We start from the raw sequence: 564,365 nt of genomic DNA on the forward strand, positions 1-564,365 counted from the left end.
AAAATGTTCTCTCCAGTAATGCTGTGGTTCAATGCCGCCGCACTTGTCCTAACACGGCTTTCTGATTAATGTCATGTTTGTGGCATCTGAATCATGGAGGAAAATCCACCTAACTCTCAGGACGTCACGTAACCAAACTCAGAAAACAGGCGAATCGTGATTGGTCGCTACCTAAGCACTAAGCGACTGTGATGTCATTTTCACTGGACGACAGGTGGCAAAATGGCCGCCCCCTGAGAGGGATTTATAAAAATAAAAAAAATGGTGGGTTTCACTGCTCATTTCACATACCACAACCGCAATATTGATCAGAATGCCGTTTTTAGACCAGTGGGGGCTCGTGGAACAGATTATTGTCAAGAACATGTTGGGCTTGACTTGACTTGTGCTTGCCTCGTTTCACTGCGTTTTGTTCAAGCTGGGATGAGTGAATGCTGTCGCCCCCTGTGGTGGAATCGTGCATTGCAAGAAGAGAACCGTCGCTTCCATATGACTCGGACTGACTCGACGAGACCTAGCGCCCCCCAGGCACACCTCCACACCACTGTGGGATTTCATTTCAGCCTCCTCCGCGTGTGATTCAACAACATTGTACTGTACACTATTTGGTTTGAAAGGCCAGCTAGTGAGGAAAAAGTCCAATTCTTCTGCAGAGGTTAATCTTCTATGTTTGGTTTCCGCTACAAACGGAGACAATGGGCCTGCTAATTTGAAGCCGAGTGGCTATTTACTCATTACGATATCAATATGACGGTTTGCACTCATTACAGAAAAGTGGAAAGTGCTTGTGTGTAGTGGATCGAGACCAAATAGAAAATAAATACAGCAGTGAAAGTACACCAAGATGTTGAAGGAGTTTAGTGGCTAATCAGCATTTTGTCCTCTCCTCTTGGGTGAAACCGCTCCCTTTTTTTTTCACCAGAAGTGTTCCATTCTTTAAAAGTAATGTTTCGACCTCTTCCATAATTTGAGGCTGTTGCTTCATTAAGACACACCTTTAGCCACACCAGCTAAATTTGTTAGCTAGCCCTAATGGTAGAGTCTGATAAACCATTAAAATTTTATTTTTTTTTAGCTTGAGAAAGGAGTCAATGATCACGCCCGAAAACATATTTAATTTCGTGTTAATCAGATGAGTAAATTGAGAGTGTCGGAGATCATTCAGTGAGAGTCACGCCAGATGATCCAGGATGGCTCTGTTTTCCTGTCTCCCACTCTGGTCACCAAGTGTGGGGAATGTCTGTCTGTTATCCCAAACTGACCTTCGCTGTGGTTACGAAATGCAGGATGTGCGTGGATGCATTTCTCAACACATATGCAGCCTTTGAGATGACAAATTGTGACGATAGTTGCCAGAGGTGTCACCATGATGCTGATAAGCCCCGGTGCAAATGTTTTTTTGGGGTTTTTTTTTGTGCCCAGACACCTGCCAAAACATGCACATGTACAGCCACTTGAGAGTAACGCTATTGTCACCGTGTATTTTTGCAGCGTGTCTATTTTTAATATTGTCGGATTACCGTCGGAGCCCAAAGTGGAACTCCATTTTTTTATCATTTACGTTACAGTCGACTCCCCCAAAAATCTCTCCCTTCAGGTCCTAGATTGATGTGAGATTTTTCTCATGTAATATGGGGAGCGTTGATTCAATCAAGTTTGGGGAAACACTAAACTATAGGACAAGAACAACCCTTTTCCAACTCTTCCCATTCACACGAACTCGCACTGCGTTGAGTGCACGATGTCCTGCTGCTCTTTGCTCAACGGGGAAAAACTAGCATGTGTGCACACGCATTATGGAAGCTTTGTCATTTCAACACCTGGTCCCTTGTGCGTGCGCGTGTCCCTCATTCAATGGATCGACATGGAAACAGTCATTGTCGACGCCTAAAAAAAAATGGGTTTTTTTTCCAAAAGTGTTTGTCGCCCTCTGCTGACGTCTTCGTAAACTGGCATGACACAAGCTGACTACAATGCGCCATTATAAATTGCAGGTGAGCTGATTTATTTGATACATTTTTGTATCTTTGTCATTTTATTTCGTGAACATTAATACTGTAAGTTGAGGGGTTCGTAGGTTTTAGATGGATTGCTCTACGTTTAGAATGGGCAAAAAGGAGAGGACGACTTCGTTTGAACACAGCTCTCTCTCTTTTTTTTTAATTAAACTGCATTGAAGGATTCCATCTCGCCATCTGTCATTCGCAAAGAAGAGCCATCCACTGAAAAACAACGAACCCCTCAACTTACAATACAAACGAAATAAAATAACAAGAAGAAATGTAAAATAAAATTCATTTACTCACCAATGTAGTGCCTGTTCACTGAGCTGCAGATCTACGCGAGTGTCCCCAAACGTTTTGAAACGCACCGTAGCTTGAAAGTGCCCAGCCGTGCTCTGATGTTTCCTTGCTGCCTTGGTAAAACAACTTAAATTGGTAAATCCAGTGGAAGAAAATTGAAAATTGTGTGGAAAGTCGATCTTCAACCAAGTCAACGTCTTCTCCTTCGGCCATTTTGGGTCAAAATGCAGCAACAGCTCCCTCTAGCAGGCGCTCATCCAATCACCGAACGCGCACGTCCAGTGACGCGCGAATAGGGGCCTGCTCTTTTTAATCTGAAGGCCCCGAGCAAGTTTAGTTTACCTGGCAACACAAGCTATCCGAAATATGACTGGTCAAAAACTCTACCATAATAATAAGTTATGTATCAATGGTTCCACTAAGTGGAAATAATATGACGTAAAGAATACAGAGAATAATTTTGTTGAAATATTTATGGAAATAAAAATAAGATAAGATAAGATATCCTTTATTTGTCCCACACTGGGGAAATTTAACAAATTAAGTTTGTTATTCTCAGAAAAGTAAATGTATTAAATTTACTTTTCTGAGAATGTTGAGGCCAGAGAAGGCCTTGCTGGCCCTGACGGAACAAAACTGCTGCCAGGATATCAGATCTGTTTTCAAACAAACCATTTATCACACTGAGTGAGAATAAATTATTAGAAAATATTGGATTGGTGTTGATTTGATTCCTAGTCAAGGTGCTTTTTAAAAAAGCATTATTTTTTTCAATATTAAAAATATTACAATAACAATATAATTGTTTCATAAGCTTTTTTTTACATTTTCAGCCAGTGGTGTGCCACAAGATTTTTTTCAATGAAAGAAATGTGCCTTGGCTCAAAAAATGGACCCAAAACGGAAACCGAATCACATTCACCCGCTTCCTGGAGCGTGCCAAAGCTGACAATCCGTGATTGTGGGTCAAGTTACTGTTTGTACAGTAAAGACTTCATCCCCACCAACATGCAAAACCGTACCAGCGGGGATCTCATTCGTCGCAGAAATCGCAGCCGAAACGTTGGGACTTTGGTAGTGCTCCTGTAAAGGTGAGTCACCTTTTTTTTTTCAGCAAGCCGGTCAACATGGCATATTTTAGCTTGAGTAATGGAGTGGTTCTCTAACATAATTCAAAACTCTTTGTGAAATGTCCGCCGATCTTCGACGAGTGGCCTTTTATTGCGGGCGGTCGAATCCGCGCCACTTTCCACACCCGTAGAGTGGATTTTACCTCGGCAAAGGAGAAGTGCTCACTGTCATATGTACACGGCCCTGATTCGCATTCGATGGGAACTGTCCCGTCTGTCCTTTTGTAGATGTCCATCAACTCGAGTGATGTCTTCAGCTGCTTCCAATCTGGGCCCTTGCGCATCTTATTCATGGGCTTCAACGTCTTCCACCTGCTCACGCTTCCCCTCTTCCTCAACGTACTGTACATCGCGTACCGTCAGAGGAGGCGGCGGCGCTCCGCCACGGCCTCCCCTTTGTCGTCCGGCGCCGCGGTCAGTCATTCCGACATGTTCATCTTCCACATGGCGGCCATGGAAGTGATCGGACTGCTGGCCTCCCCCCTGCGTCTTTACGGCCTCTTGGCGAACAAATCCAAAGTCGTCATTCACGCTATTTACATATTTTACTTCATCTGGTACGGCGAGGTGATGTTTCACTCGCTGACCTGCCTTGATCGCTATGTGGCCGCGGTCCATCCAATCGCCTACATGGGCCTGAGGCAGGGGCGGGCCCTGAAACTCCGGAGCGTCGTCATCGCCAGCGTTTGGCTGATTTCCTCCATTACCACAGTTATAGCATCTGTCCGTTATTCTCCCATCGTGGCAGTCGCCTTCCTGCCCCTTTTTTTAATTGTCATAGCCTTCTGCAGTCTTTCGGTTCTCTGTGTTCTCAATCGAAAAGGGCCGGGCTCACAGAGTGCGTCCCGGATGGACCCCAACAAGTGGAGGGCTTTCAAAAGCATCCTGATCATCCTGACCATGTTGCTGTTGAGGTACACGTGGAGTCTGACAATTTCAGTATACATGTTCATTGTGCCGTTTAATCCCGTTTATTGTTTGTTTGGGGTGCTGGAACTCATGATTTGGGTGCCCGGCGCTTTGGTGTTGCCCGTTCTCTTTCTGTACAAAAGATGGGCGCTGGCGTGCTCTAACAACAGCGCTCGGTGAGTCTGGCGTACTCAACACGTCACCATTCAGTGATTTCTTAGTTAGCGTTCTTTCTTCTCAATTTGCGAGGATTTTTGTTTCTGCTTTTTAAATGTAATTGCTTTTAAAAATGTGTGGAATCTAACTTTGGAATAAAAGCAATCCTTGTTGCCTTCAAAGTGTGTGCTTGTGAAATGTGGTCTATTTTTTTTTTTTTGAAAACTGCAACGTCTCTTGTTGGCAAGAGTTCGGGGGCCGGGAGATAAAGGGACTCCTCATCCATTCAGTAGCTGATTTTCCGTCAATTTTTATCATTGTCGTTCAATCCGCTTTGTTGAGGAGAAACAACTGCCATTATCTTAATGGAAAATCTGATTTCTAATCTTTTGTTCTGATCTGTTTTCATGACTCTCTGTGGAAATGTATCTTTATGTCGCATTGATCTGTGGTGAAAAAAAATGGCGGACCGTTCCACAGTTCTGAAGAAATTTCAAAGATGTCATCCATTACACTGAACTTTCTTCACGTTTCAGTCGACTCCCCCCAAAATCTCTCCCTTCAGCTCCTAGAGTGCTGTGAGATTTTTCTGGCCGCGATATATTGTCAGGTGTGCCGTGGGAAATGATCCAATCTGTACGTCTGTGCGGTCTAGTGCCTGTAGTACTCCTCCATACCGGCAGGGAGCAGCAGCCGCTAGCTAATCGCCTTATGCTTCGAGACAAGCGAAGTTTCCGGCGCAAGGCAGTACAACGAAAGTTATATGTCATTCGGATTTACTTTTACCGGAATCAAAGCGGCTAAAGCGATAGCCTGACTGCTGTTAAAAACTAAAACCATAGAAAGAATGAGAGCTGTGGAGGAAGAGCTTTGTGGGTCTTCTATCGATTGCTGCCAGCATATCAGCTCCGTTTTCATCCTAATTGTAGATCTGTTTATTATTTTGTATAACGTCCCAATTACTTAGCCATTCTAACCCGCTGTTATGCCACCCGTCCACAAGGTGTCGCGGGAGCTCGGTTGTTGATTAGCAAACACGATGAAGCCTGTAACACGTTCTTGGTGCTGCTGAGTAAAAACCACTTTGAAGCTCATCAGGACTGGTCTCTTCATATCAAAACTACACTAATCATTTATCACACTGAGTGAGAATTAATACGCAAGATTATAAAATATTGGATTGGTGTTGATGTGATTCCTAGTTACGGTGTTTTTTTTTAAACATTATTTTTTTCATTGTTAAAAAACGCTTACAATAACAATGTAACACTTAATTGTTTAAATAAGCTTTTTTTTTCACATATTCGGCTAGTGGTTTTCTTTTCAATGAAAGAAATGATTGAAAAATAATGGCTTGATGGACCCAAAATGGAAACCGAATCACATTCACCCGCTTCCTGGAGCGTGCCAAAGCTGAGAATCGGTGATTGTGGCTCAAGTTACTGTTTGAACAGTGAAGACTTGATGGTCGCCAACATGCAAAACGGCTCCAGCGGGGATCTCATTCGTCTCAGAAGTTGCATCCGAAACGTTTGGACCTTGGAAGTGCTCCTGATAAGGTGAGTCACCTTTTGATTTTTTTTTGTTTCTTTTTAACAAGGAAGGTCAGCAAGCCAGGCAACATGGCATATTTTAGCGAGAGTAAAGGAGTGGTTCACAAACATCACTCCAAATTCTTTGTGAAATGTACATCCGCCCATCTTCGACGAGTGGCCTTTTCTTGCGGGCGGTCAAAGCCGCGCCGCTTTCTGCTTTCATCTTCACACGCCACACCTGTCGAGTGAACGTTACCTCGTCAAAGGAGAAGTGCTCACTGACATATGTACACGGCCCTGATTCGCGTCTGTCCTTTTGCAGATGTCCAACAACTCGAGTGATTTCATCAACTGCTTCCAATCTGGGCCCTTGCGCATCTTATTCATGGGCTCCAACGTCTTCCACCTGCTCACGCTTCCCCTCTTCCTCAACGTCCTGTACATCGCGTACCGTCAGAGCAGGCGGCGGCGCTCCGCCACGGCCTCCCCTTTGTCGTCCGGCGCCGCGGTCAGTCATTCCGACATGTTCATCTTCCACATGGCGGCCATGGACGTGATCGGACAGCTGGCCTCCATCCTTCGTCTTTACGGCCTCTTGGCGAACAAATCCAAAGTCGTCACTTACGCTTTTTACATATTTTACTTCATGTGGTACGGCGAGGTGATGTTTCACTCGCTGACCTGCCTTGATCGCTATGTGGCCGCGGTCCATCCAATCGCCTACATGGGCCTGAGGCAGGGGCGGGCCCTGAAACTCCGGAGCGTCGTCATCGCCAGCGTTTGGCTGATTTCCGCCATTTGCGTAGTTATAGCATCTGTGCATTATTCTCCCACCGTGGCAATCGCCTTCCTGTCCCTTATTTTAATTGTCATAGCCTCCTGCAGTCTTTCGGTTCTCTGTGTTCTCAATCGAAAAGGGCCGGGCTCACAGAGTGCGTCCCGGATGGACCCCAACAAGTGGAGGGCTTTCAAAAGCATCCTGATCATCCTGACCATGTTGCTGTTGAGGTACGCGTGGAGTCTGACATCAGCAGTATACGCGTTGTTTGTGCCGTTTAATCACATTTATTGTTTGTTTGGGGTGCTGGAACTCATGATGTGGGTGCCCGGCGCTTTGGTCTTCCACGTCCTCTTTCTGTACAAAAGATGGACGCTGGCGTGCTCTAACCACAGCGCTCGGTGAGTCTGGCGTACTCAACACGTCACCATTCTGTGATTTCTTAGTTAGCGTTCTTTTCTTCTCAATTTGCGAGGATTTTTGTTTCGGCTTTTAAAAATGTGTGGAATCTAACTGTGGAATAAAAGCAATCCTTGTTGCCTTCAAAGTGTGTGCTTGTCAAATGTGGTCTGATGATGGCAGGTGGGCCGTGAAGGCATTGCAAGTGCCTGGAAAACTTGAGATGACCGGAAAAAAAAGGGGGGGGGGGTGGACAGCGATGTTTCTTGTCGTGAAGTTGGCAAGAGTTCGGGGGCTGAGAGATAAATGAACTCCTCATCCATTCAGTCATCTGATTTTCCGTCAATGGTGTCCGAATGTGTGGCAGGAGTCAAATTTACAGGTGTGTTTACGCAAATGGGCCGGACACACCTGAGTAGACAGCCAACCATAAAGAAATTTAAAAATCCATTGCGGAGATGCTTTTGACTGAGTGGCATCTCGGGTGAAGATGGAGGAACATGAATGGGGAACAAGACCCCCCCCCCCCCACCTCCCTCCACACCCCCTACTAGTGATGGGAATTCCGGCTCCTTTTAGAGAGCCGGCTCTTTTGGATCGCCACCCTAAAAAGGACCGGCTCTTTCGGCTCCCAAATGGCTCCTTGGTTTTTTTGTTGCTTAAATTAATTTAATACCAAAAATAACGTAATATTATGTGTAAATTGAAGTACTAATGCAAAAAATAGACATTATATCAAATACTTATTATTTATATGGCTTTATTTATATTCTTCTGAACATACTCAACATGGAACATACAAAAAATGTATTTTGATGAAGGAAAAAAAAAAAAACTTGAGCCTTCCAGTGCTTTGTCAATCTTATCAAGTTGCAGTTTTCACCACTTGCCAGGGTTTCTTTTTATTTTATTTGTATTTTATTTGTATTTTGGGGTCTTCTTCATAAGTGAAGCAAGAATTAGAAGCCAGAGCAGAGGCAAAAGGCAACGCTCTCTATTTTCCGGCGCCTTGTTTCGAAAGATCAAGATGGCAGATACACTGGGCCGAAATGAGTTTCCGAGCTCGGGGCTGAGAAGCTCGGTCATCTGCGGAGACGGGGAGGGGGCGGTGCTGCTTTGCCGCATGGAGGGGAACTAGGTGAGGTGGCTCGGGGGATCCGTTTCGGATGCCTCCTGTTCAACCTGGAGGATGCACCCACCAGGAAAGGCCCCCAGGACAAGCAGAAGAGGTTTTGCTTTCACGGAAGAATTCGTGAAGCCGTGTTTGCAGGAAGTTTAGTCTCCTCGTCTCCGCTGATGTTGCCCCCCCCCCCCACAGCACCCCCTCCCGGCTTTCTGACCCGGGATAAGTGGAAGAAAATGGACGGAGTGGAATGTGCTCCCTCTGCAGTCATACGACCGAGCGGCACCGCGGGTCAGCATTCACAACCGAGCGCGGAGAGAGGAATCCTTTCAAATTGGATTTCCAGGTCAAAGGTCAGTGGGAGTCAAGTTCGTTTTCTTGATGGATGTCCTTGTGAGGGCATCTTGAAAGAGCCTGGAGCACGGCTCCGCTGTTCCAGGGAGCGGAGGGAGAAGAAGAGTGGGAGGAGACTTGGGCAGGAATGTCCCCGTTGTCTGGGCCGAAGGAGGAGGAGGAGCCACAGCGGTGAGAAGAAGAAGGCCTGGGGGAGAAGGAGGCGGGGCTCACTCACTCGCCAGTGGCCTCCAGCGCGGCTCCCTCGTCCAGTTTGACTGATGAGGCGCAACTCCAGCGACACCCGATTGACTGCCGGAAAGGAGGGCTACGCCCGGCGCCCGGGATGAGTGGAGCCGATGAGGTCGTTTGCCAAGGTTGGCTCCGAAAATCGCCACCGGAGAAAAAGCTTCGCCGTTATGTGAGTACCGGCGGCCAGAGGAACGTACTTTTGCTTCCTTATACTCCGTTCCTCCCCGGTGAGGAAGCAAAAACAAGACTCATCTCATCACGCTATTATGTTTGGAAAGGAGTTTATGCACACACACACACACACACACACACACACACACACACACACACACACACACACACACACACACACACACACACACACACACACACACACACACACCACATATCTGGCATACCTGTCCAGTGAGTCGTGTTAATCTCCATCCTTGTTGTGACCACAAGTAACTCTTTGTTTTTTGTTTTTTTTTTTGGGGGGGGGGGTTGTGTATTTAATTTTTAATGGAGGTTAAGGGAGAGTGAGTGTCCACTATTGTAGCAAATATTTTCCAAAATGAAATTCACTCAAAAATGTACTTTAGGTGGTTGTTTGTCGATGCGTGCCCCGCGATTGGCCGGCAACCGGTTCAGGGTGTCCCCCGCCGACCGCCCGAAGGCGGCTGGGAGAGGCTTCAGCTCATCCATGACCCAAATGAGGACATGCGCTATTGACGGTGGACGCTAATTTGGACACTGTTAGCTTAAAAAAAAAATGTAAAAAATCGCATTCTTAAAGCCTGCCACGCAATGAAGGAGCTTTCGTTTTGTACGTCCGCGTATTTTGATCGCGCCGCGCGGCCGTTGTCGACCCGCGCACACTCGGCGAGAGCCTTGTGACCGCGGCGGCAAAAGCGTGCGCTCATGTGAAGATTTGGGCTAAAGTTCGAGCGGCAAACTTCATCACACGCTCCCTCTGTGTGCGTGTTATGTAATCCGTTCTAATCGCTCTCAGCTGCGCCTTCTCGAAGGCGATGGAAGGACTTGCTTCCAAGGAGAATGGAAAGGAACGCCTCACTCGCGCGCACACTCAAATATGTGGAAGACCTCCCTGGTCGGATGGTTCCGAAATGAACGCATCGGTGAGATGTGACAGGATGAGGAGGAACAGAGGTCTAAATAAGCAAAGTGGAAGGAGGGAAGCGCTTGTGAAAGCTTCGGTTTTCAGTTTGGATAGCGGGCTGGGAAGGAAGTGCTCCTTTGGATCCATTGTGTCCACTTCCTGTCGGAAGAAGGTGGAGGGGTCAAGAGCCAAAACCGAGGGAAGAGGAAGGAGGATCTGAGAAAGTGTTTTGTTGCATCTGACTCTCAAAACTCGGTTTCTTTTCAGGTACGGCCCACCGCCGGCTCACTTCCTGTCCGACGACTTCCTCTTCCTGTCTGTTTTTAGCCAGAGACGGGAAGCGCGCTTGGCGGTGTTAGCTTGAAGTGTCGTGCGCTTTGATGGACAAAAACACATAAGACGGAAGCCTCGTTTCATGCGACCCGTAGTCGTGAAAATCCACCACGTGGAGACACCACGTTAGCGACATTTTAAAGATACCGTATTGGCTTGAATATAAGACCGTGACGGCCCTGATTATAAGACCACGCCCTATTTTTCAAGACTCGGGTTTGAAAAAAGACTTTTTGAACACCAAGTTAATTTTTATACAGAAAATAATGACAGTACATCTGAAACAAATGATTAAAACAATATATTTGAGAGAAAAAGCATGTTATTTTACCTCGTTCAAATCTAAAGTGCACTCACATTCGTAAACTAATGGCTTCTGGTGTTTCAAATGTAAATGACATCATAACTCATCTCCTCAGCTGCCGGTTAACAAGGCCGAACTTCGACCCACTTTTCTCCAGATTGTCGCTACGTTTCTCCATTTTCTATTTTCTCTTCGATTATTTTCTTTTCTTTCTCACCACTATTTTTTTTTATTTTCCTTCTTCGTGCTACCGCTATTTTATAGATTCTTCGTGACTTGGGTTCACTTTGGCCTGGGAAGTCAAGTTCAGCATTCTCTTCAATGATATCTGGCGCCATCTAGCGTCGTGAATGGGTATAATGTCTAGACCTGAATATAAGATAACCCCCACTTTTTCGGTCTTATTACAATGCAAAAAACACCGTCTTATATTAGGGCCAATATGATACTTTTACCACCCTTTGTAAAAAAAAAAAAAAAAAAAGAGCAACTGAACGCTAAAACAAAAGAGAATTAAACATGGGATGTTTCACCACCCAAGTGGTCAAGCGGGCCGTTTCATTTTGGCGAATGAAAGTCCGCTAGCTTAATTGCTAACAAAGCGTATCACATACTTTGCAGTGAGTGACTCGCGTGTGTGCGTGAAACAGGATCCGGGCTGCCATGTCGCGCACGTAAAACGCAGCAAAGTCACCCCCAAACAATTTTTTCGCCACGTCCTCCCGCAGGCGTGGAAGAGGCGCTGGTTCGTGCTGCGCAGCGGCCGGCTGAGCGGCGAGCCCGACGTCCTGCAGTATTACAAAAACCCGCATTCCAGACGACCTATCGGAACCATCAACTTGAACTTGTGCGAGCAGGTACGCAACGCACGGCGCGCGCAGCGACCGGGGGGCGAGACGGTTGAGGTCGTCTTTCTCCTCCTCCAGGTGGACGCCGGGCTGTCGTTCACCAAGAAGGAATTGGAGAAGAGCTTCGTGTTCGACCTGAAGACGGAGGAGAGGACGTGGTACCTCGTGGCCGAGTCGGAGGACGACATGAACCGCTGGGTGGCGGCCATCTGCCTCCTGTGCGGCTTCAACCCGACCGAAGGTCAGTGAGACGCCACCGAGGAAGTCGGTTTCGTTCAAATCAAGCAACTGCCTCAGACGTGAAGGTCAGTTTTCGTGCAGATTATTTGCACTTGCAAAAACAATTGATCACACGTCGCTCCCCCAAGATAACGGTCCTGAAATGAACATTTCAGCTTAATTCTTACATTAAAAAAAAAATTTTTTTTGCAGTTCATGACAGCCTTCCAGTTTCCACGGGTACAACATCTGCCCCGCCCCCTCATGACAGAGCGAGATTGCGGCCCCTGGAGGCCGAGAGCGGTAGTGCACACGAGGACTACCTGTGGCTGGCGCAATGCCAGACTCGTGTCAGGTAAAAGAGCAGGAAGCCGTTGCTGTGGCGATAGTCACCCCCCCCCCCCCCCCCCCGTAGCCCCCCCTCCGGTTGTGACCGCTGAGTGCGCTTGGTGGATTTTCTCCCGCAGGCCCCCCGAAGGTTCCCCCCCATCCCCGGAAAGCGACAACGGTGACCAGCTCTTCCCCCCTCCCCCTCCGTCCTCCACCTCGTCGTCTTCTTCGTCCTCGCCATCCACTCTTCCCATCAGCCTCCCCCCTCCTCCTTCCTCCAGTTCCCGGACGGCGGCGCCGTGGACGGCCACCCCACCGACGGTGGCCCTCAGCCAATCTCTGGACTCCGGCGTGACTCCTTACCTCCGCAGGGGGGGTGGGAAACCTCGCTGCCACCCCTCCCCCCACCCCAGGAAGCACTCTCTGGATTTCCACCTGCATCCCGTGGCCATCCCCGTTCATGACGCCGCTCCATCCGGCTGCTACCAGGTGCCCCGCTTGGCACCCGGACCTCAGGCGGCCCCTGCTCTGCGCCCCTCCTCCACGCCGAGCGTGGCAGCCCTCAGCCATGCAGAGCTCTGCGCCTCCACGCCAGCCCCGCCCCCGCCCCCGCCGCCGCGCCCGCCCAAGCCGGTCGCCGTCGCAGCACCGGGAGAGAGTCCCACGGGGGGCAAGTCCCTCTCAGGTGAGCTGTCCCAAACGTTGTTTTTTGGTGGTCTGTTTTAGTCTTTGTGTCACGCTGTCACTTGAGTTTTTTTTTTTTTTATCGGTTTTAGTCATGTTCATACTCGTTTTTAGTTTGGTCGGCAAAAAGTCTGAGCATTTTAGTCTTATTTTAGTCAGAATCGTCCATAACTATTTTAGTCTAGCTTGAGGACGTTTTAGTTTATCCATCCATCCATCCATCCATTTTTCAATCCGCTTATCTTCACAAGGGTTGGGCGGTGCTGGAATGGTGGCAAATTATTATATATTATTATTATATAATAATTTAATTGCAACCCCACCCCCCTCGCATCCCCCCCCACCCCCTCCGTCAATATTTGCCATTTAACATGTGACTTTATTTTTTTTTATTTCAAGCTCCTCTTCCCACTTATTTTTTTTTTTAAACAAACGCAATAAATTCGTCTGCAGTACAATTTCAGATCAATTTTTTTTTTTTATGTTTCGCTTTCATCGGTGAAGCTCCTACTAAAATAAAAGCAAATAAACTTGACAAGCAGTCAAGCATACAGACAAAATGACAGCACGGAGCGGCAAGGAGCTGCTTTTGGCCCACAACTCGCAGCCAGACACTCAAACAGGAGGCGACGCGGCCAACAACAACCCGGCTCCCGGTGTTTCTGACAAGGCCACGCATTTAACTCACAAATACTACAGTAGATTCAATAATTACACAAAAAACATGTGGTTTAATGTCCCCCCCTCCCCCCAACATTAGCTCAGTCACTGCAAAGCCAGCAAAAATGGCTCTTTGACATCAAAGACACGGATGGCGGTGAACGAGTTTGGCATTTCAATGCCCCCCCCCCAAAAAAGGAAAAAAAAAGCCATTTGCCCATTTTCGACCCTCTTGATGTTTTTCCTGCTGTTGTGTTTTTGTCTTCAGGTTGCGAGTCGCTGTCCGCCACTCGCTCTCTGTCTGACCGAGCGAGCATTTTTGACTTCAGCGACAGCTTCAACAGCTACTTTGTGAGTTTTTTTTGGGGGGGGAGCAACAGAAATGATCACTTGGTTCCTGATTTGGTATTAATTGCGCAATCTGAAATCCAACCATCCCCAAATGTTTTGGGAGGCGCAAATGTTTGAGTTGGACCTTGACAGGTTTGCCGTGCAATGTCAGTTTAATAAAGGCATGGTACCACTGGGCAGCGTTTGCTCCGAAGACGACGACGCCGACCAAAATTACGTCGCCATGAGCGCCGCCACCACGGAGCCGCCGCCCGCCGCACGGTTCGTTTTGTCAACAAGCGCGAGTCTCGTGATTGCGTCTTCGTCGCCCCCCCCCCCCCCCGCCGTGAAATTTTCCTCCTTTCAGACCCCCGGAGGCATCCGTTCATCGCCAAGAGGTCAACTACGTCCCCATGACCCCCGCCGCCGCTCGCCCGCCCGCCTCGGCAGACCAGGCGTCTTTTGGGAGGCAGGTGCCGCCGCCCGCTCACACGGGCTTCCGTAGCACCCCGCTGACACCCGCCACGCCCCCTGCCCCTCCGATCCGCGAGGCCCTGCCGCCCCCCATCCACCGCGATCTCAAGCCGAGGCGCAGCGGTGAGGGTGCAAGATACACACTACTTCTAAATCTGCAGTTTATTCCTCCTATTTTTGTGTGTTTTACTCGATGTATTTGAATGCCCTCTAATGTGGGAAAGGAGAGCTCCGGTCCCCAACGCCACTTTTCAGTTGTTTCAAACACAAACACAAATGAAAACACATGCGACTGATCTAAATTAAGCTACTGCAGTCGCCTCAGGTCATATCGCCGCCTAGCACCGATATGTCACCAGCGCCAAAGCACTACTTTTATATGATATGTCCCATTTTAATTTTTCAGTGACTGACGGAAGATACCCCCCACCCCTACCTCGGCCCCAAAATAAATAAATAAATAAATGGATATCCACAAATTGGTGAATATGCAGCGTGCTTCGGTAATGCCGGTGGATGTGGGAAAGGAGAGCCACGGTCACGGGAGCACTTTTCAGCCGTCGATTGAATGACAGGATAAGAGTAAAACACGTAAACACAATGAGCACGCGCACACACACACACACACACACACACACACATGCACGGAGACGCTGCTGTTTGCCACAGCTGACGTCCACGCGCTCACACGACACCCCAGCATGGATCTTCCGGCACGCGTCTTACACACAGACAATATCAACAGCGTTTTCTCTTCATGACGTCATCAAGATGGTTATGATAACGACACGGGAGGAGCTAAAATGATTTGTTTAATTTTAGGAATTAGGAGGTGATGCAAGTCAATATGGTACTTCGACATGTGCAGTGTAAACAAATATATGCTCTTGTTGAGTTTTGACAGAAGTATGACATGTTTGGTGTTCTGTTGTTTTGTTATTTTATGTTCTCCAAAGCGCTTTGTTTCAGCTACAGCTGTTGTGAAAGCGCAATGTCAAGAAAGAGATATTGATTTATGTTTGCCTTTTTTTTTTTTTTTTGCTGGTTAAATGTATGTCAAAACTCAATTTGAATATCTTTAATAAGTGCACGTCAACGCGTGTCAAAGGGAATCATTTTGTCTGTGTACCTCCCAGGGAAGCCGGCTCCTTTGAATCTCCCTCCAGTGCAGCAGGAATGGCAGGAAGTCCCGCCCCCTGTGCGCTCACCTGTCACTCGAACCTTCACCAGAGGGTACGTATCTGCTGATGTGTCTTCTGACATCACTAAAAGCCGACATTCATGGTTGAAATGCTCCTGGATCCCAACCCAAACACATTAAGCGCGCCCCCTTGTGGCAGCACAAGGCGTTACAGCAATCTCACCGTCCAGCTGCGAGGCGCTCATTTGTCTTGCCCACTTCTTATTCGCGTCTTTGCGTGGCGCGTCAGCCCGCCCAGTCGCCATTCAGCCCAGCCGACCTCGTCCCACAGTTCGTCTCCCTCCTCCGACTCGGATGATCCCGATGACAGCTACGTCGCCATGACGACCAGCGCGGGAGAGCCCGTAAATAACGCTTTCTTCTCTCTCCTCCTCGCAATGGATTCCTCCCCTCTTTTTCAGTTCTTTTTTTTTCCTTCCCGTGTGCCCGCAGTCTCTAAGGCTCATGCTTCACCGGGGCTCCGAGGGCGGGGCCAGCAGCCCGTTGGCCCGGCGAGCCAGAAGCAACAAACAGGTGGAGTACCTGGACCTGGACCTCCACACGGGCCGATCGACACCAACAAGACAGGTAACAGTCTACCGAGCTGCCTCTTGTGGGGGCTGAAAAACAATTTGCAATAACTTGGGACTTTTATATAAACGAGCTTGCATCCCAACATTTGTGCGAATTTTTTTTTGGGGGGGTGTCGCGACGCTTCAGAAACGGTGCCCGGATGACATCGACGGAAGAGGCAACAAGCCGGCCGAGGGTGCGGAGGAGTGCGCCCGGAGCGTGCGGGTGCGCGTCGACTACGTGGTGGTGGACCCCAAGAGGACCAAGGCCCTGAGGAGCACCAGGGAGGCGTGGCATGATGGGAGAATGTCCACGGAGAAGTGCAAAGAACACAGCTGAGAATTTAAAAAAAAATTGGGTCGAATCTGAAGCCGATCGATGATTGAGAAGTAGCGCTTAGGATCAACTAGATTGATTTTTGGGCTGTGCGCGACTTGATGTGAACAAAGCGCGATTTGAAGAAATAATCCAATCCAATCAGGACGCATGGATCACGCCTACTCCACGGATGTTAGCGTTGTTTTTTCATTATTTCTTGGCGTGAACGACGGAATCTTGTTTAATTTATTGTTTTGTATTTGAATAAGAACACGTGACATCCCAAGCTCACGAGTTTTGAAAATCCGAGCGCTGGGCAAGAACTGCAATTTTGGCTCTGGCACTCGTCCCTCGAGAGCACCCGAGCAAGCGAGATCAAGTGCGATGAAGGGCGGCAACCTCATTAAGTCCGCAAGTCGACCGTGCTAATGTCCCCGGAGGACGCCCGCCGTATCACGTCCGTGTGCCTTTTCTCGCTATCTTTTCTCTTACCGGAATGCAATCGACTGCAAGTAAAGATGAGTGTCAATCAGAGCCGACGTGTCTTCGTGTTTCGTTGTTTGCAAAGTTTTTGGACGAACGAGACTCCGGACCAGCGTCGATCTCGGAGCGGTTGGTGTGTGCGCAAGCGGCGATTGCCCCCCCCCCCGATAAAATGCCCGATAAGGAAATGAAGGGAAAGGGCGCAGCTCAAAATCAACTCCAGCGACGCACGGGCTCCCTCTCAGAAGGAGGACGACCCAGGCGGCCTTGATGTTTCCCCATCGGTGGCAGGCGCGAGATTTGCTGGATCTCGTTCAAACCGGTGGGACTTTGTCCAGGTTCCGATTGAAATTTCGAAATTGAAGCGACACATCATGAAGGAGCCGCAGCAAAGCAAAGAGACCCCCCCGATGGTCGACTTTGACCAAGCCTGGCCCCTCCAACCCGCCGCTCGTCTCTGCCTTAACGCCTTGGACTTCAGCGACCTCTGGGATGAGGAAGACGTGGACGCTGACGGCGCAGAACGGGAAGCAAGCGACTCCAGCAGGGAAGGATTCCGCGGCGTCTCAGCACCTCTGCCGCCCCCTCCTCCTCCTCTCGACCCCCAAATCTTCACGGGCTCCCCCAAGAGCGCTTCCCCTAAAAGCGGCACCCTGAAGCTCCACTGGCGGCCGCTGCAGAACGTGGCCCCGCTTCCCAGGAAGACTCGTTTCGGGACGCAGACCATCTGGAGTGCGCTGGAGCCGGTCCATTTGGATACGGCGCGACTGGAGTTCCTGTTTGAATGGAAAGGCAAAAACCCTCGCTTGAGTCTCGCTTCTGGCCAGCGGGTAAGAGTCGTCGGCGGTAAGTACGAACTCCGGCCCGCGTTCCTGCTGAGCGTCTCGCATTTGCGAACCAGAAACAAGCCTCGGTCTCGGCGTTGGCGATGAAGAGGAGTAACAACGTCAGCATCACCCTGAGCGCCCTGCCTCCCCTTCACCTCCTCCCGCCTGCAATTCGAAGCATGGACGGCACCGTCCTGGACCGCGAGGACATCCAGGTGCGGGTGTGGGGGGGCGATCGTTCGACTTCCAATGCCGTCGTTGTCACGTTTCTGTCGAACTGAATGTTTTGGATCCCAAATATTGTCGACTCGAGACAAGGATTCCGTAACAAAAAATGTTTAATGTACAAAAATCGCACAGACGAAAGGGTAACATAAAGGGTTGGTCAAAACAGGGACCAGGGAGCAGTAAAACTAAACGAGAACTAAAAGCGTTTCACAAAAGGCAAGGCAGGAAAACAAACCCGAGACGACAAACGAAAAACAAAGTATCGAATAAACGCAAGCAAGCAAAAAAACTGCAAGATTGGCAGTGGGTGTGCAAGTCTGCCACCTGCTGGCGAGACTAGGAACGGGAACACGACAGCCGTTTGGTTTTAGGCTTTGCTCTGCCTTGCAGCGACTTCGGACTCTGATCCCAACGGAGGAGGAACTAAGTCTGATCAAGGAGGCCAAGGCCCAGAATCCGAACTCCCGTCTGGCCCCGGCCGAGCTCTGCTTACTGGCTTTGGGGGAGATCCCTCACCTGGACCGCAGACTTCAGCTGTGGGCCTTCGTGTTGGATTACGACTCCTTGGAGCAGGTGAGTGCCGGACCAGGTTTTCGGACGTGACTCCAGGGTTCTTTTGCGAGTCACCGCGTTACCGCCTCCCACCCTCACCGTTTGTTAGGAAATCGCCAAGCCTCTCTTCTACCTGAAGCAGGCCATGGAGCAGCTGGCCGCCAGCCAGACCTTCAGACATGTTCTCGCGACGGTGCTGGCCATCGGGAACTTTCTCAACGGACGTAAGGTGAGTGTGACGGTTGGGAACCGGCGGCTGGGTTCCCTACCTCCGGTTGTTAACCGCCGTCCGTTGCGCCGCAGGCCCGCGGTTTCGAGTTGAGCTACCTGGGCAAGCTGTCTCAAGTGCGGGACACTCGTTCTCGCCAACCTCTGCTCCATCACGTCTGCGTGCTTCTCCTGCAGCTCTACCCGCAATCCTCGGACCTCTACTCGGACCTGACGACCGTGAGCAAAGCCGGCAAGGTGCGGTCGCGTTCTCTCCCCGGCACAAATTCCACCGTCAAAAAGTTCAAACGCAGTTCAACCGGTCCCGCGTATTTACAGTGCGACTACTCCTCGGTCCTCGCCAACCTGGACCGCCTTGAGGCCCTGTCCAAGAGATCATGGGAGCAGTTGAAGGTTTTGGATAAAGCGGACGATTTAAAATGGGCAAAAGGGGGGAAGAGACGACTTGTCGGTGGAGGGGAAAGTCCGGGGCTCTGCGGCACGCTTCGTCACGAGCTACCAAATCTTCTGGAAGAGTGCGAGGACAGGACCAAGGTCCTGAGAGCCGTACATCGTCGGGTTATCAACAGGTTGGTTTGAAGACGGAGCCTTCTGTTGACGGTGCGTCTGAAAACAAAGCGCATTTTTCCAGGTTCCACTCCTTCCTTCTGTTCCTGGGCTACTCCAGAGCGATGGCGCGAGAAACCAGAGCCGAGGACTTCTGCAAAACCATCAGTGACTTCTCTCTGGAGTTCCGGGCCGCTCGGCAGACGGTCCGCCTTCAGAAAGAACGCCCCGCGGGAAGCCCGGTTTCGAACGCCCCAACCAGAGGGGCCAAATGTCAGCCATCTCAGACAGCGGTACAGCAAAATGGCGCGCCTTGACGGGCAGTTAGTCCGGCAAGCGGTGGCTCACTGGATCTGTTTCGCTTGGCTAGGAAATCCAGGAACATAGCACGCTGGAGGAGGTGCTGAGAACGTCCGAGTCCACCTCCAGGCCGGATGTTACTCTGCCTCTGCGCCGCAGGAGGATGCCAAACGTGCGAGGTGAGGCTTCTTTCGAAAGTCTTTGATTTTTCTAACGAAGAAATAAATCCTTCTTCTTCTTTTCTTCTTTTTTTTTTCTTTTGTACCCGGGCCAGGTCCTTGTCTTGATAAAATTCAAGGGGAAGCTTGCTGATAAAAAGCGAATACAGTTTGTCACACGTGTAGTAAAAGTGGTCGCAGAACCGTGTGTGTGTGTGTGGCCTTTTTTGTTGTTGTTTTTTTTTTGTTGCTTTCGTCGACAAACCGACTTGATGATAAACAGAAGAAGAAAGACTTTTCAGAACTATTAAGTGCCATTTCCATCAATGATTGTTCTTTCACGATCCTTTATCAACATCATTTTAGCCGTGTTCCTCAACTTTTGTTCATGTTTTATTCCTCCTTTCAAATAAAGCTTTGTTGTTTGGCATTTACAAGCAAGGAGGCAGAAAATGCTCCTGTCTGTGTTCTTTTGGTGCTACCGCATGCGGTGTTATCGTTGATCAAGGTCAAGGCGACCTATGCGATTGACACTTGTTTGGAAACGCTGCAGAAAAATAGGAACAACTTCTCTTTAATCATGTGTTCTTAAAGACGTTACCATACCCTCGTTTTACACTTGCCTCAAGAGCCAAGAATGTGTTCGTGTTGGAGCCACGGGCCATTTGTCTAAGTAGTTTTCTTGGTCTTCACCCAGACACAAAGTGGAAAAGGGAGTTTACGTTTGTCCCTTATAACGAAAAAAAAGGCAGCCTGTTATGTACAGTAAAATAAAAGGGATGGCGCCGCCTTGTGGATAGAAGACTGTCAAACGTAATGTCGTTTTACCTCCGACTCCGCCTTTAGCCTCCAGTTGGACGTCGACGTCACCGCCATATTAGATGTGGCACAACCGGAACGATATGTAATAACATGACTCCTTCGTTTGCCACTTGGAGAAGGAGCAGCCGTTTTACGATCACATCTCATCTCATGGGATGGAGACGGAACAATTTCAAAACATTTTCGAGCATATATTGTCTTACCATTTTGCAAATGAAACTCAATGACAGTATTATTATTTGATTACATTAGTCCAAAGTAACTACCCTGACTTTCTTAACTAAACTTTCTCAGACTATCCAGATTTTCCAAAGCTACAACAGTGTGAAATATCTACAGCGATGTCTATTAGTACAGTAGTAGTCAAATGGCTGACTGAATACAAAAACGATTAAAAAAAAGTAAGTTGAGGGTTTCGTTATTTTTTAGCGGATAGCTCTACTTTACGAACGACAAAAGGAGGGATGGAATCCTTTAAATACAGTTTTATATTTAAAAAAAAAAGGGGGGGGGGAGACGTTCGAGAACACAACTTTTTCCTGTAACGAAAACACTTCCTGCTTCTCTTCAGCCAATCAGACACAAGCAACATAAGAATGTTTCAACAATTATTAAACAGAATATAATTTAGGTCACTATAACGTAAATGAATATAATGCTCAAATATAAAACGAAAATAATTAACAATTTAACATAAGCTTATAAAAAGAATATTATAAATCTTGTTTTTAACATAAGCTTACAAAAAGAAAATTATAAGTCTTGTTTTTTTTCCAGACATTTATTCGCATACAGTTTGTATTTAACTTTAATGTGGAGTGCATTTTTCAACAGCCTGGGGGTAGACTGTGTAGCAGAGTCGTCTGTGTGTTCCGTCTGGCGCTATGTTTACAGTCATGTGCAGCGAGCGCTGTGCAGCCAATGAGTGGGCAGGAGTGAGGAGGAGGAGGCGGCGGTGGCGAACCGGCAGAGAAAAAGCCCTTTTTAGACGAAGTTCATGTTTGGTGAAAGAAAGTCAGTGTGCGCCGTCACTCGTTTAGAATCAACTCGGCCGATGTATACATACAGCAAGTCGGTATACCACCAGCTTGTCAACTGTGGGCTTTCTGTACTCCGCGGCCGCAGCTCAAATGCTAACACACGTGATGACAGAACAGGTTGCCCCATTTAAAGCTGTTTTTTTTAATTCTTATATACAAACTGTTAAAAGCTGTATGGTTATATAAAGGAAAGCCAAAGCGATGGAAAACGACTCACCCTTTGTAAACGGCAGAACTGGCATGACACGCAGGCAGAAACCAACTTTTGGGAAAGAAAATTGCAGTTGATTGCCAGGTCGATGTCATTCCTTCAAACTGTGCCATATAGAACAGAGATATGGGGGAAAGTTGGTGTAAAGATGGATTTTACAGCCAGAGTATAAGTAAAAGGGGCTGCAATGAGATTAGAGGTAGCTATTTCGTTAGCATGATAACACCAAACCTGCCTATTTGGGAAAAGAGCCTGTGGCTTTCACGGTTTATTTGGTATGGAAGCGTATTGCTGCCACACCGGGAATAAAGAAACGTATCATGTAAAAAATGTGAAAGTCTATCATGTAATGTGTTGTATTATTTTGTTACGTTATTATGACTTCAAGACGGTGCCGGGAGAGTGGCTGCCTTTACAGCAGCTCCTATACTTTTGTTCTCTTCTACTTTCTTCCTTTCATAACTTTGCTGCTGTAAATTGGGAATTTCTGAAGGTTTTCTTATTCTTATCATTCTTATGTAAAAACGTGATGCTTATCGTGTAAAAATGTGATACCATGTTTAAAAAAAACGTGAAAATTAACAAATTAGAACGTGAATCGTAACGTGTAAAGTACAAGATGTGAACAGGTTGGCCTCGCAGAAGACTCCCCAACTTCTTGGTCCCATCCTGCAGCAGGAGGCAGAGGCGGGTGCTTCCGTACGATACGTCCGAATGCAACGGCGCTAACCCTCAAATCTAAAATCACATTATCCATTTCGTTTCAACATGACAGGCTTTTTAGTCACGTTTTTACCCGATAATCTTCATGTTTTTCAATGTTAATTTCTGTCGTGTTATCAAGTCAGGCACACGTGAGTCCAGCTGTCGTGTTAACGTGGATAACTTTTATTGAGCTTTTCCCGAAGCGTGTATTCTCTCTCGTCTCCCGCTCTCGACGCACACCATGACGTAATCGCCCCGCGACTCTATCGTCATGCTGTACACAATTACACCACAATTTCCACATTTTTAAATGAAAGTATCATTTTCACGTTTTAAAGTGATAATGTCCCCGTTTTTATGTGATAAGTATCACGTTTTTCCATGAAACGTTTTGTGTGTGTATGTGTGTGTGTGTGTGTGTGTTTCCCTTGTGTGGCAGCAATACCCTTCCGTAATTAGGAACCCTCCAAAAATTGGTTCAAATTATATTTCTGCAAATTCCACCCAATTTGTGCTTGTTGTGATAAGATGACAGTAAATCTTATATCAGTATACCCCTAAATAAGGCAAAGAAAAGTACATCAGTAGTTGTATTGATGGTGTCATGCTGCCATGTTGCGAGTGTTGTTTGGGGCCAACACAAGACGGTCTTTGTTGAATTGGGACCCATGCGGTGGGGGGTGGGGGGGGGAACAGCTGGCGTGCTTCTCTTCGTGATAAAGCGGGACGTTTGTGAAATGAGCACTTACAGCGCGCGGCATTCTGGGATCGCAAGGGGGGGGGGGATTGCAAGGTGCTGCTACATGTGGAATGTGTTTGGGTTCATGAAAGCGACAGGCCAGGGCTTGTCCATGATGTAAGGAAAAGGCGATGCTCCAGGTACTTTCACATGACAGCGGGATACGACCGATGACAGTATGGAAAGTACCTACAGAGGAAAATGACTTTCGAACAGCTGTCAGCTGCAGTGATACCGAAGAACAACTTGGACGCTCTTTGTGCTGTCCAGTCCACTGTCGTGACGGATGCGTAACTTTTTTGTTCCGTGTCTTTCGGAGCGGCTGGCGAGCGCGTGTGATATGCTGTCACTTTTACCATCAAGCTGCGTGGCTCTCTCGCTTCGCTCCCTCTTTTCTTTTCGCCGAAGGACCCGCCCACGTACCCGGAGGGGGGGTTACCTCGTAGTGGTTTGCTCGGCGAGCGTGAACATGGACAGTTTTTTTTCTTTCCTCCCACGGTGGAAGTCATCTGGCGTGGACCTGCTACAGAATTCCGCGCGTGCAAATCATTTGCCGTTGGCCGTAGGGCGCCTTCACGCCGACGCGTGCAATGAGGCAGCGAACGGAAGAGCGGATGAGTGAACACGATGGCGAGGCGTCGTTAGTGGACTGATTGCAAACCGGGGCGGCGGCAAAATGTTGATGTGGTGGCTTCCGCTCGGTTTGCTCTTCGGCTTCATCGTGTCGCACACTTGGAGCTCCAATTTTGGCAAATCGCCCCCGCACATCGTCTTCATCCTGGTGGACGACCAGGGCTTCCGGGACGTGGGCTACCACGGCTCCGAGATTAAGACGCCCACCTTGGACCGGCTGGCGGCGCAGGGCGTGAAGCTGGAGAACTACTACGTGCAGCCGCTCTGCAGCCCGTCCAGGAGCCAGCTCATGACCGGCAGGTACGCCGCGAACACGTGGACTCGTCCGCATTTCAAAACTGCAGCAGCTTTCTGTCACGGGACCAGATAATCGCATTTTTTCCGTGTCACTATACGGATATCTTGGAAGAAAACAGTTTTACAGTTGCACAGTTGCAACATTAATGTTTGGTTCATTCATTTGACTCATATCTCATATTTGGGAAGAAAACGACGTACGACACCCCATAACAGTTACAGAATTTAATTTAATTTATAGTATAGCCAGTTTCAGCAATGCAAAAGACAAGGTTTTATTAATGAGAAAAAAATACGATCAAAAAATCTCACTAAAAACACTTGTCATGACTAAGATACGATAAGATAAGATAAGATAAGATAACCTTTATTTGTTCCACATTGGGGACATTTGCAGTCTACAGCAGCAAAATTGGGGGGGGGGGGGTACAGAAGGAGAAAAAAATGAAATGAAAAGAAAAAATAGTTTTCGTTATTGTAAATGCAATTTACTACAACTTACGTAACTAACAACTAACGAATAACTATACTAATTCTAGCAAAACATGATCGTCGTTTTCTTTTGTTAATAGGTCAACAGGTTTTTCCTTTTAAATGTATCGCATTTACTGTATTTCATATTTCACTATTGTTGTACATCCGTACAGAAGATGGAAGGTTGAATATTTTTTTTGAGAGTCTTGGTTTCCTTTGATACTTTTTAAAAATGTATATCTTGCACTCAAAGCACATACTCAATTAATTAAAGGTACGGTGTGAATGACTTAGTGCCATCTTGTGGTGAACTAATGAAATGCAACGACCAAATTTCAAAGCGCGTGTTTTTGAAGCACGCGCACTACGGTGCCTCAGAGAGACCATACTTTAATAACAATAATAATAATGCATTTTATTTAAAAGGGACTTTCAGGACAATGTACAGACAATAAGAAAATACAATGTAAACATTAGTAAACGAGATATTATATAAAAACAGGACATACAATCCTGGTAGGACTTTGCAGGCCTACCAAGTTCTTCGGCCGAGGTTCGTACACTGTAGCCCCCAAACACCCTCTACTCCTCCTTAAATGACAGAAACCTTGCAAAGATAGATTAAAAATACTCTAAACATCCTTTTTGTTGAACGAAGGTCGCTAAATTTGTCTCAAGTAGGTATCCGTAGCAGGAAAATGTTGGTGTAACATAGCAAGCTCTGTAGAGGGCGCCCTATGGAATATAATTAGCGATTACTTCACATACAATTTACATTTTTTTTTAAATTCCGTTGATGTGATTGAACATGTTTTTTGCATATTATTGAAATTGATAATGGGTTTTTGAAGTACATCGAAATACTGTATCAACAAATTATTACATGGTGTCCCTTCAAGAAAAATGACTACGAATGCTAAAACAAACTAAAACTAAAGCGACGTTTTCGAAAACGCAAGAAGCAATACCTGCTTAATAGATTAATTAAAACAAACTGAATTTAAAAAGTCAAAACTAAATCTAAAGTAACTACAATGAAAAATCACAAACTATTACAAGTGTGGTGAGAGATTAAAATATGACATGGGTACAACACCAATATTTATTGCTGCCGCATCACCGCTACGCAGGTTATGTTAAACTGCTTCTTCTCTGTGTTCGCAGTTTTGAGACCTATAGTTATATTGACGGAGGTTGGATGTTGCGAAGTTGTCTTAAGTCAATGAAAATGTTTTTTTGCTCGTAACTCAGCACAAACCTACACCAAATTTGTTTTGACTAGCTTGCGCTGGTTTTTGTTTTGCAGGTACCAGATCCACACGGGCCTCCAGCACTCCATCATCCGAGCCACCCAGCCCAGCTGCCTCCCCCTGGACAACGTCACTCTGCCGCAGAAATTGAAGCAGGCCGGCTACTCCACGCACATGGTGGGCAAGTGGCACCTGGGTTTCTACAAACGCGGCTGCCTGCCCACCCGCCGCGGCTTCGACAGCTTCTTCGGCTCGCTCCTGGGAAGCGGCGACTACTACAGCCACTACAAGTGCGAGGGTCCCGGCACGTGCGGCTACGACTTGCACGAGGGCGAAGAAGCCGCGTGGGAGCAGGACCGCGGCTTGTACTCCACGCTGATGTACACGCAAAAGGCCGTCGGGATCTTGGCCAATCACAACCCCAGCAAGCCCTTATTCCTCTACTTAGCCTATCAGGCGGTGCATTCCCCGCTTCAGGTTCCGTCTCGCTACCTGGAGCGCTACAAGGGGATCGTGAACCCTCACCGTCGCAAATACGCAGCCATGGTCTCCTGCCTGGACGAAGCCGTACGCAACCTGACCCTGGCCTTGAAACGCTACCATTACTACGACAACACGGTCATCGTGTACTCCTCGGACAACGGGGGGCAACCGCTGGTCGGCGGGAGCAACTGGCCCCTGCGGGGGAGCAAGGCCACTCTGTGGGAGGGGGGCATCCGGGCGGTGGGTTTCGTCCACAGCCCCCTGTTGGCCAAGAAAGGAACCGAGTGTCGCTCGCTGGTGCACATCAGCGACTGGTTCCCCACGCTGGTCACGCTTGGCGAAGGGACTCTGGACGAGGACCTCAACCTGGACGGCTACGACGTCTGGGAAGCCATCAGCGAAGGGCTCCCCTCGCCCCGCCAGGACATCCTCCACAACATCGACCCCATTTACGTGAAGGCCAAAAACGGTTCGTGGAAAGCCGGCTACGGCTTGTGGAACACGGCCGTGCAGGCGGCCCTGCGCGTGGGCCACTGGAAGCTGCTGACGGGGGTGCCCGGTTACAGCGACTGGGTGCCCCCTCAGACCTTCAACACGCAGGTGGGGTGACTTTCGTCGCATGAATTGACTCGAGTTGGACCGGGGTGATCATAGTGGAGCAGTTATTTTTCACGATAGTTGCTTTTGACGTTTGTTTTGAAATTCATTTTGCGTTCATTGGTTTTATTTGACTTTTTTTATGAGTTTGGCTCTTTTCAACAGTGCTTTGTTGTAATTACTTTTTATTCGTATTATTATTATTATTATTATTATTTTAACACATTCGGTACCAGCCAATTTAGGACCAAGTCTGAAAAGACGCTTAAAAACGTCTTTGGGAGTGAATGAGTTACAATTCTCAAACAACTGTTGGACCGACCTTCTTCTGTATGGCTGAAGATCCGTTTAAAATGAACCCCGAATGCTCATGAATGATATTCATTGACAAAGACAAAAACAAAGGACATTTCTGCAATGTTTCGAGTTAGTTTTCGTTAGCTTTATAAACATAAGACTTTTAAAATCATTTTTAAAGCCATTTTATTTCATGAATAAAACTATTTTATTTATATATATAATATATATATATATAGGCGGCCCGGTAGTCCAGTGGTTAGCACGTGGGCTTCACAGTGCAGAGGTACCGGGTTCGATTCCAGCTCGGCCTCCCTGTGTGGAGTTTGCATGTTCTCCCCGGGCCTGCGTGGGTTTTCTCCGGGTGCTCCGGTTTCCTCCCACATTCCAAAAACATGCATGGCAGGCTGATTGAACACTCTAAATTGTCCCTAGGTGTGTGTGTGAGTGCGAATGGTTGTTCGTCTCTGTGTGCTCTGCGATTGGCTGGCAACCGATTCAGGGTGTCCCCCGCCTACTGCCCGAAGACAGCTGGGACAGGCTCCAGCACCCCCCGCGACCCTAGTGAGGATCAAGCGGCTCGGAAGATGAATGAATGAATGAATGAATATATATATATATATAATATGTAGAAATCATGTTTTATTTTTATTTTTTCCACTTCATGTCGACACCCTCACATTCAAAACTGTCATTTATCGCTTCAAAGGCTGGCGTCTAGTCTGGTGAGTGACTTGGGTGCCAGCAAATGAGAGTCTAGAGTTGGCTGGCTGTTAAGTGGGAGAGACATGACTCGATTTTTTTTTTGGGGGGTGGGCACAGTAACATGCAACTTGCTTGAAAGATTACACCCCGCGACTTACTCCCACCTCTGTTTCTCCACCCAGCGGCTGACTCTGCGCTGGCACAGCGAACGCGTCCGCTGGGACCGCGGCAAGTCCCTGTGGCTGTTCAATATTACCTCAGACCCTTACGAGCGGGTGGATTTGTCGCAACGCTACCCACACGTGGTCAAGAAGATGCTCATGCGGCTCGTGCAGTACAACAAGACGGCGGTGCGAGTGCACTACCCGGCCAAAGATCTGCGCTCCAACCCGCAGTACAACGATGGCGTGTGGGGGCCCTGGTACAAGGACGAGATCGGGGACAGATACGACCACCTGTTGACAAACCATTTGAATAGCAGAGGGGGCTGGAACAGAAAAATTCAAAAGTAGCAGGCCGGGCGTCTTCGTGGAAGACGGAATGTTTCTCAGGGATCACTCGGGACTTCCCGTTGTGGAATTTTAACAACGAGTGGGGAACATGAGAAACTCGTGGGCCCCGTCGGACCAGTTCATCTTAGAATGCACCAAGAATAATGTTGTGAGATTAAGAATAATGGTTTCATGTTACGATGACAAAAAAAAAGGAAAAAAAAGTCATGGCATGAGGTTGAAGTCAGAATATTGCAAAGAGACCAAGTCGGAATATACTGTGAAAAAGTCACTTTTCTCAAAAAAAAGTTACTTATGAAATAAGTCCTAATGTTGCATGAGTAAAGTCATAAATTCACAAGCAAAAAAAAAAAAATAGACTTCATGCCAGAAGCATCAAGACAGAATATATTGACAAAAAACACGTCATGTTATAATGTATCAAGAAAGTCCGATAATGTCAGAGTACGCCATCAAAAAAGTTACACAAATAGGATCGGAATTTTCACCAAAAAAAAAAATGGCATGACAATCCAAGAAAAAAGGGCAGGGTCAGAATATTCCCCCCCCCCCAAAAAAACCCCAAAAAACACCTCGAGTTCCAAAAATCACATTAGCTACTATTTGGGAAAAAAGTAACGAGTTTAAAGTTGTGAGAAAAAAGGCTACGTTATAGTACAAAAAAATACCTGGTAAAATCAGAATACTATGAAAGATGACAGGAATGTCTTGAAATCACAACCCCCGCCCCCAAAAAAGGAAAAAGTTTGTTACGAAGATAGGATAGTCATATGAAAAATACAATAATGTTACATAAATACTTTTGTAGGCGGCCCGGTAGTCCAGTGGTTAGCATGTGGGCTTCACAGTGCAGAGGTACCGGGTTCGATTCCAGCTCCGGCCTCCCTGTGTGGAGTTTGCATGTTCTCCTCGGGCCTGCGTGGGTTTTCTCCGGGTGCTCCGGTTTCCTCCCACATTCCAAAAACATGCGTGGCAGGCTGATTGAACACTCTAAATTGTCCCTAGGTGTGAGTGTGAGCGTGGATGGTTGTTCGTCTTTGTGTGCCCTGCGATTGGCTGGCAACCGATTCAGGGTGTCCCCCGCCTACTGCCCGAAGACTGTTGGGATAGGCTCCAGCACCCCCGCGACCCTGGTGAGGATTAAGCGGAAAATGGATGGATGAAAATACTTTTGTAAAACTGTGACGCTTACATGGGAGTAAAAATACTACTGTCATATCCAAACACATCCACCACCTTGTAGGTTTTTAAATGCAATAGTTTTAGTTTTAGTTTTTTTATTTTTATTTTATTTTTTTTTACTGTTTGTACTTGCCGACTGGTCTCGGGATGCTTTGAATGTAAAACAGCCAACATAATAAACTCAGTTGTCCGGTTCTGAACTCCTGCATTCCTCGCGCTATTGGTCTGGCTGCAAATGCTTCTCATTCCCGTTGATTTCCTTTTTCTCAGACCATCTGGAAGTTGACAGGTGGGGCACGTTGAAATGCGGCCAGCTGGCGCACTCTTGCCGGGCTGGCTGTGTTTCGCTTTTCGATGCAAAGAGGAAAAAGGAGATGGATGGGAAAGCGGGCTTCTTCTTCTTCTTTTTGTCCTTCTCAGTGGACGCAACATCTGAGAGCGCTCGGCTTACGGCGTGTGGAATCCAGCCCGGCCCTCCCATATCCTGCCTGACCTCTGCGCTCACATTGTGAAGCATTTTTGCCATAACTCACTATCGACTTGGAATACTACGAGAAGCAAAAAATATATAAAAAAAAATGCCTGAATGATAAGGCAAAATAACTGTATGGAAATATTACAAAATAAAAGGTTGTAATTCTACGTTATAAAAGTCGTAATATTGCGGAAAATTGTGGTATGTCATGCAAAAGTTTTGAGAATAAAGTCAGAGTACTGTACTCGGAGGAAAGTTGCAGTAGTATCATAAAAACAAAAGACATTTTTTTGGGGGGGGGGGGTATTTATTCTACATAATCTCCAGGGACCCGGACTATGAACGAGAATAAAGTAAAAATTTAAGGTAAAAACAAGCTGCATTGAAACGGAGCAAAACTGGACTCGTTTTTGGTCCACACACACTTTTTTTTGTATTTACAAATGAAAGTCCACGAGGACTCCAAAAGGACACTTCAAAACCAACAGACTTCTATCTCCGCAAGAATCCAAGCAAAGACAACACGGTTTCCAGACGACAAATTTCTCTTGAAATTGTGAGACAACATTTGATCGAGGGAGAATGCTTCTCCATCTCTTTGTGCTTTTGCTCTCACTGGAGGGAATTCTGAGCACCGAAGTGTCTGTTCAGTGGGCCGGGAACAGCAGCGAACCCGATGCCGTCCGAGGTAAATCGTTGACTCGCAGGATTAGCAGCCGCACTGTAATCCATAAAATGCTTTTCAAATGTTGCAAATTTAAAACACACAATATTACGCGGAACAAATGATAAACCAGTGCAGTTTGCAGTCTCACTGTTTCGATGATGCATGTGACGTAACATTCCAAATGGGTCTAATAGCTCGACAGCAGGAGATCATTGAAGTCACAAAAAAGCTACTGACGGCCATCACCACGGCAGACTACGACTCTTACAAGTCAGTTCAATTCAGTCACTCGACTCGCTCCGATTCATCGGCTCGTTCATTGTCTTTCTGGCATTGTGTCGAAGGGAAATGAGCGATCCGGGTCTCACGAGCTTCGAGCCCGAAAGCCTCGGCGTCCTGGTGCGCAGCATGGAATTCCATCGCTTCTTACTGGAGAATGGTAACCGAATGTATTTTTATGGCAATACACAACAAGTGATATGTTTGGAAACGTGGATTTAAAAAAATAAGTAATCGTAGGACAATAAAGTCAGAATACTGCAATCAAAACTTGGAGTGTTAAAAGAAAAAAAAATAAAATTGGAAAAAAAGAAACCGAACAGGAACAAAGTTGCAATACTGAAATATAAATCTGTAACACTACTGTGACTTTTGGCTTTTCAGCACGAGCCCTCGGTTTGCGTCACACGATCATGATCGACCCTTACGTGCACATGATGGGCGATGACGCGGCCTGCATCGCGTACGTGCGCCTCACCCAGGCCCTCGGGAGCGACCTGGCTGCTATCCACACCAAGGTGGAGGAGACTCGCATTTGGCATCGGCGCAACGGCACCTGGCGCCACATTCACTTCCATAGAAGCAGGCCCATCACATTGCACTCAAAGTAACACCCACAACAAGCAAAGGCGACTTCTTACCAAAGTCACCAAATGAAAATTGCAAAGAAAATGTAGAATCCAAGAAAATGAATTCCTTTTTAAAAATTATTATTCGTTCATATCTTACTTTTTTTTTCATTTCCAGTGTTAGGAAACGTATTCTGTGACGCCACTTCCTGTAAATCTCTTCCGGTTTGATCGCGAACGCGGTGTGGACATGTTTTGTGCTCAGTGTACGATCCGCCGCCGTTTACCATGAAGGATCGGTGAAGCGATGCCGTAAGTTCACTGATATCATACTCGAGATGTTATGAAATCGAAGATCGCAGAGTTTGATAAAATGTAGTTTATTGTGGCATTGGCGTGTTCTTACAACTGTCGAGTGTCGTTGTATGGAACGACCAAATGTCGCCCTCTGCTGGCTACGTGCATACCTTGAATTATAAAATGATGATTGTCCAAATTGTTTTTGTTTGGACTTTATTCTCATTAAATTCTCACTCAGTGTCGTGTCCTTGTTTGCTCTTGGCTACTGTCATGTTTGTTTGCTGCAATCAGATTTGTTTCAGTCATGTTTTGGTTGCTGTTATGTTTTTATAAGATAAGATATCCTTTTTATCTTCAGTCATGAAGCTAACTGCCGTCGTGACCTCGCTTATAAACAAAATGTACAGTGCAGAATTGCCGACCATTCCTTAGCAACGTTACCGATCGATGCTGCAGTTGTTCGTTTCACGTCTAATAGAATATTTTTTTCTTCAGACTGTATAGGCGTATTTGTAATTGACATGTTTATAATAACTGTGTTACATGTTCATGTTTTTACATCTCTAAATGTTCATACTGTATTATTTGTCGTAGTTGTCAGCCATTTTATTGGAAACGTTACAACGAACTGCCGTTAAAACGTACAGATTCGTTATATCCCTCGAATTACGTTGTCACGTGGTTCGACTTATGCTGTGGGCCGCTTAAAAGTGGATGGCAGGCCCAGGCTGGCCCCCGCGCTATAATTTGGAGACCGCCGACCTAACATTTGCTTATTTATGTATTTTTTATACATAACATCTTGACCCATGACAAAATGATGACGCTGCTGAGGAGCGGCCTACAATTTTGTAAGGCGTTTATTCACGAACACGGGTGTGAACAATCGTGCACTTTGACAGCTCGTCACCAATCCGATCTTCTTTCCTCCCACAGCCTTTTTAGGAGCTGCGACGTTACACTGGACTCCAGGCGCCACACACACACACACACTCAACTTGCACTCGCTCTCAAACACGTTGACTCAAGACAGACTTTCTCGCTTCACACATATCCACTCTTTCCGTCACGCGCATTGCGTAGTCGCTGCGACTACACCAGACAAAGTCGCTGTAAATCAATGACGGCGCATGAAGAGGTTGGCTCATTGATCATCCTTCCGGTTGTACAGTCGACCTTGGGACAATAGGGATGCAGTCTTTGGCCACTAAAGGAGCAAATGATAAATCCTCCACATCCCTCAAACACACACACACACACACACACACACCAAAAAACAAGAATATTCCACAAACTGTGTGAACAAAGAATCCATCAATCAGCACAAAGATGGAAGATGAAGGTTCCGCAGCTGCGCAGTCCCATCACGTTTCTCATCCCCTACGCTCATGCTTGCGGGGCTGTGGATGCAGCTGCTGCTCATCCGTTGGACTTTATGTGTCTGGCTTCTGGGGGGGGAGGGGGGGGGTGCATTGAAGACACACACACACACCACGGAAAAATAACATGTCATTCGGAAGGCAACAATCACTGCAACTGCTGCTTTGTACTGACAGCCGACTTAAATCATGCGATGGGAAAAAAAACTGTGACGATTTACTGTACATCATCCATCCATCCATTTATCCTCACAAGGGTATTGTGGGGGGGGTGGGGGGGGGGGCTGGAGTCTATCCCAGCTGTTTTCGGACAGTAGGCGGCGGACACCCTGAACCAGTTGCCAGCCAATCGCAGGGCACACAGAAACGAACAACCATTCGCACTCACACTCACACCTCTGGACAATTTAGCGTGTTCAATCAGCATGTTTTTGGAATGTGGGAGGAAACCGGAGTACCCGGAGAAAACCCGCGCAGACACAGGGAGAACATGCAAACTCCACACAGGAAGGCCAGAGCAGGAATCGAACCCGGTACCTCTGTACTGTGAGGTCAACGCACAAACCACTCGACCACTGGGCTGTACTGTACATCACATATCACAAAAACAAACTGAGAGCAGAACATGTAATGATCCAAAAATAAAGATTTAATGATGGAGAAAAAAATGAAATGTCTTTCGGGGGGGAAAAAAGTCATTCGGGTTATGAGGAGAATGTTGGAAATATTAGCAGAATAAATTCTGAATGTCACAACAAAAAGATGCACTGTTACGGTTTTATTTTTACGAGAATAAAGTCGAAATTGTAAATGAAAAATGGCGCAATGCCGTGAGAATCACGTTGGAAAATTAGAGGAAAAAAAGTTGCTGTGTTGCGAGATGAAAGTCAGAATTTGACAAAAATAAAATAAATAAAAATAAAAAAAAGTAAAATTGTCATTTACAAAAAGAAAAGAGACTAACGTCACAATACCTGGAAAAAAAACATGGAATGTTTCACCGACCATGAAAAAAAGACGCATTTTTCTCAAACCTTCTCCGAGCGTTCTCTGCTTGCGTCGTGTGACCTCTGTCTCGTCGTGACCATCGTCTTGACAACCTTACTGACTTTCCGATCCTTGGCGGGTTCCACCTCGAACCGCGGCGACGACGACGAGGGCGCGAGGGCGGCGCCCGGGATCCGCTGCTTCGAAACGGAAACGGCGGAATCGTCTCAACGGCGCAAGACAAAATAGCCTAGCTTAGTCCAAACATTTGGACTTGTTTATGTTGAGACAACCTGGTTCAACCCCCCGCCCCCCCCCCCCCCCCCAAAAAAAAATCTGTTTACTGTTAATTGCTCTTGCTCAAGGTTGGAGGACTTGCCTGTTTAAGACTTCCAGCGTGCTCCGAGTCTGCAGACGCGCTTTGCCCACTGCTGCATCATGGCGGCAAACGGCGAGAAAAGGTTTAGCATAAAATATACTGTCGGCCTAACTGAAAGCGCTTCTTTGACAACGTCACGAATGCCGATCAGAGATTCGACGGCAAGGACTTTGGTTCAAACGTGATGAAAAGTGGCCAACGGACTCACCGCGTCGTATCCACGTCACTCTGCCGTCTCGGTTTCATCGCGGCGCCGTCCGAGGATGCCTCCCGTGTCGACGCCTTCGCTTGGGTTTCGATCAGGTGAACGATGTCCGTGCGGTTGATTTCGCTCAGTCCCTTGATGAGTCTCGTTTCTGCATTTGAGGAAAACGTTGCATTGGAGCATTTAGCGAATCGGTGACGTCTGCATTTTGGAGGGTGGCGCTACTGAGCACTACGCAGGCTCGGGAATGGTCTTCTTTATGGATACTAATTTCGACAATATTTTAGCAAGAATAATCATATTCAATAAGTACCAGTTATGTGACCAAAACCATTTCGTTATTGACAATGATGCATCATGCAAATGCTTTACCAAAGCCGACTTCAATGGTCTAACTTCTTTTAACGCCACTGAAAGAATTGTATCATGCTAAAAAATACTTCACATTCTTGACCTGGATAACAAGCAGATCTTTGCTATTATTATAACAAAATTCCATCAAATGGTCACCTGCGTAAGAGGAATGCATCGTCTGTCCTGGTCTTTTGTCTTGTAATTGAGTACTACAACTGGTTAGATTGTTTCTTTCATGGCCTACTTGGTCTATATTTATGTCATTGTGGTCTTAAAAGTTTTATGTGTCTCACTGTGCTATTTTATTTATTGCCTTGGGACTACGGCTAAAAACTAGCATTCACGCTAAGCCAGACGCATTTACACAGTTTATTCCTGAGTTGATTAATGTGCACTGTCCCAATGAAAAAAAAAAAGTTGTCCGGCGCATGAGCCCTTGTTTTAATGATCCACTCAAGTGGTAGGGCGCGTGTCCAAAACTGCTCTCATTAGACGGCCATTGAGCCACATTAACTGGGCCCATCATCCAATTAAAATGTCAGAATGAGATACGTGACGTGATGTCAAGACGCAATCAACCCACGCGCCACATGAACTGGACCTCAACCCTGGACCCCAAAATGACTTGCTATCGGCAAATCCTGTTTTACGTCAACATCAATCAGAAATAACAACCGTAATATACGATCCATGTTCCAAAAAGATATTTCAACAATCCCACACATTATTACCTACTGGTCTGGCTTAGTTGATAATCTACACTGGGGAAAAATCTGGGCTCTCCCATACAAATACATCCTGACTAATAAAGTAAGGGAAATCTCTTTTAAAATGATACACAAATAATATCCCACCAAGCATTATCTTCTTAGGTTCAAGAAAGACATCTCTGTTGATTGTTCATTTTGTGGAATGTACCCTGAAACAATGGTTCACTTGTTCTGGCAATGCCAGAATAGCAACACATTTCAGAAAGTTGTATCCAGATTTATCATTGAACATATTGACTCTGACTTTATGCTATACTGGAAGAATGTACTATTTGGGTTCTACAAAAATAAGGAAAAAAAAAACACTAAACAAACCGTCATTATAAAATTAATAATCATTCTCGCTAAGTTCCATATCCACAAATCCAGATGGAATAATTCAAAATCTCTTTTCTTAATTTTTGAAGTAGAAACAAAGCAGTACCTGAGCTCTATTATGGATTCCAAAAACAAAAAAGCTGTTAAGACTCTGGCTATATGCTCCTTATTTGAAATTTTTGTCTAAAAATCCCCTGGCTTCTTTTTTTTTTCTTTCCTTCTTTTTTGTTTAAACGTTTGTAATGTGTATGTATTGGTAGCACGTTCGTTTTGTTTTCTGTTTGCTGAGAATTGTACTCTGATTTATTCAATAAAGATTAAAGAAAACAATAAAATTAATAACTTTTTCGTTTTTTTCTGTTACTTGTAATATGACATGTTCAATAAAGTTTCAGTACAAAAACACTACCTGGCTGAATCATCCAATTAAAATGTCAGAACGAGATACGTAACCTGACGTCAAGACGCAATCAACACACGCTCAGTTTTGGCGGAAGGCGGAATGCAGCGGCAGGCTAGCTTGGTTTTCATTGAGAGTAAAATAATAGTAAACAATTAATGTGAGTGAAGTAAATTCATTGATAAAGGGCAAATTTAGCACTTTGCCACTTGATCAAAAAATAGAAACGAAACGTTTGGAACCGCATCAGCCGGTGGATATTAACATTGCTGTTTGAACAATGAAAAGGGACGAAACCCGCCCGTTCAACCCGGAACGGCTCAAAAGGAAAACATGGCTAACTGCGTTTGTGAACAGAATGTTGCAGTTTGGCTTTCCTTGCCTGTTGTTGGGAGGAGACACTACATCTTCTACAGTTGGATTCAAAGATTCGAAGCTTTCAGAACATCTGACTAAACATGAATTCATTCATGAATTATTGGACTTTAATGGACATGTTAATGACAAATGTGCCCAGACGAAAGATCGACGTGCCTCCTTTCTATTCAAGAAATAAACAACACTGGTGAGTAACACTCTACACTAACACTTGAATTTTGAACAATTCGAAGTGTCTATTCATAGCCCTAAATTGACTATGAATAAAATGGATTGTGGTCTTGATTCAGAATTTACTGTGTTGGCTTTGCCGCTTGTGGCTGCAAAGTGCCGACTGTGGCGCCCCACTCAACATTTCATGCCAGAAATGCCACTGGCCAAACGTTGGCCCGTCGCGATAGAACACACACGATCTGCAACGTTTGTCCACTGGAGGGAAAGTGACCGACCACATAATTGACATTCTGAAATTGAATCTTATTCATGATTAGATGCCGGTCAACAGCTTTCGTTCAAAAGAGGTTTGGTGCAGGTAAAACTTTGGACAAAATTGAACTTTGGACTAAATCATTATTTATAGTGTACTAGGCCACAAACATGGTGGTTTAGACACTAGAGATTAATTTGAGGTGAATCTGGCCCCTGAAATCACACTGCTGGCTTTGATCTTAACAAGAATACGTACTTTACGCAACCATAAAAAAAATATATTCCTACATTTAAAAATAGAAATCTCTATTTTCTGCTCCCGTTTCTCGAAACTGGGCTACTTTTGTCACCTCTGCCGAACATACAAGGTGGGACAATCGAGACGAGAAATGTGTCCTACAACATTGTACAAACCTCTGTCCTCTGTTCCTTCTCCCTCGGTCCATAAATCCAAAAGGGCGTAACTCTGGTCTCGTAAGGAAGCAGGGTTTTCAGTCCTGATCAAGTTGATCCGCTCCTCAGTGAATTCCAGTTCTCGTGCCAGCTCTGAGCCAAATTAAATAAAAATGAAGTGAGCGGCATCGAAGACGGTGAAAAGCAGCCGCGATTTACCTTCCCAGCTGAAGCCCAGGCGGTCAGCTATTGTCAACAAAGTTTGCTTTCTGCTCTCCACTCCATCCTGTGCGTCTGTTGTGAATAACACAGGACGTGTTTATTCAATTGAATCGGGCGAATCAGAAAAGGTTTTAAGGCGGGAACAAAAAGCCTCTTACTTCAGTACCTTTCACACAGAAAAGGGAGATAGGAAATATTTAAGGGGCTCTTTCTTGTCTCAAGATCTGAATGCAGGTTTCAGTCATTTCCAGAAGTGGCAAAAATACTGAAACTCTGTCCCTTAAAATGTGCCTCGTCGGTCCATTTCAAGGTATAGATGTAGGGGGGGAAACAGCAATATTTTTAAGTCTGATAAATGTCAGGTGTTCTCATTTTTGTGACTAGTCTTGTACCTACCAAAACAATCCCCGGTTAATTAAAATGTACCGCGCCATTTTAGGAACTAATGTGATGTCAACTCGTTGGACTGGGCCGGCCCTTTTGCACCCACCTGGTGCTATTGAGTGATATGCTAGCTCGCTTGCCTATGAATGTAAATCTGTCTTTTTTTTCCCCCTGTTTGGTGATCCTAATAAGCTGTCGTAGAGAAAAAAATCCAATGCCAGGCAGGCCGTAAACAAGCACATCTTCGTCATTCAACAGCAACGGTTAGATGATTGTAAATGTGGCATCCAGACTCGATTATTTGTGGATTTATTTAAAGAGAAACGACATAATGTGAGCTGCATCAAAGACAGGCCTGAGCATGCGGCGGCTGATTATTTATGAAGCGCTGCAGCACCGACCTTGTCTGACACAAAGCAAGCAAAAAGGGCATCGTCGATGATGGATTGATGGGCCGTGTCAGAATTGACTCTGGAAAATTGCGCTAATGACTCAAATTTGACGGCTTTCAACGGCGCTACATCACGGCTCCGCCCTCTTGCAGGCAAGTATGGCTGCGCGCGTTAGCTGTCATGGCGACTCGACAAAATGGTTTGCGTGAGCCATTATAATGCAACCAGTGTAATCAAAAACGCATTTGGATCCAGGTTTCCTTGATAAACCGTACATATTTATTCTCCTCACCACCACAGTTACACGTTAAATAGCGGAACAGATTCAGTACTTGGCTGAATTTTGCCACATCTTGATAACTTTGGGTTGTCACCCACAGAGGTTGAGAAAAGTTACAGGCCTTTTTTGAAAAAGTAAGGAGTATCGAGTAGTGACATCTGTTTTCAAATGTCATGAGGAACAGTGAAAAGTCATCATAAAAGTGAAATACTCACGTAAAGTACAGACACTTGAAATGATCTTCAGTACAGCAAAAACGTAATTGTACTTTACTTGCTATTACTGTTCAGTAGCTGTGTGAAAGGCACGGGCTGAGAAAGGAACGGCTTCAACAGGTGGCATACCGTGAGTTGGAACTGAATTGCCGGGGATTTGCTGCACGTGTGTCTCAACAGCGTCGCCGGTCCGCCGCCTAATGGAAACGACATTTCCAGAGGGTAGGGAGTGAAAATCGGTGAACGCGTCCCTTTCGATTACAGATGGATCAAGAAGACCGCTCTCGTCCTCGGAGTTGTCGTCGTCACTTTCTTTCGTTGTCTCAGCCAGTCTTTTCACAAGCTTTGCGGCCTCGTCGCTGATCTCTTCGAAAGATCCGTCAGAGTGCTTCCGTGCCTTGCTTCTCTCTTTGCTGGCTGTTGACGATTGAGAAGATAGGCCACCTTTACCTTTGATGGGCAATCTTGACTGGAAGGCTTTTGGTTTGGTCTCTCCTGTGTTAGTCGTTGGCCTGGTTGAGACCCCCTCGGAGAAGATCTTGGCGGATGTCTTATCCTTGACATCCACACAAGAGCCTTCCGACTTTCTCCGTGGAATCCTGTTTGTCGGCCCTCTGTGTTTTTTGTCTTCGCCGGGTTTGGCCAAAGAGTCTGGTTTGAGAGGCTTAGATTTGATGGGAATTCGTGATTTTGATACGGCGGCAGGAGCAGTTTTATTTTTAACTTGATGGGCTGGCTTGGATTGGCTTTTGAGGGGAACGGTATCAGACGCGGTTTTCGGAGACACTTGGGTCGAATTGGGGGGCTGTATCACTGACTTTGATTCATCTGGAGAAGAATCGGATGACTCTCTTCCCTGCTCAGAGTATATAGATCTTGTAACTGTGGTTTCTGCTGTCTCCACATTCATGATCATTTGATCAGCGGAGCTTGCGTCTAAACCGGAGAATTCTCTATTTGTACTGTGATCTATTTTCGCCTCTCGGCTTTCTAGGTCTTGTTGATCTTTGGCGGCAGGTTTGGCTGAAGCTGAAAGGCCCATTTTGGGGATTTTTGATTTGGCGGATGCCTGATCAACCTCAGTTGCCAACTGAAGCTGCGCATCAACTGTTTCTTCAGACTGCTCCTTGATCTTGACCTCTAGTTTGAGATTGAGGCCGACTTCCTGCTGGGTTGCCGATGCCTTGCATTCTTGCCCGCTGTTTTCTAATATGGACGCCTCAAGTGGATGTTCACCGATTTGGAAAAAAGCAAAGCCACCACCGTCTTCCACACAGCTCCTTTTGGTCATATCAATTGCACCGCTTCGGGTCATTTCAAACAGCTTCCCTTCTTGGAAGAGAAAAGGGTTGGGTTCACTTGTCGGTGTGCTCTCCTCAGTTGGCGTTTTACCCGGTGTGGTGTCTGGTGTGCCCGGCATCGACTGAGAGTCCACCACCAGATTGAGTATCTTCTCTTCCTCGATTTTGAGACGAGCATCAAAAGCGTCATCATTGTCCAGCATGGCAGACCACGAGTACGCTGCGTCCACCTTGGCGGTGACCCCTTTGGACTCTGTTCGGGGATGATCACGTTCAACCTCTTCTGTATCATCATAGATAGACAACTCTGGCTTAAACGTTTCCTTCGTTTGGCTCAGTGCATCACGTCCAACCTCCGGTGCTGCTTTGACTTCATCCGTTACGTTGCCAGCTGGTGCATAGGTGGGAAATTGGGGAACGCTTAAGCCTGGCACAATTTCCCTGGACTTACGTAAACTGTCCTCCTTTTGCTCATCAGTTCTGTTTTCCGTGTTCAATGTTGCCACCGTTTTGGAAGGTCTGTTTGGAGCAGCAACAACAGGTGGCGGAACTGTCGGTTTCGGCGCCGTTTTCAGATTGATGTTGTAGGTTTCCTCTTGGCTGATACTAGCTCTTTTGTTGTGGGATCCATCATTCACACCTGCTGAAAAAGAAGAGGGAACTTTAATATGGGAGTTAGAGAGAAGAGGTAATCCTGCATCCTCAGTGAGTCTTTTCCCCCCAAATTTACATTCTGTGTCCCTTGGGAACTCTAAGTGCCCCTCCATCTCATCAACCGATTTCTTTCTAGCTGTAACTGTTTTGTGAGCTTGACTGCTGTCTGATGTATCCTCCTCCTCTGGGTCTTCATAGATGACTGCTGGTTTGAATGGGAAAGAGAGGGATGAATGGTCAGGATGTTTGGGATTAAAGTCGTAACTTACCTCATCAGAACTAGGGGTGTCGGGGGAGAGAGGACTCTTACCCGAACTCGTCAACTGTGATGTCTGCTCACAACTGTCATCATCAGCACTACCCTCAAGGTCTCGGAAATGCCTACCATGCAACGCATCTTTGATCGACGCTTCATTAGAGGACTCTGGATGGATTAGGGATTGACTTGGATGATCTACCATGAATGGGAATGATGGATGACTGTGCTGGTCAACGGGGCTACTCTCTAAGGAGTCATGAGGAGGGGATTCCTTGGTAGGGCTGGGTTCAATGGAATCTGGGGATTTAATGGAGGAGTTGTCATCCAAAACGGAACTACCTTCGAGCGAGTCTCTGTGGCTTATTGTCAAAGAGTTGTCAGCTAATGGACTGAGAGGATCGGAATCTTGGTTCATAAGCAACTCCAAGCTTCCGTGGCACTTATAAAAGGGTTTCGGAGTTTCAGAAGAAAGTAGAGGCAATGAGAGCTGAAAATCAGAGCTGCTGCCGTCCATATGTTGCTCGACGGTATTCAAAACGGTCTTTTGTGTGCCGGTACTCCTTGAATCAGATGTGGACTCACTTGGTGCGCAGTCATCTGCAGCCTCTCTGAAAGGCACACTCAAGGTCAAATCGGTAGACATTTGGTCACCAGGGTCTGTTGTTTGACTTGGGAAGCCAGTTGTTTCTGTGTCTTTATTTCCTTTTTCAAACACCGCAGTGGTTTTTGCCACTACTTGCGGTGTTTGTTCATTTTTGGGGGAAAGACCCAAACTTTCAGGGCTAGTTCCAGGGGTGGCCAGACCCTCATGTTTGTAACTGTCCTCAGAACTCAAATGAGGCGTTCCAGAACTGGCACTTGTCGAGTCTGCGAGGACTCCTTCCACTTGGGAGTTCTCCTCGTTGTCACCTTTTCCAAAGTCACTCATTTTGGTTATCGCTGACTCGGCGCTGCTCAGTTTTTCCGCCCTGCTGAGTGGACAAATCTTAGAATCGAGAGATACTTCTTGTTCTTTGCGCACAGATTCCGACTTTGGGGTGTCTTCCAATCTTGGCACCCTTGATGTTGTAGGCTTATATGACCCCGATTCTCTCTGGGGGGGCTCTTTTTGAAACACTTGCATCAACTCTTTAACCGAGACACTATCCTCATGTTTTTCCGATCCCGCTGCAGGCGTTGCTCTACGTGGATGGATTTCTTTGACTTTTGGAGGGAGTTTTGCACTAACAGGCAATTGTGAAGGCTTCATTCCTTTTCTCGTTTGTTCTTCCTCTACTTTCTGTTGCAAGGCTTTGACTTTATCTTTGATTGAGCCAATGGGAGTCTCTTCCACAAGCGGAGACACTGATTGTGACGTAACAGAGACCGCGGAGTTACTCACTTGTCGATGATCTTTCCCGACATCCCCAGAACGTGTTTGTACTTTGGTTGAAGGTGTTGATTTTTTTCGGGGTGAGTCAAGCATGTATTCTTTAGGATCACTACCGTCTTTTGTTGCTCTTGGAGTCCCACTGTTAACCGTAGGTGCATAGAAGACAGGCTCTGGGTTTTCCAAAGCTGCCTTCATGTGGGCCTCCTCTATCTCCCTGCCCGAGAGGAGAACCCACTCCTCAGCCGCTCTACTTTTTTCTGTTGCTTCATCATACGCTCCGCTACTTAGTATTTTACTAACTTTCTCAAGGTCCTCTTTAACTTTCTCGAGGTCCTTCTCCATTATTTCTAAGGGGACCCTCGAAACATTTTGTCTTCCTTTCTCAGAACCGCACCCATCCAAAGACTGGGATTTCTTTGAGGGATCGGCTGTCAAAATGACCGTCATTTTGATCAAATCTTGTTTCATCTCCGACACGTCTGATAGGAGGTCTGGTTCCCGAATCAGCTCGGATTTCGGGACTGACGTTGCCATCTCTTCATCTTCCGTGTGGTGAACAAACAAGTAAGGAGTAAAAAAAATAATGAAAAATTCAAATGAAAGGAGACAAACATTTGAGAATGTGGTCAGGCCAAAATGTGTCAGAGGTACACAGTTTACAACCATCATCATTTAACATCTGATCTTCGGGGGATGTGTGCATAAAAAAAGTTTCAAAGAACAAAAGACACCCCAGCTCCTCAAATAAATAAATACATAAAATGAAAAAGCATACGATGTTGAAAGATGTGGATGCCAGCATGATGAAAGGTGCAGGAGTGTGGTATGCTGATACAAAGTGAAAGTGCAGTTTAAAAGAAAATAAAAGCACGATTATATTCAAAGGAATGTGTTCCATTTACACAAGATGAAGGTGAAGGCAGCAAGACCCACAAAAAAAGCAGCCGGTGAATTTCACAGATGTGTACATGCTATGATACGGTCAGGGCTTACATCTCTCTTGTGCTGTGTTGATCTGGGTAAGAAAAATACATCAAAAGGATCAATGATTAAAATTTCATACACCAGCACGTATGCAATCCTGATAGAAAAGAACGAGCCGTCTCTACCTCTTCATCTTGATCAGAATCAGACTCCTTTTTCCCCAAAACAGCGAAGCAGGAAGAGGGAAAGAGACAAAAAGTGCATTTTTTTTTCAGCGACTGTAAGGCTTTCGCTCCTGAAATCAAACAAATCAATACAATCAACAAATATGATTTGAAACACCTTTCAGGACTGAGGACTGACTCACCTTGCAGTATGACGGCAGCGTGATGTTGAGGTTGCATACGGCGCTGTGGGCGAGTGACCTGTAACTCCGGGGTTCCTTCAGAAAACACAAGCGGCCGCACAGCTCCTGGGTGTTGTCTCTGATCTGCAAACAGCCACGTGGGCACCCTCAATATGCTATGCACGTTTGAAGAAGGGAAGAACGAAAAGAACACATACTTTGATGAAAAGCGTGAGTCGGTTCTCCTTGAAGGCAAAAAAGCTGAAGAGATGATGCTGGCCACTTTTGGTGAGGGGAACAAAGTTCCCACAGCAATCTGCATAGATGGGCTTTCCTTCTAGAACCTAAAAAGGGGGAGGTAGTCATCAGAGGTGGCAAAAGTACTTACACATTGTACTTCTCTAACCTGAGTAAAAGCAAAAAGTCGTTTGAAAAAGAAAGACTCAAGTACAGCCACTTGAACCTACCTCCACATCTCGACTGCGGGCTACCTCCGTGAAGTTCTCTTGCTGTTCCAGCGTCTTGTCAGTCTTGTCATCGGTCATGCAAAAGCAGCGCAGGTGGCCCTCGACGGGGTCGTGGGTTTTGGCGAAGATGACAAACTTAGCCATGTAAGGCACACAGATGATCTCCCCGTACACTTGAGAGGAGAAGTTGACCGATTCCTGGACTTGCCGACAGTCTATGAGCCAAAACCTAGACACGACGATACAATTATTGAGGTCGGGTGCAGCCTCAGTTCTTCAATTCTTCAGGGATCGGGATCGTTTTGAATAGATTTATGACAAATGGGCTACCTCGCAGAAACGTTCGTTGTGAAGGACACACGGTCACTGACAAATGTTAGGGGGGTGGTTCCTGTTATGTCTTCCCACTGAGCTGGTGTTGTTCCACCTGAAATATGGACCCATCTGAGTTAGCAAAAAATGGTGACCGTATGCCTGTGGTGGGCCAGTGAGTCCAGTCTTACCTGTGATACTGCAGAGCAGTCGTAAGGTCGGGGTGTCCCGTCCCAAACTGTGGAGTACTTGGTCAGAGTTACCTTTCGGGACCGGGATCGTCACGGTTATGGGTTTATGAAACTTCCTTCGGCGGGGCTCCAGAGTGACGATGGGGCTGAAGCTGGACTTGTTCCCAAGAGTCCTCCTGACAATATCCAAACTCACTGGCTGGGCCTTGGATAAGAGACACTTGCTATTAGCATTTTTTGTTTTTTGTTTTTTTTCAGGGCCTGAAACAGAAACCTTGGAATCTGTTGATGATTCAGCACATATTTTGTTTTGTCAGGACAAAATACACTTTCCCATTCGGGTACAGTGGTATATTGACTTAAAGGCATGATTCATTCCCTGACCAGGAGTGTACAATATCTAAAATGAATTCTTCCCATTGAAATGAAATGGCACGCCATTAGTCTATTCCAGTCCTACCCCCCTAAAACCATGTTCAATTTTACTTGATACTAGTAGGAGCCCAGGGATGTCGTGTCTTTGGTACAGGTCCCATTTTTGTCAAGTGAAGAAGCATAGGAAATCAACCTATCAATAGCCTGGGATTTTCTTTAAGTACTTGGTAACAAAGAAGTCCAGTCACCGGTTACTGTTCAGGTCTGACAAGCAAAAAATCAAGACCAGAAGCACCTGACTTTGGTCACACCCGGGATGCCAAAACACTCAAGAAGGTGCACTGGAGGCTGAATGGACCACCATGCTACCACTCTCCAACCCAGAGTCCTCTGGAGCAACATCATTTCATGCACCATGCGGGATGTTTCGCACATGTGAAGCTCCAAAGCAATGTCATTTACCTGCAGGCCCACCCTGATCCTTTTGGTTAGGGCCCCCTCAGGAAAAACAGCTTGCACTTGCGGTACAACCGTGCTGCTCAGGACGCCTCCTTCGGGACCAATCAAAATACTGTCTTGCCTAATACGTGACACCACAGCAAAGTATTGTGGGAGATCCCTGGTGATGATGCGGCAAATGCGCTTCTTCTGGAGCTCCTCCTGAGAGTCCAGTTCTAGTGGAGGGGAAAAGAGAAATGTTGGTCTGACGCCTGTATCGGTCTTTGGAGTATATCGTCGCTGTCCTCTAAAAACGTTCTCGGCCCATTGACGTTTAAAAAAAAAAGGAGAAATGAGAATAAGGAATTCGAAAACTGGACATGCGTGTTTTTCACAAGACAGTGATGATATTTAGATGCTGAGCAAGAAGACATTGAGGAGGCTGACCTTCGTCCATGCTGTTAAGGATCTGGTTGAGTTCTTCTTGGGTGTGCTCACAATGATGCTCCTTCCAGCTCTCTCCCGTTTCACTCCTCAAGATAAGAAGCTCACGCTCGCCCCCACGCAGAGCAGCAAAGTGGGGCACCTCCACAATTACAGGACTGGATGGAGGAACAGAACGTTTTTAGAGATGCCCGCCAGGCCAAATCAAACGACAACCACGTACACGAGCCACGAGAAATTCAGGATCCTGGACTTTCGGGTGAAATGTCACTGTTCCCTCAAAGGGAAACTATACAATAAGCAAGAACGCATTATTTTTTATGCTGATTTTTTTTTTTTTTTTTGCAGCCTACCCCAGGAAACTTGTCCCCGGCGGGCCAAGCTGGAGGATTCTGCTCACCAAACTCTCGCCCTCATTGAGAGGTGGTGGGGCACTGGGGAGGTGGAGCTTACTGTGCCATTGACGTTCCAATACGCAGCATAAAGTGAGAAAAGACACGCATACAATATGTGGCCTTGGATGCAAAGTTTCATCCAATTTCTGACAACTAACATTGGACAGAATTTCGGAGAAAGTGCAACCCCCGGGAAAAAAGTCAGAGTCCTTACCCAAGAAGCTGGCCTCCAAACGGTGCAACCTCAATAAACCTGCTGGCTCGACCTTCGCCTTCAACAATGGGGGGCATGCTGGCCAGGCGGTGCCTTTTCACCAGCCGGCAGGTCACCCGTGTGGGAGCGCTGCACTTCCCGGGTGGGATGATAATGCGCAGGCCATTGTGGCGGCAGCCCCGCATGGATCCACCCCTTGCATCCACCATGAAGCTAACCAGGAAGCTGAGGAAGAGGAGAGCAGATGCTTTAAGGCTTCAAATTCAAGCTAGCATATTGGACCTCTTTAACTGACTTGCAGGGAGTTTAGGCAGTCGGGGTGTACATGAAAGGACACATTGTTACATGCATCGGATACCAGTGAGATATGCTCAGCATCCATCTCTCACCTTCATAGGCTTAAGACAAACAGAGTTCAAAAGAGAAACACCGAACGTAACAACAACAATCGTATGACAGTCTACGTGAAGTTACAGGATGTGGATGAAAAGAATGTCCTCAGAGAAAGTCGGAGATGAAGCAAAAAAAAAACCCCACAAACAAAAGGAATGCAATGGCTAAATCAAGGCGTGGAAGATCACCTGCTGTGGTCCGTGTGATCACGGCATGGAGAGGAGCGGCTAAAAACATCAGACGAAATTCCAGCCAAAATGAAACCCACAGAGAGAAGGAGGAGGATGTCAGAATCAATCAAGCGCCGCTTGAAGTGCCATCAGAGAAGTACAGCGGACCCTCGGCAACCTTGACAAATACACGACTGCCACATTTTTTCTGTATCAACATCAACTTTTCGCCAATCGAAATTCGGGCTTATCTGTGTGTTTTTTGGCTCTCTCTGTAACACCCTAAAATGGCAGCCAAACACCCTAATCCTTCCAAGGCGCCATGACAGCCAATGAATAACACAAGTGTCAGTACTGGATCAGACTCCTGACACCAAACAACAGAATTTCTGAGAAGAAAGAGATTATTGTTGTGATGATCCGAACTTTTGCCACCACTTTTTTTTTTTAATGGGACCTACCCAGAGTGCAGTGGACTGGAGGATAAAGCTATGTTGTCCAGATTCTCTGTGCCCCAACTCAGCCGGTATGAGTCTCGCTCATTTTCCCTTGAAAGCGATGACATCTGAGAGAAAGCAAAAAAAAAAAAAAAACCATAACAAAAAGAAAAAACGGTTTTGGGAAGAGACTCAATCAGAATTGGCCCAGAATTGGCTCAGTTGGAATTAAATGTGTGCGCATTGAATGTACCTGACAGGCCAGCATTTCATCCATCATGCTTTCGTGTTTGAGATAGTAGCTTTGGCGCGTGGGGGTGAATGACCTTTCAGAACTGCATAACAAAATAAAACAAAACAAATTTTTAAAAAAAACAGACATAAGAGCAAAGTAAATTCGAGATATGGTATTAGCCACCCCCAAATGTTCGAGTCGGGTCAGGGCTAGGCTTCTATTTTCCAGTGAGCTAGCGACATACCTGCCAGTGTGCGCCCCCTCATTGCCGAGGGTGAGGTAGTTCATGTTATCCAGATACTGTCCTGGCAACGAATCATCTCCAAGCTCTCTGAGGTCTTCAGCCCTTAAATACTCCCCTCCGTCACCCGTCATGGTGTCATCGCCTTGGCAGTGGTCGAGGGGGAAAAAAAAATTGCTTCATAAATCCGCAACATATCGGAGAAGCGAATGATGAAGCACAAAGCCGTAGAAAATGAACAGGAAATCAACGAATCTTGTGACTCACCTTCTTCATCTGACACATCCAGTACTTCCGTCATTGTTTCTGGAACATTCAGCTTGTGTTTCTCCGTCACCGTCTAGCCGTGGAATTTTAATTTTTATTCCAAAATCTCATTCATAACAATAAAATCACATCTGCAACTGGATGTTGTGATCTACCGTTGTGGTGGTGACGATTTCCTCTGTGACGACCTTCAGCGTGTCCACAACGGAGATGTAGCCCAGCCGTCGAGCAATACCCAGAGCGGTGTTTCCATTCTGGCCAAGACAAAGTAAGAACAAAAAAAAAAATGTATGAACCGTGGTGTACTAATGTGCATCTATGAACGCATACGTGCGTCAACTTACTACGGTGACAGCGTTTGGCTTGGCCCCGTACTGCAACAGTATGTTGATGATGTGCGTGTTGCCCTGCTGGGCGGCCTGGTGAAGAGGGCTGTATCCGTTCTGCGGAAGCGTTTATTTTCAACTTGCATCCAAAATGGATCAAAAGTGTGCTGCAGCGGTATCCCGCGGTTGTGGGGCACGCCGAACACTGCAATTCGTTATAGATTTTGTACCTTGGTCTTTAGTGTCACACTGGCACCATTTTGAAGAAGGAAGTTGACCATCTTGGTGTTTCCATAGTGACATGCAACAATTAGCGGAGTGTAGCCCAGCTGGAAAACAAGCGCAACCTTGTCCCTGACAGTCCAAACTTAATATTAATGATGTTGTGTGTAACTTATTTAAAAATTTTTTTTTAGTCTCCTACTTTGGTCTGCTGGTTGAGGTTGGCGCCATTTCTGGCAAGGATCTCCGCAACAGCAACCTTATCATCCTGTGCTGCCAAATGAAGGGCGGTAAGGCCACACTAAACACAGAAAGACATTTTTGTCATTTTTAAAACACAGAAACGATGATCAATTCGCTGTCGCATGGTGCTATTTCCCAGAAAACCGAAAACAGAAGTTAACAGTTGATGTGGGACATTATAGTGAGATTGCAACTTGAATATAGAACAAGCAAATGAATTTTGAAGGATTTTACAACATGAACCGTAGTCAAGGTTCAAAAGGCGAACACCTGCTAACTTGCAAGCTGTTTGTATGCTAAATTCTACCAAGCTAAAAACCTGCATGGTGCACGGTTATTATTACATTTCATAAAAAGTAACAAAATAACTAAAATTGAAGAAACATATTTGTTAATGAAAATGGTTTAAAAAAACAAAACAAAAATGAACTTAAAGTTTATAAAACTGTAAAAAGGGGAAAAAATCTGTTCTTTTTTGTCTTCATCAATTTAACATTCATGAAGCTTTGGGGTTTATTGATGTATTTGATTTTCTGATTATATTTTGGTATTGCTCTACAACTGTACAGGAAGAAAGCAGGTCAAACTATGGTGACCTTTTCTTAAAATCTTATACTCGACAAATACTCCATAAACGAATACTAAAAGCAATTAAAATTAACATACCTGCATTACCTTAAAACGAACTGAAAATGAACTCCAAAAGTCAAAATGAAATAAAAAGTAGCTGTAATGAAAAATCACAAAGTATTCCAACCCTTGGTGTGGAGCCGCAATGTTGTGAACATCGAGTGACTTAGAATGCTGACATGCTAATCGTCGTCACGCAAAGTCAGTGGTTCCAAACCTTTTGTGAGTCAAGGCGCAACAGTTTGGCATGAAGGAACCCCCGCACCGTACCTTAGTAGGGGTGTTGACATGAGCTCCCTTACTCAGGAGCAGCGCAGCCATGTCGGCGTGGCCCTCCTCCGAAGCCAAGTGGAGTGGCGTGACACCCTGTTTGGTCAGGACGTTGCTTTCGGCGCTGTAGTTCAGCAGCACTTTCGCAATGTCTATTTGGTTCTTTTTGGCCACAATGTGGAGAGGGGTGTAACCGTTCTGCTCCAGAAAGACACACAAGACACGACGACGTAAACACATCGAACATAATCCGCCATTTGTTGTGCGCGCACAAACCTGACAACTCACCGCTATGCTAAGTGTGGAATAGGGGGACATGCAAAGATGATTAATTCTGATCCGGGGATTCTTCTTCTTATTTTTAAATCAAATCAGGAGAAAGAGCTTGGCAGCATAGTATGTTAGCAACTGAACGATACGCGACAACAACAACTCTGACATTTAACTTCATCTCTCACCATGAGGACGTGTTGGTTACACGTTTATTTGCGAAGACAATTGAATAGTGCACACGGAATCCGTATTGGCTAATGGGCAAATTTCTACTGTGTCGAAGCAAGATTGTTCTCACACAAGAAATGACTCAACTCGGCCTGCTTGAATTTGTGCAGGAACGTCACTTTTTTTCGGTCACTCAAGACTTGGATGAAACTTACTTATGACCATGTAACTGAGTCCCACCGTTGACTCTTCCTATAACGTAATCTCACAAAGAATTTTGAATCGCGCTAAGCACTGCACCTTGGCAATCGAGTGAGGGGATGCTCCTTTGTCCAAGAGCAGAAGCGCCACCTTCTGGTTATCATAATGTGCTGCAACATGGAGTGGGGTCAGGCCATTCTATGAGAGAAAGTCAAAATATTAAATATTAGTGTGTTTGTTTTGGTTTTTTTTTTCTTTAAATATTTACATAAAATTACTCGTTTTGTGTAATAGTAGTGCTGGACGATATGGAATTTTTTGATTTCAAATTTTTATCAACCACTATTTACGAAGGAGGGCTTTAGGGAGCAAACCCTACAAGAGGAGTCGAAAACCACAAGTACACACTGATGACAAATAAAAAAAGTAATAAAAATTATAATATAATAATGACATAATAACAAAAAAATCAAAATAAATAAATAAAAACTAATAATAAAAAAAGAAGAATAAAAAATATAATTGTGCGTTGCTTCCACAAGATGGCCGCAAAGCATTGCTTTTGTTCCAAAGTAAAACACAAAAAGCGCAAATGTGGGGGCTCACTGTAATCCACACACAACCGTGGTAAGGATTTCATTCTCTTAAAACGACAACTTCGAATTGTAACTTTACACTTTAGCGCAGTGATTCAATGGCACACATTTCGGCAAGGAGTCTTATTTTCGATGCCAACCTTCCCTGCAGAATCAGGCGGCGCACAACGCTGCAGTAGGAGTTTGGCCACATCTAGGCTTCCATACTTTGAGGCAACATGAAGGGGAGTGAATCCTTTCTGCGGAAAATATACCAAAGACCATCAGGTGATTACTCCTAAGCGCACTAAGAAATGTACTGGGAAATGGGAAAATACTGATGATGTTGTCAAGGGGTGAATCTGAAATCTGATTGGTTGAACGAAAAAAAGGGGTCCATTGCTCAGCGTCACTGGATTCTCCACCCACCTTTGTGGCCAGAGAGTGCGAAGCCCCCGCCTCCAGTAGCACTGAGGCGGTCTCCACCTGGCCCTCCTTGGCGGCGATGTGGAGAGGAGTGTAGCCGTTGGCCGTGGCCGCATCGGGGTGGGCCATGTGTTGCAGCAGGAGCTGCACAATCTCGGTTTTGCCCAACCGGGCAGCAATGTGGAGGGGGGTCTGCTCCTCCTGAACACAGCCCCCCCGGAAAACAAAACTCTCATAACTCTAATATTCTGAATATTCGTGAGCATTTTTATGAAAACCATCCAACCGGCGCTCACCCGAGCCCTGGCGTCGACCATTGCTCCGTTCCTCAGCAGACAGCGAACCACCTCCACCTGACCGGCCCTGGCCGCCATGTGTAAGGAAGTTTCGCCACGCTGCACGGCAACGTTTCGCGTCATTACGTCATTGCGGCGGCGCGTTGGTGAAGCAAACGTAACTACGCCTTTCACTCACAATGTTGCTCCTGTCTGGAGAAGCGCCGTTTTGCAGCAGCAGCAGGACGATGTTAAGGTGACCCATGAAGGCCGCCACATGGATGGGCGTCAAACCGGACTGCGCACAAGGGTGGAACGCAACAGTCAGGCAGTCCACTTTGGAAAAAAAAAACGGGCAGTATTATGTCATACCTCTGTAACGGCCTGGATCGAGGCGCCGTGTTTGACCAGCAACTCCATGACTTTCACCCGGTTCTTCTTACACGCTATGTGTAGCGGAGTAAAGCCGTTCTGTGAAATGAACCGCCATGTTTTTTTGGTTTTGTTTTTTTAATGCCGCTTATCGTCACTCAGTGATCATTTCAAATGAGAAAATCGAAAAAAGCGGTGGTACCAATGCCCGGGCGTTTGGGTTGGCTCTCTTGTCCAAAAGCAGCTTAGTCACTCTGTAGTGGCCGCAGTGGGCTGCAACGTGCAAAGCCGTCAGGTAGTCCAAAGTCACGTCGCCGATGGGCGCCTTGTGCTGCAGAAGATGTTTGACGCATTCCACGTGATCGCCTTGGGCCGCCATGTGAAGGGGAGACAGGCCGTTCTGGGGAAGAGCGCAAAATCAAGTTCAGTATACGACAACTGATGTCCACATTGATCCTGGCGAAAAGTCATTTTTCATGTACGCTTCTGCTCTGTTGGCTTTGTCCCCGCAAGTGCCCTCAAAACTAAATTGAACCAGAGTCCTATAGGATGGCAAGGAAGGCAACACATTTTTGCTGTGCTCCCCCTTCAATTTTTTGAGATTACTCCCAACTTGTGCAGCCCCGAACAAAACAAACTCAAAAACTTTTTTTTTGGTTGCCTTTTTGCTGACTTTGAATCAGCACGGGTGTCAAACTCGTTTTTGTCGCTGACCACTTTGGGGTTAATAACGTCTTTGCTCAAAACTCACTTGTATTCTTTGGCTTTTGACTCAGCATGACCCAAATTATGATCTTAGTGATACTGTTTGGTGCTTTCTACCGTCTTTGATACTGAATTGTTGCTTTGCTTTACTCTTGTAAAAGTTAGTTGCTCCATGTACAGCACTTTGTTTGTAGCGACGGCTGTCTGAAAGTGCCCCATAAATACATTTGAGTTGAGTTGAAACCAAATGAATGTGACATCATCACATCGCATTAGGAGTTGGAATCGATGGATGACTCGTTTTGAAGGCAGTCAACGATTTATTTGTTATTTATTGCACACAATTCAATACCATGTTAGCAAGGATCATGGAAGTTCACACACATGATTTACTTTCGCCGGCTGCATAAAATGACTCAGTCCGGATCTGGCCCCTGGGCCTTGGATTTGAGACCAGCGCTTCATAGCGATGTTAAAAGTTGACTTTTATTGCCTTTTGTGATGATTCTCCAAGAATTGTGATTTTTGCGACTGTAAAGAGCCAATTGGTCTCAGCTCCACTGTAAATGTGTCAGAATGATACCTTTGTCCTGGCAAGCAGAGGCGCTCCTCTCTCCAGGAGAAGCTCGACAGCTGTTTCGTGTCCACTCCGGGCGGCGCAGTGAAGCGGCGTGAGGCCATCCTACGTAGGAGAATGCATTTCCAGCAACGGTTCCATTCTTCATTTTCCCGCGACCCACTTTTATACTAGTCGGAGGCAATAATGTATTGTTCCAAAATATGCGGGGAAACAAAAAGCTACATAGGGATATATTTGGAATTTGTGACAGATCACAATTCTTATGAATGCGTCCCTTGAGGGGGATAGACTCGGCCTGCGAATTGAGGCTGCCTGTACATGATAATGAAATACTTGAATGGATAACCGGCACCGCCGTGGGATTTAATGCACTTTCCCCACAATAATCAGTGACTCGTTGCACTCCGTGGACAGATGCGGCTATTGATTGATTGCACTTCCTCAGAGCACTCACCCTCGTTTTCGCGTCTATCTGAGCGCCGCGATCCAGTAGCAGGCAAACCATGTTGGTGTTGCCTCGCTTGGATGCCACGTGAAGGGGAGTGATGCCGTTCTGCAAAGGAGAGGGAACGCCGCTGTTACAGCAACAAGTAAAACCCAAGCGAGATTAACAAACACAGCAGCTCATTTTAGCAAGCAAAATAGTCATTAAGTTGCTGTGAGTTTAATTGTGGGTTATGTGTATGGGTTGACCTCCCAGAGTCAAATTTTCCACAATACTTGTGAATTCTCATTTTTTAATGCCAATTTGAGTACCCAGACGTGATGATGATCTCGTCTCAATTATATTCACAAATGTTTTCATTCGTCGTAAGATCAGAGCGTGTTTGAATCGCAACAGGAGGCGCAAGGACAGCTTCATTGTGCCTTCTGCCAACTAGTGCAAGAGCATTTCATGACTTTGCCTGTCACTCTTTGTCACTGGCATAGAAAAATGAACAACAAAAGCACATTATTTGCAGTCCACCAATGCGAATTTTTCCAAGCGACTGAATGAAAGTGGACACGGGCAAGTGCCCGTGCGGCACACCGGGCGATCTCAATGGAGGTTGGGTGCGGCTGGTTTGTCAGGTCTTACCCTGGCGAGGAAGTCCACGGCTGCCCCTCGGTTCAGGAGGAGCGTGGCCACGTTGACGTTGCCGTAGTGGGCGGCGATATGCAGGGGGGTGAATCCGCTCTGCCGAGCGGGAATGAGAGAGCAAAGATGTCAAGAGCAGACCTTTTGCGCACAGCATGCATGCCTTGGAATCAAATGCCGGCAGGTAGGAAAAGTGGGACGAAGAAACCAATAAAAAGCGACACTTCATGCGGGCTGGTCTCGCACAAGCACTTCCAAGTCAAAAAAGGGAAACGATGCAGGGAGAAACAATATGAGCAAGCAATCTTGCAATCGTGAAAAAAAAATAGACAGGATTAAATTATATTGAAAGAAAACATTGCGATTCTCCTCAGAAATTGCATATATGCTGAGAAATGCTGCACTTCAGGCACGTTCCTTTTGTTGTTCTTTTTTTTTTTTTTTGGTGCCGCCTTCACTTTTGTCTTGAAGGTGGGAAGTCAGAAGAAAGATGAACGCATCTTTGGCCACTGCTTATTTGTGGGTCTTCACTGCGCAGCTCGGCATGCGCTTAATGAAATCGTCCGATTACGGCCCATCAAAGATCGGCCCAAATCATCGGCCAAATGGGCCACGTTTGACGATTTTTATTTTGATGTACTCTCACCGTCGACAGCAGTTCGACACAAGTAATACCGGTTTCATTATTTATGACACAAAAATTGATACAATTACCATTTATCCGTAAATCTATAGAATGACATTTGTTGATATCATTCTTGGCCCTCCACCCTGCGAAGCAATTTCCTCGATCGTCTCAGCATTTATACAATCACGGTCGATGGAGTGGAACATTTTTTGGAACGTAAAACCAAAAATACTGAACATATGTTGACGTCATTCAAGAGTTCGCATTAGTAATGAGGATTACTGTCGGAAATGTTAGATTACACAGCAGGTTGGAATAGTTGTGAAATGTCGGCCTTACCTTACCATTCTGTACGTTTTGGTCCGATTTAACGTGAAAGAGTTGTTTACAAGAGTGCTGAGAATTCAGTGACGAGCGTGATGGCGTCATAACGTTGCACAGTTACCAAACACAAAGCGCTGCCAAATTAAGCGATGGCGTGTACATGCAAAGTGGCGTAGCTGATGGGGAACCTGAAGTACCCTAAGGAGGGCTGCCAAGAGTAACTAAAATCATTTCGGAATGGCGACACATTGCGCGCACACAATGCAGTTCAAATGAGAAGCTTCTCCAATGTGCCTCATTGACAACAAGGGCCCCGAGACTACGGGGGTCTGGAAATGGCCCAAAACCTAAAATGGCTGCTTCAAACCAAAACGGTAGATGTGCTGTGTCTTTTCAGTCGAGGTTTTATTTTTTTTCTTTCCAGATCATTTTTTTCCTAATTTCTCAAAGGCAAAATTCTGGAATTTATTTCTAAAAACCTCTGATGAACTCGTCACCATTGCCACGATATCTTCTCAATTTGCATCATATTTGGACACTTGCGTCCTCTTTCAGGAAAGAAAAACAGGTACCTTTCGATTTGACTTGAAGCAAGGCAAGATCACGATTTGTTGGCATCAATTATTTTCCAAATCAAAGTTGTTGATGCAGTTTAAGGTCTGCATCACCCTGCTTGTGCTTCCTGTCTCCCTTGTGGACAAACGTTTTTTACGGAGGCATACTGCCACTGACGTGTTGAGATGAAATCGATCTTTTCTTGATGCGTTAAACAGAAATGTTCCCACCTGAAGCCCAAAACAGCATGAAAACCATCGTCGTGATGTTCTTTACGAGGCTTTGCAATTACTTTTTTACTTTTTTTTGACATTGTACCTGTTTGGAAGTCATCAGGATGCCTATTTGAGGTTGAATTTCAATTTTGGCAGCCCTCAATTCCATCGACTATAAAGCATGCAACATACCAGTGTTGAACGACAAGGTATATTCAGGTTCGCCCCCCCCCCCCCCAAAAAAAGGAATGTTAACGTTTAGTGAGAGTCGCCAATTATTTGCGTTCAACAGCAAAAAATGTAAAATGCGATATGAGAAAAAAATCAAAGACAACACACGGGCGTGGCCATGCAACCGAGGCCGCCAAGTGCAACAGTGGTGAACTGCAAACCAAAATGATGCTAAGAACTTCATACGTTGCTGTGGAATGTGGCAGAAAAGAAATAACAAAGCCATAAGACAGTCAAAAAAAAAAAAAACCCAAACACCAAATACCTCAGTAGTTCTATTGACCATCATCTGAAGCAGGAGACACGATGGAGGAAAATATGAGCGCTCGTGTGACTTTGGCTCAGTGAGCTTCAAAATGGCCGTAGCGTATACTTGATGGTGGAACAAATCTCCCCTAACGGTCCCGCTAACATACCTTGGACTGGACATCGGCATTGTGATCGTTCTGGAGAAGCAAGGCCGCCGATTTGGTATCGTCTTTGCGGGCCGCAATATGCAATGCGGGCAAGCGGACTTTCCCTTTGGTGTCGTTCTCCAACAAGATTGAAACCACCTGGTTGTGGCCTTGCTGAAGGGCAATGGCCAGAGGCGTGAAGCCATCCTGTCGGCCATCGGCGAGAGAAGCGTGCGTTAGCAAAAAAAAAAAAAAACAAGAAAGTGACGCTCCGCTTCGAGGACGGCGGTTCTCCTCACTTCCGTGGCAGTGCTCTGGTTGCCTCCGTTCTCAAGGAGGTATCGCACCACGTCCAGGTGATTCTCCTGAGCGGCCATGTAGAGCGGAGTAAAGCCATTCTGCGCGGAAACACATTGAAGGGCTCGCAGTCAACCGGAGGCCGCATCGAAAAGGACAGACCCCGGGGGCCCGGAAGACTCACCTGAGACTGCGTGTTGATGTCGGCACCTCGTTTGACCAGAATCTTCACCACTTCAGCCTGACCGGCAAGAGAGGAGATGTGCAGAGCCGTGTTTCCTTTCTGAATCGGCCAAACGGTAAAACGCACATCGGTTAGACGGTGAGGCCAATCCGTTTCTCTTTCAAGACTCAGCGGCTGGGTATTTCCACACCTTTGTTGCGGAGTTCAAGGCAACGCCCCTTTCCAGCAGCTCCTCAACCAGCTCGATGTGACCCTCCTTGGCTGCCAGGTGCAGCGCATTCAGTCCATTCTGAAACCAACAAAAAAAATGGACCGTACGATTGTTATTTTTCCTCTCCCCGAGCCTCAAAAACGACGTGGGGGAAAATATTTGCTTGGTACTGTTTGAATTGTGTTGTCGGTAAGCAAACGGCCCAGCCGGCAAGAAGTTGCACTGACAATTTCTGGGGATCGATCTGATTATTTCTGGACATTTCCGGAAAATGCCGCTCCCATACTTGGAAGTGTGTGGACAATTGAAAAAAGAAGGAAGAAAAAAAATATACACACATATATATAAATATATATATATATATATATAGGGCGGCCCGGTAGTCCAGTGGTTAGCACGTGGGCTTCACAGTGCAGAGGTACCGGGTTCGATTCAAGCTCCGGCCTCCCTGTGTGGAGTTTGCATGTTCTCCCCGGGCCGGCGTGGGTTTTCTCCGGGTGCTCCGGTTTCCTCCCACATTCCAAAAACATGCGTGGCAGGTTGATTGAACACTCTAAATTGTCCCGAGGTGTGAGTGTGAGTGCGAATGGTTGTTCGTCTCTGTGTGCCCTGCGATTGGCTGGCAACCGATTCAGGGTGTCCCCCGCCTACTGCCCGGAGACAGCTGGGATAGGCTCCAGCACCCCCCGCGACCCTAGTGAGGATCAAGCGGCTCGGAAGACGAATGAATGAATGAATATAATATATATATATATATATATATATATATATATATATATTAGTGTTTTTTTTAACCTGATTGCTGGTGTTGATGTCCACTCCCCCTTTCAAGTATTCCAACACCTTGTCGATGTTCCCTGCCCTGGCCGCACGCAGGAAGCTGGTGTTGCTGTCAGACTGCAACAGAGAGAGACACAAACTGGAGATTTCCTCAAAGTAAAATTCAGCCAGCCGTCCTGATTTTGATGATGCAAATCAAACGAAGCGAGGTTTAATGTTTTTTTTTTTTCCAAGCGTGTGCTAATATTAGTTTTTGGAAAACCTTTAAAGTGGACCGATCCGAAAATAAACGCCAGCACTTGCGGCAGTTCGCTTTTCCCGTCTCGACGTCTCGATTTCAGACGGTGTCGTGAAAGCGTTATCCGCAGTGGACGTTCGGTGAGGCCAACTTCACATTGCAGCAAATGTGCCTGTCCTCGATTTCTCGGGTGTTCAAATCCAGTCCACCAAGTATGGTTAGCACATCCGCCTCACAGTGCAGAGGTGTACGGTTCGATTCTGGGCTTAAGCCTTGCTGTGTGGAGTTTGCATATCCCCCTCATGTCTGGGTGGGTTTTCTCCGGGTACTCCGGTTTCCTCCCACATTCCAAAGACATGCCTGGCAAGCTAACGGCACACTCTAAATTGTCCCGACTGCGGATGGTTGTTCGTCTCTGTGTGCCCTGCTATTGGCTGGCAAGCATTTCAGGGCGTCCCCCTCCACCTGCTGCCCGAAGACGGTTGGGATAGGCTCCGGCATGCCCGTGACCCTCGTGAGGATGACGCTGTTCATAATGGATGACAGGGTGGAGTCCACCACGTACATGTTTGGCAAACATGTTCCTATGTTTCAATTATGACAGACGACAACAATATCGATATTGGATATTTTATGTCGGCGCACAAATATCGCACGGAGGATCTTTTAGTTGTTGTGCTCGTCACTAGAAGTCGCTGGCACGGATAGATGTGGTGTCACCGGCAGAGAGTGAGTGACATCATACAAAGAGAGTCAAGTATTTTGTGGTAAGCCGCATCTTTCTGGCAAGCCCCCGAACATCTGGAACATCTTCAGTAAATCCCTGCGAACCCCAGCGAGCCACTCCTCGGGCTCTCGTTTGCAAACAAGCAAGCCAAACGAGTCAGAAGCCATCAGTCAAGCCCCTCCCCTCAAAGCCATGCTGCAATTGGCTGGCAGTCATGCTTCTTGCCAGAGGTTCCAACTTCTCACCCCGTAAGTCCGCAAGTTGTTGTTTGTGGCATCTGCAAAATCATTTTCAATAAATTGTGATGTCATCCCAAACCCAAAAAGATTTAGAGCGGGTGCTGTGTGGATCCCCCACCCCTGTTCTAATTGGACAAATAACATATAGTGTGAGCAGACTGTCTTGTCATTGGAGAAATGTTCCCTCCTTTTTCGGTTGTCATAGCATTCGCAGTAGTGGAATCTCTTTTTGAGCTGCTGTGGGTCTGCCCGCAGTGCCACAACAGACAGATTATAAAAACTCTAATCCAGGATTTGGTCAATCCTAGTCCGCCGCCACAGAGTACCGCATGCTCGGAAGCTACGAGTGCGGATTTATAACAGTTCCAAAGAAGTTCTCTTTTTACACCACAAAAGACAAGAGGGGGAAGGGGGGCGGTGAAGATTAACTTCAGCAAAACGATAAAGCAAGCAGAACAGGAATCTTTGATTGGAGTCTTAAAAAGTAAGACTAGGGTTTTCCAAACTATTATTCACATAATTGGACCATACTTGGAGTTTTGATTTGAATTTTTGCAGTACAGGACATGTATTTTTTTTTTCTTCTTCGGAATGGGGGACGGTGCTGGCTGGGGTCCAACTAAATGCCTTGAGCCATGACTCATACCCCTTTTACACCCCCCCACCCCCAAAAATGTTGCGCTTCGCAAATTCTTAGGAAGAACATGTTTGGTTTTCCACGTAGGAGTGATGTCATGACGTCATCGTAAGGCGTTCAAAGGTCCCTGCTGACGTCGACGTTTTCCCACGAGCGCCCGCGCCATTAATCATAATAAGACTGCGCTGTTAGCATCTGCTAGCCAACTTAGCATAACGCTTCCATCTATCTTAATCATCATAGAGGATCAGAAGGGTGGCCGCCAGTTGGAGATCGCATGCTAGCCTGGCACATCTGCCATCGCTCTTCTGGTGGGACAACAATCGTGCCAGAGTCTGGCCCAACAAATAATTGGGCCCAGTCTAAGCACCAGTTTCAGGCACCGCAGCTCGAGCCAATTTCGCTGGTGACAAACGAACGAACTGATGCTAACCTGGCCACTGACCCTGAACTCGCACAAGCGCGGTGGAAAAGGGCCATCAGAGTGTCAACAGACAGAGGATCGGATCGTCCAGGCGGTGTACCCCGACCGCTTCGCCCCTGGCTGCCCCTCCACCTATCCCTTCACAGCATAGAGGAAATACATGGATGGACACACACATATAGTCATCTAAATTCAGCCTTGTGGCACAAAAACACGAGAAAGCTTGTTGATTGAATGAGGTGAAAGGTGGTCGCTGAGATGAAAAATAACCAGGAGAAATACGTGCATGTAAATTGTGTCATCCAAGCGGCGAGCAGCAAGCCGGGATTAGATAGGAAAACAGATAAGAGCGAGGGCTTTGCCAGCCAAACGGCAAAATAATGCTCGGGTGGGGGTTGAAGGGAGTGTCGCACGAGGGCTCAGCCGGCAGTGGTGAAAATGGAAGCTTTTCACCATTTCGCGTCGCCCATCTGCCTTGCCAATGGATATTTTTGGTCCACGGAATTCTCTTCGTTTATTCCGAACGGGCTTTCTCTTCAGGGCCTTCAAGTCAAGTCAACAGTATTTATAGAACGCTTTCAAACCGCCATCGCTACATACAAAGTGCTGTACATGGAGCGATTTAACATGCACAATAAACAGTAAGACAAATCGGTAATAAAGGCGGTAGAAAGCACCAGACAGTAAAATCAAGAACAAATCTAAATTATGCTGAGTCTTCAGACTCAAAAGTGCTTGCGCACTTCAACTGTATTCGCAACGGAACTGTTTGTCAACAAATTCGATTTCAAATTCACCTCGCAGTAATTCCTGACTTTATTTGCTCGGTCAGAGCAAAATAGTTCCGGACAAATGAGATGAGCAGAACACATTTTCGAGACATGTCTTCACGTCGTCACATTCAAATGTTTAATGCAGGGGGAATTCTTTTGGTCTGAGAAATACTTGAAAATCAGTTTTCAAGGCGGACATCCCCCGGAGAAAAATACGACATTTTGACACATTCGACATGACGGCGATGGGATTAAGGGCTAGATTAGTCAGGCCTTGTCCCCACTGAAGGCCCAGGTACGAAATGCACAGCCTGCCGCGGCCAACATGTGAGAGCTTTCAGAAGATAGCAAATCGCTACAGCAAACGCCCACTGATTTATTTTTAGGGTTTGCGCCGTCGCAATGAGTTTAGGTGCACCATCAAAATGGTGTGTGAAAAGTGAGTGATTGAAGAATTCGATCAAGTCACAACAGCCGCAGGGGCTGAAGGTGTCAGAGATCATTCGAGCCACCACTGATTAAACACAGGTGACATCGATGTCAGGGGTTTTTTTTTTTTTGGCGCTCACCAGTCCCTCATTTGTAATTTGTTCAAATTTGAAAACAAAGCAAAGACTTTGTGGGCATGGAGACGCAGTTTGGAATTACAGCGAATGGCTCGACAATGGCTCGTCTTTTCTTGTCACTCCAGCGCTGCAGATGTGAGTTGGCTGAAGAGAGGCCCAGAGAGCTTTGCTGATGTCACGCTTCCGACTATTAAAAACTCACCCGTATTTTTTTGGGCTTTATCTGTCATATCCTAAGATGCCACAGGTTGGCGCCAATGTCCTGGCTAATAGGAAAATAGTCATTGGTGTCGGGGAAGTACAGCCAAGTGATACATATTGACTGAGATACGAAGATCTTTGTACGTTGGGGAGGAGCTAAGTTTAGCCTGGCAGAAGTTAAAGAGAGTCCTCGTCTCGTGCGTGTGTTTTTGCTGTTGGTTAAACTATGACTGGACCGGGGGCGGAGTCAATTCCTCCGTTTTTCACCGTTTGTGGCTTCCTCGTGAACTGCCAGACAAAACTCGTCAGACATTTTTGAGGCAGCTTTTTTTTTTCTGAACATAACACTTGAATAGATTGAGAACAAAAAAAAAATCATGTTGACACACAACTGAACGACAGAGACTGGTGCTCTCTTGTAAACAACAATGGTGATGGTGATGTTGATGTTGATGATGAGGCGGGGATGACAAGACGTGCGATGGACTAACCACTCTCCAATAAAAGACGGAGGAATGACACGGGGTGGCTCCCGAGTACCTTGCGCTTTCGTTCTGCCTGCTCTCGGGAGCGGCGCCTTCTCTCCTTAGCCTTCTCCAGGGCCTTCAGGTCCGCAGGTGGATCCATCTCAGACCTGGCCTTCTTAATGTGGGCGGCGGCGTGCGCCATGGCTGCCCCCAAACCGCTTCCGCGCTCAGACAAAAGCAAACACACCTGACAACTGTCTCAAGTCCTCCCGCTCGACTGCGAAGGGGAAGCCACTTCCAATGGATGCGGGTTGGGAAAAGTGAGGGAGCGGGAAGAGGAAGGGGCGGGAGCAGGGCTCCACCCTACGGGTTCAGAGCGACACGCGGGGGCCCGAAGACTCTCGGAATCTCTCCTTCCATGTGCCAAACGCTTCTCACGTCGTGCACGAGAGAGGGAGAAGAGAGAGAGAGAGAGGTGGTGGGATTATGCCTGCTCGGCTGGTGGGGGAGGATGTGAGGAAAACATGTGAGAGGAGGGTGGGGGGAGCGAGCATCTGCAATGGTCTTAACGCGGGAGGAACCATCTTTGCAACCAACAGAGGGGGGCGAATTGCGAATTGGCAAATATTGAGAGGGTATTTCCGAAAAGCATCAGCAGGCATTTGCAATTTACCGCCACGATCCGGCGGCAATCAGAACACAATGTGCCATGTACATCATTTGCGCGTTGCAAGCTAATTGATATCAAACAAAATGACAACAATTTTTTTTTTACATATATCATATTCTATGCTAATTATGAACTTTATCACAGTATGTGCAGATCGCGACCGTTTTGCACTGACCATCCAATCAAAGGATAGGAAAAAAAAATTGTTATTGACGTTATTGTCGAGGTGAATATGAAATCTGAAAAAAAATGCTTATAAAGTTTAAATGTGGGCCAGCACACCTGACTCTGAAGGCCTCAGGTAACATATTAACAGCGCAACACAAGCTGAACTCTGATTTGACTTTTTATTTTATTTCTTTAAACGAATACAAATACAATCCCATAGGGGATGAATGTAATCAAATGGAACAAACTCAAACGCTTGTCCTCATCAGTTAACCGGAGCCCATCTCGGAAGAGTTTTGGCCAGAGAGGCAGAGTACAGCCTGAATCTTTATTTTTTTTTTTCTCACTGTGGGAAGAAAGCCAGAGATAGATGTTCAAACAAGAGAATTGAACCCAGATTGCCTGACTGTGGATGCAGTCCTTGTAAACAATGGCGCCACCTTCAGTCTGGAATTCAGCATTACATTTGAGAAGAGGATTATACCGTAACAGGCAAACCACATTCTTGCCATAGCCACTTGTAGTATTGAGTGTTTTATTTCAAGAAAAAACATTTACATTCTCAGTCTAGCAGCCGCAACCGCTTCAGAATTCTGCAGCTCGAGTTCTTCCTGGCTGCTGGAAACTCAACCACACTGGTCTTAAAACCGTGACTCTCGTTACTGCGCTTCCTGTGAGTCAAACGATGGATTTCAAAATGTTAGTTTTAGTCGAGGAAGCTGCGAATGGTCACTCTTAAAACGTTTGGGATATCCGGTGAGATTTTAGGATGAGCCTAAAATGCACGAGCACCGTTTGTCACGTCCCGTGTTTGCCAGCAGGGGGCATGCTTCCTGCCCGCCGCCTACACACCTGTCACCCATTGGTGACTAATTACTCAGACTTTATTTGGACGCTCTGGCAGTCTACTCACTGCCGGAGAATTCCACGCCGTGCCAAAATTTCTCTCGCCCAATTCCTATTCGAATTATTCATTGCCTCTTAGCCTTGTGGCTGTTGTTGCGCGTCGTTATTCCTCTTTCGAGTGAGATTTATAGCATTGTCTAATCAGACCCTCCTTGCTATTTTTTCCGCAAGCGTTTTCTCTTGTTCTCTTTATTTTATCCCTGGTCCTTATTTTGACCAGCGCTTTTTGTTATTCTCCCGGTTGGGTAATTTTGTGTTTGTATTAAAGACTCCTTTTGTTCTCTGACAAACCTCTTTCGGTGTCTGCTATTTCGGGGATCCACTTTCAGTTATTTGGTTGTACACGAAGCGATTATTCTGTCGCTTCGGGTACAACGTGACACCTTTACAGTTGCGTTTGCCCTTCCCTAAACTTTTAAATGCACTTGTCCCAATGTTTGACATTTCTTGGATTTCTTTTACTTGTTGTTCTCTGCCCATCTTCAAAGCCCTCCTCAAAACTCACTTGTATTCTTTGGCGTTCGACTCAGCATGACTTAGATTTGTTCTTGATTTTACTGTTTGGTGCTTTCTACCGCCCTTATTACCGATTTGTCTTGCTGTTTATTGTGCATGTTAGTACATGCAGCATGTCGCTCCATGTACAGCACTTTGTATGCAGCGATGGCTGTTTGAAAGTGCTCGAGAAATACTGTTGACTTGACTTGACTCTGGTTCAGGAAAATTCCCAAAGGATGTCCACCGGTATGGTGGACATCCTTTTCAGTGACTCTTCCAGTCTCTCCGTAGCAATCTGCTGATGACACGCCAAACCAGGGGTGTCAAAGTCCAATCTACAAGGGCCAGTGTGTTTTACATGTCTCCGTCCTTCAACACACCCGATTCCAATCATCAACACAAAGAAGTCCGATGACGAGTCGACCCCGATCATTTGAATCGGTGTGTGAGAGGAGGACATTGAAAAACGTGCATGATAGCGGCCCTCGAGGAACGGAGGAGTTTGAGACCCCCTGCTCTAAACTCGGTGGCCACTTGCACCTGAGAACACCCTGTTCGATGGTCAGGTACTGTCGATCAACCGTTAGGTGCCATCTTGGTCTCGCGTTAAAGTGGACCGTTTTTGGGAACAGTTTCTTTTGGTGCATTCATGGCTCAAATTGTTGAGAATTTTGCCATTCGACTCTGCGTCAGAGAACAGCAGGTATGAAATTCCAGCCAACGTTTTGGGGGGAGTAGGGCATATTCAAGACCTTATCATTGTCGATGAGCCTTCCAGACCGAGTGGAATTGGCCAAAGTGAAGCGGCATTCTGTTTCTTTGCTCCTAGACTGCGGGACAAACTTTCTGGACACTTGCTTGCGCATCCAAACCCGGCCCCAAAAACTTGAGCGTCCATTGCTGAATTTTCATAAATCGAAAACGGCGTTTCTCTTTTTCACTTCTTGCGATGTTAACTCGGCAAACAAGATACTTTTTTGCTTCCGTTTGTATTTCACCTTCCCGCTGCGACTCGTTTTTGCCTCTGGAAAGCAATACAGATACGGCTTGCATCTGACAAATAAACTCGCCTTTTCTTACCTGGCCTGATTCACCAACCACCATTTCCGTGATCACAGGTGCTCCGGATGGGAAATAATATTAAATAAAACAACAACAATCAGACGCGGAATATCCAAGCCAAGAAGGAAGAATTGCACGTCATTTGAGCACATATACGCGTGTGAGATGTGAAAAAGGGAGAATAGGCTTAAGTGCAGGACAGTCCTGCTGACTGCGTGGATTAGCGGTATTAACACCATAGGGCTAATTTGCGCACAAGAGCACACATACGCTCATGAACAAGCGGAGGGTTGGGTGTATTCTTAGAAGGGATTATTAGGTGGCCAAAGGCATTTTCGAGTGACCTAGAAACAGGTTGATTGGTCATCACGGTGAGATATCATCTCTGATGCATTGTTTCAAATTGGTTTGTTTTGAATGAGATCAGCCGTGTCATCAACACCCGGCCCCTCTTGGTTGGTGCCGGACCGTAACGCAAGATCACTTCACCGACTCAAACCTCGTGAAAAGTGTCAGTCAAATGTTTCAGCGGTTCCTGTTGTTGGGAACCCTGCGACGACACCGAGACCATATTTTAGCTGTTGAGTTAACACAGAAGCGTCAATCATCTGAGCAGCCATTGATAAAACCCAAAGATAATTAATTCATCGGTTCATTCTCAAAGTTTTTTACACCGAGTTCCACCGCAAAAAAAAATTAAACCTTTCCTGTGTTCTCCAAACAACAATTGACTGCATATGTTGTCTCCACTAAACGTGACACACTAACTGAACTAAGCGAGTGCCGAAGAAGACTGTTTCCATGCCGCTCTTTCGGTTCGCAACGGCGTGACCGAGATTAGCAGGTGAGATTACGCCACGGCCCACGGTAGCGGCATAGTGATGACATCACAAGTCAAATGGGAGTCAAAGACATGCTTTCAATGAGCCAACGTCAAAGCACAATCCCATCAATCAATCCTAACCCTTGGCCACAGCCCAAACCTTCATCCTCATTGAATCTAAACTTCAACCCTAAAACCACAACCCGACTCGCCCAAACCTAACCTACGGCCCCATCGTCGACCATATCCAGGCCCACCCTGCATTTGTAAAACCAAATCAAAACAGAGCAACTGGTAACATAATTTACAGCGCTAACCCCTAATCAAATCATAATTAGGCCATGGATTTGAATAAACAGTAATACATTAAAACTACAAAATGGCATTTTTTTCCCTCCCCAAGCCAAAAGCATCCCTTGTGTGATGAAATCTGGAATCAGGCTACACAAAGAGGGAGTCCGGACCCACCCTGTCATGCGAGAGGCGCCTCCTCCTACTACTACTGGCCAAGGCACAGAAGAGGTGCGCACAACAATGAAAAGCGCACGCAGAGATCTCGCTAAAATTGCCATTTGAGACACAATCATTTACCTTCTTGGGTCTTTTTCTCCTCTGTCCCAACCCATTGAGGCGATCGCTGGGGTCCAGTCTGTAATGGTAGTCCTCACTCATTTCTGAGACCCCTATCAAAGGGGGAAAACAAAAAATGTTTTTTTTTTGGCTTGTTTGTTTCCACCCACACCAAGCCGCACCCTCCCCCCCCCTGCCCATTCAGCAGAACATACCCGTCAAGTATCAAAGTCCAGATAGTCTGCGAAGACGGCACACGGACAAAGCGCACAAGCAGAAGGTGGAGTAGGGGGGGGGGGTATGAACACGGAGGGAGTTGTCTGGGGGGGGGGGGGTTGGAGGAGGGAACACAATGGTGTTGCCATGGCAGCAGATGTCACCAGTGTTTATCGAGAAGCCTCGCCCCGGTAGCAAAACAAGCCATACAAATGCATGCTGACCACACTGGAGACAGCACAGACCAGGCTGGAGCTGCAATAAATTAGAAATCATTATGGAAGTAAAATCGTCATTTGAAGGACATTTGTGTGTGTGTGTGAGTGCGTGCTTGTATTGTCGCACTCGTGCATAATAAAATGGAATAACGGCATTCGATTAAAATAGACCTGATTTCAATGTATTTAATTGTATTCAATTATTTTATATTTTTTAGTCTAAGTAATGTACAATCAAATACAATTATTACAAGATGGCACCGACCACAACAAAACAATTGTCGTAATTTAGCAACGACAAAATATACTGTAAAATTATAAACACACACGTGTAAAGGCAGGCGTGCATGTGCAGACACTAAATTGAAGCAATAAAGAAATAATAACTTTTAAAAATCACATTTTTGAAAATTGTACTGTGTAAAATGATTCAAATAAATACAATGTAAAAAATAAATATTTACATGATTCAAGTAATGAATATGAAATATAATCACGGTACGAATTATTGCCCAAAACGGTCCCAAATATGAATTTAAATGTGTTTTTCAGGATTTGCGATTTTTCTTTTTTTTCTAAAAAGGCAAAATGTCACTGATTTTATGTCACTACAGAAACTGAGTGGCTTCTTTTTTTTTCGGTACAAGGCATACAATCATGGCGACGCCTTAGCGCTTTCTAATTGAACCGTTTGACAGCCCCAATTTCTGATTGTTTGACTTTAATAACGTCTGATTGGCCGAATAAAATGTCGATCAAAAGAACGGACCAAGAAAGCCAGTTAACACTGCACCAAATTTTCCGCTTGGTGTCGCTGTTTAGCAAGATTAGAATTAATCCAGTCGTTTTTTTCCCCGTTATTCAAACATATCGCCAATATATTTCAACACACATGCGAAATATAAATATGTCGAGAATACTGTATTGTGTCTGTTACTAATATTATCCGGAGGTCAATTCAATTTGTTCTATCTCCCCTTCTTGCAAGAATAAGACTAAACTTGGGTGTTTTCCAGTGTTTATTACAAGATGTAGAAAATATTTATTTGAATTTATATAAATAAACAAACAAAAAAAGAAGCAAGAAATGTTATGGAGGATTTTTAGTCCTCCTGAGGTTGTACGTGTGTTCTAAAATTCCACGGCATGGATCGAATGCCGTCATTTGCATTCAAATCTTGATGGAGCATATATAGCCGTGGCCTTTGCCCGTCTTGCAGTGCCTCCTTTGCCACTTGGCCCTCCTCCACACCAGGGCACACATTTTGTTCCCCTCCGCGATTGAGGGCGACGGTGCCCTGTTCCAGTTCATGTAGGTGACACTTTCTCCGTCCTCCCACCGCCAAGACCCTTGGGCGTCTCTGTCATTAAGGCCTCGAGGGGGGGAAAGGAGAAGAAGGTGAAAATAATCGATGCTTGACTTTGAGACACAATAATCATCTTTTGATTTGAAAACTGCAAATTCTGAATTTTTGAAGGAAAAACACCGTTTGTGAACCCGTTAATAGCAGATTGATATCATTGAAATAGCACACACCTATCCAAAATGGTTTCCTCTCGCCAAAGTCCCACAGCCAATCCATGTCACCTTTTGAGAAAACACTTGCAAGGTTGCCTTTATAGCTGGAGAGGAAAAGGGAAAGAATGGTATATCCGTTTGCGAACACCAACAGTGGATGGGTCTGGACGATATCCCCCCCGCCCATCAACGGGGGTTCACTCTTTTGTCTTCAATGACAAAACATTTCCCCACTTTTGGTCTTTTGTCTTTCTACCAGTTGTGTCAGGGGAGCACCGAGGCTCAAGTGTACCTCTCTTTACAGCTTCGATTTGCTCGGCTCCATGACGTTTTGTGTCTTTTGTTGAGGATGTAGCAGCGGCCACTGTGAAAGGTCCATCCCGGAGGACACGGTGGAGTTTTGGCCATCTGTTTGGAGGCACATCATCGTTTGGTGCGTCTGACCAAGCGGTTTATTTCACGTCAGCGTAAAGTCAGGGATAACTATGACTTTTCGAATGTAGAAACACTCGCAAGTTAGAATTTGTTGACAAGACTCTCGAAATGATCTGAAGCCCTCAAAGTCTTGGTAGTGACTTGGTTGATGTGGTCTTGACTGAAAGGCTTTCTCTCGCCATTTAGTTCCCGGGTTTCAAATTATAGCTTAAACAACGACCTGCTTTGGTGGCGTCCAGGATCTCCAGGAGACACCGTTGCACTGAAAGATCTGATTGGTCGTCTGGTTGAAATGCAGGAGTCCCATCACTTCTGGCAAACACGGCTTAGCTACAAAGCTATCAGCTATTCCCTATAAGAAAAGGAAACGCAGTGGTCTGCTAAAAGTTCCATAGCCATGATTTTGAGTATCCAGCAGTGTAAATCCCATCATTTCACTCACATGTTCACCTTTTCTGGCATCAGGGAATGTTCTCCGAGAGCTTTCTGCTAACCTGCTAACCGCACGGATCTTTGCCCCTCTTCCTTTCTGGGGAAAAAACAAAAAGCCTCATCAGTTTTTCCTGATTTAAGATATTATGTGTTGCTAAGGAATACTGTGATAATCATCAGAATCATAAAAATTACAGCTACTTACAGATTTGGATTTGGAGAAGGTTCCTTCTTGATGAATGGGTGATTGGCTGGCAAGTGACGGTTTCTTGAGGCTCCAAGATGAATTTTGAGTGCGTGTATCAGACAGACCGCTCTTTCCCGTGAGTAGAGATGCTGCATGGCGCTGGTTTTGCTTGCACTGCCCTGCAGTTTCCGGATGAATAATTATGGAATATTTCTAAAAAAATGTCTTAAATAAAAAATCGGATCGGGAGTATGGCGTACCGAGCCCCCTGATAGAGGCTGCTCGGCCCCCATTGCCCGTAGTAAGTCGGATTTGTTTTCAGTGAAGCTTGGACTCTGCCAAGGCTGCCCTTTATCATCGATTCTGTGCCATAATTCTGAAGGATAGAATTTCTAGGCACAGCCAAGGTAGTGAGGGGGTCCGCTTTGGCGGCGTCAGTATTGCATCTCTGCTTTTTGCAGTTGATGTGGTACTGATGGCTTCTTCAAATCGTCATTGCAAACCCTCACTGGAGCAGTTTGCAGCTGACCGTGAACCGGTCGAGATGAAAATCAGCACTTCCAAATCTGAGACCGCGGTCCTCAGTCGGAAAGGGGTTGAATGCCCTCTCCGGGTCGGCGATGAAATATTGTCCGCTGGTGAGACTCTGTCTCCCGACTGGCCTGGGAATGCCACGGGGATCCCTCCGGAAGAGTTGTGAGATGTGGCCGGGGAGAGGGAAGTGAGGGCTTCCCCTGCCAAAGTTTCTGCCTCTGCGACTCGATCCCGGATAAGCGGTAGAAAATGGTTTGGTATGCAACGGTAAAAAAAAAACGGAACTATTTACCTCTTCCAGTGTCCTTTATGGTAACTTGAGCTTTCTTGACGCTGGCAATAACTGTCCCTTCCGGAAAAATGAGGAGCACTTCAAATACTTCATCTGCCTCTTCGAGTTGATCCTGAATGACTTCAATGTTCCAGATCTTCAGTGAGACTCCTTCCCGAGGCAGAAAAACGTCATTTTGAAATGATAGACGTTTGTGGCTTTTAATGTGCAAATACAAACCATGTACTTCAAAACAGCAGGGCCAAATCTGATACTGTGAACCTTCTTTGAAAGGAAAAGAGACAGACTGTGTGTCTACCTGGATCAAACTGGAGAAGGGAAGATGAGCTTGAGAGGAAATCTTTTCCCGCAGTTGCAGTCCCCTCGTTCACCTGCCAGGAAGAAACAAGAGAAAAATCAAGTCAGTCGGTTTCCCAGAAGAGTGACCAACTACCGATTCAGAACACGGTTTCATGATTTGTTTTTTTTCCGGGAACCCCCCTCATAGTCTTGATGCCCACTTAACATTGTAACGTACTGTCACGACTGTATATGACGTAACCCCCAACTACAGTTCCGTGGAGCCCTGATTGCAAAGCCCTGCCCAAGAACGACCTGTGAATGACAGGTCATGACCGACCTTGACTTTGACATATGACGACTCTGCTACATTTCCTTTCCGGATGATCTCCACCGAGACTCTTTTCTCCTCCTCGTTGGCGCAGTATTCGGGCTGGGACAGCTCAACGCTAGACCAGCTTAGTTGTAGTCTGCGAGAGTGAGTGTGATGACTACGAAGGCCAGACTGAATTGATTTGATCATGGGTAGATCATGTACGTCATTGAACCATACATGTGAGACAGCCCAGCGTTTCCGTGGCGATCTGACACCCTGAATTCCAAGCTGTCTGACAGAGATTCCATATCCGGATTGACGATGTAGACGATTGTTCTCCGGTTCAGATCCAATTGCGAGAAACGCTGTCGGGCGAAACCACCTAAAGGAAACCGAAACGTCAGATTGCGGTTGTAATCCAAGCCGCGGTGAGACAAAAGACTCTCCTTCACCTGTCGTGATATTTTCGAGGTGGCCAAAATAGGGCTGCCGAACAATGACGAAGATCAGCTCCTCTTCTTTGCCGTTTGTGTTTTTGGCTTTGAGCTCCCGAGATGACAAAAAAATTCCGTATCGTCCATCGCCTAAAAGCTCAGCTTTCCAAAGGGGGAGAAGCTTTACAACTTCTGGATGTGACCTCTTCAAAGGCTTGATCTGAAATTTAAACACGGACTGATCTCGCAATCCTGTTTCTATTTGAATATACGTGGAAGGAGTGGAATGGCCAAAATTGCTCCTCTAAATGTAAATGTATTTGGCCTAAGAAGGCTCAGGAAGGAATTTCAAAACAGCCTTAATTGGCACGGCAAGCTTCATTTACCTGAATGATGAACGGCAGCGGCTCCGTATGCAACTTCCCATCCAGCCGGACCCCGCGATTGGTGCCATCCGTGGCGGTGAATTCGAACCGGTCGATCTGGGACTGCGCTCCGTTATGCTTGTACGTGACCTCCAACTCCTCAATGTGTTGCTGGGTGAAAGTGGAACCCATCATCAGCGCGGTTCCGCGTAAAAGCAGCTCGCCGTGTCGAGGAGGATGCCGGAGTTTGAAGACCAGGGCGCCCCGTGGGGTGTCGGGGTCGGTCATGGCCAGGCAGTCTCGACTCAGGGTCATGGCCAACCCTTGGGGAACGACAAGGCCTTTGTTGGTCAACGACGGGGGGATTTGATCCAACATTTTCACCGACAACTCCAAGATTCCCTTTCGGCTTGTCTGGTTGTTACTAACGACAAAGCTGTCGGAACAGAAACAGACTGTCTTGTGAAACCTTGGGTAGTGACTAGAGCAAAGTCAAAAACAATCTTCCACAAAGGATTGTAGACTCACTGAATGGTTTCTGTGGGTGTGCTAGCTTGGTTGTTGTGCACATAAGCCACACAGTTTGCGGCGATGTCCATCTGGCTGAAGGCAGAGATGCTGACACCGGGATGCTTGGTGTTCTCCAAATAGCCATGAGCTGCCGGGACGGTAACGACAAACAGCAGCTCGTCAGGCCGGTCCGCGTGGTCTGTGGCAAACAGCACGTCGGTGGTGAGGACCACGCGCCCGCCGCGGTTAACATTCACAGGCGTGACAAACATGGCGATAGTTCCTGGAAAATGAAGCCAGAGTAGAAGGGACAAAGTAAAATGCTGTGAATGAGCATTTGAGGCAGAGGTGGCTTAAGTTGGGGTAAAAAGGTTTCTACAAGAAGAAAAACTCTATGAAAGTTCTGATTCAACTCCTGAACAGTTGTACCTCTACTTGCAAACGTCTCTTCATACTCAACGAAATTTTCAAGTTACGAAACGTCGCAACATACTTTTTAAAAAATAGATTATGCTATCAGAACATCTTCCATAGAGTTGTCAGAGTTGGTTCGGATCACAGCTTAAAAAAATATGACAAACCTCCGCAAAGTTGCGGTTCTTCATTAGATTTTTATCTACCCTCCGTTATGTGCAGAAAAATTCAACTCGAACAACAAAAGGATGACTTTGGCGCCAACTCTTGTCATCTTGTTGCCAAGGAACTACGCTGAATTGAGGAGCATCATTGAAAGAAAAGTATTGCCTTGCCGCCATGTTGTGGCATCTTGTTGCCAAATAACTAAGTTCGAGTGAGTTTAGAGCTTCATTTCAACAACAGTAGTACTTGCTGCCATCTTGTGGCACCTATAGGCAATCACAAGCTAGTCACAAGCTATTTGTGACAGAGTTCCTTCCCAATCTCCCTCAGATAGCGTCGGAACACTGGACACTTACTCAAGTATCAACTCGAGAAAAGCACCGATATGGGAAAAAATATATTTAAGTACATCAATGATTTCAGGAAGTCTTGAAATACCTTTTTCCACATGTTTGATAGATATGTTGAACTGCTGTGAGGGAGACTGATTCTGTCCGTCATGTAGGTGGAAAACAAAAAGGTCCTGCATTGTCGTACCAAACGGGTCTTTGTGCACATAGCGCAGACGATTCGTGTCCACCATTTCCTGGGTGCAGTTTTCCCCGACTGTCAGCAGCAGCCAGTTTTGAATACGCTGTGGAAAATATGGGACTCCCACTCAGGTTAATTGTCCGATTAAAGACAGTACGTATAGGACGCTCTTGATTACAGTATACAAACCTTAAGCTGTAGGAGTCCATGTGCAGGTACCCTCTCAAAAATGTACATGACCTGCGAGGAGGGAGTGTCATGGTCCTGTGCGAAGAGGGCTACACTGCTTATGAGTCTGGCCTCTCCTGGTTCCAACTCCAGTCCATTGTTTCTGAAGGACGGAGTATACTGTGTTTATCGTCACAATATTCCAAGCCATTTTTTTATAACAGTTCCACTAGAACTTTGTTTGGGCCACGACAAATTGGTTTCGATAGCACTTTTTTAAAAAAACCACCCCCAGGCTGGCCAGTTTGGCTTAGCCATGTGAAATTTGGTTGGCTTGTCCATCATATGCATGTAGAACCACAAAAATAAAACATTGTCTTGGGATTTGGTCACTCTGCTAAAAAAAAAAAAGTTAACAGTGAATACTAGACGGACGCTAGCAACATGGAATTTCGTACTCATGAGCAGGCTCAGAAAAAAAAAGAATCAAGGAACCATGAGGATTTCATTCTTCTAATTGAACCTGATCAAATGAGGTTTTTCATCGTTGACTGCAAGTACTTCCACCAGAACCTGTCTCTGGATTTTGTGTCTGCCGTCCATTAACTGGATGGTAAAGTCGTCCTCCAGATGTTCAGAGTCGTCGTGCACATATGCCACATCATGACCTAAAGACAGTGAAAATACAATGCAGGGAGGGGAAAGAAAGAGTTCAAGTTCTTTGGATCATTTGAGGTTTCGGCGGCCTATAAATAGGATGTGACCATTTCTCAATTATGATTACCTTGTGAAAGGTTATACACACAAACCCAGAGCTATGACGGTTAAAAAAAAAAAAGATAAGGATTGATATAATATTGACTGACACACGTACCATTTGTTACCTCTGCCATTGTGAAGTCAGCCACACTGGATTTTGAATTGGCCCCCCGATGAGTGTCAGTGTCGATGTGACGAATGATATTGCCATACCGGGGGGGTTTCACAACATGGAAGCGCAAGACATCATTGGGGACGTCCAGATCTGTCGCATTCAACACAGACAAGTCCAGATTCCTCTTGTGTCCTTCTTGTACCTAAACAGAAAGCAGTCATGAGTGACCCATGTGACCGCAAACGAACAGAAACTCTCACCGTCATATTCTGAGCCACCAACTCCGGAAGCTCGTCATTTGTTGGGCGGACAACAATGTTGAACGTGACACGGGTGGAGCTGAATTTGCCGTCTGACACACGGAGGATTAACTGATCGCTTGTTGGTTCCAGTTTTTGGTGCCTGGACTGCACATAGTTGATCTGACCGGCAATGATGTCTCTGTAAGAGCAGGAGTCTGGGGGGAAAAGAGAGAAGTCCGGAACACTCTTTTCACAAAAGAGAATGACATGATGTCCAACAGGTGCGACGCTGAAGGAGAAGCCCTCCAATGCCACCTGTTGGTCACAAGCTGAACAGTACCGTGACAGACTTAAACCCAATGGAGCACGTATTTTAACGACAAAAGAGAACCCGGATGGAAACTGGAATGCTTACCTATGCTCACACCCACGTTGCTTTTCTCAAAGCCAGGTCTCGACAGAACATTTTCAAGGTAGCCAAACCGCGGCGGAGTAACCAAACTGACCACCAGCTCATCCACGACTGTGTCAGCATCAGACACCTTCAGATGACTCGCGTTTACCTGGGCTCTCCCACCTTCGTCGACCACAAATATGTCTCCTACAGACGGAGCAAAGAATGTTGGTTATGTTTTCAATGACATTACTGTCGGCATAGCATGCGCTACCGTGACATCGAACCGTCCACCTATTTTCAGCGAGGGTGGCTGGCTGTTGACGGGGGAAATGGTGATGCGGAGGTCGTACACGGGCAGAGATTTTTCTCTGCTTCCTATTTTCGGGTTTCTTCCACCGCAGCATAGCACAGATTTTTCTGTTTCTCCATCAGAAATCACAAAGGTGATCATGTCACCGTGCGGAGTGAGTCCGATCTCCTGACCTAAAACCACAACCGCAAGCGTGATCGTTTCCACCGCGGTGGGGTCATTCATGTCATGCTAGTGTCATTTGATGAGAAACACAAACATGTCCCGATGCAATGAAATCAGTTTTATTTGCTGCTGACCAGAGTGCTTGTAGCTGATCATGCCTGCAAGGACGTCCGCCTGAACGAAATGATCGACGGCCATGTCGTTTCTCAGCACCAGGCCGTGGCGAGGCTGTCGCGCAATCAGGAAGGCTAGGCTGTTGTTTTCGGTGTCCGCGTCAATTGCGGAGATGTACTCAACTGAAATGATTGTTGTCTGCCCCTCCGAGCACGGGAGCACTGGTTTCAAACCGGCAACCAGCACCGGTACCTCATCATTGATCGGGGATACCTCCATAGAAAAATAACAATTGCAGTATGAGTTGGGTGCACTGTGTAAACGTTTAACATTGTTGTCAGCCCGGCAAATAATGAGCCTCCGCAGTTGGTGGCTCAAAACTTACATCCACTTGCAGAATGAAACTGATTTTATTGGTGCCATCTGTTGCAGCCAAATTGATGCGGTCATCCAGAGTCTCTGAATTGTCATGACGGTACCTGAGAAGACAACAAGACACGTTTTTAGCAGAGGCTAAAGCAGGGGCATCAAACTCATTTTTGTAGTGGACCACATGGTAGTTACGGTTTCCCTGAGCTTGAGAATTATAGTTTACGATTTTGCACTTGAAAAATACTCCATCAATTCAAACAAAACTAAAACTAATACTGAAACAAATAAATATTCGACTAAATTGAAGCGTTTGGTCAAAATAAAAATGAATGAAAAACAGCAAACCCGACCGAAAAAGTAAAAATCGACTGAATTGAACAAAACAAAAGTCAAAACTAACTGGAAACCAACTGGACTGAAGTACCTCTACTTTTACTTTTGTCTTTTTTCACACAATTATCTGTACTTCTCCGGAAGAGTATAAATATTTTTGCCGGATCTGCCAAAAACCTTCTCGGGACATGAGTTTGCATTGGGGGGCGCAGTTTGTAAAAACTAACACTGAAGAACCCGAGAGAATCAAGGTGTCTAACCTAACTCTGTGGCTTGTCAGGTCTTGCACAGTGAAGGTCAGTCCGGGTTTTAGAGGAAAGTTGTTCATCTGCAGCGCCCCGTGCTGCGGTTGCCCCAAAAGCTCCAATCGCAAGGCTTCTTCAACAGAGTCTGGATCTGATAGCTGCAGGTGCTCCGAGCCGAGCAAGCACTCACCACCCTCGTCGACCATTAGAGGCTTGGTGATTACCTGAAATGGTGCATTATAAGATTTTGAGCATTCTGCTTGAGAAAACAACAATTAAACATTTGTAAGAATGTCCAGGTCCGGTTTTGGCTGTTGCCACGACGTACCTGTGGCGATTGATTGTCCACGGGTATCACAGTAATGTTAAAGCAGATCCCATCAAGTGTGTGGCCGTGTTGATTGGTGACTGAGAGACCAAACTGGATATATCGAGGAAAAGGACCAATGTCCGCAGTTGGAGGCATGTAAGCTACTTTCATGAAGTTGACGGCATGCTAAGGAAACCAGGAAGCCAGAGAGCAGGAAGTGACAGTGAAATTCAACCCCGAGATATGAAGGACAGCATATGGACTGAAGTACCGATCGAGCTAGCATCGTTACACATGGTCAGACATTTGTATGCATTTAGCATTGTGAAATCAATTCACAAAACTAAAAACTATCTACGAAATACTACCTGTGTAAAGAGCCTCAACACTGGCGCATTGGTGTCTTTGGTGAATGTGGGTAGACTGTCCACGAGGAATAACCTCCCTGCATCCTCGCTGCTGCTCATCAGAAACAACAGCACCACAAAGCTCAAACGCAACGTGCAAGCAGTATTGGGGGCTGGTGGTAACAATCGTTTGGTGTACCCACCTGTGACGATCTCGATCGAAAGGCGGTGTCGTAACCGTGTATGTCAGATCGCTGTCTGGTGAGTCCTTGTCTACAAAGTGAAGGTGTTGCTGTGTTACATGGACCACGTCGGTCTCTTTGACCACAAGGCACCGTCTGGCAGTAGGAACCTCTCGAGGTGCTTGGCGCGGTACCGGCTCAACGTGCAACATGACTACCTGCATGTCAGAAAGGTGAATGGCTTCTCTCCATTTATTGTATCATCACCAAATGCACAAACGGCAAAAACTTGCTTACCTGGGGCTCTGACAAGTTTGGAGGATCCTGGAAATCTGAGAGCACAAACTCAAAGGAGTCATCAAGCACCTCATTCCCTTTGTGTCGATAATAAACCATGGACTGAGAGAGGTCCCGCTGCAAAAACTTGCTGACTACATAACCTGGAGGAAATGAACAGAAGAATTGTTGAACCTGGAATGTGAAGTGAAAACCAATCTTGTCATCAACAGTGATTCAGTTCAGTGCCAGTTTGAGAAGCTTTTGCCCATCACCCTGCGGTAAAGTGATGGTGTTTGGTCCAAGTGGCCTTTGTACATCCCATCCTGCAGACTTGGGTCCTCTGGCTCCTAAGCTAAATCCAACAGTCTCGCACTTTGGTCTGAAACTGGACTGTGATTTTAAATTGGACCGGCAAATGATCTGGCTATAGTCACGCCTCTCCTTTCTCAATATCACTTTGAAACAGTAATTCATGCCTTCGTCACATCTCGGCTACATTACTGTAATGCACTTTACTTTGGAGTCACCCAATGCTCCATGAAGCGTCTCTAGTTGGTCCAAAATGCTGCTGTTCACCTCTTGACAGGTACTCGTAAGAGGGAGCACGTAACTCCTACTCTGGTATCTACCATTTCACCTCTAAAGATTTGCGGGGAAATGTCAGTTAGTCTTTCGTTATGTGGAGCTGCAGGTTTGTTGTACGCTCATGGGAAACCAAATAGGTGTGGCGTGAGTTTCTCTGACCTGTTAGCCCTGGTCCTGGAAACTTCACAATATCTCCCGCCTGCGGGGGCCTCGTGATGTTAAAGAGGATGTAGTCACTGCTGGAGTCCACATCGGAAGCCTGAAGGGCGGTGCCTTTCAACAGAGTTGTTTGACCCTGGGAGACCTCCAGTAACATGTTGGCAATGAGGAATGGAGGGCTATCATCTTTAGGGAGGATCTTGATGGGGAACTTGTGCCTGGTCTGCTGGTGACCATCGGTGATGCGGAAGATGATGAAGTCACTGGTGGAGTCGCTGTCATCATGGTGATAGCAAACAATTCCGGCTTTGATGTCCCCGACGGTAAACATGAAACCCTTTCCACCTAGGGATGGCAAACACATTTTGGAACCTTTGGCCCCTCTTAGTGCACTGCCAAAAAGGCCAAAATAACAACACAGACATTTTCTAGGACGACTAGAAAATAAATGGAATGTAACCATGACACCTCTGACGGTCAGCCTTCCATGCAGAAGGCCCTCCACGGTGATGATACGGACAGCGCCTATGTCGTTATTGTCCACAATCTGGAGCTGCTCCCATGTTATCGGACGTGATTGGCCTTCCAACAGGCTGAGACCTGGATGACAAATTGCGCATATGCTCAAAATACATCCACGATTGCTATGTCAGTACAGTCTCAAGTTATGTCCCCCGAATATGAACATGCTAAGAAAATAATTCAGATTTTAACCATACCCATGTTCCAGGAAACTCTGGGTGCATTGGTGTCTGCATTCCGAACGGACATTTGCACAGTCATTGGTGGGCTCTTCTCAAAGAAAAAATCATGAACGTCGATTTCCATCTGTACGGGAAGATTCTTCAGATCTATTCATTCCAGCAAAACATTTTACATGGTACATTTGCAAAGAAATCACAACCTCAAAGTGCCTGCGCTGGGTGTGAGTGGAATTCGGGGGCTGATATGCAATGAGCATGCCATTTAAATCCAACCATGTGAAGGAATGGATCGGGCGCGTGTGGTCAGAGAGGTGAGTGATGAAGCCATCTGAAGGCGCTTTTGTGATGTTAAAAATTAGCCTCTCCTGCTGAGTTTCCTCATCTTTGCCGTCTAATGTGGCGGTGGATAGTGGCGTGAGGATGAATTGGTCCACCTCCAAGATGAACGTCGACATGAATGACATCACGGGCGACTGGTTCACCAGTCCGCCTGTAATCTGCACCGGAATCCAAATCTGTTCAGACTTCACAGGAAAATAAAGTCATATTTTAAAAATTTAGAAATGTATTCAATAAACCTCATGCTAACTCATTATGCTCTTTGAGGATTCATTCCTAAGGTGTGGGCAAAGTAAATAACGACATTTTCAAATTCATTCCCCAAAATGGCAAAAATTGTTGAAGGTAGCATCATTTAGACACTACTGGGAAGGGTGGGGGTGTTCCCCTGGGCTCTGTCTTGGGGTCCGCATATGTTTGTTCATCGCATTGTCTCTTCGGGAATCGGTTCTTGTGAATCTACTCATGTCAAGTTTTTGACGTGACATTTTTGTGGATCTACTCGTTTATTGACATGCTTGCTAAAATGTAAAACTGCTTTCAAGGGCTGATTTTAAAAAAACGAAATAATAATAATCAGCATTCCAAAGGCTCTCTTTTGGGTCCCCACATCCATTCCAGATTGATTCGATCGCTGCATCATATTTTTTTCCTACATTTCTGCTCCAAAGCAATTGTAAACAGAATAATGTCCCATTGCCTGGTAAAGGTTGCCACTCCTTGTGTCTTTGAGGTCAAGCCTGATTGCAATGTAGTCAATGTCAGGAGATGGAGGAGTCATATGCTGGTATTTCAGCCCCATCAGCAGGAAGTCCTCGCAGGGAACTTTGAGGAACGTGACATGCTTCACTCCCTTCAGGCAGACGTCAGAATTACATCTCACCGGATCTGTAAAATTAGATTTCACGTTAGTTTTGAGAGCCATCGCAGGAAATGCTTTCAGCCCAAACGCCAGTACCCTCAATGTAGCGAAGTGGCTCGTCCCCTCGTTTGACGGCTTCCTTGGGCTTTCCAGTAACGAGTTGCCCATGAGCTGGCAGGTTGGTGTCATGGCTATTGAGATGGATGCTGCACTCTAAGCTGGACCGCTTTTCATAGTGGAGGGACAGCACATTGCCGTCAACGTCCGCAGAGATGCCATAAAATGGAACTTGCAAAAATTGAGGTCCGAGCTTGATGATACTGCAATCGGGTTCCACGATGTCGACGTGGAGAGAAAAAACCTCCGTGTAGGTGTCAGTCTCCGTGAACCTGTTTGCAAACACAGGGTGGTTATTATAAAGCCGGTCAATTCCAAATCATTCATCACAGACCACATAACAATCAGCAATATAGCTGGTCCGTCATAGGGGAACCACGATATAGCAGAGCAACACTGTACGCATTGAGATGATATACCGATACAGCCGAAGCTTGACTGTGTCCTCCATTAATAGCGGCGAGCCATTATGGACGTACTTGACCTCATTCTCTCGATAATGGCAGTTAAATACCTGGAGAAAAAAGGATGAAATAAATGCGATGGTAAACACAGTTGAGCCTCTTTTACATGGAGATCCTGCAAAAGTGTATCTATTTATTCACACGGAACTCAACAAACGGCAGCACAGATTGAATCGAGTCTCCATGTCTGCTGTTCCGTTACCTGAGGCAGGATTTTTCCCACTCGTTGAGTTATGGGTTCATTTAACACCACTTCCACTTGGCATGCATCCTTTGGAAGCGGGAGAAGGAAGTGCAGGTCACCTTCCTGGAGGTAGGACGACTGACCCCGTCTCACCTTTAAAGCCTTGTTGACTTTTACAAGGGAAGCGTTGCAAGACATTTCGAGAAGCAGGAGAGGAAGCCACGCCAAGCTTTGACCCTTTGACTTCAGCATTGTTATTCCAGTCTGAACAGGTTGACTCTGTTCAAGCGTCCTTTTCAGCCGTTGCCCTCAAAAAAGGTGCTCAAGGGCGCTTTGGGTCGTCGAGGTAAAGCGGCATCGTTTCAGGGAATGCGCGGGTTTAAGCTCTGAGCATTTCTATGGGAGCGGGAAAAAAAAGGTCAATAGTGCAAAGTGAGAGGTTGGTGTCAGCAATTTATCGCGCCATGGATCGTCCATGTTTACAACATTGATGCTATACGGTAAAAGCTAACAACACAAGATCATATATCGGATATGACTCAGTCAGAGATATGATTCATTACATTACTGATATTTGATTGAACACAATATTTAGCCCCTGACCGGATAAAGGTTTCCATCCCTTGTCATCGCGCCAGAATGAGACCGTTCACAATGAGTCCTTTAAACTGGGCGGGCATCTTGTACTGTAATTAGCCTAACATGCTTCGACTTGTCCCAGTGAACAATTCAACCTTTATTACGGGAAAGTATCATAGGAAACAAGTGTCAAAAATATTTTGCCAGTGCAAAATAAAACTGAAATACATTAGGTTTTGCTGCAACATCGATACTTGATGGAGATTTGCAGATACTGCGCTGCACTATAAAAAAACAAACAAATCTAGTTCACCTCAGTCATGTGCCTCGAGTCCCCACCTCTCCCCACTGCCCACCTGTCCAGAATCACCAACAAATACAAATGCGTTCATTCCCCTCCAACATTTCTCCTTGGCTGAGGTTTGCGTTCAACCAGCATGACATGATTCGACTGCGGCAACAACGTGGTGTCACAAATCAAAAAGCTTTACCGACGACACAGCAGCGGAGGAATGTTAAGTGTCCATGCCACCAAGCGGCTTTGTTCCGACCGGAGGCTCCGCAATATCCTTTTCACAGCGCCTCCTCTCGCCTTGATAATGACAGAGTCCTTTGCAACCGCCACTTACTTCCCAGCAACTATCATTTGGATGCACAAACGCAACACTGTTACACAAGAAAAACTAAAGAAAGAGTTCACCAAATCCCCCTCTGCGTGACTTAATAGCTGCAACAAGTAAGTACTCAAAACAGATGAACATCACTGACAACTCATCTTCCAACGTCACCTTCAAAAATAAAAAGCTCACGTTTGATTCAATTTTGGAAAAGTGCACATGCAGCCAAATCTCTGTGTTACTTCCAGTAACAACCCAGGCTAAACTTTGCTTCCTTCCGACATACAAAGATCTTCGCTAACATACAGACAACAAATTAAAATCACAATTGACTGTTAACTCTTATTAAATAAATAGATTATAATAATAATATACATATATATATATATTTTTTTTAAATCTCACAGACACCAAAAACTCTAATTGCCCCACGGGGATAAATAAAGTTTTCTGAATCTGAATCTGAAATAAAAAAAACTAAGTCTTGGTCCATGAAGTGAAAATGGATCGTTTCTCGCCGTTCAACCTGATAATTCCTTGCCCAGGGCTGTTTTGTGATGCATTATTAAGCAACACATGCCTTAAAAAACGGTAAACAACCTCATTTTAAATTTTTACAACTTTTTTACATTCAGAAAAATACATTTAATTACTATTGCGGATATTAGAGAATTGTGGTAAAATACACACGTCCTATTAGTGTATGTATGCAACTATAGATGCGATAGAGTGAGAAGGATTTAAGAAGCAGACTAAGGCATTTGGCAAAAAAAACCCCAAAAACAAACGAAAAACGAAACTCCTCAGTTGTCGACATGTCCTTACCTGCGTGGCACCTCCTTTTCTGCTGCATTGTTCGTCCAGCCTGCTCTGCTGCTCAGCTCTCCGACACCTCCAGCATTTGCTTTGGGCCACAGAGTCAAACTCCACCTCTGACAATGGGGCGGGAAGTTGCTGAGGGGCCATACTAATTCTTTTTTTTTTTGAAGGGAGGGGGCATGAAACATACATTGATTCAATGTTTTGGGGATTTTTAAAACAGTTCGTATTAGCATTTTATTTATTTTGAGAATTGCACTATGATTAAATTAAATGTTCTCATGAACTGTACAAATATATAGATTTCATTGTATTTATTTGTGTTAGACTTAATTTTGGTTTTCATGTAGGAATATCTCTATCAATTTTTACTTAGTGCTGTGATCGAATGACAAGTCATTTATTTTTAAAAGAAGAATAAACTTAAGTTCTGCTACTGGTCGATAAATCATAAGTTCAGGTCCATAACTACATTCGTGCTCTGAGGTCTGCAGACTCCAGTTAATTAGTAGAGTCAAAGTAAATATGGTGATGCAGCATTTAGCTGCTATGCTGCACCGAAATTGAATAAGCTGCCAACAGAAGTGAAGTCAGCGCCAAGTGTAAATACATGCTTTTAAATTGAGGTTAAAACTATGCCCCCTCCCTCCACCCCCCATACCTATGATGGTAAAAAAAAACATTTTTTAATCAGTCTTCCAAAATATTGTTCTTGGGATTTTAGTTTGTTCTTTTTTGTTTGTTTATTTGTTTTTTTTAAAAGTATTTTCTTTGTAAAGGTTCACTGAGTGGCAAAGGTTTGCAAGTGTATGCACACTTAGCCAATATTTTTCAAAACTCACCGAAAATGAGGGAGGGGTGCCGGGCATGAACACTGCTCTTATTGTTAGCTCGTGAATATTTTTATTGCCATGTGCTGTTAATTGTTTTTGAACAAATTCATGCAACTCGTGGATTAATTTGTTTCAGGAGACTTTGTGTCTGCGTCTAAAAGCAACTCTAACCATAATCTGCAATTGTTTAGTTTGTCCAAGTGGAGTTGCCGTACAACTTCCGCTACAGATTACTTCCGTATGCAGTTTGGGTAACCGCGACGTCAAACGCTGATTTTCGTGACGAGGTACAGCCTACACATCACTACCTGTTTGGCGTCATTTGCCACGCAAGGCACGCATTCAACCTTGCTCTTAATTCAGTGCTTTCTTTTCAATGCGAGACGAGGCAGTTCGAGTCTTAAACCACTTCGCTGCCCCCAGCAGCACGTATTATGTAATTTACTTTGGCAGTCCAAATACTAACACTACCCCGGGTGGGGCAACTTTATTATGCACAGAGTTGCACCACGAAGCCGCTGTTGCCATTCTATTAAAATACAAAATGTGACTTAGACAAGGTGGCTAAGCCTAACCGACGGCCGCGGTGCAGACTTTAGACTTTGACTAGGTATACATAAAGGTCAACATTATATAAGCGGGGGCAAAACATACATTATCGTTCTGCGGGGTTAAAAGGATGTGAGAGAAATGAAAGCGTTTTATATGTTATATCAAACGTCAACTGTCTGAAGTCACCTTTAAGGTACTTAAATTACACTTTATTATTGATGGGATATGACAAGAATACTAGCAATACCAAAATGGTTTCCGTAATATGACGTCACGTATTGCGTCAAAAACAGGCGTGGCCTTGAGCTGGTCTTGTATGCTCACACCCGCTAAATTACCAGCTCCTTTCTGTACTTTAGTTACAAGCAATTAAATTACAAGTACATATACTCTGTTACAGTACTTGAGTAGATTTCCCCAAGATATCGATACTTCAAGATTTTTTTTTTTTTAATCAGGCGCTTTTACTCACGACATTAGAAAACATGTACAGAACAAAGGGGCAGAGCTAGGGCATTGTGACAAGGCAAATTACTAAAACTCAAGTCACCTTTATTGTCAAATGTTGCTTATAGGCAAAGTTAAAGCACTGACTTGTGTTTTCATTGTATTTTAGATTGGCACAAATTTACTGGGAAAGGATGGCCGGAACAGCAAATAATCCATTCCAACGTATCCTTGAGCCTTTGGATCCCCAGGTTGCAAATCAGATGTTTTATAATCTCTGCAAACTTGAAGATCCAAGATACAGTAAGAGATCATCGGTTGCTGTCAAATCTCACCCTGTTTAGCATTATTCCCCAAAAGTTGATCCTAACTACTTTGTATATAACTAACTAACTAACTGACTCCCTGTTCTCCAAGTAAAAGCTGAGCATTCCAAATGGTTCTATTGTGTTTTTTAGACAGCTTGCCATTCTCCATCCGTGTCCTCTTGGAGTCGGCTGTCAGGAACTGCGACGGATTTCTGGTGAAGCAGTCAGACGTGGAAAATATCCTCAACTGGAAGCAAACCCAGACGCAGACGGTGGAGATCCCATTCATGCCAGCACGTGTCATCTTGCAGGACTTCACGTACGTTTCAGTTCTTTTTTTTTTTTTTTACCTTTGGACTTGTGATTGACTAGTGTTTGTTTCATTTTTATTCACAGCGGCGTACCTGCTGTGGTGGATTTCGCTGCCATGCGCGATGCGGTGATTAAGCTGGGCGGAGATCCTGAGAAAATCAATCCCGTTTGCCCAGCTGACCTGGTCATTGATCATTCCGTCCAAGTGGACTTTAACAAAAAGTAAGAGCGTCAAGATAGTTCTATCTGCTATTAAATGTTTCTTTAATCAAATCACCATAAATTATTTTTCTTCAGGTCTGATAGCCTCCAGAAAAATCAAAACTTGGAGTTTGAACGCAACAAAGAGAGATTCCAGTTCCTGAAGGTGCGAACGAGCGCTCACTGTTAGACGACAACCACTTTTGTCACCCTTTGACAATTCTATGCTTTGTAACAGTGCTTCCCAACCGGTGAAAGATATCAGGATTTTTATTTTAGTAGTCATAATGTCTGCCGGCGATGTATAATGACAGGCAGAACAATGAAAATACTCTTCCTCTACATTGCAGTATATGTCAGAGAATACACTCAAACTTTGTCGTTAACGAAACAGGCCCACATATCATGCCGAGTCAGTAAATTCGTTTTTATTTGAATAAGCTCTTTTAATTGTTCAATGTGTGCATTGGCTCGAAACGCGGAACACTGCATTTATATGGTAACCCCCCCAAAAAAGGGACCGAGAGTCTTACTTGACTTTAATTTTTATTTTATTTGTAGTGGGGTTCCCAAGCTTTCAGGAACATGCGCATCATTCCTCCGGGTTCAGGAATTGTCCACCAAGTCAACTTGGAGTATTTGGCCCGGGTGGTGTTTAACCACGAAGGGTTTTTCTACCCTGACAGTCTGGTGGGCACCGATTCCCATACCACGATGATTGATGGCCTCGGCGTCCTAGGTTGGGGTGAGTTGCGTTCAACTTCTTGTGTTGTGCGTCCAGGTGCCTGATTAGCTGCGTCGCGGTTCATTTTTAATCGACTGTTTTTATGAGGTTGTCACTTTTCTTTTGTCTTGTCGTAGGTGTGGGAGGCATTGAAGCGGAGGCAGTGATGCTGGGGCAGCCAATCAGCATGGTCCTACCTGAGGTGGTTGGATACAAGATGTACGGGAGTCCGGACAAGTTCATTACCTCCACAGACATTGTTCTCACTGTCACCAAGGTAAATACTTCCATTTCCATGGAGCTTTTGTGAACTATAGCCCACCGTGTTGAACGCCACCGGTGTTTTTCAGCACCTCCGTCAAGTTGGGGTCGTGGGGAAGTTTGTGGAGTTTTTCGGGCCCAGCGTGGCGCAGCTGTCCATCGCGGACAGAGCCACCATCTCCAACATGTGTCCAGAATATGGAGCCACCGCAGCTTTCTTTCCAGTGGACAATGTCAGCATCGAATACCTCAAGCAGACCGGTAAGTGACTGACAAGTCGCGGCTGCTGAGCAAATCCGCCGATGCTCATTGTTTGTTTTTCTTTAAATTAGGGCGAGAAGCGCAAAAACTGACCCACATTACAAAGTACCTGAAGGCTGTGTCCATGTTCCGGGATTACAGCGATGAATCCCAGACTCCAGATTTTAGTCAGGTCCGTTCTGACACCATGTATCTATTATGGCAAGAGAAAATGAATTCATCACCTTGTGTGTCTCACGAAGGTCGTCGAGTTGGACCTCAGTACTGTGGTGCCATGCTGCAGTGGCCCTAAAAGGCCCCAAGACAAAATTCCCCTTTCAGACATGAAGAAAGACTTTGAGGCCTGCCTGGAAGCAAAGGTGAGCTTGGCTTTTTATGATTTGTGTGCTTGTTTGCACACTGTCTGGCCCAGCACAGTCAAATAATAAAATTCAAGCATGGACCCGTATCAAACGATAACGAGGATTGAAAGATCTACCTGAAGATGATAAAACGTCATATTGTCCAGCAATGAATGCTTTTGACCATTTGACTTCACAAATAAATACACATTTCCTCTTATGCTGCCTGAAATCCAGCAAGGTTTCAAAGGCTTTGCAGTGGCTCCGGATTCTCAGAGTGCGACGGTCCCCTTCCAGTTAGATGGAAAAGACTACACGCTAAGCCACGGCTCGGTCGTGATTGCAGCCATCACCAGCTGCACAAACACCAGCAACCCATCCGTCATGCTTGGAGCAGGTGGGTCATTTCATTTTCATTTGGGGATTTCCCTCATGTCTGGATTATTAAGTACCAGTAACCTTTCCTTCCAGGACTCCTCGCTAAAAAGGCAATCGAGAATGGGTTAAGTGTGAAGCCTTACATCAAGACCAGCCTTTCACCCGGCAGTGGAGTGGTGACCTATTACCTGAAGGAGAGTGGTGTTATGGACTATCTCTTTCAGTTAGGGTAAGCTGCTAAATATTCATACACGCAAAGGTGCTCAAGATTGAATTTGGTTGGTGTGTTTATAATGAGTAGACCCATCAAAAAAGTTTAAATGCGATGCAACGATTTGATTAAAAACATTTAGCAAAAATGTGGGGCCCCAAGAAAGAGCCCTGGGGAATGCCTCCCCCTCCCCAATTCAGCCCCTTGGAGACAGTTTCGCTTACTCACGTCAAATCGGCAGGCAGGCCTGTCATGCGTAAATGCACAAAAATGTCTCCTCAAACATCGTCTGAAAAGAGATGTGAAGTCCGCCATTTTGTTTCAAAGCAAACACTTTGGGCTCATTTTTGCCATCCAAGGTGTTCTTCAAAAATCATCCCACATGTTTTGTCCAATGACTACTGAATGCTCTAGGCCTAATAATAAAAAGGTCGCTATGTATGACTGACTCTTGTCTTTTTATTTATTTTTTTTAAAGCTTTGAGGTTGTCGGCTATGGTTGCATGACGTGTATAGGCAACAGTGGACCCCTACCAGAGCCTGTGGTGGAGGCCATCACCCAGGTATGATGACTGAACCCCAACTCAGAAAGGCTCTTATAAATAAAATGTATTATTATTATATTATTATTGCGGGCATTTGTTCCAAACCCCACCTGCATGCGATAGACAAGTAGATTGTTTTTTTTTGCTCAGCTACGTTGTCAGCAGCAGCAGCATCGAGTACATTAATGCGTGTGTGTGGTTGGTTGGTTTCGTTTTTCAGGGCGATTTGGTCGCTGCAGGTGTCCTGTCAGGAAACCGAAACTTTGAAGGTCGCGTTCACCCCAATACCAGAGCCAACTACCTTGCCTCGCCGCCACTTGTCATTGCTTACGCCATAGCTGGGACTGTCAAGATTGACTTTGAGACAGAACCTATTGGTGAGTAAAGTGGGGAGTCGTGCCACATCATTTGGTTCAGTGGAAGATGATTGGATGGCTACGATTTTGTTCGTTATGTATTTCCTCTCAGCTTTTGTTTTTGAGCACGGATCAAATTCTGTGTTGTGCTGATGACAAGAATGATCACAAAAGAAAGCTATTGGAATGTTGCCAATCGACAGTGTCCTCAACATGACTTGAGGAAAAAAACATTTTCAATTGTGGCCACTATATGGACAAAATGTACATGTCACATGATTGTCGTTGATTTGTCCTTGACATTTAGCGCCACTTTTTAAGCCCACACTCATTCAGTGTCACAGATACGACAGTGTGGAATATGAAGCAACTCAAAGTGAGCAAAGATAACACCTGCGCCTGCCTTGTATATTTTTGTAGTGGTACTGTGCAACATTTAAAATGTGTGTGTCAAGTGTTTGGGAGGGGTACAATTATATATTTTTAAAATGGCATCGTTCGTCTGCTTTTGCAGGCATTAGTTCTGATGGTCGAGAGGTCTTCTTACGGGACATCTGGCCCACACGGGAGGAGATCCAGAGAGAGGAGAGAAAGTTTGTCATTCCGTCCATGTTCAGAGAAGTCTATGAGAAAATTGAGGTACGGCGCCATGTGGTATTGAAGGCGTTTTGTGAAAACAGACTTCTGAAGGATGATGTCGATTACGGTTGCAGAAAGTCAATGAACGCTGGAACTCTTTGGTGGCTCCGTCCGAGAAATTGTATCCCTGGGATGCCACGTCAACGTACATCAAGTCCCCGCCCTTCTTTGACGGTTTGGTAAATCACATTTTCTGGGGGGGGGATAATGTTCTTTTGACAGGCATGCATCAGAAATGTAATCAATTGCAATTTGCAAAGAAGAACTCAGGGCCAACGTGTTCATTCTCTGGTGATGTGAACATGCGTAGTTTTGAGGCTTGCTGATTTCTTGTCTTTTATTCAGACCATGCAGTTAAATCCTCCTCGGGTCATAGACGGCGCCTACGTGCTGCTCAACTTGGGTGACTCGGTCACTACAGACCACATTTCCCCAGCTGGGAACATCACCAGAAGCAGCCCCGCAGCCCGCTACCTCTCAAGCAGAGGGTGAGTGATCTTGAGGGAACGTTGTGTCTCCATGTCCCTTGAATACTTTCAGGTGCTACGAATTTTATTTTATTTTTCAATACGTGATGACAGTGTAACCCCACGTGACTTCAACTCTTACGGCTCCCGTCGAGGCAACGACGCGGTCATGGCCCGCGGTACGTTTGCCAACATCCGGCTGCTGAACAAATTCCTCAACAAGCAGGCACCCCAAACCATTTACCTGCCAACTGGGGAAGTGGTAAGGAAGCATGCGAGTTTCCAGCTGTCAATCCAAACACGCTGTGACACTCTTCATCTGTCCAAAATCCATCTGTTCGAGAATGAGCTGAACGCAAACTGATTGCAATTTGACATCATAATTCCCTGGAGTTGGGTTCTACAGAATTAAGTAGTTTCCCCGTCCTGTTGTGTCGAGATGGACGTTTTTGATGCTGCGGAGAAATACGGCCAGTCGGGAGTCCCTCTATTGATTCTTGCCGGGAAAGAGTATGGCTCCGGCAGCTCGAGAGACTGGGCGGCGAAAGGTCCATTGTTACTGGTAAGACTGACCCATGACTCGTTCATGCTCCACACTTGTCCATCAAAGGCAGTGATTCCCAGCCACTGCGTTCTCGGTGAAGGGCATCAAAGCTGTTCTAGCCGAGAGCTACGAGCGGATCCATCGGAGCAATCTGGTGGGGATGGGAATAATCCCGCTGGAGTATTTACCGGGAGACAACGCTGAGAGCCTGGGCTTGACCGGAAGGGAGCGCTTCCACATTGACATCCCCGAGAACATCACCACGAGGATGATTGTTGCCGTGACGGTACGCTTGCGCTACCTCGTGAGAGATGCCTTTGAATATAGAATGCCGTATCCTCTCGTTCTCCCTACAGCTCGACACAGGAAAAACATTTAACGTACGGATGAGGTTCGACACAGACGTGGAACTGGCCTATTTTCACCACGGCGGCATCCTGAACTACATGATCCGCAAGGTGTCTGAGAATTAACGTCTGAGATCCAGGGTTATCCTAATGATTAGACCAGGGGTGTCCAAAGTGGGTCCTGCAGGCCCGGAGCTGGACATGCCTGGATTAGACCCTTAACGTAAAATTCAACAAACCATTCCTGTTTAAGTGAATCGTTTGTAGAATTGGCTGAACAACTGTTTCCTCCATTTATTTTGCCTTAATTTTTGTCATATGTACGTAATTACATATCTACATCCTGTATATTTTGCCATGCATGGGAGAATCGCGGAGTAACTCCTCAGATTATTTTGCAATATTTACCAACTGACAATATGAAAATACAGATGTGTGCAATAACTGATATCTCTTAGCTACGCAAGTCATATAAGTGTGTCATGGGGGATTCTGTTTTGGATTTGCATTAAATGGATACTTGTACATAACTTGTAAGACTTGACTCTCTGAGTACATATAAATACAGTTGAGTTGAGTTGAGACAGTTTGAACATGTACAATAAAAATACTTAATTACTTAACAGTGTGGGACGAATAAAGGATATCTTATCTTAAAATGTATTGAATCAAAAACATTTAAAATAAACCTTTATTAAAGCTGAAGTGCAGTCTTTTTTAATTTGGGAGTCTCAATAGCAATGTAGGGGTGTTTGTAAATTTATTTTACAAAAATCTGTTGAATGAACTTTTTAAAATATTTAAATGATGCCATTTCAATTATTCATTCATTCATTCATCTTCCGAGCCGCTTGATCCTCACTAGGGTCGCGGGGGGTGCTGGAGCCTATCCCAGCTGTCTCCGGGCAGTAGGCGGGGGACACCCTGAATCGGTTGCCAACCAATCGCAGGGCACACAGAGACGAACAACCATCCACGCTCACACTCACACCTAGGGACAATTCAGAGTGTTCAATCAGCCTGCCATGCATATTTTTGGAATGTGGGAGGAAACCGGAGTACCCGGAGAAATCCCACGCAGGCCCGGGGAGAACATGCAAACTCCACACAGGGAGGCCGGAGCTGGAATCGAACCCGGTACCTCTGCACTGTGAAGCCGACGTGCTAACCACTGGACTACCGGGCCGCCGCCATTTCAATTAGATTTTTTTAAAGTAGGTCACTTGGATGACAAGCTAGTTTTGAAGGGTGTAAATAATGAATTGACTATTTTTTTCTTACTTACAGTTGGGAGCTGGGAGCATCAGAAAAAATGTTATGTTTGTAAAAAAATAAAAATGCAGGTTTAATCGGCTTTTGCTCCTGCATGTGCCATTTCACACCACTGAGTGTGTGGCTGTTGATTTTTATCCCGTTTGTTATGTGGAATATATTACTGTATGGTGACTGCAGAAATGTCCTACTAATATTTTGTGGTAGTGCCGATATTTTGTTTATGTTTATTATTTTCATGAATTTAGTTTTTAAGTTTCCGTCTTTTGCGTCTCGTGATCGGAAGTTCCCGCCCGTCACGATTGACGTCATTTCCGATGGAGGGTTTCGGGCCAAAACAAAAACACAAGCTAGCGAGCGAGGAATGTGTTTGAATGTCCAAAAGTAGAAGAAATATCAAACAAAACGAAACCATGAAATAAACAGCGATCCCGACATTTCCTTCTGCGCCATGAATTTACGGGGACTCTTTCAGGATTTTAATCCCAGGTAATGGACGACCGCGAAGTTTGGCTCACCGAATAGCGTTAGCTGGACGTCATAACGTCAGTATGTTGAGAATTGAACACATTACTTCGTCCGAACTTGTTTGGTTATAAATCAAGATTAGGAAAGTGAGAAAAACTGCTTAGAGCTGACATTTACTTGTAGACTTTAAATGACATGAACAGCATTCCACGCTGGACTGCATTTAATTCTCGTGCAATGGAACCTATTAATGTGCTGTTCTTCGGAAGTAACGAAGATTTCCTAATTCTCTTGCCTACTTAACAGCTTCATTCATCATTATATTTATTGTATTCATTTCTTCATATAAGTGATGGTCCTACCACGAGGCAACATAGTCCGTTGTGAAATAGTCGGTTCAACTCAAGTTCTGATCTCGTTTCCTGGCAATTTGTCGCGATCCATATGCGTCCCTTCTCCCCTGCAGCAAGTTCCTGATCTACCTGTGCCTACTGCTGTTCTCCGTGTTGCTGTCATTGCGGCTTGATGGGGTCATCCACTGGAGCTACTGGGCAGTGTTTGCACCAATATGGCTGTGGAAGTTGCTGGTCATCATCGGAGCGTCAGTGGGCACTGGAGTGTGGGCACACAATCCTCAGTACAGGTATACTCGTCTTTGGGCATCTCTGCATACCCGTGCGTCATATGGGTCAAAAATGGTATTGAGATTCTTTTCCCTCTCACTACCAGGGCTGAAGGCGAAACGTGCGTGGAGTTCAAGGCCATGCTGATCGCCGTGGGGCTTCACGTCCTCTTGCTCATGTTCGAGGTGTTGGTGTGCGACCGTGTGGCCAGGGGGAGCGGCAACTACTTCTGGCTGCTCGTCTTCATGCCGCTCTTCTTCGTGTCGCCGGTCTCCGTGGCGGCGTGCGTCTGGGGCTTCAGACACGACCGCTCCCTGGAGGTAAGACGCGTTTTCTCAAGCGCCAGCCCACCTGCCGACATGTTGAATCGTCTTGCAGGGTAAAAGCCAAAACCATTTTTCTGCTTGGCTCTCGACTTTTTGCACTGCTCCTCCTGCGCTCACCCCACTCTTTCCGTGCTAGCCACTTAGTCCTTGTGCTGTCTTTGTCTAACTTTTTTCCTAGCCTCCTACGGTATTTTTCATCCGAAGAACTAACCATGAAATTAGTTGCCTGGTCTCTCGATGTAATCGACAAAATTTTTTCGACGAAAAGAGCGAGCAGTGAGGAGCCTGCTTGCCCTCTGGGGACACTTGCTGCCGGATACGCCCTGGATCCATGGAGAAAGTGGAAACCGGTGTCCGTGGAGGATGTGGAAGACATCTACATTATTTTATATTGTTACAATCTACATTATTTATATGTATTTTTATGGTTTTCGAGCGACTCCGCACGATCGACAAAACCATGGAGAAGTTGGAATCCGCCCTGTTGAAAGAATTTGGGGATCCGACTGATCGGTGCCAGTGATGAGATACTGACCAAGGACTCAAGGCTGTCTGGAATTGTTGGCGGCCGTCCCTCCAAAACTAACAACGCTATCTGGCCTTTCCCCTGGATGGAAGTACGCATGGAGTCTAGCCCCCCCCCCCCCCCCCCCCTTCTCGGCCATGGACTGATAAGCCGGGACTGTCTTCATGATGAGCAGACCTCGACGAAGCAGCTATGACCTGTACACGCGTACACATACACAACTTGACAACCACACGCACATACACATCCTCACCGTCTTCATCGCTCCGATTCTTTTTTCCCCCCCGTGACGTGGTTCGATATGCGGAGCGCAACGGTGACCGTGCAGCTGGTCATTTCGGCCACGTCGCGGTTACCCTCCCCACCCCCATTCCCATTCATCCTCCCTCCTTATTACATGTTATGTCTTGTGACTTGTTGTAACTGTCATATGCTTATTTATGTGCTAGGGTCTTTTTTTATCCTGGACTTAAATTATACTCGGAAGAGGATAGTTCGAGCGTGGGTTTTTTTTTCCTCTCCCTACCCAGCGTTTTCCTTTCTGAATTCTGATTGTAATTTGCCCATTGCGGGACAAATAAAGGATATCTTAATCTTAAAAAATTAACAACACGCTTTCTCTTCCTCAGCTGGAGGTGTTCTGTTCGGTGAATATTCTCCAGTTCATCTTCATCGCTCTGAGGCTGGACAGGATCATCAACTGGCCTTGGCTGGTGAGAGACCCTCACATTCATTTTTAATTTTAATGGGACAGCAATGTGGTTAAAATTAAACATTTTATTTTAATGCCAAACAAGTATTCCTGTATGTATCATAAAAAGACGAAAATTGGGCATTTTGAAAAAGTTTATTGTCCCCCGGTTTTGCATTTCCTTAGTTAAAAGAAAAGTTCTCTCACTCTTGGCCACCGGGGGCAGTACACTGACACTCTGCTGTTAGTTCGCGCTTTTGACTCAAACTCGGGAACCAGGGACTTGGACTTGCAACCAAAAGACTTGCACTTGACTCAGAATTGTGGATCAAAACGTGAGACTTGATTCGGACGTGTGCCCATCTTTGGTCAGGTGGTGTGCGTGCCACTGTGGATCCTCATGTCCTTCCTGTGCCTCGTCGTCCTTTACTACATCATCTGGTCGGTCCTTTTCCTCCGCTCCATCGACATCATCGCCGAGCAGCGGCGGACTCACATCACCATGGCGATCAGCTGGATGACCATCGTGGTTCCGCTGCTCACCTTCGAAGTGAGGACCCCATGACACTTCAACGGCTCGGGGCCGCACCGCTGACGTTTCTTGCGGCTTTTCCCCCCGCCCCCTCCCGCAGATCCTCCTGGTGCACAAGCTGGACGGCCACAACAGCCTGAGTTACGTATGCGTCTTCGTGCCGCTGTGGCTCTCGCTACTCACGCTCATGGTCACCACCTTCGGTCAGAAAGGCGGAAACCACTGTGAGTAAAAAGCAATGAAATTTTGGTGGGTTGCAGGATTGGAAAGAAAAAAAATGCACATCATCAATTTTAGCGATTACAGCAAGCGTCAGAGGTGCAACACTGAATCGATTCATTGACAAGCTGATCCATTATCAAATATATCAACAACTACTTTTAACACTGGTCAATACATTTTTGCGCTGATTCCCATCAGGATTTCATAATAATTTATTAATTTCAATCATTTCAACCGCGATTTCCTTCCAGGGTGGTTTGGCATCCGCAAGGACTTCTGCCACTTTCTGCTGGAGCTCCTCCCCTTCCTGCGAGAGTACGGCAACGTCTCCTACGACCTCCAACGCAGCGACGACCCCGAGGCCGCCGAGGACCCGCCCGTCCCTGAGCCACCACCCAAGATCGCCCCCATGTTCCACAAAAAAACCGGCGTCGTCATCACGCAGAGTCCCGGCAAATATTTTGTCCCGCCATCCAAACTCTGCATCGACATGCCCGACTAGGCGGGCTACGGACTCTGCGAGGAGAGCCGCCGCTCACTTGAACTGAGCGGAATCCTGCGACGTCTTTTTCACCGCAAGAGAGGTGATTATTCGGGACTACAAAATGGACGCCGCCTCGCCTCTGTCATGGGACCAGCGGAGAAACGCTAGCTTTAAAAGTTGGCGCCTCGTTCCCCTGACTCGCGCTTTGGAGTCAACCCTCGCGTTACGTTGACGAGTCGCCGAATAATTCATTTTACATCCACCACTTGCAAAAAGTGGTGTATGTAAAATGTCAATTTTGGACTTTTTGGGAGCATTATTACTTTTCCTGACAAAGTAATGCAACAAGAGGGTTAATTGCGCGCTGACCTCAATCAAAGATGGGCACTTAATGTTTCAGAGAGGTTCCGTTGTTTTGTTTTGTTTTTCCATTCTCACTGTTCATTGTAAATAAATGAATCTTTCTCATTAGGGACCAGAGTTAACTGATCCACTTGGATCAGTAGAATCAAGCTGCCCTGTTGTGTTGGACACGTTCCCCATCGTTCTTGACTGTTAGAGACTGTCACCTTCGAATGGTTTGGATGCAAATGTACATACGTGGTCATGTGATCTGTTTGGCTACTTCCCGTATTAGCCGATCATCACAAAGCAGAATAAAATGACAAAATGTGTTTTCAGCCATGTCTATTATTTGTCAGTTAGTCTTCAGAGGGGTTACGCAGCATTCGGTTTGGGAGACTAAATTGTCTTTCGGTGGGAATGTGAGTGTGAATTGTCTGTATGTGTGCCTTCTGCTTTAGTTTAGATAACTTTGGTTTTAAAAGGGCGCCACACTGTCAACTGGTTGACACTTCCGCTTCACGGTGAGCAGGTCTTGGGATGGAATCTGGCCATCCTACGTGGAGTTTGAATGTTCTCCCCTTGTGTGGGTTTTCTTTGGGTACTCCAGTTTCCTCCCATTTTCCAAAAATGCGCATGGTAGCTTCATTCATCACCTAAACTGTGCTTAGGTTGTTTGCTTGCAAACTAGTTCAGTGCTAACTGCGCCTACTCCCCAAAGTCAGTTGGGATAGGCTCCAGCATACCCGCGGCATGTGAGGATAAGTGGCTCGGATAATGGATGGATGACAAAAGATGCAACAGAGTCCGAGACATATTTCAAAATGTGATGGGGGGGGGGGGGGGGGGGAAGAGCATGAGAACGAGATTTGAGCTCTTCCGTGGTGAAATGCACAGTAAAAGAAGCCGAATTTAAAAGCTCTCGAAACCAGCTAGCAGATGTTAATTTAAAATATGGCAAAAATAGTACCATGCTGGAATAAAAATAGTTTATAGCCTGACATAAATCGAACTTTGAATTCTTCGACTATTTATTTTGTAAAATATATGGCTGACCCCAATTAAAGTTAATAATGGGTATTGTGGAAAAACTCGAACGCTTTTCTAGATGCACGCTTGACCGCTAGATGTCAGGAAAACGCAAAAACGTAAGAAGACATCAACAACACAGCACGTAGCGGTAGCTGCTAGTTGGCTAATATTTTCACAGCTGTTTTGGGACATTTTAACAGGTACGCCACACAATCGCCAGCTAACATGTTATCCTCTCCCCGTCACTTGCTCATGTATTTGATTCCATTCTCGTCGTGTCGCATATAAGTTCATTTTGATCCGACTCGGCTGTTTAGCTCGCAGGCTAACATTAGCTCATTGGCTCTAAACGTTCTTCTTTCAATGTCAGGGTGCCTGGGTGGGAGCTGTGACAGCTCCTGAAGGAATGTGCATTCTGTTCCCGCTTGTGGGAATAAAATATATATATTTCCCCCACATTAACCTGCAGCACCTTCCACAGGCTAACGGAATTTTTTTCCTCCTCCATACAGATCATGTGAAAACGGGGTTCCTCTTGAAAATGTCCCCTTTCTCAAAACTCGTATATAATAATTACGAAGTCAAATGTTATGTTCCACTCCATGTCTCATGCACTTGAACATTTTTTTTCCTGGTGCGCGCGCGTTTGCGGATTGGCAACTGATATTGTCCCTCCCCATGCAGGTACGCTGGAACTTTCTGACACCCACTCGGACATGTCCTATGTTTTCATCAACGATTCGTCGCAGACTAACGTCCCTCTGCTGCAGTCCTGCATCGATGGAGACCTGCCCTTCGCTAAGAGGCTCCTGGAGACCGGATGTGACCCCAACATCCGCGACAACCGCGGACGCACCGGCCTGCATTTAGCCGCGGCGCGGGGCAACGTTGACATCTGTCGCCTGCTGCACAAGTTCGGCGCCGATTTGCTGGCGACGGACTACCAGGGGAACACAGCGCTGCACCTGTGCGGCCATGTGGATACTATCCAGTTCTTGGTGTCCAATGGGCTGAAGATTGATATTTGGTAAGTAATGCCATGTCCTTTTACGAATCACATTTATGCAACTCTACCTTGACTTGTGAGTCCCCCAACAATACACGGCCGGTATTGCCCTTTTCAAAGGAATCATAACCGGCTGGCTTTTGCCGAATAAATACCGACATATCGTTACTTTCTGAACAAGCAGTAAATGCTGTTCAATGTTTGAGTCACTGGAAATGACTTTCTTGTGCCAGTAGATGGCGCCCGTACTGCACAAACTGTTTATCCTCTCAATCCACATCAAATTTTATCAGTTCAAAAATACTTTTTTAGCATGTTTTTGTATTTGAAAATTCATCTCAATTGTAAAGTTAAACAAATACTAAGGTTCCAAGTTTTGTAAAAAAAAACGGTAAAATTTCTGCTTGTAAATATTTTTGTTGTTGCTTTATTTTTTTAGATCAGTTGTTCTCTAACCAAGTATCACCCAAAAAAGAAAATAAACATCGTCACGTAGCACCATAATGACCAACATTATCATGCAGTAGCCATGTGCAAGTAGGCTTAAGTGCAAAAATGGGACGTTTTTTTTTCTTTAATTTTCTAAAAAGTGTATAGTTCTTATATCATTCATTCATTCATTCATTCATTCATTCATTCATTCATTCATCTTCCGAACCGCTTGATCCTCACTAGGGTCGCGGGGGGTGCTGGAGCCTATCCCAGCTGTCTCCGGGCAGTAGGCGGGGGGGACACCCTGAACCGGTTGCCAGCCAATCGCAGGGCACACAGAAACAAACGACCATTCGCACTCACACTCACACCTAGGGACAACTTAGAGTGTTCAATCAGCCTGCCACGCATGTTTTTGGAACGTGGGAGGAAACCGGAGCACCCGGAGAAAACCCACGCAGGCCCGGGGAGAACATGCAAACTCCACACAGGGAGGCCGGAGCTGGAATCGAACCCGGTACCTCTGCACTGTGAAGCCGACGTGCTAACCACTGGACTACCGGGCCGCCTAGTTCTTATATCATTATGCATAATTCGAACATGAATACTGTACTGCATTTACTTTTAGAAAAAAATCTCCAAAAACGGTACAATTGTTCCTAAATAAAAGTTACACACATCTTCTGAAAATGAAAAGCAAATGCATTGTACTAAAAAGTCAAATGCAACAGAACTTTCATTTTGACTTTTGATTTTGTAACTCACTTAGTTTTAATGAGTTTTCATTATTTATTTATGTTTTCATTTGCTTTGTTCGAGGTTTTTTTTTTAAAATTAGTTTTAGTTTTCTTGCTGTACGGACGTACAGCAAAACCTAAATAAATAAATGATTTGAAATGAACGCTGAAAGCTGATGCATGGTATTAGTTGGCAAAGACGAAGGTCAATTTCGCTGTAATTATAGTTTGTGTTCGTTAGTTTTATTAACGAAATATGTAGTTTGTCACTTTTTGATGTTTCTTAAAACACATTCATTTTTATTTTATCAATAAAAATATTTTTTAAATGTTATTTTTTTGTTGTTGGTTTTCGTTAACAATGATAACATTGGCCTGTGTGCCACTTATGGGACAAGTACTTGCTGGATCACTGTTTGAAATTAATCTGCTGATTAATCGGTGATTAATTAAAGGCATTTGATTTAATTTCAATGGGCAAAGTTACACAAAGGTACCACCGTTTACAGCACGGCTCATTCGCTGGAGCGTGACGGCGCCCGTTTGCGTTGGTTTGTCGTAGTAATCACAACGGCTCCACGCCGCTGGTGCTGGCCAAGAGGCGCGGCGTCAACAAGGATGCCATCCGGCTGCTGGAGGGGCTGGAGGAGCAGGAGGTGAAAGGCTTCAACCGAGGAGCCCACTCCAAGCTGGAGACCATGCAGATGGCCGACAGCGAGAGGTTAGGTGGCACCCAAATGGTCTGCCAACCATTTTGTTTTTTATAGGTGTTGAGTGTTTTCCGTTTCCTTTCGCAAATGGTTTAACCCAAGTGGGCTGCCCCGCCCCAAAATAACCCCCCTCGCGTGTGCCTCCAGCGCCATGGAGAGCCACTCGCTGCTCAACCCCAACCTGCAAAGCAGCGAGGGTGTGCTGTCCAGCTTCCGCACCACCTGGCAGGAATTTGTGGAGGACCTTGGCTTCTGGAGAGTCCTGCTGCTGCTGGTGGTCATCGCCCTGCTCTCCCTCGGCATCGCCTACTACGTCAGCGGCGTGCTGCCCTTCTCTAGCAGCCAGCTGGAGCTTGTGCACTGAATGAATGATGGAGGGGCGGGCGGGGGGATTGACCTGGGGATTGATTTCCGGGAGGGGGGCTCTGTTGTGTACATTTGTATGCGAGTACTGTATTGGACGTCCACTCCCGCCCTAAAGAACGCAACATTTTCTGGCAGTTAGATAGAATACACCTTTTGTCAAATGAATAAACTTGCGTAGAAGCCCGTTGATTTGACCTCTCGTGGTTACGAAAAGTTCCCCAACAAATGCGAACAGGTGATTTTTTTTTTTTGTAAAGCGAACCACCGGTTCGGTTAGCATGACTGACCTCCATGCTTTTTTTGTAACTCCCAAAAAATGTCTTTCACTTCATCTAATTTCACGAAATGTAGCCGCGACTCCTTTGAAGAAATGATGTGCTTGTTTCAAGCTGTACATTGCTTGTGTTAGGTCCCCTTTTGCTTGAACTCTCACCTCTGTATAAATTCCTGAGAGTGTCAAGTTTGTTTTTTTTGTGTGTGTGTCACTGCGGATTTGCTTGTACTTTGTATTTTTATTTTGTAATTCTCTCAGCTCTGTATTCATTCCTAAGAGTATCATTCAAGCCAGCTAAATTTCCTTGAGGGTATCCATTTTGTTTGTTTGTTTGTTCATTGAACATAAAACATATACAGTAATAATTTGACAGAAAATAAGCTAGATAAAAAAGTAAAAAGAAAGAAATCAGTCTTCATTCAACACAGTTATTATGTTCAAGTCCCTCTCCCCATTCCCCCGCCAGCATGCAACTTGATCTTCTGTCTCACATCCTATTTAGGCGCAGTGAACTTCCCACGTTTGGCAAGTATGAATAAAAAAATGTATGATTCCAATCAATATGAGTAACGGTGGTGTTCTATTTGGAGATATTTGGACAACCTTTGAGTGATTCTGAGCAAGCGGAAGTAAAACGTCTATTTGTCTGAAACTGTTTAGGTCATACGTAAGTATATACAGTAGGTAATAGAAGTTCACCTGCCATTGGCTGGTAACTGGTTCAGAATGTCCCTCGTCTACTGCCCAAAGATAGATGAGACAGGCTCTAGCATACAACCCCCCCCCGCCCCCCACCAGCGACCCTTGTGAGGATAAAGCCGATCAGAAAATGAATGGATGTATGAATAGAAGTTCACACTCCTAAAGTTCAAATTCAATTTTATTGTGGGAGGGAATATGACACAAATATGAGAGTCAATAGTCCACCATTATAATCTGCGTAACTACTTTGAATTTTTATGTCCAAAACTGGCATTTGAATTGGAGGACGTCAGACTTCTTCCATCCACTTTATATGGATCCGTTGGTTATTTTTTTTTTTTGAGAGAGACTTTATTTGTCAAAGCAAGAAAGAGGCAAAAACATGAGTTCATACGAATATGGAAACTAGCAAAGCAAAAACCAGTCCGGGTGCAGAAGCGGAAATGAAAGAAATTGAATCTCATCAAAGTCATATTTGCGTGAAAGAAATCCGATAATGATACAATGATTTATGAAATCAGATAACATCCTGAAAACTTCTGTAATTTTGTTGTGAAATTGTGTATACATTAAGATCTGTAAATATGGGTCATATAGACCTCCCTGCATCGTGTGTTCATGGATAATGATACGATCTTGCATAATATCACGTGTGTAGCGAATGATTTAAAAATATATATACTGGGTCTGCCGAATGAAACTGCTTTTTTTCTTTTTGTGTGTTCACTTTCGATTCCTCTTTTTTCGAGGTGATTTGGTTTTACAGTATACAGTATCCAAGGTGGAGTGCAGAGGAAGTTGGTTGGCCGATAGGGTTTCAGTCGAAATCGAAAGTTTTCCCACAAAGAGACTTGACTTGCACCTGAATGCGTTGGTCCTCTTTATCAAGTTCCTCAACACACGGAGAGAGAGAGAGAAAAAAGAGGTAAATATTAATTATATTACATTATTATTAACTGATTTGAACTGTCGGTCCGATTTAGGGTTATTGTTAAACTTTGGGAGGAGACTTGATTTGAGTGCAAGGTCGATTTTACCTGACTTGAACTTCAAAGGCTCTGTCATAAAATTCTTATCCCATTTATATTTATATTTATGAATGATTATGTGAGGTCATCACTTAATAAACGCAATATATCACTCCGTTACAATTACGTGGCCACCAAATGAATGAAATGGCTCTGCGAAAGGTAGTTTGTATTACGTTAACTTTGAATTGTTATTCTACGTTTATAGCACCCCAAGACCACCTTTTTAGGCGTATGAATATAATAATAGCTGTTTAGCTCATTTTTTTTTCTACGAATAAACATTCCATTTGAAAAAACGTCCTCGTTGACTGTGGGCGTGATGAGGGGCCCCATTTTAGTACCCCGAAGCTAAAATGGGAATAACGTAGAATGTAGAATGTTGTACGTGGTACAAATTGACTCACAGACCACCAGTGGACTCTGTTGCCGTCTCCTGCAGCTTCTTGTTCCTTGTGCGGACATTTCCTTGTAGACTCCTCGTGCTTCTCCCTGAGTGATTTTGTGAAGACTCTTAAATAAACTACGCCAAGTGTTGGCTTCCACGATACCTGCCTGTTGTCGTGCTATTGGGGTCACATCCAAACCCTAACAGTACGAACTATAATTATTCGTATTCATTTTTATTATTAGTGTATCATTCAGTGTGTGTGACCAAATGTGGGTAAATTTGGTGTAAAAAGAAAAAAAAAGTGTGTTTCGAGTATATTTGCATTTCAAAATGGTTGCCCCGGTCAAGCGAGCTAGCTTAGGACCAACTACAATTTGTATTAGAAACATTATTTGCACTGTATTATTATAATGGTGTATAGTACGTTCAGGGGATGAGATATAGTAATATTATATATACTCTATGTACACATTATTATATTATATTATCTATTTATATTCTTGTTGACTTTGAAACTTGGCTTGTAGCCGACGTGTGCAGATTTTGACGTCTCCGATCCACTGGTTAAAGGACACTTTGATTCTCTCTTTCATCTCAAACTGCTTCAAACAACAAAGCGTGTGACGGAAAAGTGGTTAGGACTGCACGACTGGCCGTGTTTTATGTTATGTGTTGTGTTTATTATTTTATTTTGTTAAGCGCTTTGTTACAGCTGCGGCTGTTGTGAAAGCGCTATATAAATCAGCATGTATTGTATTGTACTCTGTTTATTTTGTGTAACACCCCAAAGCTGCCACAAGATGGTGCCAATGGACCAATTGGTGTCAAGGAAGTACTGTATGCCGACGTGACGTGTCTCAATTGTTTCAGGACAGGTCCTTGTATTGCCGGTGATTCAATACAAACGATTTGAACTTAAAAATGAACTACAACTGAACTGTATGCAGTGATTCTTAAACGTACCGCCGCAGTGAGATGACTGCTTATTGGATTGACACATTTTCTGGCCCCTCCAGACATGGCCTACTACCAGCCCCCCTCCCAGGCCATCTATCAGCAGCCCACCCGGGTGGTGACCCAAGTGGTGACCAATTCTTTCCGTCACTCCACCTGGAGCACTGGGATCTGTGATTGCTGCAGCGACATGGGCACTTGTAAGTCACTTGTGGCTTCATTTCGCCACTCGGGGTCATCGTAAAACTTCCCGAGTACTGTTTTTACTACTTCCATAATAGATAAGATAAGAAAATTTTTATTTGTCTCACAATGGAACAATTCACAGATGTGTCTTGAATAGATTCAACTTAGTAGAAATTGTAAGTACATTTTTAGTTGCATGTAACTTGAGCAATAAATTGCATTTTTAGGGGGTGGAACACTGATGCTATTTGCTTGTAACTTTTGTGTGCAAAACATTTGAATTCAATCCTTTTTTTTTTCCCCAAGTACAGCTCGTTTTCTTGTACACATGCGCCATGTTTACATGATGACGCCATCGGGTTGAATGTCGTCTCTTTGTCAGGTTGCTGCGGCCTGTGCTGCTTCCCTTGCATGCAGTGCCAGACGGCCAGCGAGCACGGCTGGTGCTGCGCCATGCCGTTGCTTGACTTCTGCTGCATCGTGTCATGCATGCTCCGCTCGTCCATCAGGGAGCGCCACGGGATCCCGGTAAAAAGCTGTCCGTTGCCCGATTTATTTCTTGATATGATGCTTAAAATGTGGTCCACGGGTTCCCCTCCAGTGGTACAGGAAAGAATCGGTGCTCAAGTACAGTTCAGTTGTGTTTTGACTTTTATAGAGGCCATTTTGTGCTCTTTGAAGCTCCCCACAGTTAACTGTCGGCATATATATGATCATATATTACCTTTGAAACCACGGTGAGTTATTTTCGCGGCTATTTCACAATCCCCAAAGTTCACTGAACCCCCCCCCCCCCCCGTCCCCGTGTTTTCAAGACGTTGTCCTTAACTCGGTTCCTGCGCGCACCGCCGCTTTTCCATTCGTCCCAAACTGCCCCCCCTACGGCGGCCCAGCACCACAGCGCATTGCCCCTGTTGCTTTTAACAACAGGCGCGGCCGGACTAAACGCGCCTGATTGATGACGAGTCGCGGCTGCTAAAATCGGAATTGTCTCTGCACAATGTGGCCACGTTTCTAAGTACAGCCCATCAAATGGAACAGAAGGAGAAGCTTTCACATGCAGACAAAAACTCCTTTTTTGTTGAGGGGGGGGGGGGAGTCAAAATCTGATTTATTGACCCAAGTTTGTAAAAAGCCAACTAAGGCATTGGCGTGTCAGGGATGCGGTTGTATAGTGTCAAATTACTTAAGCGTAAAATTAGTGTCAATGTCCCTGCCAGCACCCCAAAACAGATCCTCTTTGTTAATTGAGATACAAAGAGCATACGTATGTCATGATTCGGTTTGTGACCAACAGGTGGCACTGTAGGGCTCCCTCTGCAGCTGCACACCTGTTGGTCATTATGTAATTAGTGCTTTAAAAGGACTCCCAGCCCGACCACTCATTGTCGTGTCATTGTTGCTGTACGCTAATGTCATGTTTGTTTGTTTGCGCTTCCTTTACTGCTGTCACGATTGTTTCGGTCACGGTTCTGTTTTAGCTTCACTTATTATTTTTGTTTGCTACTTTGTTTTTGGATTTAGTTTTCTCTGTGTTTTAGCAATACACACCCTGATCCTCCCTCCTGCCTGCTTTTTGGGGTCCACCACCACCACGCAAAGTGAGGGGGAGGGAGGGGGGGAAGATAACCGTCCGGCAGCAACGGCAGGAGAAAGTCCATGTGGCGGTTGTTTTGGAAACGGGCCGACAATTTCATCAGTCGACCTTGAGTCTTGCCGGTGCCTCTTGAAGGGCTTTAATTAGTTTTCCAAGACGACACCAATGTCTCCCCATTGTTTACGGTTGGCGCAGTGTCTCAAGTTCACTCGTCGCCCATTTGGGCGTGGCCCCGGGCCACATAATTCTGTTTTACATCGACATTGAATCCGGGTGACCGTATTTACAATTTCGTACGTCCCATGGATGAAGTCGTGCGGCAAGTGATTTCGCGAGCGGCGCGCAAAGTTCGCTGCCGGCACTCGATTCGTTCGGCCGCCCCCCTCTGAGTCAACGGCTCGGTCGTCTTCACTCTGTGGCACCCATGGCGGGGTCGTGTGGTCGCTCTCGTGGGAGAGTCACTGCCGAAGTACAGTTCGGTTGTGTCACGTTTCGTTTCATTACGTTTCTGGCCAGCAGGTGGCATGAGCGGACTTTTTAGCACACCTGCTGCCAATCTGTAATCAATAGAAGCACGATTTAAGGACTCCGCCGTCTTCGGACACCGGAGTATTGTCTATGGCATTGCTGTCTTTGCTGTTCTTTGACTTATTGGCTTTTGACCTCGTCGTGATTTCGCGTTGTAGTTCTCGGTACCCATTTTGATGATCTGGCTTTTTGTACGTGTACAGGTGTTACATTGTTTTTCATTGGTATTTTGCGGTCTTTATTTTTCCTTGCTCTTTTGTGCAAGCACTTTTTGTTACTCATTTGGATCCTTATTGTGGACCAGCGCTTTATGTTCTCGCCTTATTTCGGTGCATTTGAGATATTAAATTGTCTTTTTTTTTTTTCCTACGGAGACCTTGTTTTTGTCTACGCTTTTTGGATCCCACCAAACTCGGTTTATCCGAGACGTAACAAGTTGCATGTCTTTTTTTAAATCTTTGACTGCCGTTGATGACAATTGCTGTCAATAGGTTTCCTAACAGGGTGCGCCGTCAACAGCAATTGCCATCAACTGTTTTTTTTTTAAACGGAAAAAAACACTCACACACATGTATGCACGGCACAATGCTTGCACACACACAAACACACAGACACACACACATGCACGCGCACACTACTAGATACTACTACTATTAATAGTGTGCAAATACTTTGTAACATTTATCGCATGCAAAATTGTTATGCTGGTGAATATTTGTAAACGCATTCTTTGGCTATGGAAAGCACATTTTCATTGTTGGTGGATTTTATGGTAGAAAAGGACCATTGGAGATTTTTGCAACCAAAAATGATTGCCATAAAAGTCACTGTTGGCAGGCACTGGAGATTTCTCTTCTTTTTCTTTTTTTTTTAAATGGCTGGGACTGAAAGAGTTAGGAAATATTTGTTTTTGGGAGCAATTTCTGAAGTACAATCTTGATTCAGCGTTTATGCACTCGAGTTAAACCATTTTCGGTGCCCGCAGGGTTCTTGCTGCGACGACTGCTGCAAGCTGATGTGGTGTTTCCCGTGCACGTGGTGCCAGATGAACCGCGAGGTGAAGATCAGGGCCAGAGAGGGCACCACGTCCACTGTCAACACGCAGATCATCAGGACCGTGTAGAGCCTCCCAGCGCCCGGCCACACAGCACGACAATCCCCGTCGTAATGTTGTGCGCACGACGAGTTCCCACGACAGTTTTCGGTTCAACCAACATTCTGTTGGGAGTGTTGACATTTCTATCCTTTTGTATAACACGTTGGCGTCATGTGATGGTGCCAAAAGTCCGCTATATTCACGTTTTTCACTTAGCAGAGCTTTCAGTGTGACATTGATCACGATTATGTTCATGTTTGGTTACGTTTAAAGCGCATTAAAAAAAAGGATTTTCCAAAGTGCGTGTACAGTGACACTTCCGGGATTATTTTCACTGTTCATTGCAATGCTCTCGGATGTTCGGCAAGCAAAGCCGCAGTTCCCGAAGCTCGTTAAGCACACAAAAGAAGGAAGAACGTGCTTTATTTTGTTTGGGAACTGGTTTCAAATTTACGCACCAAATCTGCATGCTTTTGATTCCTTTTTTTTTTTTTAATTTAACAGAATAGTCTGAGTGGAGGACCTTGAACTCGCCCAGCTGCCAAGTCGTTGATAACAGGAAGCGAGTGGGAGAAAGCCCACCATGTGAGTGAGGCAATACCTCCCCCAATACAAATAAGCGATTCATTTATACTTCCCACAGTTCAAATACATGCATTTTGCATTCAAAGGGATACTAAACTTATTTAGCCATTTTCAGCAACAAAAAGGCAATGTTTTGTCGCGAATTAATTTGTTCACTTCATTATTTTTCATGTTAAATTAACACCTTTAAAAAAAGGCATCCTGGGGCAGGGTAGAGCGTTGCTGACAGTTAAGCACTTCTGTCTCACAATGCGGAGGTGCAAGTTTCGATTCTGGCTCTGGCCTTCCTTTGTAGAGTTTGCATGTTCTCCCCATACCTGCATGGGTTTTCTCAGGCATGGCACGCTGATTGAACACTCAAAATTGTCCCTGAGTGTGAGTGTGAGTGCGAATGGTTGTTCGTTTCTGTGTGCCCTGCGATTGGCTGGCAACCGATTCAGGGTGTCCCCCGCTTACTGCCCGAAGACAGCTGGGATAGGCTCCAGCACCCCCCGCGATCCTAGTGAGGATCAAGCGGCTCGGAAGATGAATGAATGAATGGTAACATCTGTATTGCGCAAACTTTTATCGGTTAAACGTAAAAACAAAAATACCTCAAAAAGTCAATGTGCGAAAAAGTAAAGACATTTTTTAAATTATAATCAAAAATAATTTCAGGACATATCCAGCCATCTCGGATTAAACATTTCATTGACCAGTATTGTGTTGCTAAGGAAAAGTGAAAAAAAACCACAATTTGTTTGCACCAGATGCATAACTATAAGCAGCCATTCACTATCTTTGTACTTTTCCTGCTTTTTAATGACATAAACGGATGTTATTTTGGTATTTTCCCGTACTAACCGGAATGTTGAAAAAGGAAATATGTTGATGTTTCGTTGCCTCTTCGTGCAGAGGTATATTGCGCATGCGCATTTGGCGCAATTTCTGCAGGTCTCGTCCTGTAGAGGGTGCTGTTGGCATTTCAAAGCGGCGCTCGCGTCCGCCCTTCAGTACGCATGCGCGTGGGTTCTGCCTCCAACAACAAGGAGCGAGAGCCAGCCAACATGGCCGACCTAGGGAAGAAGTACTGCGTGAACTGCCTGGCAGACGTGACCAATCTCCGGCTTCGCTGCACCGACTGTCCCGATATCGAGCTGTGTCCCGAGTGCTTCTCGGCGGGCGCAGAAATCGGCAACCACCGGAGATGGCACGGCTACCAGCAGGTCGACGGCGGTCGCTTCTCCCTCTGGGGTCCCGAAGCGGAGGGAGGATGGACGAGCAGGGAAGAGCAGTCGCTCCTAGATGCCATCGAGCAGTACGGCTTCGGAAACTGGGTACGAAGTTTTTGCACTTCACAGACGTTTTGTAGCATGCCTGCCGAGGGAGCAAACGTACTCGATACTCTGTATTTACGTCGAAGTACATGTAGTACCTGTGTAAAATAGAAGTACTGACTCAACGCTCAAGTGGAAGTAAAAACGCACAGATGCTAAAGTGTCGTCAAGTGCGAAGGTCATTCTATGCTTTTAATGAAACTTGCTGTACTCGTCGATAGTGATGGCAGACCACAAAATCGCAAATATTTGGTCAATCGGAGACAGGAGTTTGGGAGCTATGGCCCACCTAATTTTAATTAGTCCAGCAAAAAAATGGGCATCGGGAACTACTGCGTAAAACAGCTATTGTTGCAAAGGGAATTCAACAAATCTGCAATCACACAAAATTGGTGCATATTTTAGTACCTTGTCTTTTTGACCAATAATTTCACCTTGAAATTGTGGATCATTTGACCTGAATGTTCTTTTTCATAAAATGTCATCACTCACTTCTTCTCCAAAACATATCAAATGTGTTTAGCAGCAATGAGGAGTCAAAGTATACCGTCCATAAATATTAATTGAATATCCATTGCAATCTGAAGGCATGGATACTGTGATTCCTTATTCCTTATATAATTACATCGCTTAAACTTGTATAGAGAACATGTGAGAGATTACATTTCCTGGAAAAAAATGTGAAGGTCCTGATTTGTACCCTATCAATATTTTGTGACTTTTAGCTAGCTGGCTTTTTCCTCTAAGGTGAGGGTTGAAATGGTACAGTAAATTCCATTGGAGGTGAAGCTGGGTAATCTTGGAAAGATATCACATTCAAGCAAAAATGTTTTTTTTTTCAAAGTATAACTTTATCAATTATTATTGAACAATTATTTCATTAAGAACTTTGATGCTCCCGGATAAAGTTGACTGTAAAACTGACTCATAAAGCAAAAGAGAATGAAATATTGTACATGTAAACACCAAAAATGTTTCACCAATCAATAATGTACGTCCATAAACAAAACACTAACATAAGCTAATGGACGTTAGCATATATGTTTGAATTATAAAGCTCCAAACAACTACTTGACCTCAAGTCAAGAGAAGCTGAATCAATATTTTGACTTTTGCAAGAGTCTTAAGTATCCCTCCTTCCAGAACGCACTGGGAATATTTTTTTGCCACCTGTGTTTTTTAAAAATTGTTTAGGAGGACATGGCCGCTCACGTCGGAGCCGGCCGCACACCCCAGGAAGTCATGGACCACTACGTGACCATGTACATCCACGGCAACCTGGGAAAGGCCTGCATCCCAGACAACATTCCCAACCGGGTGACGGACCACACGTGCCCCGGCGGAGGGGCGCTGTCGCCCAGCCTCACCGTCCCGCTCCCGCCTCTGGACGTCAGCCTGGCCGAGCAGCAGCAGCTGGGCTACATGCCGCTACGCGACGACTACGAGATCGAATACGACCAGGATGCCGAGAAGCTCATCAGCGGCCTCTCGGTGAACTACGACGACGAGGACGTGGAGATCGAGATGAAGCGCGCCCACGTGGACATGTACGTGCGCAAACTGCGCGAGCGACAGCGGCGGAAGAACATCGCTCGAGATTACAGCCTGGTGCCCGTTTTCCTGGGCCGGGACAAGAAAGAGATGCGGGACAGGGATAAGTCGCCGGGAGTCGCGAGCGGCGCAGTTGGACCGGGAGTCGGCGCGATGACGCCGGGTTCGGCGACGGCAGCGGGAACGTGCCCGCCGGTTCCCACCACGCCGAAAAGGAAGATCAACAAGGAGGAGAAGGAGCAACGGGTGCGCCTGCGGGGGCTCTGCCAATTTATGGCCCACCGAGAAGTCGAGGAGCTCTTTGAGAATATGCACAAGGAGCGCGTACTCAGGAACAAAGTGAGGGAACTGCAGCGCTGCCGCCGCAGCGGCATCGCTCGCCTGGATGAGGCGGCCGAATACGAGGCGGCCCGCCACAAACGGGAGAAACGCAAAGAGAACAAGAGCGTGGTCGTCTCCAAACGCGGCGGCGGAGGGCTCGGCACCGGGACGGCGCCGGGCGGAGGTGCGGGTGGAGGCGTGCTCGGCGGGCTCGGGGCGGGCTGCGCCGTCAAGGAGGAAGCCAAAGAGGGCGAGTTCGCATCCATCGAGAACCTGACCGGCTTTGAGCTGCTGTCGGACCGCGAGAAGGTGCTGTGTAACTCCCTCAACCTGAGCCCGGCGCGCTACCTGACGGTCAAAACCATCATCATCAAGGACCACCTGCAGAAGAGACAGGGCGTCCCCTCCAAGAGCCGGCTACCCAGCTACCTGGACAAAGTCCTCAGGAAACGTATCGTCACCTTCCTCACCGAAAGCGGCTGGATATCCAGGGACGCCGTTTAGACCCGACACAGGGAAAGACCAAACTACTGACTCGTACCGTCATGGTGACATTGTGAATGTGTCCAGCGGCAGCCCTCGCTGGCCCAAGAAATACAGTGAACCGTCCCTCGTTGGTCACGAGGGTTGCGTTCCAGCCGCACTCACCAAAAATCGGGATACGTTCAATCAAGCTAAGAAACGGGAGAATCTCGTATAACCACTTGCAGTCAAAGGAAAAGATGAGCCCGTTGGCACTGTGATGTTAGTTTCATTTGCCAGTAGGTGGCAGTCCAGCACAAAATGGTCCCCGGTGATGAATAGAACAAGGATTTGTCTTATTTTATTTTTTTGCTGCTTTATTCATATTCCACAAACACAGTATTAATACAAATACCGTGTTTTGACGAGTGGGGGGCACATAGAACATAAGAACATTTGAGAGTACAGTGAAACAATGTGTTCTCCTCAGGTTGCTGGCCACCTCCACTAAAATCAGAACAGATCATTCAGTTGTTCCCCTGAAATGAAATTACTCGTAAGTATAATCAGAATTTGCTTCAATCTTTACTGTTTTCTGAAAAAAAAAAAAAGACCAAGGTCAGTATTTTAGGAGTTCAACCAAACCATAGACTGTAAGAAATAGTCCACTAGGCTAATGCTAATGTATAATGTGAAATCCCATAGGCAGGCTAATGAAATTAGCATGGATGGTTGCAGTCATTGTAAAGTTGTTAACTTCATGAGGGCCTGACCAATGAGAGTTAAGCTCAGTGTCGATTCCGATATTTGACACAACAGAATTCCATTAATGGATTATTATTGGCCGATTTAATTAAAAAAAATGAATATAATAATTTCCTGTTGGGTGCCATTAAGGCTTAACTATATGAATTGCAGGTAGAAAATGTCACTGCTTTACAATACTTTGGCCTTTAGTGTTTGATTAATTTTACAACAGAGAGAAACATCAGATTTTTTTTTCCTGGTTAGTGAATACTCGTCTTAGGTTGTCATGTGTTCATGTATGAGAAAGAAGAACTTGGCCTATTTTAATTCAGCTGATCAATTGCTCGGGCCCTAATTGGGACTCATGCACAGGGACGTCCTGTGCATCTTCTTATTACTCTTATGTTGCATTTCATCCAGTCAAGCTCAGTACTACCGCGTGGAATGTTGTGGTACTCCGCCGACAGCTCGCGATTCCAAATCAGGACTTGCAGGCGTTGTGCCAAAACGGAAAGCGACACAGTGTGGGTTTACTGTATTTGCATATCAGGACTAAGGACAAAAGAGCCATGTTTTGCTGTTTGCAAAGGGCAGGATGAATTGTCAGTATTTCGGGTCTGTTGATAGGGTTGGAAAATTCCCAGAATTTTTACCAGTCATGAGTAAATGAAAACAATTGAGGATTATGAAGTGAAACACTTCTCAGATGTTTTGCCTGACGGTATTTTCTTCCTGTCCTGCAAAAGTAGTCTGACCCTTTGTAAATGATGTATAAATGGAAAAAGGTGAAATACTGGTGACCTGTACAGTATTTTCCATCCTGGAATTATTTTTTGTAACAGCTTTTGTAAGTTAAAAAAAAAAATCAAGATTTTTGTATTGCACAGATGAAGCTGCGGGCTTTGCTCTCTTGGTATGTATGGACATGTATTAAACATGGAAACTTCAACATGAAGGACTGTTAAACTCATTTGATTGAATGGATGACTGGAAATGCCATCTGTCCCAGCCTCCCCACCAAAAAGTTTTTTTTTTTTAATAAGCAAACTAGCACTTTCTAATATTGTACTTCTTATAAAAATGGTAATGGCCTAATTAAATATCACGTAAAGTACACAGGTTGTGCATCATGACATAATGCTTCCATTTAATTCAGTGTGCTGCTCTTGTTGTGCCCAACTTGGCCACAAGGGGCAGTGGAATAGTCACGCAAATTTTACTTTCAATGACTCGAAACTGCATTTGGTTACTTTTACTTTTTTTTGGGGTGGGGGGGGGGTAAAGAATGTACGTGTGTTGAGTGTTGTGATGTCCGTCCACATGTGTTTTTCACCATTTGTCTTATATCTGTTGCATTAAGAGTCATCGATGCTAATTGTAAGCACACGGATGGATTTTCCATTTGTTAGCATTAAGCTAGCAGGGGCATCTCGAAGGCAAAGTTGCTCAAAAAAATACACACCTCGCAATTGTGCTTTCATTTTCACTTCAGGTGGTAAGGGTTATAGTTTTTTATTATCGCCAATAAATTTGTAAAATGGTGAAAGGAAAACCCCTTTGTGACAAGTAAAACTGTTTGCAAATGTCTTTGCCACTTAATGTAACCTTCAACAAACCCTGATGAAAAAAAGCAGTCACCATGTTTTGCAAATACTCGCAAGCATTCGCCACTCAGTGAGGTACCTTTTATTATGATTTTATTTATATTTTTGTGGCTGGTGACACCTGCGTTCTAATTGGTCCTGCCAACGCATGAATAAATTCCAAGAAGGGACTGAGGGGCAAAGTCGGGGGTCAGTTTATTGTGACGTTCAGTCCAGTGAGGGCGAGCACGCCAAATGTCCACGTGGTCCTCTGCTTTCTTAGGAGGCTTTGGCCACGCCGACCAACGCCGGCCTAAGGGTGCGCCCGTGAAGCTTGTAGCCCACTTTGGTTACAGCGGTGACGGTGCCGGGCTCCTTCCCCTCAGCGGGGGCGTGGAAGAGTGCCTCGTGCTCGTACGGGTCAAACTTGAGGCCGTACGGGTTGAGCTTGACCAGGCTATGTTTGGCGAACACCTTCTGGATCTGGACCTCCGTCATCACCAGTCCGTCGTAGAGGTTCTTCAAGTGAGGGTTCTGGCTCGTCACTTCCCCCTCGGGCACGCTTTCCTTGGCCTTTTCCAAAATGTCGGCCACCTCTAGCAGGTCCTCGCAGAAGCCTTGGATACCTGGTGGCGCAGTAAATAGTTAAAGATTAATGACCCCGCAAAATATAACATTAAATACAAAACATGACATCTTTATTTATAGAGCGCTTTCACAAGAGCTACACTTGGAGCTGCGTTTACCGTATAATTTAGCTTCCTGAATCATCCTCTGACTTCTTGTACGTAGGTTCTCCGTGTCCGCCAAGGCTCGCTTGTATTTGTCCTGTGGAGTGACAAAGGTCAGACAAGGTTTTTCTGGGCCGACAGTTATGCCGGAAGGTGTGCGTTGCGACTTACAGTCATCTCCTTGAGCTGCTCCTCCAGCTGCGTCTTCTCGGCCTGGAATTTCTCTGCCGTCCCCTGTTCAGCAGACGCCTCCTCTGAACCGTGTCCATTCTTCTGCTGGGTGGCTGTGCATAACTGCCGTGGTGATAATCTGGGGAAACAAAATGAAATACCAGACGTGTTGGTTCATTGCAGATGATGTATCGCGCCGTTATAGAAATTGTTAACATAAATCAATGTGCTGTTTTATGTTTTTTAAAATGCCCTTTCAAAACAATATTACAACAGTGTTTATTACTGGACGTCAACCAGTTGACGTACTTATGCGTCGGGCAATGACGTCTTTACCGGCGCGTCCGAGAAGTGTTCCTTCGACGAACCTATATAACTACACAGGGCAAATTTATTTATTTTTATTACAGCTTTAATTTTACCAACTGGGCTAATATACGGTTCTCCTACATATATAACAACAGCATGTTGCTCCCAGTGTGCCCAATTATGTCATCATGCTCTCTCGCGATGCTAACGTTCAGACGCTATTCACGCACCGAACACATCGATATCGTTTTAAAGTCAAATTGAAATGTTGCTAACCTTACAACGTTGCGCAATGCTCCGAGTGACAGGCTCCGTATGCACAAATTCGCCATTTTCCTACTTAATTGGGCAAACGAGAAGGTTCCTTGGGACACACGCTTTACAGGACACCAGAAACTGATGGCCGCGGTGGTCGGCGCTAACCATTCGGGTGAGAGAAGAGGCGGGATCTATATTTTCTGACCAATCGTACTTGGAAAAGGTTATGACAAACAGGACGTAGTTTGGTTGCGGTGGGGCGAACGCGAAACCCAACACACGTGATCAAGGACAGTTAAACAATGGACGCAGGTTAGTTGTGGGTGCAAACTATGTCATGAAATTCTTAATTCTGTCACAAATTGCGCCTACTCTTGACATTGTCATGTTATTTTTACCTACAAAGGATGCCAAATAATTTCGAAAGCACACTATATATGAGTAGGAAGTGCAATAGTTCACCGGTAAAAATAACAAGGACGGATTTGACTGCTTATTTACAAGTTCCAAAAAAAAAGTACGGAAGCGCACGAAGCAATCACTGTCCATTACACACAATACTCAAGTAAGTTAAAATAAAAAATGTTTTAAGACCAAGAGCTAGGATTAAATCATATATATTTTCTTTGTCCGTCCCCCTATCCCTTGAGATGTTTATTGAACTAGGGAATGCAATTTCTGGATAAACTGTAATTGTAAAGAGCTGACGCTCAATCGAAAATGCGGTGGTAAAAATGAATCGTTGTCATAGAGAATATGAGGGTTGCGTCGCTCAATAATTGTAAAATTGGTATGTTTATCTGTGAAATAGCCCTTAATTTGGCTTTTGTCTGTCCGGACGGCCACGCATGGTGACAGGCATAATAATGAAATCATCCTCCACTACATGGTGCTGTGATCTTTAATTCCAGCAACTCTATCATCTTTGCATTCAACTGAACAGGCCCAAATTTCACATTGAGTCATCAATGTGACCCACTCAAAAGGTTTATAATGGCCCGTAGATGTCTTCAGGTGATGCCAAAGCACTACTTTTATATCAGGTAGGGCCTTGTCGTGTCCAATAGAAGCTCCACTCCTTACCGCAACATCGTTCCTGAGCATCAACATGCCTGATAAAATGATGCCAAAGCACTTGTTTTTCTGCATGTCATTGTTTCCCTCTCTTTCAGGCCACTTTGTCATTCAAGCCTATCGAGGAGCAGCAACTGTGTGCTCTGTGGCCTTGCTGCGGGTCCCGTGGGCGAGGTGAGTCATTAAACACATCACTTATAATTCCGGGTGACACGACGTGACAGCCGAGGCGGAGATATTTAAGTGCTCAGCATCAGTCAGGGGGGGACGGGAACGACTTCAAAGAGTGAGGTGAGTCGCCCACCTCATTATCATTGCGGAACATTAATTCGTCTTCCCACTTTGCTACGCCGTTTCCTAAATATAATTCACCTGTGTCACAAAATCTTGATATGTGATCTGTTCAAGCCAGGGTTACATTATTGATCTTGACCCATGTTCGTTGCGCTGGCTTGCACTATTCCATATCATTGAGTTTGGTCTTCTGCTAAATTATGAATTCATTCCAAAAAAAAAAAAAGTGACATGCTGTGTCAAGGTGAAGAGAGACCAAATCGTATCAAAGAATGACTGAAAAAAGTGACGATGGCTCCTCAAATATTAACTGGCTCTCACCTTCATCAAATATGAATAGCGCTGCTCTTCCTCCTTGCTGGGCAGCGGATAAGAACCCGCTGTAAGAAAATGAAAAATGTCAGATCTGTAACTGTTTTATTTCAGCGCTTCTGAAATTGTTGGAAATCACTTATATTTTATAAAGAGTTCAAATGCAAAAGCAGACATCATTATTTTTTTGTGGGGGGGGGGAGAATAAAATTATTTATATCATTTCTGGTTTCAGGTTAAAGCTAAAGTGAGATTTTGAAAATAATTTAAAAAAGACATAACCCCGCGAAAATAACGGATTCTGTTAACTTTTCTTTTGATGGCGGCACGAACACCCGCATCGGCTCCTCTTGTTTTATGTTGAGAAGGAAATTTAATCTGTGCTGTATGTAAACATACAGCACAGATTAAATTTGACAATAAAGTTGTATCCAATCCAATCCAAAGGGTCCATCCTGCTATTGCAAGTATAAAGTCACACTGAATTGGTCAGTATTATGCTTTGTCTGTTAAAAAAAAACAAGTAAAGAAACTACAGGTGAGTGCGTTTTGCGCTGTAGCTACTGTGTTCTATATTTTTTTCCGGAATAAAATCACGCGGCTGATTGTGTCGAGTTGATTCAGTGATGGTTTGCGGGGCTGCGAGCAGCAGGGGGCGCCAGTGCACCGCCTTGAGTTCCAGTTTGGCACGGAGAGCGTCCACGTTGTTCCCACTATTGTCCCCCCCCCCGGCCCCGCCTCCCTCTCACACTCCCTCGCTTAGCACACAGTCCACACCTATCCATCTTCCTTCCTTCAGTCTCGTGCTCCGTCTCCGGCCCCGAAGCATGGCCAAAGCAGCGCTCCCCGCCTCCGCGCGCCTCTGCGTCTTGCTCTTAACCGTCTCGGCGGTGACCGCGATGCCGGGAGCCGCGCGCCGTGACCGCGGGCGCGTTGGGGATCACCGCGGGCCGGACGTGGGACGCGGAGGACGCGCGGAAAGCTCCCCGGCGAATGAAAGCGAGGACGCGGCCGGCGGCGCCGAGGGCTCGGAGGAGGGCTCCCTCCGCCTCAGGAGAGCGCTGTCCCGGGAAAAACAAATGTCGCTGCAAAGCAGCTCGTTCGTGCTCAAGGGGGATGCGACGCACAACCAGGCGATGGTCCACTGGACCGGGGAGAACAGCAGCGTGAGTAGCCCGAGCGTCCACACACCCTCTTTGTGTCACTTCGGGTCCCACCGGCCACATGATGGGGAGACAACTTATTGTTCACGGCGTGACGTCATGACACACCCGGCGTGTGTTCTTTACGCACGCAGGTGCGCCACCTGGATGCATTGAGCACCTATTTGCTCTTTTGCTATTGTTTGCCATGCTTTGTGGAACTGACTCCCACTGCTAACTAGGAAACAGCGGGCGTATTTATGTATTTATGTAGATTTCTATGCATATTCCTGCTGGTTTGCTTAAGCAGAAGCTGTATTCATTTGGGTGCTTCCGGGGCAGAAGGTGTAAAAAGTGTGCTGATTCTATTTTTGTTTCTGCGGTGGTGAAACTTTTTAAAAGAATTTAAGGACGCCAGGCCTACTTTCATTTATTTGCCGAATCAAGTTATTTATATCGCGTATCTCAAGTTGTCTCGATGCGCTTTGAGCATATTGTCGTTATTTCGGATCGTAAACGTCATTATTTAGAAGGCAACCAGCTGAACCAGACATAAAGATGTGAGAACAATGGGCGCAACAGATGTAAAGCCGGTGAGCTAAAAACAAGTCACCGGTGTCGTGTCTGTAATGTTTTTGTACCCATCACCCCCCAAAAAAAAGAACAACAGCTAAAACCAAACATTTTTAGTAATTTTCTGTTTTTCTTCATGATTGTTGTGTACCCCGTAAAAGAGGTCCACCCTGTTCTGAGTATCCATCCCCACACATTCAGAAAAAAAACAAGAGCAGTCTTTCTTTTGTAAGCTGACCTTGACAAGCAACAGAAAATCGAGCAAACAGAAACTAAAGTATCTTTCGTCGTCGGGCATAATGAAGAGAAATTTCGTTGCTCTTTTATTGACGCGCGATGGGTGGGGAACGAAGGAAGGAAGGGAGAGATGAGACCAAAATCTCTTCTTCTCTTCTGCCGGGTCATCCAATGTTGAATTTTTGGAAATGTCGTCAACGGGCGACAAGAGTCCGCTTGTCTGCGTCGCGGCTTTTATATGGACATTTACGGGCTTTGTAAACAAGAGCGGTCTTTGTGGTGGATGTTGCATGGCGGCGACATCGCTTGGTTGTCACCGCCTTTGTGCGGCCGGGACGCTACACAGCTGCGGGGAAGCCGTTAACTGTGCGCCTTCTTGTCAATGAATACCTGTGGCTGTGTACTTTGAAGGACTCTTGGAAGTTCTGCTGCCTGCGAACACTCTCCTAACTGCTACCGCTAAATTAACTGAAACGTGAACACTGGATAAGGCTTGTTCATGGATGATCAAACTGTGGATTTTCCAAGAGCTGGGTATCTTAAAAGTTGTTTTTAAACGTGCCGGTGAATGACAGAGCCCGTTCATAAAACGGAGATTAAAATAAATAAACAATTGTATTTTTTTCAAACTAAAATCAAAATAGTCGGTTACAGTGGGCTACAGTTGGTAAAGTACTGATTTCTTAGAAAATGAGTAACTGCTTCTCTGCTAGTAACATCAGAGTGGAAAGGAACTGCCGTAAGTCATGCTAGTTAGCCAGTGGCGAATCGTTGGTTTTTATATCACCGCTTGTAGACACGCTAACTCTCGAAGCTGGTTGCTAATTTTCATTTCGGGACAGCATTATCCTACTCGATCGAAATGTAGTTGGATACATTATTTTCCAGAAAATGAGTCACTCCTTGTCTGCTCTTTGTGAGATAACGTCAGAGCAGAAATGAGCGGATGCTAGTTAGCTAGCTGTGAGTCTATGGTATTTGTACCGCCAATTGTCAACATAATAATTCTCGTAGGTGGTCGCAAACGTTCACTTCAAGACAGTGTTCTCCCCACGAAATCAAAATATAGTACGCTACAACGGTAAAAGTATTTCTCTGAAAACGAGTCGCTACTTCTCTGCGTGAAGTAACGTCGGCGCGAACACGAAATGACGTCCGTCATGTTAGTTAGCTATTAGCGAGTCTTTCCTTTTTCACGTCACCAAGTGTCGACACGCAAACTCTCATAGCCGTTTGCAAAACATTCATTTCAAAACTGTTCTCATAATATATTAACGTTACCCATAGTTTGTCGAAAACTGACTGTCGGTGCGTTGCAAATGCGATATCGCAATTTCTGTGAATCCAAATTAGCATCGCTTGGCCTCGGTGGAGTTTTTAGCCATTGATACGACCATTGGACCATCCGTTGGACGCTTTTATTGTTTCAAGACTGTCAATCCGCCTGCTGTGTCCTGGCGTTTGTGAATGGTGACTTAATATTAATTCCGTGTGGAATTTTCATGTTCTCCCCGTGCTTGCGCGGCATAGTGATTGTGAGCGCGAGTGATCGTGCATGCGTGCCCCGCGATTGGCCGGCAACCAGTTCAGGGTGTCCCCCGCCTCCTGTCCCAAAACGGCTGGGAATAGCCTCAACCATCGACTTGATGAACCTCTTTTTCACCATCATCTCCACTTAGTCAGCGACAGGCATTTTATGATTAAGCCGGAGAAGGAGCTCCGTTTGATTCCTCCTCATTCAAAGGTTCATCCCAGCCCAATAACACGGACAAATTGTGCCATTTAATTTCTCCAGAGCTGACATTTATGAGCAGAGCCCTTGATAGATGCTCGCTGCCTGCAGCATCTTTATTTTCCTTCCAATGTTGAGCGGCCGACATCCCAGAGGAGCCAAGCGGACGCACCTGAGCCTAACCAAGTGAAGACCACCCCCATCGTTGGAGACGATACACGTGAGGAGCACCGTGATATCCTTCTGACATGACTGGCAGCATAATTGCTGTTTGGATCCCGCCGTGCGTCCTTTTTTTTTTTTTTTTTTTGCTGCGAGTGGACATTTTGAATGAGCTCTCATCTCCGCAGCTCAGCAGCTTTCAAAGTCAACCCCCCCCCCCCCGTTTAGAACCAGAGCACGCAGATTTTCAAGGAGCGCCGAGAAAGAAACCACACACGTGGAATGGGGGATAAAAGTTCACATCGTCAAGATTTTTATGCATCCAATATTGATGGGGTCAAAGCAGCGGAGGTCTCATAATACACACCAGGACCTTCTTTTTATTACTAGCCGACTGTCTGAGGTATTTTTGTTGATATTTTTCATATTGGGCAGGTTCCTTGTAAATGTGCCGGAGATCAATTTTAATATATTTACTCCGGGCGCAACAGTTTCCCCCCTGTGAACAAGACCAGGGCATCGGCGCTCAGAAATAAAGATTAAAAAGTGGAAATGTGCTGACTGCTTGCATAATAACACCACTTGGACACGGCGGAGCATGCAAAAGCGCGGCCGTTTAATTAGCTTTCGGTGTTTGCGCGACAGCGGACGGAGCCGTCCGCTCGCCGGCTGTAAACTGGTCACCTCGCACGACAAATAAAATCCCAAATCTGAAATTCCTTTGATTAAATGCCATTCGTCTGTAACCATCCCCTGAAAATCCACCGCAATTTTTTTGGTTTGTTTTTTAACAAGCAAAAATAGCGGTGTTGTGGAAAATATGAATGTAGGATGATGATAAGAGGCTCGAAAGAGAATTTCAAGGAATAAACTTTTTCTTTTTTAAGCGCCAGTATACTGTAGCACAAAAGTCACTTACACGCTCTGTAGTACATTGGCGTTGGCTTAAGACAGAGATGGGCAATTACAATGCTGGGGGGGCACAATTTTTCATCAGTGAGGGCGAAGTAGAACCATCCACTTTTCGAACCGAATTTGTGACCAAAATGCTCTTTTAAAAATGGACAAAATATATGGTTCATTTTTGAGAATACATTATTCAAAGCATGTATCAAAGATCCACTATCCGAGCACAACAACAAAGGGCTTGAAGCAAAAATAACCAATCGCATCCTGTAATTTTGACTTCCGCCACAAGGGGCTCTTGCATAAAAATGACCATTCAAAAATGGCACAAAACTATTGAACAAGAACCCAACATTATGTGCAAGTACAAAAATCAACTGGCTCGAAATTTAAATATTAAGGTACTCTGTTCTTAATGGTCCTGAATGTCAATCCAAATCTGCCCAAAAAAATATTCGGCCTACTCTGGAGAATAGGACAGTGAAAAAATAAATAAAAAATACATGTCTACCTCCCAGTGGTGATTGGTGATATTACAACTAAAAACTACATTCGACCTCTGCATAATCCCAATTCGTAACCTGTGGATTTGCATATTCACATATCTCCCCCCCCCCCCCCCTTATTTCCCTGCGTAGATGTACATGCCAACACGAGGCTGTAATCCGAACAGGCAAACAAATAAATAAATAAACGTATTTGCAGCGGGGATGCTGTGATCTATAGAGCTTGTCGTTGCACACACACACGTGGTTATACAAGTGTGTGTGTGTGTGTGTGTGTGTGTGTGTGTGTGTGTGTGTGTGTGTGTGTGTGTGTGTGTGTGCGTGTGTGCCTGTTCCGGACTTAATACGAAAGGCATTTGTTCACGCTTCACATGCAGAACAGACAATTCATTTGGCCCCGGTTGTTCTGTGGCGAGTAAATTGTTTGCACATGTGAGCAGACGTTTTCTCGTCATTTATCTGGTCGGCCCTTGTCCGAGGCACTCCAAAAGCCTCGGCGCTGTAAATCATCGTCCGTCATTGCTTTGCGTTCCCCCCACCGTCCTCCTTCCACGTGAATTCCAGCCGCTCCTGCGGCTCGTCATCCGGCGCGGTCATCCCGGAGCTGTCCCGGCACCGCCGAGCGCTTGCTAATCGCCCCTGGCTGCCTGACATAAATCATTTTGTCACAGGGGAGCGTGGGGGTTCGGATGACACTTTTTGTTCGTCTTGTGTCCGCAGGATAGACTGTAAGTGTTATTAATAAGTGCAGTGAGAAGAAGCTCCCTCGTCGGGATTAAAAAAAAAAAAAAATGGAAGTCGGAATCTTTCCTACATGAGTCAAAGTCATCATTGGATCCTTTGTGTGTATTGACTCCAAATGCTGTAATTATGTTAGGAAGTTACACGTGAAATCCAATCTGAACTAACGAGCTAACTGGAGGCTGTAAATTTCCCCAGTGTGGGACAAATAAAGGATATCTTATCTTATCTTAAAACAAAAACAAAAAAACAGAAACAAAACCACTTTGTGCATCCTGCTTTCATGCGTGGGTGCCCATTGACGTGGTGCTCAGTCTGGCATGCACGCTTAGGCCTTCAGGGGGCAGCGTAAGGCAGATGTTTATAATCCACAAAGAAGAGTTTCACAATTAAGTGACTCAGTAGGTTGCAGGAAAAATGAGTCGTTTTCTCTATCCAATCGGATCGAACGCAAGTTTAATGAAACCGTTTTTGCACGCCGAAAGGATTTTTTTGCTGAACAACTTTGGTGTCTTTTTTTTGGGGGGGGGGCGCCTTTTTGGTGCATCAAGATATGTTTTTCGAACGGTGGGTGACGACTGGTGGTTCAAAGTCGTAAATCAGTGATTCACGCTAACTGCGGTGTTTCGGAAGTTGTCACGATGCCTTCATTGCTTCACTCGGGGGTCGTCAACACGCGGCTCTCGAGCCTCATGCTGCTCTTTAGCGCCTCCCTTGTGGCTCCCTTGAGCTTTTTACAAAATGTTTGAAAATGGAAAAAGATGGGAGGGAAATATATTTTTTTGTTTTTAATATGGTTTCTGTCAGAGGACAAACATTAACGTTTTCTGATACTATAAAATGTGTTGAATAAATATTAAACGTCAACATTTCGTCAACAAATATTCACGTCATGGCCTGTGACACATGTTTCTATTAGCAGGGCGGGATGTCGTAAGCGGGCTGTTGTTAAAAAAAAAAAAACTTTTAATCATGAATGCTTGTTGTGTATTTGTGGCCAATTTAGTCATGTTGCTAGCAGGCTAATATAGCTCATGTAGCTACATACAGCATGTGTTGCCTTCATTCGAAGGCTTTTTATTTTTTTGCGGCTCCAGACATTTTTGTTTTTTGTTTATTTTGGTCCTATATGGCTCTTTCAACATTTTGGGTTACCGAACTTCCCCAGTGTGCGCAAGAGCGACAGTGTAACGATTAACGTTCTACGGACTGCCTTTGTCCCATTTGATTTGATGCCAGAAAACAAAACAAAAAAAAAGCATCAAAACCTTTTTGGGGATAACTGGACTCCACGGATAAGATCGTCATCCGGTGCTTTTTTTGTTTGCCGATGACAACGTTTTATTTTGTGGACACTCACTAAAGGGAGCTAAAAGTAGCGACATTCCTTTTTTTTTTTTTTTTTTTTTTTTTTTAATACCTTGCTGTCTTTTCTTTTGTTCGTCGTACAAAAAAAACCCAGCAGGCCAGTTTCTTGCACGCCTTTCTAGTTTTCTCTCGCCAAAACGGAGCGCTTTTGTTTTTCTGCCCAACTTCCCCGTCGTGTCCTTCTTCGGCTTCGCCGTCACGGCCCAGAGTTCCCGTGTCATGTTTCCCTGGAAATCCATTACGGAGTCTTGGCGCAGGTCTTCCAGCGGTTTGGTTGCTCTTCTGGAGCCCCCCCACATATTCAGAAATCATTGTTCCAATGTCTTATGTTTGGCATTGAGGAATATGGTTAGGGATCACGTTAGCGAGGAACGTTCACCTGCTGCTCTTTGAAGTTTCGCAGCGGAATCCCGAAACAGTTTCCTCAATTTTAACAGCCGCTTCAAAATTATTTGAACACCTGTCAGCTCCCCCCCTCCCCTGTAAAATGCCTTTGGGCGGTCCAGATGTTTTTTTTTTTTTTTGCACCATCCCACACCTGCCCCCCGTAACAAATTTCCAGGTGGCGCCGTCTTCTCCTCTGCCCTAAGCCGCTCTCGCGAGCCCGCATCACGCAGCCCTCCCCCGAGCCGCTTCGCTCGCCGGGGGATGAGGCGAGTGCGACTTTTAACGACGACGGGAAGGCGAAACGTGTTTTGTGCAGTTAGCGAGTGTCGAGGGCGTCGGCGATGCTCGCCCCCCGTCGTTATCCGGTTTGCAGAGGAAAGGAGGCGGAGAAAAACAAAGCCGCAGGTACATTTCTGAGTCACGTCGATTAGCAATTAGTGCGGCGGCGGGGGGGAGAGGGGGGGGGGGTGACTGTGTGGGAGACTGCCAGAGAGGAAAGAACATCAACATGAGCCCAATACAAGACTCAACTTCGTACTCTTATGGCAAGCTGTTGAGCATTTTTATTTTTATTTTTTTTTATAATGAGCATGAGCGCCGCGTACGAGGATCGTCTTTGTCCTCGGGTAAGCGCGCTCGTACAACTTTCACACCAAGTATCGCTTGAAAAAAATGACCAAGATGAAATACAGTCACCTCGTACTAGTACAACTTGTTCTTAGCTTTACTTCAAAGTTAAATACAACAGATTGTACTCAGCAAGGGGCGGCCCGGTAGTCCAGCGGTTAGCACGTCGGCTTCACAGTACAGAGGTACCGGGTTCGATTCCAGCTCCGGCCTCCCTGTGTGGAGTTTGCATGTTCTCCCCGGGGGCCTGCGTGGGTTTTCTCCGGGTGCTCCGGTGTCCTCCCACATTCCAAAAACATGCGTGGCAGGCTGATTGAACACTCTAAATTGTCCCGAGGTGTGAGTGTGAGTGCGAATGGTTGTTTGTTTCTGTGTGCCCTGCGATTGGCTGGCAACCGGTTCAGGGTGTCCCCCGCCTACTGTCCGAAGACGACTGGGATAGGCTCCAGCACCCTCCGCGACCCCAGTGAGGATCAAGCGGCTCGGAAGATGAATGAATGAATGTACTCAGCAAATGTGTTGCACTAGATTCTAAAAGAGTTTCACCGTCTAAATGGGACACCCACGGAGAAGATTGCTCTGACCAACCAGGCCAAATGTGAATGAGGAAAGGATGTCAAATGAGACTTCAAAATGGCGAAACATCAAGCGGTCCAACGGTGTGGGCGTGTCTCTGAATGTGCGAAAACACCTCGCGAAGCTGGCGAGGGTCTTCTATGTCCCTGGAAACATGAATGCTGCTTCATAGGTCGCAGGGCGTGGCTTTTTTTTTCCTTACCGGGACGACGAGGTGCTCTAAAGCGGTCGTGCCAGCGCCCAGCCACTGCCCACATGTGAAATTCGGGGGCTTTGAGATGTAAACGTCGGAATCGTTTTCCTTGCCAAGACGAGGCGCATGCAAGAGGAATCTTCTGACTTTGAATAAGAAGGCGGTCAGGTTTTCTGGACGGATGACGCTTCCTCCCTTCGGCTCTCTCTTTGTTTCTCGCCCACTCGGCTTCTTTGCGATGGAAAGGCGATGCAGGCAGGTGGGCGCGACAAGCTCTCGCGTTATACCTGTGCCACCAGACGTGGCAAAAGCACTCACTCTGTACACCGGAGTGATTTATTTTATGACTGTTTGGCTTAAAAATAAGAAATCTCCATGTAGGTAGGAGGGAAAAGGCTACCTGAGGATAAGGTAGGCGGGATAGAAAATGGACGCATAGTTTTAAGAATCAAGTCAAATCCTGTTAGGTTGACAGATGTTGTCCTTTTGTTTTTGGGTTTGTTTATTTTATTTTAAGCTGATTTTCGCGGCGTGGCCGGTACGTCTTCCCACATCTGTCACAATGGCAACCCCCCCCCCACCCCCCACCTCCACCCCTCCCCAACCATGACCTCATTGTCATTATCACCGCCTCTTAAGTCATCCGAAAGCAGTTCTGAGAGGAAAAAGAGTGAGCTTGCTCAATTGTTGGCTTCTAATTGTGCCCCCGAAGGTGGTGGCGGTTGTGTAAATAGTGGCCCTGATCAATCCGCAAACCCGGCGCGGAGGATTAGCTCCATCTTCAAGGGGCTTCAAGTTGGAGCCTAATCTCTATTTCTATCTCGGGGAAAGCTTTCCCGTATTTCCCAGCGGCTTTATTTGATGTGAGTCTCTGTCACGCTGGGCCGCGAGCTTCCCTGGCAGAAGGTGGAAGCAGGAACATCCCATCAAAACCCCCCCCACCCCCCACCCCACCCCCCACCGCCTGCTTTGTAAAATCCAGACGCATCGCGACTGGAGAGAGAGCGAAAACGCTGTCGGATGAAATGAAACAAAACCCTTGTTGGGAATTCTGTGAGGGGAGGGACCCGATTTTTGTGGGTCAGCTTGTCTCCAATTAGCATTGCCGGCACCCGCGCAACACGGCAATCTGTGCCGCCTCCGAGTCTGTAATTCCGATTTTAATGATGCCAAACTAACGAGGGTCAATACAAGATAATAACAATCATAATCCTCAGTTGTGATTGACACCGATATGAAGTGGTATCAGACCACATTTTATACAGAACCTCGAGACGAGGATTTGCTTGTTTCAACTGTCTTGGTGTGACGTACGAAAATTCTTCTTGGTTCTTGTTTGCAGCAGCAAGTGGGAATTAATGGAAGCCTCCGAGTGTGGTTTAGGTAGGCAGGACTTGTTTCTTGTTCCCTTTGGTTATTCTGAGTCCCGCTCTGCCTCACAATCATATGGTGTTCCACAGAGTTCAATTTTGGGGCCCCCTGCTGTTTTCATTGTATGTTCTGCTCCTGGGTTCCATTTTAAGAATGTGCGGTGTTTCCTTTAACAGCTCTGTCAGGATGTCAAATCGATGACCCGCTGAGCCAAAAGGACACTTTCTCATTATGTTCACTTCTGTCCTGTCTCGAGGAAAGCAACTAAACTTCTTTAATGAAAAGAAAACAGAAGTCCTAGTGTTTGGTCCCAGTAGCCCTTGTACATTCTACCCTGTCGGGCCCCCTCGCGTCTTCTCTCAAGCTAATAGTCACAATAGGTCGGACAAAGACAAGATGAACGTCTTAGAGTCCAACAGTCTTGAACTTGGGTGTCAAATTGGTGATGTTGAATCCATCTTTTGTTGCTCGAATGCATTTTGTTTTGGCGTCACCCAGTCCTCCTTCAAACATCTCCAGTTGTTCCAAAATACTGCTGCTGGTCGTATCATTGGAACTTGTCTGAGGAAGCACATATCGTCAATTCTGGCCTACCTTGACTGGCTCATGTTAGAGTTCTTTTTAAATGATCCTGCCAGATGTTTCTTTTTTAAATATTTTCAAATTTTTTTTATATATTTCCTCGTAGCGGCATGGTGTTGGACTGATTAGCACGTCCACCTCACAGTGTAGAGGTGCCAGGTTCGAATTCTTGCGTGAAGTTTGCATGTTATCCCTGTGCCTGCGTGGGTTTTCTCCGGGTACTCCGCTTCCCTCCCACATTCTAAATACATGCGTGGCAGGTTCGTGAAACCTAAATTGCCCGTCGGTGGGATTGTGAGTGCGAATGGTGGTTTGTCTTGTGTGGCTCGCGATTGGGTGTCAACCAATCAGGATGTTCCCCGTCGACTCCCCAAAGACAGTTGGGATCGACTCGTGAAGAGAAGCCTTTCGGATAATGCACGTACGCATGGCTATTTTTGTTCATAATTTCATCTTTTAATCATCTGTGTATTTACGTCTGATTTTTACTCTGTGTGCAGCTTTTTTCAAGTGCTCTATAAATAAAGCTGAATTGCTCCGAGTTGAGTCTACAGATAGGAACTTAGTCGAGAAATTTACAATGTTTAGTTTTTTTTGGTTTGCTCGTTTTTTAGCTTTTATTTTTTACATTTGATGGCTTTGCCTGAAGTCCAAGACTTCCTGCTTTTTTAAATTCCAGGCTTAGTTCAAGGCACAGTTCATCCTTCTAGACTTTAGAAACGTAGTTCATACATACCGTGTGGACTGCGGAGGTCTGAGCACCCCCCCCCCACCCCCCCCGCGCAGCAGGTTGACGGCAGCTGCTGCGTGCGCGTGCCGTTTCTGGTGTTTACAACGTGCTGTGCGTGCCTGGGTGCCTTTGAGATGAGCGTTCCCGCAGGTTATATGTTTGCCACCCGTGCGTTTGCTGCCTTTCCGCTCCCGTTCACAATTTGCGCTTATATTGCATCCGTCATTCGCGCTAAAGACCAACCAGCTCGATTTCAGTCGCTGCCATTGGGCCAAAACCAAATCAAATTTGGCCAATGTCATATTTCATTTGATGTCAATCCACAATACAAAATTTTGACCAATCCGCAGGGTCTAAAATGTGTTGCTGTTTCTGATGATGCAACGTAATCGTACAAATTTTGCTTTCCCAAAAAGTGATACATTTGGACGCCAGCGAGTATAACTGTGGCTAGAAAAAGCGTGGAGAGTCTCCGTCACTGACAGGCAGGGGGTGCAGTCAGTGAATGGCGCGCTCAGTCATTGCTAACAGCCTTTCGAAAAAGCCGCGCACTTCTTTCCTCTTCTTCATGGCAATCACTTCTTCCCTGACAGTCACACCATGTTTTTGTGGTTCAATAACAAAAACCTTAGTTTTGTGTGGCGCCTCAAAGCGCAGTGCAGGGTTGTCATTTGATGTGCGGGGGCATTTCAGGAAGCATACTGCCAAAACGTTTTTTCCAAAACCTTCAAGATGGTGAGGGAACGGCGCTCGCTAGCGCGGTGGAAAGAAATGAAAAAAGCCGAGCGTCGTGTTTGAAGTTCAAATCGACTCCTTCAAGGGATGCGAAAGGAACGTTTGCCATGGGTTAACGCTGGATCTTTCCCACCGGAATGCCAGTTAGAGACATTTAGTCAAAGCGAGGCTGTTATGATAGGCATGCTAACTGCTCTGGGCTAATCGCTCTTGATTCCTTAAGTGGTCGCTTGGGGTCAAAAAAGCTTTGGAACTCTTTGTTTGCATCAAGGAGGCCCGGTAGTCCAGTGGTTAGTACGTCGGCTTCACAGTGCAGAGGTACCGGGTTCGATTCCAGCTCCGGCCTCCCTGTGTGGAGTTTGCATGTTCTCCCCGGGCCTGCGTGGGTTTTCTCCGGGTGCTCCGGTTTCCTCCCACATTCCAAAAACATGCGTAGCAGGCTCATTGAACACTCTAAATTGTCCCTGGGCGTGAGTGTGAGTGCAAATGGTTGTTTGTTTCTGTGTGCCCTGCGATTGGCTGGCAACCGATTCAGGGTGTCCCCCGCCTACTGCCCGGAGACAGCTGGGATAGGCTCCAGGACCCCCCGCGACCCTAGTGAGGATCAAGCGGCTCGGAAGATGAATGAATGAATGAATGTTTGCATCAACGTCATGTCCTGCAGTTACCATCCCGCTGGTCTTTTCAAACTTAAGTGGCGATAGGAGGATGACTCCCTTTTTTTTGGGGGGGGGGGTGCCACGAGTGCGGAGAATGTCTAACCTGACACGTTTGCCGCAACGATGGCAGAGGGGCACAGAGGAAGCTCATACGAGATGCGGTGGTGGTGGTGGTGGGGGGGGGGCAAGGGGTGCCAATATGCCAATATGCCAATAGCCCCTTGGCACACGGACTCTTCAAATACTCCTGTAATCATCTCTTCTTCTTTCTTCGGGCAACCAGAGAAATAATCTGAGAGACGGAGATTATTAATATGCAATATTGTCCCGGACTGAGATAAGAAGGAGCAGGGAAACTCTTGATGCATTTTGTTGGGGTTTCGAGTTTCTTTTTCCGCATTGTTCTTCAGAGCTCAATGAATAATTAATGAAAACCATTGTTGCGACATCCAAAAAAAAAAAAATACACATATGGGATACAGTTTGCAGTTATAATGAGAGTATGTTGAACTCATTCAGCGCCAGCCATTTTCAAACCCTTTGTTATCCTGCCATGTGAAAAAAAAAAGAGACGTACTGGGGATTGAATGCCTTGATTCTGGAGTAAAAATAAATAAAAAAAACATGAAAAAATGTCCCTAAATGGCTTCAAAACCGGTGTGGGGTGTAAAATGTTATCCAGGGTCTGCTTTCATGGTGGTTTGTCAACTAGTGCAGGTGGGTGTGGAATGTTTCCCTGAATGATCAATGGAGGTTCACTCTCCAATTTTGCCTTGAACCAAATCTGCTGCGTTTGGCATTCGGCCCTTTATGGAGCGCCTTTTTTTTTTTTTTTTTTCCATCCTTTCTTTCCAAGTCGGACTTTGCGTTGTTGGAAGCGTATGGATCCGGGTCTGGCCAAGAGCTGTTGAGTCACTCTGCAGGAAAGACTTTCAAATGAAGACTTGGTGGATCCTCTGTGACATTTTCTCAGGAAAGCGCACAAGCGCGTCCGTTCCGCCACAATGCCTCGGAAACTCGGAAATGCTGTTTCGCGACATTTTCAGTGTTGGATTTCGGACCAGCGCGTTACGAAGACGCGATGAAAAGAGCAAATTCACTCGGCCGCTTCGGTTGTTCTTCAACCGAAAAATACATGAGCAACGTTAAAATCCAAAAGCGTCGTGACCTTTAATATGTAGAAGTGGAGTGCAAAAATCTGGTATTCGCCATCCGTCTCGGGTTTATTTTTCATTCATTCATTCATTCATTCATCATTCATCTTCCCAACCGCTTGATCCTCACTAGGGTCGCGGGGGGTGCTGGAGCCTATCCCAGCTGTCTTCGGGCAGCAGGCGGGGGACACCCTGAATCGGTTGCCAGCCAATCACAGGGCACACAGAGACGAACAACCGTTCACGCTCACACTCACACCTAGGGACAATTCAGAGTGTTCAATCAGCCTGCCATGCATATTTTTGGAATGTGGGAGGAAACCGGAGCACCCGGAGAAAACCCACGCAGGCCCGGGAAGAACATGCAAACTCCACACAGGGAGGCCGGAGCTGGAATCGAACCCGGTACCTCTGCACTGTGAAGCCCACGTGCTAACCACTGGACTACCGGGCCGCCCGGTTTATTTTTCAAAATATGAAAAATGAAATTTGATCAGAATGGGAAATGTTAAACGCTTGAATTGCACTTCATCTTGATTTTACGTTGACAAAACCAGATTCACTTATCGCGTTGAAACGTATCCGAGGCTAGCCTACACCGGCTTGTTGATAGGAAATCTGTTTAGCTTCAAATCATGACTTCCGAGATCCCGCGACGTCCCTCGGCCAATGGCAGAACAAAGGATGTTATTTTCTCTTTGGTCCCATTTGAACTCCATCATTGTTGTTTACTTATTTAGGCTCATCCTAGCTAGCTAGTATTCATCTCTCAGGTCCAGCGTCCAAGAAAACTCCCCTTCGTTTTCGTTGCTAACACGGCTAAATATTCCCGTCGCTAGGCCTGCGTGAGTCGGCCAAATATTCCAATAGGTACTCTGAGGCGTCCACTTGAATGTCGGGCGTACGTAGTTTTCAGGCATGCTAGCTCGCCACGTTATTGGGGCAGATCGAGCGAGACGGGACGCGCTGTCGAAACATTCCCCTCGGATGACGTCGACGTATGACGCATTCCGAGTCGAATCGGGAAATTCGCTGTTAGCTCTTCAACGGCTAATTGGACTCATCGTCGAGCCGCGCGCCGTCCTACTAAAAAGGGGATTCGATACTATCGTAAGCCATTCAATTTGCTGATGCTTCCATTTGCCACTAGAGGGAGCCGGCACACCGCACTTTGACAATCTATTCAAATGAACTTAGAGTGTCGGTTGGAAATAAACGATTGTACGGCGCAGTCGCGAACCTTTGACCCTGACAACCGAGGCCGCCCCGTGTTAGAAATGACTCAGATTGGCGTTGCACGTAAACGGGTTTAAGAGTGCCTCGTTGCCTTTCCGATGGTCTGTCATGTCGTGGGCGTCGCAGTCTAATAGACGCGAGCTGAGAAAAATGTATTTATTTTCTCCTTGGCTGCGTTTCCATTCCTCCGCCGAGTGCAATCCACCGACAGGGGGGGGGCGGGTGGAGCGTGTGAACCCGACAAACATGAAAGTGACACCCGCCACCCGCACCGCCGCCACCTCTCCTCATGCATGTCAACGGAGAAATTGTTTCACCGAGAGTGGAATACGCCGCCAGTCAAGTGTGACAAATCCGCGAGTGGTGAAAGAGACCTGCGTTATGAATATGCTAATGGGAATTAGCTTCCGGGGCCATGCTAAATATACCGTACGTTGGTGGCGCACAATGGCGTCTCTTTAAAGGGGCGGGCGGGGTTTGTACAGTAAAAGGCGCTATTAAAGGCTCCGTGATCAAACTAATGAGCGCCTTCTGACGTTTGATTAAGAGCTCTGTGAGTTTGTACGGGTTCGAATGTGTGACGCTGTAATTAATTCACAGTGAGCAGAGGGACACCTCGGAGGCGCCCCCATCGTGAGATCGGCCCTCAATGTGACTCCCCCGGGAAGGTTCTTCCCATTCACTGTCGGCAAGGGAGAAAATTCAGTTGCAAAATTCCTTTCAAAGTTGGAAACTTTTCACGATGCCACCCAATTGCATATTTGCCAGCAACGTGTTTGGCCTTTTGTGATTGGTTCGTGAAAAAAAGAGAGCGTTAAATAGGGCAGGCTATCGATTCCGTTTTCCAAAATTGATTCGATTCCATTCGCAAGGGCCTAATTCGATTCACTCGTATTAATTTTTGCTTCGCGGAGGACCACTTTCACCTTCTCAGAAGAAGCGAACGCGACGGACGGAAAAAATAGAAACTTTTTTGCGTCGAGTCGGTGCATGAGCGAAAATCGGAATACTTGCATGCGGAATTGATCCCGATGCAGTGACATGATCAATTTTGACGCTGCTTATCGGTTGCTATTTCTTTGAACGTCAATAACGTGTATAGTTTGGGCGCTGGAGAGCTTTGACATGTTGTGGCGTATTCTTTGTATTCTTTGGCGTTCGACTTAGCATGACTTGGATTTGTTCTTGATTTTACTGTCTGGTGCTTTCTACCGCCTTTATTACCGATTTGTCTTACTGTTTATTGTGTATGTTAAATCGCTCCATGTACAGCACTTTGTATGCAGCGATGGCTGTTTGAAAGTGCTCGAGAAATACTCTTGACTTGACTTTTCTGAAACATTTATTTTGTGCAATGAAACACTTTATTTCCACCCCCCTCCCAGTGTCGGACAAATAAAGGTTATCTTATCTTATATTAGTTAACCGTGCAATGCACACCCCTAATAAATGCACGTCCCGAAAAATAAAATCTCTATTTATGTATATATAAAAGCGGCTCGGTAGTCCAGTGGTTAGCACGTCGGCTTCGCACTGCAGAGTTACCGGGTTCGATTCCAGCTCCGGCCTCCCTGTGTGGAGTTTGCATGTTCTCCCCGGGCCTGCGTGGGTTTTCTCCGGGTGCTCCGGTTTCCTCCCACATTCCAAAAACATGCGTGGCAGGCTGATTGGACGCTCTAAATTGTCCCTAGGTGTGAGTGTGAGTGCGAATGGTTGTTCGTTTCTGTGTGCCCTGCGATTGGCTGGCAACCGGTTCAGGGTGTCCCCCGCCTACTGCTCGAAGACAGCTGGGATAGGCTCCAGCACCCCCCGCGACCCTAGTGAGGATCAAGCGGCTCGGAAGATGAATGAATGAATGTATATATAAAAGCGGCTCGGTAGTCCAGTGGTTAGCTTGTCGGCTTCGCACTGCAGAGGTACCGGGTTCGATCCCAGCTCAGGCCTTCCTGTGTGGAGTTTGCATGTTCTCTCCGTGCCTGCGTGGGTTTTCTCCGGGTACTTCGGTTTCCTCCTACATTTCAAAAACATGCACGGCTGGCTGATTGAACAGTCCAAATTGTGCCTAGGTGTGAGTGTGAGCGCAGGTGGGAGTTTGTCTTTGCGTGCCCTGCGATTGGCCGGCAATCGGTTCAGGGTGTCCCCCCGCAGACGGCTGGGATAGGCTCCAGCACCCCCCCCCCCCACCCTCCTGCGACCCTAGAAAGGATAAAGCAGTTCGGAAATGGGATATATATCTTGGTGGTTTACTCCTTCAGCGGGCCATCAGTGGCACAGGTAAAGATGTGTCGAATTTGGGTGCACGTAAACACAAACTCAAGGTCATGTTGTGTCGGCACGTCCTCGAGACACGGCATGCTTGAAGCCCCCCCTTGAGAGTCTCCTCTGTGTGTGTGTGTGTGTTTGTGTGTGGGTGCGCGCGCGACTGCTACACAGCTTACTGACGTTGGCACACAGCCGCTTCTTTGCAGCCCTCACACAAGAAAACTGCCTTTCGGCTCTCGGCATTCATCCATGTTTTTTTTTTTTTTTGGTTTTTGTTCCATCAATTGATCACATCTGAAGTGAAGAGAGATTTTATTTTTTTTTGGGGGGGGGGGGCGGGGGGGGTTGGGGGGGGGGCAGGTCGATATCTTAAGCACTGCTCTAAACACACTGATGGGATCCGGATATGCCTTGTTGGTGGTGTGGGGGGGTGGGGGGGGCGATAAATAAATGGTGGTTTCAGATTCTTGGCACGATTGGTACTGTACAGTTCCTCCCTCGTCTTGTCAGACTTGTAAGTTCTGGTCTCCCTCCAACGCGTCGGGGCAGGTCGCCAGCAAACACTTCCCACCCCGTCCCCCCACCATTATTTATTCCGCACTCCTAGTCGAATAATGCGGCTAATTAAGTGCCCCGATTGTCTTTGTGCCGCACAATGCGACGCCGGCGTGTAAAAAAAGCCAATCATTGGGTGTTCATCACGCTTCGCGCTGCCAAAAAGCGTTTTGGGCGGCAGGCGGTGACGTTCTCCCTCCAGGGGCAGGTGGCAGTGCTCCAAATGTAGCCGGTCTGCAGGAAGCAGAACATTCAGGAGGAGGAGGAGGAGGAGGAGGACAGCTCATGCCGCCTGGAACCAATCTCAACTTTTTCACTGGGAGAAAAAATCCCAAACGTGACACTAAAATTCAAGTCGATAATCACGACTGGCCGAGCCGTTCGTTACCGTTCGTTCAATAAGGTGAACTCATGCGGGATACGGCGACGAGTCCAATCCTGGAGTGCCTTTTGCCGGCGCTAAAACCGGCACGTGAAGGCCACGCACACCCTGAAGATGTCGACATCCCTCAAGTGGGCGTCAAAACGTCCACAGCCAAGAGCGAAGCGTTAGCGGGAGAGCGCAAGATGGCCGACGTGTGATCAAAGTGAACAATTTACCCCTCAGCTGTCCTCTTTAATGCCTCCTCCTCCTGTTCCTGCTCCTGCTGCTGCACGGAGCTTCCACTCCTTGCTGGGATTAGAGCGGCGGCTCCAAAGCCTGCATACCAAGTGATCCATCCATGGCAGCCGCTTTTTGGGGCTTGTGAAATGTGTGCGTGGCCGTAGCAAGCGGGATCCAAACCTCAAGGCACGCCGGCTACGTGGCGCCGCGCAGCTCCGACGCCGTGCGGGACCCGGCAGCTGGCGTTTTCACCCACAAGGCTTCATTTGGAGCGTAGAGATAATCAGGATCTTGTTCCTGTGCATACAGTTACATATGCGTGTTTGCGTGCGTGTGTAGCCTTTTCATTTCTGGGAAGCTAACGTGGCCGGAATCCTGAACAGGAACCGGAATTTAATCGACAATTATACGTCAGATGATTTAAAAGCAAGTTACAAACAAATGTGGATGTTGTCAAATGAATTTTTTTTTTTTTTTTTAATGCTCCCTCTCACGCGCTCCAGTGAACACAAATACGGCGCGCTCGAAAAGGCAAAACAAACGGCGACGGAGTACGCGGTAAGCTTCATTCCGCTTGAGAGAACATTGGCAAGACAATACGCGGTCGACGCCGACCACTGCAGGTAGCGTGCGCGGGTGCGTGCGTGGCCAAAGGCCAGGTGGCATCTGAGCGCCTCGGCGTGTTCGCCAGCTGGCTGAGCAACAGACATATTGGACATGTCAGCGTGCATTCACGTGTTAGCAAAAAAAAAAAAAAAAATTGAGCATCCCTGTGTGCACGCGGGCGGGCGCGTCTGCACAAATATTAGCAATTGGGAAGCCGGCAGGTGGCTAATGAAAGGCTGATGTGGGGCCAATCAGCCTGTCAGGACACGTCTGTATGTTTGAATGAATATGGAGATGTGCAAGATGGCTGCTGGATTGGGTGATGTCACCTCCCCACCCGCCCCCCCCTCCCACCTCCCTCATCCATACCGCCACCAGGTATTCACAAGCAAGGTCGCACGTCATTGGCACTTGTGCGCTTACTTATCTGCGGTTGCTTCGCAAAAACACCTCGAGTCAAGGAGGTCACAGTTTCATCTTGAGCTCCGCGTCGACGTTGATAAAGCGCTCATCTGACCAGGTTGCCATTTTGTCCCGATGCCGTCACGCCATTCCATTTTGTTTATCCGGATCCAGATGAAAGGATGTGTCTGGATCAACCCTGACCTCCTTTTTTTTTTTTTTGCACGACCAGGGTTGTCGTCGCTTAAGCGCGCAGCGGGTATAAAAAGTCACAAACTTTGAAGCCTCACTGCTATCTATCTATCTATCTATCTATCTATCTATCTATCTATCTATCTATCTATCTATCTATCTATCTATCTATCTATCTATCTATCTATCTATCTATCTATCTATCTATCTATCTATCTATCTATCTATCTATCTATCTATCTATCTCTATCTATCTATCTATCTATCTATCTATCTATCTATCTATCTATCTATCTATCTATCTATCTATCTATCTATCTATCTATCTATCTATCTATTAGTGCTGTCAAACGATTAAAATATTTAAACGTGCCTAAATGCATAGCTGTCATAGTTAACTCATAATTAATTGCAATTAATCACACATTTTTATTTCCGATTTTAATGCTCTCATCAACATGGAATCGTGGGTCGGCACAGTGGTTGACTGGTTAGCATATGTGCCACACAGTGTCGAGATTGTGGGTTTGAACCCGGCCTTCCTGTGTGGCGTTTGTTTGCATGTTCTCTCGATGTCTGGGTGTTTTTTTTTTTTTTTTTTTTGTTACTCCGGTTTGCTCCCGCCTTCCAAAAACTTGCATGGTAGTTTAATTGGATGCTCTCAATTTGTCGTGATGGTGTGTGTTTTGTTTGGGCCAAAAAGGAATGAACTTATCGTCTGAATCGTTGGGATTTCAATTATAACCATCATAATCATAATTTATTTATATATATATATATATATTTTTTTAAAGTCTCCTTCTTGACTTGGGCGCGTTCCAGCTCAAACTTGGTTTGCGAGCGTTAATGAGGACAAATGATACGCCTCACATGGGGACTCAGTCACGTTTATTTATTCTGCACCGTTGATGCGGCTAATGAAGGGTCCTTATAATGAGTTCCGCTCGTCATTTTAGTGGCAGCTTGCGGCAACCCTCCGTCCGCGCCGCTCGATCCCCAAAGGAATTGACTGACCACTTCAGCGTCCAATTTGCGCTCCCCCCGCCACTTATCATGGTCTAATCGAATGCCCTCCCCTCCGACGCATGTAGAAATGAGTACGTGGTTGCAAAACGTCAGCTCTGAGGAAGAATTCAAACCAAAAAAAGAAGAAAAGTTTCTTTTGTTATTTATTCACTTTGTCGCACAGGTGCCTCGTTGCCCCCGCAGAGTAAATAAGTTGTGACACGTGACCATGTTTATCGTCCTTTAAATCAGAGCTCCCCCCCCCCGACCCCAAAACAGAAGTCCAAGATGGCAGGCGCGACACCACGAGCCACGTTCAGCTTTGATTCAGGTTCGGCACGTCGCTTTGGGCAACCTCGTCCTCCTTTTTAAAAGCCGCTAATGGCCAGGCGCCAAAAGAACGATGATCTCGCCGCTCCTTTCCTTTGACGGGTGACAAAGAGGCGGATGTGGCAGGGCCGTTCTGTTTTCCGACGTGATGAATGGCGCACGGGAGCCACCGCGGGGCCGCTCTGCTCCTAAAAAGCGGTGACCCTGAGAAAGTCTCCCTCCCTCCTGCCTGCCTGCCTGCCGGCGGATGTAAAGGCATCGAACGGCCCCTCAATCGGATTGATGCTGCGCTGCCTTCCGAGGAGGAGAACAGCATCTTCGTCGATGTTTTCTCCACTCCAACCAGATGATTCTGTCTTTCTACAATCGATAATATTGGTGGCCCAGCCCGGAAGCTTGACTCCTTTAGAGCGCCTCATTGTGTGGACTAAGGGTGCACGCCTCAAAATGAAAAAGGCAGAATATCGAGGATGTGGGTTGGGGAACAAATTAACCAAATAATCTGACTTTACAGCCAGCATGTGGACCAGGGTTTGGACTGGTGTGGCTGATTTTAGAGTGCCTTGTTGTTGGCTGTGAGTGCATGCACATCATGGATAGAAGGTGGAAGAACGAGATGAATATCCCCCGACCCACCCCAGGTTTGACTTGTCCAACTATCTGTTGACCAGGGCTTTACTCTGGCGTTGTTACTTTAGAACGCCTCGTTGTCACTGTCAAAAATCCTCAAGTTGAATTTTTCAACAAATAGCTGAGGATAGGTTTCACGGGAAAAAAATGTTGAGGTGAACATGTGGATCCAGCAGCTACTGTATTGACAAGTATCCCAATTAGTTTTCGTGTGTGTGTGTTGGGAGGCGGGGGGTAATCCTGCTAATGAACAGACAAGTGACGATTAAAAAAAAAGAAAAAAAAACCCCACCTCCTTAGCAGAGGTAATTACAGACCCCGCAAACGGGTGTAACATCACAACCCGTGTAAACGGCGTGATTTACACCCACGTGGCGAGAGGCAAGTCGGGGGTGACGAGGCCGCTGCACTCGTTAAGGCGTCGCGGGGCCACCGCAGAGGAGTGATGGATGTTTGCTGCACGATTAGCCTCGTCCACGCTCCAGCTGCCGATGTAAATTGTCGGGCAAAGACTCTGTGGTGCTGCTTTGTTTGTTTATATATATATATATATATATATATATATATATATATATATATATACATTTACATATATATAGATAGATAGATTATAGCTGTCAAACGATTAAAATGTTTAATCTAGTTAAAAATGCAACTGTCATAATTAACTCAAATTAACTACAAATTAATCGTGATTACTGACACATTTTTTGTCGTTTCTTATTTTCCCGTTTTAATGCTCTCATCAACATGGAATCATGACTCGGTTTTCTACGAGCAAAATGCAAATATTTACTGAAATAACAATTTCGATTTTTCAATTTTACGTGAACATTTTTTCACTTGGAGCAGTTATTCACACAGAATCTCTCACACAATATGACTGTCCATCAACAACAAGTGAAAAACAATATTTTGTCACACAACGGCTGCTTTAACAGCTCTTTTTATGAAATCAAAACAGAGCACTATAACATTATAAAGTGCACATCTACGGTAAACGAGGAAGGACTCAGCCTTTAGTGGCTTTAAGCCACGGTTGCATACTTTGGTTTTCTCAAGTTTGCTTTGAACACAGCAGTCAGGCTATGTTGATTGTGTTGGTCCTTCTTGCGCGGAATTCTCGTTCGTTCGTTTTATTTTCGCCAGGTCGCTACCACTGCACTGCTGAACTTTCGTTGTCATGTCACCGCCTCGGTGGCATACATCCTGATACCTGGATGATACAGGTAACTTTGGTCTTATCAGTGGAACAATCTGGCAACTTTTTACGTAAACTTTCCATTCATAAACTCATTAAGTATCCGTTTTCGGTGTCTCGCGGTGCCGTGGCTGGCAAAACAACCGTGCGTGGACCTATGCAGTGCGCTTGTTGCTTTGTTTCTGGTTTATTTATAGAGCAACGTAACATCCGCTGTGGCGTGTGCTGCGTTAATCTCGCAAGAAAAAATTTAATCCCGCTAAAATTCATTTAAATTAATGCTAATAAAAACGTGCTAAACTGACTGCTCTAATATGTATATAAAGTATAAATAATGTATATGCGCTGAAAATGGAATTTGGTCATCGTACTTTGATGCTCCGTTGCCCCTCAACTAATCAGCTAATGACTCTGGCGGATTGTTTTTTTTCGAAGATGACCTCAGCTCGGCATTGGAAATGCATGTCGGGATAATCCCGACGGGATAATCCCGTCCCAAAATGTTCCCTCCTAACCCCCTTTTTTTGTTGTTGTCGTTGTTTTTTCCAATCATCTTTAATCTGGTTGCATAATGGATTATTAAATCATGCTTGTCGGTCCGAAAGGAACACAAGCAGGCAGCAGTCAATCAATCATGTGCCGACCTGTCTTGTTTCATTGGGGATCGGGGAAGGGAAATCATGTTGACGTGCATGTGGATTCCCACAGCTGTTTCAGAAATTTAATCAGGCAACACACACACACACACACACGCACAGTAAAAACCTTGATGACTTCACCGTGTTGTCTCCATTTGTGGTTGTAAGGACAAAAAAAGTTGTCATATTGCGAAGACGACTAGAATAATGTATTTTTCCAGGAACAAGACTAGACATGAAAGTCATATTTCAACATAAATTCACATTCAAAAGCTTTTTTTTGTGTGTTTTTTTTTTACTTCTAAGAATCCACTGCCAGGTCTGCCTCGACGTCGTTTTAATGGCCTTATTTATTCCGCTTGTTTTATTGCTTTGCGTGTGTGCCTCGTTGAAAATGCGACATCATCATAATTTATCGCAAATGATTTTTGGCGGGCCCCCCCCCCCAAGCTACGTCTCGCGGACACCCCCCCCCCCCCCCCCCACACTCCACTGCTCTAAATCTCCACCCGGGCTGCTCTTTCGACGCTGGCGATAAGGACGACGCCGTTAATTTGCCAGTGAAGGGGGGGGGGGGGGCTTTAGCTCGGGTGTGCGATTAATTAATAACAACACCGTTATTTAATTAGCTCCCGCTGGAAGGAGGAGTTAGGCTGGCGCTGCAGGATAAGGCCTGCGCAGTTTGTGTGTGTGTGTGTGTGTGTGTGTGTGTGTGTAAAAAACTTTTTTTCCAATATTGTGATTTCTACAATTTTTTTTGTACATCTCTTGGATAAACAGAAGCAGGTTTTAGTGCTGTATAAACAAACAACTGAGTTCCCGTGGTTGCACAAGTGTGCACACCCTGTTCGAAGTGGTGTCGTGGCCGTCTTCAGAATGAACCAGTCAAATTTAAAGTCACGTTAAACGGGCGTCAGCACACACCGGCTGCCATTTTAAGCACCTCAGGTTAACTCCAAATCGATTTCGGATGTTCTAGCAGGCTTTTCGTGACATTTTTGTTCTTTCTCGCAGAAGCTTTTGTGCCAACAGTGACTGCAAATGATTCGTAAAATCAGTTGGATGTTCATTATTAAGTGGAAATATTGATGACCAAGGGTGGGGGGGGGACATTTTTTATTCATATGCAAATACCTGATTTTTTTTTTTTTTGATTGAATTTTTAGCAGGATATCCGAAAATTTGATAGCTGTAATGCTATTCCGAACACAATGTCAGTTATATTCATCTCCCCTAAAAAAATAAAATAAAATTAAAAATTTAATCATTCATGCTGGAAAAAAATTTGAAATTAATTTTCATCCATCACAAAAAGCTGGCATTTGAATTCGGGCCGTGCAGTAACTTTAGATTATTATTTTTTTTCCCCGTTTGCGCGACTTAAATAATGGAATATCCATTTGAATTCATGAGTTGGCTATCAAGTGAAAGAAGAACAACCAAAAAAAACTAATTACAGTTGCTGGGTTCTCATGAATGAAAGTCACTTTTAAAAAGCTTCCAAAGTAATTCTGTCGTGCGGCCATAAAATCGGATCGCCGCCGCAGATAAGATTCCTCCTCCTGCTTCTCGTCACGTAATAGTGAAAATAATGTTGGAAAAATGACGCAGTAAGGTTTCGCGGCTTGCGTCTGGGGGGTGGTGGTGGTGGGGGGGGCGTTGTCACATCAAATAAATAAAAGCGCTGAATAAGTAGCAAAACATCTCCAGGCGATGAGGTTCTCACATCCTTTGTTTATTGAAAGGAGGAAACCCACACCTGGTTCAGCGCATGCAAGACAAGCGCGCTCAATTACAGAAGCGTGCGTGCATGCGTGACCCGAGACGGTGAGCCGCGTTGCATTATTAAACCGCTGGACAAAACTGCCTTCAATTCATTATTATTATTTTTTTAAATTGGATTATTCAAAAGGCAACAAGGAGCTCTTTGGCGGGTTGTCAAACATTACAGTCAATGTAATTTCCTTCCTCGGTAATGAAATGTACTCAAATGCAGCTTCATGAAATTGAGCATTTTGAGGTCACGCCGCCGCCTGGTTTCGTGTTTGTCGATTGGCCACCCCCCTCCAACCCCCAACCCCCGAGGTGAAGGAGGCTCCCATCCCTGATATCAATTATGCATATGACGCTCATGCAAGTCCTATCAGGACTGGGGACAATTAATAATAGAGCAGCCCAGTAATTACATGGCAGTCATCTTTTTTTTCCCCCTCTTCCTCCTCTTTCTTGCAAGTGCTCGTCTTAAAGGTGACATCACACGCGGTATGTGATGTCACCTTTAAGACGAAAATGTAAACGGCTTCTCTTCTGATGTCTAGACAACAGCAAAGCAGGCGGACCGCAAACATTGACTCACCGTTGCCTCCAGTGGCATTGAGTGGTATTGCAAGACATTTTCTTCTTCTTCTGCAAGACAAGATCTTTTGCGATTTTTTTTTTCTTTATCATCGTGGTTATTTAGGCTGTATGATACAGGAGAAATGCCAATGTGGAGTAAAAAAAAATGTAGACTGGCAAAGGCCTTCAAATGTACTTGCAAGTACGGTCGAACGGAGCATTTTTTTCCCCTTTATGTAATGCCACCTGCGCATGAGCCCTAAAAAAAAAAGTATTTTTTTGGTGTGCGTTTCGCCTAAATTGTAATCATATGTACAAAAAAAAAAACATTATTTATTTTCAATTTTTATGGTTTTATTTTGTCTGTAGTGCATGATTTTGGTATTTTTCCCGTAATGTCGCAAGGTACGTGCATCTGGAAGTCACTACCCCGTACAAAAAAAAAAAAAAAAAAAATGCGTGCGGACTTAATGATGAAACCGTAAAAATTCAGAATAAACAATATTTGCTTAACTTTTGAATATATTGGGGGGTTTATTTTTCCCGTTTGGAATGTTTTGCCACGAAGTGCATATGGCATCATGAGAAAAAAAAATGCATTGCAAACATAAAAATGAAAAACAAAAATGACTTCATGAACAATGTTTACTGACTTAACTTTCAAACAGATTGCTGTAATGTCGGCCAAATGCTAAAAAAACAAAAACAAAACCAACATTTTTTTTTTTTTTTACTCACGCATCCGCAAGTCAATACCAATGTTGAACTGCGTAGAAGATGTTGATTACAATGTCCAGTGAGCTCATCTGACAGACCACAGAAGAGTGACTGACTGATAGGGGGCGTTGAACAATGACAACCCATTTTCACATCATCAGGCACCTATAAATAACCCTAAATACCCCCCCCCCCCATCCCCGCGCGCCCCCTTCCCCGAGCATCCAGCCTCATCCACATCTTGCCACAGAGTTTTGGTAAACGATTGGGCCGCTTCCTGTTGGGGCCGCTCAGCGTGGCCTCCGATTGGCTGGCACGGGTTGTGGGGCCCGCGGGGGAGGGGGGGGGGGGGGGGTGACAGCGCCTTGATGGCTTGTCGTGGGCGGGAGGTCATTTATTTGTAGCGAGGGGCCGGGTGGCCAAAGATAGCTTGACAGGACAATGACAGGCCTGTGCGTGCGTGCGTGGGTTCACTTGCTGTGAAATCTTAATAGCAGCGCCTGCGACTATCATTTAAAAAAAAAAAAATCTCTTCAGACGCGTTCCAAAAGAGACGGGCGCTCTCGCCAGCCGGAGAGACAAAACGATGCCGTGCGCAGGTTTGTGCAGTCTTCCGATGCTTAAAGCTGAGCGGGGAGGTGCCGCTTGATGCAAAAGTCCTGTCTGCCGAGAGGACGGTTGATCAAGGCTTCCTCCTCCTCCTCCCCCGGGAGAGAGAAGCTGAGGGAGGCAGGTAAATGATTGAGAGATGAAAAGAAGGAAAGGACAGGTGGTGCGGAGGGGTGGGGGGAGGGGGGGGGGGGCGAAGGAGCAGGAAGGAATCATGAAACGCGCGGGAGGCCAAAAGGGGATTTTTAAACTCGGCAATTAAAAATTGGAACGAAGCTTCTGGATGCATCCTCCAATACTGCCGTCCTCCATGTTGGGGGTTCAGCCCCCCCCCTCTTTCAACCCCTCCCCAACGTTGATGTGCGAGCTGCTCAAACATTGAAAAATGCAACACCAAATTCTTTTTTCTGGGTGGGGGGGGGGGGCAACAAAAACCTTTATTCTCACAACATTACAGCTCTCTTTTTTTTTTACATTTGTTATCTGTAATTTTGTAAATCCTCTTTGGCATTCTGGGCCACAAGTAGTACGAATAAAAATAAAAATTGACGAGCCTGCACGGGATGCAAGGTTTTTATTTGTTGCATTTTTTTGGAGCAACAGCTGCACTGAAGGTCAGCGACTATTGTCTGGTTGCATACGCCTGCTGCATGTGTGTGGTTTTTGTGTGTGTGTGTGTGCGTGTGTGTGTGTGTGTGTGTGTATATATATATATGTGTGTGTGTGTGTGCACGTGCGTTTCTCTCCATGGTTGGCGTGATGGCTTCGTTAGCTGGTATAACCTTCAACTACTGCCCAGCCAATTGGAACGGGCCCGACGCGCTGACTGCCCCCGTTCTGGCATGTGTGTGTGTGTGTGTGTGTGTGTCAAAGATGGGACAGGAAAGCTTTGGATTTTCTACGGTGAACAAAAGCAAGCGCACTCCATTACGTCACGGTCAGCAATCCCTCTATTGAGTGATTATTTGGATTTTTGGACTGTAGTGGCTGCAGCAATAACCACAACCCCCCCTCCTACTCCCCCCAAAAAGCAGACTTTCGATGTCTTCATTTAAATGTAGCTCACAGGACAAGCCTCCTGTAAAGTGAAAAGGAAACAGTAACGTTATCTTGACGGAGTGTTGACAACTCCACCAAATATGATTGAAAATAGGCACGTCGAATTCAGCAGTTCTCTCTGATCTTTGACGACGTGGGCGTGTCCACTCACTGCCACACCTTTGCTCGGATGTGTTCTCTCAATCAAGCAGCCCGACTCCAACCTGGAAAAAAAAACCAGCTGCTCCTTGATCTCGCATCTTTCTTCAGCCTGCACCACTCTGAGCTGTAAAAATATTTCCATTGGACACGTGTGCGGTGCACAACGAGGTGCTCTAAATGGCCATGTTGGTCCAAAGTCCTCCAAAATGGCCCACACAGCTGACAATGAGGCGCTCTAAAGCGACCGCGCTGCCCTGCAAAAACAGCTCTTGTGGGGCCGTGGTCTGTCGGCAGCCTGCTCTCTAATCAACTAATCTGACACTTCCAGAGGCGAGGCACGCACCCACACACACACACACACACACACACACACACACACACACACACACATCCACCGCACAATTTGAGACAGACACACAAGAGACCACATGCCAGCCCTCATCAGATTGACTCAATGAGTTAACATAATTGCACGTGTAAACAAACGTCATTCACCAATAACAACCACACTGTGTGTGTGTGTGCGTGTGTGTGAGTGTGTGCGCGTGTGTGTGTGAGGTAACTACAAGAGACTGGTCACCAACAAATGGCTCACACTCCATTTGCAGGTGCCTCCAGTCATGGATGCGAGTCTTGCGTGGGCCCCATTAAGACCTAATTGTGCTAATTTAATCAGCAGATTTTATGGAGTCGTTTAACTTGCACGAGAGACATTTTGTTGCTTTGCTTTAGTCACTGCGTGAAGAGGCGACACACGCATATGCCTTTCAACAACCGATTTGATCAATATTTGAGTTATCGGGGCAATGCATTCGATAGTATGGCAATACTCACAGGCATATATTCTTTATCCTCCTCAGATGTTTAACCCTTGTGTGCTTCAAATTAAAAAAAGCCTTAAGTTACGCATTTTACAATTTTTGTAATGATGTATTTTGTGTTATACAAACATTCTTTTTTTTTTTCAAACATTCAAAATGTTCAGAGGCATTTGTGCTATCCATACATATATAGTTTTTATGAGTTCTTTGGGATTTTTTATTCTTTATTTTTTGCAAAAGGAAAAAAAAAATGTGTCTGGAGGTCCCAACCAAGCCCTCCTAACAATCCCGACCGGACGTGTTCATGTCAAATGCATTGGTTTGAAGCCTCCTGCAAAAAGGCAAACTCATGTGAGTCAAGAAGGTGTAAAACTGTTCCGTCACTTCCAAGTGGCGACGCCAAAGAGGAAGTGTGTCAGGCAACAACTTTCGGTTTGCTTTTCATCGTGACATAAATTTACAGCAATCCCTCGTTTATCAGGGTTAATGGGGACCGAAACCACTCGCGATAAACGAAAATCTGCACATTTAAAAAACTTTTTTTTTTTAATGATTGTTTCAAAGGTCAAATCAAAGGTCATTCCAAAGAGAATGCATTGACAAGAGCTGCTGTTTAATGAAAGCCTGTTTTGTTTGGCCATCATTTCAACCTTTCTTCTTCTTCAAAAAAAAAAAGTTTGCGCTCTTTCACATCTGTGTTGCTTCGAAACAAACAGTGAGGTGAATCATAAAAAAAAGACAGGTACGGCGCAGCTGCTTGGCGTCTGTGCGGCGGGCCGCCAGGCCGCCAGGCCAAACGCAACTCCCACCCAAGCGCCCACCTACGCCAACGCCGACATGTTTATGGATGAGATGTCTCGTGTCATACCACCGAGACGGTGGTATGACGCTACGGTGGTCGGTGGAATAACAATCGTGTTCCCCCCCCCTAAAAAAAGTACACCATTTGCACTGAGTGAAGAGCAAAAAAAAAAGCCATCTGGGCTGCTGACATTTCTCACACCAATGAGAGCATCTGGTGTCCTCCTCTCCACACGCCAGGTTTCGACTTGTGCTCATGTCATCTTGTACAGTATTGGTGTGTGTGTGTGTGTGTGTGTGTGTGTGTGTGTGTGTGTGTGTGTGTGTGTGTATAACAGTGTCACATGTGTCTTTTGTATTACACCATCCGCAATCGGAAGTCGCTCTTAAAACCAACAAAGAAGGAACCGGGTCAAAAGGAACCATCAAGCTGTTGTTTGTTTCCCTGCTTTTATTTTGAAGGTCTGCCTTTTGATCGGGGTGTGTTACGTAGCCGTTGCCAGAGTGTCGCAGAGCAGATCGGGAGGTTGTCGCTTTCAATCGTTCAGAAATGTCTCTTCAAGCCTTTATACACGTCTTACTTCAGATGAAGGCATGTTTAATTTCCGAAATTAATGGCTTAGTTATGCATTTTACTGTTGTCCAGTAATAATATAGAAATCTAAGCGTGGGGAGTCGTGGCCTGTCCAGGTGTCATCGGCGGATGGGCCAACATCCTCTCGAAATCTCTCGCTCTTTCCTCTATTGTCACCCGTTTTCTCTTTGTGGCAATCCTTTTCGTCCTGAACAATCACAACCTGTTTTTATGGTTTGACGGGGGAGAAAAATTACAGCGACGTATATCACAGCCCAACCGATTAATCAGCCAGCCGATTAAATCGTCCGATGATGGCCCTTCAAACATCGTCCAAAATAATCAACCAAACGGCAGATGTTTTCGCGATTTTTTTTTTTATCGTGATGTACGCTGCCCATGTACAGGAGTTGCACACAAGTCACAGCGGTTTCATTATCCGTCCATTTTGAGCTTTTATTTTGAAAATAATTTGGGTGAAATGTGTTCATAAGGTCGTTCTCTGGGCTTGCCATTCAACGCAAAGTGAATCGTATTTTTTTACAAGCAATGGAAGTTGACATTGGCTGTCACAAATTTACACACAAGTTGTGGGGGCGGGGGGTGGGGGGGGCTTATAAATGTTCTTAACTCATTCAGTACCAGCCAATTCTGGACCAAGTCTGAAAAGACGTTTAAAAACGTCTTTGGGAGTGAATGAGTTAATTTGGACAATTAATTAATCGTTAATGCATTTTTTTTTTCCTGTCCAAAATCGGAATCAGCAACATCTTGTTTGTTCGCTTCAGTGTGTGGAGGGTTGCAGTTTTTCGCTGTGCATCAGGCTGGAGTCACCCACGTTGCTCATGTACAGTCAGCATGATTTTTTTCGCTGTCGCTTTCGTTGCCGAAAGTTGGCCAAGATGGCACCTTCCCGCCGGTGCAGTTTTCGACGGCAGCAGTTTTCCCAGCGGCCGCATGGCTCGCCTGCGTTTACGGCGCCCTCCATATGGTTTGCTTAATGATGCGGCACCGTATTTAGTTCCCGGACGAGGGCCCCCCAACAAAGGCTGCAAGGTCTGGAAGCCCATTCAGCCCATTTTTTTTCCACGCGGGGTTGACGGACGGGCCCGCTCGGCCATGTGTCAGAGCGCATTTGCATCTTGCACTGGCTCAAAAGAGCCGAGCTGCTTCAAAGGCTTATTTGGACTTACTTTATTCTGACCTGGTTCTATAGCTTGGGTGGCTCGGGCGATCCGAGGAGGCAGCGAGAGCGACGGGAAAACGCTTGGGATGGATTTGCAGGCGTGTTGCGGGCGGACGGCGCCGCACGACCGAAAGCGCGCGCTTGCTAGGAATCGCGCGCGGGCGCTTTTCAATCTGGGCCGTCGTGCTCGCGACTAAGACGGGCGGGCCAGGCCAGAGACGAGGTGCAGATGCGCCGTGGAAAAATGTGTCAATTCTCAGACGTGAGAAGAGTGGGAGTTCCCGAAGAAATCTTTGCCCTCGAATTTTTGGCACGCTTCCCTGTTAAAAGACTCGATGAAATGAAGCGTCGCGGCCAAAAAGGAAATGAGGCGCGTTGATGTGCCATTTACTTTGGCCTAATGTATTTACGCGCCCACTCTTTTCGCTGCGTAATGACGCCGCTCATTTTGGATGGACATGAGCGCATCTCTGTGCAGTGACCGCAATGGTGCCGCTAACAAGCTTGTTGCCCGTCGGGATTAGTCGGCATTAGTGTCATCACACGTTCGCCTGCACCCCTTTCATTTGCGTTCGTCCGCTACGATCGTATCGCAAAACCTGCTGGAGCTGGTTCCATTCCATTGCAGTCCTGTAGGGGGCGTTCTTGACAAATCCATCCATCCATCCATTTTCTAATCCGTTTTCAAGCGTCGCAGGGCGTAACCCAGCCGTCTTCGGGCAGTAGGCGGGGGACACCCTGAACCGGTTGCCAGCCAATCGCAGGGCACACAGAAACGAACAACCATCCACGCTCGCACTCACACCCAGGGACAATTTAGAGTGTTCAATCAGCCTGCCACGCATGTTTTTGGAATGTGGGAGGAAACCGGAGCACCCGGAGAAAACCCACGCAGGCCCGGAGAGAACATGCAAACTCCACACAGGAAGGCCGGAAACAGGAACCGAACCCGGTACCTCTGTACCATGAGGTCAACGCACAAACCACTCGACCACCGGTCCAGTCCACGCCGAAAATTGACCCAGGGTGATCTTTGCTTGAACACACCCATATTGAGGATAAACTGTTTTTGAACGCGAGCCGTTAGAGGACGGCAATAGCGCCGATGTATCGCGAACGCGGATAAATAATGTATCCACTTTTTGAGTAATTAGAACATCTCCTGAAACGCATTTGCCCAAATTAGACCCCGGGAGTCTTCCCACTGTGTTTTCAGTCAACACTTATTAAACGCCGTGCCACTTAGTCAAGTCATCTTCAACTCCCGTTGACACAGTTTGCAGCAGGAAAGACGTTGTTTGTTTTTGTCGTCAGCGACACCCCGAGAGAGAAATATGAATGGCCAAACGTACCAGCTGGCTATTTATGAGCGGGCAACAACCAAAAAAATAATCATAAATTTGCCCCGGAGTGATCATGGGAAAATGCGGGGGCATTGACGAAATGCAGAGGATAGGGATTATGTTCATGCGGCGGCCACAGCTGTTCAACTCGCCCCCCCCCCCCCCCCCCCAGCTGTGTCTACGGTGGGAACGGAGCCTGAGCCAGTACGACATTCTTTGTCTACGAAGGAATTGTTCGCTCAACAAAATTAATTCAAGACACACAAAACAGCGGCGATGTTTGCGTGGGCGTCGGCAGATGAGAGTGTGTTAGCGGGTAGCCGTTAACTGGCTAGCTATTAGCTAGCTTGCGTTTTGAGTGCGGTTTAGCCATAGAAGCTAGTGGACGAATGTAAATGTAATTCTAGAACGGAAAACAACGATTTACCAGACCTGCTCTAAAAAAAATTAAGAGTCAACACCTAATAGATACTACAATGAAAACAAAAAAAAAATCCCAAACAATAATAACCGTGGTAGACGCAAGCACGTCTCCTTTTGAGCTGTGAAATGAACCCAAATTTTCTCTTATAGTTTATGCTAGCAGTAAAATGAGTCTAATTCCTGCACAGCTTAATTTTATTTTTTGGGGGGGGGGTCAAATTTTGTTGTGATCAAGTTATTCAAGTACATTTTTTTTCCAGCCAAGACAATTGGCCTTTTTTTTTTTGTCCAGATTTTGCCCTTCCCTCACCAAAGACGTCAAATGCCCGACTATTTTCTTTCTTTTTAAATTGTCTTAGAAGATGATCCTTTTGTCTGAGGTGTGTTAAAAATAAATTTGTCTTGATAATGTGTTTTCCCCAGACGTCAGGAAATATAAGTCTTTTCTTGCTGACGTGGCCGTCACACGTGATCATGCGAGAGCTCTGCCTCGGAAGACTGGAATCCGGCGCGCTGTTTGCGCAGAATCGGTCTGTGTTTGCTGCCCCGTGTTGAGATAATTGGAGCAGAACCATAATGCTTCATTTTCTTTAGTCTTTAAGCGTGGCGGCTTTAATCAGTCTTGCCACGGTTTCCTTTACTTACAGTACTTTTAAAAGAAACAACGTTAACAAAGCAAAGACTTTAAGTTACCTTTAACAGATGCTGACAGACCGGTCATGTGTTTGAAGCTAAATAACACTTTGTCGCCAGCACAGACTTTGCAACATCGCGTAATATTTTCTGAAAATAGTGGGTGGATTTCCTGCTTCCAAACATGAGTCTCTGTCCTTCCTCCATTGATACTTTTCATGTGGTGTAAACTTTACTCTAAAAATGGAGGTTGAAGGGTAGCTCTTTACTTTGTCAAGTCAAGTCAAGAGTATTTCTCGAGCACTTTCAAACAGCCATCGCTGCATACAAAGTGCTGTACATGGAGCGATTTAACATGCACAATAAACAGTAAGACAAATCGGTAATAAAGGCGGTAGAAAGCACCAGACAGTAAAATCAAGAACAAATCTAAGTCATGCTGAGTCGAACGCCAAAGAATACAAGTGAGTTTTTTTTGACCCGCAATCGGCATCTGTCACAAAAATCTTTTAAAATTGGAAAAATCTTCATGTGGGGACCAGGGCCGTATTTACAAGGTCACGTTAGGTTGTAACCTTTTCTGTCTTTGTTTTGTCACATGGTGTTTGGTGTTACGTCCCGTGGACCCGATGTGGACTGTTTTTAGCAGGGGCGAGGGGGGGCCAGAAGAATCTGTGATTGGTGGTTGCGGCCAACACTGATTTTGATTGCGAGGAATGTCGGCGCCATTTGACTGCAAGTGCCGGACAGCCCCGGGGCGCTTGTGATTTTGGCGCCTGTAATGGAGCAGAATTTTTCACAGCCCCGTTTTGTTCGGCGGAGATGTCGGCACTGTTGGACAGTCTGCATTGGTGCGGCTGGATGGATGGCTCCTGAAGTTGAGGATGAGGAGAGAGGAACTGAGAGTATTTGGAATTTAGAGTCGCCGCCTGGAATTGAAGCGGATTGACACGGGACAGTAGAAGTGAACCAATCTCTTTTTTTTCGTCGATGGATGTGACGGCTTCTCATTTGCTTTCAAACTTAGCTTGTAGCCGACGTGTGCACATTTTGAGCATGACGTCTCTGATCCGCTGGTGAAAAGACACTTTGATCAACAAAGTGTCGGAGGCAAAACTGGTTTAAGATTGCACAACCGTCCATGTTTTCATGTTTTGCGTTGTGTTTAATATATTTACTTCACGTTAACTGTTTTGTAAAGTTGTCGCTGTTGTGAAAGCGCCACATAAATCTGTACGTATTGTATTTTATTTGAGCAAAAGGTGTGGCAGCCCCGACGTGAGCCGTCGTCAACTCCGCTCACGCGATAAGCAAACGCTGACGGCCCGGAGCTGGATTAAGTTGCGTTGGAAGCCTTGTCCGTGTAAGCTGCTGGGATCAATAAACAGGTCGGAAGTGCCAGAAGGCTCAGCCCCCCCCCCCCCCCCCCCCCCCCGTGCTCCATCGATTCACGCCTTGGCGCTTCCAATTTCCCGCTCTCGTCGTCCCTGGATCACATCGTTGCGACGCCGCTTCCAGCTCTTCCTTTGTCTCTTTGTTCCCCAGCTCTCGCGGTCGTCCCCCCCCCCGTCTCTCGCCGTGTCCCGCGTCTCCTCCCAAAGGCCTCCGACTCGCGCCAGTAGATGATCTCACATCTAAGCGGCTCGGTTGGCTCGCTCTTGTCGGTCCAATTAGTCCGTTCTCCGCGGGTTCCTTGCGCTCCCTCTCCCCCGCACAACGCCGCGTGCCTTTGCGTGCTTAAACGGTCTTTTTTCCCTTTTTGAGGCTGTGTTTTTTTTTCGAGCGTTGATGATACGCTTTTGGGCTCTCTAAAGATAGCCCGATGCGGATGCGCCCTGCAATTATAGGCAATAAGGGGAGCGTGCATGTGCGCTGCTATCAGGAGTGAGTTTGGATCATATATCGTCGTTGGATATGCTACATGCCGATAAATCTGAAGGCTTACAAAGAGCGGTGCTGCTCCGCCGTCCGGCCCGGTGGAGGTCTGTTGATGCGAGCGTAGGCGGAGGTGCGTGTAATTGCCCTCCTCTCCCCTCTGGCCGAGCCCTTTAATGAATGGTGGCAATCTCAACGCGCCGTTAAAATGGTAACGAGCGCGCGGGTCAGAGGACGCCCCCCACCCCCTCCCCGCTTAAAAAGCATGCGCCAGATTTACTGGATGGTGACCGGCCATCCAATGGAGGTGATTGGGAACAGTTGGACGAATGGTGCAATTTATTTTGGCCAAGTTTATGTTTTTGTTGGTGTGTGTGAGTGTGTGTGTGTGTGTGCGTGCGTGTGTGTGTGTGTTTCTGCCAAGGAACGTTGGCAATTGTTAGCTGGGGGATCAGGAAATGATCTGCACTAACCGACAATGTATCCAGCTCCTGTATTATAATTAATAAAAACATGAATTAAAAGCGGGCGGCCCGGTAGTCCAGTGGTTAGCACGTGGGCTTCACAGTGCAGAGGTACCGGGTTCGATTCCAGCTCCGGCCTCCCTGTGTGGAGTTTACATGTTCTCCCCGGGCCTGCGTGGGTTTTCTCCGGGTGCTCCGGTTTCCTCCCACATTCCAAAAATATGCATGGCAGGCTGATTGAACACTCTAAATTGTCCCTAGGTGTGAGTGTGAGCGTGGATAGTTGTTCGTCTATGTGTGCCCTGCGATTGGCTGGCAACCGATTCAGGGTGTCCCCCGCCTACTGCCCAGAGACGGCTGGGATGGGCTCCAGCACCCCCCGCGACCTTAGTGAGGATCAAGCGGTATGGAAGATGAATGAATGAATGAATGAATGAATTAAAAGCATAATGGAATAGAATGTAAATAATTCATCCGTTTTGCCCCCCCCCCCCGGTCCCCTCCTTTTTCCTTTTTTTTTTTTTCCCCATTTCAACACAAAGTGTACAGCTGAGTCTGGTGTTCACATTTTGGCCACTTGGAGGCAGTATAGAAATCCAATGCTGTACCGGCACACAAGGAATCAGTTACAACACTTTCAAGTCCCGTCTAAAAACACACCTGTTCAGGATTGCCTACAACGCATAGCTCTTCCATTTCCTATGTTTTTATGATTTTATGTCCTTGTTTTTATATAACATCTCGTTTACAAATTTTTACATTGTATTTTCTTATTGTCTGTACAGTGTCCTTGGGTGGCATGAAAGGCGCTTTTAAATAAAATGCATTATTATTGTTATAACATGACAACCGAACACTGACGACGCGAAATATCCGCGCATCCAATCCGGACCAGATCAGATCTGTGTTGAATCTATTGTCTATCTACATATGTTGCTCCACCGTTTGTTTTCTAACATCTATGGCTGAGAGTGTTCTATCGATGCTATTAGCATTCAGCAAGCAGGCAAAATTGTCTTTGCTTTCGCTTTAGTTTGACAGTAAACTTAAGCTGAGAGTGGCGTTAGGTATGCGCACGTAGAACACTGGCCTGAAATATTTACGTGGAATATTTTATCTGCAATTCCCAAAACGTTTTGACCTCTTTTATTCCCCACTGCCATTAGAGGCTTGTGTGTGGTTTGTCCCCCCCCCCCCTCCCCCCGAGCCCCCCTCCACCTCTAAATGAATGACCACATTCTTCCTCTCGGAGCCCAGCAAGCAACTCGTCTCCTTTCATACGCTTCCTTCCGTCCGTTTCTTCGTCAGTGCACAAGCGATGGCAAATGTCCCCGGGACAGGCGGCATATTGTCGTCGCCCGGCCGTGATCTCCGCTTCTCAATGGACTCTCTTGTGCGTCCCGCAGGGGAGTCACTGCGAGGTCCCGACCGTCCCGATAAAAGTCACTGGACTCGTTCTGCGCTGTGGCAGACAAAAAAAAAAAAAAAAAAAGCCACAGGGGAGCGTGTCGCGGTCACTCAATTACAGTCGAGCAGAACTCGATGATCTCCATTAAAAGATGAGGAGTTTTCCCGTCGTAGAAATGAATCAAGTCGTTTTTTTTCCCCCATTCCTATCAAATCAAAACGTAAATAAGTGCATTTTGAAATGTGAACGACTCGGCATCTTGACTCTGGGCTGCTTCACACGAGCCTTACGACGGACTCTGGAGCAAAGTATTGTTTCAAAATAAAAACACGTTTCATGAACCAGGCATCCCCCCCCCCCCCTGTACACTTGATGCACAACCCATCACTCAAACCTCGCGACGCTCCGTGCTATCTGACCCCGTGCCACTCTTTACAACAGGACGGTGCAAATCCCATCGCTGTCAAAATGCGGAGCGATTTGAAAGAGCGGCTTGACCGGGTCGAAGTGGCGCGGGGGTCGAGTTGTGCCGTGCAGCGCCGTGTCTTATTCATGAAAATTTAAAGATGAGACAAGACGGGATTGAAAATTGACTCCCTGTTTTCAAACATATTTATTCGGGTGAGCTCATATTTTTTTTTTTCAAATTGAGTATTGTATCAATGTTCTGAATTATTCAACACAATCAGATGTGCATGAGAGTTGTCGCTATTATTCTGTCCTCTAGGGGTCGCCATCGTTAAGTTGATTTTTGTGGATTGCTTTAAAAGGCCTGGCCTGGTGAGTGATGTGGGTGTCAGCGAGTGGTGGCGTAGGTGTCTACGTGCAATTGAATTAGTATTTCAGCCCTTGTTTATTATATATTGTGTATTTGTTGTCGGTTTTTTTTTCTCTCAAAGTTTGTGCTTGACACCGGCTTCCAGTCGGCTATAGAATCGATTTCAAAATTCTGCGAGTGGTCTACAAATCACTGAATGATTATGGGTCCCGACGACGCGAGTCGGGCTCCGAGGTCCGCAAACGCGGCTCAATTAGTGAAGTCCGTCCGGGTTTCAAAGCAAACGCGCTGAAGCGGCATTTAGCTGTTATGCTGCGCATAAATTGGAATAAGCTACCGATAGAAGTGAAGTCAGCCCAAAGTGCAAATATATCCAGGTTAAAAACATTGCTCCCCCCCCCAACCCGACCCCAATTCCTTTGATTCGTTTTTTTTTTTTGTTTGTTTTGAAATCAATTTCACATCACAGCTTGTTCGTAGTGTTCGAAACCGACTTTCATTTCTTTACTTTGAAATGTTTCAAAGTCTTCTGTTAACGTGTTTAAAGTAGCCCATGTGTGTTTGTTTTTTTTCATGTTTCATAATGTCATGAGCTGTTTGTCAGTACTTTTAGGTGGCGTATGAGTTTCCGTGAGCCACATTGAGTTGCCTTGTTTATGAAATAAACGATAAATAAATAAAAAATACATAAAGCTCGCTTGTCTCGCCCTGCCTTTCATGTCGGCATTTACTCTCCTTTCAAAATGGGATTTGAAAGGAGAGCACTCGGCATGAGTTTCTTCATTTGTATTCATTTTATTTTTTTTATTTTTATATATTTATTTTTATGTTATTATTATTATTATTTTTAATTCATCCATCTATCCATTTTCTACCGCTTATCCGGGGCCGGGTCGTGGGGGCAACAGCTTTAGCAGGGAAGCCCAGACTTCCCTCTCCCTAGCTACTTCTTCCAGCTCTCCCCAGGGGATCCCGAGTCGTTCCCAGGCAAGCTGGGTGACATAGTCTCTCCAGCGTGTCCTGGGTCTTCCTCGGGGTCTCCTCCCGGTGGGGCATGCCCGGAACACCTCACCGGGGAGGCGCTCAGGAGGCATCCGAATCAGATGCCCAAGCCACCTCATCTGGCTCCTCTCGATGTGGAGGAGAAGCGGCTCGACTCGGAGCCGCCTGTCGATCTCTCGCTCCCTCCTGCCCTCACTCGTGAACAAGACCCCAAGATACTTAAACTCCTCCACTTGGGGCAAGATCTCCCCCCCGACCTGGAGGGGGCACTCCACCCTTTTATGGGTATTTTATGTCAAATTACTGAGAGCTGTTAAAAATGGCACTGAGACTGGGCAGGTGTTAGCCAATCATCCGAAACGTATCCACAGCGAGTTCACTGTTTATTTAAACATTGAAGGTATACGGCTGCGCTCCGCGTGTGACACTCTGACACCGGAAATAATGGCCGTCAATAATGGCCATACCCGACATCCCCCATTCGCATCATTATCGACCATTAGCCATGACAGCGTTGACCCATCCCCAATAAAGCAAATTACGTTTTTGACCCGATTCTTACCAGGGTTTCATATGAGGAGGGGGGAAAAAAAAACGGATGTTTGAGCCCGCACAGAGCGAGAAGCTTTCCAGAGAGGTTTGAAATGCAAATGCCGGCCAACTAAAGTGCTGTGTTCCCTTCTCTCCTCTTGCAGGTCATTCTCATTCTGACCAAGTACTACCACGCCGACTCCACCAAGGTGCTGGAGAGCTCTCTGTGGAGGTAGGCCAAAACGTCGACCGCCGGCCCCATCTGTCATCAGATGACCTCATGCTGCGTCTGCCGACAGTGTACATGGCCGACGGGGGGGCTATATCGCGCTGAAAAAAATAAAAAAATAAAATAAAAAACATCCCCATGCGGCTCGTTCGGTGGCGAGACGGAGCAACTGGGAGGGGGCCGGCGATAGCATCTGTTCGGGCAGATAACGTAACAGCGTGGAAAGCGGGTCAAGTCGGGCTGCAAAAAATGACTTTTCTTGCCGTCGAGCAGCTCAAAAAAAAAAAAAACAGTATCCCACCAGCACCGCATCACAGTGAGATTCTTGTGCGTACTTTCTCATGGAATATTCATTCTCCCTTCCGTGTAATCCCTCGTAGATGCTCCGATGCCGAGTCTGACCTTGCAGGTACATTAGAGGAGACTTAATTCTCTTCCATTTCATGAGAGAAAACAGATCAGACATGCTTCATGACTGACACCAGCTAAAATTAACTTTGTGCGTGTGTGTGTGAGTGTGAGTGTGTACTTTCCCAGAGAGCAAATGTGTGTGATGATGCTACTTAATTCATGCCATTCCCCCATTTGGAGAGCTTCAAAGCTGCAGCGTCCCATTGGCTACAAGTGCAATTCTCCCTGGAAGTCTGACATGAATTATGTGCATATTTTCCTATTACATGTGTTGACAGTTTAATTGTTGGACTTCTACGCAGATGTAGTGACGCACATTCACTCATGGATAATTATATGTGTGGATATCGATCTATCTATCTATCTATCTATCTATCTATCTATCTATCTATCTATCTATCTATCTATCTATCTATCTATCTATCTATCTATCTATCTATCTATCTATCTATCTATCTATCTATCTATCTATCTATCTATCTATCTATCTATCTATCTATCTATCTATCTATCTATCTATCTATCTATCTATCTATCTATCTATCTATCTATCTATCTATCTATCTATCTATCTATCTATCTATCTATCTATCTATCTATCTATCTATCTATCTATCTATCTATCTATCTATCTATCTATCTATCTATCTATCTATCTATCTATCTATCTATCTATCTATCTATCTATCTATCTATCTATCTATCCATCCACCAAACCCATCCATCCACCCATCCATCCATCCATCCACCCACCCACCCACCCAAACCCACCCATCCATCCATCAATCCACCCACCCACCCATCCATCCATAACCCATCCACCCACCCATCCATTCATCCACCCACCCACCAAACCCATCCATCCACCCACCCAATACCACCCATCCATCCACCCACCCACCCACCCATCCATCCACCCACCCACCCAAACCCACCCATACACCCATCCATCCATCCATCCACCCACCCATCCATCAATCCACCCACCCAAACCCACCCATCCATCCACCCACCCACACATCCACCCATCCATCCATCCACCCAAACCCACCCATCCATCCACCCACCCACCCATCCATCCACCCACCCATCCACCCATCCATCCACCCACCCATCCATCCATCCATCCATCCATCCACCCAAACCCACCCATCCATTCACCCACCCACACATCCACCCATCCATCCATTCATCCATCCATCCATAAAAAAATCCTTGTCTCCCCCTTGGGTGGTGTCCGTCCCCCATTCAGCTCGGGTCCTCTACCAGAGCCCAACAAACTTGAGGGCTCTGCGCAGTATCCTTGCTGTTCCCAGCACTGCACATTTCTGGACTGAGATGTCCGATGTTGTTCCCCGGATCTGTTGCAACCACTCATCTAGTTTGGGGGGTCGCTGCCCCGAGTGCTCCGACCACCACAGGCACGACTGTCACCATTAATTACCTTCCAGGCTCTCTCCAGATCCTCTCTGAGCCCTTGGTATTTCTCGAGTTTCTCGTGTTCCTTCTTTCTGATGTTTCCATCACTTGGAACCGCTACATCTACGACAACAGCTTTCCTCTGCCCTTTATCTACGATCACGCTATCCGGTTGCTTCGCCGTTACCATCTTGTCAGTCTGGATCTGGAAGTCCCACAGGATCTTCGCTCGGTCATTCACCACCGCCTTCGGAGGTGTTTCCCATTTTGACCTTTCGGTAGACTATGCCAGCCACCTGGTTATGGCGTTCCGTGTCAACTTTCCCTGCCAGCATCTTCCACCCTGCAGTTAAGTGTGTTGGATTGTCGATATATATATATATATATATAAAATTAAAAATATATACAGTACATATTTTTTTTAATTATATACATTATATACACACACACAGTATATATATGTACTGTATATGTGTGTATTTATTTTTTAGAGAAGGAGAATGAAGGATGGATGTGTCTCTCAAGGATGTTACAAAGCTGCAAATCCTCAGCTTGGCAGCAAGTAAGGGAAAGTGGTTGGGGGGAGGTGGAGTGGGGGTGAGAGAAAGTGGTGCTCTTTTTCAGGCTCATGCTGCTGCCCCCCTCGGGCATGTATGTCTCACTCTCTCACACGCACACACATGGGCACACACACACACACACAGGCGCGCGCTCTGGTTCCAGAAGTGCGATTTCAGTGTTGCCTGAGGCTGAAGGTTGAAAGCAACTCGGAGCTCAGTCTTCATAAAACATGAAACACACGTACTGTACGCGGCCTCTAATCAAAACGTCCTTCTGGACACACACACATACACACACGCACACACAGAATCCATATGCCACAGGGCACACCATTCTCTCCACTTTTCTTTGAAAAAATGCTTCACTTTTTACTTGCAGTCACTGCCCGCTACAAAAAAATAAAATCATATAAAGCATAAGGATAGGCAACTTTCAAGGCAGACGTTCAATTTACATTCACAGTTTTTGTGCTGACCCAAAGTGATTTGTTTGTACGAATTTATTTCACTGAACCTTTATTTTTCCCCGTAAGGCAATTTGAGAGCGCACCAACTGTGGTAAGCTGTGCCGGTTTATTCTAAGTGACCAGGGTGCACCGTGCATGTATGACACACTGGATGGCGCTTGTTTTACACACTCTCACAGCACTGATGCGTGTGTGTAGTAGAAAGGTGGCGAGGGGGTGATATAGTTCAAGGATGAGCCAAAGCTGAAGGTGTCACTGCTTCATGTTGGAGAGCTGGTTTGTTTGGGGTTTTTTTGGGCGGGGGGGGGAGGGGGGGCGCTGTAAAAAGCCACAACTTGTCTGTCAGTGATAGATCACATACATCTATAGATAGATAGATGTATGTGTGTGTATATATATGTATACATATACAGGTAGTGTATGTGTGTGTATATATATATATATATATATATATATAGGCGGCCCGGTAGTCCAGTGGTTAGCACGTCGGCTTCACAGTGCAGAGGTACCGGGTTCGATTCCAGCTCCGGCCTCCCTGTGTGGAGTTTGCATGTTCTCCCCGGGCCTGCGTGGGTTTTCTCCGGGTACTCCGGTTTCCTCCCACATTCCAAAAATATGCATGGCAGGCTGATTGAACACTCTGAATTGTCCCTAGGTGTGAGTGTGAGCGTGGATGGTTGTTTGTCTCTGTGTGTCCTGCGATTGGCTGGCAACCGATTCAGGGTGTCCCCCGCCTACTGCCCGGAGACAGCTGGGATAGGCTCCAGCACCCCCCGCGACCCTAGTGAGGATCAAGCGGCTCGGAAGATGAATGAATGAATGAATGAATATATATATATATATATATATATATATATATATATATATATATATATATATATATATTAGAGCTGTCAAACGATTAAAACATTTAATCTAATTAAAAATGCAACTGTCATAATTAACTCAAATGACCTAAAAAATTAATCGTAATTACTCACACATTTTTTTTATCGTTTCTGAATCGTTTCTTTGTCGTTTCTTTTACATTTTTGTCCTATTTTTCCCCCATTTTAATGCTCTCATCAACTTGGAATCATGAATCAGTTTTCTATGTGCCAAATGCAAATATTTACTGAAATAACAATTTCAATTTTACATGAACATTTTTCACTTGGAGCAGTTGTTCACACATAACCTCTCACACAATATTGCAGTCCATCAACAATAGTGAAAAAAATATTTTGTCACACAACAGCTGCTTTAAGTATGCCTGCCTATAGTAGATTTAAACCATGGTTGCATACTTCGTTTTTCTCAAGTTTACTTTTGTGTATATATTTAGATCTATACATAGATAGATAGAGATATCTCCGGATGCACGTGGTTGACAGCGTAATAAAATACGAGTGTGCAACAGTCAAGCAGTTTCAATGTTGCAGTCCATATAAAATAACATCTTATGTTTTATGGGAGTGATATTATCATAATTCGTCCAGTTATTTCATCCCATAACAGCACTCAACCTTTTCCTGTTAACTCGGCACTTCATCTCCTCGTGGTTGCTGCATCGCTCTTGTCTCATTTCCTGGCAACAGCTTGAAATGAAACACAGCCCCCCCCCAACACACACACACACACACACACATGCTCCCCCCCCCCTTGACTAAACTGACTTAAAAGAAAAAAATGACTCTTAATAAGTGACATATTGCGTGCGGTAGATCCGCTTCTTCAAATTGATCCATCAGCGGGGGGGGTCCACCGATGGACCTTGGCACAGCCAACATCAAGCTTAATGCAAGCCCCCTAATCGCCTCTCACCTCGGCAACAAGAAAGCTTTTTGTGAAAAGGGAACAAATACAACAAAAAAAACCCTCACGCACAGAAAATGAAGGCCTGGTTGCATTTTTCCACCACGGCCCTTTTGGGACACTTGGCTTCAATTTACGGCCTCCCTTCGGCTGCGAAAAAGAAACATCAGCGAGGATTTGCGCTAATCCTCTTTGCCCGATGCTTTCAGATATAAACTTCACACCCCCGACTGTGCAAAGCCGCATTAGCTTTGAGCACAGTCCAAAATCTACAATTGTCCAAAATTTTGCAAAAAATGGAAATTGAAGATTATTGGTTAACGAGCTCAAACCCTTGATTCAATTAAGAGCCGGGACTCGACTAAAACCGCGGGGCTACCTTCCATACCCATTCCGCCATATTGAGAGAACACACTTTACTCTTCTTGAAAACCTGTTAAAAACTTTGCATCACTTTTGGGGCTTTCGATTCAATGAACGTTACGTTGCTTCTTCTGATGTGCACGGCTTGGCCACTTGAGGGCAGTACAGAGACAGAATCACTCACCGAGAAAAGCCTCAAAACGGACTCAGCTGCAGTTAGGTCAAGGCATCTTTTTGCACAGGTGAAAAAAAAAATATGTACGCCTGTAAGTGCTGTGACGTTGTCTGTTGACATGTGTTGCTCCATCATTTGTGTTTCACATCCGTTGCTTGCGATTGTGAGGCTATTCCTTCACCCATTTTGCTTTGTAATTGAATCTCGATTGGATTGCAACCGTGTACCTGGCCATTATATTTCCAGGCGCGCGTGTCTGTTACCCGTGCATCTGTTACCTCCCGTGGGAACCTTCAACATCTTCCTCGCACGGGGTCGGACACTCGCAGGTGGCCGCCGCTGTGCGTTTCCGCGACGATGGCGGTTAATTGGCTCATTTGCATAGAGTCGGCAGAGCCAGCTAGGCGGGTTAACTACGGCGCGAGCGTGTCGGCCGCCAGGGCAAGACGGGGGAGGTCTTTTGGGAACCCGGTTGACATGCCGGCTTCAAAGGAGGCCGTTGCGTTAACGGCGTGTGGATTCGCTCGGAAAAACATTTCACGCATGCGCTGTAACAAATATACGCGTCACATATTTGTCCAAATACGCAGAGGCTTAGTCGCGCTATTTCTCCCATTACAATGGGTAAATGCAAACCACGCGGATAGAATAAATATTTACTTGTCCCTGACAGAGGACACACACACGCAAACACACACACACACACACACACACATTGTTCTGTAAATAAAGCTGCAAAGCTAATTAGCTTCTGGTCTACGATATCAGCAGCGATGGTGATTTCGTCTGCTAGTGACCCGGACGATCCTAATTCTCTTTGTTTTACGTTTAGTTTGACTTCAAGAGGGACTGGCATGAAAAAGCTTGAAGCCTCACTTTGGAAGATTTGCTCACTCTCTGCCAAACTTCAGTTCGTTCGGAAGTGAGTCACTCACCGTGCCCATCAATGAAGAAGCCTTCAACTATCAGCTCTGCCCAAAGGAATGAATGTCATTTTATACCTCAAGGATTTTAATTCAAATGTCTTGAAAAACAAGACTGAAATGACCGTGTCAGTCCGACACGCAGCAGTCACCTTTGACCCATTGGCACGTGTGGGCGTCGAGGTAGCTGACGGCTGCTGCTTTTTGCGGTGCTCAGGTCAAATCTTTTTTTTTTCCTTTCCAAGATGGCGCCCGAGTAGGCAGTGCTCTTCAACAGCCTTGCTTTGTTTGTTGTTGTGTCGGGTTGATCCAATTTCACAGTTTTGTGAAATTATTAGGAATAAAACACAAGGCAGGAGACTCAATTTGTATACTCGGAAAAAGGGGGAGGAAAGGGGGAGGAAAAGCGGATTAAAGCGGCGATTGGGGTAGCCACGGTGACTCTAAATCACAGGTCTCAAACTCAAGGCCCGGGGCCCGATCCGGGCCTCCACATAATTTTACGTGGCCCAAGAAAGCAAAATGGGCCACCAAGCTCCAATGAAGCGGAGCTTTTTCGAAACACAACGATCGACTGGGAGCGACATCTTCCGCTCAGGGAATCGCCGGCCAAATTGAGTTGCTCCTTTATTTTGTCTCCCCCGCGGGCGACTTTGCGCACGCCAACGCCGGCGTCCGACTTCGCACGTTCAAAGCGTGCACAAAAGCGCCAAATGTTTGGTGTGTAGCGGAAGATGAACGTGCGCCGTTCAGTCCTTGGCTTCGTTTATGTCTCGACCGGGACGCAACGAGGACAGATTGATTGTCGCGCGCCGCCCGTGAGGGCGTTTCTTCAAGTGCAAAGAGCTGTCGTGAGGCCAATCCGTCACTGGAACGAGTGTCACTTTCTCCACGAGAAATAGGAGGTGCGCGATCACGTGCTTTGCGGAATCCCGCCATTCAGCTAACTGAGCAACACCCCGGGAAGCAAAAAAGGATTTGACGACTGGATCCGGCTTGTCGGCGAGGTTGATGCCCTCACGTGTGGGCAAGGAGCGCCACAGGCTGTAACTCACTTTGGATTTGCTCACGGAATCGATTTCAGATTGGCCAGCGGTGTGCAGATTTCTCAAACGTCAGGCCCGACTTTTGGCCTTTTGGGCCATCGTCTGCTCGCTCTCGCATGGGCGACCTTGACGTCGCCAGGACATTACGCTCTCAATCAGCGCCGGTCGTCTCCCTAAAGTGAAAGAGAAGAAGAAGTGGGGGGGGGGGGAACACTTTGGCCCTCGGCGTTTTAACAACTTTTTTTTCCTTTCCGTTTTTCACACGGTTTTGATTTCAGCTGCTCGCTCTTTGTATCCTCGGGCTTGATTCTTCATCGTTGTTGCGCTCCCGAAGAGACATTCCTCAATGGAATAATGACACGTAAACGGAAGCCTGGTGGCAATGGCACTGGTGCACACATTCTTTTTTTGCATTTCAAGCACTTTCAAAGGACCGCCCCCCCCCCTCACTCCCCTCTCCCCCAATGGATTTCAACCAAGCCAAAGGAGCAACGTGTTTTAGATTTAGAATTGATTTTTGGGATTCCAGCTCACGTTAGACAGACCTCACACTTGGTTGTTGTGAACACCAAAACACCAAACAGCCGGGGGGGGAGACGTAACTCATGTTCAGGTCCAAAAAAAGTGACCGCATTCCTGGGAGAAGGATAAGGCACAAAAGAAGATATCAGGCGGGCAACGTCGGCGCTGGAGCGCACTGCAATTCAATCTGGCAATGGCTGACTGAAGACTCTTCAATAGGGAAGCATGACTGACTGCTTGTGACAGTCGGAAGGCGCGAGAGGCTCCGTTGCCGTCCGTCACTTGATTGTGATTGTCCACGTGGCCGAGAAAAAAAACAAAAAAAAAACACAGCGATGTGTCGTCATTCTCATCAGGATTATTATTATTATTCATTCATTCATCTTCCGAGCCGCTTGATCCTCACTAGGGTCGCGGGGGGTGCTGGAGCCTATCCCAGCCGTCTTCGGGCAGTAGGCGGGGGACACCCTGAATCGGTTGCCAGCCAATCGCAGGGCACACAGAAACGAACAACCATTCGCACTCACACCCAGGGACAATTTAGAGTGTTCAATCAGCCTGCCACGCATGTTTTTGGAATGTGGGAGGAAACCGGAGCACCCGGAGAAAACCCACGCAGGCCCGGGGAGAACATGCTAACTCCACACAGGGAGGCCGGAGCTGGAATCGAACACGGTACCTCTGCACTGTGAAGCCGACGTGCTAACCACTGGACTACCGAGCCGCCACCAAAATAATCACCCGATGTTAATTTTATTGCACGCCGCCACATTAGGAGCGTATGTGACATCAAGTCATTGGACCCCGGGCCGTCCGTGGGCACCCGCCACTTTGCTGTTGAGTGACATGCCAGATTGCAAGTCTGTCTTTTCCGATTCTTTCTTGGTGACCCGAAGAAAATTCATTCGTTCATTAAAAAGTCCACTGCAAGCGCGTCAACGCCGGATCGCAGACACGCTTCCGCATTTACATGTGGACACTCATTATTTATGATGCACTGCAGCGCCGGCCTTGTCTGACATAGCCGGTAACCTTGCGTCGGTATTGACTCTGGAAAAAATTGCGAGAATGACTGCAGATTCGTCAGAATCTGACCAAGAAAGTACCGCGTCGAATTAGGGAGACGAGCCGGGCCTAGACGGCTTTCAGCGGCGCCACGAGACTGCTCCCTCCGCCTCTTGCCGGCAAGTATGGCCGCGCGCATTCGCTGTCATGGAGTCTCTTAAAAGCGTACTTGAATACAACCAATGGAATCAAAGCCACGTTTGGTTGAAGTTTTTCTCGAGGAACCACACCGATTTTTTTTCACACTGACCACCACGTCCATCCATCCATCCATCCATCCATCCATCCATCATCTACTGCTTATCCAGGGCCGGGTCGCGGGGGCAACAGCTTTAGCAGGGAAGCCCAGACTTCCCTCTCCCTAGCTACTTCTTCCAGCTCTCCCGGGGGATCCCGAGTCGTTCCCAGGCAAGCTGGGTGACATAGTCTCTCCAGCGTGTCCTGGGTCTTCCTCTGGGTCTCCTCCCGGTGGGACATGACCGGAACACCTCACCAGGGAGGCGCTCAGAAGGCATCCGAATCAAATGCCCAAGCCACCTCATCTGGCTCCTCTCGATGTGGAGGAGAAGCGGCTCGACTCTGAGCCCCTCCCGGATGACTGAGCTTCTCTCCTTATCTCTAAGGGAGAGCCCGGACACCCTGCGGAGAAAACTCATTTCGGACGCTTGTAACCACCACGGTTACACTTTAAGCAATCGCATTCGAGGTGGTGTGGCTACAACCGTAAACGACCCACCGCATCCCCCCCCCCCTTTTTTTTTTTATCCCTCATGCAGTCATCAGTTTTTCTCTCTTCCACATATTTTACTCGATTATGAAATATTACACACTGTAATGGTTTTGTTGAGGCTTCCTAATGGCTAAAATGACCTTGCAGTGGGTGACTAAAAGCCATTCTTGTGCTCGGAAGGGGACTAGTGGAGGCACTTTTGGGAATCGAATAGGTCGGCGGCATACGCAAGCCTTGTTTTTAGCAGTCGCTGACGTCTTGTCGTGCGAAAGAGTTAAAAACCTCTCCGCTTTAACCGGTATTGACGCACGGGCTCATTATTTTCTTTCATCAAGGCCTTTCCTTCCCGGCACGGCCTCGCTTGCGGCCTTTGGATTCCTGCGTAAAATAGAAATACACTCGCAATTCTCCTGTTGATACCTCAGTTGAAACTGAAGGAGGTGTGACAGCGGTGGGAGGGGGGGTGAGCATTGTTGTGGACACGGCAGGATCCGTTCACCATCCTCTGCTTCCCCCCAGGTCTGCCGCGTGTTCCTTGGATTCGGGCTGAGATGAGGTGCGAAATCAGAGGCCGGAAATGGAGAAGTTCTTGCGAGAGGTTTTACTGAACGTTCAGGGCCACAAGTGTGATGCAAGCAAGCGTTGTGGTCAAGGCACAAATGCGCGAAAGGAGCCTTCCTGTACAAGTCTTATACATCCTAAGCGGGGTGTAACTCCTTATGGATATCATCTTTCCTGTTTCTTTTTCATTCCTTTTAATCATTTTTTTAATGTTCTGATGTTGTCGACATTTTGTCGTCATAAAACGTGATGATATATGCGCTAACTGTGACAACATCTTTTCGAAATCATCTTATCGTTTTGGATAGGCAGGAAACCGCAATCGAGCCAGAAGACGCACTTACGGAGTTGTCCGGTCTATGTTCACGAAAAGGTGTTAACGCTATTTTCCGTTGCTAAGGCAGTTCAAGTCAAGGTCACCTCATAAGGTTCAATCGGTGGTCATATTGCAAGGTTCGGAGCAAGGTCTAGAGCAGAGGTGGGCAAACCACGGCCCGCGGGCCGAATTCGGCCCGTTGGTCTTTTGAATGCGGCCCGCCGAAGGTCCAAAATTAAGGTTCGATGTGAATGATTGCATTCATTTCAATTGGACTTGTAATGACAGGCCTTTCACCGCCAGGTGGCGCATTGACTTGAAGTTGATAAATAGAGAAAGGTATTGCAATATCCATGATGAATACAAGAGAAAATTGACACAAGAGTGCCAGGGTGAGGATGTATATAATCCCGATACAAACCAAAAGTTGTGAAAATATCACGGTTAAGGGTAAAGTATGAGCCTTAATGGAGACTTCTTCTTACTTTTTCTTTTCTGATTGATATAAAAATGATTTAGTAGATATAAACACATAACGGGGTAGGACTAGACAAGTTTTTTTACTTCATCCTACTCCCTTGAACATCATAACTGTGTTGAATGAAGACTGATTTCTTTCTTTTTACTTTTTTATCTACCTTATTTTCTGTCAAATTATTACTGTATATGTTTTATGTTCAATAAACAAACAAACAAACAAGTTGCAGAACATGGGGGCGGGGGTCTTTTTGACCACCTAGGACCTCTGTATCGCTCTACTTCTACTGGTCCGATCACAACCCATCTGCAGAAATGCACAGGCTAAAATAGGTCGTCAACAACACTGTTGTCATTTTTTAAAAAGTATATAAATACAGTACTTTCATGTTTTTGTTGTGTTGATGTTTGATATGAACTGTCAACAAATGCAGTTTTTTTTAATGTACTTTAGCTCATGCTGACCTGGCCCTTCTGTCAAATTTTAAAAGTCAATGCGGCCCCCGAGCCAAAAAGTTTGCCCACCCCCTGGTCTAGAGTCAAAGTCTGTCTGTCTGTGATAAATCGTTGGAGCTAAACATGCAAAATAGATCATCGATGGCTTCAATACTCATCCACGGCATTCTTCGTTTTTTTGCTGGCGGACTGGGACATTAGCCAACATTCGGCCGCCAGCGCGGCTGTATTGGCCGTTTGAGGAGTGCGATGAACAAATAGCTCGTTGGGCTTTTTAACAATGATCTCGAATGATTGAGATACGTTTGACGTCTTGAACTTGTACGTTCTCAAGACGGTGTTTGCTCACCTTGCAGGTCCACCGACTATGGCACCACCTACACCAAACTCAACCTGATGCAGGGGACCACCGTTGTGGTGAACAGCTTCTACATCTGCCCGACCAACAAGAAGAAGGTAGGAGACGCCTCCGATCCCCAAAACCTGTGCGAGCCCTTGAGTTACAGAACCAAGTCAACAGTTTATTTATTTTCTACTTATTTAAGTCTAAATTCAGACGTGATTGTAGATGTTGGAGCGATACGTTCAACCTCCCGTCCAAGGGCAAATAAAGCGCTTGGGCGGCCGGGCCACGAGCAGCACTCTGGCGTTGACGGCTAATCGATGAAAGGCTGTCATGTGGGCGCGTCACACAAGATGGCATTCAGAGGGGAAAGAGGACAACGTCAAGGGCGCCCAACAACATTCACACTCTTCAAAATTATGTCACGCATACGACCCGGTCGACCCGCCCATTCCTGAATGCGGCCGCCTCGGGATGATAACAATGCGAAGATTATGGCTTATCATCTGTGCCCTCGCGCTGACCCCCAAATTGGGTTATTGTTGTCCTCATCTGACACGGCTGAGGCCCCGCCGGGGCCACAAATAGATCGGCTTGACTCGCATCCATCGTACGGATCAATAGACAACTTGCGATGGCGCACCCCGGGGGCCAGACTTAACTCGTGTGTAATTGCCACCCTCTGCATTGACAAAAAAGAAGTGCTCTTTGATCATCTTGTCTCATTGTGGGCTTGATGGATGTCCAAGAGAGCGGTCGTGGCAATGGTGGGCGACTCTTTCGGTTTTCCACAGCTTCACGTCATGAAGGGTGTTTACGGTATACGGGCAGGTCTGAATTTAAAGTCTGGACCGCATCCAGATCTAAACGTGGGCTGATTGTAAGCTGCGTGTTTTACCAACCTGTCAGATTGACCCGACCGGAGATAAAAGTGACAGCGGTTGCTATCTTATTGACATATTTAGATCCGCCGGTCGACTCGACGTGATGAATATCTCAACTTCGCCGAGAGCATTTGTCAAGGTTGAAAAGCGGCCCGGTGCAAAAGCGTGTATGCAGGAAGTGTACGTGAGCAAGTCTGAGTGTCAAACTGAATGACGAGACATGCTTTCCTCACGCCCTTCCTCACCGAATGCAAATGAGCGATGAAAATGGATAGAACGCATGTGTGTGTGTGTGTGTGTGTGTGTGTGTGCGTGTGTGTGTGTGTGTGTGTGTGTGTGTGTGTGTGTGTGTGTGTGTGTGCCTGCGTGACAAAATTCAACAAGAGTGTTGACGAATGACGAGAGGCAGGAAAAGACCGACCGGATGACTTCCTCTGGAGGCGAGAGCGTCGTGTTAAAAGGCATTTGGATGTGCACCTCATTTGCTTATTTGCACAAAGGCATCAATGCAGCGTAACAAGACATTGCTTTGTCGTCGGACTGCACATTGCAATGCCCGTTTTTCCTTGTAAGTTGACTTGTTGTTTCCAAAGTGTTTGATTTAAGATTAGGCATCCCGTTCATTACAAATAACAGTGGATCGCAAATTGAACCTTGTGGTACACCAGCGACTGTGATGGCTGATAAATATAAAGAAATGAATGTTTTAAAGTGGGATTTTGAAACCACCACTTCGAACTGCTCAATGTCATTTCTGCTTCCTGGACAGGTAACTGTAAAAACTTAAAAATCTCATTATCGTACTATAAATACAGTACATCTTAGAATGAGGGCGGCCCGGTAGTCCAGTGGTTAGCACGTCGGCTTCACGGTGCAGAAGTACCGGGTTCGATTCCAGCTCCGGCCTCCCTGTGTGGAGTTTGCATGTTCTCCCCGGGCCTGCGTGGGTTTTCTCCGGGTGCTCCGGTTTCCTCCCACATTCCAAAAATATGCATGTCAGGCAGATTGGACACTCTAAATTGTCCCTAGGTGTGAGTGTGAGCGTGGATTGTTGTTTGTCTCTGTGTGCCCTGCGATTGGCTGGCAACCGATTCAGGGTGTCCCCCGCCTACTGCCCGGAGACAGCTGGGATAGGCTCCAGCAACCCCCGCGACCCTAGTGAGGATCAAGCGGTTGGGAAGATGAATGAATGAATGAATGAATCTTAGAATGAAAAATACCAAATTTCAGCAGTAGTTTTAAGTTTAATTGTTTTAGGTCAAATTATCTTCTGATGTTGCTTCAATGATCCAAATGTTATGATTTTTTTTCCCCCTTATGTTTTTTTTTTTAAAGTCCAGTTTTTGCAATGTCAAAATCGAAAGTTTCCCACATGAACAGAATGTGGACTCACAGCTAGCCTCTGCCATTTCTTTAGTTTTCACTCCAGCCGGCCTCCTTCAATGCGGTGGCGAGAAAGCGTGTGCGAGTGTGACGAGAAGAGAGCCAGTGATAAAAAGGCAAAATCTACAACTGGAAAATTGATCTTTTTCTTCTGGTTTCCGCGCGAGTGTGTGTGTGTGTGTGTGTGTGTCTGTGTGTGTGTGTGTGTGTGTGTCTGCGTCTGCATATAAATTGATACATTTGCCTGGCCACCAGAAGACATTGAATTAGTCATTGCCCAGTACAACATAGATTTGGGCCAACCAGACGTGGTCTTTGAGCACAGCATGGGATTTCAAATGGAAAGGAAGCCGAGTATGTTCACTTTTTTTTTTTTAAATAAGCTATATATCCAGAGTGTGTAAGTGTGTTTGTGTTTTCCTTGAAATGGGATGTTAGGAGCCGTCTCCCCTTTATCTCTCGGAGGCTTTTGAGGTCCCAGCGCACGCAGATTTGGGATTGAACAATGCAGTTGCCATGGTAACGGAAGTGTCGGGCCAAGCAGCGCCTGTGCTAATTTCCTCGGGTGTCGGCGTGGTTTGGAAATCTCCAATTAGGTGAGAGATTTTGAGGCTCGTCATGGGGTCATGTGATAATGATAGTGGATAGTGTTTGTCCATCATCATGTTGTGGTGTCTGTGACTTTGAGCATGTGTGGCTTTGGAAGACGCGGCCTGGTCTGGGGATGGTATTTAGTGACGGGGTTACATTTGTTCCCCTGCTACGCATGGATTTCGCCCGCCGGCCTTGAGTTGGACACCAGTGCTGACGTCGAACCGGTATCTTGAAAACGCCGTTCCCTTCAAGTCCATCGCACCGGGCAGTCAGCTCTTTGCCCTCCCGCGTCCTCTGTCGTCTTCCCACTTGTCCATCTTGGCACACGAAGGTGCCGCCGGCACCCCGACATCACTCAGAAGCACTCGTCGCTCCTGACGCCAAACTGTCATCAGCGTGCCCGTCGAGTGGTCTTGTCATCCTCGGCCTTTTCAAGAGCGCACGGCGCCGACAGGGGGGAGCGGAGGAGGCAGACGGATGATGAAGAGGGGACGGCGAAAAGCTGCGTATGTGCGCTGGCTGGTAGAGGACAAATGAAGAAGAGCCATTGTTGCATTAGTGGAAATCATCAGTGCTGGGCTGTTTGCACCTAAATTTGCCATCAAAATTTAGGTGAAATATTTTTCCCATGAAATTGTATTCATGTATTTGCAATCGTCTATTCTTTTCGTTTCGTGGTCTTTCTCTCGGCTATGCTGCTTGTTCTGAGGTTCCTTTATGTGGAGAAGTGCCTTCAGAATCAAGAAGGCTTCAAGTATATGAGCAATTTTTTTAACCGCTTAGGTGGCTGGTTGGTCGGAGACAGGGCTTTGCGCGAATAGTTTGGAAATTTTCATTGTTGTTTTGTTTTGTTTTGCGCTTTGTATTGAAAATGTTTGAATGAGTTATTCAGGCTCATGTATGACATAAAATGAGGTTTTTTTTGGCTATAATTCTAGTTAGTTTTAGTCAATTTTGTATTCATAAAATGTAGTTTGAATGAGTAAATTTTTTTTTTAAAGATTTTATTTCATGAACGAAAAACTTTTTTTTTCAATTTTAGTTTCACTCATTTTGTTCGTTTTCGTCCACCGAAATAACTTTCGTGGGAGCAAAACTACTCAACTCGCAAAATACGTCGGTCCGTTTGAGGTCTGAAGTTTCATGAAACTTCGGTCAACTTGTATCTCGAGGCGCCACTGTAATGCTGATGGTTCAGGGAACTATACTGAGAGAAAAGTATCCATTTTATTCTATAAATGTCGTAGATTTGCAATGAAATGTAAACGACGAACGACGATGAGGGAAAATGTACTGTACGTATTTCATTCATTCATTCATTCATCTTCCGAGCCGCTTGATCCTCACTAGGGTCGCGGGGGGCGCTGGAGCCTATCCCAGCTGTCTTCGGGCAGTAGGCGGGGGACACCCTGAATCGGTTGCCAGCCAATCGCAGGGCACACAGAGACGAACAACCATCCACGCTCACACTCACACCTAGTGACAATTTAGAGCGTCCAATCAGCCTGCCATGCATGTTTTTGGAATGTGGGAGGAAACCGGAGCACCCGGAGAAAACCCACGCAGGCCCGGGGAGAACATGCAAACTCCACACAGGGAGGCCGGAGCTGGAATCGAACCCGACGTGCTAACCACTGGACTACCGGGCCGCCTCTGTACGTATTTGTATCTTTTAAAAGTGAATCGCAACAGTTGGTTTGAATTTGCGCCTGAAGTGTGTTTGCACCTCGGAACAATCGTAAAATGTGGCGGCGTGAAGCCGAACACAAACCTTTGCCGTCTTTCAACCGCAAGGAAGCATCGACTTTCCTCGGAGCAGTCACTTCTCCCGATGAGCCGCCCGAGCCCCATTGAATCCATCAGCATTCCATCGAAAATAGCAAACAAGCTAATAGCTTCCGGGGGCCTCATTTCATGCTCGCTGAGCCGCTGCAGACAACACGCCGTCTTGTTACCCATCACTTAACACTTTTTTTTTTTTTTGTCGTTTGCTCACTCAAGGCGCCCAAGTGGCCGAAGCCAACGACGCGGCACGTTAATGGCACCTTGGCAGTCACAACGCCGTCCCAGATGGTGTGTTTGTCGCAGCGTCCTGAATCACACGTTTGTTTGTTGTTGTTTTTTTTTTCTCAAGAGCAAGACGGCCTTATCAGCTGACTGAAGCCAGGCTATTTATGTATTTTTAGCGGAGCGCTCTGTGAGGTTGCTGAGAGTTGAGGGATAATAAGGAGGAGTCGGAGTCGCGAGAACGAAAACCACGCCGAGGCTAATGAGGCTTCGTTAACGGCGGCTAATTGGCGCTTTAACCTCGGGCTTGCCAGCAGGGAGGCATCATTTGTGTTCCTTCGCCAAACACAATTCGGGTCGCCAAACTCGCAGAAGAAAATGGAAATCAAGAAGGAGAGGAGGAGATTTGGGGGTGGTGGGGGGAGAATCAAATCCATCCTAATCAAATGCAAGTTGGCCTCAAATGGATTTTTTCTTTCTTCAACCAATCAGTACACTTGAATGCTTTGATAGATGGCGAAGGGAGACCAATAAATGAGCTGCCAAGACAAATCAGGGATGAAAGCCTTTTTTTTTTCTTTTGCAGCTCTTCAACTCCAACATTTTTTAACTTGATTTCAGTCTGCATGATGATGAGCACATCCTGTAAATTCTTCATCTGTAATTTGAAAGTGTTTCTATTCATTTAAAGTCAATTCAAAAAAACGTCTTCACAATAACATGTTTGATGCACCCGCACTCGTCAAAATATGTCATTCTGATTAGTATTGCGTTTGTGGAATATGAATCAGGCGGAAAAATCCACCCGTTTTTAATCTATCTCAGGGGGCGGCCATTTTGCCTTTTCCTGCCTCACTTGCTGTCGACTGAAGATGACATCACAATAAAGTGACCATCACGGCTCATCTCTTTTCTGGGTTTGCTCATGTCACATTTGCAAGATGAGCCCTCGAGGCACTGCGAGGTCATTTTCAGTCGACAGCAAGTTGGGAAAAATGGCCGCCCCCTTAGATGGAGAAAAACTGGGGGGTTTTCCGCTGGATTCATACTCCACAATCGCACTGTTAATAATAACACCATGTTTAGCCAGTAGTGGGAGCACATAGAATGTAATCCTGGCAAAAAATAAATAAAATAAATGTAAAAAATGGCTTGACTTGCCCTGCAGTAGGCTCCAATTCAAATGAGAGAAGCTTTGACGTTTCGATCATCCCACACAATTTTCAGATTGTCTCGGAAGAAAATCTGCATGTCGTGACAGATTCAGGTGGCTTCTTCATTGTTTTTGTTTTTTTTGCAAGTGTGGAAAGGACAAACATGACCTCCTTCCTTGTAAATTTCCCCAGTGTGGGACAAATAAAGGATATCTTATCTTATCTTCCAACCTAGTCTAAAAAAGTAGCAAGTAGGACACGGAGCTCCAAATCTTACTGTGACGTCTTGAAGCAAGATTCAAACTCATCAAGTCCTCACCTGACAATCTCCTTGGATTAAAAAAAAAAACAGCTCGGCCTCCCTCCAACGAGCCAACTAATGAGCAGCTCGCAGCTGCCGGCTGCTCGCAATTCTGCCAGCTGTGCACAACTGCAGACATCGTTTCGAAACAAAATCCGTTCTCGCCCGGCGACGGCGTTTGTTTAATTCGCATCACGCTAGTTAGCTTGGAATATTGCGTGGCTTCTTGTCGGCAGCGCATGCAAGCAATCCCTGATTACAAGGCTTTGCTTTGCATTGATGAATATGTAGTAGGTTACCTGCAAGCGCGAGTGTACATTTCCATCTTTTTATGGCCGCTGAGGTCGTTGGTATATTTCGTATATGCCGTCCACACACCGGCAGTGAAACTACCGTGAGGGTTTAACCATCATTCCGACCTTATTAGGTCCATTTTCGCTTTCTTTTCACCTAAGCCTTTCTGGAAATGCTGCCTTATTAATTAATGTGACCGCTGCAACGCAACTGAAAAAAGAAAAAAAAAGTACAAAAAAAGCCGACTAGAACATCCGAACTTCGTTTCGGGTTCATCAGATGCACTTTCAATGATGGCAGGTGTGTGCTGACTCCCAGCTCTCGCCCATTTCATCACGCGTGGAAGTTTTGTAGGTTGTTGTCAAGCTCTCTGTTTGGCAACATTGCTCTTTCGAAATGATCTGATTGATTGACTGATTGATTACTTGTGCACGTGAACTCGCTGGCGGCCCCTCCGCCGGTAGCCCGACAGTCTAATTAGACTCGGCGCGTCTGCTTAGAGATGATTGGCAGAGGCGTCGCTATCGCTGACAGCATCCCCGCTTGCCGCCATATGGCTGATGTCTGTCAAAATGCAGGAATAGATTTTTCCATATGATGCATTTATTTTACGGCAACTAATCTGGCCTAATTGATGGACGATGAGGTGCGTGCTGTGACTTTGGTCCATATATGGACTTAATTGCGCGCTGTCAGCCTTAAAAGATAGAAAGCAGATGACAGGTAGAAGAAAGTCATTAGCCTGTTTTGACAATGTCTGGAGAAAAATACCGATATCTCGTTCCAAATGTAAGGCGTACATTTTTTTAAAAAAGCTTTCAGAAAAAGAATTGCCATGATATCCAGTGCCTTCTAAGTGCTGATGACTTAACTCATTGATTGATTGATGAAGAATAACAACATGTGCCGTGCTCGTATCCTGCACTGAGTGTGTTTGATTGTGCGTCAGTAAGCCGCATGAGCCCCATTTGCGCTGGCCACAAGCTGCTTGCAGCACGTAATGTTCACATGTCGTTGGCCTCTTGCAGACTCTAGGGTCACCTAACGTTGTCACGATTGTTGCCCGTTGCTGTGCGAGAGCGTGGCATGTTGTGATTTATTTTATTTTCATTTTTTCTTTTCTGAAGATTCAACATGTTCCGTGAATGCCAGTAATTTAAAGTGGGCCTAAGTAGGAGACTTGGGGCACACACTATTAATTGAGTTGCAAAGAAAATATTGAGACCACTCATTATCACTATGCTACTGAGGCTACAGTGTGGAGCAGAAGTGTGTCAGTAACAAATATTTAACATGTATTGTATTGTAACATCCATCCATCCATCCATCCATCATCTACCGCTTATCCGGGGCCGGGTCGCGGGGGCAACAGCTTTAGCAGGGAAGTCCAGACTTCCCTCTCCCTAGCTACTTCTTCCAGCTCTCCCCGGGGGATCCCGAGTCGTTCCCAGGCAAGCTGGGTTACATAGTCTCTCCAGCGTGTCCTGGGTCTTCCTCGGGGTCTCCTCCCGGTGGGACATGACCGGAACACCTCACCAGGGAGGCGCTCAGGAGGCATCCGAATCAGATGCCCAAGCCACCTCATCTGGCTCCTCTCGATGTGGAGGAGAAGCGGCTCGACTCTGAGCCCCTCCCGGATGACCGAGCTCCTCACCCTATCTCTAAGGGAGAGCCCGGACACCCTGCGGAGAAAACTCATTTCGGCCGCTTGTAACCGGGATCTCGTTCTTTCGGTTACGACCCATAGTAGAATTTTGAGCAATTTTCCTCTACTCATGCTTCGTGCAACCAGAAAATTTGCTCTTTTTTTTTTAACGTATTGTAACAATATATTTTAAAAAAATAAAAATAAAAAAATAGCAAATTTTCTGGTTGCACGAAGCATGAGTAGAGGAAAATTGCTCAAAATTCATGGGCTAAATGATACCATTTAGGGGCAGGTTGGGAGGCGTGGGCAGCTCTATTTATATTGCACATTTCATACACGAGTTAACTCAATGTGCTTCACATAACTAAAAGGACAACATGGAAAATCTGTTACAAACCAACCAACGGGTGATTATTATGTATCACTGGAAATGACGGTATCCAAATTCACTCATTCATCTTCCAAGCCGCTTGATCCTCACTAGAGTCGCGGGGGGTGCTGGAGCCTATCCCAGCTGTCTTCGGGCAGTAGGCGGGGGACACCCTGAATCGGTTGCCAGCCAATCGCAGGGCACACGGAGACGAACAACCATCCATGCTCACACTCATCACCTAGTGACAATTTAGAGTGTTCAATCAGCCTGCCACGCATGTTTTTGGAATGTGGGAGGAAACCGGAGCACCCGGAGAAAACCCACGCAGGCCCGGGGAGATCATGCAAACTCCACACAGGGAGGCCGGAGATGGAATCGAACCCGGTACCTCTGCACTGTGAAGCCGACGTGCTAACCACTGGACTACCGGGCCGCCCCGGTATCCAAATAAAGTACTAAAAAAATATATATAAAAGAATTTCACCGCCACCCCTGCCCTCTCTTGGCAACATGTGAGGACCAATTTATCATATTCTAATACTAACGAGCTTTACTTTGAAAAGCAGAACGTGGCGAGGCACGTTCGACCTTCAGCTTTTCTCTGCGTTATCTCGACAGGACGATTGACATTCGGCTGAAGAACTTCTTTGCCTCATCTCGGCCGGGACACTTTGCATTGGCTAAAAGTGCCGGCACTTCAGGTGAAGATGACGATAACGAGCTCCGAGAAGCGGCCGTCGGGTGACACGTGATGTCTGAGTGGTGGTGCATAAATAGACAAATGTGACTTTTTGGTGAACGCAAGTGGAGAGGTGGCGTCGGCGCGATGCCATTTTCAGCCGTTGGTTGGTTCATGTCGAGCTCAGAAAATCACTTAGTGGGTGCCACTGGTTGTTGTTGTTTTTTTTTTGGGATGGGGGGGTGGTGGGGGTTGCTTTTAAGGGCAAGCGACGACTGTGTTGTGTTCAATATTTCAGGAGCGACAAGGCTGTTGGAGAGAGGTCGTGCGCTGACGCGAAATGAATCGAGAGTAGCCGTGATGGCGGCTGGAGGTGAACTTTAAGTGAACCATTTTGAACCCCCCACCCCGCCGCCCTACCCACCCCTCAGCAGAGAGATGACAAATAATGCAACGTGAGACTCAATAATTCCATTTCGAAAATACGGAAAGGAGGGTTTAATGGTTTAAATAGAGAGGCACTCAATATAGCGACGGTACGGTCTTTGGGCTCGCCACATGTTGGATATACGCTGGTCAATACGCTTTTGCGAAAAGGTGACTTTTGAAAATGTCTTTTACTTTCACAGGTTTGGAACGCGTCGCCCACAATCCACGGGGGTTCACTTTAAATCAATGCATGTTTCATTTGAAGGTGCCAATTAAAGTCACATATCCTCCTGACTACCAGTAGTTGAAATTTGTCCTCTGTAGAGGACATTTGTGAACCTAAATATCTCCCACCCGGTACCTCCAATCACTTTAACTCCTTTTGTTACTCTAAAGAGCACATTCAGTGCTTTCCAATGATACCAAACTTGTAGGGGTTAGAAAAAAGTAAGAAAATGGCCTCCCTTGGTGCCAACACTTTTTTATGGGAAGACGAAAAGTAATTCATAATAATATTCGTTCATTCATTCATTCATTCATTCATTCATTCATTCATCCTCCGAGCCGCTTGATCCTCACTAGGGTGGCGGGAAGTGCTGGAGCCTATCCCAGCTGTCTCCGGGCAGTAGGCGGGGGACACCCTGAATCGGTTGCCAGCCAATCGCAGGGCACACAGAAACGAACAACCATTCGCACTCACACTCACACCTAGGGACAATTTAGAGCGTTCAATCAGCCTGCCATGCATGTTTTTGGAATGTGGGAGGAAACCGGAGCACCCGGAGAAAACCCACGCAGGCCCGGGGAGAACATGCAAACTCCACACAGGGAGGCCGGAGCTGGAATTGAACACGGTACCTCCGCACTGTGAAGCCGACGTGCTAACCGCTGGACTACCGGGCCGCCCAATATAATAATATATATAATATAATATATAAGTAATTTAATTCTTATGAACACGTTAAAGAAAAAAAATGTGGTGGGATTTCAAAAATGTCTTTTGGAGCAGTCCAGTTACTTCACAAAGATTGGGGAATTTCAAAATAAATGTGATTGGACAACATTTTTTTTCCTGGTCGTCAGGAGGATATCACCGCTCCTCCCCCGCCGTCGAGACTGCCGTTGTTTACACACCAGTGCCACCGACGTTTATCTTCTGGAAGAAAAAAAATAAGGCCTAACCCTCGATGCCTGACAAAGTGATGGTTAAATAATTGTGCGTTGGGATGCGTTATGCAGAGTTGATGCTAATTTAGCCAGATGAGCAGAATCTCGCAAATCTGTGTCACTTTATCCTTATCAAGCAGAAACGCTGTTTTGCGATATGCAGACTCCATATTTGGAGGCTCATTTGAGGCCGGGCTGTCACCGTCTTTATTTACTTTGAGTTCTTCATGTATTCCTTTCGTCATGAATAATTTCCATCTTCCTCCTGTCCTTTGAACAAAACCCCACGCTTGTTTTTTTTGTTTTTGTTTTTTTTTTCTTCTTTTTATGTGTGTATGTGTGTGTTTCCATCAGCCGCATGCGAACCCGACCGTGCGCAAACCGCATACATTATTCAGTGTGGCAACCGAACCCCACCCCACCCCCAAATGTGACCGTCAGGGATTTGTTTCACGAAAAAGCCCCCACCCCCAACCGACATAACCAACCAGCGATGGGATGTCATTCCCGAGCTCGTGGCCTTCAGAGGGGGGATGCGCTGGCTGCACATTTTTGCAAAAAAAAAAAAAATCAGCGGGATGGCTGCTTTGATCATTGTCATTTCCTTAGCGTGCGTGCGTGCGTGTGTGTGTGTGTGTGTGTGTGTGTGTGTGTACTGTATATATACAGCTCATCTGGCTAAAATAGCATCAATATATATATATATACTGTATATATATATATATACTAGCTGGTTCGCCGCCCTCCGGGAGGCTCATCAGCTACTTCCTGCGGAAGGCTGGTAAGGTGGGCCTTTGGCCCACAAAAGTGTTGTTGCTTGGTTCAACTTTTTGTTCATCTTCATTGCTCATCGCGAAAATAAAGAGATGTTTAGCTCTACTAAATAACTAACAATTTCATTGCAATGCTTGTGGGTAGACAACATTTTTTTCGCTAAGATGCCCGCGCGATCGTAGTGAGCCACTGCCCGAGCGGCGCAGTGGCGCCGCGCAGCGGCGCGGTGAAGTAGGTACGTTTTGAAAAGGGACGGACGGAAGGACAGACTGCGTGCGGGACGACGCGCAATATAGATATAGATATAAAATGTGCGTGTCTGTATAATATGTATGTGTGCGTGTGTGTGTGTGTGTGTGTGTGCGTGTGTGCGTGCGTGCGTGTGTGTGTGTGTGCGTGCGTGCGTGCGTGCGTGCGTGCGTGCGTGTGTGCGTGTGTGTGTGTGTGTCTGCGTGTGTTGCAAAAGTGTTATGTTCTCTGGCTGACAGGCAGTGGTTCGCCCATGCGTGTGTTTATGCAAATGAGCATATATGTGTGTGTGTGTGTGTGTGTGTGTGTGTATACTGTATATACACAGCTCATCTGGCTAAAATAGCATCAATATATACTGTATATATATATATATATATATATATATATATATATATATATATATATATATATATATATATGAAATGTGCGTGTCTGTATAATATGTATGTGTGTGTGTGTGTTGAAAAAATAAGTTATATAGTTAGATACATTTCCAAATTGCAGCATTTTCATTGCAGCCCTAATAAGAGCACAGCTTTTTTTGGCGTCACATCACTGGCTACCTGTACATTTGGGAGTTCTTTTTTAATATTCTAACGTTTGTTATCAAATATTGGAATAGTCTGGCCCCACCTTAACTCTCTGAGCTCCTCCACGGCAACGCACCTGCCCGGTGCCTCGGGTCTGTGGAGCAGACGCTATTCGAGGTAGTGCGGACTAAGCCCAGGCTCGGAGGGGGTTGAGCTTTTGACTCGGTATGAGACTTGATTGTAGTTTGACTGCTTTGTGTGTATTTTTTGATGTTCTAAATGTATTGTTTTATTGTTTGTAATCATTGTAAACAGAACGAGACCAAAGATGAACGTGAGCTCTAACCTTGACGGCCCAATCGAGTTAGCATTGCTGCTGAACTTTATTGGGGTCAATGAGAAGCATGTTAAATGTTTTTTGAGTCTGATTGGTCGATTTTGAACATAGCCAATTGTAAGAGGGTGTGCACACTTTTGCAAACATTTGACTATGTGTTTTATGTGTTTTACCTCCGGACTTGAAATGATTTATTGATGCATTTTTATTCATTTCCAATTGAGTCATACTGGTTGTTGGTCACATAAATGGTAGAAGAAGTTTTGAAATGATTTATTTTGGTCTTAAAAAGCTAACATTTAAACAGGGGTGCCTAGATTTGAGGGTTTTTTAAAAATTATACCCACTGTGTCAAAGGCAATGAAGAAAGGTGCGCAAGAGTCTCCTCACCGTTCAGATGAGCGACAGTCGTTAAGAATGAGCCCAACGTCGGGAACGAGCGCTCGGAGGACGATCTTCCGTAATGACTTTTTGATGATGCGTCTGTTTAATTAATTAGCCTTAGACTAAGTACTCTCTTTATGTTCGGCCCCTGAAGTCAAAAAGCTTCCCTGGGAACGGGGAGGGGTCGGAGCAAATGAACGGTTGAGTGCCTTCTCGAATCTGGCCACGTATGTTATTTTATTCCAAAAATGCCATCCTATCATTTTTCTGTCTTTTGATTGGTTGGATGGAGCAAATTAATAATGTGCATTTCTGATGAGTGGAATGTGTTTTGTTTAGTTTTTTTTTTTTATGTTATAGCCACTGTTATCAGAGTTATCACAACGTGTTTCAACGTAAACCATAAAAGAGCAGTTTCATTATTTTGTCAAATGACTTTTCAAATAATAATCTGCTCCCTGTCATGTCTCCCATAACGCTGACAGACCGAGCCATTAAATACTCCATACCTGTTCAAATCAATTACCCCCCCGCCCCTTCCCCCCATTCCGACGCAAGTGCCCAGCAGCGTTGTCAAGAAGCCGCTGAGCTAATGGGTTTTGCTTTCCCCGAGATCAGACGGGATCAAAACCTTTTCCGTGGCAATTAAGCCCACCGTGTTTTTGTCAAATTCTACCCGGCGCCGACGTGCGACGCCACTGTACTTGGCACGCTGAGAGCGCCCTTCATTTTGGTCCTGAGAGCGCTTGCAGAGGGCCAATTGACCCGCGGGTTAAAAGCGCGACGTGTAACGAGCTTTTATGTAAATGAGGGGAGGTAGAGACACGGGTGACTTGTGTAGCTGAGCTACGGAGTCTACTACATGGAACTCTGGTTAAAAAAAATAACCTCCTGATGGTATCGGCTTTGTTGAAGAAGATATAACAACGACAGAAATTCCAAACTATTTCGATTTCAGATGATATGTCGTCGGTGCTTTGTTTGTTTATTATGGGTTATTAGTTTAGTTTAGGGCGGCCTGGTAGTCCAGTGGTTAGCACGTTGGCTTCACAGTGCAGAGGTACCGGGTTCGATTCCGGCTCAGGCCTCCCTGTGTGGAGTTTGCATGTTCTCCCCGGGCCTGCGTGGGTTTTCTCCGGGTGCTCCGGTTTCCTCCCACATTCCAAAAATATGCATGGCAGGCTGATTGGACGCTCTAAATTGTCCCTAGGAGTGAGTGTGAGCGTGGATGGTTGTTTATCTCTGTGTGCCCTGCGATTGGCTGGCAACCGATTCAGGGTGTCCCCCGCCTGCTGCCCGAAGACGGCTGGGATAGGTTCCAGCACCCCCCGCGACCCTAGTGAGGATTAAGCGGTTCAGAAAATGGATGGATGGATGGATGGATAGTTTAGTTTATACCTATTTAGAGTACAGTGGTACCTCTACTTACGAACGTCTCTTCATACGAAATTTTCAAGTTACGGAATGCCTCAACGGGAAAATGTGTCATTGTGTGTCGATAGAATGTACAGCGTCATCGTCATTCGCCCCTGGGGCCATGAGGCGTTTCGATAGTTTAACGTAAATGTGAATCGGCCAGAAAAAGTATTCACCAGTCGGGCGATCGCTCACTATGCTAACGTTTGCGTTGAATAAATTCGAAGGATTGTTCACAACCGACAAAAGCAAACGTCCTTGGATCGGTTCGTGACAAAATCTTGGAACGGATTAGAGCATTTACATGGAAAACGCGTCTCTACTTACAAGATTTTCTGGTTAAGAAATGTCTTTCAGAAGCAATTCATTTCGTAATCATGTTGTTCCACAAAATGAAATGCAGCTGAATCAACCCCTTCACTGCCCTCGATGTTGAGATTCATCAACTGGATTGCAAACATTTATGAATGTATTTGTTAAGTACGTCTTTCAAAACATGGCATCTTACACTCGAACGGCATATCTACTGTATACGTACGTTATTATCGGGCCATGTGTCACGTTAGGTTGGCCAAACTGTGAAATGATGACGCAATTCATTGAACGTAAAAAATAAAAAAATAAAAAAGCAACTTCATCCGTGCAGTGAATCAGCGTCGCACAGGGTGTTTCGTGGTTGTACATCTGGACAAAACATATCAGTCTTGTTTTTGTCCTATTCGACTTATATTACGTCCGGGGGTTATTACATTGTCACGGAACACAATATATTCTGTGGGTCTTGAAAAATGCATCCACATGCTTGGAAACGACTCACAATATATGGCCAATTCTGCTCTGAACACGGCTGGCAGTGAACAAGTTTAGCAAATGGCAAACGGATGATCACTGTTTCACACTAACTACTTGTTTCCTTCGCGCTTGGTTGCCTCGCTGAACATCGGCAAACAAACGTCGTGCGCAAATGTTGTCTTTAAAGGTCTTAATACGCTGTTCACACCAAAGCCAAATCACTTTTTATTATGCACCGAGAGACGTTTGTTTGCGATTCCCCGGCTCGTAATTAAATTTGGATTAATAGCCCGGAGCGTCCACCCACCCCCCCCCCCTCCCTCCCTCTCGTTCGACGACAGAGGAAATGTAATTTAAAAGGTCACCTCTGCGGCGGCAGATCACGCGAGAAGTCATCGGGACATCAGGAAGGAGAAATAATGCGTGAAAAGTTCATGATCCCATGACTCCGGATCGCGGGTGCATGCCCAGCCAATATGTTTCATGCATAAGGTGCGGGAGGCTAATGCACTTGTGGTGTCGTCAAAGCGGGTGTCAAGAGCGCCACAGTTTGCATCCAACAACTTGGCCAAGGTGTCGGACATGTTGGCCTCACGTCACGTGTGTAGCACAACATGCGGCGTCGCTCACTTTGCCCGCCGCTGGCCTCATCTCGCTTGAGGTTAGATGGATAGCACAGGATAGCTAGCTAGCGTAGAAAACTAGCTAGCTTAGATAGCTCGCTAAATAGTGAGCTAAATAGCGAGCTATCTAAGCTAGCTAGCGTAGAAAACTAGCTAGCTTAGATAGCTCGCTATCTTAGATAGATAGATAGATAGATAGATAGATAGATAGATAGATAGATAGATAGATAGATAGATAGATAGATAGATAGATAGATAGATAGATAGATAGATAGATAGATAGATAGATAGATAGATAGATAGATAGATAGATAGATAAAAACATTTTTTTTTAATTGGCTAGTTATCGTTGCTACTCGGGTAATATTGTACTTCATAAAAACATGACTAGAGCACCCAACATTTGTGTCCACTATGTGTTTACTGTTTTACCAGAGAATCTTGAATCAAGTAAATTAAAAATCAAACATTGATCATGATGCTAAAAAGAGTTCACTCATGTAGTGTTTTATCTTCAACATTTGTTGTCCAAACTGCTTCACCAAGCCCCATATTCACTTTTTTGAAAGCTAACGCAGCACCGTCATCCTACAGAAGGGTTCCTTTTTAGTTTTAAACCACTTATTTTAACCTCCAAGTTCCCTCACCGTACACCGGCCAATGACAGAACCCAGATGTTCTTTTGCACCAATTTTAAATCCATCCCCTTTAAGTTTTACCAGCTGCTAACTAACGTTTTTCTTTTTTTTTTTTCTCCATCTCCTTTGCTAGGTCAGTGTGAGAGGCCAACAGCTAGTAAATAAATGTGTTGTTACACTGCCTAGCTGGGCTTTATTGGCTGACTGCTTAGCGGTTGAATGTAATGCCCATTTGGACACCGCATGCCTTCACGTGTGACGTGCACTTCCTACGTATATAATGCATGCAGTTCACACATTTAGTGCGGGGGCCCGTGAAGCTAACAACAAAGAGGACGTTGTAGAGCGGGAGAGAGAAAAGGCGGATATGACACTGTAAGGTGGTTCGTGGGGGGGGCGGTTATGGCCAACACAATCATCCTTTTTGTTCTCACTCTGGACTTTGTTGCTAGCTTGCCGCTTGGCCTGATTCCTTCTGCAATGTCGCCATATGTCACCCATCCAGAGACGTGAGTGTCAACACCCAAACAGGCCTCTGGGACAAGACACGAAGCAATATGACCTGTTCTGAGTCAAATACAAAAATTCATTTTTTCATGGATAATTCGTTTTTTTTTCTTCGAGTCACCACTGACTCGTACACAGCCCCTGGAATGACATACATAAAAAGAAGCCCCTTCGTATTATGAAATCCACCGAGTCCCGCCAAAGTGCAGCAGACAATCATTCATTGAAATGTCTCAATTCTTCTCTTGGATCATCAGTGCAGCACTAATATTGGTTCTACGTTGAGGATAAAGAATGAAGGATGTTGAATCCGGTTATATTGTCTCCATATTTATGCTGAACAGTCAATTTGTTTCTTACAGGGTTCAAGCACCGCAACATAGTTGCCTATTAGCGTTACCATTAATCTCGTAATCTGGTGGATTTACTTTATAAATAAACAAAGTGCCATTCTCTTTGTGCCCCCTTTCTCAGAGTGCGTCCTATCGTAAAGTGTGTTGAGTACGTGACCGCCACCGTACGACGTTTGCACTTCAAAGCGAGAAAAAAAAATCGCTCGAACGTCTGGTATCCTGACCGACTTACGTATTTCTCGCCTGCGTCTTTGCCGTCGATGCACAGGTGGTTCTCGTCGGCTCGTCCGTGAACGAACGGGACCAGATGCTGTTCATCAGCACCGACGAGGGCTCCTCCTTCCAGCGACAAAGCGTGGTCTTCACCCCAGTCACGCTGGTCTTCCACCCCAAGGAGGAGGACAAGCTCCTGGCCTACTGCAAGGACGGGCGGGTGCGCGTTGAGACGTTTTCAGATGAGCTCCGATGCACAAAATGTCTGACTTTGACTCTCGTGTCGCCAGCTGTTTGCCTCCACGGATTTGGGCCGCAAGTGGACTTTGCTTCAGGAGCGGGTGACCAAGGACAGAGTATTCTGGTCAGTTCAGTCACACCCCCACACCTTTTTTTGCGGGGGGGGGGAGCAGTGAATGCGTTCTCCTGTTACTTCCCGTGCAGCCAGTTTTGCTAATTGCTTGTAAATTGTAAAGAACAAATGAAATGAAGTGCTTTGTTTACCCTCAATACAGACACGTATATGCTTTCTTCAAGGCATATACTGTAAGTGTGTTGTTAATAGTGCGTGAAAAAGACTGTGTGTGTGTGTGTGTGTGTGTTCTTGTACTCACAACATTGTGAGGACCGGCATGAGTTTTTAACCAACAGAGTGAGGACATTTTGACAAAGTGAGGACATTTTGGCCGGTCCTCACTTTGACACCCTCTGTGTCAAACCCGTGCGTGTGGATATGAGCGCTTGACTGTCTATGAGAGAGATTCTGTATGAGTGTCTTAGCCAGTATGCCGAAGTGTGAGACAGAATGTGTGCATCTCTGGGACGGTGGAAAAGTGCACGTGTGTGACAGTGCGTCAGACACCTAGTGAAAGGATTTCGCTTTATTTGTGTGTGTGTGTGTGTGTGTGTCCATCCTAGGTCGGTAACGGATGTGGATGTGGATCCTGATCTGGTACACATGGAGATGCAGGACACAAGTGGAGGTACAGTTTTTTTTTGTTTGGAATGGATGTCAAGATGATGCTATAAAATGAACAAAAGGCAGGAAGTTCATTTTCCCTCTCGCTTTTCGGCATCCCAGCCGTGCTCGACCTTGTTGCGCGCACAAAACGTCAAGCCAGAATAATGCTGAGGGCCACACAACGGCCCGTGTAGATAGCAGTATCAGCTGACTAGCAGATGGACTGGTTAGCGCTTAACTCCCCTCCTGGGGCAACACAGCAGAGTGAGTGAGTGAGTGCGTGCGTGTGAAATTTGTCGACCACAAGCGCAACTCATCTACTTTGTGTATCCTAATCCGTAATCTCTGTCAATAAACCTGAGACGGCAGCACTCCGCCATCCCATATGGACTCATAAATCGCAAGCCGGAAGGTTCAAGTCCTGAGTTAAAAAGTTCTCAGGAAAGTAAATGTGCAAGTAAGGAAGAGAAAACCGCACAAAGAGGCTGCCCGCAATGTAAAAAGGTGTCATCCCGCGAGAGGACGTCCGCTTAGGCCAGCTGCCCAAGCGGCGGAGCTCTTTTCTGGGGCGAGGCAACGCCACATGGTCCCCTACCAACCCCCCCCCCCCCCCCCCCCCCCCCCGTTTGCCTTCATTGACCCTCTTCGTTTGCTGGACGATAAATCAGATCTTTATTATATTCTGTGTAACTTGAACCTAGCAAGGTTTCACAATCTATCCTTCAGTTCAAAGCTTTTCTTTGGGGGCTGGGGGGGGACGTGTCATTGCAGGTTACCTATATGTGACCTGTCTCATCCAGAACTGCTCCGACAAAATGGTGACCGCTCAGTTCTTGGGGAAAATCGACCACAAGTCTCTGTCGGTGCAGGGCGACTACATTTTTGTCAAGGTAAAGCGCGGCACAAAAAAACAACAACAGCGAAGACTTTCATTTTCTTTTGGTGGCCTTACAGCAGACCAATTCGCCGTTCTTACGTTGGTCTCGAATCTAAATAACATCTGTCCAAAGGAAAAAGTGCTGATTTTGTGATTTTGTAAAAACTGTAGTGGAAATCTTATCGAGCCACTGTATTTTTGATGCGTCTGTCGACTTCTGCAGCTCTGATTACGACACACCAGAAATGATCTCGCCTTGTCTGTAAATTACTTTCGGCCTACTGTGTTGTTGTTGTTGTTGTTGTTGCAGCGTAATAATAATAATCGTATCGTCTTGTTCGCTTCTGTTTCTCTTATTTTCCCAGGTGACCACAGGGAATCGCACCAAGCACTACGTGTCGTATCGACGCAACGAGTTTACCCAGATGAAGTTTCCCAAGTATGCCTTGCCGAAGGTAAAGGAAGTTTAATGTCTTCATACCGTTAGCATAGTAGCATAAGTCAGGTGTGTCAAACTCGTTTTTGTCGCGGGCCACATTGGAGTTACCGTTTATCTTGGAGGGCCGTTATGAATTTTGGAAACCGTGTAAGTGCTTTTCAATCCCCTCCACATATTACATGCACAGCGTACAACAAATGGATGAATAACTAGTTTTAAAAATCAGATGTCAAGAATAATGACTCTTATTGTGGATTACATGTGACAATTTGGGATTTTAATTCAGACGTTAGTAAGCATCATGGAACTTGACATGTTCGATTTGCTTTCGCGGGCCACATAAAATGATGTGGCGGGCCAGATCTGGCCCCCGGGCCTTGACTTTAACACCTGTGCCATAAGTCATTTTGAAGTTGTTTTTTTAATCCGTTTTTCCCCTTGTTTTCCTAAAACATTCACAAATGTCAACCGTGCTATTAGGCTAAAGATATGGTGGCTAATAAAAAAAAATTGTGAACCATTGACCGCCCCCCCCGGCCCCCGAAAAAAACATCCAAAATCAAGGGGGTGTATTTTACACAAGTACACACAAAATTACAAAAATTTGTCACATTGTATTGACATTTAGTGGTGCCGAGAGGTTGTGGGAAGGCAATGTGTGCTGCAATTTAATTCTAGTCCCAAAAGTTTCAGGACCCCTACCCTTTGAAGAGAAAGAAATTAGCACATTTTTCACTTTTTCAGCACTGAAAACCGCAGGCCTCATAATGGAGGATGGGATGACGCATTGGATTTAGCGAGCTTTGGCCAGTTTATGAGGTCTCAGTCAAGTTGGGAGCAAAGGAGCTGACTTTCACAAGATTTCAATCGATTTCACCTCTTTGCTGGCCAGCTTCCACAAATTGATCACATTGATCCCAGGATTCTGCACAAACACGTGTTGCGCGTTGTTGTTTATCCCCCCCCCACCCACCCACCCCGCTACTCGAGGGACAAGCCGAAGTCGCGACAACATTGACCTGGTTGACTTTAAAATCGGCCGTTTAAAGTACAAAGCACACAATAACCTGCTCTGCCAAAACATTCAGACGTTTTTCGAAATTCGGGAAAGCAGCTCTGAATTAAGAGGTACCAACTTATTCAAAAAACTCAAAACAAGAACAAACATCAAGCAAAGAAGTGTATCGAGCAAAGGTGTTAATCTGTGGAATAATCTCGAAACGGACCTGAAAATGAGTAAATCGCTTGCTGAGTTCAAAAACAAATTCAAAAAAAATAATTCCACCACCTGGTGGAAGAAACTGTTTTTGAGCCTGCTGGTTTAAGCACGGAGACTCCGCAATCTACTCCCCGACGGCATTTATTGAAGGAAAAACAAAACCACTCAAATAGATGACTATTATGTTGTCTGTCTACATGTGTTGATGCACCGTTTGTGTTCAAATATCTGATTCTATTCATTAGCTGGAAGGGGCATTCAACTGTTGTGTGTAGCGGGGTGTGCATCTCTTGGCTCGACTTGATTCAATCTCGCCTTTTCAAACTTCTTACATCAATTCGATTTGGCGCAACTTTGCTCCAACAAATAGGTTCATTTTACGACATTTAGTTAAATAAGCATTTGCATGTCAAATGCAAGAGTGATTTCCACTGGCCCGCTAAAACGCCGGTCGGAGCCATGAAATATTCAGAGCGTCGATGGAATGGCGTTTCGTGTCGGCAGCTTACGCAATGACGATTAAACGAGCCTGGCTCAGACGTGACACGGCGCGACGGGGGAGCGCTTGATGCCGCCACGCAAGCCTGAGTACTATTGAAGTGTGCTGATTGAACGCGGCGCTCGGGGGAAATGTATTTCAAGCCACGGAAAGGCGGGCCGAGGGGAATAAACAACTTGGAGTCAATCACTGCCATTGACACGCTGTCAGTCGTTCAAGCGGCTTTCATGACAATACGCATACGATGTATTTTGGTTTACGCGGCGGTCACTCATAACAAAATAGAATCTGTTTAGGCTCTCTGTATACCGTTTACGGTTTCTCCGTTGCAATGGTCGTCAATAACCGCGCCGTGATTTTGTATCACGTAAAAAGTAAACGCGATTTGTTGAGATACGTCATCAGTCGTGACCTTTTTTCCCCACTTAGGATGTTCAGATAGTGAGCACGGACGAGGAGCAGGTCTTCCTGGCTCTGCAGGAGTGGTACCAGACGGACACGTACAACCTGTACCAGTCGGACACACGGGGGGTCTACTACTCCATCGTGCTGGAGAACGTCCGTAGCACCCGGCAGCCCGAGGAAATGGTCCTCATCGACATCCTGGAGGTGAGACCCGACATCTGGAATCGCTCCATGAGAAAGTACGGTGTTCCATTGCAACAGTGATCCCATACGATATCGCGCTGATTTTATTTTATTTTTTTTTCCTCGCCAAAGTGCTGTATTTGGAATAAAATGCCGAATGACTCCGAGGTTTTTTTTACATGGCCGGACGCATGACTTCTGGTTCCCGGCGCGACGTCCACCAATGATAACGCGAGTGGATTTATCCTGCGAGCTGATTGGCTGCTCATCTAAATATATTTGAGTTGAGTTATCATATACATATCTGCTGCTCGGAGATAGCAGGGCAGCAGCTAGCTAGAGGCTAACAGCGGCTACACTGTCAGTTAGTTACTGTATAAGGTTTTCTAATTAAAGATTGAAGTATCTCCGATCAGGAGAAAGAGAGAGAGAGAGAGATGAATTCTTATCTGTTTGAAAGTGCCCTCTAAATACATTTGAGTTGAGTTATCATAAACATATTTGCTGCTCGGAGATAGCAGGCCAGCTGCTAGCTAGAGGCTAACAGCGGCTATACTGTCAGTTAATTACCGTATAAGGTTTTTTAATTAAAGATTGAAGTAAGTATGTGTACTGCTGTAGTCTTTGTCTCAAATATGTCAAGTATAAATCCTGTTTACAACTTTTAAACATGCTGTATCCACATTTACACAAAAGCTCCGGTTTTTCACTTTTCTCGGCAGGGCCTCGGTCCCCATTAACCGAGATAAGTGAAGGAACGCTGTTCTTTGCAGATTTTTTTTTCTTTTTAAATATTAATTCGGTGCTATGGCCACACAGGTCGCACATGCCAAAACCCACACCTGGTTGAAAAACGATTTTAAAAGTTTTCATATCTCTGATCATAGTTCGAGTTTCCCACTTTGCGGCAGATTGTCCTGTTTGTGTGTAAATGTCCTCACATTGTATCCGACCGTCCAAATTTTGCGTTTAAATCGTCATGTTGAACTGTCTACGAAACGGTAAAAGTGTCAGCGGGGAAGTTGCTTAGGTTTAGCTTTAGCTTGGTTAGCTTGGTTTTATTGTTTGGTGCTTTCTACCGCCTTTATTACCGATTTGTCTTACTGTTTATTGTGTATGTTAAATCGCTCCATGTACAGCACTTTGTATGCAGCGATGGCTGTTTGAAAGTGCTCGAGAAATACTCTTGACTTGACTTGACTTGACTTTTGCAAGTGGATCGGAAATGTATCCGTGTAATAAACAAGTTTGGCTGCGCTTTGCTTTTGCGGTGAACGATGTTTTAAATGCAGGTGCGCGGGATCAAAGGGGTCTTCCTGGCCAATCAGAGGGTGGACGGCAAAGTGAGAACCGTCATCACCTACAATAAAGGACGAGATTGGCAGCCCTTGACCCCGCCTGCCACCGACATGAACGGAAAGTCAATCACCTGCAAAGCGGTAATGGCGCTCGGCACGTACGACGTATCTCTGCACCCAAAAAGTGGTCTTTTTATTCGGACATCCGGACGTTAACCAATGGATTCAAATCATTCCACCTTTTTTTTTAGGGGGGGCGGGGGGCCTCATTCAAGACATGTTGAATGATTTTCCACATTTTCCATCAAAATAATTTGTACGGATATGAATGTAGACATTTCCCAAATGAAACTCATCCTTCCATATTTCAAGGGCTCCACCTTGACAAACAACGGTTCAGCTCATGGGGGAGGAGGGAGGAGCCTTTTGGGAACGATTGTCGACATTTTCACAGTAATAGTTGACATATTTCCCTCCTCCTTCCACGTATATCAACCACTCCAATTTCCGAATGTCTTCCTGAACTATTTCTGACCTTCCCCAAATTTTCCCCACATTTTCATGGTAAAAAATCTCAAATGAAGAGACATTTTCCATATTTGCCTCCTTTTTCAACTCTTTTATCTCATTCGGGATCACCGTAAAATTCCCAAATTAAAGACATTTGGACAGACTTACCTCCGCTACCTTCCACATTTCGGCCGTTCAAGTAATTCCACGAGCAGTAATCCAGCTTGGGCTCTATGGCACTCCCCCCCCCCCACGTCCCCCAACTTAGTGTTTCCTTCCTCCTCTCTAGCCCGACTGCCACCTCCACCTTCACCTACGCTGGGCGGACAACCCCTATGTGTCCGGTACTGTCCACACGAAAGACTCTGCTCCGGGTCTCATCATGGGAGCAGGTGAGGGTTTATTTATTTATTTGTTTGTTTGTTTGTTTCTCGTCCCCCCCCCCCCCCCCCCCCCCCAGACTTCACAGACTTTGCGATTATTTTCCGTCAGGTAACCTTGGCTCCAAGCTGGTTGAGTACAAAGAAGAAATGTACATCACGTCCGACTGCGGGAAGACATGGAGACAGGTACATCACCGTCGAGCCTCCGCGCATCCATCGGCCGGCCGAGCTGGAAAATGTCGGATACTTGTGTGATGTCAGCTGTCGCTTACCTATGGGATGATCAGGAAAGTTTTCACCGACTCTCCGTTGGAGGGGTTAAGACTTCCTTTATCTCTCGCCTGCTCTTACGCCGTTAACGGAGGGGACGGGAATTTCCTCAGCCGGGATTCGTCTTAAGTTTCTCACTACCTCAGTTTTCAGAAGTCGGTCCTGTTTTAAGCCCTTTCCTCCACCTTTATTGGTGAACCTTAATAAGAAATAAGGCGAACGTCGGGCATCAGAAGATTTAATCGCGAAGCAATAATTCAAACGATCATCATCCATCAAAGAAAATGGGAGCATGTTGAGTTGATAATCGTCAAAATGGGGAAAACGATTGCAGCAATTAAACAATAAAAAGATCAAATGATTAAGTTGTCATTTTAGAAGATTTGAATAAAAGAACAAAATTAATAGAGTCATCCGTAAAAAAGAAAGGGTGGAAAGCGTTTAGGTCATAATCTTACATTGGGTGAAATCAAAAGTGATGCGTTCTTAAATGACACGATACTGCTTAAATCACACGAGTGCGAAGAAGTAAGACACACGATAGGTTCGCTTTCTAATCTTAGTTTACCACATTGTCGGTACAATTTAGTCCAAATGTAGACCCATGCATAACTCGTCAGTGCCGAATTAAAAAAAAAAAAAACTAAATTAGCTAATGGCCAATGTACTGAATGTATGTTATTATTTTTTAAGATGTGCTATTTTATTACTTCCCACCATTGCTTATTGAAACCGGAGCTCACCAATTTTCCGACTCATTATATCCCCCCGACCCCCACAAGGTTTTTGAGGAGGAGCATCACATTCTGTACCTCGACCACGGCGGGGTTATCGTGGCCATCAAGGACACCTCAATTCCGCTCAAGATACTCAAGTAAGCATTCTTGACTCATCATAATAACGAGCAAAGAATGGATGTTTTATTTTTTCAAAGTGAAAATGTTCCTTATTTAAAAAAAAAATTAATAATTATAAATTATTATTAATTATATAGAAATTAAAAATATTTTCCGATTTCATTTCAATTGAAAAAGATTTATGTAACATACTGCCCTCTTGTGGCCACGGTACACGCGTCAGGAAGAAGAGCACAATGTCCAGTGAATTGAACTAAAAAAAAAATGTTGCAAGAACTGGTTAGTTCTTTGCCTATATTCCATGTTTTTATTTGCGTGTTATTTTCCCTGGGATAGGTTCGAGCACACCCCCCCCCCCTTCCCCACGGCCCTCATGAGGATAAAGCCGTTTGCAAAATGAATGAATGTTATTTTCCCTACTAACAAAACCGTGCACAAGTGACTTTGACCGCAAATGTGGTCACGGAACAAATTCACCTCCTACTGTTCACTACGACGATTGCTCTCCGCACAGGTTCAGTATCGACGAGGGGCGCACGTGGACGGTCCACAACTTCACCAGCACCTCCGTCTTTGTCGACGGGCTCCTGAGCGAGCCGGGAGACGAGACCTTGGTGATGACGTGAGTCAATCGCGCGCATCTCACCTTTGTTTTCCTTCCACCGCTCGAAATAGTCCACAGAGGTGTGTGGGGGGGTCGAACGTGAGTGTGGATGATCGTATCCCTCCTCTTACCCAAAAATCAGCCGTGACCTAATAAGAACAAGCTGGATAGAAAATGGACGCTTGGATATTATGGGTCTTGTTGTCGGCACTCCGTGTATAATGGATCAGCCGCTTCAGACTGATGACTAATTATCATCCAGAGCGGAAAATGAAGTGGGACTCCTTTCCCTTGAACCTCCAGACGATCGCTTTTTCGCTCTTGTCCTCCTCACTGCGATTGCTTGTTACGAGAGACCGTCGTGGAGTCTCTCTCTCGCTCTTTCTTTCTCACACACACACACTACAATCGCACATCCCGTCAATTCCGCCTCCACCTGCCAGAGAGCATGGCATCCAATTTCTTGCTATTGTTCCTCCAACGAAGCCTTTGTCCCATCGAACCCCCCCGGCCCCCAAGGTTTCTTTCCGATTGGGAGCTAGGGTCCATTTGAACACTTTACACCAACCCGCCAAGTACCGCTCGACCCATCAGTAGATCACATTAGCCCTGGAAAACCCAAGAAGAATGTATAATTCTTCTTTGGAAAATGATGAATTATACATTAAATGACTGCTATACAGTATGTTCACTGAACATTAAAATATATGTGGTTTTTTTTTTTCAAATATTCAATGCTTTAATCCTAATTTAGGATTAGGGCCAAATTTGACCCTTTGGGATTTAAGGGTGGCATTTGAGTAGCAGAATTTATAGGGGCCATATTTGACATATATATATATATATAGGGCGGCCTGGTAGTCCAGTGGTTAGCACGTCGGCTTCACAGTGCAGAGGTACCGGGTTCGATTCCAGCTCCGGCCTTCCTGTGTGGAGTTTGCATGTTCTCCCCGGGCCTGCGTGGGTTTTCTCCGGGTGCTCCGGTTTCCTCCCACATTCCAAAAACATGTGTGGCAGGCTGATTGAACACTCTAAATTGTCCCTAGGTGTGAGTGTGAGCGCGGATGGTTGTTCGTCTCTGTGTGCCCTGTGATTGGCTGGCAACCGATTCAGGGTGTCCCCCCGCCTACTGCCCGAAGACAGCTGGGATAGGCTCCAGCACCCCCCGCGACCCTAGTGAGGATCAAGCGGCTTGGAAGATGAATGAATGAATGAATGAATGAATGAATGAATGAATATATATATATATATATATATATATATATATATATATATATATATATATATAAATGATTTTTTTGCCTTTTCTTAACATGAAAAAACAAAATTGTGTTTTGGAGAAGGGCGTCAATCACTCGTAAGTAAAATCAATGTCCCCCATGAAATGGATACTTATTCCATTTATCTGTTCCAGCCCCCCCGGCCCTCCCCAAAAAAGACGCCACACAGGATTTCTATAACGGTTTTCCAGAAGTAAAATGTCCCGCTGTAATATTATGTAACACAAAATAGGAGATGGGGATCTTTCTGGTGAAAAGGTGCTTTTTGAAAGCCACAAATGTTGCTGATGAGCGCCCACCAGAGTGGAAAGTCCTCACGTCGGCTCGCTCTTTCCCAATCTCTGTCATCAGCAAGTGAGCTGGAGTGCAACCTGTCACATCTCTTCTCGCTCCAACGGCAGATAAGGTCGGATAAGGCCCCCTCGGCTATATAACGTGCCGGGAAGGTCACAGATCGACTCACAAAGACTCACTTTTAACTTCTGGGGATTTTCCACCATCACGCACGCGCGTGATGGTGACGAGATGTGGAGGTTGTCCAATACGAATTGGAGCAGCGTTGCCGAGCCAGATATTTTACTTGAGCAAAACGTCACGGCAGGCCGCGCAATACAAACGTCAGACATTTTTGAAACGGCCTTTGTGCTTGTTTGGCCGCAGCGTCTTTGGCCACATCAGCTACAGGTCCGACTGGGAACTGGTCAAAGTGGACTTTCGGCAGTCATTCCCTCGCCAGTGTGCAGAGGCCGATTATGAGTCCTGGCAGCTCACTGACCTGCAGGTAACACACACACAAACAAAATGGTGGCCCAAATCTTGAGCCAACGAAGCACTTGCTTACTTGGCATCGTTTCCTGTCAGGGCGAAAAGTGCATCATGGGTCAGGAGCAGACTTTCCGGAGGAGGAAAGACACCGCGTTTTGCGTCAAAGGAAAAAGCTACACTTCGGCACTCGGGAGGAAAGCCTGCCAGTGCACCGAACGGGACTTCAACTGGTGAGCCCGTAAAGATCGGAAAGAGCCCTGAGGACCGAAGGCTTCATTTTTTTTGGTCACTTTTCTTGGCATACAGCGACTACGGTTTTGAGCGATCCCTCACAGAAAGCGGACGATGCTTTGCTGACTTTTGGCACCATCCGGACTCGCCGCCGGAAGACTGCCAGCCGGGGCGAACCTTCGAGTCCAGCACGGGGTCTGTGCAACAACATGGAATGCATTGCCTTTGTTTTGTCTTTGACCACTCCGCGATCACATCACACCGAATCTCACAATCACAATTCACCGAATATCGTGACAAAAACAAATACGAAAAATGAAAACAAAATACGCGGTCGTTGACCATGACTTGTGCCAAACAACCAATTCGAGGGTGAAATCAAACACTGACGCAACGGCGGGCCAGCTAGCTGGCCCCTGCGAGGACAAATTTGAAAGTCCCATGGCTCATATCATTGAAGTTACATAAGCCAGCATGACTGGTTCTGAAGGCCCCGGGCAGATTAGCTTGGCACAGAGTTAGAGGCGCCCCAAGTCCAGTCCTCGAGAACCCCTATACAGCCTATACAGTTTTAGATGGCTGGATCAGGACTCACGGGGACCAAACTTGGGCACCGCCTGGCATAGAGGTTGAAATCTGATTGGCCAAAAAAAAATTAAATAAAATCTAACGTCAGTGTGCAGATGAGGAAAAGAAACTGCTGGGACTGATGGATCCATTCTCCCCTTTTTTCCAGGTACCGCAAGGTGGTGTCAAATGCGTGCGAGGGGGGCCTGGACAAAGCGCAGAGTGCCAAACAAAGTAACTGCCCTCTGCTGCCCCCTAGAGGACTGCAAGTGGGCATCAAAGGGCAGATGCTGGCTGTGGCCCCTGGTGATGACGTCACATTCATCGTTCACCAGGAGGAGGTAGTGGGAGCCGCTTTTCTTTCCACCCAATTTTTATGTTTAGCCGAGCAACCTTGCATCGCTCCAAAATTTAAAAAAAAAAAAACTTTGATCCTGTATGTCTTTTTTCTGCTCAGATAAATATTTTGAAAAAAAAACTGAAAAATAACAGATTAACATTTGTTAGGGATACCCGCCATGTATAGCGTCCTTTTTTTTCCTCTTGCGCAATAGGGCTCAAAAGGTTTTGTGACAGGGTTGCGTTTAAGTTGAGAGACAAGCTCAGAGCACAATTCCACATATTTCAAATATGTCTGTGATGAAACCAAATGCTTCAACAATTACAACAAAAATGTACCCCGGAATAACTTTTTTTTGGTGACATTTGTAAATCATCAAGAGTGAAAAAAAGCCAATTTAAGGAGTGCTCGCATTCTGTAGATGTTAAGTAACTAAAAAAAAAAGAGGATTAAATGTGACTCGGTTTTTCTACCCCTATTCCTGTGCTGCTCGCCCAGGGCGACACGAGCAGCACCAAGTACCAGGTGGACCTGGGCGACGGCTTTCGAGCCATTTACCGGAACCTGACGGTGACGGATGAGCCCATCCAGCACCGCTACGAGAAGCCGGGCGTCTACAAAGTTTCCGTGCAGGCCGAGAACGCGGCGGGTCACGACGAGGCCAGCATGTACATCCAGGTCACAGGTCAGGATAATGCTTAGTTGGAAACAATGTGCTCTGGCGTCCTCTAGTGGCTGAGGGATACATTACAGTCATAAGGATGACGGGACGGTTGAGACGCGTTGGCGTTTCAGCACTCAATGTTAATTGTCCCACGTGCAGCACCTCTGCAAGAAGTTCACCTGGAAGTGACGCCCATCGCCGGGAGAAACCACCAGGTCAACCTGACGGCCGTCGTCCTTCCCGCCGAGGCCAACCTGACCGTCTTCCACTGGTGGATCGGAAACAACCTGCAGGTAAATGCTCCGCGGAGGAAATCCGGAACCTTTCGGGCTGACTAACGTCACCTGCGACTGCCGCGCAGCCAACGTTGACCCTGCACAACAGCGTGCTGACCAGCTTCCCAGAGGAGGGCGAGATTTCGGTGAGCGTCCAAGCCTCCAACGGGAGGTCCATGGTGCAGGATACCAGAAGGGTTCGCGTCTATGGTATAAGGCCTTCTCCTTCTTCCGCCATGTTCACCCTCAAGAAAGATTTTAGTCCAAATGTGTGTCGTACCCTGGCAGAAAACTTCCACGTCATCCCGCTGAGCTTTAGCAGGCACCTGGACCGCTTCAATCCCAACATTCCCGAGTGGCGAGAGGACGTGGGTCAGGTCATCACCAAGATACTGGCCAAGGTAAAGGACACGTGACAAAATTCCAATTGGGTGCGCCCAGTTGGAATTTTGTTTTTAGCCCGATTTCGATATTTGGCAGATTAAAATTTCCATACCGGCGGCCCGGTAGTCCAGTGGTTAGCACGTCGGCTTCACAGTGCAGAGGTACCGGGTTCGATTCCAGCTCCGGCCTCCCTGTGTGGAGTTTGCATGTTCTCCCCGGGCCTGCGTGGGTTTTCTCCGGGTGCTCCGGTTTCCTCTCACATTCCAAAAACATGCGTGGCAGGCTGATTGAACACTTTAAATTGTCCCTAGGTGTGAAAACGAAAACGAAAACGAGCGATATTTTATTCCTCGTCAAAGATTTGCGCTTTGTTGTTGGTCAATCACTTTGGTAGGGTGGGCAATCGCCGTTCTAAAAGGTAGGATTGAATTATTCATCTTCCGAGCCGCTTGATCCTCACTAGGGTCGCGGGGGACGCTGGAGCCTATCCCAGCTGTCTTCGGTCAGTAGGCGGGGGACACCCTGAACCGGTTGCCAGCCAATCGCAGGGCACACAGAAACAAACAACCATTCGCACTCACACTCACACCTAGGGACAATTTAGAGTGTTCAATCAGCCTGCCACGCATGTTTTTGGAATGTGGGAGGAAACCGGAGCACCCGGAGAAAACCCACGCAGGCCCGGGGAGAACATGCAAACTCCACACAGGGAGGCCGGAGCTGGAATCGAACCCGGTACCTCTGCACTGTGAAGCCGACGTGCTAACCACTGGACTACCGGGCCGCCCGGATTGAATTATTTTTATTTTTATTTTTTGTTCCTTTTTGCGTGTTTGTCCCCTCAGGTGACGGGTGTTCCGCAGGATTCCCTGGTTACCGTGGTGAAGGCGGGCCTGCCCACCGCCGCCGACCTGTACGTCCTCCCGACGGAGCGCACGCCAGCGAAAAGAAGCGCGTTTCAGGATAAGGTGAACGTCTGCGCTCAAGATTCACCGCTCAAGTGCAGTTTGGCTACATTTAACCGTTGCGGTCACTTTGTGCGTCCACAGCTTATTCCAGCCATCATGCGAGCTTTCAAAGAGCACAACGTCAGTTTCGTGGTGCGAGGAGGTCTCCAGGTCCTGGTGCTGCCAGCGGACCCAAACGCAGGTACTGGGCTTACACCTCCCATCCTGGTGGAAAACTCGGCGGTTTTTGTTTTAATGGCCGATTTATTGGTTTATCTCCCGAAGGGCTAGCTCGAAATGCTGTTGAGGCCACAGCAACAGAAAGTGGTGCGTTGGTCAGTCTTTCTCCTGCCGAGCTTCCGTTTTCACCTTCCCCCCCTCCCTCTTTCCTCTTCTCTGGTTTCCCAACGAGCCCTCGGATCGCCCCTTTTGCTCCCATCGCATGAATGCTGAGAGACGCCGTTGGTTATTCGCAAGTCGTATTGCTTCCGAGGGAGAGCAGAGAGTAAACGATTGTTCCAAAGCCGTAGCGACGGGTTATTTCATGCCACTCTCAGTTGAAGTCGACTGTCAGTTGACGCGTCAAACAAAGAGTGACAAGTTGTCTCTTTCAGACAAGCTCGCAGATTTGCCGCATCAAGCGCGACCATTCAGCTTCTCTAAGCATTCGCGTGCATTTGGAGAGTCTTTGCCGCTACTTTCTCGATTTTTTTCATGGATGGTATCTCCTGCAACCTCTCTTTTGAAATGTTTCAAGGTCCGATTTTTTGTTTTTTGTCAAGCCTCTTAAATTTTGTCATGGCCGCAGGTCACGGAGCTGCCGGCGGTCCCGGCGTCTGGGCCGTCGCCGTCATTTTCCTCATCAGCATCGCGGCCACGGCCTCCTTCGTTCTCTACAAGTTCAAGAGGTGGGTGTCATGCCCAGGCCCCGAGCCTGGAGTACGATGAAAGGACAGAGCGACATAAAAAAAAATAAAATGAATAAAAATGCACAAAAAACATCAGAAATCAAATTTTGCTCGGAGCTTGTGTGCGTCATCAAACGATGAAAATGATTCGGGCATGACCTCTTTTTAAAATTGGCTAATGTCTGGAGATTTTTTTTTTTTTAAAGAACTTAAGACAAGGACGTCATTACATTTGCACCCCCCCTCCAAAAAAAGGGAACTTTGCAGATTTTCTAAAGTCTTTTAAAACAGTCCAATTTTCTGACTGTGATTTGTGCCTACTTGAAACTAGCGATGCTAACACTCCAAAATGACATCATCCATTCAAACTACAGACCACTTCAGAGTGCCTTGTTGTTGGCCTTGAGTGTGCGCATGTCCCCCAGAGAAAGCAAGAAGGGGTGCAATTTGGATTTTTTTTATTTTTTTAAGTCTGACTTGACAGCCAAGCATATGAACAGGGGCTTTGCGCTGGCATGGCTTCTTTAGAGCGCCTTGTAGTTGCATCCGCGGGTAGCAAATGATGACACTGTACATCGTTTGAGCGCATGCCTTGTTTTCAAGCACCAGCAGCACTTCCTTGCTCGCAGCCCTCGCAGCAAAAAGTCACATGAATGAAATCAAAAATATTTTAAAAAGTAAAATAAATCGGAGCCCCCCTCTTACAACCCCTCCCCCCCAAAAAAAACCAATCCTGCAGTCCTTGGCTCAGGACTGAGGAGGTCTATCCCCCGCTGTTTTTCAGGAAGCTGCCAGGCAGCCGCAGCGTCTACGCCCAGATGCACAACGAAAAGGAGCAGGAGATGACCAGTCCTGTCAATCACAGTGAAGACACGCAGCACATCATCCAGGGCGAGGAGTTCATCGACGACGACCTGGACTCGCAGACGCTAGGTAACGCGGGAGCCAGCCCCACCTTCCGCTCCCTCATACGGACCACCACTAACCACTGCTACTAAATACCGCGCCACTCAAAGACACGCCAAGGTACTATTTGTTTTTGTTTTTTTGTTTTTTACGTTCTTGTGACTGACAATCTGACAAAGTTTTGACGTCAACACATTCACTGCCTTTGACGGCTATCGAAGTTCAATAAATTCAATTTTTTTTTAACAGGGCTGCCAGTCATTGATAATCAAATTTTGCCTTTAGAACGTGGTTGTAAATTTCGGTTTTCCAATTGTAACGACACTTAAAGTCATTTAGAAGTCAGTTGTGCACAAATTCTAAGTTGCGTGTTTGTAGGGCTCCGTGATATGGACCCAAAATAAAATTGTCACAAAAATCCATTTTCTGATACTTCTACTTTTTTTTTTTAATTCCATAAAGAAAATGTGAAAACAAGTGAACCCCATTCCCAAATTCACCAATTTGCTCGCAATAAGTGTTATGTTGGCACTATCTTGTAACATCTTTGTGTCAAGCAACCATGTTGAGGTTAGATGAGGAGTTTCATTTAGAAAAAATTGTGCTTTGCTGCCATATAGGGATATCTATCAGTAATTCGACTTTTTTTTTTTTAGGGTGGGATGTCGATTACTTGCAGAATTTGCTATTTGTGGCAGGGTTCAGGGCTTCACTGTAAACATGATTTTTAAATGTTCATAAGAATTTCACATTCTAAAATGAGTCTTCAAAATGGTAGGCGAGTCAAATCAAATGTGAAAATGATCCCACTCATGTCTGTTTCTGAGCAGGAAATAGTCAATAGTTGCTCTTTGGAAGAATAGCCACTGCTCTGTATGCAGCTTAGTTGTTGTTAGGAGCGGTGCACATCGGCGAGGACGCGCTTTGAACGACTGAAGCTGCCTTTAAAAAAAAAAAAAAAAGTACGAATGAGTAGTCACCTAGCCTTGTGCATACATAGTAATACATTCACTTTTATCCTTTCCTGTACCCCTTGCTCTTGTTGCTAGGTAACCATTCAGGCGTGGTGCCGGGTGTCAACTCCAGAGAACTCTGCAGTTACCTGAGCAGCTGATTGCTGCCATGGCGACGGCTCTCACGAACACAGGGATTTCACGCCGCTTTCAATCCACCTCCTCTTAAACACACACACACACACACACACACACACATATCCCGAAGCTTGGTGGGAACCCGCATCCATGGAGACCCTCTTCCGAAGGGTGTCAGCCCTAAATTCCACGCTTCTCACCATAACCACCACAACCATCCCCCGCCCCCTTGATTAACAGATGAAAGTCGGCGACATGGAGGGAAGGTGTACTTTTTTCTTTTTTTTTTTTCTTTTTTAAACTCTATCAGCCTATATTAGGCCTGGCACGCAGTGGGAAAGGGTTGATGTAAATGTGTAAATCTAAATGTTCACTTTGTTTCACTTGGGTGTTTAACACAGGAACTGCGTTGTTGTTTTTGTGTTTTTTGTTGTTGTTGTTGTTGTTGTTTTTTTTTTTTGAAGTGACCTTTTTTTGCAGTGGCGGACCTTGGCCTCACAATTATAGAAGCCTTCACAAACTAGACCCGTAATGCTACCACGGGCATCATCTGGATTTCTCTAATATTCATTCATTCATTCATCTTCCTAACTGCTTGATCCTCACCAGGGTCGCGGGGGTTGCTGGAGCCTATCCCAGCTGTCTCCGGGCAGTAGGCGGGGGACACCCTGAATCGGTTGCCAGCCAATCGCAGGGCACACAGAGACAAACAACCATTCACACTCACACTCACACCTAGGGACAATTTAGAGTGTTCAATCAGCCTGACATGCATATTTTTGGAATGTGGGAGGAAACCGGAGCACCCGGAGAAAACCCACGCAGGCCCGGGGAGAACATGCAAACTCCACACAGGGAGGCCGGAGCTGGAATCGAACCCGGTACCTCTGCACTGTGAAGCCGACGTGCTAACCACTGGGCTACCGGGCCGCCCTTCTCTAATATTAAATTTCCTAATTAGACAAAAAGAAAAAAAAAATATTAAATACAGGCACCCTGGATGGTGACCAGTTCAAGGTCTCGTCCGCCTTTGGCCCAAAGTCAGCTGGGATGGGTTCCAGCAACCCCCCTGGCGATTCTGTGCAGGATAAAGCAGCAGTGAAAATGACGTGACAACACATGATTAGCTTTGCGCTGGCCGACCAATCAGAAGATGTAAAAATTCCGGGATTGTGGGAAATGTGATTGGCTCAAGAAACGGTCCGGTTGAGTCTGAAGGCCCCCGGTCAGGATTAGATTGACAGCACACCACATAGAAATTGAAATTGGACACTTCCATTTACTGGAAAAAAAAAAAGAGAAATGCCGCCAGATGATGAGAATTCACCGCCGGGAAAAAGTTCAAGCCATTTTTATGAAGCAAATATGAGAATTGAGAAGTTCTAGATGTAAGTCAGTGCTTCTGACCGTGTTGGGTCCAGGAGACGAGGGCCGCCACTGCCTTTACGAGTTGGGACTAAGCACTTCCTTATTTTGACACGTATTTTATTTTCCACTCCGTAATGTTTATATCCGGGACGGACTTGGAATAATGTCATCCCGTTTTGATACAATTGCAGCAAATACAATGAATATGGATATTTTTGATACACTCGTCATCTCTCTCTGTAGACACTTTTTGGGGAAAATTCTCCACAGTGTGTGTGGCTGCACTATCGGTGTGAAGACTCTCTAGTCAAATGTATTGGGACGCCTCCGGGAAATGAAAACGGAAAGAACTGGATCGCTTCCACGCGAACACTTTGTACAAGAAATTCAAATTGCTAATTTGATGTGTTGAGAAATGTGTGTCCCGATCGGGGGCTTTCGATAGCAGAGTTGACTCGGTTTCATGTTTTTGTACAGATTTTTCTGCTTGCCCTTTGTTTTTTTTAGTCTTTTGTCATTGGCCCGTGTGTCAAGGAACCGCATGGGAATTCCAGGACACATGTGACGGCCCTGCCTAACTTCCAAGCACAGATTCCGCACTTGTTTTCCCTTCTTTCTGATTTGTGCGGTTTGATTATTTTTTTTTTTTTTGCGATTAAAATGATCCGAATGTCCTCATCAGGAAGCACAGAGCACTCCTCCTGGAATAAATCACTCCCAATAACACGCGCGTCTGCTGCTCTTCTCCTCTTGAGTGGCCGAGGGCCTCAAGTGCACTTGGTTGGGGGGGGGAAGCTCTCACTGACTGTGACCTCTAGAAAATGAATTATATCCACTCATCTGGTCTAATAAAGTCTGGGTCAGTAGCGGAGTCGGCTAGCAAAACGGCTAACGGAAATGAACTGCGTATGCTAAAAGCGCAAAAACTATCACTTAAAATACTTAGCACGGCCGCTAGCTAATGCCGTCCGGCTGTCTTCCCTTCCCGCCACTCGACTGCTACAAGTCAAGCGAACAAGCGCTGTGACATCATAAACAGCAGCCCACACAACACTTCTCAACAGAGACGACAAGCACTTTGATGACATCAGCGCGGCGCGGCGGCGCACCTCTCCACAGAGATGACAACCGCTCTGTAAACATCGCAACAAGGCGACGGCTTGCCGCTTCGCTAACAGAGATGACAGGCCTTTTCTCTTCTCTTCGATCGACGTCAGCTAAGCGGATCCGTTGTGCACCGGGTGCACACATGGCACACCACCGCCGCGGCGACGAGGACGACCGCGGGCCCGGAGCAGCCTACCAGGCCTTTGTGGCCATGGAGCGTTTGCTGGACAAGCTGCACATTTTAAACTACCAAGACGAAGTCCTGGCCAAACACAACATGAGGAACTTGACCAGGCATTACTTTGTGTCCAGTCCCTACCTGGAGTCCAACCCGGGGGAGCAGTTCTACATGTTCACCATCATCGCGGCGTGGCTCATCAACGCGGCGGGGAGGCCGTTCGACGAGCGCGTGGAGTACGGCGAACCCAGCGCCACCATGTCGGACATTCTCGCCGAACTGCGAGCGTTTGGCGTCCGGGTGGACTTCCCGCCCTCCAAACTCCTGTCGGGTTCGGGCGAGTATGTGTGCTTCGTGTTGGACAGGCTAGCCGAGGAGGCGCTTAAGAAGAGGGGCTTCTCTTTCCGGAGTCCGAAGTACGCGAGAGAAGACTCGGAAGAACCGTTTGCGGTGGAGGAAGACATCGAGCTTCACGTCGAGGAGGAGGTGATAGAGGAGCTGGACGACGACGAGGAGCACGCTCTGGACCTGGAGGCCTTGAAATTACGAAGCGCTCAGCCCGAAGCCAAGATGTCCTGCGTCAACACGGAGATCCTGCAGTCCATGGTAGACGCGGCGGAATGGTACCTGGAAGTGGAGCGCGTCCTCCCGCAGCTCAAAGTCACCGTCAAGAACGACAACAAGGACTGGAGGATCCACGTGGAGCAGATGCACCGGCACCGGGACGCCATCTCGTCCTCGTTCAAAGAGGCAAAAGGCTATCTGGAGAGGCTACAGGAGGACATCGGGAAGACCTTGGAGAAGGTCCGCAGTCGCGAGAAGTACATCAACAACCAGCTGGAGCACTTGATCCAGGAGTACCGCAACGCTCAGGCTCAACTGGGCCAGGTCAAGGAACAGTACCGGCAAGCCAGTGAGGGACTGACGGAGAAGGCGCGCGTCCTGGCCGAGATGGACGACGAGCTGAAGCGGGTGAAGCAGGAGACGGAGGAGAGGAACAGTAGCGTGTCGGACGGCGCGCCCCTCGTCAACATCAAGCGCTGCATGGCCGCCCAGAAGCAGGAGATGGTCCAGCTGGAGAAAATGATCGCCAGCCAACGTTTGCAGATGAAGAAATCCAACAGTTTACGGGACACGCACGCCGCCGTCTTTCCGGAGCAAACGTACTTTTCACACCACTCGCACACGTGGACTTGGGATTCTTGAAACTTGGCCAAATCCTTTGAGAAATGTCTTATTTTGACAAGGAGGTGGGACACCCATTAACTCGGGTACTTCATTCATTTATGCAACACTGGTTTCATTTTATTTTTTTAAACTCTGGCAACTCTACATTATATTAATGTATATAAACCAGTGATGCCCAACTTTTTGGGAGCCAAGGAATCTCATCGCACACCAGCAAACACAAATGACACCAAAAGTTGACAACGCTGGAAAAAAACAAAAGGGCTGTTGGCAAAAGATGATAGTTTTGCTCCTCAATTTTTCCATATCTGTACGATCCGAAATCATGATAGTCTCATCTCAATTTAGCCACAAAAATCCTTGAATTTTGTCCATGAAATTTTGGGAAACAGAAGTCAGCTAGCTAAATGCTAACATGTGATCTCTGCCTTGGTCGAACGTGAACGTGATAGGGTTTTGTCGAAGCACTGTCGCGGCTACTTTTTTTTTTGTCATTGTGCATGAGAACGTTAAAATGTCAAAATGCTCCTCGGGCCCGATGTGTATGCAAAATTTTGTTTTGTTTGTTTGGTGCATGTTCAGGCCCTGAAGTGATTCATTATGCAAAGAATTAGCAACTAAAAAGCGCCTCACAGCCCTGGCTAGTGAGTTGAAAAATGGTTGGGGCTACAGAGTAATTTCATGAAAGTTGGCCTTTCGGAAATTAGAATCAATTTTAAAAATTTAAATTACCGGCAGCAACACAGACAGCATACAACATTATTTTGGTTGAATCTCATTTATTTGCAAACTCTTCTGTCCTTGGTCCTTGCTCCTCTGCTTACATTTCAGCGTCTCCCACCAGAGATCATGTCAGGAGTCGGAGAGAACCAAATCGAGGAGGGAAGGACAAATGTTTGGGGAGACGTCAATGAGAAATGACCTTTTGTCATTGATGTGTGTCCCAAATCAATACATGCATTTTGCTTTAAGTGCAATTAAACTTCATACGGTCAAACCTGTTCCTCTTCACAACTCTGAATGTTTTTTTCCATTGCCCCTCACCAGCTGCCACCCACAGCTGCAAACCATGTAATTTCTGGTATGTTTTGCTTGACAGTCAACTTAAACTGGGAGGTACGAATAATTTTATATTATTCATCAGCATTTGCCAAATTGCTGCTTGCTGTAAAGTGAATTGAATCCGTAATTATTCTGGAAATTAAAATCTCAATTTCCCCTTGATAGTCCCATTTCAAAATTGACCAGAAAATGCCGGGTGGCCCGCTGGATTAAAAAAAAAAAAAACCTTAGTAGAACAAGTCAAATTTCACGTCACAGAAAACAAAACGAGCAATTTAATAATACAGTACATAAAATACAGGGTGAGCCGCTGGATCGCGCGGTATGATGACGCCACGATGACGCGCCTGGATGTGACGTCATATCCGAAGTGCTCATACTGAAAAGTGATCTTGGCGCCTGTGCTGCCTTCAATGATGCGTGGACAAGGAATGGGTGGCCTTTTGTGTGTCTTTGTAAATGTGTCTGTGTGAGCCCACGCCACGCAAAAACAACGACGGTTCCTAGCTGCGACGCCACGAAACCAGGAAGCAATTGGAGGAAGTATTTTTGTGGATTTGTTCACGTTTCTATCTTCGGCGGGAAGGCCACCTGAAGTGACACACGCTTTTTTCCCCTCAAGTAAGCGCCTTCCCACTCGCAAAACCCGCGTAACGTCAATAAAATGTCGTTTTCTTCCTCATAACAAAAGCATGTGGTCGTCAAACCTGAGCGAAAGTCGACACATTTCACGATACGCTCTACCCAACTCGTTTTCTTTGAATCATTTATTTTAGGAAAAAGCGTTTTTAGTTAAAACCCCAACAGGTGTGGTCATAGCAATAGCAAATCAACGATTATCTTGTACAGTGGACCCCCGATATTAACGCTTCTTGAGATGTGTTGAGGTTGTTGTCGTTGTTTTTTTAAGACCCCGCAAAATACTTACGAAATGCTAATAAATTTTCGATGTGAGTTCCCCACAAAAAAATGGTGGTGGCAGGCCAAAGACAACCGTATGGGGGGTGGGGAAAACCCCCAATCAATGAATTCGAGTGGATGCAGGGCTGCACTGTGTTTCACAGAGGAGTTTTGAGCACTAATGTGTTTGTGATGTTGCGACGTCTTATTTCTAGTCGTTGAAGCTGACCTTGTCATCAAGATGTCAGTTGACCTTTGACATCTTGGCCAAAACTACCAATTTCGTTTTCCTACCTTTGTTCCTTCTTTCGGACACAATTTTATTGTTTTATTTTATTCAAATTCTTACATCCATCCTTTGCCAAAGACCTGGTCCTTTTGCTCTTCCTTCCTTCCTTCGCACCATTTTTGCATTGTCCTGCTACTCTGTCTTACTTTTTTCCTGACCTGCTTTTTATTCAGACACCTCGACATCCTTCTGTCGTTTCCTCTTCCTTTCCCCCAGACACCTATTTTATTTTGCATCCTTCCTTCCTAAGATTCAGTCGACTTTTTTAAGACTGCCTTCTTATCTTCGACCCGTTTTTTTAACAAGTGTTTCCTTCCTGTTTAAGTAACGTCTGACCATGTGATGCCGTGGGACCCCATCTCTGAACATAGCTTCTCATTTCCTCCGACATGTGCTATCTCAGACGAGCAGAGTTGTAACAGGAGACCTCTTTACAACTGTGCAGTTGGAAAATGTTGGCAGGATGCTTGCCGCTACGCCTTTCACCGGCCCCTTTTTCTGTACTTTTGCACACCTTACATTCTCTATGATGCGCACATTGATAGCTGTGTTTTGTCCTCCCGCACTGCAGTGTGAGAAGTAAAAACGTAAGTGACTCTTTTCTGCTCAGAGGGGATGGAGCTTTTTTCTGTTGCTGGTCCCTCTCTCTGGAATAACCTCCCACTGAACGTTCGACAAGCCTCCTCGCTGCCCATCTTCAAAGCCCTCTTCAAAACTCACTTGTATTCTTTGGTGTTCGACTCAGCATGACTTAGATTTGTTCTTGGTTTTACTGCTTGGTGCTTTCTACCGCCTTTATTACCGATTTGTCTTACTGTTTATTGTGCATGTTAATTTGCTCCATGTACAGCACTTTGTATGCAGCGATGGCTGTTTGAAAGTGCTCGAGAAATACTCTTGACTTGACTTTTCTGGAACTGTTGTGCTTAGACGTCCTCGCCTTGTGCCCTTTAGCTTGGCAAGAACCACCCCTGCATGAGAATGAAGGGACGGAAAGATGCTCCTTCCGATTGGTGAGTCGGAATTGTATTTGCATTCAAGGCAATGGCACCTTATTCAAGTGTGGATATTTGGTATTATCTTACAGGGGCTACTTGGTGGCAATATGTTTCTTCATCCTGGGATTGGGGACGCTGCTACCATGGAACTTCTTCATGACTGCCTCATTGGTAAAAAAGAGAGAAAGGGGGGCGAAAGAAGTGTGTGTGTGTGTGTGTGTGTGTGTTTTGAAAGGCGCTTATAAATGATATGTATTATGATTATTATTATATAACTGGTGGCGGCCCGGTAGTCCAGCGGTTAGCACGTCGGCTTCACAGTGCAGAGGTACCGGGTTCGATTCCAGCTCCGGCCTCCCTGTGTGGAGTTTGCATGTTTCTCCTCGGGTCTGCGTGGGTTTTCTCCGGGTGCTCCGGTTTCCTCCCACATTCCAAAAAAAAAACATGCGTGGCAGGCTGATTGAACACTCTAAATTGTCCCTAGGTGTGTGTGTGAGTGCGAGTGGTTGTTCGTTTCTGTGTGTGCCCTGCGATTGGCTGGCAACCGATTCAGGGTGTCCCCCGCCTACTGCCCGAAGACAGCTGGGATAGGCTCCAGCACCCCCCGCGACCCTAGTGAGGATCAAGCGGTTTGGAAGATGAATGAATGAATGAATGAATATATAACTGGTAAGGATGAATCGTCGTCAAGTCAACAGTATTTATAGAATGGTGTGCCTACTTTATTTATATCGCCACGTTCACAACAGCTGCACCTGTCACAAGGGCGCTTTACAGAACGGCGAACGCGCAAGAACAAAATACTTCCTATTTTCAACCTACGCTTTATTTATTTATTTTTTGAAGCGGTGATCGATGAAAGAGGAAAGCGTCAAAGCATCCTTTCACCCGTGCGTGCATCGGATACGTCGTGCTCCAAAATGTGCGCACGTCTACTACAAGCTAGTTTGGAAGTAAACGAGAACCTGTCGCGTCCATTGACGAAAAAAAAAAAAAAAAAGAGATCGGTTCGCTTCTCACTGCTGATAACACGTGCGCTGCCGAGAAGGCGCAACCATCACGCGGAGATTCTTTTCATTTGACGAATGCTGCGGCCAAATTGCTTGAAATCGATCCACGATGGGTTCAAATCAAGGACAAAAACAACAACCCAAAAGAGCTCTCGCAGGCGGCTGCCAACGAGCGCCATCTTGATCAACCCCCTTCATCTTCATCTGTGTGTTGCTTTCTTTCTCTTTGCCCCGAAGCTCACAAGTGGCCTTTCACACTTCAAATTGTTCTTAAGCGCATAATGTAGGTCACCCGTATCATCATCATCACGAGTTGCCATCGCTTCCTTTCTGCAGTGTCTGTTCCCCTTTTCCAATATTTGCCGAAAGAGGATTTTATTTCTTTTTTTTTTTTTTCTCCCCTCTGCAGTATTTCCAAGAGCGCCTGAACGCGTCCAACGCCACAGGCGGCAGCGAAAACAGCAACAGCAAGTACTTCAACAGCTGTATGACTCTCCTGTCCCAGCTGCCCTTGCTGCTCTTCACCTTGCTCAACTCCATCCTCTACCAGAGGTCGGTCGGGCGGGCGGACGGACGGACGTTTTTTTAGCGGAGGTCACGCGGATGGCAAACCTTTGATGTTTATGAGTCGCGTGCCTCACAAACGTCAGGAATTAATTTCCTGCTCATTATTGCCGTGAATGTCATCAGCAGGTTGACCCGGAAAGACGGGAAAGGTCACAAAAACGCTCAATGGATCAGATGCTCTTTTTTTTTTTTTTTTTTTTTGGCCGTTCAGCATTTGATATTAGAACATCATTCACATTAAAACTTGAAGATCAATTTTTAAATTTTTTTTTCACTTGATGGATTTTTCCGGCCGCGCGGTGGGGGGGACTGGTTAGCACGCAGGTCTCACGGTGCGGAGGTGCAGGGTTCAATTCCGGCTCCAGTGTGGAGTTCTCACCGTGCTTTTGTGCCTTTTCTGCGGGTATTCCACTTTCCTCCCGCATTCCAAAAACATGCACGGGAGGCTGTAAATCGTCCCTGGGTGTGATTGAGAGCGCGAACTGCTGTTTGTCGATGTGTGCCCCAATTCACTGATTATTCATTCATTCATTCATCTTCCGTACCGCTTGATCCTCACTAGGGTCGCGGGGGGTGCTGGAGCCTATCCCAGCCGTCTTCGGGCAGTAGGCGGGGGACACCCTGAATCGGTTGCCAGCCAATCGCAGGGCACACATAGACCAACAACCATCCACGCTCACACTCACACCTAGGGACAATTTTGAGTGTTCAATCAGCCTGCCACGCATGTTTTTGGAATGTGGGAGGAAACCGGAGCACCCGGAGAAAACCCACGCAGGCCCGGGGAGAACATGCAAACTCCACACAGGGAGGCCGGAGCTGGAATCGAACCCGGTACCTCTGCACTGTGAAGCCGACGTGCTAACCACTGGACTACCGGGCCGCCCATTCACTGATTAATTGAGAAATAATCAATAGATGATCTATTATCCAAACTGTGCTGGTTTGCAACCGGAAAATTTGCAATCGTAAATTCCAAAAGGAACTTCATCCTTCTCCTAAAATGATGACTTTTCATTTTAAACCTCCTACGACCCGAACTCTTGCAAGGCGTGCATTTTTATTTTTTTTATTTTTATTTTCTCTTCGCTATTTAGGCTATTTGGGACCTGATGAGTGTAAAAACAAAGAATTATCTTTTTACTTGATGAAACGTCCTCGTAAGTGGACGCCAGGCCCTTTTTGTCCAAAATTTAACATTATAGTCTTGAAAACCAAAAGACGTCGTGTCCACACATGTGGACGCCGGTAAAATTGCATCTCTTACTTTTTTGGGGGTTGGAATTAGTCTCAACTTCATTTCTTGACCGTAAAACGACAACGTTTGCTCAGATACTGCGGCCGATCATGTTCATGCGGACGATGATGTAATGGACCCGTTGTGACCCCCCCTGGGGTGGGGGGCCTCAGGTTTGACACCTTTTTGCCGTACAACCCAGGATATCCGAGGCGGTGCGCATCGCCGGCAGCCTGGTTTTCATCCTGTTGCTCTTCATCTTCACCGCCGTGCTGGTGAAGGTGGACATGGACAGTGAGCGCTTCTTCTCCGTCACCATGGCGACCATTTGGTTCATCAACTGTAAGCGGCCAAGATGCCTCCTCCTTGGACGTGCGCGACCCTGCTAAAAAACTTATCTGCGGCGCTCCTCCCGCAGCATTTGGCGCCGTGATGCAGGGAAGTCTCTTCGGCCTGGTGGGCATGCTGCCCCAGAAGTACAGCGCCATCTTCATGAGCGGCCAAGGCCTCGCCGGCACGTTTGCCGCCATTGCCATGTTTTTGGCCAATGCCAGTAAGCGCACACGCGCCGGTTGCCTGGTAACCGAAAAGGAATGTCCATCGTTTTCTCCTCGCCGCGCTATAAACGTGTGCCCGCTTGTCCCTCAGGTGGTGCGGAATCTCGCTCGGCGGCGCTGGGCTACTTCATCACGCCGTGCGTCGGCACCCTGGTGACACTCTTCTGCTACCTGCTCCTGCCCCGCTTGGTCAGTATACGGGGGGGGCGCACTGGGCTCCACTCTTTGTTTTGCGTCCCATTTATGTAAAAGAAATTGTCTGTGTGCAGGAGTTTGCCCACTATTACCTGAAGAGCGCCAAATACGAGCCCGGCTTTGCCAAGGTTGAGCTGCTTACGGGTGAGCGCTTACGGATGATTTGTCAAAATTCCAACACAGAAAAACTACTCGTAATTTTCCGACGGTAACTTCCCGTTCCCAGCAAAGAGTTTGCGGTATAACGACGTGTCTTTCCATCTTGACGGCGGTCATAAAGCCGTCGGCGACGCACCGACCTTGAAAGGGGTCGCACACATTTCGATCGTCTGCATCCATTCCTGTTGACTTAACCACTTAAGCCCGTGATTGGCTCCCTCGTTTACTGTGAAATTCAATCAATTTGAGAGCCATTATCTCATTAGGCCGCCACTCACCCGTGCGGGAGTCAAACAAAGGCACCGTTTGTTGGGACGCGCAGCGCATGCCACTCTCACTGACCGTCCGCGTGTGTCGTCAAGCGGAGAGTACGGCGGTGGACGGCGGCAAGCTCAACGGCCTCGCAAACGGCTCGGTGGCCGGCGGCCCAAACAAAGATGGCGCCTCGGAGGAACGTGAAGGCGAGGCCCAGCGGGACAAAAGCGAGGAGGCGTTCCTGTCCGAGGCGCCGGTGGAAAAGAAGCAAGAGAAAGCCTCCCTCATCGAGATCTTCAAGAAGGTGAGCATCGGCGGGCTTCTCAAAAGGGGAGCGCTGTGAAACCTCAGTTGATGCCGAAGGTTGCGTACGTGCCAGACCCCAAAATACACATCCTGCGAGACCGCTCTGCAGTTTTAACCCTTTAAAAGCCTTTAACCCTTTAACCCACACTTTAAAAGCACAATTTAATTTAACAATTTTAAAAAATTGTTAAAGCACACTTGGGCGGCCCGGTAGTCCAGTGGTTAGCACGTGGGCTTCACAGTGCAGAGGTACCGGGTTCGATTCCAGCTCCAGCCTCCCTGTGTGGAGTTTGCTTGTTCTCCCCGGGCCTGCGTGGGTTTTCTGCGGGTGCTCCGGTTTCCTCCCACATTCCAAAAACATGCGTGGCAGGCTGATTGAACACTCTAAATTGTCCCTAGGTGTGAGTGTGAGTGCGAATGGTTGTTTGTTTCTGTGTGCCCTGCGATTGGCTGGCAACCGATTCAGGGTGTCCCCCGCCTACTGCCCGAAGACAGCTGGGATAGGCTCCAGCACCCCCGCGACCCTAGTGAGGATCAAGCGGTTCGGAAGATGAATGAATGAATGAATGAATGAATGAATAAAGCACACTTGAACTTCTCAGGTGATGTTTGTTTTTTTAAGTCATCCTTTGCCACGTTGTTAAGGAAAACCCAACAAAATGAAACATTTTTTCCCCCATCCTACACAAGACAAATCCTCCAAATATAAAAAAAAAAACAAATACTAAAAGGTCGTTTTAGTATTTTAAAAAAAAAGGAAATTAACTATAATAAAAAATCCCCCAAACATTTCTAACCCTGTTCCGAAGCGCCTCTCTTCTCACACAGTTCTCCAGATAAGAAGCCAAGTGTGCGTGCTTCAAGCTGTTTGTCATTCTCGGTTGACGTTTACTGCAAAGCTTGACATAAAGCAAAACAGAATTCAAACATATGTTGCATTACATACCTCCACGTGTGACTATTCAAACACCAAAGCCAAACCATCTAATGGCTGTCTTGACAAGATGTCCTCCAGCCGAATGCTAACATACAAGGCTAATGCTAACATCCAACAGAACTTAACGTCGATTTTCAATCTACTCTTCAATTCATACTTGCCTTGTGGACTGTAAACATTCGATTTGTTTTATTTCTGGATTGATTTTTTTTTTTTTTTTTTTTTTGCCAGATTTGGGTGATGGCGTTCTGCGTGACGTTTGTGTTCACGGTCACACTGTCGGTGTTTCCCGCCATCACCGCCGATGTCAAGACGTCATCCCCTGATTTCAAGACGGTGTTAAACGGAAATTGGGGTACGCCTTTGGGAGGCTTGTTGTTTTTTTGTTTTGTTTTGTTTTTTTTTTACCTCTAACTGTCCAATGGTGATGGTTCTCCACTCAGACCGTTACTTCATCAACGTGTGCTGCTTCCTGACTTTTAACATCAACGACTGGCTTGGCCGCACGATCACCACGGCGATACGATGGGTGAGAATGAAATAAATGAGCGATATTTGACGGTGTAGCCATTTTGTAAAATGCCATCGGATGTGGGAGAGAGGGAGAGAAAAATATTCATTCGTTCATTGTCCTTTCGCCTCCGTTGGAATCCGAGTAAGACATATTTTGGTCTTCTCAGCCCCGCAAGGAGTCGCGTCTCTTCCCGCTGCTGGTGGTCTCTCGCGTGGTCTTTATCCCGCTCCTGATGCTGTGTAACGTCCAGGATCGCTCCTTCCTGCCCGTCTACTTCGCCTCGGACATCGGCTTCACCGTCATCATGGCGCTCTTCTCCGTTTCCAGCGGATACTTTGTTTGCCTGTCCATGTCCTACGCTCCACAGTGAGTCCCAAAAAGCAGAAGCGACGCAAGTGCTCGCGCTCTGGTGAATGTGGAAGTGCTGACTAAGTTCAAATCAATTCCGTGAAGTTCATCTAACTACTTCCTCCCGCTGCCCCAAAGCGGCTCACGGTTTGGCTAACGTTGACTCCTTGTCGTCGTCAGGATGGTGGAGGCCAAGGATGCGGAGACCGCCGGATCCCTGATGACCTTTTTCTTGGCTCTGGGTCTGTCCATCGGTGCCGCGCTGTCCTTCCCACTGCGAAAGCTCGTGTAGTCTCTCGCAAAAAACGCACACTGACAAGCGCTGCTGGCTACAGCGGTGCCTTGACTTTGAGGGGTGGCCCAAATTCCAAGAGTCGATGAGAGCCACGGTCGCGATGCACATTTCGTTGCATCTTTTAGGGCGTTTTATCTAGAGGGGCGCAATTCTGCCTCCCTGGCGGAAGGGGGTGTGCTGGAACAATTGCTAGCTTAGTAGAGGAACAAATTTAACTTAAGACTAGGTAACACTATACATATAATAGGAATGAGTTTACTGCTTTTTTTAGTTTCTTGAAGTATTTATTTACTTTTTTTTTTGGTGGTTGCGGTCTTTTACATCCTTTCAGGGAACGTGTCAATATTGGATATGGAAGGGAATGGTTTTTGTTTCTCGTCGTTCTCCCGCAGTTTTGCATTTGTCTACATGAAATTTATCTTATTATTATATATTTATATATATTTCTTTAGTATCACAGAGCTGAGCCAAATTCTCCCTCGCTTGGCCTCTGTAAAGGCGCAATGCTGCCCTCTAGTGGAGCATTTGAGACACCGCTCCACCCAACTTGTTTTCCACAATTGAAACAGGTACCTTCTGCCATTGAGTGTAAGAGCATTTGAATTGTTCTGTCAGGCACTATATGTCACTGGCATAAAAAGATAAACAAAGATACATCAATTGTCTTGAAGACATGAAGTTAAGAGTCCAATTGAGTGAAATTGGACAATTCCCAATCACCGCATTAGTTAAAACTGCAATATTTGTGGTGTTAATATTTAATATGAATAGCACTTTCTTTTCGCGCAGCATCGCGTTTCTTTATTTTTTACGTGTATTTGCCTGCTAAGCAATGCTTGTTTGTGTCCTTTATATTTCTACTGATGCACTGTGCCTCACATTCAGTACATAGACTGATGTTTTACTTGGTTTTAATGCCTTATAGGCCTTTCTTTTCTCCAAGTAGAACATTACATATTTTAGTTTTTGGGGAGCAAGGGAGGGGGTTGCTGTCTATTTCTGTTGAGCAATTTAAAAGTATGGCAAAAAAGATCAAAACTATGCCCGTGGGGGGGTTTTGTTGGGGGGGGGTGGGGGTTACAATTGCCCCCCAAAAATATGCATCGGTAACTATTCTACCGTTTGCTGCATTTCTGCTTCAGCGGTCGTGTTTGTGTACTGTACTGTACATTTTTACCGGACCTTGTGGCTTGCACAAGTGTGACTCATGACACATTTGACTGTAAATAAAGGACTTGTAAAGGTTCATGGTTGTGTGTCTAATGGGGGACATTTGGGTGGTTTGAAAGATTGCACCCAGGCTTAAGGAAAAACAAAGTGGAAATTCTGGATGTTTTAATTTGAGTCAAGTTATACGCTAACAGAAATATTTGATTGGATGAGATTCCTTTGTACAATATTTAGTTAAAAATATTCCACCTATGTCTGTGGAATTGCGGGATTACATTTCCTGGTAAACCTACTGACAAAACAGCAATACAATCTCATACTTTTTCCATCTTTATTACTGTAGTACCAAGGAAAGAATGTGAAATGCGTGTGCTGTTCGGACCCCCACCGGTAGATGGCGGCAGCAAATTTCTTGCTGTTGACAATGCCACATGGCGGCGCTAATGCACCATTAAGTCCCACAAAAGAACAGGAAAATATACTGCAGTGGTCCTCAACCTGGGTTCGATCGAAGCCTAGCGGTTTTGAATCGATACAATACAAGTGTGTGTGTCTAGATAACAAAAAAACACAATAATGACCCCACAGTTGGTGTATTTTGTCACATTTTTTTAATATTTGAATGTTACATAGATGGGAGAGGGCAACGTTGGGGTAGACGAAGGGCAGTTCAGTGGGAGATAAAGAAAACCCGGCCGGGTTGTGTCTTTTGTTTTGTTTTTGTTGTTTTAAACAGTTGGTGGATCTGTGTGCCTCGAGATGTCGACGCCAAACGACGCTGACGCTCGTTTTCTCTTCTTCGGTCCTCCTTCATCGCTTCTTGGGAGGTTGCGCTGTGCGGGGAGGAGTGACGGGCCGGCCCGAGTTCATGCCTCCGTACTGGTACTTGGCTTTCTTCTCGGAGGGTTTCAGGATCTAAAGAACACAGCGCAGTTTTAAATACACGATGTTTGCGTACTGCGTGCGACTTTCCATCTGCAGTTCCTGAGCGGGCACCTGGAAGGAGCACATGAGGGTCTCGTCAACGCTCATCATGCCGCCGGCGTTGTCGAACTCGCCGCAGTAGTTGGGAGCCGAGAAGAGCGTCACCAGCTGCCTCTTGGCGAAAAACTCGTAACCGTCTTCCACCACCTGGGGGCGCCGCGTGGTCAGTAAATATCCCACGCGTTCGAGTTCACGTATCTATCGCATCGCGTCGGGCTTCGAACCTGGTGGGCTCGGCAAATTAGGTCCAGGTCGTGCCGGTTGAGGAACTTGCTGACCACGTCGGCTCCGAACGTGAAGGAGACGCCGCGGTCGTTCTCGCCCCAGCCCTGCACATCCTTGTCTGGATCCGACCACAAGAGGTCGCACAATAGGCCTGGAGGACGGTACCGGACAGCTTTGAGTTGCTGCTGTGTGCGCGCGTGTGGCGACGTGCACGCCGTGCACCGCTCCGCAGACCATAAAAGAGGATGTGGGTCAAAAAAAAAAAAAAAGAAGCGGCGGCGAGCACCTCTGACTCCCTTAAAAGGAGAAGAGGCCGCTTTTTATGACAACAAACATGCAGTATTACTCCGACCAAAACTTTTAATAACACAAGACTAATATGTCCGCTTCACTTTCAATTAAGATGAAATTGTGTCGGGAAAAAAACACACACAAACAAAACAAAGCTACGTGGTGTTGTTGTTTTCTAAGACCTTGAAACAGTAGATGGCGCTATGGCAATAACCAGCAGAGGGTGTCAAGAGCTCAACGGACCACCGAAGAAGTGAACGCAAACAGTAAGAACACGTCGGACATTTAAAATGGACAGACGTCATTTCGTTTACTTAACTTTTCGACCTTTTGAAGTCAGTAGTTTTACTCCTCACCTGTGGTGCTCATATCCAATAATCGTAAGTAGTTAATGTGTTGACAGTCATGCTGGAAGAATTGTTCTTGGGGTCAACATATTTGAAAGGGATGTTGTTAAAGGAGGTCTATTCGTTACTGAAAGTTATTACATGATGTAAGTGCCGTTACTCAACTTATGTTGATCACGTTTTATTTATAGAATATAAATACATCATAGATTTGTTTTATTTATCTTGAATAGAGAGAACAGTTTTCTACATTAATTTGGTTTTTACTGGGATGATCAAACTCTTTGAAAAGTATCACTTTTACAGCTAAACAGACAGATTTTTTTGTTCTCTTGCAGACACAGTTATCATCCATTGGGAAAATGAGTGTTTATGACTCACTGTTCCAAAATTTCCAAACAAATTTCAAGAGCTAATTTTTTTTGCTAGGCGGTTTTTTTTGAAGGGGGTTTTGCTTCAGCTAGCATCAGAAGTGCTACCCTAAAATAATTCATTCATTCATCTTCCGGGCCGCTTGATCCTCACTAGGGTCGGGGGGGGGGGGGGGGTGCTGGAGCCTAACCCAGCTGTCTTCAGGCAGTAGGCGGGGCACACCCTGAATCGGTTGCCAGCCAATCGCAGCGCACACAGAGACAAACAACCATTCGCATTCACACTCACACCTAGGGACAATTTAGAGTGTTCAATCAGCCTGCCACGCACGTTTTTGGAATGTGGGAGGAAACCGGAGCACCCGGAGAAAACCCACGCAGGCCCGGGAGAACATGCAAACTCCACACAGGGAGGCCGGAGCTGGAATCGAACCCGGTACCTCTGCACTGTGAAGCCGACGTGCTAACCACTGGACTACCGGGCCGCCCTACCCTAAAATCAATTCATGTAATATTAACATTTGTGCAATTGCAACTCGTATTCAAATGTCTTTAAATTGGACTTGTGTAGCAGCCTGCAAACTTTTTAAAGTGTGTGTCCACCAACCTGTGTCTGGCACGTCTGTGGGTCTCATGATGCGTCTGATCTGCTCCATTGATTGCAGGTCAGGCGACAGACCTGCGTGTGGTACAGTATCACAACAACATGAGCGGCTTCATCCAACGCTCCTTGTCCAGAACGCACCCCCCCCCCCACCACCGTCTTCCCCACGTCCTTTGCCTGGCATACGTACCTCCATGGCAGCAGAAGATCTTCTCGTCCACAATGGCGGCAATGGGCAGGCAGTTGAAGCAGTCTGTGAAAGTCTTCCACAGCTTGATATTGAACCGCCGCTTGCCTGGTGGACAATTAGTGGGGTAAGTGACAACGCGGTACATCGGCCGAAGCGCGCGTGCTCACATTCGTCGTAGAAGCCGTAGATGCGGTTGATGGAGGCGCACTCGTGGTTCCCCCGCAGAAGGAAAAAGTTCTCTGGGTACTTGATCTTGTAGGCCAGTAGCAGGCAGATGGTCTCCAAGGACTGCTTCCCCCTGTCCACGTAGTCACCCAGGAACAGGTAGTTGGCCTCTGGGGGGAAGCCACCGTACTCGAAGAGCCTGAGCAGGTCTGTGTACTGCCCGTGGATGTCACCTGCGTGCGGGGAACGGACGGCGCGCCGATTGGTTAAGAACAGGCAGGGTGGGGGAGGGGGGGGGCGTGTCGACAGAAGGCCCAGGGCTCACCACAGATTTTGAGGGGTGCCTCCAGCTCCAGCAGGATGGGCTGACTGAGGAAGATCTCCCGGGACTTGATGCAGAGGCCGCGCACCTCGGCCTCCGTCATCTGGACGATCTTTCCCGGGCGACATCCTCGCACTGGGGGGGGGACGTGAGAGCAAAGTGTCAATGGCACGCTGACTCCCCTCCATAAATCCTGAACACGTTCGCTTTTCTTTTTGCATCATCTGCTGCTTTTCAAAATGCTATGGAACACGTGGACCCGGGCGTTCACTCTTAAAAACAGTTGGGTCCAAAGTAACTCGTGAGTGTTTATTCATAAAAAAAAAACCCACACTCCCATAAAAATCGCGGCAAATGAATAACCAACAAATCCCCCAAAAATGTTGGTCGTGTGAACATTATATAGATAGAGAGGCAGCGTGGACGGTGTGGATGTAATTTTTTTTGTTGCTATATCTGCCCTGCGACTGACTGGCAACCAGTTCAGGGTGTCATCTGCCTTCCTTCCAAAGTCAGCTGGAATAGGCTCCAGCAACTTGCCGCGACACTGTTCAGGATAATGTTGAAGATCGATGGATGGATATCTATCCACACACACACACACAACCATTTGGGTAAAAAAAAAAAAATAAACCAAGTTGGGTGGGAAAAGTGTCCTAACTCAACATTTTTGGTTTATTCGTTTAACCCTCCCAAAAATTGGGTCAAAATGAATTACAGTTTGGTTTCGGTTTTTGAACAGCCTTCTGGAACGGATTATGGTCAAAAACCCAGGTATGACTGGACCAGTTTAAAGAGGTCAAAAGTAACCCGAATTGGGTTAAAACGAGACCAACACCCCAAAATTGTGTTTTATTCATTTGACCCAACTTTTGGCGATAAAACATACACCCCAAACATTTGGTTCTGTCCCTTGTTCACCCAATTTAGGCTATTTCTAACAAAACTTTTTTTTTTCGAGTGTTGTGGCTTATTCATTTGACGCAACTCAAAAAGTTAGGCCCTTTTGAACAACCTTTTTGGGGCTTTCATCGCCTCAAGCCACGTGTATGCGCATGCAAAATTAGTCAGCGAAAGAGATGCGTGTGTGAAAGAGAAAGCCCGGGTGTGTATGTGTGAAAGGCAGACTGGAAGGCTTGTGTGTGTGTGTGTTTTGGAAAGACTTGAGGTGTGTGCGTGTGAAAGAGAGTTGAGAGAAAAGCGAAGGTGTGTCAGGAGCGTGACCTCACGGCCCTCCCTCGCTCTGTTATGCAATGGCGTGCTCGCAGACCGGGCAGCCGGATCAACTGACAAGTCAGGACTGATATAGCACAAACACACACAGGAATCCCCTTTCAGGCGCAGGGGTACACACAAACATACACACACACACACACACACTTTTTTTTTTTTTTTTTTAGCTCTTTCACACACAGTGACCTTGACTTTGGGACGTTCCATTGTGAGCTTGTGCTGGGGGGGTGTTTCCCAGCAGCCGTTGTGACGGTACCAAAAAAAAAAAGTGGACGTCTCATCATACCCCCTCCTCCCCCCCGACACGAAGCACAGCACATCTCATCACCATGGCAACCCGGCAAGAGCAATTCCCAGCGTTGCAAGGTGTCGGCCAACGAAGCTGCGGTTGCTGATTTGCAAACCGAGCGCCTGCGGCAAAGAGGCACACCTGCACCGTCAGCTTTATACACGAATCACACGGCCTCACACAAACCTTTCGGTCAGTCCTCTATTAAGCGCCTTCAGCTGGTCCAGAATGCCGCTGCTCGCCTCTTGACTGGTACTCGTAAGAGGGAGCATATCACTCCCACTCTGGCATCCCTTCACTGGCTCCCCATTCATTTTATTTTCAAGATCCTCCTCTTTGTTTTCAAATCTCTGAATAATCTCGCGCCACCTTACCTCTCTGAGCCCATCCGCCCCTACACACCTGCCCGGCGCCTACAAAACTCACTTGTATTTTTTGGCATTCGACTCAGCATGACTTAGATTTGTTCTTAGTTTTACTGTTTGGTGCTTTCTACCGCCTTTATTACCGATTTGTCTTACTGTTTATTGAGCATGTTAAATTGCTCCATCTTGACTTGACTTGACCTTTCCTCAAGCTTGTTTTCGGTTCGGAATCACTTTCTTACAGTTGATGGATGAGATCCCCATCCATCATTTTCACACCTGTTACCTAAAATGAGCTCGTTTCTCAATGCCCTACCGCGTTTTTCTCTGACATTAGTCTAATCGGTGACTTAGTCAAAACAAAAACAAAATCATTTCCTGGATACACTACTAAATTAACTGTGACGGTGTGAGTGTGTTGATGGTATTTGTGAGCGTGAAGGAATGTGCGTGCGTGAACCAGCGCAAACGACTCGTAAAGCCCCATTTACGAGGGCGAACCTTTTTGGTCATACTGTTACTTTCCTTTTTTTTTTCTTCTTTTTTTACTCCCATGTATTTCACTGCGGGGGAGAGGTCATGAGTTCACATTTGGTTTTCTCCTGCTTGACTGGCCACAGAGGCCAACCATTTTTTTCCACTCATTTCGGAGCAGCGGCAGCAGTGTTGGTCTGAAGAGCGAGCCAGGCCATATATGGGCGTCGCTGTACGGCAGTTTTTGAGGAAGTCGGCTGTCGGGACAAAGAGGGAGCGCTGCGAGGCTCCTCTCCTCTCTCGGTTGATGGAATGAGAGCTCGACGAGCTGGCAAAAGGGAGCCGCGCGAGTCCACTGGAAGCGACGCATGCGGCGCCGCGTTAGCCGAGCCAAGTGTGTTTCCTGTCCGATGCTTTCCAAATGTATTATGTAGTCGGCGTCCGCGGCGCTGCCATTTGGACCTGCACTATACTGCATGCTGAGTGTTTTTTCGCAGCATATACAATCCATAACCGTCAGCACTCGTTGGGTAGCCGGGAATAAATAGATAAAACTTTTTGTCCGCCTCCTGCACGTCTTCAACACATTTCCTCAAATTAGATGCTGTTTATTTGTCTCACTATTTTACTAAATGACCGTGTTCGAGCCCCGCAGCGTTCAGCTAAGCAACATCATTTGGCCTCATGAAAGTCACCTAGCTTAATGCTAGCGTAGATTGGAAAACACATTGGCACGCTATTGGAAAGTAGCACAGGTGTTACTGTAATTACATAGAAACTTTGGTACTCAGGAAATGATGACAATCAACAAATTAAGTTTATTATCTCATACAATCTTACGCCAATGGAGGTTAGTTGAGGACCTTATCCCGCCTCTTCTTGTGTGCTGAAGTACACTGCATCTCTTTTTATTTTTTTAAGTTCCTCCCCACTGGCAAGTATTTAAAATGTTTGAGCTAACATGAAAGTCTTAAGCGCGAGTCCAGTTTAAGAATATGTTCCATGCGCAAAGACAAGTCTAAACACAGTCGTCTGATTAATATTGCGTTTGTGGAATGTGAATTAAGTGGAAAACTCCACCTGCTTGTATCAACCTCAAAAGGCGGCCATTTTGGCAACTTGCTGTCGGCTGAAAATGACATCACCGAGCCTCAGGGCTCAGCTTGCTAATGTCACATGACCAAATTCATTAAACAGGTGAACTGTGATTGTCGTCACCTCTGCCTTTCGGCACGTCATCTTCAGTCGACGGCAGGTGAGGCAGTACAAGACAAAATGGCCGCCCTCTGAGACGGACTAAAACAGGTAAATATTTCTGCTTATTAAATGAACTTCCACAAACTCAACATTAATAACAGTAGTATGTTTAGACTAGTGGGATCACGTAGGATATCGTGTGGAGAACATTTTTGACTTGACTTTCTCTGAAATGTTTGTAATATGAATGTTCAGATGTAAGGAAGCGCCTGTATAGTGTGGAAACCCTTAAAAAAACACACGCATATACATACGATTAAACAGCCAGTGAGAAATGTTTACGGCACTTGTGAAAGACCTCTAATGGGGGGGAAAAAAGTTTTCTGATTCTGAAAGACCTCTGAAAGGTGGAAGAAGGACTCAAAAGTAACTAGGAGGGAGAAAATGCGACACCGAGTCTGCACAGGCCGTTTTGTTCTGCCATTGACATTTCCAGAAGAATGAGCATCTTTGTGAGCCCAACGAAACTGAGACAACGCGGAGTGCCATCTGGAAAGAGCGGGTCCGGGTCCTGGCCCGAGCCCTCCTTTGCCAGTGACTGTGCCAGGGAGCAAACGCTCCTCGGCGCACAGGCTCCACCGTTGTTTCCACAACAGCGCGCCGTGCCGGCAATGCAAAGTACGCAAGCTCTAAAATGTCATCATAAAGAGTCTCTCGGTGTAAACTGGCGTTGTAAATGACCGCGGTTGCTCCCAGACATTCGGATTTGTGCACAGGCGGACAGGCGGCCACTTTTGGCTTCCTGTCCGTATTGCCCCTCGTTACCGCTTGGTTTATTTATTAAGATCACGGACAGCTGTGTGCGCTGACATTTAATAAGACAGCTTTGCGGCTGCGTTGTACCCATGCGACCGTCGCCATTGAAACAAAACACCAAAATGTATTTTGGGTCAGTTGACGGCGAAGGGATGTAACCGTTGTCCGACACCTAACTTGCGGTTGATTTTTATATGACAATTTTCATTTTATTTATTTATTTTGTTTTGTTAGCATATACTAGTGGAGAGTGAACTCCCGCAAGGTAGCGGTTTGGTTGCCTCTTGATGACAAGACATTGTGTTGAAGCCCTGTCTCCTTATCTTAAGTCAACAGTCTCAAACTTGGGCCTTAAACTGGACAGTGATTTCAAACTCGATCGGCAAATTGGTGCCGTTGTTAAATCCAGCTTCTTTCACCTTAGACAGCTAGCCAAAATAAAACCTCTCCTCTCACATGAACACTTTGAGACAGTAATTCATGCCTTTGTCACATCCCGGCTCGATTACTGCAATGCCCTTTACTTTGGAGTCAGCCAGTCCTCCATTAAGCGCCTTCAGCTGGTCCAGAATGCCGCTGCTCGCTTCTTGACTGGTACTCGTAAGAGGGAGCACATAACTCCTACTCTGGCATGGAAGTGAGTTGAGGAGCTTCATGTAGGGTTAAGTCTTCGGTAGAGGTAGTTTTACAGAGTCTAGCACCAAATTGAACAGTCACTGAGAAGCACTCAACACACAAACGGTCAGCTGCGATCCTGAGCCAAGAAAAGCCAATGCTACACTTTGAATGGCTGACACCCAAGTCACTCAGGCCAGGCCCCGCCTTTCAAGGCCACACCCAATCAAAGTCACAGACAGTAGTGTAGACTGCGAGGATCAAAATAACATGCATATTTTGGCTATGTCAGATTTTCACTTCATGTGGGTGGGTCTGAAAACAGGTCACGCAAAATAGGGATTCACTCACTGTATTGTCAGCTTGTAACACAGCGAGAATCAAGTCAATATTGTAATCAATTTTGTAACACGCCCAACCAATCTGGATGATGATTAGGCTGCGCTGAAGTCTTGCACGTGTGCAAACTGTTCAGTATTTGTTCAGCGACTCAGGCCTCCGCGTGTTTACAAATGACACCAAGTGACTGTGTCTCAGCGTTCTGCCTTGAGATAAACAAACCACAGCCGGCCAACATTCTGGGTTGCAGAACCATCCACAATAAAAATCCATACTAGAGACCATCCAAAACAAAAATACATGTGCCAGTGGTGATCATGCCCTGAGTGTTGCCAGCAGCCCTTTGCGTGATTTGAGTGCATTCATTGCGTCAATTCGACTGTGGCTCTCCTTTCCCACATTTGGGCATTACAATGTGTGTGCTGTATAATGGGAATTTAGAGGTGGAAAACTGCACACAGACAAATTCAATTAATCCCATGTTTTCTTGTGTAAATATTCGCACGTAAACACAACATGCGCAAGTCGTGCCTTCTCTCTTCTGTGCGCCACATCCCCTTGAAAAAATATTTGCTGCTTCTTAAGACTGCTAGAAAATTCAACAGGCGCACATCGGGCCTCAAGTGTGTCCTTCGACCAGAACCAAACAACGGCGCTGACGTTTTCGCCGTACGTTAATAATGACCAAGTCACTTTAGCAAGTGGGGTGAACATGAAGCTACCGCCCACCATCGTGCTGCGTTCAAGAAACACGATCAACTTATTTAAAAATAGGACACCAACTTGGCTGGTTTGATTTCGGCACGCTCCAGTGATGACATGACGTGCGATACACTTGTAATGACACATTGTCAGGGGGTGAATAAACGACATTTACCCCACCAAGCGCCGACGGCCGCGAAACGACAACTTTTCGTTGTCACGTAAACGCCGCGCATCGGCGGCGAATATTTGAGAGCCCGTTTAACAACGTGTGGACAAACAAATGCGGGATAAAGAGGGGAAAGGGGGCGAAGTAAGCTTCAAGGTGCGGCTGTGATTTCACCAGCAAGACATTTCTCTTCCCCACCAGTCCCTATTAGCGAGTCGAGCAACGCTTTCAGCTTTTGGCCCATTGGGCCAAAACAGAGGGACGCAATGTCCACGAATCGCACACAATCCGCGGTGAAAGAGACGCTCTTACCCTCTAAAAGCCTGGAAATCAACGAATCCACGTCCAACTCCCCCTCCGCCATTTCTGTTCCGAAGAGCTCGCTTGCGCCGCAGAGTGAAGGAGGCTCGGAAGGTACCGCCTCACTGGCCTCAAACGCACCACCAAGCTTCCCGGCCCAGCCGTTTATGACATGCCTCGCGCTGCCTTTAAAGTCCCTTGCATACGTAAACGCACTCGGGCGACGAGGGGGTCGATTCAATCGGCCACAAGTTGATCGAGAGTGATCCAAAGCGACTAGTTTGGATATGACGTATATATTACATGTGTACGTGATAATTGAAAGGAAAAACTCGTTATGTCCTACGATTGAAGTGAGCCGATGAAGGCACCATTCTGGTTTCTGTCTTGGCAACCATAGACTTCAAAATATACATAGGGCGTGCTTTGATATCAGTTGCGTCAGAGCGTCCGCCATATTGGATGTGTCTATGGCGCCCCTTGTCTCACTCGTGGCATTTTTACTGTGACATTATTATGCACTCGTAGAACGCTACATGTTTGCAGTGAGACACAACTGTTCATTGGTGGACAATTGTGTGGTACCAGTACCGTGGTCGAGTCGAAAAAAAAAACTCGACCACGGTTCATTGTACAGTTTGTTCTGTGGAAATGCCGTTATTTCCTTCCAGCCAAGCAAAAAAAAAAACAATTAAAAAATCTGAACCTTTTTAATAAGCAACCTAGCACTTTATAAAAACATCCAGTAACTTGCCATATCATTGAATGTCAACAATTAAACAGTTTGCCCAAGTGCCTAGTTCAAGACATTTGCGTTTCACCTGTAAAACTTGTAACATTTGATAAAATTATGTAACTTTTATGTGCATGCTCATGATTAAAAGAATCATTTAAGTATAGTTTTGGTTCGTGTATTTCAGCAATGTTCGTGTTCAAACTGTGCATATTGTCTTGTTTCATTGGTCTTAGTGGTTTATATTCACGTATGTCAATGTTTTGGTTGGTGAAAAGGTTAGACGATAATTACCTATTGCGCTCTTCAGATGACGTTAGATTTACTCGCCTACATCGCCATCTCGTGGGCAAAACGTGGAGGCGTTGTTTGCTCGCCCTTCCCTTTCCAGTAAACGCTTTCGTGAAATTGGATCGATACGGTTCACAATACATAGTCGATATTAAAGTAGTTACAAGAACGACAAGTGTGGGTGACAATAGTCCTCTCCACTATTTTGGTCCTCTGTGTTCAGCAACAAAGAATCAACAACGAAACTGTCCCCCAGACGATGACTGCATTCTAGTTGTGGTTTTCGTCTCTCCCACGCACCCGCGATCTTTTTCTAATCCTCAAAGTGCGTCATCTGGGTATTTCCGCGGCGTTTTGAGTGGTTGGTGACGAGCCATACAATTTAGGCATCAAGGTAGCCGACAATACAACCGGAACAAGAGAACGTGTTCCGATCAAATAAAAGCCTCGATTTCCTGGTGCTACAATGTTGGCTTCCTGCTCTAAAATTGGGATTGAATCACAGAATGTCTCAATAATCCGGATCCTACATTTCGGATCGAGTTTCAATGTTTTGACACTGGCTTCTCTTGAAAGAAAAGTAAGTTTATAAAGACATTTTACAAGAGAGCAACCAAAGTACAGGTGTGATAACTTAAACAGACGTCACCCCGGAAAGACGGCCACTTGAGAATATTCTCTAATATCAAAAACTCAGGGCCAAAATTCTTCAGCGACTCTTCGGCTGAGATTATTGGACCACAGGAGGCTCAACCACTCATTGAATACGAAGGTTCGGGTATCGAGCAGGACATCTTTAATCAACACCTCCAAACTCATTGATTGGCCTTTGGGTTGGCTAACTTCTTCCTCTTTCTCTCGATCGTACGTTTGCAATCGTTTGTCTTCTTTTTGGATAGTGTCACATGAAAGGGTTGCCTCCTCTGGGAAACGTTGAAAAGTTGGAGAGTAAAAAGTTTATGGAAGATCAAATTAAAATCACCTGCAAAGATAGCAGTTAAATTGTTTCTCCGGTATGAATTTAAGCAGACTGCGTGCTATTGTTGTGAGTTAGCTAAGGATCAGATCACGATTTGTGACCAGTTTATGTAGCACTCCTCCAAATTCTATATTTGTCAACAGTTGACTTACTTTTCTTGTAACCGTATATGCTAATTTATGTTGAAATTATATCCCATTTTACTCGTGCTCGAAATGGAACATTTGGTCAGTCACAATACTGCAATGCAAATAGTTCTTTCTTTCCCCCCACCCCCTTTTTTTTAGTTAAACAAAGTTGTTACTGGTGTAACCTGTTTTTTGACTATTTTGTGTGGAATTTTACAGTGCGGGTCTAAATGACCCACAACATAATCAATGAGATTTTTTTCAACATAATATGAGGGTTAAGTAAATAAATCGATGCGGCGTCATCCATCTCAGGACAATAGTGTTGCCGCTTTACCGGAAAATGCCTGTGTTGTTGTGACATGTGGCTTGACATCGCGTCCCGGCGCGGCGCTGGGCCGTATCTCGGTGGGCGGAGAGAGGAGGCGCCGACTCCAGCGAGAAGCTCGGATTCGAGACCCGTTTTTGCCAACTCTTCGCACGGTTTGCCGCTTATAACCTTGACAAAAGGAGCCCAGAGAGTCCGCGGGGTACAGTGGGAGCCATGGCCAGTAAGTGGAGCCGCTTTCGCTTGTTTTGCTGCGTGATTGCTCACTTTTTGGGGAGCGCGGAAGGGGTAGGGAGGTGAAAGTGGACGGGGTGTTGTTTTGCGCCCAGGGGAATCCCCCCCGCGGCCAGTGGCTTGTCAACGTTTGTTATTCCTTACTTACTTAGGCGAGCGGTATCCTCAAGGTGATCGTAGGAACTTGTGTTGAAAGGAATAACCTTCCTGGTATGAGTGAATGTTGAGTTGGGGACGGGCCTGTTGGGTCACGTATTTCCTACTACGACTGTCGAGGCCCCGAACTTCGTTTGAAAACGAAGTCATTTAATATATAACAGCCTCGCTTGGGGGGGGGGCATACTGTTCAATATGCCACATCCAAAGGTATTTTCCTGCGTGTGAGCGATGCGCCCACAGTTCGTCTTAACTTAAAAGATGTCAGATGTTATTGTAGTAGGTGTTAATCTTGGTCGAGGTGGACTCCATGGTTGGTGTATCTATCACACATTGGATTGTGAATATGTGCCAGTAGGTTCTCAAACTTTTTAAACCTAGTATAACTTCAGAAATACTTAAGACACCGTTGTCTCATCAAAAAGGAGACAAAGGTTTTATTCCCAAAAAGTATATCGCTGAAACATGAAGCAGTTTGAACACTGTGAGAAAATATCATAATGACCCAATCGAAATGTATTGCAAATAAAACTTGGAGTAAAATGAAGGTCTTAAAACAAACAACTGTTCAAGATTGAATGCAAATGTGTACCATAATGAATTTGTGGAGCGCCAATATTTTGTCTTCTTTTTTCGGAAACTTCTTTTTAGGATGCAGCCGACTGCAACCATAATGGCTTTACACTCCGTTACTATGCTAATAAAAAATGCTAATGGTATTTGGTATGTGAAAAGTGACGTGATTCTCAAGCAGCAGCACGCCAAGTTAAAAGTTCAAAACAACTGAACTGCACTTAAAAAATGACTGTAGTGGAGTGCACTCCGAGTTATGGCTTTTGTTGGCCTCATGGCTCTCTTTCTCTCGTATTGTCTTTAAGTTTTATGCAACCAACTTGAATTGTAAAGCGTGTCTATAGAACGTAAACATATCTCCATCTCTTTAGAGTTCGTCAGACCACATGACCCTTGTGTCGCACCTCACTTCATTTCATGAATTGCAACAATTCACGAAGCATCTGAAACTGAAGAACGGCTTTGTCCATGTGTCATTTGACACCATCTCCTTTTTTTTCCGTCTTTTGCGGGGTGGGTTTTCACCACCATGCATGTCAAGTCAGCATGTTCAGTGCGTGTCTGCGACCTTTTACCTCTTAGGACACTTCCACTGTGACCACACCAAGAATAAGAATTTCCTAACAAGCCACAAATATGTGCCGAAACGGTTTTCCGTGTGTCGCGCGACCCTTTTGTGTGTTTCAAAATTCCCCTTCTGGCCATTCCAGGTGTGTACGGATGGCCAATGAACGCGCTCAACCCAGGTACGACGACTCATCCTGACAAATAGAAATGATGAAACAACCACCCGGCCTCGCGGTGACCAATATGAAACGGTCATACGGTGTATTTTAACCACATCGTTGTTGCCTTGTCAAGTCCAACCAGCGAACCCCTTCATCGAGATCATCGAGCAGCCCAAGCAGCGCGGGATGCGGTTCCGGTACAAGTGCGAGGGGCGCTCCGCGGGCAGCATACCTGGGGAAAAAAGCAACGACACCACCAAGACCCACCCGGCCATTAAGGTGAGTTCACCTCGTTCAATTGTGCAAAGCACCACAAAAAAAAATGGCGTCGCTTATAAACAGTAAATATGCGACAGGACTGTGATCCCATCCATCCATCCATTTTCCATACCGCTTGATCCTCACGAGGGTTGCGGGTGGGGGGGGGGGGGTGCTGGAGCCTATCCCAGCCGTCTTCGGGCAGTAGGCGGGGGACACCCTGAATCGGTTGCCAGCCAATCGCAGGGCACACAGAGACGAACAGCCATTCGCACTCACACTCACACCCAGGGACAATTTAGAGCAGTGGTCACCAACATGGTGCCCGCGGGCACCAGGTAGCCCGTGAAGACCACTTGAGTAGCCCGCCAGTGCCTGGACATTGTGATTTGCTAGTAGAAATTATGATTTAAAAATGCAAACATTGGCAGTACTGTGAGACATTTCGAAACACGATCAAAGTCTGACAATTTAAATCATCAAGTATTAAAAATAACACATCCTCATATTATTGAAGGTATTTTGGACAAATATGTTATTTCAGACGTGTATCAATTTGGTAGCCCTTCACACAATTGGTACACATGAAGTTGCTCTCACCCTCAAAAATGTTGGTGACACCTGATTTAGAGTGTTCAATCAGCCTGCCACGCATGTTTTTGGAATGTGGGAGGAAACCGGAGCACCCGGAGAAAACCCACGCAGGCCCGGGGAGAACATGCTAACTCCACACAGGGAGGCCGGAGCTGGAATCGAACCCGGTACCTCTGCACTGTGAAGCCGACGCGCTAACCGCTGGACTACCGGGCCGCCCGACTGTGATCCCCAAACACTTAATTATCATTTTAAACACATCTTATTACATTACCCTTAAAATTTGATTCGATTTGGAGAAAATGCGCAAGGATGAAGACTCTCGGTAGCTTCCACTCGCAGCCCAGGCTAAGCAGAGCCCCTACCCAACATCCAAAGCTCCTTGGTCTGGAGAGAAGTATCACTTCAATACCAATTGCAGTGCAGACAGTTTTGCCGGCATCCTCGGGCGTTTCAGAACGCGCACAAAACTCGCGGGTGAAAGCCTGCTAGCCTAATGCTAACTAGGGCTATAGTAGCTTGAGCTTGTGTTTTGTTTTGTTTTTTTCCTAATAGTTTTTATTATATTGAGACTTTTGGTCTTTCAATTCAGTTGTAGCGCAGGTTTGTTACTTTATGTTTTTTTATTTTTTCAAAACGACATTGTTTTAGTTTTGCTTTAGTATTGCGATGCTAACCTCTAATACTAAAAGCCATGGGGAGGCTAACGGAAATGAGCGCAGACGTTCCGATCAAACAAAGCTACGTACACACTGGATACAAAAATATCCGGACTCCACTTCTGCCCATGTGTCTCCTTCTATTCAAAATGTGTGTGTGTGTGTGTGCGTCTGTCCCATCACAGGTGCACAACTACAGCGGCCCCCTGCGTGTTCGGATCTCGCTGGTGACAAAAAACACGCCGTACAAGCCTCATCCGCACGAGCTGGTCGGAAAAGACTGCAAGCACGGCTACTATGAGGCCGACCTGCAGGAGAGGCGGATACACAGGTACGTCTAGAAGCGAGCGCCATGGAGTTTGAGTCACATGTGACGACGGAATGGTGGTGGTGGTGGGGGGGGGGGGGGCCGACGTCCACTTTTTACACACTGCTGTTGGGCTCCTGTCTGGCACTTTGAGCCGCGTGGATCATTAACAGCACAGATTGGCTCATGACATGTTTGCCTTTTAGTTGTTGTACGCACACGTCAGTCAAATGAAAAATTGTTTCGCAAGACGAGTCGGGTGCTGGCCCAGTCGCTGTCGCATAATTGCATAAAACTGACCTGTCGCAATAAGTACCGAAGAGATAAATCAACCGTGCTTTGCCTGTCTCCATGTCGTTAGGAAATGAACGAGTATTTGTTGTCAATAACTCATCATTTGCGAAACCTGTGCTGTGTTGTTGTCAGTTTTCAGAACTTGGGCATTCAGTGTGTGAAGAAGAAGGATGTGATTGAGGCCATCACATGTCGGCTGCAGACTAACAACAACCCTTTCAACAGTAAGTGGCGAACAAATACAAGACTTTTATTTTGATTTTTTTATATTTTTTAGCGAATGCTACCTGCCAACATGAAATCCAATTGACTGGCTAGTAGAAAATTTGCATCGAGTCCTGCGAGGGATATTTCTTCAAATACCCAGACATTTATTTTCTGGTTGGTCTTTCAAGTTATGTTGAAAGTTGAGTTTTGGTAAGTTTTGAGGCCCGGTAGTCCAGTGGTTAGCACATCGGCTTCACAGTGCAGAGGTACCGGGTTCAATTCCAGCTCCGGCCTCCCTGTGTGGAGTTTGCATGTTCTCCCCGGGCCTGCGTGGGTTTTCTCCGGGTGCTCCGGTTTCCTCCCACATTCCAAAAACATGCATGGCAGGCTGATTGAACACTCTAAAAATTGTCCCTAGGTATGAGTGTGAGCATGGGTGGTTGTTCGTCTTTGTGTGCCCTGCGATTGGCTGGCAACCGATTCAGGGTGTCCCCCGCCTACTGCCCGGAGACAGCTGGGATGGGCTCCAGCACCCCCCCGCGACCCTAGTGAGGATCAAGCGGCTCGGAAGATGAATGAATGAATGAATATTTGTGTTTATTCCTCGTGATTTCAATATCACCCAAGTAGGATTCTGATGATCTATTTCTTCGGCCCTGCAATCATTTTGCTGCCGCCGGGGGAGTACCCTCCCGCGCACCCACCACCAGACCCCTCCCCGTGTTTAAGTGTGGAAGCCCGCCTTGTGACAGGATGCAGTGATGAGATTGCTTGCGCCACACCCTCACCCTCTCCCTGCTGTGTCTTGGCTGCAGTTCACGAGGCCAAGGTGTGGGAGGAGGAATTTGACCTGAATTCGGTGCGGCTCTGCTTCCAGGCCTCCATCACGCTGCCTTCGGGGGACCTGTTCCCCCTGGAGCCCGTCGTCTCGCAGCCCATCTTTGACAACAGTGAGTGATGCAATATGCGCATGCAGCGCCCTCTGCTGGATCCGAACAGGCATGGCCGCTGGTTATTATTTGAACTGATTTCCCGTATACATAACCCCCCTCAAAAAAATATTTTTTTTTATAGCCAGTCCACTTTTAAGATTCCTCCCTATACTGCTTGATACTGCTTTTTCTTGATTCAACACACACGCACACAGTGGTCAATTTAAAATGTTCAGCGCCTCTCCTCAAGATGTTTTTAAAAAGGCAGCGAGAGCAAAAACGGAGATCATTTGAACTTTATTGAACTATTTAACAATGCACGCGTGTTATTCTTTTACCCAATCCTCGTCCACAAATCCATCAAAGTCCTCATCTCCTGTATCCGAAACGTTCACAATTAAACATGTCACAACTGTATTTTTGGAACTCGGTGACCCGCGATATGCGTTTTATGGTCATGAAAATACGGGACCTAAAAACTCCTGGAATCCCGTCACCACAGCGCTTCGTTGCAACGCGGCCCATTACGTCATTAGTAAATGAGTAAAAACGATACCGTTGCAGCAAGAGATTCGATGAGTTCGTTCCTCAAAAATCAGCGTTGTTATTCGCCCTTGTATAGTTAAAAGTTCTCAACCTCTCAGCGTTCTGTTTTTTTCTCGACACAGGGGCTCCAAACACAGCGGAGCTGAAGATCTGCAGAGTGAACCGCAACTCGGGCAGCTGCAAAGGCGGCGACGAAATCTTTCTACTCTGCGACAAAGTCCAAAAAGGTCAAACCTGCTGTTCAGTGTCTGGAAGGGGGGGGGGGGGGGTACTGGGGGTTCGGTGTGTTTTGGAAGGCGAGGTCCACTTCCTGTTTCAAACTCTTCCTGGCATGTGCTCTCTCAACACAGAGGACATCGAGGTGCGCTTCTTCCAGGACTCCTGGGAGGGCAAGGGAACGTTCTCGCAGGCCGACGTCCACAGACAGGTGGCCATCGTGTTCCGCACGCCGCCCTACCGCGACGCCAACCTCAGCGAGCCCGTCCGCGTCAAGGTGCAGCTGCGCCGGCCCTCGGACCGCGAGGTCAGCGAGCCCATGGACTTCCAGTACCTGCCCGCCGACCGGGGTATGACTCTCGAGCCCTCCCTCCAGCAAATGCGTGGCCTAACCGCCGTCTGATTGAGTTTCTTTGCGTCACCCCCCCCCCTCCCCCCACACCTTTCCAGACGAATACCGGTGGAATGAGAAGCGCAAGCGCACCAGCGATATGTTCCAGAGTCTGAAACTGGGATCTCTGCTGTCTACAAGTATGACCCGAATGATAGTTCCCCCTCCACCCCCCTCCTCATAAAAATGCTTACTAAGCCCATTTGGATTTCAGGGTCAATTCCGCCACCCGATCGCCGACACTTCGGCCTCGCCAGGAGGACGGCCCCAACCAAACCCCCGCCGATGATGGCGCCAGCTTGTGAGTCTGCGCGTCGTTTTCTTTATCCCTCCGCACGACATTTAGCCGGATTTAAAAGGTCGCACTCACACTGGCGGGAAGCAACAAAGTATCGGGATGCCCTTCCTGTCCTTTTTCAGGCTCTGCGCCTCATTTTGTTTTTCCAACAAATTTTGATTTTGACTCCCTCCTTTGACTTTTGAAAACGGAATTCTTTACGCGATTATTGTTGTTTGACTTTCGGCTTGGTCCCTTCAGTTAGCTGAGGAGCACTTTGTCAAAATAGGCTTGTACTTAAAAAAAAAAAAATTTTAGGCTTTGCGGATGATGCCGTCTTATCAAGGAGAAAAACAAAAACAAATTTGGGGAAGCAAGAAATTTCTCTCATGCAAAAAAAAAAAATCTTAGCTAATTTTCAGACTCTTATTTTGTGTAAAAGAAATACAAATTTATTTTAATTAAATAAATTTAAATAATTGTAAATTAATTACAAATAATTTTCAAAGGTTCGTTATTGTAGCAACGAACCAAAGGATAACTTGTTTTATTCTTTATCTATTTTTCAAATTCATCTAACCATGAATCGGTCGTCGGAATTTTATCCCGACAAATACCAGAGTCGGCACGAACCTTAAAAAATAAATCCCTTCGCAGCCGGGCCCTATTTGTCGTTAGCTAGTTTAAAGTTTTTGAAGTTGCCGGTTGCGTTTGTGCTGCAGTTCCACCTGCTGCCAGCGGGGCCAAGGCGCAGCCCTCCTTCACTCACATGCAGCCCAGCCAGATGTTGTCGGGCCAGTCCAAGGCGGAGTCCTCCCCCTGCTCCTTCTCCTCCTCCCCATCTTCCAATTCCGTCGCAGCCACGAGTCAGACGTGGAAGATCATGCAGAGCTTGAACCTGGGACCGCAGCCCCAAGCCATCCGGGTTTCGAGTTGCTCCACCAACCACCCGCCCGTTTCCAGCCAGGACTACCCCACCGTCAACCTGTCGGATCTTCAGGAATTCTTCCCCAGCATCGGCTCGGTCGTCACCCAAGAGCCCCCGGCCTCGCAGGGGAGCGCCGCCCCCTCGCAGTCCTCCAGCTTCTTCACCTTACTGGGCTCTCAGTTCCCAGCGGACGCCAGCACGGTGGAGGAGGGCATTCCGCAGTTCCCCAGTTTTTCGGAAGCCCAGGCCTCAGGAACCCTGGACAGCCTCGACATGGACGACTTTGTGGACCTCCTGAATCCGCCGGACGAGAGCGGCAACGGCCAGCAGGCCGGCCACTCGGCGGCGGCGACGGGCGCAGCGCAGAACGCTTCGGACCCGGCCGGCAACCCGGGAAGCACCTGGATGAATTATCCCAACAGCATCGTCAACCTGCTCCAGAACGAGAGCATGATGGACGTCTTGACCAACAACGGCAACAACCCGCAGCGGCCCGCCGTGCTGGACGAGTTTGACGACTTGATTTCCGTGGATGAGGATCATCTCATTTCCATTTTTAACAGCGCAAGCCAGGCCGGTTTTGTTTCGGGACACCCCACTTAAAAAAAGTTCATTGAAGAGCGCCGCTCACATCCGACACGTCTGGAACGCCCTTTTCAGCATTTATTCCACGTCCATTTCCCGAGATGCTCTTTGTCCTCACTCGCTCAGACAATTCAGGGCACTTGACACAACGACGCGTCTTGCCAGTAACATGATTTCCACGACTGCACGCCCCTCAATCTGGCTATCTAGGATAAGATCCGTGCACTAGTGACAAAAAACAACAAAAACATTTTTAAAAAGCCAAACCGTTTGAGCATTTCTTTGAAATCCAGCTTTAAGTCCATGTGCTAGCTCGTTGCTAACCACGCGCTACTTCAAGCCCTAACCTTCATTTGTGGCGCGATAATCTTGCATTTCCTTGGTTCAGCCCTTAAAACGAGTGATGCACTTCTCGTCGTTTTACCAGTACAGAAATGTCATCCGGTCAGGGGGGTCGGGGGGGGGGGGCGTTACTGCAGTTCCATCTTGGTTCTCCTTGCACTGCATTGTATGACAAGTGGGCGGCCCGGTAGTCCAGTGGTTAGCACGTGGGCTTCACAGTGCAGAGGTACCGGCCTCCCTGTGTGGAGTTTGCATGTTCTCCCCGGGCCTGCGTGGGTTTTCTCTGGGTGCTCCGGTTTCCTCCCACGTTCCAAAAATATGCGTGGCAGGCTGATTGAACACTCTAAATTGTCCCGAGGTGTGAGTGTGAGTGCAAATGGTTGTTCGTTTCTGTGTGCCCTGCGATTGGCTGGCAACCGATTCAGGGTGTCCCCCGCCTACTGCCCGGAGACAGCTGGGAGAGGCTCCAGCACCCCCCCCCCCCCGCGACCCTAGTGAGGATCAAGCGGCTCGGAAGATGAATGAATGAATGAATGTATGACGAGTGAGGACAAAGAGCCTAGCAGGTACTCGTACCTGGACCTAGAGCTGGATTTTTCTGCTATTGAACAAATGCTCAAATGGATTTCCATCAAGGTTGTTGAAGTTTTATCACGTGTTCACCGTTTTGTTTTTTGTTTTTTTTTCCCCCGACGACAGCAGGTCTTCTTTTCTGACTCGGATTGCAAACAGACTTGAAGGTAAGTCTGTGCAGCGGTGTCTTCAAAGAGTCTGTCACCTTTTGTTACAATAGTGGACCAATGTCTTTTTTTTTTTTTTAACATCTCGCCAAATGGTAGTCATGTGCTCAGAACCAAATGAAGGGTCTACTTGTAAATAACACGGGCAACGTTCACGTCTGCTTGCATCGCAATGAACTGTGAAAAGGTGTCATGCCTCCTCTTCCTCTTCCTCCTCCTCCTCGTTTGTGTCATTTATTGCCGTTTCCCCGCAACCTTTGAGCCCAGGCAGCCATTTTACATTTGGATCCGCTCTCGTGCCAACTTATGTTATGCCCAAAAACAAAACCCATCGGCAGAGTGTTGTTTTTTTTTTTTTTTTAAAGCTTGGCAATCACTGATCACTTATCGTTTGGCAACGGCTTCGACTAACTGGATTCAAACCCTACTTGCTTTATTGTCGAATAAAAGATTCTTGGAGATGTTTTTGAACTTTGAAGTGTAAATTCATCCCAAGTTTTGCAGCATAAAGCAAAAGCCGGAGCCTTCAAAAGGTACTTTACTTGGCAATTACGGAACTCTTGCCATCGGGCTTATGTGACATACAGGTTGGTGACTTTGTTGACGATGCGCGAGCGCCTCGGCACACAATCCAGGTTGAATTTACTCTCATAGATGGTGGGATAGAGCTTCCAGCGGTTGTTTCGGTAGATTCCCAGGTATGTGTACACGTCCGGCTTGTAGGCCAGAGGACACTTGACCCCCGAGGCTCGGATGTGAGCTTCCAGCTGGACCACTTGGCTCTCGTCTGTGAAATTTTCGTTGTAGACGCAGATGACATGCTGGTCTCCTTTGACGGGGTCGTACGGGCTGACTTTGGCGCTGCAGATCTTGCCGTCCGCCGTCGCTCTGGCCACGCCCTCCCACGCCTGGTCCACCTTGAAGCCGGGGTCCAGGTGCATGAGCCACTTGCCCGAGAGGACGCCGTGGTTCAGCGCCAGCTCCTTGACGTTCTCAAAGGTGACCGCCCGCCCGCTGGCCACCAGTTTGTCCCAGCTCTCCAGGAGAGCGTCCACATCCCAACCGTCGGACCAATGGTCCGGGCCCAGCACAGAGATCTGGCCCACGGGGCCCACGCCCAGCTCCTTGTTGCCAAATCTGCTCACTCGTGACGGCCTGTTGCTTTCCAGCCAGTCGTCGAACTCCGATCTGGGGGTTTTTCTCGAGTCGAACACGATCCAAGGGTCCATGTGTGCTGCCAAGGACTCGGCAGCATAGGTCTCGGCGGGGAACAAGGGGTCCATGTCGCCTTCAAACGAGGATGCCGCTTCCTCCTCCATGTTGCTCCTGTAGCTCCTCACACCTACTGGGGTTGAAAATTCTGGGGTTGAATCTGAAAAAACACATGACACGCACATACGTATGTGTGTAAATATATTCTTGATGTATTCATATATATATATATATATATAAATATATATGATTTGTTTATAAAGTTGCCGATTTTGCATACTTGTTTAGCTTGATCCCAAAACGTGTCCTTTTCAACCCGCCCCGTTTGCCGTGTAACAGTGGTATAATTAGAAACCTTCCGTTCCAGGAAATACCGCCCACCCTCGGAATCGGGGTGGGGGGGGGGGGGTGTAAGATTGCAACGAGTAAACTGTTACGCGTTTTGTCAAACGTGATGAACAAGGCTGTCAAACCGACGTCAAAATAAACACGAGTTTACCTTCCGACTGAAACCTCCGGCTTCCAGGGGGCGCTGTCTTGTCTGTAGCTGGAAGAGTTACAGTCGTGTAAATCTTCATCCATCGATTTGCGAGCTGGGTGTCCATCCGTGGGTCCATCCTCAGTCGGCCAGCGGGGTACACCCAGAACTAATGGCCAGCACACATAGAGAACCAACTGTTCCAATACCCGAGCGAGGAAAGAGGAGTGCGAACTCCAAACACGAATCGAACCAGGGACCTCTGCACTGTGAGGCGGACGTGCTAACCAGTCTCTCTGTGCCCTGCAATTGGCTGGTGACCGGTTCAGGGTGTCCCCCGCCTACTGCTCCAGCACGCCCGTGACCCTTGTGATGATAATTTAGATTTAATTTAGATAATATTAGAAATTAAATAAAAATTAGATAAAATTAGAAAATGGGTTGATGGATGTTCAAAGGAATCGTGACAAGAGTAAGAAATTGGGGAGTGTTTGAAATTTATCCTAAAATGTCTGAAATGAGGTGGACATTCTCAATGGTTTGGATCGGACAAGAAATGCGCAAGCACAGAACGGTGAAAAGGATTAGAATACGGCTAAAGAGTATGATTTCTGAAAATGAAATGACACACTTGTAAGCATGACACTGTTAAAATATATGTATTACGATACAATACAATACAATACAATACATGCTGATTTATATAGCGCTTTCACAACAGCGGCAGCTGTAACAAAGCGCTTAACAAAACAGTTAACATCAAGTAAAACAATAAACACAACACATAACATAAAACACGGACAGTCGTGCAGTCCTAACCACTTTTCCGTCACACGTAACACGACACGTCACACGATAATTTAACAGCATCTTAAATCTCTCCGTTTACACAATCGCCCCCCCCCCCCCCCAACCTCGATCATATGTTTAAAATTTCGCCATAACTTAAGGGTGACGATCGGGCGTCAGGACCTCGCGGACACCAAGCTACGCAACCACCACCGGAGTGACGACGACGTGCTAACGTGCTAAGCTAACGGCTTAGCCCGACCGGGACGGTCGCGCATCTATTTGGGTGTCTGCCCGCCGGTGGACCTTTTTTCATTACTCCGGAGTAATATTTCATTTTTTTGTGTGTGTGCCCGTGTGCGCGCGTGCGTGTGTGTGTTACCCATCGGGTTTACTTCACAATGCCGAGCAAAAAGAAGAAATACAATGCGAGATTTCCACCGGTAAGTGTTTACCGACTGCCGGTGTCCCGTCCAGCTAACATGAGCTAATCTTACTCACTGCTAATTTGTCATTCTAAACTTGATTTGCTTTAGGTTGTACCTTACCAGATGAACACAAAACATCTGTTAGTCGAAACGCGTTGAAACGCACTCGCATACTTGCAAATTTGTGCCCTAACCTATCTCAAGTTCGCCACTATTTCGCATTGTTTTTAGCACGGCGAGCTGCTGTGAAAGCGTTCCGAAACATTTGTGCACGTCTTTGATCTTAACAAACACTTATTTGGGGTTTTTTGGTGCTATCTTCTTTTTCAGGCAAGGATTAAGAAGATTATGCAGACGGATGAAGAAATAGGCAAAGTGGCTGCAGCAGTACCAGTTATTATTTGTATCCTTCGTGCCTAACGTCTTCACTTTGCTGTGTTGAGGAGGGTTGGGAAAAAAAACGTCAAGCTTTCAAAGTTGGGGAAGGAGATCAAAATGACCAAAATTGATGATCAGGAACGTCTGGACTAAAACAACCACATTTCATGCAATGGCAGTGGTATATTGATTTACAAGTGCCTTATCTTATACTTATGCCTTACATTTGACAACAAATTTGTACCTGATACTTATGGCTTTACCTTGGGGAACCCCATTCGATTGCATAAAAGAAAGTTCTGTGTCATCCTCTTCAAAGCCATGCAGGTTCCTTTACCACAACATCAGCGAGAGCCCTGGAGCTTTTCCTCGAGTCTTTGCTCACAAAGGCCTGTCACGTCACCCAGTCCAAGAATGCCAAGACCATGACAACGTCACACTTGTAAGTTTTGCCGTCTATTTGCTCCTTTTTTTTTTTTTTGGTGCTCTATCATAAATACCGTGAGATGCCACACGATGCTAGCAAAGCTTTTTTAACAAGGAAATGGGGGGCGATAGTTTGTCCAAAGCCAGCCAGTTCGATACTCTCACGTCGCTCAAGTCACAAATACTACAAGAAGTTGTCGGCAAGCTCAAAGGTGATACTTGATCTTTGTGAATGCGTGTGTGGACAGAAAACAATGCATTGAACTGGAGCAGCAGTTTGATTTCTTGAAAGATCTGGTGGCAACTGTGCCGGACATGCAGGGTGACGGGGACGAGAACCACGCTGAGGCGGTGGGGGAAAAGCCGCCACGCAGGTATTGACGTGTTAATACATCCTCTACTCCAGGCATGTCCAAAGTCCGGCCCGGGGGCCAAATCCGGCCCGCGGTCGAATTTCATCCGGCCCTCGGCCCCTGTCATAAAATCAGTGCCGTCTGGCCCGCAGGTTGGGCGCAATGGAACACGTGTTGCATTGACTGAGGTCTCGTAGACTGGTGAGTGATGTTTCATAGAGTACTGCTTCCCTCTAGTGGCTAAATGAGTAATATCATTCACTAAATGAGTAATAGCATTTAGACACTAGAGGGCATCACTCACGAGTTAACAAGACATCACTCCGTGTTTATATTGACTGATATGTCATTATTTCAAATGATCCTTGCAGTTGTGGATATGTGTATTGCTTGTTCATTTCCCTGTTGTTCGAGTCAAAGGTTTTGTGACTATTGAAAAGTCATGGTGATACATTTTATGTTTCAAATCAATCAATTTGCACTCAGGAGACTTCTGTTTTAAGAAAAAGTCAAGTGAATAAGCAGTTGCATGTGATATACCCGTTTCAAATCAACCAAAAGAAATTCTTAAGATTGTTGAAATTAAAATAAAAATGGAAATGTGAAACAGACTGGCTTACTAAAATTTGTTGAACAATATTGTTGTTCAATGTAAAGAATGTCAGCCAAGGTCGGCCCCCCGACATTTTACCACATAAAATCTGGCCCCCTTGGCAAAAAGTTTGGACACCGCTGCTCTACTCCAAATGTCAGGTTTGCATGAGAGTTTTTTTTTTTTTGTGTGTTGATGGTGTTGCTTTTCTTCCCTAGGGGTCGAAAACCAGGTTCCGGTCACAAAAACGGAGGGGCCGGCTCAAAAGGCAAAGACAAGAAGTTGTCCGGAACGGAGTCAGAACAGGAGGTGGGAAGCGATTCGCGCCGTTGGGAGCCGTCTGGGTTCCCGTTACCGCGTCTTAACCATTTATGTTGGATTTGGGGGTGGGGGGGCAAAAGGAGGACTCTGAAGACAGCGAGACAGATGGGGACGAAGAGGACGGCTCTCAGTCAAGCACAAATCTGCCGGCTGCCTCCAGGTTCCACAGGTACAGGCTCAAAGGCATCCCCCAAAGAATGCCGGTCGTCTTCTGCACTTCTTGAGGCTGCGTGCAAGCGAGCAAAACGGTCACAAGACGCGCATCTCGCTTGTACACAATCATGAACTCCAGCAAGATAAATGACTGGATTCACTCATTAAATTAGTCAACATAAAAATAAAAAAAAGTAAAATAAATGACACACGGCTCATGAATGGTAGCTAACCTGAGTTAGCCACACCCTGCGACAGTCATTCGCCGACGCACACGTCACTCACCAAACCGGGGTTTGCCTTTTGACACAGTGTGACCGTTCATTATTCGGGGGGGTTGGGGGGGGGGGGACTGAAGATTCAATAAAAATGTATTCCACAACATTTGAATTGAAGAATCACCGCTAATGTCGTGCTTTGTGCATCTGTGTTCTCGCCTCTGCACGTGTCGTTTGTAGCGCTGGCGCAACCCCAAAGTACCCGCACGGGGGCAACGTGGTCACGGGGGACGGCGCGGCCCAGGCGCAGCCTCGGGTCCCGGTGGCCTTCGCCCCGCACCCTTCCATGATGAGCACTGCGCCGCCTCCGCCGGCTGCCGTGCTCGAACAAAACGCGGACTACGATGACGAAGACTATGACTCTTAGCTCCCCTTTCCAACCCCACGCCCCCTCGTCACACACACATTTTTTTACCCCCACCCCCTCAGTTTAAGTTGCTATCACGGCGGTCGCTCGGAGCAGAGGAGCAAAAGACTCTTCATCGGGCAAGAGGCCACAGGAAAGAAGAATCTGGTTGTACATTGCGTTTTAATTTTGTGTTCTCTTTTAAACTTGGGATTTTATTTCATTGGAGACGTAAATCCAAGCAAAATAGTTTTAAGGACTTCCTGTTTTCATTTGTATACTTTTGTTGTTGTTGTTTTTTTTATGCCTACAGACAAAATAGGTGTGGTTTGTGTTACTTTCAGGCATTTCTCCCCCTCACTCCGCTTTTGTTTTCTTTTTAATTCATGTTTTTATTCCCCCCCGTTTAAAAAGACCACAATGCAGACACCTTCCCGATTTTTTTTTTTTTTTATGAACCCCACTTAGTTTCTGTTTCTGTTTCTGCCATAGTCATCTTCTGACTACTTTATTGTTACGTTGCATAACCCCCTCCCTTAATTTTTTTTTAAAGAATACTTTTAATGCTTTCATTGAAAGTAGACACAGGTTCCCATCTTTGTCCATGCTCCATATTTCCACGTAGGCAGAAGGAAGTTGCATTGTAAACTTTTTAACATTTTTATTTTGTACGGATTCAATAAAAAAAAATCTCATATTTCAATTCAGTGCCCCATTTTTTTCCCTCATGCATATGTCAGTGAGGTACAAATAACGTTAGCAATTACATTTACTGAACTGGAAAGTTAAGTACAACTCTACATAGGCTGTGATTTTTTTTTAAGGGAGGGGGGGATCCACTTGAGCTAGCAACACACTTTTGAGAATCTCTGCACTAGACCATTTTGTAGATCTTTGACATCTGCGTGTTATTTTGCTGCCGTGGAGGACATACTTTGATTTGCCATTTCAAAACGGACGTGATGGAGAAAGGAAGCGCAGAGGGGGAGGGCAAAGGTAGCAAGGGAACTCATTAAGGGCCCCCCCCCCCCAGGAAACAGTTTTTCCACACGGCAGCCAGCGGGGCCAAGAGGTGCTTCTCTTATTTTCCAAACATTTCCCTTTACAGTGAAAGATGTTTTTTGTACGTGTTTCAATCAAGAAATTGCAAGTTAAATGTGAAGATTAAAGATAAATAACAAGTGAAGACCTACTTCTGAAACCCCTTGTATACGTAGTCGAACGTTAATTGTATTTTCTGCGGCAGCATGTCGATCGACTAGTGAGCAAGTCCGTCGCTGGTTCGAACCCCGGCCTTCCTCTGTGTGTAGAGTTTGCCGTTTCTCAATGTGCACGTGTGGGTTTTCTCTGGGTACTCTGGTTTCCTCCCACATTCCCAAAACATGTATGATCCATTAATTGACCACTCTAGAGTGTCCCTAAGTTTGATTGTGAGTATGACTGTTTTTTTTTTGTGTGCCCTGCGATTGGCTGGCAATCAGTTCGGCATGTACTGTCCCGAAAACACCTTGGATAAGCTCCAGCACACCCGCAACTTTTCTGCCCAATACTGTCGTGGAATTGCCCTTAATTGTTCTACTGCTGCGGCCCAGTAGTCCAGTGGTTAGCACGTCGGCTTCACAGTGCAGAGGTACTGGGTTCGATTCCAGCTTAGGCCTCCCTGTGTGGAGTTTGCATGTTCTCCACGGGCCTGCGTGGGTTTTCTCCGGGTGCTCCGGTTTCCTCCCACATTCCAAAAACATGCGTGGCAGGCTGATTGAGCACTCTAAATTGTCCCTAGGTGCGAGTGTGAGTGCGAATGGTTGTTCGTCTCTGTGTGCCCTGCGATTGGCTGGCAACCGATTCAGGGTGTCCCCCCGCCTACTGCCCGAAGACAGCTGGGATAGGCTCCAGCACCCCCGCGACCCTAGTGAGGATCAAGCGGTTAGGAAGATGAATGAATGAATGTTCTACTGCTTGACACTCTACGCCTCCAGGGTGGGGGAAAACAAAGAAATGAGATACCTTTTTCGCTGATAAGTAATCGTTCCAGGACGAATGAAGTGAAATTTGATCATTTTAAAAACGACTGACTCCGTACAACAATAACTTGATACTTGCTTTTTTTTTACCTTCCTGTATGCGTCGCTCAGATTCAATCGCGCCTCACTTTTATTTTGTAAGGTACCGCCGGATGCGCGATTCGTTCAGCGGTTTGAGCTTAATTGTTGTCCTGTCACCTGACTTCCGGTCGGGGAAGAGAAAAAGTTGTGACTCCCCCACCCTCTCTTCGAGCACGGACGTAGAAGTTGTTTCGATGTCCACGGAGCGAGGAAACGGAATATAATAACACGACCTAGATGGGATTATCGCTCTTTTCAACACGAGAAACTTGCTTGGTGTCCGTCGGAGTGGCGCAGCGGACCAGACGAGCCACTCAACGCCGTTCAAAAACCAGCACCGTGAGGATGAGGAGGATGAGGTCGATGAGGTCCACCACTTTGGAAAGATAAGGGCCGGCATGTTGTTTGGGAAGAGTATCGTTGTGTCTCCTGTGGAATTTTCCATCAACTTTTTTGACCATTTTGCTTGACGTTTGCGGGGATGCGCAGTGGTCACCCCTGAAAGTTGTCGTAAAAACACTGGTCCGGCTCGGCTGAATGCTCCCTTTCCTGCTATTCTTCTCTGCACTCCTCTGCGCTTCCTGCTTGCGCTGGCCCACTCGACTTACTGGCTAAAAATATTTAAAAACAGACCTCAGAGTCCAGTCAGGAAGCCTGGGTGAACCTTTTTGTCAGCTTCTTGTCTTTTCTGCCTTTCGATAGCAGTGCTTAACTTGACTAAAAGGCGAAAAATACTGGAAAACAATTCATCCAGATATCCTTGAAGAACCTTTGTCCGCTTCCTGGCTTTACCTACTTGTTTCATTCTCCAAGAGCAGTTTACAAATTTAGCTCAGGACTAAAAAAAAAAGAAAATCTGGAAAAACAGACCTCAGAGTCCAGTCAGGAAGCCTTGGTGAATCTTTTGTCAGCCCCTCGATTTTTCTTTGTCATTTTAGCCTTGACTGAGGACCTCAGAGAGAAAGTCCAGTCAGGAAGCCTTAAAAACCCATTGTGAGCGTGCTTTTTTTTCCCTCATCGTTGTTGGAGCGTTACATTCCAAATTAATGGCTAAAAATACATAACAACAGAGCTCAAAGTCAGAAAATCTTGATGAAGTTTTGTCACAGCTTCTTGTTGTCTTGTTCTTTACAAGCTTTCAAAAAATAGCGAATGTCAAGCGAAGGAGCTAATGCTCACTTTTCGAGGGCCGGTAATTCCAGGACATTATATTGCGCTCTAAGCATGTGTTGGGAAAGCACGCGGCGCATGACTTGACACCGCACGGCACCAAATTTTGCAGACGTTCCGAATTCCTACCATCCCAACCCGGCCGCCAAAGATGCGGCCCGCGATCGTTTCCCGTCCGGTGAAAAGATTTATCGACGAGTCGATCCTCGCTTTTGAACATTTCACTCATCCCTGATGAACCAACAAGACAGCCGAGAAAGGGAGCGAGGCGCGATAAAGTACTCCTTTGTACTTTATTTTCAAACCCTCGGGGTGCAGAGTCCGATCCAGCCAAAACAAGCGTCGGCGGCTCGATGGAGCCGCTGAAGAACATATTCAGCCGAAGCCCGTTGTCCAACTGGAAGAACTCGGAGCAATCGCAAAAAGGCAGCTTCGCCAACCCCGTGTGGACGGCCTTGTTTGACTATGAGGCGTCGTGCAAGGACGAGCTGACCCTACGGAAGGGCGACCTGGTGGAGGTCCTCTCGCTGGACTCGGAGATCTCCGGCGATGAAGGTTGGTGGGCGGGGAAGGTCAACAACAAGGTGGGCATCTTCCCCTCCAACTATGGCTCCTTCAAGCCCGGCGGATACGGCAAGCTCCCGGGCAGCGGCGTGGTCAGCGAGCTGGGCCCCGCCATGGTGGGCGAGTTGGAACCCGCCGTGGTGAACTTCCGAGAGCTCAGCCTGCAGGAGGTGATCGGGGTGGGCGGCTTCGGGAAGGTGTACCGCGGCACGTGGCGAGGCGCGCTGGTGGCGGTGAAGGCCGCCCGCCAGGACCCGGACGAGGACATCAGCGTGACGGCGCAGAACGTCAGGCAGGAGGCGCGTCTCTTTGCCATGCTCACCCACCCCAACATCATCGCCTTGAAAGGCGTTTGTCTGCAGGAGCCCAACCTGTGCCTCATCATGGAGTACGCCTCGGGCGGCCCGCTCAGCCGGGCGCTGGCCGGCCGCCGCATCCCGCCTCACGTTCTGGTCAACTGGGCCGTGCAGATCGCTCGCGGGATGCTCTACCTTCACAGCGAGGCCATCGTCCCCGTCATCCACCGAGACCTCAAGTCCAACAACAGTAAGTCCCCCCCCAATCGGATCATCTTTCCTCATCCATGACACATATTTAGGAAGTCAAGCAACAGCTATGAAGTACAATTGCGCCAATTTTTATTTTTTATTTTTTAAAGTCGACATTTTAAAAAAAAATCTGCATCAAGAATACATTGAGGGACACACGGTCATCTCTGAATAAAATCGGCTCCTAATATGCTGAGTGTTTTACGTCCCTTCCGATCTTAGTTTGTGTTGTTGTGCTTTATTCCTCAATTTTTTGCTTCGAATCAGAAAAAATATATATAATGGCGCCGCCTAAATATGTTTTTGATTATTAATATTAAGATCCTTTAATGGGCGGCCCGGTAGCCCAGTGGTTAGCATGTCCGCTTCACAGTGCAGAGGTACCGGGTTCGATTCCAGCTCCGGCCTCCCTGTGTGGAGTTTGCATGTTCTCCCCGGGCCTGCGTGGGTTTTCTCCGGGTGCTCCGGTTTCCTCCCACATTCCAAAAACATGCGTGGCAGGCTGATTGGACGCTCTAAATTGTCCCTAGCTGTGAGTGTAAGCGTGGTTGGTTGTTTGTTTCTGTGTGCCCTGCGATTGGCTGGCAACCGATTCAGGGTGTCCCCCGCCTACTGCCCGGAGACAGCTGGGATAGGCTCCAGCACCCCCCCGTGACCCTAGTGAGGATCAAGCGGCTCAGAAGATGAAAAGATATCCTTTAATTAAATCTGTCATTGTTTAGGTGTTACAATACTTTTGTCCAGATAGTATGTTATTTTTTTTAACAAATTCATGAATTTTGGATGTGACAATTTTCTTCCCCCTCGTCATTTTTGATTGGATAAAATACTAAGCACAAAATTCAGCATGACTTTCAAAAAACTTGAAATCTTCACCACATAGAAGTCGACCAGAATTTGAAGACTTTTGACTGGAGGACTGTGACAAACAAGGAGATGCTCTCTTGTGCCCGTTCCATGACTGTGGACTGCCTGTCTTGTGTATTTCTGTTCTTAGACTTAGCTGAAGATTATTTTTTATTTTTATTTTTTCCATCGATATGCCTCAAAGATTCTACAAAGATTTTTTTGGTTTAATATACTTAACATAGTTTCGTTTCAAAATCGTCTCGGCACAAATCATCTTGCCTTCAAAAGAAATTGCGATTGGATTTTTAGCAGTGCAAAAACAGACGCATGCAGCAAAACCTCCCCCGGGAACGTCTGCGAAACAACTCGGGCTAAAATTAGCTTGTCCACAACTTAATGCTGTGTCACCTCAATGTTACTTCCTCAACACAGGATATACAACTTTGCTGTCATCCGGGGCTTTGGTGCCATTTTGTGTTTGCTTTACGGAAAGAGTGAAAATAAATTGATGACATTTTCAGCGTTTAAAAAAAAAAGGTCTCAAGTGGTGTACTGCAAATCTGAGGGGGTAGGAAGGTCCTTTCTTTGGCTTTTGATAAAGTTGTAGCCTAGCGCTAGGCTAGGCTAGGCTGCGCTAGCCTAGCCTAGCTAGCCTAGCATTGCGCTAGGCTACAACTTTCTTTGGCTTTTGATAAAGTTGTAGCCTAGCGCTAGGCTAGGCTAGCGCAGCCTAGCCTAGTTGTAGCATCGCGCTAGGCTACAACTTTCGTTGGCTTTTGATAAAGTTGTATGCTACAACGATGCTACAACTAGTCTAGGCTGCGCTAGCCTAGCCTAGCGCTAGGCTACAACTTTATCAAAAGCCCAAAGAAAGGACCTTCCTACCCCCTCTATTCGGATCACTCCTGCCAGGCTTCGTACTTCGGTCTCCATTGACTCCCGGGGGATGCGACATTTTGATCGCCCCGCCCCTGAGTCGGGTCCAGGTCCACCTCCAGGGCTGGACAAGCCCCCAAAAGCAAAAGTCGCTACGTTGACGTGGCGTACACAATAACACAAACACAGTACCTTTCTGTGCGCCCACCAGATCGTATCGCGTCCCCGTTTTTTTTTTTTTTTGGTATGTTTTCTCCCCTATCGCAGGCCTGCCCCGACAAGTCTGAGCGACGACCGGCCTCTTATGACACCGAGCAATATCCTGTTGTCGTGTGTGGCTGGCGCAGGCTCATTTCCTAAGACCGACCGTTTAGCGAGACGCGTTGACGACCCGAAATAAAACCAAAGTGAAGAAAATAGAGGAGAGCTGTGCAGAATGTGCGCCGATAGATGACGCCACCGGTTGCCCAAGAGAGGTTCTTCTTTTCCGCTGTTGCCGTTTTGGAGCCGAGAGCGAAGCCGAATGCATTGTGGGGGACACAGAAAAAGTTGTTCTCGCTCGGAGCATATTCGTGAAATGAACTATTGACTCGAGGCGTTTATGTACGAGATTTTCTGCCCGGGCGTCTTTTTGTCTTTTGGGACTTTGGTGAGCACATGAAGCGAGTTGTGGAATTTGCCCGTGCACATTTTGCCGTTTCCCTGAAAAGTCTCATCAATCATTTTATGATATAACATACTATAACTATTTTTTTTTAGGGGGGGGGGGGAGTACCTTCTGAGGTGAACTTTGAGCATCTTGCTTTGCTTGCTTGTGTTTTGCTATCTTGCTTTTCACGGCGGACGTCAGGGCAGCGTCGCAAAGAGTCCAATCTTATTTTAAGCCCGACTTAAATCAAATTGCATGTTTGTTTCCACCGCCGGCCGCTGCACTTTCTAAATGACATGTTATTTGCCCGCTGCGGACAAAACAGAGAGTTGAGAAATCTACGAAATCTCCCAAAATTGACCTCTACGATTTGGAATATTTAGCGTGGCTTCTCGAACGATGCCGAGCAAAACCGATTTGGCTTCTTGTTTTTCGCTCCAAACATCCGGCGTCGGATCCGGAGTGGCCGCTCCCAAACCTGCGCCAGGTGCACGTGCGCCACCGCAGCGTATTTGTGAACCTGCGGAACACGTCTTGACTTCGACAGGCGCCAACAACCAGACGCTCTCCTTTTCGAGAGCGTCCCCGCACGCGCCTGCATTGTCACATCGCCACCCTAAGCGCTTGGAACTCGCTGACCTTTTTTTTTTCTCTTTGGGAAGAAGTCAGTCCGATTTTTGGGATCAACAGTTTTTTTTTTTTTTGTTCTTGTTCCGCAATGGGACAGGCGTGAGCCGTGCCTCTACCAGCATGTTTTCATTCACCAGATGCACACTCCAAACATCCCCCCTCGTAAGAATGCGCGTGTGCGCGTGAGGACCGCCGCCTTTGCGGCGTTTGCGTGCGCGTGCGTTAATGTTTAAGCACGTCGGCGGCTCGCGCCGCTGTTCGGCGGAGGCCCTTTTACGCACCATCGGATGACTTTGGCGCCTTCCTTTTCGCTTTGTTGTGTGTTTTCGTGCCGTTGGCGTTGCGCTGTGGTTCGCTCCCGCGGCTCGCGCCCCACGCAAGATGGCCGACATGTCATCCAATTTGGATGTCGCTCGGCCTTCCTCTGTGAAGACCTCAGAGAGGGGTTATTTAGTTATTATTTATTTCATTAATAGTGTTATTATTTGTTTCTCCGGCTCTTTTTTTTCCCTGTAAAGAACCTGGAAAGGGTTATTTGGTTATGTGTGGCTTTCTGGGGAAACGATAATTTTTTTTAGCTCCCCCTACGATCGTTGATATTGTTTTACTTGATGTTAACTGTTTTGTTAAGCGCTTTGTTGCAGCTGCCGCTGTTGTGAAAGCGCTATATGAATCAGCATGTATTGTATTGTATTGTAAACTGACCCCCGCCCCCCCCCCCCCCCCCCATCAGAGAAGGGAAAAGTTATGTGGCCCTCACAGGAAAAAATTTGGGGACACCCGCTTTACATGATCAATGAGCCGACAGCCATCGTTTATCGGTAGAAGTGTAAAAAGCAGGATTACAGAGGACCACCTTGAGTCATTTTTCTTCTTCTTTCAACGAGCACGTTTCTTTCTGTAAGTGTGCCGCCATTTAGTGTCTTACAATACAATGATTCCAATTTGTACAATTACAATGTGTTTCCCTCAATATTCATGATGCGTTCTCTTGGAAAATTGGCAAATGTATGTCAAGAAAACGCACCCCGATATCCACTCTTAATTTGAAAGGAACCCTCTGCCCATCGGCGTCTCCCTGACCTCACTCGCGTTGGCTATTTGATGCGCGGTCCTGATCACAAGACGGCTCCCAAGCGAGGGAGGGAGAGAATAGGAGTCCTTTTCTTTGCAGGGCTGAGCGGCCAGCTCACCTTTTGACTTCTTCTTCCTAACGCTTACTTCCACGCCGCTTCCTTTCCTGCCTGAGAGATAACGCCGTCGCTTCGAAGAAGTTTTGGGGGGGTGGTCACAATTCTACGGGCCGTAAACATCCGAGGAGCGGCCGGAGAGCGCCGTGTCGTGCGCATGCGTCCTTTTGCCTCTACGAACACAAACGCGATTGCTCAAAAGGGGGACTTTCCTGTTTTGCGCTCGGTCTTGTTGTTTGAACGCTTTGCAGTCTTGGATTTGAACGGCGGCGCGCGGGGGGGGGGGGGGGAAGGGAGGGAGGGAGGGAGGGAGGGAGGGAGGGAGGGAGGGAGAGGGAGGAAGGGAGGAAGGGAGGGAGGGAGGGAGGAGAGAGAGAGGAGAGAGAGAGAGAGAGAGAGAGAGAGAGAGAGAGAGAGAGAGAGAGAGAGAGAGAGAGAGAGAGAGAGAGAGAGAGAGAGAGAGAGAGAGAGAGAGAGAGGAGAGAGAGAGAGAGAGAGAGAGAGAGGAGAGAGAGAGAGAGAGAGAGAGAGAGAGAGAGAGAGAGAGAGAGAGAGAGAGAGAGAGAGAGAGAGAGAGAGGAGAGAGAGAGAGAGAGAGAGAGAGAGAGGAGAGAGAGAGAGAGAGGAGAGAGAGAGAGAGAGAGAGAGGAGAGGAGAGAGAGAGAGAGAGAGAGAGAGAGAGAGAGAGAGAGAGAGAGAGAGAGAGAGAGAGAGAGAGAGAGAGAGAGAGAGAGAGAGACGCCGCCGCCTGGCGAAGTGCTGAGCGAAGGTCGCGTCTCGACACACGGGCTTGTTAATAAGTAACCGTTTTAGGGAACCCCCCCCCCAGTCGAGATACTTTGCACAGAGAATCATTGATGGGAGCCTTCCTCAGGAATTTCAGCAGCCTTCCTCATGGACAATGCTCTCCAGTTTACCTTATCCATGCAGCCTGCATAACACTGGATTTGGTGTGTGCGTGTCTCAGTTGGCATTGTTGGCCCGCGCGCTTAGGGCGGGGCGAGTGCCCGATAACAGGTACCGGTATCGGGCTGATACCGAGCTTATTTCAAGGTATCGGGTATTTGCGAAGGATGCGGATAGCGGCACACCAAATACCGAAAAAAATAAATAAATCTGACATTGAGTAAGTGTTTGGCACATCGTGGAATCATCATGAGCTCGTGGTATCTGTACTTCGTATCGGCGAATACTCGTACTGGTATAGGTCTGTTTAAAAAAAAAAACTGCAAATGTTTGCCTCGGTGACGTGGAATTGGCTCATTTTCTGCGGCGCACTCGGCGCTGGGAATCGTTGCTCCACATCACCTGCGAGCTTCCATCTTGTCCGTTTGAACGCCTTTGCTTTGGCTCCGCCCCGCCGCTCGGCTTGGTCAGAGGTTGATGGGCAGTCTGTCAGCCCGTGGCCTCGTCCCTCAGGGGGGTGGGGTGGGGGTGGGGGGGGACAAAGCTCCAGTTCTTCCCGGGGAAAACCCCCGCCCCGACGGAATGCTTCACTCGCCTACGGGATGCGAGGCGAGGCAGGGAGGGAGGGGGGTCAAACGAGACGAGAGAGGTCCTTTAAAAGCAGACGGGATGGTCAGTATGTGAGGTGCAGGGTAAAAGAGTTCGCCACGTCCTCTGGAATGACCATATGAGCCAAAACCATTTGACGGCATTTAATTAACTCATTCACTCCCAAAGACGTTACATGAGCAACGTGGGTGACTCAAGCCTGGTGCACACCGAAAAACTGCAACCCTCCACACACTGTAGCGACCAAACAAGATGTTGTTTTTTAGGCTGTTGCTGATTCGATTTTGGACAGGAAAAAAAAAACGATTAACGATTAATTGGACGATTAATTAACTCATTCACTCCCAAAGACGTTACATGAGCAACGTGGGTGACTCAAGCCTGATGCACACCGAAAAACTGCAACCCTCCACACACTGTAGCGACCAAACAAGATGTTGTTTTTAGGCTGTTGCTGATTCCGATTTTGGACAGGGAAAAAAAAAACGATTAACGATTAATTGGACGATTAATTAACTCATTCACTCCCAAAGACGTCACATGAGCAACGTGGGTGACTCAAGCCTGATGCACACCGAAAAACTGCAACCCTCCACACACTGTAGCGACCAAACAAGATGTTGTTTTTTAGGCTGTTGCTGATTCCGATTTTGGACAGGAAAAAAAAAAAATGCATTAACGATTAATTGGACGATTAATTAACTCATTCACTCCCAAAGACGTCACATGAGCAACGTGGGTGACTCAAGCCTGATGCACACCGAAAAACTGCAACCCTCCACACACTGTAGCGACCAAACAAGATGTTGTTTTTTAGGCTGTTGCTGATTCGATTTTGGACAGGGAAAAAAAACCCGATTAACGATTAATTGGACGATTAATTAACTCATTCACTCCCAAAGACGTTTTTAAACGCAAAATAACGCCTCGCACGTTCAAGTCCATTGGCGGTGGACGAATCGCTGCGGGTTCAGGCGCTGGCATGGTCACATGGGAAACGTGCAATGCGTTCTCAGAAAGAAAAACGTCCAAGTGGAACGGATCGGAATCGGATAACGAAGCACGACTCTCTTGACCGGACAGTATGATGTGAAGGAAATCAAATCTTTTCTGAAGATTTAGTCTGGAAGTCATTCATTCTCCCCTCCCCCCCTGCGCTCCCCATCCTTGACATTATATTCCTCATGCGACTTTTAGTCGTCAGACTCTACACTTCAGCCCGCCGAGAATATGCCGAACGACGCCTCTGGTGCGATGTGGTGCCATGACTCCCAACCGCCTATTGTGAATGGATTTTACAAATCAAAAGAGGCAACACATCGTCCCCTCCAAAAGTATTGCGACGGCAAAGTCTATTGACAATCGCACTGAACGTGAGGCAACAATCGTGCAGTCCGGCTTTTATTTCCTGACATTTTACATCAAGGTGTGTTCAATGACTCGGGACAAAGCAGCTTTTGTTTGAAGCCGCCCACTTTTCACGGGAGCAAACGTATTGCAACACCAGACATCCAGAGCAGATGCAAACCACTCCTCGGCATCAAGAATTGGAAGGCCGGATTGGATTTTGCAAAGAAGTACAGAGATGAGCCACATGCTTTTTTTTTTTGTGGGGGGGGGCTCAATGAACCTAAAAATGATGCAAAGGACAAAAAAAAATGGAGGAAGAAAGGCTCTGGTTCTGAGCCACAACACACAAGCTCATCTGCGAAGCATGGCGGAGGTCACGTCGTGAAGTGTGCTCGCCAAATGGCAATACACTGATAATGACGTCAGAGTTCCCCGGAAAAAGTATCCCATCATCTCGCTGATCTTACACGTGAATCACAGATTCGGTTGTGTCATGAAATCTTGAGAATTCCGTCACCGGAGGCGGCCTTACATCAGAGATGACAATTTTCCGCCATTTTATTTCTTAAATTGATCATTTTTGTGAATCGTCTAAATCCGTTGAGAAAATTTTAGGCCCGGGGGAGGGTGCGGGGGGGTCAGGTACCTTCTCGTCGAGTTTTCACAAGCTCTCCCGATCAGTCTTTCCATCTTCCGATTGTAAACAGCCCTGCGATTGGACATGTATGATGTCTTACTTGTTGTGATTGGTCGCCCCGTCCAGGCCACGCCCCTTTCCGCTTTTGTCATCACTAGCCATTACCATCCCCTGTTATATGGCCTGTCGAAACATCCCCCTAACCGCGTCGATTCTGTTGAGTCAGTCTGAGAACTGACACACAGTCGCTTGTGTTGCGTGCGGCAACAAACAATAGCAAACACACTCCCGTCGCCATGGCGATCAGTTGTTTGGTTCCGTCGCTTCGGCTCCTCTATCGAGCCATCGAGCGCGTCGCGCCGCCCGGGCAAGACGCGTCAAGTTACCGTGGGCAGGGATCTGCCCACTCGGGGGGGCTGCTGTGCCTACTCTGGTGTGGTGTCGCGCAAAAGTGGCAGCGCGGCAGGGAAACCTTAGCGGGGCCTCCGCTTGACTTAACTTGAATTTTGCCGCAGTGACCCATGGATGCCCTCCGCCCTGACTCAGGAAGCAGAAGAAGAATGTGTGCTGAGGTTGCTAAATGTAATTTTGTTTGCAAGTCTGCATCGCTCCCACCCCTTAACACACACACACACACACACACACGCACGCACACCCAGAGCAGACAACAAAACCTCTTGTGATGCATTCCTTTGTGACGTCAAAAGCTGGGCCTCTGTGCGAAGCGCCAGTAGCGCCGGATGTCAGCCAGTGAGCCAAAGAATCACTCGCAAACCATGACACAAAAATAGGGCCGACTTGTGCAATTGGACAGCCTATTCGCGGTTCCCTGCGTATTGTCGTGCTACTGCCGTAACACAGAGTTGCCACACGATGGCGCCAAAGCCGCAGCAAGTCGCAACATAAAAAAAAAAAAAGAAAATTGGGGTCAAGGAAGTGGGGGCCGAATGATGAGGAAAAAGCCATTGTCTTTAATTCATTCAGCGCAAACTTACGAGAAACAGCCCGACTTGCGGTCGTCGAAGCCTTCGCTACAACGGCTTTGCCAAATTCTACCATATAAGCGGCACAAGTCCGATTTCAACAGCCGTGCAAACCAATTTAAGATATCCTTTATTTGTCCCACACTGAGGAAATTTACAATTTTTATTTAAATTTAATTTTTAAAATTTGTGGCTTTATCTCTTTTTTTGTTGATTCATCTCTGGGCTGGCTTGGCTGGTTATCATGGAGTGCATGTTTGTGCGTCAGACGTTGCGATCGGTTCTCACGATTCATCTCGGAAATGATCCATTTCAAAAAAATTCTAAAAAGAAAAAGAGAGAAACATTTCCGTGACGTCACTTTCCGGGTGTTATTCTCGAGTTGTGCTCGGCACGCCCGCGTGTGTCGTTGACGTCTCGTTTCTCTGGTGCAGTCCTGCTGGCTCAGCCCATCGAGAACGAATGCATGGAGGCTCTGACGCTCAAGATTACCGACTTTGGCCTCGCCAGGGAGTGGCACAAGACCACCAAGATGAGCACGGCCGGCACCTACGCCTGGATGGCCCCGAGGTGATCAAATCCTCCACCTTCTCCAAGGGCAGCGACGTTTGGAGGTGCGTTTCTTTTCTTTTTTTTTTTTTTCTTTATGCACCCGAGCACATTTGTGATTAGTGGGGCCCATTTGAGGAGCGACTCTGTGATTGATGATGATGATGATGATGATGGCAGCACGTCTTTTCAGAGAGCATCGCTGTGCTTTGTTGCGGGGGCATGTGGACTGCACAGAGCCATTGTCTCTCGTATTGACCCAGAAAGATGCACCACACCGGCCCTTTGTCTCCAAATGGATGCATCGCGTGTTTGTGCGTGCGTGTGGAATGAGTGCAAGCATGCGTATCATGTGTTCCGTTAGGTGTGCAAAAGTCTGACCTGCGAGGGGGGTTGCCGTTCCCCCTGACAACCACAATCACGACCACCCGCACTAAGAACAATAATACACTCGGTTTTTAGCTTTTTGGACACCTGCAGAAGCAAAGAAAGTGATTCTCGGAAAGTGAGTGCATCCAAACTGGGTGCTGAAAAGATGATCCCGCCCCACAAAGGAACCAGACCGAGTTGGACCGTAATGTTGAAACTCGTCTAGTCGGATTTGTCTCGCTAGCGTGACTGTCCATGTCCTTAGTCAGGAGCAAAAGGAGAGCGCAAACGGGCAACTCCCAAATTAAAGAGTCATCGCTGCTCCACTGTTTCTTCTCACATAGCGGACGAGCGCAAAAAAGGGCAAGCCCCCCCCGAGTTGCCTCTCTGCGTGCTGCGTAAGTTGTAATTACAGCACAAAATAAGAAGGAGGAGGGGAAAAAAAAAGGTTAGGGCCTGTGTACACTCCGCATTTAGTTCGATCGCCGCAGTGCTCGGACAAAAGATAATTGACGGTGTGTGACATCCAAGTTCTGAGGCTCTTCTTTGTGCTTCGGTAACGACTGCGGCACCGTGCGCAGACAATGTCAAAGGGAGAAAAAAAAAGTAGGAAAGATACCAATTAAAGTGCTTTCATTTTATTTATTTATTATTTTTTTTGCATTTTATTTTAATTTTTATTGCATTTATTTATTATTTCTGATTAATAATTTAATCATTATTATTTATTTATTTGCATTTGCATTTATTTTTTGCTTACGCAAATGCAAAGTGAGAACACTCGCAAGGAGCAACTCCTACTTGAGATCCTGAGGTCAATTACTACGTCACGGCCCTTAACTCATTCGCTCCCAAAGACGTTTTTAAACGTCTTTTCAGACTTGGTCTAGAATTGGGTGGTAGTGAAGGAATTAAAGCCCCGCCCCCTCCAAAACATGCCCATTCTATTTTTTATAGCGGCAATTGATTTCATTATTTTCTCTTATGTTAATTGTAAAAATATATAAAATCCACGGCGGCCCGGTAGCCCAGTGGTTAGCACGTCGGCTTCACAGTGCAGAGGTACCGGGTTCGATTCCAGCTCCGGCCTCCCTGTGTGGAGTTTGCATGTTCTCCCCGGGCCTGCGTGGGTTTTCTCCGGGTGCTCCGGTTTCCTCCCGCATTCCAAAAACTTGCGTGGCAGGCTGATTGAACACACTAAAATTGTCCCTAGTTGTGAGTGTAAGCGTGGATGGTTGTTTGTTTCTGTGTGCCCTGCGATTGGCTGGCAAGCGGTTCAGGGTGTCCCCCGCCTACTGCCCGAAGATGGCTGGGATAGGCTCCAACACGCCTCGCGACCCTAGTGAGGATAAAGCGGCTCGGAAGATGAATGAATGAATGAATGAATGAATGAATGAATATAATATCCACACGCATGTGGATTTTTATCCAATCGGATTGCAGCCTCAGTGCGTTGCCATGTTGATCTAATCTGCCCTGGATGAAAAAAACCTGAATCACTTGCGCAATTCCTCCAAATAACAAGACTTGTTGCTTGTGTCTCGTCGCTTGCGCAGTTACGGCGTTCTTTTGTGGGAGCTCCTGACGGGAGAGGCGCCTTACAAAGGGATCGACGGGCTGGCCGTGGCGTACGGCGTGGCCGTCAACAAGCTGACGCTGCCCATCCCTTCCACGTGTCCTGAACCCTTTGCTCAGCTGATGTCAGGTGGGTGCCGTCCGTCCTTTTTGGATCCGCGCTTGGAAATGCTGCCGATGACGCCCACCCGACACAGGAAATTCGTGAATGCCTAACGACTCCACTCAAGCGTATCTCTCGAGCACTTTAAAACAATTAGTATACAAAGTGGAGCAAATATCACATATACAACAATAAAACAAGAAATTCATAACGAAGACAAGTAGAAAGCACAAAAACAGTCATTCGTGTCTGAGTCACAAGCCAAAGCATCGAAATGAGTTTGGAGGCGAGTTTGAAAGATGGCCAGCGAGGGACTTTGACAAATGAGGTCAGGGACCGGCAACGGAAAAAGGCTCCGGGCTGGTGTGCCGCCGGAGGAGCTCAGAGAGGTAAAATGGAGCCGAGGCCATTTTAAGATCTGAAAACAAATCGTAGGATCTTGAAAAGAGCAGAGAATGATGTGCTCCTTCTTAGAAGCGCCAGTCAAGAGGCGAGCGGCAGCATTATGGACCAACTGGAGGCGCTTGATGGAGTCAAGTGCATGAGAGTGATCCAGCCGGGATGTGACAAAGTCATGAATTGGCTATTTCAAAGTGCTCCCGAGAAAGGAGATCTTTCACTTTCTTTAGCCAGCTGCCTAAGATGAAAGAAGCCGCACCAATTTGCACACAGATCAGTGTCGTCAAGAAAAAAAAAGAAATCTTTTGGGAATCGGTTAATGAGACGGCGGCAAATGTTTTGCACTCAACCAGCACGAGTGCACAAAATCACATTTTCTTGTCAGTGGATGAATCATTTGGCCACTTCCTCATTTCAGGCATTCAAGGATCGAAAGCAGAGCTCGAAAAGAAGTGAAACCGGGACGGCTTTTTTTTATTTTTATTTTTTTTTGCTTCACGTCTGCTTTGCTTTGTGACTCAGAGTGCTGGGACCAGGACCCCCATCGCAGACCCAACTTTGGCTCCATCCTGGCTCAGCTGACGGCGCTGGAGCAGCAGGTGATGGAGGAGATGCCGCAGGACTCCTTCCACTCGCTGCAGGAGGACTGGAAGCTGGAGATCCAGGACATGTTTGATGAGCTGCGCGCCAAGGAAAAGGCACGGGCGCACGCTTGAATCGGATGGCATGAAGCAACCCTTTCCCCGTTTTCTTGTTCATTTCAAGTCACCTACCTGTGACGCCATTTAAAAAAAAAAAACTTTGAGAACAGCGTCGGCAGTTGACCCACAACATGCCCGCAGCGGCGCGGCTCAACAAAAGACGCAGGGTCACTTCAGATCAGGGTTCACGACGGGCTAATATTTCCCGCGGCGCCGGGCCACGGTGGCTCGTAAAGCTCAAAAAGTAAAGCTCAAAATGTCTCCAGTATTTGGTCCAGATCGACAGGGATTTGTCAATCGACCTGTAACGAAGCGCACCGATGACCACCTCCAAAAGTGGGTCTCTCTCCACTTGTTTGGTGTACAAACCCCATCATTTCCCCATTGCGGGACAAATAAAGTATCTCTTAATCTTACACCAGGATTCGTTTGTGTGTATTCACACCAGTGTAAAAGCAGCGTGGGAAGCCAAACAATGCGGGTGTGAATCCATCGCTCATTTGAAATCTGGATTAGCTTCATGTTAAATTGAATTCAATGTTGCCCAATCTTCACAATAGGCGGCCCCCGATAGTCGAGTGGTTAGCGCATCGTTTGTATGTTCTCCTCGGGCCTGCGTGGGTTTTCTCCGGGTACTCCGGTTTCCTCCCACATTCTAAAAATAAGCGTGGCAGGTTGAGTGAACTCTCTAAATTGTCCCTTCTTGTGATTGCGGATGATCGGTCGTCAATGTGTGACCTGCTATTGGCAGGACGCCGGGGATCGTCTGGGATAGCCCCCCCCCTCCCCCCCCCCCGCCCCCCGCGACCCTTGTGAGGATAAAGTGGTTCAGAAAATGGATGGATCACAATACCCATTTTTCCCCTTCTGTCCCAAATACTTTAACTCATTCAGTACCAAGCCAATTCTGGACCAAGTCTGAAAAGACGTTTAAAAACGTCCTTGGGAGTGAATGAGTTAAACCAGCGGTTCTCAAACTCTTTAAAATCGATTGCAATTTATTTTGTGCGCCCTATCCTGAATTTTGTTTTTTTTTGTTGTTGTTGTTTTTTGTGCCCCCTTCAGGAGCTGCGATGTCGCGAGGAGGAGCTGAAGCGCGCGGCACTGGAGCAGAAGTCCCACGAGGAGTTTCTGCGGCAGCGCGAGCAGCAGTTGGCCCAGTGGGAGCAGGACGTGTTTGAGCGCGAGCTCACCCTCCTCATCCTGCACCTCAACCAGAACCAGGAGAAGCCCAACGTCAAGAAGCGCAAGGGCACCTTCAAGAAGCACAAGCTCAAGAGCAAGAACGGCGAAAAGATCAGCATGCCCCAAGGTTGGTGTGTGGCCACTGCGGCTTTCAGCCGCCAAAAGAGTTGAAAATTGATTGACTGCACGGAGGTTGTTATCCTGAATGAAAACCAACGGAGCACCGACAACTAATATCAAATTTTTTATTTATTTTTTTGCTATCAAAATAGGAGAATTTGAATTGTTTACTTCATCCGACAATACTTAATTCATTCATTCATTCATCTTCCGAGCCGCTTGATCCTCACTAGGGTCGCGGGAGGGTGCTGCAGCCTTTCCCAGCTGTCTTCGGGCAGTAGGCGGGGGACACCCTGAATCGGTTGCCAGCCAATCACAGGGCACACAGAAACGAACAACCATTCGCACTCACACTCACACCTCGGGACAATTTAGAGTGTTCAATCAGCCTGCCACGCATGTTTTTGGAATGTGGGAGGAAACCGGAGCACCCGGAGAAAACCCACGCAGGCCCGGGGAGAACATGCAAACTCCACACAGGGAGGCCCGAGCTGGAATCGAACCTCTGCACTGTGAAGCCGACGTGCGAACCACTGGGCTACCGGGCCGCCCACAATACTTAATGATCTTTGTTTTTACGTTGCACTCGACAAATCACCCACATTAAAAAATATATATTTTTTTTAAAAAGGTCAACAATATGGCTCCCATTTCATGTCATCGTGGATGACCGTCTCAAAATAGCATATTTTTCACCAGGCATGATGGGTGTGCAATATTTGGTGCATTTTTGTGCATGTGCGGCACCTCAAAAATGCAACTAAAATGAAGCGTTTTCAAACGATAGACATAAACAATTCATAAAAATGAATTCTGAATGGGGCGGGGGGGGGGGGGGGTGGGGGGGGGGAACTGTCAAAGTGAAATAAAAACTAATTGTAATGGACAATGCAAACCGGAAAATAGTGTCCGGTCCACAAACTGGTCACGTGTTTCCAATTTGCGCCGCTTTCATGTCCCGGATAAACAAACTTTACAGTCGACTAGCGCAGGCTAAAAAGCGTGTCGATGTGGCGGCCATGTTGGCAGGGGCAACTTTCCCCTCAAGACGATGAATGGACACAGTCCCTCACCAACGGAAAGAAGTATTCCGTAGATGCTTTTCAACACCGTAAACCTAACGCACACTTTGGAAAGTATTCCTAGTCGTCTTTGTGGCATATTTACAGTTGAAAGAGTCCTTAGAAGCAGTTGCAAACATCTTTGCGGATTCCGTTTTTGCTCACGAGAGTGACTCCAACAACCGGAGACATTTAGCCTTTTTGTTTTGCTTGGCCATGAAAGATGCGAGTGAGCCGACCACGCCTCGCTACTTCCTGTCGGTGGATGCATTGGCTTGCGGTCTCTATAGGTGTCCCTCTCGCACTCCTTTCCCTTTTTTTTTGGCATATCAGCGCCGACTGCCTTTGTTCTTCCATTTCCCCTCTCCGTTTTCCATCGTCATGTGCCCAATAAACTCCCGGCGTCAGAAAAAGCACAACATTGTGTCAAAGTTAGCAGACCTGGAAATGATGCAGGTCGTTGTTTTTGTTCTTATTCGGCCCCTCAAGCTTGAGAAAGTATGGGCAGAAAATAAATTAAACGTTTGAGTCATTCTTTTTTTTTTTCCTCTTCAGATTTCATCCACAAGATCACAGTGCAGGCATCGCCCGGCCTGGAGAAGAGGCGGACCTCGCCCGATTTGGGCTCGGGCTCGTCGCCGTCGTTCGGCCCGCGTTTCCGTGCCATCCAGCGTGAGCGGGTTCTACTTTCAATTCCTGTTCTCAGATCTTCGGAGCCTTCTGTCCATCCCCGAGCGCCTCCTTTGCAGCGGCCACCCACTCGTCATTTCCTCCTTTTCCCGAATGCCCCCCCCCCCCCCCGCCCCCCGCCCGCCCTTCTCCTTCCGCTTCCTGTCGCCCTCACTCGAGCTCTTTGTCCAAAGTCTGTTTGAAAGCAAACATGATGTGGCCTCCGCTTTTCACGCTTCCTGTTGTAACTTTTCCTCCCTCCGTGTGCGGTTACTCGGCTGCAGCAGCAGAGGGAGCCATTGAGCAGCGCTTGTTGCACTCCACGTGATGCTCCCGTTTGTTCACAGTCAGTCCCGGTGACAGCAGCAGGACCTTTGGTCTGAGCCCAATGTGGCCCCTGGAGGCCCCGTCCCAGAAGCAGGCCAACGGCGAACCGAAGCTGGGCCCCCACTGGAGGCCCCAAAGCCCCAAAAGTCCCAAGAGCCCCAAAGTCCTGCGCCTTAGTCCTCAGGAGAGCAGGTACGCGCCACATTTTAGAAACCCAAGAACCGTTGGCAACTTTTATTCACGCCTTTCATGTCACGTGACCAGCTTGTCGATGAGAGCCAAGCTGTTGGTGTCCCACTGCAGCGAGAACGGAGACGCCGCCGACGACTTTGAGGAGTACAGGCCATCCACGCCAACCCCTCCCCTGCCTCACAACGGTAACTCAACCGCTCATTTTTTTTTTTTTAATTCACTTCTTCCTGCGCGACGATGACAAAAGTATGGATTTGATTTTCTACAAGGTTCAGAAACTGTTTACGCGCGTGACATCTGGCTTTTTAATCATTACATTTATTTGTATGCCCTGCCTGACCTATAAATTGGTGACACAATGGCAAATATTTTCTTGGATTTATTTAAAAGTCCCAAATTATTCTTCTTCTTTTTTTTTCTTCTGCTTTTTTTTGGGGGGGGGGGGTCTTTTCGGAGAAGTCTGAAAAATGGGCCCTGGAAAACAATGGAGTGCTGTCATAAAATGAAATACGTGGTTCAGATTTCATTTTATTATTCATCTAAACTTTTGGAAAAAAAAAGCTTTTGCAATATTGTAACTTTTTTTTAAAACTATGAATACATTTAACGGGCGGCCCGGTAGTCCAGTGGTTAGCACGTCGGCTTCACAGTGCAGAGGTACCGGGTTCGATTCCAGCTCCGGCCTCCCTGTGTGGAGCTTGCATGTTCTTCCCTGCGTGGGTTTTCTCCGGGTGCTCCGGTTTCCTCCCACATTCCAAAAACATGCGTGGCAGGCTGATTGAACACTCTAAATTGTCCCTAGATGTGAGTGTGAGCGCGGATGGTTGTTCGTTTCTGTGTGCCCTGCGATTGGCTGGCAACATATTCAGGGTGTCCCCCGCCTACTGCCCGAAGACAGCTGGGATAGGCTCCAGCACCCCCCGCGACCCTAATTAGGATCAAGCGGCTCGGAAGATGAATGAATGAATGAATGGTTGTTTCGTTTCTGTGTGCCCTGCGATTGGCTGGCAACCGATTCAGGGTGTCCCCCGCCTACTGCCCGAAGACAGCTGGGATAGGCTCCAGCACCCCCCGCGACCCTGGTGAGGATCAAGCGGCTCGGAAGATGAATGAATGAATGAATACATTTAACTTTTTCCTTTGAAAAATGTTTCAAGTAGATAGTCGCAGTCATGCATTTTTTTTAAGGGGGGGGGGTTTAAAAAAATGCTCCCTGCAAGGCTGGCAACCAAATGAAGGTGACGGTGAATTTTGTGCATTTTTCTGTCTGAATGCAAACAGGACGTGCCTGTTGCCAAATGAATGAAGACTGCGAGTTGTTTTTTTTTTTTTTTTTAACAGGCTCCTCGGCGAAAGACAGCCTGCGGCTTCCTCTTCACCACGGCGACTCGGGCAGCGAAGAGGGAGGCTGTTCTCCGGCGGGCTCCCCCAGGCCGGACAGGGGCCCTCTCAGCCTGATCAAGAGCACCCACCGCGCTCTGCTGGCCAGCGGCTCCCTCTTGGCCTCCGTCGGCTTAGGCGGATGCTTGGACGTCTCCCCGAAAGTTCCCCCTCGAACTAACCCCGCGTCCCTCGAGGAGTGCGGCACCTCCTTTTTGGACAGCTCGCCCGCCAAGCCCCCCGTTCGGGAAGCCCCCGTCGTGGACGACCTCATCACCTTCTCCGCCTCCGAGCCGCTTCCCAAGCCGCTCTTGGATTTAGCCTTGCGGTGCCAAGAACTGAAGCCGCTGCCCGCGGCGCCGACGAGCGCGGGACGTGAGCGCGGGACGCGGCCGGACCTGAGCCCGGGGGGGCACGAGCCGGGCTTCCACCCCGCCAACGGCGATGCGGGTTCTGAGAGCTCAGAGCTGAGGAGCGACAGGAGGAGGAGGTCCGGTCCAGGCCTGCACGGCTCCCAGCTCGGTGGGTAAACACGTGATTGGTGCATGCTGAAATTTCTCAGAAATGTCCCCCCCCCCACCCCCTCCTTTTCGTCAGCAATTTTTTTGGGGGGGGGTGTCCTAAAGTAACTCCTAAATTTTTTGTGCCCTTTTCTAGTTCTGGACCTGCCCCTGTGCCAAGACACGCAGGACTCGGACGAAAAGTCCCCCGCCCCCGCCTCGCTCCACCCCAACGCCGCCCCCCGGAGCCCCAAAACCTGCCGCCTAGAGGTCAGCGTCATCCCCCGCCCTCGGCCCTCGCCCATACGGCCCCGCATCGACGCTTGGAGTTTCATCTCGGCGGGCGGGGGCACGCCGGCCGCCGGCCGTCACTCGAGGCGCTCGGACGGCGTCCCCCGGGACTTCCAGCCCTCCCCCACGAACCCCTTCGCCACCTACGAGCCCTTCCCTCCCCCGGCCTGCGACCCCTTCGCCCTCAGGGCCGACCCGTCGTGCGCCTCGGATAAAGCGTCGCCTTTCGACCCCTTCTCGGCGCCTTTCCCCGCCTCGCGTTCGGCGCCGTGCTCCGCCAACGGCTCGCCGACGCTGCCGTCGTTTCGCGTCGCGCCGCTCAACCCGGCCGACTCGCCGCTCATAGACCTGGGCTGGGCGGTGTGCGGCAAGACCCTGGACGGAACCAAAGAGAGAGTCCACCCCCGAAGGACTCTGGGGCTCAAACCCTTCAAGTCCCCGACGCAACTCCGAGACGACCGCTTCTAAAGTCCACAAAGACCACTCTCGGCGACCTGTCGGCATCATTTCCTAAGAGTCACCCATCGCTCCCCCCTGATAGTCCAGGTCGTCCTACGTTTGTACGGGGCCCCACACATGACATGACGGGAGGGCGGACGGGGGGGCGGGGATATTTGACGCCGCGATCCAGTGAATCCCCTTTTCTAAACTTCGGTGAAGGTGAAAATTTACGATTTAGAGAGAGCGTCTATAAAGGCTTTTTTTTTTTTTTTTTCAATCTACTTTTTCCCCTCTCACACATTTAAACGTATTGAATTTAAAACAATCACAGACGTCCATCCCTCCTGGAGCATCTCCAGGAATTTTAATCTTTTTCTCTTCCGCTGCCTTTCGGCTCACTAGCAAAAGGCCTTCAAAGGTCCACTTGAAGGCCCTGAGCCAAAGTGAAAACCTGTTGTGCCCAACCTGAAGGCAAATTTCATTTCATTTTCACCCATATTTATGTTTTTAATACTGTACAGTATTTATAATAACATAAAAACCTGGAGAAAAAAAAAACTACCGGTAGTTAGATTGGACGTCTGATGTGCCCCGAATGCTAGCTAGTGGCCATGAAGGTAGAAATATATTTCCTGGAGGCTTCACCGACATTCCCCGAACGACTCGGATGTATTGGCAAGCAAATGAAGCGCGCCTTTTGGTGTGCTAGATTGTGTCCACAATCCCCCTCTCCCCCACACCTCATGTCATGTCTTGAGGGGGCTGCGTGGATTTGCGACCTCTGAAAGCCAGAGAGACCCGTTTTCGATTGCCAGTTTCTCGGTGTCATCTCCCTCCTACCTCTGTGCGGATTGAAAAAGGACGACGGACATTTTGTTTTGTCAATCTCTCATCGCAGGGACCAATCGGGCTCAACGCAACTTGTCGCGCTTTGCCGGAAAATGTGTTATTTGTTAAGCACATAATACAAAACAAACAAACAAACAAAAAAAGCATGACCCGTGCATTCCACTCTGGAAGAAGATCACATTGCAGCACAATGTCAGGGATTAACCCCCCCCCCCGACCCCCTCCCTTCTTCGCAAACCAATACGACCAAAGAGTGCCTCCGTGACAATACGACGAATGTCCAATTGAATCCTACAATTATTCGCCACCATTCCGACTCGATTCAGATTCGACCGAGAGTCCACATAACAGGCGAGATGTCTGTCACATGACCAACGAGTCCCAATCGGCGTCAATCAAGAATTGTCTTTTATTTGATCGTGAATATCAGCTCTTTCTTCTCCCCCATATATATTTTTTTTAAAAAATGGAACGTACGGAATTTGGTTATCTCACCCCCCAAGTGTCTATTAACATAACAGGTGTGGGTCAAGCAGCTGAAAGAGAGCCATTTAGTGTTTGGAAGGGCAAAAAAAAGCGGCGTGAATGATTGATTGCGTCATCGGACCAAAATGGCCGACATGAGTGGAATGGAGAGAGAGAGAGAGAGAGAGAGAGAGAGAGGGACAACTTTGGGTTTGATGGACACATTTGCTTCATCATCAATCACGTTTAAACTCACGTGGAATGGGAGTCGGCGCAGCCGCCACAATCTAAAGTGTCTCTGGCTCATGCCAAATAAACTTCAGCTGTTCTCTTAGGCTTTTCCTGACATTTTTGTCCCGCTTTCCATCTGAAGCGCAAAGTTTTGACACTCTGTTTATGTCGAATGCTATTTGGAACTCTTGATAATTGCCTCCTCCTTGATGAAGAAGTTCGGAAGTTGTTGAAACAGCCAGTACTTGCCAGAAATCCCTGCAACACCCCCCCCCCCCCCTCCAGTATCACTGTCGGCCTCTCGGCACCCTTACTGGGCGTTTCTCTTCTTCTCTTTTCATTACTTAAATGAATGTCTGTACCTTGAAAATTCTTCTGTCCCCTTCTTTTGACGAACAATGTCATGAAAAGGCTACGAGAACACCTGATCTCGATTTGCAGCATCCGAGGTAGTGGAAATGTTAGCAGGCGCTAAGATGCTAAGATTTGGCAACCGCTGATGTCTCAGATTTTGCTTAATGGGCTGGGACCAGTGAAAGTTTTTTTTGTTTTTTTTTTCTCCCACTGTGATGGTGAACGTGTCGAAAGAGGACCTGCCAGAGGTGCAGGCCTGACATTGAAATCAAAGCATCTCGTCAACTAAGTCCCACACGTGCGCAACGGAGGAGATTTGACGGAGATGCATTTTTTTTTTTTCGCAGTGGAAAGGGAATTTTTGGTGGTGGGCGGGGGGTTGTTTTTTGAGACGAAAGGGCGGTCATCTAAAGCAATGTGAAAATGTCAAAAGTATTTTTCAGTAGCAGATCTCTTTCAGGTGCTTGAAAAGAATGTTAGTTTTGCATGTTACAAAGCCGGCAATAGCGCGCTATGCAAGGTATGTATGCTGTATAGACGTCGAAATTCATATTTAGGGGCGGGGCATGGGGATATTTATAAATGGCTTTCTATGTCACACACTGGATGAAAATGTTCGGACGCAGTCGACATCGGGATGATGCAAACGTCGCACATGTTCCACTGGACTATTTATACATGTTTGTATGGGTGCTCTAAATTTTCACTTCTCCGTGACCATCTAGCCAATGAGGAATATTGGTATGATGTTTTTTTTGCGGGGAGGTGGATGGTGGTGGTGGGCTGTTTTGGTCTTAAATCGAAGGCTGCACATTGTCGACATGTTCATCTTTAAGTCTGATTTTATTGTATTTTTAATTTCAGGTTATATTTTGTTAATGCCATCATGCAGTTGGTTGCATTGATGTTTGTTTAAATTGTATTTTTTTTTTAAAATAATAATTCCATCTCTGTGTGACCTGCCGGTTTCATATTCATTTCAGCTTCAGAGAATTTGTGGAAATCTCGCACTGGGCTGGGCCTAATCAATTCTTATTGTCGTGTCCCAAGAGGATTATTTCCCTACACAGTGTGTGAACATGTTTTTATTATTTCTTGAGTATTACGATGGGTTTTAACCTGTGTGTGGGGGTGGGGGGGGGGTGTCTGGAGAGTTGGGGGTGACATGACATGACCAAATAAATGTAACTATTGAATGGTTGAATATTTGGCATAGTGGTGCATTAGCTTTGATTGAAATAGAATTCAATTAATCTCAGAGCTCTCATAAACATGGAGAGGAAAATAGAAAAACATCCATCCATCCATCCATCCATCCACCCATCCGGTGTCGGGTCGCATGGGGAACAGCTTTGGCAGGGAAGCCCAAACTTCCCTCTCCCCAGCTACTTGTTCCAGCCGCTCCTGGGGATCCCGAGACGTTCCCAAGCCAGCTGGGGGACACAGTCTCTCCAGCCTGTCCTGGATCATCCTCGGGACCTCCTGCCGGTGGGACATGACCAGAACGCCTCCCCGGGGAGCCGCCAGATAGCATCCTCATCAGATCAAAAACAACGATCATGTCTAGTAAGGCATTTTTAGCCGAAAAAAAACGACCGTTTATAGTAAGGTGTTTTTAGCCGGAAAAAAAATGACCATGAATAGTAAGGCCTTTTTAGACGAAAAAACGACAATGTATAGTAAGGCGTTTTTGGATGAAATTTTTAGCAGAAAAAAACAACCATGTACTGTATAGTAGGAAGTTTTTAGCCGAAAAAAACAACCATGTATAGTAAGGCGTTTTTAGCCGAAAAAAAACTACCATGTATAGTAAGGCGTTTTTAGATGAAAACGACCATGTATAGTAAGGCGTTTTTAGCCGAAAAAAAACGACTTTTTGGATGAAATTTTTAGCAGAAAAAAACAACCATGTATAGTAAGGCGTTTTTAGCCGAAAACAACGACCATGTATAGTAAGGCATTTTTAGACAAAAAAACGACCATGTACAGTAAGGCGTTTTTAGACGAAAAAAACGACCATGAATAGTAAGGCGTTTTTAGCCGAAAAAAAGGACCATGTATAGTAAGGCGTTTTTAGACGAAAAAAAGACCATGTATAGTAAGGCGTTTTTAGACGAAAAAAACCCGACCATGTATAGCAAGGCGTTTTTAGACGAAAAAAACGACCATGTATAGTAAGGCGTTTTTAGCTGAAAAAAGCGACCATGTATAGTAAGGTATTTTTGGCCGAAAAAAAACGACCATGTATAGTAAGGCGTTTTTAGCCGAAAAAAGCGACCATGTATAGTAAGGTGTTTTTAGCCAGAAAAAAACGGCCATGTATAGTAAGGCGTTTTGAGCCCCAAAAAATGACCATGTATAGTAAGGCGTTTTTAGCCGAAAAAAAAATTAACATATATTGTAAGGAGTTTTTAGCAGAAAAAAAACGGCCATGTATAGTAAGGCATTTTTAGCCGAAAAAAAGGACCATGTATAGTAAGGTTTTTTTGGCCGAAAAAAACCGACCGTGAATAGTAAGGCGTTTTGAGCCCCAAAAAATGATCATGTATAGTAAGGCGTTTTTAGCCGAAAAGAAAAGACCATGTATAGTAAGGCGTTTTTAGCCCAAAAAAACGACCATGTATAGTAAGGCGTTTTTAGCCCCAAAAAAACGACCATGTATAGTAAGGCGTTTAGCCCCAAAAAAACGACCATGTATAGTAAGGTGTTTTTAGCCGAAAATAAAAGACCATGTATAGTAAAACGTTTTTAGCCCCACAAAAAACGACCATGTATAGTAAGGCGTTTTTAGCCGAAAAGACCATGTATAGTAAAACGTTTTTAGCCCCCCAAAAAACGACCATGTATAGTAAGGCGTTTTTAGCCGAAAAGACCATGTATAAGGCGTTTTTAGACGAAAAAAACGACCATGTATAGTAAGGCGTTTTTAGCCCAAAAAAAACGACCATGTATAGTAAGGCGTTTTTAGCTGAAAAGAAAAGACCATGTATAGCAAGGCATTTTTAGAAGAAAAAAACGACCATGTATAGTAAGGCGTTTTTAGCCCAAAAAAACGACCATGTATAGTAAGGCGTTTTTAGCCCCAAAAAAACGACCATGTATAGTAAGGCGTTTTTAGCCGAAAAGAAAAGACCATGTATAGTAAGGCATTTTTAGCCCCCCAAAAAACGACGATGTATAGTAAGGCGTTTTTTGCCCCCAAAAAACGAGCATGTATAGTAAAACGTTTTTAGCCCCCCAAAAAACGACCATGTATAGTAAGGCGTTTTTAGCCGAAAAGACCATGTATAAGGCGTTTTTAGACGAAAAAAACGACCATGTATAGTAAGGCGTTTTTAGCCCAAAAAAAACGACCATGTATAGTAAAAATAGTAAAAATAGTATACTAAAAACGCCTTACTATACATGGTCATTTTTTTTGGCAAAAAACGCCTTACTATACATGGTCATTTTATTGGGCAAAAAACGCCTTACAATAACGTGGTCATTGACATGGTCATTTTTTCCGATAAAAACGCCTTACTATAATACATGGTCGTTATTTTTGTCAAAAAAACATCATACGATACATGGTTGTTTTTTTCCGATAAAAACGCATTACTATACATGGTTGTTATTTTTGTCAAAAAAACATCTTACGATACATGGTCGTTTTTTTCCGATAAAAACGCCTGACTATACATGTTCGTTATTTTTGGCAAAAAACACCTTACGATAGATACATGTTCGTTTTTTTCGGCTAAAAACGCGTTACGATAGATACATGGTAATTTTTTTCAGCTAAAAACGCCTTACTATACAGGGTCGTTTTTTTTTTTATAAAAACACCTTGTCAACAGGGTCATTATTTTAGGCAAAAAAACGCCTTACTATACATGGTCATTTTTTTTGGCAAAAAACGCCTTAATATACATGGTTGTTTTTTTTCGGCTAAAAACGCCTTACTATACATGGTCATTTTTTTCGGCTAAAAAACGCCTTACAATACATGGTCGTTTTTTTCGGCTAAAAACGCCTTACTATACATGGTCGTTTTTTTTAATAAAAATAACTGGTCAACATGGTCATTATTTTCGGCAAAAAAACGCCTTACTATACATGGTCATTTTTTTTGGCGAAAAAAGCCTTACTATACATGGTCGTTTTTTTGTCTAAAAACGCCTTAATATACATGGTCGTTTTTTTCGGGTTAAAAAGCCTTACTATACATGGTCGCTATTTTTGGCTCAAAACGCCTTACAATAACGTGGTCATTGACATGGTAATTTATTCCGATAAAAACGCCTTACTATACATGGTCGTTTTTTTGGGTTTTTTTCGGCTAAAAACCCCTTACTATACATGGTCATTTTTTTCGGCTAAAATCACCTTACTATACATGGTCGTTTTTTTCGGGTTAAAAAGCCTTACTATACATGGTCGCTATTTTTGGCTCAAAACGCCTTACAATAACGTGGTCATTGACATGGTAATTTTTTCCGATAAAAACGCCTTACTATACATGGTCATTATTTTTGTCAAACAAACATCGTACGATACATGGTCGTTTTTTTCCGATAAAAACGCCTTACTATACATGGTCGTTATTTTTGTCAAAAAAACATCTTACGATACATGGTCGTTTTTTTCCGATAAAAACGCCTTACTATACATGGTCGTTATTTTTGGCAAAAAAACGCCTTACGATAGATACTTCGTCATTTTTTTCCGGCTAAAATCACCTTACTATACACGGTCGTTTTTTCGGCTAAAAACGCGTTACGATAGATACATGGTCATTTTTTTCGGCAAAAAACGCCGTAATATACATGGTTGTTATTTTTGGCTCAAAGCATCCAATGATCCAAAATAGCGGCGCGGATGCACACACGGAACTCTGTTTGATACATTCAGATTTAGCTCATGGTAAACATGCATTTACATCATTATTTATAGCTTTGTGCCGGCTAAAATGAAGAGCAGATGCAGCTATGCGGTTTCCGGCTATGTGCGGGTCATCCCTCATTTTGAACCGAAACGATTGATTAATGACCTTGTTAGACGCAATCAATGTGGAACAAGCTCGCTTGTCACTAAATAATTGACACCCTTAAACTTCTGAAAAATCTGAAGTTATGTCGTTTGGACGTAGCCGATCTGACGAGCCCTCAGCTCTCTGAATTCTTTGACGATGTCGTCTCGCGAGGCTTCGTTATATCAGGCAAGGTCGACTGACTTTGGAGCATATTTCGTCTCGTCTCTACCTCCAAACAAGCTCTGAAAACAAAACCCACCCCTCTGTCTCTGCCTGCTGGTGAGCTGTGTGTCAGCAGGAGAGGTGTCTGTCTTGTCTGTGGGAGTGCAAACAAACAAAACAACTTGTAACATTGTGCAATATAAAACTAAGACGCTACTGTTCTATTTGGCAAGAATTTTTCACATTCGGATTATTTTGAAGCCTTGTTACCTTGAAGTGTTCGGAAAATAATAAACGCTCTTTTTCACTTGATACAAAATCAGCTGATAATCAACGCGATCGGCCCCGATTTCCAATTACGTAATGGGATCGGGACTTTGACCCCCCCCCCCCACTCCCTGGCCTCTTTTGAAAATTAATTTGCAATAAAAGAGAACCTGCCGATGGAAATTGGAGAGTTTCACTCGTACAGAGCTGCTGACAAAATCGCATCTCAATAAATATAATCTATCCCACCCATTTTAGACACAATCATTTTGGGGGCAATATTGCCCCCCAAATGTCCGTTTTTTTCATACATCCAATTAGCCACTTCAATGTCAATTCGTCAGTTCAAACTCATTAGCATTCACATTAACACCGCCTTCATGACATTAAACCACACAGACTTTCCTAATCTATTGACATCTATTTCAGCATATAAACAAAATGAATCGTATTAAGATAAACACTTTTGAACCATAGCACACTTTCAAAGATTGTAACTTCTGTTTGCATCCAACGACTAAGCGTGGAATTACATATATCTGTTGCGCTTCTTAAAATATTTGTTTTCCATGTCAAATTATAGTCCTTTGCGATGAAAATTCCGGAATTAACTGCAATCCCATTCATAGACTGTAGAGGGCAGTCACGCAACGACAATAACATTTGACTACAGTTAGATTGAGAATACTGTAATTGTCATGAAGAGCTACGAAGACTGAGTCTCGGCGTTCACAAAAAGGCAAGGTTCTATCATCTGCCAACTGACTCATCACAATTTTTTTTTCATAATGGGGGCCATTAAAGGATTGTGGGACGAATAAAGGATATCTTATCTTATCATTCTATAAAATTAATATCATTTCGGCTACAATAATGAACAGAAAGCAGTGAACGACCTCAACCGTGACTGCTAAACTGATCAAAAGCCTTATGAAAATCTAAAAAAATAAAACAAATCCATCCTCATGAATCATATGTCGATATTGCAGGAAGTCCATTTCAAATCTAATGATTACGATCTCCCCAGGAAGTCACCGATTGTGATTTGGCGCCGCTCTGTGGTCTATGGTGGTAAGAACACAACATTTCACATTTTCGAATCGTCTCTTTGACGTTCCGAGGCAATCACAATATCCCATAACCGGTGAGGTATTGAGAGGTAACATGTTGGTCGTGCTTGAAATATTACAACCAATCTAGATATATATTGCGCGTCGTCCCGCACGCGGTCTGTCCTTCCGTCTGTCCCTTTTCAAAACGTACCTACTTCACCGCACCGCCACTGCACCGCTCAGGCAGTGGCTCACTACGATCGCACGGGCATCTTAGCGAAAAAATGTTGTCTACCCACAAGCATTGCAATGAAATTGTTAGTTATTTAGTAGAGCTAAACATGTCTTTATTTTCGCGATAAGCAATGAAGATGAACAAAAAGTTGAACCAAGCAATAACACTTTTGTGGGCCGAGGGCGGCGAACCAGCTAGTAAGGTTATAAAATGCAGTTTTGAAAGATGATTCGGTAATGTTTACAATATTTGTGCAGGAAGTAGCGTCATTGACAGTGATGACTGTCATGTTGCAAGGTGGTGGTGGATCCCAAAAGGCAGGCAGGAGAGAGGACCAGGGTGTATTGATAAACAAAGAAAACTAAATCCAAAACAAAGTCCAAAGTAACAAACAAAAACCATGATTTAAAAACTATCAATAACCAAAACACTACTAGAACAAACATGACAGCAGCAAAGGAACAGCAAACAAACAAACAGACATGACAGTAGCAAGAGCAAACAATGACCTGACACTGAGTGGTCGGGCTGGGAGTCCTTTTAAAGCCCTAATTACCTATGACCAACAGGTGCGCAGCGGCCGGGGGAGCCCTACAGTGCCCCCTGTTGGTCACTAAACCGAATCATGACAATGACTTACTAAACGGTGTGTGAAACGTTTTGTATCCATCGCAATCCATATTTACCTTACGTATTTGTCTGTTCACAAGAATATAAGGGCACAGTTACTCTCTCAACTCCACATATGCTGAAACCTGAGCGAAATTTAAGACATCAAAATAATTTCATGTAATTTTCCTAATGACGTCACTTTTAAACAATGGGTGCGCATTGAGAGGCAGAATTGTTACAATTATTCAAATACAACACTGCACCCATGTTTATATGCATAATAATACCTCGAGAATCCTGTCGGTGAGAATAATTTTCCCTCTCTATTTGGGGCACCTGACTTGTAGCGTGCACACACTTGACGATTTGCATTTGTCGTGCCGCAATCTGCCAAATTCGGCACGTCAAATTTGAGCTTGGCCCGGTGAGACAGAATAGAATCAAATCAAGAAGAAGAATGTCAGACGTTAGTAGGGTACGTTTTGTTTTGGGTAAACGCCAGATTCCCCCGTGGTGTTCAGCGCTTGAATATTGATGTTGTTTGCTGCAGGCCTGAGTGGATGTTCTTTCCACATGCTCGGAGATGGCTTGAGCACACAATTTGAAACGCGACTTGTGAGAAGATGCAAAACCCTTTGCCAATAGGTAGTAAAATCGCAATGGACCAAAAATTGAAAAATGAGCCTTGGAGTCAGTTGCCCTCCTTGCATCACCATTTTATACACTACCTGTAATTATTTCCGATACTTCACATAATGAAACTATATTGAAACAGAGTCCGGTAGTCCAGTGGTTAGCACGTCGGCTTCACAGTGCAGAGGTACCGGGTTCGATTCCAGCTCCGGCCTCCCTGTGTGGAGTTTGCATGTTCTCCCCGGGCCTGCGTGGGTTTTCTCCGGGTGCTCCGGTTTCCTCCCACATTCCAAAAACATGCGTGGCAGGCTGATTGAACACTCAGATGTTAGCACGTCGGCTTCACAGTGCAGAGGTACCGGGTTCGATTCCAGCTCCGGCCTCCCTGTGTGGAGTTTGCATGTTCTCCCCGGGCCTGCGTGGGTTTTCTCCGGGTGCACCGGTTTCCTCCCACATTCCAAAAACATGCGTGGCAGGCTGATTGAACACTCTAAATTGTCCCTGGGTGTGACTGTGAGCGCGGATGGTTGTTCGTCTCTGTGTGCCCTGTGATTGGCTGGCAACCGATTCAGGGTGTCCCCCGTCTACTGCCCGGAGACAGCTGGGATAGGCTCCAGCACCCCCCGCGACCCTCGTGAGGATCAAGCGGTACGGAAAATGAATGAATGAATGAATGAAACAGAGTCTTGGCCACCTAGTGGCAGCATAAGATACTTATAGAACAGACGTCTCAAAGCCTCAGGAGGCTGCCGTCGTCGTTCTCCGCCAGGGATAAAGAATCCATGCATGTGAGTACCATTTTATATTGCTTGGCGGTTTGTGTTCAACTATCCGTTGCTGCTTTGCGCTGGCACCGGCCCACTCCTGGCTTGTAAAATGTTGATACGGGTACAAGCAAATAATTAATTTCATGATGGAGACATTGGCAGTGTCGCACTTTACATTGCTGCCTTTTCCTAGCATCTGAAAGCATTTGACTTTTGGAAGCAACAACACGCTGGCACGTCGGCTTGGCCAGGACGCCGACATCTAACTGCAGTGGGAGCTGCGCTCCTCTCGTCTCATTCGTAATTGAACGACAAAGGATGGAGATCTCACACATCATTTACGCCACAATCAAGATGTCACTGGTACCTGCGGAGCGGGCCTTGAGACCGAAAGACCGATGTGTTGCCCGCACGGCGTTGGTCTTCAGTGACCACGGTTTCATCCCAACATACATGCAGAGACTCAAATGTGCAAAACCGGCTGTAAAAACGGCAATGCTAGTGCAGCTCATGCGGACTGGAGACAAACTCCTTGCGTGTTTTACAGACTTGGACAAGAAAGACGATTCAGAATCTGATTGAGGTGCACCTGCAACGTCTCCGCTGCCAGCATTTTAATTCTTCAAGCCACTTTGGCGTCACCTGCTCCCGCTTTAAACTCTTAATTTCCCGGGGTGCTTCGTGACCGCCCTCTAGGAAGGTCTCCCATCCGGACTGCGGCGGAGAGAAAAGAAGGCGGAACTGAAGAGGGTTCCAAAAGATGTGAATATAATAAGATTTTTTTTTCTTTTTCATTAGATGAAAATGAAATGTGGAAAAAGTCACATGACCGTGGCAATGTTCCAGACTCGCATGTAGAAGGCCAGGCAAGGGAAAAGAGCTTTGTTTGAAATGCGTATTCAATACACAATGTGCTTCACGTGGTTATAAAACAACATTAAAATGTCAAGCATAACATTCATTCATTCATTCATTCATCTTCCGAGCCGCTTGATCCTCACTAGGGCCGCGGGGGGTGCTGGAGCCTATCCCAGCCGTCTCTGGGCAGTAGGCGGGGGACACCCTGAATCGGTTGCCAGCCAATCGCAGGGCACACATAGACAAACAACCATCCACGCTCACACTCACATCGAGGGACAATTTAGAGTGTTCAATCAGCCTGCCACGCATGTTTTTGTAATGTGGGAGGAAACCGGAGCACCCGGAGAAAACCCACGCAGGCCCGGGGAGAACATGCAAACTCCACACAGGGAGGCCGGTGCTGGAATCGAACCCGGAACCTCTGCACTGTGAAGCCGACGTGCTAACACTGGCCTAACGGGCCGCCCTCAAGCATAACATTTAACGGCAAATGAATTGAAGACTTCCATCCATCCATCCATGCGTTACCCGAGCCGCTTATCCCTTCAAGGTTTCAGACTTGATCTTTAGTCTTTTACCGTGTTCACTAATAGCAATTCCTTGTTGTTGTTTTTTTTTAATTGCCAAAAAACAATTATGTCAGTTTTGTTTTTGTTACCTGAAGAAAATTTTGGTTCATCCATCTGCAAAGCCAAGAAGGTCAACTTTGGCATACTGAAGAATTTGACCCAAAGGTCGAAAATACAGGCTGAACAAAAAGGGGTCCGAGGATTGAACCTTGAGGGACACCACGTGTGTCATGGTTATTTGATCAGATTTAAAACTTCCACTGGTCACAAAACCTTTCCTCCAAGTAGGACCTGAACCATTTTAGGACCGTTTCATTTCATCCTGCTGTTGAAATGAGAAAAGATCATTAAATCATCTTTTAGAAAAGGTTTAGGCAAGCCTTAAAGGTTACGCAGTGAAGAGACGGTTATTGCAAGCCCTTCCTTCCCCCCAAAATACTAACCCTCTCCTAAAAGATATCCAGTTTGTTTGGAAAGCATGTAATTAGGACAACAATATGGGCCCTTAATCCCAGCAGTGTGCAGATGGAGCGATAACACAGCTCAGTGTGTCCTCTGTCATTTTAAAAAAGGTGTACCGGAGCTGATAACAAGTGACAGACTGCACTAAATCACAAATGCCGCACTTGGCTGGCACGCTAAGCGCCCGAGATGATTACACGCTACACCTGCACGACAACAATAAAGATATTACTGCGGCTATCCTTTTCACACAGACGGATCTGAAAAGTGACAAGTTGAAAATGAACTCGTATGAAAAAGGGGGTTGGGTTAATTTGCCACAGGGGGGCGCTCTCAGTCTCAAGACAAACTAAAGTGGCTGGGTTATTTTTTTTTTTTTGTCAAATAGTAAAACACGTGCATGCAGCGTCGTCGTCGTCGTCTTCGTCGTCTTCCTAACCTAACCGCTTGATCCTCACTAGGGTCGCGGGGGTGGTGGAGCCTATCCCATAGTCTCCAGTAGGCGGGGGACACCCTGAATCGGTTGCCAGCCAATCGCAGGGCACACAGAGACGAACAACCATTCGCACTCACACTCACAACTAGGGACAATTTAGAGCGTCCAATCAGCCTGCCATGCATGTTTTTTGGAATGTGGGAGGAAACCGGAGCACCCGGAGAAAACCCACGCAGGCCCGGGGAGAACATGCAAACTCCACACAGGGAGGCCAGAGCTGGAATCGAACCCGGTACCTCTGCACTGTGAAGCCGACGTGCTAACCACTGGACTACCGGGCCGCCCTGCATGCAGCGTCACAAATGAAAAACAGTCCGCCCTTCCCCAGACGGCATCCTTTTGGCCTGAATGTGCCTGTTGCCACAGCAACAGCGCACCGTCCTCAAAGCGGAGGTGCACCGAACATGCACACGGAGAGACAAACACACACCACCCATCCCGTCCCTCCCCGTCGTCCGTTTCCGCGTTTCCTTGTGCCTCCACGATGTGCATGGTGGTTTTTCGAATGATGCGGTGACTGGAAATGGGGTGGGGACGGTTTCACCTTCTCAGTAACCTGCAGTAATATAAGTCGTTCGTCAAAGAGGATAAAGGATATATACAATATATATAGATATGAAATATATCAATATGTCGCTTAAAGGGTTACAAAATTGATGCTAGTGTCATTCGCACAGGTATAAGATAAGATAAGTTAAGATATCCTTTATAGGATGTTAGATTGTTTGTTAGCATTAAGCTAGCTGATGTTCCTCACCGATGTAGTTTCATTAAAAACACGTCAGGGTCTTTGTTTAGCTCGTTAACTTCAACCGGCAGCGACATTGAACATCTTGAAGCTGCTTTTTGGAATTACTGTCTGTCACACAAATGATTAAATATTCATTCATTCATTCATCTTTCGAGCCGCTTGATCCTCACTAGGGTCGCGGGGCGGTGCTGGAGCCTATCCCAGCCGTCTCTGGGCAGTAGGCGGGGGACACCCTGAATCGGTTGCCAGCCAATCGCAGGGCACACATAGACGAACAACCATCCACGCTCACACTCACACCTAGGGACAATTTAGAGTGTCCAATCAGCCTGCCACGCATGTTTTTGGAATGTGGGAGGAAACCGGAGCACCCGGAGAAAACCCACGCAGGCCCGGGGAGAACATGCAAACTCCACACAGGGAGGCCGGAGCTGGAATCGAACCCAGTACCTCTGCACTGTGAAGCAGACGTGCTAACCACTGGACTACCAGGGCGCAAATGATTAAATATAAATTATCAAATGACTTGCTGCAGACAATAATAAACAAACACCCGCCGGCGAGGGTGAAACTTCAACATGTCCATCACGGTGACAACAAAAGGCCAGGTTGTAACGGGGAGAAGGTCGGACCACTTACCACTTTCTTCCTCCAACTTCCCGTTCGTCTTCCGCCTGAACGGGCGGCAAGCATGTCATTAGCCGCAAGGCGGCCCAAGCTAACCGCAAAAAAACGCCATCCCAGCCATCGTCAGGCGGCTGATCGATGAAGCCGCTCGCGCGACAGGCACGTTTGATTCATCCCGCTGGTGTTTAAGCAGATAACCCTGCAAAGACTGTGGAGGTGCGTCGTCATCCATCATCCGGCCGTGCGGAAACGTCCTGTCAGTCAAGGTAGGCAAGGGGTGGAGCCATGATGCAATTAAACAGCTTTACTCCCAAAAACCCGGAACGAGGTCTGCTTTGTGGCGTATACTGTACGTTAGTATTGAAAGGAAATGATTTATAAGTGGGCGGCCCGGTAATCCAGTGGTTAGCACGTTGGCTTCACAGTGCAGAGGTACCGGGTTCGATTCCAGCTCCGGAGTTTGCATGTTCTCCCCGGGTCTGCGTGGGTTTTCTCCGGGTCCTCCGGTTTCCTCCCACATTCCAAAAACATGCATGGCAGGCTGATTGAACACTCCAAATTGTCCCTAGGTGTGAGTGTGAGTGTGAGTGGTTGTTCGTTTCTGTGTGCCCTGCGATTGGCTGGCAACCGATTCAGGGTGTCCCCCACCTACTGCCCGGAGACGGCTGGGATCGGCTCCAGCACCCCCCACGACCCTAGTGAGGATCAAGCGGTTCGGAAGATGAATGAATGAATGAATGATTTATAAGTGAATAGGTGTGTGTGTGTTTTTTTCCCGTGTCAAAAAATGTTTTGTTTCTCCCAGAAGATGACAAAAAATGTCATCCGCTCACTGCCAATTGGGAACGAAAGAGGCGGTTCTTTAACTCGTCTTACGGCATCGAAATAAATGACACAGAGGCACCCACAGCGGGCTTCGTTATTTCAACTTTTATTTGTAAGTGGAGACATCAACTACAATTAGAGCTCTTGAATCACCCCCCCCCTTTTTTTTTTTTAGTAGTGTTTTAGTTTTTTTTTTTTCAGTTGTGCTTCTTATCCAGTACAGGCTAAACGAGGGCAGCCAAATGTAAACTTAAGATTTTTTTGCGAGACATTTTGCATATGAAAGCGTAAACAAACATTTTGGTTGCTTGTAGATATACATTTCTATATAGAGATTAAAAAAAAAAAAAAAACACAGCACATATGACAGTCACTGACCAGTAGATGGCGTAACCCTAGAAGCATACAATTTCTTTTGATGAGCTGGCGCGCGGAGGCTGGCGAAGATGAGCCAGAGTTCGAGTGGACACGGCGGCGGCGACAGCCGATCGGACGCCAGGACGACAACGAGGGGAGATTATGGGCGGTACTGACGGGGAGGAAAGAGGGCGGGGCCACGGGTGTTTGAATTTACCACTGGCGCAAAGTGATCACCTCCACACAGCTTAATGGTTTCGGGTCGACAGACGTGCCAAGCGTTCAAGTGCTTGTGTTTGGACGTCTGGGCGCGACAAAAGAACGTTTCCGTGTTTGTCAAGATGTCTCATTTAGGAGCCGTTTTTTTTGTTTTTTAATTAAACGTTGCAGCATGGCGGGAGCCGCTTGGAAATTTGCTTGCACACACACAATTAGGCTAATGTATGCCAGGGCACACGAAGAATCGGAGCCGCGCCACTGCTGCCGGGGCTCTCTTATTAGTCCGGCTAATTTCACATCACTTGACAGAGTATTAATGAAGAAATTAATCAGTGGAGCCTCATGGGAGCGGGGGGTGGGGGGTGGGGGAGGACACAGCTGGGACTGTCTCACCTCAACGCATCGTCTCGTTCGCGCCTCGCGAAGCCTTTACTCCGACGTGATGACCGCTCGCTGGTATTTCTGATACAGTAACACAACTTCCGCCGTAATGCGTAATATCGTCACCGCCCCCCAACCCCCCTGCGCCCCCGCAAACATTTGTCTTGACTTCCCGACTGGCTCACACATTCCCAGAATGCACCTGACACGAAAGCATAATCATTAAAAATCACCAGCCTGGCGCCTTCAACACTCGTTCTGGGAACTTTCCAAGATTGACGGAAAGGGAACGAGAAGAGCCGATGACACGAAGCGACGCCTACTCGAGGCGTATTATCGGAGCACGTCGTCGCAACGCTACCGTAAGTTAGCGTTGCGCGTGTTTTACGTTCGTTTAACGCTGGGACGACCATTATTATGAAATTATTCGACGCGCCACTTTGACAGCTGCCTCTCTGACAACCCTCGACTAAAATGATTACGATTTGCGACGCCGGTGTCTCATAAAGTTGACAAAAATTCCGTTGTGATCTTTGAACGTAAATCAAGCCATAAAAAGGAATGAGAAACGGTCGACGGAGCGCCAAATGTCCCGTGCGGCGGCCACACTGCGTGCGGCTCAGCTGTTACCGAATATATTCGTTCAGTGCCAAAGGGAAGGAGACGCGGCTCGCTAAAGACGTGACTGCACTTCACTTTGAAGAAGCCGAAGAAAATCGGAAGCAAGGCACACAAAACAACTCCAGCGCACCCCGCACTTCTTTTTTTTTTTTTTTTTCGTGGGGGAATGATGTCAACAAGCACCAGAGAAGCGTTCATGTTTTGATTTCGACTGCCAACAATATCATGACTATCACATGCGACACGGCTCCTTTTTTATTTTTATTATTATTTTTTAACTCGGACTCGCTGTCTGTCAGCCGAGCAATTCATCCTCAGACCCGGAAATATTTTTGAAGCAGATGTAATGCCTCCTCTCTCCTTCAGAAGATTTTAAAAAAAAAATTATTACATTAATGACAATTAATGATTAATGATTACGGTGACTAGCAGCTTTCCTCAATGCAGCAGCCGCGGCGCCGTTTGCGGGGGAAACCAGGCCGTGCTGACCATGGGAACGAAATATGTACAGAATGAGGAACAGTGAAGAGGATCGTCAAGCTATCTACGCAGAGTAATACCACATCAAGGTTTGAAAAGTATCCAAATGACGGCTCTGCTCGTCCTACGGTTCAGGCCAGCGATGGAATGTAGCTCAAGAGAAACTAGTCCACGTCCTGGACAAAGACTAAATAATCACTATTTCACATTGGCATATGTTATTGTGCGTGTCTATTCTACCTCCTTGCTATGTGTAGACGCCCCCCCCCAAAAAATAAAAAATAAAATAAAAAATAAAGCCCCTCCCCACCCCCCATGCACCTCACTTGCAGCAAACTATACAGAAGGCCCTGCCCACCCACCGACTCTCCGCCCTCTCACTCTACTCCTCGATCTCCAGGATCAGGTCGTCGCCCTCCAGGGAGGAGTCGGTCACGGCATGCACTGCCTTGACGGTGCCCGACAGCGGCGAGTTGACCACGGTTTCCATTTTCATGGCGGAGAGGACGCACAGGGGCTGACCCTTTTCCACCTGCGAAGGGGCGTCAGAATTGAAGAAAAAAAATAATTACTCGCACTTTGTACTTTTAGTAGAATTACAAATGGTTATGTAAAAAAAAAAAGTCCCGACTTAACTTGACTTTAGTGTGAGTAAAAAAAAAAGTCCTGACTTAACTTGACTTTAGTGCGAGTAAAAAAAAAAAAAAGTCCCGACTTAACTTGACTTTAGTGCGAGTAAAAAAAAAAAAAAGTCCCGACTTAACTTGACTTTAGTGCGAGTAAAAAAAAAAGTCCTGACTTAACTTGACTTTAGTGCGAGTAAAAAAAAAAAAAAGTCCCGACTTAACTTGACTTTAGTGCGAGTAAAAAAAAAAAAAAGTCCCGACTTAACTTGACTTTAGTGCGAGTAAAAAAAAAAAAAAAAAAGTCCCGACTTAACTTGACTTTAGTGCGAGTAAAAAAAAAAAAAAGTCCCGACTTAACTTGACTTTAGTGCGAGTAAAAAAAAAAAAAAAAAAAGTCCCGACTTAACTTGACTTTAGTGCGAGTAAAAAAAAAAAAAGTCCCGACTTAACTTGACTTTAGTGCGAGTAAAAAAAAAAAAAAGTCCCGACTTAACTTGACTTTAGTGCGAGTTAAAAAAAAAAAAAAGTCCCGACTTAACGACTTTAGTGCGAGTAAAAAAAAAAAAAAAAAGTCCCGACTTAACTTGACTTTAGTGCGAGTAAAAATAAAAAAATAAAAAAGTCCCGACTTAACTTGACTTTAGTGCGAGTTAAAAAAAAAAAAAAAAAAAAAAGGATAAAAGTATAAAACTAAAAATGTATTTTCACTCTCATTAACCGCCGCCCTCCCATAAGTGAAACCTTGATTTTCAATCTTTGAGCTCAAATAAACTCAGCTGTGATTGCCGTGGTAACAGTGACTGGTGTTATGTGATATGGGCATTATGTGCGGACACACACACACACACACACACACACACACAAACACACACACACACACACACACACACACACACAATTGCTTTGTGAAATAGTTCTCCATTGTGTAATGGCATGACATGTCAATCATCGGTCATTGTGCCGCCGGTGTGTGACTGTGCGGGAAGAACAAAGTCCCGCCATTTCACCGTTTCACCGTTGAGTGGCGGCAGTTTGGAATCGGGGCGAAACGTTTGTCAAGGAAAAGACGGCACTTGGCGCTTTTCACAACGTTCAGTACTTTTCCGTAACCGATGTAAGTGGAGGGAACCCTGTTGTTAGGGCCACCAAAACTTTAACCTGGACGCATGCGTTGACTGCTAACTGCTAACTATTCAGTTAGCAGTTGACTGCTAACTATTCAACGTGATTCTCCTGCTAGCATAAACATTTGCCAGCCAATGTTCTCTCTCATTTATCTGTTCTTGAAGTTCACAACCGTTGGAAATTCTTGAATTGGGTATGGAGTCAAAAAGTCAATTTGAGTGTGGTTTCTGTCGCTTAGCTTTAGCATTAGCATGAGAGCGCAAGAACCTTTTGAGCCTTTCATTCAATTCAAAGGTACAGCGGAGATACCTAACAAATCAACATCAGCATAGTCAAAAATGACTTTGTGTGTGACAACCGCTGACCTTGTCGCCCACTTTCACTTTGACCTCCAGCACTTTTCCGGGCATGGGCGCGCCCACCTGACCCTTGATGGACTTCTGGGCCTTGGGATGGAACTTCATCTCCTAGAAGGGGGAGATCAGAATCATCTTTCTTGGCCAAGTATTTAGAGCACACAAGGAATTTGTCTCCGGTATAACACGCTGCATTAGTATCATTGTAAACAAGGACATGATAAATAGGTATGGAAGGACATTTCGTAATGTAAGTGAAGATTTCAGGCATCCGTTGTTCTGCCCACAATAAAAGTTTTGGGTCATTTCATTAATAGTAATTCCGTTTAGAATATTCATTTATCATTATTCATTATTCATTATTATTATTATTCATTATATATAACATTCATTCATTCATCTTCCGAGCCGCTTGATCCTCACTAGGGTTGCGGGGGGTGCTGGAGCCCATCCCAGCCGTCTTCGGGCAGTAGGCGGGGGACACCCTGAATCGGTTGCCAGCCAATCGCAGGGCACACAGAAACGAACAACCATTTGCACTCACACTCACACCTAGGGAGAATTTAGAGCAGCATGTCCAAAGTCCGGCCCACGGGCCAAATCCGGCCCGCGGTCGAATTTCATCCGGCCCTCGGCCCCTGTCATAAAATCAGTGCCGTCTGGCCCGCAGGTTGGGCGCAATGGAACACGTGTTGCATTGACTGAGGTCTCGTAGATGTTGAGTGATGTTTCATAGAGTACTGCTTCCCTCTAGTGGCTAAATGAGTAATAGCATTCACTAAATGAGTAATAGCATTTAGACACTAGAGGGCATCACTCACGAGTTAACAAGACATCACTCCGTGTTTATATTGACTGATATGTCATATTTCAAATGATCCTTGCAGTTGTGGATATGTGTATTGCTTGTTCATTTCCCTGTTGTTCGAGTCAAAGGTTTTGTGACTATTGAAAAGTCATGGTGATACATTTTATGTTTCAAATCAATCTATTTGCACTCAGGAGACTTCTGTTTAAGAAAAAGTCAAGTGAATAAGCAGTTGCATGTGATATACCTGTTTCAAATGAACCAAAAGAAATTCTTAAGATTGTTGAAATTAAAAAAAAAAAGGAAATGTGAAACAGACTGGCTTACTAAAATTTGTTGAACAATATTGTTGTTCAATGTAAAGAATGTCAGCCAAGGTCGGCCCCCCGACATTTTACCAAATAAAATCTGGCCCCCTTGGCAAAAAGTTTGGACACCCCTGATTTATAGTGTTCAATCAGCTTGCCACGCATGTTTTTGGAATGTGGGAGGAAACCGGCGCACCCGGAGAAAACCCACGCAGGCCCGGGGAGAACATGCAAACTCCACACAGGGAGGCCGGAGCTGGAATCGAACCCGGTACCTCTGCACTGTGAAGCCCACGTGCTAACCACTGGACTACCGGGCCGCCCTGTTTCAGAGATTGTTATTGGAAATTCGCTAGCTTAGAGTATTGCTAACGACGTAGCCACGATGCTAAATCGGTGCTAACAAGCTAATTAGCATGCGAAGGTGCTGCGAAAATGCATTGTTTATCGTTGTTTGTCACATTTTGAGCTGTATTTATGTCCTTTGTTAAACACCTGACGATTTGTGTTGCATTTGTGTACACAATATTAAGGCATGTTTTAAATCTGTACAATTCAGTTTGACTCTACAATTCATTGAGCTGATGTCACAGTTGTTCAGTGTACGCCGTCAAGAAGACCGTAATAAAGGGGCAAGACGCTCAGTTTCCTGGCTCATGAATAAATGAGTTTGGCTTGCTGTTGACCTGCGTTAACATACTCATAGTATCGAACACGTAGCGATAGCAGTACATCCGTCATTGGTACAAATGTGCTTCACAGGTGTGAGGAGAAATAGAACGTCGTTGTCGTCATCGCAAAGCCGTCTCTCCGTGAATACGCGTGCGTCCTCGTTGTTGAACTCGGAGCGATTCATCCTCCTTTCGATCATTCATCCATTCATCCAACGCAGCTCCCTCTCATTCTCTTTTCGGCGCATTCCGTCACGTCTCGTACCTTCATGGCCACCGTGTCTTTCACCAGCACGGATCTGAGCTGCCCGTTGAGCTCGAAGAAGACTTCCCTCTGGCCGGCCTTGTTCAGGTCTCCCAAGGCTAGCGCCTTAATGTGTAGGATCTTGCCCCTCTCCAGCTCCACCTGCGGGCCAAAAATTAAAACGTCACCGGACAGAAGAAAAAAAAAAAAGCTCTGACTTGGAACTTTGGGCGCGCCAATCTCATCCCGTCGGTGTCGCTGGAATGCCTTGCCTGCAGCGGCTCATCAAATCGACAGACCAATTAAAAGCGCAAGGCGTCACTCACGGAAGCCGTCACACTGGCGCTTGAGCAGCCGCCCTCATTGTTATTCTGCGTTTGCGAGGCGCCGAATGAAACCTCTCATTTGATTGCTTTTCTTTTTCGAAACAGTCAAGTGCGACGTGTAAAGCAGCCGGCCTGTAATTTCTCTTCCTTGCTTAAACAATCAAGTAGCGCGCCATAATGTTCACGAGATCCTTTTAGCGTGTGTCGAGCCTCCTCCGGCACAAAGCTAACGACACGATAAGCTCTCATGGCGTCGACGACGCAAAACGGGTTTCACACTAGACTCGAGGCGACTTTATTAATAACGCGTTTGGGAATGAGCTGACGTGCGTGCGTTTATATGTCTGTTGGCGTCAGCAAATATGTAATGTGACAGCACGTGTATGTCAGAGTCCGTTTTGGTGCAAATCTAAGTTTACATTCCCGTCACACACAATTAAAATGAGACTGAATCACCAGCACGAGGCCGGCCAAGGCGAGGTTTTTATTAGCCCCCGTGTGTGGGTGAGTGACAGCAGTGTGCGTGCATACGTGCGCCCCAGACGCCGCCTTTAACGCTTTTTGATTTGCAAAGGACTGGAAATGAAGTGTGAGACGACGCCAGAAGGCTCCTTGGCCGTCTACTTTTCCGACATGTCAAGTTGACGATTGGCAAACTAGCACTCCGTGGTCGGACTCAATCATTTAGACGCGGACGGTTCAATTCATTCATTCATCCATCGGGGCTTCTAAAAGAAAACCATGCGAAGTGAATTCAGAGATTTGGCCAGCCAGCGTGTGGACAAGGGCTGGCGTGGCCAGTTTGGAGCGTCTCGTTGTTGGCAGCGAACGTGCGCAAGCCAAGGTGAGAAAAAAAACTGCAGCATCAGGGTAGTAGGGGGGATAACAACAAAAAATAAATACAAATTGTCAGATTTGACAGGCAGCGCATGCAGCACTGGGGCATAGGGGAGGCATGGCTGCTTTAGAGCGCCTCGTTGTTGGCAGCGATTGTGCGCAAGCCAAGGTGAGAAAAGAACAAAAGTACCAGGGTGTGGTGGATTCCTAAAAAAAAGTCCGATTTGACAGCCTGCGCATCAACTGGGCGGCTTTAGAGCGCCTCGTCGTTACGGCATGGGAAAGCCCATTAAGATGTACTCCCATCCACATGACACAATATTATGATCACAATGTCAACCAATTGTGAATATTACCTTTAACATTCATTCATTCATTCATCTTCCGAGCCGCTTGATCCTCACTAGGGTCGCGGGGGGTGCTGGAGCCTATCCCAGCTGTCTTCGGGCAGTAGGCGGGGGACACCCTGAATCAGTTGCCAGCCAATCGCAGGGCACACAGAAACGAACAACCATTCGCTCTCACACTCACACCTAGGGACAATTTAGAGCGTCCAATCAGCCTGCCATGCATGTTTTTGGAATGTGGGAGGACACCGGAGCACCCGGAGAAAACCCACGCAGGCCCGGGGAGAACATGCAAACTCCACACAGGGAGGCCGGAGCTGGAATCGAACCCGGTACCTCTGCACTGTGAAGCCGACGTGCTAACCACTGGACTACCGGGCCGCCTACCTTTAACATTTTTTTGAAATATAATCTTTGTACTGGATCACTTTGGATGCCCCCCCCAAATGCCAACAAAGTCACAAGACACCACGAAGAGTATCTGATTTGTTCTTCGGCAGGAGGACTAAGAGTGCCCTTTCTTTGCAGTGCCATTTGTCTCAGTCGCCTCCTTTCACATGGCATAAAGCAACGCTTGTGAAAATGCAAAAAGTTGTCACTTTCTAATACGCTTTCAGCCCGTCTCTCTCTCTCGCTACTCGCCGGATGCGATCCGGTGGGAATGTCCATTTTCACGAGAACAAAAAAAAAGCTCCTTGTTTTCCGCGGGAGATGCAAGACTGATGGGGTAGCGCAAACGACCTTATCAAGAAAGCGTGGAACACAAATCATAAAATCCCTGCGAATGTTTGAGTGGCATCTTAGCGGTTTGCGGTTTGGGTCAATAGCATATCTGAGCGATCGATGCGACTGTTGAATCTTTGATAACGCAGCAGCGGCGAAGTGGTGCTCCTCAGGTCCCGGGCAATATAAAAATCAATTAACACCAACCCGGAGCCCTTCTGCTGCCGTCAAATGAAACACGCTTGCCCTTGGCCGCGCGCGAAAATTTGCCGTGCGCGCGCCTAACCCGTAATGAGAATCCGGATATCGTCGAAGAAGCAGAAATTATTCATTGAGGCGGATGTGAATGTGTTCATTTCACCTACGAGGACTAAATATTGTAGCAGGTGCAAAAAGGCAATGAAAGATGGATGATTGCCTGACTGGAATGAAGACATGAAGTACTTTGGTAACATGAGCGGTGGGGGAATAAAAAAAAAAAAAGTCCCCTTTCTTCTTCTTCTACCCCAGCTGCCGCGGAGAGCCGGTTGCTTGTTGATGAAAGGCACTCGTACAAGCCGTACAAGTGCACAGTCAATCGAGCTCGGCGCAGGATACGTATGCGACGCTCTCTGCGGCCAGTCCTTTATCGCTACACTCGTGCTTGTCAAACGACTCATGAACCGCTCGTTACAAATAAAAAACAACTTCCGGTCTGCCTCTCGTGGGTGTGGCTCAAACGTTACCTCAAACTCCTCGGCGATCTTTGGTCCATCCAGGAAGAGCCTGGTGCTCAGACAGTCCACTGGGCCAAAGTTAGCTGCAGGGGAGGATGAAGAAGAGTGAATTGACTGCATATACCGTGTGCGTGCATCAACCTGTGTGTGGGTGTGTATACATACCCATACCCACACCTCTCTCACTCTCTCTCATTATGGTTTTGAATCCCTGGGATTAACAGGGAAAAAAAGTTGCTCCTCAAATGAAGTCATTAATGAGCAAAATTGCTCCTCAAAGATAGCTAGCTAGCGAGCTAGCTAGATGGCTGACTAGCTAGATAGCTAGCTAGGTAGCTGGCTAGCTAGATAGCTAGCTAGGTAGCTGGCTAGCTAGATAGATAAGATATAAGATAAGATATCCTTTATTCGTCCCACACTGGGGAAATTTACAGCCTCCAGCAGCAAGAATGTATGTAGAAAGAAGAAAGAGAAAAAAACAACAAACATCTTTCAATTAAATGCAATATGAACACAAAATGGATAAATCGCAGTACTATTTACGATTTTCCTTCACATCATTTAGCTAGATAGCTAGTTAGGCAGCTGGCTAGCTAGATAGCTAGCTATCTGACTAGCTAGATAGCTAGCTAGCTGGCTAGCTACCCGACTAGCTAGATAGCTAGCTAGCTGACTAACTAGCTAGCTAGCTAGGTAGCTGGCCTGCTAGATAGCTAGCTATCTGACTAGCTAGATAACCAGCTAGGTAGCTGGCTAGCAAGCTAGCTAGATAAGATTGGATTCGATTATAAAACCTTTATTAGTCTCACAGTGGAGAAATTCCAAATTCGCAGCAGCAAAGTAAAGCAAAGGAAGAAATAGAAGAACAAAATATAGGAGCTGCTGGAAAGGCAGCCACTCTCGCTGCGCCATCTTGAAGTCAAAATAACAAAAATTACACAACATAGATAGATTGAGTGATAGATACACAGATATAAAGACTATATAAAGTTGCATATTTCTTTGAGGAGCAAGTTTGCTAATCAATCATTTCTTTTGAGGAGCAACATTTTATCCCTCTGTTAATCCCCGGGACCTGAACTATCATGATATTTTGAGAGAAGGAGAGATGGAGGAAGGGATGGACAGAGAAAGAAAGCAAGTAGGAGAACATATATTTGCTGATTTTCAGCCTTTTAGAGCAAACTGACCCACGATTTGTTTTGTAGCATCCGTAATGATATTGTGGGTGTCTCGAGTTAGCATATACTGTACTTATCCTTTCAATTGCGAACTTTAAGGCAGACAACGAGAATGTGACGCTGTCCACGCATGATCCCAACCCACCGGTGAAGTCCTTGAATTCCTGGAACACCTTGGGGTACATGGCCGCCGACATGACATCTTCAGGAGTGATGTCTTCGCCGTACGACGCTCGTAGCCCGTCCTCCAGCGACTTAAAGTCCATCGGCGGCAGGGAGGCGCCGGGGCGGCCCTCCACGCGAGGGAGGGACTTGAGTACCTGCACAAAGAAGGAGAGTCGTTTTCCATTAAGGTTGAAAGAGGGGCGAGATGTGTGACGGCCAAAGGAAAGTCCTTGTGGGACCTGCAAGGCTTTGTGAAGTGCTAAGAGCTGGCGGGGTTCACGGCGTTCTTCTCGCCTTTCCATAAAAGCGTTAACCTGCCTTTGACTTCAGAAGAGAGAGACCATCTTAAAATTTCAAAAATTGCCCCAAATTGCATGTTGCCCAAAAATACGTCGCCAAGCTTTTAGTCATGCCACAGCAGCCGCGTCAACACGCGCGTCATGGCGATACTTCAAAGATGGCCGTGTCATTGAAGTCCCCGCTCATTATTGACGCAGCGTCCTCGGGAGCAAATGAAGACAAAGGCCGTTTGCTCGCTCGCTTATTAAACAGCACACTCCCTTGCTCATTGTCAATGAGTTCATTCTTGGCTCAGGGCTAAAAGACGTAAATGCAAGACTCGGATTTTCGTGGAAAACAAAATGCTGGACGGATGGCCTGTGATGGAATCCGCAAACGACCGCTCGCAAACTATTTTTGGCGTCATCAAAGAAACATGACAATGTTCCGTGCTTGGCGTGCACAAAATGCCCACAGCCTGAGCGCGCGGAAGCGGATGATGTCACCCTGACAAACCAGAAATGCTTACCGACGTCACCGCATTTTCATGGAGGTTTACAGAAGGGCTCGTCCGATTGAATTGTTCAAAATACGCGCTTTTAAAATTGGCAAGATATCTATTTTTAATGCATGACAACATACGCAGAAGCTGCTGTAGCCTACGGCTCACTCGCCGATACTCACACGCAGACTCACTGACCACCCCAATAGGCCCCGCCTCTTAAAGGCACACGCAAGTACACAGACAGAACAATATCTGCAATATATATATATATATTTTTTTTTTAAGAGCTGTCAAACGATTAAAATATTTAATCTAATTAAAAATGCAACTGTCATAATTAACTCAAATGGACTAAAAAATTAATCGTGATTACTCACACATTTTTTATCGTTTCTGAATTTCCTTTTACATTTTTTGTCCTATTTTTAACCCATTTTAATGCTCTCATCAGCATGGAATCATGAATCAGTTTTCTATGTGCCAAATGCAAATATTTACTGAAATAACAATTTTGATTTTCAATTTTACATGAGGGGCGGCCCGGTAGTCCAGTGGTTTGCACGTCGGCTTCACAGTGCAGAGGTACCGGGTTCGATTCCAGCTCCGGCCTCCCTGTGTGGAGTTTGCATGTTCTCCCCGGGCCTGCGTGGGTTTTCTCCGGGTGCTCCGGTTTCCTCCCACATTCCAAAAACATGCGTGGCAGGCTGATTGAACACTCTAAATTGTCCCTAGGTGTGAGTGTGAGCGTGGATGGTTGTTCGTCTCTGTGTGCCCTGTGATTGGCTGGCAACCGATTCAGGGTGTCCCCCGCCTACTGCCCGAAGACAGCTGGGATAGGCTCCAGCACCCCCCACGACCCTAGTGAGGATCAAGCGGCTCGGAAGATGAATGAATGAATGAATGAATGAATTTTACATGAACATTTTTCACTTGGAGCAGTTATTCACACATAATCTCGCACACAATATTACTGTCCATCAACAAGCGTGAAAACACAACAGCTGCTTTAACAGCTTTTTTTTTTATAAAATCAAAACAGAGTAATATAACATTATAAAGTGCACATCTAAGGTAAACTAGTACTCAGCCTATAGTAGATTTAAACCATGGTTACATACTTCGTTTTTCTCAAGTTTACTGTTTCTGTATGTTTGTTGAAGAAGAGACACCGGACACCAGTGTTCATTATGTGTCGCTGTATTCAAAACTGCCTGCCGTACAAAAAAGCGCACGCACTTCTCCCGTGCTGCTGGGGCAAACCATTCTGAAAGGGGGAGGGGGGGTGGGGTCACTCCTCCTAACACAGTCAGGATATGTTGATTGTGTTGGTCCTTCTTGTGCGGAAGTCTCTCTCCAGTTTTTGTGTAGACCTCATTTCGAATGACAACACTGGAGACGTTTTATTTTCGCTAGGTCGCTACCACTGTCAGACCAACACAGAGAAGCTCCACCCGCTCTATTTATATGGACGCAGAACACTGTAACCTTCCACACAAAATAGTTCCAAACAAGTAACATCCGCTTGTGAGCCGCGTTAATCTCGCGAGCAAAAAAATTAATCCCGTTAAAATTCATTTAAATTAATGCCAATAAAAACGCGCTAAACTGACAGCTCGAATATTTTTGTATCCAAACATTTTAAGTGTGAAAATACATGCGTGCGTGTGCGTGTTACCTTGGTTCTGAAGGGCTCCGGGAATCCTCCGTGAGGTATCCCAACGTAGCCCTGCAGGAACTCAACCACAGACAGCGGGAAGGACAACTCGTCGGCCCTCTCCTCCACCTCGGCGCGGCTCAGGTTGTTCTGGACCATGAACTGGGCCAGGTCCCCCACGATCTTGGAAGACGGCGTCACCTGAAGAGACGCGCCCGACAGTTGAGAGCCACGCGGAACACCCGCCGCGACCTCTCGGCAAGCAAAACATTCGCCAACGTCACATGTTGCCTGTTTCAGTGGCCACCGTGCTGACGACAACCAAAAAAAGCCTGGAGTTGATTTTTTTTTTTTTGTTTTGTTCAACGAACGCCTGTTTAAAGGAATGCTCGAGGGATGGTGAGCGGCAAAAGTGGCCATTACACGAGTCCCGGATATTAAAAAAAGAAAAGCAAACCAAACTCAATCAAAAGCAGTCTGTGGCGTGACTGTGCATCCCAAGTCTCACTTTCTCCAACGTTATCAGCATTTCCTCAGGCCAATCTTTGCTTATTTACTGCAAAGTAAAAGGCCCATTGCCTTTTGTTTTCTCATGCGTCTTCAAGAATCACGACTTTCTCTCGCTCTGCTTACCAGCAGCATTTGTCATCGCACTAAAACACTCCTTTTTCTCGCTTTGAAACCTATTTCTCTCAATATTACAATCTTTTGAAGTAATAATCCAGAACATTCTCTCTCTCTCTCTATATATATATATATATGGCCTATATGGAACGCCATAACCAGGTGGCTGGCATAGTCTACCGAAACATCTGTGCGGAGTATGGACTGGAAACCCCAAGGTCAAAATGGGAAACACCTCCGAAGGTGGTGGAGAATGACAGAGCGAAGATCTTGTGGGACTTCCAGATCCAGACTGACAAGATGGTAATGGCGAACCAACCAGATATCGTCATCATAGATAAAGGGCAGAGGAAAGCCGTTGTAGTGGATGTAGCAGTCCCAAGTGATGGAAACATCAGGAAGAAGGAACATGAGAAACTCGAGAAATACCAAGGGCTCAGAGAGGAGCTGGAGAGAGCCTGGAAGGTCAAGGTGACAGTCGTGCCTGTGGTGGTCGGAGCACTCGGGGCAGTGACCCCCCAGACTAGATGAGTGGTTGCAACAGATCCCGGGAACAACATCGGACATCTCAGTCCAGAAATGTGCAGTGCTGGGAACAGCAAGGATACTGCGCAGAACCCTCAAGCTTCCTGGCCTCTGGTAGAGGACCCGAGCTGAATGAGGGACGGACACCACCCGAGGGGGGGTGAGACGAGGATATATATATATATATATATTATATATATATATGGGCGGCCCGGTAGTCCAGTGGTTAGCACGTGGGCTTCACAGTGCAGAGGTACCGGGTTCGATTCCAGCTCCGGCCTCCCTGTGTGGAGTTTGCATGTTCTTCCCGGGCCTGCGTGGGTTTTCTCCGGGTGCTCCGGTTTCCTCCCACATTCCAAAAACATGCATGGCAGGCTGATTGGACGCTCTAAATTGTCCCAAGGTGTGATTGTGAGCGTGGATGGTTGTTCGTCTCTGTGTGCCCTGCGATTGGCTGGCAACTGATCCAGGGTGTCCCCCGCCCTACTGCCCGAAGACGGCTGGGATAGGCTCCAGCACCCCCCGCGACCCTAGTGAGGATTAAGCGGTTCAGAAAATGGATGGATGGATGGATATATATATATATATATATATATATATATATATATATATATATATATATATATATACACACACACACACACACACACTTGTCAAAAATGTCCTCACTACGTTGGTCTTATAATCAGAGTGGTCCTCACAAGAATAGTCATACAAACACACACACACACACAGTATATGTATCCATCCATCCCCATCCTCAGGTACGTACGCATGCACTCCCTCATTCACACTGATGTTAACACACACTTTCACCCCTGCTCAGTGTTTCTGTTAATACCTCCATGAATCCTCTCCCTCCTCCTAAAACCCGTCTTGAGGGTTGTCTTCATCTTTCTCACTCCTTTGTGTGTGTGTGTGTGTGTGTGTGTGTGTGTGTGTGAGCGGGCATATAAACAACTCTTTACAGTGTCAAGGGAGCCAGGCATGCAAAGCGGCAGCGGTGAAGAATGGTACCTGTCACCACAGGAGGAGACAGCAGACAGAAGCGATAACGAGACACAGGGAGAGCGAGGCGAAGTGGGGGAAACGACGCGAAGATTAGAGATACGAGCCAGGAGTCTAATCAAAATGAGGCAGAGATAGACGTGTGAGTCGAGACCAAATGGAGGCGGCGTGCAAGTGGTGGGGGGATGATGGAGTGAAGCAAAAAAAAAAAAAAGGTGACGACTGACAGCGGCCGTGCATGTGCAGTCCTGCAGTCGGTGGCAGAGTGCTCGACCTGAAAATGTCTGTCTGTCGGGTGTGTGTGTGCACGCAGCCTCTCATTACACAAGCCAGCCGATAGAGAGGCAGCGAGAGCTAAAACAGACAAATATGTGCACAAGTCGTCGCTCCACTGCGAGGCACTTCACAGACTGAGGAGGAAGACGCAAAATTGAAAAAAAAGACGGATCTCGACGTTTGGCAATTGAAACTGGAGGCAATTTAAAGACTAAAAAAAAGCTCAGTCATTGCACAGATGTACCTTCACGTACAACTACCCGCTTCCATAATCAAGCTCGTTAGTAAATTTACTCAAACAGTGGTGACATAACACACACGGCACAGTACAATGCTACCAATGCTATTCCGTTCGCCCGTCTATTGGGTTTGCCATTATGTGTTAGCATTAAGCTAGTAAACTTAAAATAGCGAAGGAGGAAGGACACTGTTGTCACATTCACTCTGCAAGTTGTGACTTGCGGGAAGGAAGGCAACATGTTAAGTGTGACTGTGTGATGTTGGGGCGCGTTTCATCTCCACATCTCACCTTAATGAGGTCTCCGAGTAGCTTGTTGGCTTCGGTGTAGGCCTTCTTCACCTCCTTGAACTTATTCCCCAGGCCCATACTGTGCGCCTGCAGTCACACAACAACGACAACAGCGTGACGATTACTTAGAAATTCTGCGTCGACTTCTAACGCTTGTCGCTGACTTTCAAGGACTGGCCACAATATTAGGAACACGCCTCACTTTATTTATTACTTAAAAAAAAAAAGAGGATTTCTACAGGATGCGCACAAGTCCAAATTGTAGTGTCGTAACACGACACCCAGGGGGGCACTAAAGGCAACAAAAAATATGTCTACACTGTCCCATAGCCGCGGCCCGGTAGTCCAGTGGTTAGCACGTCGGCTTCACAGTGCAGAGGTACCGGGTTCGATTCCAGCTCCGGCCTCCCTGTGTGGAGTTTGCATGTTCTTCCCGGGCCTGCGTGGGTTTTCTCCGGGTGCTCCGGTTTCCTCCCACATTCCAAAAACATGCATGGCAGGCTGATTGAACACTCTAAATTGTCCCTAGGTGTGAGTGTGAGTGCGAATGGTTGTTTGTTTCTGTGTGCCCTGCGATTGGCTGGCAACAGATTCAGGGTGTCCCCCGCCTACTGCCCGAAGACAGCTGGGTTAGGCTCCAGCACCCCCCGCGACCCTAGTGAGGATCAAGCGGCTCGGAAGATGAATGAATGAATGAATGAATGTCCCATAGCCAGGAAAATAATCAACCCCATACACAGCGCAGTGTATCTCGGAGTCATGATTTGGTGGAGCTGTCCAGAGTGCTGAAAGTGTGTTTTCTAATGCAAGGGGTCTCAATCTTAGTACCACCATCAAAGCAGCATCCAGAAATATAGTAGTCATCAAAAATGTCATATGATTTAAAATCCATTATTATAAGATACTGTAAAATTATGCAGGCTTTAAAACAAATGGTTCTTAATTTTTTTATAAATTACCTAAAAAATTAACTGTCTTACACACTGCAGTTAAATAAAAAAAACTGTGCCTAAATAAGTGTCCCAAAACACATCCAATTTTGTAAAAAGTGAAACACAACCGAAGGTGGTGATTCTTCGTTCTACCTCTAGAGGGAGCCACTGAAGCACTTACTATTCTAATGCTTGTCTGACCTTCTGAGGTGACAATGCTCACTATGACTATGAGCGCACCTCCAAAACTGTTCAAACCGAGACTTGTCATGTTGGTAAAGGCAAGCCCCCCCTCACCCCCCCCACCCCACCCCACATATCAGATCACATTCGATTGTGCGGGCGTGGTGAGAAAGAACTGCTCTGAACAGGGCAAACACGTTTTCTCTTGTTTGTGTGACACATCGGCATGGCTGCTGGTGGAGAAGCCGCTCTATTATTAGACTGGCACGGCTGGGCCCGCAGGCGTACAGTGGGGCTTGTGTTGACATCGGCTCAATTTCACAGGTCGGCCGTGAGACTAAAACGCCATTTCGCTTCATTGGGTTGAGAAAAAAAATGGGGCAAGGTGAGGGTGGGGTGTCTTTTAGGGGGGGGGGGGGGGGCTGGGGACTGGACGAGAATAGCCGCGGGGCACCTGGAAGTGGAGGTTGGTGTACTGCCCTCCGGGTATCTCGTTCTCGTAGACGTCGGCGTTGCCGGACTTCATGGTGGCCGTGCAGTCGAACGGCGCGTAGAGGCCTCGAGCCACTTCCCAGTACTCGCTGTAGTCAAACACCTTCTCCAGAGCGATACCTGCAACCGCAAACCAGCTTCAAATTCGTTTCCAGAAGGCAAACAGCAATGTGGCTTTGCCACTTATTAGCATCATTATTGACGTTGACCCGGGGCGGATTTTTCCAGCCTCGTGTCTGAAAGCTTAATGGCGCCTGAAATGTTCAATGACGGCGCAGGAGGTAAAAGTCGGCGCCGCTGTTTATTTGTGTCTGCTTGGCTCGACTACTCCGCACATCCATCACGGCGCCGACGCGGTACCTTTGACGCGGGCCGCGCACATCAGTCACAGCGGTGTCGATAGAAACGCTACTCGAAAGAGCACACCACGGAATGAACACATGGAAGCTTGGTAGCTTCCGCACATTTTTGTGGGGCAAACCGCTGAAGGGGAGCCAAAGTTTAAAACAAAACTTCAGGGGCATGTGAACACAAGTCTTTTTTATAACATTGTAATCTTTTTGGGCGGCTATCCACACACAAACTCTATCGAAAGGACACTGAGAAGACTTTTGGAAAACTCAGAGTGCACTATGCAGTAGGTAGTGCAATATACATATATTCTTTATCCTCAGCAATGAACAAGCAATATTACTGAGGCTCAGTGAGGGGGAAAAAAAAGACCACTTGCATGCATTTCCGTATGTCTTCATTATAGTGCCCCCTGGTGGCCATGGTGGCCAGAAGGAGCAGTACAATGACCATCATACAGAAGCAAAAAAATAATAATAATAATATTATGGCCAAATCTGTTTAATTATGTACATTCTTTTTAATGGTGTTATTAATGTGTGCTTTTTTTTTTAAGAGAACGATGAAGTGGTATTTTCACACATAACACTTCTGTTAACATCTTCTATTTTTCAAAGGCTGGGCAAGAGATTAATTTTAATGTTATGAGAAGATTTTGCAAAATATTATGATATTTAAGTCATCATTTAACAAGATACAAACTCATCCTTGTAATACAACAGTTTTAATTCTGGACCAGATGGTTTTAATACCAAAAAAAAGAAAGACAAAAAGAAAAAAAGGAGGAGTGTATACACCACTTTCAATAATAATTGGTCACGTGGGTTAAAATGTGTTAAAAGTGAAGTGCTAAAAATGAACTCACGTTTTATTTCAGAAGCATACTCCCCGAGTGATAATTTTAGGTTCACCACAGACACAAAATTCCAGTCCCCAGACCCCCACCCCATTGAAAACCTGCAAAGGGGGCTAAAAAAAAAAAAAACGTGCAAGAGGAATGGTCCAAAATCCCTCTTGTGCAGTTTTCCATCTTGCGAAACATTAAAAGGAGAATCAGCCGAAAATAGCCGTACGTGTTGTTGTGTGTGCAGATGTGCCACGTGCGCTCTTGACGGCGTATCCTCAAATGGCTGCGCTCTCCTGGCAGCTGTTATTAACAAAATAAAAGGAAGAGCAACAAACGGAGGCGTTGCCAAAAAAAAAAGAATAATGTCAGCCCCCCCCCCCCCCCCCCCAAGTGTGCCAGTGATTGAATGAGGAGACAAATGGATTAACAGTCACTTATCATCACAAACAAATAGTGATGGTAGTGGTGGGTCGTCAAATGTGCATGGAAAGTGCTTTTAATTGCTATGCCACTGAGGAGGAGGAGGAGGATGGAGAGACCATGTGAGAGAGCAAGCAGAGCTCGCAGCAAACTACTCATTATTGCTTGGGAGCCCAGATGGGCCAAAAAAAGGGGTGGGGGGTGGGGATGGGGATGGGGGGGGTGTGGGTAGTGGGAGGTGATGAACACAGTCTAAGGTCAGGAATGCGATGGAACATTTTGAAGGATCCAAGGCCGCGCTGTTTGGTGAGAATGAAAAGACGAGTGCGTGCGGCAGAGGCCTCCAGAAGAAGAACGGAGCACACAAGTTGACGGGTTTGATGGAAATTCAAAATCTTTTCTTATGGAATATGATAAAAGAAACTTGCTCCTGCCCACTGTGATCCCCCCCCCCCTTTGCTCTTTCACCTTCTCTAATCGACATGCATACAACGAGGCACTCTAAATAAAATTCCCCACCCAATCCAAAGCCCTGGCTATCAAGTCAGATTTAAAAACGAAAAAAAGAAAACGCCTCCTCACACTTTCGACGTTCCCTTCGTGACTTACACTAACAGCCAACAACAAGGCACTCTAACGCAGCGCCGCCAGCAGACTATTCTAAAGAAAGAAAGGTTCTGGGAGTGTCGACATCGCTAGCCATCTTAGTGTATGTCACAATTGAAGCGGACAAACAAAGTGCACCATGTGGCGCCATGTAAGCTACGCCCCCCCCCCCCCCCCCTCCAAAAATAGGAAAAACTGAAATGGTGAAAACAGTGGCGGCCCGGTGGTGAGTGGTTAGCGCGTCAACCTCACAGTGCAGAGGTCGCAGATTCGATTCCAGCTACAGCCTTGCTGTGTGGAGTTTGCATGTTCTCCCAGGCCTGCGTGGGTTTTCTGCGGGTACTCCGGTTTCCTCCCACATTCCAAAAACATGCATGGCAGGCTGATTGAAGACTGGCAATTGTCCCCTTGGTGTGAGTGTGAGCACGGATAGTTGTTCATCTGTGTGCCCTGCGATTAGCTGGCAACCGCTTTGCCCCCCGCCTACTGCCCGAAGACGGCTGGGATAGGCCCCCCCCCAAATTTAGCAATTTCGTGCTAAATCTCCACCAGTGAGCAGTTATCTTCAAACACGCATAAACGTATTTCAAAGCAAATCTGTCAATTCATTATATATTGTCCCACTGTCGTGCTACGGCAATCAAACTTCATTTAACACCATTTTAGTTCCTTCCTGGCATAACTTAAAATCATTCCATTAACGAAGCCAGCCAACGTCTTTATTATTGATCACTCGTGCGGCTCAGGCACCCTCCTCTTCCCCCTCCTCCCCGTTTGCTTCCTCTCATAATTGGCCGAATGTCGCGCCGTTGTGTTTGCGACTTTCAATAAGTAACGTTGCTGTCATTTATTGATTGGCGGTGCGGGGAAGGACCATTAATAACAGCCCTCCGAGATCTATATCCTACACAACACGCTCGCTTTTATTGAGGTGGCACTTCTCTTTTGAGGGACACAAACACACTTACCGGTGTCCAACTCGGTGCCTTTGGCGCAGGCCACCATTGCTCCCATGCTGGGTTGGGACGTCATGCCGGCCATGGAGTCAACCTGGGGGGATCCCCAAATGGCAGAGTTGGTGTGTGACAGAAACAAAAACAACAGAAAAGGAAATGGTCTCCCCCCCCCCCCACCACCCTCCCCCATGCTTCTACCCACAATGTGGGCTGGGCTTGAGTTGCAGTCAGACAATGTAAACAAACAACTTGACGTCCACGGTAATGGAAAAATCAGCATACAAGGGGCGGTGGGGGGGGGGGTATGGAAATGTTGAGATGCCCAAATTGCAAATAGCAGCCTCTCAGTTCCATGAATACTTTTGAGAACGTTTTCTGATCTCATTGCGCAAACATGAGGAAAAAAAAAAAATCATATTTGTTCATGTTAATGGGATTACGCGAGGGCGCCTGTTCATCGAGATGGAAGGAGCGCAGAAAAGGACACGGTGGGGCTGTGTTTGGACTGGCTCGCTCATTTCCTTCTCTCTAAAAACTGCGGCGGGCGTACTCACCGCCACATCCACAATGTCCGCTCCGGCCTCCGCGCACGCCAACATGGCGGCCACGCCGGCGCCGGCCGTGTCGTGCGTGTGCACGTGGATGGGCACGTGCGGGAAGCGGTCCCTCAGAGCGCCGATGAGCAGCTTGCTGGATTGGGGCTTGAGCAGACCGGCCATATCCTGGAATCCAAAGACACAGAAAAGCCGCCTTGGTGATCCACTTTGGGGAACTGACGAGACTAATCCCAGAATGCATCCTTCCACAGCAAACGAGGTTTCCCGCTTGCTCACCTTGATGCAAAGGATGTGCGTTCCGGCTTTGACGAGCTCCTCCGCCAGCTCCAGGTAGTAGCCGAGGGAGTATTTCTGCCTCATGGGGTCCGACACGTCCCCCGTGTACGAGATGGCGGCCTCCACGACGCCCCCCGCCGAACCGGCGGCCTCCATGCCCAGCAACATGTTGGGGAGGTAGTTGAGCGAATCGAAAACGCGAAAGACGTCCATGCCGTTCTCTTTTGCCACCTCGCAGAACCTGGAGAGAGACGGATTGCGTCGTGGGAACGGTGGCCGTTGCACCAGCGCGAGTACGGAGCAACCGGATTATTTGAACTCTTGCGACCCGTCCAAAAGACATTAAAAAAATGACCAACAGAGGGAGACAAAACTCATAAGTCGGACAGAAGGCGTTGATGATAGCGTTGTGTCTCATGTTGTTGTGAATGTAAGTCTTTGTCCTAACGCTAAAATATAGTGTCTCGTTGCCATGGAGACGACCTCGCTGGCTCCTGAACAGGAATACAAAGCACAGAACAAAGGGGGTAAAGGGTGAGAAGGGGGCGGGCTGCAACGTCCGGCAGCATCAATTATCAAGGATATAAAAGGCCAAAGTAATGTTTGTTTTGGGAACGGGCCAACACTAATTTTAGTCAGCGTTGAGTCTTTCACTGGAGCTCTCGATGGGCATCACTTGGCCAAATTGGTCATCAATTCTTCCAGGCGAGCCGCCAACTTCTCCGCATTGTTATCCAATTTTTAAAGTGTCTCACGAATCGCATGCAGCCGGCGACGGAGTTCACTCCGGTTGACCACGCCAGGGCGCATCAAACCCGGCAAACTTGCGTGATTCCAATAAAACTGATTTCTGCAGTTGGCAATAAATCAGGAAACTGCCGGCACCAAATGGGAGACCACCTGTCATCATAATTCCAACCGGTTCAACATCCTCCACGGAAAGATTTGACAGGGCTAGCATCTTCCACGCGTTCAAAGAACCTAAAGTAAACAGAAAGCAAGTGTTCCTTCTGGACAAACAGGTGCTCCCTTCTCCCCTCTTGTCTTTGAAAAAAAAAAATTTTTGACTGCGTTGAGAGAGCAGCTTACCACCTGAAGCCGTCAAGATTTACAGTGCGAAACAGAGAAACAGAAACGGGTTGAATTCATTTGAAGACTCAAGACATTTGCGTCTTAAGTCATTTGTCCCCATTGAAATGAATGGCAATGCAATTAATCGGTTCCAGCTGCTCCTACTTTTTCCCCATAAATTCAATTTATTCATTCATTCATTCATTCATCTTCCGAGCCGCTTGATCCTCACTAGGGTCGCGGGGGGTGCTGGAGCCGATCCCAGCTGTTTTCGGGCAGTAGGCCGGGGACACCCTGGACCGGTTGCCAGCCAATCGCAGGGCACACAGAGACGAACAACCATCCACGCTCACACTCATACCTAGGGACAATTTAGAGCGTCCAATCAGCCTGCCACGCATGTCTTTGGAATGTGGGAGGAAACCGGAGCACCCGGAGAAAACCCACGCAGGCCCGGGGAGAACATGCAAACTCCACACAGGGAGGCCGGAGCTGGAATCGAACCCGGTACCTCTGCACTGTGAAGCCGACGTGCTAACCACTGGACTACCGGGCCACTTTATTTGTATAGCACCTTATCATACAACATAAATAAATGAAACCTCACCCACACCCACCGAAATATGCACTATTAACACCTTCAACACCCCTCCCGAGGGAGGCGAGGCGAGGAAATCAATGTGATCTGATCGAGGCCGGATGTTATGAGGTTTGCTGGCGCCAAAACAAGACATGCTATAGATGATGCGCTTTCCTAAAAAGAAGATTGCTGCTCATTTCCCATTTGAAATGTCATTCAACTGCTTCCTGCCCCGACAAAACATCAGCAGCTGCACCCCAATGTGAACCCAACCATGACCTGAAAAGCCATCACTTTTGGCTTACTGTGGCATTCTGAGCGATTTTCCATTTATGTGTTCTCACCGTTATAACCCCCCCCCCCCCCCCCCTGAGGGTACCAATAACTTTGATGTGACACCCCTGATTTCGAGTAACACAACAAAGATTTGCCGCTCGCAAACACGCGGCGAATACGTCGCCCTGAATCGGTGTTGTCGCAGATAACGGCGCACATGCGAGTCGGGATAAGCTGTTCAAACCCGTCCATAAAAAGAATGAGTGGGAAATCCTTGCCTTTATTGCGGTGGCTGGCAAACCTAATCAGGTTTGTCAGCACCTGACTGCAGCTGCTTTAACATAACATTTGCACAACGACAGCCATTGTCCCGCTCAACAAACGCACGCACGTAACAGCGGGCCACAAGGGGATTATTATCAGGCGCCGTGTACAGTGTTTATACAAGTCAAGTCAAGTCAACAGTATTTATAGAGCACCTTCAAACAGCCATCGCTGCATACAAACATGCACAATAAACAGTAGGACAAATCAGTAATAAAGGCGGTAGAAAGCACCAACCAGTAAAACCAAGAACAAATCTAAGTCATGCTGAGTAGAACGCCAAAGAATACAAGTGAGTTTTGAGGTGGGCTTTGAAGATGGGCAGCGAGGAGGCTTGCCGAATGTTCAGTGGGAGGTCATTCCAGAGAGAGGGACCAGCAACAGAAAAGGCTCGATCCCCTCTGAGCCTCAGTTAGTTCTTGATACTTCTAATAATGTCTGGTCCACAGACCTGCGGCGCCGGGTAGGTGTGTAGGGGCGGATGAGCTCAGAGAGGTAAGGTGGCGCGAGATTATTCAGAGATTTGAAAACAAAGAGGAGGATCTTGAAAATAACTCTAAAATGAATGGGGAGCCAGTGAAGGGATGCCAGAGTAGGAGTTATGTGCTCCCTCTTACGAGTACCAGTCAAGATGCGAGCAGCGGCATTCTGGACCAGCTGAAGGCGCTTAATGGAGGACTGGCTGACTCCAAAGTAAAGGGCATTGCAGTAATCGAGCCGGGGTGTGACAAAGGCATGAATTACTGTCTCAAAGTGTTCATATGATAGGAGAGGTTTTATTTTGGCCAGCTGTCTAAGGTGAAAGAAACTGGATTTAACAACGGCACCAATTTGCCGATCGAGTTTGAAATCACTGTCCAGTTTAAGGCCCTAGTTTGAGACTGTTGACTTAAGATAAGGAGACAGGTGGCCCAGGTCGACAGGATGTACAAGGGCCACTGGGACCAAACAATATCACCTCTGTCTTCTTTTCATTGAATTTCAAGAAATTTTGTGCCATCCAGGTTTTGATTTCTTCCAGACAGGATAGGAGTGGCCTTAATGAGAAGGCGTCTTTCTTGTTCAGTGGGACATAGATCTGGCAGTCATCTGCATAGCAGTGGAAGGGAATACCATGTTTCCTTAAGATGGAACCCAATGGGAGCAGATACAGCGAGAATAGCAGAGGCCCCAGAATTGAGCCCTGTGGAACACCACATGACAGGGGAGCAGTGTGTGACTCAGAGCAGCCAAGGCTGACACAAAAGGTTCTGTCAGCTAGATAGGACCTAAACCACTCAAGAGCACTGCCGCCAGAGCACACATCTGGATCAAGACCAGGTTTCTTGATCAAGGGTTGGACCACAGCATGTTTAAACTGTTGGGGAACTACACCACAAGAGAGGCTGCTGTTGATGATATCCAAGACCGATGCGCCAACACTCGTGAGAACCTCCTGAAAGAAGTGCGGGGGAAGAGCGTCGCAAGGGGAGCCAGATGGCTTCGTCTGGCGAACTTCATCCCCCAAAAGCGCCAAGGACACAGTTTCAAAAGAATTTCGTACGCTGGTGCTGCTTGGCATCGTGGCAAAAACACGCCGGCGTCCTAAATTTTGTTGTTATTATTCTTGCCCGCGACACAAAGCCCCGCCCCAACCCCTCCTCCTCACTCTCCCGCCTCCTTCCTACTGAAGCGACAGCAAGCTCCTCATTAGCGTTGGAGAACTTGTCGCATGAGCCAATGAAACGCACTTTAAATCAATTAGACACGACGGAATTACACTTTGATTCCATCATGTCGATAGCGCCGCTTTGGGCCATTTCACTTGTAGACCGCAGCAGTAAAAAAAAAAAAAATAATTGTCAAGAGAGACAGCGTGAAAGCTGGGATGGAGGCAAATGGCTCAAAGACATTAATCCAAATCGTCTCCCTTTTCAATGGCAGCATAGAGAGAGATGAGAGATGAATGGACGCATAAAAACGAACTATCAGAGAGGGGCTAAATAATCAAATTGCAAGAGGGGACGGGCGGCCACAAAAACATCAGAGAGGACGGGGGAGGTCTGCGTCCATGTGTGTGTGGGCTGCCGTATTAGTCATAAAGTCACTACTAATTTATCTGCACCCGGCGTGTGCGTGCGGAGGGGGTCTTACACCTTGGAGTGTGTGTGTGTGTGTGTGTGTGTGTTATGTGCGGGCATGAGTCACCCAAGCCAAGGAGCTGACTAATCAATCTATTTGGGAAAGGGCTTGAGGCGGAGAGGACATGTGTTATTTATGGACCCTCAAATGCGCGACACGGGTGTCAGTGTGTGTCATGTGGTTTGGTGTGGCGGGCACTGGAACTGAAGCACACTCGTGCTGCAGATGGAGTCCTTGTTGTCTCCAATGAACGGCCAGGAGCTGGCTCCGGTTTTTTTGTTTGAAAATTGGAAGCTGAAAACCGAAAAATGAACCATCATCTGATCTTTCTTCTTCTGTTTAAAAAAAACACCCATTGCGGAACCTAATTCTTAATTCATAAATATTATTGAATATTTTATCCATCCGGCGGCCCGGTAGTCTAGTGGTTAGCACGTCGGCTTCACAGTGCAGAGGTACCGGGTTCGATTCCAGCTCCGGCCTCCCTGTGTGGAGTTTGCATGTTCTCCCCGGGCCTGCGTGGGTTTTCTCCGGGTGCTCCGGTTTCTTCCCACATTCCAAAAAACATGCGTGGCAGGCTGATTGAACACTCTAAATTGTCCCTAGTTGTGAGTGTTAGTGCGAATGGTTGTTCGTTTCTGTGTGCCCTGCGATTGGCTGGCAACCGATTCAGGGTGTCCCCCGCCTACTGCCCGAAGACGGCTGGGATAGGCTCCAGCACCCCCCGCGACCCTAGTGAGGATCAAGCGGTTGGGAAGATGTATGAATGAATGAGTATTTTATCCATCCATCCAGCCTATTCCAGCCGTCTTCGGACAGTAGGCGGGGGACACCCTGAACCTGTCGCCAGCCAATCGCAGGGCACACAGAGACAAACAACCATGCTCACACTCTCCCCTCGGGATGATTTTAGAGTGTTCAATCAGCCTGCCACGCATGTTTTTGGAATGTGGGAGGAAACCGGAGCACCCGGAGAAAACCCACGCAGGCCCGGGGAGAACATGCAAACTCCACACAGGAAGGTCGGAGCTGGAATCAAACCGCGAACCACCGGGGCGCCAGGTACAATACAGTCCGTCATATTTTTCACGATAAACTCCACAAATTATGAGGTGTCACATATCCACATTTCCAAACTCATTCAAAACCCGAAGATAAATATTGGGGATTTTCACATCTGCTTCCTAATGTGCGTAATGTGTGTGTCCTTGTTGTCTCCAATGAACTGCCGCGACCTCTCTTGTGTTTTTCGTTCAAAAATTGGAAGCTGAAAACCCAAAAATGGCCTTTACGATTCTAATAGCGGCGCTCGTTAAAACGCGCAGATGTACCTCGTGGTGTGGATCTGCAGAACACACACACACACACACACACACACACACACACACACACACACAGGGAGTGACTCACTTGAAGACGGCGTTGTCGGGGTAGTTGGTGTAGCCCACGGCGTTAGCTCCCCTCAGCAACATCTGGAAGGGAACATTTGGGATCAAAGCCCTCAACTCCTGGAGTCTCTTCCACGGGCACTCGGACAGGAAGCGCATGGCCACGTCGAAGGTGGCACCTAGGTGCACACACACACACGCACACACACACACAGACCTTAAGTGCGACATTGCTAGCAAGCGACTAGCGAGAGAGATCTGAACACATTCCGTTTTCATTCCAACACTTTGTCATCTTGAGGCCGTTTGTGTAAAATTTCCTCCATGGAAGAGGGGGCGGCAGGACGAAGGGGAAGGGGCGAGGGGGTGGGGGTGGAGGGGTTGGGGGGCTGATAGCAATCTCTCATTTCCCACTGTGGATTAGACATTTATCATTCATTCATTCATTCATCCTCCGAGCCGCTTGATCCTCACTAGGGTCGCGGGGGGTGCTGGAGCCTATCCCAGCTGTCTTCGGGCAATAGGCGGGGGACACCCTGAATCGGTTGCCAGCCAATCGCAGGGCACACAGAGACGAACAACCATTCGCAATCACACTCACACTCACACCTAGGGACAATTTAGAGTGTTCAATCAGCCTGCCATGCATATTTTTGGAATGTGGGAGGAAACCGGAGCACCCGGAGAAAACCCACGCAGGCCCGGGGAGAACATGCAAACTCCACACAGGGAGGCCGGAGCTGGAATCGAACCCGGTACCTCCACACTGTGAAACCAACGTGCTAACCACTGGACTACCAGGCCGCCCCGACATTTATCATATAAACTAGAAATATTGAAGCCACTGGTGGTTTTTGTGCTGATCCAACAGTGTCATCATTAAATCTCATTTGGAGCGCGCGTTTGGAAATGGAGCGAATCGGCAGTCCTGCGGGAAGACCAGGAAAGCCCCGGAAGCAGCTTGCGCTTTATCAATTGTTTACCGCACTGGCCCAAGTTTGGATTTCAGCCGACGTCAGCTCGCTGGACTTTTCATATGGAACGATGCTGAGCCGTGGAGTTCATCCCAAACGGCGAGCTTAGCGTCGCTCAATTAGATTAAAGGAATGACGAGGATGCGGCGCGGGCGGCGGTCGCCGCGGTGAAGAGGAGCAACTGGAAATGAGGCACCCCCGCCGCGATTTGCAGTCACGTTGAAAGGCGGCCGCGCGATAACGTGATGCGCTCGGCGTGCGATCCACTCGATTGGAAGATTTAAATGTTAGTGCGGCATAGGATAAGTGTCGCCATACGTCGTGTGACCCAAATCGAATGTACTGTATCCTCCACGGTGTTGGGAGAAACGCTATATCAGGAAAGGGACTAATCCTCAAAGGGATTTTGCAGCTTAATCTGCCCAATGATTCATTGTGCCTCCGAGCGGCCGCAGCACGTGACGCCAAATATGATCTGAGCGCACGCCGCCGAGACAATATGTCAAGATAACAAAGCGTCGCGGACGGTTTCCTGCGCTAGAGGTTTTTCGGACAGTGTTTGGACCTTGTCCTCCTTGTGCTCCTAAAACTGTTTACCGTTTTGAAGGCTACACTTTTTCAATGCCAAACATTTTCTCCTCTCACCCCCCCAAAAAAAGAGAAGCTCTTGAGTGCCGGCCTGTTTAGAGCATTCTGACAGATCATTCAAGGCGAACGGAATCTTGTGTTTTCTGATCCACAAAGACCAAATGAAAGAGAAGACTCTCTTCGGCTCTCGTCTTTATCACAAAAAAAGTTTGTTTCTCCATTATTTGTAAGCAGCAGGAGAGCGTAGGTTGGTTTCACTCAAATTACCTATTTTGGGGGGAAAAAAATGCAGAAAACAAGCTTTTGGTGAAAAGATATATTGTATGCTAAACAGTGCTAAACATTTAGATGCTTGTAAATTTCTTCTATGAAAATGAAAACAATGAAAATGTGCATCTGATGGCAAAATAATGAAAATAAATACATAATAATGACTTTCGAAATAATCACCCCTGGAACAATTTTCCACTTTACTAACTTTAAAACCGCTGACTGTTTAGTGTAGTTACGACACAGTGTAGTAGTGGTAGTAGTAGTATATAGTCGCGTGTGTGCGTGCATTTTGCCATATATTTGTGTAAAGCTGATATCTCTTTTTTTGTGACACCGTTTTATTAGATGAAACGTGACCAAGACTTTGATCAATCACAAGGTGCTTGTAACGGCCGCATTTCCTGAGATCCGTCATGTTCACGGGTTTCCACACACGATGGTCTTATCCACGAGACCCAATGCTACCATCCATCTGATTGGCCATAGTTTTTTTTTCTGCTTTCCAACATTAATCATCAAACCAGAGCTTCTCAAGACTTTTCTCTGGCCATTCCCATAAAAAACGTAATTCCTTGTTCGGGTTGATGTTGACGTCATTTCAGGTCAACGGACCCCCAAAGAATTCATCATAAATGCAGCCGTTGTGACATTTTCAAGGCATTATATATGTGATGGATATAATAATTATCAGGGCCCAATGGATTTTTTTGGGGGAGAGAAACATATTTCTATAACAGATTAACGAAAAGAAAAAAAACCTCGAGAATATGATAACTGACTTTTTCCTTAACGCTTACAATTAAGAAATGCATTAAAAGCAGAACATGTGACCGATACACAGACACTGTAACATCATACATCAGTTTCTGTGAGGACATGTGTGTACCAACGAAGTCCTTCCGCTCGTTTAACAATAACAAGCCATGGTTTACTCCCAAACTCAGGCAACTCAGGAAAGAGAAAGAGGCCGCATTTAGAAGTGGAGATCGGGCACTGTACAAACATGCCCGAAACCAATTGACGAAGGAAATTAACATCGCAAAGAGAAGCTATGCAGAGAGGCTGAAAAACCAGTTCTCTGCTAACGACTCTGCATCTGTATGGAATGGCCTGAAAGCAATCACTAACTATAGAATGCCATCCCCCCAAACAGTGAACAATAAGGGTCTTGCTGATGAACTAAACATGTTTTTCTGCCGATTTGAAAAGGACACCCCCATTTCCCACACACACCCACCTCTACCAGAAACCACTCTACCTACCCCCCCACCCTCTTTTTCTCCACTACAGATCCACGAACAGGACGTGAGACGGCTCTTCAAGCAGCAAAAGATCAAGAAAGCTCCGGGGCCCGACAAAGTGTCCCCCTCCTGCCTGAAAGTCTGCGCTGACCAGCTGGCTCCGGTCTTCACACAGATCTTCAACAGATCCCTGGAGCTGTGTGAGGTCCCATCCTGCTTCAAACAGTCTACCATCATCCCAGTTCCCAAGAAATCGGCAACATCGGAACTGAACGACTATAGGCCTGTCGCCCTGACGTCTGTGGTCATGAAGTCCTTTGAACGCCTTGTGCTGAACCACCTAAAGAACGTCACTGGACCCCTGCTGGACCCTCTCCAGTTTGCCTACCGGGCAAACAGGTCTGTGGAAGACGCAGTCAACATAGGTCTGCACTACATCCTCAAGCACCTCGACAGCACAGGGACCTACGCAAGGATTCTGTTTGTGGATTTCAGCTCTGCGTTCAACACCATCATCCCGGAACTCCTCACCCCCAAACTACTCCACCTCGGTGTGTCCCCTGCGATCTGCCAGTGGATCCTCAGCTTCCTGACGGGACGGACACAACAGGTGAGACTGGGAGCAACAACATCATCAATACGCACCACCAGCACTGGAGCCCCACAGGGATGTGTCCTCTCGCCACTGCTCTTCTCTCTCTACACAAACGATTGCACCTCAACAGACCCAGCTGTCAAACTCATAAAGTTCGCAGACGACACCACGGTCATCGGTCTCATCAAAGACGGCGACGAGTCTGCGTACCGCCAACAAGTGGAGCAGCTGGAGCTCTGGTGCGGCCGACACAACCTCGGGCTGAACACGCTCAAGACTGTAGAGATGATCGTGGACTTCAGGAAACATTCTTCTCCTCAGTTGCCCCTCACACTATCCAACTGCCCTGTGTCAACCGTCGAGACCTTCAAGTTCCTGGGAATCACAGTCCCCCAGGACATGAAGTGGGAAGTCAACACCATCTCCATCCTGAAAAGGGCCCGGCAGCGGATGTACTTCCTGAGGCTGCTGAGGAAGCATGGCTTGCCACAGGAGGTGCTACGACAGTTTTACACGGCAGTCATCGAATCAATCCTGTGTTCTTCCATCACGGTTTGGTTTGGGGCCGCCACAAAAAAGGACAAAATCCGACTTCAACGGACAGTTAGGACGGCAGAAAAAATCGTTGGCACCGCCCTACCCACTCTTGAGGACTTGCACACTGCAAGAATCAAGACAAGGGCACGGAAAATCCTCCTGGATCCCCCGCACCCTGCCCACCACCTTTTTCAGCCACTCCCCTCAGGCAGACGCTACAGATCTATGCGTACCAAATCCAGTAGACACTTAAACAGCTTCTTCCCTCTAGCCATTAACTCCTTAAACAGTCACTGACATAGTCACTCTTCTTGCACCACAAAATGGTATTACAAAAAACTACTGGTATACTCTAAGATGGTTCAATGATTTTGTTGTTTACGATGATACTAGTGCAGCGTGTTATACCGGAGACAAATTCCTTGTGTGTTCTACATACTTGGCCAATAAAGATGATTCTGATTCTGATTCTGATTCTGATTTAAAATACTTGGTCCTGTATTTTTATTTTACCAATTATTATGGGGGGGGGGGGTTTAAATGTATTACTAATGTGTTCATTGTAAAAAAAACAAAACCATAAAAAGAAAAAACACCCAACAGATTTTTGCAGATTTTCTAACAGCCCAATTAGTCGGTTGAGTCTTAATAATTATTCCATGTACCTTATTATTATTATTGTACATTATTCATGTCACCTACCTCCCCAGTTTTCCAGGCTGAAAAGGTTGTGCAAGTTGTGACTGACAAACGGCGAGATTTTCTTCAAGTCGTGGGTGCGCACCCTGGTGGCCAGCAGGGACTGGTGGGCATCTCTGAATGTGGTGTCCATCAGCAATAGGCCCTGGTGGGCACGCACGGCCTTGGCGAAGCCCTCCGGACCGTCGCGCAGCAGGACATCGCGGAATCCTACCGGAGGATCTCCTAAAATTGCAAATGATCGGAAATTAAGGACGGTTCACTACCGTGAAGCCAGGCACAGTGTCCATGCTAATTTCTGGGAGCCCATCTATGACGTTTCACATTGTATGTTAGCGCTGAGCTAGCAAACTTTTGAGAGATGAAATGAAACATTTGGTGGAATGTTGATGGTTGTGTAATTTTCGTTTGTTTTTTTTTATCGCCTATTGTGGAACATCTCAATAAACAACAGTTGACTGAACAAAACAACAACAAAGCATCTCGTCGTCGCCTGTTAACACCGAGGTACACGTCTGCCATCAAAGCGCAAACAACACATTTTACTCCGGCGCTGCTCCCACCGAGTCTCTGCCTGGCAATTAAATACGAGCACAACCAGAGGCTTTCAAATATTGGCAGCCCGACGGAGATCAATCCCAGCTGGGCAGCGGATGTTCATCAATCAATTAGTCCAGTTAATGAGCTAGCGTCTCTCCGCCTGGATGCTCACGGCCCTCTTGTACTTCTCGTTTGGGTTTCTTTCCACTTGACCTTTTTCTCGGTGCGGCTCCCCCACCGAAAGCAAAATGAACCCGGGTGTAGCGGGCCCCCACCCCCCCCTACCCCGACTAAAAAGGACACTTTAAACTTATCAAAAACGAATCAGGCAAATGATGTATGTGCATGACTCGCCCAGTTTCACACCAAGTGCGGTATGCATTCGCAACGCCGCGCAGCCTAACGGCGCAGGCCTCCGCATCAATAATCCGACGAGCAATAGAATGTCACTTACAGCGCCACAATTCACATTTGAAACCCATTTGTGTTGCGCGCCTTCTGTGTGCATCACGATTACTGTAATCACACACTCGATGTACCCGACGTGCACCCGGGATGGAGTTAATTTGGCCGTTTTATTACCTCCATCGGGGAGAACTTTTGACTGGAAGTTCACATTTGGCCGGAGATCACGCGGCGCTCTTTAAAAGTAAAAATATCCGGATACAGGAGAGTTGTCCGGCTCGGTCCATCACTCTTTATGTTTGCACCTAGGACGGTTGATTGCCTTTGTGTGCAGGACGGATTATAGCCTACACCGGACCAAAGCCGCTCTTGTCCTCTTTTTCTAACCCCGGTCTCCGTCCACGTCGCTCTCCCTCCGCGGAGAGTGTGATAATACTGGCCTAATCCCTCTCTTCTCTCCCTCAATCCCCGAGTTGAATGAAAGCAACGCACATTACAAATCTCATTACTCAGTTTGCCATGCATGCATGGACACTGGGCCGTATACCCACACCCTGCAGGCCATGACCTTCCCCACCACACCCTCCTCCCATTTCCTTGACATAAGAGAACCCACCACAATATTTGTAGACAAGCACAGCAGAGTTGTCATTGTTGTGAATTTTGGAGTTGTAATATTATTTAATGGTTTTTTTTTTTTTTTTTTACATTTCATTTAGACTTTTGTTACTTAAATTTCAGTTAATTTGTTTCCAGAGCAAGTTTTCTTTTCTTCATTTTTCCTTGCTTCATTTTAGTATAGCTTTTAGTTTTAGCGGTTTAGTTTTAGTTTTTTTAGTTTTTAATTACATGGAAAAAGTGATTTAAGCTGCGGTCAGACTGCAAGTCTGAATTCTCAATGTGATTTTTTGGGGAGTGAAATACGATTTTTTTTGGGGGGGGGGGTGAAATACAATTTTTTTGGGGGGGGGGTGAAATCGTTCACGTAAATTAATTTGCTACATCAACCTGTCTGGTGTGTGAACCAAATGCGTCGCCAAAGTGACCCACATGCACAGAATAAGAGACGACGTCATTCGCAATGGAGTGTTTACTGAAGTAAACATGGTAAAGCATGTCGAGGCTCATCGTTTTATCATCTCACGTCTTAAAAGGAGCAATGCGGGAGGAGGTAGAAATATTTTGGGGGGAAATGAGGCGAGGCTTTTCAATTCTACTCCTTTCATGGGGACGTCCATTAAAGATGATGTCACGTCATTGCAGTCTGCGTGGCTAAATTACTATCGTCACCACAAATGTCCACTTCATGCTTCATGTTTCCAGTGGGGGATTCAATTTAAAGCAAGTATAAAGTTAATACTGTGACTCAACAATGTAGCAGGTTCATGACAGTTTATCAGTCGTCAATAAAAAATTTCAATTGAGGATTTATTCTACATTGGTCTTCCAGGTTAGGCTGACACGATAATAAAAGCATGTGAACCATGAATTCAGATGAATTTACCGAACATGTATTTTGAGGCAGCAAAATTGAAACGCATCATTAGGGCACGAGGATGAATGTAGGTCGTAGTAATTCGTGGGAAGCTCGATGTGTCTTTTCAAAGAGCCGGTCTCATTTTGACGTACTACCTTTTTCATACTGAAAACTTCAAAAGGCTTGTCTTTTAATGGCAACTGGCACCATGTTTGAAATGCGCGTTTTGGGCAGTCAGATTTGATGAATCATGCCTTGCGATGACGGATATTTTGCAGTTTATTTAGTGATCGGTTCATATTTGCAGGAGATGCCTGTGTGTTGCGGCCAGGCTGATTTTCCACTTAAAAAATGAGCAAAGGATGGAAACGGCATGTGGACAAAAAAAAAAATTAAATTATAAAAAAAAAAGCCCACCGAGACCAAACGGTCAACGCGGGGGCACCGCTTAATCGATCCAAAGTTCACAGTGCATCGTGTCTAAACCGTTTGGGGCAAATTCATAACCAAGCGAGGAGACCAAAGAGCTCTTGAGACTGCGCGTCGTTGGATGAACCGCGTGTCGGCACAGCTCGGTGGTGAAGTCGGTCGTGCGGCAGGTGAGGGATGCCAACGACTTTGGGCTTCATGAATTGCACTCGCAACCCCCTATTGTTTGACTCATCGCTCTGCGGAGAAGCCCGGGGGGTGCAATCCTTTCCCAAGGCGGCTGCTAAACGGAACCATCCGACTGTTGGACAGCCCATTTGTCATTCAGGCGCTGCTTTTATCCCAAAGTGCCCTCGGGTTTACAATTTGAAAATAACGAGGCACGGACCTGGACGGAAGCGGAAATTAAATGAGCAGAAATTAAATCAAGCGCATTTTATATGTGTCGTTTGCAAATTGGGTTTTAATCACTGCACATGTTGAAACTATCCTGTTAAGTCAGAAAGGGTAACGGTCGGACGGCCGTCGTTGCCTTCTTGTATCGTATCGGCGGATTCTTTCACTGCAAAGGCCATACTGGTTTTGCTGGGATCAATTAGTGCTGAAGAAATGATGAGAAATGATCAAATTGAGATTTTTCATCCTCCATATTACGGTCGTGATTAAATGTGCTTTTATTTGTCTTCAAGATCCAGAGAGGATGCCTCCTGAGGTGAGGTGTTCCGGTCATGCCCCACCGGGAGGAGACCCCGAGGAAGACCCAGGACACGCTGGAGAGACTATGTCACCCAGCTTGCCTGGGAACGACTCGGGATCCCCCGGGGGGAGCTGGACGAAGTAGCTAGGGAGAGGGAAGTCTGGGCTTCCCTGCTAAAGCTGTTGCCCCCGCGACCCGGCCCCGGATAAGCGGTAGAAGATGGATGGATGGACGGATGGATCCAGAGAGGGCCCGCCCACTAATTAAGTGTGAATTTTAACAAATCCATAGTGGAGGAAGTCCGTCTGACAATTTTGGTAAAATAATCTCATTTTACTTCGTCCCTCCTCCCCAACAACCCCAATAGTACAATTGCAATTTAATATGTGATTTTTTTTTCCAGAGGCCCTTTTCGTATGTATTTTGTGAACAATAAACAATATCAGCTTTGTTTTCCAAATATGTTTTTTTTTTGTCTGACACGGTAAGTTAGGCTGACGCTAAAATAAAGGCAAATTCACCATGAATTAATGTGAAAGTGTTTTCTAATTATTTTTTATTTATTTTCTGAAGCGCTTGGGTGCTGGAGCCTATCTCAGCGGTCTTCGGGCAGTAGGCGGGGGACACCCTGAATCGGTTGCCAGCCAATCGCAGGGCACACCGAGACGAACAACCAGGGACACCTAAGGGGCAATTGAGTGTGTTCAATCAGCCCGCCATGCATGTTTTTGGAACGTGGGAGGAAACCCGAGTACCCAGAGAAAACCCACTCAGGCCCTGGGAGAACATGCAAACTCCACAGGAAGGCCGGAACCCATCACCTCTACACTGTGAGGTCGTCGTGCTAACAACTGGATCACCGGGCCGGCTTTTTATTTATTTTATTTATGATTTACTTCAATTCGAGTTGTTAACTTCCTAAAATTCCTTTTTTATTTATTTTCTGTCTTCGGGTTCTAGGCGGGGGACACCCTGATCTGGTTGCCAGCCAATCGCAGGGCACACAGAGACGAACAACCAGGGACACCTAAGGGGCAATTTAGAGTGTTCAATCAGCCTGCCATGCGTATTTTTGGAATGTGGGAGGAAACCTGAGTACCCAGAGAAAACCCACTCAGGCCCCGGGGAGAACATGCAAACTCCACAGGAAGGCCGGAACCCATGACCTCTACACTGTGAGGTCGCCGTGCTAACAAGTGGATCACCGGGCCGGCTTTTTATTTATTTTATTTATGATTTACTTCAATTCGAGTTGTTAACTTCCTAAACATTTTGGCATTAATTATTCAGCCGCAGTGTGAATCCCCACTTGGAAATGCGCACGTCACAATTACAGGGAAACGAAATTCAAATCACGACAATTTCAGCCTATGCAAGAACCACGAAAAGACATTGACATCTAACAGAGGGAGACAGCAACGGCGGCGTCCCGATTTCTTAGATAAGAAGGACAAAAGAAGGGGCAAGAAGAATGTGCGGGGATAAAAGCAACTCCCAAACTTTGCTCCTGTGGGAGGGGCACAGCGCGGGATGTGGAAAAGTTACATACCCATGGTGACGGGTGGAACCACCGGGTCAACGGAGGACGGTTTGGCCTTCACCGGGATGGGCGTGGTCGGTCCGTTCACCATCACGTGACCTACAAAATGCAGCAGACAGTTGGAAGGCGGCACCAAATGAGGTCGATGAAGAAATTCGTTCGGTCGTCTTTGTCGTTATCGCCCCACCGAGATAATGCAGCAGCTTCTGCGCTCGGTTCTGCGTGGGCTTGAGATTGAACAGTTCCTGGTTCTCGTCGATGAATTGCGTGTCCACGGTGGAGTGGAGGAACTGGTGGTTGGCGAACACATTCTGGAGGAATGGGATGTTGGTCTACAGTGGGAAGAGAGGGAGACAAAAACGGCACACTAGAACTGATGCAAAAAAAAAAAAAAAAAAAAACATCCTGGGCAAAATATGGAGTTGAAGCAGAAACTTTTCCAAAATTGGAAAATTTTACACTTTTAACAAATTAATACAATTTCGTTGCCGCTGTGTCATCTCTTATTTATTTATTTATTTGTTTATTTTTGCATTAAATATAATGCAGCCTTCTCATTACCTCCGCGTCCCGCGTCCTATGTTAAGTCTCGGATAAACAGAGTTTGGGGGGGATCCAAAAACGTAGACAAAAACAAGGTCTCCGATGTAAAGACAATTTAATGTCCAAATCGAATCGGAAATAAGCGAGAACATAAAGCGCTGGTCCACAATAAGGACCAGGAGGCAAATCCAAACGAGTAACAAAAAGTGCTTGCACAAAAGAGCAAGGAAGAAAAATAAAGACCGCAAAATACGAACGAAAAACAACGTAACACCAGTACACGCACAAAAGCCAGATCATCAAAAGCCAGACCTCCGGGCGGCTCATCAGCTAGTTCCTGCGGAAGGCTGGTAAGGTGGGCCTTTGGCCCACAAAAGTGTTGTTGCTTGATTCAACTTTTTGTTCATCTTCATTGCTTATCGCGAAAATAAAGAGATGTTTAGCTCTACTAAATAACTAACAATTTCATTGCAATGCTTGTGGGTAGACAACATTTTTTCGCTAAGATGCCCGCGCGATCGTAGTGAGCCACTGCCTGAGAGGCGCAGTGGCGGCGCGCAGTGGCGGCGCGCAGCGGCGCGGTGAAGTAGGCACGTTTGGAAAAGGGACAGACGGAAGGACAGACCGCGTGCGGGACGACGCGCAATATATATATATAGATTATCATTTCACAATTTGAAATTTGGGACTCTCTAAATGGGACTCACACTTTTCTGATCAGCGAGTCTCTGGGGACTCGATTCAACATGTTATCACTGAAAATGTGTTGAAAATAGCATAAGAACAAATCGATAAGATGCCCCGAGATCGAAAGTCTGGAAGTTTCTTTCACAACGAGGTAGAAAATAGGTTCACCTGTTTTCAATAAAAGTGGTGCTTTGGTGCTGGTCGGATCCGACGGTAAGTGCGTGCTGATTGGCGCCCGCCTATTTATCTGTTTTGGCGGCTCATTGTTTTATTTATTGATCCCTCGTGGCTCCGAGACCACAATGGTTTGCTTTTGTGATGTACGAAAGGATGTTTGTGTCGTTGGCAACAATATCCGATATCGAGATCAACTCTCTGTGATGAGAATTGCATCTTGGCATGGAACCCACGTGTGATCTTTCAGAAAGAACCTCTGTGCTACTCTTGCGCGGGGGAAGCAAGCTCGCCGTTAATTGAGCACACTCACAGAGCTCGGTCCCCAACCAAGACCCCCCTGGATACTGGGTAAAAAGCGCCCCCCCCCCACCCCCCCCCCCCCCCTTTCCTCTCCGAAGCACACACATGTGCCTCGGTATCTTACGCTGGCACTCTATAGATAGATCAGGCTCAGGCGCAGTGCTGCTACACGGACACTTTGTGACAAAGCACGACTATCGCCCATTTAGCTCGCATCCCGAAACACCTGGAGTGACTTGAGATCATTTGCCTGCGCGGTCACTCGGGAATCCAATAATTAGCAGGTGCAGTAAACGCAACACAGGCACGCACACACACACACACAAAACAAACACAACTCATTAGCGGTCCCAAGACGGCACCGCAGAGCAAAGAGATCAATCTGCTGAGGCATGTAAACGGCGCAAGTCGGTCATGCCGATACGGACCAAATGAGACGAGGATTGTTTTTATTCAGTGGCGCGCCGGAAAATGGAACAGAGGAAAGAAAGAGACGAAGAAAGAAGAGAGAAAATGAACAGAGACAGATTTCAGATTCGCGGAGTTGGCGAAAAGAACTTGAGAAAGTGAGACGAAGCGTCTCTCTCTTTGGAAGCGAGGACTTGTGGGTGGGTGGGGGGGGGTGTATACTTAGCCACGGGCGGCGGGCGGCCCGGCGAGGGACGAAGACAGCCGAGGGATTCACGAGGCCGTGCGGCACGCCCGGCCTTGGGCTAACGCAAGCTGTGCGGCCCAAAAGACAAGTAGGGGGTTGGGGGTGGGGTGGGGGGTTATACGCTTTTGGCTGCATGATGACTCTCCTTCCCATTTATAGGAATCGCCGATAGCAACGCTATTAGAATGGATGCCGTCTCCAAGGACAAAGCGGCAAGCTATGAAAATCCGATTTGAGCCATTTTGATTGCGGTCCAAGCCGCTTGCTGCGTATGAGCAAACTTTCGAGGACAAACGGCGAAGAAAAAAAGATTTGACAAATCATTCCAACGAATGGGTTATCGGGTCATTTCAACATCATACTTGTGCAAAACGAAAAAAAAATATATATATATATATATATATATATATATATATAAGGCGGCCTCGGTAGTCCAGTGGTTAGCACGTTGGCTTCACAGTGCAGAGGTACCGGGTTCGATTCCAGCTCCAGCCTCCCTGTGTGGAGTTTGCATGTTCTCCCCGGGCCTGCGTGGGTTTTCTCCGGGTGCTCCGGTTTCCTCCCACATTCCAAAAAAAAACATGCGTGGCAGGCTGATTGAACACTCTAAATTGTCCCTAGGTGTGTGTGTGAGTGCGAGTGGTTGTTCGTTTCTGTGTGTGCCCTGCGATTGGCTGGCAACCGATTCAGGGTGTCCCCCGCCTACTGCCCGAAGACGGCTGGGATAGGCTCCATCACCCCCCGCGACCCTAGTGAGGATCAAGCGGCTCGGAAGATGAATGAATGAATATATATATATATATATATATATATCCCCACAACATTAGGTACACCTGCATGAAGCAGAGATCAAATCGCTTCAATATGTTCAATGACAGTATTAAAAAAAAAAAAACTGCACTCCGTGTGACGCACGAAAACACTTGAAGTGAGCCGAAGAATTTTTTGTAAAGACTCGAGGCCGGCTCCACTACGGGCTCTAATGAGATGTACGGAACGTCGTGAAATATGAATGGAGACAAATAACACAAGCTGCTACGATTAATGAGTAAAACGAATATCGTGTCCTTTTGCACTCAATGTGTTCATTAGCAGGCTGGCCGGCATGCCTGGCGGCCGGGACAGCACGTGCACGCGCACGCACTCGCGCCATCTCCCTCCTATTTTACACGACCTCGCCTCCCCTCGACAGACACCCCCCACTGCTCTGACTTGGATGGACTCGAACGTCTGTCTGGATAGCAACTCTCAATTTGGCCGGCTGCATGAAAGATGACAATCACACACGCAAACAGTCTAGCGAAAGTCTTTTTTCGTATTGGGGGTCGCCCATCCGCCGCCCCCGGGAGATCGATCCATCCATCCATCCATTTTCCGAACCGCTTGATCCTCACTAGGGTCGCAGGGGGTGCTGGAGCCTATCCCAGCCGTCTTCGGGCAGTAGGCGGGGGACACCCTGAATCAGTTGCCACCCAATTGTCAGGCACACAGAGACGAACAACCATCCACGCTCACACTCACACCCAGGGACAATTTACAGCGTCCAATCAGCCTGTCATGCATGTTTTTGGAATGTCGGAGGAAACCGGAGCACCCGGAGAAAACCCACACAGGTCCGGGGAGAACATGCAAACTCCACACAGGGAGGCCGGAGCTGGAATCGAACCCGGTACCTCTGCACTGTGAAGCCGACGTGCTAACCACTGGACTACCGGGCCGCCCACCCCCTCCCGGGAGATAATAATAATAAATAATAATAATCCATTTTATTTATAAGCGCCTTTCAAGACACCCAAGGACACTTTACAATAACAAAAAACACAAAACAAGTCATGAGGGGCCTTGTGTTTACTCGGCATCGTCATAGAAGGCCGCCGCTTTGCCAAGTGTTGACCCCCCCCAGCCCCCCCCCCCCACTTAGCCATCGGATTTGCGTCAGCGTAGCGTCAAGTGGTGAAAAGTTCAACTCCCAGCAAAGATTGTATCGATGAAATTGTTTGCACACACTCACAAAAAAAAATATATAACAATAAACCGATAACAGCTCTGTTTTTTGTAGACATTGGCGCGAATGGCGGCGCATCCGTATTTGGCGGCCCAAAGCTCGCTGCAACGTTTGCCAATTTGGCAGCGGAAGGAATATCTCGCACGTGCATTCGGTGCAATTTATTTCATTCATAAATATGTGAACAGCGGGCATCAAGCCATATGGATCATTATATTATTTGTAATTCATCTCGGTGGGCAGCACAGGTAAAAGGGGGGTGGGGGGGTTCCACAAGAACAATTTATCCAAGTGCCCGCTTCACCCCCGAAGATGTGCTTTCGCCATGTCGAGAGTCCAGTACGCCACATTTCAAGCGAATGAAAGGAACCACTTTGATTGGCCATGACTGAAGTCGCCTGTGACCACTCCCACAGCGGCACACGCGTCCCTCTCGCAGATCCGCCGCCCCCCAACATAGGCCCTAGCTCACCTCCGCGACTTATCGGAACACTCGCTGATGATTACGCCATGTCGACGTACATTGGCTTCGCCGTGCTGATGCTAGTTTAGCATTCCTAGCGATGCTATATTCTTGAAGCTCAATATTCATTCCCTGTGACATCATCACAACTACGCACATTGATAATCGACTAACGTTACAAACGGCCGTGTTTGAGGATCACACTTGCGCACGTTCGCGAGGGGCGCGGTATTGTAGACAAATCTAAAAGACAGTCGTGTTCTTGAAAATATTTAGCCGGATTAGCTTCAACGGTAAAAATAAATGAATGGCGCGCTTCAAGGTTGGGAGGGAGGGGGTGTGGCGCCACAAATGAACGTAACGACATAATCCTAAATCCCTAACCGCAAACGGTGATATTAATAACGCCGCGTGGCAGCACGACTGTGTCACAACACGGTTTGGTTCCTCCCTCACAAGATTTCCTCCGAAAAGATGCAGCTATCTCTTCAAATCCCGAACTCCTGGCAATTACAAACACGAGATTGTACAAGGCATGACCGGTGGCGCGTGACATGAGGGCGCCGGGGATCGCGGTCGCGCCACCTCGCCGCTCCCTTCACTGAGGAGGAGCTGAATCGAGGCACCGTTTGGGTCATTCAAGCTTTCGCCTCCGTCGCATCTGTCACGCCTTAAACCGTCAGCTGTGACACATAGACGGGAGCGCGCAAACAGACGACATCCCACATTCCGTTTGCTCCCCGGCTGGCTGCGAACAACTCGAGAATAAGAGCTGGCACGCCTGGTCAGCAAGGGGTCACTTCAAGTTTGTGGATGTGGGAGTATAACGGCGCATTTTATCATCTGGAGGGCTTATTTCCTCAATAGTGAAGCACGAGTCAGACGTTGTATCGGTCTGTCGTGGTGAAGAAGGAGCTGAGCCAAAGGGCGAAGCTCTCAATTTACCGGTCGATCTACGTCCCAACCCTCACCAATGGTCACGAGCTATGAGTCGTGACCGAAAGAACGAGATCCCGGATACAAGCGGCTGAAATGAGTTTTCTCCGCAGGGTGTCCGGGCTCTCCCTTAGAGATAAGGTGAGAAGCTCAGTCATCCGGGAGGGGCTCAGAGTCGAGCCGCTTCTCCTCCACATCGAGAGGAGCCAGATGAGGTGGCTTGGGCATCTGATTCGGATGCCTCCTGAGCGCCTCCCCGGTGAGGTGTTCCGGTCATGTCCCACGGGAGGAGACCCCGAGGAAGACCCAGGACACGCTGGAGAGACTATGTCACCCAGGGAACGACTCGGGATCCCCCGGGGAGAGCTGGACGAAGTAGCTAGGGAGAGGGAAGTCTGGGCTTCCCTGCTAAAGATGTTGCCCCCGCGACCCGGCCCTGGATAAGCGGTAGATGATGGATGGATGGATGGATGGAGTCAGACCCTTTGGGTGAATTCAATATGTATGGTTTAAAAAAAAAAAAAAACATGAATGAAGATGGCGGCCCGGTAGTCCAGTGGTTAGCACGTCGGCTTCACAGTGCAGGGGTACCGGGTTCGATTCCAGCTCCGGCCTCCCTGTGTGGAGTTTGCATGTTCTCCTGCGTGGGTTTTCTCCGGGTGCTCCGGTTTCCTCCCACATTCCAAAAACATGCGTGGCAGGCTGATTGGACGCTCTAAATTGTCCCTAGGTGTGAGTGTGAGTGCGAATGGTTGTTCGTTTCTGTGTGCCCTGCGATTGGCTGGCAACCGGTTCACGGTGTCCCCCGCCTACTGCCCAAAGACAGTTGGGATAGGCTCCAGCACCCCCCGCGACCCTAGTGAGGATCAAGCGGCTCAGAAGATGAATGAATGAATGAAGATGCGGTTCATTCAATTCCTTCTTTTTTTTCTGTATATTGATTGTTATTTGGGATTCAGATCAAAAGATTGGATTGGATTTTCGATTGGGTTACAACTTTATTGTCAAATGAAATTTCTTCCCTCTCAACATAAAGCAAGAAACAAGTGTCCGCGCCACCGTCAAAATGAAATGAGATGAAATGAGAAGGAAAAGAGATGTATATGAAACTCTGAATTTCAGTTATTATTTCCTGGAATTGAGATTATTGTCTCATACAAAAAAAAAAAAGTATGAGCGAGTGCTCATTTTTGACCTTTTCCACCGATGACGAGTGGGTCTCTAATGCATCCCTCACGATCAAAGCCGGTTCAGTGTGACCGTGCTGTCAGATTTCCATTGCGGCAGGGGGGGCGGGGCTGTCTGTGATGCTGAAAGCATCGGTGGAGCGCAGCTGGCCCATAAGACCACAAAGCACATCACCGGACTGTTCCACTAAAGGTGCGTTTGGAACGCACGGCTCCAGCTTTGAGCACCGAGGAGGCCGAAAATGTTCAGAGGAGGAAAACTAACCCCCCCCCCCCGCCTCCCTCGCCCGCCCGCCGCCGTGTTTCTCAAAGCGGCCGCGGCGGCCTCAGCAAAGTGACACGGCGTACAATCTGTTCCGAAGAGCGGTGACGCAAATTATCTCGCGGCGTTCCGCCGTCAGACGTTTCACACCTCAGGTGCGCTCAGCTCGGGCATCCAATTTCCCAGCCCCCCCCCCCCCCCCCCCGATGCTAAATGCAAGCGGGCGGAGCGATATGAGAGAAATATTCGCACACAATTACCCATAATTAAATGTCAGCTGGCGGCCCGGTAGTCCAGTGGTTAGCACGTGGGCTTCACAGTGCAGAGGTACCGGGTTCGATTCCAGCTCCGGCCTCCCTGTGTGGAGTTTGCATGTTCTCCCCGGGCCTGCTTGGGTTTTCTCCGGGTGCTCCGGTTTCCTCCGACATTCCAAAAATATGCATGGCAGGCTGATTGAACACTCTAAAGTGTCCCTAGGTGTGAGTGTGAGTGCGAATGGTTATTCGTTTCTGTGTGCCCTGCGATTGGCTGGCAACCGGTTCAGGGTGTCCCCCGCCTACTGCCCGGAGACAGCTGGGATAGGCTCCAGTACCCCCCGCGACCCTAGTGAGGATCAAGCGACTCGGAAGATGAATGAATGAATGAATGAATGAATGTCAGCTGTGGTCTGGTCGTCACCGGGGGGGGGGGGGGGGGGGCAGATTGCCGGCGTTCATTGTCAAGCCCGCAAATGTTTCTGGAGTGGAACTTTCAGCAGCACTTCAGGAGATCGAACCCGATCTTGAGGTCGGGTGTCATTGTATCAACATCATTCAAGATGCCAAAGATGTCAGCTGGCGCGACACTCGAGCGAGCTCTTTGGCAGCGCCGTCCTGATGAGCGATTTCTGGGTTTGGGAATAAATTTGCTATGCTTCGCGTGGAAGGCAACCCCCCCCTCCACCTCCTCCACCACCCCCTCCGCCTCTCCTTCTTCTTCTCCGGAACACCTGCTAATGTGTTGCCGGCTCAGGAGACAAAAGAAAATGGCTTCCCTTTGTACTGATCGTAGGTCAGTGCTTGAAGCGGACGAGAAATGTATCAACCGGCTAACGCCATAAAACAGCAGAAGGTGAAGGCCAACCGCCGTCATTCTTCAGCCTACGGTCCGATTGCAAATCCCGCCAGGGCGTCGCGCACGGCAACCGGCTCTCGGAAACATTTGGCTGGCATCTTTGATTCAACGCGGGGCTGCCTTCTCCCTCAAGTAATTTCTTCAATGTGCTCCGAGCGTACGCGTCGAGCTTTTTAGCGGGTATCGCAAGGCCAACAAACAGGAGCCGCCGCACTTTTTCTTGCACTCCATTGACCGCTTCCCAGTAGCGAGCGGGTAATCATTAGGAGAGCGCATTAGTAACGCGCGCGGCAAATAAGTAAAAGCACAATGACATGCAAAGAGCTCCCGGGACAAAATTAGGAGGCGGAGCTCGCGGCTCCTGTGCGGGTGTGGGTGTCCTTGTATTTCATTATCTTTGGATTGTGATAAATGCAGAGGCATCGGCCCTTCAATCTTCCACTCCAAACCATTGACAGTCCTTTGTGTGTGTGTATGTGTGTGTGTGTAAATGTTGTTAACAACCCTGGCAAATTCAAATGACTGAAAAATAAAAAAAAATTAATAATCACAATGCAGAAAACAGTTTCAAAATGTAAAAAAAAACACTGTGGGCGTGTCCAGTAACTGCACCGAAAGCAGGTCCCATTCGGCTGTCAATCAAATGCCGCATTGACATCGGGATTCCATTTCGTTGGGAAGATTTCTTTTGTCTACACCAGAGGTGGGCAAACTACGGCCCGCGGGCCAAATCCGGCCTGTTAGTATTTTTAATCCGGCCCGCCAAAGGTTGGTCCACAATTAAAGTTTGATGTGAATGATTGCATTAATTAAATTGGACATGTAATGACAGGCATTTCACTGCCAGGTGGCGCATTGACTTGAAGTTGCAGAACACGGGAAGGGGTGGGGGGCGGGATCTTTTCGACCACTTAGGACCTCTGTATCACTTCTACTGGTCTGATCACAACCCGTCTGTAGAAATGCACAGGCTAAAATAGGAAATCAACAGCACTGTCATCATTAAAAAAAAAAGTATATTAATGCAGTACTTTCATGCTTTTGTTCTGTTGATGTTTGCTATGGACTGTCAACAAATGCAGTTTTTTTCTTTTAATGTACAATAGCTCGTGTTGACGTGGCCCTTCTGTCAAATTTTAAAAGTCAATGCGGCCCACGAGCCAAAAAGTTTGCCCAACCCCTGGTCTACACATAACATGTCTGAGCCATGAAAATATACCCACATCAAACCGGAGTTCCCGGAGAAAACCCACGCAGGCCCGGGGAGAACATGCAAACTCCACACAGGAAGCTGAAATCGAACCTCTGCACTGTGAGGTCGATGCGCTAACCACTCGACCACTGCACCGCCCTGAATATTTTACCATTTTATACATTATTTTATGATGACAGCAAAAAAACCCATTGCGCTAAGAGAAAAAAAATACGGGCAGAGTCGAAACCTGAAAAAAAAATTAAAAGTTTGCTTACATCTTTGATTAAAAACAGTAGTAAAAGGATTCATTCATCTTCCGAGCCGCTTGATCCTCACTAGAGTCGCGGGGGGTGCTGGAGCCTATCCCAGCTGTCTCCGGGCAGTAGGCGAGGGACACCCTGAACCGGTTGCCAGCCAATCACAGGGCACACAGAGACGAACAACCATCCGCACTCACACTCACACCTAGGGACAATTCAGAGTGTTCAATCAGCCTACCATGCATATTATTGGAATGTGGGAGGAAACCGGAGCACCCGGAGAAAAGCCACGCAGGCCCGGGGAGAACATGCAAACTCCACATAGGGAGGCCGGAGCTGGAATCGAACCCGGTACCTCTGCACTGTGAAGCCGACGTGCTAACCACTGGACTACCGGGCCACCAGAAAAAGGATTGTGATGTTTAATGTCTTCCGAAACTAATCTCTGAGCTGACTTGAGCGTGCTAATATTGACGTCTCATGGAAAAACGGTGTGGACGCACAAAAGACAACACCTCTCCGAGGTCACACGACGCCACGGCGGCCTCATCACCTTCGCCGGCGGGTGCATTAATTGCGAGCCAATGCGCGGTGAAGCAGAACACCGTTAACTGAATAGGATTGGGCCGGATGAGGTGTCAAAATCGCTCTCGACGGTGTGGGGGTTGAGGGGGGGGGGGGTCCAAAACACCTGAGCGCAGGCCAAATAATGACCGCCCGGGGAACGGGAGAAAGCAGGGCCGAGGGAGGGAGAAGATGAAGAGCCGAGGATGAAATTGAAGCGTGGCCGCCTCCCATCCTCGCTTTCATCTCCAGCTTTCTCCCGTCTCGTCAGCACCATGTCTGCTGCCCCGGCTCCAAGCGCAAGATTCCATTTAACACCCTGTTCTCTTCCGACGCGTAGAGATGGAAGGGACGCGGGCTTAACAAGTGTTGGGCTTCAAATGCGTTCCTCCGCAAGCCCGCACTTGCTGTCCTTATCTCACCGGGAGAGCCTCGGCCTTGCTCTTCACCTTCCTCCTCCTCCTCCTCTAGCTCTCCCCCCTCACTGGCCCCAGAGTAGCTCCAGGCGCTAAGAGCTCATCTTCCTTTCATCTCCCGCTCTTCCTCCATATGTCCGTCGTGCGAGTCCTCCCGACACGGCTAAAAATAAACTGCGTCGTCGGCTACTACGAGCACCTCGACGACAACGGGCGCATGTTACCGTAAATTTTTTTTTTTTAAATATGCGATTAAACGTGCGAAGAAACTGATTCTTCAGAGTCGAGCATTCAAGAGACTTCTTCGTGAATGACACGGAGACAATTTGTGATGATCTGGCGATACGAATGCCGATTCGCTATCTTCACAAAAGCACATCCAAACAGTTTCTTAATTTTGTCGTTTGAATAAAGGCCATCCAACGTGATACGTTCATATGCCCCGAAATATAAGAAGCCAGGTCATTAGCACAATTTAAGTTTATTTTACGATTAACTGTACTTGGGGCGGGGCGGCCCGGTAGTCCAGTGGTTAGCACGTGGGCTTCACAGTGCAGAGGTACCGGGTTCGATTCCAGCTCCGGCCTCCCTGTGTGGAGTTTGCATGTTCTCCCCGGGCCTGCGTGGGTTTTCTCCGGGTGCTCCGGTTTCCTCCCACATTCCAAAAACATGCGTGGCAGGCTGATTGAACACTCTAAATTGTCCCTGGGTGTGAGTGTGAGTGCGAATGGTTGTTCGTTTCTGTGTGCCCTGCGATTGGCTGGCAAACGATTCAGGGTGTCCCCCGCCTACTGCCCGAAGACAGCTGGGATAGGCTCCAGCACCCCCGCGAGCCTAGTGAGGATCAAGCGGCTCGGAAGATGAATGAATGAATGAATGTACTTGGGGCATGAGTGTATTTTTTTTTTTTGGGGGGGGGGGGGGTGGCTCGAAAGTAACTTTTCACTACCGGAGACAAAATCCCGCAGTAATTTTAACATATTTGGCCAATAAAGATTTATTCCGACTTTATTTCTCTTTTAATAATCGTTGCTATAAAAGCACCGTTGGGGGAGAGGCGATAGAGCAAGAGAGCATAAAACGATCATCAATTCGACTACTATACAAAATGAGTGGCACGTTTGTAAGTTAAAAGACTGAAGCGATGTGACCAAACGGTCAAAGCAAGATTTTAAAATAAGCAGGTTTGCATTTTGCGCCTCATTAAAACACACCGAGTAGTAATACAGTCAAACCTTGGTTTTCGAACGTCTCTGTTCTTGACCAAATCGGTTTTCGACCCAAAATTGCGAGTTTTTTTTTTTTTAACGCCTCGGATTACGACCGAAAATCGGTTCTCGATCAAATTGAGCGCACTCGAATGCACCATTTGACTACTCTCGCCTTCCTACCACAAGGAAGTGACGCTTCGTCGTGTAGCGTTCCGTTGTGAGCAGACGTGTTAAATAAAGATATTTTAATTTAAAAAAAAAAGAGCGTAGTATCGGTATTCGGACATATCAGTTTTCAAACAGCCTTCTGGAACGGATTATGGTCGAAAACCGAGTACTGAGAAAAGCTTAGCGCTAACGTAGCGCTAACTCACGCTGCGCTAGCTAGTCGCTAGCGAGCTTCAGCTCGCCACTTTTGTGGCTGAACACGAGTCGCTGCAAAGTCAGTAGTCGTCATCACTAAGATGCGTTTTTGACAAAGGCAGAAGTCATGCTAATCGCTCAGCTAACCCTAGCGCGGCGCGGATAGCACATTTTTGACATCGGAATCAAGTGATCGAGTCCACTTGTTACAGACGTCTGACTGGAACCGCGTTCAAGCGGGGAGCTTCCAACTTTGAACAGCAAAATAGCAGACAAATTTCTGGATGCTGGAGAGAAAATCGACTCGCTCAATAGATCTGGCACCGCAAATGAACTTTTGTTACAAACTACGCCAGCCAGGAATAGTTGCCTGTAAGGTTAAAAGTATATTAATACCGTATAAAATATTCATACTGTCAGTTTATTAATGCGCTACTTGCGCATTTATTTATTTATTTCACAATAGAGTCCCGAGTTTGGATTTTGTTTTTATGCACAACAAATGTTCTCAAAACTACATCGGGTGTGTTGGACATCGAATTTCGGGGCTCTTGAATACCGGACTTGGATTGCTTCTGGACAGCAAAATGCAGTTTGCTTCTGTACACAATGTCCATCCATCCATGCATCCATCTTGTCCCACTTATCCGGAGTCAGGTTGCGGGGGCAACAGCTTTAGCAGGGAAGCCCAGACTTCCCTCTCCCCAGCCACTTCTTTAAAATCTTCTGGGGGGGATCCTGAGACGTTCCCAGGACAGCTGAGAGACATAGTCTGTCTAGCGTGTCCTACATCGTCTCCAGGGCCTCCTGCCCGGAACACCTCACCAGGGAGGCTTCTAAGGAGGCATCCTAATCAGATGCCCGAGCCACCTCATCTGACTCCTCTCGACGTGGAGGAGAAGCGACTCGACTTTGAGCGTCTCCCGGATGACCGAGCTTCTCACCTTATTTATTTAACTTAACCCCCCCAGCCCCCCCGCCCAAATAAAACGCTCCACAAAATTAAGAAGTCGCTCTTTGCTGCTTTGAAGCCTTGTTAACCAGCTCAACACAAAATACAACATTGACTCGACTCGATCATCTTCTGGATTGTTCCTACGCAGCATTTTCCATCCCCTGCATTCACTCTCCCTCCCCCACTTTATCACTCTGGCTCCACATCTCACTCACTCTCTCTCTCTCTCTCTCTCTCTCTCACTCTCGCTCTGTCACAAATCGGCGCCAGCGTAGAAGGACCTCAGTCCCGTCTCCCGTTCCGTCTTAGGCGCAACGAAAAACAGACAACAAGAGTCAAAAGAAGTGTATCGGGGCGGCAGATGAAAGCAGGGAGGAAGACCTGCAGCAAGAGGACATTCCGAGGAATACCAAGCGGCGTTTTCTCGGCGCTCGCCGTCCCTTTTCCTTCCCCATCCCCTCCTCCTTCATTCACTACCTGTGCTCTGGGATTAGCACGACTTAAATTCCAATCAGCCCTGCAGCCCGAGCGAAGAGCGACAGAGGCGGCAGACAGAGCGCCGCAGCTGTCCAGGACGAGCCAGCCGGAGGGGGGGGGGGGGGGGGGGGTAGTGCCGGCGGGAGGGGAGAGAGAGTGACGGCCAAGAGGAGGGGAGAGACGAAGGGGGGTGGGCAGAGGCAGGCAGAGAGCCATGGGTGTTGTTCCGCCGCCGAGTTGAGGGAGCGCGAGCGTGTCGCGAAGATGGGGATGTGACGGCTTCGCTGGTCGCAGGTGGAATGGTTGGGAAGGCAAGGTTAGTAATCCCGTCTGCCATTGAGGGTGGTGGTGTGTGGGGGGGGGGGGTCGCGGGGGGTGCACGAAAGCAGGAGAGAGGGGATGAAGGGAAAATAGCTCTATCGTGTTTTCCAAGTGGCAAATAAACACCTTGGTGGGGAGGAAGATTGAGGGGGGGGGTCGGCGGGGAGGGGGTGTGTTAAGATAAAATCCGCACGTTCTATGCAGGGTGAGGACGCCGCATATGGAATGCGGGACGGACGCGAACCGTAAGCAAGACGTGAGCCACAAACGGCACGCAGAGTGAGTGTGCAGCTCGAAACACGAAACGATTGAGAAATCGACTTCTCGGAGCTGTCAAAGATGACTGACAGGCCACAGTCCACCCGGGCGGACTTTCCAACTGTCTGACATTCACGGTGCGGATCAATAGCCCGGTTGTTTCATTAGCCCGCCCGTTTGTGTGTGCGTGCGCGCGTATGTGTGTGTGTGTGTGTGTATGAATGTGCCACTTTGTGCGCTCCCGTTTCGACGTGCAGAGAGACGTTAAGGCGGTCCCAGGACTATTGATCGCCTCTTGACAGACAGGTATCGGATACGAGTTGCCAAGGAATGAGGGAGAATTTACTGCCGCCATCAGGGAGGAGCGGATGACGGACAGGCGGCTGTTTTGAAAGAGGAGGGGGCGGGGCGGGGGGTGGGGGGGGCTATGACAACAACTGAATCCACTTCTTACTCCTTTTTCTCCCGTTAGGTCATCACGCCCTCTCGCCAAGGTCACAGAGTCACAGGCCGACAAATGAGGCGGGGGCGGGGGGGACGGCGAGCGCACAGGAGACCGCCGTTGACGCTCCGGAATTAAGTGGCGGGAGAAAGGAAGGAAGTCCACGCGTGAGGGATGGAACCACGAGAAAGCGATGAATAAGTAACCGAGGTAACGGTCGGGATGCGCGAGGATGCGCAGGCCGGGAAGAGAGAAACACGTCGCTGCCGTTTGGATTCCAGCGCGGGCCGAACTGAAGCCTTTAAGAAATAGACGTCCGATGCCGCCTCAAGGAAGTCGTATCAAAAGGACCTTTAAGAGGATTTAAAGCCAAGTGGATTCTTGGATTGCCCCCCCCCCCTTCCCACAACCCCCTTCTTCAAAGTGAGGTCTCCATCTCGGAATAACGGGCCAGGATTGGGCGAGTAATTCGGAATTTTCCAGGTTCGCTCTCCCAGACGCTTTAAGAGGATATTGTGGAAATTTCCCAAAGCCGGCTGGCTGCCTTTCGCGTATCTTTTTGTTACGTGTGGTGAGGAAGGGACCAGGACAGGTTGCGACACAAATACACGAAGCTTATTGAACGCCCAAGCGGCACAAAAGCACCTGAGGGGGAGATGTACTGAACGCACACAACAACACCCATGCGCCCGCGCGGCAGCAACCTGGCCAACATGTGGAGCTGATTCTAGTTGTTAAGCACAGACAGAAAAGGTAAGACCTTTTGACCTTTTTTTGGTGCACCCCAGAGCCCTCACACCCAACACACACACACACACCCAACACACACACTCAACACACACACACACATAGTTCACACACATGTTTTGTGGCCCTACTCGTAACTGTAACTGCAAAGTCATTGTTTGTCATAGCACCCACAGTCGGGGTTTCATGAAATAAACCACGTACATACAAAACCTTCCTCCCCACTTCGATTTCACGCCGTGATTTGGATTTGCAAGCCAATCGGCGTGATCGAAAGTCACTGACAGCTGACAGACAGCATTTTGCATACTGCGATTGATCATTAAACTTAAAAAAAAAATACAAATTCTTCACCATCGTTCTTCACAATTTGAAGCGCTGCTTTTTAATCCAGGTTTGCTTGTTTTCTGAATTCTGAATTTTCTGATTCCGGGCTCTCAAGCATTCCTGTGTGGTGTTTGCATGTTCATCCCATGCCGACGTGGGTTTTCTCCGGGTACTCCGGTTTCCTCCCACATTCCAAAAACCTGCATGGCAGGCTGATTGGATGCTCTAAATTTGTCCCTAGGTGTGAGTGTGAGTGCGAATGTTTGTTCGTTTCTGTGTGCCCTGCGATTGGCTGGCAACCGATTCAGGGTGTCCCCCGCCTACTGCCCGAAGACAGCTGGGATAGGCTCCAGCACCCCCCGCGACCCAAGTGAGGATCAAGCGGCTCGGAAGATGAATGAATGAATAAAAAAAATGTCATCCAAATCTACACATTAGGGTGGCGCGGTGGTCGACTCTTTAAGCGAATCCGCCTCACAGTGCAGAAGTCCGGGGGTTCGATTCCGGGCTTTCTAGCATTCCTGTGTGGACTTTGCACGTTCATCCCATGACGACGTGGGTTTTCTCCGGGTACTCTCGTTTCCTCTCACATTCCCAAAACACGCATGGTAGGTTAATGGAACACTCGAAATTGTCCCTCGGTGCGATTGTGAGTGCCAATGGCTGTTTTGTGTGCCCTGAGATTGGCTGGCTCAGGGTGTCCCGAAGACAACCGAGATCGGCCCCGGCACGGCCGCGACCGCTGTGAGGCTAAACGGCTCGGATTATGGATGGATGGGTGGATCTATAAATTATGCCAGAGTGTCAGGGGATGTAAGGACACTGCATCCGTGTGACTCAACATCACCCCCTGGTGGCCCAGCCCTATGGGAATTTTCACAGTTCTCCAGATGGGCCACTGCGGGGACCACACACACACAGGTACATGCAGTAGAACATATATTGGCTCAGTAAAGGTGAATCAGTGTCTGCACTTATTAACTCTCGTGCTGAATCATTAAGTAGGGGAGGAACTCTACACACTGTCGCCAAAACACACACAGCACACAGACACACACTGGGTTGTCCTATTGATAATAAACAGATGTGTCTTGGTAAGAACATGAGAGGGAAATGACAGCGCGGGTTATATGCGGGTTATTTTGAGCTTTTCCTTTCCATTTTCATCCACTAACACCTTGAATTGGGGGTTTTCATGCTTTACTCCCATGAAAACTTCCGTCACCCAATGCTTGCTTGCACGCGTGCATGCGTGCGCCAGATGCTGTATCACTTGCTCGCAAGCTTCACTGTAATCTCGCATGGCGTGTCGTTTGGGTGTCGCTATGCCGGGATTTGGGGCTCCGGGCGGCAACCTCGGAGAGATTTTACATAAGCGCACACACACGCACACGCACACGCTTGCACTTATTTGGCCTGCTGACACAGGAAACCGACTGAGTGGATGTATGGGAGGATAAGAGGGCCGCGAGACACGGCGAGAGCGAGGGAGAGAGCCAAAGATAAAGTCAGGAGAGGAGATAATGTAGAGAGAATGAAAAGGGAGAAGGTTGGCGGTACATGATGAGGATTAAGAGGTCAGGAAAAAAAAAAGTGATGAGGGATTCATTGATGGGAGTGTAATAACTGTGATTCACTTATCGACATTTTGATGAGTGACGGTATTGAAAGATGAATGAGGTGAGCGGGCAAAGACATGAAAGATGTCTGTCATTATCTACTTGCGCTCCTGACTAGGGCTGAAATTTTTGGGGAAATATAATGTAATTGCATTTTTTTTTTCCACCCTCGATACTGCGATTGCGATTTATCATTCATTCATCTTCCGAGCCGCTTGATCCTCACTAGGGTCGCGGGGGGTGCTGGAGCCTATCCCAGCTGTCTCCGGGCAGTAGGCGGGGGACACCCTGAATCGGTTGCCAGCCAATCGCAGGGCACACAGAAACGAACAACCATTCGCACTCACACTCACACCTAGGGACAATTTAGAGCGTCCAATCAGCCTACCATGCATGTTTTTGGAATGTGGGAGGAAACCGGAGCACCCGGAGAAAACCCACGCAGGCCCGGGGAGAACATGCAAACTCCACACAGGGAGGCCGGAGCTGGAATCGAACCCGGTACCTCTGCACTGTGAAGCCGACGCGCTAACCACTGGACTACCGGGCCGCCCGATTGCGATTTAATCAAGGATTTATTTTTTGGGGGCTAACCGCTTCCCTTGAATTGTTACGAACAAACACGAGCAATCTTACAACGAATGATATTAGATTTATCATACAGAAAGGTTTTAATCTTGTCAATTAAGCTTGTGCTGAAGTAAAGGCAAATGAACCATGAATTAAATTTGACCGAACAAGTGTGGGGCGAAAAATTAATCAATAAAACATGAAACAGATGGCAAACAATGATGCAAACAAATCTGCGGATTTACCACCTGAACTTTTCATGTTTGATGGACACATGTGGCACTTATTCGGCTTTTCTAGACACCGGTGAAATAAATAAATAACTGCCTGACTTCATCCATCCATCCATCTTCTACCGCTTATCCGGGGCCGGGTCGCGGGGGCAACAGCTTTAGCAGGGAAGCGCAGGCTTCCCTCTCCCTAGCTACTTCTTCCAGCTCTCCCCGGGGGATACCGAGGCGTTCCCAGGCCAGCTGGGTGACATAGTCTCTCCAGCGTGTCATGGGTCTTCCTCGGGGTCTCCTGCCGGTGGGACATGCCCGGAACACCTCACCAGGGAGGCGTTCAGGAGGCATCCGAATCAGATGCCCAAGCCACCTCATCTGGCTCCTCTCGATGTGGAGGAGAAGCGGCTCGGCTCGGAGCCTCTCCCGGATGACCGAGCTTCTCACCTTATCTCTAAGGGAGAGCCCGGACACCCTGCGGAGAAAACTCATTTCGGCCGCTAGTATCCGGGATCTCGTTCTTTCGGTCACGACCCATAGCTCGTGACCATAGATGCCTGACTGCCTGACTTGACTTCCCCAAATTCAGAGTTCCTCAAGATAAAATGGGCACGTCTTGGAAGCCATTTACGGTCACAGTAAATGGAGATGACAATACTCGGTCATATTCTTTATCATCTGCAAAGAACTGCTGATATTAACGCCGCACCGATGAGATGAGAGGAGCGGAGTCATTTCAATGAAGAGTGTGCCTGTCTTGTAGCCGTACCAGAAATAGCAGTACAACGGCCAAGTCAAGGTATGGTGTGGTTATCTTGTCCTTTGAGTACGGTATATATCTATAAAACATCACTGACAGGATTCAGGATGTAGGAGGCAGCTATTTACGAAGGTGGACTATTGTGTGCTGAATCCAATCGTTGGCCTTGGCTGAGCTGTATGCTCGACTCGGCCTCATTGCTGTTGCAGCGAGGTCGCGGGCTCTTTCCAACACGGAAGAAAACAAACTAAGAACAACATGTAGCGCCTTTGCGTGAATGCAAGGCAAACACTAATTAGCTTTTGCTTTCCCGCCGATGATCCATTTGGGTTGAGCGTCATGTGGCCGGAGCGGCGGAATCATTTGTCATTCCTTCAATTATCTCGTCACTGTCGGCGAGGGCGCCTGCCATTCCGAGACGCCGGCAGACGGGGACGCTTGCCGTCAAAATGAGCAGACTGGCGAGTGGATGGAGGAGGAGGAGGAGAGGTTGAGGAAATGGCCGTTGGAGCATGCGAACGGAGGATTGATTCGGAGCGGGGAAAGCGGGGGACTCTCGGCTGGCTGGCTTATTCAAAAGCAAAAGCAGAGCTAAGTTAACGCGAAGGTTTGGTTTGTTTTACTGCGGCGGGGTCGAGAGGATGAGTAATTAAAATGTGAACAGTCTGTTTGGGCACAACGGGCGCCTGATGAGCAGGAAACCACGGCAACCGTGGGCGACAGACGGAGAGATGCTTTGGGAGAGAGCGATTCAAAAAAAGCGGGCGACTGCGAGGCGTGAGGGCTATGGTGGTGAGTGACATGGGTGCCAAGTAAAAGACAGCATTAAACGTCAACATCAATAAAATGAAGAATAGAATAAAACAAAAAAAGGCTAATGCAAAAGTCACGGTCGGCAAAAGCAAACTGATAAATGCAAAATGAGGACACTCGCAAGGAGCAGTATAGGGATGGAGCCAGGTCACCTACAAATCCAGCTGAGCCACAGTCAATACAGTAATTGTACTTGGGCAATCCACGGCTTTGACTTGTCTTGTATTGTTTTATACAATCTATATATATATTGGGCGTCGTCCCGCACGCGGTCTGTCCTTCCGTCTGTCCCTTTTCAAAACGTACCTATCTCACCGTGCCGCTGCGCGCCGCCACTGCGCCGCTCAGGCAGTGGCTCACTACGATCGCACGGGCATCTTAGCGAAAAAATGTTGTCTACCCACAAGCATTGCAATGAAATTGTTAGTTATTTAGTAGAGCTAAACATCTCTTTATTTTCGCGATAAGCAATGAAGATGAACAAAAAGTTGAACCAAGCAACAACACTTTTGTGGGCCGAAGGCCCACCTTACCAGCCTTCCGCAGGAACTAGCTGATGAGCCGCCCGGAGGGCGGCGAACCAGCTAGTACTGTATAATTATTCATTCATTCATTCATTCATTCATCTTCCGAGCCGCTTGATCCTCACTAGGGTCGCGGGGGGTGCTGGAGGCTATCCCAGCTGTCTTCGGGCAGTAGGCGGGGGACACCCTGAACCGGTTGCCAGCCAATCGCAGGGCACACAGAGACGAACAACCATCCACGCTCACACTCACACCTAGGGACAATTTAGAGTGTTCAATCAGCCTGCCATGCATGTTTTTTAGAATGTGGGAGGAAACCAGAGCACCCGGAGAAAACCCACGCAGGCCCGGGAAGAACATGCAAACTCCACACAGGGAGGCCGGAGCTGGAATCGAACCCGGTACCTCTGCGCTGTGAAGCCGACGTGCTAACCACTGGGCTACCGGGCCACCCACTGTATAATTAATGAGTTCATAATATGAGTCTCTCTTCGCAGAGGATAAAGAACAAGACAGTGCGTACTGATCTATTGTCTTTGCAGAGGTTTCAAGTCAAGTCAAGAGTATTTCTCGAGCACTTTCAAACAGCCATCGCTGCATACAAAGTGCTGTACATGGAGCGATTTAACATACACAATAAACAGTAAGACGAAATGGTAATAAAGGCGGTAGAAAGCACCAAGCAGTAAAATCATGCTGAGTCGAACGCCAAAGAATACAAGTAGGTTTTGAGGAGGGCTTTAAAGATGGGCAGCGAGGAGGAGTTTCAGCGCATCTTATGTGCTAGACACGTGACAGCGGCGCGAAATAGATTTATTTATTTATATGCTAATGCTATTTAGCATTAGCATGAATCTAAGAAACTAAAATCTGGTTGCTTTACCTCATCGCAGATGCTGTGTAGCATTAGCATTCAGCAAGGGAACGAAAATCTGGTTGCTTGAAATGCAAAGGGCGTTTGAGTCTTTTTTTTTCTTAATAATTCAATCCCACAGAGTGCCGCTTCATGTCAAGTGAGTCGAGTTGAACTCTCACGTAATCCTTGCCACGGGAAGAACATGGAAGAGGGGTTTACTCAGCGGGTATGTGTGTGTGTGTCGCATGAGTCAATACGACAGTCACCGCAATCAACGGGTGTGGTTGACATGTCATCGACCGACCACGGTGGGAGCTGAGGGCTGTTTGGATAATCATTTGCTTTCTTAAGACTCCTATGCCCCCCCCCTTCCCCCCCGCAAACCCCTCATAAAGAAAGCCCGGAAGCCAACAGAATCATTACACGGCCACACACAAACACACTCAAATTTACTTTTGTCAAGCTGCAAACAAGATACGCTGTCAGCAAATCAGGGTCCATAAAATTGGCCCCGCGGGGAGTCCGAATGAGAGTGAGCGTCTCACCAACTTGCGTTGGATTAGATTGATTTCTGGCTCTCGGCAAATCTGCCTACACACGCGCAGCACACAAAATGGCCTTGGAACAGAAAAAGTCGGGATATGAAAAAAAATCGACAGCCAATGCGGCAGCGTAGTGACGACGGGGTTGCATCAGGGGAGGAAAATGAAGAAGAAAGAAAATTAAGAACTAGGGAGTGGGGTGGGGGGTGCAAGCACATCAGGTGCAGCCACGTCGGCGGGTCAGTTTCTTTGCCACCGCGTGTCATTCATTCATTCATCTTCCGTACCGCTTGATCCTCACTAGGGTCGTGGGGGGTGCTGGAGCCTATCCCAGCCGTCTCCGGGCAGCAGGCGGGGGACACCCTGAATCGGTTGCCAGCCAATCGCAGGGCACACAGAGACCAACAACCATTCGCACTCACACTCACACCTAGGGACAATTTAGAATGTTCAATCAGCCTGCCATGCATATTTTTGGAATGTGGGAGGAAACCGGAGCACCCGGAGAAAACCCACGCAGGAGAACATGCAAACTCCACACAGGGAGGCCGGAGCTGGAATCGAACCCGGTACCTCTGCACTGTGAAGCCGACGTGCTAACCACTGGACTACCGGGCTGCCCACCGCGTGTCATCCAAATGCAAATTTACGAGCGTCGGTGCAAGCGCGTCCCGGTTGTGGTGCGTCTGCAACTTTTGGGGGTGGGCATGTGGAACGGCGTGCGGAGGACTCCCGTGGATTGGAGTAATTATTTTCGAATGAAGGGCAATTGGAGGGGTTCAATCATTTCAGGAATGGGGAAGTCTTTCATGTGTACGCTTGCTGATAGTCCACACCGATCCCAAATAGTCCAATCTGGTATTCACGCGAATAAAAAAAACAAAAAAAAAAACGGGGTGGTCCATGCCCCCCGCTTCGCTGCCTTCGAGTCTTACGGATGTTTACACGGGATGGGGTGGGGGGGGGGGGGCTTTGCTGACAGATAACACTGACATGCTACTTTGCAGTCAGTCAGCGACAGTGACGCATTACAAAAGTTGGAGGGTTGGGGGGTGGGGGGTTGGGGTGGGGGGTTGGAAGCGAACCTGTGCAAGCACACATCATCTAAAGCGCGCACAACAGTGAACCTCATACTCATCGAGGCTGCGTTGAGGGCATACGCGAAATGGGAGCTTTTCATTCCGGATCATGTTCAAGTTCTGTGTGAGCCAACAGAGTGCCAAAGAAAATCACTGTCGCCTCTGTTCTTTGCCACTTCAGTTTATCGTCAGAGCACAAAAGTGGAATCCACCCCCCCCCCCCCCTCCCCCACTCCCGGCAAGCTTCCGCACACTTTCCAAGAGGAAGGAACCAAAGACGGGGAAGAAGCACACATTTCAACAATCCCAGAAACTTTTTTTGGTCAGGGCAAAGTGACGAGGGAGACGGTACACCAAGGTCACCTCTGGCGTCTGATTAAAAACACAATCTTGCGCAATGGAGGCAAAGCAACACTTCCTGTGAGGGTCCCCACCGATTGACAAACTGCTTCTCCGCGTACGAGGTGAACATGCAAACTATTTAAAGTCCGCGTCAAGTGGATTCGTGGTGATTTGTTTCTAAATTCATCGCACTTGTTTGAAGAACCCCTGTTTGGGTAGAGCGCCTCGTTGCCCGCCATGAGTGTGTGCGCGTCACGGTGCGATGGCATGGCAAGTGAGCGATCGGTTTCGGGCCGGCGCGGCTGCTTTAGAGTGCCTCGTTGTGGGCCGTGAGTGCTGAAGACACATTTCAACTTATGATCTGTATGTCCACACGTGAAAATTCACGAGGCCTCACTTGGAGCAACATTTCTACCCGCCGGAGAGAGGATATAGAACGCCACGTCGTATTAGTTTCCGCACTTATCTCTGCAATAAAAAAAAAAAAAAGACGACCTACGCTTAAAAAGGCTGCACTTCAAAGCACTTCTATGAGTAGACACCAGACAGTGGTGCCCCGCTATCCCTGGCATCGAAGAACAGTTAAAACAGAAAAGAACAATTAAATGCTCTTTATCCCACAAGGGCTACTGCAGAGGTGGCCGCTCTCTACCCGTGTGGGGGGGGGGGGGGGGGGGGGGATTGGCAATAACGTGATGCAACATTCTCGGAATAAAACGGCGCTTAATTGCAAACAAACAAACAAACGCGGGCAGATGCAATGATGAGGTCACTTTTCAATGTTGCGACAGCCTCTGGGGGGGGGGCCATGAGTCGGTATTTGTGCACAAGTGGACTCATTAACTCGGGGCCACGCTGCGAGGAGACAACCGCCACCGATCCAGGGCGGGCCCCGCCGTGTGCAATCCCACTTTCACCCGCAGCGACGCCTGCTGCCTCGGCTGCCCTTCGGGGCTCCTCCCACAAACTCATTTCCGGCGCCCCAATCAAATCGGCTCCCCCGCTTCGTCCTGCACTTGCGGCGACGCATGATGGATGGCAACCTTCACCTGTTTACGGTCTTTACATATTTCCCTGCCCATCTGCTTGATGACACGCGTTTGGTACCGAGCGTTTCTTTCTACCCGCCTCGCTGCTTTGCCTGCAGTCCGTGACCCCGCCCCCCCCCACTCCCCTTTTCCCACCGCTCTTCCTCTCGCCGCGCTATCTATACGTTGCGGACGAATGCGGAGGCGTCTGAAATTTGACAGGGGAGTGACAAAGACGCGAGAGTATCAAAAGGATGAGTAGGCTTCCATGCACACGACTGCCACAACAAGAGGCTACGTGGGCGCTGTGTTCTTCCTCGCCCGGAGAAAGAGCGAAAGAGCGAGAGAGCGAGAGAGAAGAGACAATCTGTCGGCCTCACTATAATTACGACTGTGTGGGAGACTCTTGTTGTGCATGCAAACGCACAATTAATATCGAGGGCATTGTGTGATGGAAATCATTTTTCTCTTTGACTCCACTTTATCGCTGCCTCTTTTTTTTTGTTTTTTTTTCTTCCTTTTTTTTGTGTTTGCGCACGTGAGCATCTCGTTTCTTGATCTGGCGCCTTTTTATTGCCAGATCTGAGGATTATGATAAGTGGCTTGCGGCCGCTTAATACCACGCCTTATCAATAGCGCCGAGCTGGCCATTTTCAGTCCATTAGGGACCGCTGACATTTCGGAAGGCCACGGTAGCTGCTGCGAATTGATGTTCTCAATGAGAGAAGACACATGCAAAATAAAAAGACACACACACACAAACACACACACACACGCATACGCCGACACAATATGTTTTAAGATTGTAAATTGTACTTGGCATTTAATGAAGGCTTAACATTTATAGTCCTCAGTGGGGGATTACTAGACCGAGGGCGAAAGGAAATGAAGTCCTAAAGTGCAATAGGTCCGCTCTGTGAAAACAACGAGGCACTTTCGACTTTGAACCAGAGCCCCGAGTCCCGTTTAATTGCATGGGTCGGGTTCACATTTTGCAATGACAAGCTTTAATGGCGGGAGAGGGAAAGCTAATGACTTTACTCTCGCTCGATTTGACCTCTTAAGTTAACGGGGCTGCAAAAGGAACTTTTGAGGGAAGTCGGGAGTTCATCCGGGGTGGGTGGAGCCTCGTGGCTGTGAGTCGTGCGCCAATGTAGGGGGGGGTTCTGAGGACTCCTTTGTATTGTTGCGATTATTCCGCCGGTTCATTCGGGGTAGCGCAAGCGAGGCATTGCCAAAAATAGACGGAAAGCAGAATATCTCAAGTAAAAGAGAACATCGTGGAGAATCGTGGACGCTAATCCAGTGCACGTACACGCGGTCAAATTTATGCCCTTCCTTTAAACAAGAAAAAAAAAAATCACTTAAGTGAATTGCCTTATTTTGCTGTTTCAATGAAAGAATCCGGGGCGGCCCGGTAGTCCAGTGGTTAGCACGTCGGCATCACAGTGCAGAGGTACCGGGTTCGATTCCAGCTCCGGCCTCCCTGTGTGGAGTTTGCATGTTCTCCCCGGGCCTGCGTGGGTTTTCTCCGGGTGCTCCGGTTTCCTCCCACATTCCAAAAACATGCGTGGCAGGCTGATTGACCACTCGAAATTGTCCCTAGGTGTGAGTGTGTGTGCGAATGGTTGTTCGTTTCCGTGTGCCCTGCGATTGGCTGGCAACCAGTTCAGGGTGTCCCCCGTATACTGCCCCAAAGACAGCTGGGATAGGCTCCAGCACCCCCCGCGACCCTAGTGAGGATCAAGCGGCTCGGAAGATGAATGAATGAATGAAAGAATCCGATTTCGATTGGTGACGAATGAAGTGTTTCTCACTAACACTTTCGGGTGGTTGTTTCACAGCAGGTTCAGCGTTTCTTTGTACGCATGGCACAGGCAAAATGTTTTGATTAAGACAACCATTCCAGCTCCGGCCTCCCTGTGTGGAGTTTGCATGTTCTCCCCGGGCCTGCGTGGGTTTTCTCCGGGTGCTCCGGTTTCCTCCCACATTCCAAAAACGTGCGTGGCAGGCTGATTGAACACTCTAAATTGTCCCTAGGTGTGAGTGTGAGCGCGGATGGTTGTTCGTCTCTGTGTGCCCTGTGATTGGCTGGCAACCGATTCAGGGTGTCCCCCGCCTACTGCCCGGAGACAGCTGGGATAGGCTCCAGCACCCCCCGCGACCCTCATGAGGATCAAGCGGTACGGAAAATGAATGAATGAATGAATGGAGATGATGTTCATGGCAAAGGATCTTGCGTTTTTGTCTCATTGATGCGTTCCGAGGACGTGATTGTGGCAGTAGAAAGACGCCCACGTACCAAATGAACGGTCAACACGCATCAGAACAAAATCAATTAGTAGAGTGATGAGCATAGGTTGCTAGGAGGAGATAGAAGCGGAGGCGGCGAACAAAAGCAGCAGGACAAGGAGCCGAGCGTTTCTCGGAAAGCTCCATCGATCATTGTTGTGCCTGCCATTGTGTCCTGTGGGCCTGCAACTGCTACAGACACAAAGGCGGCCTCCAAAACAGAAGGTTCGCAAGGTGACGTAAGGAGGCTTGAATATTGCAGGCGCAAAGGTGCGCCCCGGCTCGAGGCATGAAAGGAGGTAGCGAGCGGGGAGGTGCGGCGTACCCAAGATGGGGGGCGAGAGACGAAAAGACGCGGCGAGGCAGAGCTGTGACTGATAACGCCGCCATCCTCGGGTTGCCTCAAGGGGCAGAGACGAGACGGCGGGGAACAGATTGTGGGAAATACGACAAGGAAATTGTCGAAAGTTACGGCACCGCTAGAGGCACGACGGGTTTGAGACGGAGCCGAGTGAGCAAGACGGAAAAGACGAGGAGCCGCGCTTGGCGCGAGAGAATAGATGACGAGGAGTGATGGGACGCTGCAAGAAAGAGGGAGTCAATTTCAGTGCCCGAAGGTGCCATCAAATTATCGGAAGTACTTTGGGCAGAGCCAAAAAGAAGGAACGATTCCGTTCCCAAGTTGAAAGCGGAGCAACCGTTTGATAGAGCGAAAGGAGTCACTTGGCGGCCGCAGTCTCAAGTCTGAAAAGTGAAATCAAGTGACTTCGGAATGCGGCGCTTTTGCCCCTTATCGACACTCGCTGCCCCCCCTGCCGCCCCCCCTCCGGGATCCATGTTGCCAAGGCAAACCATATGCATGACAATCAGCTTCAGTGACTCATCTCGACACCTCGCCACGCCGTAAGCGGTGATATCGAGTGTAAACAGAAGCGGCCGAGATGCCCGTTGCTATTTTGACGCGACAATTGAGGCGGATAAGCCCGCCGACCCAATTCAGTTCCCTGACCCGCAGCCTTAAGAAAGCGTCCCATGATAAAACACACGCCGAATCCTCTCTGACAGGTTTCTAGGTAACTGTTACCATGGGGACCGGCAGTGCTCGGCCTTGCGGGGCGGTTGAAAAGTAAAAGCTGACTTTGAATGCTACGGGCCAAGCGGTACGACTTTACCGGTCTTCTCTTTACCTTTAGGTCTGTGGATAGCCTGGCTTTCTACCATGCCTGCCCCCCCAACCCTAAACCCCAGCAGACAGAAGCAGCCGCCTCACACACATCGCCGCCCTGAACGACAGGCAAAAGAGTCCACCGTCGCTCCGTCCACCCTCTGGCTTCCTGGCGCCCCCCTTTTGGTCTCGTCTCTGCCCTCCTCGTCCAAAGTCATCCCCTGCGCCTACTTGGGAACCTCAAAACGAACAACCCCTCCGAGCGGTATCCAGTTACCGGCTTTTCACTGGCTGACCCTGGTCACTTGCTGCCTGCTGCCCACCCTGATCGGAGCGGGAGAGACGTGGGGCGTCGTGTCGGCCTGCCCTTTCCACTGTGTGTGTCGGAACCTCTCCGAATCGCTCAGCACGCTGTGCGCCGACAAGGGTCTCCTCTTTGTGCCCCCGCACGTCGACCGGCGTACCGTCGAGCTGCGGCTGGCTGACAACTTCATCACGGAGGTCGGGGGGACCGACTTTGTCAACATGACCGGACTGGTCGATTTGACTTTGTCCAGAAATACCATCCACCTGATTCGCCCGATGGCCTTTGCTGATCTGGAGAGTCTCCGCTCCCTGCATCTCGACGGTGAATAGCATAAGAACCGACAATAACCGCCGACCGTAAGCGTCACCTCATGTTCCTCTTGCGTTTTCCAGGTAATCGTTTAACAATCGTGGGCCCAAGGGACCTGGCGGGATTGGTGAATCTCCAACATTTGATTGTCAACAACAATCAGCTGGTCAAAGTGTCAGTGCAGGCGTTTGATGACTTCTTACTCACGTTAGAGGATCTCGACATGTCCTACAACAACCTTCGAAAGTAAGTTCGAAAAGTCCAGCGGGACCTTGACTTACAATCGCCCCCCAATTGCGAGCTTTTCCATTGAACTAATTCACTCCCAAAGACGTTTAGAAACGTCTTTTCAGGCTTGGTCCAGAATTGGCTGGTACTGAATTAGTTAATAGCCGTCACTCGGCTGATTTCTTTGCTTTGGGCTATAAACCCAAATTAAGAGCGACGAGCCGGCTCCGGATGTTTGCCGCCGCTACGCACAAATCGCTGACAATTAGCAAATCTATTGTCCGCTGTCAAGAAGATGATATAAAATGACTGCTGCTCATTGGCCGTTTGACTTCAACAGGGTACCGTGGGAGTCCATCCAGAACATGGCCAGTCTGCACACACTGAACCTGGACCACAACCTCATAGACCACATCGCGGAGGGAGTCTTTGGAGAATTGTACAAGCTCGCCAGGCTAGATATGACCTCCAACCGGCTCAGGACCCTACCACCGGACCCCCTCTTTGCAAGGTAGAGCACAACATTATTGATTCTTGGTTGCCCCCCCCCAAAAAAATGGGAGCTTAGTCAAAATATTGCGCTCCAAACTGTTAATTGTCAGATTATTCACGATTGTTGCACCACAGAGCTACACAGACAAGACATGTGGGCCAGCTGTTCAAGTGAGGGATTAGGCAAAATCTGCTGTCCTCATTCCATCTCGCATACGTGACCGAGGCGTCATCAGCTGGTTCCAGATTGTACGTCGCAGAGGCGTAAGTGGCTTCGGAGTGACGAAGGAGAGGTTCTTGCAAGTCGAGGGATGACATTTATAGACGGGCGACTTTACCATTTCGGGAATATCGACAGCAAGTGAAACGACGACTGAGCTGCGCTTGTCAAGCGGCTGCGACAGACTCAATGAACTCAGCGCGACTGAGATTGTGTGGGGGTTTTTTTCTTAAGCAATTTGAGTATTGCATTCTTTCTGGCAGACAAGTTGGTGATGAGTCAGGGCAAAGCAGGGACTAAAAAAACTAAAAATATGACCGTTTTGGTTTTTTGGATTTTTTTTGAATGTGTGTGTCACACATACCTCCTGCACCTTTGTGTGCATAATATTTTGGGCTATGACTTAAAATGGCCTGTTTCCCCCCCCCCCCCCCCCCCGCCCCCAGATCCCAGACAGGTGCCATAAGCCCCACCCCTTACAACGCTGTCATCAGTCTGAATTTCGGGGGGAACCCGCTGCACTGCAACTGCGAACTGCTCTGGCTCCGACGGCTTGTTCGCAGTGATGACATGGAGACCTGCGCCACGCCCATCCACCTCGCCGCAAGGTATTTTGCTATCGCCTGCCTTTTAAAAAAAAAAAATTCCCGTACATTCATTCAGTCGTCGGCTTGGCGATGAGCATCTTTATCCAAGACACGTGCGAGCAAACGGGCTCTTTGAGTTTGGAGTCGGGCCCCGTTTTGGAGCATCTCGGCAATGGCAAAGCCGCAACTCTTACAGTTCCTTAATTGGACAATTAGAACTGAAGCGCAAACTTGCAGGTCTTCAGAACTGAACGCAATTGAGGGATAATGCGCCGCTAATGGTGATACAGTGACTGCGCCATAATTCACGGAAATGTAACACCGTAAAAGTCATTACAGCGCTACTTGGCATCATCGGTCTTTGTATTTATCTTCCATCCCTTTCCAGACCGAGTGCGTCATTAAAATGCCTGCGACGTATCGAGGAGGAAAACGAGCATCTGCCGGCATTATCTTTTAGAGTAGTAACTTGATAACCGCTCTTGTGAAAAATTACAGGTCAGACAAATACGTGCAATGTGATGATCGATATCTCTCGGGCTCACTTTTTCGTGTCGGCGTTTCCACTGTTCTTTCAGGTACTTCTGGTCGATTCCCGAGGAGGAGTTTACATGCGAGCCCCCCCTCATCACCCGTCACACGCACAAGCTGTGGGTTCTGGAAGGCCAGAGGGCCACCCTCAAGTGCCGCGCCATCGGAGACCCGGAGCCGGTGGTGCACTGGGTCTCGCCGGACGATCGCATCATCGCAAACTCATCGCGGACCAGCTCCTTTAACAACGGCACTTTGGATATCTCGGTGACGGTGGCCCGGGACGACGGAGCGTACACGTGCATCGCCATCAACGCGGCCGGCGAAGCCACCGCCACCGTGGACCTGAAAATAATCCCCCTCCCTCATCGGGGCGGAGCGGGTGGCAACACGGGGAAGAACGGCGTGAACAATAAGAGCAACAGGAATGTAACCAATGGGATTTTACGAACCGATCCGGGATCCTCGGATATCAGCACGGGGAAAAACGGCGGGATGAACAACGGGGCGGGGCGCGCCGGCGAGCCGGACGATGAAGAGAGTGACGACGGCGGCGGGGCGACCGAAGGGGAGCGGGATGACGACGGGGTCGCCGAGGATGACGACGGGGACGAAGACGACAGGCGGACGGTCGGAGTTCAGGGGATAACGTCCACCTCCGCTCAGGTCCGCTGGGATTTGGGACGTTCGCCCGGAGCGTACGTTGTGTGGATGTACCAGATACAATACAACTGCACGGCCGACGAAACCCTCATCTACAGGTCAGTTCGACTTTTACCGTTTGTTCACGGTGCCGCTTAATCGCTGGCTGTTGCTATGACGCACCATCGCGGGGAAGCGTATGGCCGCATTGTAAGGTCGACTAATGCGCGGGCTTCATGAGACATCCCTCGGGAGATTAAGGAGACAGTGAGAGAGGGTGCGAGTGGAAATATGTCTTCCAAGCGATAGAATGAGGAGGAGATGGTCATTCTTTGAATATATTGCATGGACGGAGGCCGATTTGGAGTCTTCAGGGGAATTTGGAACGAAGAGGAAGATCTGAGATTGACTCTCAACAAATCCCCCATGGGAAAGATTAGAGTGAAAGGGAGGACCGTTGAAAGGGAAGAAAGCGGGTGAGGACGAGGCGAAGGGAGAGTCCTTTAGGAAAATGCAGCAGGAGGGGGGAAAAGTAAATCAGTGGAATAGAGTTAGATGGAAAAACACATCTGGGATGAAAGCGAGGGCCTCGGTGGAAGATGTAATGAAAGATTGAGAGGCACGGGGAGCATCTGCTCGGCAAAAACGCGGGGTGACAAAGAGGTGAGAAGAGGGTACGGAAAAGGGTATCCAATCAAGTCGGCAAAAGAGAAAGAGAAATAGCGCGTCAAAACCAACGCAGAGGGTCTTCCGTCCCCCCTCCGAGGGGGAGTCTTCTTTCCCGTCCGTGCAGGCGCAGCAATTAAGCGGGTAGAACTAATTAAATAAATGATTGAATTGAATGAGATCTGAGCTCCCTTGCTGATCAGCTTTGCTAATTTCTCCATGGCAAATACTCGCACAGTAGAAGGAACTGGTGGCTTACGGCATGAAAGGACAGGATTTTGCGCAAGACATGCAAGCTTGTGGCCAAAAAAAAGGGGGGTGGGGGCAGGGGGGGATCACGGATCAGGCTACTTGACAATTGGACTCTAGCAGATGCTGGATGACTTGAATTTTCTGAAATCCGGTTTGCAAGGACAAAAGTTTGAGACGTCGACCATACCTCATGAAAAGGAAAGCATAACTTGAGCTGGGGGGGCGGCCCGGTAGTCCAGTGGTTAGCATGTCGGCTTCACAGTGCAGAGGTACCGGGTTCGATTCCGGGTGTGGAGTATGCATGTTCTCCCCGGGCCTGCGTGGGTTTTCTCCGGGTGCTCCGGTTTCCTCCCACATTCCAAAAACATGCGTGGCAGGCTGATTGAACACTCTAAATTGTCCCTAGGTGTGAGTGCGAATGGTTGTTCGTCTCTGTGTGCCCTGCGATTAGCTGGCAACCGATTCAGGGTGTCCCCCGCCTACTGCCCGGAGACAGCTGGGATAGGCTCCAGCACCCCCCGCACCCTAGTGAGGATCAAGCGGCTCGGAAAATGGATGGATGAATGAACTTGAGCTGGGCGGTTTGCAATAACAAAACACGCCGGGGAGAAACCCAAACAAACCGGAAAAATAATAACGCTGTTCTATAGCATCCTTGCCAAAAGGTGAAATAGAGAGAGAGAGAGAGGGAGGGGGGGAAAAAATGACTGATAGGGAAGATGAGACGTCAGAAGGCTTTGAGAGGCAAAGCAGGCAAATCAAGTCCCCGAGCAGCGATAAAGAAACAAATGAGGGAAACGTCTGAAAGACGGGCGGGCACGCCACAATGGGAGCCAGGGATCTCCACCATAGATTTCTATCACGCTATTAACGGGCCTCTGCCGACCGCAATATCGCGCCAGCGAGCGGCTGGAAAAGTCCGAGCAGAGAGTTCCATGACTTTATTTTTGTTTCCCACCTATTGTTCATTTTAACACAATTAATCTGGCGACTTGAATAGAAAAACAAAGCCAGGTACACAACTTCCGGGTAGCGATAACCAGCTGAATTGGATGGCGTCGCAGTGCCGGGGAAAGAGCATTCGGTAGGTCTGCCAGATTGAATCATTTCTTCAAAAGGTCAGTGGCACCGGAGACGCGGCGTGTCTAATTTGGACGGCGTGGCGTGACAGGACCAGGTGGGATGGCGAGCGCGTGTGGCATCTGTTTGGAGCTGCTCAAGCTGTCGGGGCGCCTGACATGATCAGACGAGCCGAGCCGCCTTTTCCTGGAGCTCGGTTTCCGCGCGGCATGACCACGCCGTGGAAAAAAAAAAAAAAAATCACAGATTTCACGCCGGGTTTCCTTTCAGGTGCATCCCACCTGAAGGACGCACACCAGGGGAGACAATGTCCCTCCATGTAAATGAGGCACCACTTAACCGGAGCCGCGTGGTACCATCTGCTCCTTTGGGCAAAGGTGTCTCATTTCTGGACAAAAAAGTCATTTCTTCCAGCACTGTGCTTACGCAACTGCTGGACGTCAGATTGAAGTTGCCGAGCTTTGCTGGGAACGAAAGCGCTCAAACATACGTGATTGGATGATACACTTTGATATATCGCGCTTAAGAGAAAAAAAAAAGAGAGAAGGAGGGGCCGTAGCGTCGTCGGCTATAAAGTGCAGCCACAACCGGAGCGACCTTCCGACCTTTGAAACTCAACTCAAGTGTCTTTCTCTTAAAACACACTTGGCTGTATACAAAGTGCTGTACGTGGAGCAAATATCATAGAACAACAATAAAACGAGAAATTAATCACAAAGACAAGTAGAAAGCACAAAAACAGTTAAACTAAAAATCAAGTCTGAGTCATGCCGAGTCAAAAGCCAAAAGAATTTTGGGACCAGTTAGGGTTAGGGTTAAAGTGTACATGGAGCGACTTAACATACACAATAAACAGTAAGACGAATCGGTAATAAAGGCGGTAGAAAGCACCAAGCAGTAAAATCAAGAACAAATCTAAGTCATGCTGAGTTGAACGCCATAGAATACAAGTGAGTCTTGAGGAGGGCTTTGAAGATGGGCAGCGAGGAGGCTTGCCGAATGTTCAGTGGGAGGTCATTCCAGAGAGAGGGACCAGCAACGGAAAAGCCTCGATCACCTCTAAGCCTCCGCTTAGTTCTTGGTACTTCTAATAAGGTCTGGTCCGCAGACCTGAGGCAGGTGTGTCAGGGCAGACGAGCTCAGAGGGGTAAGGTGGCGCGAGGTCATTTAGAAATTTGAAAACAAAAAAAATAGGATCTTGAAGAGAACTCTTAAAACATATCGGGAGCGAGTGAGGGGCTACCAGAGTCGGAGTTATGTGCCCCCTCTCACGAGTACCAGTCAAGAGGCGAGCAGCAGCATTCGGGACCAACTGGAGACGTTTCATGGAGGATTGGCTGACTCCAAAATAAAGTGCATGACAGTCATCCAGCCGGAATTACTGTTTCAAAGCGCTCATGGGAAAGCAGAGGTTTGACTTTAGCCAGCTGCCTACGATGAAAGAAGCTGGATTTAACAACGGCACCAATTTGCCGGTCCAATTTAAAATCAGTGTCCAGTTTAAGACTGGGATGAAAGGACAACGCGCAGGACGAATAAAGGGTGTGTTGGTTACGCAATTCATTGGAAATAAGCACGTGCAAGAGGCTCCGAATGGGCTTTGCGGGTAAAAGGCGATTCTCCGTTTCATTAAAAATGTGTGTACCATGGCGAAGAACACGAGGCGATGAGCAAAGGAGGTTTGAACCAAGACGGACGCTTGAAGAAAAACATTGAATGATGATCCCGAAGGATGGTGGGGGGGGGGCTTAGTGATCGGCTGTTGGACCGGCGGGCGGAGAGACTGATCAAGGAGAGCAGAAGAAGAGCTCAGACGCAATCGCGGCCGACAAGCTAGCGAACGGGCCGCGGGAATCCGCAGCAAACATGGAGGAAAAGGCGTAAACAAACACGATATGTAAAAAGGAGGAAATGAGGGCAGCCGAGACGTGAGGCGCGAGAGGAGATCACCGTTCTGTTCTCCCCCCTCCTCCTCCTCCTCGCCCATCTTGCTCGGTGGTGCAGAGGGAAGCAAGCAAGTAGCATGATGGAGAACAATACCCCCCCACCCCCTCCGGTTCCTCCTATCATGGGCACTAATAATAACTTAATTCTATGCCACCAGTTCCGACGCAGCATCCCTCCCCCGCCCCAAGTTTCTTTCCTGACAACCCTCCACCCCCCCCCCCCCCGGCATCTGTGTTTGTGTGCCTCAGCGGGGGATTAACCAGAATTAGAAGCATTTGAGAAACACGGGTGCACACCCGGCGCGTGATGCTATTCCAAATGTCCGCCCGTTCACTTCATCGATGCGCTTTGGGTCACGTCTGAGGTCTAAATTTGCCATCCCGCTTGTGAAAAGGCTAAAACGCGACGCGATTAACAGGAGTGAGGTGGAAGATAAAAGCAGGTGATATAGGGAGAGTGGGGCAAAGAGGAAATATAAGACGAAGGGAAAGCGAGCAGCAAGGTGGAGATTGAGCTAAAGAAAGAATGATCGCCGGGAGGACTGAATGGAGAAGACGCGACCTTGGCTGTTAAATAATGGCACGCGCAGATATAGCCGCGGCTAATGGAGATGTAGCGCAATGTCTGGTGGGAAAAAAAAAAGGAGGCATAGGGAGAAGGCGCGAGGTCAGGAAGCGTCCGGCCGGCGAGGACTGCCTAAAGGATTTGTGGCTCTCGGTAGAAACAGCTTGGAGGTGAGAGGCGGGGCAGTGAGACAAAGACAGAGGTCGGAACGTAAAAAAAAAAAAAAATCTGAAGAAGCAGAGGCAGAGGGCACATTTAACAGGAAATGATTTCAATCCAAACAATGAGGGGGTTGGGGGGGGCACAACTTTCAGGCTTGAAGTGTATGCGTGCATTTCTGCGCGCCCCACTTTTGCATGCATAGCATTCCGGGATGCTTATTTTAATCCACGCGCGGCAAACGCATTCGCACAGTATGCCCCGCTCGCGCAGAATACAAATCAAACGGCACTTGGATAGACTTTCAAATGCAGTGCGGAGTCCTCGACATTTATTTTTATGTTTTTTTTTGGGAACACGGAAAGCCACTTGGGCGCCACTTTTCCCGCCTGGCGTACACTCTGCGGCGGCGTTGTCACGGCCGTCTTCATCACGAGGGCTGCGCCGTCGGATTCTTTTCACTTTGAGTGCTGCGCTATTGGGCCAAGTAATGAACCTTTGCCATGGCAACACCACATGCCTCTACAGGGTAGGAGGAGTTCCTAAGTGGATTTCTGTCAGCATCGGATGTCAATCTATGGTGACTTAATGACATCTGGACATGGCCACTTGCACAAGGAAGCTGTTCAGATTAGACCGACTGGCATAGCTTTACTTCATTCTGCATCACAGGAAAACTAGTGGGCGGGGGAAGGGGGGGGGGTGGTCATCATTTCAGGCTTATTAGTCATGTAGGCCATGCGCATATACAGTGAAACTCCTCTACAACGAAATACCCCCTAGTGTGAAAACATCCTCATGCATTAACACTATTCCTACTTTCCTGCCCCCCATACAACGAAAAAAAAAACCCTGTTGCGTTATACGAAATATTTTTCTCTGCTCTTGCCTCGCGACGAGATTCACCACAATGAAATCTAATCCAACAGCGACCTCTACTGCTTCGTTCGGAAACGGCAACCGCAACCACCACACTGGTTTACACATGCGCAGTAGTCCAGGAAGTTTATTGTTAGTTTCAGACGCAGCAAGAATGTTGCATTGCTAAAATGGCAACAAAACGGATCTTTATGCCAAGCAACTAAAACAAGAGCTCTGACGCTGGAAGAGAGGGTAAAAGTGATCAAAATGAAAAACGGAGGAATAAAATAAAAGACATTATTCAAGAAATAAGCGAAAGCGAAAAGTAAGCGAAAGTGAATGCTGATCATAAATTTCGCAATTTATTTCCCTTTTTTCTTTCGACACCGACGAGTGTCAAATAAGTGTATGCTCATATAAAAATCAAGCGTACACATATGTCTGTGTGTACGAGCACACGTTTGCGTATGTCTGGGTGTTTACATCCGAGATCAAATTTGCAACAGTGAAAACCCCCCTGTTGTGAAACATTTCTTGCTGCAAACGTGATTTTGTTGTAGAGGAGTTTCACTGTACAAAACCAAATAAGCAGCAAGAGGCCACCGCGGTCACGGCCACCAAGAGATGAAAGAAAACCAGAAAACAATGCGAATGGATTCACATTTTTGTCAAGGACGCAAACATTTTTGTTTTCTTTTGCCCACACAAGAGGGTGAGGGCGGAGGGCCAAAGTCGTAGCCGTCGGCGAGGGACACTCGAGCTGCGCTCCGCTCTCCTACACGCCACACAAACACACAACCTGCTCAAGCTATTATCCTACAAACACATCCAAGGTCCAACAACGCGGCACCTCGTGGTTCGTTAGCGTCGGCGGCTGCTCTAAAAAGATGATAAATGGACACCGGTTCTCCGTATACGAGCCAAAACAAGCGCTCGCCGATTCTGCATTTACAGTCGGCAATGAGACCATCGCCTGGTGGCGATACGCTGACACTTTACGCTTTGTCAAACGCACTACAACGCCTCGGCATTGCTGTAATCTTGCCTGCACCTAAAATGGCCTCTTATGAAGTGCGGAGGCCCACAAAATGGCCCAACATTTGCTTCTTCGGGCAATTCGAGAGCAAGAGGCGCATGCTCGCACGCAGGCAGGCAGGCAGACAGAGTTCTCTTTTCATGCTCCCTGGGCGCACGCTTCATCAATAGCCTCATTTTTCAATTGGTGCCGTATTCACCGGTGGGCTGTTTCGTTCTCCTTGGCCCCCAGGTTCTCTCAAAACCTCACATTTTCTCTCCACAACGGTCCGCATGGCACCGTTTCACATTCTGCCGGCGAGGATTGTTCGCGGCGCACGCTTGACCTTTCTATTTTTTCTTTCGCCCTCGTCAGGATCCTGCCATCCACCAGTGACCGCTTCCTGCTGAAGAACTTGGTCTCCGGAGTGGATTACAACTTGTGCGTGCTGGCCATTTACGATGACTCCATCACAGCGCTGGCGGCGACAAAAGTGCTGGGCTGCACCACCTTCTCCACCAAGGACGTTTACCCGGCCTGCAGCTCTCTGCAGGCTCACTTCCTGGGAGGAACGCTGACCATCTTAGTGGGCGGTGTGGTGGTGGTCACCCTCCTGGTGTTCACGGTGGCGTTGATGGTTCGCCACCGCGTGTGCGATCACTCCGACCACATCCTGTGCCGCGACGGCAACGCAGAGGTCGGAGGCGGGCTTTGCGGTCAGGGGAGCGGCGTGGCGGCGCTGGATAAAGGAGGAGACGGCGGTGGCCGCTACCAGTCCAACGGCGCCGGCGACATGATGATGGTGGTCCTCCCGAACGGTCTGACTTCCAAGAGAACCGGGGAGGGCGAAAAGGACAAGGAACCGGCAGATTGCGCTTCTTCTCTGCCGCCAAAACTGCCCCCGAAGCCAAGGCTCAAGCCGAAGGTCGACCTGGAGCAGTTTCTTTCGGCGGGGGGCGTGGTCTCCACCATGGCGGGGGCAGGAGGGGAGATGGCCTTGGTGGTGCGGCAGCGGAAGACGGACAAAGCGCCGGCGTACAGCGCGGAAAGCGCCAGAACTCCGTTCGACTACCCCCCCTCCGTTTCATCCACCCTGCCCCGCCAGTCACGCTTCAGGGAAGGCCCCAAACCGCGTCTGGAGCGAGAGCTGACCAACCGCGCCAGTTTCTCCCTGGCGGCACCCCTGAGAGACTCCGATATGCTGGCCTGGAGGATCAGTTCCCCCGGCCGGGACAAATGGAACTCCTCTCAGGCTTATCAGAGCCCCATGTCCCCTCTCCACCCCGCCCGCGGGACCGTCAGCAAACGGCGCCACTCGCTGGACATGGGCTCCTCCGTCGCCCTAGCAACCGACGCGGCCGCCACCGTGGCCAAACGCTACGGCGCCATCGGCTACGCAAAGCGGCTGAGTGTGATCTGGACCAGGCGCAGCCAGTCGCTGCACGGGATGCTGGTGCAGTGCGCCTCCGCCGCCACCGCCAGCAGCGGCTCCTCCGCCACCAGCGACGAGGGCCAAAGCGCCGGACCCTTCGGAGCGCGAGGCGACTTTCAACGCGGATACATCCACGCTTACAACACAACCAACTCCAATTCCAACTGCGGGGCGGCTACCGCGAGGGAGGGCGGCGGAAGGGACAGAGCGAAGGGGAAAGGGAAGGACGGAAGGAGCGCCGAAGAGCTGGAGGAAAGCGTGGTGTAAAAATGACAGCGGGAAAGTAGGGACGGATGGAAGATTGTATCTGAAGACAAAGGAGGGACAGGACAGAGATTGATTTCAAGAAACAAAAAAAAATCTAGTAAATAGCTTTGGGGTGTTTATGACATTGAGGTCAACAGAGCCAGTTGGAGGGGGTTGGGGGGGGTGGAGTTCTCAAGATGACAAACGATCGAAGAGGTGAGATGAGAACAAAGACGCCGGGGAAGGGTTAAGAGCTCAGCGTGGATTGGAGCAAAGCCTCGACGCTAATAGAACCTGCCGCATCCCACGCAACACCGCAAAGGGGTTGCACTGGATCAAGCACCATCACAGAACTGGATCAACACTGCGAGGGGGGGGGTGACGGGAGGGGAGGAAAAAACAAAACAACTCCAAAACGCTTGGATGTGGCTGGACTTTGTCAAATTGTTTTCGGAATGTGACTCACATACGACCTCTGTGGCCGAACTTTGTCCGGGCCATGCCTTCGGATTATAGGAGCATCGATCGCGTGCGCTGGCCGCGATCAATCGACGCGTGCCGGAGCGAGCGCCGACGGACATGATGAAACAACACCCGGCATACGATGCAGTCGATACGGATTTACAAAATGGCGTCGGCGTAGGATGGAAACTTTTCCTTGGCGACACGAACTTGCTCCGCCGCTTCTGGTGTGCATGCGAAGAAGGATCGCGGACGGGATGTGTGTCACTGTGCCTGTGTGTGTGTTAATGTGCGCCTATGTGAGCACTTTTAGAGTCCAGCATCTCTGTTCCTGTTCCACGTGGGGGTATTTTTTGTTTTTTTGTTTTAGGGGTTTTTTTTCTCGCAACACGCACGAGTCTGTGATTGAAAAGCGACAACACAACACTGAATTTATCGTTATTTTCGCAGCCTGGACTGAAAGTGACCCCAGGTCCAACGTGAGATATGTGAGACGATGTTTGGGTTGTTTTGGACACTTCATTTGTGCCGCGCGGAATCTCCAACGAAACGGTGAATGTTTTCGGACCGGTTTTCAAAACTTCTGACCTTGTTTCGACAACAACGGAACGACATTTTCCTGTTCCAATCAGCGGGAAGTCCAAAAGATAGAGATACAGATACACACACACACACACACATATACATCTAATTGAAATCATTGTATTTGTTGCACTATGCCTTTCTCTTCTCTGGAATTTTCTTCGAATGACGTTCGGAAAGAAAAAACACAAAGACAGAGGAAAGAAACGATGACATCAATGATCCATTTCAAACATGACCATCGTTTTCTTGCTTTTTTTTTTTTTTCATTTTGCCAAAGTCAATATTGTTCTCTGGACATGATATGAAATAAAAATTATATGTATGGAGCATTGACTGTCTCATGGTGACGTTTTGGGGACGAATGAGAGCGACTGGGTTCATTCACTCCCAAAGACGTTTTTAAACGTCTTTTCAGATTTGGGCTAGAATTGGCTGTTACTGAATGAGTTAAGGGCGGCCCGGTAGTCCAGTGTTTAGCACGTCGGCTTCACAGTGCAGAGGTACCGGGTTCGATTCCAGCTCCGGCCTCCCTGTGTGGAGTTTGCATGTTCTCCCCGGGCCTGCGTGGGTTTTCTCCGGGTGCTCCGGTTTCCTCCCACATTCCAAAAATATGCATGGCAGGCTGATTGAACACTCCAAATTGTCCCTAGGTGTGAGTGTGAGCGTGGATGGTTGTTTGTCTATGTGTGCCCTGCGATTGGCTGGCAACCGATTCAGGGTGTCCCCTGCCTACTGCCCGGAGACGGCTGGGATGGGCTCCAGCACCCCCCGCGACCCTAGTGAGGATCAAGCGGTACGGAAGATGAATGAATGAATGAATGAATGAGTTAAAAAGAGAACCGCCATCATGACTCCGGAGTCTTGTGTTTTTTCCGCTCAAGGCGAAACCAGGGCGCCCCCCCACCACCACTTGGATTTGACTAATCCAAAACGCTGAATAACGAGCATGCTCACACAGACACGTAACCTCTCAAACGCGAACAAGCGTTAATGGCGGATGTCCGCCCCAAGCCAAAGGAACCTGGGGAGTGTGACATTTCCCGTCATCGTGACAGCCCGGGCTCCGGTGTGCCGCCTGGATAACCGCCCACTCGGGATGCATCAGCGCGTTCCGCATGAGGTACAATCGGACCAGTCCTGAAGAGTGTCGAGCGGCATACTAATCGGGTGTCCTCAAGACGTCACGGAGATATTCAAAAGGATGAAGCCATTTCCCTTCCTGGGTCGCAGGTTGGGGGCCGGGATGAAAAGTCTGGAGTGAAAATGAAATGAAAGGAAGGAGGCTGACGCAAGGGATTCGGATCGCGTGCGGGAAGCCGGCGAGTGAGTCTTTTCGTGCGGTGAACAGGATGAGTGGAGAGCATCCGCAAGCAAGTCGCATCGCCGTGTCGCTTGGAGGCGGTTTATTACGACACGGTGCACTTAAGATCAGATAGCGGGCGGAAGTGGATGGGACCAAGGGGGAAAAAAACGGAGGAGAGATTTAACCTCGTCGGGTGCGAAAGTGATTGAGTAGCCTGAATGCAGCGTTTTCCTTTTCGCCCTTTTCGTCTTCACGAGCTGTTTTGCCGTCAACTTCAACGTGACGGCCTTCTGTTGGATTCACATTTCTGGGCGAGACGAGGAGAAACGATTTGTCCTTTATCATGGTCACTTTAATGACCGGCACTTTTGTTTTTCTTCCGCGTGACCTTTTCTCCATCCCCCCCTCGTCTGGCTGCCTTCTTTTCCTTCCACCATCAGACGAGCCATGGGCATTTTCAATTGCTTTTTTTTTTCATGGCTCATTCGTGCATCACGATTCGAAAGAGGTTCTGGACTTCAGAGTGTCTGACTCATTTTGACTTGATTCAATGTGTAGAGACGAGCCGGTAATCGAGAGGTTAGCATGTTGACTTCACAGTGCAGAGGTGCCGGGTTCAATTCCAGCTCTTGCCTTCCTATGTGGAGTTTGCATGTTCTAACCGTGCTTGCGTGGGTTTTCTCCGGGTATTCCAGTTTCCTCCCACATTCCAAAAACATGCATGGCAGGCTGATTGAACACTCTAAATTGTCCCTAGGTGTGATTTTGAGCGCGATTGGTTGTTCGTTTCTGTGTGCCCTGCGATTGGCTGGCAACCGTTTCAGGGTATCCCCCGCCTACTGCCCGAAGACAGCTGGGGTAGGCTCCAGCACCCCCGCGACCCTAATTAAGATCAAGCGGCTCGGAAGATGAATGAATGAATGAATGAATGATGAATGGTTGTTTCGTTTCTGTGTGCCCTGCGATTGGCTGGCAGCCGGTTCAGGGAGTCCCCCGCCTACTGCCCGAAGACAGCTGGGATAGGCTCCAGCCCCCCGCGACCCTAATTAAGATCAAGCGACTCAGAAGATGAATGAATGAATGAATGATGAATGGTTGTTTCGTTTCTGTGTGCCCTGCGATTGGCTGGCAGCCGGTTCAGGGAGTCCCCCGCCTACTGCCCGAAGACAGCTGGGATAGGCTCCAGCCCCCCGCTACCCTAATTAAGATCAAGCGACTCGGAAGATGAATGAATGATGAATGGTTGTTTCGTTTCTGTGTGCCCTGCGATTGGCTGGCAGCCGGTGCAGGGAGTCCCCCGCTACTGCCCGAAGACAGCTGGGGTAGGCTCCAGCCACCCCACCCCCCATCCCCGCCCACCATTTCCCAAGTGAGGATGAAGCGGTTTGGAAAATGAATGAATGAATAAATGTGCACAAATGTGAGGCAATGCATGCAAAAGCCGTTCAGTCACAAGCAACAAGGTGCCGGCTCCTCTGAAGTTTGAGCACCGGATATCCTCAAATCTCTTGCAAACAGGGTAAAAAAAAAACAAGCAACATAAATGAACAAAACAAAAAGGAGCTCCTGCAACAGATGCTGACACTTTGATAGCGGGAGAGACCTTCCTTATCTCTGGGAGCACAACAACATTTGGGCAATATTTACAGAGTGCTCCCAGATTTCAAGTGGGAGGCTCCCGGGGGACCATTGCGCCTCACGCCTTCGATTAACGCCACTCGGCACGCACGATAAAACGGAGAAAGGAACGGCCGTTGTCGAGGTGTAACCTTTTTTGATTTTTGAATCTGTCCGCACAAGGTCAATGTGATGCTGAGCCAAGTTGCCGAAGGCCAAATAAACAATCGCGGTGCAAAATATCGCAGCCTGTTGCTGCTACTCGAGACAGAAGAGCGTCAGCCACTGTGCTGGGAAGCTCACTGTAGAATTCACCAATTCACCTCCGCGGATGTTTTTATTCGCCAACTGGAATCCAACTGGGGCGGCCCGGTAGTCCAGTGGTTAGCACGTCGGCTTCACAGTGCAGAGGTACCGGGTTCGATTCCAGCTCCGGCCTCCCTGTGTGGAGTTTGCATGTTCTCCCCGGGCCTGCGTGGGTTTTCTCCGGGTGCTCCGGTTTCCTCCCACATTCCAAAAACATGCGTGGCAGGCTGATTGAACACTCTAAATTGTCCCTAGGTGTGAATGTGAGTGCGAATGGTTGTTCGTTTCTGTGTGCCCTGCGATTGGCTGGCAACCGGTTCAGGGTGTCCCCTGCCTACTGCTCGAAGACAGCTGGGATAGGCTACAGCACCCCCCGCGACCCTAGTGAGGATCAAGTGGCTCGGAAGATGAAAATGAATCCAACTGTTCAATACCACTGACGTATATTTCCGTCTTTCAGCGGATAGGCGTGGAAGAGGCTCTCACCCTGCTTGTGTCTACTAAAGTCAGATTTGTAAGTTTGGTAAAAGCCGCCACAAAGCCACTTCACCACAAGCAGAGGTAATAACAAGCACTTGCAACTCGAGCATGTGGTTCCTTGGGCTTTGTCAGGGAGTCTGCGCTTGATTTTTGCTTTGAATAGACAATTTGCGAATACAGGCGCGATCTCATGCCACTGCAAAAGCCATCATTAAACTCATTTGAACAAGAATGGAGACGTTTGTTCTCAGCCGGTGACGGGAGCGAGCGAAACAACAACAACGACGGGTGCTCTTCGCGACATTGCGCCTCTTCATGTCACCCAAACAATTGGCTATCACTCGTGCAGCTCGTCGTGTACACATTGACTCGTCGCTCTGTAGTCATTGCTCAAAGTGCCGCTCATCTCAAACCAAAGTCTCAATTCAAGCAGACAAGAACGAGATCGCCCGTTTACATTCGAATTCATGTCGGGTTCTTGAGGGCGGGTCACGGTGACCCAAAGATGCGTCTGCTAGCAGCGAAGTCTCGTCAACAAGGCTTTTGTCGACCGTGCACATTTGGCTCGTCAAATGTCGAACGTCGTCAGTGTCCCCCCCCCCCCCCCCCCCCTCGGCGCGGACGCGCTTATCCGCAGTCGCGCTTCAGCACTCGAATGGCCCATAATTGCCAAAGTGTGCCCACACATAAATGCTTATGGATGTACACAGTACAATCGGTTGAGGGCTAATTGTGCTGCGGCGTAGAGCTTGGCACTTGGCGCAGATGAACTGTATGAATAAAGGGCGCGGTATTCTTGTTTTTGTTTTGTTTTTTTAAATGCGTTGGTGAAAAGGGAGCGTTTGCGGCGTCGATCTTGATATGCGTATCAATGTACACCCGAGCTGCAAGGTTAGCATTGAAGAAACACAAAAATGTCAGTTTTAATGAGAACTGGCAGATCTGAGGAATCCAGAGATGCCGAAAGCAGGTCCTCACACACACACAAAATGTTTCTATAGCTGCAAATCAACCGACCTAAATGACAAGACTCGTGGTTTGATGCATGCAATGTTTCTCAAGAGCACACGCGCTTCCTAAATCGTCCTCAAAGGCAGCGTGACAATGTCAGACGAAAGCAAAGCATCCCCGCCCCTCTTTATCTGTTGTTTCGGCGGGCTGAATCATCCGCTGCCTACTTTCAAACCAAGCCAATTTGTTTTTCTTTTATTCTCGCTGCCCACGCGGGCTCCTGCAGGGGCGCCGAGTAATTGCACCCGTCATCGACAGCGGTGGCTCCTTTGCGCTACCTGAGAGTGAACCCGGCTTGACAGATCGTAACTCTGCAAAGAGGCCACCTTCCCCCACTCCGACTCATCAAATTTCATCTCTTCTACAAGGTCATCACTTTCTACTTCACCCCAGCTTCGCTCCCCTAACATCTTCTGGTTCCACGTTCTGATGACAAATTACCATGTGGAGATGTTCCAGCTGCTGCACCGGGAGACGGGAGGGTGCCTGAGTTTTGCTTTCCATGCTTTTTCGAGCTGTGCTCCGATTGCATGCCAGGTTGTGAAAGCGGAGAATGTAGGGCAAAGAGAAGGTCGAGAGAGATATCTGTCGAGCCAAAAAAGGTTTTTGCCCTGTCATTTTTTGTCTTCTCGTTCTATGCACCATTCCGAACACTGCTGAGAGTGTGGCGTTACTTCACCGTCTCCCGACCAGTTCTTTGTGGACTTGGAGAACTGCCGGAGTTTCCTCAGTTGGGGTACCCTTTCAAATAGGGTCATAAACTCAGAGTAGAGCCGCCGGTTTTCCAGATTGGAAGGAGCCAGATGGGGGTACTCGCGGTGTTTCCTCTGTAGGGGTGCTCTTCCAGACAGGGTGAAAAACTCGGGAGTCGAGCCGCTGGTCTTCCATACTGGAATGTGCCAGATGGCGGGACTGACAGAGTTTCTTCGTTCGGGGTACTCATTCAGGTAGGGTGATAAAATCAGAGTAGAGCCGCTGGTCTTCCATATTGGACTGTGCCAGATGGGGGAGACTGACAGAGTTTCCTCGTTCGGGTACTCATCCAGGTAGGGTGATAAAATCAGAGTAGAGCCGCCGGTTTTCCAGATTGGAAGGAGCCAGATGGGGGTACTCGCGGTGTTTCCTCTGTAGGGGTGCTCTTCCAGACAGGGTGAAAAACTCGGGAGTCGAGCCGCTGGTCTTCCATACTGGAATGTGCCAGATGGCGGGACTGACAGAGTTTCTTCGTTCGGGGTACTCATTCAGGTAGGGTGATAAAATCAGAGTAGAGCCGCTGGTCTTCCATATTGGACTGTGCCAGATGGGGGAGACTGACAGAGTTTCCTCGTTCGGGTACTCATCCAGGTAGGGTGATAAAATCAGAGTAGAGCCGCCGGTTTTCCAGATTGGAAGGAGCCAGATGGGGGGACTCGCGGTGTTTCCTCTGTCGGGGTGCTCTTCCAGACAGGGTGAAAAATTCAGGAGTCGAGCCGCTGGTCTTCCATATTGGAATGTCCAGATGGGGGGGACTGACAGAGTTTCCTCGTTCGGGTACTCATCCAGGTAGGATGATAAAATCAGAGTAGAGCCGCCGGTTTTCTATATTGAGCCAGATGGGGTCGCTCAGGCTTCTGTTCAGGTTGCTTCTTGGTGAGGAGGCCCCGGGAAAGACCCCCCCCCTGAGATCCTTGTGAGACAATGACTCTCTGCTGGCCTCGGAACATGTTGGAATTGCCTTAGAAGAGCAGGACAAATTCGCTGGGGAGAAAGAAGTCTGGACTTCTCCGCTAGGGTTGCTGACCGGTCCCGCCCAACCCCAGACAGAAGATGGATGAATAAGATTGGATCATTTTTCATTTTCTTTTGCCTGTGCACTGCTAAAGAATGTGATGACTATACACTAGCACGTCTAAAAAAAAAAAAACAGCACACAATACAACAGCGACACCACCTCCCCCACCCGCGTCTATTTTGTCATTCAGTATCGCCCAAGTACCCGTTTGCCATTTCCTCTTCCCCGGTTGTCACAGACGATTTCCGACGGTTAAATCCCGTTTATCCCCGAAGACCTCGCCCCGCACATTGTGTTTTTGAGTCTGGCGGCAGTCGGAATAAGGGCATCTATCTTGTGTCAAGTTATTTGTCAAGGGGGCAACTGACGTCATTGTGACATTTAAGTGACAGAGCTGAACTTCAGTCTTGTCTTTAAAAAGAAACGCCGACTTTTCCTGTAATACAAGTCAGACATTATTTGTACGGTGAAGTCCAATTTCAAGAAACCAGAAAATTCATTAAAAAAAACAACAACAACCAAAAACACAATTTTTCCTGGCCATAACTGAAATGCTACTTCAGTGTCACTTCGCCTGTTCTGCTGCCACAATGCAGGTGTCCCCACCCCACCTCCCCCACTACTCCCTTTGTCATTTCATTACAGTGTTACCATCAAAGGAAGCTTTACACGGTGCCGAATGTAATTGCAGCTCGCAGTGAGAGGGAGCAAACTATTAGCGCGACACCTGGAAACGCTGATCAGAATCAGAATCAGAATCATCTTTATTGGCCAAGTATGTAGAACACACAAGGAATTTGTCTCCGGTATATAGTATCATCGTAAACAAGAAAATCATTGAACCATTTTAGAGTAACCAGTAGTTTTGTAGTACCATTTTGTGGTGGAAGAAGAGTGACTACGTCAGTGACTGTTTAAGGAGTTAATGGCTAGAGGGAAGAAGCTGTTTAAGTGTCTACTGGATTTGGTGCGCATGGATCTGTAGCGTCTGCCTGAGGGGAGTGGCTGAAAAAGGTGGTGGGCAGGGTGCGAGGGATCCAGGAGGATTTTCCGTGCCCTTGTCTTGATTCTTGCAGTGTGCAAGTCCTCAAGAGTGGGTAGGGCGGTGCCAACGATTTTTTCTGCCGTCCTAACTGTCCGTTGAAGTTGGATTTTGTCCTTTTTTGTGGCGGCCCCAAACCAAAACCGTGATGGAAGAACACAGGATTGATTCGATGACTGCCGTGTAGAACTGTCGTAGCAATGCGCCCCAACCACCAAACTCGCCTACATGTCAACCACAGACGCTTGAACAAGCTTTAGATCGAATTGCGTGACAGCACTCTGCATCCACAATATTCCTTCAACTGGGCAGCTGTACCACACGAGTGTGAAAATAGAAGACTCGGCCCATTAAAAGGTAAGGGCCGGCCGGTCGAGATCCACCACACCAAACCTATCCAAGCATTAACGCCTTGCGCTTTGGGCCGTCTCTAAAACCATACACACAAATAATTGTGTTAATGACTTACTCAGCATGATTCCAATGCAATATGCTCGCATACAGCTTGAGGAAATGCATCCCAATTACGGGAAAACTCAGAAACATCCGTTGGCACCGCAACGAGCACGCCAGATTCTGCGAACCTGCCGCCCATCTGGTGTTCTTGCGGAGATGTAATCAGTGACAAATGGGAGCGGGGACGCCAGGTGGAAGATGAACTCGGCTCAACATGACACCTGGACCTCAATAAACGCCTCCGTAATGTGAAAAACTGAGGAAAAGGCACAAAGTAGGCATGTCAATGTGGAAAATGTACATTTCACACCAACTGGTTGCCATTTTTGCTCATGCGGGTGAGGTTTGCGGAGAATTACGCCTACTGAACTGGATACTTGAGCTTTCTTTTCTCATCGTGGATATTTGTACGTGTACATGAAATGACAGACCGCTAAGTGTTTATTTGACATTTGTTTGAGACGCGGCCTTTAAAAATCTCCACTTTCATTGGCAAGAGAGTCAATTTTTGCATAGACACCTTAAAACATCATGACAAAGATGTTCTTTAGGCAAGCTCATTAATCGCTCAACACATTGTATGCCTTGATGTGTTTGGGGGTTTTCTACGTTCATGTATATCGAGTCTCTTCAACCTTGTTTGAATTTTATGATGTACAGTCGGCCCGGTAGTCCAGTGGTTAGCACGTCGGCTTCACAGTGCAGAGGTACCGGGTTCGATTCCAGCTCCGGCCTCCCTGTGTGGAGTTTGCATGTTCTCCCTGGGCCTGCGTGGATTTTCTCCGGGTGCTCCGGTTTCCTCCCACATTCCAAAAACATGCATGGCAGGCTGATTGGACGCTCTAAATTGTCCCTAGGTGTGAATGTGAGCGTGGATGGTTGTTCGTCTTTGTGTGGCCTGCGATTGGCTGGCAACTGATCCAGGGTGTCCCCCGCCTACTGCCCGAAGACAGCTGGGATAGGCTCCAGCACCCCCCGCGACCCTATTGAGGATTAAGCGGTTCAGAAAACGGATGGATGGATGGATGTACAGTCAAACCTCGGCTCGCAAACCCGTTGCCAAGACTGTTTACCAACACAGAAACAGAAAACCTTTCATTTTCAGTAGACTACATTACTGTAATCGTGTCTTTTCAGGTCTTAATAAAAAAACGATCAATAAATAAATTCAATCAGGCAGTTGCGGCTGATCTGCCGCCAGAGTCCTTACAAAAAGCCAGGAAACTGGACTACATCACAATTGTCCTCACATCACAAAACTGGCTTCCTGGGTGTCAAAGGATAGATGATAAAATCTTACTCCTGGTCTGTCACTCTCTAAATGGCCTTGGACAACAACATGCAAGATGTCCTTGTACCCTACGAAGCATCCAGAGCACTCAGATCGTCTGGGACAGGTCGATTTTGTGTGTCCAGAACCAGGACCAAACAAAGTGAAGCAGCATTTAGTTCCGATGTTCCTTACCGATGGAACAAAAACCTCGAATACCCGAGGTCTTCTCAAACCGTCATGTCGTTTGAATCAGGGCTGAAAACATGATTGTTTACTGCAGCATTCGGATGAATCCAACCTTTATTGTCTTAATGTAATCCGCATTTGCAAGCCAAGACTCGAAATCTCTTTTTTTTTCTCCCCCCTTTGGAGTAGTTTGGTGAATCATTGACTTAATTTGAGGAGCAACTTTCTTACTTTGTGCAACTTTTTTTCTTTCCCAAAGAAGCAAGGGTTGTTTTAAACAATAAAAAGAGACAATATAATGAATTGGTTTTTTTCTTACATTCATCTCATCTATTGTAGCAATTTTCATTTTCTTGTCGAGAAGCAAAGGTAAATTGATGGGGGGGAAAAAAGCTCCTCTGTAATGTCATTTTGAGAAGATTTATGGTTGCAGACCTAAAATAATCTGGACTCAACTGTGAAAAACAAACAACATTATTGATCAATTATAAATATTTGATAGGATATTAATATACTTTCAACATTAGGCCCTTTCTCTTGGCGATATAGACGTATACGGGAATGCTTGGAGTCTCTCTCATTACTCAACTCAACTCAACTGTATTTATAGAGCGCTTTCCAACAGCCATCTCGCTGCATACAAAGTGTTGCACATGGAGCAATTTAACATATACAATAAACAGCAAAACAAATCTATATATATATTGCGCGTCGTCCCGCACGCGGTCTGTCCTTCCGTCTGTCCCTTTTCAAAACGTACCTACTTCACCGCGCCGCTGCGCGCCGCCACTGCGCGCCGCCACTGCGCCGCTCAGGCAGTGGCTCACTACGATCGCGCGGGCATCTTAGCGAAAAAATGTTGTCTACCCACAAGCATTGCAATGAAATTGTTCGTTATTTAGTAGAGCTAAACATCTCTTTATTTTCGCGATAAGCAATGAAGATGAACAAAAAGTTGAACCAAGCAACAACACTTTTGTGGGCCGAAGGCCCACCTTACCAGCCTTCCGCAGGAACTACCTGATGAGCCGCCCGGAGGGCGGCGAACCAGCTAGTCGGTAATAAAGACGGTAGAAAGCACCAAACAGTAAAACCAAGAACAAATCTAAGTCTAAAGTAAGATGGCAGCCTTCTGGCTTATTTCCATTAATTTCCATAACGGAAATTAATTGGTTTTCGGTTCGGGTTCAATTTAGCGTGTATGATTTTTCCCTCCGAAAGGTACTGCACTTTGTTGCCATTCAAAGTGTTCTGCTTGAACGCGGTTCCAGCCAGACATCTTCAAAAAGTGTTATTGTTGACACAAGCGCTCGGTAGTGTCACGTCCCGTGTTTGCCAGCAGGGGGCGGGCTTTCTCCCCGCCGCCTGCACACCTGTCACCCATTTGTGAGTGATTACTCTGTCTTTACTTGGACGCTCTGGCAGTCTACTCACTGCCGGAGTATTCCACGCCGCGCCAATATTCTCTCGCCCAATTCCTATTTGGATTATTCGTTGCCTCTTAGCCTTGTAGCTATTATTGCACGTCCTTGTTCCTCTTGCGAATGAAATTTATATAATTGTCTAATCAGACCTTCCTTGCTATTTCGCCGCAAGCGTTTTTTGTTGTTCTCTTTATTCCATCCCTGGTCCTTATTTTGACCAGCGTTTTTTGTTATTCTCCCTGTCGGGTATTTTGTGTTCGTATTAAAGACTCCTTTTGTTCCCTGACAAAACCTCTTTTTGTGTCTGCTATTTTGGGGATCCACTTCCTTATTTTGTTGTGCACGAAGCGATCCTTCTATCGCTTCGGGCACAACGTGACAGCTAGCTGTGTCATTCTGAGGTTAGCTTAGCATTTAGCATGGCTCTGTATCTTTCTCGTCATCCCTTCGTGGAACGATTCTTGTCCGAAATGTAATTTCTTCACTGCCACAGAGATTAATTACTGATTTAGGAACGACTCCGCTGTTGCTAGCCCGCTGTTTCCGCTTCATGAGAACAGAGCTTCCCTCGAACTCCCGACTACAGCGTGTAGGTGACATGAGCCCAACGAAGCTTTAAGGGAGCGTCTCGGTGCTTCTTTCTCTTCTTTTGACGCTTGTCTCAGCGCTTGAGTGTCATTTTTGCTATTCAATAGATATTAAGAAGGCGCAAAATATTCATTTCAAACCGAAAACTGTGATGCGAAACAGCTCATTTTGAACCTTGCACGCCATCTTTTACTTTGTCTTGACTGATGCTTGGTTTTAATCATTTTAATGTAATTTTTTTCGATGATTCTATTTTGATTTTGCTTTCTCTGTTATGCTTTTAATGTTTTGTTTTGTTTTTTTTAAGCCATTTGAATCGTCTTGTAAATGAAATGCGCTTTGCAAATACATTTGCCTCATCTTGCCTTTACCAACTGAAGAATGTGAGCCAAAGCAAAGTTTGGTTCACCAAATATTCTTCAGGGCCGTGAGTGACCAGAGGTTTGATGGGACTGAACATCCGAGTCGGCTGTCCTACCTTGACGCCCCTCACTCTGAACTCGGCCAGGGCTCGGCTCATCTTGGAGGCGGCGGTGGGCAGGTCCTTGCCGCTGGCGATGACTTTGACCAGTAGAGAATCGTAGTGCGGCGAGATGACGGCGCCCTGAAAGGCCGAGGCGCTGTCCAGTCGGATGCCCATGCCTTCGCCGCTTCGGAACACCTGGTGGGGCACAAACCGAAAAGGTGACAAACCAAATATTTCCAGACCCACCTGCAATCAGTCAAAATTCGCAATTCTGTACATACCGTAAAAAAAAAAAACATAAAAGGGAGGGCGGCCCGGTAGTCCAGTGGTTAGCACATCGGCTTCACAGTGCAGAGGTACCGGGTTCGATTCCAGCTCCGGCCTCCCTGTGTGGAGTTTGCATGTTCTCCCCGGGCCTGTGTGGGTTTTCTCCGGGTGCTCCGGTTTCCTCCCACATTCCAAAACATGCATGGCAGGCTGATTGAACACTCTAAATTGTCCCTCGGTGTGAGTATGAGCGTGGATGGTTGTTCGTCTATGTGTGCCCTGCGATTGGCTGGCAACCGATTCAGGGTGTCCCCCGCCTACTGCCCGAAGACAGCTGGGATAGGCTCCAGCACCCCCCGCGACCCTAGTGAGGATCAAGCGGCTGGGTAGATGAATGAATGAATGAATGAATGAATAAATAATGATGCGGCGGCCCGGTAGTCCAGTGGTTAGCACGTCGGCTTCACAGTGCAGAGGTACCGGGTTCGAATCCAGCTCTGGCCTCCCTGTGTGGAGTTTGCGTGTTCTGAGTGCCTGCGTGGGTTTTCTCCGGGTGCTCCAGTTTCCTCCCACATTCCAAAAACATGCGTGGCAGGCTGATTGAACACTCTAAATTGTCACTAGGTGTGAGTGTGAGTGCGAATGGTTGTTCGTCTATGTGTGCCCTGCGATTGGCTGGCAACCGATTCAGGGTGTCCCCCGCCTACTGCCCGGAGACAGCTGGGATAGGCTCCAGCACCCCCCGCGACCCTGGTGAGGATCAAGCGGCTTGGAAGATAAATGAATGAATGAATGAATGAATAAAAGGGAGTTTCACGAAGCAGATACAGGCCACACAAAGCGGCGCCATACTTTACACACCACTGTACACGTAGCGGCCCTTAAACAACGCTGTGCGTTTTACGACTGCGGATTTTCCTGCAATTTGAATACACAATTTGTCAGGAAGATTTAGTGTTTTCATTAGCGTACTACCGGTGCTGTGCGGAGGAATGCCAGCAGTGTTGTTCAGAGCCCTTTTCCCTCTCGCTAAAAGTGTCAGTTACGCTCTCGTTCGCCACAATTACTTTTATTTGACGTCCCTCAAATTCCCACATCTAAGCACCGGAGATGAATTTAACAAAAACTGCAAGGCTTTAGTTTTTTTTTGTTTTTTTTTTTAATGGAATGGCGGGAAGACAGTACATCACGTCCGCTAAGTGCCCGAAATGCAAGCGTTGGAATTAACCTGGGACACAGCGATGAGAATGCGGCAGACGCGAGAGGGGTCGGGGGGGGGGGGGGGGGGGGGGGGGGGGGGGGCGAGAGCGAACATGGGATGAGCGAGAAATGAAAAAGGGCGGAGCGCTCCAAAACACTTGGCAGGAGAGCAGAAGAGGCGAAGGAGGAAATGTGAGGAAGGGAAAGGAGGGCCGGGGCCAACTCGGCAACATACGGAGCCCCTCGAGGGCTGGAAGCGAGCGATGACTCGCAATTGTAATTATTACAATGTTGTGCCACTCTGGTGATTTGCCAGCAAACGTCTGCAGCTGCCTTGCCACTGCAAACATCTACTCCAGTAAAACATTTCCGCCGACATCACGCACTTGAAAATAACAGTTGGATCCAAAACATGACCGAAGCGAGCCGATTGGTTATTAATTGGATTCGACAAAAAACTTCCGCTAATATTTTGAGATTTAAAAATGTGATTTTTTTGGCGAATTTTGACCAATTTCGATTGAATTTCGATTTCAGTTCGAGCTGTCAATTTACGTAACACTTTGACTTGCAGTCTTTTAAACGCTCACTGTCTCAATTTCACAAATTGTACCGAACGGGTGCGACAAGTCATTCGGTTCCAAAATAGATGACGGCATACAATCAAACCTGTGGTTTTAAAATATTTATAATAATTAATAATTTATTAATATAATGTATATTCATTCATTCATTCATTCATTCATTCATTCATCTTCCGAGCCGCTTGATCCTCACTAGGGTCGCGGGGGGTGCTGGAGCCTATCCCAGCTGTCTTCGGGCAGTAGGCGGGGGACACCCTGAATTGGTTGCCAGCCAATCACAGGGCGCACAGAGACAAACAAGCATCCACGCCCACACTCACACCTCGGGACAATTTAGAGCGTCCAATCAGCCTGCCACGCATGTTTTTGGAATGTGGGAGGTAACCGGAGCACCCGGAGAAAACCCACGCAGGCCCGGGGAGAACATGCAAACTCCACACAGGGAGGTCGGAGCTGGAATTGAACCCGGCACCTCTGCACTGTGAAGCCGACGTGCTAACCACTGGACTACCGGGCCGCCCATATAATGTATAATTTATATAATTTATAACATAATCTATTTTATAATAATTTATAATATTTTAATATATTTTTTTATGTTTCACGCAAAAAGAAAGAAAAATAAAAGAGTTTTAATTAAACATTTAATGCGGACAGCACTTCTTAAGCACTAACGTCATACATGTTTGGTCAAATGTTTGCAAAATTGGGAAGTCAATAAAATGCATTTCACATTTCAAATCATCACGCGCGGTATGAAATCGCAATTTCGGGGGAGCCTCGTCAGCCCACCCATTTTGGGCCATTTGGACAAATTCTTTTAAGGCCTACCAGAAATGTATTTCTCTAGCTATACAAGCATTGAACCTACTAAAAGAAAGCGTTCCCCATCTACTTTCATCAGGGGGGTGGGGGGGGGAGTAAATTTTTATCGTACTTTAGTAAACAGCAGTTGCACATTGGTACGTTTCTTGAAAATACTCGTTTCCAAGAAATTCAGAAAAAAAGCTTTTTTTGTGAAAGGATGCATTTCAAGCAGAACTTTGCATTTGTGATAGCTCAAATATCTAAATAAAAAAATCTATATCTAAATAATTCATTTTCTAATAGATAACAGGGTGGCCCGGTAAGTCCAGTGGTTAGCGTGGCGGCTTCACAGTGCAGAGGTACCGGGTTCGATTCCAGCTCCGGCCTCCCTGTGTGGAGTTTGCATGTTCTCCCCGGGCCTGCGTGGGTTTTCTCCGGGTGCTCCGGTTTCCTCCCACATTCCAAAAACATGCGTGGCAGGCTGATTGAACACTCTAAATTTGTCCCTAGGTGTGAGTGTGAGCGCGGATGGCTGTTCGTCTCTGTGTGCCCTGCGATTGGCTGGCAACCGATTCAGGGTGTCCCCCGCCTACTGCCCGAAGACAGCTGGGATAGGCTCCAGCACCCCCCGCGACCCTAGTGAGGATCAAGCGGCTCGGAAGATGAATGAATGAATGAATGAATGAATAATAGATAACACTAAAAAGGACACTTGAGGGCAAAAAAAAACAGTTCAGTGCAGGATCAACACTACACTTTTTTTTTTGGAATTGAAAAAGCTCATCTGCCGGTATTTACCCATTCTCAACACCAAACTGTTTCCGCCTGTCACCTCCTAACAACAACAAAAAAATAATAATCCAAAGCAATCGGGTCGGGCCTTTCCCTTGAGTCGCTCATCTGTCAAAACTGTTGGACGGACATTTCGCCGCTCGGCAGCACGTTGCGGTCCAGCAACGGCAGAAGCCGTCCAAGCCAAAACGACTTCTGAAAATTGGCCTATTGGGAGATAATCCACATCGAACTTGAAATGACGACGCCGAGTTTTCAAAGTTCACATTTTGCCTTCGAGGCGAGACCGTTTCCTCGCACGTCCGCCCTCTGTAAACTCGCAAACGCTGACTGCTTCCGTTTTCATGAGCCATTATTACGCCTCGCAATAAGAAAGAAGAAATGGCACAACGGCCAAACGCTCCTGATGGACTCATTTGGAACGCCGATTTCCAGAGTTATTGAGATACTTTCAGCCTGCCTTATCGTCGCGCTGGGCTCTAATTACTACTCGATCAATTGGAGATTGCACGCCGCTGTCACCGCCGCATGCTCCCCCCACCCCCCCACGCATTATTTGTTTGCACTTGCAGGCAACCAGTTGTTTAACTCATCCTGAAGCCAATTGAAAACTCAACGGAAGTAAAGTGAGAGTGTCTTTTTTTTTTTTTCCCTCTTTCCAGGAACCAGCAATCTGTGAAATTTTAAAACGGAAAAGAGGAGCTTGACAAAGAAACAAGGTCCGGTCCTGTTAATGCTAGAAAACAAGAATGCGCAATAACATTTGAAAATCTTTGCAAATCAGCTCTTCATGTATAATTCAGATCATTTATCTCTGGGATCCTTTGCGATGCGCTGTGACAATACTTACATTTTTGTCTTTTTAGTCAGAGGCATCACACCAGCAAATCCGATTACAAAAAAAAAAAAAAAAAAAAAACGAGTCTCGCAAACTTAATGAGGAACGAAAAAGCATTTAAAAGTAAAATTGAGATACACGAATGCTCTGGTGTCCTGTGGAGGCATTTTGGGCTGTTAGCATGTGCAAGCATTAGCGGAGAGATGTGATATGGGGAATACGTCTGTGGATTTACCCCCTTCCCCCCACCAATGCACCAAGGCTTGTTGCGTGTGAGCTCAAGGAGCGTCGTCTTATCGGCGGGCTACAGCCGCGCCGGCACTCGTCTCCGCCATCTCAGTGTCCAAAGGCAAAAATGTTGAGTGATGCCTTAATAAATATGTAATTACTCCAGTGGTTCTTAACCTTGTTCGAGGTACCGAACCCAACCAATTCAGAAGCACATTCACCGGACTCTTCATTACTGGAAAATAAAAATCGGACTCAACAAGTGGTCCTTCAGTTTTTTCTGCCGGTGCGAGACTCGAGTTGCTCAACTTGGCATGACAAATCATGCAGGTAGGATGCCGAGTCCCATCACGTTCTGCGATGCATGTGAATCCTTGTGGTACATATTCGTCCGATCAATTTATTTATTTATTTTTTGGGTCGACATAGCACGGATTAAAAAAAATTCTAAAATAATAAATTACACGACGTACTATCACGACAGTCACACGGTGACAACTGAGTGAACTAAAGTTCCCGCAGCACTGATTAGACAAGCAATGTCACGTGATCATCTGCAGCCAGTGACGGCCGAGTGGGCGTATCATAACAAATTGACATCTTGAGTCGGGTGTGTCTTAACGTCCATGGCAGAGGCTCCGTCGAAGCCCTGAGACCGATTCAGTCAGTCGTGGGGGGTGCTGGAGCCTATCCCAGCTGCCTTCGGGCAGTAGGCGGGGGACACCCTGAACCGGTTGCCAGCCAATCGCAGGCACACAGAGACGAACAACCATTCGCACTCACGCTCACACCTAGGGACAATTTAGAGCGTCCAATCAGCCTGCCACGCATGTTTTTGGAATGTTTTTGGAGCACCCGGAGAAAACCCACGCGGGAAGAACATGCAAACTCCACACAGGGAGGCCGGAGCTGGAATTGAACCCGGTACCTCTGCACTGTGAAGCCGACGTGCTAACCACTGGACTACCAGGCCGCCCGGTACAATTTACAATGTTCATTTAATGTTTTTTGGGAATGTGGAAGGAAACCGGAATACCCGGAGAAAACCCACGCAGGATCGGGGAGAACATGCAAACTCCACACAGGAAGGCCGGAGCCCGGGATCGAACCCATGACCTCTTCAATGTAAGGTCGCCGCAATAACCACTCGCCCACCGAGCCGCTATCTGCCAAAATTAATTCATTCATTCATTCATCTTCCGAGCCGCTTGATCCTCACTAGGGTCGCGGGGGGCGCTGGAGCCTATCCCAGCTGTCTTCGGGCAGTAGGCGGGGGACACCTGATTTAGAGTCTTCAATCAGCCTGCCACGCATGTTTTTGGAATGTGGGAGGAAACCGGAGCACCCGGAGAAAACCCACGCAGGCCCGGGGAGAACATGCAAACTCCACACAGGGAGGCCGGAGCTGGAATCGAACCCGGTACCTCAGCACTGTGAAGCCGACGTGCTAACCACTGGACTACCGGGCCGCCTCTGCTAAAATTATGTGTTCAAAAAGCTATTGTGTCAGGGGTTATAAGACCGATGCCGTTTGTAAGATAAAAAAATTAGGTCCATGAAATTCTCCTTGTTTTGTGTTTAGTTTGAGAATAAACTGGGGAAATTTGTCAGGGCAAAAGCTCGTATCTTGAAAAAAACCTGAACGTGGGGTCACAGTGCATATTAGCACAGGCGCAAACAAACGTAAGTAATCGTTCGGTGCTTTCCGGAAGCGTGCGGGTGAAATGTAGCATTTGTTTGAGCGTTAATTTGCCGAGGTTGTGTGCATTGGCTGTGATTCTCGAGCCGCCGTTAAAGGCGGTTCGTGCGGCGCGTCTGCCGAGGAAGCCCGTCGAGGCTTCAAGTCTGATTACATGGGCCATATACAATAAGTATGCGCGCAGTAAAGTGCAACAGCAAACATCTGGCTTACCGCGTGTTTTGGGTTTAACGTCCTGACAGGACAAGATTCTGAGCCCTGCACTTTAATTTAAAGCAAAATGGCTTGCGCGTGCATAGAGCCGGCGCGTATTTAAAAATGCATGGACGTATTCCGCGGCGCCGTTTATTTGGCTCTTTCCACTCGGCTGCAACGCTCCTGCCATTTTGATTTGTCGGGTTACAAAAAAGGGGACCGTCTACAGGGAGGCGCCGGGCTTTTACGAATACAATGTGTTAAGAAGCGTTCGCTCCATTTTCGGGTCCCGGAAGATTTTTCTTTTCTTAGCCGCATTGCTACCGTCGTCGCTCGACACCTGCTGTTCGACACCCCGTCTACACACGCAAATGGACAAATCGTCACTGTTGGATTCCAGTGTGTGAAATTGTCGCCTGGCTCCTTTTTATTTTGGGAGCAAATGCAACAGAAGAGCGGCTTTGAGCTGCAGTCGCTGATCTCTGCCCTCTCGTCTCTTTCATCCTTGGAAATTGTTATGGCTAAAAGTGTGAGCATTAAGTGCGCACTTGCCAGCGGGGGTTTCCGAAAACAATCCTGATACTAGCTCGGCACAGATCCATCCATCCATCCATCCATCATCTACCGCTTATCCGGGGCCGGGTCGCGGGGGCAACAGGTTTAGCAGGGAAGCCCAGACTTCCCTCTCCCTAGCTACTTCTTCCAGCTCTCCCCGGGGGATCCCGAGTCGTTCCCAGGCCATCTGGGTGACAGTCTCTCCAGCGTGTCCTGGGTCTTCCTCGGGGTCTCCTCCCGGTGGGACATGACCGGAACACCTCACCGGGGAGGCGCTCAGGAGGCATCCGAATCAGATGCCCAAGCCACCTCATCTGGCTCCTCTCGATGTGGAGGAGAAGCGGCTCGACTCTGAGCCCCTCCCGGATGACTGAGCTTCTCACCTTATCTCTAAGGGAGAGCCCGGACACCCTGCGGAGAAAACTCATTTCAGCCGCTTGTATCCGGGATCTCGTTCTTTCGGTCACGACCCATAGCTCGTGACCATAGATGAGGGTTGGAACGTAGATAGACCGGTAAATTGAGAGCTTCGCCGTTTGGCTCAGCTCCTTCTTCACCACGACAGACCGATACAACGTCCGCTCGGCCCAGATGTAGAACTAAATAAGCTTTCAGCGGCAGGGCTGCCTTGCGGTCGCCACGGAATTCTTGTCGTATGCAGAGGAGTGACTGAATTCATAAATCTTAAAACAGGGCTTTAATTGACCAGAAGAAAAAAAAATGCCTGGTATCGGTCTTTCAAAAAAAAAATGCTAGCACACGCTAAGTAGTTTTGTTATTGTGAATAGTCTCGAACTTGAAAATACATTTTTCAGAATAAATAATTGACTGAAATGATTGCATTCATGCAATTGCGACAGCAGAACCAACAACACACGGTTTTGGTCGGCAGATGCTCGTCATTGACGTATCGTCCTAACGTTGGACAATGTAGGGGGCATTAAGAAGTCGGTCTTAGATTTTTTTAAAAAAATGTCATTTCAAATGGAGTTCAGGTTTTGAATTGTATTTGCTTTAAGATGTAGCAACGTTGATAAAACCGGAGCACCCGGAGAAAACCCACACAGGCCCGGGGAGAACATGCAAACTCCACACGGGGAGGCCGGAGCTGGAATCGAACCCGCTACCTCTGCACTGTGAAGCCGACGTGCTAACCACTGGACTACCGGGCCGCCATATATATATATATATATATATATATATATATATATATATATAGATATATATATATATATATATATATATATATATATATATATACATACACACACGTTTTGGGTCGTTTTTATTAAGAAATAATTACTAAAGGGCTTCACGCACCTCCTCAGTCGGTATCGAGGGTGAGGAAACGATTGCAGTCTGATAAATCACCACTAGAGGGCAGGTGTAGGTTGAATCAGATCGTTAACGTTACAAATGCGTTACCCCTTGATGTAACATCATATTTAACACGATGTTTAAATATTTATACACACACACACACACACACACGTATGACACGTAGTTATTGTTCAGAATTTCGCGTAATAAATAACGAGACCATTGCGGTCAATGGTTAGAGTGCACGAGATTAGCTAAGTACAAACGCCATTTTGGCCGATGTTTGAGGCGGCCATCATCGGTCGGGCCCTATCACAGTCCAAAAATTAGCTGGTGGTGGACAACAATAGCGGTTGGTCACATTATCATCGGGCGATTCTGACAGCCGCTCGTCTTGTAATTTACCGAGACTGGCGGTGAGGAACAAATGCGGCGGCGCTCTTTGATTACTCGAAGTGACTTTCATCGCATTGTAGTGGACGATCAACCTCCGTGTGATCTTTTGCTGTCAGCTAGCTCCCGCCGAGCGACTTCAGTATCGAGCAGCACCGACATGAACTGCACTGGCCAAGCCACGCATGCGCTGGATCATTAGGGCCCGTATCATCGCACGCACACGCAAGCCTTTAAATGGACTCGGTGTGTCGCCCGGGAATTGATCCCGGTCCCGCGAGGCCTTCATGCGACTTTTTTTTTCCCCTTCCCCGCTCTTGAGCACCTCGCTGCCCCCCCCCACCCCCCTTGCTTTAATTAAAAGTCAGACCGCCAACCTTGTGCTCGCTAACGATCACCTCACTCTAAACTCGTTAAACGGTTAACGAGCGCACCTATCGATCGGATTCCCGATCGCTATTGAGTGACCGATACTGCCATTGTTCACTCGTAGCTAATGGAACGTTCAAGACAAGACTGGTCAATGGTGACCGCTTTGCTGAAACCAAAGTGGAAGATCCCCCTGCTATGCCGCTCTGCATCCGCTTTTACCTTCATTTCCTGTCCGCGTATCGACAATGATTTGTTTTCATTATTGATCTCGGCCTCGGACCTTCATGGGCCCCCTCCCAGAGCCTCTCTGGAATCTTTTCTCCATTCAGTCTTTCTTCCTTCCCATCTTTTCAGCGCATCACTCATTTGTTCTCCTGCTTCTTCTTCTTCCTCCTCCTCCTCATCTTTGTGCGGGGCGTCTTCAAGGGGCCGCCGGCGTCTCGCTCTGTCTGCGAGCGGCGCAATTACAGAGGGCGACGAGCATGCGCTAACTGCTTTGACACAAACAAAGCACTTGGAGTTACCGCTCATCAAAAAGCTCATTTTTGATACCCAACCAAATTGGCTTCTCCTCTCAATATCTCCAGCGTGCGTGCTCGTGTGTGTGTGTGTGTGTGTGTGTGTGTGTGTGTGCTCCAGACTATAATGACCTTAATGAGCAGCCAAGACTCTGCTCTGCTTTCCTGGCTGTCTGAATGTTCCATCAATTAAGGCCCATTCTGCTTTTGCCTGCTCCCAAGACTCTCTCATCCCTTGCGTGCCGCCTTTTCCTCGGTCGCCTTTTCATCAGCCTTCCCCAGCCGGGCTCGCCCTTCTCTCTCTCCTCAGCGAGCTCGTCTGTGCGTCGCCCTTTCATTACGCCTAATTTCAAACTTCGCGCATCTCCGCCCGCCGTCGCAAGCGTTGCAAGGAAAGAGCGGCGGGGAATGTTTTTGTAATTGCCTCGCTGTTAGAAAGGTTGGCATCAATTGTTCATGTTTTGCACGTTAACGCGGCGCGACACAAAAAAAAAAGGCCACGGCTGCCATCTGCACAGGCACTTTTACAAAAAGCTCGGCTGTTACATAACGAGAGCATTTTGCACATCTTCGGCAGAAGCGGAACACATCAACACTGCACAATCATTGCCCCCCCCCCCCAAAAAAACCCCAAACAAAACAAAACACTTCTCCTCTATGAATTTCCATGAAAAATAAAAAGGCCTATGTTCCGTTTCAATGTCATAAAACCAAGCTGTACAGTGCTGGGCGCACCGTGTTTGGTCTTATTGATGAAACGATTTGAACTATCAATGCAAGAATTTTATCAATCCGATCACACGCCAGCCAGGTTCATCACAACAAAATGTTCACAAAAATTCTCCCGAGCTCAACCCACAAAAAAAAAAAAAAAAAAAGCGCCCGTGAATGTAGGTTGTCTTCGAGTGCTGATGCAATGTGACTTGTGTGCACGCAGTGCTCATTAATAATGAATGCTGAACTTTGGAGGGGGAAAGGGGATGCGTGAGATAACTCTTCAAACTTCATCTCACAATAAACACGCAAATAATATTTGGTGCGTAGTCCCATCATATTTATTATTTATTGTTGGGTGCCTCATCACCATTTTCTGGCTAATCACCAATCTTTAAAAAGCCTGACCTGCCAGTCTTGATTTTTTTGCCGATTCCAATCCAGTATCGTTTTTCTTTTCATAAACCTTCAATGCTCCAATCTCGCTTTACTGTAAAAACATTAAATAACACCTGCCAAAGAGTACAAACCGGATTTTCTTTCTCAGATGAAAATGAAAACCCCATTCGTCATCTCACAGCTGACATTTTCAATGGACAAGAGGATTGCACTGACCGATCAGGGCGCATTTTATGATGTCGGCCAAAATTGAGCTTCCCCTCCGCCACTGATATATATATATATATCATAGATATATCCACATTTACTGAACATATTTAAACGAACATACACACGCATCTCGTCTTTTTTTCTTCTGATTAGCAGATCCATCCAAATAGATCAAAATATACGGAACCCACAAATCCACTATTTATCAAATTAAATACGATGAAATTTTATGACCTGGTTGACTTCAAAATCGCCCAATTAATGTACAAAGCACACAATAACCTGCTCTGCCAAAACATTTCGAAGTTTTTTGAAATTCGAGAAAGCAACTATGAATTAAGAGGTACCAACTTATTCAAAAAACTCCAAACAAGAACAAACATCAAGCAAAGAAGTGTATCTAGCAAAGGTGTTAATCTGTGGAATAATCTCGAAACGGACCTAAAAATGAGTAAATCGCTTGCTGATTTCAAAAACAGGCGGCCCGGTAGTCCAGTGGTTAGCACGTAGGCTTCACAGTGCAGAGGTACGGGGTTCGATTCCAGCTCCGGCCTCCCTGTGTGGAGTTTGCATGTTCTCCCCGGGCCTGCGTGGGTTTTCTCCGGGTGCTCCGGGTTTCCTCCCACATTCCAAAAACATGCGTGGCAGGCTGATTGGACGCTCTAAATTGTCCCTAGGTGTGAGTGTGAGTGCGGATGGTTGTTTGTTTCTGTGTGCCCTGCGATTGGCTGGCAACCGATTCAGGGTGTCCCCCGCCTACTGCCCGGAGACAGCTGGGATAGGCTCCAGCACCCCCCGCGACCCTAGTGAGGATCAAGCGGTTAGGAAGATGAATGAATGAATGAAAGGATTTCAAAAACAAATTCAAAAAAAATAGTACAAACAACCTACATCAGAGTTAAAATGATAAATTCAAAACATTAAATATAATGATAAATCAGAACTAAGTTGATAAATAGAGAAAGGTATTGAAATATCCATTATGAATACAAGAGAAAATTGACACAAGAGTGCCAGGGTGAGGATGTATATAATCCCGATACAAACCAAAAGTTGTGAAAATATCACGGTTAAGAGTAAAGTAGGAGCCTTAATGGAGACTTCTTCTTACTTTTTCTTTTGTGATTGATATAAAAATGATTTAGTAGATATAAACACATAACGGGGTAGGACTAGATAATTTTTTTTACTTCATCCTACTCCCTTGAACATAATAACTGTGTTGAATGAAGACTGATTTCTTTCTTTTTACTTTTTTATCTACCTTATTTTCTGTCAAATTATTACTGTATATGTTTTATGTTCAATAAACAAACAAACAAACAAACAAACATTCGAAGCTCACTCCACAGACCCGCAGCAAGCGGATCCAACATGGCCGACTGCCACTAATCCATTTCCTCTGCCGTTCTGCGGATGCATTTGCCTGCCATTATCGCTTTCTCTTCCCCACTCCGCAGCGCAGCCACACGATGGCCAAACAACGAATCGCAGGCCTGGCTGACTGCCCGACACGAACACGGATGCTGAAATGGAATCTGGCTCAAGCAATAAATTCTCGAATGCTCTCACAGGTTGCCTCATTAACTCTTACCGGCACCGAAACAATAAAGAATGGCCCTTTTCCTACATTTTTTTTTTCTCTTTTCCTTTCACGCTTACGAGGTGAGACGTCATTACATGCGGTTGTAAACGCATAACGATTGTCGCTGTCCAATAGCGAAAGGCGACTGAGCAAAATGGCAAATTTGCGGTCAGTCAAACGAGAGGGAATGCGAATGAAGGCTCAACAAAGAAGAGGTGCAAACTATCATCGCGAGTCATCCGGGAACAAGGGAACCCAACTCAAAAGTAGTTTCCAAAACGACAGCACGGCGTCCAACTTCCGCTTATCTCGACACCCTCCGGCAACTCCGGTACGACGTTATCCCTCGTAATCCTCCCTCATCCGCACGTTCGCGTCTCCCATTCGGCACCTTTGCTGGCCTCTCTTTGACGTCTCTGTCGGCGGCAAACTTGGCGCTAGCATTTGGCAACCTTCTCCTTCGCTATGCCACTCACCCAGGGGGGGGGGGGGGGGGGTTAATATCCCAAATCTCAGTTTTGCGTGTGTGTGAGTGGCACAGCCGCTTGAAGGACTCACTCACTCACACGGAAATGAATTCTCAATCCGTCCGATTCTGGCCGTGACCCCCCTCTCCTGCTTGTGAATTAGCGACTCGCGTTTCTCATCAGCCCCGGGACTAATGAATTAGGCAGTGATGCATTGATGAAGCAGAAGTGAATGCCGCCATGGAATACAAGATTGTTGTTTAGGAGTGAATACGCGGAATTCTCTTTTAATGAGAAACGTAAAATAGGATCTGTGAAGGTTGTCCGATGTCCTTCTCGTATATTTATAAGCACTTTGATCAGTATTCCTTTGCCTTGGTCTACTTACATGATGTGTCCTACATTCAAAAATAATTGTCAGGCGTAATAATACAGTACAAGATTAATGAACACGAATGTGTACAGAAAGCGGAAACAAAATCGTGCTTCCACTCGTTTCCAACTTCAATGGACTTGGGAAATTTTAACAACTTGGAACTGAGTTGACTTTTACGGAAACTCTGCTAGCTTGAACGTTATCAATTTTCTCGATAATCACTCTCAGGTTTCCCAATCTTGACTTCAAATTATTTTCCAGATTTTTTTTTTAACTATTACATTATCAGGTGGTGTCAAACACAAGGCCCGTGGGCCAGATCCGGCCCGCCAGGTCATTTTAAATGGCGCCTGAAAGCAAATCATGTGTGTCAACTTGCTAAAATATGTACCAAAATGTCAAATTGTGATGTGTAATTAATAATATTGAGACTTTGCAATAATTTTGTTACCCTGTTTACCCTCACTTGAACACTAATTTAACAATCAACATTTTAATCAACTTGACTGATTTCAAAGCTAGTCATTTCTTCATTTGTTGTGTCGACGTAATAATTTTGTGGTTTCGGCCCTCCGAGGGAAGATGTAACTCCAAATTGACCCGCAACCAAAATGAGTTTTGACACCCCTGTACAAGGCACGTCATCACAACATATACAAAAAAAAAATGTTAATCACGTCGAACTTGGGAGAAGTGCTATTTTCTACAACTGTAGCTTATTCATTCATTCATCTTCCGTACCGCTTGATCCTCACTAGGGTCGCGGGGGGTGCTGGAGCCTATCCCAGCTGTCTCCGGGCAGTAGGCGGGGGACACCCTGAATCGGTTGCCAGCCAATCGCAGGGCACACAGAAACGAACAACCATTCGCACTCACACTCACACCTAGGGACAATTTAGAGTGTTCAATCAGCCTGCCACGCATGTTTTTGGAATGTGGGAGGAAACCGGAGCACCCGGAGAAAACCCACGCAGGCCCGGGGAGAACATGCAAACTCCACACAGGGAGGCCGGAGCTGGAATCGAACCCGGTACTTACTTAAAATTATTTTCCTGATTTTTTTTTAACTATTACATTATCAGGTGGTGTTAAACACAAGGCCCGGGGGCCAGATCCGGCCCGCCAGGTCATTTTATATGGCACGTGAAAACAAATCATATGTTATTACGAAGTAATAATTTTGTGGTTTCGGCCCTCGAGGGAAGATGTAACTCCAAATTGACCCGCAACCAAAATGAGTTTTGACACCCCTGCATAAGGCACGTCATCACAACATATACAAAAAAAAAATGTTAATCATGTCAAACTTGGGAGAAGTGCTATTTTCTACAATTGTAGCTTACATATTATACATTCAATTCAGATTGTGTCAATGTTACCAAACACCGTACCAAACCTGCTGCAAAAATCTTGGAGAAAATAAATCTTGACCTGGGTCTGAAAAGTCGGTTTATCGAGCAACAAACAGGGATTTAGAAGTGTTCTCACGGTAAATCCAATTTGATCAGTTGGTAGCGTCACGTGCGGCTCTGTGCTGGTTCGAAGCATAGAGGAAGCAGAAATCTTGTTACCCATTAAAGGCAGCCGAAAACAGATGCACATGTCTAATGAACCCGTTTGCGTTCATTCACATGGCAGGGAGAAGCTGAGGAAGGAAAAATAATTCATTCATTCATTCATTCATTCATCTTCCGAGCCGCTTGATCCTCACTAGGGTCGCGGGGGGGGGGCTGGAGCCTATCCCAGCTGTCTTCGGGCAGTAGGCGGGGGACACCCTGAATCGGTTGCCAGCCAATCGCAGGGCACACAGAAACGAACAACCATTTGCACTCACACTCACACTTAGGGACAATTTAGAGTGTTCAATCAGCCTGCCATGCATATTTTTGGAATGTGGGAGGAAAACGGAGCACCCGGAGAAAACCCACGCAGGCCCAGGGAGAACATGCAAACTCCACACAGGGAGGCCGGAGCTGGAATCGAACCCGGTACTTCTGCACTGTGAAGCCGACATGCTAACCACTGGACTACCGGGCCGCCCGGAAAAATAATTTTCCAGGGCAATTCAGTCTTCTCCAGGACATTAGATTTCCCCCCTCCCCCATCATCTCCCATGCGTTTTCCATGGCTGGAAAAGAGGTCAATCATTTTTCAGGTTTTCCTGGCCACGTGGGAACCCGACACTCTCTCCATCCCTCTCGCACTGTTGATGGCATTTCGATCATTTATCATGTCGACCAACGCTGGCTGTGGGTGTCAGGATTAGTCCTATTAAACTTGAAAATCATTGGCGCTTTGAAATCAGACCCTCATTAGTCTGCCCTCCCTGCTCGCCATCTATTATTTATTTCCCTTCGCACCCCTCGTGCGTCTTCCTGCATCCTCTCACAATGATTACAGCGCTTGATGTGGTGCTGGGGCTGCTTACAAATTTCAGACAGCATTGTTTTTCTGGACCAGTGTCTTTTTGTGTCGAATGTCGGCGGAAGGACACCTGTCTTTTTTGTGAGGTCGCACGAGTGCAAACAAGCGGACGCCGGGCTTCCTCCAGGATGAAAGTGAACACACACTCGAGGCTCAGGCTGTTTAAAACATATTAGTGCTATTATCTGGGGCAGCAGCATAAATAGGGCCCGGATCTCTCTCTCTCTTTTTTTTTTTTTTTTTTTTTAATGTCTAGCAGCCCCCACAAGGGGCTGCTTGTTGACTGGAGAATTAGCCTGACATTGGGATAAACTCACACTTCCTCCCCAAAAGCCGCAGATCATCCTCATTAGCGTGGTCTCAGCATTTCTCTCTCATCTCTGCCAGCAGCCAGCGAGTAATGCCGGTGTCACTTTTCTGGCGTGCGTTTCCTCAGCTGCCGCCATCTCTCATCACGCAGTCAGCATTACTTTAACTCAATCACCACTTCTCACTGGTACAGCCTGGTTAGCCTGTTTAAGATGAGTCACGGAATTGCTTGTACTGTTTGTGGCAAAAGCATCTTGTTCAAGTCTAAAAACATGTTTGGTTAATCCGACCACAGATCCATTCTGCTCTGTAAAATGCTAGGAGCTAAACTAAGCTGCTCTGTACCACCAGCGCTACGGCAGGCTAGCTAGCACGGCTAATCAGTGTTCTTCCACAGTGCCGAACCGCTCCTCTAAGTACCAGTCATAAAATACCTTTGAAAAGAATCGCTAATTAGGACGAGGAGTCACTGAAAGGACCAGGGAAAGAGAAAACAAAGATTATCCCAGTTTTTATTGCCATCACAGAGTTGCTCCCATTCCAAAATCAAACTCGCTCCTTAAATAACGACGCTAAGAAACTGCTAGCTAATTCGACGCTAAGAAACTGCGAGCTAATTCCGCTCTCATTGTATGATACGGCACAAGTCACCGGCGTTAGTGGCTAGCTAGCCGCTAAGGGCTAGCAGTGAGTGACCGCTGGGCAACAGCGTCTGACGGCTGTTGCGTTGCTTTGCTTTCTTTCTTTTTCAATACAGTGCACTCCGCTTAATAGAACACCATAGGGCCGAAGCGCTTCTGTTCTACTAAGCGGAGTTTCTATTAACCGGAGATGGTCATCAGACATGTCGACGACCAAGTTATGCACGCAGAAAAACCCCTGCTGACGAGTTAGAAGAGATATTTCGACTGTGGACGTCCATATCTTTAATCAAACAACACTGCTTCAGTCAAACATCTCAAATCACGAGGAAAAAATTCGTTACTTTTGTCTGGAAACAGGAGTCCGTAATTTTGCGGTTGACTTCCCTCTCAATGCGCTGGATAAGAGGGAAGTCCTGGAAACCGCGGGCGTACAATCCTTCTGAGAATCCGGCAATGCATCGTATCGTCCGAGTATGTCCTTCTTATCCGCAGGTGATAGCCCTCGTCTCTTGAATGAAGTTGAAGCCATTGTGACGTGCGTGTGTCTATGTGTGGAGTGACGCGTGCTACCTGTTATACGGCTAGAACTACACATTGCGCAACATTGTATGGCGTAATCGTAGGCGCAACAGCATAGCAGTGGTATCGCGTTGTCTCACGATAGTGGTATCGCGATTGCTACACTTCGAAAACCACTAGTTTACAATTTTCATTGCTTACGGCCTGTTCTATTAAGCGGAGATCTGTTCTACTAAGCGGAGTATCTTTATAGGAAATTGCATTAGGCAAATCCGTTCCAGAGCCTTTTGCTCTATTAAGCGGATTACTCTATTAACCAGAGTTCTATTAAGCGGAGTGCACTGTAAAGAGGACATAGGCTAGTTTGTAATTCTGTCTCTGTGTTTAAAGGAAGAGGACATGCAGCACATTTGACAATAAAGTTGCACTTGACTTGACATGCGCTTTGAGAATGTTTTCATTCATGGCCCCTGTCTAAAATAAGGAGAAATCGTGCCTTGAAATTGCGTTCATAAATTATAAACGGGCATATGAATTAATTTATTTATATTACATTTAACAGGCGGCCCGGTAAGTCCAGTGGTTAGCACGTCGGCTTCGCAGTGCAGAGGTACCGGGTTCGATTCCAGCTCCGGCCTCCCTGTGTGGAGTTTGCATGTTCTCCCCGGGCCTGCGTGGGTTTTCTCCGGGTGCTCCGGTTTCCTCCCACATTCCAAAAACATGCGTGGCAGGCTGATTGAACACTCTAAATTGTCCCCAGGTGTGAGTGTGAGCATGGATGGTTGTTCGTTTCTGTGTGCCCTGCGATTGGCTGGCAACCGATTCAGGGTGTCCCCCGCCTACTGCCCGAAGACAGCTCGGATAGGCTCCAGCACCCCCCGCGACCCTAGTGAGGATCAAGCGGCTCGGAAGATGAATGAATGATTGAATGAATATTACATTTATATCTATCATACATTTATTGATTAATTGTACTGTATAACTTCATGATCTGCTGTTACACACCGCTTAATTTACCTGGCAACAGTCGAATAAGGGGAGGCACCCCCACCTCTCCCCCAGTTAAAGCACTGCACGTCTCCTCTCGTTTTATGAGCAAGCAGGAAAAATGCTGAGGCCATGTTACCATAACTAGCATTTTTTGACATTTTTCTTCATTTCCCATTGAATAATGCATGAAGCTTAATGAGAAAGCCATACATATTCAGAAGATCTATGAAGGAACTTGGTGCTGATCCAGATGAGTTTTCTTGAGCCTTGGTGGAGGGCTTCTACGCTGCTGCGCATCTTTTGACGGCTCAGCTTGATTCCCAGACCTCGTCTCTCAACCCGTCACTGACTGTTACTCATTCCCTCAGGGAAATCTTCCTCCATCTGATGAACCAGTGAGATGATTGAGAATAGCGGCGTGCATTCTTTCACCTCAACTTGTGGATGTCAGTTAATTCCACAATAAGGTAATCTTAAGTAAACATGCTGGTGGGTCTTCCCTTCAGACCCGTCAGTCAAGCGGACCATCAGGGACGTGTTGCAAAATTAACACCATCAACAACTGCCGCTGACCGGCAGGACTGCGCCACCGCTGGCAGCGTGCTACTTTGCAAGTAGAATGCTTCAGAAATGCCAACAAAGTCGAGCGCGTGGCAGTCGAGGCAGCACTGACATGACGAAATATGCAAATGTTTGGCTAGAGAAGGGAAAGACATACACGACCACACACCGGCTTTGAGTGTCATGGCATCGGCTCGCCACGTCTGGGAGAAGCGGGATGATTAATCGCACTCGGCGCAGATGGCCGGGCGACGGATGGCCAGAGAGAGAATTCGAGCTCTCCCACTCACACGTAGCTTTATTGCCTTTGCTCCCTTGTGGAGGCCTACCCACCCCCACCCCACCCCCGCCCGAACCTCAACGCCGCGAGATCTAGGAATAATGTTCACAGTGCTCTATTCTCAACATGGACGCCTGGTAGCTGCGACTGACGTCGCCAGTGGTGCGCAAGGTTGCCAACGCCGACCGCTGTGAAGCGTCGCTCTTGGAATTCTGATTCGAATGACATGACGCCGTTCCCGCTGTCTTGAATAAGCGCGGTCGTCACGATTTCCTGTGGATCAGCTCAAATTGTGTGAAGTCGTTTGGCAATGAGAGCGTGGAATGATGATTAAAGTTTCCACTTGGAGGTGCAGCTACTGACAGGCAATTTATCGATAATCAGATTAATCAAGGATTAATTTTTGAGCATCAATAACTTTTTTTTTATATTTAAAATCGGCAAAAAGCTCAAAATACTTCTGAATAGTAAATATTATCCACTTTCAGTCGTCCTCCATTCAAGTGGGCGGGCTATCAAACATTTGCCTGATTTTTGAAAACAATGATCACCATTTTCTGGCATGTTGCTGACCAAACCAAAAATGGAATCAGAATTAAATTTATGTTGCATTGCATTGTCCATTTGAAATAATGTCAGAACATTTTTGAACAAATGGATGCAAATCAATGTTTTAAAAAAAAAATCGGATTCCTCGATTAATCGACCAAATAAATGATTATTCAAGTAACCATGAATTGGAGCCTTAATACGTTTCACAGCAAACATGGTGAAGCAGCATTTAGCCGTTATGCTGCACGCAAATGTAACAACTTTGAAGTCAGCCACGAATAAAAATGCCTTCAAAACCAGGTTCAAAACGATGCTCTCTGTCCCCATGTTCCTTTGATTGAAGTTCTTTTGAACATTTTTAAAAATCTATTTCACGATACGCGTCTATGTGTGCCCTGCGATTGGCTGGTAACCGATTCAGGGTGTCCCCCGCCTACAGCCCAAAGACAGCTGGGATAGGCTCCAGCACCCCCCGCGACCCTAGTGAGGATCAAGCGGTACGGAAGATGAATGACTGAAAATAAATATTTCACGATACGGTCGGTCTTTTGGTTCATTTCACAGGGCTACTTTTTATTTCTTTCATTTACTCTTAAATATCTTTGATTTTTTGTTTGTTGAAGTGTTTCAATCTTGACAATGTACATTGTTTTCCCGAATTTAAAACGCTACTTTTGTTGTGCTGGTTGTGTGAAGCACTTGAGTTGGCTTGGGAATGGGATGTGCGATTTAAACATATTCACCGCGCCTTGCAGGAGACGGCGACGTCCATCGTCAATGAATTCGACAGGGCTGGTGTTTAAAGTGGAACAATCCGCTTCGGTTCGCTAAAAAAAACGATTTTCCGATTCGAATCGGATTCACGACACCCCAGGGAAGCCATCTCACCTTGGTCTTTAACTTCAAATCCAAATGATTTCAAGGGCGCCTCGACACCTTCCCACGTTGTGCCAAACACAGGACACCTCATTCCTCTTCGCACTTCTCCAACAAGGACAAACATTGCTTCTCTTGCTTTTGCACCTCCATAGCTACCCACATCCAATGGTAGGCAAATAGGTGTTAACGCCGACTCACTCTCGCACGCACGGCGTCTGTTTTGATGTGACCTGAACGGGGGGGGTGAAGCTGCATTCGTAATATTCATTGGAAAAATGTCACAGGATGCCGAGGCTTTGGTCTCATCATACGGTTGGGAAAAAAAGAAGCGATTGCATCTAAAGTTTTGTCGATACGCTTCATTGCTTCTCTTCCGTTTTCCCAACGAAGGATTTATCGTGAATTAATTATGATGGGGCGGCCCGGTAGTCCAGTGGTTAGCACGACGGCTTCACAGTGCAGAGGTACCGGGTTCGATTCCAGCTCCGGCCTCCCTGTGTGGAGTTTGCATGTTCTCCCCGGGCCTGCGTGGGTTTTCTCCGGGTGCTCCGGTTTCCTCCCACATTCCAAAAACATGCGTGGCAGGCTGATTGGACGCTCTAAATTGTCCCTAGGTGTGAATGTGAGCGTGGATGGTTGTTCGTTTCTGTGTGCCCTGCAATTGGCTGGCAACCGATTCAGGGTGTCCCCCGCCTACTGCCCGAAGACAGCTGGGATAGGCTCCGGCACCCCCCGCGACCCTAGTGAGGATCAAACGGCTCGGAAGATGAATAAATGAATGAATGAATAATTATGATGGTACTCGTTGGCTCTTTAGGGTCGGCTGTTTGATACTGAACGGCTCTCAAATATCGCTTATTTTCAAACAAGGTGTAATATCTCAACTCAACTGATCACTTTTGAACAACCAAGTGCCGTATACAAAGTGCCGTATAATTCATTCAACAACCAACAATAAAGCAATATATGAATAACCAAGACAATGGAAAGCACAATAACATTCATTCATTCATTCATCTTCCGTACCGCTTGATCCTCACTAGGGTCGCGGGGGGTGCTGGAGCCCATCCCAGCCGTCTCCGGGCAGTAGGCGGGGGACACCCTGAATCGGTTGCCAGCCAATCGCAGGGCACACAGAAACGAACAACCATTCGCACTCACACTCACACCTAGGGACAATTTAGAGTGTTCAGTCAGCCTGCCATGCATATTTTTGGAATGTGGGAGGAAATCGGAGCACCCGGAGAAAACCCACGCAGGCCCGGGGAGAACATGCAAACTCCACAAAGGGAGGCCGGAGCTGGAATCGAACCCGGTACCTCTGCACTGTGAAGCAGACGTGCTAACCACTGGACTACCGGGCCGCCCAGCACAATAACAGTCAAACTAAAAAAAAAATCAAGTCTCATACCGAGTCAAAAGCCGGAGAATAAAAATGAGTTTTCAGATTTGTTTTAAAGATGGGCATCGAGGGGGCTTGGATAACATGCAGCGGGAGGTTGGGCGAGGCCATATAAAGTTTTGAAAAGAAATAGAATCTAAAAATAAAACTGTATAGGTAGCCAGTGAAGGGATGAGTTATGTGCTCCCTCTTACGAGTACCAGTCAAGAGGTGAGCAGCAGCATTTTGGACCAACTGGAGACGCTTGATGGAGGATTGGCTGAAGATACATATTTGAAAATGCGAGAATAACCATGAGGAATCTGCAGGTATCAAGTTCAAGGTTTACAAATGCATCTCACGAATGCAGCGAGTGATTCAGCAACAGAAGAATACTTGCCGCATGGACAGGTGGCCTTCTGTTGTGCTTTTGTCAGCAAAACGAATAAACCTTTGGAAAAGCACTCTTTGAAGAGCAACTTACTGGAGAGGCCGCCTCTCCGATGTGTGTTTTCCGCGCTAAATGGGGCCTCAGATGTCGAGCTTATTAACGGGACTGATGTGTTTTGAGCGGCAAGCAGCTGTTAAGCAACGCGGTTACGCCAACATTGTTACCCGACAACAAGAGGCTGTCTGTGTGGCGACCTCCTGCCAAGCGGTGTTGACCGCGTTATGCATCCAACATGGCCAAGCTGCCGGGCTATTATTAGATATTGAATCTTGCTTATAAACGTGTCACTGCACAAGGGGATGGGGGCGGGGGCTGCTTCTCTCACATCTCACCGCTCGACTCAATCGCCATAAATACTCGATTAGTGTGCTCGAGGGAGACAACAACAGCTTTCCAGCAATCCTCTGCTGGATTTCTCTCCCTTCGTCGCATCCCTATCACCTCGCATGTCAGAGCTGTCAGGAAAAGGACACCTGGCGGCAGGGTGCGTGATGAGGGAGTGGATACTTAGCGAGCTGCCAGCCTGCAGCCGACACATGAGACATTCAGGGTTGCGGCGAACGTAGATTAGGTGCTAATGGAGTTGGAAAACAAAGAAAGAAGGGTAGGACTGTCCAAATGACACCTAACGATTGCGCTTGTCATTTTAAAGCACTTACTTCTTGCATCTGTGTGTTGCCATGTTTAGCTAGTCTGCCTTCACAATCAACCATGCGTCATTTACACCAGCGGTCCCCAATCCCTGGGCCGTGGACCTATACCGGTCCGTGGGTCATTTGGTATCGGGCCGCACAGAAAGAATAAATAACTTACATGACTTATGTTTTATTTATTTCAGGATCTGATATTTTGTTTTATTTTGAAAAAATTACCGGAGTCTCAGTTACATCCATCTACAGTATGTCACTCTTGACGCGTGATAGGTTTCCGTTAAAATGAAACGCAGGAGCTAGCAAAATGAGTTAAAAAAAAAAAATGTCTGTGGAAAGTTTCTATGGGAAGGGGAAAAGGCCCGGCCACTTCCAAGCAAAAGAAGGCTACATTTAATAGACAGTATCAGGAGTTCTACTTAAAATACACATTTATCTCGACTTATTTTATTTTGAAGGCATGTTTCATAGCTCCCAGAGAGTGTTGTGGCCAGTTAGGACGTTCCTTGTATCATGATACGTGTTTATGATTAGGTTTAGAAAATACCACACTTTTCATGCAGGTCAAATCATTTTATTTTGTAGTAAACGCCGGTCTCTGAAAATATTGTCTGACGTTAAACCCATGGGACCAAAAAGGTTAGGGACCGCTGATTTAAACAATCTCGACGGTATCAAGAGACACCGAAAGCCCAGGTACCAAAAACCGCTTTAAACAAGTACGTTCTCAATGCGATCCAACAGTTTCCGCGTGACTACTGGCCGACGCCCGTCTGACCGCGTCGGCCGAGCGAATTGAATTATCAGCGTGACATTTCAAAGGCCCGCTTCTGCCGAGGCGTGTGGGAAGGATTCGGCTGAGGAAAGCTGCGCCGCGTAAACAAAAACAGAAGGTGCCTCTCAGAGCGTCACTGCACATTGCCATGGCAAGATAAAGTGCGCCCGTAACCGCTTGTTCAATTATTTGTCATGTCAACATCATTCTTCTTAGCTATTTAAAATCCCGTGCGTCGCTGTACGGTACGTATCACTTGACAATAAACCGAACACTGATGAAAGATTCTTCAAAAATAATTCCAGGAAGTCTATTCATTCAAGATTCTTGGAAGCATTGTGTGTTCTGTTGTCTCAGCATGCTAATACCGCTTTGCCCTTTTGAACAACATCATAAAAGGCTGGCATGATGTGACCTTTCACAGCCCGAAACGTGTGGTGGTGGTGGTGGAGGGGCGGGGGGGGGGGGCGACTCAACATGTTTGACTCCCCCAGACGCTCTTCTTTGCGTATTGTTCCCGCTCCACCGCGCACGCCAACAACATCTGCCAATGAGCATCCCCACTCGACTTCCATCTTCCGTAGTTTCCCCTTCCCCCGACCTCGCTGACCGACAACATGTACACTACTTGATGTCAGCGGCAAACATTACACAGCGCAACAACTTCCAGGCAAACCGCGCCGCCCAAAACAGGCATTTTGGTGTCATTTCGTCTTAGATGACACTCGGCCGCGGTGTTAAGTGCAAGCAGATGTTCTCCGTCCACTCGGTCACAACAACCGCCCCCCCCGCCCTCTCATCTCTCCGCACACCTTCTCTGTGAATCCTTGGCTTCACTCAACAGAAGGCTCCTCGCTTGACTGGAAGGATGGATGGGGAGGCGCGGGATGTCTGCGCATGCTGATAACGCCGGACTGAAACGGACACAAGCCCCGCGCGGAACATACAAAAGGAGGCGTTGGTGGAGGACACAGAATCTATTAGGCCTTTCTGGCATGTGACGAGCCAAGGATAAGATGAAAGCGGCGGATCCGGGGTTTTTTTTCCCCCCCCTGAAGTGCAAAATTAACAAGATGACAGCCGGAATAAAGATGAGAAGGGAAATGATAGTGGAACAGTTGAGGATCGAAGATGGGGGGCGGGGGGCTCTGAAGAACAGTGCATGAGGAGGAAGGGTGCAAAATGGATGGTGGTGCTCATGTTCACGTGTATAACTGGTGAAGATGTCAAATTCGCTGCGGGGTCATGAGAAAGTTACTCGGCGAGTCCAGGAAGTGTGATTTTGATAGTGAATCATTCATAATTTATCATGCAGTCGAACATTCCCGTTCATCCTCTACACCTCGGACTTCAGACACGACACTCCAAACTGCCACCTTCAGAAGTTCTCAGATGACTCTGCGATTGTTTGTTGGCCTCATTACAGAAGGGGACGATCGGGAGTACAGGGGACTGACAAAGGACTTTGTGGACTGGTGCCAGCAGAATCTCCTCCAGATCAACCCTAGGAAAACTAAGGAGTTGGTTGTGGATTTCTGCAGGAAAAAGTCCTCACCAGCACCGATGAACATCCAGGGTATGGACATAGAGAGGGTGACCTCCTACAAGTACCTTGGTGTTCTTCTCAACGACAAACTGGACTGGTCTACAAACACGGACACCCTGATTAGGAAAGGACAGAGCCGACTCTTCCTACTCAGGAAACTGAGGTCTTTTGGGGTTCAGGGGTCACTCCTTAAGACGTTCTATAACTCAGTGGTGGCCTCGGCCATCCATTATGGCATTGTCTGCTGGTCAGGCAGCATCTCAGCCCGGGACAGAAAGAGACTGGAGCGACTGGTCAGGAAGGCCAGTTCTGTCCTGGGTTGCTCCCTTGACACTCTGGAGGAGGTGGGCAACAGAAGGATGCTAACTAAGCTAAAAGCTATGATGGCCAGTCCCTCCCACCCCCTCCAGCCCGCCCTGACAGCACTTGGTAGCTCCTTCAGCCAGAGACTGTTACACCCGCGCTGCAAGAAGGAGAGATACCGACGCTCGTTCCTACCGACTGCTGTCAGGCTGATGAATAGAAAATAACAATCATAATAATAATAGTAATTAAATGATGTGAAGGAAAATTGTAAATAGTACTGCGATTTATCCATTTGTGTTCATATTGTATTTAATTGAAAGATGTTTGTTTTTTTTTTTTTCTCTTTCTCCTTTCCTCTTTTTACATACATTCTTGCTGCTGGAGGCTGTAAATTTCCCCAGTGTGGGACGAATAAAGGATATCTTATCTTATCTTAACGTCTTTTCAACGTACCCCGTTTACATTTCCACCCTTATAACATTGAGATTTCAACATCCCGATTTCATCTCGTTCATTTTCCATTCCAACGTAAACTTCATTATAACGACCAAATTTTTCCCGCAAAATAGTGAACTTACAAATGCTGCCAACATTTTTTTTTTGTGTGTGTCGTGCAGACAATGCAAAATTTAATTAATAAATAAATCGGAGAACAAATCCGACACACGCGCCATAGCCATGCGCGGTCCAATCGGATACAATCGCACGTCCTATATTTACAGCGCAGTCAGGAGACAAGTGAATGATGCGAGGGCACGGAGGAGGAAATGATTGCAAAAGAACCGGATCGAGCCGGAATGAGGAAATGAGGACAGTGCAGACAAATGGAGACAAATCCTGAAGACAAACAAATGAAAAATGGCCGCAGAAGAAAGGAGGTTTTTTTTTTTTATTGAGGAAACGGGAGACAAGGTGAATATTGAAGGCCCGCGGAGAATGTGATTTCAAAGTGAATTAGGGAAAAGGGAGGAGGGGTAGTAGGAAGGGCGGTGGGGGACGGAAAAAAAAAATGGCAAATAAAGGAGATTTCCATAAAGAAGGAGGAAAGAGAATGGAGTGTAAATATTGGATGTGGCGGCGGCGTGAAAAGGAAACCCACTAAAGTAAAATCGCCGAGATTAGAAAAAGGCAAGGGCTGGCAAGGAAAAGATGCAAAAATAGAGCCTGAAAAGGACAAATCAAGAAGGCACAACAGCGCGCAAGGGAACGACGAGGATTGACTGCATACAGCGGCGCGAGGAGAGCGCCTAGCTCTGAAACAAATAACATAAAAAGTGATAAGGCGCCAACAAACACTGACAGCCCGCCGAGGAAAAACAACATACAAGAGACGGAAGACGCATTCGGCGACACACAAACACACCTGCAAATCCAGCCGAAATCAACCCCCGTTACTGTCCAACTTGTGAGCAATGCAAAGCTAGCCAGCTAGCTCAGCTAGCCAAATATGTCCACTCCCGTCAGCAGGCTCACAAACAGTACTTTGCCGTTTGCCGTCTCCTTCGTGTTAAAACAAACAATCAAAAAAACAAAAACTGTTGAAGAATCAGAATCAGAATCATCTTTATTGGCCAAGTATGTAGAACACACAAGGAATTTGTCTCCGGTATAACACGCTGCACTAGTATCATCGTAAACAACAAAATCATTGAACCATTTTAGAGTATACCAGTAGTTTTGTAGTACCATTTTGTGGTGCAAGAAGAGTGACTACGTCAGTAACTGTTTAAGGAGTTAATGGCTAGAGGGAAGAAGCTGTTTAAGTGTCTACTGGATTTGGTGCGCATGGATCTGTAGCGTCTGCCTGAGGGGAGTGGCTGAAAAAGGTGGTGGGCAGGATGCGGGGGATCCAGGAGGATTTTCCGTGCCCTTGTCTTGATTCTTGCAGTGTGCAAGTCCTCAAGAGTGGGTAGGGCGGTGCCAACGATTTTTTCTGCCGGTCCTAACGTTTCAGCAGTATGATGGGAAGGCGAAGTTGACTACTGCTAGCTAAACAAAACAATGTTGTGAAACTCACAGAATGCAGCGCCAGTGACCTGGGCGAGCACTGGAAAAATAAATGGACGAATCAATTCAAATGTACAAACACACTCCATCGCAAGACCAATTTCCCCGAATGAATTAGTGCCTTGGCTGCTCACTTTGCAAAGGAACAGGTAATCATTCCTAATCGCATTGTCTGCGCGGCTCGGAAACATTCAAAGGCTGATTGCCTCCCGTAACAGCTGGCCTCTCCTCAGACCACACATCATTTCAGAAAAAGCCACTGGGGGCGGCGCCGCACTTTTCCGAAATATTCCATTCGTCCGTGCGGTTAGCGGAGCCGCAAACGGCCTCGGCGCGGCGAGCGGTTTCTCATCTATTTTAACGGTCCGATTTCCACTATTAAAATGGTCTGGCCGCGGCCGCAGCGATGATTTCCGCTGGGCTAAATTTGGCCAGATGAAATGTCAAATGATGACACGCAGGAAGAGGAAACACTGCAAAGGCAGACGGGGGACAAAAGCAGACAATTGAGTCCTTAAACACTATCTGAATTTGTTCCAATAATTACTTCGGCCTTGACTGTCAGACGCAGTCCTCACACACAATTTCTCTGTGCTCGTCTCCACCTGCCCCTGTTAAGTCTGGTCACGTCCAGGCTGTCTGAATGTGTCACCTTCTCAAGGTCAAAGTGGGCCTTCTTTGAAAACCGGACCTTGTCAGGCGATGTGCCGGGTGGTTTGGTGGTTGTCACCCTCGCTGGTGGGTTTGGAGGATTGGGGGGGGGGGGGGGGGGGGTCCCCATAAGTCTTATTCTCCCTCTGGTCTCTGACCTCACAGACACGCTAACGTCACATGGTCCAACGGCATCTCTTATGGTTCCATTTAGTGGATCTCAAACAGGGTTGTAATAGTTTGGGTGTATTTCTTGTGCATCGGATTGGAATACGGGAGACGGTGGTTCGAATCCCGCTTGGGGCCAAAAATGAGCAAATAACACCATCCAGTGTGGGTCCTTGGGCAAGATCCTTCACGCTAATCCCTACCTCATACAAAGATGAGAGACCATAAAATGAATGACATGCCGGCCGGCCGGCTCAGACGTCGCCAGGCCAAACAAGGTCTGCGTCAGGTGCTGGGGAACCAAGTCAAGTCAAGTCAACAGTATTTATAGAGCACCTTCAAACAGCCATCGCTGCATACAAAGTGCTGTACATGAAGCGATTTAACATACACAATAAACAGTAAGATGAAATGGTAATAAAGGCGGTAGAAAGCACCAAGCAGTAAAATCATGCTGAGTCGAACGCCAAAGAATACAAGTGGGTTTTGAGGAGGGCTTTAAAGATGGGCAGCGAGGAGGCTTGTCGAATGTTCAGTGGGAGGTCATTCCAGAGAGAGGGACCAGCAACAGAAAAGGCTCGATCCCCTCTGAGCCTCAGTTTAGTTCTTGGTACTTCTAACAAAGACTGGTCCACAGACCTGAGGCGACGGGCAGGTGTGTAGGGGCGGATGAGCTCAGAGAGGTAAGGTGGCGCGAGATTATTTAGAGATTTGAAAACAAAGAGGAGGATCTTGAAAATAACTCTAAAATGAATGGGGAGCCAATGAAGGGATGCCAGAGTAGGAGTTATAAACTCCCTCTTACGAGTACCCGTCAAGAGGCGAGCAGCGTCATTCTAGCTTAATGGAGGACTGGCTGACTCCAAAGTACAGGGTATTACAGTAATCGAGCCAGCACCTTGATGAAAAATGGGCTACTGCAACAAAGCGAAGATGAGCGAGATGCGATAACATGGCTCTGTTGGAATGCTACTACTCAAGCAACCCTAGTCAGAGGGGTTACATGCAGAGTATGTGGCCTAAATGGTTACTTCGAAACCCACAGTCACGGTTGACCACGAAACAACTAGTAACTCAGTGTTCCAACATCCACAAACTGCAACTGCTGTCACAACTTGAGATTGATGAGGTACAACGCAGGTTCCATGGTGAAGGGCCCCAGGCTGCCAGATCAGAGGAGGTCATACCAGAGATTGGGAGGCAAGCCCCAATGAATGAAATGCTGAGCGAGGCAGCAACTGACCTGAAAGCTAAGATCATGGCGAGAATGAAAGCTGGGCAACCTAGAAACCGATTACAACGGCTATGTGAAGTACCACCTGAAAGTCTTATGGAAAGTATGAATGCAGCACTGAGGGCGATCCCTACAGTAACGATCATGGAAACCAACCCTCTGCCTACTTGCTCGGATTCTTCAACCGAGATATACAACAGATTCCTTCAGTTTTTCATTGATAAGGTCTCTACAGCTAGGACTCCGGTCTCAAATACCGCATCTGACCCCTCTGTCCATGTTCCATGTTCAGCTGTACTAAATTCTTTTGATACTGTGTCCTTGGTGCTTTTGGAGGATGTAGTTCGCCAGACGAAGCCATACAGCACTTTGTATGCAGCGATGGCTGTTTGAAAGTGCTCTAGAAATACTGTTGACTTGACTTGACTTGACTTGACTTGATATACGCTTCAGCATCAGTGATCCTTGAGAGATCCTTGAGCTATAAGAGCAACCATGGAAGCCATGAGATACGTCACCCACCATGGAACGAACACACACACACACACGTATATAGATGAGAGTGACAAAAGCACGGAAGGCATTCCAAATACGCAAGCGCAGCTGTCGCCAAGGATTGACGGCATCTGGTAGCGCTTTTTTATTGATCGACACTAGATGACAGTTTTATCCTGTTAGTTTGCGTTAACTAAAATTAGCATCTCAAATTGTCTTTCATCATTGTCATGAATGGAAATGAGGATAAACAAGCCTGCGAGTATTGTCATCAGTCTCGATGTGTTGCTCCATCATTTGTGTTCTAATACCCATAACTATCGATGCTAACTGTTAGCCTGTCTATCGCATTTTGTATTGTCCAGCATTAAGCTTAGCTGACTTTCCGAAGGCGAAGCAGCGGCGGCTTTTCATATGTATACATTGTGTAATGTACGCGCTTTCATTTCGCGTGAAAGTAAATTTCAACTGGGAGTAACAACAACAATGTTAATTAATATTAATGTAATGCATCTGGTTCGATAAATCATGCAACGCCGTCAGATGGATGTAAAGGCGCTCAGAACGAAGGGAGGTAAAATTAAACGCACGCACGTCAACACTGACGACGGGCTATTGGGATGGCGACATGATACATGGGATCAATTACCATGATTAGATTTTTTTTTAATATATATTCCAATTATGACAGCAAAAACAATAAGGCGAGAAGACACACTTCCCCCGTCTCTCTTTCTTTCTCTCGCTCCCTCTGTCTCTGTCTCTAGACGAGCAAAGACTGCAAGATTAAGGGTTATTCCTCTCACCAGAGCTACATGGTTTACTTCGGGTAAAACAAGCGCACTGAATAGCACATGACAGCGGGAGGAAGTGAAATGAGGTGCCGGGTGTCAGGAGGAGGTGGATAATAGAAACGCAGAAGGGAGAAGAACAGCAGGAATTGGCCTTATTACTTGCAACGGAAGGAGGCAGGACAAGGGGAGGAAGACGAGAGAAAGCCAGCGATGTCGTCCTGCAAGTGAGGACGGAGAAATGGCGGACAGAGATGTGAAGTGCCGAGGAATAAAACATGGCGCCAGATTGATGAAGAGACAGAAAGGAGCGATGGCCGCCGCCACTGCGCTGCCATCACCCCCCCCCCTTCCAGCTCCACCGTCCACAGTTTGTTGACTCAAGGTGAATAGAAAAAAAAACAATAATCAAGGTGTCGCTTTAACGCTCCTCCTCTGTATTTCCCGCCCGCCCACCCTGCCAGCGTGCACTCCAGCCTTTGCTGTTCTTCCGTCTCTGTCAATAAGACGGAGCACCTTTTTCACACTATGACAATCCATCACGGCTTGTCCTCTACGACGTTTACTCTTATTCCTGCCGATACACGGAGACTCAGCCCTGGATTTTGTTGTGGCATCACTCCTTGAAGTGCATTGGAGGCCAGTGTAAGTCACTGCTTGAGGCTGAGCCGTTAAACTCAATTGTCACTGGAAGGAGGAATCTAAACTTTAAACCGATGTAACACCACCCCATAAAACATCCATCCATCCATCCATCCATTTTCTGAACCGCTTGATCCTCACTAGGGTCGCGGGGGGTGCTGGAGCCTATCCCAGCCGTCTTCGGGCAGTAGGCGGGGGACACCCTGAATCGGTTGCCAGCCAATCACAGGGCACACAGAAACGAACAACCACTCACATGTAGCACATTTACCCACTGGACTACCGGGCCGCCGTACTAATAATAATAATCATCATAATACTTTGATGATAATAGTTTACAAAGTGTCAAATGATCCACCTGCACAATCCAAAATTCTTTGACTGGCACATTCAGAGAGGTATCAAGGCTACGTTTGTGATTATGGTGGACTTCAAATAAATTGCAACACTTCTTGAAAGTGACGTGAAAATTCAGGCCGCTTCAAAAAAAATATCTACCAAGTACCTCAAAGGTTTTTGAGGCTTGTCCATCAAGAGAAATGTTCAAAAAAATATTCCAAGAAAGCCCCCGTCATGATAAATATTTGCAATGCTGTCCACTTGTCACACAAGTTTGGGTCCAAAGGCCCTCTTGCCTGAGCTTGCTTTTCAAGATGCTGTCTTTTGAAGACACTTTTTGTTATTTTCTAACCAGTCTAAAACAGAGAAAGAGGTAACAAATTGTCAACGCCAATAAGACGCACCCGCGCCCACGATGCCCTTGGCGCATCTTGATGAATCATTTATTCATCCGGCCCCCCTCAAACTGCTCCATCCTGGCGTTTTTGTCTTGATTGTGTTTGGCTCATTCATAATGTATGGCGACTGGGGAGGTTTTCACCGTGTCAACATGTTTCATAACTCAACGGCATGGCAAAGTGGTGCAAGCGAGTGCGGGGGAGGCGGGGGGTTGGGGGGTAGGTGGGAGGTTTTCGATGTGAGCCCAGATAGCAGCACGAGAGAGATGAAAATAGGCGAGCGCAGGGTGGGATTTTGACGGCGCCACTCGGGGGGGGGGGGGGGGTGAAGATGAAACTGTAAAGGAGATGGAAAAATATGTATATCGTTTGAAGACTCCTTTCGGGTGGGCGGGAAGAGCCGAGAAGGAAGACGGGATGGAAAGGAGGCAGAAAAGTCACCCGAGGAGAAAGGTCGCAAGCTCTTTCATGGCCATGCAGAATACACCTCTATAGTATAAACCCGCACGGGGATTAACATTGCTTGAAAGTGAGAATGTCAACTGCCTTAAAGCAAACGGAAGTGCACGCTGCGCTTATTTCCGGATTATACCCCAATATGGGAGTTAATGATGATGGGCTGTCGGTAATTGAATCACATAACCAAACAAATGTGGGCGATAAATGAACGTCTTGATTGAAACGAAGCTTTGCGCACATAAAAACCAACCGTTTCCTCCTCTTCCCCCCCACCAGACCCATCCTCCAAGAGACTGATGAGTTGTTTTATCGGGAAGTCAATAGCGCGAGGCAAATTAAATCATATTTAAAAAGGGAGACAAAAGCATCGGCTGCGATTGGTGTACAGAATCCCCCCCCCAGACACAAGCACGAAAAGGAGCGCTCGCGGCAACGTCCTGCAAGTGGACTTACAGGATGACAATTGCACAGTGGTCATTCATTCATTCATTCATCTTCCGAGCCGCTTGATCCTCACTAGGGTCGCGGGGGGTGATGGAGCCTATCCCAGCCGTCTTCGGGCAGTAGGCGGGGGACACCCTGGATCAGTTGCCAGCCAATCGCAGGGCACACAGAAACGAACAACCATTCACACTGACACCTAGGGACAATTTAGAGTGTTCAATCAGCCTGCCACGCATGTTTTTTTTGGAATGTGGGAGGAAACCGGAGCACCCGGAGAAAACCCACGCAGGCCCGGGGAGAACATGCAAACTCCACACAGGGAGGCCGGGAGCTAGAATCGAACCCGGTACCTCTGCACTGTGAAGCCGACGTGCTAACCACTGGACTACCGGGCCGCCACAGTGGTCACGTTGTGCTGAAATACATTCGGCAAGCACATTTCCGTCGTGGCTTTTCTTCCCCGTGCGCTTAACATCGTCCCTAATAAAATGATACGCACTTGTACTTTTATGGACTCTTACCGGCCCTCATTACCACCGAATTGCTTGCAAGGCCCTTGAGATAAACAAACATGTGGAGGATGAGTGATAAAAAGTCAGGCAATGGTGAGAGGAACGCATTTGTTGAAAAGATACCATTCAAAACTATATGTGAGCTGCGTTCACCAATAATGCCAAGCATTTGTGACAATAAAGTGACTTTGAGACTCCAGTGGTCCAGAATACTTCTATAATTCTGGTTCCACAAACAAACAAAAAAAAACTTTGTCCACTTTCTGCTTTGTGTCGTGGCCCCATTTGTGAACGTATCGCATGAATGGTCCTCACGTGTGGTCGGATTAATACAAATTGCAAATTCGGTAGTCCAGTGGTTAGCACGTCAGCTTCACAGTGCAGAGGTACCGGGTTCGATTCCAGCTCCGGCCTCCCTGTGTGGAGTTTGTGTGGAGCCTGTGTGGGTTTTCTCCGGGTGCTCCGGTTTCCTCCCACATTCCAAAAACATGCATGGCAGGCTGATTGGACGCTCTAAATTGTCCCTAGGTGTGAATGTGAGTGTGAGTGGTTGTTCGTCTCTGTGTGCCCTGCGATTGGCTGGCAACTGATCCAGGGTGTCCCCCGCCTACTGCCCGAAGACGGCTGGGATAGGCTCCAGCACCCCCCGCGACCCTAGTGAGGATTAAGCGGTTCAGAAAATGGATGGATGGAGGGTTCTGAAAGTGGAGATGTGGTCGGATGAAGGAGAGGTAGCGCTTATTCAACTGGGGAAAAGTTCGTTGGCCATCCCAAAACAGAAAAAAAAATCCTAAACTATTTGCTTTGTCACCTGATTTAATACTTTTTTTTTTTTTAAGCGGGACTTGCAAGTGTTTTTCTTTATGCGGATCACGGAGGAACAATTTTAGGCTGACACAGGAAGCCTCAACACGTTTTAGCGCAACCGCTGCGAGTCCTACCTCGATCCTGCCGGTGTCAGGCTGGAAGCCCCTGGCCGGGTCCTCGGTGGTCACCCTGCACTGGATGGCGCAGCCGTTGACCCGGATCTTGTCCTGTCTGAGGCCCAGTTCTGGCAAGCTGCGGCCGGAGCACACATGCAGCTGGGCGTGCACCAGGTCCACGCTGAGAAGACACACACAACCCCGCTGTTAATAGCGCCTGCTAATTCCACCTTTTCTATTGAAAACTGCACTAAGTAGCTCCTCCTGGGCTCAAATCGCGCTAGCGAGCGCGCGGATTCGCCATGGATGAGTGACTTTGTAAAGCACATCCCATTTGAGTAAATGAAATCCGCCACGCGTGAAAGGAAACGAAGCCCACCTGAATACGCCGTCAAATAAGAAAACAAATTTGATTAAAATACAAAAGGTGTAATGTGATCATGTAAGTGCCTCTCCCGAGAAAAGCCTGGGTACACTCAAAATGCAAATCATTAATTCCAGTCTAGTCTCATGTCATTGGAGTGCTATTAAGGAAATCAGGTCGGAGATTATGATTGAATGCAAGTCGGCCTGCAAAAAAGCCCGATAAATAACAGCACGTTCACTGATAGAATGAAAAAAAAACTCATTTACATATTTGTTCCAGCCTCTGATTGGTTGGTAGGAGCAAAACCTTGATCGATCCCCACACATTTAAGAATCAGCATCTCTGCTGAGTACAGCACATACCTAATTTTCCGCGCTATAAGGCGCACCTAAAAACATTGTTTTCTCAAAAGCCGACATTGCGCCTTGAAATCCGATGTGCCTTATATATGGATCAATATTCCGATTTCTTGGACGTAGTATTTTTAATGTTCTGTAAAGAGCTTTGTTCCAGCTGCAGCCGGTTGCGAAAGCTCTGTGTAAATAAATCTGTATTGTATTGTATTCCCTTTAGCGTAGCCCCATCTAGTGGATGCATAATGCAACTGCAGCCTCTATTGTGGCATCTTTGCTATGCGCCTTATAATGTGGTGCACCCTACATATGAAAACGGTTTTAAAGTAGGCCATTCATTGAACGTGCGCCGTATACTTCTGAAGCGCCTTAAAGTGTGGAAAATACGGAATATATCCTGTTTAATTCCTCATGTTTTTGTCATGATTCTGAACTACTCCACTTGCCTGCTGCTTCATATTCTGCACGTGGGAGTTTATTTATTCTTACTTGACGCCAAGGTGGAGGAAAAGAAGACAAGAAAAAAAGGGAGCGAAATCCTTCCCGAGCTCAGATAATTGACCTTTCGGACTAAAATGCACAGCGGTAAACTCAACGGAGCGAAGTATGCGCAACAACCAGAAGCTCGCCGTCTTCGCCCGCTCGCCTCAATTAGCGCTCGTGTCACACTGGCCGAGCAGAAGGACAATTATGCAGCAGCCTGTTGTGAAATGTGTTGCTGCAGCAAGACGAGTCACAGACAACTTGACACTCATGTTGTCCTTCCGACGGCTCCGCTGGCACCCTTAAAATATGAAGTATGCCTTTAGCCACAGTAGACTGACATATGTTTTTCAAAAAAACTCATTTACATATTTGAGACAAGCGTCTCATACGGAAAAGCACTCGTTTTTTTAAAAATAGTCATGAGCACATCTGAAAACTTTTTTAATGACAGAGATCAAATTACATCGACTATTCAGGCATAATTCTGCCATTTTGAAATCCCAAAACGTGCCCGAGGGAATTCATTGTGAGCTAAATAAGACTTGGACAAATGAAGGAGACGGCAGCTGCATCTGTCCTTCAGTGCGGCTCGTTACCGTTACACAATAACAGCATTTTGTGTCATTAGCAACTTGTACTGCATACAAATAATGAGGCTGCCAAGTCGGGGGGGGGGGGGGGATAAATAATAATAATAATAATACATTTTAATTATAAGCGCCTTTCAAGACACCCAAGGACACTTTACAATAACAAAAAACACAAAACAATACGATACGGGTTGAGCAGCGGCAGCCAAAACGCGCCAGCGTTCACTCAACCCAACTGTGGGATTCAACCCCAAGTGGATGAAGCGATATGCTGTAATTAAGCGCAAAGTATAAAAAGGGAGACGGTTAAGCCAAGTTCTCTTTTCCTTGAATTTTCAATGCATCAAGGACTCTCTGGCAAGAGGATCGTTTCACAGAGTCTTACGATGCCGTTGCCATACGTGATGTTCTCAAGTGTCAATCTAGTTATTTCTTGCCATGCCGAGATGTCGAGCCCGATGCTGTGCGTCTATTTTTCTTGCCAGCAACTCCAGCTGAACACTTGAGCATTTTTTTTTCTTCCCGGGCCCTTGAATGGCTGCCAAGATTCTATTTTATCGCTGCCGGTCGAAAAGACAAAGATGCCTCGAGGAGTACCGGTCTTCTACCTTACACACCATGCTCTATGTCGGATTTAAAAAGGTCCCGACTGGCTATCCAGGCCTAACAGATCAGAAAATGGCAGAAGTCCAGAAGTCATTTTGACAGTCAGAATGCTCTCGGTCTGCTTGATGGGCTCTTACTTTTAACTAAGTAGTTAGGTGGTAGCACTCCAGAGTGGTTTCGAACCTACTTGGCAGGTAAGACTTTTTGCTCTTGAGTCCCACTCTGCCGCACAGTTGCGTGGTGTTCCGCAGGGTTCAATTGGAGGGCCCCTGCTGTTTTTATTGTATTTGATGGCAACGGGTTCCATCATAAGAAAGCAAGGAATTTCTTTTCAAGGATATTTCTCCTTAATGCCACAAGAATTGACAAATTATGGTGTTTGTTCCTTTTTTTTTTTTTGGTTGTTGTTTTAGCTTAGGGAGCTGGCTCAAGTATAGCCTCTCCTTTCACAACAACACTTTGAAACGGCATTCATTGCCTTCATTACATCTCGGCCGTATTGTTGTAAAGCACTATATTTTTGGAGTCAGCCAGTAGGGCTTCAACAGTGTCCAGTTGGTCAAAAATGCTGCTGCTCCCCTCTTAACTGGAGCTCACAGGAGGGAGCACATAACTCCAATTCCTGTCTCCATTCACTGGCTCCCTATACATTTTAGAGTTCATTTTGTGATTTTTTTTAAAAATTGTCTTTAAAATGCCTAGCCCCACCTTGCCTCTCTGAGCTCCACCATCTCTACGTACCTGCCCGAGGCCTCAGGTCTTTAGAGGTACCGACAACTAAGTGGAGGCTCAGAGGGGATGGCGATTTTGCCATTGCCAGTCCCACTCTTTGGAATGACCTTCCGTTAAACGTTAGGCAAGGCCCCTCTATGTCCATATTTAAAACTCATCTTCCAACCTATTTTTAATATTTGGCTTTTGACTGAGTATGAGACTGATCGCTGTTTTAATGTTTTATTGTGGTTCCAGTTTTTATGCGAACATACTCGTTGGAACTGGCATGTTACAATACTTTGTCCAACAGAGAGAAAAATTCAAGTCATAAATCAATACCACTGGCCCGCCACAACTAAAACAGCTTCAACCGGCTCCCTCAAAGCATGATTTGTTTCACTGGACGTTACCATGTGTACATTTTGCCATTTAAAAGAGGTGCTTGATCCCTCAGGTCAAAGGGTGCAATAACGGTTTTTGTCAAATGCAAAGCCAATTAGAAGGAAAAACACTCTTCAGTCTGCAACGGCCACAGAGGACGAGTGGATCACACTGATAAAGGTGGAGCAGCATCCTTGCGCTCCCCCCTGCCCCCTGTATCACTAAAAATAAAACACGCTTATGTAATACAGAATGCTTATTTTGGGTGAAATAAGTGGCAAAGTGTGTGCGCACGCATGCACGCACCCACACACACACACACATACACCTTATGCAGCATATATGCAGTTGCATATTCATTCATTCATTCATTCATCTTCCGAGCCGCTTGATCCTCACTAGGGTCGCGGGGGGTGCTGGAGCCTATCCCAGCTGTCTTCGGGCAGTAGGCGGGGGACACCCTGAATCGGTTGCCAGCCAATCGCAGGGCACACATAGACAAACAACCATCCACGCTCACACTCACACCTAGGGACAATTTAGAGTGTTCAATCAGCCTGCCATGCATATTTTTGGAATGTGGGAGGAACCCGGAGCACCCGGAGAAAACCCACGCAGGCCCGGGGAGAACATGCAAACTCCACACAGGGAGGCCGGAGCTGGAATCGAACCCGGTACCACTGCACTGTGAAGCCGACGTGCTAACCACTGGACTACCGGGCCGCCCCATTCTGTAACATGTACAGTTCTTTTTTTTATTATTTGTGCAAAAAAAATGTCTACTTTCTCCCTCCAAATTTTGAATTTCTCCGATGTGAGACAAATAAAAGTTTTAAGATAAGATAAGATAAGATATCCTTTATTTGTCCCACACTGGGGAAATTTACAGCCTCCAGCAACAAGAATGTGGCTAGAAAGAAGAAAGAAGAAAAAAACAAACAAACACCGTTCAATTTCTTATCTTAACTTACACATACACCCGCAAAAAAAAAAAATAATGATAAAACCCCGAAGCCTCACTACATTACAACAGTACAATAGCCTTATGATCACAGCCACCGATCACCCAAAGTCACCGCACTCATCGCCGTGAGCCAGTGAGGGAGTTCACACTGCAAGGCCCGGAGCTAAAAGGGGCACATCAAAGAAGAAAATATGATTGAGAAGCAGTCGGCAGGTAAAGCAGCGTGCCACCGTGCTTCAATGCACGCTGACAAAGGAGAGCGAGGAAGAAACAGAGCAAAAGAGAGAGAGAGAAGAGAGAAGCAGAGAAAGAGGAAGGAAAAAAGCAAACAAACAAGATGAAAGCTCGACATTTCCCACTGAAGGCGAGGAGTGGGGAGAGATGAGGCAGTGGGAGTGTGGAAGAGGATAAACAGCTGCTTTCAAAGTGGAGAAAGTGGGAGTGCGGAAAAGGATTGGATTTGGCCCCACTCAAAAGGGGGAAGACACTGAATGAAAGGAAGCAGGTCGTGGGTGGAAAGGAGGAGGAGGAGATGCTGATGGATGTCCAACTGATTAGAGGGACGGAACGCGTGGTGCAAGTGGCGCTAAATGCTAAATGCTAAAGCTCAAGCGTACACAATCGACTGCTTAACAGTTGCTGATTTTGTTACACGTGAGGGTCACATGATTGGTACTGGCTCGACACAGCGGCTCTGCGAAAGGTTTTCCGTTAAAAGGAGGGACGAGTAAACGCAAACGGGTGGAAGAAGAAGAAGAGGAGGAGGAGGAGCGACAAACAGGTGGCGACGAAGGCGTCGAGGCTCTTGTATGAATTTTCATGAGATGCTTTTCGACGGCAAACAAAAGGAAAGCGATCGAGATGGAGGTGAGCCGCGTACGATGGAGAGGGCGGGGGGGGGAATAAGAAATTGGAATCACTGAGGCATGAGGGTGGCATTCCGACATCAATTTAGGGAGGAAGCCAATGCAAACAAAGCGTGCACTGGAATGGATCGCAGACTCTGAAAAACATATTCAGCAAAGACGGCAAATATGACGCGCCTCGGGTTTCAGGGATCTGAACGCGACTCACTTTCGAACGACCGGGGGGCGACGTAGGTCATCGCCCGGCATTTTTCACAGCCCCGTTTTGTTCGGCGGAGATGTCGGCGCTGTTAGACAGTTTGTGTTGGTGCGGCTGGATGGACGGCTGCCGGAGCCGAGGTTGAGGAGAGAGGAGCGTCGGCGCGTATGTAGAACTGGGAGCCGCAGCTTGGAATTGAAGCGGATTTACACGGGACATGAGAAGGGAACCACTCTTTTTTTTTCTTTTGTCAATGGATGCTAGAGCTTCTTGTTTACTTTCATACTGAGCTTGTAGCCGACGTGTGGGACATCATGCACATTTTGAGGGTGACGTCTCTGATCCACTGGTGAAAAGAGACTGAGTCTCTCCTATTTCATCGATAATTGCTTCAAACAACAAGGCGTATGTCACAATTGTATGACCGTGCACGTTTTGTGTTCTGCTATATATTGTTAATTGCTCTGCAAAGCGCCGCGTTGCAGCTGCAAGCTGTGAAAGCGCTACATAAATAAAGACGTAGTGTATTGTGAAGACGCACCCAACTATCTGATGCGATTCCGTCTCCTTTTCGGCTCACGCACTCCGTCATTTTCTCCCGCCTGGAAATCAGCCCCCTAATTAATTCTTGCTTCCCTTGTTATGAAGCAGATGGGGGAGTGAGGAGGGGAAAACAAAATAAGCCTGGCGTCCAGAAGGCAGCGGCGGATGAGACGAGGAAGAAGTGAAGAGGAGGAGAGATGCCTATTTGCATTAAAGACAACATGCGAGGTCAACGGCACACACGCACACGCACCGCGACGCCAATGTACGGATAGCACACCACGCGAAAGCGTCATTTCAGGGACCGGATGAATCATTAATGCGTCCTGCCGTGCTACATTTACGCACCAACAAGTCGCCGCCACATTGGATGAGGTACAGCTGCGATTAGCATACTCAAAGCTACAAATATATCTTCCACGGAGTAGCCGCACTGCACATTTTACGCTAAGCACCGCAAACAATGAAAAGGCGTCCTTTTTGGGGGGGGAATATAAAGCAAAACAAGTCAATACATGGAACTTTTAATTATTGCCATGCTCATTTCTGTTAGCTTGTCTCCGGCAGTAGTCGTTAGCGTTAGGCTAGCAAACTGTTGTGAGACGAAATATAGCTTGGTTCCACATTTTTGGGTTTCAATCCAGAGCGGTTTAATTTCTTTAGTTTTAGATGTCACTTTTAAACGAAGCACCCACCGGGGAGTGACAAATAAAATGCTTGAAATAAGTGCCAAAGAAAATTTGCGAAGGAACACAGTGGGACTTCAAGTTAGGAGCATAATGTGTTCCATGGGGGCTGTTTGTAACTTGAAATTTTCATGAGGTGCGGGAATGAAAACAAAAGTATGTCTGAAATTGTTTTCGCCGCAAGTATTACTCAGATGGTTGGTTGGTTACTTCACACTTGATCTTTAAGGTACGCCTGCGAGAAACGATGGTTCCCTCCAACACATGACGTTCGTTTTGCTTCATCTTCTCGGCTAGAAAAAAAAAACCCGACAACAACGAAATCATCTTTAGCTTGCCAGTCACACAATACAATACAATACATGCTGATTTATATAGCGCTTTCACAACAGCGGCAGCTGTAACAAAGCGCTTTACAAAACAGTTAACATAAAGTAAAAAAATAAACACAACACATAACATAAAACACGGACAGTCGTGCAGTCCTAACCACTTTTCCGTCACACGCTTTGTTGTTTGAAGCAGTTTGAGATGAAAGAGGAGAGAATCAAAGTGTCCTTTAACCCGTGGATCAGAGACGTCATGCTCAAAATGTGCACACGTCGGCTACAAGCTAAGTTTCAAAGTCAACAAGAAGCTGTAGCATCCATTAACGAAAAAAGAGATTGGTTCACTTCTCCTGTCCCATGGAAATCCATTTCAATTCCAAGCGGCGACTCACGGTTCCAAATACGCATCGGCGCTCTTCGCCAACGCATCGCCAACCATCCATCCAGCCGCACCAACGCCGACTGTCCAACAGCGCCGACATCTCCACTGAACAAAACGAGGTTGTGAAAAATGCTGCCCATTACTGGCGCAAAAAACACAAGCGCCCCAGGTCTGTCCAGCACCGACAGTCAATGGCGCCGACATTCCTCCCAATCAAAATCTGTGCTGGTACAGGCGTGCTGCAGAGAAGGCGCAACCACCAAGCACAGATACTGCTCCTTTGACGAATGTCGTGGCCAAAAAGCGCTGAAAACAGTCCATATCAGGTCCACACAATGAAACAACAAACAACAAGTGACAAAACAAAAGACAAAAACAGCAAAAAAGAACAAAAAAGCAAGGCTCTTGAAGAGCACTTGCCGAAGGCTGCCTACTCGGGCGCCATCTTGGAAAGAAATGCACACATGCAACATGGGCAGGAAAGTCAAGTCTATTTGCCAAGGTAATCCGTGTATTCACTGTATCAACACACACAGGCTGAACATCGTTTTTATTTGACATTCGGTTCGTGCACGAGTCAAATCTGTGCGCGGTATTTAATTCAGATCATCTCCATAAACGCCGGACGTCTCTCCGGCGCACGCCGGCGATGGGAAAATTCATGAGCGCTCGGGTTCAGTCTCGACAGGAAACACCTTTGGCCTCATAGCATCTCCCCCTCCAATTCATTTTCTCTTTATGCGATTTGAGAGTTGAAAGCTTCCACTCTATAGACGTGACGCAAACAGTAGATGTGATTGGAGAAGTTTTGAAAAGTTGGGTCACGCGATAACACTGACTGATTGGGGCTGCTTAATTGCCTAATTAATATCATGGTGGCTGTGCGCCCTTGATTAATAGGAGCACATCAACTAAAACTCGGCATCACGCCACATTAGCTCCCTCGACCGACTTCTCTTCCAAACGCGTGACAACGCATAGGGCGACGGAGGCCCGCTGTCTCTCTTGCGAGCGACGTCCACGGAAAGACACGATGTACAGAAAACGCAAATGATGTCAACATCCAAGTCATTCATTCATCTTCCAAACCGCTTCATCCTCACGAGGGTCGCGGGGGTACTGGAGCCTATCCCAGCTGTCTTCGGGCAGTAGGCGGGGGACACCCCGAATCGGTAGCCAGCCAATCGCAGGGCACACGAACGAACAACCAGTCGCACTCACACTCACACCTAGGGACAATTTAGAATGATCAATCATTCGGTTTTTGGAACGTGGGAGGAAACCGGAGTACCCTTGGACGTAGTATTTGAAAGATTCTGTAAAGCGCTTTGTTACAGTTGCAGCGGTTGTGAAAGCCCGATATAAATAAAGCTGTATTGTATTCCCATCGAGTGGATGCATAACATAACTGCAGCCACTCTTGTAACTTGTATTCTGTGCGCCTTATAATGCGGTGCGCCCTATATATGAAAACCCATCCATCCATTTTCCGAACCGCTTAATCCACACCAGGGTCACGGGGGTGCTGGAGCCTATCGCAGCCGTCTTCGGGCAGTAGGCGGGGGACACCCTGAATTAGTTGCCAGCCAATCGCAGGGCACACAGATACGAACAACCATCCACGCTCACATTCACACCTAGGGACAATTTAGAGCGTCCAATCAGCCTGCCATGCATGTTTTTTGGAATGTGGGAGGAAACCGGAGCACCCGGAGAAAACCCACGCAGGCCCGGCGAGAACATGCAAACTCCACACAGGGAGGCCGGAGCTGGAATTGAACCCGGTACCTCTGCACTGTGAAGTCTACGTGCTAACCACTGGACTACCGGGCCGCCACATCCAAGTCATTCAAATCCATTTCAAGCACGACGAATAAGCCTGACGTGATTTCGCTAAGAAGAATCATCTTGGGCAGATGTCACGCGCAATCCCCACATGTGGCGAGCACATGCGAGCAAATCGGTGCCAATGATGCGGCTTTATGCGGGTCAAATCAGGGTCGCGACGGAGGCACAGGTAAGTGGCTGAAGATACTCAAGTTGTCATTTCTTGCCGCGACATCAGACGTCCCAAGGACTATGGCCGCACGTCGTATCGCTCCGAACGAATCACTGTTGAGCAAACGAAGCGTGCTTTAGGAATGTGGGATCCCAGCTCAGGAAAAAGTGACTTCTTCATTATTGATAGTCCCCTGAGTGGCGGCAGACATTGGAATACGGAAAGGCAAAAAGGGTGCACGTACGCGAATGTGTGTGTGTGTGTGTGTGTGTGTGTCGGGACCTTTCAATGCTTGCCATGCTCAATCCCCATGTTGGAGTCTAACCTTTGATCGCGCTCTGCTCAGAATCCCCAAGAGGGCGGAATCGGTTTAGGAGGACTCCAAAAGGGGATTACCGGGTAAAATGTATGGAAATTTCAGTCTAATTTATCATTTAGGTCATGGTAATTTATGTAAATGAGGGGTTTTAATTCATGCCAGCCTTGGGTTGTAAAAGCAGGTCTGCTGCGGCATGACTTGACGCTTGTTGTGAATCTTGTGTCACTTCATTTTTGTTTTTAATAAATTACGCAACCTTGATGTTGTTACCCGGCCGTCCAATTTTTTTATTTGTTTGTTTTTTTAATGTTGGGTTGTGTAAGGAAGGCCATCCAGCGTCTGAAAATTGGGCCAAAGATATCATGCGGGGGACTCGCTGAGCAAAGCCCCAAAGGCACAAGCCAAAAGTCACGACGACACCGACTTAACTTGGATGTTGTTGGGAAGCTCTGCTCCGTTCCTGTGAGAGCAGCGGCTTTTAAAAGCAATACTCTTGATGTGGACTCGCAGTATTTGTATACCATCTATGGTTTCCACTCCCAGTTGAAATTTAACCGGCAAGCTAAACATAACTCAACTGTATTTATAGAGCACTTTAAAACACCCACTGCTGTATACAAAGTGCTGTACATGTCAAAATAAACATCAAACAAAGAGAATTATACTTTGTGTATATAAAAGAGGGCGGCCCGGTAGTCCAGTGGTTAGCACGTCGGCTTCACAGTGCAGAGGTACCGGGTTCGATTCCAGCTCCGGCCTCCCTGTGTGGAGTTTGCATGTCCTCCCCGGGCCTGCGTGGGTTTTCTCCGGGTACTCCGATTTCCTCCCACATTCCAAAAATATGCATGGCAGGCTGATTGAACGCTCTAAATTATCCCTAGGTGTGAGTGTGAGCGTGGATGGTTGTTCGTCTCTGTGTGCCCTGTGATTGGCTGGCAACTGATTCAGGGTGTCCCCCGCCTACTGCCCGGAGACAGCTGGGATAGGCTCCAGCACCCCCCGCCACCCTAGTGAGGATCAAGCGGTACGGAAGATGAATGAATGAATGAATATATAAAAGAGCATAGCTTTGCCATCTGTTAGCATAACGCTAACGCTAAGTAGTATCTATGTAGCGCTGAAGCTACAAGTTGAATACAAACAGTCAACCAACACATGTAGAAAGACAACATGAGTACTCAAAGTCATCTTTACCCTCTGTAAAGAACGACTAATTGATCTTAAAAGAGTTACGACGCCCCAACGAACAGTAAATGCGTCTGATGCTGGCCCCATGTGACCAAGGTGAGCACACCAAAAAGAATGGCACGTGTGACAAAAACTGTAAAATTGTGATTACTTTTTTACGCAAAGCATAACACGAGGTAGTTCGATTTTACCCGCATTAAAATACGCAATTTTGTTGTCTTTTTAGGAAGCGCTGGATAAGATTAGTTCAATTTCCATTCAGTTCAATGTGAAACGATTTCGGAGACGGTGCCGTCACTTTAAACCAGCTTTTTTAAAAAGTATGACAAAGCAAGGGCGGTCACGAAGAACTTCGACAGCAGGGTAATACCGGATCATTCTCGGTTAAAACGGTAATCACACCGAATGAACTGCTGCGCTTTATTGATGTACATTCCAAAAAGTGCATGGTAGCGGACCAGCGAAACGAGGCGAACGGCAATTTAAAAAGGCGTATAAATGCTCGCCAAGCGACGCAAACAAAAACACCTTATCCAAAACAATGACGTGCGAGCGCATCATCGTGACAAGCATCTGTGTCATTATCATACATAGCGCACGCACGCACGCACACACAATTCGAGCCTTTCCAGTCATTCATCAGCTCGCTCCTTAATCAGTCGCCGGGCCGCGCCACTGCACAATTACAATCACCTGAAATGTATTTCGCGGCCGCACAAAAAGCACACGAATGCGCCGTGCTCAGCGGCGTACGGATGTGCTTACAGAAGGACAATCCGTGCACGTAAAGGCTGATTTGGACAATTACCATTCGCCACAGGAGAGACTCAAACCCTGCTACAGTCGTCGTCATCATGATCAAGCCCGATGCAGCCGCGTACCGGCTTGTCAACAACACGGAAATGCAAAAACAAACACGCAGCAAAGGCGAGAGCGACGGCGCGCCAAGGCCGTGCGCGGCGTGACGCCGAGGATTAAAGAAGGGGCCAAGACAAGGCCGAGACGGCAGCGGGAAAACACATTCAATTATCCATGAACGACATGAATAAATAAGATCGGAGAGAAAGGGAGCAGCGAGCACGGGGAAGGGTTAAGAGGGAATGAGTGAGACGAGCGGGACGACGGCGGGAATGGCGGCCGCTTGAATCGACACTTGGAAGGACGGTACAATTCATTCATTCATTCATCTTCCTAACCGCTTGATCCTCACTAGGGTCGCGGGGGGGTGCTGGAGCCTATCCCAGCTGTCTGCGGGCAGTAGGCGGGGGACACCCTGAATCGGTTGCCAGCCAATCGCAGGGCACACATAGACGAACAACCATCCACGCTCACACTCACACCTCGGGACAATTTAGAGTGTTCAATCAGCCTGCCATGCATATTTTTGGAATGTGGGAGGAAACCGGAGCACCCGGAGAAAATCCACGCAGGCCCGGGGAGAACATGCAAACTCCACACAGGGAGGCCGGAGCTGGAATCGAACCCGGGTCCTCTGCACCGTGAAGCCGACGTGCTAACCACTGGACAACCGGGCCGCCGCATCATTATTTATTCATTCATTCATTCATTCATCTACCGAGCCGCTTGATCCTCACTAGGGTCGCGGGGGGTACTGGAGCCTATCCCAGCTGTCTTCGGGCAGTAGGCGGGGGACACCCTGAATCGGTTGCCAGCCAATCGCAGGGCACACAGAAACGAACAACCATTCGCACTCACACTCACACCTAGGGACAATTTAGAGTGTTCAATCAGCCTGCCATGCTTATTTTTGGAATGTGGGAGGAAACAGGAGCACCCGGAGAAAACCCACGCAGGCCCGGGGAGAACATGCAAACTCCACACAGGGAGGCCGGAGCTGGAATCGAACCCGGTACCTCTGCACTGTGAAGCTCACGTGCTAACCACTGGACTACCGGGCCGCCAAGGACGGTACAATGCAGGGGAAATGTGCAAAAGGTGACAAAAGGTTGGGAGGAGACGAGAAGGTGTGACATGGACTAATGCCGCAACTTCAAATCCGCTGAAACATATCGAACCGACGCAGAGCGAAACCGTTGTCCCGCTTATTCATGATGATATTCCCACCGTAGCCTGCGGTCACTCACCTCCTCTTTACAATTCATCTCACGCTTCTTCCTTCCTCTCCTGCTTTCACACCCGACTCATTTTTCGAGGCCTTTTTCTTTTCTTTGGTAAATGAATGCTACGTATCTCTCCATCTTCCCGACGCTCCATCAGCATTTGTGGCTCTGATGGAGAAGGACTGCGGTCATTTGAGACAAATTAGATGGCGTGCGCACCTAATGTGCGGCCGCGACTTCGCAATGCATGTGTTTGCACGCTCTCGAGCCCACTGTAGACATGCGAAGTAGGATGAGTCCACGGAGATGTGCACCGTAATGGGTGCATTGAGAACCCGCAATAATACTTCATTTTTTACTCCATTTTGCTTTGACATAGGCGGCCCGGTAGTCCAGTGGTTAGCACGTTGGCTTCACAGTGCAGAGGTACCGGGTTCGATTCCGGCTCCGGCCTCCCTGTGTGGAGTTTGCATGTTCTCCCCCGGGTCTGCGTGGGTTTTCTCCGGGTGCTCCGGTTTCCTCCCACATTCCAAAAACATGCATGGCAGGCTGATTGAACACTCAAAATTGTCCCTAGGTGTGTGTGTAAGGGTGCGAATGGTTGTTCGTTTCTGTGTGCCCTGCGATTGGCTGGCAACCGATTCAGTGTGTCCCCCGCCTACTGCCCGAAGACGGCTGGGATCGGCTCCAGCACCCCCCGCGACCCTAGTGAGGATCAAGCGGTTCGGAAGATGAATGAATGAATGAATGCTTTGACATCAGTTCAATTTGTTTCATGATTCCGATGTAATTGGCCGATATTAGCTTGTTCAAAATTGAACAATTTTTTTTTTGGGGGGGGGGGGTCTGTAGTTCATATCTTTATTTTTGTAAGCGTGAACACGTAAATTCTCAAAGTTGGGTCATTTGAATAAAAATTCACTCTATTTTTACACATATATTATTTTCCGTAGTATAAGGCGCTCCGGAGTATAAGGCACACCTTCAATGAATGACTTCTGTAATTGCACTCCGTTGTACAGAAAATGTTTTTTGCTTGAAATCCTGAACATACACACACATATATACATAATATACATAAATACACACATACATATATATATACACAAACACATGCATATATCCATACATACAAACACATATATCCATATATACCGTATTGTAATGCTAAAATGTGCACTGCTGGGAACAGCAAGGATACTGCGCAGAACCCTCAAGCTTCCTGGCCTCTGGTAGAGGAGCCGAGCTGAATGAGGGATGGACACCACCCATGGGGGGTGGGGGGGGGGGGGGGTGAGACGAGGATTTTTTTTTTTCATATATAAATGTATATTGCAGGTTTTCACCTATTCCTGGTGAGCGGGGCCTCGATCCCCGCGATAAAATGAGTGGACCGTATTACCTGTCACGATGATGGAGGGATACGCGCCGACTCGATGTGAAAGCCATCAATAAAGCGTGTCAATAGAAAGCACTTCAAGCCGATTCAAAGTTGACATTTAATCACTTTTAACTTGCGCACGCATGAACGGCATGATGATGATGATGATCATCAGCCCTGAACACAATTCAGCTAAGCGGCCTACATCCAGATGAGGCTGCGACAGCGTCATCGTTTATTCATGTGAATGATGAGTCCGTCACATGTACGTCTGGATGAATTCATCGCATTCCTTCAACGCAGAAAAAATCTCTCCTGGCAATACACTATGAATATGTTGTACATTGAGAATAGTTGTGCAGCGCACTTTTTACACACAAAGGCAAGCCTGAGTTGGATCGAGCTGAGCATCTGAAGGGCTCGCCATGGAAAGCACAGGCCGCTCACGCACTCTGCACACGAGAGCAACGCAGAGATTACTCACGGCTAAATTAAGGACAAAATGAGAGAGGAGACAAAAAAAAAAAAAGAAGAGTGATGCGGAGGCGGGCTTACCGATTCCGTTTTGTTTTCTTAATGCTGCTCACACGACTGCCACTCAAACACCATACACTGAATGCCTGTGGGATTAAATATCACGCAGATTTTTTTTCCCCTCTCTCTTTTACACACGCGCACATCGAGGAGAATGGACTGGATTGTGCGACACTTGAGAAGAGCAGGAAGACCGAAAAGAAAAGGTACTAGCGCGGAAGAGTCTTTGGATATCAACGCAAGGGTGGATTTTTCCATCTGTGAGCGAGAGATCTTGGTTCCTTTCTCCCGGTTACGCAAAACGGTATCCTACCTGCTCTCTCTTATTTGTGCGGGTGCTACTAGTGTGACCTCTCTGTGACCTGCGTGCACTCGTGGCCAACAACGAAGCACTGTAAAGCGGTTATGCCAGTGGACTATTTGAAGGGAAGATTAGAGTGTAGCTATAGCTAGTTAGCCAAACGCGTGTCGCAAGTGCACTGGATAGTTGCTAATCTGGGAGAAAAAAACAAAATCACTCTGTAGGGGCTTTACGTATTTTGAAATGACATGCCAAAAGACCAAAAAAATAAAAATGCCCGTTGACCCAAAAGTAGTGGATTATTATTATTATGATGGTCATTATTATTGTCATCACTGTATAATCTAAACCTGTGAAATTATTCATTCATTCATCTTCCGAACCGCTTGATCCTCACTAGGGTCGCGGGGGGTGCTGGAGCCTATCCCAGCTGTCTTCGGGCAGTAGGCGGGGGACACCCTGAATCGGTTGCCAGCCAATCGCAGGGCACACAGAGACGAACAACCATTCACGCTCACACTCACACCTAGGGAGAATTTAGAGTGTTCAATCAGCTTGCCATGCATGTTTTAGGAATGTGGGGGGGAAACCGGAGCAAACCGCGTTTTCCCGTAATTGGGATGCATTTCCTCAAGCTGTATGCAAGCATATTGCATTGGAATCATGCTGAGTAAGTCATTAACACAATTATTTGTGTGTATGGTTTTAGAGACGGCCCAAAACGCAAGGCGTTTAAAGGCATGCTTGGATAGGTTTGGTGTGGTGGATCTTGACCGGCCGGCCCTTACCTTTTAATGGGCCGAGTCTTATATTTTTTTCACTCGTGTGATACAGCTGCCCAGTCGAAGGAATATTGTGGATGCAGATTGCTGTCACGCAATCCAATTCGATCTAAAGCTTGTTCAAGCGTCTGTAGTTGACATGGAGGCGAGTTTGGTGGTTGGGGCGCATTGCTACGACAGTTCTACACGGCAGTCATCGAATCAATCCTGTGTTCTTCCATCACGGTTTTGGTTTGGGGCCGCCACAAAAAAGGACAAAATCCGACTTCAACGGACAGTTAGGACGGCAGAAAAAATCGTTGGCACCGCCCTACCCACTCTTGAGAACTTGCACACTGCAAGAATCAAGACAAGGGCACGGAAAATCCTCCTGGATCCCTCGCACCCTGCCCACCACCTTTTTCAGCCACTCCCTTCAGGCAGACGCTACAGATCCATGCGCACCAAATCCAGTAGACACTTAAACAGCTTCTTCCCTCTAGCCATTAACTCCTTCAACAGTCACTGACGTAGTCACTCTTCTTGCACCACAAAATGGTACTACAAAACTACTGGTTACTCTAAAATGGTTCAATGATTTTGTTGTTTACGATGATACTAGTGCAGCGTGTTATACCGGAGACAAATTCCTTGTGTGTTCTACATTCATTCATTCATTCATTTCATTCATCTTCCTAACCGCTTGATCCTCACTAGGGTCGCGGGGGCTGCCAGCCGTCTCCGGGCAGTAGGCGGGGGACACCCTGAATCGGTTGCCAGCCAATCGCAGGGCACACAGAAACGAGCAACCATTCGCACTCACACTCACACCTAGGGACAATTTAGAGTGTTCAATCAGCCTGCCATGCATGTTTTAGGAATGTGGGGGGGAAACCGGAGCACCCGGAGAAAACCCACGCAGGCCCGGGGAGAACATGCAAACTCCACACAGGGAGGCCAGAGCTGGAATCGAACCCGGTACCTCTGCACTGTGAAGCCGACGTGCTAACCACTGGACTACCGGGCCGCCCTGTGTTCTACATACTTGGCCAATAAAGATGATTCTGATTCTGACAGGCTACCAATGGGGGACAGAGCAATATGAATCATGGTGTTGCGCAAACGAGGCAAAGGTGAGGTTCGGGACAACGCGATCAGGAGGGGAGATGAATGAGCGGGCCAATGATGGCATGAGGGGGCATCACATGTGACAGCAGTGATAACGGTGAGATGGATGGGCGGGCACCGAGCGGGATGAGGCCGAGCGACCTCCAGTGAGACGTTCCAAGCGGGCAAAAAAAACGAGCTCAGTTCAAGCTGGTCTTCTCAGCGGAAGGCAGAAATAGACGAGGACCCAGCAGCAGAGCTCGACAAGGGTACACATCCACAAGGCCTGCTGTGAGGATGCCAGGGAAACTGGCAGATGCAATCTCCAGCAAATACAGCGGGGCTTTGTTGATCAAACACTGACTGAAGGGGCTTTCAAGAAGGACTTTAGGGGCTCACAAGCCCACCTGCAGTCCGGGGAGGGGACTCGTTTTTTTTTTTTTTTTTAATCTCTGCCAGTTTGGAGAGGAGCGAGTTGAAATGAGGAAAGGGATGCAGAGAAAAGGTGTGAAGTGGGATCCAGGAATATAGGGCAAGAGGGAGGCTTTCACTTTTTTTGGCATGAAAATGTCGCAAAGTTCAGTGGTACCACATAGAGAGTTTGATAGCGCCGCCTTGGGAAAAGCCTGAGGACTAATGAGCTTGGAGTGCAAATTTACCAAACATACTTTTTTCCAATTTCATGCATCCCCCTCCCACCTCCTCCCTTCATCACCCAGCCCCCTACCGCCTGTGGGCATAATCTGCCACTGGCTACCGGGGTGCTGGACCTTTGCCTGTGTAAAGGCGGCCTGTGCAAACGAGATGACGTCCACCCTCTGCCACTTCATGCAGGACGCGGCTCCTCTCGGGCCAATTCAAATGGGCTTCATGCTCCGAATAAATGCAGCAATCCTTCAACGGTGGGGCTTTTGGCATGTATATATTATACACACACACGCATACCGTATTTTCCGCACTATAAGGAGCACCTAAAAGCGTTCAATTTCCTCAAAAGCCGACATTGCGCCTAAAAATCAGAGGCGCCTTATATATATGGATCAATATTTTGATTTCTTGGACGTAGTATTTGAAAGATTCTGTAAAGCGCTTTGTTACAGTTGCAGCGGTTGTGAAAGCCCGATATGAATAAAGCTGTATTGTATTCCCATAGAGTGGATGCATAACATAACTGCAGCCACTCTTGTAACTTGTATTCTATGCGCCTTATAATGCGGTGCGCCCTATATATCAAAACCGTATTAAATTGGCCATTCATTGAAAGTGCATCTTAGACACCGAAGCGCCTTATAGTGCGGAAAATATGGTCTGTGTGTATACGTCTCTCTCTCTCTTTCTCTTCCTATATATATATATATATATATATATATATATATATATATATATATATATATATATATATATATATAACCGTAGCAGTTAAGCAAAATCTCGCTGTACTCACTCCGTGATTTCCTCTGTCACCGTGTGCTCCACCTGAAGCCGCGAGTTGACTTCAATGAAGTAGTGTTTGCCGTGTTTGTCCACCAAGAACTCCACCGTCCCCGCGTTCTCGTAGCCCACCTGCGGGAAAAGAAAACCGCTGATTCTTTGTTGCCCCCCCTTGCTAAAATCAGGGTATACTTTTGCTTCCTCTGCTCTTGGCAGGTTGAATTCAATGGCAAAAAGAAAAGAAATCAACAAAGGTGGTAACAAAAAAAAAAAAAAAAGAATGTAAAGGGTAGAATTCCCACTGCTAAAAGTAGACCGATTTACTTTGTATTTATACATTCAACACATAAAAAAAGAAACTTCAATAAACTCGACAAGCTCAAAAACAGCAAATCCGGGACAGGGCTTCACGGAAGACAAAGTCTTTATTTGGATGTAATTAAAAAGTAAAGCAAAACTAACTTGGATTTTTTTTTTTAACTCGTGAGCGACTTTTTAATTTTTCATGGGGGATAAAAAAGTGCCGCAGTTGTTTTTACAAAAAGTCAAAAATAGAGACTAGGTGGCACATTGACCCCAGTGAATCATCTTCACTTTGAGGATGATAACTGAAACGGATGTGCCCGCCAAACAAGGAGCACGATCACCAGCACCCCTCACACTAATGATGATGGATACATAATGCTCAAGGCCTAGTCTATATCAGCTTTCACACACAAGGCCATTGAGCTAACACACACACATACACACACACACACACACGCTCTCACCATGTTTAAGTGAATCAGTGTAACAGACTAATTTGTCACTGCTTGACAAGCGACGGCAGGCAAGTCGACGGGCAACACCATTTTGCTTTGACATAAGTTCAATTTGTTTCATGATTCTGATGTAATTGGCCGATATTAGCTTGTATAAAATTGAACAATTTTTGGGGGAGGGGGGGTGGTCTGTAGTTCATATCTTTATTTTTGTAAGCGTGAACATGTAAATTCTCAAAGTTGGGTCATTTGAATAAAAACAATTCACTATATTTTTACACATATATTATTTTCCGTACTATAAGGCACTCCGGAATATAAGGCACATATATATAGGGCGCACTACATGATAAGGTGCATAAACAGAAGATACAGTAGTGGCTGCGGTTGCGTTATGCGTCCACTAGATGGAGTTATGCTAAAGGGAATAAAACACAGCTTTAATTATATGGGGGGGGGGGGCAACCCTCTTTCGCGGTTTTTCACTTATCGCGGCAGGGTCACGGTTCCCATTAACCGCGATATGTGAGGGAACAAACACTGTAAATCGCGATATTGTGGAAAACTGAGTGCAATGTCTAATTCGAACCAGCAGAGGACAGTGTTTGCTGCCTTACAAAAGGCTGCAATGGAACTTCGAAAAGTGAAGACGAGCCAAACATCTGTTGCGATGGCGGCGTGATCATCAACACGATGAACGGAATGTCAATCACATCATCGCTCGTCTGTCCTCAAAGGTGTTGAACAAAACCGTACCAGAAGTGGCCTCAGCCGACTGAATGTGCTCAGTGATCATACGGTCAAATACTTTTGTTTACATTGTTTGTTTCCGAGTGCACTTGGTGCCAATTCACAGGGACTATGTGCCTCGGAAACTCCAGGCGCTCACTCCGAGTGCTTGTTTCCTGCCGCCTAATGCAAAACTTTCAGGCTGGCAGTTTTGAGAGATGCTCACAGCATTATTTTTCCTCTGCGCGGTCGCCATTTTCTGCCGTCGCTGCACATCTCATTTCCAGCGTTGTCTTGAATCTTGTGAGCGCAGCACGATCACCAAATTCCCCCTCACACCTCCCACCCATTTTTTTTCCAACATAGCACAGACATTTGCAATTAGGCTATGTGCATCTGCTCGTGCTTCTCAGCAACTTCTCACAACCTTTCTCCGCAAGGACGTACAGGCGAGGAATCCAAACAGAAGACGAGTGGCGGCAAGCATAACAATCCCTCCAGTCTTTGAACTCCAAGGACGGAGACCAGCGCAAAACTAGTTTAGTAGTCGGGACGGGGAAACACAACATCAAACGTTTTGGGGGTTTTTGTTTGTTACATTTTAGTCCAAACCGAGACACGAAATATGAATGGGAAACTTTTGTCGTCACATATATACACACACACGTGTGTATGTAAAAAAATATATATATATACATATTTATTTATTTTTTGGAACATTTTTTTGAACACACACACACATTATATATATATATATATATATATATATATATATATATATATATATATATATATATATATTCATTCATTCATTCATTCATCTTCCAAGCCGCTTGATCCTCACTAGGGTCGCGGGGGTGCTGGAGCCTATCCCAGCTGTCTTCGGGCAGTAGGCGGGGGACACCCTGAATTGGTTGCCAGCCAATCGCAGGGCACACAGAGACGAACAACCATTCGCACTCACACTCACACCTAGGGACAATTTAGAGTGTTCAATCAGCCTGCCACGCATGTTTTTGGAATGTGGGAGGAAACCGGAGCACCCGGAGAAAACCCACGCAGGCCCGGGGAGAACATCCAAACTCCACACAGGGAGGCCGGAGCTGGAATCGAACCCGGTACCTCTGCACTGTGAAGCCGATGTGCTAACCACTGAACTACCGGGCTGCCTATATTATATATATATGTGTGTGTGTGTGTGTGTGTGTGTGTGTATATACACACACACACCGGTTGCCAGATAGCCAGATATACAGTATATCAGCCAGATATACAGTATATCTATAAATATATATCTATATTTATATAGATAGATGTAGATATAGATATACAGTATATCGATATCTAGCTGTATCTAGATACTGTATAACGATTTTTTTTCATTGATTTGATGAAAACGCGACATTTGGCATTGAAATGGCAGTTAGCGCAGTTTAGTTTAGTTTACCGGTAGTTCTTTCTACATACATTCTTGCTGCTGGAGGCTGTAAATTTCCCCATTGTGGGGCGAATAAAGGATATCTTATCTTATCTTATCTTATCTTATCTTATCTTATCTTAGTTTCGCAGCATGCTTCAAACAAAACGCAACGATTGAAAAAGTAACTCAAAGAACTACAGTCATACAACAAGAGGCTGGCTTGTAACCGTTTGCCCTCCATGTCCTCGATTTTCTACTTTGTGTTTGCGTAATGTGGAGTTTAATCATTCAGGGTAGAGTCAGTTCTCTAAAAGCGTATTCTACTCTCACATTTTATTTTTAGCGCCCTTCTTTTTGCAAGGTTACACTGAATATTCAAAATGCGTTTTGATGAGGATGTACAAAATGTAGCCAAAGCCAAAAGAATGCTTCTAATAATGTTGTCTCGCCATGTCGGAAACGGCACTCCAGTTGAAAGTCTTTTTCCGAATCCCCAGCAAGAACATTCGACAAAAGCGTCACTCCTTTTCCAGACATAATCAAACAAAGTCAAGTGGCGATGCGCTCTGAGGCCAGAAAGGCTTTTGCGCGCCGCTCGTGCCTTTCATTCGCTCGCGCTGAGCGGGAAATGGCGTGAACCGGAAAATTGCCACTGTATCGCTTCCTTTTCATTTCCAATTCTGGGGCGAGACTCGGGAGCATCTTTAAAAAAAGTGAAAGGCGGCATGAGTTTGCTGCAACTTTGTTCCCTTGCAATCTGTGGGGAGAACTGCTGACAAGATGGCGCCGGAATTCTCGTGACTCATATCCAATTCCCGCTTGGACTTTGGTCAGACAATTCTGGTCTGATTCATAGCTGATATAAGCGTACGTACACGTACGCGTACACGTACACACACGTACACGTATACACACACACACAAGCTCCATTTTGGTCATGGGACCTTTTTCACTCATTTTACTGCCGCCAAACACACACACACTTTTCCACACCTTGATGACTACAGGTCCAAAAATAATGGTAATCGTGTCTTCACTGCTACCTCTCCGTGAAATCTAATTAAAAAGTGTTGCAAATGTGGCGAAGTGATTTTCAGGTCACCCATGGACAGACGGCAAGGGAGCAATGCATGCACACGGTTGGAAAAAAAGACAATCCGAGTTCCAAAGGAGAGGCTACGGTCCATAACACAGTCGTGCCCTGACTTATGGTATGTTGATTTAATAAGTCAAACAGCATATGAAAGATTTTTTTTTCTGTTACACAGTTGGGTTATATTCACCACAACATCAACGCTAGCTTCATTAGCCTGGCTATGCCGTTTTGCACTGGGTGTTAGCATTAAGCTAGTGGAATTTTCAGTTAGGCCCAGCGATGCCCTACCTATAACTTGTAAAAGTCCGCTGACCGGGTTAGTCTTATGGCAGAGGTACTAGTGTACTCGTATTGTTCAGCAAGAGAAGGAGGAAGGGTGGGGGGGGGGGGACAAATATTTTACAAGAGGGCTGGAATGAAGCTGTAAAGTGGATCCAGAGAAGGTAAAGAGGAAAGATGAGAGCCGTCTTCTGTGGTTGCAGTCTCTGAAATTCCAGCCATATTAATGTGTCATATATAGGCCAAGTGCAAATTCGAGGGCTCATAAAAATGGATGTTAACTATCAATTAATGGGGAAAAATATGCCTCCAAGTCGAGCAATAACTTCACGTACCGAGAGAGGAAGAGGAGCATCAAACCAATTTAATTAATGACACTGTAAAAAGCCACCATGTAAAAGCGTGTTTTTTTTTATTATCCTTGGTTCATAGCCTTTACCCGTTTTATATTCAAAGCTGACATTTTCTGACTTTGCTGCAGGTTTAAAAATAAACACCCCAAATGAGCCAGTGCAATTCGTCTCAGATTTGAAAAATCACATTGTGCGTGCTTAATTTAATCTATGTGCATCAAGTATACATTAGTCACTCATCTGCCCCCAGTGTCACGTGGGATTCCACAGGGTTCAACTTTGTGGCCCCTGCTGTTTTTATTGTATTGGTTGCCCCTGTGTTCCTTATTCAGAAAGCATGGAATTTCCTTTAATTATAAAGTGGATAACAGTCAAATCAATGTCTCGCTAAGCAAAAAAAAGAGTGCTTTCTCCTTAAGGCTACTTTTGCCCTGCCAGGGGCAAATCAATGTCTGGATGGCACAAAACTTTATAAACTTCAACAAGAACACATGGTGATGGTGTTTGGTCCCAGTGGGCCTTGTTTTGCTCACCCTGTTGCCTTGGCCCCCCTAGCATGTTACCTAACGCCATCAGTCTGGAATTTGGGTTTTAAATTAGACATCGATTTCAAATTGAATTGGCAAATGTTTTGTTTTGTAGTAAGTAAAGTCTCTCCTTGCAAAGACAACGTTTATAAAAAGTAATCCATGCCTTTGAAACATATTGATGGGTTAATGTAATGCGCTATATTCTGCAGTCAGACAGTCCTCCCTCTCGCGTCTCCAGTTGGTCTAAAATGCTGCGGCTCGCCTCCTAACTGGAGCTCGTTGGAGGGAGCACATAACTCCAATCCAGGCCTACCTACTTTGGCTCCGGGTAACATTTTAGAATTTAAGATTATTTTATTAGTCTTTAAACCCTGCCTGTCACAGCTCCTCTACATACCTGCTTGGTGCCTCCGATTTTTTTTTTGTACTCAACCATGGTTTTTAAAAGTACTCTTCAAATCAAGTTGAGTCGATACGGATTTTGAGGTAAATTCGAATTAAAAAGGCGAGGCCGGGAGCGACGTGGGAGTCAATGCTGTTGATGACTCCGGATAGCAGTAAGTTGCAAACTGGCTAACCATTAGCCATTCTGCTTGTAAAGTGGGTGTCCATTGTCACCTTGCAGCTAGCATATAAAAGTCGTTGCCTGTTCATATGGTTACTTTTTAGTCAATGGCATTTTAGCGCTTGCTATTTATGATTTGAGCAAATCAGGCGCTAGGTGTATCAACTCGCTCTCCTCCTGGAAGCCCGATTACGTGCCCGCATTGGTCCCACTGCTCTCTCGCTGGCCCAGATCCCCCTTCTACGCTGTCAGCACTTTAATGGAAGCATAATGAGCTCCTTGTCTGTGAAATGATGAAAAAGTGGAGCGAATAAAGCCACCTAGTGATCACAGAGCACCACATGAGCACACATGGCCAGGCACACACGGCCACACATGCGCCAACGGGATCTATTCTGGGCGCCGATATTAGAGACATAAAATGTATAAAAATTCGGTTTTCTCCTTCATAACACAGGCTGTGTACAACGCTGCACAAAGAGTGAGGAAACGTGGGGGGGGGGGGGGGGGGTAGTCAAGACGATGGATGCCTGTGTGTCCTGATTATGTATATGTGATGTGTGGATTATACATACAAAACACTCGGTGTCAACGCAACACGCTCGGCATTACATTTCCTGCAACCCACATGTGCTCGTTTGCATGCCTTTCGCATCGAATGGCTTATTATGGGCGTGGTGTCATTTATCACTTGGAATGCATTTATAGGGCTTTTCCGTGTATAGGGAGGCTCACTTTTGAGTTAAACTGGAATCAAGGTGTGCAAACAAGTCATGCAAAACAAACAAGGCATCATTACGGTTAAGCTCGCTCGGCTGTGTCTGAAGGTTAAACGCAGCGCGGGTGTGCGAGCCCTCACCGGCATAAAAGGAACATGCAAGAATCCACACCGACAGAACAATCAGCGAATTAGATGGCTTTGTTTTTCCGCCCGCAGACATCTGTGAAGACCCTCCTTGCATGTTAACCACGGTACCCGTCAATGAAGTTCACCTGTTATTTATTTCTTGAGTGCTCGTAACGCTTGGGCTCACTTTAAGGAAAAGTTCAAAACCTCCTTTTTGTTTGTTTTTTTTTTAAAGACGCTTGATCTTCTCGGATGAAAGACGGACTCTAAGAGCTGGCAAACTCTCCATCACGGTCGGCACTTGAAAGCACCGCAGACACTTGCTGCCAAAGCTGCGTCCAACACATGCGGGGAAAATATCCGAAATGGTGAAAAGAAGGAAGGCTCTTAAAAAAAAAATCATCAATTTTTAAAAATGTAGTGCAAGTCAAGCACAACATAACTTGACTTAACACGCGATGGCCAAACTAAGAATTGGAGAGTATTGACATCAGGTTGGCGGCCCGGTAGTCCAGTGGTTAGCACGTGGGCTTCACAGTGCAGAGGTACCGGGTTCGATTCCAGCTCCGGCCTCCCTGTGTGGAGTTTGCATGTCCTCCCCGGGCCTGCGTGGGTTTTCTCCGGGTGCTCCGGTTTCCTCCCACATTCCAAAAATATGCATGGCAGGCTGATTGGACGCTCTAAATTGTCCCTAGGTGTGAGTGTGAGTGCGAATGGTTGTTCGTTTCTATGTGCCCTGCGATTGGCTGGCAACCGATTCAGGGTGTCCCACGCCTACTGCCCGGAGACGGCTGGGATGGGCTCCAGCACCCCCCGCGACCCGAGTGAGGATCAAGCGGTTAGGAAGATGAATGAATGAATGAATGAATGACATCAGGTCAATACTCGCTTTAATTTAAGGTATCAGATACTCGTGGAGGCTGCAAAAACCAGTCACCGATAATTAATGCCCCCCCAAAAAAAGGCCTTATATCAAATAAGTCCTCCTTGAAAGTAGTTGACACTGTACTGTAGCATTTTGACACATCACTGAATCAACATTAGGAATATATTCGGGAAAAAAAGGTTTTTGTTCATGATTTTTGGGTCATTGTCTGAAAAAAAGTTTTATATATCCCAAAAAGTCTTCTAGGTATCAGTACTCAATATTAGTGAATACTCAAAGTGTGAATACCTGGACTGGTATCCGTTTGAAAAAAGCTAAACCCAACTCAAAGGTGCAGTGTGGCCACTTCGTCTCTTGGCAGAAATCCGCTTCCTCCTTGACAATTACGCTATGATTTTATGGTTTAATCAAAGTGGTGCCGTACGATATACATTATGTGGAGCCTCAAATTCAAGACGGGGGTTGCGATTTTCAATCGAAAGCATCCAGTCAAGTTCGGCCTCACTGGGTATTTGTTTCAATTTTTTGCGCTGATCGATTTATCCCTTCAAGCAGTGGTTTGAAAGTTTTATTGTAGCATCTATGCTAAAAATGCCAGCGTGGCGCGGTTCATTGTACCGAGTGCCAAATTAAGATGGATTGGAAATCGATTTCAACGAGACGACACTCAGCGCATCCGCAAAGCGAAGCCACCCAAACACTGGCGAGAAGCTTCTTCTCAAAACGTTTCATAGAAGAAACAAAAAGCGACTAATGAGTTGTCAAAAGCCAGTCAGCACAAAAATCTACTCGGCTTCTACCGCATCTCCAGGCGCTTGGTGTAAATGTTTGGGCGTGAGAATGCTTTTATCAGCGCAGATCTGCGCTGTCTGGAACTACACAGGCATGAAATTACTTCACAGCGTTGCCTTTTTTTTTTTTTTCTGCGAGAGTATCCACCAGCATTTGCATGCAAAAAGGCGCTTTGGCTTACTTACACACAACCGTGAGCGCAATGTACAAATTGCGAGCGTGCATGTGATCGCCAATGAGAAAAGATCTGAAGAATTCGGAGGCGACGCGCAAGGAATCAGAGGTGGTCAAAGTACTCACGCTCACAATTTTTACGAGTACTGATTCAACTTTTGGACATGAGGAAAGTTACAGACGCACTGACTCTGAAATGTACTTAAGTTCAAAAGTCTAAATGAGTTGGAGGGTTGTGAACCAGGGAACTAAAAAAAATTTTTTTTTAAAGCCAACTTCGACACTCGGGGTGGGGGGGGGTGCGGCAGATGTGGTGCTCATTTGCCAACTACACACGCATGGATAATGCAGTCATGAAAAGCAGTGTGCCGCTTTGGTCCGGTGTCTCGGCGGCTTCATTTACAAGCTCGGGCTCTGTTCGCACCATGGACATAACGCACACAACGCCGTCGCCTGCGCCGTAAAGGGAGAAAGCAGATCCTCCACTGGCTAGTTAAGCTCATCTCCCACTTTTATTATCAGACAAAAGTGCATGTATCCAAGCTAAACTAATCAATTTCGACGAATCAAGCAATACATGAACAATTAAAGAAGCCATCCTTGAAACAGAGTGATGGACGGGCATCTCTTGTTGTGGTTTGATAACGAAAAGCCTACGAGGTGGAAATTTCGGTTTTCAAACGTAGAGAATGAATGTAAAATATGACCAGAAAAATAAATTGTCATGGATAGATGACTGAAAAATCGAACAAAAACGGGAATGTGCAATTCCCCGCTGCCCCAAAATAAAACAAACAAAAAAATTGTAATCAATTTCGTTAAAACTGTGAGTATAAAAGGTTGATTTTTCAGACACCATCAATCAAAATCTGTGGAATAATCTCGAAACGGACCTAAAAATGAGTAAGTCGCTTGCTGAGTTCAAAAACAAATTCAAAAAAATAGTACAACCTACATCAATCAGAGTTAAAATGATCAATTCTAAACATGAAATATAATGATAAATCAGAACTAAGTTGATAAATAGAGAAAGGTATTGAAATATCCATTATGAATACAAGAGAAAATTGACACAAGAGTGCCACGGTGAGGATGTATATAATCCCGATACAAACCAAAAGTTGTAAAAATATCACGGTTAAGGGTAAAGTATGAGCCTTAATGGAGACTTCTTCTTACTTTTTCTTTTCTGATTGATATAAAAATGATTTAGTAGATATAAACACATAACGGGGTAGGACTAGATAAGTTTTTTACTTCTTCCTACTCCCTTGAACATAACATAACATAAATAAACAAACAAACAAAAACCGGCTAGGTGTCAATCGTTCACAACCCAAAGCCTGGGGTTGACTTTGCTGAAACGATAGTGGAATATCCAACATCCGGTGAGCAACAAGGATTGAAAAGAAAAAAATAAAAAACAGGGCATCGAGGGAGACCGAGTGCCTGTCGCCAGCATCAAGACCACAGTGCAAGACACAATAGCAGGTTGATGTCGCAAAGAGCATGTCATTACTTCCCTAGTGTGATGCTGATTAACATGAAAAGGCTACAATTGCACGGGGTTACTCAACACATACATATCTGAGCAATTTATTCATTCAGAGGCGTTGCAAGAAGATGCTTGAGCACAATTTTCTGCTGAAGAGCATCTCGCTCTTTTGTTTTGGGCGCCGCACAATCGAAGTCGAGCGTTGCTAGGGAGCGAGCAGCTTTCAATACGCGCGGAGAGAGTTGACAGTGAAGCAAAAGGCTTCCCCTGTCCTCCCAAAAGTGCTTTCAATCTCATTTGCAAGCTGTTACCAACATGGAAGTACACGCAGTGAGGGCACTTTTGAAAAAAAATAAGGAATATTATTTTTAGATGATTTCAGATTTCTCAAAACAAGAAAAAAAATATTCTGAAAATTGGATTTAGTATGGGCGGCCCGGTAGTCCAGTGGTTAGCACGTCGGCTTCACAGTGCAGAGGTACCGGGTTCGATTCCAGCTCCGGCCTCCCTGTGTGGAGTTTGCATGTTCTCCCCGGGCCTGCGTGGGTTTTCTCCGGGTGCTCCGGTTTCCTCCCACATTCCAAAAACATGCGTGGCAGGCTGATTGGACGCTCTAAATTGTCCCTAGGTGTGAGTGTGAGTGCGAATGGTTGTTCGTCTGTGTGTGCCCTGCGATTGGCTGGCACCCGATTCAGGGTGTCCCCCGCCTACTGCCCGAAGACAGCTGGGATGGGCTCCAGCACCCCCCGCGACCCTAGTGAGGATTAAGCGGCTCGGAAGATGAATGAATGAATTAATGAATTTAGTATTAAATTAACAATGATTAAATACGCGTTTAGTTTATCAAAGTCCTCGTGTACGCGTTACAAACACAAGCAATAAATTAATCTGCATGACAACGAACAGATTTATTATCCATTTTGTAAAATCCTGTGTATATTGTATAATACGCTGCCCCAAAATCTGTCACATTTTTTTTTTCTCTCCGACTTTGTGTAATTTGGTTAACTGTGTCAGAGTATCAGCATCAAATTGTGCAGTCATTTACGTCTAATAAACTGCCTTTGAAAAATAAGATGACAGCTGTTGTCAGCGCCGCTAGCCACAAGCGCGACCGCCACTCAACGCTGCCAACAGGCGCCGTACAATACGGTACGGGCGTAATTTAAGTCTTTGGCTTAATGAGCGGTTAAATTTGATTTTTAAGGCTTCATCATAGGTATGGCAAATGAGCATAGTTTTAATCTGAATTTAAAAGCATTCATACGTTTTTGAACCATGAATTGTGATTGGATCGGTAATCGGTTTGTAAGACCTTAAGATTTTTAAGGAATAAAAATTCTTCATTTGGCTTCCAAGAAGGCGCCCCCAAACGTGTTCAAAGAGTCTACACTACAGTCTAGATCAGGGGTGGGCAAACTTTTTGGCTCGGGGGGGCCGCATTGACTTTTAAAATTTGACAGAAGGGCCAGGTCAACACGAGCTATTAAAAAAAAACTGCATTTGTTGACAGTCCATATCAAACATCAACAGAACAAAAGCATGAAAGTACTGCATAAATATACTTTTTTTTAATGATGACATTGTTGTTGATGACCTATTTTAGCCTGTGCATTTCTGCAAATGGGTTGTGATCAGACCACTAGAAGTAGAGCGATACAGAGGTCCTGGGTGGTCGAAAAGATCCCGCCCCTCCCTGTGTTCTGCAACTTCAAGTCAATGCGCCACCTGGCGGTGAAATGCCTGTCATTACAAGTCCAATTGAAATGAATGCAATCATTCACATTGAACCTTAATTGTGGACCGACCTTCGGCGGGCCGGATTAAAAAGACCAACGGGGCCGGATTAAGCCCGCGGTCCGTAGTTTGCCCACCTCTGGTCTGGATCAACAGAGAAAATCCTTCTTGCCACCATCTCAGCATCCCTAACAATAATCATCTTTAGCCACTTTGCATTCATTCCCCTCTTACGTAAGATCTTCTCTCCCCCTTGTCCTTTTCTTCATCTGCAATCTGCATGAAATCTCCTCTTTGAGCCCCCGCCCCCGGGCCCCCTTCAAATGATGCTGTCACAGCTACTTTCGTCGAAAGTCAGGGAGGATGCATGATATTGAGTGTTGATTCCAAAAGCACTCAACAAATTTTATTCCATATATTTCAAATCGGGCGGCCTGGTAGTCCAGTGGTTAGCACGTCGGCTTCACAGTGCAGAGGTACCGGGTTCGATTCCAGTTCCGGCCTCCCTGTGTGGAGTTTGCATGTTCTCCCTGTGTCTGCGTGGGTTTTCTCCGGGTGCTCCGGTTTCCTCCCACATTCCAAAAATATGCATGGCAGGCTGATTGAACACTCTAAATTGTCCCTAGGTGTGAGTGTGAGCGTGGATGGTTGTTCGTCTCTGTGTGCCCTGCGATTGGCTGGCAACCGATTCAGGGTGTCCCCCGCCTACTGCCCGGAGACGGCTGGGATAGGCTCCAGCACCCCCCGCGACCCTAGTGAGGATCAAGCGGTTAGGAAGATGAATGAATGAATATTTCAAATCCACTCGTTTGGCAAAATGTAAATAGTTTGGGGGACTGTAATTCAAATGCCATGATGCCTTTAGAAAAGGCTATGAAAAAAATTAAAATAAGACTGGATCTCGGTCTCTCGCCACACACACACACACACACACACACACACACTTTTATGCCATCCACATACTTTAAAATGAGTTATGAAGACTTTTTAGACACAATGTAACCACAGCTGAACGCAAAAAAAAAAAACATCCAGCATAAAATGTAGAAAATGCAATATGTATCATATTCATCTCATTCAAAAGAAAAGCATCCCGAGCGGCACCGACTCACCACCTTGGCCGAATTAAACGTCAGCACTCCTCATTCACTCCGCGGACTCCATCTTTTGTCATCATCACGACACGCAGTTTGTAGTTGCTATTGACGCGTACTCGATCGCTATTTAAAAAGAAAACAAAACACGCGAGACAGCAGGGGAGCAGCCTACCAATTTGGCAAGGTTGACAGCATCCGAATGAAGCCGGTTTCTCAGCTGAGGGTCCAGTTGGAAACCCGGTGCGATCTCCACGACCTGTAAAGCGCGCACAGCGTTAGCAACAAGCTAGCATCTTACAGCATCTTTAAACGATGGCCACTGAGAGAAATAAATCTCTATTTGGTCACTTTCCTTAGCATGATCTAAGACAGGGGTGTCCAAACTTTTTGCCAAGGGGGCCAGATTTTATGTGGTAAAATGTCGGGGGGCCGACCTTGGCTGACATTCTTTACATTGAACAACAATATTGTTCAACAAATTTTAGTAAGCCAGTCTGTTTCACATTTCCATTTTTATTTTAATTTCAACAATCTTAAGAATTTCTTTTGGTTGATTTGAAACGGGTATATCACATGCAACTGCTTATTCACTTGACTTTTTCTTAAACAGAAGTCTCCTGAGTGCAAATTGATTGATTTGAAACATAAAATGTATCACCATGACTTTTCAATAGTCACAAAACCTTTGACTCGAACAACAGGGAAATGAACAAGCAATACACATATCCACAACTGCAAGGATCATTTGAAATATGACATATCAGTCAATATAAACACGGAGTGATGTCTTGTTAACTCGTGAGTGATGCCCTCTAGTGTCTAAATGCTATTACTCATTTAGTGAATGCTATTACTCATTTAGCCACTAGAGGGAAGCAGTACTCTATGAAACATCACTCACCAGTCTACGAGACCTCAGTCAATGCAACACGTGTTCCATTGCGCCCAACCTGCGGGCCAGACGGCACTGATTTTATGACGGGGGCCGAGGGCCGGATGAAATTCGACCGCGGGCCGGATTTGGCCCCCGGGCCGGACTTTGGAAATGCCTGATCTAAGAGCAAACAACTTTTTTTTTTTAAAGTGGGGAGGATGAAAAAGCTAACTCAAAAGTATTTGTGCCAATGCAACAATTAGCCTGGGGCTACGGTCCAAGCTAACTAACCCAAGGAAATTCAAGTGAGAACCCAAAAATAAATAAACTCAAATAAAACACAGTCGGAAGTCAATTAGCCTTCTTATCTCATCTTTTCCTCCTCCTCCTCCTCCTCTACCCAGTATGAATTTCACTTCTGAGACAGAACGACTAAAAATATCCCATCCATACTCCAGCATTCCAAATCTATTCCAACAGGCGACTCTTCATGTGAGCGAGGGAGAGCGAAAAAAAAAAAAACCAAAGACTTTAGATTTAGGCCAAATGCAGATCAAGTCGCGTCGGCTCAACGAGGAGCAGTAGTAGCTTGCAAAAAAAAAAAAAAAAAAAACAAGCAGGCGCGTTTCTACGATCAGCTGATGAAACGCGAGGGTGACGCATGCGGCATATATGATGACGTGCCACTTGGTGCTCCGTCGCATGTTTGCTCGTTTCATAAGACGAGGCGAAAACAGCTAATTCATTAGGAGAGACGCAAAGAGCGCCGCGCCGCCTAAAGGGGCGAGTGTTAATTCCCGGATAATTCCAAGAGCAGAGTTGATTTGGCGCGGGGTGCTTTAAGCGCCGCGGACGCCGATAACAGCATTAGGGCATTTTCATTGCTGTATTATCCTCTTGGCACCTACGACACACACACACACACGTGCGCCGTAATCTCCGTTATCATAATCAACTCAAGTATGAATATGTTCCCTAATGAGACGCACGGCTGACAGACAAAAGCCGATTAGGCCGATTTATCCTCGTCTCCGCGCGGGAAGGTGAGACCTCTCTGCCGAGCGTGACCACCCACAGAAATGCCGTCGACGGTATGAGAAAGTCACCTTTTGGTGGCGCCGCTGAATGGAGCAGTCTCTCTCGTAGAGGTGGATGACATTACCGTATTTATCTCCTGTGGAGGCACACAAGTCAGAACGGGGGAAAAGAAAACTATTCTACCCCCCCCCCAACCCCCCCACCCCAAGTGTAAAAAATACAATTGATACATTTATAAACAGGCAGTGCTGTGACTCACATTATCGTCGCAACAAGTCATTTCCAGAAAAAGCCCAGGGGTATAATTTATATTTTTTCCACAAATCGATATTATTGGTCTGTGCCGGCGTTATTTTTACGCCATATTAACCAATTTATGGTGTTGAAAATAGCTTGAGAACAAATCTATAAATGTTGTAAATACCGGGCCTGGTTCCTCACGCCAGGGGGGCCGAGCTGCATTACGGAGCTTTGCGTTATTTACACACTAACGAGTGAAAATATAATTGAGTGAGCCGGTTTTGTTTAAAAAAAAATTAACCACTGTTATACTTTGGTGTCAATGGAACAGGAGCAACTACTCCAATGTTCTACTTTTCTCCGTTTAGTAGTCTGACTACAGTTACTTTGTAAAGTCACAGTTCGTTATTGTATGGATTCATTATTAAGTTGCGGTGCCATTCACTGCCTCTTGAGGGCAGCAGTGAGTGACATTTGACAACACAGGAACACGAATCAGACATTTTTCAATCAGGTCACGCGTGCACCGCGTCATGTTTTTGACCACATGGGAAAATAACAATGGAGAAAGCTGATAGATTCACATTCACAAGCTGGAAAAAAACTCACTATTTTTTGGGGGGGAGTTTGTCTCAGCTGAAGAAAGTTTGTGCTGTCGACAAAGCATTATGTAGCTTCAACAGTCTGTCACGGTTATGTTTCAGTCTGGCCAGCAGGTGGCATTTGCGGACTTCTGTGCACACCTGCTGCCAATCTATGATTAGTCTCACTCTGTATTTAAGGAGGGCGGCCCGGTAGTCCAGTGGTTAGCACTTCGGCTTCACAGTGCAGAGGTACCGGGTTCGATTCCAGCTCCGGCCTCCCAGTGTGGAGTTTGCATGTTCTCCCCGGGCCTGCGTGGGTTTTCTCCGGGTGCTCCGGTATCCTCCCACATTCCAAAAATATGCATGGCAGGCTGATTGAACACTCTAAATTGTCCCTAGGTGTGAGTGTGAGTGCGAATGGTTGCTCGTTTCTGTGTGCCCTGCGATTGGCTGGCAACCGATTCAGGGTGTCCCCCCGCCTACTGCCCGAAGACAGCTGGGATAGGCTCCAGCACCCCCCGCGACCCTAGTGAGGATCAAGCGGTACGGAAGATGAATGAATGAATGAATGTATTTAAGGAGCCCTCTGTCGCTGGAGTATTGAATTTCGCCTTGCTACTTCCTTGCTCATTGACTGCTTTTGCTACAGACCTCGTCGTGTTTTGCTTTTTGAACTCTCGGTGCTCAGTATTTTGTAAGTATGATTCTTAGTTTGTGATTTGGCTCTCGCTTGCGTGTAGCGGGTACATTGTTTTTTGTTTGCCTTCGCGATTCTTATTTTCCCCCCTTGCCTTTTGTGCAAGCGCTTTTTGTTATTCGTTTTTTGTGCCCTCTGGTCCTTGTTTTGACCAGCACTTTATGTTACTACTTTGTCGGTGCGAATTTTTGTATATTAAACCCTTTTGCTACGGAGACCTTGTTTGGTGTCTGCATTTCGGGGATCCACTTCCTTATTTTTGTTGTGCACGAAGCAATTATCCTATCGCTTCGTGCACAACGTGACACAGTCATTGGCGCAAGTGATTTTCTTTTCTCAAATTTAAAAAAAATATATATTGCGGAACATTCGAGCATCAACAGAAAGACCCACAAGGGTGTGTGACCACTTGAGGTCCATAAAATGTCATTATATTTTTAAACAATGTACAGGATAAATGTGAAGGTTGCCATGACAACATGAACAGCGAAATATATGAAGGCAAAAAAAAACTGCCTTAATAAATAAATACATTTTAAACAGTTGACAATGGTTGTCTTTGTAATTAAAACTCCTTCACTCCCAAAGACGTCTTTTCACACTCCACACGTTCAACCCCAGATCCTTTTTTTTTTTTTTTTCAATTTTTCCAAGATTTTGGGTTAAAAAAAAAAATACAAAAAAATGAGGTCTAGAATTGGCTGGTACTGAATTAGTTAAAAAGAAAATGTTTTTCAATACCACAGTGATAAATCAAAAAACTGTCACATTTTATGTTTGTTGGCATTATCGGCAATCTGTTGAATATCACAAATCAAGAAATCAAAGTGACTTTTTCAAGTCATCAGTCAGGTAACCGTGGCAACCGAGCGCACTTACCGAGGATCTGCACTTCAATATGTCTTGGTTTTTCAATAAACTTCTCCACAAACAGAGCGCCATTGCCGAAAGCAGTCAGCGCTTCCGAGTAGGCCCGCTGGTAATTCTCCTCCAGTTCCTGACAAATAGAACACAAAAATCCATAAACAATCGGTAAAGGAGGCAAAACAAAGTCCGCCACGTACATTTCTCCACACTTTTTTTGCAATCAAAACTTCAACTTGTGCACCTCGGCGGCTGTTGGCTACCGTTTTGAGTTCAAAAACCTCACTGAGATCTCACACAATTTGTCAAAACCACATGGTACAGTTTGTCCCGTGCCTTTTTTTTTTTTTGTCTTTTCTTCTGCCGGCGCAGAATTTGTTGCAAAGAAGCCATGGGGAGACAACGCCACACACACACGAGGCACGAGGGCAAGTCAAGGGCATGACTCAATCTGCGTTGTCAGTCTGCGACAAATTGCTGGCCCATGGTGTTGCCCCCTGCGTCGGGGGGCAAGAAAAAGGGGGTAGGGGGGGTGACACACTTTTCCTGCCTCAAAGGAGGATACTCGAGTCGCCTCAAAGAGAGGCAAATCGAGCGAGTGCTCAAGGCTGCGTCGTGCATCATCGGGGCCCAAACTTTGAGCCAATGAACAAGAGAACTTCTTGGGCCCATAATGGACTCTATGATGTGGAGAAACTGGATTTTGTCGGCCCTTTAATTTTTGTTTACTTATTTATTTCGAGAAGTAGGGCGGCCCGGTAGTCCAGTGGTTAGCACGTCGGCTTCACAGCGCAGAGGTACCGGGTTCGATTCCAGCTCCGGCCTCCCTGTGTGGAGTTTGCATGTTCTCCCCGGGCCTGCGTGGGTTTTCTCCGGGTGCTCCGGTTTCCTCCCACATTCCAAAAACATGCGTGGCAGGCTGATTGAACACTCTAAATCAGGGGTGTCCAAACTTTTTGCCAAGGGGGCCAGATTTTATGTGGTAAAATGTCGGGGGGGCCGACATTCTTCACATTGAACAACAATATTGTTCAACAAATTTTAGTAAGCCAGTCTGTTTCACATTTCCCTTTTTATTTTAATTTCAACAATCTTAAGAATTTCTTTTGGTTCATTTGAAACAGGAATTTGAAATATGACATATCAGTCAATATAAACACGGAGTGATGTCTTGTTAACTCGTGAGTGATGCCCTCTAGTGTCTAAATGCTATTACTCATTTAGTGAATGCTATTACTCATTTAGCCACTAGAGGGAAGCAGTACTCTATGAAACATCACTCACCAGTCTACGACCCTAGTGAGGATCAAGCGGTACGGAAGATGATATGATATATGATATATATTTCGAGAAGTCAAGTTGTTGCTTTTGAAAAGCTGCAGTCTTCACATGACGAGCTCCTGAGACTCAACAGTCACAAAGGTCAAAGGCCAATTTTTGAAAAGGTTCTAAAACATCAGATGGCACGAAAAGTGAACAACAATGCGTTTTTGTTTTTGTTTCTTCGCACAAGAGCAATGCAATCGAGAAGCGGCGTATTGGGGGTGAAGGCAACATCTTTCGAGAGGAGTTTGTATCGGCGTTGCACTTTGGGTGTGTATGGATGCTGCATATATTGCATAATCGCTGGCGTCGGGCACAATCCTCGTACCTTCCAAAATGCTGGCTTTTCAGGAGACCATAAAAAAACAGCATCTTTGTTCAAACATTAATATTGCATCAGCAAAGGGAGCAAGCCATTTTTAACTTTCTAAATTAATAAAATAACACCCGCAAGTAGATTTGCCGCAGCTACCGTATTTCCACTCAAAACCTAAACTCACCTAAGCCTGTCACAATAATAATCAATACTATATATCAAAAATCAATAATCAATAATAATCAACGATAATATTGTTTTTATGCTGCTGCTATGATAGAGCACGTTTAATCGAGTAAACCATTTGCAAAAACAAATAACCTGTTACATCAAGAAAATGTGAAACCATAAATTAAATGTCTGAGGTAAATTAAACAATAATAATAATAGTAGTAGAACAGAACCCAGGTGACAAAAATCTGACTTGAGCAAACATTAAACCTTTGGCGCAGACACTCACTAATACCTTCCCCCCCTGTCGCTCGAAAGGCTGGTTGCACTGGTACAACTTTTTTATTATTTTTTTAAGGCATAACACTGAGAAATTTGGGTGTGTTTGAGAACCCAAATTGGTCTCGGTCTAGAGCCCTGAGGTGCCTCCAAAGAACAATACAGACATGCAGATTCAACACGTGGAGACATGGCAGCTCCTCTGTCGCCTGCAGAAATATCAGTCATTCTTTGTAGATGATAAAGAACCCATCCCTGTGTGCGTAATTATTATCCGTCTCCACTTGTGGTTCGCAAGCCAAAGCAAAAATGGTGACCCGTCTGTCGAAAAATCTCTGAGTTGGGTTACTCGTGTCTCAAGACGCCACTGCAGAGACCGTACGCAGCATTTCAAAGGATTTCTGCACAGTGTGTTGGTGTTGGACTTTCTCGCCGTGACTGTTAAAACAGTTACCGTTTTGTCATTTTCAGTGATCGCAACCAAAAAGGAAGTGATGTTTTTATTGGATGGAAAAAGAAAGCTGGACATGAAGTCCATTTGAAGTCAAGATGGCGCCCGAGTAGGCAGCCGTCAGCAAGTGCTCTCATGAGCCTTGCTTTTTTTGTTGTTTTTGTGTTTCTTTTGTCACTTTGTGTTTGTTTTTACGTCGTGTGGACTTGATGTGGACCTTTTTTCAGCATTTTTTGGCCACGACATTCATCAAGGAGGAGACTCTGTGCTTGGTGGTTGCGCCTTCTCGGCAGCATGGGTATACCAGCACTGTTTTTGACTGGAGGAATGTCGGCGCCATTTGACTGTCGTTGCTGGACAGTCCCGGGGCGCTTGTCTTGCGCCTGTAATTTTTCACAGCCCCGCTTTGTTCAGCGGAGAGATCGGTGCTGTTGAACGGTCTGCGGCTGGATGGATGGAGGTCTTGAGGAGCCGACGATGAGAAGAAAGGAGCGTTGGCGCGGAGTGCCGATGCGGATTTGGAGCTGGGAGTCGCGGCTTGGAGTTTGAAGCGGATTACGTGGGACAGGAGAAGTGAACTAATCTCTTTTCGTCAATGGACGCTACAGCTTCGTGTTTGCTTTCAAAACTTTGCTTGTAGCAGACGTGTGCACATTTTTCAGCATGACGTCTCTGATCCACTGGAGAAAGGACACTTTGATCCTCTCCTCTTTCATCTAGAACTGCTTCAGACAACAAAGTGTATGCAGAAAATTGGTGAAGATTGAACGACTGTCTGTTTCCTATGTGTTGTCTTGTGTTATTTTTGTTATTTTGACTTCAAAATGGCGCCGCGAGAGTGGCTGCCTTTCCAGCAGCTCCTTTATTTTGTTGTTCTACTTCTTACTTTCATAACTTTGTTGCTGTGAATTGGGAATTTCTCCATTGTGAGACTAATAAAGGTTTTCTTATCTGATCTTATCTTATGGCCAAATTTGAGAAACGGGATGAAGAAAAAAAAAACCACATTGGAAACATAAAAAGCTGGTTGCACGCTCTCGGTGAAAATTGTGTGCAGCGAAAGCGCGAGGGCGTTGATGTGCCTGCGGAAGGTCATTTGAACATTCAGAGACAGCCGCACGCCAGAAGGACATGAAAGCGATGCGGGGTTGAGGAAAGAAGCCGCATTTGTCCCACTTGCAGCAAAGGAACAATGCGTCATTATGCGAAAATGTGCCTTGCTCCATCCACAAGGGTGAAGGAAAACTCGATTAGTTTTCATAAGATGCAAAAGGAAATGGCTGCAACTTGAGGAGATGCTGGCAGGGGGGAGGGCAAAGAGGAAGACAGGCCAGCATCAGCAGAGGGAAGTGGATGTGTCAATCATCGCTGGAGATTTACATTTGGACATTGCCAGAGTTGTTTTTGCGGTAAACATTACTTGTGTGGGAAATAAGGCAGACGTTCCACACATGTGAAAAGTGTTACAATACATTCTGGTAATAGGACCCCCGGCACACAGAAAATTGCTCTCAATGTTTTAGCTGCCATGCACGCTTGAGGCAATTTCAGACGGCGGACCGGCTAGCAGGAGGTGAGTGGCAGCTGCGGATATATAAACGCGGTCGGTCATCATATCCCTCGCAATTCGCCACAAAACAGAAATGTCATGAATATAAAGCGCAAGTTTGTCCGGAAGCGGATCGGAAGGGCTCACCTCGTACTCTCGGACCACCCGCATGCCTCGGCCGCCGCCTCCGTAGGCCGCTTTGAAGATGATGGGGAAGCCGTAGCTCTGGGCGAAGGCGTGGGCCTCCTGCAGACTGCTGATGGGGGAGTCTGTTCCCGGGACTACGGGTACACCTTGACAAGCGCGAGCGACGTGTTACGTAGAAACAAGTCCAGCATCCATACGGACTTCCGTTATCAAGAGTCCGTCGGTCACGCTCCCTTTGTCTACATACCGGCGCTGATTGCGAGAGTGCGGGCCTCCACTTTGTCTCCCATCTTGCGGACCGTTTCCGGAGTCGGCCCGACAAACATCACATCCGCGTCGGCGCAGGCCTGAGCAAAGTCCGAGCGCTCTGACAGGAACCCGTAGCCCGGGTGGATGGCATCCACGTCGTTGTCCTATGGAGAGAAAGACCCGCTGTTGACAAAGGATGACAAGAGAGTGTCCGGTCGGACCCTTTAGCCGTGAACGCACAGTGTTCCTCAGGGGTCAATTCTAGGTCCGGTGCTTTTTTTTACGCTTCATAGTAACAATATTGGGGCGGCCCGGTAGTCCAGTGGTTAGCATGTCGGCTTCACAGTGCAGAGGTGCCGGGTTCGATTCCAGCTCCGGCCTCCCTGTGTGGAGTTTGCATGTTCTCCCCGGGCCTGCGTGGGTTTTCTCCGGGTGCTCCGGTTTCCTCCCACATTCCAAAAACATGCGTGGCAGGCTGATTGAACACTCTAAATCAGGGGTGTCCAAACTTTTTGCCAAGGGGGCCAGATTTTATGTGGTAAAATGTCGGGGGGCCGACCTTGGCTGACATTTTTTACATTGAACAACAATATTGTTCAACAAATTTTAGTAAGCCAGTCTGTTTCACATTTCCATTTTTATTTTAATTTCAACAATCTTAAGAATTTCTTTTGGTTCATTTGAAACAGGAATTTGAAATATGACATATCAGTCAATATAAACACGGAGTGATGTCTTGTTAACTCGTGAGTGACGCCCTCTAGTGTCTAAATGCTATTACTCATTTAGTGAATGCTATTACTCATTTAGCCACTAGAGGGAAGCAGTACTCTATGAAACATCACTCACCAGTCTACGAGACCTCAGTCAATGCAACACGTGTTCCATTGCGCCCAACCTGCGGGCCAGACGGCACTGATTTTATGACGGGGGCCGAGGGCCGGATGAAATTCGACCGCGGGCCGGATTTGGCCCGCGGGCCGGACTTTGGACATGCCTGCTCTAAATTGTCCCTAGGTGTGAGTGTGAGTGCGAATGGTTGTTCGTTTCTGTGTGCCCTGCGATTGGCTGGCAACCGATTCAGGGTGTCCCCCGCCTACTGCCCGAAGACAGCTGGGATAGGCTCCAGCCCCCCCCCGCGACCCTGGTGAGGATCAAGCGGCTCGGAAGATGAATGAATGAGTAACAATATTGTGGCTCCAGAAAGTAACAGTCACCATTTTAATGCTCGTGACACTATTTTATACTTAGATAGCGGATGCTGTTCCACCAGCGGTGATAAAAACGCCAACTTCCTTTTAATCATTTTCAAGAAACCCTTGCTTATCTCCCAGCTTGTGCAAAAAGGAAATGTACCGTCTATGTTGTTTCCCAAGGCTACAGCCCCTAACCTTGATGCTGTTATCGCTGCATCTAATGGTTCCATCAGAGAGAGAGAGCGAGAGAGAGAGAGAGAGTACTTGGTTTCTTGTTTAGAAACACTTTCCACCGTTTTATTAAGAGAGGATGGTTGAAGCTGAGTTTTTATCTGTTCTGGACGACAGCGACGTAGTCCACAGACATGTCTCTGTTCCTCCCCCTTCGATCTTTAGACTGTTTACCAATCAGCACTTGGGTTCATCTCTGGCGCTAGCTACACGGCGAATCATTGCTTTCTGTATCAGTTGGCTAGCTTAACCCGCACTTTCCATTTGAGACGAGATGCACAGGCAATTTCAAAGGTAAACAGCCTTCTTTTATACCAATTTAGGCTCACCTGCTATTGCGTTGGAGCCCCTGTGTCCAGAAATTACCTGCAAAGATCTACAAAATTGCCTCCCCTCCTCGGCCTTAGCCATTTTAACATCCCCCTCTTTGTATTTTGAAATTCGTCACATCATAGTTGTTGCCAATGTACTGTTTCTGCCTCTTGCTTTTTTTTTTTTTTTTTTTTTCTCGTCACTGTAAATGAGGCCCGCGAGTTTAGCCAAGGTGATTGGATTGAAATGAACACGGGAAACCAAGTCAAGCATTGTCTGCTGGTCAGGCAGCATCTCAGCCCGGGACAGAAAGAGACTGGTCAGGAAGGCCAGTTCTGTCCTGGGTTGCTCCCTTGACACTCTGGAGGAGGTGGGCAACAGAAAGATGCTAACTAAGCTAAAAGCTACGATGGCCAGTCCCTCCCACCCCCTCCAGCCCGCCCTGACAGCACTTGGTAGCTCCTTCAGCCAGAGACTGTTACACCCGCGCTGGAAGAAGGAGAGATACCGACGCTCGTTCCTACCGACTGCTGTCAGGCTGCTGAATAAAAATAACAACAATAATAATAATAATAATAGGGCGGCCTGGTAGTCCAGTGGTTAGCACGTCGGCTTCACAGTGCAGAGGTACCGGGTTCGATTCCAGCTCCGGCCTCCCTGTGTGGAGTTTGCATGTTCTCCCCGGGCCTGCGTGGGTTTTCTCCGGGTGCTCCGGTTTCCTCCCACATTCCAAAAACATGCGTGGCAGGCTGATTGAACACTCTAAATTGTCCCTAGGTGTGAGTGTGAGTGCGAATGGTTGTTTGTTTCTGTGTGCCCTGCGATTGGCTGGCAACCGATTCAGGGTGTCCCCCGCCTACTGCCCGGAGACGGCTGGGATGGGCTCCAGCACCCCCCGCGACCCTAGTGAGGATCAAGCGGTACGGAAGATGACTGAATGAATGAATGAATAATAATAATTAAATTATGTGAAGGAAAATTGTAAATAGTACTGAGATTTATCCATTGTGTTCATATTGTATTTAATTGAAAGATGTTTGTTGTTTTTTTTCTCTTTCTCCTTTCTACATACATTCTTGCTGCTGGAGGCTGTAAATTTCCCCAGCATGGGACGAATAAAGGATATCTTATCTTAAGTTGGGCCCCTCAGTTTATGCAATTGACACGTCAGGTGACACGAAAGGAGACTGGAGCTGGACACACTTTCATTCTCATGTTATCAAAGTTCGTCATCTGGGAGCATGTAGACACGTCTGATGAGATGACAAGGTCAGACACACACGCACATGCACGCACGCACACACACACCAGCGTGTACCATCTGCTCCTAAGTGCAAGGCTGACTTTAATCACGGACGATCCTGTTGCTAAGGGAAGTCTGGACACCCATAGACACAAAGAGGCAGGTGAGAGAGACACACCGTTCCACACAGTATTTGACAATAACGTCACGCAAGGGAGCAGTCCGGTGGCATGTGGAAGTGGCAAATAAGCTCCAAAGAGGAGAGCATTATATTTTAGCTTTTTACAAGCGTGGCTGCATACGTGCTAAAGAGCGTATTAAGGGAAAGACGAAAAGAACAAAAGTGACAAGATAATTGGTCGATGTGGCTGACAAAGGGGGCCTAGGGAGGTGGTGGCTGCTATATGACATGTACTCACACTCACACATATTAAATGTCAAGTTTATGGAAATGTTGATAAAAGAGCCTTCTTTTCAGACATTTTTATGCCTCGACTACAATGAGAGGTTGGGGAACAAAATGCCGGATTGAGAGACAACTGACATGAGCTCTCAGCAGATTCAACGGCTGATAGTAGAAATCCATAAACGATCGTAGTACAGTCATCTACACCAGTTGCTTAGTGCTGAAATATTTTGAAAAATAATCAAACTGCGATTTTTTTTTAATTTCCTCAATATTGCGATTGCAATTTAATAAGCTTTTTTTTTTCCATGGTATTCTTCCTATGTATTTTTTTAGCACACAAACTAGCAATGAGTGAATCTGTTTTACATTCAACAAACTCACTAAATGAATGTTTTGGTCTTATGGGCAAGATTTAGGCTAAAAAAAGCCAAATGAACGTTGATTTTTAAAAAAGAATAAAAAAAAAAGACTGCTTATGTACTTCATTTAGAGTTGTTAACTTCCTAAACACGGCGGCCCGGTAGCCCAGTGGTTACCACGTCGGCTTCACAGTGCAGAGGTACCGGGTTCGATTCCAGCTCCGGCCTCCCTGTGTGGAGTTTGCATGTTCTCCCCGGGCCTGTGTGGGTTTTCTCCGGGTGCTCCGGTTTCCTCCCACATTCCAAAAACATGCGTGGCAGGCTGATTGAACACTCTAAATTGTCCCTAGCGTGGATGGTTGTTCGTCTATGTGTGCCCTGCGATTGGCTGGCAACCGATTCAGGGTGTCCCCCGCCTACTGCCCGAAGACGGCTGGGATGGGCTCCAGCATCCCCCGCGACCCTAGTGAGGATCAAGCGGTACGGAAGATGAATGAATGAATGAATGAATGAACTTCCTAAACATTTTAACTTGCAATCTAGCGATGTGTGTGTGTATGTGTGTGTGTGTGTGTGTGTGTGTGTGTGTGTGTGTGTTGGAGTAAGCCAATCCGACTCTCCATTTGGATCAAAATGCTGCTTGCTCACCTCTTAATGGGAACATGTAAGAGGGAGCATATCCGATTACAGGCCCCACCCCACTGCACCGCCTACGCCCATTCCCATGGACTTTAAGATAAGATATCCTTTATTTGTCCCACACTGGGGAAATTTACAGCCTCCAGCAGCAAGAATGTAGGTAGAAAGAAGAAAGAAGAAAAAAAAAAAACAACAAACATCTTTCAATTAACTGCAATATAAACACAAAATGGATAAATCGCAGTGCTATTTACAATTGTCTTTCACATCATTTAATTATTATTATTATTATTATTATTATTGTTATTTTTATTCATCAGCCTGACAGCAGTCGGTAGGAACGAGCGTCGGTATCTCTCCTTCTTGCAGCGCGGGTGTAACAGTCCCTGGCTGAAGGAGCTACCAAGTGCTGTCAGGGCGGGCTGGAGGGGGTGGGAGGGACTGGCCATCATAGCTTTTAGCTTTGTTTTAAAAGTGCGCTATCAATAAAGTTAAGCAAAGTAATGAGAGTTTACCTTGGCTACTTTGATTATGTCGGGGATGTCCAAGTAGGCGGCGACAGGCGGCAGCCCTTTTCCAATGAGGTAGGCCTCATCTGCTTTTTGCCTACAAAGACAAAAGAAAAAAAATACATTGTGTAGGCATATTTTATATGTATTTAGTCAGAATAGCTCAGCTTTAAGAAAAACAATAAGACAGAGATGCTAGGAGGAAAAAAATTAAAAACACTGGCATTGAGGGACATGAGGATGTTTGGACAAAAATGCTGGACTGAATGTTTTGTAACGTCAATATCCGTTTTCCGAATCCGGGTTCGATTCCAGCTCCGGCCTCCCTGTGTGGAGTTTGCATGTTCTCCCCGGGCCTGAGTGGGTTTTCTCCGGGTGCTCCGGTTTCCTCACACATTCCAAAAACGCGCGCGACAGGCTGATTGAACGCTCTAAATTGTCCCTAGGTGTGAGTGTGAGTGCGAATGGTTGTTCGTCTCTGTGTGCCCTGTGATTGGCTGGCAACCGATTCAGGGTGTCCCCCGCCTACTGCCCCAAGACAGCTGGGATAGGCTCCAGCACCCCCCGCGACCCTAGTGAGGATTGAGCGATGAATGAATGAATATAGCACCCCCTCACAAGGCATCACAAAGACACACTGAAAGGCTTCCTCTAATGGTGCGTCGTGATCAATAATCTGCAGTGGCAGCTGAGCTGCTCGCTCAAAAGTCTGGCTGCCAGCCTCATTATTTCAACCACTGCAGAAGCCCTCCGGGTGCTGCAGTGTGCCATTTCGCAAGCTTTATCGCTTTATCACACCGGCGAGCATACCTGTGCATCTGTCCAGTGTCCTGCTCAGAGTAGACGGCCACCGTTCGAATCCCGAGCTCAGTGCAGGCTCTGAACACACGGATGGCGATCTCACCTGGAGGGAGACATTTTTTTTTAAAGAAAGAAATGGCATCATATTTCAAATAATACAAATATGGGCTCCCAACACAAAGCACCCAAAAGGAAGTGACATTGAAAAACATTTTTTTCTCTCTCTGACACACACAAGCACACAACAGCCCAGCTCAGCAGGGTGCACTGCAGTGTGATGAATGTGATTTAATGTGGTGTAGCTATCGTGCCACGCCAAAGTGAAGGACAGACACTGACGGAAAGCCCCACGGTGTGAGTGCGTGCTTGTGTCACACAACAAAAGCCATCTCAATCACAATGATGGATTAAAGCAGTTTAATACAGCTTCGAAAGGGAGGAAGGCTGACATGAATGTTTCAATGCGCACGCCGTCTCCAGAGGTTCTCCCTATTTGGTATTGTTGGATGAAGTCGAAAAAGAAGTAGCAATCTCCAGCAGCTCGTTCGAGCCCTAACTGAATAATTTGTCTCAGGTTTTATGTTTCATATTTTTCAACCCAAGAATTAAATTGCAAAGAGCGCCATGCTAATTAAATGGCATAACTGATTGGCAGTAATATTCAAATGTCCTTCAGGACATTTACACCAACCCACCACCCCCTCCCCAAGCGCTGAAGTGAAAACCTCTAATATGCGTTAAATGTAACCTGGCTTTCTCCAATAACAGAAACGGAAAATAAAGCTATTCAGTGAGGCAGAAGGAGAGGGAAAACAAATAAAAGGTGGATTGTGCAGTCGCCCACACAGACGAGTGCTTGAATATGAATGATCAACAAAGCAAGCGGCATTATGCTTTCGAATCGGAATTACACATTTGCATTCTCACCTCTATTAGCCACCATCACTTTTTTGATTGGCCGATACTGGGTCGGCGGGGTCGAGTGGGCGGAGCGGCACAGGAGACACGCCCTCCTCAGGGCCAGCAGGCTGAGGCCGCCTCGCACTGCGCCGTGGAGCAACATCCTGCGTAAGACACGACATGACATTTTATACGCTTGAATATCCACCATTCAAGATGAGAAATGTCTTTACATCCAGGACAGGAATATTTAATTTATCTTTTGATTATTGTGGTTTTGGAGGCAGTGCCAACTTCATTTCAAAATATAAACCATCGCAATTTCAATGCGGTAGTCGTTTCACAAGCAGGAAGTGTGAGAGCCAATCAGTGGCTACTCAGCTTCGCACTGTCCAATTAGGTACAGCTGCATCCAGCTCTCTCGCTTCGCCTCCAAATCACAACAAAACTGTCAACAAACCGTCAACAAATAAAATCATCACCAAACTATATTAGTACTCGTTATATCCGTATTCTGGGGAGTAATGTTGCATAATATACTACTACAAATGCAATGCGAGTACTCGCGGTTACTTGCCACACAATGGATGCATTATTAACTCAATCATAAAGAGATCTTTGGCCATAAAAAGGGCGGGGGGACGATCAAGCACATTAAAATGAATAAATACACACAATGGGCACCTTCCAGTTGTTTACTTGAGTAAATGAAGGTACGGGAAAACAAACTGGGCTCTTTCAAAGCATCTTGGAATGCTACTGCCACCGCGTGGCCAATTGGCAGCATTACTTACAGCGGTGGAATGCAATCATTTCCTTGATTATGTACGAAATGCTATATAGTTCTGGAAAATAATTAACAGACCCCCCAAAAATAAATAAATTCATAAATAAATAAATAAATAAATACTAGAACATTACACCATTTTTTATTTTCTGACAATAAACGCTGTGCAGGGCAATATTTTTATCTGGAATTTATCAGGAGGTATCTGAATTTAAAAGAAAAAAAATCGCTGTGTTGTATTCAAAGTTTTCCTTTCCCCAAAAAAAAGTTCCCACAAAAAAATCCCAATTCATTCTCCATGCCACATTCAACAAAACAGATGCAAAGTCGTTCCCGTAAGAAATGCTCCGTTTTCATCTCATTCAATTCACCTTGAAAATTATTTTCTACATTCTTTCATTTCCGGGCCCCACAAAAACGTCCACATTCATTGCCAATGACACAGAAAAAAAACGCCAAGTACATTCAATATCAATTCACGTCATTCTTTATCTTTCAATATCATTCCATATTTTTTCAAGATAATTCAATGTTTCCATTTTTTTTCCTTCGAAATGCTTCACGCGCAATTTCTTCAGTGGTCTCTTAATTGTATTAAGAGTTAGCAGAGGAGGCCAAGTGTTAAATATTCCACAATACTACTTCCAAAACTGCCTACTCTCGCTGTGTTTTATTTATTCATGAACAGATGCCACACACAGTGCAGGTGCCTGTCGTTGTAAACATGTGCAGAGGGGACCCCCCCCCCACTTGTATAATGCCCATGTGCAGAATTTTCCTAATTCAAAAAAACATCTCTGACTAAATAAAAAAAATGGAATGTAGCATTTGTATAGGGTTGCAATCCACGACCGGAATTTAAATTGATCAAACGCTCGCACAGTGGGAGATATTAGCCTGCCCGCAGATGGTAAGTGAAGCCTCAGCCGCGTATCAAAAATGCTCTTTGATCACTTCCAAAGCTGGAAGTACAGCAGGCAGCCAAGCCCCGCAGCAGAGAACATCTTCGTAACCCGCAGTGACACACACAGCAATGATAGTCAAGGCGAAAATCTCCATAAACTTGTTTTCTGCTTCTGTTTTTGTTTTTAAATGGCGTGGCTTGCAGGGACAGCACGCAAGTCGAGGATCGGGCGTGGAATGTGAGGAATGTCAGATGGTGGGGACTCTTTTCAACCGCTCTACTTTTGTCACATCGCCTCGTTTGTGGAAAGTTACGCAAGATGGAGGAGCCGCGTATGCAAATAACACGACTGCGTTATAAAAGATCATTTCGGTGCAACGCGGGGCCAAACTGGCAGAGGAACAACTATGTGTCACACATACGGTAAGTCAGCAGCGCCCTCGTGTGGTTCGATGGGGCAACACGTACAAAGGAAAAAAATCCTTCCCAATTGTTTCCTTTCGCTTAATAATGATGCCTCTTACGCAACACGGAGGCCGAGCCTCGAAGAGGAGACGCGTGACTCTTGCAGCAGGAGAAAAATCAACACACGAAGGTTAAAATAATATGACTCCACTTAAAAGTAAAAAGTTGTGTGATTTGTTCATGACTCGTCGACATTAATCAGCATAGTTGAGTAATGTTGAAGAGTCATCCGCAACTACAAATGATCCTAATCAAATCAAAATGTTCCTTACAAAAGTTCACATGAGGTGAAGTATCAGCTCTACGATAAAAGTAGAAATGTGCAACAACTTGGTGCCAACATATATCAGGCATATACATCCATCCATCCATCCATCATCGACCGCTTATCCGGGGCCGGGTCGCGGGGGCAACATCTTTAGCAGGGAAGCCCAGACTTCCCTCTCCCTAGCTACTTCGTCCAGCTCTCCCCGGGGGATCCCGAGTCGTTCCCAGGCAAGCTGGGTGACATAGTCTCTCCAGCGTGTCCTGGGTCTTCCTCGGGGTCTCCTCCCGGTGGGACATGCCCGGAACACCTCACCGGGGAGGCGCTCAGGAGGCATCCGAATCAGATGCCCAAGCCACCTCATCTGGCTCCTCTCGATATGGAGGAGAAGCGGCTCGACTCTGAGCCCCTGCCGGATGACCGAGCTTCTCACCTTGTCTCTAAGGGAGAGCCCGGACACCCTGCGGAGAAAACTCATTTCGGCCGCTTGTAACCGGCAAAGACAGTCATCTGAAAATCTTTCTCGGTACGCAATTTGAGAAACTGCTCAACACAACAAAATTACAGCATGCAAGCCAAAGCGCAATGCGGCTCGAAATGCCAAGCGGACCTCAACCTCCCGATGGTACGCCCCATGATATCTCATTTACTCAACTAACATATTCCAACAGGGGGGGTGGGGGTGGGGGGACAAAAAAAATACAACTTTACCATTAACCCTCATCTACAGTTGACATATTAACCTCACAGGGAGCAAAGTTTTGTTATGACGCAACAAGTGCTTTTGTGACACGTAAATGCACACTTTAGGTTATGTTCGAGATCGGAAAGACTTGGAGGACCTTTTTGCACATTTAATAAGCAACCGATTCAACCGAGTGACCCCCCCTCGATGCCACGAGATGATGCTTTCTATTTTCGACGAACGCTGTCTGGCATCACGTTTCCACGATAGTTCCCAACAGGCAACCGAGCTGCCCGACTTCCTGAGAGATTGGCAGAGACAAACCGGCGAGCACGTGCACAGACTCGCGACAATTCCACAATTGGTGTTTTGGCAGCGGGTACACTCAGCTGCCGCTTCTCAAATCAGGTTGAGGGGGGGCGGGGGTGGGGGGGGGGTGCCCTTCATGGCCCTTTTCCACCGCGCCTGGCCAGTTCCTAGGTTAGCACCAGTTCTTTCCTTTTCCATTTAGCTGGTGCGAAAGCTGCCCCCGATTATTTGCCGGGCCAGACTCTGGCACCACCTACGCTGGGGGGGGGGGGGGGGGGGGCCGGTAGCCCAGTGGTTAGCACGTCGGCTTCACAGTGCAGAGGTACCGTGTTCGATTCCAGCTCCGGCCTCCCTGTGTGGAGTTTGCATGTTCTCCCCGGGCCTGCGTGGGTTTTCTCCGGGTGCTCCGGTTTCCTCCCACATTCCAACAACATGCGTGGCAGGCTGATTGGACGCTCTAAATTGTCCCTAGGTGTGAGTGTGAGCTTGGATGGTTGTTCGTCTCTGTGTGCCCTGCGAATGGCTGGCAACCGATTCAGGGTGTCCCCCGCCTACTGCCCGAAGACAGCTGGGATAGGCTCCAGCACTCCCCGCGACCCTAGTGAGGATCAAGCGGTTCGGAAGATGAATGAATGAATGAATTATAATCGATGCTATGCTAAGTTGCCTAGCAGACGCTAACAGCACATTATTGTTATTATTATTATTAACTCATTCAGTACCAGCCAATTTTGGACCAAGTCGGAAAAGACGTATAAAAACGTCTTTGGGAGTGAATGAGTTAATAGCACGGGTGCTCTTGGGTAAACGTCGACCGAAGCGGTGGCGTTTGAACGCTTTAGGATGACGTCATGACATAGCTCCTACTTGGCTCTTGGCCAGTGGAGCACCGACCCTGGCGTCGAACAAGCACCAATTGTTTTTTTTTGGGGGGGGGGGCGTTGGAAAGGGGGTACAAGCCGCACCTTAACCCCATCCAGTGATTGTTGGCAATAAAAATAAAGACAAACTTAATCTGGCAGTCATCAAATGCTCTCTTCCCATTTTGATTTTTGACGTCGGGCCATAAAGGCAACAAACTGGTCGTGCCTGAATTTGAATGTAAAGAATTGAACTTGTTTTATGCGGTCTAAATATTGTACGTATTTGTGTGTTGGATGCTTGCCTTGAAGGGGTGTGGCGCGTGTGTGTGTGTGTGTGTGTGTGTGTGTGTGTGTATTATGCCAACCCTGTGCTGTGCCATAAGTGCACACATCTCCCTTCATCTTTGGATTCAAAACACACGACTGACCCATCCACTCAGACCATTTAAAATCGGCTCATGTGTAAAACCATTCTGTGACAACTTCCTGTCGAATACTCTATCAACTCGTACGCGGCGGCCTCCCTCTCAGATGCATCTCTGGATTTCATTTCGGTTTGTTATACAACAAACTTAATCAACTCCACATGCTTCTGGCGGGTGGCTCGTGAAAGAATGCTCGTTGAAACAAAAAACACCCGACAATGTCTGAAACGCATCTGAACTTCTACCCGTCGCTCACGACCGCAGTCAAACGCTGCGCAGCTCGGGGATGAAGCGTGACTGGAGTAAAGGTTGTTACAACAAAAGAAGCGGCAGATGCACGAGAGACGGTTCAAAGGTTAAAGAGAGACACCGGAGTGAGGCCGTGCGTGACGTGTGGCGGGCAAGCAAACAAGCACGATGTGCACTCTCGCAGGTTTCTACATGTAAACAGAGTCGGTTTTGTCCCCGGGGGTGCTCACTTCGCGGTGACGAAACAACGCTGACGAGCATCGAACAAACAACTAAACAAACAAAACTACTCTGGCAACAGAACACAGAGAGACGATTACGCAGATAATCAGCAGTGCTCTCTATTGCACTTTTACTCATGTTAAGTGTTTGGTTGTAGGCGCTGTTGTAACGTGGCAACGCATCTCGTTTTAACAGAACTGAACCCTGTGGAACACCGTAGGATTGTGGGGCATTTCATTTCATGTTAATTTGAATACGGCCACAGCAAAGACGAATGAAAAACAAACTCAGCACAGCGTTTATAGCTAATGATAATATCCAATGGCCATCCTTATTAGAGCTTTGAGACAAACAAACAAAATTGTATTTAAAATAAGGTAATAAGGTGGTAGTGATGTTTTAATTCACGTTCAAACTTGAAACTAGCGACGTTAAAATGGGAACATTTTCCTCACACTGAAATTTTAATTTCAATCGCAGAACGTGAAATTTAATCACATTACAACGTGGAAATGGTCACGTTAAAAACATTTAATTAATCACGTTATATCGTCAAATTCAACATGCAAAATGGGGACTTTATCAACTTTAGCAACGTTATACTGAACCTATCAGGTTATCGTGTGAAATGTATTCATTTAAAATGTAAATTATACTTATCTCGTAATTACGGGAAATGTATCATGTTAAAAACTATTACGTTATAACGTGATCCTGATATTTTTTTTCTCTGCTGTGGCAGCAATACGCTTGGTACCGAGAAAATAATGATGTAAGGAAAAAAATGCGGCGTTCGCGTTGGTATGCAGGACGGTGCCCGGCAACAACAACCTTATTAACAACCGTCATAGATGCAACTCTTGAAAATTCATTACAAGCGACTTTTGTTTGCGTTTTGAAAACGCTTTTACCGATAAAGCTCTGACAATAGCTGACCGGCTGAGCCGCTTGGCAAAAAGTTGCCGAAAAGACTTCCTACGACTTGAGCAGCCGCATTGCCGCCTGCAACGTCCACGTTTTAAAAGAGCCAGCAAGCTCCAAACTAGCAACGCGAGGCTTACTAAAGTCAACTAGCTCCAATCAGGTGTGCATTTACGGGGTTTTTTTCTCCTCCTCTCCGACAGACGCGACAGGGTGACACACGCGGAGACAAATGACAAACCGGACAGCCTGGAAGCAAAAAGCACACGGAAGGCACACAAAGCTAGCACACGGTTGTGCATCGGTACTCACGTTGTGCGTCCGATGACAGGTAACAGGACACCGATTGTAAACAGTCGAGTACTTGACGGGCGCGTTGGCTAGTTTGTTTGGGTTTTGCCCACGTAGCTCAAGGCACGCACGGTCACGCTTGGAAGAGGAAGATGAGGGTGGAAGAGGGGGGGATACGGGAAGGTCTGCTGCTACTCGGGTTCAATTGGCTTCATATGCGCACTCAAGGAAACGGCGTGGAAGGACGGGCTGGCTGGCGGAGTGGCCGCGGGAGGACTCGAGGACGGAGGCGTGCTGTCAAACACGCTGAAGTGGGCGAGCGGCTAATGCTACGGTGCTAGCAGCTGGGTGGGTTGGCTGCCTTAATCCCTTCTCTTCTAGCACAAACTCTGATCCCTCTTGCTCGGGCAGTTGACGTCATCCGACGCCTTGTCGGCGCTCGGCCAATCAGAGGAGAGGGCGAGGCGTCACGGGCTCGCGCGGGTTTTGAATGTCATGATGTAATATTTGAGGCATTTTGGTACGTTTCTGATAAATTTGTACGCGTGTCGTGAATTGAATGTAGACACGATATAATGTTGTGACTACTATCTGTGGGGGGAAAACATTTTTGTAATGATTTTTTCTCTTTTTTTATACAGTACTAGCTGGTTCGCCGCCCTCTGGGCGGCTCATCAGCTAGTTCCTGCGGAAGGCTGGTAAGGTGGTGGTTCGCCGCCCTCCGGGCGGCTCATCAGCTAGTTCCTGCGGAAGGCTGGTAAGGTGGGCCTTCGGCCCACAAAGGTGTTGTTGCTTGGTTCAACTTTTTGTTCATCTTCATTGCTTATCGCGAAAATAAAGAGATGTTTAGCTCTACTAAATAACTAACAATTTCATTGCAATGCTTGTGGGTAGACAACATTTTTTCGCTAAGATGCCCGCGCGATCGTAGTGAGCCACTGCCTGAGCGGCGCAGTGGCGGCGCGTGAAGTAGGTACGTTTTGAAAAGGGACAGACGGAAGGACAGACCGCGTGCGGGACGACGCGCAATATATATATAGATATGTATTTTTTCAAATTTCTGTTTTTTGGATTAAAATGCTGTCAAAATACTCTGAAAAACAGAACCATTAAAAACGCTATGCAAAATACGCACGCAATACGCTTACATACATAATTTAATTGTAAACTACAAAAAATTCCGACATGGACCAATAAACTGGATACATAATATTCGTTTAGAGTTCACAAGATTTTTTTTTACCTTAGCAGATTTTTCATCTCAGTGGGACATTACGCATATTGGGTACACAGTATTTTATTCATTCAACGAAAGTGAGCTTAATTAACTTGTGGGCCTAATTTTGTGCCCAGCGGTTTCCCAACCTTTATGAGACTAAAACACATATTTCACATTCACATGCTTTGCCACAATTCCACCATGAAACGTGAACTAAACAAAACGTTTCTTTAGCACCACAACTGCCAGGGACTGTGACATAACACAAACTCATGACTGCCGTACTTGTGTTTGCTGTCTTACTGGCTCTTGATAAACAAGTCGAGATTCCGTGGCACAAAGCGATGAAACTTAATGATCATCTAAAATGCCATCCAACATGCATTGACCCACTTTTCTGTCTCGTGTGCACGTGTTGGACTTTGCTTGCTTTTCTCTTTCTTTGGTCATTCCTCTTGCTGCTGCCTCAAAGCTTGTAATTAGCACCATTGGTGTGGGCACACTCTTCAAATTGTTATGGTCACAAGTTTGACTCCTTCTTTTCACCCATGAGGATTAGAGACAGAATTACACTGTAAAAACTGAGCGATGATTGCGAATTAGATCACTGATCTTGGCACAGTGTGGCCTAGCCACATGGATTCCAGTGAGCAAACACCCTGGCACGCTGTCGGCATTTAGACTTTTCTCATCCGTGTTATTTGACAATTTTCGGAAGCCCTTTAGCACATCAGGTGTATCCTCCACTATTAGAAGAACAAGCCAGGCGTTTTTGCTCATTTTTGTCAGGCGGGTGTCATGTGACTTCTCCGGATTGGTTTTCATAAGCGCGATCACACTGGCACGGAAACGTGAGACCAGATCTAAGTCGAATCCAGAATCAAAGAGAAACATGGCAGCAGATGGGAATGTTGGACTTTAATCGGGTTTTTTTTTTAAATAGGGCAAAGGCTGCTGTCTGCAGTGATGTCATGAGGTCACACAGCGCAGACGTACTTATCTTGCACCAACAGAGTAATCAGCATTCATTTAGATATAGGATCAAATTATGACAAGCATGCTGTAAAATGAGATACAACTCATTCATTCATTCATTCATCTTCCGAGCCGCTTGATCCTCACTAGGGTCGCGGGGAGTGCTGGAGCCCATCCCAGCCGTCTTCGGGCAGTAGGCGGGGGACACCCTGAATCGGTTGCCAGCCAATCGCAGGGCACACAGAAACGAACAACCATTCGCACTCACACTCACACCTAGGGACAATTTAGAGTGTTCAATCAGCCTGCCACGCATGTTTTTGGAATGTGGGAGGAAACCGGAGCACCCGGAGAAAACCCACGCAGGCCCGGGGAGAACATGCAAACTCCACACAGGGAGGCCGGAGCTGGAATCGAACCCGGTACCTCTGCACTGTGAAGCCGACGTGCTAACCACTGGACTACCGGGCCGCCTTGAGATACAACTACAAGATTTAAAACATCTGCTGAAGTGATAGTAAGCCTGCAAAAAAAAAATCGATCTAATGTGTACATAATAACCATTCAGCAGCCACTAGATTCCAAAGACTTGCACACTTTAATGGGCTTCGATACAATTCTGACCATGTCCAAATGCTTACAATACACATTCAAACATGGCTTGCGTGGAAGCAGAAGAATACAAAAAGAGACTTTTGCCGATGACGCTCAACTACCGTGATGCAGGAAATGACACACGATTTAAGGTACGTAAGACTCCATTTGAAACTCTGCAAAGGAGTGCCACGACTGGTTAAAAACTGAAACGTGCGGGGGTTCTTTTGGTTTGGAATCATCAGCATCGACAACGGCGCTTACGTAAAGGTTTGGGTCTCCGGTGAAAGTGGATGCGAGCGGCAAGCTACCACTGTGGCAAGCAAAAGGCTCAGGACTGACGCTGTGACTGCTTTGACGGTAGAAGTCATCGATTGAGGAGTCAACCGCAGGAGTCAAGTGTTGAACCAGGAGATTGTTGCGCCAGGCTTTTGAAAACTTCCGATGGACTTTCATGTGAGCGTTTCGGGACTTGATCTTGTTGAACATTCTGGAGCAAACAGAGAAAATGATTACACGGCATCCACAATTTTATTATTTTTTTTAAAGAACAGGGTTGACCCACTTGCCGCACTTTGTGCAAGGGAAGGAGCCGGCCAATGGGAGCCCAGGGCACACCTCCTGCGGTCCAGACTGCTTTTCCGCTGGCAGGGAGGCGGCAATATCCTGCATAAGATGGCACCAGTCTTGATTTAGGCCCAACCAAGTGATTATTGTTCACCAAAACGAACAAAATAACTAAAGCTAAAATGGAAAAAAGATCATTTTTGCTAAGAGAAATAAAATAATAAGGAAAATGTATTTATGAAAAAATAAAAACTAACTGAAACTACAAAAAAAAAATCAATATTAGTTGATTTTTCTCTCAGCTGTGACAAATACGAAATGATGTCCCTGTAATTCATATCTTTGGTGTTGCATTCGTTAAAGGACCAAAAATATAATTTTACTCATTATAGATTGTTTTTAATTCATTAATAATGTTTTAATATATTTAATTTTTCTCATTATTACTATTAACATTTTAATAAGCTTATATCTACATTTGATCATTTCTATTTATTTATCTACTTTTTGTTCTTCTACTTCTCTCTCTCTCTCGTAATTTTGCTGCTGTAAATTGGGAATTTCTCCGTTGTGAGACAAATAAAGGTTTTCTTATCTTATTTTATCTCATTCATTCATTCATTCATCTTCCGAGCCGCTTGATCCTCACTAGGGTCGCGGGGGGTGCTGGAGCCTATCCCAGCCGTCTTCGGGCAGTAGTTGGGGGACACCCTGAATCAGTTGCCAGCCAATCGCAGGGCACACAGAGACAAACAACCATCCACGCTCACACTCACACCTTGGGACAATTCAGAGTGTTCAATCAGCCTGCCACGCATGTTTTTGGAATGTGGGAGGAAACCGGAGCACCCGGAGAAAACCCACGCAGACCCGGGGAGAACATGCAAACTCCACACAGGGAGGCCGGAGCTGGAATCGAACCCGGTACCTCTGCACTGTGAAGCCCACGTGCTAACCACTGGACTACCGGACCGCCCCTTATTTTATCTTAATCTGCCAAAATATCGAAATCGGCATCGGCCTTTATGAGTCGGGGCCCTAACCGTAATTCAGCATCAATTCTGCCACTGAAGTACTCACAACAAGAGTGATCTTGTGTCGCTCCGACTCCCCTCCCTTCTCATCACGACTCTTCAGCTTTGTATATTTGTGCCGCTTGGCTTGGCTTTTGTTGACGAGGTAATAAAATTCCACACACTGGTTCACCGTTTTAGTCTTCACCTGCAACACACAAACGCTATCCAAGTGTGCAACGTGCAAGAAAACGTCCATTCTTAAACAGCTCACTTGATGACACTTTCTTTGGCGCCGTGACTCAATAGTGAAGCATGAATATGCAGGAGGCGGGGTTGGGGGGTGGGGGTGGGGGGGGGGGGGGTTATACCTTTTTGTGTATGAGCGAGAAGTTTTTCCCATGAGTTTTCAGGGCTTCGTTGAAGGTTCTCTTTTCACTCTCGGTCCAAACGTCACTACCTGGACAAGAAGATGACAAATGCGGTATTGTAAGAGTGAACCACAACAAGGGGAAAGGTGGTGGGGAGGTGGGGGTGCGGGGGGAGGAGACAAAGACCTCCTTTGTACCCACAGTGGTGCTCTCCTTTGCCGACTAATTCATTGTTTTAAAGCCCAATGTCACTTGCTGTGGGGAGGGTCTATGTATACAGATGCGCAGGTGGAGGTCAAAGGTTACCGGCATAGTGGTAGTCTTCTATCGGTGATGTCCCCGTTAGCAGGAGCATCTCCAGCGCGGCCTGCATGGGAGAGCAGCTGAGCTGTGAGGCATGCAATGACCGACATGCGAAAAGACGCAGACCGCACCTACCATGATGTTGGTCTGACAGGCGTGCAGAGAGTGCAGGGCCAGCTCGATGTTGCTGCCCCCTCCTGGAAAGCAACCGGAGCTGCTCAGCAGCAGCAGCTTTTCCACTGAGCGGCCACAAAAAGATGTTTTGTGTCGTAAACCTAGCGAATATTCAGACCATTCCAGCGCGGACACCTGTTCACCTTGTTCCTGTGTCTTGCGGCTCTCTGTGATCGCCTCACATGACTTCCACAGAGACTGTTCCCAGCTTGGTTTTTCCCCGCCCTCGCCAAAGCTCAGCGCGGGGACCTCCGCCTGGAAATCACTGCCGATATTGATCATTCTGAGGAGAAAGAAAGGCCAATTGTCGGCATTATCGGGTTCCTAATTAAAGAAGCCTTATCTTGCTACCCTCCAAGACAAATGGTGTCAGACGTCTCAAAATAAAAGCAATGATACATGAAAGCATGAGTCCAGGATAAGAAAAATGAAGAATGAATAAGGCCAAAGCAAGACAAGTGGGGCTTTGTGCTGCTCATTCTGGTGCACACCTCTTTATCACCAGATAGGACAAACATACGGGTTTATAGTACAGTCACTCTTCACAGAGGATAAAGAATATATGCCTGTTAAGTCTTCAGATATCCATGCTCATAGATGCTAATTGAGCCTATGGAGCAAGGAGTGTATGTTATCATTAAAGAAGCAAAGGCTATTTCATTCATTCATTCATTCATCTTCCGAACCGCTTGATCCTCACTAGGGTCGCGGGGGGTGCTGGAGCCTATCCCAGCTGTGGGAGGAAACCGGAGCACCCGGAGAAAACCCACACAGGCCCGGGGAGAACATGCAAACTCCACACAGGGAGGCCGGAGCTGGAATCGAACCCGGTACCTCTGCACTGTGAAGCCGACGTGCTAACCACTGGACTACCGGGCCGCCCTCGACCCATATTGTTCAAATTAATTCATGATAATTGCACATATAAGATTTTAGCTTAAAATTTCGCTCACTGAAAATCAAGCATAATTGTTATAATTAAAGACTCTCTCTCTCTCTCTCTCTCTCTCTCGCTCTCTCGCTCTCTCTCTCTCTCTATATATATATATATATATTATATAAACACACATTAAAAGGCTACAAATAATTATTTTTTTAAATGGAGATTAATCTGCAGTATATTTTGTCGATGAATACGATTTTATAAAGACTGTTCAATAATAGGACATTAATTTAAATTGGCAGTGCGGAGAATGGCTGAATGTTTTTCTTCTCCTTTCTATTATTCAGTTTCTGGATTAGCATGTCATAAAATGTTGATCACTGTTTTCCTAATTAAAAGCCGATTTTGTATATGTGTTATCAGAATAAGTCTGCATAAATCAATAATTCTTTCTTTCGTTATTTTCCAGATTTTACACACACATTTTCACCTTCTTGATTGGTGAATAGACTTACGCTTCCGCAGCTTGCGGATCCTTCTCTCTTGGCTGAATGGAGGAAAAGGAGGAATAAAGGCCGGTCCCTTCACGGGCCGGGTTGAGGAGGGGCCGAGGTGTATAGTGAGCTCTCTTTTCCTGGCTAGAGTGAAGGAGACTGGGAAATGGAGTTCCAGTGTAGGTTTGGGCTTTCTACAAGAAGAAGCAGTATGGTGAGTGTGTTGCTAGGGGGAGGAAAAAAAAATTGTGGCCCAAAATGGGGTGAGACTTGGTTACCCAATGGGAAGAAACGCTTCCAGTCGCCTGACTTGGTGCTGCTTGACTCTGGTTTCTGCGTGATTTGAGAGAGGACTTTCCAAGTGAGAGCAGCTGTTCTGTAATTGTATGAAGAGATGGAAGACACTTTTTTAAATATTTTTTTTATTGGGGGCGAAGGCTAAACTAGCTAGCTAGGAGGGCTGGGCAATTATGAGAAAAATAATAGTCACGGTTGATTTGCGATTGAAAATAGGATTAATATACACAATTATTCATTGATTTCAAAATGTAGTGTTCATTAAACTACTGAAATTTAAAAAAATAATAACAATAAATTGAAAGAAAAATAAAAATAACTGAAATTGAATGGAATGAAAATGCATCATCACTGAAATTAATAGCATTTTATATATATAGCTTTATTAATACTATTTTTTTTAACAGATTAAGAAGAATATATGCCGAGAAGTATTTTTATATTACTTCTCAGTATGTGTTCATACAGTTTTTGTGCGTGACTAATTTTTGTTTGAAGGAATATTACTCCTGGAGCTCGATGCTAATTGTCTATTAGCTGTTTAATGGGATTTTACATTGACTGCTAGCATTAGCACTGGCGACATTTTTAAATATAAAAATGATGTCTTGTATTTAAATATGTAATGTGTGAAATTCTTTTTGTTGTGTGTTCAGTTTTACAGTAAATTCCAATTGGGGGTCATTAATCGTTTTTCTTTGATTACATTTCAATTAATTGTCCAACTCTGCTAGCTCGCCAACTGCACGGTAGAGTGGAAAAACAGTTTGTCTCCACAATTCAAAAATCTTTTCACATCTCCAGCAGGAATACGTCCGTCAACCGATCGTACCTCTGAATTCTAAGGAATATTACTCCTGGAGCTCGATGCTAATTGTCTATTAGCTGTTTAATGGGATTTTATATTGACTGCTAGCATTAGCACTGACGACATTCTTAAATATAAAAATGATGTCTTGTATTTAAATATGTAATGTGTGAAATTCTTTTTGTTGTGTGTTCAGTTTTACAGTAAATTCCAATTGGGGGTCATTAATCGTTTTTCTTTGATTACATTTCAATTAATTGTCCAACTCTGCTAGCTCGCCAACTGCACGGTAGAGTGGAAAAACAGTTTGTCTCCACAATTCAAAAATCTTTTCACATCTCCAGCAGGAATACGTCCGTCAACCGATCGTACCTCTGAATTCTAAGGAATATTACTCCTGGAGCTCGATGCTAATTGTCTATTAGCTGTTTAATGGGATTTTACATTGACTGCTAGCATTAGCACTGGCGACATTCTTAAATATAAAAATGATGTCTTGTATTTAAATATGTAATGTGTGAAATTCTTTTTGTTGTGTGTTCAGTTTTACAGTAAATTCCAATTGGGGGTCTCATTAATCGTTTTTCTTTGATTACATTTCAATTAATTGTCCAACTCTGCTAGCTCGCTAACTGCACGGTAGAGTGGAAAAACAGTTTGTCTCCACAATTCAAAAATCTTTTCACATCTCCAGCAGGAATACCCCCGTCAACCGATCGTACCTCTGATGTAGTGCGAGGCTGTCAGGTTGCCCTGCGTGGTCCCGTCCGACCCGGCGGGTAACGTCCACATCATCCCAGAGGAGTTACGCGACGGCAGTGGCTGTGGGTTGGAAACAAAAAAGTGGAGGGGCCAGTTGTCGTTTCCTCCCTGCGAATGCGACTGGGTGCACGTCATGGCTGGTGAGTGAGAAAGGGCTGGCAAAGGCGTGAGAGGAGGACTGAGCACGGAGGATTCCAGGTGAGAGAATGGGAAGGGTGGCGCGCCGGACGAGCAGGTGTTGGGATTGAAGAACTTCTCTGACCCAAACTGCTCTCCTTTGGCCCCCCAAATGGGCCAGTGACTCTCGAGGACGTTTCTCTGTGGAACAGTTTCTAGGAAGGCATCAGATTTTTGGGTGGCTGGCACCTGGGGAGGATTCAGCGTGGGTAAAGTTTGAGGGAGCACTATTTGGCTCAGTGGAGTGGACTGGCACCAGGAAACCTCCGATAACGGGCTGGGGGTCTCGCCGCTCGACCCCAAATCCCAATTTTGGAACTCTCCAATACTTTGTCTCCATTTACTCAAAGCCGGAATAAAATTTTGAGCCGAATTTACTTCCCAGTTACTGTTGCTGTAAAATCCCGCCTCCGGATCGTCGCAGCTTCTCTCTTTTTCGCCGCTCTCCAACCAATCGAAGGCGGTCGCGTTCCGTCTTGCAGAAAAGAAAGACGTCACTTGGTTTTTCTCTTGACTTCCAAACTGCTGGGGTGAGTCCTGCGGGGAGTCCACTGCAGGGATCGTGTGGAAGGAGGGTCTTTGGAGGTGGTGGAGATGGCGATTGGAAAATTCCTGAGTGGACCAAAAGTCATCCATTGTGGCTGTTTGCTTACTGCAGCTAGGAGAGATGAGGAAAAATGCACATTTATGCTTTTTATGAAGCATTTTAGCTGCGTTAATTTAAGAAAAAAAATGGGTGTGATATGTCATTTCCAAATGTTACCTTAACCCTTCATGCATCCTAACGTGACACTGTAGTAAGCGCTGTCCCTGAAAGGCTTAAATACAAGAATAATATCCTGCTGTGTTTACAGTGTGTTTTAGGAAACTTGCTGAAAGGGTGAACCGAGGCCCATGTAAAGTACTTATATGGGGATTTCATTTTCTTGCATTTTATTTTAAAAGCCACAGGGGTGGGGTTCAACTCACAGTGATGGTTGGATAAAATGGTCGGGTTTTTAGGAAGAACGTTTGATGTAAAAACTCCATCCATCCAATAAAAACTGCGTTAAATATATCATGTGAGTGACTTGCTGTGGCGACCCCTGACTGGGTGAAAATGTTGGTCGTAAATCTATTTCCTGAAAACCTCATAGCCCGTTTCTTGGTAGGGTAATTTTTACCCCTTGTTGGATAAAAAATTTTGACACAATGTGCTGGGTATTAATAACCCAGCAGTGGCCCTGTGCCTTTTGGACCCAGCGCAGGGTTAGCTATGTCACCCAATTTGGGTTACTTTCGACCTGGCATTTTAAGTGTGCACACGCAATTTTTAAAAACTGAGAAACTTGTCTGTTCATGACCAAAAATCTTCACAAACTGAAAGGATAGTAAAATCCACCAAAGCACTGAGCTCAAGCACAAAGCTGCACAAACAATTCAAGTTAAGCTAACAAGCAAGAACAAAAATTATACTACTTGTTCAATGGTTATGAAGCATGAAGTCAGCAGACACCATTGGAAGACAGGACAGTAAGCGCAGAAGAGTGGAAAGACAAATTGCATACAGCTTGGGTTGACTTTTTCTGGTCGTTTGGGTTTTACCAGTTTTCGGCGCTCATGTGTTGTGCAGGTTGTCCTCATTCTCTGCTGTCTTGTCTTTCACGGCCTGTGTCGAGATCATCTTCTCTGCGCAAGCGGCCTCTTTTTTGTGCGTCACCTGAAAGTTTGCACACGCCTAAAATGATAAGTACAAACGCAGTGTCACACAGAATTAAGACAAAAGGCAGACGCAGGTGCAGCTGCCGTGTACACAGTAAACCGCACTGATCGCTCTTTCTCTGTCACACAAACACACACTTAACACTTGAGACAGGTGTCAGAAGCGACTCGCGGTGTAGTGATGTTGCCGCTTTGCCTTTTCGTCGTCGTGGTAACCACATCCTGAGGAAACAAACACTGATGATCTCCCTCTTTTAGGCTATGTTTAACTCGACATGCCCCCCACCCCATTCTTTCCATCTCGTTGTCTTCCTTTACCACTTTTTCACACCAACTGTGCTTTGCTTTCTTCTTTGCTGTTGCTGGCTGTTGTCACCTGCGCTCATCTGGCACCGCGAGTTATAAATCGATCTCATTAAGTAACTGCCACTTTAATATGGAAAAAACGAACGATACAGTCACCTGATTGGGAGGCCACTTTACCTCTTAACGAATTTTAATGAAAAGTCAACGGGTGAAACAGCACCATCTGGCGGACGAGCGTATACGTCGGTAAACACCTGAAAAATAAAATAACCAACGACTGATAAACATTTAGATCGTCTTCTTTCTCTTTACTTTATCTCCCCAATTTATTGTAATTAAGTCAAACATAAGTGTGTGGCTGAAACGTGTAAAGTCACATGGAGAACAAGGCCTGCTAAATGCTAATGTGCTATCAATAACGTAGCGGGTAGCAAAAACGAATCATTAAATTCCATGAAACATTACTGTCAAGTGATTAACACGGCCTGAATACACTCAAGGATTTTCAGACACCAAAAAAAATCTACATAGACGACAAAACGTAGATGTATTAATGTGCGTCTTATATTGCTTACCTTTCGAGCAAGCTGGTATAGAAGCGGTAATTAGAACTTTTAAAAATCACTATTGTATTGCATGTGGAATTAGCTTTTAAGCTGACATAGAGATACAAAAATTTACGTAACTAAACAAATTGGTGATTTATTGATAGTTTTTATTTTGTACATTGACATTTGAATTGTATTCGCATCCAATGAATGGTATCCAACTAAAGCCATTGTCAAACTAAGTAATTTTTCCTATTTACGAGTAGAAAAATTAGAGGAATCCATTCCATTCCCTCTACCAAGCTCACCTTGTTAAATTCAAAATATTTTTTCTTAGCAACATTATGGCACACTTTAATTTTGGATTTTATAAAGAGTAATAACACAATAAATGTAAATAATTAAACAGAGTGAATAATATATAGCGTGTTTGTGTTAGCATTAAGGTACAGTTGCATGGGTATTCCCAAAGGTAAAGTTGTTTGGTTCTTGTTGGGCACAAGTATGCGACATAAAGTAACGAAAAATGCACCAAATTTACTTTAAAATTCTCAACAAAAAAAAAGAAGACAGACAAGTTGTGTTCCTCCTCTGCAAGAAAAATCAGACCAAGTATGAGGTTAAAACATTTACTGCCTCCAAACGAACTAGGTGATAATTCATCATCATCTTCTGGTTAAAAAAATAATTTTACTCAAATTGTCAGATTAAGGTGCGAGTCAGAATGAGAGTCGGTCTCGGGTTTGCACGGAGGCGGCCAAGGCGACGAGTCGGGTTTGATTCATTTGTAACCTACGAAGTTCCCCTTTTGACACCACAGCGGATCTGAATTAACAGTTCCCTCCACTTGTTCTGACATTTGAGAAGATGCTGAGAAGTTGAACACAAATACTGAATTTACTGTTGAAGACATTTCTAATTTTGAAAAGTGATCTGCCACGAAGCAATGCATAAACATGTGGCGATTTCAGTTTGTCACACACGACAGGTAGACGCAAGTCAGTACAGAACTTTCGGTTTATTCCTTTCCGTTTGCGGACATTTCTTCAGGAACTCTTTAGTGTGAGAACAACATACACGAGTCGCAGGCTAAAACTTTCAATCTGATATTCAAACAACAAAATGACTAAAAATTGCTTTAAAAAAAGTAATCCAAACAGCTCACAGAGAAATAGCCAAACAACAATAACGGAATGTTAAACTTTTGTAAACAATCTGCATTTTCACTGAGTGCATGTCTGAAACGTAGCCAGCTTTTGAATAAATGCAAATGGACTGGCCAATGCGCAATAATTGAATAATTCATTCATCAAATTTAGTTGTGTGAAACCTGTCCAGACAAATGCTGTGAATCTTTCGAACAGAAAAATCTTTGTAAAACAATGATTTAATCTAATGCTGAATTTCTTGCAACTGAGCGCCATCTTCAGCCCGTGTAGGGGAAATGCAGGAGGACACCTTGTCCAGGGCGCAAAGTGATTTTGTCCAAGTCGACTGTGGAGTCTGCCTCCATTTCTGGATCCGTGGACAACTTGACCGTAGCAGTTTTTGGTAACTCGATTCCTTCTGTAGGGGGGGAAAAAAATCGTCGGAAAGTGAATTCAGAGATTTGTTTGATATGCATAAAACATTTCAATGATGATTGTCGATAATGATTCAAGAATATGCGCCAAAACGGATGTCTCATTTTTTTGGCTATATATTTCAGGTTTGATCGCAACAAACCAGCTAAATGTCATCATGATTGCCTTATAACTCCTCCTTACTTAACTAATTTATGACTTCTCAGCGCTGTGCTAATAACGAAAAGGGAATTAATTAACATGATCTGTGCTGGTACCCTTCAGTTACAATGGTACATGCGGTTGTGGAACAGTTAACCGCATTAGCTTGCTAGCATCTGTGACATCCGTTTGCGGCACTTATTATGTGGACATAACGCCATGTTGTTAGCAATTGTGCAGATTGAGAGTCAGCTAACCTAATAAGAATTGTTTGTCCTTGCAATTTCATGTCGGGACGGTGTAATATTTCTGTTAATTATCCATGTACAGGTATGTTATGCTAAATGTACTTTTTTGGGCCACTAGATGATGTCTTTTCTTTGAATTTTGGGCATTATACACTGTACACATACACAAGGGAACTCAATGTGCTTCACATAATAAAGAAGTGCAACATGTGAAAGCAGTTAGAAAACAAAAGAGATAAAGACATTTAGAAGGCAAGTAAAACTGTGAAAAGCAGAGTTTATACGTTATTGGTATGTTTTGAAACTGCATTCATATTACTCACTTTGATCATAAAGCATACCAGCAAACCCAGAAACCCTATTAATTACGGTAGTACGCAATTGTACCCTGTTGTTGGCCATGAGTGTACACACGCCAAGGAGAAAAACACAAGGGGGAACAAATTAATCAAAAAAGTCTAGCGTGGCTGAACTTGCCTGTCGATGCCAGCGCGAGCCGGAGCGTCTCTGAGGCTTCGCCCCAGTTGACCGCCGTGACAAATCTTTCGCTCTGGTCCCACAGGCGCAGGAATGCAAGCGAGGAGGTGGAAGAGTGGAGAGGGTAGTAGTCGCCGTGGAGGAGGGAGCGCTCTTTCCCTCGCAGGTCACTGAGAGATCTGAACCACGTCCTCATGGCAACGTATTCCTCGCGCTCAGCCTGCACGGGGGCAAAATGGGGCAGGTGTGAAAACTCAAACGTCCAAACTTAGAAACACTGAGCGTCTTTCAGCGCTGACCTCTGTAGTCTCATTGACGGTGGCTCCTTCAGCCTTAGTGTCTTTCTCGAGGTCCCAAACCATTTTGGGAGGTTTTTCACCCTGATGGGGGTACAAACATCGTTAGACTGAGAGTGTTCCACATTATATCACAGGTAACTCATGCCTGTGCTACTTTACAGGTTTGAAATACTACTTGTGAACGTTCACTGACAAGTACTTTTCCTTCATTTGTTTTTTTTTTTTTTTGAAAAGTCAAATTTAAAATTGTGCGCCTTCATCATAGCACCACGTTGTGCCGCTGCATTTGTTGCTGCTCCGTGTAGTAGCAGTTGCTTGCTTAAATTACCATAAAAAGAAATGCTAATTTCCATTAGCCCCTGTATGGTCTTTCGCATTATATGTTAGCTGTAAGCTAGTAGTTTTGTGAGACGAAAGCGGGTAGTGTTGGAACAGTAAACTTTGACCGGGTGTGTCAAACATCCCAGAACTAATTTATGAAGTTTGTTTTAAGAGGTTAAAAAGTGCTTAAAATATGTCGCGAAGGTGAAAAAAAATTATTCGGTCTCTCTACAGCAGTGATTATCACCCTGGGTCCATTCATGGGGTGACATTATTTTTTAATCAAAAAACAATTCAAAGCTCTTCCACTAGATGGCAGAAGGTAACATACATGATCGTTGGCAATATTTAATTTTTTGGTTTGTTACTATGCTGTGAGGTTTTCCTATGCAAAATATGTGACTTGTTTCAATGAAGCTTGGCAAACACAGCTCCATGGCCAAGATTTTTATCCATTGTGGACAAGTCTGGAACATCCCACAAAAAAATCTAAGCAAAAAGCAAATCTTCAAATGGCCGTACCTGCATCTGAAGGCCAATCTCATCACCGTAGCTGAAGACCGGCGTTCCGGGCATGGTGAAGAGTAGCAGCTGGTAGAGGCGGATCAGCGCCCGAGATGCGGCCCGTTTGGACAGTTGTTCCCGCTGGGCGGCGCCCAGACCCCAGGCCAGACTTCTTTGCTCGGAGTGCAGGTCGTTCAGCATCTTGATGCGCTCCGCACCTTTTTGGGGAAAAATTGGCGGTCAATTGCCAAAACTGGACGGAGGTGGCGAGCGTGCAGCGTTCACAACCTACCTTGACCATTGGCGCTAAGCAGGTCCGACAGCACCAGATCAGCGCCGGAGGTGTTGAGCAGCCGGGAGATCTCGACGGGTGAGATGCCTTTGGCCACGCCCATTAGCATCCTGGAAAAATTAGACCCAGTTCAGCCAAGACAAAAAAGGCTGTTGGTCATCACTACGAGTTTGCCATTTAGTTATTTATATATATATATATATATATTTATTTATTTTTTTTTTTTTTTTTTGGGTGTACTCGAAGGTAATAAATTTGAGCACCAGCTGACTTTTTAGTCCATTGTATAAAAATCCCTATCCAGCGGGGTAAACAAGGGCTCACTTTGAAGCCGCTTTCTGAACCCAGCCCTCCCCTACAGCGCTGGAATGTTTTTCATTCCACGCTGCGCTACAGCGTCTACCTGCCAAACGTAAACTTTCTCATACGCCCTGGAAATCATCTCAAATCCCAACTTCCTGCGTTTTCAAAGTTCGATCTAAAACGCCTACTCAAACCGTTTACTTTGCGGCAAAGCGCTGTTACTTTTTGTTGGCGTCGTCCTCTGTGTCATTGCCCTTAACCACGGCCAGCAAACGAGATAAGTCGGAAGAGTTGGAGACAGTGGCGAGGTCGGAGACCTTGATGCCGTCGACGCCCAGATTGAGCCAGTGCTCCGCCGCCGCCTGCAAGACAAGAACGTGGGAGACGTTAAGCTGCCGTGAAATACCAAGAGGAGTTTCTTTGTGCGGATTGCTTAGACGTGAGTGGCTTCGACCTGGACGCTGTCCATCACGTCGTTGAGGTCGCCGCTGCTGAACCACGGGGAGGCTCCCCGGTAGTTTGGGGTCAAGTCGAGCACCACAGAAATACCTTAAAATGAGAAGGAGCGCAATTAGCAATGCTTCCCTAACGACAATGGTGCCGATCAACATTAGCGTCAATAAAAATGGACAAAAACAAAACAGATTACAATTGGGGGAAAAAAAACAAATGAAAACCAAAAGGTACTGAAACTACAACTTGTGTCTGTAAAAGTCACTAAAACTGTACTTGCGAAAATGGCATTTGATTTCATCTGGGACAATAATTTTGAATTAATTTATTTTGGGATCGCTTTACATCGGTACAGAAGAAGGAAGGTCGTTTTGAGAGTTGTCATTGGCTTTAAGACACAATAAATAAAGACCCTTTTTTTTCCCATCTTGCACTCCATAAATACTCCATGCATTAAAAAATAAAACTAATACAAAAACTAATAAAGACGAAACTACTATTAAGCATTTTTTTAAAATACAAACTGATTAAAACTAAAAAGCCTGCTCAAAAAAATTAAAACTGAGCTGAAAAGCTAAACAAAAACCAATTGCATTTAAAAATCTAAAACCATTCCAACCCTGGTTCGAGACCTGATTTTTCATCTTGCACTCCATAAATACTCCATGCATTAAAAAATAAAACTAATACAAAAACTAATAAAGACGAAACTACTATTAAGCATTTTTTTTAAATACAAACTGATTAAAACTAAAAAGCCTGCTCAAAAAAATAAAACTGAGCTGAAAAGCTAAATAAAAACCAATTACATTGAAAAATCTAAAACTATTCCAACCCTGGTTCGAGACTTGAAACCACTTTACCACCTTGTCATGTACTGCACAACAGAAGCAACACGTATACCCCCTGGGTAAATGGAATAGGTTCTTTTCTGTGTTTAACAAGTGTTATGACTGAACAACAATTTTTGATTCACATATTAGCCGCCATGTTGTTGTTTTTTTTTAATGGTCTTTTTCGGTCACAACCCAAAGTGTAAGAAAAAGGCACCAAAGCCCTGGTAAATGGGAAATGGGCGAGTTGTGTCAGGGAAGAATTCTTTTTTTTGTAGATAGATTGTAAAATTTGATTTTGCAAGAAGGATTTTAAAGCAGGGCGGCCCGGTAGTCCAGTGATTAGCACGTCGGCTTCACAGTGCAGAGGTACCGGGTTCGATTCCAGCTCCGGCCTCCCTGTGTGGAGTTTGCATGTTCTCCCCGGGTCTGCGTGGGTTTTCTCCGGGTGCTCCGGTTTCCTCCCACATTCCAAAAACATGCGTGGCAGGCTGATTGAACACTCTAAATTGTCCCTAGGTGTGAGTGTGAGCGTGAATGGTTGTTCGTCTCTGTGTGCCCTGCGATTGGTTGGCAACCGATTCAGGGTGTCCCCCGCCTACTGCCCGGAGACAACCGAGATCGGCTCCAGCACCCCCCGCGACCCTAGTGAGGATCAAGCGGTTCGGAAGATGATGATGATGATTTTAAAGCAATTTGGGATTATCCATTTTGCTACAGTCAACTTTTAAACTATTACTAAAGCCAATTTGAATCATTTTTAAATGGAATGTCGATTCCTTGCTGTGCTTCACGGTTGTGATGAGCAACATTTTACGCTATTGTTACTCAACTCATGAAACATGGCTGAGCACCCACCTTTCTTGTGGGCCTTTTCCAGCACAGTGATCAGGTCTTTCTCACTCCCCTGAGTCGGGTCGATCTTTTTCAGGTCGAGAGTGCTCGGCTGGTCGGCCTGCACGGTGTGAAGAGGGCCGAGAACCAAACCTTTCACTTTCAGCTGATTGACATCGTCCAGCTTTTTCTCAATACCTGGGACGAGCAAAAGAGGAGAGGGAATGTTGGCACGTTAAGAAGGTTACTTGTGGGTGGTGAACAATTCCGCCTTGCTGTCTGGCGACCCGCGTGAGCACAAAAAGATCTTTCATGGGGGAACAAGTCACATGCGGGGTGGTGCTTGGACTCCTGCCAAAGATCGGTTGGAACGGCTGGGCCTCCCTCCCGCAACATAATAAAAGAAAGGAGGACCCAAGGGTGGAAATCAAAGTGCTGAGCTGAGCTGTAAAATAGCAGAAGTCTAAACCGAATAGCTTGCCATACATAAAAAAAGGCCGGAGTTGCCTAACCTTCAGCTGATATCAGAGCTCATGATACTAAAGGAATGACTCAAGCGTTTTAGTGTCTGTGAGACCTTTAGACACCGCATGTGTCAGCAATTTAGTATGAAGCCAGCCTGTGAGAACTGGAGCCTTCTCCCTGGACACATGAGGTCTTTAGCTATTTTGAGGAAGTTATCTAGGGTCAATCTCGCAATCTTAATGTTGAGTCACAATGCAAAATATACAGCACCTGCCAATCCTTCAGAGAAAGCCTCGGCGTCCGAGATCTGGTAAAGGGGTCCGTGGTTCCACCACCTCATTTCTGGGATGGGTTTGCAACGCGGTGCCTGGACGATGATGGCGATGGCTCCGGCCAGCATGCCCAGCCAGCCCAGCCAGAAGAGGATGAGCAGCACCCAGCGAGTCCTCACCCATCTAAAAAAAAAAAAAAAAGGAAACGTTAAGGGTAACATTTTGGTGTTGAAATATGCAATGTTGAATTCTCTTTTGTTTGACCTATTAATTTTATAGTAAACTTTAAACAGGGAGTTACAAGTACATATAAGTAAACAGCTTAAAGCAAGAACACTTTGTAAAACTTTAATAAATGCGTTTCAATAAAAAAAACGTCTATCTGATGAACTTTCGCCGATTTTGTTGGGTCTGGAACGTACCCCCGGCTGTTTAGACTATGAACACTCAGAGGGGATCAAGCCTTTTCCGTTGCTGGTCCCTCTCTTTGGAATGACCTCCCACTGAACATTTGGCAAGCCCCCTTCGCTGCCCAGTTTTAAACCTCAAAACTCATTTGTATTCTTTGGCATTTGATTCGGCATGGCAGACAGTTGATCTTAGTTTTCCTGTTTTGTGGTTTCTGCTGTCTTCATTTCTTAATTTCTTGTTTTATCGTTGCGTTTATGATATTTGCTCCATGTACAGCACTTTGAATACAGCGATGGCTGTTTTAAAGTGCTCGAGAAATACACTTGAGTTGAGACTCTTACCCTGGAGTGCCAGCCACCTTCATGAGTTCTTCTTTGGACAGGCCTGTGAAAGCCACTTCATCCTCAGGAATCTTCACCTTAACGCTGCCATTTTTCTCACTGCTGCCAACCTGCCCATCGGCTGTCATGGGCTGCTTCTCAGTGTCCAACTCGCTGAGTTCCACATCCTTCATGTCGACGTCAGAGTTCATCTTTATTGAAGAGTGCTGGGGGGAAACATTCACAGAGTGGATGTCGTTAAGGCAAAATGACTTTGCTTTAACTTCAGGGGTCACTTTGGACAAACCCTGACTTTGACTGGAACCAGAGATGAAATATCAGTGGATAATAGAGATGTTCAAAATCCTCTGTAATGGCCTTTGGACCAAGTATTAAAATGTTTGTAAAATTTTACTTTAACAGACTTTAGAGCAAAAGTTTTTCAAATTCTAAAAATCCGATGGCCTTTAGAGCCACTATAGCGTTTGAGTCATTCAAAAATAATCCACTTTCATGGCCTTTTGAGAATTTGTTGAGGGTTTTTAAAGACGCTACAGCTTCAATGCTCTCTACTTTCCTACCTCGAGGCTCTTTTTCGATAATAAACCTGTTTTAACCTGTGCGTCGCAGACAATTAGTAATTGTCTGATGTAATTGTTAGTGAACGTTGCACGAAGCCAAGTTGCTAGCTAGCGTGCTAACCAGCCAATGGTTGAATAAAAAAATATATACAGTGTATATTAAAACTTGTGTAACAATTGCGTCGAATGGACAGCCCGATTACTCAGCGAGGGTGCCGTTTTTCCCGATAAATAATATTTCCCCCTATTTTTAACACGTTAAACAAAGAATGACGCAAACGACACGTCATCGAGACACGTGTTCGTTTATAGTAAAGTGTTGGTAAAAACTGGGAATAAAATTATTGTATTTACCTGGGTTGTGTAAATGATGAACCCGTAGCTTTATTTGGCCGACCCTTTCCAAGCAGTTTGTAATCTGATGAGGTAAGAAGCTCAGCGTGTTTATGTAGCTGCCCTGGAAAGTCGCCCCCCACCCCCTCGTGCTGTGGGTGGCGACTCGCTCTTCCTAGAAAACAAGTTCAGACGACGCCCTATAAAAATTATTTCGAGCAGATTCGCAAATTTTCATCTAAAACGGATACGGTGTATCAATAGTTGCCACCTACTAGTCTGTCCTGCGTGTCCGTTGATCCGGTTTGAGAAAAGCCGGAAAAAATGGTTTCGTCGGAAGGAGTACGAAAGCAAACACTGAAGCGTTTGGTCAACAACTTGTGACACAATCAAGCGTTTCAATAGAACTTGTGACGAAGTCAATCCAAATATAATCACTTTCAATCAACTGTTTGATTGGATCACCGGTTGAAGTTTGAAAAGCACCGCAGAGGGAACAATATGAAAGTAATGACACTGAAATGACTAACATTGACCCAAGTGTAGTTCTGGGAAAAGCTCCAATAGAAATGACATGTGATGTACCGCTGGAGTGTATTCTTGGCATTGAACTCGACGGGGAACGAAATGACGTATTAAACTCAAAACACAGATGGCCAGAATTAAGGCCAGAGAATTGCTTTAATCTGTGTATTTTTCGAAGGTTTTGATCTTATTTTGTAGTGCACATATAAAATGTTTGGGGTTCCGGTTTCATCGCAGTATCGGTTTATAAATTGACTGGAGTTCAACTGATTAGTCGACTAATAGACTTTACTACTTTGCCTCGATGATTAAACACTACTTATGACAAATAAAGTTCTTGTTAGCACATGGTTGTCTGTGCATTATTAGACATAACATTTTGGCTACTTCATGTTACCAGTTTGAAGGTACCGCCGCTATGAATCTTTAAGCTAATGGCGCTCGGAATAGCCAAAGCTAGTTCCGCTAACCGCGATACTCAACCACCGTCATCCTATTTATTACCCTGGCAGAGTGGAAAATCCTCTCTACATACTCCTGCTATTTACATCTACAATTTTACTAAAGTGTAATGGTGTATTGGATATTAACTCTTTTTTTTCTGTGCCTATGCATTGAAATATGTCTTCACATGAAACCAATTCATCAATGTTCATCTTGGAATTGAAGCGGACTTTCATGGGACAGGAGAAGAGAGTCAATCTCTCTTTTTCGATAATGGATGCTACAGCTTCTTATTGCTTTTGACCCCTCAACTTACACTTTCAAGCTTAGCTTGTAGGAGAAGTGTGCATATTGCAGCATGACGTCTTCGATCCACTGGTAAAAAGGACACTTTGATTCGCTCCTCTTTCATCTATAACTGCTTCAGATAAAATGTATGCAGGAAAGTGGTTAAGAGTGCACGATTGTCTGTGTCTCATGTGTTGTTTTGTATTGTTTTGTCTTTTTTTTTTAACTTTTCTTTTGATAGCGGCGCGGACACCCGCAGCGGCTCCTCTTGTTTTATGTTAAGATGGAAGAAATTTCATCTGTGCTGTATGTTACACACAGTACATTTGACAATAAAGCTTATCCAATCCAATCACCAAACCCTCGAGAGTGGTGATCTTTAAGCTTTAATTAAGTCATCAGGAACATGATGTGTACTAATGTCATTTTTAAAAATCTAACACGTGACTTGGACGTGACAGGAGAAGCCAAATACACGTGCCACCTGTTGCTGTTTTTAACTAGCGACCGTGTTTGTGTGCGCCTGGCTGAGTTTCTGTAACAGAGATGTTGACCTAGTACATATAAGCCGCCCTGCAGAAAACTAGTTTTTCACGAGTCTCATCATTGTAGGGAGATAAAAGATATCGGGAAGAGAAGAGATCAACCCGGAAACGAGGTGGCGCTCAAGGAAAGAGGGGAAGGGCATGGGGCGCATCAATATGTTCTGGAATTTGCGAACTAGGTGAATGAAGGAAAAATATTTTTCAGCATAAAGCTTGCAAAAATCAATTTCATGAAAACAACAACACGAATAAGCCTTTAAAAGGTTATTTCAGATGTGTGGGTGCGTACAATGCGAATCTGAAGGACCAGGCAGATGCACGTGAGCGCCCACATGCAGGGTCTCGCTCGAAATTCCTTTCTGATCCCTCTGAGGGAGTTTATTTTGCCTGCACAAGGCAAACGTTCTCACACGCGCACACACACCCACGAAAAACCGGTTTGGACTGGCCTACCATTTGAGGGGCCGTGTATTCAAGTAATTGTTACCGATCACACTGGAGCACAGTTGAACTTTTCTTCCAACGTGGCCTGCATTCCAATTCCAGAATACACTATGCGGAGATTAAGACATCCGTTGAGGACTTTTATGGCATAAGACAGAGAAAGTCAAAGGGTTGTTATGTCATATTATTGCTTTATGGCCTCACTGCACTTACACGCGTTCCAATACGTATTTATAATGAGATTGAAAAGTCTTAAACTGTCAGAGCAGAGTGGCGCAGCGGAAGCGTGCTGGGCCCATAACCCAGAGGTCGATGGATCGAAACCATCCTCTGCTACTTTTTTCTCAGCGTCAAAAAAAAAAAATCAAAATCGTTGATCCGCTTTAATAATTGTGTATTTTGTTTTATCAACAATGCAGGTTTGCGGACAGAAATCATGCATCGACATATATGTGGACTTCCCGAGTATGTTTGTTGTTGCTCTCTTTGTTCTGTTGTCTAAGACAGGATGAGGCCCCAAAAATTCTTTTTTTCCCGTTTGTTTTGAAAAAAAACACAGCTTGTAATGGACTGTTTCTGGAAGAAACGTGAAAATAAATACTTCAGTATTAGTTGGATAAAACTCTAACCAGCACAATGGCTTGACTTCAAGCCGTTGTATTGTTGTTTTGAGCGCCCCCCAGGTGGTCTTTGTTACGCCGGACGACCGTCCGTTTTTAGCTCGAGCGAAAGCAAGTGGGTTTGTGGTTTACTATATTAATTTAACACTGTATGGAAATTAGATTTTAATATGATTGCACGTATCACTTATCGATCAATCAAATATATAAACTGCTATACATTAATTATAAAAAGGAAAATAACAATGAAATCTCTAACCAAAGGAGGAATACTGTACTAAAAATATTGCCTCGATGTTAACCGCCTACGTCATCGCGCACGCTTTGACGTAAGCAAAACCCGGAAGTCAGTCGTGGGGCGGAGGGGGAGCTAATGCTCTCTGTCCGAACGTTGTTTTGATTTTATTTCTCGACAAGATCGAACATGTCACGGAAAGAAGAATTGTACCGGTTCTTTAGCGTCACCGACGTACGCACGCACGAGAAAGGACACACGGAGTACAAAGTTATTGGACGGGTCAGTTACGTTCTGTAAAAACTACTTTGTAATCACTCACGATGGTGCCATGTTACCTGTTTCCACCAAGACTTTCATGATTTTATTACTTCCTGATTTCGATTGAAAGTCATTTTTACGAGTGAGTCAAGTCTTGTTCTTACATGCAAAGTGTGGCACATAGTTACTTTAGTGTAGAGAACTTGTGATTAATTCATGAGAAGTGCTTTGGAAATTCCTTTAGACACAAAGGGAATTATTAATTGTTCATAGCTTAACATTCGTGACGGTGGCCTTGATCTTGTTTGGCAAATCCAACCTCCTGACTTGTTCACCCGCACTCAAATGTAGCAAATGCATGTTCATACTCAACAGGAATTTGATTCTTTTACCATCTAGTTTGTGCCCAAGCCTTGCCCAGAGGACGTGAAGGAGGTGGTCGTGTGGACGAGGTACTCGGAGCTGAAGAAGCTCCATACCGAGCTGGCCAACACTCACAAGAACCTGTTCCGAAGAGATGAGGAATTCCCGCCGTTTCCACCAGCGCAAATCTTTGGCAGAGGTGGGCACAGCAGTAAACTTTGCTGGTGCATGACTCCTCATTGGTCAGCGGCCACGCAACCCGTTCTTCATCATCAGTCCGTCATTACATCATCGTTATATCATTATTTCAAGTTGACCAAATGTGTCATCAGTCCATCACTCCATTATCGTTAAACTAACCACGCTTCTGTCATTGCTAGTTACAGTTCGTCTCCACCAATTAAACCTGCATTTGTGTTTCTAGGAAGGTTCGATGAGGCTGTGATTGAGGAGAGGAGGAAGGCTGCGGAAGACATGCTCGTCTTCTCTATGAGCATACCTGCACTCTACAACAGCCCACAGCTCCGAGACTTCTTCAGGGTCAGTGTACACAAACAAAGCAGGGATGTGACAACAAAATAAACACTTTTTTTTCCCCAGCAAGACCATTGTCTCCAGAAACAGCTGGAGTAAAGGAAGAAAACTGTGTTTAAATGTTGTCTATTTGTTAAAGAGTAGACAATGAGCGCATGACAAAACAGCCTCTATTTTGTCCTCCTCAGGATGGAGATGTCACAAGGCCACATGAGCCCTTCCCTGAGTTACCTCCTCCTCTCATCCCCCTCCCCAAGCGGAGAGCCTCAGACTGCGAGCCGGCAGAGGAGGAGACGGGCAGGGAGGCGCCCCCTTTGCCCCAGGACTTGGGCACCAACCTGGGGATTGACGTGGGAAAGCCAGAATTGGCGACCGAGGCCTACACCGAGATGAGTGAAGCGGAAGGAGACATCAGTGTGGATGCCGAGCTGGACGACAGAGGTACGTTTCATCTTCTGTGCAGACTTTTCAGATCCTTTTTTTAAGATTAAGATTAAGAAAACCTTTATTAGTCTCGCAATGGAGAAATTCCAGATTCACAGCAGCAAAGTTATGAAAGGAAGAAGTAGAACAACAAAAAAATAGGAGCTGCTGGAAAGGCAGCCACTCTCGCGGCGCCATTTTTAAGTCAAAAATAACAAAAATAACACAAGACAACACATGGGACAGAGACAGTCGTGCAATCTTCACCACTTTTCTGCATACACTTTGTTGTCTGAAGCAGTTATAGATGAAAGAGGAGAGGATCAAAGTGTCCTTTCACCAGTGGATCAGAGACATCATGCTGAAAAATGTGCACACGTCTGCTACAAGCAAAGTTTTGAAAGCAAACACGAAGCTGTAGCGTCCATTGACGAAAAGAGATTAGTTCACTTCTCCTGTCCCACATAATCCGCTTCAAACTCCAAGCCGCGACTCCCAGCTCCAAATCCGCATCGGCACTCCGCGCCAACGCTCCTTTCTTCTCATCGTCGGCTCCTCAAGACCTCCATCCATCCAGCCGCAGACCGTTCAACAGCACCGATCTCTCCGCTGAACAAAGCGGGGCTGTGAAAAATGCTGCCCATTACAGGCGCAAGACACAAGCGCCCCGGGACTGTCCAGCAACGACAGTCAAATGGCGCCGACATTCCTCCAGTCAAAAACAGTGCTGGTATACCCATGCTGCCGAGAAGGCGCAACCACCAAGCACAGAGTCTCCTCCTTGATGAATGTCGTGGCCAAAAAATGCTGAAAAAGGTCCACATCAAGTCCACATGACGTAACAACAAACACAAAGTGACAAAAGAAACACAAGAACAACAAAAAAAGCAAGGCTCATGAGAGCACTTGCTGACGGCTGCCTACTCGGGCGCCATCTTGACTTCACAGACTTTTAATGGGTTTTACAGTCCACTGTGGTGAGTATTGTTTGAATGTGTTGCTGCTCCATGTGTGTTAAAGGAGCAGTTGTTTAGAATTACTCTAATAGCATTGCTAATATGCCCTCTCGCCCAATAAATGGGTTTTCACTGTCCAACATGTGGAAAGGTTAGCGGTTGTTAATAAAATCTCCTCTGTCACCTGTAGTGACATCTCCAGCCAGAACGCACACATCACAAGTCTCTCGGGAGGAGGTGGAGTCACTTTCCGACACAGCGGCGGAAGGGTGCACCTTGCCACCAAAGGTGGATTTCTGTCCGGTGCTGTCTGACAATGACCTGGCTGTCTTTGATCCCTGTTATAAACAAGGTGATCACTCAACAAGCCTAAAATTGAAATGAGAAAAATCTGGCAGTGACTTTAACGCTGATTCTTTCTCCTCACTCATTTCTACATCCGTCGCAGACAGATGCAAATCTCGCGGTGACCATTCCGAGTTATTTTTGTTGCCGCTAAGCAATCTGGCAGACGAGGCGACGTATTTGAACCGAGCCAGCGCCGAGCTGACGTGTGCCATTTCGAGGGAGGCGGAGGGAGACGCGAGCGCTGCCCTTTCTGGATACAGGACTGTGGTAGACATACTCATGACTGGAGTGAAGGGTGAGAGAACAGAATGTCTTGTCTTATAGTTGCAGCTTTTGGTCTTTTCTTCTGCTGTTACAAAGTGTTTGTCACATTAAAGTGACAACAAAGAATGTCACACAAGAATGAAAAAGACATTATTTAAATTTAGAAGTAGAAGCGATGATGTACTGTACACATATGCACGGCACGATGAGTGCACAGGCGACTAAATATTACTACTACTAAAGAGCATGCAAATAGTTATTCAAGTTTGTTCAATTTAAAATGTTACACTGGTGAATATTTGGAAATTATTGATCTAATATTGTGCCATCAACAGCACATTTTCATTGTTTGAATTTTTTTTATAGAACAAAAGGACTGTTCACATTATCGAGACATCACCAAAGCAGAAATTTTTAGTAGCATCAAAGTTACTGTTGATAAAACATTTCTTATGCTTCCCAAATTGGCGATTTGGGTGAACCAACCCATTTCCTACTGCTGCGTACTAAAAACAAAAAATGGAGTAAGGTAGAAACTAAACTTTTTTGTGATGAAAGAATAGTCAAATTTTTCATTTGGTAGTTTCTTTGTTTACATGAAAAACCAAATTAATGCTCTAAATTGTCCGACACTCAATAGCTTAAATTAAACATCGCGCTTACTGTTGATTGAACGTAATATTAACGTTTTACTAAATATAAGTCATGCTCCCGATGAAGATGTCATTGTCTGTTAGCACACTCTACTGGTAGAAACGCTGTACTGCAACCAAGCAGTGAATTAATCGGTTCAGTCAGAAGCTTGACTCAAGAAAGCGCTGCAGCCCATTTCACAGCAATGTCTGACCATACTTAAACTTGGCTGAACCCAAGGTTCCGCTTTTTGTTTTCCACTAAATGGATTTGGAGTTGGTTCTGTTCTGCAAATTAATTTCACAGACGAACAGAATGAAGCGTGTAGTCTCATGTTGTCATGGTTTATCTTTGGTGGCCTTTGTGGGGAAACCCCACTGGGTTGAGCCTTTTGAAATAGACCGTGACTACCACACTCACCATTTTCGGCTTCAAACTGGCTCCCAGTCAGCTTCCAAATAGATTTTAAAATTCTGCTGCTGCGCTATAATAAATCATTGAATGGTTTGGGTCTTTGTTACATGAAGGAAACGCTCATTGAGTATAAACCGAGTAGGGCTCTGAGGTCTGCAGACAATGAGTGGAGCCCAGGTTTCAAAGCAAACATGGTGAAGTTACATTTAGCTGTCATGCTGCACACAAACGGAATAAGTTGCCAAGGCAAGCGATGTCAACCTCAAGTTTAAATATTTTTAAAATTCAGATTAAAAACAATGCCTTTTTCTCATAGCTTTGATTAAGGCCTTTTAAGCATGTTATACAATTAAATTCACGCTGTGATAAAATGTCTTGTTTTAAAAGTTTTGTTGGTAAATGTGTTTGAACCTCATCATGTCTTTTAGGTGTTGCGTGAAGCACATTGAGTGGCCTTGTGTGAAATGTGCTCCTATTTAAATAAAGTGGCCTTGTCTCGCCTTGAATGTCAAACCTGATTTGAGATCCTCTCAACTGTAATTTCTTGTTTTCAGACGATCCAGATCCAGTGCGAAAGGAGGCTGTCGTTCGAATGATCGCTCAGTATCTGGAACACGCAGAGAAGCTGCTGGAAGGACGCACCTCGCCCACACATGCGCAGGACCCGTAAGGAGCAAACATTTGGGAGGGAAAAAAAAATAAACACACAATAAGAATCTCCAAATTCTCAGGACTGTCACTTTGAAGTCAAGATGGCGCCCGAGTAGGCAGCCGTCAGCAAGTGCTCTCATGAGCCTTGCTTTTTTTGTTGTTCTTGTGTTTCTTTTGTCACTTTGTGTTTGTTGTTACGTCGTGTGGACTTGATGTGGACCTTTTTCAGCATTTTTTGGCCACGACATTCATCAAGGAGGAGACTCTGTGCTTGGTGGTTGCGCCTTCTCGGCAGCATGGGTATACCAGCACTGTTTTTGACTGGAGGAATGTCGGCGCCATTTGACTGTCGTTGCTGGACAGTCCCGGGGCGCTTGTGTCTTGCGCCTGTAATGGGCAGCATTTTTCACAGCCCCGCTTTGTTCAGCGGAGAGATCGGTGCTGTTGAACGGTCTGCGGCTGGATGGATGGTGGTCTTGAGGAGTCGACGATGAGAAGAAAGGAGCGTTGGCGCGGAGTGCCGATGCGGATTTGGAGCTGGGAGTCGCGGCTTGGACTTTGAAGCGGATTACGTGAGACAGGAGAAGTGAACTAATCTCTTTTCGTCAATGGATGCTACAGCTTTGTGTTTGCTTTCAAAACTTAGCTTGTAGCACATTTTCAGCATGACGTCTCTGATCCACTGGAGAAAGGACACTTTGATCCTCTCCTCTTTCATCTCGAACTGCTTCAGACAACAAAGTGTATGCAGAAAATTGGTGAAGATTGAACGACTGTCTGTGTCCTATGTGTTGTCTTGTGTTATTTCTGTTATTTTGACTTCAAAATGGCGCCGCGAGAGTGGCTGCCTTTCCAGCAGCTCCTATATTTTGTTGTTCTACTTCTTACTTTCATAACTTTGCTGCTGTGAATTGGGAATTTCTCCATTGTGAGACTAATAAAGGTTTTCTTCTTCTTCTTCTTCTAAAACACTAGCATAGGTGGCCACTGGCTCATTTGGTCCAAAATGTATGAAAATGTAAACACTCGCAATGGGCACACTGACTCCTTTTCCCATGTTTTCTTGTTGACTATGTGTATGAAGTCATTTGCACTGTTTTCCTAATAAATACCGTTTGAAATTGCGTCACAGAGTGCTTCTTATCAGATGGAATGAGATTCGCAAGGTGAAGTTAGGAGGGTAGGACAAACGGGTTTTGACGGCTTGCGAGGTAACAGCGGGAGCATATCAGAGGCATCGTGCAGCCTTCCCGGAGAGTGAAGGATGAGTGGAAGGACAGACAGATGGAGAGCTGACAAAAGCAGAGGAAAGAACGCTCGTACGGGAGCGGCAGATAACGGAGGGGGGGGAAAGGAGGGATGCGATTAGAGGGTAAGCAGAGATCATCCATTTATTGTTGGAAGGGATGGAAAAAGTGAAACACCCCCCTCGGTCTCTATTCATCCATCTTTTTTTTTTTCCCTGGCACTTTTGTTTTGAGCACTATGGAGAGGATGAAGGGATGAAAGTGGGCGATAACGCCGCTCTATCCTGTTACATATCCCTCTACCTCGCTGTGTCTCTCTGCGCCGCTTTACCTGCGTGGAGCGAGAATGTGAACGGACAAAGAGTCAGAGGGAGGGATGGATGGATGAAACGGAGGAATAACATTAGCATGCTGAGAGTGTCAGCACGCTTTTTTTTTCCCTGTCACCATCCCCCTTTCCATCCCTGCCTTTTTCTCCTCACTGGTCACTGCAATTATACCATCAAAACACTCCAGCCTGAGAGCATAATAGCTTATCACCACACGCGTGTGCGTGCGCGTGTTATCACAAGGGATCAAAAGAGGGACGTGTGTGTGTGTGTGTGTGTGCCGCGCATAATTTAGTGCCATACATGGTGCATTACCTGTGCATGTATGACAAGGAGGGCAGCTGTTATGTGCAACTTTGCAAGCTAATTCATTGTGTGTGTGTGTGTGTCCGTGTAAAAACTGCTTCTCCAACCTTTGACCACACGCACTCGCAGCCACATGGTGAGAGGCCCACTTTCCAACGCGCTGTACATCAGTTTGGTTTTTAGTCACACGCGGAGCAGCCGTTATGACCTACATGTCCGGGTCGCTACCGCGCCAAATACTGACACCTTTGGTTGCCCGCTACACTCTTTGCTTTTTGTTTTTGTTCAACGCCCCCGGCCCCTTCTGCTGCTTCCTCTTTCCCCCTCCATCCAACACACACACACACACACACACACACACACACACACACACACACACACACACACACGATACACCCCCCCCCGTCTTTATGAGCTTATTCACTGTCTGTGGCTGTTTCGTTTTCATTCACCTTGCCCTCAGCTATTTCAGTGTAGTTTTGAGCGTGAGTCTCTCTCTTACACACACAATCACAGTACAGTGGTGTCTTGCGATAGGAGAGAATCGAATTTTTACTTTAAATTGTGAGCAAAAAAAAAAAAAAGATTTAAGCGTTGTTATGATGGTAGCATTGAAGTCACTGCACAACAAGTTGCAGGTTGACAGATAATAAATAATACATTGAAAAAAGATGTTGATTGTGCGGCCCGGTAGTCCAGTGGTTAGCACGTCGGCTTCACAGTGCAGAGGTACCGGGTTCGATTCCAGCTCCGGCCTCCCTGTGTGGAGTTTGCATGTGCTCCCCGGGCCTGCGTGGGTTTTCTCCGGGTGCTCCGGTTTCCTCCCACATTCCAAAAATATGCATGGCAGGCTGATTGAACACTCTAAATTGTCCCTAGGTGTGAGTGTGAGCGTGGATGGTTGTTCGTCTCTGTGTGCCCTGCGATTGGCTGGCAACCGATTCAGGGTGTCCCCCGCCTACTGCCCGAAGACAGCTGGGATAGGCTCCAGCACCCCCCGCGACCCTGGTGAGGATCAAGCGGTACGGAAGATGAATGAATGAATGAATGAATGTTGATTGTCACTCTCAATTGAGGTTTGCTGTCAAACTAAACATAAAACAAAAGAGAATTGTGTTTTTAAAAAAAAACAACTTCATTTGTAAGTCCGCTAGCTTAATGCTAACACACAAAACACACAAGAGGAAACAGACAGGGTAACAAGTAGCAGCGATGCGTACCACTTAAAGGAATAGAATTGTGAACAAACAGTGCAGCAACACAGATAGTCTGACAATATAACAATACTCAGACATATATTCTGAATGCTCTGCTGAAAAAAAAATACTGAAGTTTACTGATATTTTCTGTCAGTCTCCCTCTCCATGTATCCATGTTTGTATTATCCTGCCCCGAGGTGGCCAAGGGGTGCACACGAAGAGGAATTGCCCAATGTCCATTGAAATGAAGTGAAAATTGTGGCTGGCTAACTCTTTACATTGTATTTAGTTCTGCCATTATTGAATGCTTTTATTAAGTATCGTACAGTGCTATTTTTCTTTGTTTTTTGTTGTTGTTTTGGGAGAATGGAACAGATTAAAGGCATTTACTTTCATTTCAATGGGGAAAGATGATTTGAGCATTTTGAGGTAAGCGCGTGGCCGCGGAACGGATTAAACGTGGACCCGGTAATGATGCTTTTTCTGCTGCCCGTTCTCATGTGTGACATTGGACTCTCCTCATGCGAAAGGTTGGATATAAATGCAAGCAACCAGTCAATAAGCGCGACGAGTGTTATTTAGCCACACGAAAGTAATGTGAGGTAATGTGAGGGGCTCAGCTGCAGAAACATGGGCGGTGCGTTTGTGTGTCATCCGTCACGAATGTAGCACAATGCAAATGCTCTAAAGTCCAGGCAGGTAGCAACCACAGAAGCATATGTTGTGGATTGCTTTTAGATAATGGATGAAAAATGACCTTAATCCTGTTTTCTTGCAATTTCCTGCTCCCCTCCCATGTTTCCATCAACCCCCATTGCGCTCCGCTGTAAGTAAATCAATGCACATACACTTTATGCCATCTATTGATCCTTTTATACTTCCCCTCCCCTGTTTTTTTTTTTCCAAATTGTTGTTATACTGTACCTCTCACTCTTGGACGCTGTATTCATAAGCTCTCCGACTAAAGTGGCTGCATGTGCACATGGATGGATGAGAGGGTTAGTGTTTGAGTAGCTTACATAATCGGAGACCTGAGAGAAATGACGCACAATTTTAGACTCCAGGCTGTAGTTTTCTGTCAGCCATTTGCGCCTTTTTAGGGGACTGTTTTAGCCATCAATTGCATTTCTCTCCCTCAACGCACACATGCATTTCTCTCCCTCAACGCACACACGCTCACAGTGCGCGGTCCTTTGTTATTTAGATCAGATGCAGCCATCATTGACCTTGTTATCTCCTGCCATCCTCCCTCTGCATGCATCCCCCACCTCCCAATTATTCCTATTAATATTAATTGAGTGCCTGCTTCCATGTCAGCCTCATCCACATCCCCGTCCCTCCACACACACACCCTCCAAAGCCCCATAAACTCACCCATAGCCGCGTCCATCTTTTGTTCTCCAGCCTTGGTTCCATGACAACTGAGGGCTTTTGGTGAGTTGCCTGACAGAAGCAGAGGGAGACAACAAACAGGAGATGCTAATGTGAAGGGCAATGACAGTGGAAAGGAGAGATAATGAAGTGGGGCCAGAGGGGGGTGGTGGGGGGGGGGGACTTCAAACTTGCTATTTTTTAAAAACTTTTTGTACTTTTAAGCCAAGTACAGGAGTTAAGTCAGTACCGGATTGGAGTATGCATTCTTCTACTTAAGTATTGTCACCTCGACCTATCTCTTCTTGTTTGTACATCGTTGATGAGGCCAACATGGGCGGGGCAGAGTCATCAAGTGGACATCAGTAGCAGCAGCAGCAGCGGCGGCGTTCGAGCATGATGACACACTGTGCCAGCCGGGTACAGATTTGCTTTCCTGAGGGAGGGGAAGAAGTGGATCACAAGTGGGGGCGGTTGAATAACACAAAACAACACGGCTGTGGAGAGCTGTGGACTCACATGTCCGAGCTCCCCTTTTCCCTTCCTCCTTTCTCCCCCCCCCTCTTTTTTTTTTCTACCACCACCATCACCACCATAGTCGCGGGTGCCAGCTGAGGACAGTCGACCGAGGAAGAGCGCACGTCAGCGGACACCTGAGCGAAAAGCCTCGGTGAGAGCCCGTTGGAGCTCTGCTGTCTGACAGTAAGTGATTTATTTCCTGCTAGTTTATTTTGCAAGTTTTATATTCTGCAAGGAAAAAAAAATAGATAGATTTCACACTGCGACATCATCTGTCCAGCTGCCAATCAGTCGGGGGGCGCGCCGGGCGCACAGACACACGCACGCACACACACACACACGCACACACACACACACACACACACAGATGTTGCCAAGTGTTTATTTATTTGGTTTCATGATAGTAGATTTCCATTCAAAATTGTAGTCAAGGATGAACGTGAATGCAAAGTCTCATTTGATTAGATCAGATCAAGCAAAGTAAAATTCAGTTTATTGTGGTGTATCTATCTGTTTAAATTTTATCATTCATGCATCGTGAATAATACTCGCTGCTTGAGTCTAATCTCGAGCAACATGGCTTTCATGTCCATTGCTCAGCGTTAATATTTTGGCCAGCTTTGCGGCTGGCTTTAAAAAAGCTAATCTGGCCGGCGCATATAAGCGCATTGGCCTGCCTGCCATCTGGGCTGTGTTATAGAAGGGAAGAGAGGGCATTTGAATAATTGATATTTAGCTATTTATAGGGGGATTATTCTCTTAGTGTTTCACCAGGGGACCCGAAATGCACACTTATCAATCCCTACATCCATCCGTCCGTCCGTTTGTCCGTCCATCTCTGTGTGCGGTGAGTGTATCCATCTGAAGTGGATTAAGGGTGTTATCAAAGCTAAATCGGACTATACTGATCACTCGCACACACACACACACACGCGCTTGCATACACACGTACGTGGTGTTCTGAGTCCATCTCACTCCCAAAGGACCACTGACCATTGTTAGCCCTCTCACAAGCCTCTCATGCCCCACTACTGTGTGAATCATCCTGTGTGTGAGTGTGTGTGTGTGTCACGGTAAACACTCTGATCAAACAGTGCTTAACAAGCTGTCTGAACTGATAAGAGGGAGAGGGGGGGAGTGGGAGGTGTACAGAGGAAGGAAGGAGGGAACATTTGGCGATGATGAGAAGAGTGAAATGTCACAATTAAACATCCACCTGACTCTTCTCCACGCTACGCATTTTGGGGCCAATTCTCCAATTCTAACCTTTGTTCCACGGACATCGAATTTGTCAAAAGTCTTCAAAAAGAGTCTTCAAGCGGTTTACGTGCTAAGAATTCCACCTTGTGTAACTTCAACTTCATATATTCTTTATCCTCAGACAAGAGTGACTAATATTAGTGCCGCGCTGATGAGCCAAGGGGAGTTGAGACGGCTGAACAGTGTAGTTCCCCATATGTCTTAAACATCCACCTGACTCTTCTCCACACTACGCATTTTGGGGCCAATTCTCCAATTCTAACCTTTGTTCCACGGACATCGAATTTGTCTAAAGTCTTCAAAAAGAGTCTTCAAGTTGTTTACGTGCTAAGAATTCCACCTTGTGTAACTCCAAACCTCCACAGAGCTTAGCCGTTAAATCTGCTGTCTTTATGCTAATGCTTGATAGCATCTATTTTGCGGTGCTTTAACGGAAGCCAGTGACACATGGGGACAGACAATATACTCACAGTCATATATTCTTTATCCTCAGACAAGAGTGACTAATATTAGTGCCGTGCTGATGAGCCGAGAGGAGTTGAGACGGCTGAACAGTACAGTTCCCCATATGTCTTATCCTGCCGCTAGGTGGCCAAGGCGCGCACACCAAAAGCAGCAGCATTGTGGCCATTCAATTGATGCGGTGTGACCAAAACTGATTTTGTGATGTTACGATATAAATATGACTTGTGAACTCCAGATGGTTACGGTGGCAGTTGGGTGCTGCTATAGCACATTCTTGTTTCACACTGATGGTTTCTGTGCTATCAGCCACCGAGGCTTACAAGAATGACTTACACCTTACGATTTTCACAGTCTCAGGCTAAATTTTGAAACTCAGAAGAAAGTTTGAGAGTCTTCTCATGAGGTAGCTTCAGTCAAAAACACGTCGAAATTTACATTCTGAAACTCTTCCCCCAGTGATGGACTCCCCCTCGGACCTCTTCGATGATTCCAACCCGCAAGTCCACCCGTTTGCCCCCCAACTCCTGTCGGCAGAAGTGCTCGGAGGGCTTCAAGGTGGAGGCCGGCCTCCTCCGAACGCCTTCAGACCACTCGGCTTCCCCCTCATCCAGCAGCACCTCAGCCAGTCCTGCAGAACCCCTCGCGGCCCGCCAAGCGCGCACCTGGCCGTGGAGCGAGAAGAGACAGAGGGCCAGGAGGGCTTGTCGACTGACGACGAGGGTAAGAAGCGAGCGGGACCCCAATGGAGTCAGGATTTGGCGAGGTTGAAGAGGATGAAGCTGGAGGAGGGTGGCGCGAGGCGTGGTGGGGGAGGGAGGGAGCTGAGGAGGAGGAGGAGAGCGGAGCTGAAGGAGCAGCTGGAGGAGGCCAGGGAAAGACTGCAAGCCCTGCAGGAGAAAGTGCTGAGGGCCTTCGGGGAGAGCAACACAGACGAACAGGAAGGGAAAAGGAATGGAAATGGAAAAAATGCGGAGGACGAGGTCACAGCCGAGCGGATGTTTGACGACGACGACGAGGAACTCGATGGAGGTGCTGCGGAAAACGAGCCCCTCTGTCTTATCGCCCCTTTTTATAGCTTCAAGGAAAGTGAAGAGAAGCAAAGAGATGGCGCGAGGACGCAGCGAGGACGAGGTGAAGGTGCGACGGAGGGAGTGGGCCTCTGGTTGGACTGGGATGGAGGGATAAAAGATGAAGACGACGAGGGGGGGCACAAGTTCGCCCAGGCTTTGAAGCTGGAGCTCGGCAGCGCCGTGGCCAGAGTCATCGACCGCGTCCTCCGGCTATACACCGACCCGTCCTGTCGCCAAGCCGGCGTGGAAGACCGAGAGGCGAGAGTGGAGGACGAGGAGAGGCCAGGTGGGAATGATGAAGAAAGAGAAAGACCGCTTCAAACCATGAACAGCCTGCCTCCTCATGGCATCCAGAACACAGATTTGGCCTTGCCACCGGTGGCGCTAAAGTCACCCGACCTCCAGAAGGCACGCCCCTTTCTCAGCCCGCCTCTGCCAAGTCACCCCGACCTTTCGCTGCATCTCCCTCGACCTCCGTTGCTCTTAGCCCCGGCGCCCCAACCCAAGGAGCCCTCCTCTGCCCATCCGCCCTCATCTTCCTCTTCATCCTCCTCTTCCTCATCCTTCCCCGCCCCTCCTCTGGCCCTCCCGCTGCTCCACTACTCCATGCAGCAGCTTTTCTCCCGCTCGCTCCACCAACACCCGCAGATGCCCCCTCTTCCCCCGTCGTCCCGCAAGGATTTCCTCAACTCCGACCCCTTCCTGGAGTTCCCCACACACCCTTCCTTTCCCCCGCTGCCCCTACTCGGTCATTTGGGGCCGTCCCTTATGCGCCACGCTCATGGCGGCAGAGAGAGGGGAGTGAGGGGAGGTGGGATGATGGATGGAGGAGAGCTTTTCCTGAGCTCAGGAGGAATATCCTTTTGTCGAGAAAAATTCAGTATGATTGTCTTTTATACTTTTATACTAGGTATGGGCGAGTCTGGGTCACGGTATCGGGCCCATACCGGCTTTATCCTAAGGTATCGGATAGTTAAGGAGGCTTATGATACCAGCCACCGATACTTAAAGCAAAATGTCCCCCAAAAAAATCTGATTTCCTCGGCTGCAGTTGTCGCTGTAATGCGAGTGTTTCACACATTGGCGAATCATCATTTGTTTTGTCGTTCAATACATTTTTATGTATCAAAAGTAATACAGGTATCAGTACTCAGAATCGGGCGGCCCGGTAGCCCAGTGGTTAGCACGTCGGCTTCACAGTGCAGCGGTACCGGGTTCGATTCCAGCTCCGGCCTCCCTGTGTGGAGTTTGCATGTTCTCCCTGGGCCTGCGTGGGTTTTCTCCGGGTGCTCCGGTTTCCTCCCACATTCCAAAAACATGCGTGGCAGGCTGATTGAACACTCTAAATTGTCCCTACGTGTGAGCGTGGATGGTTGTTCGTTTCTGTGTGCCCTGCGATTGGCTGGCAACCGATTCAGGGTCTCCCCCGCCTACTGCCCGAAGACAGCTGGGATAGGCTCCAGCACCCCCCGCGACCCTAGTGAGGATCAAGCGGCTCGGAAGATGAATGAATGAATAAATACTCAGAATCGGTGAGTACTCAAAGAGTGACTACTTGTGTTCCTGAAGAAAAAAAGTGATATTTTACAAAAAAATCCAGATTTTATACTGATTATATATATATCAGCATATATATTAGAATGCATTTTAGGCTCATCCTGAAATTTCACCCAAAAGGCAAATATCGCTAACTTTTTGTGAGTCATGTACTGTATGTATCGTTGGAAAACACTTGGTATAATACCTCATATTGCAGTCATATATCGTTGCATAACAACACCACACCAGTCAGACAAAAATCCATCCATCCATCCATTTTCCGAACCGCTTGATCCTCACTAGGGTCGCGGGGGGTGCTGGAGCCTATCCCAGCCGTCTACGAACAATCATTCGCACTCACACTCACACCTAGGGACAATTTCGCGTGTTCAATCAGCCTGCCACGCATGTTTTTGAAATGTGGGAGGAAACCGGAGTACCTGGAGAAAACCCACGCAGGCCTGGGGAGAACATGCAAATTCCACACAGGGAGGCCGGAGCTGGAATCGAACCCGGTACCTCTGCACTGTGAAGCCGACGTGCTATAGACAAAAATCTGTTAAAACAAAATGAGTCTGCAGTCCTTCGTGGCTGACCCGTTCCTCCTGCACCGAAGCATGACAGCGATCCATTTCTAACAAAATAGGATTAGTCAAATGGAGCTGACCTGACTATTTGCACTTATTGTACAAAAAATATTCCGACTTTAAATCTTGAGGCGACATGATGCTGCATGGCTACCACAGAGTGACGGAAGAGGTGGAGTTTTACGACACTTTTCAGACTGTTTGAGAGAGTTTATAGATTTGTTTTCAATCAATAACAATGCGTAAAAATATATCATCAATATGATGTAATCGAAAGCCAGCGCTGTGGCCCTGTGCGGAGGAATTTGAAATCTGGTAAAAGAAGCAGTCCCGTTGCTTGTATAGTTGAAGTTTCAAAGGTCAGCGCAAAGGATTCTGAAGCAAGTGGGCAGATTAGATTGACATGGCAACGCACGGATGGGGAAATCCGATTGGACAAAAGTAGACTGAATTGACCAGCGAATTCTCCTTAACTAGCCTCATGTATACACTCAGGAGGGTTTGTCTCCTTGCCACCTGAAGAAAGCCAAACTCATGTTCTTCTACGCTCGCTATCCCAGCTCCAACACTCTCAAGACATACTTCCCTGATGTCAAGGTGTGTGTGTGTGTGTGTGTGTGTATGTGTGTCCAGCAGTTCATTTTATGTCCCAGGTGGCAACGGTACTCGTACTCTGCAGTCCAGCAATTATGTCGAAAAAAGATTGTTCAGCTAGCTAGCTATGCCTACATCCCTTCAGGTAGTCCGATGGTGTGGCTTCGTTAGAGTGCCTCATTGTCTGCTCTGAGTGCACACATTACACTGAGAGAAGTTTAAAAAAAGGTGAGTTTTGTTTTGTTTTTGACAACACAGACAACATGTGCACATGGCTTCAGCCTGGCATGGCTGATTTAGAACGCCTCGTTGCCGCGACATGGAAAGCCCAATGTCGAGGGGATATATTGCATATTCACGCCATATATTTTCGCAGCTCAAACATGTGACGTCTGCGTCAGCATAAAAAAAAAGCTGCTAGACAAATTAGCATCCATTTTTCCACGTCGTATAAGTAGCATTTGATTGACAGTCGTGTGCAGGGGTGTTTTGAGCGGACACATCCAAGCCCAGCGTGGAGAGAACGGCGTGACTTTCATGATTTTGAAGCCACATTGGAAAGACTTGCAAATTGGGTGAGGTTATTAACAACGCTCTTCTCTGTGGTGTGTCAAATTTACAAGACGTACTGTAAGTATTTTCACTTTACAGGAACTTTAGGTACAGTAAGGAAGTATTCGTACTTGGTCACTTCCCACCACTGGTGTTTCTATGTGTTGTCTGTCCAGTTTAACCGCTGCGTGACCTCCCAGATGATTAAGTGGTTCAGCAACTTCAGAGAGTTCTTCTATATCCAGATGGAGCGGTTTGCACGGCAGGCTGTCCGTGAGGCTTTAACCCGGTCAGTTTTTTTTCTTTTTTTTTTCAACTGTGTACTGTTCAAATGTGATGCTATTGACATGAACTGAAATGCTTATTTTGGGTCCGTATGTGTGATGCAGGGATGGTGCACCTCGCTTGGGTAGAGAGAGTCAGCTGCAAGTGGGCCGGGATACAGAACTTTACCGCATACTCAACATGCATTACAACAAAAGTAACATCTACCAGGTAGATCTTTAACTTAGATGATCTAATGTCTCGGGAAGGTTCAGCCGCTCATGTTTCTAGATCGGATGTGAGCACAACACCATTATTTAACTCACCTTTCACTCTTGCTATTTCCAGGTCCCGGAAAGGTTTATAGAAGTGTCTGAGGTGGCCCTGAGGGAGTTTCACTCAGCCATTTGGACAGGCAGAGACAGTGACCCCTGCTGGAAGAAAGGAATATACAAAATTATCTGTAAGCTTGATAGTAGCGTACCAGATGCCTTCAGACTGCCCGGTTGTCCAGTCGGCTAATTATAATCAAGGTTTTGGGTTTTTTTTCCTAAATACTGCAATGCCTTGAGATATGAGTAAGACTCGTCACAAGTTATTTCAAGGAATGAGTCAAACTGCCTTCACAACAAGCAAAAGGTTGGCAGATAGTGATCGATTACAAAACAATTCTCTCAGGCAAATTACTGCGGCTTACTGAGGAGTTGGGACCATCTTCATTGATGTCTGTATAATACTGCCCCCAGGTGGCCAAGGCACAGACACACCAGAGGGCGCTGCACAATTACAGTAAATTAATAATCATAATGCACAAACTGTTCAATTCCGGTTGATTGTGTTTACAATATGTTTTTAATAAAATACAATATTTCATAATGTATTTTTTTGAAAGGCTGGAGAGAATTAATGACATTTCCATTCATTTCAGTGGTTAAAGGCGATTTAATTCAACTCTTATCTCAAGGCACCACTGTATGAACATACATGCATGATTAAATGTGTTCCGTCAGACATATAAGACGAGTTTCAACTCTACATTTGAAGTTTAAAACCATACGGGTTTCCGTCATGCTGTTTTCACACACTTTCGTCCAGTCTCTGTTTTTATTTTATTTTTTTCCCCCCAATCTTTGTATGTATTGTATTTTGTAAGACGTTTAGGAACTACTGGAGCAAGATGAGGGAAATTAATTAGAGTGGATTGATAATCAAAATGTCTGTTCACTGGAACAATATATTTTAAATGGTGTAAAAAAATGAAACAAAGTCTAAGTGGGCTCGGCCTGCCGCTATTTGGGTTGTGGCTCCTCAATTTGTTTTTGTGAGATCTTATTTGTGGCGTATCTTCAAGTGCATGTGTATAATATTTGGGTTTGAATTGTAACCTGTTGCTTTCTGTTCCAAATCTACAGTGAGACTATTCTTGAAATCTGTGCCTCATTCAAACACACTTGCAAAATTTAATGTTTAATATGAGCAACAAACTAGAATAAAAAAAAGTCAGGCGTGTCAGTGTGTCAGACATTTTCTGGATGCGTTTGGACACAAGCATGCAACATGTTATCTGGGGAAAAAAAAACACATTTCACACAAAGTCATCAGATCCATTCAAAGCACGATGACCATCCTCTCTAAATTAGAACATCAAAGATGAAAATTTGTGCATGAGTTTTCTCCTCCCGACCCCAAACATAAACAGTAATGATGGAGCAAATTCCCAGGTTGGCATATGACAGCTCTTGTTTGAGATTCCACACATTGACATCACCCCAAACTGATTCGCAATGCTTGAGAGCAGTTTGCAACCCTGAGCTAATCCGTGTGTATGACAACCAATGTTCAAGTGTGTCAAGCAAGTCAGTCTGACGAATTGTTTGCATTTTTCACACATTTGTACCATGTGAGGGAAGGGAGAATGATTCAGAGAGAAGTTTGTCTCACAACGTGACGAACATCTGAGCAAAGTTCAGTCAATTTAAACTGAAGGAGGACATTTACTCTGTCAATCCCACCAACCTGGACATAACTGAAAAGATCTGTACACTCTTCTTTAGGCAGTAAGTATTCCCAAGTAGTTGCTCTGATTAGTTGTTTTACTCATTCTCTCTCTCTCTTTCTCTCTAAAAGTCAGCTGGGTCGGGTCGAAGGACTTAGCCATTACCCTAGGGAGGATAAGTGGCGAAAACTAATAGATGGATGAAAATACATTTAGTAGCTCACGATATACTTTTGCAAAGAGGTGGTATGTTTTTGGGGGGGGCGGGGGTGGCCTGTGTGACAGAGAAGATTATGTTGTGTTGTCTAGTGGGAAAATATATGCGTTTTCTGCGGTTGAATCATTTTCTTGTGGATAACAAAAAAGGTACATCTATTGCTATGTCATTTTTTGAGGATAAAACTTGAAATGTTGATGTTTGTTGTAGTACTAAGACTGACCTGTGGAAGGCGGCGGGAGCTTCCAGACGGACGGAAGACCAAACGGAAGATGCTTGGCAAAATTTAGCCGTATGTGGTAGATACATAGTGGTTGTAAACGGGGGGAGTTGTAAACGCCCCAGGACTCCTTTATAGGCTTTATTCAGGATATTTTAATCATTATTTACTTCTAAGCCACCGTATAAGATTTTATTTTAGTTTGGTTTATTACAGTGGGCAAGTGAAATTTTCAAAAGCTTTTGAACACTAGTCGGGCGCACAATGAACTACGTCAGATTTGTCGCATAATTATGATGTAACAAAACGTGATCATAAAATATTGAACTAATAAATAGATTGTACTAAGAAGATTTTTATATTAATATGTCAGTGTTGTACAATCTGTGTTTACTTGGGGGCAAAAGCAAACGAAACACTTTATATTAATTCAATAATTAATTTCCATTTGTAAAATCAGAGTAGTTTAGGACATACACAAACGAGCACTTCCGTAAAGCTTTTATTTTGATGCAATTTACCGGATGTTTCCCACCTCAATCGCACCGTCCTCACAGCCGCAGAGGACAAGAATCTGGCAGCTGCGTTTTGATGATGGCGCTCACCGGGTTGTTACTGCTGGAGCTGGTCCTGTACGCCTGCTGCTTCGTCTGCGGAATTGTCACCGCCGCGTCCCTCACCGTCGTCCAGGTGACTTGACAACAAGCCGTTTACAACTTTAAATGTGCATTCTCACCACCCCCTTCCGGGTAAAAGTTACCTTGATCGAAAGTTCTGAGAACCCCCCCAAACCAGCCAAGGTATCGTAAATTTTCTTCTCAACCCGTAGCATTTATTTTTCAAGATTGAGCGTCATAACAACAGTCATGGGTTCAGATCCAATCATGTGACCACAGAGTCCTCGTGGCCCATTATGCTGGACCGTGCAACATCCCACCCTCAGAAAACGTTCAGATGCTGCCGTTTCTCCCCAAATAATAAAATTACAGGCCCACGGGAAGGCGCAAACAAACGAAACAGGTCTCATTGTAGTAATAATAATAATTTAATTTTGAAAGCGCGTTTCATCGTATTCAAAGACACATTACAAGAGTTTAAAACACAAGATAAAAATGCACACGTTCAAGCCAAGTGTACATGATTTAAAACGCACACATTTAGAAGAAAAACAAAGCAGAAATGGGTGAAAGAGATGAAAAGGTGTTGAAAGCATTGCGGAACAGGTGAATTTGAAGAGATGATTTGATGGATTGGAGGTCAGTCAGTACATGCGAATGTGTTGTGGTCGAGAGTTCCAGAGGGTGGTGGCAGCGACAGATAAGGCAAACAAACTTAATTTTAAGTCGCACGCCTAAAAAGTGCTTTCTTAAACGTCAGAGTCACATAGTGATTGAAAAAAAAATACAGTTTAGCCCAATAACCCAGCTAACTAATTTCGGATGATAAAAAAATATAAATATTTTTTTTCAAAACACATTAGGACAAAATGATGTTCTAAAGGTAAAAAACAAAAACAGACAACAATGACACACACACAGTACAAAAAAGGTAACAAAGGGGGAGAAAATGACATCACATAAAAGTAAAGGAATCCAATGGACTGATGCAAAAAAAGTTATATGATGACATCCAATGAACTAGGACCACACTTACCACACAAATATTCGAAATGGAAAAAAACAGTTCTAGCTGGACCTTTACACTTGAAGCTCGAAGCATAAGTCTGTACTTTAGATGAAATACCAGGTGTGCCAAAGAAATGTTTACAACGGGTGTCCAAACGTTTTTGTTTGTGGGCCGCATAAAAGAGGACAACTTTCTGAAACTCACTAAAATCACTCAAAAAATCAAATATATATTGATTGTATTGTCTCAGGGTGTCCCCCGTCTACTGCCCGAAGACAGCTGGGATAGGCTCCAGCACCCCCGCGACCCTAGTGAGGATCAAGCGGCTCGGAAGATGAATGAATGAATGAATGAATGTCTCATTAATTTCTTTCTGTGAAAGGCGTTAAGGCAGTGGTGGGCAAACTACGGCCCGCGGGCCGGATCCGGCCCGTTGGTCTTTTTAATCCGGTCCGCCGAAAATTGGTGCACAATTAAGGTTTGATTGCATTCATTTCGTTTGTACCTGTAATGACAGGTATTTCAACACCAGGTGACACAGTTACTTCAAGTTGCAGAGCACAGGGAAGGAGGGGAAGACGAAGAAAGAGGGAGAGAGTAATGACCATGGAAGGGAAAGTGACTAATGTCTCTGATTAAACGAAGCGGGTAACAAAGTACAAAACATTCAGGAGACGCCTGGAGTTGGAAAGACTCAAATCTACGAGACTTTGAAAAACAAGGAAGCGATTCTTCCTCGGTCCGATTCTGGCAATTTCTATGCTCAGAGTGAATTGCTTGTGGCTCGAGTAAATGAACATTTCCTAGAATGGTTTGATAGTTATCATGTTAAAAACTTTCCGCAAACTGGACCGCTGTTAAGAGTCGGAGAGCAGTCAAATGTGTAGAGCGTGAACAACAGGGGGCTCAGTACACATCCTTGAGGAGAACCGGTGCTGAGTGTGATGGTGGAGGAGAATATTACATTATTACCGGCATACAAAGACATTGTGCTATCTTCTTTATTTTCTATTTCTAACTTCTGGCCCGGCCCTCCACAATATTCTCTGCTTCTCATTTGGCCCCCCCGGGAAAAATAATTGCCCACCCCTGCATTAAGGAAAACTGTAGTAAGGTGACTATTTTTCAGTTATTTGAGGATCCTTAACGCCACGTCTTCATAAATCGGCCACAGAGCACAAAGTGGAAGAAAATATTTTTGCCTCTAAAATTGAATGATCTGTATTCACTACAGTGTTTTGAAGATCGTGTTATTCTTTATTAATGGTTTATTTGTATCTTTGAATATAGCTGAAAATTCTACAACACCCTCCCTTCTCACTCTGCCCGCACCTTCACCTTTTTTTTTCTTAAACTAACCTTGTGGCCCATGCCAAATGTTATTTTGAGTATCATCTATTTGGTTTACAAACTCTTCCAGGGTAATTTTGGAGGCTTGTGCATGCTCTACGGACTTGTGAGCTACAACGCAACAGAAAGCATCATTGGGGTTCAGGTGTCCAGCTCCGCTTCCGTGTGCTACTTTGTCTCGGCCATATCGATCATGGTGGCTGTGCTGTGCTTCTCGCTGTCTCTGTACTGGTTATATGCCATCTTCATCGACGGGAACGTTCAGAGGTAATGAAAAAAACCCTTACATGTACGTGTGTGTATACGTGTGTATGCATGTGTCTCGATAAAGGGGTACCACTGATGAACCGCGATATAGCGGGGGTACCACTGTCCACATATCTGTCTATGAACGCAGGGAGCATGTGTGGATGAATGCGGCGTTGGTCATGTGCGGCGTCTTCCTCTTCTTCCTGCTCATCTCAGGCTTCGTGCTCAAGATCGGACGAGATGTGCTTTGCAACTCGGTGATTCACGGTGTTCCCAACATCACCAGGTAAGTCTGCACGCTGACATTTTGCCGAGGGATATTACAGATGAATAATATATTTCTGTCGGATGCACGTGAAGCTGCGAGGGAGCCCAGACTAAGAAATGGGTCCATCCCATCAAAGGAGACAATTTCTTCAGCGGCCTGCAGAAAGCCGAGGTCAGCGTGACGTTCACTCCCCGTTATTGTAATTGCGTCACGGCTACCTGCCAATCGTCTGTCCGCTTCCTCTTAAAGACGGCCGTGTGGGTCAACTTCTTCTTTTGGCTCCTCATCGGCGTGCTGGTCATCATTCAGAGGCGCCAGAACTCGCAGTCCAAGGTGATTACAGGAGGTCTGAGCGCGCCGACCGGCGGGCTCTTCGCTGAGGCTGGGGTGACGGCCGCCGAGACGGAGCCCTTTTTCAACCGCCCTGCAAGGCCTCAGTGATGCGGCGATGAACACGCACATGCTTTTATTTTATTTTTTTGTAATGACTGTTTGTATGCACTTAAACCCACACCTATTGGCTATACAAGTGTTTTTAATGTATTTGATGAGTCTGGCAAGTGATGTTTTGAACATAATCACTGTAAAATGTCAAATCTACAGGTATGTCCTTTGACCTTTTGTTTCATTTCATTGAGTAAATTTTCAACTCGCAACGCATTCTTTTATTTTGACATCAAACCATGTAAGGAAGCTTTCTCGACATTAGTTGCCAGATGAAAAATGACATTTGTCTCATTTTGACTGTCCAGAAGTTTGGGCGTTGCTGATTTGCAATCAGTTGTGTCATCAACATTCCATGAGAGTATTTTGAGTGTTGAGGATTCCTAAAACCATTTTTACCTCGCTGGCCGTATGAGCAGTTTTGACTTGGGAGTGCAAAAAAAATGAGATGCTAGCGCTGTATGGTGACATCGACTAACCTCACTATGCAAGCAGTAATTTAGAGATTAAGTATTCTTAAATGAAGAGACTACATGTTGTTTATCGCCACCCGCAGTCAACGTTCACTGTCAAGTAGAACTTCAAACAAAGAATTACATGGCGTGTATTTCAAACGTTTACGTATTTTAGCCTTTAGTTTGATAGCTTAATGCTAGCTCTTAATGCTATCGGTACGCCTTACAATTAGCATCTATGTGGCCTTAGTATAACGTGGTAAATTGAACACAAGCACACAGCAACCCAGACTATATAACATTGCTTAGTCATACATATTTTAGCTTCTGCGAAGAACATTTTTTAAATAATCTTTATTGAACAAGTCATAATAAATCTGCGAAGAACATGTCAGGCGACCGCCGAGGAATTGTGACGTCACCATGTCCTGTAGTTTGTCCTATACTGCTCCCATGTGGCCAGAATGAGCAGCACAATGTGCATCGATGAGAATCCTAAAGGCCCCCTCAAAAAAAAGTTGGACATTCGAAACATACAAGAGACAATTTGACCTTTAAAATGCAGACATTTTGTGAAATTGAGCCATGTTGAATTTTCTAAGCGGTGGTTTTTATGGAATCGCCATTGCAAGTGTCACGAAGTGGAGCCACAGCCACAGATCAATGGAAATAGATTTAATAAGATTACAGCTGTCATCTCGCTGCTACCTTTCGCTCTCTTTTAAGTGTTTAATCTCTTAGGATTAACAGACGAGTTGGGCGCGGAGGTAAAGCATGCTCACATTACGTTGACACTGAGGACGCCGCGGGACGAGACGCGAGAAAATGAACCGCGCTTCTTCCATGGCCTAAAGAAGCTGTGCATTTCATCTCTCATTTATTATTCAAATACAGCCACCAGGATTTCCACACAGGAGACCAAAGAACAGCAGCACTCTGGAGCAGACTGAGGAACATCTGGAAATTGAGTCTGAAAAGACAAGTACCAGGCTTGTTATAGATCTGACTCTGGAATCCATGGTAAGTTTACCACATTGGAAAACAAACACCACTGGTAGTTTTCAGCTAAAATAGTCGTGTCAGTGGAAACAATTTCTTTTCAAAATTTCAATAAACAATGTTACCGCAATAAAGGAAGCAAGTTGTTTTTATCGTTAAAATGGGGTTTACATGCAAAAAATGAGGTTTACATGGAAGGGACAACCGTTCCATTCTTTGTTGTGAAATAAGGGAAAGACAATTTTCACAACAGCAAATGTGAACATTTTTACTTGACCTGCCCAACTTCAAATGTTATCAAAATGTGTTGCTTTGAATTCTTTTACAGTGCATTATTACACTTCCAGTACCTGTATACCAAGCACTTACTACTCATGTGTTATGTTTTATTATTTTTGATTACACATATTTTTTTAAAACTATCAAGATACAAACTGTACAAAATATGAAACATACATTTTGAAGAGATAATTGGACACTTAAAAAGAAAATAAAAGCAGTACAGCAATTGGTACGTAGTCGTCGGTACGTCGGTTTAGGGACCAACAGGTGGCACTGTTGGGCTCCCCCGGTAGCTGCACACCTGTTGGTCAGAGGTAATTAGGGCTTTAAAAGGACTCCCAGCCCGAACACTCAGTGTCAGGTCGTTGTTCGCGTTTTGTTTCTGTTAGTTTTTTTCCGCAGTCATGGTTTTGTTTTGCTACTTTGGATTAGTTTTGGTTGTAAGCACGTTGTTTGTTTTGGATTCAGTTTTTTCTGTTTTATTAAATATAATTCGTCGAGTTCACACTGCTCCTCCCTCCTGTCTGCTTTTTGGGGTCCACCACCACCACCTTGCTACGTGACATAAGCAGAATTTGGCTTACACAATGGTACGTCGTCTACAATCGCTAATCATCATTAGCGAATTTCATACAGCCTATCGCTGCTTGTTAGAACATATTGTCACGCACCCACAACTTTATTCAACAAACAGTAAGACAATAAGCACATAATAGGCACAGTCAACACGCAGACTGGCTAACCTGAGCGAACAACAGTCTACAACACTCGCCGACGCACTTTCACTCAAAGCCATACACACTCAAAGTCACAGACACGACAGAATGTAAGGATGGTGACTCCAAATAATGGCTGCCCGTCACATCCATATTTTGTTTTGGTATTGTTGTTTGGTAATGCAAAAGCAATATTAATCCTTGAATAACCGATATTAAAAGCAATTTTTGTTCAGGGGCTTTTAAAACCTTGACTACACAACAAGGCTTTATCCGCAATTCCACCCTCAGAGAATTATCTGGACTGCCACCCTGACCTTTAAATTATGCATTCCCTCCTGACCAGGAAATGTCGCAAGACCAGTTTGACTCGGTGGCGGTGAGCGTGGAGTCGCTGCTGCGCGACGCCAATTGGATGCAGACGCAGTGCCGCGAGCGCAGCGAGCAACTGTCGCTGGCCGCCACGCAGCTACGGGTGGAGTCGTCGGCGCTGCGGCAGCAGTGCGAGGCCTCGCAGCTGGACATGGCGCACATACGCCGCCAGCTAGATGAGCTGATGGAGACCAAGTTGGCCTTCGAGGCCCGCGAGAGGCAGGCGCGCAAACTCAGCAAACAGCTTTGAGGAGGAAAGAAATAAGCACTCATCAAATTGAAACAGTGTACCTTTGTTTCATTTTCAGATCTGCTTGTTTTGAAAGAATTGGAATCATTATTATTGATTTGCAGCACTGTTAATAAAGTGATTTGGGATCATAATTTGTTAGATTGATGGGAAGATTCCAAAAGAGCTTCAACGGCTGAGACTTTAAAAGTTGCTAGAGAGCAAGGTCCCGGTGCTATTGTCAATCATGGGAGTTAGCTAGCTGCTAAACATCAGTAAATTCAGATAAAGTTGTTTTGCTCCAAACAACTGCGCATTCCGTTTATCCCCCCCCCCCCCATCCGCGTCATCAATTTAACAGACACTTAACCCTAGTCGAGGCCGCCAATCAGATCCGAGCACGCCAGTTAGATGAACCAATAGCGAACCAGATTTCGGTCGCGTCGTAACCAAAAACACGCCTCAAAAACGTTTTGCCGCCTCTGTACCCGAAAGTACCAGGAAATGTTAATAATACAATTGTACTTAAATGTATGCCTTTCACCGTATTAATTATTACATGTGTTTCTGTATTACGCTTTCAAAGTAATACATTTCGGCTGAATTATCTCTTCCCAATTCTATATGTGGATGCAAGACAGGATAATTGACCACCAGGTGGCGCCAATGTACTGCATGTGTCCAGGGATCCAAGTGACGAAGGCACGAGTCAAGCTTTCACTTTTACATGTTTTTATTAAAGTTGCATAAAAGTGTAACAAAAGTGGACAAAAACAATTCCTGTTGTTGATATTGCTACATTTGTTTGTTGGCTTGATTCAATCGTCCAAAAAAAAGCACATGCTTCTTTCTGCACTGTTTAGCTCTTGTATTTAGGCTCAATGCCAATAATCAGTAAATTGATTTTTTTTTTTTTGCAATTTTCTCCAACAGTAAAAAAAAAAAATTCAGAACAGTCTAAAAAGGTATGTGACTCTGGTTGACCTTGCCTCTTCTTGTAGTACAATCTTAAAGTTTCCTGCATACAGTGCCGGTTTGGGTATGACACAAGGACAGCCAAAGGAATTAGCATCTGATTGGATTTTTGTTTGTGTAAATCCATGGCCTAGCATGAAAGACGTTTCATGATCGCATTAAAAACAGACCAGTATTCAAATGGTAAATGTCAAGAACTATATCACTGTATCAAGGCCTAAGTATTAAACACTCACTTCTAAAAATAACAATAAAAAAAGCCAAAACATATGAATATCGTTTTTTAAAAAAAAGCTCAGTAACACACTTTACACCTTAAAAAAAGTCCTCCATTTATTTGGTTTGTGTAACATAAATAATACCTAAGGCAACATCTGTTTCTTAAAGAAAAGAAGCAAAAGCGGATGAAAATGGAGGAGAGCGAGGACACGAATGAGACGGCGCGCACACATGATGGCGTTGTCCTGCTGCCGCCGCCACAGGTGCTGGCGATTGGTCACAGGAATCACAGCAAAACGTTTGTGCTTCTCCTATTGACCACCGATCACTCTCTGGACCGGACGGGCATGAGATTCGAGACAAATGGCTCATTCTCTGATGTAACTGGCAGCTGCAGCTAGAAACGCAGCTGAGAGACAGCTGTGCAGATTCATGCTTTTCCAGTCCTCAATTTTGACTGGGATGGGTGAAGGGTTGTATTCAAAGTGTTCAAAATTGAACCTTTGCTAACACCCGTCACGCGATTGGTGACTTTGATGACATCATGAAATCCTGACACAGTTCTGGTGACACTTCCCACCTTTGCGTGACCGCAACGAGCTGAGCACAAAAGAATGAAGTGGGCTGAAAATGGCCAGAAAGGGAGCAAGAGCAGCAGCAAGAAAAAGGAATAAAGAGTGACATAGGAGAGTATTATAATTAGAAAAACAACAAGGCAGCTTAGTTGAGGGACTGCAAGACAGAGTGACCCGCCCCCCCCCAAAAAAAAATCAACTAAAAGAGGAACCAGTCCTTTACTAAAAATTATTCATTCATTCATCTTCTGAGCCGCTTGATCCTCACTAGGGTCGCGGGGGTTGCTGGAGCCTATCCCAGCTGTCTTCGGGCAGTAGGCGGGGGACACCCTGAACCGGTTGCCAGCCAATCGCAGGGCACACAGAGACGAACAACCATCCGCACTCACACTCACACCTAGGGACAATTTAGAGCGCCCAATCAGCCTGCCACGCATGTTTTTGGAATGTGGGAGGAAACCGGAGCACCCGGAGAAAACCCACACAGGCCCGGGGAGAACATGCAAACTCCACACAGGGAGGCCAGAGCTGGAATCGAACCCGGTACCTCTGCACTGTGAATCCCACGTGCTAACCACTGGACTACCGGGCCGCCCTACTAAAAATTAACTTTCTCATAAAGAACAGCAGAAAAAAAAACCTGTCAAATGAAGAAAACGTGCTATGATGATTGTAACATTTAGCAACCAGAATATGCGCGACCCCACTGCACATTAGAGGGCAGAAAAACACACACTGGAATTTAAGAAAACCTACTTTAGCCACATCTACAGTACGATCTTTTTCTTTTCTTTTTCGATGGACGCTGGTCTAAAAATACACCGTTTATAATTGTTGATGGTCAGAGTGCAGATTTTTTTCTTCATCAGTCTTTCAATGCAGTAAATGCGGTAAAAAGGAGGCATTGGTGGTGTACACTAAAGATCACCCCTAAACTCTGCAAGGACTTGCGTAGAAAAACGACCTCCAAAAACAAAGCAGACGATGAACTTTATGACTAAACCCCTGACCTGCCGAGTAAAATATGACTAGTCTTCCCTTAAACTCCAGCACTTGATGACTTGAGTGACAAAACGGGTGAGAAGGGTGGGTGCGAGGAAGACGAGAGGTGGCTGATGAACGAAGGACGATGGAAGGGAGGGAGATGCCATCATTTTTTCTGAGGTGTGGAAAGCTTCTGCATCCCTCGGATCTTGTCCAGGAGCTCTGAGATGAAATCCTACATCATAGACGACATACTTGAACCAAACCCGGTAGGAAAGAAAACATTCGAAACAAGAGGGACGGTGTTCTTACCTCAGTGGGTTTAAAGCAGTCCACCAGTAAGTCCTGCAAAACAGGAATGGATCCATTTTAGCTCGGGATGCACTTTAAAATGAGTTCAAAATGAGAGTTGCCCGAGTCTGGTTCGACAAGCTTTGCAGAAGCCTGGTACCGATCTTGATCATTTGAATCAAGTGTGATGGAGGGGGGGGGGGACATCTAAAACAGGCTGGATAAGGGTTCTCGGGGACCGGACTTGGGCACCCCTGGTATCAAACCACCCTGATCGTTGTCCTACCTTGACCCTGGCGGCCCGCTCCACATCACTGGGCATATCCAGCAGTTCATCCACATCGATCTCAAGTTCTGGGATGGCCTCCTCCTGGGAAGAAAGTGAGCGAGGGAACGCCACCATCAATCAAGGCTTTCATTAAAAAAAAAAAAAAAGTGTTACCACACTGTCAAATTGTGTATTTTGCGGCTAAAACAGTCATTTAAGTTGGAACAATTTTAGTTCGCGCAACAAAGCAAGCCAATTTTCACAACAATAATACTTCAAATAGGGCGGCCCGGTAGTCCAGTGGTTAGCACGTCGGATTCACAGTGCGGAGGTACCGGGTTTGATTCCAGCTCCGGCCTCCCTGTGTGGAGTTTGCATGTTCTCCCCGGGCCTCCGTGGGTTTTCTCCGGGTGCTCCGGTTTCCTCCCACATTCCAAAAACATGCGTGGCAGGCTGATTGGACACTCTAAATTGTCCCTAGGTGTGAGTGTGATTGCGAATGGTTGTTCGTTTCTGTGTGCCCTGCGATTGGCTGGCAACCGATTCAGGGTGTCCCCCGCCTACTGCCCGAAGACAGCTGGGATAGGCTCCAGCACCCACCGCGACCCTAATGAGGATCAAGCGGCTCGGAAGATGAATCAATGAATGAATAATACTTCAAATAGTTGAATTGCCCAACTTAAAATTTGATTGGTTTGTTGGCTGAAAGTTTTGAGTTCACCCAACTTTTTTTTAACTGTATAAAACTAGAAGAGGAGGAGCGCGCATAATGTCATCAGCCTTTTCTAATTTTAGCCTGTCTAAAGTGTCGTGAATGTTGCTCATACCAAAACTGTCTGTGTGCTTGACTAAAAATGCAGCAGTTCAGTCATTTGTGGCCTTCCTCCCAAAAGTGAGCTGCCGACTGTAACCTCTAGAGGGAGACATTCTTCCAAAAGTAGAGAAACAAACAATCGACGAGCTCAACGAAAGGTAAAGAAAACTAATAATAAACCACGTACAAAAATCACTCAAACGCTCTCTCGCGGTCTTTCTTTGAACGTTGTTTCCCCACTTTTGGCTTGGGCTGAACGACTTTGAAAAATAACATCGATCAACATTGTTTTACTATTTCAGTTTTTTTTTTAATCAGCGATGCAACTCATTGTCCAGATTTTTTTGGGCGCTTTTTCAAAATTTGCCCTCGTTTCTCCTCCATCAAATCAGGTCTTCATCATAATAACATTTTTAATAAGATTTATAATAATAGAATAACAACAATACAATAAGTAATAAAGCCTAATATATTTAGTAATATTTATGAAGGGTTCCGTTCAGCAACAGGTGGAATATTTTTCCGAAACGTCCGCCTTATATTATTGACGTGCTTCTCCAGGATTCTGGCATCTCTCCGCTTCTCCCTCAGCCCGAGAGGCTCGCACCAGCTGTCTGTGAACCTGCCCCCTACCCCCAAACAAACCCAACACTGCTCCTTGTGTGTCACATGAATTCACTCGTCATTCTTTTATGAATATATCATGAAGACACATTTTCACTCAAGCACACCCAGACAGGTTGGTGTCACGCTCACAAAAAAAAAAGAGAAAAATTGTATCCAAGTGCTACTCTGGAAGGCAATAAATAGGCATTTGCTTCTTTTTCCTTTGTGTCCGTCCACCCATTTCCAAACCCAGCAAGTCCAACTTGAAATCTATTGGAGAGCCTGCGTGAAATCGGGCAGCCTGAGGCGGGATGGTTTGCAACAGTCTGCAGGAGAAACAAAGAAAAGATCCACAAGGGAGGATTCCCAAAACACTCCCTCTGACTGACTTTTAGTCTGCTTCCCTCGAGCGCCCTTTGTGCTGCTTTGCAGGCGATTGACTCACAGATTGCTGACAGAAATTTACACACTTCAGCAGTTTTGAAAAAAAAAAAAATACGTACACTTTGCTTCCCAAGTGATAAGAAAAAAATGTGACGATGGCTTGACGAAAGAGACATTTGAGTTCAGCAATCGACAAATCCATTAGGGTTGTGTTTCTGGTGTCATTTTGTAATCCACAACGGGTCTAAAAGGGGCAACCAAGAAAAAAAAAATTAAGAAATAAAATTTGCAAGCCAGGAAGCCGTTATGGAGATTAGCTTATATCCTGTTTGGCAACCTTGTCAAACTTTGCTAAACACGCCTGACAGATTAAAGAAGGCGTCTTATTTCATGAACTGACGGGTATTAAAGAGAATATTTGCAAGAAGGAATTTCATTAAGCTCTTTATTTCATGTGCAGAAGGAGAATTTATTGAAGCTACAAAACACGTTAAGAATGAATATTGCACTTCGTATGAGGATCACTTGCGCTACGAGGGCTCCCTCTAGTGGTGTATGAAAAAAATCACGCAATTAAGTGTCCAAACTGGATTTTAAACATTTATAAATACACTTTTGATGAATAAAACCTCTCTGCCGTGTTATTTGTGCGGTGGTGGTCAATGTAAAAAACTTTTGAGTACCACTGTGCTCGAGTACTGGATTTCAAACACGTCGTTACTCCGTCGCGGCGGAGGCAAGACATACTGTGAGTCGGCCGGAGGCAGCCGAGTCGCAGCGGGAATGAAAAGTGACGGCGCAGAGCCGTCGTGTCATTGCGCGTGCGTGTCAGTTGCGCGTGTAAGACGATCAGAAAGGCCCAGTTCGGATTTCTCTTGGCGTGTAGTAGAAGCGGCGTCAGTGGCGCACAGCTCAAACGCCAGTTACGGTTGAAAAAGAGCAGAGCGCGACACCCGTCATGTACAACACGCTGCATTTAGACTTAAGACACAAAAGTGGGTCAGCAGAGACAAACTGCAGGCGCATTTTGCCATACGGTTGATGAAGCAAGTGCGGGTTTTTCGGCCAACATTTTAACTGGAAAATCCTGATCATGAGTCAGCCAGCCACTCATTTGAGCTCCGAGTGAGCCTGAATGTTGTACACTTCCAACACTGCTGAAAGTGATTCCAAACAGGAATCCCAAATGACCGACTTAATTTTTCATTCATTCATTCATTCATTCATTCATCTTCCGTACCGCTTGATCCTCACTAGGGTCGCGGGGGGTGCTGGAGCCTATGCCAGCCGTCTTCGGGCAGTAGGCGGGGGACACCCTGAACCGGTTGCCAGCCAATCGCAGGGCACACAGAAACGAACAACCATTTGCACTCACACTCACACCTAGGGACAATTTAGAGTGTTCAATCAGCCTGCCACGCATGTTTTTGGAATGTGGGAGGAAACCGGAGCACCCGGAGAAAACCCACGCAGGCCCGGGGAGAACATGCAAACTCCACACAGGGAGGCCGGAGCTGGAATCGAACCCGGTACTTCTGCACTGTGAAGCCCACGTGCTAACCACTGGACTACCGGGCCGCCCCCGACTTAATTTTTATTTTACTAATATGAATCTCCCAGGTAAAAATCCGTTATATCATTCTCTATTGTGATTCCTTGGCGCACAGGTGCCACTATACTGTCCAATATGGCGGCGTAAACAAATGCACGCAGGAACAGGCACGCGATGCTCTGAGATCTATTCAGGGTCGAACATGAGGACAAATTACCCCCCCCCCCCTCCCCTCGACCCCAAAAGGGTGATGCGAGTTTCTCTTGGCTGACATCAAGGTACATTTCATTGACCAAAATAAACTTCAGGACGCTGCCCTCATGCTCGAGATTAGCCTGCTGTGCTTCATCAACAGCAACGTTTTGTCAAGCTGAGAGCAAAAGGGGACGAAGGCGGGTAGATAACGGGGTGGCTGAGGACGCACCAGACAGGGAAGTGATGGCAGGAGGCCGACGGGAAGCAGGAAGGGGTGGAAAAAGTCGGCCGCGTGGCGCTTAAACAATGCCCCTTGTCTCACTTTCCGGCAAACTTTTTCTTCTGCTACCCATCAGCGCCAAACACAGACGTACGATGTTACTTGACCGTAGCTACAAAACACATGTGACCAACACGGGATGCCCCGTCATCATGTGACACCGAGACTGAAGACAGCTCAACCAAACAAGAGATCGCTTTCTTCTTTTTGAAAGTGAACTTTTTCTGTGACGCAAAGTTGCGTTCATGTCTGAAAAGATTTACAAAGAAAATACAGGTTGGGTTTTTTTGGGGTCTGAATTAGGAGCAAGCGGCGTTTAGGAAAATGCAGTTCAAATTTATTTTTTTTCCCCCCTCTTATCTTCCTCTGTGTCTAACAATCCACAATCCAAAATGAACACAATGCATTCATTCATTCATTCATTCATCTTCCGTACCGCTTGATCCTCACTAGGGTCGCGGGGGGTGCTGGAGCCCATCCCAGCCGTCTTCGGGCAGTAGGCGGGGGACACCCTGAATCGGTTGCCAGCCAATCGCAGGGCACTCATAGACGAACAACCATCCACGCTCACACTCACACCTAGGGACAATTTAGAGTGTTCAATCAGCCTGCCATGCATATTTTTGGAATGTGGGAGGAAACCGGAGCACCCGGAGAAAACCCACGCAGGCCCGGGGAGAACATGCAAACTCCACACAGGGAGGCCGGAGCTGGAATCGAACCCGCTACCTCTGCACTGTGAAGCCGACGTGCTAACCACTGGACTACCGGGCCGCCCTGAACACAATGCACTTTGTGTCAATTAATCATCTTGGGCGGCCCGGTAGTCCAGTGGTTAGCACGTCGGCTTCACAGTGCAGAGGTACCGGGTTCGATTCCAGCTCCGGCCTCCCTGTGTGGAGTTTGCATGTTCTCCCCGGGCTTGCGTGGGTTTTCTCCGGGTGCTCCGGTTTCCTCCCACATTCCAAAAACATGCGTGGCAGGCTGATTGAACACTCTAAATTGTCCCTCGGTGTGAGTGTGAGTGCGAATGGTTGTTCGTTTCTGTGTGCCCTGCGATTGGCTGGCAACCGATTCAGGGTGTCCCCCGCCTACTGCCCGAAGACAGCTGGGATAGGCTCCAGCACCCCCCGCGACCCTAGTGAGGATCAAGCGGCTCGGAAGATGAATGAATGAATAATCATCTTGAATGTGCTTCCCCCCCCCCCAACATTCATCTTTCATTTACTGGCAGATGAAAGCCAGACACCACGTTCTGCATTTGGTCTATCAGCATCCAAAACGGTGTCGCAAGTCCGTCCCAACCGTCCCTCATGCGCCCCGACACGGGTTTCACACAAGCTATTTCGGTTCAACTCTGCTCACGCGTCATCGAGTGCCTTTATGTCCTTAAAAAAAAAAAAAAACTCACCTAAAACAACACAAAGCTCGGAATTCAATGCAGCCTGCCGGAGCCTCGCAGCAACATCAGGGCAGATAAAAAATGCAAACAGGCCTCCAGAGCCTCTTGAATGTCATGGACGTGTCCCACACGCAGGGCCCAAACCACAAAGGCTGCCTGCCGTTAAGCATGCCAGGAAACATTTGTCGTCATACTCGGAGAGTGCAGGCAATGTGTTGCTTTTACAACATAAATAACTCACTTTAGAGCACTGCGGTCGGCCAAAAATACAAATCTCTTCCACTACCAGCCGTCAAATTTGAGTACAAAAACATTTTTTGTCAACCATCGATAGTTGAATGAAATGATGCCCAAAGTCATCACTGCTCCATGTAATGGTTGAATGATTCCGCTTTTTTTTTTCTTTGCCCTGGCCCAGTGATTCGCTTTTTTTTTTTTTTTTTTGGTAATATTTACTTAACGTGAGTGTGTGCATGCATGCGTGTGTTTGACTGAGCATGTTAGCCAGGCAGCCCTCCACCGCACCAAAGCAGGGAGGACATATTCTGTCCAGCACACCATACTGATATTTTCTAAGCAGCTCGCAACATTTTAGCAAAAAGAAAAATGGCTAATTTGTTGCGAGGAACAGTGTAGATCATATGTTCAAAGTCCGGCCCGGGTAGCCAAATCCGGCCGGCGGTCGAATTTCATCCGGCCCTCGGCCCCTGTCATAAAATCAGTGCCGTCTGGCCCGCAGGTTGGGCGCAATGGAACACGTGTTGCATTGACTGAGGTCTCGTAGACTGGTGAGTGATGTTTCATAGAGTACTGCTTCCCTCTAGTGGCTAAATGAGTAATAGCATTCACTAAATGAGTAATAGCATTTAGACCAGGCATGTCCAAAGTCCGTCCCGCGGGCCAAATCCGGCCCGCGGTCGAATTTCATCCGGCCCTCGGCCCCTGTCATAAAATCAGTGCCGTCTGGCCCGCAGGTTGGGCGCAATGGAACACGTGTTGCATTGACTGAGGTCTCGTAGACTGGTGAGTGATGTTTCATAGAGTACTGCTTCCCTCTAGTGGCTAAATGAGTAATGGCATTCACTAAATGAGTAATGGCATTTAGACACTAGAGGGCATCACTCACGAGTTAACAAGACATCACTCCGTGTTTATATTGACTGATATGTCATATTTCAAATGATCCTTGCAGTTGTGGATATGTGTATTGCTTGTTCATTTCCCTGTTGTTCGCGTCAAAGGTTTTGTGACTATTGAAAAGTCATGGTGATACATTTTATGTTTCAATTCAATCAATTTGCACTCAGGAGACGTCTGTTTAAGAAAAAGTCAAGGGAATAAGCAGTTGCATGTGATATACCTGTTTCAAATGAACCAAAAGAAATTCTTAAGATTGTTGAAATTAAATTCAAAATGTAAATGTGAAACAGACTGCCTTACTAAAATTTGTTGAACAATATTGTTGTTCAATGTAAAGAATGTCAGCCAAGGTCGGCCCCCCAACATTTTACCACATAAAATCTGGCCCCCTTGGCAAAAAGTTTGGACACCCCTGGTGTAGATTGATGTCCAAACCATGACCAAATTTCCCCCATTCATTCTCACTACGACTATAACACGGAGATTGAAATAGAAATGCACACAAGCAAGGATTAATGCCGATTATCATTATGTCACCATTGGCGACACAGCCGAAGGTTTCGAATTGCGATTTGGTGACTGTTTGGATGCAGTCTCTGAGCGATTTCCTTTAACCCATCACACTTGGCTGACAGGCCGGCCCGTGTGACGCGAGAGAAAATGACAAGCTCGTCAAGTCGAGCCAGTACTTGAAAGGCAACACTGGAAAGAGTGAAGTCACCGGTGCGCGCAGCTCAACGCGGCCAACGCCAGCATTTTGACAAACAACCCAGCCCGGAGAAGAAAATCACGCAGTGCCTTTAGGATCCCACCAAAAGCGTATATTCAACTCGGAATAAGTAATTCTTCAAAATAGAGGCTCCAGGATGTTTTAATGCCACTCCAGTTGACTTTTACTGTCACACCACACACAGAGTAAAATAAAAAGAGCTACATGTTGTGTGTATTTAAAACAACCACATAACTTTCCATTGGAAGCTAACTGTAGTTCAGCGCTAACACAGATTGGGAAAAGCCACAGACAGGCTAATGAATAGCATCTAGATGGCGCCGTTATAATGCTGAACACAAGCGGTACAGCAACATATGTAGACAGATAATATAAACACACAAACGGGCATATGTGGCGTGTGCGCATGTGTGTGTGTGTGTGTGTGTGTGTGTATGTGTTTGCTAGCTACTAGAGAGAGGAAGAGAGATGTGGGATGTGTATCTCGCCACATAAAACAGTTCAATATGATTTTTGATACCTAGAGTGTGAAAGGATTCGGTTGAACATACGTATGGCTCAGTTCTGGAAGGTATGATGCAATGCCTTTTCTGTTTTTGTTTAATTTTACATACATTTGAATGAACCTGGTATATTAAGATATTTTGTGATGTTTTCTTTAATCAATGTATTTCTTCTCAGTGAAAAAAAACTGCTTGGAGATGATTGCATGACTTGGTGACTTGCTTGCCTAAGCAATTTCAGAGATGGACTCTGGAGCCTGCTTTGACGACTTCAGAGATAAACTATTTAGCCTGCCTTGACGACTTCATAGTCTGCTTTGTTTGAATTGTCAAAACTTGATTGAGATCAATGCCACTTGATTATAAAAGGAGGGGAGCGATGCTACTTCAGCAGAGTCCGCTATGGGTTACCGTACAAACGCCCAGCTCGTATTGAAGCTCACTCTGCTGAGGGTGTTGGCTCTCCACCCTACTGGCACACGGTAAGAGTTCTTTAGCTTCATACAACTTGTTTGAACTGTGTTATCATTTCTGTGTGGGACCAATAAAGTGCCTATTGTTGGTAGCCAGAAGTGTCTTGTCGTTATTTCTGAGTGCCTATCTCCGACGATCCTTTATAAAACTTGATATTCATTCAAATTGAGTATTAGAAGTGTTTCAAAACAGAACCTGTCAGTACTGTAAATGTGGCATTTCCTTCAAAGATATATCCCTCCAAGTACGACGATTCGATTGAATTCGATACACTCGAAACTTCACCGCTTATCCTGACGTGGCTCGCGGGCGGTTCTGGAGCCTATCCCAGCTGTTTTCGGGCAGTAGGCGGGGTACACACTACGCTGGCTGCCAGCCAAGCGCAGGGCACGCAAAGACAAACAACCACTCACAAACACAATGACAGTCACACCTAGAGAGACGATTTAGAGACTTCCATTAGCTTGCCCTGCATGTTTTTGGAATGTGGGAGGATACCGGAGTACCTGGAGAAAACCCACGTACTCATATGAGAGCATGCTAACTCCACACAGGAAGTCTGGAATCGAACGCTGGACCTCTGCAATGTGAGGCAGACGTGATATAAAATTATGATCTTCATTTATAGTACTGACAATTATGTCTCATGAAGTCATAGGGAAAATGCAGTGGGTTGTTTTATACTTGTTGTCGGGTACTTCTTCACTTGGTCTCCCTTCCTGTCTAAACATTCCGCTTAATGACTCACATCCCTTGTTTTCCATCTTTCTCGCTAATTCTTCAATCTCTGCATTTGTTGCGCTAGCTCACAAACCTTACTCAAGGAATCCACACACACTTAGTCACCTACACTCCTTGTGACTCCTCCATTTCAAAACACACTACACGCTGACTCACCCCACGCCATCATCCAACTGGAACCGTGTGCACTGCATGGAGCCACGTGTAAACCATTAACACAAATGTGTGTGTCTTGGTGAGGGGCGTGGGGGGGCGTCTTTGCTTGTAGGAACACACTGGGGTCTTTCACTTCCCGGTGTGCAACAACCCTTTTTTGGCCCGCCGAGTCAATCACTGTGTATTCACGTGTTAGCTTGAAGGCAACTCGGCATGTCGTGTGGTTCCGTGTGTTTTTGTGTGAGGACGGTTTTGGCCTTCCTAGACACCGCGTCTGTATTGAAGACGTGGCATAATTAAGTTAATTAAGATTAAAATCAACAGTCTTCTTGTGATCTAAATGGGGCCCAATTACGTCGGCTCAGGAAGAGGAAACAAAACGTCATTCTTGTGTTAATTCTTTCTTAATTTAATTTCGTTCTTGTGTTGTGAAACGCTGACTATCGTACAATAACAATGTGAGTAATACAGCCGTTCTTTATGCTGAAATTGTTTCAAATCAATTCACACCATGTCACTCGTGACTCAAGAAACTGCCACAAGTCATGTTAGCTAATGTTAACATGCTAGCGTAGCATCGTTTTGGATGACTTCATTCGCAACAGTCCGCACATTTTACTTCCATATCGGAATACCTAAATGATAATGACGGTACTGCCTTGATGTCTGAATGCCCAGTTTATTGATAAATGATATTTCAATGGGCAAAATTGATTATACGAGTACTTTTAGTTAAACGCTTGTTAAAGGTATAAAGCTATAATCCTGAAAGATTAGTCGGACAGGAGGTGGGTGACTTTTTTTCCCTTTTTCTTTTTAAAGGGAGACGTGACTAAAGGGGTAGAACATGAACACGCCTGGTTGCCATGGTGCTAGTCTCCCTCCTCTACACAATGATGTAGCAGGTGGCTGGATGAACATCCGACATGTTGGCAGGCAGGAGCGCCAGCGCAATTGGCAACCGGTGGCGTTCTTTCAAGGAGTTATTTGAAGGAGGAACATTCCCAAATCCCTTTTGGAATCAACTCCAAGCCTTAAAAAAAAAAATAGTACATCAATCGTCTAAATAGCCTCTGTCAAACCCTAATAAGGACGCACGTGGCTAACAAAAGGGGAGGAAGACGAACGTGCCAGGGTTCACGCAGCCTCTCTGGTTGCGCTGCTTCACAGCTCGCGCCGAAAAGATACCGTAAGCAGCTCTTGTACGTGACAAATGTTGAGCAACTCAACGGACACAAAGGATTTTCTCCTAGATTTATTCCCTTGGACGAGAATCCTAAATTCTCCGAGTGTTCTTCACCCACTGCCGTCACTGAGTTGCAGGAACTTTCTTGCTCGAACAAAGTTCCAACCCCCATTCTGTGTGATATCGCTGGATGAGACGGACCAATTTCATTGTTCGTGGTCAGCTCACCCACTTGGACTCAGTCCATGTCGGTCAGATCAACAGCTTGCCAGCTTGCTTCATTAAACTTGCATCCCACTTCACCCTTCATTTTTCTTGCTGGAGAAAAGACTGAAGGGAGAACCCCACAAAAACAAACAAGAACTGACAAGAGGATGCAGTAAAGGCCCGTAAAAGCATTTCAAATTAAGAACCCAACAGTCTGGTGATGTCTTTGGGTTGTAGGGTTCATTCATTCATTCATCTTCCGAGCCGCTTGATCCTCACGAGGGTCGCGGTGGGTGCTGGAGCCTATCCCAGCTGTCTTCGGGCAGTAGGCGGGGGACACCCTGAATCGGGTGCCAGCCAATCGCAGGGCACACAGAGATGAACAACCATCCATGCTCACACTCACACCTAGGGACAATTTAGAGTGTTCAATCAGCCTGCCATGCATATTTTTGGAATGTGGGAGGAAACCGGAGCACCCGGAGAAAACCCACACAGGCCCGGGGGAGAACATGCAAACTCCACACAGGGAGGCCGGAGCTGGAATCGAACCCGGTACCTCTGCACTGTGAGGCCGATGTGCTAACCACTGGACTACCCGGCCGCCCGGGTTGTAGGGTTGATGCAGTTATTGCAAGTAAGGGTTACCCTTCCAAATATTAAACTTTCCGTTCATCTAATAATATCCGTGCTAATACGTTAGCTTACGGTACTTGAAAAATGAGTGGCTTTAAAACCAAAGGTGCTCAGTCCTGGGTTGCTTCACACATTTACATGTCAACCCCATGAAATCTAAACCGGAATTATAAACATCCATATGACATTCACCTTTTGATCGGAAATCCAAATGTCTTCAGCATATAACAAAAACAAAGGAATTGAGTTTGCCGCTCCAATACTTTTGGATGGGACTGTAAATAAGGTCCAGTGAGGCAGTGTTCCCCGACCTTGATTTAACCAAGTCACGGGAATCACTGCATGTCTTCTGGATAAACAACCTCAATGGCCTCTGACCTGACAAACGCTCAGAAATTCCAACAGACTCACTCCAAAACCCGTCTTCCCCGAAGAATGCAAGGCAAACTCTTGAGGCTGCAACCACCCACAGATTTCCCCTTATCTTCCCCAACCAATCGTTTGTGTCCATGTACTTTTTATTCTGCCTATCCGAGTTTCAGACGTGCATCTGAAATCCATTATTGGCAGACAGTCAAAGCACATTGATCCCAAAAGCCTCTGCGGGTCACTTAATCACCTTAAGTGGTGTTTAGAGTTCCCCCCACCGACACTTTCTGGCCGTTGGATAGGCCACACAATAACAGAACATAGACAGGATCCATGTTAACCAGGTGTGCCCCCGCCCTGCTCACTCACTGTCGCTCTTGAGGGAAAACTCCCAACCTGCTAAGCATTCTTCACACTCGGAATAGCATGTGGGTCATTGCCAGCTCAGTGAAGTTGACATGAGCTTCCGAGCTTACCAGTGACTGAAGGTTACGACACCAGCGTGGCTTTGATGGGCTTTTCGAGTGGGGCCCTCACAGGAAGCCCCCTCTCACCACCACCACCACCACCACCACCGTTTTCACATATTTCCTGTCTGGCTAAAAACTTGCGGGTTTAAAAGTGTGGCTTGCTTTGGGGTCTGAAAGTGGGGGGAAAAAAATATTTTGCAAAGATCATATTTGCAGTGCTGGATGGATATTGCACAGGTGTGCTTTAAAGATCTCTCAGCCAATGAGATGGCAGAGCAGCCTCCCCTTCTCGGGGCTTGCCTATAAAGGCGACATGAGCTATGAATAGCCAACCTGGAGTTGCACGAGCGGGTACACGATGAGTTGATTGTGTTTCATTCATTCGCCTTGGTTAATCGTTGCTACAATCCCCTCATGCACACGACCCTGACTCTATAAAAGCGAAAGAGGCCACATGATCGGTGACAAAAAAGGGCCTACTGTGTGTTACTTAGCAGGACTGCCCGATCGATCGCTTCGATCGGCGGGGTGTTTTACAATGCCGGGACCGTACCTCGCAGTCGTAGAGGTCCGTTAGCTGGTCGATGATCCACTCCTCCAAGTTGAGTCTTTTCCTCAGTTCCTTGCGGTCGTATTTGACGGTGACGCGTCCCTGCTTACGAACGGGGGTCTCGGGCTCCTCCGTGGTGCCGGCCGGCGTTTGGAAATACACCCGGGGCTGAGGGCTCGTCTCCGGGCTCGTGACGGCCGCCATGCTCGCTCGGTTCGGCGGAGGGGTTGACGAGAGAGATCCGATGCAACCCCCCGGGCCGGAGGTGCAAAAAGAGGGGGGGTTAGGGGGGGGTGGACAAACACGAGGCGATCGACGCTCGATTATCGTCCTTCTAAGCGAGATGTAGTGTAATATCCTGCTGAAATGAAGAGCTGCCTTTGTTGTCCGAGCTGTAGAAGAATCGCTCCCACGTACAAAGGAGTAACCGGCTTATTGGCCTATTTACAGCACACAACACTCAGCTTACATAAAAAAGGAAGGCAGTCAACTCTTCTTTATCCAGTACAAAGAGAAAGCCAACGTCCCCGTTGCTCTGTTTCTCCCTCCCTCCCTCTCTCTCTCTCTCTCTTTCCTCTCCACGCGTCCCCTGGAAATGTGTGTGTGTGTGTGTGTGTGTTGCTCGTGTGTGTTTTTGTTCTCCGGATGGACAAGAGCGCAACTGACGTAGCCCAGACAGAAAAAGGAATCGACTATAAATGTGGACTTTTTGTTTCCTCCTTCTAAGTCAGTCCACACCCACTTGTATGCATCGGGGACCCCCCCCCCCCTTTTTTTTACCCACACCAGATTTCAGACACAAAACAACATTCGCGTAACCATCCACCCCCACAGCGAAAAAAAAGCGTACTTGGAATTTCGTAATCTCAGACAGTTTACACTTACTTATCACCAGTGTGAATCGTCGTGAGAGACACATTTTACCCACAATGCACAGCGCTCACGTGCCCCGAGGGTTTCACTGCCACACAAGCACTTCCTTTGGCGATGCCTAAACTGAGAGTTCTGTTGTCAGTCCTAGTGTCAAAGCAGTAAGTATATCTGCATAATCTAACGACATTAAAAAAACGAATGCATTAAAAAGTCATTACTTTTTCCAGTGTAGAATTTCTACCACGCGGGTCATCGTAAAATCATCGTTGTTTACGATGATACTAATGCATTGTGTTATACCGGAAACAATTTCCTTGTGTGTTCTACACACTTGGCCAATAAAAATGATTCTGATATAAAAAAAATGAATCAAGGCTACTGAATTCTTTCTTGTCATTGAAGACGTTTCACCCTTAATCCAAAAGGCTTCTTCTGTTCCAATTTTGAGGTGTTACGGAAAAATACTTTTGCATTAATTAAAGGTCGAATGTCAAACAAAACCACAACGATCAAGGCAGAATTGTTTTGATACAGCTCCCGTACTTGGAACTCAAAGGTGTACCCAATGACTTGACCTGTGCGGTATGCTAATACTGTTTTGCCGCACGAAAAAAAAGCATCTACACGTTTAGTCGGTGAAGTTGCCGGAGTAGACGTCAATTATTTATTGAGTGTGTCTGAAACTTACGGTTGGGCGAGCACAAACGTGTACTTATATTGGGGGAGGGATAAAATCGACGTACAAAGCTATTTTTAAACAAGCCACATCTGCTGCCAGTCATCTCACTTGTCGTACTAAAATCGGCCATTTGTAGAGTTGTTAAGTCAAAGAATAATCTTGCGCATCTCTTTTAGATTCCTCTCGTTGACGTTTTGCATATTTGATTGGGCCAAACAGGAATCCAGTACTTGGTGAATGCTATTTTTTCCCAGTTGCATTGAAAACTGAGGCGTAGTTGTAGGAGTCTTTCTACCACAAGAGGGCGCCGGCGAGCAATGGAAGCCTTTTACCAGATGAAAAGAAGTCATTCAAATCCGAGTAAACGGAATGATCCTTAATTCACTTTTTTCTACTTTCACAATCCATACTTGACTTTAGGCTTTACATTGTTTCGAGAATTACTTTGCATAATCGATTACTTTCTGTTTGAATTCAAGACAGAAAGCAAAGTAATCCGACTTTTGCGGGATATAAGACGCTGTTCGGTTGATTTATTTTCATGCTTTGATTTGCGAACTCTAATTTGAGACGTGTGCCCTGTACGGGCGACTCAATCCCTGTCGAACCTCATCACACCAATAGGGGATGCGTGCTGAGTGCATTGTCGATAAATACCGCTAGATGGCAGTGTACTCTCAATTACTGGCAGTTTTTAACAGTTTCAAAGCGCGTGCGTGTGGGTGGGGGGTGCAAAGACTGAATACGTCTGTGTCTCCACACAATGTGTCTTTGTGGCTCCTCCTTGGCCCCGTTGGGAGTAAAAAAAACGCCTGTCGCTGGACTCCAAGACATAAATAGAGAGAAGTGGGTGAAGGTCTTTCGGGCTCGAGCCAGTCCTGGTTCATTTTTAACGTAACACTTTGGGTGACTTTCAAATAGTGACAGCTGTGCTCCTTTTGTCGCATTGATCACACCAAAAATGACTCAAATTTCATTCTGTACGTATGCTATCAATGGAATTGAATTGATCATACGGGATATCAGCGAGATGATGCAGGGGGAGAGAGAGGTCAAAAGAGAAAAAAAACAGAAGAAACAGAGAATGGGTTGGACCTGCAGTCTATTGAGAGCACAGGTGCTTGCACTTCAACAAAAAATAATTGTGAGTGCGCGAGTGTGTGTGTATGCCACGGCAACGGCACAATATCCCTGCTTATGCATGTGGCACTCTGCTGTCGAGAGGATGCAAATGTCCATGCTGATTTTGGGCTCTTCATCGCAAATGGCGTATGTTTGTGACGCATCCAGTCTTCCTTGTCGGGACAAAGAATTAAAAAAAAAATAACTCGGCAAAGTCGACATGCTGCGGCATAGCAGACATTCCATGCCGGTTGTAGTTGGGGAGCCAGAGAAGGGGCGTTGGTGGCCAAAAAAAATAAAAAATAATCTATCTAGCCTGTGAGTGTTTAATGTGAGATTCATGTTGTAATGTTGCCTGGCAGCAGGATTTAGATTGCTTGTGTCTCAGTGTTGTTGTTTTTTTTTTTGTCCCAAGAGTATTGAAGGAGCACACGTACCCGTTTGACCCAGCAGCATTTAAAGTCCCTGGAAAGTGAAAATAAATGTCTTCTAAGGTTGCTATACCACAGAATAGAAGTGTAAGGAGTACATAAACCGAGGCTTCAAAATGATGAATCATTCAAGTTGTTCTCTCCATTCTCCGTGGCGTGCGAGCATTCACAGCTGACAATGTGGCACTCTAAAGCGGCCGTGTGGGCAGTAAAACCGCGGTCCGCTATCTGGCTGTCAAGTTGGAGTTTACAAGTGGAAAAAAAGGCTGTTTCAGTTCACCCTCTTCCAGTTTGAAGCACTGAGAATGAATTGACAATACTTGAATAAACAGCACATACTTCTCAACTAGAATGCCTCTCTCGCACACAGGCCACAAAACTCGTAGTTCATTCATAATAAAATACAAGAGGACACTTGATTCCTAACGCCATAGTACTCACTCAAAAATATCTTATAGAACATGTAAATGTCACGTTGCAAGGTGGTGGTGGACCCCAAAAAAAGCAGGCAGGAGCAGGGTGTACTTGACAAATTGTAGTTAAAACAAAGAAAACTAAATCCAAAACAAAGTCCAAAGTAACAAACAAAAACCATGACTTAAACAAAAACTATCAATAACCAAAACACTACCAGAACGAACATGACAGTAGCAAGAGCAAACAATGACCCGACAATGAGTAGTCGGGCTGGGAGTCCTTTCAAATCACTAATTACCTAATGACCAACAGGTGTGCAGCTGCAGGGGTAGCCCTACAGTGCCACCTGTTGGTCCCAAACCGAATCATGACAGTAAATATTGTAAATAGTACTGCGATTTATCCATTTGTGTTCATATTGTATTTAATTGAAAGATGTTTTTTTTCTCTTCCTCCTTTCTTCTTTCTACATACATTCTTGCTGCTGGAGGCTGTAAATTTCCCCAGTGTGGGACGAATAAAGGATATCTTATCTTATCTTAAAAAAAGGCAACGAACATGACAGTAGCAAGAGCAAACAATGACCCGAAAATGAGTAGTCGGGCTGAGAGTCCTTTCAAATCACTAATTACCTAATGACCAACAGGTGTGCAGCTGCAGGGGGAGCCCTACAGTGCCACCTGTTGGTCACAAACCGAATCATGACAGTAAAAAGTCAACGAACATGACAGTAGCAACAGCAAACAATGACCCGACAATGAGTAGTTGGGCCGGGAGTCCTTTTAAAGCACAAATTACCTAATGACCAACAGGTGTGCAGCTGCAGGGGGAGCCCGACAGTGCCACCTGTTGGTCCCTAAACGGAATCATGACAGTACAAAGGTGAAACTGGTATTTACAGCTTGAACGCGGTGAGACATTGAGGGAGTTCATAATTTCACATTCCTGTTTTACGGAGCGACGTCACAAATGCGTCGCGTCACATATTTCAGCGTGTTGATGACTTTGATGTCCATATCCCGCTTGAACAGAGAAATTTGCGTTTTCAAGCTGAAAATACAGTCACAATATCGAGTTTGCGTATGTTTGATGCAGACTCTGTGCTGTCAACTGAGTGTTATCTAGCTTCAACACTGCAACAGCTTTTATTTTTGATTTTACACTCGCCCATTTACGATATGTTTAGTTTCATCCAGAAAAGACTGGTTTCTATTGTATCATCAGGACTAAGTTGAAAAGCCAAACACGTTTTGAAATGAAAAATAATGACGGCAAGTCTAAAAAAAAAGGGTCTCTTTTATTTTGAATAAAAACAAACATAGTTATTAAAAGTAACTAACACCGCTAGGCTTTGCATGTTTTCAAGAATTCTCTTCAAACACGTATCATGTGTTTTGAAGCAAATCTCACAATTTCCAATCCCGACTGCATCTACTTACAGGGTGACTGAGCACCCGCATGCAAAAGTTGACCTCCAAAAGTCTTGTTTTTACTTCTCACACGCAACTTGATGTAAAGGTATACTCGTGTACGCAACGCCCACTACAGTTCGTTTATTTTGGAAGGCCGCTGCTTAACAGATGTCTGATGTCTTAGTCTACTAATGTGCGCTATCTGGGTTCCGGAATGTACATTTTGTTCCCCGCACTCTCCAGAAAGCCCCACGAAGGACTTTAATGACGCCTTGTAAAAATGCAACAAGCTCTGTTTGGCTCTTCTTGTCGTAAGAAAGTACGTTTTTTTCATGCACTCGAGTGACACTTGAAGGGGCCACATGGAAGGATTTATTATTATTATTATTTATTTTTTATAAACGTAAAACTGCGCCAAATGCCAATGTTTGCTTCAGTCAAACGTTGTTCCTCCGTCCCTCTTCTTTTCTTCTCTTTTTTGGTTCAGCCCCACAGAAAACGCGCTGGGAGGAGAAGAAAAAGAAGAAGAAGAGGAGGAGGCAAGCGAGAGAGAGAGAGAGGGGGAGGAAGCCGAGAAAGTTGGGGAGGGAGTGAAGGGTTCGAGCAGATGGGAGGACGGAAGGAAAGGATCTCTTCGCCAGCTCAAGTGCGCGATTAAAGGATCCTGCGCGAACAAACAAAAGCGGGTCAAGGCCGCCCTGCAATCAAAGTTTTGGTCCCCGCGTGCGCGCTGCCGCGTGGCGTGGCGTGGCGTGAACGCGCCCGGGAGCGCAAAGTGTCGTCCGTCACACAACTTGGACTCCCACTCGTCATGTTGTTCCTCCAAAGTCACTCGGAGTGCCTGTGACTCGGCGTCGGAAGCCTCGGCGGCGCAAAGTCCTCCGAAGCGCGCCCCGGAAGAGAGAGAAGTCTGCCCGGCCGCAGCGGCGGAGGAAGCGAACGAACGTCGACGTCCGCGGTTGCTTCCTCCTCCGGAGGAGCGCCAACTCGTCCTTCGGCCGGGGTTAAGGCGTTGGCACCCGCCGAAAGTGCCTCGCCATGGCCGGGGCCAAGCCGGGAGTCCACGCGCTGCAACTCAAACCTGTGTCCGTCCACGAGGCTCTCAAGAAGGGGGGGAAATTCATCAAGTGGGACGAGGTGAGGCGGCAACGCGGCTCCGACAGCGTTTTGATGATTTTTATTTATTTTTGTCACGGACGTAGAAGTTGTTTAGTTGAGCCTTTCTTTCAAATGTGAGTGTGTGTCATAGTGTGACCGTGATACCGCAGGGCAAATTTTTGGCGTGACAGCCCCCCCCCCCCCCCCACACACACATATGACAGGTTGCGTATGAAGTGCAGGTGTGTTCAAACTTTCAACACAAAAGCCCCCCCATTTGCACCTGTGCGTTAATGAGAATCGCTACTAGAAAGTTCCCATACAGTTGCCATCAGGCAATCAGCAGTGCTTGAATGTGTGTGTGTGTGTGTGTGTGTGTTGTGCTCCATTCTCGTCAAGCCGGTTCTCCTCAGGCTCATTTTCACGCCACACGTCACCCCCCCCCCCCCCGCCCTCATTAGCTACTATTATCGAGGTAACACACCCCAATGGAGGACCCCCTCCCATTAGGTACACCCGCGCACGCCATTGAGCAACAGTTGATGCACATGGCAAATATTTTTATCTTTGCTGGTTGACATTTGCAGTGGCGTAGGACTGTGTTGCATCATACTCAGAAGTGTTCCTCCTTTGTAGTGACGCGAGGACGGAATATTGGGGTGGGGGGTAGGGGGGGGGTTAGGGACACAGCTCTTGTAGCTGTTGTTGTTTGGTAACCGTGGCATGTGGTCATTGGGGTCATCGCAATGGCAGGCTTCTTCTCCATGGAGCTGTAAAAAGCGTCCGAGGCCGTCAATGATTAACCGGGCGGGTGACTGATAGGCGGCCGTCTGCCACCCACCTTGACTTTGGTTTGCAACGGGGAAGGTATGCAAGGTTATATACTACATCGCGATAAAGTTGGTTATTTTTAGTGGTGGTGGTTTCTTCTTGGTCGCTCTAGCGAGCATGTGAAGAGGCAAAGCGGGCCTCTGATGTTTCTTCAGATAAAAAATGAAGATTTAAAAAAAAATGGTGGCGGTTGCTATGGTGACGGGCAAAGTTCGCCGGAATCTAGCTGGTGGCGTTGGGTGATTTGCAAGAAGCACAAAAGTGTGATGCAGGTTTGGGCCCCGGTCCGCTTTGTGTGACGGTTTTAGCTGCCAGCAGAAACCAAAAACACAAACCTTCCTTCTTTCAAAACGTCATATGATTTTTTTTGTTTCGGCCAGTTCGCTCGCAGGGGCTTCGAAAGCCGTGCGTCCGTCCGGCGACTCGGGAGCCCCGTTTCTCAGCAGTTCCGCGCGGGTGGGGGACAATGACCCCCATCTGGATGCACAAGAAACATCTTGTCACGCAAGACGACGACCGCCGTGTCCTTTTGATTTCTTCCCCCTCACGGATGCCAAGGGATGGGAATTCCCGGGAAATGCTGGCGATTTAGCAACGCACTTGATAGCTTTCCCTTGCCTTGAGAGGGGGGGGGGCGGAATCAACCTGTACATCGTCACTCCATCAATCCGCTTCGCAAAACTACGACATTGAAAGCAGTTCCTGCAAAAAAAAAAAACGCAGCCACGAAGCCTCGTGGGGCTTCCGCTTGCCGAGAACTTGTGACCCACATTTTTCCAAAATAACTCAAATATTTTAGGCCCTCGATGACAAACGACGCCTTGCAGACCGAGAAGCTTGTTTGTGTTCTCACACACCACATAGTCATTAAAGTTTTGCTCGGTGTCAAACTCCCAAGGATTTCCCCCCGTCATGGAGGATGGGAATCCTTGATCTCCATGCACGTCCTCGGTGACTGCAACTTAAAAGTTTCTTTGAAATTTACATAACCGTTCTTTTCAAGGAAACGCTTGACAAAGACAGACGTGGCCTATTTTTACAAGTGGCCCTTTTTTAAAATTTCTTTTTGAGTGTTTGTCCAAAATACTTTTGAAATGAGAACGCCATCAAACGGGAAAATCATGGACAGAATCCTTTTTAAGGACTTCAAGACGCAGCGCCCGAAGTCCTTAAAAGTCCTTAAAAATACTATTTTGTCTTTGGGATGTTCGATACACCCTTTTTTTTTTCAAAGCGATACCAGTACGCGTACACCCTCACTCACCGACACCTGTCACACTTTTGATCAATCAAATTTCATGTCGCACAATGACAAAAAAAACATTTTGGAGCAAAGACTCAATGACTTGCTGCAGTATAGCGCCAATGCCTGCTGAGAAGGATTTACTCAGTATCTTATTTTTTTTTTGTATCAGCAGCCTCCACGAGTACCCGATACCTTAAAAAAATTGCCGATATTAGCCTACTTGTCTATCGCTAGATTGTTGACATGAAAATCCTAATGCTAAATGCTAACTAAGCTAAAAGCTATGATGGCCAGTCCCTCCCACCCCCTCCAGCCCGCCCTGACAGCACTTGGTAGCTCCTTCAGCCAGAGACTGTTACACCCGCGCTGCAAGAAGGAGAGATACCGACGCTCGTTCCTACCGACTGCTGTCAGGCTGATGAATAAAAAAATAACAATCATAATAATAATAATAATTAAATGATGTGAAGGTAAATTGTAAATAGTACTGCGATTTATCCATTTGTGTTCATATTGTATTTAATTGAAAGATGTTTGTTGTTGGGTTTTTTTTCTCTTCTTTCTACATACATTCTTGCTGCTGGAGGCTGTAAATTTCCCCATTGTGGGACAAATAAAGGATATCTTATCTTATCTTTATCTTATCCAATTTTTGCTCTCCCTCACCTGCAGTGTCTCCTCACAATTCTCTCCTCATTCCATATTTTTTTTTTTTTGCCCTCTTTCCGCCTGTCCATGCGCCTTTCATACCTTCGCTTCTTCTGTTTTCTTGCTTCCTTGTCGAAACGTCGCCAAAACAGGTTGGCGTCAAAACAGTTTCCTCAATAGTTTTGGACCTTCGACTGCTTGTCACATTGAATGACACCGTCACACGCACACACACACACACACACACACACACACATGCCCGCACCCACAGGTAATTGTGCGCGTAGGGGTTGGGAGGCGGCGGAATGCATTCCAAATGAGCTTTTCTTACCTCTGTTTCGTTTAGTGTGCATGTCTCGTAAGTGTGTGTGTTTTTTTTCACATCCAAAAACTTCCTGCTACAGCTTGCTGGGAAATTTGCAGCCTTTTTATACACTCGCCTCGGCAATGCTCCAACCTCAGCCGCCCGGCCGCAGTTGACTTGAAATGAACTCCATCTCGGTTTCATTTGAAATTTCTCCCAAATGTGTGTTTGACCCACGGCTCGGTTCTGTCCAAATAAGTGTGGCGGCCTGAAGCCTTGAAGTAAAACCGTTGGGAAAACCATTCTTTCTTTCTGCCTGCTCAGTTTAGTTTGTGAGCTTGTTGCAACTTGCAAGCAGCTGTTTTTTTTTTTTTTTAAACATCGTTGCGGTCTATTTCTTCCGACACCGCAGCCCTGATTCTACACTTTCCCCGATCTCGCTTTCCCACAAAAGATGGCAGGTCGGAAGTGGGACTGATTCACTCGCACTCGAGAACTCGCCGTGTTCCGACACCATGCTGACAAACACTCCCGACACCATGACGAAGGGGTGAGAAGCAAATGATGGGACGGGTGGCTTGAAGGATGGAAGGAGGGGTGGAAGGTCAATCACAGCCACATGTTAAAAGTGCGGCTGGACGCCTGGACGTCTCCTCATCTTGTCTCCATGCTATTGTCAATCGAGTGTCAGCTTGCTTTTTTTTTAAACGCTTGGGCACAGGACGGAGGTCCCCCCCCCCCCCCCCCCCAACTGCAGTGCTTGGGGCAGGCAGTTGTGTCCAAGTGGGAGTGGAGCACAGGAAGTTGTGAAGGATGGACTAGTTCCGACACCGGCCTTATTTCAATATATCAGGTCCTCGTGGGGCGGCCCGGTAGTCCAGTGGTTAGCACGTCGGCTTCACGGTGCAGAGGTACCGGGTTCGATTCCAGCTCCAGCCTCCCTGTGTGGAGTTTGCATGTTCTCCCTGGGCCTGCGTGGGTTTTCTCCGGGTGCTCCGGTTTCCTCCCACATTCCAAAAAAATGTGTGGCAGGCTGATTGAACACTCTAAATTGTCCCTAGGTGTGAGTGCGAATGGTTGTTCGTTTCTGTGTGCCCTGCGATTGGCTGGCAACCGATTCAGGGTGTCCCCCGCCTACTGCCCGAAGACAGCTGGGATAAGCTCCAGCACCCCCCGCGACCCTAATGAGGATCAAGCGGCTCGGAAGATGAATGAATGAATGAATGAAAGGTCCTCGTGGCGGCTGCCGATACCAGCCACCGATACTGACATACACGGCTGATAGAAAGATTTTGGGTGTGAATTGTATCCTCCTCTCGTATGGCCAATAGGACACAGCGTCTCTAATCTATGTTTGCAAGGGTTATTTTAATACTTGGAGTAGATTATTATTATTATCAGCCTGTTGCTATTTGCTCCTGAAATTGTTTATTTGCTTACACAATTTGGGATGCATAATAACTTTCTTCATTACGGTATTTCATTCATATACTGTATCTACTTTTGCACAACTGAAAGTAAGATTGTGTTCATATTATTCTGATGCTGTAATTCACTTTGTTGCTGGGATTGTGTTTAAATCTGTATTTTCAGTTTTTTTAAGCGTTTTCATTTTTTTTATTATGTTAACGAAAATGTTTTTCCACTTTTTTTGTTGAACTTTTATGTACTAATATTTTCTGGAACAATTTCTCACTGTAGTTCAGTTAAACGTCAACATTTGTTGAGTGCTTGTCAGTCAGAAAGAAATTCAAGGCTCGGTTTACAAAAATCTCTCATTGCGATTGGAATTTTATGTATCAAAAGTACTAGAGAAAACTCGTACTACTATTGGACTGAAAAGAAAAGACGAAAAAAAAATCCAACATCCCCAGATGAGAGGCTAAGGGGGTGATCATTAGCTGATGGAGGTTCATCAATATGGTCCGGTAAGGTGTGTGCGTGTCAGAAGGTCAGGGCCTCCGACGTGGCCCCAGCAGTCAATTAGGTTGAGGAAAATACAACAAACGGGTGATTGACACACAAGGAAGTAAGCACAGTGACATGTTCCCAGTGATTTTCACAGTGTGCAAATTAGGGAGGAGTTCCAATTATAGAACTGCCGCCTACTTGTAAACAAAAATAAAACAAAAACAAAAAAATAGCAGGATGTCGGGTAAACTGGTCGTTATTTTTTTTTGCAGTAGTAGAGACACTAACTTTTGCTGCACCCGGCCACACAAACGAAACGGCGTGCTCATCCTCGCTGTCTTTGCTTGAATTCAACAAGCGAGATGCTGTTCGTGGTCACATGAGCAGATAGCGCACATTCCTCTGTGGGCGACGTTGGACTGCGTTTATGTGGACAGTTGTTTAGACGCCGTGCATGGATGATAGTGAGTGAAATTGGCGACTAGACTGATGCGAGGTCGCAGCCTTGATGGGAGTCGCTGTGTAAATTTAGATCACAAGTTTGGAGATTCTCACAGTGTGGACTTTATAATGAAATGATAATAATTGCCGGATTATTCCCTTTTCTCCTTGAACTTTTGGCTGTTCTTCGGAACACATGAACTTTCAGACATTTTTATTTTTGTTCCAAACTTTTCCCTTTTCTGAGTCCTCTTGTCAGCTGAGCCTGGAAGCTTAAACTCAAAGGATGTTCTACTTATGGAAGTGATTTAAGTGGAAATAAATAAGGGTCCTCTCTTTATTCGACTGTTGGCAGTGGGTAACAACAGATGATTCAGTAAATAAAAGTGAATTCATCCCAGCAGTCTGCCCGTTCTTGTTCTGTGCGGTTGTTGTTGACATTGCTAGCAACAAGTGAATCAGAAGCGCTAACGTTAGCTGTTAGCTGGCTGCTCTTCACTTCCTAGATGAACGTGTGTCATCATCACCCTCTTCGTCACCACTCCAAGTGCTCTTTGGACCCTTTAGAGCAGCGCCAACATTGATGAGTTCAATTGTTTTGAACCTTTTTTTGTCACATACTCGACTTGTGAGTGTGGTGTGTACCAGACAGTGGTGCAGCGTATCAAAAGACTCAACGGTTTGGATCGGATGAATGACAGATTTGTGTCATGAATCGGATAAACAAAGATAAAATTTGCCCAATGAACAAAAAGATACAAATCAAGGCAGGATACTATCTTATTCTATACACGAGCCGTGAATGAGTAAGACCTGAAAAGTGCAATTTACTTCCTTTTAAACACGGAGAGTGAATTACAACCTAGCCTATGTCCACATCATTGAAAAAGAACCAAAGAAAGCCATCAGACTACTTGCTATAGCCAGCTGGCCAGTCATTCCTTGCAGTTAGCGGCTAGCTGCTGGCCGCGAATTTCAGAGCATTGTGCCGTATTATACGATGATGGCGTAATTTAAAGTGCGTAATTAACATCCGCTTTCCTAGCAGCTTTTAGTAAAGTTCTCTGATTTGCTTTTCTAGAACTTGGCAAATCTCCAATCTCAACATCTCTTTTATGCTAAGCTGCGCTAACAGGAAACTGCCTGGGCTAAAATGAGGACCTAAGTATAGATTTCTTTCAAATATGCTATAGCTACGTGACTCTTGGTTTGTTGAGTTGTGATATAATCTTGGACAATCAGATTATTAAGATTAAGATTAAGAAAACCTTTATTAGTCTCGCAATGAAGAAATTCCAGATTCACAGCAGCAAAGTTATGAAAGGAAGAAGTAGAACAACAAAAAAATAGGAGCTGTTGGAAAGGCAGCCACTGTCGCGGCGCCATTTTGAAGTCAAAAATAACAAAAACAACACAAGACAACACACAATCTTCACCACCTTTCTGCATACACTTTGTTGTCTGAAGCAGTTATAGATGAAAGAGGAGAGGATCAAAGTGTCCTTTCACCAGTGGATCAGAGACATCATGCTGAAAAATGTGCACACGTCTGCTACAAGCAAAGTTTTGAAAGCAAACACGAAGCTGTAGCGTCCATTGACGAAAAGAGATTAGTTCACTTCTCCTGTCCCACATAATCCGCTTCAAACTCCAAGCCGCGACTCCCAGCTCCAAATCCGCATCGGCACTCCGCGCCAACGCTCCTTTCTTCTTATCGTCGGCTCCTCAAGACCTCCATCCATCCAGCCGCAGACCGTTCAACAGTATGTTTGTAGCGTTTCAAATACTCTCTGTCGGCTTGCCGGGAAGATCCAGTAGACCACCAAATCCAGTAGACACTTAAACAGCTTCTTCCCTTTAGCCATTAACTCCTTAAACAGTCACTGACATAGTCACTCTTCTTGCACCACAAAATGGTACTACAAAACTACTGGTTACTCTAAAATGGTTCAATGATATTGTTGTTTACAATGATACTAGTGCAGCGTGTTATACCGGAGACAAATTCCTTGTGTGTTCTACATACTTGGCCAATAAAGATGATTCTGATTCTGATATGGTGCCGTTGCAGCTTTCACTGCAGTGAACACCGTCGCAGTGGTTTCGTAGAATGTCCCTCCAGTGAGATTGCTGGCGTTAATCAAAGCGTCGATAGCTGGGTGTGTTTGGGTGTGCGTTTGACAACATAATGTTCATATTAATGAACACGTTGTGTCATCATGATGACATCATGATTGTGCATGCGAACACTAACGAGCAAGTTCTCACCGCATTCTATTTTGTGTACCTGCGTTTGGTTATGACTCCACACCAATGAATGACTCTCTGTTGCCATCGCAGGAGCCCAGCAGCGGATGCCCCACACTGGTGACCCTGAAAGTTGACCCAGATGGATTCTTCCTGTACTGGACGGGTGGTGCCAACATGGTGAGTCGCAAACGCACACCCGAGCAGAACAACACGCAAGCTAACGGGGATGTGAGCCTCATGTTGAACCGGTTTCGCTTATTTGTCCTTGTCCTGTCCCTCGTTTCCTCCCTGATGTGCTCGTCATCCTTTTGAGTCTATCATCACGTTTCGCAACTTCCTGCCCACCACGGCTTAAAGCCATTACTGCGGCCATATTAGATTGGACGTTGGAGGCATTTAGCGGGCGTAATTAGCAGATGACTACGGGGGCAACGTGATAGCAGGATGTGGGCTAGGAGGAAAAGGGGGGGAGCTTTGTAATTGGCGCCGTCAGGAACCTTTTGGACATATCCTCTCATATCGAATTGTCACCCTTCGTTGAGAAGTAATGCCCAATCCGTACGCTCTTCATTCATGATAATAGCGTCTTGGCATGCGGCCGGTCTTTAACGTTTTCCCAGCTCATTTGGAGATAATAGGCCGTTCGTCGCCCAAGGTGTTGCTGTGACACTATTTGGCCAAGATTTATTTAAAGCTGTAGGAGAGGCTTTTAGCGGGATGGTAGCGTTTGCAATCAAGAGGGGCAAATATGGTTCAAGTTCCCTAGAAACGCGAGCCACCCGCTGCCACAAAATTTGTTGTGTCACCACTTCCTGATTGTTGTCATCACAAACGACATTGCCGTGGTAGCAAGCTTTAAATCATCCGGTAGTACTTTCCATAGTTTTGGTGGTTTTCTCCAACAGTTTCATTTTCGCTTTGGAAATTCTGTCACGCTCAGGCCTTCGCTTTGACTTTGTGGCCCCCCGAGGAGAACTTGCGGAGAAGCAGGAAAAGAGGACGCAGCAACACAGAGAAACGTCTTTCTCTTGTTAATGAGAACACTTTTACAGGGATGGCTAGGATATTCTGGATGAAAACCCATTTCTCCAAATAGCGGTACCGAAAATATTAGCGCTCCAGTGCACCTTTGTCAACGCGGCTGTTGTGGTTTTCTTCACTTTCGATTTTGGAGAAGGCAGGTTTTTCTTTGAGGAAGCCCGCAGGGTTTATGTTGTAATCACGGATGGGCCTCAATGAAGTTCTCTTGAGCTCTGATTTGTAAAGCCAGCAATCAATTACTGATCGGTAATCTTTGTGGAGTATATATTTTTTTCTCAGTAAAAGTTTTGACTAGGAGACGAGAAGTGTGCAAGGAATTCTGGGGAATTACCGGTAATCGATTTTATTCAGCAGCGGTAATGTAGTGAAAACTGAAACCCAAATGAACCTCAAAGAAAAGTCAAAGTGGTTACGTAATTGTTATCCTGTTTGATGTGCACTGTGTATGATCTCGTTTCTTTTCTCTGCCTTCCTTCTCCCTTTTTAAACTTCTACGAAGTGCAAGATCTTTAAATCATATCATGATTTATTTATATCAATATTTATGTCATTTCAGACATGACGCATTCAATCCCGGGTACTCATTGATATCTTTGTTTCAAGGGTTAAGAACAAAAAAAAGGTCTGGAAATGGCTGGGCTGACACCGAATGAGTTAATTTGAACCTTCAGCCGCACTTGAAGAAGCTTCACTGGTGATTTATATCCCACCTGCTCTGTTAGCTTTGAGCTGGCTCTGAATTCAAAATATTTAAACGTCGCGACAGCTGGACTCACTTACATCACGTACCGTACAGGCCGGCTTTAGCAATCCTGTCACGCGTTGCGACAGCCCCCGCCCCCTGTTTTTTGTTGTTGTTTTTTTTTTGGATGCGTCACATTGAAGTCATGCAAATTTATGCTATTGGTGAACACGCGATGTATCTCAGTACAGGAAATGTCTTGTTGGATTTAATTAAAGGGGGGGAAAAAAAGCAATACTCTATCTTCAGGAAGGCAAAGTCTAATGGGTATGTCACAGTGGCGGATGCTGCTCTTGTCAAGGAGGGGAAGCTCAATTTCGGCCTCGATCATAAAATGTGTCCGTTTATTTATTTAGACGTGAATTCTACTGTCCGTTCCTTTTCAAGAAAATGATCTGTGACCCTGTCAGACCAACCAGGCTTCTTTTCCAGGGATGTAACTAGTGTGCTGCTGGAGGCTGTAAATTTCCCCAGTGTGGGACGAATAAAGGATATCTTATCTTATCTTAGTGTTCTCACTATGGCCAGCAGAGCTAGGCTGCTTAAACGGCCCTGGAAATGTAAGTTTAATTTGTCGCTAGTCGTTTTCAACAAAAAGAGTGTCGCTAGTCGTTTTCAACAAAAAGAGTGTCGCTAAGATTATTAGAAGAAGTCTCCAGTTCAATTTAGAACAGAATGAGAATAGAAAAATGCTCCCACGGATGCCGACACCAAATGATCGGTAATTGGCTCATTTCGCTGTCAATCAAAAAAGAGATTCGGCCTCAGACAAATCATCCAATCATCGTGCAGAAGAGCTTGAGCGTCCGGGCCAGCCAATAAACGCCCGCTGTCCATAGACTCCCAGAGACGCCGAGCGTCCCATGGGCGGGACAAAACCAGCATTTATCCAATGACTCGTCTCGTTTCAATTCCTTGGGACAACGAGCTCTAAACTCTCTCCACGACCAGCGTCCGCGCTGTCGACGCTCAGCGTCCACACAGTTTTAAAGCGCAGTGAAGCTGCGGGAATGAATGAGAAGAGAGTCGCGTCGTAACCAGTAATAAGAACCAGAACAAAAGTTGAGTTTTGTTACACAATTTTGTAAAATTGTGTAAAAAAAAAAGTTGCACAATTTTGTTTGTATACACATACAAAATGTACACTTATTTTTTGTCATTTTAAGGCAGCTTCCCTTGCAGTCTTGGAGCAATCGCCACTGGTATGTCAGTAGCACCTTAGCCCCCCCCCCCCAAACCTGGGACCTTATTTCCTCACAACAGACCATTTAGCCTGTAATTGATTTGATTCTTCACATTCAAATAGCAACCAACTACAAGTGTGCGTTGTTACCTGGGTCGCGATAACTAACATTACTCACAGCCTTGACGCTGGAAGTTTTTAATTTTAATTTTATTCTTTTTTTGGGGGGGGGGTGGGGTGAAATAAAAACTGTGAAAGTGGCTAATCAACCCAAAATAACAAGTTGTGCTTTAATAGGCCGCTTGTTTACCATCAGAATTTTTGTCACGCTGTCACAGTATTGCCACCGGCCAAGAAAAGATCTATTTTGGGCCTTCAATTAGCTTTGATTCGCCGCACTTTAATTGGGCGGTGGTGTGTAAACATCTCTAACCTTCAATGAACGCAGCGTTATTCCAAAATTGCTGTCCAATTAGCTCGTTGCGTGTCTGTTTTCATCAGAGGAAACCAAAAAGATGGTGTGTGTGTGTATATAATATAAGGCAGATGGATTGTTTGAGACACAGTTGTTAGCAGGTACAAGTAGCTCAACTTTAAAATACAGTACTTTGGAACAAAGAGTTTGGAGAAACACACACACACACACACACATATGGCGTACAGGCGTATTAGGGAAGTTGAGTGTGTCACTTGATAATGTGACAGCTTCCTCCCCTCTTCCGCACGGTCACATTTTGCTATTATCTGTGGCTCTCACATGGAGTGGCAGGGTGGCGCGCACACTCGATTCCAAAGAAGAACAGAAATCATCATAAAAGTCTGCCCTGGTGTAACTCCAGTTCGTTAGGCGGTTAATGGCGTCGTCGTTAAATGTTTGTCACTCCTCAGTAAACTGCAGCGATAGAAATGTTGAAATGGATCATGGTGTTTATTAATCGTGATAGTGTCGCCGTGATTAGTTGTGCGCCGGAATCCGAGATGAGCCTTTATGGAAATTCTTGACGTTTCCACAGAAAACACACCTTGTGTGTTTCCTGCCAATGCTATTAGCAGCTAACGGGTTCATCACACAAGCTTCATATTTAGTCTCTGAAAGAGAGCTGGACAATCCGTGTTGAAAATTACAAGTGCAAACTTGTTTTGTGTGTGTGCCAAGTGCGTAAACATGTCTCCATTGAGGTTGTAAGACGACTGGATTTTTTTCTTTTTTGTTTGTTTTTGTTTCGGCTTTTCAAATTCAGCTCATTTAAGATAAGATAACATAAGATATCCTTTATTTGTCCCACAATGGGGAAATTTACAGCCTCCAGCAGCAAGAATGTATGTAGAAAGAAGAAGAGAAAAAAAACAACAACAAACATCTTTCAATTAAATACAATATGAACACAAATGGATAAATCGCAGTACTATTTACAATTTACCTTCACATCATTTAATTATTATTATGATTCTTATTTTTTATTCATCAGCCTGACAGCAGTCGGTAGGAACGAGCGTCGGTATCTCTCCTTCTTGCAGCGCGGGTGTAACAGTCTCTGGCTGAAGGAGCTACCAAGTGCTGTCAGGGCGGGCTGGAGGGGGTGGGAGGGACTGGCCATCATAGCTTTTAGCTTAGTTAGCATCCTTTATTTACATAACATTTAATAAAAGTTAACTATAGCCATTTGTGTGATTATATATTATATTTTTTTCCAATGGTGATCTAATTTCCGATGAAATTAGCTATTTTGGTGGCTATTTTCACGTCCGTACGGCGCATCTGATTAACCCTTTCAGGGACAGTGGTTACTACAGTGGATAGTTTACCACGTTATCGGGTTACAGGGTGCGTGAAAGGGTTAAAAGGTGTCGTGTCGGTTACGAGTGTCATTTCTGAATTCAACATATTTGGCAAGATGTGTTGTATTATTGGATAGAGGTGTGTTAAAAACGTGCACTAGCTTAAACAATACGGTAGCACGCGTGCATGCTAGCGTATGTTTTTGAAAGGCGGCGGGAGCATAACTGAAGTTCGGTTGTACTTTTATTGACGTAGTTAACAATGTACTTGTACTTTTATAAATAAAGGACTCTACGGCTTTCTCCCACATCTGCGTGAGAGATGTTAATTTATTGCGCAAAAATGCCCGGCACCGCTTGGCGACACGCGGTAAATGAACTCTCCTACCCGAATGCCCGGTGCCGTTTATAATAACCGAAAAGTATGAAATGAATTGACAAAGACGAAAACAAAGGACATGCTCACTGTGGTTATGGTTTGTTTTGATTCGTTCTCGAAACAGACTACAACGTCGTTCGAGTCCACTTTCGGCTCAATAAAACAAAAACATTTTCTTCACAGAATCGTTTTTTTTTTCTTCTCATTTGTAGTTTTATTAAGCTTGCTCGTTTCCGTGAGCTACGGTAAACTCGGTCTCCGCACGTTTGTGTTTGCCGAATAGCTTCACAAGCACCCGGAGTTGCTTTTGAAGTGTGTGAGCTCGTCTGTGCTCGCTCCATTCCCGGCCGCATTTTATTGCTTTTGATAGGACATCTTTGTTTATATGCACGCGTGTGTGTGTGTGTGTGGTATTTGTGTGCGTGAGACTTTATAGTAGTCTCTCTTGCTTTTGCTAATGTTAACTAAACTGGCTTTGTGAGTTGATTTCTTCATCATTAATAGCCACAGTCGGTCTGAACATGAAACTGTCGTGTCGTTCGAATTCTCCACGGCCCATAAAAACGATGTGGCAAAGTAAACTTAATCCCGCCTCCTCCTTTCTAGCTGATTGTTACTTTCAGCAAGAAGGGAACAATTACACCCCTTGTTAAAGGTCATAGGTCTCTCCTGACGACGGGAAAAGAGAGGGGATCGGTTTCCCGACACGCTGCCACCGCCCGACATTTGAACCCGACCGCGAATGGTCACCCGAGGCACATTTTTGGAGCGACGATCTTCAATAAAGCGCCTACGGCGGGTGCGGCACAGGAAAGGAGCGGTGCTCCCTTGATTGTTTTCTCGGCCTTTAATATTCCCTGATGATGAAAATAGGACAGTGGAACAAAGTGGGATGACAGCCTAATCAAAGTCCAATAACTCTTGACCAAACGCTGGCTTAAATATAGCCTGACCTCGACTGGCTTTTGATTTAAAAACAAAAAAGACAACAAAAAAAAACGACCGGAGAATTTCTTACACTAAGGACATGCCCTGACGCGCCTGGATAAGTTTGAAATGGAAGTACTTGACTCTTTGTCCCACATTTGATGGAATCTGCAAAAGCTTGTCCATAAAAAAATGTGCGTGCCTTCCTTCATTTCTGGATGTTCAGCAAAGGCAGGCTCATTTAGCGCAACGGTCAGAGTCCAAAGCGATAAATGGCGTGGGCTGCGTCAAGGCTTGGCATAGACCAGGCATGTCCAAAGTCCAGCCCGCGGGCCAAATCCGGCCCGCGGTCGAATTTCATCCGGCCCTCGGCCCCTGTCATAAAATCAGTGCCGTCTGGCCCGCGGGTTGGGCGCAATGGAACACGTGTTGCATTGACTGAGGTCTCGTAGACTGGTGAGTGATGTTTCATAGAGTACTACTTCCCTCTAGTGGCTAAATGAGTAATAGCATTCACTAAATGAGTAATGGCATTTAGACACTAGAGGGCAGTAGCACTCTACGAGCCATCACTCACGAGTTAACAAGACATCACTCCGTGTTTATATTGACTGATATGTCATATTTCAAATCAATCAATTTGCACTCAGGAGACTTCTGTTTAAGAAAAAGTCAAGTGAATAAGCAGTTGCATGTGATATACCCGTTTCAAATGAACCAAAAGAAATTCTTAAGATTGTTGAAATTAAAATAAAAATGGAAATGTGAAACAGACTGGCTTACTAAAATTTGTTGAACAATATTGTTGTTCAATGTAAAGAATGTCAGCCAAGGTCGGCCCCCCAGACATTTTACCACATAAAATCTGGCCCCCTTGGCAAAAAGTTTGGACACCCCTGGCATAGACGGACTGATGAATGGAGCTCCGCAGCTGCGGCGACTCGCTCGATTATTACATGGCGAGATATTACAGGCCAGCTGAGCACAAGGCCGGAATATGTCAGGAATGTACTCGCAGAAACGACCGACCCCCTCGGCAAGCGCGCCCCCCGCCAGCGCTTCGGAGAACAGCAATGCGCACAAACCTAAGGCCTTTTTTTTTGTTGTTTTTTTTTTTAATCACACACTTTGAGTGTTGATCCTCTGCCCGCCCTCCGACTCCCCAACCACACGCGCTCACCATCTTGCTCAACAAGTCAGGATGTTTCACAAGTTTGAGCCTGTGTGTCGGCGATTAGCGGCGCCCGTGTGTGTGTGTGTGTGTGTGCATTTGAATTGCAAGTAAGAAAATGTTAACTGTCAAAAACGCACACATTCACGCCGACAAAGTTGTCGTCTCAGTTCTTGCGGTCTCCAAGGAGTCACCATGGCGATGGCAGAATGAAACCACAGCCTGTGGGAGAGGGGGTCGTTTTTTTTTTTTTTTTTTTTTTCTTCAGTGATTGCCTGTGTGCACGTCCTACAGACCCAGTAGCGCTTTATTCCCTCCGGGTCTCAAATTAGTCTCCACAGGCCAATGGGAGGACATTGAGCCCAACTCAATTTGAGTTCCCTTTTGAAATACTGTATCGTACGACTTTGACGTGTTATTCTGCATGTGAACAACCCCGGCGAAGCATACAAGGCCAAAACGAGGCATCCAAAAATCACATTTTACTTCCGGAGGGGATAAACAACTGTAACATGGGAGCATGCGGGCAAGGAAGGCCTTACACAAACGCACAGTGGCAAACAGACGGCGAGTAACAGGAAGTATTACATAAACGCTTTTTTTTTCCCCGTGCTAATTCATAAAAGATCTGATGATGATAGAGTTAGGAAACCATAAGCAGGAATGCGAAGGGAATGAGAGCAATGCTGAAGAATTTGTTTCATATTCCCTCCTCTTTGTTTAGGAATTTAATCAATTGCCGCCACTTTGTTTCACTTTCGGGACCACACGAGATTATGACCGTTAAAAATAACATGTTACTCAAATACATGCTTTTTTTTTTTAACGGTAATGACGATTCAAATGTATTCCTTTTCCTCAGTAATCTGGCCACACTTACTTTTCAAGGTCACAATTCCTTGAAAGGGAATCACATATTTCCCCCATTATGGTTTCCCTTCACGCCGAACAAGATCAAAATCTAACAAATTAAAAACACGGGAGATGACATTCCAAGATAAAAACGCATCGCAAACAACTGCAGATGATGGGACGCAGAAGAAAGGGGAATTACAGTGTTTCCAACTTGCAGCGAAGCATTCCGGGACTTCACAGTTTGCATTCCTGGGGAGGGGCGCGGGGGGCGGGTTGAGTGACATCATATATGCGCCGTGTCATGTTAGGACCACGTGACAAATATCAATGAAAGTGTGTGTGTTAGTAAAGAAAATATGAGGATACGTTGCGCACTCTGTGCTGTTGATAAAGTGTTATCTAGCTTCAAAAACTTAGCATGACACATTTTCAACAGCTAAATATTCATTCATTCATCCTCCGAGCCGCTTGATCCTCACTAGGGTCGCGGGGGGTGCTGGAGCCTATCCCAGCTGTCTTCGGGCAGTAGGCGGGGGGACACCCTGAACCGGTTGCCAGCCAATCGCAGGGCACACAGAGACGAACAACCATTCGCACTCACACTCACACCTAGGGACAATTTAGAGTGTTCAATCAGCCTGCCACGCATGTTTTTTGGAATGTGGGAGGAAACCGGAGCACCCGGAGAAAACCCATGTCAGACCAAAACAGACTTCCTTAAAAAAAATTGAAATTCTGACTTTTGTTTTTGTTTAAAAAAAAAGCTTCTGTACAGTATTTTATATTTATTTAATATTGATGCTTTATTCTTAAATGTCACTGTTAAGAATGTACACCCCAATTAAGCGGCGGCAAAACTGTTTGTCAATGTTATGTGAAGCGGGGCTGTTGGAAACTGATGATTATAATGAACTAACTGGTTCGCCCCCCTCCGGGCGGCTCATCAGCTAGTTCCTGCGGAAGGCTGGTAAGGTGGGCCTTCGGCCCACAAAAGTGTTGTTGCTTGGTTCAACTTTTTGTTCATCTTCATTGCTTATCGCGAAAATAATGAGATGTTTAGCTCTACTAAATAACTAACAATTTCATTGCAATGCTTGTGGGTAGACAACATTTTTTCGCTAAGATGCTCGTGCGATCGTAGTGAGCCACTGCCTGAGCGGCGCAGTGGCGGCGCGCAGCGGCGCGGTGAAGTAGGTACGTTTTGAAAAGGGACAGACGGAAGGACAGACCGTGTGCGGGACGACGCTCAATATATATATATAGATAAAGCCACTTGTAATCTTGCTAAATTCTTGTAAAAACTGCCAGTAAAATATCTGTCCTTCCTACAGCGATACAATTTGTCCCAAAAAGGTTGAACGGAGCAAGCGTAGAGTACACGGGCCTTGATTTTTCACCAGTCCCGCAAAGCCACGAAATCCCCGGCAATTCAAACCGCCGACCTGTGCGAGCCGCTGACTCACCGAGAGCGTCATACTTGACTCACCGCGACCCCGCTCAAATTGCTCCCAGCACACAATGACAGCGGCGTAAAGCCACCAAATATCAACACCCACTTTCTCAAATATAACTTGGCCTTCATTCATTTGTTTGTTTATTTTAGGAGGTGGAGATTCTGGACATCAGCACCATCAGGGACACCAGAACAGGAAAATACGCCAAGCAACCCAAGGTAGGTTTTTGTGTGTGTGTGTGTCATCTCCTGCTGCTGACAAATTCATGCCACTAAGTGTGACTGTCACCCGAGCGCGCCATGTGCGCATCGCTTCTCTCCAACGATGTTGGTGACGAAGCACTAATGAGCCTCGGCGGCGCAGATGGAGCAGGAAATGACACGACCGTCAGCAGAAGACCTTGTGTCATCGGCGCAACACCTTTATCCCACGTCAAACGCGGTCGTGAAAGCAGGTCTTGTGGATCGGTTGGCTCGCGAGAGCTGAGCGACGGCTTAGACCAGGGGTGTGCAAACTTTTTGGCTCGGGGGCCGCATTGACTTTTAATATTTGACAGAAGGGCCAGGTCAGCACGAGCTATGGTAAAAAAAACTGCATTTGTTGACAGTCCATATCAAACATCAACAGAACAAAAGCATGAAAGTACTGCATTAATATACTTTCCCCCCCCCCTCCCCGTGTTCTGCAACTTCAAGTCAATGCGCCACCTGGCGGCGAAATGCCTGTCATTACAAGTCCAATTGAAATGAATGCAATCATTCACATCGAACCTTAATTGTGGACCAACCTTCCGTGGGCCGGATTAAAAAGACCAACGGGACGTATTCGGCCCGCGGGCCGCAGTTTGCCCACCTCTGGCTTAGACGTTGTCCGTCCAACTTCCGATCCGCTTATTCCCAAAAGGGTCGTGGGGTTGCTGGAGCCTATCCCAGCTGTGTTCGGGGAGTAGGTGGGGGACACCCTGAACCTGTTGCCAGCCAGTCGTAGTGCACACATAGACGAACAACCATCTGCGCTCGCACTCGAAACCTAGGGACAATTTGGAGTGTTCAATCAGCCTGCCATGCATGTGTTTGGAATGTGGGAGGAAACCCGCATACCCGGAGAAAACCCACGCAGGCCCAGGGAGAACATGCAAACTCCACACAGCCGGCCTGGAATCGAACTGGGTACCTCTGTTTGGACGTTCTAGTTTTTGTAAAAAATAAAATAAAAAATAATTTAAAAAAATAAAAATAAAATATATTTATTTTAAATTATTTATTATATAATTTATATTATTTAATATTATTTGTATTTATTTATATAATATTTATTTTAAATTAAAATAAAATAAAATTTAAATAATTAAAATAGTGGTTAGCACGTCGGCTTCACAGTGCAGAGGTACCGGGTTCGATTCCAGCTCCGGCCTCCCTGTGTGGAGTTTGCATGTTCTCCCTGGGCCTGCGTGGGTTTTCTCCGGGTACTCCGGTTTCCTCCCACATTCCAAAAACATGCATGGCAGGCTGATTGAACACTCCAAATTGTCCCTAGGTGTGAATGTGAGCGTGGATGGTTGTTCGTCTATGTGTGCCCTGCGATTGGCTGGCAACCGATTCAGGGTGTCCCCCGCCTACTGCCCGGAGACGGCTGGAATGGGCTCCAGCACCCCCCGCGACCCTAGTGAGGATCAAGCGGTACAGAAGATGGATGGATGGATGGATAAAATAATAATAATAAAAATAATAATAATTTGGGTCTCGCATGTGCCTCAGGACCCCAAGGTACGAGATTTGCTTGGCTTCGGGAAAGGCGACAACGTGGAGGGGAAGCTGGTCACCGTCGTCCATGGCAACGACCTGGTCAACATCTCCTTCCTCAACTTCCAGGCCATGCAGGAAGACACGGCCAAGGTAGCCGCGGCAGCCCGCCGGCCGCTCCCGTCATCCATCTTTCACTCCTTCCTCTCTGCCCTCGTTCCATCCTTCCTTCCTCACCGATCACAACAGTCTCGGCATTGGAACTTTTCGCCACTCTTCTCAGGTTTGGACTGATGAACTGTTCACTTTGGCCACAAACATACTCTCCCAGAACGCGTCACGGAACACGTTCCTCTTCAAAGCGTAAGGACTGGCATGTCATATTTGGAGAGTGCGACTTGGACTAACGCGCCCGGTTTGCGTTGTCGGACTTTTGTCAGGTACACCAAGTTAAAGCTGCAGGTGAACCAGGAAGGCAAGATCCTCGTAAAGAAGTGAGTAATGACATCGGCGTCGTCTTTATTTTATTTTATTTATTTTTTTAAGGAAGCGTCTGCAGCTCAATGAGCTTTTTGCACTTGGTCTCTCTGCCTTGCAGTTTCCACAAGATGTTTTCAGACAAGAAACGAGTGGAGACGGCTCTGGAGCAGTGTGGGCTTGTCAACAACAAGGTAAAATGCCGCAGAGGGCACCAGCGAGTCGTTCGTGTCGCTACTTGCTGGGAAAAGACGCGGATCAGCGTCCTTCACGCATGTACGCGTCTGACAAAACAACCGTTGTTCATTCAATCCGATGTCACAACAATTTTCCCTTTTCCAGAAAAAAAAAAAGTCACTTTTCATTGAATGGGTTATGTCACAGCATATTCTTGCAGGCCTTTGCATTTTAACCCTTGTGTGCTCCAAATTTAAAAAGCCTTAAGTTACGCATTTTACAATTGTTGTAATGATGTATTTTGTGTTATAAAAACATTTTTTTTTTTTCAAACACTCAAAATGTTCAGAGGCATCTGTGCTATCCATACATATATAGTTTTTATTAGTTCTTTGGGATTTTTTATTATTTATTTTTTGCAAAAGGGGAAAAAAATAGTGTCTGGAGGTTCCAACCAAGCCCTACTAACAATCCCGACCGGACGTGTTCATGTAAAATGCATTGGTTTGAAGCCTCTTGCAAAAAGGCAAACTCATTTGCGATCCTCTGACGCCACCTAAAGTTGCAAAATTGGAATGACCTCAACCCAACAATGTGGCATGCATACGTCTTTCCAAGCGAAAACAAAACGATTGACGTAAAAATCACGTGAAATGCATGTATACACATTAGGTTTACGATGCATTCAAAAATATGAATTATAATGGGTCTCTATGGTGCAAAATATGTAAATTGTGAAGATTAAGGTATCAAAACGTTTTTTTTATTATTGCTGCAATGCCTGAGAATTATCAGCCGGTGACATCATGAAATTTAGACCATTTTAGAACCTCTCCATAAGTTTCAGCTCTCTCGTGTCTTTCTGAATGCCTTTGCCTTTGATTCAAAGACATCATTTTACATTTATCGCAAGCGGTGCACTACGAGGGTTAAGATGCTATGCTTGTGGGTTGTCTGTGTTTGTTTGTGTATTGGCTGCCCCTAATCTTCTCCCAGGAAGTCACAAGACTTGAACCTTAAGGAGCCCGACTTGCAAATCAGCGCTTCTGTTCTTGCCGTTGTCCTGTGGCGGTTTACACAGGACAGATTAAAACGTACCACTTTATTTAGTGCCTTAAGCTTCTTCTGAATACTATTCCTTGCGTTATCTTAAATGCTTTTTTTTCTTTTGCATCTCCGCAGTCAAATGGATTGAAGCCAGACGATTTCACATGGGAGGCCTTTCAGAAGTTTCTCAACAGTCTGTGCCTGCGGTCTGAGATACAAAGCATTTTTGTGGAAAGGCAAGCGACACGCAAGTTTCCACGCATACCGTTCTTTTTGTTTTTGTTTGTTTGTTTGAGCTGCTTGTGCTTCACGCTCCAGTGGCTCCAAAGGGAAGCCCTTCAACTCTCTGGACCAGCTCACCGACTTCATCAACCGCAAGCAGCGCGACTCGCGCCTCAATGAGGTGCTGTACCCGCCTCTCAAAAGAGAGCAGGTCCGACAGATCATGGAGAAGTACGAGACCAACATCAGCCAGCTGGAGAGAGGTCAGCGTCCTCCACTCAAGGGGGTTGTATGTTTTGCGACAAAAGTGACAACGCAGACTGGCGCAACCGTGTCTCGCCGACAGACCAGATCAGTTTGCAGGCCTTCACGAGTTACCTGGGAGGGGAGGAGAACAGCATCATTCCCCCGGAGAGGCTGGACGTCATCGACGACATGACGCAACCGCTGTCGCACTACTTCATCAACTCCTCGCATAACACGTATCTCACAGGTAGCGAGCGCTCACAAGTTCGGAGACGCCATTTTGTGTCGCCGTGGCTCTCACCGTTTCCCTCTCGGGCGCCCGCAGTGGGTCAGCTGACCGGCTTGTCGTCGGTGGAGATGTACCGGCAGGTGCTGCTCACCGGCTGCCGCTGCGTGGAACTGGACTGCTGGAAGGGACGACCCCAAGATGAGGAGCCCTACATCACCCACGGCTTCACCATGACCACCGAAATACCGTTCAAGGTGTGCGACGCGACCTTTCGTACGCCGAAGAAATGCAGGATGTGTTTATATTCCGTCGTGGTTGTTGTAGGAGGTCATCGAAGCCATCGCCGAGAGCGCTTTCAAGACCTCGCCGTACCCCGTCATCCTGTCCTTTGAAAATCACGTTGATTCGTAAGTGTCGATTTGGTGACGAAGAAAAGTGTGTGATGAAAAGAAAGCATATAACCCAGTTGGAGTTGACTGTCAAACTAAACATCAAACAAAGTAAATTCCACATTCTGTATTCAAAACAAGCACAGAACTTCACGTAGCTTAATGCTCACAAACCATGCTAAACGCCATAGACGAGCTAACGGGTAGCATCGGCGGTGCAGTCTTTCAAGCAACGGTTGTTTTAACGCAGCGGAACAACACGTGGACACAGACGGAATCACAAAGCCGCGAGAGTGAGAGTTTAAAATATGTCCCTTCCTGTGCAGTACAAAAAGCATTTTTTGTTTATTTTGTTAGGGCCAAGCAGCAAGCCAAGATGGCGGAATATTGTCGGACCATATTTGGAGACGCCTTGCTCATTGACCCACTGGAAAAATATCCAGTAAGACCGACCGCCACTTATTTTTCTTTCGAGTCGAGATCTGCACGCTAAAGTTGCGCCGTGGAAGCTTCACCTTCCTTTCTTGCCCCTCGACGAAAGCTGGTCCCGGGGCAGGCGCTGCCCTCGCCGCAAGAGATGCTGGGCAAGATTCTCATCAAAAACAAGAAGAAGCACCATCACCACCGGGCCTCAAGCGGCGGCAGCATACGCCGGCGCGATCCAGAAGAGCAGTCTTCGCCCAACGCTGGTAATGAAGACAAGGAAATGATCCAATCCGTCAACGTGCAGTGAGTGAGGAGACATGCTCAGGTTTTCATGGGCCGCTTGCGTGTGTAGACTGCCCTCTGCAGGAGGGCGAGCAGCTCCTGTCCAACGTGGAGGAGAAGCTCGCTGAGAGGATGGTCAAAGACTCTGATCCTCGCAAGTCCCTCGGTAGGTCAAAGAGCCGATCAGAGCTCAATATAGTGGTACATCTGCTTACGAACGACTCTTGATACGAAATTTTGAAGCTACGAAACGTCCCAACAGTAAAATATTGCCTCTTGTTATAAGATAAGATATCCTTTATTTGTCCCACACTGGGGAAATTTATAGCCTCCAGCAGCAAGAATGTATGTAGAAAGAAGAAAGAGAAAAAAACAACAAACATCTTTCAATTAAATGCAATATGAACACAAAATGGATAAATCGCAGTACTATTTACAATTTTTCTTCACATCATTTGATTATTATTATGATTGTTATTTTTTATTCATCAGCCTGACAGCAGTCGGTAGGAACGAGCGTCGGTATCTCTCCTTCTTGCAGCGCGGGTGTAACAGTCTCTGGCTGAAGGAGCGAACAAGTGCTGTCAGGGCGGGCTGGAGGGGGTGGGAGGGACTGGCCATCATAGCTTTTAGCTTAGTTAGCATCCTTCTGCTGCCCACCTCCTCCAGAGTGTCAAGGGAGCAACCCAGGACAGAACTGGCCTTCCTGACCAGTCGCTCCAGTCTCTTTCTGTCCCGGGCCGAGATGCTGCCTGACCAGCAGACAATGCCATAATGGATGGCCGAGGCCACCACCGAGTTATAGAACGTCTTGAGGAGTGACCCCTGAACCCCAAAAGACCTCAGTTTCCTGAGTAGGAAGAGTCGGCTCTGTCCTTTCCTAATCAGGGTGTCCGTGTTTGTAGACGAGTCCAGTTTGTCGTTCAGAAGAACACCAAGGTACTTGTAGGAGGTCACCCTCTCTATGTCCATACCCTGGATGTTCATCCATCAAATGCAATATGAACAATGAAAGAATTATTAATTCTTTAATTTAATTCTGAATTAAAGAATTATGAAAGAACTATCAAAATACAATATGGGCTGCTACTAGCAGGTCCGATTTTCATGAGCGCAACATAGCTGCTCTGCCATTGGCTACTAGCGAGCATCATCCTGGCATACCATTGGCATGTCTCTGTCTAAAAAGTGTTCACCAGTCGGGTGATCGCTCACTATGCTGACGTTGGCCTTGGATATATTCAAAGGATTGTTAAAAGCTGATAAAAGAAAACGTCTTTGGATCAGTTCTTTACAAAACGCCAGGCAAAAACCACTTCTGAGAGAGAACATGGACTAAAGAGGGCAAAAAAATGACCAGGATACAGTTAAAAGTTAAGTGACCATTATTTGTATTGTTGGTTTTTTACACAACTCTCATTTATTGTACAATAATCTAACTGTAAAATGTATTGCATATTCTGATACATTTAATGCTTTAGAAAACGTTGATGTCTGAATTTGGGGCTGGGAGCGGGCTTGGAACGGATTAGGGCATTTACATGGAAAACGTGTCTCCACTTACAAATTCTGGTTGTTCTGGTTAACAAATTTCTTCCAGAACCAATTAATTTCGTAAGTAGAGGTACCAATGTATAAGGTTTTGAGTCATTGGTGTCAAGTCAGGCTATTTATTTGCCCACTTCTCAGGAGGTGAAGGAGACAGCGAGGAAGAGGAAGACGACGAACCCGTCACCGAACTGAAAAAGCCCAACTCGGATGAGGTATGAACATAAGCAACTGGCGCTTTGGTTTTTGAGGCTAATGGACGGATTTGTCACCTCCTAAAGGGCACAGCCAGCAGCGAGGTCAACGCCACGGAGGAGATGTCCACGCTAGTCAACTACATCGAACCGGTCAAATTTAAGAGCTTTGAACTGACCACCAGTAAGTGGCGTGGCCAGATTTTGCTTTCCAACGTTTGGGGAAGTCTTGCGGGCCACTACCGCTACTGACATACTCTTGTCTGTCTTTTACCCCAGAGCGGAGGAAGTTCTTTGAAATGTCATCATTTGTGGAAACCAAAGGCATGGACACCCTAAAGAGCTCGCCCAGCGAGTTTGTTGAGTATCCTTTGAACGATTGCAAGGGAAGAAAGAAGCATGACAGCTGCTCTTAGATACAGGAAGTGGATTTAGTCGTCCATTTGGCACCTGCAGCGTTGCATATGTTTTACTTTTTGTGAATTCCAACCTAACACTATTTAAAAGCTTAAAGGCGGATTAAAACCATGTCAAAATGCCCTCTTATATTTTAAATGATGATGTATCGTCTGGCGGCCCGGTAGTCCAGTGGTTAGCACGTCGGCTTCACAGTGCAGAGGTACCGGGTTCGATTCCAGCTCCGGCCTCCCTGTGTGGAGTTTGCATGTTCTCCCCGGGCCTGCGTGGGTTTTCTCCGGGTGCTCCGGTTTCCTCCCACGTTCCAAAAACATGCGTGGCAGGCTGATTGAAAACTCTAAATTGTCCCTAGGTGTGTGTGTGAGCGTGAATGGTTGTTCGTCTCTGTGTGCCCTGCGATTGGCTGGCAACTGATTCAGGGTGTCCCCCGCCTACTGCCCGAAGACGGCTGGGATGGGCTCCAGCACCCCCCGCGACCCTAGTGAGGATCAAGCGGTTCGGAAGAAAAAAAAAACTATTTTAAATGATGATGTATCGTCTGGCGGCCCGGTAGTCCAGTGGTTAGCACGTCGGCTTCACAGTGCAGAGGTACCGGGTTCGATTCCAGCTCCGGCCTCCCTGTGTGGAGTTTGCATTTTGTCCCTGGGCTTGCGTGGGTTTTCTCCGGGTGCTCCGGTTTCCTCCCACATTCCAAAAACATGCGTGGCAGACTGATTGGACGCTGTAAATTGTCCCTAGGTGTGAGTGTGAGTGCAAATGGTTGTTCGTTTCTGTGTGCCCTGCGATTGGCTGGCAACCGATTCAGGGTGTCCCCCGCCTACTGCCCGGAGACAGCTGGGATTGGCTCCAGCACCCCCCGCGACCCTAGTGAGGATCAAGCGGCTCGGAAGATGAATGAATGAATGTATCGTCTTGATAAACTGCTGTTTACGGACTGGCTATGTCGATTCGTTTGTTGCTTTACTGTAGACATTTGGATTTCAGATCAAAAGATGAATATGAGACAAAAATCCAGAATTCCAGCACTCTTGGCACACAAACTTAGTTGCATCCAGATAAAAACGTGGAATCACACGTTGTCAGGTGGGCTAGACAAACTTCCTCGATGTGGATGCAGCTAAGAGTCTAAAAACGTGCAGCCATTTTGGGTCTGGGAGAAAAAGGCTCCACGGCCATGTGCTAATGTTCTTTCTGGCATCCAATAAATAATGATATTAAGAATACGCAGTCTTTTGGTACTTACTGTCAGTGTAGCGCGCATGAAGAACTTTAAACATGTATTCTTTAAACATTTTTGAGTTTAGTTCCACTTTAACAGCACGACTCCAAGATACAACAAGAACCAGCTGAGTCGGATTTATCCGAAGGGAACAAGGGTGGACAGCTCCAACTACATCCCGCAGCTCTTCTGGAACGTCGGCTGCCAGATGGTGGCGCTGAACTTCCAAACCCTAGGTTGAGCATACGACTCGAGGAATGTAAACAAGCAAAAACCATCTGCGGTCTTCTTCATCTCCGTCTCGGTTCTCTCGTAGATTTGGCCATGCAGCTCAACATGGGCGTGTTTGAGTACAACGGCCACAGCGGCTACCTGCTGAAGCCGGAGTTCATGAGGAGGACCGACAAGCACTTTGACCCTTTCACAGAGAACATAGTGGATGGAATAGTTGCCAACACAGTCAAAGTGAAGGTCAGGACAAATTTGGTGTGGAAATCAGCCAAGTTTCCCACAGTACTTAAACACAACGTGTGCTCCCAACACCCGTCAGGTGATATCAGGCCAGTTCCTGAGCGATAAAAAGGTCGGCGTGTATGTGGAAGTGGACATATTTGGACTTCCCGCAGATACGAAACGGAAATATCGGACTAAAAACTCCAACGGCAACTCGCTGGATCCTATTTGGGATGATGACGCTTTTGTCTTTAATAAGGTGAGCAATCCTTTTCCCCAATGTTTGTCCGTATTGTTTAGTTCTGCTCGCCTCCTCAAACGAAAACCTCACTCGCCAGGTGGTCCTCCCAACGCTGGCGTCCTTGAGGATTGCCGTGTTCGAAGAGAACGGCAAGTTCATCGGACATCGCATTCTCCCCGTTTCGGCCATTAGACCAGGTCAGTGCGCAGGGGTGGTGGTGTGGGTTCGGGGTGAGGGTGGAGGGGGGCACCTAAGAACAGTATCGCATGAACTTGAAGCTTAAAATTCAATTGTGTTTTCCGTTTAGGTTACCACTACATCAACCTCAAGAACGAGTTGAACCAGCCCCTCCTGCTGCCCTCGTTGTTGCTCTACACCGAGGCCCAGGACTACATTCCCAATGAACTCCAGGGTGAGAAGACCTTGAAAGAAATAATGTTCACATTAATTCGCAATTGCTATATTGATGGGTGGGCAGATAGCAATTGCTGTAATTTTCACCGAATAAATGTGCCCTATTTTATGATACGCCCCCCCCCATAAGTGACCCATATCTATTATTAAGGTTCTTTTTAAAATCCTGTTTTCTCTATTTTTTCTTTGAGCACTTTATCCTCATTTAGTCATTTTAGTAAGCAATTTTTTCAGTAACTTTTAATTATTTGAAGCACATTGAGTTACCTTGTGTGTGTGTGTTTGTTTGTGTGTGAGAAATTCACAATGTAATAAAGCGTTAGCGTTAGCCTGATGCTGCCTTGCAAACACATACGGCCCTAAAATTTGTCAGGTCTTCAGAACAGACAGCGTATTACCACCATCTAGTGGCTGTAAAAAGTAATTACAGTTAGCGATGTCAGGAAAAGTCCACTTAACCGGTACACATACAGTATAGAAAACGTATATTCCATACCCTCCCGAGGTACGTTAACAATACGGGGGGGGGGGGGACACTTTTGGATTTTTATTTTTGGAGGTCGGGGGGCAAAAAATTGCCCTTATTCATGGGAGATTATGCCTACTGGAAATTATTTTTCAAAATCATTGCGCCCCAGTGGACAACACAGTCCTAAAAGCCCAAATATTTCAATTTTCATTTGAATTTGTGTCTTCAGAGTACGCCGAGGCCCTGACCGATCCCATGAATCACCCGCGCAGAAGAGAGACACAACTGGCTGTGCTCCTGGAGGAGAACTATGAGGTGCCCGCATGATTGCTTCGCTTATTTTGGCAGTTTTAGGCACTTTCACTTACATGTCCACTGGCTCCTCCATAGCATTTCCCCAACCAGCCCGGAGAAGGCGAGGCCAAGAGGGAGTGCGAAGTCATCCAAGGGCGCGTCACATCGCCCTTCCTCGCTCCTTGCCGACCCGACGAATGTCCCGATATCATCCAGCCAGGTAGCGACGGGTGCAAAAAGTTTGAAAATTTTCGCTTTTTTGCCCCCGCGCGATTTGCTTCCCCATCCTCCATTTCACACGTCTGCTTCTCCCTCCTTCCTTTGTGCGCGTTTGCGTAGTGCAAATCCAAAAGGAAGACCTCATCGCTACTGTTCTAGCAGGTAACACCATGCCGCCCCATCACTTTCGACACGCGTGTCTGTCTCTCCATTCAGTTGCGCGTTTGTCCATCCCCACCCCTTAAATGAATGGCCGATATTCACTTTTGCTGACATCTCTCAGACGTGCAGGCGCAGTCGATAGAAGAGCTGAAGCAGACCAAGAACTACTTGAAGCTCATTAAGAAGCAGAGCAAAGACCTCAAAGAGTTACGAAAGAAACATCTGAAGAAGGTACGTGCACGCATTTTAAGTTAAATGTGGCGGTAGAAGAATAGCACTGCGTTGTACAATATGAAAAATGTGACTAATTGAGAACTGTGTATGGTCTGGTTTGTCCAATCGATTTATTTGAAGAGATGCAGAAACAGGAAATGAATGAAGTTACAATTCAACTCTGTTTAGTGTTGGGTCCTTGACACACTTGTTTTGGCATTTATATATTGTGGCCTGGACGGCCCGGTAGTCCAGTGGTGAGCACGTCGGCTTCACAGTGCAGAGGTACCGGGTTCGATTCCAGCTCCGGCCTCCCTGTGTGGAGTTTGCATGTTCTCCCCGGGCCTGCGTGGGTTTTCTCCGGGTGCTCCGGTTTCCTCCCACATTCCAAAAATATGCATGGCAGGCTGATTGAACACTCTAAATTGTCCCTAGGTGTGAGTGTGAGCGTGGATGGTTGTTCGTCTCTGTGTGCCCTGCGATTGGCTGGCAACCGATTCAGGGTGTCCCCCGCCTACTGCCCGGAGACAGCTGGGATAGGCTCCACCACCCACCGCGACCCTAGTGAGGATCAAGCGGCTCGGAAGATGGATGGATGGATGGATATTGTGGCCTCCTTTTCAATAGATTTTGGAAAAAAAATGCTGAAAGAAATGGATTTATGGCGAAAACTATATATAGTGTCTTTGAAACTTGGGGACTGCAGAGATGTTGGAAACAAAATTTTTTAAAATAGATTCTCACTTAACATTGAAGGATTACATGAATGTAACAAGCAATAAAATTTAAAATGATATGTTTAGAGCAGGGGTGTCCAAACTTTTTGCCAAGGGGGCCAGATTTTATGTGGTAAAATGTTGGGGCGGGCCGACCTTGGCTGACATTCTTTACATTGACCAACAATATTGTTCAACAAATTTTAGTAAGCCAGTCTGTTTCACATTTCCAGTTTTATTTTAATTTCAACAATCTTAAGAATCTCTTTTGGTTCATTTGAAACGGGTATATCACATGCAACTGCTTATTCACTTGACTTTTTCTTAAACAGAAGTCTCCTGAGTGCAAATTGATTGATTTGAAACATAAAATGTATCACCATGACTTTTCAATAGTCACAAAACCTTTGACTCGAATAACGGGGAAATGAACAAGCAATACACATATCCACAACTGCAAGGATCATTTGAAATATGACATATCAGTCAATATAAACACGGAGTGATGGCTCGTAGAGTGCTACTGCCCTCTAGTGTCTAAATGCTATTACTCATTTAGTGAATGCTATTACTCATTTAACCACTAGAGGGAAGCAGTACTCTATGAAACATCACTCACCAGTCTACGAGACCTCAGTCAATGCAACACGTGTTCCATTGCGCCCAACCTGCGGGCCAGACGGCACTGATTTTATGACAGGGGCCGAGGGCCGGATGAAATTCGACCGCGGGCCGGATTTGGCCCCCGGGCCGGACTTTGGATATGCCTGGTTTAGAGTATGTAAAACTGCCGCCCGTTGATTGATTGTGAGACTCGAGTTCCTTTTACATATGTTTATTGCACCGTAGAACTAAAAGTTCAGAAATACAACATACGCCATTTACGACAAAGATAGCTTTGCTGAGCCCAACGTTTAATCACGACGGAAAAAGCAAAATAGTACCTGGGCCTGCTTTCAACCAAATGCAATCTTCTCCCAGGGATAAATAACCCTTCCAGTCAAAAATGTGATGCTTCAACAAACTTATGATCTTAACTAACTAACGAATAGTCACTCGTCTTGGGCAAAACAACAAGGAACGGGGCAGGAAGAAGTCCGCAACATGGACGGCAAATGCCGCTTCTGCGTAAAGCGTACGGAGAGTCTGTAACACGCAACTTCTGGTATCGCATTTTCAAAGTAAAATCTCATATTTCATAAAGATGGAACCATTGTACAGTCCATGTACTTTGTAACACTGTACTTTGTGTGTGCGTGTGTGTGTTAGGTGTGGAATCTGAGTAAAGAGCAGAAGACTCGAAGTACTCAGCTGGATTCTGATGTGCAAAGGAGGCGGAGTCAGATGGAGAAACACCTAAAACGCAGCGTCAAAAAGAAGTAAGACTCTGTAAGAGTGGCGTAGAAGCAACAGGATGCTTCCTCGTGTGTTGTCCTCCTTGTTCAGCGAGCCCCAAGAGCCGGTGCAGCGAGAGCTCTCGGCCCTGGATCAGGAGCACGAGAAAAAGACGGTCCAGCTCAGGGAATGGCAGATGCAGGAACTACTGAAGCTGCGGCAGCAGCTGCACTTGCTGGAGAGGGAGAAACAGCAAGTGTACCTGCAGGAGGTGCGAGGGGGGGGGAATCCCTTTCGCCCAAAGTTGACCGGTCGCTCACCTGCGAGTGTCGCTCACCCGCTTTGTGCTCTTTTCAGTCTTTCCAGAAGTTGAAGGAAACGGCGCATGAATGCCAAGCAGCTCAACTCAAGAAGCTCAGGGAGATTTGCGAGAGGTACGCGTGGGCCCCCGTCGGTGAGGGATTCGGGACCGGCGTTACAACTTTCCTTTCAGCGTTTTGATTTTTCTGCTCACAGGGAGAGGAAAGACCTGCAGAAAATCCTGGATAGGAAACGGCAGAACAGCATCAGTGAAGCAAAGAGCCGGGACAAAGACAAGGCTGAGATGTAACTGGTTACTCATATATTCATGCGTTTGTCATTCATTCTTTCATTTTGACTCCAATGGTTTTCTTCTTCCCTCGAATCCGCAGAGAGCTGAATGACATCAACCGGAAACACATTAATGAATCTGTCAGCTTAATACACAGGGTGAGCCCACTTGAATAA

At 46.6% G+C, this 564,365-nt stretch overlaps 30 protein-coding genes and 7 long non-coding RNA genes across 86 annotated transcripts in view; 22 read left to right on the plus strand and 15 right to left on the minus strand.

Annotated features, from left to right (window-relative positions):
- The first annotated feature begins 5,893 nt into the window (after positions 1–5,893).
- On the plus strand, positions 5,894–7,216 carry LOC127611310 (uncharacterized). Its single transcript, XM_052081788.1, has 2 exons — positions 5,894–6,057; positions 6,356–7,216. The coding sequence occupies exon 2, from the start codon at positions 6,356–6,358 to the stop codon at positions 7,214–7,216; it is 861 nt and encodes a 286-aa protein (XP_051937748.1). The 5' UTR covers positions 5,894–6,057.
- A 1,695-nt stretch (positions 7,217–8,911) lies between these two features.
- On the plus strand, positions 8,912–16,802 carry LOC127609847 (GRB2-associated-binding protein 1-like). The gene is made up of 12 exons (XM_052079426.1): positions 8,912–9,087; positions 11,383–11,511; positions 11,581–11,743; positions 11,935–12,076; positions 12,189–12,736; positions 13,664–13,746; positions 13,898–14,007; positions 14,093–14,322; positions 15,336–15,432; positions 15,630–15,744; positions 15,833–15,967; positions 16,100–16,802. The coding sequence occupies exons 1-12, from the start codon at positions 9,013–9,015 to the stop codon at positions 16,289–16,291; spliced, it is 2,019 nt and encodes a 672-aa protein (XP_051935386.1). The 5' UTR covers positions 8,912–9,012; the 3' UTR covers positions 16,292–16,802.
- A 103-nt stretch (positions 16,803–16,905) lies between these two features.
- si:ch211-63p21.2 (FH1/FH2 domain-containing protein 1) lies at positions 16,906–20,016 on the plus strand. The gene is made up of 9 exons (XM_052079548.1): positions 16,906–17,583; positions 17,655–17,795; positions 18,199–18,381; positions 18,470–18,589; positions 18,664–18,825; positions 18,907–19,157; positions 19,220–19,427; positions 19,505–19,613; positions 19,709–20,016. The coding sequence occupies exons 1-9, from the start codon at positions 17,128–17,130 to the stop codon at positions 19,744–19,746; spliced, it is 1,668 nt and encodes a 555-aa protein (XP_051935508.1). The 5' UTR covers positions 16,906–17,127; the 3' UTR covers positions 19,747–20,016.
- A 2,854-nt stretch (positions 20,017–22,870) lies between these two features.
- arsj (arylsulfatase family, member J) lies at positions 22,871–28,712 on the plus strand. Its single transcript, XM_052062564.1, has 3 exons — positions 22,871–24,042; positions 25,820–26,846; positions 28,028–28,712. The coding sequence occupies exons 1-3, from the start codon at positions 23,786–23,788 to the stop codon at positions 28,355–28,357; spliced, it is 1,614 nt and encodes a 537-aa protein (XP_051918524.1). The 5' UTR covers positions 22,871–23,785; the 3' UTR covers positions 28,358–28,712.
- A 1,620-nt stretch (positions 28,713–30,332) lies between these two features.
- On the plus strand, positions 30,333–31,670 carry LOC127599139 (calcium/calmodulin-dependent protein kinase type II delta chain-like). The gene is made up of 4 exons (XM_052062837.1): positions 30,333–30,702; positions 30,876–30,951; positions 31,026–31,120; positions 31,345–31,670. Exons 1-4 carry the CDS (start codon positions 30,597–30,599, stop codon positions 31,569–31,571), a joined length of 504 nt encoding a protein of 167 aa, XP_051918797.1. The 5' UTR covers positions 30,333–30,596; the 3' UTR covers positions 31,572–31,670.
- Positions 31,671–32,671: 1,001 nt separating this feature from the next.
- Positions 32,672–68,215, minus strand: LOC127598272 (ankyrin-2-like). Of its 24 annotated transcripts, none has more exons than XM_052062149.1 (47): positions 63,259–63,846; positions 58,929–59,030; positions 58,113–58,211; positions 57,923–58,021; positions 57,741–57,839; positions 57,463–57,648; positions 57,312–57,335; positions 55,094–55,192; positions 54,470–54,568; positions 54,019–54,117; positions 52,933–53,130; positions 52,731–52,829; positions 52,558–52,656; positions 52,380–52,478; positions 52,087–52,284; positions 51,819–51,917; positions 51,182–51,280; positions 50,441–50,638; positions 49,500–49,598; positions 49,306–49,404; positions 49,094–49,192; positions 48,905–49,003; positions 48,750–48,822; positions 48,486–48,627; positions 48,260–48,341; positions 48,031–48,134; positions 47,588–47,626; positions 47,007–47,231; positions 46,751–46,849; positions 46,401–46,555; positions 45,978–46,189; positions 45,141–45,345; positions 44,968–45,064; positions 44,638–44,866; positions 44,389–44,514; positions 44,192–44,314; positions 44,010–44,036; positions 43,894–43,915; positions 41,580–43,442; positions 41,346–41,471; positions 39,444–41,255; positions 38,041–38,115; positions 37,843–37,974; positions 34,783–34,930; positions 34,575–34,626; positions 34,243–34,395; positions 32,672–33,277 (listed from the first exon to the last, which is right to left on the minus strand). In XM_052062149.1, exons 1-47 carry the CDS (start codon positions 63,385–63,387, stop codon positions 33,263–33,265), a joined length of 8,856 nt encoding a protein of 2,951 aa, XP_051918109.1. In that variant the 5' UTR covers positions 63,388–63,846; the 3' UTR covers positions 32,672–33,262. The 24 variants fall into 24 exon arrangements, with proteins under 24 accessions (XP_051918109.1, XP_051918093.1, XP_051918101.1 ...); XM_052062133.1 differs by having other exon boundaries at positions 39,444–41,258; XM_052062141.1 differs by having other exon boundaries at positions 41,346–41,474.
- aco1 (aconitase 1, soluble) lies at positions 36,685–92,928 on the plus strand. 5 transcript variants are annotated; one of them, XM_052062384.1, is made up of 22 exons: positions 37,137–37,186; positions 49,492–49,587; positions 86,498–86,631; positions 86,787–86,955; positions 87,033–87,170; positions 87,246–87,315; positions 87,711–87,894; positions 88,011–88,150; positions 88,224–88,395; positions 88,467–88,567; positions 88,638–88,754; positions 88,974–89,133; positions 89,208–89,343; positions 89,804–89,888; positions 90,091–90,247; positions 90,741–90,865; positions 90,940–91,044; positions 91,211–91,353; positions 91,447–91,594; positions 91,772–91,894; positions 91,977–92,162; positions 92,233–92,928. In XM_052062384.1, the coding sequence occupies exons 3-22, from the start codon at positions 86,523–86,525 to the stop codon at positions 92,347–92,349; spliced, it is 2,685 nt and encodes an 894-aa protein (XP_051918344.1). In that variant the 5' UTR covers positions 37,137–37,186; positions 49,492–49,587; positions 86,498–86,522; the 3' UTR covers positions 92,350–92,928. The 5 variants fall into 5 exon arrangements, with proteins under 5 accessions (XP_051918347.1, XP_051918344.1, XP_051918345.1 ...); XM_052062387.1 differs by lacking the exon at positions 49,492–49,587 and having other exon boundaries at positions 36,685–37,186; XM_052062385.1 differs by lacking the exons at positions 37,137–37,186; positions 49,492–49,587 and adding an exon at positions 85,526–85,616.
- Positions 68,488–84,650, minus strand: frem1a (Fras1 related extracellular matrix 1a). 11 transcript variants are annotated; one of them, XM_052062189.1, is made up of 38 exons: positions 84,503–84,617; positions 83,552–83,699; positions 82,500–82,877; positions 82,253–82,347; positions 81,813–82,105; positions 81,555–81,742; positions 80,716–81,039; positions 80,531–80,639; positions 80,280–80,411; positions 79,812–80,156; positions 79,086–79,228; positions 78,810–79,006; positions 78,628–78,718; positions 78,278–78,445; positions 77,965–78,173; positions 77,385–77,478; positions 77,020–77,272; positions 76,702–76,893; positions 76,429–76,614; positions 76,032–76,228; positions 75,782–75,973; positions 75,682–75,712; positions 75,421–75,565; positions 74,919–75,060; positions 74,637–74,832; positions 73,638–73,902; positions 73,131–73,545; positions 72,763–72,964; positions 72,548–72,692; positions 72,335–72,464; positions 72,014–72,086; positions 71,716–71,865; positions 70,908–71,068; positions 70,713–70,799; positions 70,491–70,622; positions 70,128–70,243; positions 69,854–69,939; positions 68,488–69,690 (listed from the first exon to the last, which is right to left on the minus strand). In XM_052062189.1, exons 3-38 carry the CDS (start codon positions 82,731–82,733, stop codon positions 69,488–69,490), a joined length of 6,321 nt encoding a protein of 2,106 aa, XP_051918149.1. In that variant the 5' UTR covers positions 82,734–82,877; positions 83,552–83,699; positions 84,503–84,617; the 3' UTR covers positions 68,488–69,487. The 11 variants fall into 11 exon arrangements, 7 of the variants coding, with proteins under 7 accessions (XP_051918149.1, XP_051918157.1, XP_051918166.1 ...); XM_052062197.1 differs by lacking the exons at positions 68,488–69,690; positions 69,854–69,939; positions 70,128–70,243; ... (2 more) ...; positions 70,908–71,068; positions 83,552–83,699 and adding an exon at positions 71,107–71,641 and having other exon boundaries at positions 84,503–84,650; XM_052062206.1 differs by lacking the exons at positions 68,488–69,690; positions 69,854–69,939; positions 70,128–70,243; ... (7 more) ...; positions 72,763–72,964; positions 83,552–83,699 and having other exon boundaries at positions 73,346–73,545; positions 73,638–73,767; positions 73,877–73,902; positions 84,503–84,650.
- An 854-nt stretch (positions 92,929–93,782) lies between the features above and the next one.
- Positions 93,783–98,041, plus strand: tmem185 (transmembrane protein 185). Its single transcript, XM_052062639.1, has 7 exons — positions 93,783–93,984; positions 94,430–94,606; positions 94,693–94,906; positions 96,068–96,151; positions 96,503–96,679; positions 96,762–96,885; positions 97,135–98,041. The coding sequence occupies exons 1-7, from the start codon at positions 93,947–93,949 to the stop codon at positions 97,383–97,385; spliced, it is 1,065 nt and encodes a 354-aa protein (XP_051918599.1). The 5' UTR covers positions 93,783–93,946; the 3' UTR covers positions 97,386–98,041.
- A 777-nt stretch (positions 98,042–98,818) lies between these two features.
- LOC127599098 (ankyrin repeat domain-containing protein 46) lies at positions 98,819–102,181 on the plus strand. The gene is made up of 4 exons (XM_052062786.1): positions 98,819–98,941; positions 99,426–99,768; positions 101,479–101,637; positions 101,774–102,181. The coding sequence occupies exons 2-4, from the start codon at positions 99,458–99,460 to the stop codon at positions 101,988–101,990; spliced, it is 687 nt and encodes a 228-aa protein (XP_051918746.1). The 5' UTR covers positions 98,819–98,941; positions 99,426–99,457; the 3' UTR covers positions 101,991–102,181.
- A 3,201-nt stretch (positions 102,182–105,382) lies between these two features.
- ponzr1 (plac8 onzin related protein 1) lies at positions 105,383–109,062 on the plus strand. The gene is made up of 3 exons (XM_052062898.1): positions 105,383–105,541; positions 105,910–106,055; positions 108,638–109,062. The coding sequence occupies exons 1-3, from the start codon at positions 105,406–105,408 to the stop codon at positions 108,773–108,775; spliced, it is 420 nt and encodes a 139-aa protein (XP_051918858.1). The 5' UTR covers positions 105,383–105,405; the 3' UTR covers positions 108,776–109,062.
- Positions 109,063–110,328: 1,266 nt separating this feature from the next.
- Positions 110,329–114,685, plus strand: tada2b (transcriptional adaptor 2B). Its single transcript, XM_052062576.1, has 2 exons — positions 110,329–110,649; positions 111,844–114,685. Exons 1-2 carry the CDS (start codon positions 110,332–110,334, stop codon positions 113,023–113,025), a joined length of 1,500 nt encoding a protein of 499 aa, XP_051918536.1. The 5' UTR covers positions 110,329–110,331; the 3' UTR covers positions 113,026–114,685.
- Positions 114,686–115,001: 316 nt separating this feature from the next.
- Positions 115,002–116,960, minus strand: grpel1 (GrpE-like 1, mitochondrial). Its single transcript, XM_052062824.1, has 4 exons — positions 116,801–116,960; positions 116,216–116,354; positions 116,060–116,141; positions 115,002–115,939 (listed from the first exon to the last, which is right to left on the minus strand). Exons 1-4 carry the CDS (start codon positions 116,854–116,856, stop codon positions 115,593–115,595), a joined length of 624 nt encoding a protein of 207 aa, XP_051918784.1. The 5' UTR covers positions 116,857–116,960; the 3' UTR covers positions 115,002–115,592.
- Positions 116,961–117,288: 328 nt separating this feature from the next.
- On the plus strand, positions 117,289–207,752 carry sorcs2 (sortilin-related VPS10 domain containing receptor 2). Of its 5 annotated transcripts, XM_052062373.1 has the most exons (29): positions 117,289–118,030; positions 119,262–119,628; positions 159,371–159,438; positions 171,077–171,176; positions 188,851–189,015; positions 189,086–189,159; positions 189,714–189,778; positions 190,528–190,646; positions 190,999–191,088; positions 193,220–193,399; positions 194,671–194,817; positions 195,476–195,578; positions 195,679–195,755; positions 196,622–196,713; positions 197,211–197,318; positions 199,241–199,361; positions 199,442–199,575; positions 199,652–199,771; positions 200,313–200,484; positions 200,982–201,168; positions 201,307–201,440; positions 201,509–201,632; positions 201,711–201,823; positions 202,652–202,774; positions 202,856–202,955; positions 203,039–203,080; positions 203,562–203,661; positions 204,401–204,687; positions 205,617–207,752. In XM_052062373.1, exons 1-28 carry the CDS (start codon positions 117,891–117,893, stop codon positions 204,657–204,659), a joined length of 3,624 nt encoding a protein of 1,207 aa, XP_051918333.1. In that variant the 5' UTR covers positions 117,289–117,890; the 3' UTR covers positions 204,660–204,687; positions 205,617–207,752. The 5 variants fall into 5 exon arrangements, with proteins under 5 accessions (XP_051918333.1, XP_051918328.1, XP_051918335.1 ...); XM_052062368.1 differs by lacking the exon at positions 117,289–118,030 and having other exon boundaries at positions 119,208–119,628; positions 204,401–204,594; XM_052062375.1 differs by lacking the exon at positions 117,289–118,030 and having other exon boundaries at positions 119,209–119,628; positions 204,446–204,687.
- LOC127599247 (uncharacterized) lies at positions 146,725–149,166 on the minus strand. The gene is made up of 2 exons (XR_007962080.1): positions 147,384–149,166; positions 146,725–147,242 (listed from the first exon to the last, which is right to left on the minus strand). It is a non-coding gene; the product is annotated as an uncharacterized LOC127599247 (long non-coding RNA).
- LOC127599250 (uncharacterized) lies at positions 173,497–181,711 on the minus strand. Its single transcript, XR_007962081.1, has 2 exons — positions 181,518–181,711; positions 173,497–175,400 (listed from the first exon to the last, which is right to left on the minus strand). It is a non-coding gene; the product is annotated as an uncharacterized LOC127599250 (long non-coding RNA).
- On the minus strand, positions 206,104–266,022 carry LOC127599255 (uncharacterized). The gene is made up of 2 exons (XR_007962082.1): positions 265,901–266,022; positions 206,104–206,393 (listed from the first exon to the last, which is right to left on the minus strand). It is a non-coding gene; the product is annotated as an uncharacterized LOC127599255 (long non-coding RNA).
- Positions 208,058–209,866, plus strand: LOC127598973 (intraflagellar transport protein 57 homolog). The gene has a single exon (XM_052062593.1). The coding sequence runs from the start codon at positions 208,108–208,110 to the stop codon at positions 209,515–209,517; it is 1,410 nt and encodes a 469-aa protein (XP_051918553.1). The 5' UTR covers positions 208,058–208,107; the 3' UTR covers positions 209,518–209,866.
- On the plus strand, positions 210,913–220,374 carry LOC127598964 (equilibrative nucleoside transporter 2). The gene is made up of 13 exons (XM_052062586.1): positions 210,913–211,182; positions 212,681–212,763; positions 212,838–212,919; positions 214,168–214,310; positions 215,765–215,904; positions 215,981–216,115; positions 216,211–216,308; positions 216,389–216,458; positions 216,836–217,032; positions 218,203–218,326; positions 218,415–218,500; positions 218,652–218,851; positions 219,014–220,374. Exons 2-13 carry the CDS (start codon positions 212,726–212,728, stop codon positions 219,123–219,125), a joined length of 1,425 nt encoding a protein of 474 aa, XP_051918546.1. The 5' UTR covers positions 210,913–211,182; positions 212,681–212,725; the 3' UTR covers positions 219,126–220,374.
- On the minus strand, positions 220,887–230,599 carry LOC127599028 (serine/threonine-protein phosphatase PP1-beta catalytic subunit). The gene is made up of 8 exons (XM_052062666.1): positions 230,309–230,599; positions 223,801–223,932; positions 223,478–223,708; positions 223,311–223,415; positions 223,124–223,195; positions 221,507–221,658; positions 221,295–221,429; positions 220,887–221,213 (listed from the first exon to the last, which is right to left on the minus strand). The coding sequence occupies exons 1-8, from the start codon at positions 230,358–230,360 to the stop codon at positions 221,109–221,111; spliced, it is 984 nt and encodes a 327-aa protein (XP_051918626.1). The 5' UTR covers positions 230,361–230,599; the 3' UTR covers positions 220,887–221,108.
- rela (v-rel avian reticuloendotheliosis viral oncogene homolog A) lies at positions 232,797–242,009 on the plus strand. The gene is made up of 12 exons (XM_052062528.1): positions 232,797–232,978; positions 234,429–234,464; positions 234,580–234,725; positions 236,143–236,288; positions 236,691–236,782; positions 237,581–237,715; positions 238,366–238,470; positions 238,594–238,809; positions 238,910–238,990; positions 239,065–239,151; positions 239,850–241,157; positions 241,528–242,009. The coding sequence occupies exons 1-11, from the start codon at positions 232,972–232,974 to the stop codon at positions 240,656–240,658; spliced, it is 1,860 nt and encodes a 619-aa protein (XP_051918488.1). The 5' UTR covers positions 232,797–232,971; the 3' UTR covers positions 240,659–241,157; positions 241,528–242,009.
- Positions 242,273–243,542, minus strand: c1h11orf68 (chromosome 1 C11orf68 homolog). 4 transcript variants are annotated; one of them, XM_052062692.1, is made up of 2 exons: positions 243,434–243,542; positions 242,273–243,048 (listed from the first exon to the last, which is right to left on the minus strand). In XM_052062692.1, the coding sequence occupies exons 1-2, from the start codon at positions 243,514–243,516 to the stop codon at positions 242,295–242,297; spliced, it is 837 nt and encodes a 278-aa protein (XP_051918652.1). In that variant the 5' UTR covers positions 243,517–243,542; the 3' UTR covers positions 242,273–242,294. The 4 variants fall into 4 exon arrangements, with proteins under 4 accessions (XP_051918652.1, XP_051918678.1, XP_051918660.1 ...); XM_052062718.1 differs by having other exon boundaries at positions 243,372–243,542; XM_052062700.1 differs by having other exon boundaries at positions 242,273–243,094; positions 243,372–243,542.
- drap1 (DR1-associated protein 1 (negative cofactor 2 alpha)) lies at positions 244,396–248,179 on the plus strand. 2 transcript variants are annotated; one of them, XM_052062764.1, is made up of 7 exons: positions 244,396–244,644; positions 244,960–245,032; positions 245,356–245,449; positions 245,682–245,807; positions 246,597–246,687; positions 246,780–246,868; positions 247,311–248,179. In XM_052062764.1, exons 1-7 carry the CDS (start codon positions 244,603–244,605, stop codon positions 247,495–247,497), a joined length of 702 nt encoding a protein of 233 aa, XP_051918724.1. In that variant the 5' UTR covers positions 244,396–244,602; the 3' UTR covers positions 247,498–248,179. The 2 variants fall into 2 exon arrangements, with proteins under 2 accessions (XP_051918724.1, XP_051918733.1); XM_052062773.1 differs by lacking the exons at positions 244,396–244,644; positions 244,960–245,032 and adding an exon at positions 245,044–245,188 and having other exon boundaries at positions 245,327–245,449.
- LOC127599243 (uncharacterized) lies at positions 245,356–246,654 on the minus strand. The gene is made up of 2 exons (XR_007962079.1): positions 246,528–246,654; positions 245,356–245,833 (listed from the first exon to the last, which is right to left on the minus strand). It is a non-coding gene; the product is annotated as an uncharacterized LOC127599243 (long non-coding RNA).
- Positions 249,683–271,704, plus strand: LOC127598590 (mitogen-activated protein kinase kinase kinase 11). The gene is given in 11 exon segments (XM_052062383.1): positions 249,683–251,858; positions 260,974–261,099; positions 261,102–261,153; positions 263,014–263,162; positions 264,057–264,232; positions 265,301–265,547; positions 267,157–267,273; positions 267,618–267,789; positions 267,862–267,974; positions 269,131–269,691; positions 269,827–271,704. Coding segments are annotated over 11 exon segments (3,072 nt in total). The 5' UTR covers positions 249,683–251,101; the 3' UTR covers positions 270,429–271,704.
- A 14,019-nt stretch (positions 271,705–285,723) lies between these two features.
- LOC127598522 (pyruvate carboxylase, mitochondrial-like) lies at positions 285,724–463,439 on the minus strand. Its single transcript, XM_052062377.1, has 27 exons — positions 463,052–463,439; positions 456,672–456,808; positions 455,754–455,847; positions 454,950–455,040; positions 450,044–450,209; positions 449,797–449,942; positions 445,576–445,693; positions 443,244–443,311; positions 441,436–441,519; positions 428,516–428,634; positions 409,953–410,115; positions 375,098–375,280; positions 323,087–323,231; positions 322,909–322,998; positions 317,815–318,036; positions 312,927–313,083; positions 307,145–307,385; positions 306,866–307,033; positions 306,324–306,405; positions 303,094–303,251; positions 301,525–301,611; positions 298,584–298,763; positions 296,105–296,279; positions 294,788–294,861; positions 291,851–291,991; positions 289,808–289,909; positions 285,724–288,223 (listed from the first exon to the last, which is right to left on the minus strand). Exons 2-27 carry the CDS (start codon positions 456,805–456,807, stop codon positions 288,074–288,076), a joined length of 3,540 nt encoding a protein of 1,179 aa, XP_051918337.1. The 5' UTR covers position 456,808; positions 463,052–463,439; the 3' UTR covers positions 285,724–288,073.
- LOC127598564 (leucine-rich repeat and fibronectin type-III domain-containing protein 4-like) lies at positions 336,638–362,289 on the plus strand. 2 transcript variants are annotated; one of them, XM_052062381.1, is made up of 8 exons: positions 336,638–336,984; positions 337,720–338,442; positions 350,606–351,205; positions 351,277–351,439; positions 351,762–351,932; positions 352,580–352,741; positions 353,299–354,012; positions 360,813–362,289. In XM_052062381.1, exons 3-8 carry the CDS (start codon positions 350,632–350,634, stop codon positions 362,134–362,136), a joined length of 3,108 nt encoding a protein of 1,035 aa, XP_051918341.1. In that variant the 5' UTR covers positions 336,638–336,984; positions 337,720–338,442; positions 350,606–350,631; the 3' UTR covers positions 362,137–362,289. The 2 variants fall into 2 exon arrangements, with proteins under 2 accessions (XP_051918341.1, XP_051918342.1); XM_052062382.1 differs by lacking the exons at positions 336,638–336,984; positions 337,720–338,442 and adding an exon at positions 345,641–346,214.
- Positions 368,687–369,370, plus strand: LOC127599232 (uncharacterized). The gene is made up of 3 exons (XR_007962041.1): positions 368,687–368,826; positions 368,926–369,124; positions 369,224–369,370. It is a non-coding gene; the product is annotated as an uncharacterized LOC127599232 (long non-coding RNA).
- A 2,360-nt stretch (positions 463,440–465,799) lies between the features above and the next one.
- LOC127598688 (uncharacterized) lies at positions 465,800–473,810 on the minus strand. The gene is made up of 11 exons (XM_052062392.1): positions 473,252–473,810; positions 471,451–472,325; positions 469,902–469,999; positions 469,645–469,817; positions 468,390–468,529; positions 468,208–468,311; positions 468,076–468,136; positions 467,770–467,858; positions 467,466–467,606; positions 466,384–466,484; positions 465,800–466,308 (listed from the first exon to the last, which is right to left on the minus strand). Exons 1-11 carry the CDS (start codon positions 473,266–473,268, stop codon positions 465,966–465,968), a joined length of 2,142 nt encoding a protein of 713 aa, XP_051918352.1. The 5' UTR covers positions 473,269–473,810; the 3' UTR covers positions 465,800–465,965.
- Positions 473,811–475,221: 1,411 nt separating this feature from the next.
- slc3a2a (solute carrier family 3 member 2a) lies at positions 475,222–483,267 on the minus strand. Its single transcript, XM_052062960.1, has 12 exons — positions 483,168–483,267; positions 482,914–483,067; positions 482,000–482,205; positions 481,246–481,430; positions 480,535–480,708; positions 478,845–478,939; positions 478,613–478,752; positions 478,088–478,197; positions 477,814–478,013; positions 476,971–477,051; positions 476,672–476,891; positions 475,222–475,788 (listed from the first exon to the last, which is right to left on the minus strand). The coding sequence occupies exons 3-12, from the start codon at positions 482,188–482,190 to the stop codon at positions 475,649–475,651; spliced, it is 1,536 nt and encodes a 511-aa protein (XP_051918920.1). The 5' UTR covers positions 482,191–482,205; positions 482,914–483,067; positions 483,168–483,267; the 3' UTR covers positions 475,222–475,648.
- Positions 483,268–486,080: 2,813 nt separating this feature from the next.
- snx15 (sorting nexin 15) lies at positions 486,081–491,964 on the plus strand. The gene is made up of 8 exons (XM_052062626.1): positions 486,081–486,275; positions 486,654–486,816; positions 487,042–487,157; positions 487,340–487,592; positions 488,721–488,882; positions 488,979–489,173; positions 490,744–490,931; positions 491,805–491,964. Exons 1-7 carry the CDS (start codon positions 486,183–486,185, stop codon positions 490,857–490,859), a joined length of 1,098 nt encoding a protein of 365 aa, XP_051918586.1. The 5' UTR covers positions 486,081–486,182; the 3' UTR covers positions 490,860–490,931; positions 491,805–491,964.
- A 114-nt stretch (positions 491,965–492,078) lies between these two features.
- On the plus strand, positions 492,079–503,651 carry prox3 (prospero homeobox 3). 3 transcript variants are annotated; one of them, XM_052062397.1, is made up of 7 exons: positions 492,079–492,212; positions 495,904–495,994; positions 497,993–499,461; positions 501,216–501,329; positions 502,055–502,167; positions 502,268–502,373; positions 502,491–503,651. In XM_052062397.1, coding segments are annotated over exons 2-7 (1,977 nt in total). In that variant the 5' UTR covers positions 492,079–492,212; positions 495,904–495,993; the 3' UTR covers positions 502,665–503,651. The 3 variants fall into 3 exon arrangements, with proteins under 3 accessions (XP_051918357.1, XP_051918356.1, XP_051918358.1); XM_052062396.1 differs by lacking the exon at positions 492,079–492,212 and having other exon boundaries at positions 495,721–495,994; XM_052062398.1 differs by lacking the exon at positions 492,079–492,212 and having other exon boundaries at positions 495,721–495,994; positions 501,222–501,329.
- LOC127599235 (uncharacterized) lies at positions 494,269–502,579 on the minus strand. Of its 2 annotated transcripts, none has more exons than XR_007962043.1 (3): positions 495,588–495,725; positions 495,296–495,364; positions 494,269–494,745 (listed from the first exon to the last, which is right to left on the minus strand). It is a non-coding gene; the product is annotated as an uncharacterized LOC127599235 (long non-coding RNA). The 2 variants fall into 2 exon arrangements; XR_007962042.1 differs by lacking the exon at positions 494,269–494,745 and adding an exon at positions 502,469–502,579 and having other exon boundaries at positions 495,092–495,364; positions 495,588–495,728.
- A 1,452-nt stretch (positions 503,652–505,103) lies between the features above and the next one.
- tmem179ba (transmembrane protein 179Ba) lies at positions 505,104–508,684 on the plus strand. Its single transcript, XM_052062752.1, has 5 exons — positions 505,104–505,265; positions 507,622–507,818; positions 507,949–508,086; positions 508,161–508,239; positions 508,318–508,684. Exons 1-5 carry the CDS (start codon positions 505,167–505,169, stop codon positions 508,507–508,509), a joined length of 705 nt encoding a protein of 234 aa, XP_051918712.1. The 5' UTR covers positions 505,104–505,166; the 3' UTR covers positions 508,510–508,684.
- A 3,596-nt stretch (positions 508,685–512,280) lies between these two features.
- Positions 512,281–528,169, minus strand: ppp1r14bb (protein phosphatase 1, regulatory (inhibitor) subunit 14Bb). Its single transcript, XM_052062910.1, has 4 exons — positions 527,276–528,169; positions 514,896–514,979; positions 514,631–514,663; positions 512,281–514,553 (listed from the first exon to the last, which is right to left on the minus strand). Exons 1-4 carry the CDS (start codon positions 527,474–527,476, stop codon positions 514,485–514,487), a joined length of 387 nt encoding a protein of 128 aa, XP_051918870.1. The 5' UTR covers positions 527,477–528,169; the 3' UTR covers positions 512,281–514,484.
- On the minus strand, positions 522,574–527,265 carry LOC127599240 (uncharacterized). Its single transcript, XR_007962077.1, has 2 exons — positions 523,153–527,265; positions 522,574–522,606 (listed from the first exon to the last, which is right to left on the minus strand). It is a non-coding gene; the product is annotated as an uncharacterized LOC127599240 (long non-coding RNA).
- A 4,599-nt stretch (positions 528,170–532,768) lies between the features above and the next one.
- The window catches only part of plcb3 (phospholipase C, beta 3 (phosphatidylinositol-specific)), a 33,929-nt gene continuing 2,332 nt past the window's right edge, over positions 532,769–564,365 (plus strand). The window contains exons 1-32 of the mRNA XM_052062354.1: positions 532,769–533,343; positions 541,026–541,112; positions 550,616–550,684; positions 552,224–552,361; positions 552,492–552,571; positions 552,649–552,702; positions 552,807–552,879; positions 554,045–554,145; positions 554,228–554,394; positions 554,478–554,624; positions 554,703–554,860; positions 554,931–555,013; positions 555,353–555,437; positions 555,537–555,684; positions 555,774–555,869; positions 557,393–557,466; positions 557,533–557,629; positions 557,725–557,809; positions 559,193–559,317; positions 559,398–559,552; positions 559,632–559,793; positions 559,873–559,972; positions 560,083–560,187; positions 560,888–560,973; positions 561,049–561,172; positions 561,292–561,333; positions 561,455–561,564; positions 563,532–563,641; positions 563,709–563,868; positions 563,955–564,031; positions 564,114–564,203; positions 564,290–564,347. Of these exons, the coding sequence (XP_051918314.1) occupies positions 533,245–533,343; positions 541,026–541,112; positions 550,616–550,684; positions 552,224–552,361; positions 552,492–552,571; positions 552,649–552,702; positions 552,807–552,879; positions 554,045–554,145; positions 554,228–554,394; positions 554,478–554,624; positions 554,703–554,860; positions 554,931–555,013; positions 555,353–555,437; positions 555,537–555,684; positions 555,774–555,869; positions 557,393–557,466; positions 557,533–557,629; positions 557,725–557,809; positions 559,193–559,317; positions 559,398–559,552; positions 559,632–559,793; positions 559,873–559,972; positions 560,083–560,187; positions 560,888–560,973; positions 561,049–561,172; positions 561,292–561,333; positions 561,455–561,564; positions 563,532–563,641; positions 563,709–563,868; positions 563,955–564,031; positions 564,114–564,203; positions 564,290–564,347 (3,345 nt within the window). The 5' untranslated portion in view covers positions 532,769–533,244. The remainder of the gene's footprint in view (positions 533,344–541,025; positions 541,113–550,615; positions 550,685–552,223; positions 552,362–552,491; positions 552,572–552,648; positions 552,703–552,806; positions 552,880–554,044; positions 554,146–554,227; positions 554,395–554,477; positions 554,625–554,702; positions 554,861–554,930; positions 555,014–555,352; positions 555,438–555,536; positions 555,685–555,773; positions 555,870–557,392; positions 557,467–557,532; positions 557,630–557,724; positions 557,810–559,192; positions 559,318–559,397; positions 559,553–559,631; positions 559,794–559,872; positions 559,973–560,082; positions 560,188–560,887; positions 560,974–561,048; positions 561,173–561,291; positions 561,334–561,454; positions 561,565–563,531; positions 563,642–563,708; positions 563,869–563,954; positions 564,032–564,113; positions 564,204–564,289; positions 564,348–564,365) is intronic.

This window comes from Hippocampus zosterae, chromosome 1, assembly GCF_025434085.1.
Source record: "Hippocampus zosterae strain Florida chromosome 1, ASM2543408v3, whole genome shotgun sequence".
Lineage (NCBI taxonomy): Eukaryota > Metazoa > Chordata > Actinopteri > Syngnathiformes > Syngnathidae > Hippocampus > Hippocampus zosterae.

Coding starts and splice junctions, on each gene's coding strand:
- arsj (XM_052062564.1), top strand. CDS start 23,786: ATGTTGATGTGGTGGCTTCCGCTCGGTTTGCTCTTCGGCTTCATCGTG. Junction 24,043..25,819: donor AGCCAGCTCATGACCGGCAG/GTACGCCGCGAA, acceptor TTTGTTTTGCAG/GTACCAGATCCACACGGGCC. Junction 26,847..28,027: donor CTCAGACCTTCAACACGCAG/GTGGGGTGACTT, acceptor TTCTCCACCCAG/CGGCTGACTCTGCGCTGGCA.
- LOC127598964 (XM_052062586.1), top strand. CDS start 212,726: ATGAGAATGAAGGGACGGAAAGATGCTCCTTCCGATTG. Junction 215,905..215,980: donor GACCATTTGGTTCATCAACT/GTAAGCGGCCAA, acceptor CTCCTCCCGCAG/CATTTGGCGCCGTGATGCAG. Junction 218,327..218,414: donor GGTGTTAAACGGAAATTGGG/GTACGCCTTTGG, acceptor TTCTCCACTCAG/ACCGTTACTTCATCAACGTG.
- LOC127598522 (XM_052062377.1), bottom strand. CDS start 456,807: ATGTTGCTCCACGGCGCAGTGCGAGGCGGCCTCAGCCTGCTGGCCCTG. Junction 303,252..306,323: donor AGGCACCGAGTTGGACACCG/GTAAGTGTGTTT, acceptor TTGCGGTTGCAG/GTATCGCTCTGGAGAAGGTG. Junction 301,612..303,093: donor ACACCAACCTCCACTTCCAG/GTGCCCCGCGGC, acceptor GTGTGACTGCAG/GCGCACAGTATGGGCCTGGG.
- tmem179ba (XM_052062752.1), top strand. CDS start 505,167: ATGATGGCGCTCACCGGGTTGTTACTGCTGGAGCTGGTCCTGTACGCC. Junction 505,266..507,621: donor CGTCCCTCACCGTCGTCCAG/GTGACTTGACAA, acceptor AAACTCTTCCAG/GGTAATTTTGGAGGCTTGTG. Junction 507,819..507,948: donor ATCGACGGGAACGTTCAGAG/GTAATGAAAAAA, acceptor CTATGAACGCAG/GGAGCATGTGTGGATGAATG.
- si:ch211-63p21.2 (XM_052079548.1), top strand. CDS start 17,128: ATGAAGGAGCCGCAGCAAAGCAAAGAGACCCCCCCGATGGTCGACTTT. Junction 18,826..18,906: donor CCGTGAGCAAAGCCGGCAAG/GTGCGGTCGCGT, acceptor GCGTATTTACAG/TGCGACTACTCCTCGGTCCT. Junction 19,614..19,708: donor GAGGATGCCAAACGTGCGAG/GTGAGGCTTCTT, acceptor TACCCGGGCCAG/GTCCTTGTCTTGATAAAATT.
- aco1 (XM_052062387.1), top strand. CDS start 86,523: ATGGCCGGAACAGCAAATAATCCATTCCAACGTATCCTTGAGCCTTTG. Junction 87,316..87,710: donor AGAGATTCCAGTTCCTGAAG/GTGCGAACGAGC, acceptor TTTTATTTGTAG/TGGGGTTCCCAAGCTTTCAG. Junction 89,889..90,090: donor TGGTGGAGGCCATCACCCAG/GTATGATGACTG, acceptor TTCGTTTTTCAG/GGCGATTTGGTCGCTGCAGG.
- LOC127599098 (XM_052062786.1), top strand. CDS start 99,458: ATGTCCTATGTTTTCATCAACGATTCGTCGCAGACTAACGTCCCTCTG. Junction 99,769..101,478: donor GGGCTGAAGATTGATATTTG/GTAAGTAATGCC, acceptor GGTTTGTCGTAG/TAATCACAACGGCTCCACGC. Junction 101,638..101,773: donor CAGATGGCCGACAGCGAGAG/GTTAGGTGGCAC, acceptor GTGTGCCTCCAG/CGCCATGGAGAGCCACTCGC.
- prox3 (XM_052062397.1), top strand. Junction 501,330..502,054: donor CATACTTCCCTGATGTCAAG/GTGTGTGTGTGT, acceptor TTGTCTGTCCAG/TTTAACCGCTGCGTGACCTC. Junction 502,374..502,490: donor ACAAAAGTAACATCTACCAG/GTAGATCTTTAA, acceptor TGCTATTTCCAG/GTCCCGGAAAGGTTTATAGA.
- tmem185 (XM_052062639.1), top strand. CDS start 93,947: ATGAATTTACGGGGACTCTTTCAGGATTTTAATCCCAG. Junction 93,985..94,429: donor TTTCAGGATTTTAATCCCAG/GTAATGGACGAC, acceptor TCTCCCCTGCAG/CAAGTTCCTGATCTACCTGT. Junction 96,680..96,761: donor TTCCGCTGCTCACCTTCGAA/GTGAGGACCCCA, acceptor CCCCTCCCGCAG/ATCCTCCTGGTGCACAAGCT.
- grpel1 (XM_052062824.1), bottom strand. CDS start 116,856: ATGGCGAATTTGTGCATACGGAGCCTGTCACTCGGAGCATTGCGCAAC. Junction 116,355..116,800: donor GCATTGCGCAACGTTGTAAG/GTTAGCAACATT, acceptor TTGTTTCCCCAG/ATTATCACCACGGCAGTTAT. Junction 116,142..116,215: donor AGCAGCTCAAGGAGATGACT/GTAAGTCGCAAC, acceptor GTCACTCCACAG/GACAAATACAAGCGAGCCTT.
- LOC127598973 (XM_052062593.1), top strand. CDS start 208,108: ATGACATCAGCGCGGCGCGGCGGCGCACCTCTCCACAGAGATGACAAC.
- rela (XM_052062528.1), top strand. Junction 234,465..234,579: donor AATGAACGCGCTCAACCCAG/GTACGACGACTC, acceptor TGCCTTGTCAAG/TCCAACCAGCGAACCCCTTC. Junction 237,716..238,365: donor GCAGCCCATCTTTGACAACA/GTGAGTGATGCA, acceptor TTCTCGACACAG/GGGCTCCAAACACAGCGGAG.
- LOC127611310 (XM_052081788.1), top strand. CDS start 6,356: ATGTCCAACAACTCGAGTGATTTCATCAACTGCTTCCAATCTGGGCCC.
- LOC127599028 (XM_052062666.1), bottom strand. CDS start 230,360: ATGGCGGAGGGGGAGTTGGACGTGGATTCGTTGATTTCCAGGCTTTTA. Junction 223,416..223,477: donor CTACGGCTTCTACGACGAAT/GTGAGCACGCGC, acceptor ATTGTCCACCAG/GCAAGCGGCGGTTCAATATC. Junction 223,196..223,310: donor GATCTTCTGCTGCCATGGAG/GTACGTATGCCA, acceptor TACCACACGCAG/GTCTGTCGCCTGACCTGCAA.
- frem1a (XM_052062189.1), bottom strand. CDS start 82,733: ATGCTGAAGTCAAAGGGTCAAAGCTTGGCGTGGCTTCCTCTCCTGCTT. Junction 78,174..78,277: donor TGGACAATCAATCGCCACAG/GTACGTCGTGGC, acceptor GCACCATTTCAG/GTAATCACCAAGCCTCTAAT. Junction 76,615..76,701: donor GCCACCCTCGCTGAAAATAG/GTGGACGGTTCG, acceptor CTCCGTCTGTAG/GAGACATATTTGTGGTCGAC.
- LOC127598688 (XM_052062392.1), bottom strand. Junction 470,000..471,450: donor AGCCTCGCACTACATCAGAG/GTACGATCGGTT, acceptor ATACAATTACAG/AACAGCTGCTCTCACTTGGA. Junction 468,137..468,207: donor CCTGTCAGACCAACATCATG/GTAGGTGCGGTC, acceptor TCTCCCATGCAG/GCCGCGCTGGAGATGCTCCT.
- LOC127599139 (XM_052062837.1), top strand. CDS start 30,597: ATGCTTCTCCATCTCTTTGTGCTTTTGCTCTCACTGGAGGGAATTCTG. Junction 30,703..30,875: donor CGAACCCGATGCCGTCCGAG/GTAAATCGTTGA, acceptor TGGGTCTAATAG/CTCGACAGCAGGAGATCATT. Junction 31,121..31,344: donor TCGCTTCTTACTGGAGAATG/GTAACCGAATGT, acceptor TTGGCTTTTCAG/CACGAGCCCTCGGTTTGCGT.
- c1h11orf68 (XM_052062692.1), bottom strand. CDS start 243,516: ATGGATGAAGATTTACACGACTGTAACTCTTCCAGCTACAGACAAGAC. Junction 243,049..243,433: donor CCGGAGGTTTCAGTCGGAAG/GTAAACTCGTGT, acceptor GAGGAGCTACAG/GAGCAACATGGAGGAGGAAG.
- LOC127598272 (XM_052061962.1), bottom strand. CDS start 63,387: ATGGCGCACGCCGCCGCCCACATTAAGAAGGCCAGGTCTGAGATGGAT. Junction 49,599..50,440: donor ATGTCAACACCCCTACTAAG/GTACGGTGCGGG, acceptor TTCTGTGTTTAG/TGTGGCCTTACCGCCCTTCA. Junction 45,346..45,977: donor GGATCAGGGTGGGCCTGCAG/GTAAATGACATT, acceptor CTCTTATCCAAG/GCCCAGCCAGTGAGTTTGGA.
- LOC127598564 (XM_052062381.1), top strand. CDS start 350,632: ATGCCTGCCCCCCCAACCCTAAACCCCAGCAGACAGAAGCAGCCGCCT. Junction 351,933..352,579: donor CCGGACCCCCTCTTTGCAAG/GTAGAGCACAAC, acceptor CCCCGCCCCCAG/ATCCCAGACAGGTGCCATAA. Junction 354,013..360,812: donor GACGAAACCCTCATCTACAG/GTCAGTTCGACT, acceptor CGCCCTCGTCAG/GATCCTGCCATCCACCAGTG.
- ponzr1 (XM_052062898.1), top strand. CDS start 105,406: ATGGCCTACTACCAGCCCCCCTCCCAGGCCATCTATCAGCAGCCCACC. Junction 105,542..105,909: donor CTGCAGCGACATGGGCACTT/GTAAGTCACTTG, acceptor TCTCTTTGTCAG/GTTGCTGCGGCCTGTGCTGC. Junction 106,056..108,637: donor GGGAGCGCCACGGGATCCCG/GTAAAAAGCTGT, acceptor CGGTGCCCGCAG/GGTTCTTGCTGCGACGACTG.
- snx15 (XM_052062626.1), top strand. CDS start 486,183: ATGTCACGGAAAGAAGAATTGTACCGGTTCTTTAGCGTCACCGACGTA. Junction 487,593..488,720: donor TGCCGAGCTGGACGACAGAG/GTACGTTTCATC, acceptor TGTCACCTGTAG/TGACATCTCCAGCCAGAACG. Junction 488,883..488,978: donor TGATCCCTGTTATAAACAAG/GTGATCACTCAA, acceptor CATCCGTCGCAG/ACAGATGCAAATCTCGCGGT.
- sorcs2 (XM_052062373.1), top strand. CDS start 117,891: ATGCCTGATAAAATGATGCCAAAGCACTTGTTTTTCTGCATGTCATTG. Junction 196,714..197,210: donor ATTCCGCTCAAGATACTCAA/GTAAGCATTCTT, acceptor CTCTCCGCACAG/GTTCAGTATCGACGAGGGGC. Junction 197,319..199,240: donor GACGAGACCTTGGTGATGAC/GTGAGTCAATCG, acceptor GTTTGGCCGCAG/CGTCTTTGGCCACATCAGCT.
- tada2b (XM_052062576.1), top strand. CDS start 110,332: ATGCGCGTGGGTTCTGCCTCCAACAACAAGGAGCGAGAGCCAGCCAAC. Junction 110,650..111,843: donor AGTACGGCTTCGGAAACTGG/GTACGAAGTTTT, acceptor AAAATTGTTTAG/GAGGACATGGCCGCTCACGT.
- ppp1r14bb (XM_052062910.1), bottom strand. CDS start 527,476: ATGGCGGCCGTCACGAGCCCGGAGACGAGCCCTCAGCCCCGGGTGTAT. Junction 514,980..527,275: donor CGGACCTCTACGACTGCGAG/GTACGGTCCCGG, acceptor CTTTCTTCCCAG/GAGGAGGCCATCCCAGAACT. Junction 514,554..514,630: donor ACTGCTTTAAACCCACTGAG/GTAAGAACACCG, acceptor TCTATGATGTAG/GATTTCATCTCAGAGCTCCT.
- LOC127609847 (XM_052079426.1), top strand. CDS start 9,013: ATGAGTGGAGCCGATGAGGTCGTTTGCCAAGGTTGGCTCCGAAAATCG. Junction 11,744..11,934: donor CGGCTTCAACCCGACCGAAG/GTCAGTGAGACG, acceptor TTTTTTTTGCAG/TTCATGACAGCCTTCCAGTT. Junction 13,747..13,897: donor ACAGCTTCAACAGCTACTTT/GTGAGTTTTTTT, acceptor GTGCAATGTCAG/TTTAATAAAGGCATGGTACC.
- slc3a2a (XM_052062960.1), bottom strand. CDS start 482,190: ATGAACTCTGACGTCGACATGAAGGATGTGGAACTCAGCGAGTTGGAC. Junction 478,198..478,612: donor GAGGACGACGCCAACAAAAA/GTAACAGCGCTT, acceptor TAATTTTTCCAG/GATGCTAATGGGCGTGGCCA. Junction 477,052..477,813: donor AGATTGGCCTTCAGATGCAG/GTACGGCCATTT, acceptor TACCCCCATCAG/GGTGAAAAACCTCCCAAAAT.
- drap1 (XM_052062764.1), top strand. CDS start 244,603: ATGCCGAGCAAAAAGAAGAAATACAATGCGAGATTTCCACCG. Junction 245,033..245,355: donor AGCAGTACCAGTTATTATTT/GTATCCTTCGTG, acceptor CCACAACATCAG/CGAGAGCCCTGGAGCTTTTC. Junction 245,450..245,681: donor ACCATGACAACGTCACACTT/GTAAGTTTTGCC, acceptor GTGTGTGGACAG/AAAACAATGCATTGAACTGG.